At 35.6% G+C, this 576716-nt stretch overlaps 1 protein-coding gene across 7 annotated transcripts; it reads right to left on the reverse strand.

Moving 5' to 3' along the window:
• Nucleotides 1-186082: 186082 nt before the first annotated feature.
• Nucleotides 186083-466854, reverse strand: LOC149535938 (uncharacterized). Of its 7 annotated transcripts, none has more exons than XM_089806829.1 (26): nt 466564-466837; nt 464577-465350; nt 464235-464359; nt 464037-464131; nt 463501-463734; nt 440876-440972; nt 397367-397418; nt 383273-383338; nt 380973-381127; nt 354998-355068; nt 354543-354737; nt 354344-354382; nt 284829-284936; nt 283257-283346; nt 282122-282197; nt 274052-274151; nt 273882-273951; nt 273599-273775; nt 273172-273294; nt 264035-264122; nt 263614-263794; nt 263333-263471; nt 263186-263245; nt 241369-241443; nt 186842-186963; nt 186083-186646 (listed from the first exon to the last, which is right to left on the reverse strand). In XM_089806829.1, exons 2-25 carry the CDS (start codon nt 465269-465271, stop codon nt 186850-186852), a joined length of 3225 nt encoding a protein of 1074 aa, XP_089662955.1. In that variant the 5' UTR covers nt 465272-465350; nt 466564-466837; the 3' UTR covers nt 186083-186646; nt 186842-186849. The 7 variants fall into 7 exon arrangements, 4 of the variants coding, with proteins under 4 accessions (XP_089662955.1, XP_089662954.1, XP_089662957.1 ...); XM_089806828.1 differs by having other exon boundaries at nt 463492-463734; nt 466564-466775; XR_016357871.1 differs by having other exon boundaries at nt 186276-186646; nt 186799-186963; nt 463492-463734; nt 466564-466775.
• Between the last annotated feature and the right edge of the window lie 109862 nt (nt 466855-576716).

Here is a 576716-nt window from a genome sequence, read left to right on the forward strand (position 1 = left end):
GACTCCCTTATAAAGATTAGTGGATTGTTATGCATCCTTGGATAAAATGTTCCTACTCAAACCCTAGAGATTTACCCATTGGCTACATGCTATTCCAATTTTTTAATTGTCTACACGAGGATCACATAGGTAAATGAAAGGATTTGATCTTATCTCCTTATCTTGTCATGAGTCATGCATAACTGTTTTACATCTTGGTTTGTATTGGCACAAACTCTTATGCTAATCCTGCATTGCTCAACACATGAAGTAATACTGATGCTCAGAACCATCTATTTTGGATTGTTCAGCATCCACTGTGTTTTCTGCCAAGAATTGTATGAATACTAGTAAAATTGAAGGTGAAAAGAAAACAAAGGCTGATAGCATTCAAAAGTAGATGAGACAACAATGGATTCTTAATCTACTGAGGATACTGATCTAAGAAATGATGGTCAAGTCACTAAGAATTGGGTGACTCTACCATTTCCAATTAAGTTCTTAAGAAAGAATTAGAACTAGGCTATCAAAGACAACATCCAAAATAGTTCCAATTGAAAGGTAACAAAGATCCAAATAGATATGTAAGATACAAAGGGATCACTAAGAAAGATCTATATCAGTTATCACTGAGTTACCTTCTCTACCGAGTGAGTTTAGGACACATGCTCTATCAAGAAAGGTCGGGAGTAACAAAGGCACTTGTGGTTACCGAGCCATGGAGACTTCACTGAGTGATCAATGAAAAATAGTGGATGACAATCTATCAAGCACAATGTTAACTCATCTACTACCATACCAAGCATTAATGGAATTTTTTTTTTAAAAAGGCATGGTAGAAAATTCATTTTTCACCATGAATTTTTGAAGTGTTATTGTGAAGTACTATTTGCTATGCGATCAAGCAACTTGAGAGAATTTCTCGCAAAAATTTTCAAATTTCTCTCAAGCTACAGAGTGAAAATGACATCCAACAATAGAAAATTCAAGAAAGGTTCTAACATGTTGGTTTGACATGTTCAATGGAAGGAGTCAAATTTTAAGCTTGTGCCCACAGTTGTAGAAATCCTAGACCCCAGTGGAGCTCAATCACAAATCCCTCTGAAGGCAGTTCTTGTTAATGACATTCAAACTCATTTTAAATGTAAATTTCAAAAAATTGGTACTGTTGAGATGGATGATGCCCTAGGTCAGTTATGTGTTGATGGAACCCTAAAACCCGAGCATCAACATTTGGAAGAAAAAGGATTAACTCACATTCCCCATATGCCCCAAAAGTTTCAAATCAAATGGATTAGGTATATCCTTAGCTGAGTGCACAATGGTAAACTATGGTTAGAGTAGCCAATATTGATAACCAAGAAAATGATTCATTGAATCACTGGCCTTCCCATGCTCACCAAAGCCAAAACAACCAAAACCCTAGGTCGAGCAAAGTTGCAAAAGACAACCCTAGCTGACTGGGATGGTAAAGGCATGAAAATAAGTAGTGTTACAGATGCATAGTTGAAATTTGGTATTTATGTTATAGCTCATAAGATATATAGTTCAAGTTGTCTCAACAATGTATCATGTGAAGCTATAGATTTGGCATATAAAGTGGTGAAGAACAATCTATCTTATGACCTTGTCAACCTGTTACTAAAGAAACTCAATAATAACATGTAAAGCATTAGAACTTCCAAGAATAGCCTATTCAAATTTGGTTCTCATTTAACATGTTTATTCTTCTATGTCCAAAAGTTCTTTCCTTCCAAAGGAATTATAGTATGGGGAAAGGATGTGCTAGTACTATACCAAATAAATGAATATATTACAAAAATGGGAGAAAACTATGGTAGCATCGTGGACAACTACTTCAATGTGTTCAAAGATAAAATGAATAATAGGTTCATAATACCTAAGAAGTTAGTTAAGGATTACAAGGATGATGTATGTTTCATGGTTGATTGTGACAAGGTATACATCAAAGCAATGAAGCCTCAAATTGTATGGGTCAAGCCTCTTGTTTATGAAGTAAATATTGATGAGACCAAGGATATCATTGAAGCACTTATCAATGAACCTGTGGATCCCAATGCCCCTTATTTTGGTTCTTATGAAGAGGCAAAGGCAAGAATAGAGCTATAAATAAAGCTCCCTCCGACGGTTAACAAAATGAAGAGGAGGATAGCCAAACTGAAATCTAGTACACCTCTTATGTTAACTGAGGATAAAGATCAAGATGAAGAATAGGTAGATGATGAAGAAGAATTAGGAGAAGAAGAAGAACCTTTGAACAAAAAGGGAAAGGTGATCATCAGCAAGCTTGCAAAATCATCCACTACATTCTTCACAAGGAGATCAAAGAAGAAAGGAAGTGACATTGTTCTCAGTAGACCTCCACCCACCTTGAAAGAAAAGTTTAAGAAAATGGAAGAAGGTTCTAGAATTAAAAAAATCAAATATTTGAAGTATGAGAAAAGGATAGAGGCAAAGAAAAAGCAAGTTGAAGAACTGGTGTTGAAAAAAATGGGTAAATGGAAATACTCACCAGACCAGATTGCTGCTCAGATTTCCAATGAACTATTGGAGAAGTTAAAGCTAAGATGGGATTTTTCCATACAAATAGTAAAATATATTTAAGCACAAACCCTAAGGTAGTTACTACTGAGCATAAAAAATACTGAAGTAAAAGAGTCTTTAAAGAAAAATAAAGATAAAATGACTCTAAGGTTTAATACCTATTTAGTTTTGATTAAAGATATAGAACATGTAGTTAAGAATGCTACAAACACTTGGAAAAATGTTTATCATCTTCATAAAACAAGTGAATATACAATTGAAGTAAAGGATGTTGATGAAGAAGAGGATAAGGAGAAAGATGAGGAATAAAATGTTGAAGTAGTGACTCATTTTGATAATGAAGAAGATGAAGAGGATCAAGATGAAGAAGCTACCAAGGAAAATAAGCAAGATGATGAGGAGACTAACCTAGTCAAGATAGTAGCTACAGTCATTGCCTCACTTCCTCCCCAAGAAAACCTTTGATTACATCAAGTATGGAGACAAATTCAACAAGTTTGGTTGTGACTACTTCAGATACATCAGATGTCCAATCACTCTTTTCCCCAACATACCTCAGCATATCATTGACAAAAGTGACTTCCACTTCATCAACCAAGCTATAGATTCCTTCTTCATCTGCTAAGTTAAGTTCTTCAGTCATCACCTCTCCAATTTTGACTTCTTTAGTTTTTAGTGCATCCATGGTAAGCTCTCCAATTTTTTCTTCTTCAGTTTTGGATTCTACAATTTTGACTTCATCAATTTTGGATTCTCCTTCAGTTAGTGTTATATCAATTTTTACTGCAAGCTCGAGTATGTCTACTATTGTTTCCATTTTGGGTACTAAGGTGATAAGTACAAGGACAATTGAACCTAAGGGTCAACCGAGTAAAAAAATTTTGAAAGGAAAGGAGATAGAAGAAGATATAGATTTAGATGAGGAAATAGAAATTCCCAAATGGGATATCTACAATCTTTCTACAACCAAATGCATATATTTGGTGAACTCCTCTAGAAAAAGGCCAAGCAACAAAGATTGAGAGAGGAAAGGGACAAAGAATATAAAATTATATATGATGCCAAGAACATTTTGACTAAGGCTGTTGGAGTTGAGGTTGATTCTTTTCAACCTATTTTTTTTCAGCTTGGTGAGGCAGTCCAAAAGTTTAATGAGGACACTGAAGGTCAAGAGAAGTTGGTTGAAGAGGCTGACAAATATATTTAATAATAAAGTGCTGGAGCACATTGCTCAGCAAATAGCTATTCATCAAGTTGAGCTTTCAACAATTTTGGTCAATCTTGAGGCATCCTATTCAAATGTGTCATCACTTTTTGCAAAGCTATGTGATGTCATCAAGTATACAAAGGAAGTTAAGGACAAATTGTCCAAATTTGATATTGATCTTAAGGCAAGTGCTTAGCAGCTACAACTTGACCCTAGTTCAAGCTCTGTACATTTTAAGAAGATCATATTTTTGTTAGAATTGTAAGCAAAGTTATTAAGAGAAGAAGCAAGGATCTGCTCAACACTGGTTGATATACAAAATATGATCCTTCCAATCATGGATTCTATGCAAAAACACATTGTGCATTCAAAGACCCTAATCCATGATAATAACTTCTCTGTTGTTGATCACATGATAGAATTATCTATAGAAGTTCAAATTTCCATTCATACATGTAAGGTACTACAAGAAAACTAGGATAAAACATTGGCAATTACCCTCAAGGTACATTCTGAATTCTTATCTCATTTTGGTATCTCTGTGTAAATATGTTGAATAAATCTTTGGTATTACTGTCAAAAAGGGGGAGAGATGAGAAATGGGAGATGAGATATGAGAGATGAGATATGAGAGAAAAGTTACATGTACATAGTAGATCACATTGTATGGGGGAGAAATATGCCTAGATAAAGATAAACTCTATATATACTTACAAAGATCAATTTTGAAAATTCTCAAAAATATAGTTTACTCTAGTGAGCTAGTATCACATGGTAATGAATACAAGGTATTTAGTTTTGGACTAATAAGTGTTTTTATCACTAATGCAAAAGGGGGATATTGTTGACATATCAGTAAATTTTGTTATTAGTGACACACATTTATTTAGATTCTGTACAACTACTAAGCTTAGTTAGCAATTTACAGTGTTTTCCATGCAATTCAATAACCACCTAGCTTCTACAGTTGCTACCAAGTCCTTTGGACTATTTCTAGTGGCTACCGAGAAGATTCAGTTAGTATGAAGTTCAACAGTTCAAATCAAGTAGTTTAGTGTATACCAAGTTTACCAATGGCTACCGAGCATTGCAGTGTCTACCAAGTTTGTAGTTTATGTGATAAGAAGCTAGTGTTAAGAGAGATACTTCATGGTAACCAAGTGATTTAGTGTTTACCAAGTTGCATAGTATCTACCGAGTCACCAGTGTAGACCGAGTTCAAGACTACTTGAAAGTGATTAGTATGGACCAAGGTTTTACATCTACTAAGAGCATGATAATGCTGAGAAGTAATAGTGGATGCCAAGTATCAAAACTTCACCAAGTCAGTCTTTAGAACTCGACTATATTCATGTGGGTCAACTTTGTAATATTTGTGTTAACTTGTTTCATGGCTGACTTTGTAATTTTATAAATTGGAAAGGTATATATATGTGATGTATTGTATCATATCCAATATAGTGTGTGTGGAAGCAAGAATTAGAATGTGAATATGAAAGCATATGTATTATGAATACAACAGATAAATAATTGTAAAGGCCATATCAGTACAAGGAGCAACAGTGAAAAATCTATCACAAAAAGGTGATTAGTACACTAAGGAATCTCAATCAGAAAACTCAGTTACAAATCAGAGATCTACTACTTCATCCTAACCGGTGAACCAGTCAAAATCTTGTAACAAGGTAGACTTAACAGTCTTTTGTAAATATCTTTACCTAGTGCATACTTTATTATGTGTTTGTAAATCCTCTCACAAGGTGGACCTAGCAGTCCTAATTGCTCCTAATAGGGAAGATCATCAGAAGTGATCAATGTAAGCCTTAATAGGCCAACTTTATGTTGTAGTACTAAAGTTTGTGGGTATCATCCCCACCCCAGTTTTACTTTCAATTTGGAAGGTTTTTGGGTCACCAAATCCTTGTGTTCAAGTGTTGTGGATGATTTCATGTTTTCAGTTTCTCATGCATGTAATTAGATCAGATGTAATTAATTAAGTGTTAATTTCATTGGACTAAAGTTAATATTGTTAAAGTTTTAGAAGTTACTGATTCACCCCTCCCCTCTCAGTAACTTAGCATAGTCTTGAATATTTCAAACAGTGAACATCACCCTATTGTATAGTTGTATAGGAATGATATTAACACCACAATTTTAACTACATAATCATCTAATGTAATCTTGTTCACTAGTTTTATTACATTGGGTTGTAGCCCAATGAAAACAATTGATTTTTTTTAATATCTTCTTTATAGAATGATTTTACCTTAGTATTAGTAGGATTTAATGTGTCCTTTTCTTTCCTCTCTTGAGTTTTCTAAGACCTATCCATATTTCAAACATCAAGCTACCATTACAAGTCTGAGTTACAAGGAAAGGCATGCTACCGAGAAAATAATATTCTAGGTGGAAGTGCATATGGAATTTGCACTAGCAATTGTGTTTTCACTCTATAAAATATATAGAAGTAGGAAGAAATGGAAGGATACCTTAAAGAGGTTGAGGAGGTTACGAGTGAGTAGAAACTATTCATGATGGAGCTAGAGGCAAAATGGAGGAGACTAAGCTTAAGAACGCCAAATGAGTGGTGTCAAAATTTAATTCTTTAGTCACCACAAGTATGGAAAGTGGAGTGAGAATGGAGGCAACCAATGAAATAGGTGCAATGAGTGATGTAGAAGCATCTTGGGTTAATGAGAAATATTGCATCAACCAAAAAAAAATTCTTGTTTTCTATACCAATTTGTTGTTCATGAAGTAGTCATTTCTACTTGGAGTTTTCAGTTGTGTGCAGTCAACATCTTGTTGTGAATCTATTTTAGATCCTTACCCTAAGAGGGAAAAATTGGACGAGTCATTTTCTTCAAATTTTGTGCTAATTTCTCTAGTTTACTTCCTGTAGTTTTCATCCAACAAGGAGTCTTAATTCTTTTTGCACAGTTGGGAGATGACTTCTTGATCATGTTTGACTACTTTTAAGTGCACATGACCAATTGATTTCCATTACTTTGGTTATTTATTTCTCCTCCAAGGAAGAACCTATTGTATACATGAAAATCTAATCTATTGGGAGAACACTTTTAAATAAGAAAATATTAGTCGCACATATATCAAGATTCAAATGAAAGATAAGAACTACAATTAACTTTAGTCTTATTAAACTAATTTAACCAAGTGAAAGAATCCCCACTCAAACTTGGAGCATCTCAATAAGGGCACATAAATGAACCATGTTGGTTTGCTCAAGATTGAGGGATGTGGATGTGCTCTCCTCAAACACAACTATTAAGTTCCTGAGTAATTAAATGATATGTAACTAACCTAAATGAGTGAATAAAACCTCAAGAAATGGTTAGGGAAGAAACCATTCTTGAGTGCATTCAAGGATGTTAGATGGAATGCAAGATAACCAAACTAACAATACAATTCTATGATGAAAATTCACTAGAAATCAAAGAAACAATGAAATGACTACCAAAGGGTTATCTCTAAGAATAAAATATCCAAAATCTCTAAAATGAAACTATCATGATAAAAATGTAATGGGAGGAGATGAAAAATTCTTGAGACAAGGGCTCTATTTATAGGCTTGAGGGAGATCTTGAGGAGGTGTCATCTCTATGGCATCCACATAGGTGCCACCAGGGAGACACAGGGGCTAAAGTACAAGCCATGCAAAAGTTAAAATAATCCTTTAAGGTTTGAGTGGATCAAGGTGTTCTCACACATGTGTGATCAACCACTTAGGGGCTAAAAAGGGATTAAATGGTACTTAGATAAAATAAGTGGGATTAACTAGTGGGTACAATTAGAAGGATGTGAATGATGGGTGGTGGAGTAGGTTTTAGGTGGGCTTTAAGATTAAATTCAATTGGATTTAATCTAATGGTGAGTTTAGAGAATTTTAATAGTGAGGGATTTAAATAAAAAAAGGGATTTATGGAGCACTTTGTATTAAATAAATTTAATATGTTAGAGGGATGTATTTGAATTAAATTTGAATACTGTATGGAAATGAACCTATTTAATGAAATAAATTTGATTAAATAGGTAGAAGAATGTAAAAAATATAATTAATTATAGTATTGCAAGAGATATTAAACAAGTTAATATAGTGTTCGAGACAATTTTAAGCATCTATAGTTTTCCCCTATTTAATGCAATGTCGAGACAACATTATATCAAAGAAAAGAAAATAGAGGTTTCCCCAGAGAGGAGAGAAGTCCTAAGAGTCAAGTGTTAATGAAATTCTAGGAGAGTAGGGTGCCATCTCAAGAAAATAGGGAAAAGGACCCATTTTTTACAATTTTCTCAAAAAAATCATGGAGAGGAGGAAAGGGAGAGAAAAACAAGATTGGAACATTTGCATGACTTGTGGGTTGGTTATGAATGAATGGGATATTGATCACTTGTCTTGAAAAATATGCATAATTGAATCTAAATGCATCCCAACTACATGATACCAAGGGATTCGGTTGTGCTCATATAGGTGAACACACCCTAATTTGATTTTGGAAAAGGATTTATGCATTAGGGGCTATAGTAGCATAGATGACAAGGTTCCTTTGCATGGACTAGACTCTCAAGAACAATAGAGACTTTAGGAACACAAATGTATGTTTCATAGCTATGATGGAACAAATGGCACATATGCACTAGAGAGGTCTAGGAACACCTAAATTCTTTTTAGGGTTCTTGGTAGAAAGTGTGCCAACCCATTTCTCTTGGTGAGCAATGCATAATCAATGCTTGTAAACTGACATAGATATATGCTAAATAATTAGGAAAATAAATCATACCACAAATGACGCATGTAGTCAATTTGATCCATTTAGGAGGTACCAAGATATTGAAGATAGAGACAAACCTGGGGAGGTTATCACTTACACACAAAGATGAAATTAACAAGAAGACCTCTTGAACAAGTAATCATGTAATCCATAGTTCTTTCAAACTTTATTCTGATAGTGAAATTTGAAATTTTAACTTAGGAAGGAATCTTCACGGAGGGAAAAGATTGATTGTCTAATTGAGTTTTGTTCAAATATTTATCTCATATATTATCATTCATTAGAAATTATTGTGAAAGGAACAAAGTTCTGAGATCATGTGGTCTTAGTGTGAATTTGTGTAAGTTCTATTTGCAATCACTACTTTGATAGGCTCATTTTGATGGGGCAAAGCTCAAAGTCATGAGATTAGATGATGAATATAAGAATTTAGATAAGATATGATAAGATGGTATATGAAGGAAGAGCTTTATTGGATTGAAATAATGATTTTGATAAGGTTTTATTAGAATAAAAAAAGATTTAGATAGGATGGAAATTGATTTGAGTAGAAGATACACTAATTTGATATGAAAGGATTGGAAGAACATAAATTGATTTAGATTAGAGGATAGATGAATTTATTAAAGGTATTATAGAATAGAACCAATGACAAGGGTGATCCAAGGAATGGTAAATGGTTGGGAATGGCTAGGGGGTTATTTTATGCATGGATGGTAGATAGATGAAATGGAATGTGAAATAATATGGGGGACCAAGGATGTGGTAGAGGAAACTTGGGAGCCAAGGGAAATATTTAAAATGAGTTAAAATTATGTATACCAAGGAAAGGAAAATTGGAAGGAAGGATGATAAAAAAATATGGATGAAAATGGAAAGGTGGTGCAAGTGTTGTATGGAGGATGCAAATGCTTGTGTATTTCCAAAGCTTGTATGGGTATTGTTTTTGTGTGTCTCAAGTTTTGATCACAAGAATATGTATGAAAATTGAAGATGGATTGATAAAGGATATGATATGGGGGAAGTCAATATGATAGTATAATGAAATGAAGGATATGGGTGAAATGTGAAACTTGAAATAGAGGAAATGCATGGGATAATCAAGACTAAGGAAATATGAAAGGATGGTGGACTTATGTAGGATGATGGATTGATAGTGGAGGAAATGAATGTGAAAAGGACTATGGGATGTGAGAAATTGATAGGATCTCAAGATGAAATTTTTGATCTCAAATTGGTTTTGACAAGTGAGTGTCAACACACTTAAGTTATTTACTTAGTTCAAGCTGAAAAAGTAGTAAATGTCGAGCACAACATGTATATATTATAGAGCATGCCAAGTCAATAGTGAGTGGTGAGAAATTCACATGCTGAGCCACTTAAGTGCTGAGTAAATAGTGTATACCAAGTAACAAAAGAGTTGAGCAAATAGTGGATGTTGAGTGATATAGATGCCAAGTCACAGTAAAGAAAATAGTATATGTCGGGCATCAGAGGCTTCAAATGCCGAGTGACATAGTTTTGACATATTTGTTTGTTAAGGTACAAACAACTATGTAAACCATTTTTCAGCTAACTTAAAGATGGATTTCAATATTTTTGGAGATAGGGAAAAATCTAAAGTTGGATTCCCAGTACAATTAAATGCAGCCAATCAGAAAAAGGGAAGGTTTAAGTGGCAAAATGGATGAATCATAGTTGTGGATTCATACCTAACCCTAAATCACCAAAGTCTTTTTATGGAGGACAAAACCCTAAGCTATCTATGATATGAAGAGTACATGCAAGGTGTATGAAGGAGTGAAGAGAGTAGTTTGGATGAGAAAAATAGAGCATTCATGGTGACTAAGGAGTTATGAAGTAAGATTACATTGCAAAATTTGTTAGAGTAGAAAAAAGGAAAGAAAAAGGAGTATCAAAGAGACATTTTATCAAGGAGGGTCAAGAATACATCAGTTTAGAGGTGATCTATCATCAAGCAACCAAGTACTGACCACAAGATCAATGCTAAGACATTCTAATAGGTGATTTCAGTCAAAATCTCTTAACAAAGTTTTCCTAACAAGTTGTATTGAAATCCTTTTATAGGGTGTTTAGTTAATTTTGAGTCAAAGTCCAAGTTAAATAGGCACACTTTTAATAGGGTGTTGAAATCCGCTAATAGGGTAAGACCTAAAAATCTTTGTAATCTTTTAATAGGGTAGACCTTTCATAGGGTAGATCATGTTTCATGGTCTAAATATTGTAACCTTCATTGGATACACTTTATTACTATAGTAGTGAAGATTTGTGGGTGTCATACCCACCCTAGTTTTACCTTCTCATTGGAGGGTTTTTGGGTAATCATATTTGGTGTTAAATGTGTGAATGTTTACTTTATTACATGCCTTAGATATACATGCTCTACATTGTATTTTGGTTTACTTGCTAAATATATGAGATGGATGTGTGGTAAAAATTTTATGGGTCCTAGTGGAAACTACTGATTCATCCCCCCCTTGAAAGTTTACCTTTCCTATTGTAATTCCAACAATTGGTATCAGAGCCTTGTCCTCTAAAAGAGATGCTTTGCATCATTGAGGAAAGATATTTAAATGGAAGTCTACAAGTTGGGAAAGATTATTAAGAATTAGGGAATCGAAATACAATTCATTCTGCATCAATTGGATGAAGGAAGAGAAGAACCAAAGAAATATTTGAAGAGGAGGAAAGAAATTTCTATTGTAGAGAATGCCACACAATACAAAGAGATAGACACTACTAAGCTATTTGCTAATGGAGACTCTAATGAATATGATGCAGCAATTGCAGATCTAATGGAAAAGAATAGAATTCAAGCTGAGGAAATCATAAATCTCAAGTTAGAGCAAGAATCACAAGCCATACTACTATGTGAGGTGATAGAACAAAAGAAGAAAGCTATGGAAGAAAAATCCATGATTGAAGAAGATAAAAGAATTTTGAGCAACAGACTAGGAGAGAAGTCAACAAAGCTAAGCAAGATTTTTGAACATGCAATAGGATACTCTAAGTCAAATGATGAATGCCAACTATGAATTGAATGCCAAGGACATTGAGATAACAACATCGAAATTGCAGACTGAGTAATTATAGAATGATCTAAGAAGGGAAAAAGAATCTACTGAAACTTTCAACAAACCAAATGAAGCCATCAAATAGTTTGAGAAATTATTGAGATCTCCTAGATCTAATAATGATACATCTGGACTGAGATACAAAAATACTAAAGAAGGAGAATCATCCAAAAATGTTGAAGAAAGGAACAAAAAAGCTAAGAACTCTAAACCTACTTGTCATAATTGTGGTAAGAAAGGACATACTACTAATGTGTGTAGGAGCAAGACTGTAAATTAGAATGTCATATATAAGAACATGATTTAGTGCCAAAAGTGCAAAAAATAAGGTCATCAGGCATATGAATGTAGAACTAGGACCATGCAGACACACAAATTTGAATGATATTGCTATAACTATCAGAAATATGGACATAAAGGTTTTTAATGTAGATCTAAACTCATGTGTTCATGAAACATGCAAGCAGAGGTAAGGAACAATGACAACTCTTATAACTGGGATCATAATACAAGGTATAACTATCACTATTTTCAAGAATATGGACATGTTCTTGAGAATTGTATTAGAACACAGTTTAGAGGTGACTAAAAAAGGTGGTTTTAAGTCAAAGCACATGTTTTAGCTGCTTGAAGACTAGTCACATCAATCGATATTGTCCAACAAGGTCAACGGCACCAAGCTGTGAATTTGATAAAGGCAAAGGCAAGGTAGATATTGAACACATCAGAGATGAGATGAACAAGACATGGAAGAAAATAGATGGTTGCAGCACATTAAAAGGAGAAGAGATCACTTCACCCAATGGGTTAAGTGATCACACCTCATCAAACCAAATAATCAAGAGGTATGTGGGATTGATATTTAAAGGTTATATTATACATCAATTCCAAAGGAATTTAGTAGTGAAAAGATCATATAAATATGAACAAAGATGCAAGATGTTCAAAAAAAATTCTTTAAGTTTTTCATGTCTCTGTCAAGTATGAAACACTTCACATGTGTGCCAAGTAAAGTACTAGAAGATGTTGAGCTAATAGATTGGCTAGTTGATGCCTAGCTCATAGTGGTTGCTATTTGATTGAAATGTTAAATGGATGCCGAGTAAGTCTAAAATTAATTGATGTTGAGCTTATAGTCTAAAATTAATTGATGTTGAGCTTATAGTTGTGTAAGAACTCAACATTTATTGTAGGGTTTCAAAGGGTATTTGATCAATTTTTAACTCATTTTTCATCATTTCAAAATCAAGAAAGAGAAAGGAGAGTAGAAGGTGATTTGGAAAACTCATCCAAAGCAATTGAAGAAGATCTAAGCAGTTAATCTACATCACTTTGTCAGATCTTATAAAGGTATTTATCAAGAGCTGAGCTTCGCAATTTATATTTTTGTAAACCCTAGTTTCACAAAATGGCATCTAGTTCAAAGAATGTAGAGGTAAGGAGGTTTTAAATATTCAACTAGTTAGTAATGAAGTTAAGAAATATATTTTCAAGGCTATTCCTAACATCGCTTATAAGAAAGACCCCTCTAGTGTGTTATCCATGATACCACTGAATGTTTTAATGATATAAGATGTTAGAAAATGCTATAACTGCAAAATTGGTAGAATTGGTGATATGAAAATTAGGGAAGCATACAATAGACTCTATGATAATTGTGTTTTAAAAGACTTGAATTCAAAATTGTTGAGAAGAAAGGGTTAACACAAGCAATAGAATTTTCAAATGTGTTCAAAATTAAATGGATTAGGATAGTCCTGAGTAGAATACATGATAGTTCATTATGGCTAGATAATGGACCTATCAAAATAAGCAAGAGGATATAATTCATAGGGTTATTGGTTATCCAATCCTAGATCAAACTAAGACATTGAGAAGTGATTCAAAGGAAGTTATTGAGAAGAATACTGGAGATGTATGGAACAAGATAGACATGACTATTGATACAACTAATGATCCATTGATAGAGTTTGTTGTCAGGCTCATTTTACACAAGTTTTACCAATCTAGTAGATTAAATAGTGTGCCTTTTATAGCAGTAGATGTGGGATATAAAATTGTCAAGAAAGATCATACATATGATCTAGTAGAGCTACAACTACAATAACTAGTTGAGAACCTTGAAGCAATCAAAAAGACAAATAGTGCACAATGTAAATTTGGTTATATATTGATACGCATATTCATTTATGTGCAAAACACTTTTCCTACTTTTGGAATAGTTTCCTAGAAAACAAATAGATCAATGGTAGTAAAAATTGGTGAATACATTGAACAATTAGGAGAGAATTTTGAATTTTTGATGAAAAGTTAGTTTGAGTACTTCAAACAATCAATGAAGAAAAGAATGAAAATACCAATATCTCTAGTAGAAAAACATTATGATGATCTCTATTTTCTAGTAGATGTTGACTATACTTTTGTACAAGTTGCTACACCAAGGGTGAGATGGTTGAGACCCTTAGGATATGAAATTAATGTGGATGAAGCTTCTATAGCTATAAAAACTTTACTAGTAGAAGAGGTTGATAAAAATGAAAAGGAATTTGGAAACTATAAAATGGCAATGTCCAAAATCTCAATGGAACTAAAAATTGCTTCTATAATTAAGAAGAAAGATAAATTGGTGAAGAAATTGAAAGCAAAATTTGGAGAGGGTTCAGAGCATTAAGAAGAAGAAGAGAAAGAGGAAGAGGGAGAAGATTCTCAAACCCAAGCACCACTTGCACTTACACAAGATATGAGAGAAGAGGAGACTAAAGTTACTAAAGGTGCCAAGGAAGAAGAAGCTAAGGAAGCACTTACACCTATTGAACTAAAGAAGAGGAAGGCCAAGGTCCAACCTATGGCAAGGGCTAAGAAAATTTTCAAACCAATCCAAGCCAAGCCTATTGCACCTACAACAAGAGCTACTACATGTGCAACTACACAAAAGGATAAGGAAAAGCCCAACAAGGAGGTCAAGTGCAGAAAAGGCCAAGAAGGAAATATGTGGCACAAGAAGATTCAAATGAGGAGAAAACAAAGTCATATGAAAACAACCAATTCAAAGTGGTGAGTCATAATCCATTATTAGATCTTGAAAACATTAGGATTTTCTCATGTAGATTTTGACAATTTTGGTAAAGTGGAGGAGGCCATATATGCCATGATGGAAAAATTCAAAATTACCCCACTAGAAATTTCTTACTCAATGCCTAAGAGTTTGTATGATAGAGTTGAGAAAAAATGGCACTATTATAGAAAGACTTCTCTTGCACAAGTGATGCCTAAACTAAGTAAGAGTCAAATTGCTATGGCTATGAAGAAATATGTAGTTAGGTTTGTACCTAATATAGAGCATTTTTCATTTTGAAAAATAACATTGAGGATGTAGTTAAGAAGACCACTCAGATGTGGAAACTTACAAATGGGTTAACTATAGTGAAGGAAGGTGAGGAAGAGCCCATAGAGGTAAAGGATGATGATGAAGAAGATGATCATGATGACACTATTGAGGGAGGAACTAAAATGCATATCGATGACAAGACAATAGCTGAGCTAGAGTAACAAGAAGAATAGAGTATGCAAGACACACAATTCTCTAGTGTCAGACCCCAATATGAAACAAATAAGAATACTAAAACAATAATTGTTAAGGATTTTTTTGATGTCACAACTTAGAATTTCAATCCACTTTTAGAAGAAGATCTCAAAAAGATACTAGATCTATCCACACTATAGCCAAAACTATGTGATAATCCTATATTGGTGAGTGTGGAAGAATTACAGAAGAAAGTGACTGATACAAGGGAAAAGGTGAATACACAAGAACCACCTACAATGTCCCCTCAAGTCACTCATGTAAAAACTTTGGAAAAATTACTTGAAGCTACATTAGAGAAGGTTGATACACTTGAAAAAGATATAGTGGAAACACAAGTCATTACTGTAGAACAACAAGGAACAGGTTAGATAGACTTATCTGCACCTACAGCCTGAAGAGAGAAAGCTAACATCTAGAATGAAGGAGCAAGAAGTTATACAAGCCCTGGTAACCTTACAAGCATCTAGTACTCCTTCCACTCAAACTCTTCAAATGTTGAGCACATATGCAATTCCATTGTAGATCTCAGTGCTAAGCCTGAGTAAATCAAAGGAAGAGGAAGTAATCCAATATGGAGATGTGAGCCTTGATGAAGAAATTGTTCTACCAAAGTATGATTATGATACAATGACTATATAAAAAATGGACATAGACCAACAAGCCCTAGCAAGGAAGAAGCATCAAGAAATGCTTAGAAGGGGGCACATGTAGAAGTAGACACTACATGATATTAAAGACATCTCTTTGGATGCATTCAGTTTGTTGACTCCAGATGAGACCAAGCCACTCATTGAACAACTAACAAACGTAGTGGATAAGGTTAGTGATGTTGACCTAGATACAAATGAAAAATTATTAGAATGGTTAGAAAATAAATTTTAGAGCAAAGTGAATGAAAAGATAGCAAGTGATATAACACTAATACAAGTTGCATTGGCAGCTAAGGTTGAGGATGTGAAGAAGTTACTTGAGAACATTTTATCATTGTACACAAAATTGTGCAATCCAATATTCTTCACCCAAGAAACCAAAAGTTACATTTTGAGCTTGGAAAATCAAATAAGTTCATCAGGTGCACAACTGCCAATGACACCAACTCAGAGTGAAAAGCACTTCAGAACATTGCTACAAACCCAAAGTCAATTTGTTGCATTAAAAAAATATGAGGCCAACATAAGGGCCAAATTGATTAGCATTCAGACAACCTTGACCCCCCATATGGAAATTTTTCATAAGGAACTAGGTTATGTTGAAACTGTATTGAAGAAAGACCCCAATCTTTCAACATTAGATGGCCTAGTCCACTTTGCCATTGAGCTTGCTATCCAAATCAAGTCTTTGGATGTCGCATGTGAAAACTAGGATGCAACTCTCAAGATAATCCTAGATGTCCATAAATCTTTTTTGGACAAACAAACTATAAGTGTATAGCACATTGACATAAGTTTCGAAAAAGGGGGAGAGATAGAATAAAGGGGGGAGATAGAAAAAAGGGAGAGATATAAAAAAGGGGGAGAACAAGAAAAAAAGGGGGAAAAAAATCAAGTAAATTTTGGAGGAGATATAAGGAGAATGAGAAATGGGAAAGCAAGCTGGGAGAGTAAGAAAAAGGTACTAGAGAAAAGACAAAATAAGCTAAACAAGCATCACAAGCATCAAAGTATAAGAAGTATCAAATGAAAGAGTATTAGCTAAGACACATTTATTTAGCAAGAGTACAAATTTTGGATATAGAATAGACTTATCAACTCAGGGGGAGTTATTAGAGTTTTGAGGTATCTAAGTTGTTACAAAATTTTGAAATTTTGAAGTTTCATACATAAGCCAAGTTTGAAATATGTTATGCTTGTGAGATTAAGGATATTAATGGAAAGTCAAGTTTTTTTGATACTCATGTCAAAAGGGGAGATTGTTGATCTCAGATTGGTTTTGACAAGTGAGTGTCAATGCACTTAAGTTATTTACTTAGTTCAAACTAAACAAGTAGTACATGTTGAGCACTACATGTATATATTATAGAGCATGCTGAGTCAATAGTGAGTGCCAAGCCACTCAAGTGCCGAGAAAACAATGTATGCAAAGTAACATAGGATTCAAGTAAAAAATGGATGTCAAGTGATACAAATGCTAAGTCACAGCATAGAAAACAATGTATGATGAGCATCAAAGACTTCAAATGCTGAGTGACATAGTTTTGGCATATTTGTTTGTTAAGACACAAAAGACTATGTAAACCATTTTTGAGCTGACTTAAAGATGAATTATGATATTTTTGGAGAGAAGGAAAAATCTTAAGTTGGATTCCCAATACAATTACATGTAGCCAATCAAGAAAAAGGGAAGGTTTAAGAAGGCAAAATGGATGAATCACAGCCATGGATTCATACCTAACCCTATGTCACCAAAGTTCTTTTAAGGAGGACACAACCCTAAACTATCTATGATATGAAGAACATGAGCAAGATAAATGAAGGATCAAAGAGAGTAGTTTGCATGAGAAGAATAGAGCATTCGTGGTGACTAAGGAGTTATGAAGTAAGATTACATTACAAAATTAGTTAGAGAAAAAAAAAAGGAAAGAAAAAGGATACAACAAATAGACATTTGATCAAGGAGCATCAAGAATAAATCAGTTTAGAAGTGATCTATCATCAAGCAACCAAGTGTTGACCATAGGATTAATGCTAAGACATTCTAACAAGTGATTTCAATCAAAATCTCTTAATAGAGTAGACCTAACAAGCTATATTGAAATCCTTTTATAGGATGCTTACTTAATTGTGAGTCAAAGTCCTTTAAACAGGAACACTTTTAACAAGATGTTGAAATCCTTTAATAGGGTAAAACCTAACCATCTTTATAAGTTTTTAATAGGGCAGACCTTTCATAGGGTAGATCATATTTCATGGTCAAAACATTGTAACCTTAATTGGACAAACTTTATTACTACAATAGTGAAGATTTGTGGGTGCCATGCCCACCCAATTTTTACCTTCTCATTGGAGGGTTTCTGGGTAATCATATCTAGTGTTAAATGTGTGAATTTTTACTTGCTTACATGCCTTAGATATACATGCTTTACATGGTATTTCAATTTACTTGCTAAATTTATGAGATGGATGTGTGGTGAAAGTTTTATGGGTCCTAGTGTAAACTATTGATTCACACCCACACCACCCCCCCCCCGCCCAAAAGTTTACCTTTTCTATTGTGATTCCAACAAAAATATATTAAAGGATGATGGGAGTATGTAGGGTAATAGGTGGATAATGAGAAAGGGATATGATATATGAGCATGTGGATAGTGTAAGAGGGTATGGGATATGGAAGATATGTAATAGGATGGATAAAGATTTCTCTCAAGCATAAAATGAAGTGGAAGAGGACAAGTGAATGGATGGATAATTGGACTTGCAAGATGATGGATACATGATAGGGGAATAGAGGGAGGACTAAAGCATCTCATTACATGGATTGTATCCCTTGATTCTTTTTTATTTCAAGGAATTTTTACTATTTTCATAGATGTTGGTAGGGTGGTGTAAAGATAGACAAAATGGATAACAAGTATTTATGAATAAGTTTGGATTAAGGGGGTGGAATGGTTGGGAATGAAACATGGTTAATGGATGCTAGTTTGAAAAAATCATAAATGAGTGGATGGGGGAGGTGGAAAGATAATCATTTCCACACAACTTGAATGGTGTTGGAATTTCAGAGAATATGGAGGAGAAAGTTGAAATTTAGGATATAAAAACCCAAAATGGATGATGGTTCTAGGATTGTGCATTTGGGTACATAAAGACTCAAAATTGAGTTGGAAGATAGAAGCTTGGAGGATTTATGGATGAAAGAATATTTTGGATTAGCAAGATGAGATGCCATTTTTAATTCATTGATATACCCTTTGGAAGTTTTTGGATTAGAAATATTGGAGGCCATATTTATTTCTTTGAGATTCATTGCTTCATTAAGTAGCTTGGAAATCCACATTATTTTTGAATTCTTAATTTTGAGCCTTTGTGGCCTTTTCATTTTTTCTTTCTTTTGGATCAAAATTTTATTATCTTGAACTTGTATTTTAGAGGGGACATGTTGATCCTTATATTTTTGTGCATGTTTGGCTTTATTCACTTTATCATTGGCATGAAATTCGCTTCCATTAGCCATGGTATAGGTGCATGAGGATAAATGGTATAGAGACATGGTGGAGGAAATTATAGAAGGTGAGTATTGGTATGAGTTCAAACATGTGTTCCTTTGTTGATCTTTATTAGGAATGTGAGGGGATAAAGTGGGAATCTTGGATATTGTGGATGGATGTATGCCTAGACCCAAAATGGATGGAAGGGGTGAAGGGTTTGAACTTTGGACATAAGGACCCAAAATGGATGAGGTGATAAATGAATTGGAATAAAAATATAAGGGCCCAAGATGGATTTTGAAAATAGATGATGAGAACATTTAGATTTGGAAGGAGTAATTATTTTATTTGGAAGGGGTGGAAGTTATACCAACATCTTGATATATTTTTTCTTCAATGGGATACTTATTATTTTCAACATAAGATGTGAGCCCGTGTATATGGGGTTCATGAGTGGATTGTATATGTGTGATGGGGTCTTGTAGAGGATTAGGATCATGAGAGATAATAGAATTGTGAGATGGATTGGGATCATGAAATTCAAATGATGGGGTACATTGATCTTGACTTACAAGAGGATTATGTGGTGGAATGGAAGGAATGGTTGGATCATATAATGGAGTAGAGGAAATGGAACCATGAGATAGAGTGATTTTATTTTGACATGGATGAGTGTTGGTAGATGGAGTGGAAGGAACATCTTTATGAAGCGGAGGATAAATGTATGTTAAATCTTGAGATGGAATGGAATCATTACTAGGCATGGTAGAGGGAATGTCTTGATATTAATTAGAAAGGGACTCATGAGATAGATTAAGAGGGACACATGATTCTTGAGAGATAAAAAAATAATTGGATGCATGAATTCTTGGATCTAGAAAAGAAGAGGAATCTATGGTAGCATGCTTTGGAACAAAGTCTTGACATGGCATTGGGTGTATTGCTTTGGGTAATTAGATCACTCTATTTTTAGTTTTGGATTTAGACAACCTATGTACCAATGATTGTGGGATAGAGAGATATTTACTACAAGGTGGGGATGATGTTGATTTTGGAGGATTAGTATAGTCTAACAATTGAGAATAATGTAGGGGATTGGGGTATGGTTTTGGACATTAGGCTTAAAGTATGGGGAGTTTTATGAAGGATTTTGGTTGGATGGGAAATGAGGACTAGTTAGGAAAGTGGGATGATATAGTTTTTGAAAGTTGTATGCTTGGTTTCAAACACCATCGGATAGGCTAAGGATATAATTTTTAACATCCTCAAATTATTGAGAAATGGTGCTCATATTTGAGAAATTATGTAAGTTATAAATGGTATCATATACAGGTGAAGGATGATTGAGGTTGATTTCTCTTATCAAAGGTAGAAGAAGAATATGAAATGTGACCTAGATTAGGATTGGCTATGAAGTTTTGAGTATTAATTTTTTATATGGGTTTAATTGGAGGGATGACTCCATATTTCCTTTGAAGATACTCAACCATTTTCCCAAGAAAATTCTTATGCATGGAGATTAGATGTGGAGTGATGATGGATTGAATATGAACTTAGGACTAGTAGAAAGTTTGGAATGTTTTTGAAAAATTTGGTTGAAGGTTTGAGATAAACTCAATGTAGATAAAGGCATTATAATATTGAAAAAAAGAATTTGATGTTGGATTTAGAAGATGATATCGTATTCCACTTAGAGATGGAAAAATGAGCCCAAGTTGGAATCTAGGATACAAAATAGATGACTCAATACTTGGCAATGGAAAAATGATCCCAAGTGAGAGAGTACAACTATGACAATGTTTGCAAAGGATGAAAGTCTAATATCACACTTTGGAAAGATCTTTCTACCCAAAGACTTGATTGAATCTTTATGGAGGATAATGATGATTGATGAATTTGATTTTTTTTAATCTTGACTATGGTTGGATACAAATCAATCAAGATAATAAAAATTAATGTCCAAGGATTATGATGGTGCTTCTAAGTCCAAAGTATATCTTTTTAATAAAAAAATGAATTCGAATAAGAATTTGAAAGATGGATTTTTGGATGAAAATGTGTATGGATTGAATTAGGAATTGATTAGAAAGAAATGAATTTGATAAGAGGTTGTATTAGAATGATCATGATTTGAAAGATTGGATTTAGGATGAATTATGAGATTAGATGAAGAAATTGGATATTGATGTAGATTATGGAAGATTGATAAGGATTAAGATTAGGACTTAATTGAATGATTAGGAAGATGAAGAAATGATTAGGATGATTTGAGGTGATTGAGAAAAGATATTTATGATGATGATGAAATGGACACACACATGAGTGTGTGTGTTTTCATGCGCGTGCACATACACACACAAATGTTTTCTAATTTTTTTTGAATTTTGAACATTATGATATTTTTGGATTTTTGAAGTTTTATAATTTTTTGTCATTTTTGAGTATGCAATGCAAAGAGAATAAAATACACAAGACAATTTGTTAAGGTTTGATTTGGATGGTGTGTCCCCTTTTGGTTGCAAATGGGGAAATTTTTAACATTAAAGCATGTTAAACACATTGACAATCCTATCAAGCTTCAACTAGGATATAAAAGGTCAACTAGGGGTGTCCTAGATATACACAAGGTACATGAGTCCCAAATCCATAGTTGAATTTAGAGAATAATGCCACACAACTAGGAGGAGATGGTAACCCAAATCTCCACCTTCACTTTCCAAAGGTGTAAATTTATTTGGCACTTAGCCTAGAGTGATAAGATTTTTCTTCCAAGAGAGGTGTCTTTAGGTTCACCTTTTACTATTTATACTCTTCTAGAACACAGGAGTTGAGATTATCCGTTGAGGTGATGAAATCCCTAAGAAGGACTCCTAGAAAAACAAACAAACAAACAAGACCACTTGTTTCTTATGCACTCAAGATAACCCAAAGGCGTGAGAGGAGAGAATATGTAAGTCACGTTGGGGTTTAAAAGATAATTTTTCATTCCAAATTGAAGTTTTAAATTTTTCTATCTAGGCTTGAACAAACTCATGTTTATCATGTAAGGTTATTTCCAACTTGAAAATGTGCACAAGAAGGAATAAGAATATTTTCCTTTGAGTCATTCAAGAATATATTTTTCTATTTTAAGCACCAAGTCCAAATGTTTATTTGCCATGTTCTTTACCCCTTAAGCATTCAATATTGTATGATTTCATTTTGAATCACAAATTAAAATGTGTACCATAGAATTGTTATTTTAACCTTAATGCATTCAATAGTCCATTTGACTTCTAAGAATTCATTCCAAGAAATATTTTTGAATTTATTTAAGGTATTAAAGATTGGATTTGGATTGATCTAATTTCAAGATATTCAAAATTGTATTAGATTTTTCAAATTATTTGCAACATTGATTGGAAGAAAAGTGTTTAAGCATTCAATATCATTCCTAAAAATACTAAAACTTTAAGAAAAACCTACAAGACATATTGTTAGTTGTTTCTAGAATGCTCCAATCTGCAATGAGCCACTATAAAAAAGAAAAAAAAACTTGATTGGAATCACCAAAATCTCTAAAATGAAATTGTCACTATGAGTAAGAGAGCTTATAATCAATAGTCCACTAGAATGATGTTTGACACAATATAAATATTTCTTGAAATTTGACTAAGTCTGAAATTTTCCAAAAACTCTAAAAAACTAGAATCTTTATTTTAACTCCTATGTAGCTGAAACCACTCTCAAACATCCTAGAATGTATATACATAAAATGTAACTTAAAGTATGCCACTTATGTTTAACTATTAAATTTTATGTATAGTATAGATGTTGAAAAATTAGGACCTAAAATGTTACAAGAAAGACCAAAGATCAAGTAATATCTCTAACAAGTCACAAAAATAAAAATACAGAGACACCAAAATGTAGATACAAAAAAATACAAAGAAACCAGAATATGGAGATACCAAAATGTGGAGATGTCAAAATAAAGAGATGAAAAAATACGAAGATGCCAAAACACAAGGATGCCAAAAAGTGGAGATGACATTTTAGAAGCACAAATGACAGTTTAGAACAAGAACACAATTAAGAAGAAATGGTGATTGTTAATATGCATAAATGTTATTTTATAAAGAACATACACCAAAACATGACGATGATAGTTCATTTACATAGATGCCACTATGTGTAAATGCAGATGACAATCTATAAGTTTTTTTCAAGAATGTTGTGAACTTTAACATTTTTAGGTGTGAAAAAGGGATGTGGGTCCCAACGAGCATGCCAAAATGTTTGCGTAATAATCTTATTTTTTGGGAGCACGTGCAAATAAGAAAATTTTAGCACCACATGTATATATCAAGATTCAAATGAAAGTAAAGAACTACTAACTAACTTGTGCTTTACTACACTAATGCAACAAAGGGAAGGAATCCCCACACAACCTTAGAGAAGCTCAAAAAGGGCACTAAAATGTACCTTTTTGGTGTGATTGAGGTTGATAGATGTGTTCTCCTAAAACATAACTATTGAGTTCCCAAGTGATTAAAATGATGTGAAAGGTATCTAAATGAATGAAGAAAACCTCAAGAAATTGTTTTAAAAAAAACCATTATTGAGATCATTCAAGGAAGTAAGATGGAGTGCAAGATAATCAAACTAACAATGTAAATATATGATGAACATGCAAGAGAAATCAATGAAATAATTCAAAAAATACTAAAGGGTTAGCTCTAAGCATGAATTCTCTAAAAGCTCTAAAATAAAACTAGCATGATAACAATACAATGGAAGGAGATGAAAAATGCTTTAGACAAGAGCTCTATTTATAGGCTTGAGGGAGACCTTGATGATGTGGCATCTATGTGGCATCCATATAGGTGCCATAAGGGAGACACATGTTCTAAAGGATAAGCCATGCAAAAGTAAAAATAATCCTTTAAGGTTTGAGTTGCTCAAGGTGTGCTCACACATATGAGAAACCTTGGGGGAAGGAGTGAGGGACAAAGGTGTATGAGTACCTTATGGAGAAGTTAATGAAAGAGGGGTTCCTTGGGATTGATTTTCTCAAACATGTGTGAGAAACTACTTAGAGGATAAAAAGGATTTAAAGGGTTCTTAGGACAAATAAGTGGGATTAACTAGGGGGTATGCTAAGAAGGATGAGAGTCATTGGTGGTTTAAATAAATAAAGTCATGTGGAGGGATTTAAATAAATAGAATTTATTTAAAAGGGTGATTTATGGAGTACTTTGTATTCACTCAATTGAATACATTAGAGGGATGTATTTGAATACTTTAGGAAAGTGAACCTATTTAGTTAAATAAATTGGATTAAATCAGTAGAAGACTGTAATAAATACAATTAATTATGAAATAATTAATTATTTTACTATGAGAGATATTAAACAACTTAGTATAGTGTTTGGAATGATTTTAAGCATCTACACCTATATTATAATTAAATGTCTAAATGGTTGATTTGTGATCTAGCTAGCTATATAAAGACTTAGATTTGTTGTAGGAAAGTTGTCAAGGTTCAAGGACAGGGAGAAGTAGTATGAAGATAGATGGAAGATGAAGAAGGAAAGCTTTGATTTATGTACTTTTAATTCTTTTCATTGGGCACAACTCGGAAGGCCTGACAACCTAGCATATTGGATGTTATAACATATATTTTACCATGCTAGCTATGTCATCAATTAGTAAATCTATGAATTCTATTATCTCTTTTGTTGTAGTTGTCTGTTAACTTCCATTTGTACTTTGGGCAAGCTGTTAGGTATTTGGATATCCCTCCTCTCAACTACTAGCCTTGTGTTAGGTGGTATTAGAGAAAGGTATTTATTTCCTTGTGAATTTTGGGATCGTGGAGAACCTTAATTGGATTAGTTATGGGGTAGTAGATCTAGAATTTGACCTAGAAATTATAGAAGGTTCCAATATTGTAGGAACTATTGTTAAGATGGTTTAAGGTAGAGGAAATGAAAATAATTCTATAGTGGATGTGTTGATGCATATTGCAATGAAACTTAAAATTATTGAGATAGCCTAGAGAATAGGTGTACATCTTGAGGATGTTAGTAAAAATGAAAGAGAATCACCTAATCCTAATCATTAACCTAAGGTAGAAAAGGGTAAGGAAAGACTTTTGATAGTTTTATCTAGGACAAACTTCATACCTATTGTTAAAGTTACCTACTATGATGGAAGACTTGAGACTAATGTAACAATAGATTGGATCTTTGTGATGGATAAATACTTTGAGTATAAGATTGATCCTAATAAAAAGAAGGTTAAGATAGAAGTCACCAAGTTGTATAGTCATACTTCAATTTGGTGAGACCATTTACAAATTGAAAGATAGAAAATAGATAAAGAAAAGATCAAGGCTTGGGATAGGGTAATTGGCAAGATGAAGAAGCTCCTTCATGAAGATTATTGGGTTAATATGTTGAGGAGAGTGCAAAATTTGAGACACGGGGACATTACTGTGAAAGAATTCACTAAGGAATTCTAAAATTATGATATCAGATCTAGACATGTGGATGATGAAGTTGAGAAGGTGGCTAGATACTTGAATGGATCGAGGAAATCAACTCAAGATGAGATTATCTATGTTAAGATGGACACTATGGAAGAATCATATCAGCATGCTTTAAAAACTAAAGAAATATTGGAAATGAAACATGATCAAAGAGAAAGAGGCATAAGTTGTAGATTTCAAGGGAAGAAAAGGCATGACCTATGGAGAAAGTGGTAGATCTAAAAATGCAATGCAAGATAAAGGAAAGATAGAATGAAAAGAAGAACCTATTGGTAAAAGAGATAATTACACTAGAGGTATTTATAGTGGCTAATCAAGGAATAAAAATGTTGGTAAAATGGTAAAAGAGAAGAGAGGTTTTTTTAAGGGCACTTGTTTCAAGTGTGGTGAAGAAGGACATAGAGAATTTGAATGTAGTAATTATGATAAAAGTATTGGAGATAGTATAAGAAATACCTTGGCTTGTGAAGAAGTTGTTGAATCACCTAATGTGCCTAAGCATGGTGAAAACTTGATGTTGAGAAGAATCTTACTAAATGAGGAAACTTATGAAGAACTTATTCTGAGAAGGAGTTTATTAAAGACTAAGGGTAATACTGCTGGAAAATGATGCAAAGTAATCATTAACAATAGGATTTTAGATAATTTGGAATTAAAGAAGTTGGTTAAGAAGTTGAAGTTATAGAGGCTGAGACATTCTAATCCCCATCATATTTCTTGGATCTAGAAAGAGCGCAAGATATTAGGTAGTGAGAAATTCCTTCTAAAATTAAAGATTGGAAATTATTATGATGAAGTCTTGTGTCATATTATTCCTATGGGTTATTGTTATATTATATTGGGTGGACCTTCATAGTTTGATACACAAGCTTTGCATGATGGTAGATTGAATTGGTATACTCTTTGGGTTTATGGGAAGAAACACATTCTGTTGGTTGAAACAAATTAAATTTTTTTTAAATGTAAAGGAGAAAAATGTTTGTTTTTCTTTGAATCCTAGAAAGACTAAGAAACAATATGAACTTGAGCATGATTCTAAGATTGAATCTTTGTTGGCTAAATTTCAAGATATTATTTTTGATAATGTACCGAATGGTTAACCTCATGTAAGAAGTATTAGCCATTTCATGGATTTGATACTTGGAGCTAATTTACCTAATAAAGAAACACATAGGCTGAAACCTATTGAAAATACTGAATTGAATGGACAAGTGAAAGAATTTCTTGAAATAGGTTAGATTAGAGAAAGTTTGATTCCTTTGATTGTACCTACTACATCGACACCTAAGAAGAGTGGAGAATGGAGAATGTGCACTGATTCTACAGCTATAAACAAGATAAGAGTGAAGTATAGATTTCCCTAGCCTAGGATGGATACCATTATTGATCCCTATAGTTTATTTTCTATTAGTATCAAACACCTAGTCATTCCTATAGAAGAGTTGTTCGGTCATTACTACGACCAAGCCATTCTACTAAGGCTAAGCAATAGTTAATGTCAAGAAATTCTATGGTCATCAAGTAATCCTATGTATGTTGAGTAAGGAAGAAGAAATTATGTACCAAGATATCCAAATTCAATTCATGTCAAATCATAGAGTGACTTTTGAGTATATAGAAGCCAACAAATAGCATTATGATGGAGACACGACCCAAAAATAGAATAATACAACCCCAAGAACAGAATGGACACAATAGAAAAGGGGAAATTGTATTAACTGAGAAAATAAGCTAGTACAAATAGTATAGAGAAAATAAACTTCAAGACATGCCCTAAGGGCTTACAATAGCATAAATCTAGAGATAATTTCTCTTTTCAGTACCTCCTCTCAAACTCTACTCCGAACTGCCTTTTATAATGCCAGAAATCTCCTTAAATAGACCCCAAAGGGTTAAGGACTAGGAGTAAAGTCTAGAAAGTGCTAGTAGGCATCCACCAACCAAATAGAAGGTTCTGAAAGCTACGGTAGAAGTTGGCGCAAATCTAGAAGAATCTAGAAACGGTAACCGAACTTTCGAGAGGCATAACTTTTGAACCGTAGCTCTGATTGATGAACCGTTTACATTTTCAAAAAGCTATCGAAGTGCTTTATAGCCCTATGGACCAGCTTTGCTCATCCCCCATTTTTTGGCCCTTTTCAAGGTCATTTAATGCCCCTAACTTGACTTTGAAGCATTCTTAGGAGGTTTCCAAAACTCGAAAAACTGCAATAACTTTCAAACCGTGGGGCCTTTTGACCTGATTCTTTTTTTGCAATGCTCTAAATCACAATTACATTAATCTGGCCAATTCACACCTTCTAGGTCACCAAAATGATGGCCAAATTGCATGCTCCTATTTTTTCAGGATTTTCCAGCACACTGATAGTTGAACTGTGAGAGTTGGAACCTTTATTTGACCCAAATGGGTACCCAAAAATGAAAAGACATGAAACAGAAACTAAGTCTAAGTACATTTTTTTTGGGTGACACAAGATTTCCCTTATACCTCTGGATGCTCCTGCATCAGACACCCAGGGTAGATTGAAAAGTGACCTTGTCACTTTATGAATGGTAGAGGAAATCCCAAATGGGAAACCTTAGCTACTAAAATCCAAGTTGAGTCCTCGATCAGTCGTCCTTTCCATTTCACCAAATACTCTTCATACTGCCTGTTTCTAGTACTCCTACCCACACGATGATCTAGAATGTCTTCTATCTCCTCCTTCTTAGAAGCAAGAATTGGACATGGCTCTAACACTGGCTCATCATCTACACCATCATCATGATACTCTGTTAAATCTGCAATGTTGAAAATGGGAGAAATGTGAATACCATCTGGCAGCTCCACTTCATATGCATTTCCTAAGTCATGTTTCTTTAAAATTTTGCAAGGGCCAAATTTCTTCATTTTCAGCTTGTTGTAAGTACCGGCTAGAAATCTTTCTTTTCGTAAGTGCACCATGACTAGATCCCCTACTTGGAATTCCTTATGTCTTCTCCTTTGATCAGCCCTATATTTATACTCTTGATTCATCTTGGTAATGTGTGCTTGAACCTCCTCATGTAGATGCTTGATATGTTCAGCAAATTCCTCAGCTTCAACACTTGTCCTCTCCCCTTGTTCTATCTTCCTTAGCTCTGGTGCAGTCCTTGGGCTACTCCCATATACAATTTGGAATGGTGATTTTCCAATGCTCCTATTTACAGAGTTATTATAAGCAAACTCTGCCTGTGGTAGAATCAAATCCCATCCCTTGTGCTTATCCCCAACTAAACATCTCAGCAAATTTCCCAGACTTCTGTTTACCACTTTTGTTTGGCCATCAATTTGTGGGTGATGCGTGGAACTGAATTTCAAGTCTGCTCTCAACTTTTTCCATAATGTCCTCCAAAAATACCCCACAAATTTAGTGTCTTTGTCAGAAACTATACTCCTTGGAAGACCATGTAGTCTTACCACCTCTTTGAAAAAAAAGTTTGCAATATGGACAACATCATGAGTTTTGTGGCATGGAATAAAATGTGCCATTTTGGAGAACCTATCAACCACCACAAATACTGAGTCATTACCCCTTTGTGTCCTCAGCAATCCAAGAACAAAATCCATACTTATGTCCTCCCATGGCCTTGATGGAACAGGCAATGGTTGATATAGGTCAGTATTGTGACTAAACCCCTTGGCAACTTGACAAACCTGGCAACTCTGTACAAACTTCTTCACATCCTATGAAATTTGAGGCCAAAAATAATGTTCTCTAAGAATGGAAATGGTCTTATCTCGACCAAAATGTCCTGCCATCCCTCCACTGTGTTTCTCCTTAATCAGATTTTCTCTCATGGAACTTCTTGGAATGCACAATTGACTACCCTTGAACAACATGCCATCCTGAATCAAATAGTCTAACCACTTGGTTCTATCTACAACAACAGGTTCTTTACAAGCTTTCCATGCTTCAGCAAAATCAGGATCGTCGGGGTACAAATTTTTGAGTTCATCAAACCCAACTACTTCAACTTGCATTACTGTAAGCAACAACTGTCTCCTACGTAGTGCATCTGCAACCCTGTTAGATTTTCCACTTCTATGCTTCAACACAAATGTATAACTCTGCAAGAATTCTACCCACTTCATATGCCTCTGATTCAATTTACCTTGGCTATTTAGGTACTGTAATGCCTGATGATCAGTATACAAAACAAATTCCTTTGGCAATAAATAATGCCTCCATTTCTTTAAGGCCTGAACTATTGCATAGAACTCTTGATCATAAACATAATACTTCTTCTTTGCATCATTCAATTTTTCACTAAAATATACAATAGGCTTACCTTCTCAGCTTAATACAGCCCCAATAGTACTGCAACTAGCATCACAATCCACCTGGAACACTTTTCTAAAATCTGGAAGTGCCAACACAGGTTGTTCTGTTACCTTCTTCTTTAGCAATTCAAAACTTCTCATAGCTGTTGCAGTCCATTTGAACTCTTTTCTATCCCCTCTTATTGTATCAGTTAGGGGTGCACATATGCCACTGAAATTCTTAATAAACTTCCTATAAAAACTAACCAGGCCATGAAATGATCTTACCTCAGTAGCAGACCTTGGAGTACGCCATTCCAAGATGGCTTTTACCTTCTCTGGATCCATTTTGAGACCTTCAGGTGATATAACAAACCCCAAATAGACTAACTCCCTTTTTGCAAAGTTACACTTCTTCAGATTAATTAACAGTTTCTCTTTCCTTAGCCTTTCAAGGACACTACGAATATGCAATAAATGTTCTTCCAAAGTCTTGCTGAAAATTAAAATATCATCCAAATAGACAATAACAAATTTTCCCAAGAACTTCTTAAGTACCTCATTCATGAGCCTCATGAAGGTGCTTGGGGCATTCGTCAGTCCAAAGGGCATGACTAACCACTCATAAAGACCCTCCTTGGTCTTGAAGGATTTTTTCCACTCATCTCCTTCTCAAATCCGTATCTGGTGATAACCACTCTTCAGATCTATCTTTGTGAAGTACTGAGCTCCACTCAAGCAGTCCATAATATCATCCATCCTTGGGAAAGGAAATCGGTACTTGATGGTGATCCTATTTATAGCTTGAGAATCTATACACATCCTCCACTCTCCATCCTTCTTTGGTGCAAGTACTATAGGTACTACACATGGACTCAAGCTCTCTCGAATCAAGCCCTTCCTCAACAACTCCTGAACCTATCTATTTAGCTCCTCTGTTTCAGTAGGAGTCATCCTGTAAGTAGCCTTGTTAGGTAAACTAGCTCCTGGAATTAGATCTATCTGATGACTGATTTGCCTTACTGGTGGCAATCCATCTGGAACATTATCAGAGATAATATCTCCAAATTCCCCTAGTAAATCTGAAACTTCAACTGGCATTTCACTACTACCTTCTTTATCTTTCCTAGGAATCAAAGCATAGCACATATGCTGATGTTTCATGCCATCTAAAAACTTCCTTCCATCAACAAGACAAATCCTAGCACTGCTACATACCTTTTCACCTTCCTTTTTCATGGGCTTCAATTTGTGGCGAACTTCATCCTTTTTCAGAGAGTATGTGTTTGCATGTCCATCATGTACTGCATGTCTATCAAACTGCCATGGTCTACCCAACAATAGATGGAAAACATCCATCGAAATAACATCACAGAGAACTTCATCATGGTAAGTCCCAATTTTGAATTTTACTAAACATTTTTCACTTACCAGGACCTTATGATCATCTTTTACCCAAGCAATCCGATAGGGCTGGGGATGTTTCTCCCTCTTGAGCTTCAGCTTAGAGACCATCTCTTCTGATACCAAGTTATCAGTGCTACCACCACCAATGATCATGTTACAACATTTATCCTCACACTTGCATCTGGTATGGAACAAACTCCTCCATTTTCTTGGTTCAATCTCACCACTTAGTAGGACTCTTTCATTTACCAAGGTCTCTCCTCTTTCTGCATCCTCTGAATGTGATGATTGTGCATCCTCATCCACATGAGCAACCCTAGCTTGGCCCCCAACTCTCCTATCTGTCCTTCCTTGTCATTGAGGGCATTCAAAGGCACGATGACCTTCTTCATTGCAATGGAAACAGGTACCACGAAAGCCTCCTCTTCCCTATCCACATCCTCTACCTCTTCCTCTCTGATTTCCAAAGTCTTGATCACGGGAGCGGTTGAAACCCTCATTCCTCTAGTTTCTTCTAGTACCCTCATCTTCATTTTTCTTTTGGGTTTCATTGTGGCCTCCAGATGACCTACCACTTCCCCTTCCTCCTTGACCTCACCCTCTTTGTCTTCCTTCAAACCTTTTATTTAGCTTCTCTTCAACTCATAGGGCAAACTGGTATGCCTCTTCAACGCTGGTCATTCTTGCCAGACTTAATTCCTCCTAGATGCTAGGTCGCAACCCACTGATATAATGAGAAACCTTCTCCTTATTTGCTTCTGCATGCTCCGCTCTAATCAAGAGTCAGTAAAATTCCTCTGTATATTCTTGGACTTATCTTCCTGCTTGCTTTAACCCATGCATCTTCTTAAACAAATCAAGCTCGTAGTCCACAGGAATGAACTGCTTCTTCAATTTGTCCACCATGTGATCCCATCTTGTGATCTTCTCCTTTCCTCTTCTGTTTCTTTCCAATTGGACCTCTTGCCACCAGATTTTGGCATGGCCTTTCAGTTTGGCCTTTGCAAACTTAACCCTATCTAGGTCCTTGATATCCTCATACTCAAAGTATTCTTCCAGTTCATTGATCCAATCGATCAACTCATCTAGTTTCAGATTTCCTAAAAATACACCCACTTCAATTTTTGGTCTTTTCCCAAACTTAGTAATGGCCCTAAAAAGCCTTTCTTCTACATGATTCAGAACTTCCCTATCAAATTCCCCTTCTGGCTCCATTACTTCTTCTTCATTTTCATCCTCACTGTCATCACCTGTGGCAACATTTGCTCCTCTACGGAGCTCCTCTTGCAATGCCTACACCTGCCTTTGGAGGGCTCTAACCTCCTTAGGATTAATAGCTTTGGCCCTTCCACCACGCTCTCTTCATGGAGGCATCTTCTAACTCAATCCCACAACCACACAGTCTTGGTGCAAACTGCCTCACAATCGGCACTCTGTCTACACACTCAGGAAAACCCGCTCTGATACCACTTGATGGGGACAAAACCCAAGAACAGAATAATACAACCCCAAGAATAGAATGGACACAACAGAAAAGGGGAAATTGTATTAACTAAGAAAATAAGCTAGTACAAATAGTACAGAGAAAATAAACTTCAAGACATGCCCTAAGGGCTTACAATAGCATAAATTTAGAGATAATTTCTCCTTTCAGTACCTCCTCTCAAACTCTACTCCGAACTACCTTTTACAATGACAAAAATCTCCTTAAATAGACCCTAGAGGGTTAAGGACTAGGAGTACATTCTAGAAAGTGCTAGTAGGCATCCACCAACCAAATAGAAGGTTCTGAAAGCTACGGTAGAAGTTGGCGCAAATCTAGAAGAATCTAAAAACAGTAACCGAACTTTCAGGAGGCATAACTTTTGAACTGTAGCTCCGATTGACGAACCGTTTAGATTTATGGAAAGATCTCAAAGCGCTCTATAGCCCTATGGACCAGCTCTTCTCATCCCCCATTTTTCAGCCCCTTTTGAGGTCATTTAATTCCCCTAACTTGAATTTGAAGCATTCTTAGGAGGTTTCCAAAACTCGAAAAACTGCAATAACTTTCAAACCATGGGGCCTTTTGACCTAATTCTTTTTTTGGAATGCTCTAAATCACAATTACATTCATCTGGCCAATTTACACCTTCTAGGTCACCAAAATGATGGCCAAATTGCATGCTCCTATTTTTTCGAGATTTTTCAACACACTGATAGTTGAACTGTGAGAGTTGGAACCTTTATTTGACCCAAATGGGTATCTAAAAATGAAAAGACATGAAACAAAAACTAAGTCTAAGTACATTTTTTTTGGGTGACACAAGATTTCCCTTATACCTCTGGATGCTCCTGCATCACATTAGGATTAGTCATGACCAAGCATCAAAGTGTTCATATGCTGAGCAAGCCAGTGTTGACATATTTGTTTGAAAATACAAAAACACTAAGGTAAACCATTTATGTTGACCTAATGCACATTTTAATGATCGAGGAGTAACTTAAGGAGATTATTACAAATTTTGGCATGGATCATTAATCCCTATGCTTTTTGTTTAACTAATTAGAAAAATGGAAGGTTTAACTAGTAAAGAGAGAAATATGGATCCTTGATCTTGTTCTAGCACCTTTTCTAGTTGGTTATAAAAGGAGTATTTAGTATGGTGAGTGTATGCATGAGAAGAGAAGCTTGGATGCTTGAAGTGAAATTCTGAAAGAGAATCAAACAAAGAAATCATGAAAATATGTGAGGTGCAAAGTAGAGTGTTATGAGATTAGAGAGAGGACAAGAGTTTGTAAATATGAGATCTATAATCAAGCATTCAAGTTCTAAATGAAGGATCAGACACTAGTACATTAAATCAAAGTAAATCAAGGTAAATATCTTAAGAGGGAGCTCTTAATAGGCCTATGCCAATCTCTTGATAGAGTACTTACTTTTGTATAAGTCTTAAATAATTTAATGAAGGTAGACTAAATAAGTTTTATAGCTCTTAATAGGGTAGTCTCCTCACATGATAGATCATTAGAAGTGATCAAACTTGTAGCCCTCATAGGAAAACTTTGTTATTGCAATAGTGAAGATTTATGGGTGTCATCCCCACCCCAATTTTACCTTCACCTTCAAGGGTTTCTAGGCTATAAAATATTTTTCTTATGTGTTGATCTTTTACTTTCATGTTTATGGATGTGATTAGCTATTAGATCTTATACATCATTGCAGTATATGTTTATGTCATTCATGCATTTGCTGAGATAAGGGTGAGTGGTGAAAGATATCAATTTGATAAAAAAATTTAAGGTTAAAGTTTTATGGATCCTAATTCACCCCCCACCTCATAGTTTCTTTCACAATAGACCTTGAACAATTGATATAATATATATTTTTTCTCTTATTAGAAGTCTAGCCACTTGAGAGTCAAGATCTTGTAAGTGGAGGCTTATAACTTTGGAAAGATCATTGAAAACTAAAAGCTTGATATACAACTTGCACTATAGGAACTTGAGGCAGTAAGAGAGGAATTGATGAAATCCTTAAATAGAAGGAAGGAGTTGACAATCTAGTAGAATGACACTCAATATCAAGAAGAATACATTAAAAGATTACTTGGTTATGAAAATTCTAGTAAAAGTGATGCAACAATATAATATCTATTGGGAAGTAGCAATACATTGAATGATGAGATAAGAGGACTAAAGAAAGAGTATGAAATCCAATTAGTATAATGAAGTGACTAAATAGAAAAATAAAGTTGAGGAAGACAAGAAAATGGTTAATGAAGACAATGGGAAAATGACCGCAAGACTTGATGAAAGCATATATGATGTGTAAAAGCTCATGCACAAGAAATTTGATATGCTCAATCAATTGCTAAGTGAAATTAAGAATCTAATAGGAAAGATGTGGAGTTTTCAAATCTGAAATATGAGAATGATTTTCTAAGGAATAGGTTGAGATCTGAAAAAGAATTCATTGAAAGGTTGAACAAACCTAAAGAAGTTTTGAGATACTATGAAGAGCTAATGATATCACAAAGAAGACCCCATGATACATATGGACTAGGATATCCTAAGCACTTATCATCTACCGAGGAAGAAGAAGAATCAAAGAGTAGATAATAGAGGAATACAAATCCAAGGAAAAGTAAATCTACATGCTATCATTGTGGGAAACTAGGTCATACATCAAATGTTTGCAGAAGCAAGAGTGGTAAGAAAAAACCTAAGCCCAAATTCAATGTATACTATTTTAATTGTAAGAAGCAATGAAATAAAGCACATGAATGTAGATACAAAGATAAAAATACACCAATTGTACCTAGATTTCAACAATATTGCTACAATTTTCAAATGTATGGACATATAGCTCAAGAATGTAGATCAAAGGAAAAACCTAATTGGACAACCAGGAAGAAAGGAAATACACCCAAGAAAGATAACTCATACAATTGGGATTAAAATACATGGTAAAATTGTCATTTCTATGGTGAATATAGTCATATTTTAGAGGACACATTTTAGAGGCAAATCCAAGAGTTGGATGAATAATAGTATAGTTTTTTATAGTTGTCATAAGATTGGAGATTTGAGAAGATCCTATAGGACCTGAGCACTAGTACCAAGCTAAACAAAAAAAAGGAAAGGGAAAATTTTATGTGGAACATATAAGAAATGAGATCAATTAAACATGGAGGAAGAAGGATGAAGGCAACAATAGCTTGGAACTAGTGAAGTTGGGATCACCCAGTTCAATGGATTAGGTGATCACAATACCTCAAACTAAGAAAAGAAGTTATATGAGGAACTATATTTCAAATGATTTATTATAAATTATTTACTAACATGTGATGTAGTAAAATTCCACATCTACATAGGATGGGATGCTTTAGGATAGTTCTGAAGTGTGAACTAAGAAAAGGCATATATACTAAGTTGGAGCATAGTTGATGCTAAGCACCAATATAGATGTCAATTGTGACTAAGTCATAATTTTGAACGAGATCCTATATTGATTGAGCTGATATAATTGACTGATTTGAGATTGAGAATTGGTATGAAGGTGCAACTAAGGTTGTCTATCGACCAAGCTAGTGAATGGACTATGAACACCGAGCTCTATTATGGAAGCTGAGACAATTGTCATACATTTTGTACTACCCACTATATGTAGAGAAGATTAAATAAAATAGTATTTTGACTATTTGAAGGTATATAGTGAATTTTGAGTTAATTTCCTCATTCACCCAATGATTTGAGAGCTTATAGAGAAATTCAAATGCGATTCCAAAGTGATTTGTGTGAATTGTGAAGGATTGAGTACATACCATTGGCAAAATTGAAGTATGTTTGTGAAGCTTATTTTGAACCAAGTTTGGTTATTTTTTTAAATTATTTGAAGTTTAGAAATCCTAGTTTTCAATGACATCTTTTGTATTTGGAAGTGAAAAGAAGGAGACATTGAAGGATAGTAATGCCCAAATTGTGCAAAATGATGCATTAAACCCACCAAAATTTAAGGCTTATCTTGAGATCACGATGATTGGAGACACATCTAGAGCATTTTCATTTATCCCTCTATGAGTTATTATGGTACACAATTTGTGATCTTGCTACATATATAAAATTGGAGAAATTAGAGGTTTTGAGTTGAGAAATGCATACGACAAGCTATACACAAATGGAGTTTTGAAGGAAGAAAATAGAGTAGTTGTTGAGAAAGGGCTTACCCATGCCCTATCTTTTCTAAATGTTTTCAAGGTCAAGTGGGTCAAAAAAAAATTAGTCAGTTACACAATATGAAATTGTGGCTAGAAAATGGGCTAGTGAATATCACAAAATCAATTATCCATAAAGTCACTAGTTACCCTACCCTTGAATGAGTAAAGACTGTGTGATACCAAGCCAAAAATGTGATTGAAGAACTTACCAAGGAGAAATGTAATGTCGAATTGATTTCAATTCATGAAATTAATGACCCTGTTATCGAGCTTTTAGTTTGAGTGATTGATCATAAATTCTATGAGTTGACTTGACTAAATAATGTGCCTTGCATAGCAATAGACTTGGGTTATAAAATTGTTAAGAAGGATCATAGCTATGACTTGTCCAAGTTTCAATTGATTTAACTAGCTAAGAATTTGGGATCCATAAGAAAATCAAAGAATACTTCATGTAAGTTTGGCTCACTCATATTGTTCATATTACTTTATGTACATAATTCATTTCCTATCATTAGAGAAGTAGTTGTATAGGATAAGACTAGGCTAGTAACTAAGCTAATAAATGGTTCCATTAACAAATTAGGTGAGATTTTTGAAATAATTTTGGATGGTTATTTTGATGATTTTAAAGTGAAAATGAAGAATAGGATGAGAATCTCTAAGTTAGTTGTTGATACATATTATGATCACATATGCTTAATGGTAGACACCAATTAGACATATACCCAAGCTATTAGACCAAGGGTTGTATAGTTGAGGCCAGTGTATTATGAATTTAATATTGATGAAGTGTCTCTAGTAGTTACAACATTATTAGAACATGAGATTGACAAGAATGCAAAGCCCTTTGGCACATATGTAACTGAAAAGATTAAGATGATTCAGAAAAAAAAAAAAAAAAAAGTGCCAAAGATGGATGGGAAAAGAAAGAAAATGATACAAGATTTAGAGGGAAAATTTTGAGAGGCACTCCTACAAAGCATTGAAGGAAAAGGGGAAGATGATGAATCTAAAAGAAACAAGTTAGTGGTTTCCAAGCCTTAGGAACCTAAGGGAAAGAAGATTGTAATTATTGATCCAAAGGTCAAGAAGAGTATAAAGAAATTAAGTGGTTACACCACCTACTTCTTCACCTCAAAGAAGAGTTACTAGACAAGGATCAAAGGTAGCTACCCCTATAGTTTCTAAGCCAAAGAAAGGTACAATGAAGATTACCAAGCCAGCTAAGGGCAAGTCTCCCAAGAAGAGAAAATTAGAGGCTAAGGAAATTGAGAAAGGTCAAAAAAAGAGGTTAAGGAGGAAAATCATTTCCAAACATGATGAAGAGGAGGATGATGAATGAGAGAGGACAAAATTAGACGATATGAGTAGTTTTTAGATAGTGCCAAGGAATTGTCCTTAGGACATAGAAAATGTATGTAAAAATATTAGAAGCTCAACATGGCTTACTAGATTTAAATGTATTAAATATGATTCTTTTTTAAAGGAGATAAAGAAAAGGTTGAACAAGAATTTTTGGTGATGATGGTTAACTTTAAGTATACACCTATAGAACTAGTTAAATAATTACCTGAGGAATTATATAATAAAATGGATCCAAAATGGAAATGGGCATTAACCATAAAGAGGAAAATAAGTGAAACAACTTTATCCCAAATAATGCCAGATTTAGGCAAGACTCATGTGGCTATAGCCATAAGAGATTTTTCAAATAAATTTGTACCAAAAACTAGAGAATACAAAATTTTGAGAAAAATAACCGAGGAAGTAGTACAAGAGGGAAAGTTGGTGTGGAAGAAATCATTTGGATTGATACCACCAATAGTAGAAGAAGAAAAAGAAGATGAACAAACTGAGTTGGATAATATAGAAGATATGTATAATGATGTGGAACAATTGGTAGAGATAGTGGAGAAGATGGCTCAAGACAAGGAAAAATAAACAATGACAATCATCATTGAGGATGAAACCCCTAAAAATAGATTTCCCAATGTGACTCCAATATCAACTAAGCCAAATAGATAGTGTTTGTCAAGTTAGAAAAAGGAGAGCGAGCTCCAAAATCTATTAAAGATACTCTGATTGATACATCCAATCCATTTATTATTTAAATTATGGAATATCCAAAGATTGGAGAGAAAGGAATAGATAAATAGTAATTGTATCAATTACTGAAACACCTATTGATAATGTCAACTTCACTAAAAAATTGTAACAAATGAAATAAAATACATTGGTCATAGATGCGAAGGAAAAGAGTGGATCAAGAGTTTAAGAGAAGAGAGACGAGGAGCCTACTAAGGTAGTTCAGACTACAAATGATTAGATTGATGGGATGAACATGCAAGTAGATGATTCTACTATTGGTGAAATATGAACACTACTCATAGGACCTCTTGCAAAGGGAATTAAGGAGACAAAGATACCAAGTGATGTAGTGATCAAGGAACAAGGCTACCAACAGAAGGAAATTGAGACATGACCGAGTGTAGAACCTTCAATACAATATGAAGGTAAGATAAGTGGTACACCTAAACAAAAGTGGATTTTAACTCAAAAGGAGTTAGTTTTAACAAGTATTGATTCTATTGGAGCACAAGATTCATAGAGATTGATTGTTTATATTTCATCACACTCACTTCAGCTAGTATTTCCATGCAACAACACACCAAAGAAGAAAATGTTGGAGAAGGCAAGGTCACCTAGAAAGCTTGTAACATTGGAAAAAGTTATAGTCCTCCAAAAGTATGACATTGATAACATAACCTATGAGAAATTGCAAATTTTGCAAGATTTATTGGCCAAGAAGACCAAACAAGAAGAATTGAGAAGGGAACATCAACAAAAGAAGGTACTTCAAGAAATAAAGGATATCTTTGTTGAAGCATGTGACATTAAAGATGATGAAAAGAAAGCTACCATTATAGAAAAATTAGTGCATATTATAGGGAAGATCAATAATGATGATATAGATGCAAGTGACAAGTTATTACACTAGTCTGAGAAGAAATTTGAGAAGAAGGTTTTGGAGAAAGTGTTAACAAAAATTACTATAAGGAAAGTTGAACTTTCTAACCTTGTAAATAATATAGGAATGGTGAATAATATTCAAATTTTGTATAAGACATTATGTGATGTACCAAGGTTAACACAAGATATCCAAGATCAGATTGAGAAATTGGAGTTAGATCTGAAGTCTACGAGACATTCTTTGAGCATGGAAGCAAGTTCAAGTTCTATTTATTTAAACAGATTGATTTTTTCTCAAGGGAGATTGGTTAAATTGCAAGCCATGGGTGGAAGAATGAGAGATAAATTGATTTACACTTAGACAATGTTGATACCTCATTTAGAGATGATGTAGAGAGATTTGGCACTTTCAAAAGAGATAGATAAAAGAGATTCACATCTCTCTACTACAATTAGTCTAGTTAACCTAGTTGCTTAGTTAGAGATTAAAATCTCAATTTTGGAATTTGTTTGATCGAGTTGGGGTAATGTTTTAGAAATAGTTTTATAGATTCATAAACCATTTTTGGACAAGTGTGGTTTGACCCCTTCACCCCAGCAACCATAAGTGAAAAAAATAAGGGGGAAATATGTCATAAAGATGGAAACTTAAAAGGGAAATGTATGTAGATTAATATCAAAGGTATGATTCTTCGAAAATTTTGTAATGCATACACATTTTGAAGTTAGGGTATGTATGTCAAAATTCATGTATATAAGTTGTATATAGTGAAATTGTTTTGAAGACCAACTCATAGTCTAAGGGGGAGTACTATTTTTAGTTCTAAATGCAATGTTGAATCATAAAAAAGTGTTTCTTCCACTAATGTCAAAGGGGGGATATCATTGATGCCTAAAGTTTGTTGTCTATTAGTGTCAAACACTTAGTCATTCCTATGGAAGATTTGGTTGATCATCACTATGACTGAGCCATTCTGCTAAGTTTGAGAAATCATTATTATTGAGAAAGTCAATGGTCACCAAATACTACTATGTATGGCGAGTGAAACAAATGATAGTATGCACCAAGATATATAGAGTTAGTTCATAATGATTTATACAGTGAGTGCCAAGAATACAGAATCTAAGGGACAACATGAAGATTAGTCATGACTTAGCATCAAAAGGTTGATGTGTCGAGCAAGCTAGTATTGGTCCATATTTGTTTGAAATTGTACACACACTAAGGTAAGTTTTTTTTGGATCACTTAATGCATGTTTTAATGATCAAGCAATAATTTAAGGAGATGATTACACATTTTGGCATGGAACATTAATCACTATGCAAAGAGTTTAACCAATCAAAAAATGGAAGGTTTAAGTAGTAAAAGGGAGAAATAAGGATCATTGATCTTGATTTAGAACATTCTCCAATTGGTTATAAAAGGAGGATCCAAACTCTATTTTTAGTATGGTAACTATGTATGCACAAGAAGCAAAGTTTGGATTCTTGAAGAAAAATTCTAAGAGAGAATCAAACAACGTGTTTGAGCATAGAAGTGAAGTGCAGAGAAGAGTATTATCAAATTAAAGAGAGGATCATAGTTTAGAAAAAAGAGATCTATAATGAAGCATTAGAGTTCTAACTAAAAGATCACATACAGATACATTCTAAAAAAGTAAATCAGGTTAAATATCTTAATAGAGTGGTCCTAACAGGCATATGTAAATCTCCTAAAAAAGTGTTTACTTTGTTGAAAGTTTTAAATCATTTAATCAACATATATTGGATAAGTTTTATAGGTCTTAATAGGGAAAACCCCTAATAGGATACATAATCAAAAGTGATCAAACTTATATCCCTAACAAGAAAATTTTATTACTATAGTAGTGAATATTTGTGGGTGTCATCCCCACCCCTATTTTTACCTTCACCTTGGAGGGTTTATGGGTTATGAAATCTCTTTTTTTTGTGTTGATATTTTACTTTCATGTTTATGTATGTGGTTAGCTATTAGATCTGATACATCATTGTAGTATATGTCTATGTGATTCATCTATTTCTTGAGAGGAGTGAGTGGTGAAACATATAAGTTTGATAATTATTTTTAAGGTCCAAGTTTTATAGATCTTGATTCACCTCCCACCCACCCTTCTTAGTATTTTTCTTTCTAAGTAGATTTCCAATAGACATAGTGGATTATTTGAGAAAATAGAAGTATTTTAGAAAGATTTATTTGAAAAGTGGGTATCATTATATCTAAAGTAGACAAGGAGATGAATGGAAAACTACTGTTAAGACAAATGGAGGTTTGTATGAGTGGTTATTTATGCCTTTTGGTTTCACTAATGCACATAGTACCTTCATGAGGCTAATGAATGAGGTTTTGAAGAAATCATTGGATAAGTTCGTGATTGTGTATCTTGATGAAATCCTAATATTTAGTGAGACTACAAAAGAATACCTTGAGCATATTAGACAAGTATTGCAAAGATTTAAGGAAGAAAGATACTGATTAATTTTTAAAAAGCCTTGTTTTTTAAAGGAATAAATTATGTACCTTGGTTTTGAGATATCAACCAATGGCTTAAAGATGGATTGTGAAAAAGTGAAAGTTATACTTAATTGGCCTATGCTTGAGAATGATGGAGAAGTTATATCTCATGGATTGACAACTTTTTAAAGGAAGTTTATCAAAATTTTCAATTAAGTATGAAATTTTATTTCATAAACTATGATAGGAGACAAAATGGATTGCAAGTGGACACATGGAGCACATAAGATTTTTCAAACACTAAAACAAAGGGTATCATAATTTCCTACACTTGATTTTCCTAATTTTAGTAAAGTTTTCTAAATTGATTGTGATGCTAGTAGAAGTTTCATTGGAGTTGTTTGGAATCAAGAAGGGAGACCTATATATTTATATAGAAATAAGTTGAATCATTCAAAATGCTATTTTTCAAGCCTTGAAGAAATAGAGACATTATTTGGTGCCTAAAGATTTTTTGTTGTACATTGATCATAAAGATTTGTAGTATTTGGTAAGTTAGAATAAGTTGAATTAGAGACGCATGAAGTAGGTAGAGTATTTGAAAATCTGTTCCTTTGTGTTCAAGAAGAAGAGTGGATAATAAAATAAAGTTGTTGATGCTTTAAGAAGAAGAAGGATTTTGCTAATAGAAATGAGAGTAAAAGTACTTGGATTTAATTTGAAACATTTGTATGAAACCGATCTTGATTTTGAAGAACCTTAGAAATATTGTAAGAATTAAATGATCAATAAGAAATATAAGTGTATTGATTATTTCATTTAGCAAGACATGTTGTTCAGGGGAATATAGTATTGCATACCTAAAGGATCTATGAAGATAACACCATGAAGAAAAAACATAGTGGAGGACTTGTTGGACACTTTGGGATTGAATAAAGAGTAAAAATGATTTTTGATAGGTATTATTGGCCTTAGATTTATAGGGATGTATAGAAGATGGTTAGAAGTTGTATAATTTTTCAAACAACAAAAGGAACTAGTCAAAATTTAGGTTTTATTCACCATTTCCTATACCAAGTATGGACTTTGTTCTTAATTTTCATAGAAATCATAGAGGTAATGATTCTAGGGTAGAAGTAAGGAGTTGGGTCTCAATTCTGCAGAAGTCCATGGATTGAGATTGTACTCCTTTAGAAATGGGTACCCATTTTAGGCTCAGGCACCCAGTCCTAGATTTAAAAAATGGGCACCCATTTTTCTAAAAATCGGGTACCCATTTTTTATTTTCAAAAAATAGGTACCCATTTTTGAAAACATAAAAAAATTGTATTTTTTAGAAACGGGTACCCATTTTTTATTTTTTAAAAATGGGTACCCATTTCTAAAAATTTAAAATTTTGTTTTTTGGGGGGATCTTGTATGTTGATTTGACATTTTCAAAATGGGTACCCATTTTTTGAATTTCAAATAACGGGTACCCATTTCTTACAATATTGGGCAAAAAATGTTTATCCCACCTTGGATTTTGGTTTGGCATAGGCTTGGTGAGACCAAGCCTATGCCTTGACCTCTCAAGATTTGGCTAAGGCATTGAATTGACAAATTCATGCCTTGCCATAATTTTTAAAGGGTCTTCTCGATCAAATTTTTTTATGAAACAAAAACTCATTAGAGCTCTTACTATCTTGATTTCAAAAATATAAATTTTATAGTGCTATGATTTTATTTACTATTTTATAATTATTTTTTAATGAAAGGTGGTACCTAAATGTAAAATAGTGAAGTTCACTACAACTTTAATATTTTTTTTATTTTATAATTTTTCTTAAATTAATTTATATTTCATCAATCTATATACAATTCTTTTGAGGTTTAAAAAAAAAAATTGAAAAAAATAAAATTTTGATCAAATTATGGTGTCCATACATCAGAGGTTTAAAAATTTACCTTTATAGCCAATTAATAATTAATAATAATAAAATTATTCAATAAAAAATTAAGAAAAAATATTGTCATCAATCTTAGGTGTATTAGGTAACTCCCTTTAAAAGGAATTATGAAAATTCATTTATTTGTGTCAAATTATGGTGTCTGTACATGAGTGTGGTATGGTCCTAAAACATGCATTTTGAAAAAGTGGTTTTTAAAGATCTATACCAAAAATAAAATCTATCATATGGGTACACAAATAAATTACATATTCAAAAACTAGATTCCGAACACTAAATTTTTTATTTCTAAAGTTTTTTCATATTCAATCTCTAAATTCCTCAAATTTTGACATCAATTGACAAAAAATTTCAAAAATAAGAAAAACACTTCCACTTTTTGCCCAAAAGTGAGGCCCAACTTCTTACACTTACCCTCTTTTTAGATAGTACTTCATATATTTTCAAAAATGGATAATTTCATACATTATACGAAGACATCTGATGCAGTACATATGACTGAATTATTCTTTAAGGAGATAGTACAATTGCATGGATTGGCTAGAACTATTATTTTAGATAGGGATGCTAAGTTTACAAGTTATTTTTGGAGGAAACTCTAGAAGAAATTAGATACAACACTAAAATTTAATTCTAAATTTCATTCACAAATAGATGGATAGATTGAATTTGTGAATAGGATTTTAGGTAAATAGTTGAGATGTTTTGGTTGGAGATAAGCCTTCTAATTGGGATTTGATTTAAGAAAAAGTGGAGTTCAAATCTAAAAATTATCTAAATAGAAGTAGCAAGAAGACACCTTTTGAGATTGTTAATGGATTGAGTCCTAAAGGAACCACTAAATTAAGATATTTGAATGTGAAGATCAAGGGAAATGTTGAAGCATAGGAATTTTTTGATTTTATGAAGACTTTGCATAAGGAAGTAAAGAAGAATCTTGAGGATAGTAACCTTGAGTATAAATAGAGAGAAGATAAAGGAAGAAGAAATGAATATTTTGAGGTTGAAGATGAAGTGATAATTCATTTAAAATAAATAAATTTCCATTTTGTAACTACAGTATGTTAAAGATGAAAAAGTTTGGTCCTTGTAATATTCTAAGGAAGTTTTACAGTAAAAATGCTTTTGAAGCAAAATCACCCAAATTCATGGATTTTTCACCTATATTCAATTTTACAAATATAATTCAATATTTTGAAGTAGATGAGTAATTAAAAGATAACCTAGATTGTCCCAATAAGAAGAATGATAACATTAAGATGGTATTGGATAGTAAAGTAAGTAAGCTCATACCACTAGAAAAGACTACACATAATACCTTGTTCAATGGAAACATAAACCAGTTAAATATAGTTAATGGATAACACAAGATGAGTTGGATCTTGATGATTCAAGTTAGACCATCATAATTTCCTATTGTGGACATAAATTCTTTATTGACCCAAGGTGTTTGATGCAAGAGCATCTTGCATTAACCATTTTTATTTTTTACTTTTATAATACTAGTCTTCTATTCATGAAGTGGTTGTTGACACTTTAATTTTTTAATTGTGTGAGGTGAACATATTGTTGTGGACCTATTTTAGATCATTAATCTAAGAGCAAAAAATTTGATGGGTCATTTGCTTTGAGTTTTGTGTTGATTTGTCTGGTTGCTATTTCCTTCAGTTTTCATCCAACAAGGCATGTTAACTATTTCTGCATATTTTCCTATGCTAACTTGGCATCTTGTGCAGTTGGGACCTGACTGCTTGACTCTGTTCAGACCTACCTTTAAGTGTGTGCGAATAATTGATGCCCATTACTTGGGTTATTCTTTAATCCTTGAAGGAAAGACCTATATTATAATTAAATCCATGGTTGGTTGACTTATGGTCTAGCTAACTACATAAAGATTTGGATTTGTTGTAGCAAAATAGTGAAGGTAAGAAGATAGGGGGAACTAGCGGGTAAAAGTATAGATCTATGTCACCTTTTAAGATCTCTAAACCTATTTTGTTCACATCTCATTTCTCTATCAAAACTCAACTTTATTCAAAAACTAAAAATACCATTTTATAAATTTTAGTATCAATATCATCATTATATAAATTTCATAGTATTTTGATTAGTTATAATATGTTATAATTTCAAAATATTATATTTTAACATTTGAGAAGATGCTCACTCAAAAAATTGAAAAAAATAGTAGATCATATTTTTTTTTTTATAATTTATATTTATCTCTAGAGGAGAGACTCATCTTCAAGAAAATGTAATTTTTTTTCAAAAATGTATAGATTTGATGGGGAAGTTTTGACAGGAGGTAAAAATTGTTGGTTTCTGACAAGGTCAAGCTTGAGTACTCATAGAAAAGAAAATATACATCAAAAACCAATATTTATATTTGTGTTCCCTAGCTATACATGTCATCTATAACTTATTTTCAAATTAGAGTAAAAAATGATGATTTTCATATACTTGTTTCACAGGAACTACACCCTATTTCTTTCACAATTGAAAAAGAGACTTCAAAATTTAAAAATATCAATAAATTCTTACTCCAATTTTTTTTTTTAAATTATAGACATAGAATTCATCCAATTTCACACATTTCATCATGTTAGATCATCTTCAAATTCTAAGCACAATTACCACTTTTATGTCAATTAAGTTGAACAATTTGCATTTTGGGATCTTTTTTCTTTATAAAAGGTAACACAAATTTATGCTTCTACCCTAGTAGGAAGATAGATGGAAGATGAAGAAGGGAATATTTGAGCTTTTTGCTTATACTTCTTTGTATTATCCACAACCCAGAAAACCTTATAGTCAAGCATATTGGATGTTGTTACATATATTTTATCATACTAGCTATGTGATCAATGAGTAAATCTATGAATTCTATTATCTCCTTTGTTGCAATTCTATGTTTTATTCTGTGTGTACTCTTGGAAAGTTGTTAGGTGCTTGGATATACCTCCTCTTATCTACTATCCTTGCATCAATTAGTGTCATGTTGGATGCAAAAATTGTGACCTTGCTTTCTAGAGTGCTTGTTAAAGTAGTGAAAGGGGCATAGGTGGTGCAGTGGATCAAGATAGAGTGGAAGAAATTTCAACCACATTAAAAGAATTAGAGACTGGTAGATGAGAAGTGAGGAAGAAAATTGTACCTAAATTAAAGTTGTGACTGTTAGAGAAATGGAAGGAAAAATAGTGAGGTGCCTTTGAGTTAATTTGCAATGTTTTTCTCAGTTATTTCAAATAGTAACTGAATCAACCCATCAGAAAACCCACAAACTGCAAAATGCATACATAGGTTTACCTATTTAATCTATGTATACTACCATCAATCTATAGAGAATAAAGAAGAAGGCAACTTAGGACTTGGTATTTCAGTATAAACACCTCAAAACTTATTGCATTTAATCTATCCAAAGCACTATTCTTCGTATAATAATAGACATCGAATGATGAATAGGAAACCCAACCTTTAGATTAAGGAGATTGATCCAATTGGCTGAGGTGTAAAGAAATCCATTTCACCGGCAACGATTATAGTCCATGGGCTTAGTCTATAACAACTTTTCACCAATGCAAATAACACAATGAAATGGCAACCTGGTTCAGAATACATATTATCAACAATTGCCATTGAAGACATTGAAGAAAAAATCTGAAGATCCATCACCAAACAACAGCCATACCAGACACCAACTTATCTTTAAAATATATATGCAAAATATATATATATAAAAAGATTATTCGCAGAATAGACACCTTAAAAATGATAGCTCTCGACATCACATTTTTCAAAGATAGATATACTAGTATATAAATGGAACGCATCAGTCCTCATACAGTTTGAGGACAAACATGCAGCTCGGATATGGGTGTTCTGCATTAATTACAATCCCAAATCAAGTCATACACATTGAGATCTTCTACCAAACTCAGTGATGCTAGTGAATTTCCTATTTATTTCTGGACACTGCAAATTAATGAAACATGTTAAGTGAGTTTCCAAGAACATGGATTACATAAACTCAAAGGAGATTAATAGGGCTATGAATCAATGGAATTCACAAATCGTGGCCCTAAACATGGGTTCATCTTTTGTTTCTACCCAATTTTCCTTAATCTAACAATCTTCTGAAAAGGTGGACATTGAAATAACAGTACAGCAGGCGTCCAAAATACAAATCATCATCTAATCTATATCATTAAGGCTATGAATGAAAATTAAAAGGAAGAAATATAATTACGAGCACGCTAAGGAAAGAAGATCCAAAATTGGAATATAGTTGGAGCATAAGGATGACTTCATGTGTGGAACCAGCAATAAAATAAATAATTCTAAAACACAATATCTTGAGAACTACAATTGGATGAATTTTCTCAAGATCATCATCGATGACACTGATTATTGACCATCATAAAACATTAGATATTAAAGGAAAATTAAGAACAACACCAGAAGGGAGACACCACCATTCATGCAAATTTAATATTTCAAAGCACCTTCTTTAAGCTTTGAATAAAGTAATAACATTTTGAATTCATTTAAACTCACCTTTTGATTAAGGTTTCCCTTGGAAAATCTGCAAGAGCCAAAACCAATATATGACAGATCAATCTAGTGAAGTTTCAAACTATCACAATAAGGCACAAAATCTCCATATATAATTCTCTGCCAATTCATGTGTCTGCCTATGTTCATGGGGGACTGAAAGAATTTGAGAATGAAAATCCAGAAAGACATTATGCTCTAGGTTTTTAAATTGTTTGAATTAATGAAGTCTAAAATATCTAACCTTACTAATCCACGTGGACCCAAATGATCGTGAATGAATTTTGAAATAGATGTATAAATAAATAATAAATGAAGAGGTCCACCCTTTTTACTGGCCAAATTCACATATAACTTAGATATTCATCTCATTATTTCTTCTGCATCAAGATATATAAACCCCACTGTGGCAAATTGGTAATTTACAAATCACCGGTGAATAAGAAAACATAGAAATTACGTATGGGAAGAGTGATGCCACATGGGTAAAGGTGGACTCACATACATGTAAAGACAAAAGTTGATGGATATGACCAATCATTGAATGGGAATTTATGAAGTAAGGCCTCCCCATTAGCAAGACCCCACCATATTATAAGCACCGTGACATAAGTCACTAATTAAGAAGGTCACAATGGCATGAGTTACATACCAGTCACACTACTAAAAGTAGTAACTATACATTGAAGGTATGAAGTAAACCATCTACTTAAAGGGTACTCTATATATTTAATAATTATATTCAATTCATCACTACAATACAATATGGACTTAAAAATATAAATATATATTTTTTGAAATATTATCAATATTCAACAGGACTTCAATAGCTATTGAAAGTACTTCTGAATATCTTTTAGATGAATTGATTTAATTATTCCCATAATTGAAAAGAGACATTATAAGTATTAGAGTTAATCTTCTAACTATAAAAATGTTATTATTTCAACCATGAAAATTTTATAGATTGTATGAAGTACAATACTATAAACTAGGTACCGCTAAGATTTTAAAAGGTATTTGGATAGGGTATGTAGTTGATTTTATTCTAATAACAATAGAAAATGGGAAAAGAGAATAATATCAACAGACTGCTAGAACAGGGAAATCAAATAGGTTTGAGAAACCAAAAAAAAAGTGTGGCATGAGCCATGGCAAATGTTGTCCCACCACTCAAGTGAAGTATTAAACACCATGGAAATATATGAAATGAGGTGCAGTGACCTATCATAGTTTAGTGACTATTGGTTTTACACCTAACATTAAAAAAGAGTAAATACATGCCCATAGAGTAGTATATATTCCAAAAAGAAAGAATTTACCCAATTATGATAAAAGGGAAAGCCATCTGATTAGATAGTACATAGGGGTCTATTTCTTGTCCACATTATGATCTCTTAAGATAGGGAGTTGGTGGAGGGAGAGGCAGAGTAAATTCGGGCACATGACGGATATCCTCCAGGGAATCACTTGTAGCCTGTTTCATGCGCCCTTTGTACCATAAATCTACCATCTCAAGATGATCATAATAAGGAAAGAGAAAGATTCCTATGCCAAATAATTATTTTCATTAGATTAACACTCATTTTCTCATCTACATTATGATCTCTTAAGATAGGGAGTGGGTGGAGGGAGAGACGAAGTAAATTCAAGCACCTGACGGATATCCTCCAAGGAACTGCTTGTAGCTTGTTTCATGTGCCCTCTGCACCATCAATCTACCATCTCAAGATGATCGTATTAAGAGGAGAGAAAGATTCCTATTCATTAGATTAACACTCATTTTCTCGTCCACATTATGATCTCTTAAGATAGGGAGTTGGTGGAGGGAGAGGTGGAGTAAATTTGAGCACCTGATGGATATTCTCTAGGGAACTGCTTGTAGCTTGTTTCACATGCCCTCTGCACTATCAATCTACCATCTCAAGATGATCGTAATAAGGAGAAAGAAAGTTATTTGTGTATTATAAGAAGAAATCTTTCAAATGAACTAAGTAAATTAAATTTAATACTCATCTTCTCATCCACATTATGATATCCTAAGATAGGGAGTTGGTGGAGGGAGAGGCGGAGTAATTTTGAGCACTTGTCGAATACGCTTGGAGCTTGTTTCACGTGCCCTCTACACCGTAAATCTACCATCTTATACTAATCATAATAAGGAGAGAGAGAAAGATTCCTTCCAAAAGATTATGTAAATAAGAAAGGGGAACCCTACCACTTTCCTATGGAGTCTGCAATCAAGAGAGAACACCCTATTGTACTGCTAGTTAAAGGAAAGATAGTAATGGCTCCTTTTCACAAGAACCTTTCTAGCCAAACAAGCAATCCAATAAGTAGATCACCTCATGTAGATGCCTAACACCTACCACCGAGGCCAAGGGGGCCAAAGTTTCGCTCTTGGGCTTAGTATGGAATTGGCTTGGATTAACTTATTATTATTTGAATTTCTTTAAAAGTTTACTTATGCTTATTTTGTGGTTGCAGGGTGCATAAGCCTAATGAAGAAGTATAGTAATTGTGCATTGTTAATTTTAGGATCTAATCAAGGTTATTTATGATGTGTCTACATCGTGTCTACTTCATGTCTTCATACATCAATGTGTATGCCTCGTGTTTTCTTTGTGTCTTCATACATTTATATGTATTCTTTGCATTCACATGCATACTACATGTGTGGCTCTTTTATAGAATAAAGGAAGTAATATTACAAGTAAAAATTTGAATGGATCTAATAGTCAATTTCATTATATAAGGTGAAACAAATATGAAAATGTTTATTGCTTGAGGACAAACAAATTTGAGAGGGATGGACTATCATGACCCCTCCTAAAGAGAATCCTATGATTATTACTAGATAAAATATAATAATAATAACTCTATTATTGATCATTCAAGAAAGAAATAATATTGATAAATACTTAAGATCTATTTATTTTACTTAATCATTTGTATTATTCATAGTAATAATATAAATTATTATTATTCATAATAATAAGATTAAGATATAAGAATAAATAAATGTTACAATTACATTATAAACAATGAAATAATAACCTATCTAGATATTATCACATTTGAATATATATATATATATATATATATATATATATATATATATATATATATATATATAGATTAATAAAATAAATCAATATAATATTAAATAAATTAATGATACAAGAGTTAATATAAATGATAATACAATTAAATATGTTATAATAACATATAATATAACATAAGTAAATATATATGATAACCATCATATTTAAATAAACATATTAATAATAATAACAACATGTGTTATAATGTGTGTGTGTATATATATATATATATATATATATATATATATATATATATATATTAACATAACTAAAATAAATAAATTAGTTAACACATAAGGACGTGGCTATTAGCCAATACCAAGCAACATGTATATAAGCAACAAAGAACAACATAATAAATAACATGGAGAATGCTAAGTCAACAATTGACCAAACCATAAGGAGATGGAACGGCAACACATTAATAGTTGTATAAATATTCAAACCTGACTGTACATCAAAATACACAGATCACCATTGTTGAAGATGTGGAACAAGCTTCGGTGATGATGAAAGAACAATATTGAGGAGACCGTAGAGCATGGATCAGAGAAAAGACATGGAAAAAAGGGATACAAATAAAAGAAAAAGTCACAAACGAATGACCCCTAAAAAGTCATTACAAATGAAAGGATCTGGGAGAAAACATATTTACAGTAAGAAACCCTAATGTTCCAAAAGGGAACATTACACATACACACATCCATGCATATATCCATATAATTAATTAATTTTAATACTAGTATTTTGAATTAATCAAAATTTTCTAACCACAACTATAACTATGTATGTTTGTGTGTGCAAACACACATGTATGTATATGTATATGTATATATAAGCACGCTCATGTGAGTGTGTGGGGGTAGAGATAATCACTTTACAAAATCTATTATAAGCATAAGGAAACTATAGGGAAAACTTATTAATTATACAATGAAAAGAAGATTGTAATTAATAAGTATATCTCTAGTAATATTAACTATATATACACCTATAAAAATTATATTTCTATGTTTTTGTTCTTTATTTTTTATTTTTTATTTTAAAAGATGTTTGATGTTATAGATATTTAGAAAAACTCATTGTTGAACTTGATATCACATATTTTAATTAGAAGTTTATATTAATCAAATTCACTTTCATTATTATAAGGTTTTGAAATATATCTTTAGTATCTTCTCTTAGAAATAGGAAATATTGAGAGGCAGAGTGGGGAGCGAATCAGTATTCCACAAACTTTTTCCCAACTATGAATATCTTTAACAATCTTAAAATATGTATATGTAATTAAATTGAAAAGTAACTATATTACTAACATAATGAAACTCGTAACACCATTACTTGTTAACTAGGGAAACCTTGGCCAAGCCAAAACCCCAGTGGGATGGTACCCACAAAATGATCCACTAATCAAAAGTATCTTGTGAAAGATTTTGACCCTATTGCTCTATCTTAAAATGGATGCACTTTATTTTGAGACCTTTTATACCTCCTTAATGTAGTTTTGGTCTCTTTTTCTCCTCTCTTCTTTCATTCCATTCCTTCTTATCATCTCTTGCTTTCTAACGTGGTATTCTAGGTGTCATTTTGATACCCTTTTGACAACATCTCATGTGCAGTTCACTATCTCTGAGTCTCATTTGCACATCCTCCAGGAACTTTTTGTAGCCTTTATAATTTGTTCACCAAGACTAGGTTGACCTAAGTCAACCTATTCCATGACCAGGTCAACTCAATTCGACCTAGTTCCTAATGATTGTGGGGCTTAGAGCCCAAAAGTTCTTGAGTTTAACAATTAATTTAATTATCTCCCTAGTCGATCTGAGTTGTTTTCCTACCCAAAAACTAGTATAAAAGGAGGCTTGGGGGATTCATTCTCATATCTAATTCTCAATTTAAATCATCTCCACAAGCAATCAATCAAGCATTCTTCAAGCAAGCATCTTCAAGAATTCAAGTCTAAGCATCTCCTTCTTACATCAAGCTTCTTCCTTCAAGGTGGTAGTGGAATTTGGCTCCCAGGATAAGATCCATCATTCCAATCCATTCAAGTTTTTATATTATTCCTCCATTACATGTCAAATACATTCCCATAAATGAGGTTTTGGATTCTTTGATTTTATAATGGTTTCTTTAAGTCAAGGCTATTACACTTACATACTTGATCACATATCAAAGGCAATTACATATTTGAAGGTAACTGTATCTTTCACTTGATATTATTCATATCTACTACACGCAAGAATTTCCTTTATATTTAAATTTATCGATTATGGTTAATTCCTTAATCTAGAGATTGACCAAGGCAAGACCTCATCAAACCCCAACCCCAAAAACTTTCTTTCTTGTATTGATTTGTAGGGTGGGATCAAAGAGGATTACAGATCTAGAACCTAATGTTCACAATATTTTTTGAATCATTAGTTGTAGATCATTGAGCTATGTCAACTTGGTTTTAGCACATCTTCCCAAGTTGACCTAGTCCTTCAATCTTATATTTTAGGGATTTTTTGAGTTTTGTTCCATTTTTCATTTCATTCTGAGATCCATAGATTTCATATTTAGATACCTTTTAGATCTTCTTGTTTTTTAGAAAAAATACATCTTCCTCAACATATTTCAAGATGAGTCATTTATATTTTATTTAATTTTATATCTTTATCCTAGATCTACATCTTAATTGGGCTAATAATGTTTACATAGCATCTATATTTTCATTATTTAAGAAATTAGTTTAATTTTACATTCACATTATCCTATTAAGGGCTAAAGAGAGTACATTTCCTTGTATTGCATTCCTCTTTATAATTTGAATTTAGTATTAGCTCCCTTCTTTCATTGGGTTTTAGCTAATATAATTTGGATCATAAGTGGAATAATACTTGAAAATTCCCCTCTTTCCCTCACACACACATTAGAATGGCTTAGTGACTTGTAACGTAGAAGTCTACATCTTATTAAAGTGCTTCCATTTTACCACTGAACATTTCGGTGAACCTAGCCTTCTAACCCTCTTTCTTAGAGTTAGATCTTTCTTTCTCGATCTCTCTTATCTATCATTAGCTTCACCTAAACATTTTGGTGAACCCAAATTATTTCCCCCATATTATTGATTTTGGAGTTAGATTCCTTCTTTTTGAATCTTGATCTACTTTATATAGTAGTATTTAGATCACCTTTTCCATATATTGCATTTTATATATTTGTATTTTTAAAATACAATAAATAAAAAATTCATATAGTACATTTTTAGATTATATTTCATTTAAATGGGGTTATTATATTTCTTTTCAATTCTCATTCATGATATTCAAGACATTCTATTTTATGCATACAATGATGCTTCAATATGTTCTCTTACTGAGGCTTATCTTCCTTAAAATGATATTCAAATTTTAGTGATTCATGATGATCTTTGTTGATCTCTGATCCATGTTTCCTATTAGTGTTAAATAAAAAGCCATTTCCTAGGCATATATCACTATGATTGAGATTTCCAATAAGGGCAAAGAAATGTATGATAGAATTGTTTATATTCAAGTATAAGCTGAGAAAGTCTTGGGTTGCTGAGCATTCCAATTTAGATTGAGTGATAGTGTATGGTGAGCATGTTAGAAGTCAGTTGACATCAAGTGAAGAAAAGATAGTTTAGTCTGAGTGACATAATATGTGTCAAGCATTCAGATGTTGAGGGATAGCATGGATATTAGTATTAACTGAGTGTTAGGATACTTAAGTGACAAGTAAACTAGTTTTGACATATTTGTTTGTGATGGCACAAACACTTATGTAAACCATTTGAGCTGAATTTTGTACTTAATTTATGAACTATAGAGAAAAATAACAGGATAAATATGTTGTTTTTCAAAGACCATCAATCCCTAGGAAAAAAAAGAAACCAATTAGAAAATTGGAAGGACTAAATAGAAAAAGGAATGAATTTGGATAGTTGATCATGATATAGAAGGTTCATTAGTTCTTTATTTAAAGAGGGACCCAAACCCTAAATCACAAGGATGGATGTAGAGACAAAGTGATAGGGAAGGAAGGCTATGTTTGTATGCTAGAAAAGGAGATACCATACAGTGCAACCTAGTAGTAAAAGAGCATAATAGATAATATCTTATAAGGAGATCAAATTAGAATTGGAAAGAGAAGATCTATCACCTAGCATCATAGTGATAACTGAAGGAAGGTAATGAGACATTCTAACTATTGTATTAGGGTAAATCTCTTAACAAAGTGGTCCTAATAGACCTATTCAAATCTCCTAATAGGATGCTTGCTTAGTTGTAAGTTAAAAATTTTTAATCAAGGTAGACTAAATAAGTCTTATAAGGTCATAACAAGGCAAACCCCTCCCAAGGTAGATCACTAGAAGTGATCAAATATTGTAGCCTAAACATGATCGCTTTGTTATTGTAGTAATGAAGATTTGTGAGTGTCATCCCCACTCTAGTTTTACCTTCACCTTAGAGGTTTTTTGAGTAACCAAATCTCTTGTGTTATGTGTTTACTTTTACTTTCATGTTGATGGGTGAGATGCATAGTTAGATCTATTTTAGCATTATAGTTTATGGTTATATGGTAAATATTTTAGATATGAGATGGGTAAATGGTGAACATGTTTGATTTTCTTCAAGAAGTTAAAAGCTTTATAGATTCTAGTTCAACCCCACCCCACCTTCCTCTTAGTATCTCACTTCCCAATAAGACTTCCAAAAATTGGTACCATAGATTAGTTCTCTTAGAAGAAGTCTAATAGCTTTAGAGTTAAGATCTTGGACATGGAGGTTTATAAGTTGGGAAAGATCATTAAGAATCAGAAACTTGACATCTAGATCATATTGTCATAGCTTGAAGTAGTGAGAGAGGAGTTAAAGAAATCCTTAAAGAAGAGAATGAACTTGGCTATCCTACAAAATGATAATCAATATGAAGAAGGCATTGAAGGACTACTTGAAGATGGAAATTCTAGTGAAAGTGATGCAACAATAGAAGATCTATTGGATAATAACAACATACTGAATGAAGAAGTCAGAGGATTAAAGAGAGAACATGAATTCCAATTAATAAGACAATGTGAAATGACTTAATAGAAGAATAAAGTTGTTGAAAAAAAATCATGGTATAAGAAGACAAGAGACAAATAGCTAATAGATTTTATTAAAGGACATCTGATGTGCAAAAGCTCACAAACAACCAACTAGACATAATGAATCAACTGCTAAGTGCAAACCAAGAATTGAATAGGAAGGACATAGACATTGCAAATTTGAGATCACAGAATGGTCAACTAAGGAATGAGTTAAGATCTGAGAATGAACTCACTGAAAGGATGAAAAAACATAGTGAAGTAATAAGGTACTTTGAAGAACTAATGAGATCACCAAGAACACCTAGTGATACCTTTAGAATAGGATATACAAAGAGCTTTTCATCCACTAATGAAGAAGAATCATCCAAGAGTGGAGAGTGAAGAATTGTTAAGCCAAGGAAAAAATGTACATGTCATCACTATGGGAAATTGGGAAATAAAAAATATATTTGTAGAGGAAATATTGGTAAGAAGAATTGTAAACCCAAATTCAAATGACACTATTTTAACTTCAAGAAACAAGCACATCAAGCACATGAATGCATGCCAAAAGCTATCAATACAAAAATTGCACCTAGATTTGAAGGTCATGGCTACAAGTGTTAGAAATATGGACATAGAGCTCAAGAATTTATATCCAAAGAAAAATATAACTTGACATTCAAGGAGCAAGGACATGCACCTAAACAAGGTAATTCTCATAATTGGGATTACAATGCAAGGTATAATTGTCATTATTATAGTGAATATTGTGACATTGCAAAAAACTACATTAGGACACATTTTAGAGGAAAATATAAGAGTTGGATGAATGGAAGTTTAACATATTGTTCTTTTCTTGAAAATGGTCTTAGCCTCAATTTTTTTCCAAAAACTTAAGAAACAAATTGATACCAACAAATTGGGTCTAGGTAGGTGCTCTATCAAAGACCCTTGAATTTTAAGGGTACAAGTCCCCTCTATAAATATTTGAAGTTAATTAATCCTAAAACTAACTTAAAGGTATACTCTTAACTAGAGAGAAATAGAGGAAGAACCAAGTAGCCCATAGTAACATGATACTTAGGAGGAATCTAGGATTATCTCTAAACTACTATCTACTTCTACATGCATATAAACTAGATAAATGTAGACAAAATGAAAATTGGAATGCTTCCCAACCTAAATGCATCATAGTACATGTGAAAACCACTATTAATGACTTCCTAACTAGTTCACATTCCAATCCTCAAACAAAAATAATAGGCTTGGCTCAGCAGTAAGGTGACAATGAAAGAATTAAAGTGACAATTAGTCATGAGAACTGCTTACCCCAATAATCTATCAAGACTCAAAAAATTCCCAACCCTTTCTACAATTTTGAGTCTCACTCAATAGTCCCAGCTAGTAGGGGAAGATTGCATTGAAATTTTTTGATGTTTATTCATTTCAATGTCGTTACATTTATAGGCCCTTTATTACTTGGCCATTGCAACTTTAATCAATACATTTAGGAGTATATTAGAAAGAATCTATTTGGGGAAAATAAGAATAAGAATAAGAATAGGAAATGGATTGTCAGTTACAACTTCAAAAAAATAAAGAGAAAGTAGAATGGGTAAAATTTATCTATTTTAAGCTCTAGTGACCAACTAAATAGCAAGGTGACACCCTCTCTCTGAATCAAACAGATCATCAATCTAGACATTTCCTTCTAATTTTAGCTTGAATCCTTTTCCATACAAGCGATCCTTCTCCATTTCCTAGTAATGCTTGGCTACATGCTCTTCTTCTTCTTGGACTACTCTAGAATGCTTACGCATGTACAAGTAACACTCCAATATACCTAGCAAAGATGCCTTCAAAAATTTAGTAATACTATTGCATTCTCTACCATGGGAGCACTATATTTTGATATCTCCTAAAATAAATCTTGTTCCTTCTAGAAGCATGCAAAAATGGTGTTCTTTATGCTTTATAATAGTTCTAGAAAACATTTGGCACATTCTCATTGATAAAGAATTTTTTTGAGCATTAAGACTTGAATAGGATGAGAATCCCTCAATTTGTGAGTGAAACAATCATATTTCTACCAATGGAAGTAATCCTACAACTAAAACCATTACATTTGGCCTTTTCCATGATTATGGATTCATCTAAATTATAAATGCCATCTTTCAATCTTAAGTTCATCATTAGATTCATCCTTGTAGTAGTATTTAATGATTATAGTGTCAGCATCATGGAACTCTCCAATCTCTAAGACTTCACAATTCCTTTGTTATTGGAGCATCACACTTTTCATGAAATTATGAAGTTTGAACCTCTTCCCATGGTATCTTCTCACAATGACTTATGTTTCTTAAGTATCTGGGTAGAGCACATTAAATAAGTTTTTGAGATACACTAAGTTATTTATAAATGTTTGCTTTAAGGGGGAAGTGCTTTGGATTTATTTCCACCTCTTTACTTCATGTTGATTTTTGGAGAAGCTACTCAAAGAATTCCTAAAGGAATACTTGCCATAGACTATGCAAATATTGGCTAAGTCCAAGAGGTTAACCTCTGAAGCACTTTAGTTTGGAAACCTATCCATTACACTTGCCTTAGTTAGGGCTCTAAGAAGAATCATTCGCTATTGATTTACCTTCACTAATCCTAATCAATGGTTGAGATTAAAATTTATATTTCATTGAGCAAGCACCCTTTCCCCTTTTATAACTCCAAGATGGATTGCTAAGCATAGATTGATTTTTTATCAATGAACAAGACCATCTGAGGTCATAACTTTGTATTATGAAACCAATGTTCCTCGTTATCCTATTTGAATCTTAAGTGGTGCCCATCTTCAATAGTAGGAGAATGGGAAACATTAGATCTTGATGATCTTTAATTTCCCTCTAAGAGTTTTATGGGGTCATAGGATATGTGGCATCTTCTAAATGGACTTTGATTTAACTAGTACCCTTGATCTACAGATGGATCAACAACTACTTGATCAAAAGCTAACTGGGCTCGTGCATCTCCTAATGAAACAAGATCAATGACCCTCATGTTCACTTGATGATGATTGTAGGTATTGTTGGATCATGTTTGAATTTTAACTCAGAACTCCCTTTTCTTTGGAAAAGAAAATAAAGACTTGCGCTTGTGGGATAAAGGGAACCCGTAGAGTGTACTTTGCAGATCCATAGTTATGCTAAACATTTGATCTATCCATCCCATTTCTTCCACTAAACTTTATTATAATCCATTATTCTTTACTTCTCTAGTTTAGATGGATGAGTTTCTCCACTTAGTTTGCCCAAAATATGGATCTTTCCTTTGCCACAACTTGAGTTCCCAAACTACTTGAAGTAGTTGTAGAATTATTGTTCTAGCCTAAAGTAATCTAAGTGGAGAATTTACTTTAGGAAAACTACATTGTTGTTAATTTCCAACTAAAATATATCCCTATCCTTCAAATAATTTGGAGTTCCTCATACAAGTGCACTTCTAACTTGGTGAAGCTTTGTCTCCTTCAAGATGATATATAAATGATTCTCAAGGCCTTCTTCTCATCAAGGTAGCAACATGACACATCCAACCATTCCTAATATCACCTTTAAAGAATCGATTTCTTTCCTAGTAGGCATAAGCAAGATGAGAAGAAGAGCCAACCTATGGCCACCTAGCTTGGACCTAGAAATACTAACCTTGAATTAACACCCAAACTAGAAGCTTAAAAAGGGAGACCAAAAGGGCACCAACAACTGGCTTTGACTTGGGGACTTAGACATCTGAATACCTAAATAGGAACTTAGACCTCTGCATTTGGCTCAAAATATTGACCAGTAACAAATTGCACAAAGTAAACAACAAAAAGGGAACACGTCAACAATATATTTCCCTCCTCTATATTACAACAAACACACCTTGAATTTTGAAGAGATAAGTGCCTTGTCCATTGGGCTATAGAGTCATGAGCTAGAATAAGGTGCTACAAAGAAATCAGGTAGTGGGGACAAAGGGCAATTGACACAAGGAAAGAAAATGGACAATGAAGGAATGGAAGACACAAAAATAGAAAGAAGGGAGACTAAATTAAGAAAATACAAAGCAACTACACTCTATGACATATTGACTAACTAAGTAGTTTAAAAGTTAGGAAAGCTCCCACCTTGAGAACCAGTAGGGAGAATACTTATGTGAAACCATTGACTGGTTGGGCAAAATAGGAACCTTTTCTTATGAGATGATTGTATCTTCTTAATGTAGCTCCTTTAGACAACATGAATACAATGAATCTAACTAGACCAGAGATAGATAATAAATTTGTAAGTGCCCATTTTGGTCCAAATAGCCATATTTCATCATAGATTACCTCATCTTCCTTAGGATTCTTCATATTTTTTTCTATTGCACCAAAAAGTGGAAGATGCAAATCAACATTGAGACTTTCAGTGTCTTTTCAACATGCTTGGGTTTCATCAACCCAAAAAAGGAAAGACTTCCCTTGATCCTCTAGTGCCTCATGATGGTTGAGATTCAAAACATCCTTAGATATACTAATATTTTGATTCTTTCTATCCTCCTATGCATCATTTTAATTCTCAGAACATAGAGTGACCGGATTAGATAAAAGAGGGGGGAATGAGGACTTACTCATTTACAATCCTTGTTCAGTTTGATTTGAAATAGTACAAGGGCTATTCTTAGAAGACTCATTTTTTCTGAGGAGTGACAAGGATTTGCAAGTGACTTCTTTCTCATTGTACATGAGATCTATATCCATCTTTGATATTGGATCCTTCATAGGTTGATAGTTGATAAAAGGACTTGCCTGCTCATCCAAGACTTGATCATGAGAGAATTTCTCACCAATGTGTGACAGTACCTTTTCCTCTTGAAGTTTTTCTTCAAATTGGCAAGGCTCCCACATGGTTTATCTTCTTTTCTCATTTCCTTGTCTATCATTGAAGTCTCATCTCCCAAATGCTTGCAATGGAATAGATGCTTTAGAACAAGATGATGATTGTACTCCTTTGAATCAAGATTTGCTACATTAGATGAATCTAATGAAGAATTATTTTCTCCTTCTAGAGCATCAGAAATGGTCACCTAATCACCATGCATTGCAAAGATTTGAAAAAAAAAAGTTAGGTAACTTTACTAGGAGCTCTTCATGTCCAACTATCTTTGCTTGCTTTAGAATATTTCCTTCATAATCTTGTAGATCCTTTAGTTTATGAAAGAAGGCACATATATGATTCCAGAACATATTATAAATATGATCATCTTCAATGTTGATATTGATGCAGACTACATAGGAAATATTTTACTTACACTGGTCAAAATTTTGAAAAAGTACCTTTTGATCTGATATGTATAGATCTTTGAGAGTGGGAAGAAGCTTTGGACTTTCTTGCTTCAATTTTGGCTTTTCTCGTTGGGGATCCTTCATATCTAATAACTTATGAAATATCTTACACACGTCTCCACAATAATGCAGAAACATTATCCTCTTTGATGCTAAGATTCATCTAGATGACATGGGAGTTGCTTTCCTTAAAAAGGGATGTAAGCTCCTAAAGAAACATATAGAGACATATTGAGTTCCTAAAAAGTGGGTATGGGTCTTGGCCTCCTCCCAACATTCACCTTTGGCAAACTATTGAGTTATATTGGACCTTCTAGATTAGAAGATAAAGGTCCTTTATACAACATCACCAACCTCCATTCTTGGGGAGGCACCTATAGATTTCTGAGAATGAGAACCCAAACACTTGTCTTCAATTCCATTCCCCAATAAAGTTGCCAAAAACTATTGGATATTAGATTTTTCCTTTCTTGAAAGTGATCTTAGCCTCGACTCTTTGCCAAAAACAAAAGAAACAAAATGATACCAATAGACTTGGTCTAAGTAGGTGTTTTATTAGAGACCCCTAAATTTTAAGGATATAAAATTTCTCCTCTACAAATATTTGCAATGAATTAGTCCTAAAACAAACTTAAAGGTATCCTCTTAACCAAAGAGCAATAGAGGAAGAACCAAGGAGCTTGTAGAAACATGATACTTAGGAAGAATTTGGGGTTATCCCTAAAATATTGTCTACTCCTACATGCATCTAAACTAGCTAAATGTAGACACAATGAGAACTAGAATGCTTTCTGACCTAAATACATCATAGTCCATGTGAAAACCACTATCACTGACTTCCCAACCAGTTCACAATCCTATCCTCAAACAAAACTAACAGGTCTGGCTTGGCAGTAAGGTAAAAATGAAAGAATCAAAGTGACAATAAGTCACAAGAACTGTTTACCCCAATAAGCTATCAATACTTAGACAATTTCCAACCCTCTCATCAATCAACCCTCTCTACAACTTTGAGTCTCACTCATTAGTCCTAGCTACCAAGGGAAGATTGCATAGAAAATTGAAAATGTTTATTCATTTCAATTAGGTTACATTTATAGGCCCTTTGTTACTTGTCCATTACTACTTTAATCAATACATTCTAGAGTAGATTAGAAAGAATCTATCCAAAGAAAAGAAAAAGACTAAGAATACGAAATGGATTGTTAGTTACAACTTCAGTGGAATAGAGATAAAGAAAAATAGATACATTTTTCTATTTTAATATTTGGTGACAAACTAAATATCAAGGTGGCACCCTTTTTCTAAATCAACCAACTCATCAGCCCAAACATTGCCTTCTATTTTATCTTCAATCCTTCTCCACATAGGCAACCCTTCTCCATCTATTGGTAAGGCTAAGCTACATGCTCTTCTTCTTCTAGAACTACTTTGGAATTCTTGAGTAGGCACAAGTAACAATTAATCCAATATATCTAGCAGAGAGACCTTCGAAAATATAGTCAGACTACTCCATTCTCTGCTATGGGAAAACTATATTGAGATATCCCCTAAATTAAAACTTCTTCCTTCTAGAAGTGTGAGGAAATAATGATATTTTTTCTTCATAACACTTCTAGAAAACATTTGGCACATTCTCATTGATAGAGAATTTTATTGAGCATTAAGACCTGAATAGGACATGAATCCCTCAATTTTCTAGTGAAACAATCATATTTTTTCCAATGGAAGAAATCCTCCAACTGAAACCATTACATTTGGGCTTTTGCAATGATTATGAATTCTTCTAACTTAGAAAATCCATTTTCCCATGTTAAGTCCATAATTAGATTCATTCTTATAGTTGTATTTCATGATTATAGTGTCAGTATTGTGAAACTCTCCAATCTTTGAGACTATGCATTTCCTTTATTATTGAAGCGTCTCACTTTTCATTAGATTACAAATTTTGAAATTCTTCTCATATATTCTTGCAATGACTTATGTTTCTTAAGTATTGGAGTAGAGCACTATAAATATGTTTCTAAGATACACCAAGTGCTTTATAAACATTTTCTTTTGGGGGGGAAGTGCTTTGGATTTCTTTCCACTTCTTTTCTTCATGTTGTACTTTAGAGAAGCTGTGAAAATAATTCTTAAATGGATATTTACCATAGGCTATGAAAATTTTGGCTAAGTCCAAGAGGTTAACCTTTGAAACCTTTTAGTTTAGGAATCTAGTCATTGCACTTGCCTTAGTTTGGTCTTTGAAAAGAATCACCCGCTATTGATTTACCTCCACTGCTCCTGATCAACAATTGAGATTCAACTTTAGATTTCATTGAGCAAGCACCCTTTCCCCTTTTCTAACTTTCACTGAGCATAGATTGATTTTTGATCAATGAACATGATCATCTGAGGTCATAACTTTGTATTATGAAATGAATGTTTCTCGTTATCCTACAAACTTTAAATGGTGCTCATCTTCAATAGTGGGAGAGTGAGAACCATTAGATCTTGGTGATCTTTAACTAAGATCTGAGAGTTATGTGGGGTTATAGGATATGTGGCATCTTCTAAATAGAATTTGATTTAACTATTACCCTTGATTTGTAGATGGATCAATGACCAGGATCAAAAATTAACTGAGCTTGTGTATCTGCTTATGAAACAAGATCAACAATTCTCACTTGATGATGATCATGGGTATGTGGGGACCATTGGATCATGTTTGAATTTTAACTTAGAAGTCCCTTTTCTTTGGAAATAAAAATAAAGATTTACACTTGTAAGACAAAGGGAAACCACAAAGTGCACTTTTTGAATCCATAGTTCTGCTAAATATCTGATCTATCCATCCCATTTCTTCCACTAAAATTTCTTGGAATCCATTATGTTTTACTTCTCTAGTTTAGATTTATTAGTTTCATCACTTAGTTCACCCACAATATGGATCTTTCCTTTGCCAGAACTTGAGTTCCCAAACTACTTGAAGTAGTTACAGAGTCATTCTTTTGGCTTAAAAGAAATCTAATTGGAGAATTCACTTTAGGAAAATTGCATTATTCTTAATTGACAACTGAAATATTGTAAGGTCCCTCCTTGCATGTACTTATTAAATATGATTTTTTTTGTTAAATTCTTCGTAGGAGATTAGAATGGATATGAAGTAATGTTATGTTGTGAATGTCCTAATGAAATTGAGAGTAGTTCATACATCCATGTTTTAATACTCAATGATTTGAGAACTACTACATTATCTTGACTATTTAAAAAATAAAATTTCATTAACAATGATACAAGGCATTTTCACTTAATGATTAGAGTGTTGATTTTGGTACCTCAATGATCAGATTATACACATTCAGGCATTTTAGCATCCCTTAATTGGCAATGTTTATGATGTTAGGTATATGCATGCCTAACAATGATTATTTTAGTATTTTAATCTGAATTAGCATATAAGTTATGTTAGATTGATTTTGTAATTTCTAATGATTAAATGCAAGCAGAAATGAACTAAACAGTTAATTATATGAAAGATTCATGTTTTGATTTATGTGACTATCCAAATTTAATTTTTGAAAATATGTATGTGATTTTTCTCAAGCTACTAATGTGTGAAATGAGTGTGCAGGATTTATTAGTCGGAGAATCTAACAAAGAATCAAATTTGAACCCTATGTACCATTTGTGGAAACTAGGGTTGAATCTAATGAAAGATGCAAACCCCATTATTTGTATTTTAATTGTATTATGTTTTGGATGAATGTATCATTTTGTAATCTTTAAGTGTTAATGTGTTCTGATAGTGCTTTTTCAGTGTCGCTTGGCACTCATAAATTGTATATGTATTCTAACATGATAGTTAGGGTTAACTAAGTAACTTAAAGGTCTAAGTTGGATTAGGTTAGTTAAGTTTTTACTATTCCATTTTTAATTGAGATTAATTACCCTAATTAGGATTAGTGAGTAATCTGCATTTTGAAGGTTGTTAGGAAGTCCTAAAATTTCTTAGCTTTTGATAGGTCCCTAATTAATCCTAAAGGTCTAAAATTATGAAATCTAACTACCCAAGAGGTATCGGTATGGGTTGGGGGAATTTTCCACCCCCCCAACCCCTTTTGTTGGCTTTTATGGTCACTCAAAAACCCCATTTTTGATTTATTGCGAAAATTGAATGATTTCATCGTGGGTTGGATAACTTTAACTCCACCTTGAGGTTAGCCTATGTCTAGTTGAGTTAGAAGACTCTAGAACTTGTAGGCAAGTGGGGGAGTTATTGCTTCTAAGAGTGGTTGAGTTAAGGATCTTATTTAGAGGCAATTTTGAGAGGGTTTTGATTGTTCACCCAACCTCTAGTTTTAGAGTGGAATTCGGAATTGAAGAAGGAGAGGAAAGCAAGCTCATCTCAAATTTTTTCATTTTCCATAACCTAAATTTTGAAAGTAGGAATACTTCACCTCATTTTGTTCATGTTGTGCTTCATGTTTTAGTTTTATTACATATGTATGTTCATGTGTGTGTTGAGTATGTTTGGGAGGGACTGAAAACTGGTTTTCTTAAATGTATTTCTTTTTTGTTTTGTTTGAAATTTTGAAGAAATTGTATAGGTTGTATTGGCATTACTCACCCTTAGATAGGGTAGAAGTGGCCATGTACAAGGAAAGGTCTTTAGTTGGACTCCGACAGTGTAGAGCCTCTTCTCAAGAGGAGAAGAGGGAGAGAGGGTAGGGTGTTATGAGCCCCTACTCATCAGCACAAACCACATAAGAGTTTTGGAATGGAAGAATGGAAGTTCTTGAGTTTATAGCCCCGAAAGGGAACCTATTTTAGTGATGTGCCTGACATCTCCTATTGAAAAAATCTACCTTCTCCCTAGTCTAGTTCAATGTCGAACCTATTGTGTAAACCTAGAATGAGAGTGAATGTCTAATTTTGTCTTCATGTTATGATTGGTTGTCTCCCAATCAGTTTCGTTCTCTCCATGATCACCGTGATGTATTGCAAATTTTGTAATGGATCCCTTGTTAAGGGCTAAGGAGGAATTTCAAAATGGTTAATGGATTTCATTTATGTTGGGATATTTCTCCTTGGGATTGGAATCATGTGTAAAAATGTTATTTAAACTTATTATTGAAATGGCAATGATGTCGGGTTTTCTTCCTGGTTCTTTCTCGGCAGAGCCTTTGAATCAGGTGGTCAATAAAAAATGATTGAGTAATATCTTTGCTTATGTTATTTCTAGTTCATTTTAGTTTTTGCATATATACTTATAAATCAGTTGTGATGATATTTATCTTACTTTAGCAATCTTATGTTTTTTCAAAATTTTACTCATTTAATTAAGGTTAAGTAGATAAAAATGATGATATAGAATTTTGCAATTTTAAGTTCAAACTATGTTAAAGAGAATTTGATGATATGATTGGTATTTCACTTCATAAATTTCATGTGCATTAGGAAGCATGATGATCCTTTTCAAATGTTCAAGCATTACAGTTAGCATCTACATTATAAATCAACTTAGAAAAAAAAATATGTTCCCTTGAGGTAAATAGTTCTTTATTTTGTATGGGAACAAAATTAATTGGTTTCCCTACAACAAAGAATCTAAAAGATTCCTAAATATCCTCCCTTTGAACTTATTAAAATATTAAATATATAAATAAAAAGAAAGCAAAAAAATATAATATTATTATATATATATATGGTAAAACAAATATCCTAAAACTCCACCAACTAAACTTTATGCTATAACTACCTTTTCCTCCTAAAAGCCCAACCCACAAATCTTTTTTGTAATAACTACCATGATGATGTGGGCTTAACCAATCACCCTCCTACCTTTGACATGTGTACCCTATCCTCATTTCCTCGGGTATGGATTTGACATGTAAGGCAAGGTATTTATGTTGGCATCATAGTTAAATCTTTTTATAATAACTATGTTGGCATCTACTTTATAAATCAAATTTAAAAAAAATATATCCTATTGACTAATAAATAAATTTGAAATTTCATACTTAGTCAAAAAAATGACCTTTAAAAAAAAGGCGTTCCCTTGAGGTAAATAGTTCTTGATTTTGTATGGGAACAAAATTAATTAGTTTCCCTACAAGAGAGAATCTAAAAGATTCCTAAATATCCTCCCTTTGAACTTATTAAAATATTAAATATATAAATAAAAAGAAAGCAAAAAAATATATTATTATTATTATTATATATGGTAAAACAAATATCTTAAATCTCCACGAAATAAACTTTATGCTATAACTACCTTTTCCTCCTAAAAGCCCCACCCCCAAATCTTTTTTGTAATAACTACCATGATGATGTGGGCTTAACCAATCACCCTCTTACCTTTGACATGTTACCTTATCCTCATTTCCTCAAGTATGGATTTGACATGTAAGGCAAGGTATTTATGTTGGCATCATAGTCAAAAACAATAAAAACAAAACAAAACTATAACAAAGCCACAATTTTTTTTCACCTCTTACCTTTTTGAGCACTCGTTTTAGAGGCTCTTTCACTCACATGGGAGGGGACAAAAACTTACATGATGCAGGGCTTGGTTAGCGCAAGGACCAATGGGAACTGCCATGTGAGCTTAGGTAGAGTGTAGCCTAGGGTGGTATGGGGAGTAGGATCGTTAGTGTGTAGGTTTGTTTTAGATTTCTTTTTAGTTAGTAAATTAGTAATTTATAAAGTGGTGTTAGTATATGTTGATTTTAGAATTTCATTTTTAAAATTGTTAGTTGAATATAGCTAGTTGTTAATATATGTTTTTTTAATATTAGTAAAGTTAGTAGTAGAATTCATTGAAATTCAGTTAGTAAAAGAATTAGTTAGTAGGATAGTTAGAATGTTTAGATGTTAGTTACTTTTCAAAAAAGAGGGGTAAAAATTTATTAAGACAAAAAGGAATACAACAAGGAGAGCTCAACAAGGAGCTTGATCCTAAGCAACAAGATCATCAAATTCTTGCACCATCTCAAAGGACAGTTGCCTCCTATCCCTAATATTCCAACCCGGATCATGACTAGAAGCCCATTTGGCTAAGCAATCAGCAATTCTATTCCATTCACAAGGAATATATGTGAACCTAATGAACTAAAAAGAGGTAGAGAAGAGAATAATCTGCTTAACAATAGTGGCCAGCTGCCAACTAACATCCTCAATCTCCAATGAAGAAATCATGTTCACCACCACCTGGGAATCAGACTCAGATAATCTTACTCCATCCTCACAAGCAACACTATTCCATAGCATATAAAATAGCCTGAGCTTCCATGAGATTGTTAGTATAATCACCCTTATGAACTGAGAAGAAAAATTTAACATCCCCAGAACTACAACAAGCCACTTCGCCAATACCAGCAGGGCCAAGATTCCCACGGGAAGAACCATCAGTGTTAATTTTTAGAACTCCACAGGGAGGAGGAGTCCAATGCCCATCTCGGTTAACCCTACCCTTCCACTGATGGTGAATCTTCCTAGACATAGAAGGAAACCTATGAGCTACAGCCCCATCCTGAATACAGCCCCATCCTGAAGATGAAAATTGAGGCAATTACAGATAGCAAGATCAACCAGATCCATACCCCCATCAAGCTCACACTTCACATGAATAGTTTCTTGAAGAGAATGTGATATTTTCCACCAAAGATGAAAAACACCAAGCTAAACATCTTGGAATATGTGATGATTCCTCTCCAACCAAATATGCCAAAGCATGAAAGATGGGCCAGCAATCCAAGCAGCATGGAGCGAAGAAGATTTAGAGGGAGCACCACCCAAGCAGGCCTAAAACTTAAGCAAAGAGGAAGCATGCCGACAAGAGCAACCCCAAGCGCTCCACCAAAGGTGCCATATCTAAGTAGAATAGGAGAAATGGAAGAACAGATGGGAGACAGACTCCTTTCCATTACCACACAAAACACAATAAGAGGGGCCCTGAAATCCATTTTTACAAAGATTATCCCAGGTAAGACAACGGTTGTGAGCCACTAGCCACATGAAAAAATTGCACTTAGACCAAGAAACTTTATTCCAAACTTGCTTCCACCAAGGGACCTCAGTGTCCCCAAATAATTGTCTAGTTATCTCCTGATACCCAGCAGAGACATGATATTTACCAGACAAGGTACCGCCCCAAGCCAAAACATTTGGACCAAGCAAAGAAGAACACTCTCTAGAGGCCAAAATTTGAGAAAGCTCTTGACGATCCATGTCTGTACCTCCAGGAGGCCAATCAGAAGAATGCTTCCATCTGTAACCAATAATAGGTCTCAATTGATAAGGAGTCTTGTAATGAGCCACTTTATCCCATCCAGCGGCAAGAAAAGAGTCACAAAGAGGCTGAAGATGAGGGTATGTGGATAAAATGGAAGGGAATCCATCCCAAGCATCAGACCAAAACAAAGCCTGAGAACCTCCTTTACATATCCAAAATAGACCCCTCTTCACCAACATCGCACCTATCTTCAAAGTATGCCAAACCATTGAGCCACGACCTTCAAGAGGAAGTGCAGAAATAGAGCAAGGATCAGCACCATGAAAATATTTATGAGTGATAATATGATCCCAAAGTTGATGTTGTCCAAATCACCATCACCAATAAAGTTTAGCAGCCAAAACTTGACTACTCAAGAGAGCAGATCGAAGACCAAGACCACCCTCCTTTTTAGGCCTACAAATAGTTGCCCAATTAACCAAGCTCCATTTAGTACTATGCAAATTACCACTCCAAAGGAATTGTCAGGAAAGAGCATCAAACTCCTTGAGAAAGTAAATAGGTGCAACCTGAACCATGCTTCTATAAGTAGGAAGAGCTTGGATAATAGCTTGAAGAAGAGTAACCCGGGTAGCAGTAGAAAGCCATCTATGAGTCCAATGATTTACCTTATTCTGAAGCTTGGTAATCAAATTTTTCTAGAAGAGACGTGACTACTTAGAAACAGCAATAGGAATGCCAAGATAAGTCAAAGGAAGTGACCCAATCTAAAACCGTAGGATACCAACAATCCTGTGCTGAATAGAATTAGGAGTGTTAAAAAAGTAAATGGAAGATTTGCGCTCATTAACTTTTTGGCCTGAAGCTGCCAAATAAATGTCCAAAGCATGTCAAAAGGCTTCAACTTCCTTGATCCTAGCAAGACCGGCAAGATCAGAATCATCAACAAATTGAAGATGGGAAAGAGAAGGTAAGCCATTACCCCACTGCCAGCCTTGAATAGAATTCTGGGACACCTGATGCTTAATGAATCTTCCCAAGCCTTTAGCCATGATGATGAATAGATATGGGGAGAGAGGGTCACCCTGGCGGAGGCCTCTAGAAGCACCAAATAGTTGAGAAGGTTGACCGTTAATAAGAACAGAAAAAGAGGCAGAAGTAACACAACTCATAGTCCAACTCACCCAGTTAGAGCTAAATCCAAAAGAAAGAAGAATACTCCTTAGGAAGCTCTATTTAACTCTATCGTAGGCCTTAGCCATATCTAGATTAATAAGCATTTCTCTCTCCCTTGAAGTAGCCATAGAGTGAATAGCCTCAATAGCAATAACCACCCCATCCAAAATTTGTCTACCAGCAACAAAACCACCTTGTTCTTCTGAGATAATAATGGGAAGCCACCTTTTCATTCTCTTAGCAATCAACTTAGTAATAACTTTGTAAACCACATTACATAAGGAAATTGGTCTAAAAAACTCCAATTGATTAGCACCCTCTCTCTTAGGAATAAGAGTCAAGAATGTAGAGTTCAAAGCTCGAAGCATCTGCTTGCTAGCATAGGATTCCTTAACCACCTCCAACAAATCATGATTAATGATGTCCCAAAATTCTTGAAAGAATCCAACTAGAAAGCCATTAGGGCTAGGAGCCTTCCCCTTAGGCATGCCAAAGACCACCTCCTCCAGCTCTTCCAAAGAGATTGGACGCATGAGATAGTCATTCATTTCCTAAGTGATAAGGGAAGGAATACAGGACAAAATAATATTTTCTTCATTATCAACAGGACGAGAGGCCTCAGAGAAGAGGGTAGAGAAGTACCAAATAGCCTTCTAGAACAAAGTTGGCAAGGAATTTAGTTGGATACCTTGAGAATTAACCAAAGAAGAGATAGTGCTCTAATTCCAATGAGATTGCATTGTTTTATGGAAAAAGGAAGTGTTTCGATCACCTTCCTGGAGCCAATCAACTCCAGCCTTTTGCTTCCAAAAAATTTCCTCTCGAAGTTCCCATTCTTCTAGAGCTCTAGAAGCAAGGGATTCAGCCTTGCCATGATCCTCTGAGAAACCTCGATCTCTAATCTCCCTTGTGATGACATCAAGATCTTCTTGAGCAAGCCTCTTCATAAAGTGAAGGTTCCCAAAGCATTGCCTATTCCATATCTTGAGCTGCCTTTTAACATATTGAAGCCTTTTAGAATATGAGAACATTGCAGTACCATATGCAAGAGCACCATCTTTCCACCAATAGAAAACAAAATCACGAAGAGAGGAGTCATGGAGCCACATCAACTAGAACTTAAAAGGAGGATGCTTTGGAACACAAGCCCCTATAGCAGAAAATTTGATTGGCCAATGATCTAAACCCCTCCAATCAAGTATTTTTGAAGAGATAGTAAGGGTGCCACTAACCCAGAAGCAAGAAACAAGAAATCTATCCAGACGTTCTGAGATAGCAACAACACCAGTCCTACGATTATTCCAAGTATAGAGACCATAAGAAGGCTTAACATCAGAGATATGCAAAAGAGATATGTGTTGCCAAAGAAGAGCAGAAGAAGGCCCCAATCTAGCCAAACCACCATGTTTCTCCTCCAGACTTAAAACTAAATTGAAGTCCCCTGCTAACACCCAAGGATGATAAGGATGACAATTTCTAGCATATTGAATATGTTCTCAAAGTTCCTCCTTTCCTACAAGATCAACAGGTGCATACACATTAGTAACCATGATTACCTCTCCTGAGTCTAGAGCAAAAGCTACCATAGAGAGAGCTAAGTGAGAAGACATCCAGCCAAGGGGAGAAATTTTTTGAGGATCCCAAAATATAGCTAAACCACTAGCACTGCCTGTTGCCCCAACACACTGGCATTGGCCACGAGACCAAATACTAGAGGCATGTTGGACCATAGACTCCACAGAGAGCTTAGTCTCTTGGATGCAAAAAACATTAGGACTATGATCAATCACCAAGTTATGAATATCCTTTTGGCTAGGGATTCTATTCAACCCCCTTACATTCCATGAGAGAATAATCATCATTGGGTAGAATTGGGAAAATGAGAATCCAAAGGTTTGACTGAACCAGACTCAATCAATATATCTCCTATGAGTTTAATCTTCTCTTGGTCTATTTTGCACCCACTCCTTAGAGGGGGAGTAAAAGAAACCCGCTTAAAGGGTCGAGGCATCAACCCCAAGGGGAGAGGAGATCCCTTGCCCTTACTTGATGGTAGCACATCCTTAACCAAGTCAGCCAAAACAACATCATTATCCTCCAACACTACAGGAGTCACCAGAGCCTCTATCACAGGAGGTATAGGGACCTCATAGTTCTGATATACTACAACTTGGGATGCCCCACAAGCATCATTAGGAATAGATCCCTCATCTGGGCAAACTGGATCAAAAGACATAGGAGGAGGAATACCCTCCTCTAGAACCATACTATCTAGCACCTCAAGGCAGTTAAAACCTGAATCAAATAATCTTTCTTTCAAAGGCCTCTTTTGACCATGTCCCTTAGCTCGAGGTCAAACAGGGGTAAATCCATCCTTATCTTGCATTTGAGCCTTACCCTTACTTATAGCATCTTGTAGATTCATTGCCTTGGTAGTATTAGCCATCTGAGATTGTCCTTTCCCTGTAGTATCTGCCAAACCACTAGCATTGCCAGCTGTAGAACCATCCACTCCTTTGAAACTTGAGTTATGGGGGCACTGACGCTATAAATGACCATACTCATGACAAATCCAGTAGCGGAAAGGGAGGGATACATAATCTAACTGCTGCACCCAAGAAGAATCCCCTAGACAAATTTCCAAAGAATCTGGTAATGAGTTATTCAAATTAATTTCAACACAAATTGTAGCATAAGAAATAACCTTTTTATCAAGGGATTGATGTGCGATCACAGCTGGCTTCCCCAAAAAAGAAGCAATTTTTCAAAGGATGTCTTCACGCCAAAATTCCAAGGGAAGGCGAGGCAAGCGAACCCAAACTGGCACTGTTGAAGGGAGATCCTCAGCAGAATTAAAACCTGAATGCCAGGGTTTGACAAATAACCCCACATGGTTGTAGAAATAAGAGCCTCCTTCAAAAACACGATCACAATCAGACATGCAAGAGAATACAACAAAAAAAAAACTATTCCCTGCCAACATAATCTCCATATCTCCTTCCACCTACCAAGAGCGGCGGATCCATGCCTCAAGAGCGAATAGGGAAATCCGAATTCTAAGAAATTTTCATATCAAAGCATGCTTGGTCCAATAATCAATGTCCTCCATTACAGCCGTTGGAGGAATAACCAGAACAGGGCGATCATGGCTACGCAAAAAATAGCCATTAACTTTTTTCAGCTTGGAGCTCTCCCCTAAATAAAATGATTTAGATCGCATTGCATGCATAGTTGGAGAAGAACCATCTGTGCTCACCAATGCAAAAGAAATCCTAGGCCCTACCATGCAAACAATAAAACCCCAATCCAAAATTGACTGCAGAAGATTTCCAAAACCACCCATGCAAATTATGTCCAGTAGCTAGCAATCCAAATAGAACAGAAAAAATAGTAAAGATCAAGCAACAAGAATAGGCTAGGGGAAGAACCCTAGCCCAGCTGGCAGCCAACAGATGTTAGTTACTTTTATTATTTTTTGTAGTTAGTATTAATTTAAGCTATTAATATTATGTTAGTTTAGGATTTCTTTAGTTAGTTTTTATTTAAATTAGTTTTGAGTAATTTAATTTGTATGTAAATAATATTAGCATAATTTAATATTAGAATTTAATTGTAGTTTTAAAATTATTTAATAATTTTAGTTTTTTTTTAGTATTAAGTAATGTTTTAAAATTAGTTAGTTTTATGTTTAGTAATTTAGTCCATACATTTTAAATATAAATTAATTAGTATATGCTAATGTTAGAATTTATTTCAGAGTTTGCTATTTTGAATTTTGGAATTAGTTAAAGTTAATAGTAGAGATTAATTAATTTGTTTATTTGAATGTTAGTGATCATATTGTCCTAAATTGTAAGTTAGTGTTATCTTATTTTTAAAACATTTGAGTTTAGTAGTGGTTATAAAGTTAAGTTAGAATTACGAGATGTTTTAGTATGTAGGTTTAAGTTATGATTAGTTAATTTATTTAATTTTAAAATAATTAGATTATTAGATTAACTCAGAGTGTCGAATAGACAACTAAACTCAAATTTATATGTAATAATGTAGACAAGGTGTGTGTTAAAATATGATAGACATTAGATGATGTAATTGGTTTAAATAATTGATTGGTATTATGTGTTGGGTCTAGTATACTATTGTCTTGCGAGTGAAAGATTTTAAAGGTTTATAAAAGTAATAATGAGCTAGATCTTTTAATTAATTTAATTTGGATTGTTTAAATTAATTAATTAGTTAAATAATGAAATTTTATATTTAACGATCTATTCCTACACATTGACTTTAAACTTAAATGGAAATGTCAAGACACTGTTAGGGGAACTATGTTGTTGTCTTCCATTGTACCTATGTCTTAACTGAATTAAACTAATCAACTTAGTGAATTTAATTATTATGGCTTTAAAAAAAAAAATTGTGTGCTTTTGCCCTTTTATTTTGGGCATGACATTTTGGTATCAGAGCCTAGTTTCATGATACTTGGGCAATAATGGGTCCATGTTAAGTGTGGACGTTTAAGTATTACCATGTGAAGCGGGGAATTCTCCTTGCATAATTTTATGAAGCTAATGCATTCTTTCTAAACAATGATACTGATGAGTAAACATAAGCAAATCTTGGAGTTAGTATTAACAATTGTAAATGGTCAACCATAAATAGATGACCCTGTCTTAATGATTGAAAACAACTGATTAGATACAAGGATATTATATTTATATTAAAGTATATTATAATCTCATTAAGAATTCAAAATTATATTAAACATGATCACCCTGAAGTAAAACTAAGTTAAGGATCCTAAGACATCTTTTAATGATGTGAGCATAAATGATTAAATAACCTAGAAACCAAAGAGAAAGTGTTTCTCATCATCTTTAGTAGAAGTCAAATTTTGTCTGACCCGATCACTCGTAGAAGAATTGTAGTCTATATCTAGTATGGAGGTGATCAAATCTACTAGTATTGTTTTAGACATTATAAACATAAGTAAAGTAAACCTACAATCTTCATAATTTAATTTTATACCTTCGGGTTGAAATATTAAATAGATAAATGAATGGTAAGTAAAAAGAAAGGTAACACTTGAAAAGTACACCATGTTATCAAGTTATTGGGATACCTCTAACCTACTAAGAATTTAATATATATTGTTCCAAGTAATCCTTGGAAAGTAAACAAGAAATAATTTGGAATCTGCAAATAACATTTGGGAACCTCGAATGATAGGATTACTAATGCGAGAAGCTATTCAACAAGCAAGATAGCTAGGAACACACAAAGAAAGATAGTATCTCATTCTACTATGAGGAATAGAATCCTAATCAAGGAGTAAATCTATCTAAATATATGGTGCTAAGAATGAAATTAAGTGGTGATAAGTATGTAAAATATAGTATTGAATCGGTAAGATGGGAAGATGCAAAGTTCTAAGTTAGGGTTATGTGAGTCTAATTATGTTAGCAGGTTTTTTATATAAGCATGAGTAATACTAAATTTGAATAAATTGTAGACTCTAGTATTGAAATTATTGGATCAATTATAACCCTACAATTCAGAGAAAGTAAAGTCAGGATGAGGTCACCAACCTAATACAAACTAAAGGTTCAGGTATCAGAGTTAAGTAATAAGCAGATTATAAGCCATGAGGCATGTTAAGAACAATGATGATGACCTATATCGATTGTAAGAGTGAATTAGTAAACATTGACATTGGATAAGTAAACATTGATGACATCCTAATAATAGTTTTATACCTAAGTAGTTGCAAACCTACAACCTAAGGATGAATTCATAAGTCACTTCTGACTAGGAAAATGTGAAATATGGAATTATTAATAAGAATAGTAGCATTTAGTGTATTCTTAGATGATAATTAGAACTTTTGTAAACAATGAAATAAATGAAACATTGATATATATGTATATTCATTCAAGATCATACCAATTTGGTGAGATTGGTAACACAACTTCAGCCAGTATATCGTGGTGAATTTGACCTAAGAAAGATTATGGGTATGTGCCCTAATATGTAATTATAGTGAATTGAGGATAAGAGATTTGGTTTTGTATTTTCAACTCAGAGTTTAACTCTACTCTCACTAAGGTCCCCACATGTTAGAGTCTTCGAAAGGAAACCAATATAACAAAAAAAATGATTGATGGAGACTCATTTTAGTATCCTTGCATTTGCAATTTTGAGTGAGTTCAAATTAGGACAAACCCCTTAGTATAGTAAACCCTAATTATAGAGCGATGTTGGTAAAGCAAGCTATGTAGTTAGTAGGTGAGATCAATCAGATTTTAAGCAACATGGTCATTAGACAACCAACTAAAATCAATTCAAGATCCTTGTAGTGTAATTGGAAGACCTAAGGTTTCCTTTTCCTCTAGAAACCTTGGTATGGCCGCATTATGTTAGTAATGTAAATTTTGTAAGTAATTGGATTTATGTACTTATTTTTCTGATTTCCAATTTTGGTACTCTTAATGTTTTTCATTTTTGCCAATAGTGTGATGTGAGGCTGTTTAGCCAACTATATTATTGATGATTCTATTTTGCCTATTGGTTATATCTTTATTTCTTGATTAAAATTTTACTATTGTGGCCACTCTTTATTTTTTGATTTTTGAATTTTGTGTTGGATGTTTCATCCTTGATGTTGAATTTAAATTTTAAGGTACTTTCTTTTGAAATTTTGTTGGAAAAGTGACATATGATGGGCCTACCAAAAGGGATTCCTAACAATCAAGTGGATGTATAACACTAGGGTATGGGGTCATTAGTGAGAGTAGTCATACCCCACCCTCTCCCAAGACTTTGAGATTAGGACCGGTGAATTTGTGTTGACTGTTATGAGTAATAAATTGCACCCCAACATAAATATGGTTAAGGTTATGAGTTAACCAAATGAACTTCTAGATGAAAAGGTGCACATGTAGTGATGGGTTGTTTAGTATCCTATCAAGAAATCAGTAAGCCATGGAAACTCTAAAGTAAAAGTGTTTAACCTTTATAAAGAGCCAAGTTGCTTATTATGACAACCTTGTTTCACGGAGTCTTGTACATCTGTTACCTTGATGAGTGGGTGTGTGCAATATGGGATATCTATGATATTATTATTATTAGAGACCTTATAAGTATTTTATATGAGATTAGAATGTTTTTTTTATGTGACCAATATGTTTTCAGGAGTATTTGACCCTGGAAAATGTAACCATGTCATAGCTATGGATTGAACTTCACTTTTAGTAAGAATAATTAGGTAAATATGCTATCACCCCTAAGTATGTATATGAATTATTGATCATTATTTTTACAAGAGTAAATTTTGGTATAAGTCTAGACAAGGTCTAACATAAGACAAACATTTTAGTTGTGCAACTTCTAGGAGGAAGTTAAGAGCTAGTGGGGGAGGATGTAAGATCCCTCCTTACATGTACTTATTAAATATGAATTTCTTTGTTAAATCTATTATAGGAGATTAGAATGGATATGAAGTAATGTTATGTTGTGAATGTCCTAATGAAATTGAGAGGATACATCCATGTTTTACTACTCAATGATTTGAGAACTACTACATTATCTCGACTATTTAAACAATAAAATTTCACTAACAATGATATGAGGCATTTTCACTTGATAATAATAGTGTTAATTTTGGTACCTCAATGATTAGATTATATGCATTCAGACAATTCAGTATCCCTTAATTGGTGATGTTTATGATGTTAGGTATATGCATGCCTAATGATGATTATTTTAGTATTTTCATCTAAATTAGCATATAAGTTATGTTATATTGATTTTGTAATTTTTGATGATTAAATGCAACCAGAAATGAACTAAATAGTTAATTATATGAAAGATTTGTGTTTTGATTTATGTGACTATCCAAATAAGTTTTGAAAATATGTATGTGATTTTTCTTGAGCTACTAATGTGTGAAATGAGTGTGTAGGATTTATTAGCCAGAGAATCTAATGAAAAATTGTAACTGAACCCTATGTATCATTTGTGGAAACCAAGGTTGAATCTAATGAAAGATGCAAATCCCATTGTTTGTATTTTATTTGTATCATGGTTTGGATGAATGTATGATTTTGTAATCTTTAAGTGTTAATGTGTTGTGATAGTGCTTTTTCAGTGTCTCTTGACACTCATAAATTGTATATGCATTCCAGCATGATAGTTAGGGTTGACCAAGTAACCTAAAGGTCTAAGTTGGATTAAGTTAGTTACCTTTTTGTTAATTAGTTTGTAATCTAGATTAATTACCCTAATTAGGATTAGTGAGTAATCTGCATTTTGAAGGTTGTTAGGAAGTCCTAAAATTTCGTAGCTTTTGATAGGTCCCTAATTAATCCTAAAGGTCTAAAATTATGAAATCTAACTACCCAAGAGGTATCGGTATGGGTTGGGAGCATTTTCCACCCCCCAACCTCTTTTTTTGACTTTTATGGTCACTCAAAAATCTCATTTTTGCTTTATTGCGAAAATTGAATGATTTCATCATGGGTTGGATAACTTTAACTCCACCTTGAGGTTAGCCTATGTCTAGTTGAGTTAGAAGACTCTAGAACTTGTACGGAAGTGGAGGAGTTATTGCTAAAAAGAGTGGTTGAATTTAGGATCTTATTTAGAGGCAATTTTGAGAGGGTTTTGAGTGTTCACCCAACCTCTAGTTTTAGAACGGAATTTAGAATTGAAGGAGAAGGAGAGGAAAGCAAGCTCATCTCAAATTTGTTCATTTTCCATAACCCGATTTTTTAAGGTAGGAATACTTCACCTCATTTTGTTGATGTTGTGTTTTATGTTTCAGTTTTATTGTATATGTATGTTCATGTGTGTGTTGAGTATGTTTGGAGGGACTGAAAATTGGTTTTCTTAAATGTCTTTCCTTTGTATTTTATTTAAAATTTTGAAGGGATTGTATAGGTTGTATTGGCATTACTCACCCTCAGATAGGGCAAAAGTGGTCATGTACGAGGGAGGGTCTTTAGTTTGACTTTGATAGTGTAGAGTCTCTTCTTAGGATGAGAAGAGGGAAAGAGGGTAGGGTATTACAGGCCCCTACTCATTAGCACAAACCACGTATGAGTTTTGGAATGTAAGAATGGAAGTTCTTGAGCTTATAGCCCCAAAAGGGTACCTGTTTTGGTGATGTGCCTGACATCTCCTATTGGAAAAATCCACCTTCTCCCTAGTTTGGTTCAATGTTGAACCTATTGTGTAAACCCAGAATGAGAGTGAATGTCTAATTTTGTCTTCATGTTATGGTTGGTTGTCTCTCGGCTAGTTTCATTCTCTCCATGATCACCGTGATGTATTACAAATTTTGTAATGGATCCCTTATTAAGGGCCAAGGAGGAAATTCAAAATGATTAATGGATTTCATTTATGTTGGGAGATTTCTCCTCGAGATTGGAATCCCGTGTAAAAATGTTATTTAAACTTATTGTTGAAATGGCAATGATGTCGAGTTTTCTTCGTGGTTCTTTCCTAGCGGAGCCTTTGAATCAAGTGGTCAATAAAAAAATGATTGAGTAATATCTTTGCTTATGATATTTCTAGTTCATTTTAGTTTTTGCATGTATACTTATAAATCAATTGTGATGATGTTTATCTTACTTCAACAATCTTATTTTTTTTCAAAATTTTACTCATTTAATTAAGGTTAAGTAGATAAAAATGATGATATAAAATTTTGCAATTTTAAGTTCAAACTATGTTAAAGAGAATTCGGTGATATGATTGGTATTTCACTTTGTAAATTTCATGTGCATTAGGAAGCATAATGCTCCTTTTCAAATGTTCAAGCATTATATCTAGCATCTACGTTATAAATAAACTTAGAAAAAAAAAAATACCCCTTTGAATAACAACTAAATTTGAAATTTCATACTTAGTCAAAAAAATGACCTTTAAAAAAAAAGTGTTCCCTTGAGGTAAATAGTTATGGATTTTGAATCAAAACAAAATTAACTTTTTCCCTACAATAGAGAATCTAAAAGATTCCTAAATATCCTCCCTTTGAACTTATTAAAATATTAAATATATAAATAAAAAGAGAGCAAAAAAATTAAATTATTATATATTTATATATATGGTAAAACAAATATCCTAAATCTCCACCAACTAAACTTTTTGCTATAACTACCTTTTCCTCCTAAAAGCTCCACCCCCAAATCTTTTTTGTAATAACTACCATGATGATGTGGGCTTAATCAATCACCCTCCTACCTTTGACATGTGTACCCTGCCCTCATTTCCTCAAGTACGAATTTGACATGTAAGGCAAGGTATGTATGTTGGCATCATAGTAAAAAACAATAAAAACAAAAAATATCTATAACGAAGCCTCAATTTTTTTTCACCTCTTACCTTTTTGAGCGCTCATTTTGGAGGCTCTTTCACTCACATGGGAGGGGACAAAAACCTACATGATGTAGGGCTTGGTTAGTGCAAGGACCATTGGGAACCGCCATGTGAGCTTAGGTAGAGTGTAGCCTAGGGTGGTAGGGGGAGTATGATAGTTAGTGTGTAGGTTTGTTTTAGATTTTGTTTTAGTTAGTAAATTAGTAATTTATAAAGTGGTGTTAGTATATGTTGATTTTAGAATTTTATTTTTTAAATTATTAGTTGAATATAGTTAGTTGTTAATATATGTTTTTTTAATATTAGTAAAGTTAGTAGTTTAAACTCAGTTAGTAAAAGAATTAGTTAGTAGGATAGTTAGAATGTTTAGATGTTATTTACTTTTATTATTTTGTGTAGTTAGTATTAATTTAAGTTATTAATATTATGTTAGTTTAGGATTTCCTTAGTTTTTATTTAAATTAGTTTTGAGTAATTTAATTTGTATGTAAACAATATTAGCATAATTTAATATTAGAATTTAATTGTAGTTTTAAAATTAAGTGTTGTTAGTATTTAATAATTTTAGTTTTTTTTTAGTATTAAGTAATGTTTTAAATTAGTTAGTTTTATGTTTAGTAATTTAGTCCATACGTTTTAAATATAAATTAATTAGTATATGCTAATGTTAGAATTTATTTTAATGTTTGTTATTTTGAATTTTGGAATTAATTAAAGTTAATAGTAGAGATTAATTAATTTGTTTATTTGAATGTTAGTGATTGTATTGTCCTAAATTGTAAGTTAGTGTTATCTTATTTTTAAAACATTATAGTTTAGTAGTGGTTATGAAATTAAGTTAGAATTACAAAATGTTTTAATATGTAGGATTAAGCTATATTAGTTAATTTATTTAATTTTAAAACAATTAGATTATTAGATTGAACTCAAAGTGTCGAATAAACAACTAAACTCAAATTTATATGTAATAATGTAGACAAGGTGTGTGTTAAAATATGATAGATGTTAGATGATGTAATTGGTTTACATAATTGATTTTTATTATGTGTTGGCTCTAGTATACTATTGTCTTGCGAGTGAAATATTTTAAAGGTTTATAAAAGTAATAATGAGTTTAGCGAATTTGGATCGTTCAAATTAATTAATCAGTTAAAAAATGAAAGTTTATATTTAATGATCTACTCCTAAACATTGACTTTAAACTTAAATGGAAATGTCAGGACACTGTTAGGGGAACCAAGTTGTCATCTTGCATTGTACCTATGTCTTAGCTGAATTAAACTAATCAGCTTAGCGAATTTAATTATTATAGCTTTTAAAAAATAAATAAAAAATTTGTTTGTTTTTGCCCTTGTATTTTAGGCATGACAAATATATCCTTGGCCTTGAAATATTTATTATTTCCTCATATAGGTGCACTTCTGACTTGGTGAAGCTTTGTTTCCTTCAAGATGATATATAAATGATTCTTAAGGCCTTTTTCTCATTAGGGTAGCAACATGCCACATCCCACCTTTCCTGATATCACCTAAAGAATTGATTTATAGCTTGGTAGGCATAAGCAAGATGAGAAGAAGAGTCACCATAGGGCCAGCTAGCTTGGACCTAGAGATACTAAGCTTGAATTAAAACCCAAACTAGAATCTTAAAAAGGAAGACCAAAAATGCACCAACAAGCTATCACAAGATTAGACATGTAACCAAGGACTACATAACCTGGGCAGTAGCACTAAGAAATAAACTTAGCAAAGGAATAGGCAAAGTTGATGTAGGAAAAAAAGGAATGTGATGAACCAAGCTTGGAGAAAGAATGTAGAAGATGGAAGTAGTAGATCAACTGAAGTTGAGGTCACTCAATCAAATGGATCAAGTCATTGTGCCAATTCTAACTAAGAAATGAAGGTATGTAAGGAACTGGACACTTGAATGCTCTATCATACATCAACTTCTAACAAAAGATATGTTAAAGTTCACAACTGCATGAATTAAAATGTATTAAAGTAGATTTGTGGAAATTTTTGAGCAAATAAATCATATGCATGATTGATGTCTAGCATCAAAAATGATGAATTTTGTGATTATGTATCACTTTATGGATCGAGCTCCTTTATGGACCCAGTTGTGATGCAAATCATAGGAATATTAATGGAGATCAAGTGATGGTTATGACCAAGTAATGAAAAGAAGGTATTGAAAAAAAAGATCATGTGTCAATCAAACTAATTGTAATGTACCTACCCATGTACAAATCATTTATTGAAAACCTATTTCAACCTTTTGAGGGTATATATCAATTTTTGAAGTCTATTCTTCTCATCTAGTGATCAAAGAACCTATAGGACATTTAGGGAGTAAACTAGAGAAATTTGTGCAAAAAGTGTGAAGATTTACCTGTGTATTGTCAGCTAATTGAGTGAAGTATCAGAGGTATAGTTGTTGTTGATTTTCTTAGAGTTTTCTTTTAAAACTATAGCAAGAAGTTATAGTAGCAAGAACCTCTGATGAGATGAAGAAGACAAGCAAGGAAATCAAGAATTTTTAATTGGTTAGTAATGAAGCCTATCAACCCTCAAAATTTCAAGCCATACTAGAGATTGCATTAAAAGAATATCCATCAGGTGCCTTATCATTGACACCATCAAAGGTATTTATGATTCATGATGTAAGGTCGTATTTTACATTCAAAATTGGTGAAATCGAAGATTATCAGTAGAGGGAAGCATATAAAAAATTGTGTGAAAATGGAGTATTAAAGGATAAACACAAAATTGTCACTAACAAAGGGTTAGACCGTGCCCTAGATTTTCCTCAAGATTTCAAAATTGAATGGATAAAGATAGTTTTGAGCCAAATTTATGACATGCAATTATCGGTAGAGAATGATCCAATAAAGATCACCAAGGAGATCATCTATCATGTGACAGGGTATCCTATCCCAAATTTGGTAAAGACCATGCATTTCCAAGCAAGAAACCTAATCTAAGAATAGAAAAAAGCAAAGAGGAATGATCAAGGAATGCCAATTGATGAAATTGAAGATCATATTATTGAATTTAAAGTTCGTGTGATAGCTAACAAATTCTACTAGTTAAATTGATTGAATGGTGTTCTTTGCATATTAGTGGACCTAGGTTACAAGACTATGGAGAAAGACCATAGTTACAACCTTGCTGAGTTATAATTGCAACAGTTATCTTGAAATCTTGGAGCAATTTGGAAGGCCAAAAATACTTCATGTAAGTTTGTATCACTTCTTATGTGTGTATTCTTTTATGTGCAAAATACTTTTCCTACTTTTGGAGATGTTGTATAGAGTACACACTAACCTATGATACATTAGATAGGTGATTTTATTCAACAACTAGGAGCAAACTTTGATAGTTTAATGAGTAGTTATTTTGATGAATTTAAGGAAGAGATGAGGAAGATAAGTAGAATTCCCATGTATCTCATTGAGAAATATTATGATGATGTTTATTTTCTTGTTGACACCAATTATACTTATGTGCAAGCTATAATACCAAGGGTAAAATGGTTGAAACCCTTGCCCTGTGAAGTAAACATTGATGAAAAATCTACAGATATCACAACCTTACTAGCAAAAAAGGTAGATGGGAAAGCCAAATATTTTGGTAATTATGAAGAAGCCAAAAAAAAGATTACCATTGGTTTGAAGTCTACAACCCTAGACAGGAAAAAGAAGAAAATGATGAAAAATATTGAGAAGACCTTAGGTCAAGGTGAAGAGAACAATGCACTAGTACACATCACACAAGGTTAAGATGAGGATGAATCTAGTGTAGAGAGAAAAGAATCCAAAGACTATTACTATTGTTGAGCCATTGTTGAGCCATTAGTAAAGGAGAGCTTGAAGAAGCCTACCCCTTCTAGTACAAGACCAAGAACAAGGGCTACAATGATTGTGGCTTTAGCAAAGCCACAAAAGAATAAACAATAGCCAAAAGGGGCTAGCTAAAGAAAAAGAAAGCAATCTCAAACAAAGACTGAGCCAAGTAAACTTGCTAAGAGACCAAAGAGAATATTAGCTTTTAAAAATTAGGAAGAAGATGAAGAAAAGGCTAACTCTAATGATGTCAACCAATTCAAAGTGGTTATACATAGGCATCCAACTAATGTAGATGAAATTTTCCAGAACATTAAAAGTAGTACAGATTTGTTATGGTTCAAATTCATAAAGTATGAGAAACTGACTAGAAGTGATAAAGTATAGAAAGAAGTAGAAATAATAGAAATGATGGGAACTTTCAAGATGATTCCAATAGAAATTAGAAATATCATACCTAAGTTTTTATATAATAAAGTTAATGAATGATTGCAATCTTCTATAACCACTAAAAAGAAAATAAAAGAAGGGACTTTAACCCACATAATGCCACACCAAAGTAGAGGGAACAAATAATTGAACAATATAGAAAAATATTGGTTCCCAAAAAAAGGGAATTCTCTATATTGAAAAATAAAATTGAATAAGTTGTACAACAAAGCACTTTGATTTGGAAAGTGATTTTTAAATTAATGCTAGAAAAATATGCAAACAAGAATGAAGATACATCAGGCTAGATAGAGCTTAGATTGGCTTGAAAGTCTGGAGGATGCAATAACAAAGAAAGTTAAGGAGAGTTAAAAATAGGATGTTGTCACCATTGAGGACATGTCATAAGAAAATCAAAAAAATTTTAATGTTTTGATAGAGGAAGATCTCAAAAGTGAAATAGACACTAAGGTAACCTCTAATTCACCCATTCCATGCACTCGTCATGTACTTATTCAAATTCAAGAATATCTAAAGGAAGAGAATTTTTTAACTATGATTACTATATCAAAAAAATCCACCATGCCTACATTCATAGTTGAGATGAAAGAAAATGAGGGGAACCCAACAATTCCAATTCATAATTCTCTTGTTGAGACTACTACTATCATTGACAAGGAAGAAGAAGTAGAGTAAGATGAAGAAAATACATCTACACATGATGCCTTATGACCTCACATTGAGGGAGATAAGGAGGCCTATAAATAGACTAAAAAATCTTATGAGAAACATGAGGAAATTCAAGCCTTAGTTCAATTACCGAGTGTTCCAATAGTATCCATAGATCCATCAATTGCCACAACCAGTCAAGAACTACAATGACTAAGTATGAAAGAAATACCTTTGCAAATATCATTCTTGAGTGTTAGTACAATGAGGTCAGAGATCCTAGAGGAGGAAAAGTCATTTGAAACTCTAGTGACTTTGGATGAGGTCATTATACTTCCCAAGTATGGCCCAAATACAATCACCTTTGAACAAATTGAAACTTTGCAAGAGTTGCTGAAAAGAAAAACAAAATAAGTGCAATTAAGAAGGGAATACAAGTAGAAATAAGTACTGCATGACATTAAATAAATTTGTATAGCTGCATTTTATATTCATGATGTGAATGATAAAAAATCAATAATAAACCGATTAGTTCATATTATTGAAAAGGTGAATAATGAGGATTTTGAGACTAGTGAAAAATTGTTGAAATAGTTTGAAAAGAGATTTGAGCACAAAGTTTAGAGAAAGTCTCAACTGAGATAGCAATCAAATAGGTTGAACTTTCAAACCTTGTACATATTATAGAAGAATTTTTGGATAACATTTATTCTTTGTGCGCTAAACTTTGTGAGATTGAGTTCTTCATATTGGAGAATCAACAATCTATTGATAAATTTTAAGTAGATTTGAAGTTATTTGGACATTCTTTGAGGCTAAATGGAAGTTATAGGTCCTTTTATTTCAATAGATTAACTTTTTCTCAAGGAAGGTTTTCTGAATTACAAGCTAAGGATTACAATATTAGAGCCACATTATTCTCTATTCAATCCATGTCACTACCTCATTTGGAGGTAATGCAAAAGGTGCTTTTAATTGAAAAGGACTTAGTGAAGAGAGATTTGCATCTCTTTACAATAGAAAGCTTAGTGGATCTTTCTTCTCTACTCAAGATCAATATACAAGTTTTGGAATCTCCTAGATCTAGTTGGGATCATGCATTAGTGATGATTTTACAAATTTATAAACCATTTTTGGACAAGTATAACTTGACCCCTTCACCCCCAAAGCCATGAGTGACAAAAACAAGGGGGGAAATGGTAAAAAAGATAAACAAGCAAGAAATACTATCATGTTATATATTCAAAGGGGAAAATAAAAGAGGAAATATGACTAGATCAAAGGTATGGCAAAGTATTACTCACTCACTTTTGAAGATACAATTTTGAAGTTATGCATATATGATGATGTAAATAGATTGAGTTGCAGTTTAAGGGGGAGTTTTATTTTTCAATTTTGAATGGAATGACAAGTCACAACAAAGTGTTTTTTCCACTAATATAAAAGCGGTAGATGTTGGAAATATTCAAGACTATGCTAGGTTACTGAGAAGGGAGGAGTGAATTAGTAACCTCAAAAACTTTACAAAATTCAAATCTTACTTGCAATAATCCAATAACCTTTTAATTCATTAAATTAGATCTAAATACATACATGAGAAACTAAAAACATAAAACATTCATGGCACTTGAACACAATAATTTGGTGACCCAGAAACCTTCCAAATAGAAATTAAAATTGGGGTCGGGATGATATCCACAAAATTTCAATACTATAGCATTAAGTTGGCCTGTTAAGGCTTACAATGATCACTTTTTATGATCTACCCTATTAGGAGCAATTAGGACTACTAGGACCACCTTGTTAGAGGTTTTAAAAACATACAATGAAGTATGCACTTGGTAAAGAGATTTGACAAAAGATTGTTAAATCTACCTTGTTAGAGGATTTGGATTGGTTCACTTGTTAGAATGAAACAGTAGATCTCTAACTTACAACTTGATTTTTTGATAGATATCTTTGAAGTACTGATCACCTTTATGTGACGGATATGACTCTGCTACTCCTTTGCTGATAGGGCCTTACAATACACTTTTCTGCTGATTCACATTCGTATGCTTCTTACTCTTTCATTATTTCATACTTTCCTTTTTTTTCACATGCACCCACTTCCATATATATGGATATGATATAATACATTACATATATATATATATATATATATATATCAATCCAATTTACAAAATTAAAAAGTCAACCAATATACAAGTTAACACCAGTATTACAAAGTCAGCTCAAGTGAAGACACTCAACTTCTGAAGACTGACTTGGTGAAGTTCTAATACATGGCATTCACTGTCACTACTTAGCATCGTCATGCATTTGGTAGAAGTAGAAGCTTGGTCCATACTAATCATCTCAGAGTAGTCTCAAACTTGGTCTGCACTGGTGACTCTGTAGATACTATGTAACTTGGTAGAAACTAAATTACTCATTTACAATGACTACACTTGGTAAACACTAATTATCACATAGCTCAGTTAACACTAACTTTTCTTCACATGAACTACTAGCTTGGTTGAAACTTCAGAGCTTGGTAACCACTGAACTACTTGAGTTGAACTATTGGACTTTACACTATCTGATTCTACTCGGTTGAACTATTGTACTTCACACTAACTGAATTCACTTGGTAACCACTGGGATGCTCGATAGGAACTGTAAAGCTCAGTGGCTACTAAATTACATGTAAAATATTATAGACCATTCAATAAGCTTAGTCACCATACATAATCTAAATAAGTTTTGTCACTAATAAAAAACTTGATGTAATGTCAACAATCTCCCCATTTGGCATTAGTCACAAAAACACTTATCAGCCAAAACTTATATACATCATAGTGTGATACTAGCTTAGTGTGGTATACCATTTTTGAGATTTTTCAAAATTTGTCTTTGTAAGTATATATAGTATACTATATCTACAAATTCTATACTTTCCTTTCCTTTGCATAATTCTCCCCATACAATATACATACTAACTGTCTCTCCCCATATATGCATACTATCTCTCCCCCTTTTTGACAATAATGCCAAAGATTTTATTCAAAACTTATTTACATAGACACACCAATATAAGAAAGGAAATTAGAATATACCTTAAGTATGAGTGCTAAAGTCTTATCCCAATTTTCTTGCAAAATTTTGCATGTATGTAGAGAAATTTGGACTTTTGCAGAGAGTTCTATAATGTGATCTGCAATGGAGAAGGTGTTGTCATGGATCAATGTTTTTGAGTAAACAATGTGCTTCTGCATTGTATCCATGATGGGAAGGATCATATCCTAAACATCTATCAGTGAAGATTGGATCCTTGCTTCTTCTCTCAACAACTCTACCTGCATATTTGACAAGAATCTAATTTTTATATGATGTGCAAAGCTTGAACTAGGGTCAAGTTGCAACTGTTGTGCACTAGCCTTCAGATCTTCATCAATTTTTGTCAGTTTTCTCTTTATTTCCTTTGTGAACTTGGTAACATTACATAATTTTCCAAAAAGTGATGTTACATTTGTGCAAGAGTTTTCAAGATTGGTCAAAATTGAGGAAAGCTCTACTTGCTGAAATGAAATTCGTTGAGCAATGTGCTCAAGCACTTTGTTATCAAATTTCTTCTCTACTTTCTTAATCAATTTGTCTTTACCACTTGAGTCCTCATTAAACTTATGGACTACCTCTTCTAATTGAAACAGAATGTGTTGAGAAGTATCAACTTCAAAACCTATCACCTCAGTCAAAATAAAATCCCATTTTGGAATCTCAATCTCTTCATCTAGGTCAATATCCTCCTCTATCTCCTTTCCACTCAAAAATCTTGTACTTGGTTGAGCCTTAGGTTAAATTTCCTTTGTACTTAATGCCTTAGAATCCAAAATGGAAACAATAGTAGAGATAGTAGGACTAGCTATGAAAATAGATATAGTACCAACAAATGGAATACTAACTGGTATTCTTATTGAATCCAAAACTAAAGTACTTACAAAAGTATTAAAAGTTGTAGAAGACAAAACTATAGAATCCAAAATTGTTGAACTCGAAATTGCACTTACTACTAAAGAACACAAAATTATAGAACATACTATACTCATTTTTTATGATGTTGACTCAGGAGCTTAAGAAGACAGAGGCTGCAACTTGGTAGATAAAGTGGTAGACACTTTTATTAGTGATGTGTTGAGATGTGAGGGAGTGAAGAGTGATTGGACATTTGATGTATCTGCTATGGTCACAAACTTGCTGAAGCTATCTCCAAACTTGATGTAGCTACTGGCTTTCTTGGAGAGTGAGGAAGTGAGGCAATGACTGTGGCTACTATCTTCATAGGATTAGTCTCCTCATCATCTTCTTTGTCTTCCTCTATAGCTTCTTCCTCTTTATCTTCTTCAATTTCTTCATTGTCAAAATGTATTGGCTTAGAGTATGTTTCTTTTTCCTCATCATCACTGTCATCATCCTTGACTTCTACTTGGAATTCACTTTGTTTATGCAAGTGATAAACATTCTTCTACATACCTATGGAATTCTTGACTACATGCTCTATATCCTTTAACAAAATTAAACAAGTATTAAATCTAAGACTCATCTTGTCTTCATTTTTCTTCATAGACTCTTTTACCTCAGCATTTGTGATGCTCAGTAACAACTGCCTCAGGGTTTTTTCATAGATATCATTTTCTATTTGTGTAGTTGAGTCCCATCTTGGCTTTAATTTTGTTAATAGCTCATTAGAGATTTGGGAGGCTATCTAATCAGGGGAATACTTCCATTTTCCCATCTTGGTTAGCACCAATTCTTCAACCTATTTCTTCTTAGCCTCTATCCTAGTCTCATACTTTAATGATTTGAATTTGGTTATGCCCGCATCTTCTTCTAATTATTTTAGTTTTTCCTAGAAGGTAGGAGGAGGCTTTTTAAACACAACTTCACTGCCTGAACACTATAGTGGATGGCTTGGGTGGCTTGGTGATGATCACCTTGCCTTTCTTCTTCACTAGCTCTTCTTCCTTTTCTAACTCTTCTTCATCCATTGCTTCATCATCATCTTCTCTCTTACCCTCAGTCAACATAAGAGGTGTGCTGATTTTGAGTTTTTCTATTCTCCTCTTGCCTTTGTTAATCACATGTGGAAGCTTGATTTCAAGCTCTATTCTTGCCTTGGCCTCATCATATGTTCCAAAGTGTGGTGCCTTTGGATCAATAGGTTCATTTATCAAGGCTTTAATTATGTCCTTTGCTTCATCAATGTTCACCTCATAGGGAAGAGGTTTTACCCATACAATTATGGGTTTTATTGCCTAAATGTCTTCATTGATGCACATTTTCATCCATGATATGATTATGGAAGATACATTGCAAAATCATGGAGATATCCTATATTCCTAGTTCAATATCTACAATACATTTACATACAAAATCCTTATTAACAAGGGTTTCAAGCAAGGTGAATCCTAACATTTATCTTTTCTTTCAGTCATTTATATTTATATTTCTAAATTATAGTTAATTCCTTAACCTAGGGCTTGACCAAGGTAATCCCTCATCCAACCCAACCAAAGAAACCCTTCTTTTCTATGTTTATTTGTAGGATATTAGTTGGAGCTTATAAATCTGAAACTTAATCCTTGGAAGCTTTCTAGAGAAGTTCATTACAGAGTCATCAAACTATGTCAACCTAGTTGTAGGATGTCCTTCCAAGTTGACCTAGTCTTGTTGGAATTATTTAGAATAAATGAGAGGGGGTGAATTAGTTATCCAAGGTCCATATGTAAAAATAAAACTTTTTAATGCTTAGTAGACCCATATCCATAAAACCTCATATTTCTATATTACAGTTAATTCCTTAACCTAGGGCTTGACCAAGGTGATCCCTCCTCCAACCCAACCAAAAAAACCCTTCTTTTCTATGTTTATTTGTAGGATATTAGTCAGAGCTTATGAATCTAAAACCTAATACTCAAAAAATTTATGGAGAAGTTCATTGCAGATTCATTAGAATATGTCAACCTAGTTGTAGGAGGTCCTTCCAAGTCAACCTAGTTCTGTTGGAATTCTTTAGAATAATTGAGAGGGGGTGAATTAGTTATCAAAGGTCCATATATAAAAATAAAACTTTTCAATTCTTAGTAGACTCATATCCGTAAAACCTCATCATGCATGCATCCATAAGATTATGCAAAACTTAAAATTTGTAGGTTACTATCATAGGTCAAAACAACTTTGTATAAATGTAAACATGAAACAACATAAGAATGTTCACACAATTTTACACAAGGATTTTACATGGAAACCAAATTTGAGAAAATCCACCACTAACATGCTACTAATTCTAACTCTTATAAAGTGGTGCCCTATGAAAGGCTAACCCTATTAAAGGTTACAATACACATTGTTAAATGTGACTCAGTTAAAGGATTTCAATCACCTTATTAGTAGTGATCCTTGTTAGAGGACTTTAGACCATTCCATTAGAATGTCACCTAGTTAAAGGATTTTCAAATCACTATTATGTCAAACTTAATCCAAAGGATTTACCCTAGATTGACACAATTATTATAAAGTAATAGTAAGGCTTGATCTAATAAGAAATTACAACTCACTTGCAGATTATAGATCTCTATTTTAGTTTTATATTCTACTTGGAATTCATACTTTTAAGCCTTCTTTCTTTGCATGCCAATTGCAGTCATCTCTGTTTGGCCACTAAATGAAGCAATACCCTAGGTGCCTTGTCTTTCTTAGGTTCTCACATGTGAAAACCTTTAATTTTGACCAGTTATCTCTATAAATAGAGAATTTAGATATTTTGTCCCTTAAACATAATCATCCATTTTAGGGTTAGGTAGGATTAGGTAGGATATAATGAATCTACCCACTTTTCCATCTAGTTCCTCTAGAAACTTCTTGTATAATATTCCTTGTATTCACCTCAAAGTGGTTCACCTTGAATTTCATGCCACCAACTCATCATAGTTATTTTCCACACGCTTCACACAATTTAAGAAATCAAATTAGTTAGCTCAAATTTGTCAAATCTTCAATTTAACACTATTTCTTGTTACTTGACATCTATACTTTTCTGTCACTCAGCCAACACGAAAGTTTATTGATTCTTGAAATCAACTAAAATTTACTTGGAATATACTAACAATAACTCGGCTTGCACTTTTTTTCATTTTTTCTCAATACCTCTTGATTTTCACTTGGTTTCTACTGATTTCTTCTTGGCTTGTGATAACTTCTTGGAAAGGATTGGTAGACACTTTTCTTACTTGATCTTCATCCAGTCTTGACTTTAGTAATCTTTCATTTCAAACTTGAAGTAGACAAACAATATACTATAGTATCAATGTCTTACTTGGTCTTAGTGCTTCTTTTACATACCAAATAACTTAACCTTTCTTTAGGTGTTATTGTTATCTCCTCATTTCAAATCCTTTTCATCAATCAACTAAATGATATCTTTCAAACCAAAAAGCAATTATCTCACCAACAGGTAGTAGGTTTGACATCATTGACAAAATAATGATTTTTCCATTATAGGTTCTTTAGTTCAAAAAAATCTTATATCAATGATCTACCTCTTTGGCATTGATGAAAAAGCAATACCAACAACAATACCAAAAAGAAAATAAAATCTTTGAAATTTCTCCCTCTATCAGTATACTTCCTTCCTCTGTATAGGGTAATGTGAGCTTTTTCAAGTTCCTTCAATGTATCTTCTCTCTCTGACTTTTTCTTTTTACTTCTCCCTCTTTCTTATATCTCCCTCTTTATAGTATCTCTCCTTCTTTCTAATATACAAGTATCTCTCTCTACTTATCTCTATCAATACTGATATTTCTCCATATCGCTCTCCCTCTTTTTCAACAATGCCAAAGACTTGTCATCTCTATATCCAGATATAATCAACTCAGGTTCTCCCTCTATCACCTTGCATGTGATTGTAAGTCTTTTAATTCAGCTCCTTCATTACTTTAGGTAGCTCCTAAAGTAATATCCACTGCATCAAGTTTTAAGATACAACACTCAACTCAGTTGATGCAGGGCACTACTCATGCTTCTTAAGTAGCTTTAGAGAGGGGTATCACCTCTAGTTTACCTCTTAGATACTCATAAGTATCCTTAGGTAAGGATTTTATGAATATATTATCTATCTATTCTTTTGTAATCACATATTCCATCCTCAATTATTTTTCTTGAACTAACTCTCTCAAGTAATGATACTTGATTAAAATGTGCTTAGTCTTTGTGTGCATCACAAGGTTCTTTGATATGTTTATAATACTTGTATTATCACAATAAAGTACCAGAGGTTCAATGATTTCCTCCTTCATACCTTTGAGTAGTTGTTTGATCCATACCACATTTGTACAATTTACTATAGCAATCGCATATTCATCTTCAACAGTAGATTGAGATATGTAATTTTGTTTCTTACTAGTCTAGGTTACCAATCTTTTTCCTAATAAAAATTTTCCACCACGTGTGCTCTTTCTGTCATCCATGTTTCTAGCCCAATCAACATTTGTATAGGCTCTGAATTCAAATTTTTTATTTTTCTTGTAGTATAGACCATATTCTTTTGTTCCTTTCAGATATCTCATAATTCTCTTAACAACAATCAAATGATTCTCCTTAGGATTTGCAAAAAATCTTGCAACAATCCTAACAATTAATCCAATGCCAGGTCTGCTATGTACCACATATTGTGATTTACCAATCATAGACCTATACAATGTTTGATTCACATTGATAGATTCATCATTCTTTGACACTTTGTGTCCTATCACCATAGGGGTGATAACTGGTTTTGAATCTTCCAATCCAAAAGTTTTTAATATTTCCTTCACATACTTAGATTGAGTGATGTATATACTATATTTCATCTAATGTACTTGCAAACAACCAAAGAACGTTATCTCTCCAATCATAGACATCTCAAATTCTTTCTTTATTTCACTTGTAAATGCCTTACATAATGTGTCTTGACCTCCAAATATGATGACATCAACAAAAATTTCAGCTAGTAAAATACCTTTACCTCCTTATGTCTTCAAGTAGAAATTTTTGTTATCACTAGTCTTCTCAAAACCAATCTTCACAAGATAATTGTGAAGGCTTTCATACCTTGCTCTTGGGGCTTGCTTTAAACTATATAAAGCTTTGTGTAGTCTACATACCATGTTCTTGTTGTTAGCATCAAAAAATCCTTCAGGTTGTTCTATGTAAACCTCTTCTTCTAATATACCATTCATAAATGTTGACTTCACATCCATTTGATAAAGTTTGAAACCCTTGTATGTAGAGTAAGCAAGCAGAGTTCTTACTCCTTCCAATCTTGCAATTGGAGAAAATATTTCTCCATAGTCTATTCCTTCTTTTGCACACCCCTTGCAAACTAATCTTACCTTATTCCTTGTGACTTCACCATTTTCATCTAACTTGTTTTTGTACATCCACTTGGTTCCAATCACATTCTTGTCCTCTGGTTTGAGAATTAGACTCCATGTTTTTTTCTTCTCAATCTGATCAATCTCTTCCTTTTTGGCTCTACTCTAGTCCTCATTCTCTAAGGCATCATTTACTGACTTAGGTTCATTCATTCTCAAAAAACATGTATCAATTCTTAGCCCATTCCTCATCATTGGTCTAGCATCTTTATCTCCAATAATTTGTTCATAAGGGTGATTTCTTTTGACATACTTTAACAATCTTGGTTCTGCTCTTCTTTCTTCAATAGATCTATCAACTTCAAAATCACTATATACTTCTCTATCAGGTAGATTGACATTCCTTTCATCTCAAAATCAAAATGTGTCTCAACTTCTATCTTCAACTCAACTCTTGACTATAACTTGGTTCCTAAATGCAACTCGACATTGATTGTATGTGACTCAACAATCATGAAAACTTGCTGTTGATTTACAACTTGATTTACAACACCTTCATCAATAAGCATACCTTCATAAAATTATACAAATGATTTTTACTCTTTAGGTTCCTTCATAGGTTCATCTTCATGTACCTTTGTATATTCATTAAAATTCACATTTTCACTCTCCACACCTTTGTTAGTGTTAGTATTTAAATACTTATAAGATTTATTTCTTGTGGAATAGCCAAGAAATATACCTTCTTCACTTTTAGCATCTAATTACCATTCCTAAAATCTTTAAGAATGTAGAACTTTCTTCCAAATATGTTAAAATATTTTACATTGGGTGAGTATCCATACCAAAATTAAAAAGGTGTTGAATAAGTACCTTTCTTGACTTGTACATGATTCAAGGTATAGATAGTTGTACTTATAGCTTCTCTCTAGTATTTCAAAGCAACATTCTTCTCCATCGTGAGTGTTCTAGCATAGTCCATTACAAATCTATTCCTCCTTTTAGCAATCCCATTTTGTGGAGGGGTCTTAGGTTCAGAAGTTTGTCTCTTGATTCCTCTATCATTATAGAACATCTCAAACTCATTTAATGTAAATTCTCCACCTCTATCAAATCTCAAACATTTCAAGCTTTTGCCTATCTCCTTTTCAACTCTATCTAAGTGTAAGGAAACACAAAGAATATAATCGTTTCTGCATAACCCATAATAGATCTGAAATAAATATGGAATTAAAAATCCACATGCAAGAGAATAGACAACATACCCACAAAAACTTGTGACACAAGATATACCCTGGGAAACCCTCATTGAAGGAAAAACCCGGCCTCCAAAAGCATCCATCACCATGTATTATTCAACAAAAATACCATTTTAATACAACCATGGAAGCCTTCATGGCCATAGCCACAACTGAGCAAACTATGTGAACAAGCATGAATCCACACATCCCATGCCATGCTTCCAACCTTCACAGATGCTCCCTTGGCTAACCTGTCAAGCCTTGTCCCATTCTGCTCTTGCCTTTCTCACACTCATACTCTACAACAACTACCCTTGTGGCTGCTTATATAGTAGCAAGTCCCACAAAACCACTAAGTGGTATTACATAAACCATGTGCTAAAACCATATGCTACCTAACCCATTGACCCCACATTTAATATTGGGCATTTAATTCTTTTCCCCAATATTAAATAATTACATGAAATATTTTCACAATGTTACAATACAACTCATCAAAAATATTCCATGGGAATCTTTACATGTTGCACGTCCATCTAGATGCAACATTACATAATAAAATAAAATAATAAAATATAAGAATATTATGCAATGTGTGCAACACCCATTATCTCAACAATCTCCCACCTATTGTATACATTGCATAGGGTCAATCTGTAGCCACATAAATGAACAAGGGAAAAATCCCTCCCAGCACATCCACCATCATAGATCAAAATACACCAAGTGCTCCATCCTAGTATCCACAACAAAATCAAAGTATCTAGCATCTCAAACATGAATGATCTCACCTCCTATTATGCCACTACCACTAGAGATACATAGAAGCCATTCAAAGAGAAAGCCACCCAACTTGTCGCATTAGAAGATCATAAAATCCTATACCAACTAAAATTCTAAGCATAAAAAAAACCCGATCCAAAGGTAAGCACATGTATCCGTAGTTGTCAAAATATCTATAGCTAAAATAGCACCCACAGCAAGTGCCAAACCCATCCAACTATCCATACCTCAAAGGTATAACAAGTGAATCTCATATCACTAACATATCCAATCTATAACTTGCAATCACAAGCTTCAAGAGCAATACCTACCACATATATACCAAGAAGCTCCCACTGCAAAAGATAATGTCAAACCTATAACAATCCACTCACAATATCCCAAAGAAGTGAATCCATGTAGTATCAAGGACATCCACAATACACAACCCAATATTCTAAAAGTATCACTCTCATAACAAGTCTCCAATAGTCTCCCAAATTCTCCACAACTAACAGAGGAAAGAGATAAAGGAATAACCATGTCATCTCTCACATGACATACATGAGCACAAACTAGTGATCACAATCTCTAACCAATCTCAAATCTAATGTAAGCAAAATTGAACATCCAAGAAGATAACCAAGACCAGAGCAACCATGCAAATCATAAGTTGTATCATGTCCTTCTACACACACCTCTAGATGTAAACTGTGCAAGTATGATCTCCTCCATTAAATCCCAACAAGAATCCTCAACAACACCCAAACCATACCAAATAACTAATCATGGATGTAAGCCTCTCACAAGAAGATCAAACTCATAAACCATTCCTAAACCAAAGAATAACCATTCCTAATCCAAGGAATATGCCCAATATAAAACCATCTCCTAAACTCAACCAGCATAACAATATATGCACATGGAGATAACCAATGCTAAACCATCTCTCAAATGAACCCTCCAGAACTAAATCATGTACCATAGCACAAGATCTATATCCATGAAAGACAAGCATAAATATAATGCAACTGAGAGAAAAAAAACAATGGGCTATACCTCTCAAGTAGCAAACTGCCAAGTAGACCAAGAGTGGGGAATGAGAATGCTCATCAAGATACCCAAGTCTCCAACCAAGACTCATCTAAGAACAATCTCCTCTCAAGTCCATATCAGGTTACTGCCCCTCGAACTTCCTATCGAAACCATCAACCATCCCAATAAATACTTCTCTAATCCAAGAGAAATCAGCATCATCATCGTCTGTAAGTATCCATAAGCACCTATAACCAATCAATCCATGCCAACTCCAAATGTAACATTGTAATATCATGAAGTATCCAACTTATGATCAATGTACTCAATACCAAGAAACTAAACCAAGATCAATGTCAAAGTCCCAACCATGGCCTCAAGAACATAAACATGACAATATGATCTAAACCATCTCAACCAAAGAGATAACATGCTCCACATGAATATACTATAACATGTCACAATTCTAAATGTTTATCAAGAGTATACCATGACATAATAATGAAACCATCCTCATACTAAGGATAACATGCCAAATAAAAGTATAAACTGTACCTTTACCAAGAACCCCATAAGTCCTCAAGATGCAACCATATCCATACACTGTGAAGAAAACCATCTCCACATACCATAAAGATAACAAGTGCACCATGCAAATGTCAAACATGCTTCTACAGCAATAGGATCTAAGTCAAACCTCCAACATTTGCAAACACTCAATAAATATATCAATGCAAAAAAAAAACTCCCACTCAACCGTGGTACCAAGTCACCTATGGCATCATAAAATCCATCTCCTACATGAAGATCCAAACCAAACTAGGAACTAATCCTGCACTGTCACCCTATCACTGTCACAAGCTCCCACTAAACCATATATCCAAGCTATCCATGAGATAATGATGAAAAAACCAACCTCTAACCATGAGAATCAACCAAAGCATCAAAGCATCAAAGAACTCAAACTGCACATCATGAACTCCTCAAAAGAAACCAAATAACCATGATCTTCAACCAAGAAGATATACCACCATAACCAAATCAGAAAATCCAAGCTAATGAACATAAGGATGTACCTGTATAACCAATCATGTCAGGCCAAAATCCATGGCACCATGATCACATCCATGAATCGAGCATCTGTCTCTCAATATGTCCAACCTATCAGCATAAAATAGTCAACTGCAATCTTCCACCATGACTATACCTAGTAACAACATCTCATCCCTTTTATATGAAGAAAATAATAAATCATTGACTTAGGGCATAGACAACCCAAATCCAAGTCACCAATCTAAATATGCATCAATAATGAAAGATCAATGGGCAAAGACAACCCATAACCAAGCTATTAATGTAACTTGTAAGTATAGACCACTTAGATCACTGCACAACTTGTAGATCCAATAAGTCATCATACATATTCAAGCCAAACACTGATAACCATATCATCATGAGACCAATCTGAAATATGAACTGAGTATACAATGACATCAAATCTTAAATCTCTAACGCCATAAACTCACAATGTTACCATAGTCAAAATATATCTATAAACTATTCAGATCAATATATCACCAAATAAATCATGCCAAACCTGCACCAAATCTAAACCAATATTTAGAGCTCTCCAAGAGCTTTTGGTTGACTACTCGAAGTCCAAAATTTGACTCCACATGCCCAAGTTATCCCCTAATTCATGCTCAAAATAAACAACATCTGACTTTAGGGCTCTTAAAACTTGACAAAATCTCAAAATCATAGAACCAAACCTATACCATGTTGTAGTGCTCTGAATTAGCTTTCCAACACCTATAAGAACTCTTAAATTTGATATTCTAAGAGAAAGTTATGGCCATTTTACTAAGATAGTCTTTTTACCATTTTCACTACGATTTTTCATTTTTATTTTTATTTTTTGTGACAAAAATTCCGACGGGATTAAATTTGACAGCCATCATGGGCTAAAATCAAAAAACTCTTTCATTTCTTCTGAACATGGCCAAACTAGGGCATATTATATATCAAAATTTATGGAAACATTGACCCAGATCTAATGGTGAGGTCTATTTTTATCCAGGATGTCATTTCTGCATGCTACCCCCAAAAAAACCCTCATTTAAATGAAACATCTGAAAAACCCTTTTGTCCAAAAAAAAATTTCACATGCCCAAATCTTTTCACATCCCATCATAACAACAAACTGAAAACTCTCAGATTTGCAATAAATCATTCATATATCTTGCCCTTTTCTTTTATTCTCTCATGCATTCCCATGGATTCAATCTAGGGTTACAAACAATAAAATCATAGCTCTGATACCACTTGTAAGGTAACATAAAGAATATAACCGTTTCCACATAACCCATAATAGATCTAAAATAAATACGAAATTAAAAATCCACATGCAAGAGAATAGACAATATACCCACAAAAACTTGTGACACAAGATATACTCTGGGAAACCCTCATTGAGGGAAAAGTCCAGCCTCCAAAAGCATCAATCACCATGTATTATTCAACAAAAATTCCATTGCAATACAACCATGGAAGCCTTCATGGCCATAGCCACAACCGAGCAAACTATGTGAACAAGCATGAATTCACAAATCCCATGCCATGCTTCCAACCTTCACAAATGCTCCCTTGGCTAACCTATCAAGCCTTGTCCCACTCGACTCTTGCCTTTCTCACACTCATACTCTACAACAACTACCCTTGTGGCTGCTTATATAGTAGCAAGTCCCACAAAACCACTAAGTGGTATTACATAAACCATGTGCTAAAACCATGTGCTACCTAACCCATTGACCCCACATTTAATACTAGGCATTTAATTCTTTTCCCCAATATTAAATAAGTAAATGAAATATTTTCACAATGTTACAATACAACTCATCAAAAATATTCCATGAGAATCTTTACATGTTGCACATCCATCTAGATGCAACATTACATAATAAAATAAAATAATAAAATATAAGAATATTATGCAATGTGTTCAACACCCATTATCTCAACACTAAGTACCATTTAAACATTTAGAAAGCATTAGATTTCTATTTCAAAAACATAACTATCATCATCCTAGAATAATCATCAATAAATAGGATACTGTACTTGTCACATTTGTAGCTTTGCATATCAATTGGTCCACTCAAATTTGTATGAAATCATTCTAGAATTTTTTTAGAGGTGTGAGTCTTACTTTTAAAACTAGATTTTGTCATCTTGCCTAACTGACATTGTTTGCAAATCATATTGTCAAGTTTTTTCAGTTTAGGAAAACATCTGACTCTTTTCATGTTATCAATCCTCACTTAGTTATCAAAGTTAACATGACATAACCTCTTGTGCCACAACCACACATCATCAAATTCTACAAAAAGACAAGTAGCATAATTCATATCAAGATAAAATAGATTACCTCTAGTCTGATCACCTTTCCCAATTAGTTTCTCATCAGTATCATAGATCTTTGATATCTTGTTCTCAAACTCAACTTTGCAACCTAAACTATTTAGTTGTGTCACACTTAACAAGTTATAGTTAAGTCCTTCTACATAATAAGAATTGTCACATGTGCTCTTTTTTATGAGTTTGATTCATCTTTTACCTTTATCAGAGATGGTGCATCATTACCAAACCTTATACTATTTCCATCATAATAATCAAGGGTAATGAACTTACTTTTACCTCCAATCATTTGATGTGGACATCCAATATCAATGATCCATCTATCACTCTTGTTCACATAAGATACTAGTGCAATTTCCTCATCTTCATTAGAATCATCCTTCATTGAAACATACACCACTTCATCATCATGGTCACCAGATCCATCTTTGTTTTCCTCTTCAATAGTGTAGCAAGACTTATTTCCTTTATCTTTATAATCATTGTTTTCCTCATCTATTTTAGTTTTGTATTTGTCTCCACTTCTATTGTTCTTCTTCTTTAACAATATCCCAACCTCATTACTATTAAAACACATGATAGGTAACTTACCTCTAAATTTTTCTTTTCCTCTGTGAAATCTCTTTGCCAACGATGCTTCAAGATGTTCTTCATCCTCCTCATCTATATCACTATCCCTAGAAACATATTTGACCTTTTTCTTCTTCTCTTTAGGTTCTTTTAATGAAAGTTTTGCTTTAAAAGAAGATTCAACATTATCATATTTAAAATTATCAAAATTAGAGAGTTCAAAGATAGTGATTCTACCTATCAATCCTTCAAGGGTCAAATCATTACTAGGTTTGCACCTTAGTTCTTGAATGTCAAAGACTCTAATAGCATAGATAGGCAACAGGGTTCTTAGTAATTTTCCTATCACAATCTCATCTTCAATCTTACCAATTGCTCCTTTAATGGCATTAACTACTTATTTCACCTTTAAGAATTCTAGACTTAGCTCTTGGCACATTTTTGTCTCCTCTATAGATCTTTTCTATAGCATCCCACATCTTCTTAGTAGTATCACATTCCTTGCTGTCATCAAAATTAGTGTAGCTTAGGGAAGATGCAATTTCTAACATAGCTCGATTGTATTCTTTCTTCTTTTTTAGATCCTCATCAATTAGGGCTCCAGCAGGGTCAACATGCTTAGTGATGATGGTAGATTGTGCATGATCTCCAAGTCCACCTAGATGTAGCTTCATTAGAATTTTCCATGTAGGGAAGTTCTCCTTGTTAAGCTTGGGTACCTCTTTTTAGGACATCTTGATCTTTTGATTTAGTACCTTCAAACTAGTCCTCTCAAGCACTATGACTCTAATACTAATTGTTGGAATTCTTTAGAATAACCAAGAGGGGGGTGAATCATTTATCCATGGTCAAAATGTATAGATAAAACTTTTCAATGCCTAGTAGACCCATATCCATAAAACCTTATCATGCATGTATCCATTAGATTATGCAAAACTTAAACTTTGTAGGTTACTATCCTAGTTCAAAACAACTTTGTAGAAATGTAAACATGAAACAACATAAGAACATTCACATAATTTTGTTGGAATTCTTTAGAATAACTGGGGGGGGAATCAGTTATCCAAGGTCTAGATGTACATATAAAACTTTTCTATGGTTAGTAGATCCATATCCATAAAACCTTATTATACATGCATCCATTATATCATACAATACTTAAACTTTATAGGTTACTATCCTAGGTCAAAACAACTTTGCAAAAATGTAAACATAAAACATAATAGATTCAATAACACATTTGACACAAAGATTTTATGTGGAAACCCAATTTGGGAAAAACCAATAGTTTCATGCTACTAATTCTCACTATTCTAAAGTGATGCCCTGTGAAAGGTCAACCCTATACAACTTATTTATAGATTATAGATCTCTATTTTAGTCCTCTGTTACGCTTGGCTTTCACATACTTCAACTTTGATATATTGTTCACCCTTCAAGCATTCATACTCTTAAGCCTTCTTTTTTTGCATGTTGATTGTAGTCTTTGCTATTTGGCCACTGAATGAAGCAATGCCCTAGACTCCTTGTTTTCCTTAGGTTCTTGCACATGAAAAAAATTTCTTTTGACTAGCTCTCTCTATAAATAGAGATTTTAGATCTTTTTCTGCTTAACCACAATTGTTAATTTTATGGTTTGGTAGGATTAGGTAGCATATAATGAATCTATCCACTTTTCCATTACGTTTCTCTAGAAACTTCTTCTTCAATCTTCCTTGAATTCACCACAAAATAATTTACCTTGAATTCTATGCCACCAACTCATTGTAGTTATCTTGTACATGTTTCACACAATTCAAGAAAACAAAATATTTTGCTCAGATTAATCAAATTTATGATTTAACATGAATGCCAGCAATTGACATCAATATAATGTCACTCAAATTCCATACTATTCTTTCACTTGACTTACACTAGTTTACTCAATGAACACTAAAGTTTATTGATGCTCGACATCAACTAAACTTTACTTGGCTTACACTGTGTTCACTTGGCATACACCAAATCTTCACTTTTCTCGACTTCAACTAATTTTTTGGTTAGCTTGCACTAACTTATCTCAATACCTACTGTACACTTGGTCAAGTTTGGCAGACACAATTCTTCTTACTTGTTATTCTAGACTTGATCAATTTATCCAACCTTTGCAGCATTAAGTGCATAAAAAATACACTATATCATCACTATCTTAATTGAACTTTGTACTCATTTTTCATACCATAACTCAACCTTTCCTCTAGGTGATCTTGTTATCTCATCTGATTAAATCCTCTTCATCAATCAAACAAATGCTAATACTTAAATCAACTAAGAAATTGTCTTACCAGCAAGTAGCAAGTTTGGCATTAGTGACAAAACAATGATTGAAACACATCCTCATACTGGTATCAATCTTTTCTCAACAAATTTGACACAAAAATTTTATGTGGAAGCCTAATTTGGGAAAAATCACCAATAACATGCTACTAATTATCATTCTTTTGAGGTGATTCCCTATGAAAGGCCAACCCTATTAAAGGTTACAATAAATAGTATTAAACGTGACTTGGTTAAAGGATTTCAATCACCCTATTAGGAGTGAGCCTTGTTAAAGGACTTTAGACCATTCTATTAGAATATCACTCAGTTAAAGGATTTACAAATGGCTATTAGGTCAACATTAATCCAAAGGATTTACCCTAGGCTAATAGAATGATTAGAAAGTAACAACAACACTTGATCTGATAACAAATTACAACTTAGTTGCAAATTATAGATTTTTTTTAGTCCTCCATTATTCTTGGAATTCATACTCTTTAGCTCTAATAGCTTGTTCACCCTTTAAGAATTCACTTAAGCCTTCTTGCTTTGCATGCCAACTGTTGTCACCTCTATTGGGCCACTGAATGAAACAATACCCTAGACTCCTTGTCTTTCTTAGGTTCTTGCACATGACAACCTTTTCTTCTGACCAACTATCTCTATAAATAAAGAATTCAAATCTCTTGTCACTTAACCATAATTTTCCATTTTAGGGTTAGGTAGGATTAGGTAGGATACAATGAATCTACCAACTTTTCCATTTGGTTCCTTTAGAAACTTCTTCTACAATCTTCCTTGTATTCACCTCAAAATGGTTTACCTTGAATTTTGTGCAACTAAATCATCCTAGCTATATTCCACATGCTTTGCACAATTCAAGAAATCAAATTGGTTAGCTCAGATTCATTAAATCTTTGATTTGACACTATTTTCTATCACTTGACATCTATGTTATTCTGTCACTTAGCCAACACTAGTTCACTAGGAAAAAACTAAAGTTTACTGATGCACGACACCAACTAAACTTTAGTCAACATATACTAACAATCACTTGACTTGCAATGTTTTTCATCTTTTTTTGGCTTGCACTAACTCCTTGGCAAGGCTTGGAAACACTTTTCTTACTTGACCTTCTTTCAGTTTTGACTTGAGTAATCTTTCATTTTAGACTTTAAGTAGATAAACAATATACTATAGTATCAATGTCTGACTTGGTCTTAGTTCTTCTTTTACATACCAAATAAGTCAACCTTTCTCTAGGTGCTATTTTTATCTCCTCATTTCAAATCTACTTCATCAATAAACTAAATGATAGCTTTTAGACCAAAAAGTAATTATCTCACTAGTAGGTAGTAGGTTTGACATCATTCACAAAATAATAATTGTTCTATTACACATTCTTCACTTCAAAACAATCTTATATCAACAAGTCCTTTGGTCCACTTTTCCTTAGATACTTCTTGGTTTTGTTCCTTTTTCCATTTCATTCTGAGATCTACAATCAGATATTCTGAAAATAATTAAGATCTGTGACTTCTAGAGCTAAAATACATCTTCTTCTATACATTTCAAGGAAATCTTTTCATATTTTGTTTCCTAGATCTATATCTTAATTGGGCTAATTGTATACACATTGCATCTAGATTTACATTATTTAAGCAATTGGTTCAATTTCACTTTCACATTATCCTATTAAGGGCCAAAGAGTACATTTTCTTATATTGCATTCCCTTTTGTAATTCAAATTTAGTATTGGAACCCTTCTTCCTTTGAGTTCTAGCTAGTCTAATTTGGATCATAAGTAGAATTATATTTGGAAATTCTCCTCTTTCCCTTCCATACATATTTGAATGGCTTAGTGGCCCAAAAAATGGAAGATCAAAATCCCTATTTTAGTGTCTTTTCTTCCTAAAATTTTTGGTGAACCAATGCATCTCCCCTTCTTTTTGAAGTTAGATCCTCTTTTGACAATCTCTCTTTTGGCCTTGTCTTCACCTAAACATTTTGGTGAACCTGACTTGTGCCCCTTTATTTTTGGAGTTAGATTTATTTTTTTCAGCATTTACCTTCTCTTAGTGAATCCAACAAGTCACCCATTCTTTTTGGTCTTAGATTATGTTAGTTTAGATGTTTGCCTCCTTTTTGGTGAACCCCTTTCTCTTTTTGATCATGGAGTTAGATTTAGCTATCTTGTGTGTGATTAGATCTCTCTTTTATGCTATTTTTTGCATTCATATGATTAGATCTCATTAGATTTTTCATTTGCAATCTCCCATTTTATGAGCTTGATTACACGAAGTCCAATCTATAGCATTCCCATTAGGTGAAACTATAGACTCACAAGCTCCTTTTATCACAATTCATGTTTTCTTCCTAAGACCCATGATGATACTAATATATTTTCTCATGACCTTAATCCTATAATGAATCATAACTCTTCTCACTCATCCCATGATGAAGATGAATCTTTAAGAGTTCCTCCTTTACAACTTGATAAGATCTCTCATGAATTTGATAAATTGAAAACTTGTCTTGTGCAAGAAAATTAGAATCCTAATACTGTTGTTATTATTGAAACTATTAAGAAGCTTGTTAAAAATGATGATAATAACATTTATATCTTTCATGGTATATCTTGCTGGAATTATTTAGAATAACTGAGAGGGGGTGAATTAGTTATCCAAGGTCCAAATGCAAAAATAAAACTTTTCACAACTTAGTGAACCCATATCCATAAAACACATTCATCATGCATGCATCCATTAGATCATACAATCACTTAAACTTGTAGCTTACTATCAAATCAACTTTTTAGAAATGTAAGCATAAAAATATAACAGATTCAATAATAGATTTGACACAATGATTTTACATGGAAACCTAATTTGGGAAAAACCACCAGTAACATGCTACTCATTCTCACTCTTCTAAAGTGATGCCCTATGAAAGGCCAACCATGTGAAAGGTTACAATGCACATTGTTAAATGTAATCTAGTTAGAGGATTTCAATCACCCTAGTAGGAGTGAGCCTTGTTAGAGTACTTTAGACCATTCACTTGGAATGTCACTTGGTTAAAATATTTACAAATGACTGTTAGGTCAACCTTAATCCAGAGGATTTACCCTAGAGTGGTATAATGATTAGAAAGTAACAATAAGGCTTGATCTGATAACAACTTACAACACATTTGTAGATTACAAATCACTACTTCAATCCTCCATTCTTCTTGACTTTCACACACTTCAGCTTTGATAGCTTGTTCACCCTTCAAACATCCATACCCTTAAGCCTTCTTTCTTTGCTTGCCAATAACAATCTCTTTTGTTTGGTCATTGAATGAAGCAATACCCTGGACTCCTTGTCTTCCTTAGATTCTTGCCCATGACAACCTTTTCTTCTGACCAACCATCTCTATAAATAGAAAATTAAGATCTTTTTCCATTCATCCTCTATTATCCATTTTAGGGTTAGGTAGGATTAGGTAGGATTCAATGAATCTACCCATGTTTTCATTTTATTCCCTTCTAGAAACTTCTCCTTCAATCCTCTTTGAATTGACCTCAAAATGGTTGACCATGAATTTTGTGCTACCAGCTCATTAAGTTTATCTTCCACATGCTTCACAAAATTCAAGAAAACAAAATAGTTGACTTAGATTTGTCAAATCCAAAATTTAACACGAATACTAGCACTTGACATCAATATGTTGTCACTTAGCTTCCATACTATTCTTCCACTCATCATCCACTAGATAAGTCAACAAACACTAAAGTTTACTGGTGCTCGACATCAACTAAACTTTACTTGCCTTACATTGTATCACTTGATATACATTGAACTTTGACTTTTCTTAGCTCCAACTAATTTTTTGTTTGGCTTGCACTAACTTTTCTCGGCACCTACTGTCCACTTGGTCAAGCTTGAAAAACTCAATTCTTCTTACTTGTTATTCTAGACTTAATTAATGTATGCATCCTTTGAAACCTTAAGTAGATAGTCAATGCACTATATCATCACTGTCTTAACTGATCCTTCTACTCCTTTTTCATACCATAACTCAACCTTTCCTCTAGGTGTTATTATTATCTCATTTGATCAAAACCTCCTCATTCGTCAAACAAATGATAGTACTCAGATCATCTAAGCAGTTATCTTATCAGCAAGTAGCAAGTTTGACATAAGTGACAAAAAAATGATTGAAACACATTCGCATACTTGTATTAATCTATTTTCAACATATCTCACCTTATTAATACTCATGCTAAGTCTTTGACAAAATGTTCTTGAGGGTTAGGATATCCTCCTCATTATACAACCATTGAACCTTCTATCATGATTTCTACTACTGTTTCTAATGTACCTATATATGCTCTTCCTCTTATGATTAATTCTACAAAAATTTCCACTCCTTTAAGTAATGCTCTTCCTTGGATTTCACTTCCCATGAGTTTTCCTCCTACTTCCATTCTTTCTCCCTTGCCTTCATATAATGTGATTCCTTTTACCTATTCAAACCTTTTACCCATTCCTTCTAATCCCTCACCAATATCCTTATATATTACTTCAATGCCTTATAACTTTTCTAATCCATCTATCATACCTATGCATACTAGCATTTATTTTTATCCTGTTGTTAGTACCTTGGTTCAAATTTTCACTTCTTTATAGCAACAACTCACTCATTTAACTCACTCTAAGTACAATATTCCTACATGTGACATTTCTAATCCTCTTTCTTTAGATATCCTTCATCTTTCTATTCCACAACATGTTGACATACCTAGTCTTGAGACTTATAATGTACGTGGGATCTCTTTATTCATGTTAAAACTCTCCATGCTATATTTAGTGTATTTTATCATGGCTATAGGCTTATTGATAAGTTATTTCCATGTACTTGTAGGGATATAGTATTGTAATGTTATTGATCACTACCTCCTTATTCTTTTGATTTATTTCAAACTCTTGCTAATGCTTTCACTCAACATATCCAAAATAATATTGGTCCACATATTTCTTTAAATGATTTAATGTATCATAAGAAAAATATTAAAGAGAAAGGTACTAATTTTTTTGGTATATTTAAACATTTGTATGCTCAAATTTCTTATCCTTCTCCTGATCATGATATTCAACACATCTTTATCTCTAATTTACAGAAAGAGATTAGAGATAAGATTCTCCTTATTGAGTATACCTCCTTTTCACATCTATGTGCAACACTTCACCATTACTAGTTACACATGAGTCAACTTGAGAGCTCTAATTTGATGGGTCCTATTTCTGGTGATAAGAGTGATGCCAACATAAATTTGAACAAGTTCTCTAAACCAAACAATTTCATCAAAAACAAGTCTACAAATATAGATGCTAATCATTGGATACTACAACTAGAGGTACAACTACATTTTCCTTTGTAAATCATCTCAATTATAAGTACACTCAATTATATGAACCTTTGTCTGAGGTGATGACTAAACTAATTCATGCAAGAATTCTCAACCTTCCTCTTATTTTTCCTATTGATTGTAGTTAATTGTTGCCTAAATCTTTTGATTCAAATGGTTTATGTCAATATTACTGTATCTAGTCATGATACTCAAAGGTTTTATTCTTTTAAGAATTCGATTTAAGACCTTATTGACTCTAAATCTATATATATTAAAGCTCAAGTTACTAATACAAATAAATATGTTGCAACACCTTATCAGAATTTACCATTCTAAATTAATGCTTTACCTTCACACTTAGTAAATGTTAATCACCATATTAATTATGATGACAAGATACAAGAATAAAATAATGTGGTTAATCATGTTGAGTTGGAACATCAACCTCTGATTTCTTCTCCACTTAAACCTTAAAAAATACCTCTTATTAGCTTTAGTCAGTCTGATTCATTTAAGGCAACTAATGGTCCTCTTTACATCATTGCTAGAGTTGCTTATATTCCTTCTTGTGGTATTTTGGTTGATCCTTCCTCTCCTATGAATGTTATCACTGAAGAACACCTTTTGACTAAGAGTATCATGGAGATACTTGTGATACAACTCCTTTTATGGATTCAAACTTGTAATGGTTTTCTTTTTTGTCCTCAAGGTTCTATTACTTTACCTGTTACTATATTGAGGAAAGCTATTTTTACTACATTTTTTGTTATTCCTACTTTCAATCGATTTCAAATTAAGCTTGGTATTCCATGGATTTATTCCATGCAATCTGTAGTTTCTCCTATTCATAAATTCCTTAAATTTCCTTGTGATTGAGTCATTATTACTATTCATCATTCTCTTTATAAACCATCACATCTTAGATATTGTGTTGAGATTGATTTCTATTGACCATATCATCATGAAAAACCACCTACTCATCTCAACCATCTCTATAGAAACTATCAAAGAAATAAAGTAGCCAAGATCATGGAACTTATTTTTCTTAAGGGTTATTCACCCATTCCTATCTTTCCTACTCTATCTACTCCTATTTCTAAACCTATTTTATGTTGTACATCTATCCCCTCAGCTAATATATCTAAATCCATTGATTTTATTTCTTCAGAACCTATGGTAGTTAATCCTAATCAATCCACTATATCATGTAAGACTATTCATAATCAACATACATGTGAGCATCATAGGAACCATCATGATAAAGCTAAGGCTAAAGAATATTATCTTGATTCTGAACCTACATCTTCATCTCAAGCTTTACCTTCCTTTGATCAAACCATGCGTGAGTCTTTTGAGGAAGTCAAACAAGGTAATAGTATGCATATGGTTAAACATGATTGGTGCAACAGAATATTGGGTTATCTTTGTTATCCTTCTCAATGTTGTTGGTCTCTATCTTTTTGTGTGTGTTTAGTTGCTATTCATGCCAAGCTCTAGTATTGATCGAGTTCCTTTTGTATTATTGTCCAAGTTATAGTATTGACCAAGTTTGAGTTTAGTGTTGGTTGAGTTCTAGAGTGTGTTGAGCACTAGTATTTATTGAGTGCTATATTGGTTAAGCCTATTTGATGGTTATTTTCCTGATGGTTGGTCATGTCCTCATCTTTCTTTGGTCAATTTTCTCTATGCATTGATTCTCTTGTGAGATGACTTGATCATTTTTTTAAAGTTGTGAATTTAATGTAAGCACATTACAAAATTTGGGGTCAAATTGTGACAATAATTTATGATAGAAGTGTAATTTGTGGTCATTTTAATGTTTTTTTTGAAATTATCCCCAATACTTGCAATACCGATGTTTGCATCATAATTGTGATACCCTCACAAGCATATAACAAAAAAAGAAATGTGACAATCATTTTCTATTTGTTTTGATTTTGGAAATTTGCATGTGAAAGAGGTGGAGAGCTATGGGTGAAATAGGTGGAGAGCTATGAAATTTTTCATGGCCCTTGTGATTAGTGTACATTTTGTTTTTGTGCCCTCCTGATCTTTGCATTTCATTATTATGTCCTTTCTCTATGATTTCATTGTCATTTCATGCCCTTGCTCTGCAATTTCATTACCATGTTGTGCCCTTGTCATGTTGTGCCCTTGTTTTGTGATTTCATTGCCATGTTGTGCCCTTGTGATCCATGTGCCCTTTCTCTTCAATTTTATTCAAGGGTGAGAAGAGGTATTATGTCAATGTTTTTAATTTTCCTTGTAAACATGTATGTCTTTATATTTCCTTCTAAACATGTATCTTTTTATATATTCAAAGAGATCTTTTTCAAGGTGCTTAATACATATATGATGTAGCTACATACATATTCTAGAATCTAAATAATAAAATAATAAAACTCACTCAACCCATTCTAAGTGACTTACCTCAAGATCCTCCACAAAAATAATGTAGACCACGAAAAATGGGCCAAGTTCGTAAGAAATTTTACAAAAACATATCATAGCAGATATTTTTAGAAAGAAACAAGTAATAACTAGTTAAATGGGTCTAGTTTTTTATTAGTTGGGTTGATATATACATATATTTAACTAGGTTATGGCTTCTGCAAGGGAATGAGTCTCATGATTATGCATATGTGCTTGGTGTATTTTGTTCTTGTATATATCTCTAAATTTTGTTGTTGTGGCCTTGCTCTATGATTTGATTACCACACCCTTTTGATCTTAGTGTTTCAATGCCATGCCCTTGCTTTTTAATTTGGGTGTCATTCCCTTGCTCTATGATTTTGCTGCCATTTCATGCCCTTGCTCTGCAATTTCATTTCTATTTTGTGCCCTTGATCTACAATTTTGTTGCCATGGCCTAGCTCTGTGATTTTCTTCAAGGGAATGTAAATGTTGGTTTCTTTTCCTTCTAAACATGTATCTCTTTATATCTTCTTTTGAACATGTATATTTAGAGATATTTTTTAAGGCTCTTATTACATCTTAGCTACACAATAACAAAATTGATCTAGCTGCATACATATTCTAGAATGCAAATAAAAAATAAAATAAAACTCACTCAACCTGTTCTAAGTGAATCACCTCAAGATCCTACACAAAAATAATGCAAACTAGAAAAAATGGGTAGAGTTTGCAACAAATTTTACTAAAACATATCATAGCAGATATTTTTAGAAAGAAATTGGCCATAACTAATTAAATAGATCTAGTTGTTGATTAGTTGGGTTGATTACAAATTCTTGTAAAATTTTCATTAGATTAGGTACAATAAAATGAACAATCAACTATTCCTAGCTAGCAGGACCAAATCTAGTTTTCCATGGTGATAAAATTGCATATACAAGGAATTGAAAAATAACATCAAAAAAGAGTTGAGTGTAAGGATTTGAAGAAGAAAGTTCTAATTCTATATAAATTCCTTAATCATGAGGCCCATTCCCTTGTAGAAGCCTCTATAATGAGATTACATCTGAACCATGCAAAGGATGTTGAAGTGGTTCCCAACCTTGAAACATTCTTATAAGCATTTGATTCTTCGAATCATTGCAAGGAGACTATGCCAATACTTGAAACATTCTTATAAGGATTTGATATTTGGACTATAAATTCTCAAAGACAATTGTAAGTGATTCCAATTTCATAGTACCTAATGTAACACTTTCTTGGATTCTATCTAGTACCTCCCATAATATCCTCTATGTTGTCTAGTTGTTGTTTTTGCCATGTAATCTCTTTCTAAAGTCACTCCTTCTCATTCTCTTTCTAAAGCCACTCCTCCTTCACTCTTGTGCCTTAAATTTTGATTATCAAAATTCTCAATATCAGCCTCTATCTTATCTAAAATCAACTTCATAGTGTGTTGTAACTTTGGCATAGGTGTTTAATCATCAATAGCTTTCATTTCATCATTCAAATTTTCAAGATTGGTCAAAACACTCACTTGTGGAACTCTCATGTCAAGTACTTCTTGTACTATTTCAATGACACGTTCTTGCTTCAAAGCTAATAGTTCTTCAGATGCATTTTCTTGTAAAGTATAATTTTATTGAACAATTGTAAACTCTTAGAATGTGCATTGTTGCTTTCATCTATGTATGCATATATGTATGTATTTATGTATATATACATAGAGATATTATGGATTATGGATTATAAAAAAGAAAGAAAAGAAAACACAACATTAATCATTCCCCATTTTTTAAATTGATTGTGGAGAGTTGCATGTGAAAGAGGGTGGAAAGCTGTGAACGAGGGTGGAGAGAATTCTGAATGTTGGTGTAGATAAGTGGAGATTTAGGATTTTTTTGTCATTCCCTTGTGATGTTTGTGCCCTTGCTCTATGATTTTCTTCAAGGGGAGAAGAGGTGCCTATGTAAATGTTCTTTTCTTTTCCTTCTAAACATGTATCTCTTGTTCATATATAATAGCTTTGGTAAGATTCAAGGATAACTGATTATGATGATTGTATGCATATGTGCATGTATGCAAGTATATCATTTCTCTATGTGAACTACTTTACATGCATGCATACACACTTGCATAGTACTTGTGCTAAATTAAATTAATCTTTCATGTCTTGAATTCACACAAGAAATTATCCTTGCATTCAATCAAATTTATTCATACCAAACTAAGTATGCAGAAATTTGTACTTATAGATTATATTATCTCTTGGTGGTTGAGTAAAGATCTTGTGCATAATATCATCCAGGTAATGGTCATATGCATTCACAGTAAGTCATAATAGGATTGAGTAGATGATCCATTTATGTTACTTCATACTTGTTTTCTTGAACATTTTGTTTAACATAATCAGTAATTTACTAGAATTATACAACTACAACTAGTACTCTTGTTTATTTTATTTAATCATATATATTTAAGACTCTTATTTTTCTTAAAATTAGACTGTATATTTTTTATCACTAAAAGAAAAAATTAGATCTTTGATAGTTATCTTTTTTAATTTCAAGATCTCCATATTTAATGTGAAGAGTTTCCACTATTGGATAGTGGAATAGCCACAATGTGGAGCCACATAGCTAATAGCTTTTTCCACCAAATTATATTTTTTTCCTTCAAGAAATATTATAGGTGAATGTTCTTTTGATTTTCCATATATTTAATAATTAATTGCTTGTCATTTGAAGTAATTCTCTATGATTAGATATAGACATCTATCATAAGGATGGACATGCCAATTTTGATCATCCCACTTTCAAAGCGGATTCCCTCATCAAATTAATGAAACTACTTGCAACTGACACCCTAATTTTCTACAACTGGCCCGATCAACCATTCACACAAATGAATCATCCCATATCCATAAACAACACCTAATCTTCTATAAGTCTCTCTCCTCTAAAGATCAATACATGGAGCCATTATCATCATGAGTAGACTCACTTTCCTTAGATGAATTCAATTGAAACTATTCATACCAAACTAAGTATTCAAAAATCTGTTCTTACAAATCATATTATCTCTTACTGATTGAGTAAAGATAAAATATAGTTTTCCAAGGTGATAAAATTGCATATGAAGATGTATGTATGTATGTATGTATGTATCTTATTGTTGTGCCTTTGTGATCTATCTATATGTATGTTTGTATGTATGTATATACATATTTATACATATGTATATGTATATATACACATACATATACATAAAGAGAAGCTTCTCTAATCACCTGCTAGGGGAAATATAAAGAGATAAATGTTTAGAAGGAAAAGAAAAGAACATTTACATAGGTACCTCTTCTCCCCTTGAAGAAAACTACAAAGCAAGCACTATTGCATTTGGGCCCAAACACCACAAATTACACCACCATCGCAAATTGTCCTCGTAATTTGACCCCAAATGTTGTAGTGCTACAAAGGGAATAGAGATCACAAGGGCGTAACATAACAATAAAATCATAGAGCAAGTGCATGGAGATCACAAGAGAATGACAATGAAATGCAGAGATCATAAGGGCATGACAACAAAATCCTAGATCCCACTAATCTTCACCAAGAGCACAACAAAGAAATGTACAGATCATAAGGACATGATAATAAAGTGTAGCGATCACAAGGGCATGAAATTGAAATCTCCACCAATGTTCAGAGCTATCCACCCTTGTTTGGAGCTCTTCACCCTCTTTTGTACACAACTCTCTACAATCAACACAAATGGGGAGCGATTTATGTCATTTTTTTTTTGTTTATATCTAAAATAAACTTTACATTGTGTTGTAACTCTACCATAGGTTTTTAATCCTCAATAGCTTTCATTTCAACATTTCAACATTCAAGTTTTTAATTTTACTCCTCATTATATAGTCCTTTCCACCTTAAAAACCACTTTGTTACTTCATTAAAATTAGGACTTTAACAAAGCCAATGATAAAACAAAGCCCATATTCTAGAATCCTAATAATTAAAAAATAAAATGCATTCAACCTATGCTAACTAACTTAGCTCAAGATCCTAAACAAAAATAATGTAGACCAAGAAAAATGAGTAAGAAATTTTAGAAAAATGTATCACAGCATATTTTTTTAGAAAGAAACAAGCCATAACCTAGTTAAATTGGTCTAGTTACTAATTAGTTGGGTTGATTATGAATTCCTATAGAACTATCATTAGATTAGGTACAATAAAATGAACAATTAGCTATTCCTAGCTAGCAAGATCAAATACAGTTTTCCAAGGTGATAAAATTGCATATGCAGTTGTATGTATGTATGTATTTGTATATATGTGTATGTGTGTGTGTGTGTGTGTGTGTGTGTGTGTGTGTGTGTGTGTGTGTGTGTGTGTGTGTGTGTGTGTACACCTTGCAAATTGTAGAGATCGGTGGAGATCTAAGAATTCATTATCATGCTCTTATGATCACTGCATTTCATTATCATGCCCTTGTGATCTCTTCATCTCGTTGTCATGCCCTTGTGATCACTTTATATCTATGTATGTATTTATATACATATATATACATATGTATATGTATATATATGTGTATATGTATGTATGTATGTATGTATGTATATAAATAGAGAGATCTTGGCACAAGAGAAAAATAATGAAACACACTCAATAGGTAGCATGGCCATGAATATTGTCATGAGATTTTAAACATAACTGTATAAGGAGTGAGTTAGGATGTATATAGGTTAACCTTACATTAACTGTAAAATACAAAACAAAGGTTGCACCAGGGTATTACAATATTGTAATGATAGAAAACTCTCTAATTCACCCGAGTGGGTGTATGATGGAAAAGAGTTGTATTAGGTGAGTAAAGCTCACCAATGGTTATAGGAATACAACTACATCAAAACAATTAGAAACCAAAACTACATATTTGTTAGAGTGTGTAGTTCAAGCATCTTGATCTCGTAGACATAGGTATGCAGTCAACCTCGTAGGTGGAGTATGTCTCTAGTGTGTAGACACCTTGGACATAGTTAATAACCTTGGACACAGATAGGTAGCACTTAACCATGTATGTATGTATGTATGTAACTATTATCTACTTAGTAGTGCTATCCAATTTGGGGCTAGTTGAGCTTGCACCTTCTACAATACTTCATTTATACTATATGTGCTCTATGAATCAAAGGTATATAACTTTATCACTTGTAACTATAATTTTCAAATAGTACAAACCACAATAGTTTCTTATAATTCTATGGTTCTCTTTGCAAGTTTATAAAATTGAAGTTTAAAAATTAATTGCATTTATGTATATCTTTTTCAAGTTTGATATTTCTCTTTTTCCTCACTCATAATCTAACAATAATTTTTCAAAACACATACTGACCAGTTGGAGATTGAGCCAAAAAATTGTAAGAACGATTATGCTAAAAGAGCTAAAAAAACATGATTGGTACACAATAATCATCTTTTTATGCTCTTTTTGGCACAATTGTTCTTACATTTTATAATTTTTGGTAAGGACACAATTCCAAACTAATTAGGTAGGTGATCCAAAATTAAATCATAATTGGTTGAGGCATGTTTAAACACCTTATTTCACATGTTATTGAATGTTTGTGTTTATGTGCTACTGTTAATGAAAGTTAAAGGATGAACTAATGTTAGATGTTAGCTTTGGAAATTATAAGATTATTTTATGGATGCTCATAATTTTTTTTTACTTCATGTGATAATGAATGAATTCTATATTTTATTAATGAATGAATGTAAGATCCTATTAGAATTATGATATATTTGTCATTAGTTACAACACTTATTTGATTTTGAATGCTTACCGAACTCATCACTCAATCTACAATTCATACTGAGTGTTTAGTAGTGGTTATCGAGCAAAATAGTTCATACCATGCTTAACAGTGGTCACCAAGCAAATGGAAAGTTCGACAGTGTTTACCAAGTTCTCAGTGTTCATTGAGTCATCAGTTGAAATCAGTGTTTACCGAGTGATCAAGGTAAATGAAGGACTTAGTGTTTACCGAGTGAATAAGGTAAATGAAGGAATCAGTGTTTACCAAGTGAAGAAGGTTATCAATGGATTCAATTTTTACTGAGTGACACAATATTCACCAAGTCACCAATGGTTACCGAGTTCCAAGCTACTTAGAGTGATTAGTATGGACTGTGCCTCTACTCTTACCGAGTTCATGATGATGCAGTGTATTGTAGTGGATGCTAAGTATCAGAAGGTCACCAAGTCAGTTTGAGGAACCCAATTTTTCTACTATCTGGCCGACTCAGTAATGTTTTGTTCACTTGTGTTTGGCTGACCTTGCCAGTGTAAATATTGGACTGGTATATATGTAATGTATTACATCATTTGTAAAAGGAAAAAAGTTGTTGTATATCATTGTATGGTGTTGTATTGCAATATTTTGAGAAGAGTGAAAGCGAATCAGCAGTAGAACAAATGAATACAGCAAGGTCAACATAGATGCAGAAAAGTTATATCTATCACATCAGGTGATTAGTGCATAAAGGATCTTATTAGTAATCAATTGTAACCAAATCCACTACTTCATCCTAATAGGTGAATCAGTTTGTAAATCCTTTAACAAGGTAGACTTAACAGTCTTTTGTAAATCTCCTAACAGAGTGCATACTTCATTGTATGTTTGTAAATCCTCTAACAAGGTGGATCTAGCAATCCTACTTGCTCCTAACAGGGCAGATCACCAGAAGTGATCATTATAAGCCTTAATAGGCCAACTTTATACTGCAGTATTGAAGTTTAATGGGCATCATTCCCACCCCAATTTTATTTTCTAATTGGAAGGTTTCTGGGTCACCAAATCAGTGTGTTCATGTGTTATGAATGTTTATCTTTTCATGCATAAAGTAGATTAGATGAATGAATGGTGAATATGTTATTATGCTGAATTGATTTAAAGTTTTAGAGTTACTAATTCACCCCTCCCCTCTCAGTAACCTTGTTAGTCCTGATTATTTCCAACAGATCCATCTCTTCTTAGGTACTCTTTCTAGGCTATTGTACTAGTTCTTAAGCCCAAAATAGATGAATCATGATTTGAAATGCAAACTTGGGTGCTTAACTTAATGAATGAGCACACCAAGCAAAAGACATTATGTGATGAAGGATTATATGATTTTCTACATATTTCACCACATAAGAGTGCATTATAGGTTCACATACATTCTTAAGTAGAAATTTGTGAGCACTAGGTGTATGAAGGCTCCATTCAAAAACATGTAGAAGCAAAAAAGGTCATGATGAACATTTTCGATGATATGTTTTCCAAGAGAATACACAAGTTCCTCAAGGTGACTTCACATTATTAAATTTTAATCTTTGCCAACACCACTACTCTTCCACCATATCTTACACAAATAAAAAATGTTGCCTCCAACATTTCAACCATATGATAAATGGCAATAGGAAATGTCTGAGCCATTACCTAGTTAAATTGGTCTAGTTGTTGATTAGCTAGATTTATTACAAATTTCTATAAAATTTTCATCAAATTAGGTATAATAAAATGAAAAATCTATTATTCCTAGCTAGCAAGATCAAATACAGTTTACCAAGGTGATAAAATTGCATATGTAGATGCATCACTTGAATGCCAAGCACGAAGCACATTCCCTAATCTATAATGAATGGTTGGATATAAAGGCTCCATATGCTAGCCCAACAATGGAAGCCAAGGATTTAACCATGCATGTATTGGCACACTCTCCCTACGAGGATCCCAAGCATCTACTGCTATTGTTAATTTGGTCTAGTTACTGATTAGCTGGGTTCATTAAAATTCCTATAAATTTGTCATCAAATTAGGTACAATAAAATGAACAATTAGTTCTTCCCAGCTACCACAATCAAATATAATTTTATAAGGTGATAAAATTGCATATGTAGATGCATCACTTGAATGCTAGGCATGAATCACATTCCCCAATTTATAATGAATGGTTGGATATAAAGGATCCATACACTGGCCCAACAATGGAAGCCAAGGTTGTAACCATGCATGTATTGGCACACTCTCCCTATGAGGATCCCAAGTATCTACTGTTGTTATTAATTTGGACATCACTATATGATCTAGAATGTAATGAAATACTAAAGCCAGTAGTAACTTCTCCCATGTCTCCAAAAAATGTAGCATAGGTTCGAGGTCTCTTGGCTTCCAATAATTTGTAGCAGCTATTCTCACTGCTAGAAGAATAACTTCAATTAAGAGTTGAGTGTAAGGAGTTGAAGAAGCAAGTTATGCTTCTACATATGTAAGTGACATAATCATGATCTCATTCCTTTGTAGAAGCTATAAACTAGTTAAATATATGTATATATACAAGCCATAACCCAGTTAAATGGGACTAGTTGTTGATTATCTAGGTTGATTACAAATTCTTGTAGAATTGTCATCAGATTAGGTATAATAAAAGGAACAATCAACATTATTTTTGTGTAGGATCTTGAGCTAAGTCACTTAGCACAGGTTGAGTGAGTTTTATTGTTTAATTATTTGGATTCTGGAATATGTATGCAGTTGAAACAATTTTTCTATTGTGCTAAGATGTAATAAGCACCTTAAATAAGATCTCACTATATACATAAATACATACATACATACATGTATATGTATGCATGTATGTATTTATATGTGTGTATGTATGTATATGTATGTATATATGTAAGTATGTATGTATCTATGTATATATGTATGTATGTATCATGTGGAGATCTATGATTTTGTTGCCATGCCGTTGTGATCACTGCATTTTGTTGGCATGCCCTTGTGCTCTCCACATCTTATTTTTGTGCCCTTCTAATATCTACATCTTGTTCATTTTATTGTACCTAATATGATGATAGTTCTATAGGAATTTGTTTTTGTTCCCTTGTGATCTTTGCATCACAAGTATCTACTGCTGCTATTAATTTGGGCATCACTATATGATCTAGAATGTTATGAAGTATTGAAGTTGATAGTAACTTATCCCATGATTCCAAAAAATGTAGCATAGCTTTAGGGTCCCTTGGCTCCCAGGAATTTGTAGCAACTATTCTCATTGCTGGAAGAATAACTTTAGTGAAGAGTTGAGCGTAAGGAGTTGAAGAAGCAAGTTCTACTTTTGTGTAAATTCCATAATCATGAGGCTCATTCCCTTACAAAAGCCATAACCTAGTTTAATATACATATATATATCAACCCAACTAATTAGCAACTAGACCCATTTAATGGGGTTATAGCTTGTTTCTTTCTAAAAATATCGGCTATGATATGTTTTTATAAAATTTCTTGCAAACTCTGCCCATTTTTCCTAGTTTGCATTATTTTTGTGGAGGATCTTGAGGTAAGTCACTTAGCACCTTAAAAAAAAAATCTCTATATATACATACATGTATGTATGTATGTGCCCTTGTGATCACTGCATTTTATTGTCGTGCCCTTGTGATCTTTGCATCTCGTTGTCACGCCCTTGTGATCTCTATATATGTATGTATGTATGTATGTGTATATGTATATATATACATATATATATATATGTATATTTATATATACATATATATATATATATATGTATATATGTATATATACATATATATATATATGTATATATGTATATATACATATATAATATATGTATATATGTATATATATATATATATGTATATATATGTATATATGTATATATATATACATATATGTATATATGTATATATATACATATATGTATATATATATATATATGTATATATATGTATATATGTATATAAATACATATATGTATATATATGTATATATATACATATATGTATATATATACATATATGTATATATATACATATATGTATATATATGTATATATGTATATGTATATATATGTGTATATGTATGTATGTATGTTTATAAATAGAGAGATTTTGGCACAATAGAAAAACAATAAAACTCACTCAATAGGTAGCATGGCCACAGATGCAATGGCAACACCTATTGGTAAGTAGATTCCTCTTTTTATTTCTCACTTTCATGTGTTTATTTTACTTGAACTATTATTTCTTAGGGGGAATTTTCTAATATTGGATTCATTTTATGTAGGAGGTGATGAGAACATTCTTGGATGTGCTCGTGTGATGAATTTCTTGTGAGAAATGAAGACAGACTTCCCCTAAGAGTAGCAGAAGGTGATGAGTACATTCCATGTACTTTAAATATTGATCCTTTCTTAAATATTTTAGATGCTAATAGGGAATTTAGATGTTGGTTGGGGGGGGGGGGGGGTGAGGGTGGGGGGTGGTGGGGGATGAGCTTCCACCTTCATGTGATTGGCCTTGATTAGTAGATAATTTTAAACTATTCTTGAAACTAAGTGAAGCTCAACAATAACCTATGATTGTATGAAAACTAATTGTGTGAATCTCTTAGATTTAGGCAATGCAAAAGGACACCGTAGTTCAATATGCAATGTCAATTCATATGCATACGACATTAGGCAGAGCTAAATAATGCAACAAGTTTACATTTTTGTTAGAGGTCTTTAAAATTAGGTATTTTAAGTTATAGACCATCATGAACATTATTCATGATGATGGTCTATAATTTAATAAAATTAATAAACCTATTGAATAAATGTAATCGTGTTGTGTTTTATCATCTCCACTTGTTGTCCATGCATTTGAATGCAACTGCATGCACATTCTTGATTCAGAGTGGCATAATCTTATTTTAGATGTAATGGAAAAATGACTTGCACTAGAAGATGGAAAAATGATGTCACTTTTATAGGTCAGGAACCTTTTTTTTAACTTTAAAGATTGATCCTATCTTAAGTATTTTAGATATTAATGGGGAATGTAGTTGGGGGGGTGGATGTGGGAAAAAATGAGCATCCACCTTTAAGTGGTTGGTCCTACTTAGTAGAGAATATTAAACTATTCTAAAAAATAAGTGAAGTTCAACATTAACCTATGATTGAATGAGAACTACCTATGTGAATCTATTGGTTTGAGGCAATACAAAAGGATGCAATAGTTCAATATGCAATCTCAATTCATATGCATACAGCATCAAGTGGAGCTTAAAAGCCTAACAAGTTTGCATTTTTTTTAGAGGTTTGCATAGACCTATTAAATAAATGTAAAAATGTTGGGTTTTTTCAACTCCTTCTATTGTACATGCATATAGAATGCAACGACATGTGCATTCTCAATTTAGAGTGAAAAATCTTATTTTAGATGTGATGGAAAAATGACATGCACCAAAAGATGGGAAAATGATGTCACCTTTCTAGGTCTGGAACCTTTTTTTGTACTTTAAACATTGATCTTTTTTTAAAGATTTTAGACGTTGATGAGGACTCTAAATGTGGGGGGGGCAAATGAGCTTCCACCTTCACTTGGTTGGCCCTGATTAGTACAGAATATTAAAATATTCTTGAAACTAAGTGAAGCTCAATATTAACCTATGATTTCATCATAGCTATTCAACTTTTGTGTGCAATTTTTTTTATTAATACAACATGCTGTCGCAATTGTGATGGCTGGTCATTGATCGTGCAACATTCCTGCCACATGTCTATACCAATTGTAATGGATAGTTCTGACAACTTGCTATGGGGCTCATAGCATTTCTATCACATAGATATCACAATTGTGATCGTGTCATTGATTGATTTCTATCACAATTGTTAAAGTGAAAATGAATGGTTTACTAGAATGGTAATTCAATTTACTACACCTATGGTTGTCAGAGTTGCGGTGATAACCCTTGTCATCACAACTTTTGATAGCAAAAGTCTGATGCCTGTCTAACTGGAGCCAATTCCTATTGATATTAGCTGGACGATGGGTTAATATTGTAATTGCGATAGCCTACCATGACAATTCATGCCCAAATGTAGTAGTGGGATCATGTATTTGGATGTATGTAGAATATTATACTTATGTAATATGAAGATCTAGAATCATTTGTAAGACACTTTGGTAAGTATAAATAAAGGTATCTAGGCTTAGGTTAGGCCATTTTTTTGGATAACATTTAGAAAGGAGTAAGGTATAGAGTCTAAATTGACATCAAGATCATGGATCTCAATTTGTAACTTGTAAATCATTTTTCTAGTTTCAACCTAGAAGGCCTTACATTTAGGCATGTTTGTAGATCATTTGATGAATCAATAAGATATTGTTGTTCCTCCCTTTCCTTGGAATTGTTCTTTGTATTTTAATTCCACTGAGTTTAAATAGAAAGGTGTTTTGATAGATAGGTATACCTCTAGCCCTCATTATCAGTCTTCCGTTGCATCAAGTGATATCATAGCTAGGTCATCCTTGTAGAGCATGGATCATGTAGAATCTAGCAGATCTTGGTTGTAGGGTGGAAGATCTGAACCTAACCTATAATTTACAAATGGTTATAATCTTGTAGAAGCCTATTCAAAATGGTTCAAGATAGAGGATATGTTGATAATTCTATTATGGACATGTTCAAAAAAATTTCAACTAGACTATATGTTGATGAGAAAACCCAGACGAGAGGAGTATGTCTTGATTCAATGTTAGTGATGAAAAAGGAGAACCTGGAGCACAAAACTCTAGTCTTAAACCAGAGGTAGAATTTGATAAGGAAAGGTTATTGCAAGTCTTATCTAGGGAAGATTCAAAGCCTTATGTTGAAGTGATAAGATATGATAGGAGATTGGACACCAATGCTTTATTGGATTGGATCTCTGAGATTGAGAAATTATTTGAATTTGAAGGCACTCCTTATAATAGGAAGGTGAAGGTAACTATTACTAAATTGAAGGGTCATGCCTCACTTCGGTGGGAGCATTTGAAAATTGATAGACAAAGGAAGGAAAAATCAAAGATACGAGACTAGCTAAAGATGGTGAATAAATTGAAGAAGTTCCTCCCTACTGATTATCAAGTGAATTTTTCAAGGAAGATGAAAATTTTGAGACAAAAGGACATGAATATGAAAGAGTACATTGAGGAATTCTATAGGTTTCACATCATATCTAGACATGTTGATAATAAAGTTGAGAAAGTTTTAAGGTATCTAAATGGTTTGAGATCTACTATTCATGACAAGATAAATTATGTAATATCAATATGCATTAAAAGATGAGGAGATCTTGATAAAGAAACATGAATAGAGACAAAGAGGTGGAAGATTCTATGTAGGCAAAGGTAGATCTTATGGAGAAAGTTGTAGATCTAACAATTCTGTACAAGATAAGGGAAAAACAAAGTGGAAAAATGAAGACAAAGGCAAGGACAAGTGGAAGGGTGGTAGTTCTTACCGAGGAGGGGGTAGTTCTTACTGAGGAAGAGGAAATTCTTACTGAGGTAGTTATAGAAGAGGAGGATTTAGTGGTAACTATTTTAAATGTGGTAAAGAAGGACAAAACCTTTAAATGTAAGAATTATAAAAGGAAGAATGAAGGTAATAATGGCTGAAATATTGCGGCTCAAGGAGATCTTGAGGGTCCACCAAGTGGACCTGAGGTTGGAGAAAAATTGATGGTAAGAAGAATTTTGTGCAATGAGAAAAATGATGATGAACCTATCTCGAGGAGAAGTATTTTCAAGACCATATGTAAGATAGTTGGGAAATGTTGAAACATAATCATTGATAGTGGAAGTCCAACAAATTTGGAATTTGAAGAGCTGGTTACCAAGTTGTAGTTGTAGAGGTTGAGAGACCCTAAATCCTACCTATTTCATGGATGAAAGATGAACACAAGTTTCTAGTAAGTGAGTAACGTGTTGTGAAATTCAAGACTGGAAACTACTTGGATTAATTTCTATGTGATATTATGCTCATCAATTGTTGTCATATTATGTTGGGTAGACCTTGGTAGTATGATAGACATGTTGTGAATGATGGTAGGAATCAATATACTCTTTGGGTGAAAGAAAGAAAGAAAGAATTGTTGCCTTTGATTGAGAGTCTTGATGAGGTTTATTCTACTACTATATAGATTTTTATGATTAATAGAAGTCAACTTTAAAAAGACATGAAGAAGAACAAAGTGTTTTTTTTTTTTTTTGATTTCCAAGAAGCCAATTTGTGATAGTAATAACCAAGCAACATAAGAAATTAATGACCAAGTGATAGTAGAAGATGACAATGTAAGCTGAGTGTCAACTAAAATTGAAAAATTTCTTAATGAATACAAGGAGTTTGTTGTAGAAGATATACTTGATGGTTTACTACTAGTAATAAGTATAATCCATTGTGTGGACCTAATTCCTAGAGCTAGTTTTTTGAATAAGCACCATATAGATTGAGACCTGTAGAGAATGAAGAACTTAACAAGCAAGTGTAGGAGTTTTTGTAGAAAGGTTTGATCAGAGAGAATTTGAGCCCATGTGTTGTACCTATTGTATTGGAATCTAAGAAGAATGGATAATGTGTATTAATTCCAGAGCTATTAACAAGATAATAGTGAAATATAGGTTTTTTACATCGAAGAAGGATGACATAACGGATTTTTTGAGTGACACAAAATAATTTACCTAGATTTATGTGAAGAGTGGTTATCATTAGATCAGAATCAGAGAGGTGATGAGTGGAATATACATATTTTTAATAAGAAGGTTTGTATGAATGGTTGGTTATGTCTTTTGGTTTGACTAATGTACCAAGTACTTTCATGAGGTTATAAAGAGATTATTAGGTAACTTTGTTATTGTTTATTTGGATGACATCCTAATATTTAGTAAAACTAAGGCAAAACATCTTGATCATATTAGACAAGTGCTATAGAGATTGAAGGAGGAGAAATTATTGATTAAGTTAAAGAAGTGTTCATCCATGCAAGAGAAGATTGTGTATTTTGGATTTTTAATTTCAGCTAATGGTTTAAAGTGGGTCCTAAGAAAGTTAATGAATATCTTGAATGGCCTACACATGAGAACGTGGGTGAGGTAAGATCATTTCATGGTTTGAAAAGTTTCTACATAAAGTTAATTAGAAATTTCAGTTACATTTGTAATGCTATGACTAATATAATGAGAAGAGATAAAAAGGATTTCAAGTGGACATATGGAGTTGATAAGATTTTTAAGACTTTGAAATAATTTTTTGCTAAATTACCTATATTGGCTTTACTTGATTTCAATAAAGTGTTTCAAGTTGAGCATAATTCTAGTGGTAGTGCAATTGGAGTTGTGTTGAGTCAAGAAGGAAAAAAAAATTATTTCTTTAGTGAGAAGTTGAATGAGGCTAAAAAGAAATATTGTATGTATGATCAGGAATTCTATGTTATTGTTTAAGTCTTGAAGAAATGGAGACATTATTTACTCCCTAAATAATTTATGTTGTCTACTAATCACAAGGCTTTATAGTACTTGGGAAGTCAACATAAATTGAACCATGAATATATGGATTGGGTTGAGTAATTGTAGAGTTTCACATTTGTGATAAAATATTTGAGAATAAGATGTTATTTTTTGACCGAGATGAAGGTTGAAGTTCTTGAGTTTGATGATATGAAGGATTTGTATGATATTGACCCTAATTTTTTGAGGTGTGGAGAGAGTGCAAAGCACTAAATCTATCAAATTAACTAAGTAAGATTGATGAGTATTTTATTCAAGAAGGTATATTGTTCAAAGGGATTCAGTTGTGTACACCAGGAAGTTCTATGAGAGTTAGTTTGATTAATGATAATCATTGTGGTGGATTGAATGGACACTTTGGTATTGATAAAACTTTGAGTCTGTTGAAAGACAAGTATTATTTTCCAAATATGTACAAGGATGTTCATAAGTTTATAAATATTTGTGGAACTCATGAAGTTTCAAAAGGAGTAAGTTAGAACACAAGGTTGTATACACCAGGAGGGTATGATTCCATATTTATTTTTATGGATAGATTTTCTAAGATGGTACATTTCATATCATGTAAGAAGACATTAGATGCAATGCATGTTGATAAGATTTTCTTCAAAGAGGTCGTTAGATTGTGTGGATTTATGAGAAGCATTATCCCTGACCAAGATAGTAAGTTTGTTGATTATTTTTGGAAGACTTTGTAGAAGAAAATGGATACTGAGTTAAAGTTTAGCTCTACGTTCCATCCAAAGATAGATGGGTAGACAGAGGTTGTGAATAGAATCTTGGTTAATTTATTAATATGCTTAGTTAGGGATAAATCGAGTCACTAGGATATGGTATTGGCACAAGTTGAGTTTGCATATAATAATTTTACAAATAGAGGTACTAGAAAAATACTTTTTCATATTGTTACTAGAATGTAGCATAGAGATATATCATATTTGAGGGATATTGTGAAGAGAAGAAAAGTTTTGAAGGAGAAGTGTTTGTTGATGTTACAAAGTCTTTACATGAGGAAGTGAAGTTGAGGTTGGAAAAAAGCAATCTAAAGTATAAGGAGAATGTAGACAAGTCTAGAAGACACCATGTTTTTGAAGTTGGTGATAGTTCATTTGAAAAAGGGAAGATTTCTTGTTGGTACTTATAAGATGTTGAAAATTAAGAAGTTTGGTCCTTGTAAAGTATTGAGGAATTTTGGTACTTATAAGAGATTGAACCTAAATTGGACCATAGGGTTAGCAAGAGTACAAGAGGAAAACATTATTGAGTATTTGGTACAATAGAAGAAAAAACTAGTTGAAGATGCTACATGGATTTTTGAATCTGAGTTGGATTCAATGTGGATTTTGACACCTTCATGATTGAAGATAATAATTTCTTTCAACTCCAATTTTATGATGTAGGACCATCCTATGTTGTCTTTTTTATCTTGTTCAAGGTTTTTAATTTCTATCTTTGTATGTGTGTCAAGTTTCTATTCATGTTGAGCTCCAATAATGGTCGAGTTCTTGTTGTAGTGCTAGTTGAGATCCAATATTGACCTAGTTTGAGTTTATTGTTGGTCGAGTCCTAATGTGTTCTAAGAACCATTATTCACTAAGTTTTGTACTAGCCAAGCCTATTTAGTGGTATTTGCCTCATGCTCAGTCATATCTTCATCTTTCTTTGGCTAAGTTTCTCTATGTGTTGGTTCTTTTGTGAGCTAACTTGTTCATTACATTTAAGTTGTGCATTTAATATATAAGGATAATGCATTGGGATGTGTAGACCATTATGTGATCAACCTTCTCTAATATGAGGATCTAGAATCTATTGTAAGTTATTTTCACAAGTATAAATAAAGAAGTCTAGGCTTAGGTTGGGTAGTGTTTTTGGAAGATGTTTGGAAAGGAATAGGGTATAGAGTCTAAATTGATAGTGAGGTCATGGATCTCAATTTCTAACTTGTAAATCAGTTTGTTGGCCACAACTGGGAAGGCCTTACCACTAGGAATGTTTGGAGATCATTTTATGACTAAATAAGATATCGTTATTCCTCTCTCTCATTGGTTTTGTTCTTTGTGTTTTTCTTCCATTGTATTTAAAAATCAAGGTGGTTTGATAGTTAATTGTGCTTCTCGCCCTCATTATTAGACTTTCATTGAGTCAATGATGATTCATGTGTTCATATTTTAGATTCTATTAATATTGACATGGAAATTATGTTATATGATGAACATGTTAGTAGTGATGAATAATTAATTGATATGGATAATTATTTTCCTAACATGCTTTCTACATAACTTACAATCACTTCTAGTAATGAGCATAGTGATGAGCATAGTGACTCCTAAAGTCCTTTCTTAGAACTTTTTTTGATTCCTATTGTGATTAATGTTGTTCCTTTCATGAGTCACCATCCTTGTCCTAGAATTTTGGATCAAGATGGAGGGGGGAGAAGGGCAGGTAGAATGTTTGATGTGGAGTTCTTTTATCATGGTAGTCTTTGTGTTCTTGTGTTGTGTTTTCTCCCGTGTTGTATTTTTGTTATATGTTTTGATATTATTCCTTTAGATAATCTGTGTTGCTTTGTTGAGTACAAGAGGATAAAGTAATCAACCTATAGTAAGCATTCTTCTATCTATATCTCTTTCTTCTATATGTTATTATATGTTATGTTGTACTTGTTCTATTATTCATACCAGTGATCTTATATAGTCTTCTTGGTTTCTTATGATATTGGTAGCACCAATAATTTTTGGTCTCCATGTTATTGGCCTAGAAAGACTCATATTCATAACTCTTACATGTCTTTTCCTACATTATGCAATAGTTCTAATTCCTTTGGGAAATGATAATATTTTCATACCTAATATAATATTATATATTATCATATGATCTTATTGACCACAAAGTTAGTAGATCCCTTTGTGCTCTCTTGTGTTATGTGCTCATTTCCATTGATATGTTTCTCTTCTTGGGGGCATCTCATAGTGGAAATATTATTTAGTGGATGCTTGTATGCTTCCTTTAAAGCCATTTATCCTATTAAGTTGTTTGAAATATCTTTAATGTGGGGGCATGCACTCCACTCATCTTATTTTTGGACCATGGAATTTAAATATGGATTCTATGTATAGCTTTGAGTACTTCAACCTTTAGTGCTTGGTATTATTTGTAGTCTCTTCCTTCTACTTTCCTATAACTATTGACAATTTATGGGGGCTTGGTATATTCTTGGATTTCTCTCTAAATTATTGATAGTTTGGGAGGCCCAATCCTTGTTTTGGACCCTTCTTTTGACTACTAACACTCTAGGAAGCTCGGTCTTGTTTTGATCCCATAAGAACATATACATCCTTATGCATGGGTCACTTTGGATTCTTATTTTTGGGACATGGAATTCCCTTCAAGTTGAATCCCCCAATGGGTTGACTAGCATGCTAGACACAGTTGCTAGATCATTTAATGCCATCCCCTTTTCTTATGTAGTTTTTAATAAGGCACACAAATCCATTTGGAAAATTAAATATGTACCCTTTTTTAATTCTTATTTCTCTTATTCTGGTTTTGGATGTGACAATGACTCAAGTCTCTATCGTAGGCTTGATGATTTATTTTCCTCCTAGATCATGATAAGGTTAGCTCTTTTTCTCTTGATCTACTTTATCGTGAATTTGAGGAAACTCATACTCCCACAAAAGTGGGGGCTAAATGTACCATCTTAAAATGGATGCACTTGCCTTTTAAGACCTTATAGTACCCTCTCCATAATTCCTTCTTTAGTCCATGGACTAGGTCAACATAGGCTGATCTATTCTAGACTAGGTCAACCTAGGTTGGCTTAGGTTTACTTTTTATGGGCTAGGTTGACCCAGTCCTCAATGATATCGATGCTCAAGGCCCAAAAGGCCTCAAGGGTTTAATTAGTTTTATTTCGCTTTCATGTATGCTTGTATTATTTTCCCACCTAAAAAATCATATATAAGGAGGGTTCATTTTCATATCTCTTTCACATTACACATTCAAATAATCCAATCTCTTTCTCTCAAGTCAATATTTCTTCCTTTTTCATTCAAGTAGTTCAAGTATTCAATAATTTCAAGCATTTAAGCAAGTAGATTTGTATCTAACATTGAAGAATACTTTGTGAGTGTTTCCTTTTAAAGATCTAGATTATTGTTGGCCATCCAGGGAGGAGATCTACATTTAATATTTCATCATCTTCTTCATTGATGCATATTTACATCCATGGCACCATGATGTGATTATATAGATCCATTGCAAAAGTGTGGAGATACCCTACATTCCTAGTTTTCAAGATCTAAAATACAATTACATACAAGTTCCTTATTAACAAGGGTTTAAAGAAAGGTGAATCCTAACAATTATCTTGTCTTTTAGTCATTTACATTTACATTTCTCAATTATGATTTATTCCCTAACCTAGGGCTTGACCAAGGAAAGCCCTCATCCAACCCAACCACAAAAACCTTTCTTTTTTGTGTTTATTTGTAGGATATCCATCAAAGCTTACAATCTGAAACCTACTCCTCAGGAGATTTTTGGAGAAGTTTGTTGCAGAGTTTCTAGAATATGTGAACCTAGATATAGGACGTCCTTCCAAGTTGACTTATTCTTTCAGTCCCCTTTGATCTTGAGATTTTTGGGTTTCATTCCTTAATTTTGTCATTTCATTTCCAGATTCACGATCAAATATTCAAAAAATAGTTTAGATGCACAAAGTTTGGAGCTAAAATATGTCTTCCTCTACATATTTGAAGGTGATTCTTTCATATTTTATTTCCTTTCATATATTTACTCTAGATCTATATCTTAATTGGGATAATTGTATACACATTGCATCTATATTTATATCATTTAAGTAATTGGTTTAATTTCACATTCACATTATCCTATTAAGGGCCAAGAGTAAATTTCCTCATATTGTATTCCACTTTATAATTTTAATTTAGTATTGGCATCCTTCTTCCTTTGGGTTCTAGCTAATCTAATTTGGATCATAAGTGAAATCATATTTATAAATTCCCCTCTTTCCCCTTCATACATATTTGAATGGCTTAATGGCCTAAAAATGGGAGATCTACAACCCTATTAATGTGTCTCCCTTTCCCCCCTAAACACTGTCACCCTATGATTCAATTGAAACCATTTGCATAGTTCCTTATATCTCTTCATTAATTTCCCCCACAATTTTTCTTTCCTATACCTCACTATATGTACAACATTTTTGTGGATTTTTTCCTAAGTAGTTTTAATTTTATTTTCATCTTTTTACAATTCATGTTTCATTGTTTCAACACTTGTTCTCTCTTCCTTCTCTCTTTCTTCCCAATGTTTTTCCTCTACCCCTTGTACCTCTAATTTCTTCTTTAATTTATTGCTAGTAACTTTTTCATTACCATTTTTTGTATTGCTTATGTCCAATGTTTGCTTTAGTTCATTCAGTTTTTCTTCCCTCTAGTCATGCTCTATAATTGCTGATGGAGAGGTTGATTCTTCAATCATCTTTTGTAAGTCATTTCATTTTTATTTTGTTTCTTTCCTTGTTTCTTTTTCACTTTCTAGGCATGCTTTTAACTTTATTTTTGTCTCGAGCCTACATTTTTCTCTCTCCATTTTGAGTATTATTGAGTATAGAATTTGATTGGTCTTTAATGACACATCAATTTATCCACATTATTAATTTTGGAAAAATCTCCTTGAAAGGTGCTAACATGGAACTGAGAGGGATCTATCTTACTCTGAGGTTTATTCTGATTATTATCTAGGGGGAGAACAACCATGTACTCCATCATATCTTTGGTTGGGTCATATATTGGAATAAATTTGTTAGGTGTAGGTTGTGCCTCATTATCCACAATAAATGGTTCCATCTTCATTAATTTCATATTTTCTTTATTTTCTTTTTATTAATTTTCCTAAATTTGTGAACAAAAGCACTTTAATGGGAATTTGGGGTTGTTGATATAATTGATTATTTTTAAGGTGGTCTAGCACTTGCATCAATGTATTCTCCTCCACTTATGTTGGTGGTTGTAACTAATACATTCATAGGATTAGCAAGTGTAGTTTTTGGGCTTTTTGTGGTATTTTTTTGAAGTTGGAATTAATAGATCTTAAGTGGTAATTGATACTTTTGGAGTTGAATATATAGTCTTTACTACTAGTAACCTCTTATGAGAGATTTTTTGTTATTGCACTTGTTCTAGAACACCATGATTACTACCCATTCCCCCACCCCCTATGGAACTAGTACTTGTTTGAACAGTAGTGGGAACAACACCACCAGATTCCCCACTAGTGCCAGTGATGCTTGACTCACCAAAAAAAACTAATTGAAGGTCTAAAAAATGGAGACACGGATCTATGTGTAGTACCTTTCTTTAAGGAATCAAATGATTCACCTCTAATGACTAGTTTTTGATAATATTTTGGTGGCAGTAGTGCATTAATTGGAAAGAAAATACCCTCTCCTTTGGGACCTAGACCACCAATACCTGGAAAATCCATTTTTTTCTATAATTTTAGTCCCTTTGGTATAAGTTTACTTTAGGTCCTTACTCAATTTTTTAGAGAATTTCATAGGTGTGGGATTCTCATCATCATCATCCTCATCCTCATCCCCATCCTCATCACAGTTGCCACCTAAATCTTTAGGATGACCTTTATACCTCCTGCCTGACCTCCTATTTTATTTTTTATCTTGTGTGGCCTTCTTTGTTGTTCCTTGAGGTTGTGAGTGCACTGCAATAATTTGTGATAATAATTTTTCTATTGAAATATTTTGTTGAGAGGCAATTTCCTCCATCACATTTTTCATGACATATTCCTGCTAGTCTCTATTTTTCAACTCTTTTATGAATGGTTTTTCTTCATGCTGACATTTGGATGTGGAATTTCTATTTCCTATAAGTCTTTCTTGAGTGATTTTTAATGGGTCACATTTCCAATAACTGACAAAATCTACATTTAACATTTTCAAATATTTATTTGCCACATTAAATCTCGCTCTTTCAAATGTGAACCCCCCACATAAGAAATGCACTGAAGGAAATATACTCTTATTTTGCTAGCCATAGAAGAGTTCATCTATAATATCCATCTTTTGTACATACTCCAATAGAAGAGTTACTCTTTGTCACATGTGTTGGAAGTTTGTGGGGATTTACATCGAATCCATAAAACCTCAACACAATAAATTCTTCCATGAGAAACCAGTCCACCAACTATATTTAAGATCTGAGTTGAATACAATCTCTATAAGAAATTGGCAATCTAGGTATTGAGTTTCCTATAATTTCATAATACATTGGTGCAGAAAAAAAGACCACAAAATGGTTTGTGTTCCATCTCTTATCATGTATCCTTATCTTAGGTTCCCATTAATATATTGGAGCCACTATTCTATCTATGTCATTATTATACACTTAAAGTTGAAACTTGTTGGTCTCGAATGTCGCTTGATAATATGATAGAAGAAGATAACACAAGTAGGTTGAACTTCACACTAATTGAATCTACTTAATAGCCACTGGAAATAGTCCAAAGGACTTGGTAGCAACTATACAAGCTCGGTGGCTATTGAATTGCATGGCAAAAACTGTAAACTACTAACTAAGCTTGGTAGCTATACAGAATCTGAATAAGTGTGTGTTACTAATAACAAACTTGACTGGTATGTCAATAGTTCACAAACAAGGATTAGAGGATTATCTCCTATTGAAAAATAAAAAGAGAAAGGAGGCTAGATAAAACCACCGTAGAGATACGTAGAGATAGATAGAGTTAAAACAAAAAAAATGACAATCTCACCATGAGAGAGAAATATTTATCTAAAGAAAGGAGATATCTCATGTCATCCATATACAAGGAGTATGTGGATAAGGATGCACTAAAATTGAAGGTTTAGGATGCAACAACAAAGTTGAAAAAAGAGTACTAGGAGAGTCTAGTGAAGCTTTGAAGAAGCTCAGTGCAAAAGAGTCAAACCTACCTTAATTATAAGCTAGTCTCCAAAGAACAACACAACTCCAAATTCAAGTAAATATATTAATGAAGAGAAGCAACATGTCGAAAGGGATATAATGTCATCAAAGATACTCCTCACCCAGGATCAAAGATCAAAGTAGAGTGAGATCCATCTTTAAATTTGCATTCTAAAAAACCTCCTCTCATAATGATCTTTCCACTTCTTATGAGATTGAAATTTGAGAAATGTTAGCCCATAATAAAGCTTCTAATAAAAAAATGGAAGGATGAATGGTGCAATGAAAATATTCACTAAAGTGAGCCAAATAAGTCTTTAAAAAAATAGAACAATTTACAATTTGATGAAATATGTAAAATGGGCAAAAACGGGTCTTAAAAATAAAGACACCAAACCAAATCCACTATTACAAGTAATATAGAGCCTATTGATGAAATCTTGTAATCATAATAGAATTTGAACCAATTTACTATAACTATGTTAAGGATATTTTAGTGTAGAAAAAATCCATGGAAAATTAGAATGCTTCTCTTTTAGAAATGGGTGCATGGGAGTTAGTTGACCCTCCACTTCATTGAACTCATCAGTTGCAAATATATGTTTAGAAACAAATATAAAGAAGATGGTTTAGTTGAAAAACATAAATCTCTACTTGTTCCCAAAGCTTGTCTCAAAAGTAGGGCATAAAATATGATTAAATTTTTACACCTATGGAAAAATAGACTACCATTCATTTTCTATTGGCCTTTACAACCCAAAATGGGGGTAGATTTTATCAAATGGATGTCAAAATGAATTATTAAATGGAGATCTCAAAGAATTAGTATATATGACCCAAATTGAGTTCTATGTAGTAAGTGGTAAAGAACACCAGACATGCAAGCATTTGAAATCATTGTATGGTTTATAACAAGCTCTCCAAACCTAGTTTCAAAATCTTATTGAGAGTCTCTTGATGTTTTATTTCAAGCATTTTGAATTCAACAATGCAATTCTTACTATCAAAAAGCTTAATGGCATTCCTAGCTAGCTTGTTGTTTATGCAGTTTATTTATTTATCACTAGAACTAATAAGGATTTTAATTAGAATGTGGAAAATTGATTGAAGTAGGGTTTCACGTGACTAATTTTGGGTGTCTTCATTACTACTTGAGTGTTGAAATGACTTATAAACCTTATTATATTTTTATCACCTCAAAAAAAATGTCGATGAACTTCTTGGCATGGCTAATTACAAACCACTCATTATGCCTATGGAGCAAATTTTGAATTTCAAATTAGATCTCAATTGCATTCATTTATGCAACTAAATATAGGAAACTTTTCATAATTCTAATTTACTCATCCACATATTTCCTTTTTCTAGTTGGAGTTCTCTCTTGATTCATGAAACAACTAGATAAACTTGTTGATTGGGAGTAGATGATTTCTTAAATATTTATGTAGAAATCAATAGATATGCATATCAAGCTATCTATTTTATTATGAATCTATTATATAGTACAAAAATTAAATAAATATTTTAATAAGAATATATCTTTGAAAATTTTTTCTTTTAGATAAATAAAATTATTCTCATATAAATGTATAGATAATATTACACTTATACACATAATATTACCTATATATTTAATAATTAGATAATAAATATGTGAAGAGTTCCTTTATAGGCTATGCATTATCTATGTATTTGTTTATCTGTTTCTTTATGTTGTTGCATAGACAAAATGTAGATAAGTATGATATATAAAAAGATTTTTATTTAACAAATTAAAATTTCATTTTACAATTTTTTAATTTACTTATAAGATATTTTCTTTCTAGAAGATCATATAAAGAATTGTTTTACTATATATACGCACACATTTATATATATACATACATATATACAGGTACATATACACACATATATACACATTTATATAGACATATATACATACATATAATTTCACGAAATAAAATAATTTTTGATGAAGACTCACAAACAACGCATTAAATACAGAAACATTACACTCATTAAAAAGGAAACACTATTAACCTAAATTCCAACATATAACATCCTTAGACGTCATTGAATGTTTCAAATCTTTAAAAAGGAAAAATCTCCACCGATATGCGCAAAAATGATATGAATCTTCTGATAATACTTTAAGAATAAAGTTATTCTATTTGAAGCAAGTAGTTCATCGGCAAAAATCAATTTGTCAATTGTTTATCATATTCATGTTCTCAAAGACATCGAAATGAAATGTTGCAGAGCTTATTTATATTAACAGTCTAGCGTAACACAAACCTGCCATAATTTGAAGCCGACTTTTTCAAATATTATAAAAATAGAATGGAGGGCTTCTCCTTTTAGTATGGATACATTAAACCTAAGATATCTGACTTCTGGGCAGTTAAACAACAATATCTACTCATAATATTACATTTTTGCTCTGTAATCACCCATGTTTTCAACATTTATACACCCAATCAGCCACAAAACTAAGACATAGGTGGATTCTTCATTGGCTGGTAAGCTGAAAAACTACAACACTCAAATGGTATACTTGTTCATCTAATCAATTTCAAACATGTTTTCCAAATAGCTATTGCAAAATCTTTTGGAATAGGTTATATCAATAATGTCAACCCTGCTGTTGGAAATATCATAGACGTGAATTTTCGCTCATTTTCATTACTATAATTGACCATTCTCTAAGAGAATGAGGTATTTTTTCTTGAAACATGGGACTTGATTGCATGTGCTACGCCAAAGTAGCATCTTATCAATAGATAAATTCTAAATAGCCCTTCTAATCCCTTGTTCGTGATGCTGATAAGGAGTTCATCCATTATTCAAAATTTTAAGAGAAATTTTCGAAAGGTTCATGCTCCCAAAAAGTTCTTGCTCCCAAGGGATAGAATTAAGCTATGATTTTATTGTCGTTCAGGACAATCAAGGGAGCTTTCATATCATATACATTTTTAAGAATAATGCTAGTGAACTAATCAAGGAAATATTTTTTTTTAAATGGTGAGTGAATTATGCATAATTTTGAATGAGCTGCAATATGTGAATAAGTAGAGGATATTATCATTTTTAACAATCAATTTATTTGGCACAAGTTTATTTTAGCAAGAATTTAAAATCTTATTGGATCTTATGCTATTACCATCATATCTAAAGGAATGATTGCTGGTAAGGTTTTAAGTTTATTTTAGCAAGAATTTAAAATCTTATTGGATCTTATGTTATTACCATCATATCTAAAGGAATAATTGCTTGTAAGGTTTTAAGTTTATTTTAGCAAGAATTTAAAATCTTATTGGATCTTATGTTGTTACCATCATATCTAAAGGAATGATCGCTTGTAAGGTTTGAATAAATTGATCGTACAGGAAAAATTGACTCAAACATTATAATGAGATTAATTTAAATTATAATTATCGTATTTCAATAGCCTTAACAACTTGATATAATTCTCATTATTCAAGATCAAGTTTGAAGATCAAAAATCCAATGAGTATCCTCCACTTTCTTTATAAATTCTTTTACCACAAGAAATAAAACCCTCACTTAATGAGGTCTATTTAAAATTAGCAAAAGCAATCATTTTGAGACAGAAGTATGACATTTAACCACTAAATTGCTTTCTTGTCACTTTCCATAAATTCAAATATATAAATATTGCTTGTAGTCTATTTGCCATAGTTATTCCCATTCTCTTGTTGATTTCATTGAATTTAAACAATTTGTTCAAGATTTACATGATAGATCTCTTATCCATATTACAGTTGATCTCATACTTTTTCTAAATCCTAGAGAAGTTCCTTAGCACTCCCTTCATCTATTATGTTTCTTCGCATTATGTAAAATTAGTAGCAGACCTTATTCCAGGAGCTCATTGGCATGCATGGTGGTACAATTTCATTTACAAGCACACTTTGTGATCAACATAATAACATATCTTATCCCTTTCTTCATGATTTTTCTATAATTCCTATGGATCCACTATTCCTTTTCTGAGTTGTATCTTTTGTAACATAATGTCCTTTCTTGTATATAATTGTTTTTTTCTACATAAGTAGTTTGTCCTTTCCAAGTGGTTTTGATACTTGATTACAACATCTTCCTTTCTTGAAAGCATGTGTCTATTATAAATGATCTTTGACTTGTTTCAAGATACATTTTTACAACTATCTCTTCCTTTCCTTAGAGGAGTTGTACTCCAATTGGCTTGGATTTTGTGTACATTGCTTGTTAAATGATATCTCTTAAATTTCAAGTGTTTATCTATATTCTATATTCCTTAAGATGTCACTGTAGTTCTATATTTTTATAATAAGGTGCGGTATACATGCAACATTAATGTGTCTTATATTCTAGGATTTCCTTATGAACAACATGGAGTTTGGGATGTCCCTTATTTAAAAAATATTCAAGATGAGTTGACTAGAATAACACAACTTGTTAGACCATTTGAATATCCTTTTCACTAATTTGAAAAATTTTGCGTAGAAGATATTCTCTTGGTTAGCCTTGGTGCTAATAGTTTAGAATGATTTAAGAAGCATAATACAACTTTTAGACCATTTGAGTCTTCTTATAATTGATTTGCATATTTATTGGTATACAATTATTTTCTTAGTTATCCTTGGCACTAATATTTTTAGGATGGATTCACTATCACAACATAATTTACTAGATGGTTTAATCATTCCTTGGTACAGATTTTTCAAAGTGATCTACTAGCATAACACAACTTTCTTGACTATCCAATTGTCTTTGCACTAAATATTTAGGATGAGTGCACATTTGCATAGCTTTATTAGGGTTTAGGAAAATATGAGATAAATAATATTATGATAAAGTGGAAATAGAGAAAATGTGTGTGTGTGTGTGTGTGTGTGTGTGTGTGTGTGTGTGTGTGTGTGTGTGTGTGTGTGTGTGTGTGTGTGTGTGTGTGTGTGTGTGTGTAATATAATATATAATATATATACATATATAATGTTAATCACCCAATATGGGCTACATTCACCAAAGAAATAACCATCCACTAATATTATTATGCACTAAATAGAAAATTATATTCCTAAAGTTTTCTTATTACGACATATTATTTATAGACCGTTTAGGTGATTTGCTAATTTTAGTTAACCAGTTAACCCTAAAAAAATTCTTAATGAGTTAACCTATGAAAATGATTGATGCGTTAACCAAAAATTCTTAACAAGTTAACCAAAATAATCACAATATAACATGATTAGACACCCCATAAAAATAATATCCCACTTGAATATTGAACCTAGAGCAACATTGTTATGCCTTAAGAAACCACTATACTGACACACCTAGACATGATTATTTCTTAGTTCCATTATGACCATGCTTGAAGAAATGAATAGAAACTAATAAAGATTTTTTTTTTTGTCAAGTTACTATCTTGGTCAACATATATACAAGATTGTTGCTAGTATGTATCTTCTATAGTTTCAATGGTCCATCCTTTAAAAATAAGTGTATGAAATGACAATGGAGATGGATTTATTTGGTCTATGATTGAATGGTTGAGTTCTTTGAAAGTTGAATCATACCCTAAGTATTACCATGCAACTTATTATTCTCTTATGTCTTTTCCAAATCCTCTATAAACCTTTGTAACCAAATCATATCCTTACTAGCCTTTTTACAAGTAACATATTCTTCATTTTTTGTTGAAAGTGTTACAACCTTTTGCAAATAGGAAACCCAGTTGTTTGATTTTCTACCCATGGTAAATACATATCGTGTATTGCTTCTCATGCTAAATTTGAATCAAAATAACATTGTAAAGTGGAATGATAGTCTCCAAATCATAAATACTACATTTTTATACATCTCAAATACTTGAGAATCCACTTTACTACAGTACAATTCTCTTTTCTAGGAGTGCTCATGTGATTTGTCACAAATCTCACTAAATGGGATCTTTCCTTGTACATGCCATAAAATAAATCAAGCTTCCAATTATTGAAGAGTATGGAACCTTAGACATGTACACCATATCCTCTTGTCTCTTGGGCCTCATCTCTTTGGAAAATTTAAATTTTCTAGGAAAATGTGTACTGACTACTTTGGTACCTTGCATTTCAAATGTGTTCAACAACTTTTATATGTAACCACTTTGGGTCAATTTATATATGCAATTTTTCTTATCCTTAGTTATTCTCATGCTAATGATTCATTTTTCTACAAAAAAATCCATCATTGCAAATGATTATGATATTTTCTATTTAAGGTAATTTTTATGTTGTATGTTAGACCTAGCAACAATCATATCATCAACATATATTTATAGGATAATATAACTACTAATAACCTATCTCTTGAAATAAATAAAGATCTTAGAATGACATTTATTATAATCTTGTCAATCCATTAAACTGTAAAATTTCAAATACCATTTTAATTGTTATGGTTTCAGCCCATACAAGATCTTCTTCAACTTGCACCATTAATTTCCCTCACCTTTGACATCATATCCTTGTGGTTGTTCAATATTTAATATCCTCCTCCAGATATCCATGGATAAAAGTTGTCTTGACATCTAATTGTTCCATATGGAAATATTTTCTAATCAAAAGACCTAGAATAGTTTTAATTGAAGTCATTTTAATGACAAGACAAAATGACTCATCAAAATTAATAATTTTCCACATGTCTATCCTGCTAATGTTTCTTACCTCCATGTTCTTCCATTAACCTGTAAACCCATTTATTACGATATTCTCTTTTACCTTCGAAAAAATCAAGTAACTGCCAAGTTTTATCTTTTTATCAAGGAATCCATCTCCTCTTTCATTCCTTTCTCCCACTTTTTCCTAGTTTCAACTTGCATCTCTTTTGCATAACTTTTTGGTTCACCATTATGTCAATCAATAATACATAACATGAGGGGGAATACCACTTCTTAAGTCTACATATCCTAGAAGATCTTCTTACTGGATTTTGATAATAGAAATTGTGGTTATATTTGTTCAAATTTGTATGGCATTATCAAAATTACATTTTCTCAAAATTCATCAAGAACCATGCATTATTTGTGTTCCTTTTCTTTCTTCTTCTCATGCATTTGGTCCTTTTACATGACCTTATTATTCAATATGAAATCTCTACATATATTTATTTTTGGATCCTTCAAATTTTATATATGATAACCAAAATTATCAATACCATACCTAATAAAAGTAAACTTCTTGGATTTTCCTATAACTTTAACCAATTTTTGATATTGAAATATGGAAAGAGCTTCACAACCAATTTCTTTTAGGAATGAGTAGTTTACCTTCTCTCCCATCCATGCCTCCTTTGAATTGTCGTCATCCAAGGAACTTAAAGATGACTAATTATCAAGTAAATAGTAAACTAGATACAACATCTATTCAAAACTACAAAGGAAATCATCCATGCAATCTCATATTTCTTGCAAGTTCCATTATAATTTTTTTCATCCTTTTATCTATCTTATTTTCTTGTGGAATTAGGAACTGCATTTTTCTACAAATCTTATGATATGAACAATAATTATCAAATTTTTTACTTCAATACTTGCCTCTTTTATCTAATTTAAGACACTTCAACTTATTTCTTATCTCATTCTAAACCAAAACTTTATATTTATTAAATACTTCAAAAACATTAAAAAATTACTAGAATGTCATAAAATCCAATTTTGCTAGTTGCATCATCAATAAAATTAAAATACAAATAAGTTCTAGCAAGAGATGATAGCTAATTTTTGGTCCCTATACATCAGAATGTACAAGTTTAACTTTTCACTTTTCGTTTCCTTCCTAACTCTAAGAAATATAGCCCCCTTTTTGTGTTCCATAAACACAATTTTCATATAAATTCAAATAAACTTGTTTCAAGCATGGAAACAAACCATTTAAATAGATAGTGTAAGCTAGGGAATTAGAATAGATATTATTAACAATACATAAACATAATTTACATTTTGCCCTTTTATATTATCAACCATTCTTTAGTAACATTTCATGAATCGTCTATGGATATGACTCTACAATCTTCACTTCATAGTTGTCTGTTTGATTTTAAATTTATTCATTAGAATCATGCCTCACCTATTTTGGAAGCCACCAATATTGTTTTTTAATTCTATTTGTATGTTTCCCTTCCAATAGTCTTTCATGTTCATCATCACATAAATAAACCTATACATAATAGCCTTGGACATAGTCTAGGGAGTATTCTCTATGAGGCATAGCATGAAAATAAGTCCCTAAATATAACAACCAAGAATAAATAATATTATGCAAATAAATACTTGAAGCATCATGTAACATGTCATGTAGTACATTTTATTCCTTATTATTTTCTTGTTGTCCATCTCCTTATTTTTCCTTCAAAGACAAACAATATTTCTTTAGATGTTCTTTATTTATAAATGTACAAATTCTCCTCATTCACCCCATATTTTTACCTATCCTTTCTAAATTCTCCACAATTACATAGGATTTTATTTCTTTCTCTCTCTATAATCCCCTATTTTTAATACTCAAATAATCATTTGATGTCTCACTATTTTTAATACTCAAATAATCATTTGATGTATCGCCAATTCTTTTTGGTCACATTTCTTGACTAAGCATAATACCAAAAATAGCATCAGACTTTAAAGTGTTTGAACCAAAGATTAACATCCATGACTAATTCATTCCACTTTTTAAGAAAAGAGCATAAACTAAAGAGAGCCCTAACCTCATCATCAACTTTTACTTTTATAGAATTTGGTTGACTAGTAAGCATGCTAAACTCATTAAATAATTGATAAAAGACTTGCCTGATAGTATATTCATATTAGATAAATACTTCATCATAAATAATTTGTTTGAGCTTATACATTTCTCATAAAATTATTCTAATTAATTCATTTTTTTAGGAAAAAAATCTATATTTGAATTCCACACATGACACTAGACACAATTATATTTCTCATAGTCTCTTCTTATCAAGAATTTTGCATTCTTCACCTAACATAGTAATAAAATTCATTTATTTTACACCCAATGGAAAGTGAATATCCTTCCAATATCTATAATATATAGCATTTGAATCTTCCTTATTTGATAGTTTTGGTTGTTGAACTTGTCAACCTTAAGTTTACCTTTCACTATCATTTCTCCATTGTAAATCTAAAATTTAAAGCAAAATTAATGAAAATATAGACTACTTTAATACCAATTGTTAGGTTTTAGGTAGATATGATTGAATATAATATTAAGATAACACATATATAGAGAATAAAATAAAATAAAATAACACAAAGATCTAACATTGTTCACCAAATATGACCTATATCCACAATAGAAACATACACCCACTAATTTTATTATCTAATTAAGAGAGAAATTATAGTATGATGATTTCACATCACTCTACCACTTATTTATATGCCCTTTAGTAGATTACTAATTTTAAAAAGTTAACCCTAAAAAAGTTTCACAATTTAACCTAGTAAAATATTTCATGAGTTAACAAAAACACTCAATGACTTAACCAAAAAAATGGGGCATTTCACCAAACTCAATGAGAAATTAAGTGTGTACAATCTAGAACTATCAGTCACTACATACCAAAAAACATTTCTTACTATATTATTTTAAATCTTTTTCCTTTTTTCACATGGAGAAGACAACCTATTATCCCATGTTATATACAACAATACAACTTAATGTCCCATGGAGTCCATGTCTCATTTCCCCCTCCTCCATTATTCTCATAGAATAACACAATCTAATAGTTGGTTGGATCATGGTTCTTATCTTATTCCCTGGGTATACTCTTGCTCTTTCCATGTGACCACTTGTGATCTTGCAATAAAAAAAAAGTATAATAATATTAGAACTTGATACATCTTGATTGTTGATGACTCATCAATTAGTTGACTTGGAGATTTCTTTAGTAATAACCTTTCTTTGAGTAGATTGTTTTCCTTTTTTTGTCCTTTTTCTTGATTTTTTTTGTTTTTTTTTATGTATCCCTACATGTAGTAAATTATAAGTTAAGACCTTAAAAAAATTTGGCCTATTCCCTTGAAATTATTGGTTTCTAACTTCTTTTTAGTATTCCCTCCTACTTTATAGTGAGTATGTTCATGGAATGGTTTAAAACCTCATGTCATATGCACATTAGGTGGCCAAAATGACCACCCTAGATACAAATCACATTTTATATAGAAAAATTTATCTAGTTCTCTGTGTTAGAAGAGTGTGGATAACTTCAGGCCCTCTAATTTTGTGCCAAATTTGAACATGTTGATGTACGGTCATGTCAGCTTTTACTCCCTAATCTTAGTATTTTGATATGAACATTAGAAGTTGGCTTAATTTTCAAAATTACCTTGAGATCCTTATAAAAGAGAAATATTCTATTTGATTTTCATATCATCACATGTCAATCACAATTATCTATTAAGAAATTGAGAAAGGAAAATTTTAACTCCTCTATATTATTTATATGTACACATTGTAGCAAGTTACAACATACTTCATCCAAGAAAGTATTTTCAATTATTTCCCTTTATGTCTTGTCAAGTCATATTAGTGTATCAACACTTTTGATTTCATTCAAAGATAATTTTTTAGAAATGCTTTAGAATAACTAAGGGGGGGGGAGGAGGGATGGGGGGGGGGGGGGGGGGTGAATCAGATATTCAAGGTCCAACATGTCCAATTTAAACTTTTCAACAAGTAAAGTGTGCCCATTTAACTATTCATTGATCTAATCTTAACCTTTCCTATTCAACAAGTTACTGTAAATCAACATGCAAGCATAACACATAAAAAGATCAACACATAACACAGTAATTTACATGGAAACCCAATTTGGGGAAAACCATCAGTAACATGCTACTCCATTCTCGCCCTTCTAAAGTGATGCCATTGCAAAGGCCTACCCTATTAAAGGCTACAACACACTGTTAAATGTGACCTAGTTAAAGGATTTAACCACCCTATTAGAAGTGGGCCTAGTTAGAGGACTTTAGAACATTCACTTGGAATGCCACCCTGTTAAAGGATTTACAAATGGATATTAAACCAACCTAAGTCCATAGGATTTTCCTTTTACCCTAACTGATACAATTGCTAGAGAGTAACAATAAGGGATTTAGACCTGATTATAGAATACAACTCAACTTGTAGATCTCAGATCACTTCTCAACTCATATATTTTCCTGGCTTTCAATCTCTGCAACTCTGACTGCTTATCATCCTTTCAAGCTTAGTCTCATTGAGTCTCCATGCTCACTATACTAGTGCAATCATCTCTTTCTGACCACTTTTCAAAGTAGAGTCTTTGTGCTCTATTCTTCCTTCTCCTAGATGTCTTCTTCTTGATACCCTTCTAACCACTTTGCAATTTAGCACTCCAATAGCTCTTGCTTCTTGGTCTATGAATCCTTAAATAGAAGTCTGGAACTTCCTTTGCTGCTTGATTCTTCCCTTCTTTAATTTCAATTCATATGGATTAGGTAGGATTCATTGAATCTGACCCATATTTTGTTTCTTCTAGAAACATCATGAAGATTCCTCTTGAATTTTCTCAAAAATAGTTTACATAGAATTATGTGCCACTAGCTCATCATCCTTATCCTCCAACTGGTTCACAAAATTCAAGGTAAGAACAACTTTGTCAATTTAGATTTGGAAAATCTTCATCATTTAAAATAATGCAGCAGCTCCGCACTACTGAAATTCTAGTGCTCGGCACATATTGAGTTACTCGACACCAACTACATTTTTATTGATGTTCAGCACCTGAAGTTCACTCAACACATACTAAGATTTGATGATGCTTGGCACTTGTTACTTTTCTTGGCACTTAAACTTCACTCAGCACCTAAAGATCACTTAGCACACAATAGATTTTGCATTTGCTTGGCTCCAAGTGAGAATTTGCTTGGCTTCAACTAGCTTGCTTAGCACCCACTGATGAACTTAGTTTAAGCTTTGTAGTCAACCTTGTTCTAACTTATACTTCTAGTGTTTCTTAGTGTGGCCAACCTCTATATCATCAAGTATGTTACCAATACATCATTGAACCATTGTCTTAGCTGATCCTTACACTTCATTACAATATCATAACTCAACCTTTCTCTTAGGTGCTCTTGTTACATCTTTTTGATCAAATCCTCTTCATCAATCAACTAAGTGATAGTACTTGGATCTTGTAAGCAATTGTCATTCCTACAAATAGCAAGTTTGAAATCAATGGCAAAACAATGATTGAAAAACATTCTTTTAACAACAATCTCCCTCTTTGACAGTAAACCTTCTTCATCAATGATCTTTTCAATCAAATTTCCAACATAATTTTCATCAAAAAGGTATAATATTCAAGTATTTTATTTTTAGTCTAGTCTCTTCTACATTATAACACACTTTCATTTTTATTGATCCCCTAAATTGTGGTTTGCATTGATTATTGAGGGATAGTTCCAAAAAAAAAAGTTGTTGGATAGAGTCTGCCCAATAACACAACCTCAAGGAATTAATGAGTAAATTATTTGCAGTTGGTTTTTGGCTAATGTTGATTTGTGGTGACCAATCAAGCAACTATTGTACACTTTTTATAATGCATGGGGTAATTCATCAAGCATTTTTGAGTTAGCTCATCAATAATTTCCTAAATTTGACTAGTCAAGTACATTTACGGTTTAACTTGTTAAGCTAACATAAGTCATGTAATATTTTCTTAGGAATGAGACTTTCTATGTTGAATATATAGCTTCTTGAAGTGGTATTAAGCTATAAGGAAGATTGGAACTTGTAACAAGTTGAGGTTGATAAATAATAATATTGCATTGTCTAATTTGTAGATGTAGCCCATCATGGGGTGAACCATGTTAAATATTTGTGTCTTATGTTTTATTTATGTATTTTTTATTCATTTATTTTATTGGTTATATTTTCATGTAACTATTACTTTAAGTCTAGGTAATCCTAATGCATATGTAGTGTGGAAAATGTGAATGAAATGATACAAGACCTAAGTTTATCACATAACCACACCTAGATATACATATATGCATATAGAGGGAGGATATTTAAGGAAAAGAGTCCTTTCAATCCATTTTTGGAGAAATAGTGCTAATTGAATAAGTAAGGAGCACTAATACAAACGAGGTCTAGGAAAAATAGGGGAAAGGTATCCAAATCCTTGAAAAACCCTAGATGAATGTAAGAATTCAATGTAAATGTACTAAAAGGAAAAAGAGGGTAAAGAATAAATTTTAAATTATTTTTCAATGCTTGTTGTTCTGATTGGAATGAATAGAAATCATTAGATCTGGGCTTGAAATTGCACAACAAACAAAAACCAAAAACCTTTTAGTGATTTGTTAGGGACAAACAAGATCGTTAAGGGGAAAATGGATCATCAAGGGTGTAGTACAACCTTAATTTATGTTGTTAATTCTAATTTTATAGTTCCAAAGAAAGCCAAAAAGGGTACTCAGATCTACAACCTATTTGTCAATATAATATATATAACCTATAATAATATCTTGGTTAAACCCTAGTTTAGGAATTAACCTTGAATTGAAATAATTGAAATAACATGAATGTAAATTAAATGTAGAAATTCACCTTACAATAACTAGATCTCTTGAATTGAATGCAATGTGCTTACTTCACCAATTGATTTGGATCAAGAAGATGAAGATGAATGAATATAGAATATGTAACAAAGGATCTTGAATGGATTAAGGAATATATTTAAGATAAACTCCTTAAATTAATTGAAATTTTGAACCCTTGATCTTCAATGGAGGAATGCTTGAATGAACTGTTGAAGACTCGAAGGCTTGAAAACTTGAATAATTAAGAGCTTGAAATTGTGGATAATTGAACACTTTAGAATGAGATATCCCAATATGGAAAAAAATGGAAGTGCTTATATAGTTATCACAATTGACTAACTCCCATACCCTTACCTGCATAGGAATTAACACCATGAATGTACTTTGACATGAGACCCAAATAAGAGACCTAAAATAGGTCCAAATTTGGAGCACACTACATCCCTTATTGGTTCATTAGTGATGCATTGCACCCCTGATTAGTTAGTGGTGCACTGCACCCCTAAAAATGAGGTCTTAGAATCTCCATCATCCCTTCAGGATCCCAAAATAAGTCATGGATTTAATCAGATGCAATGAGTAGATTCCAAGTGGATAGATGCATGAAAGGAAGGACCTAGGAGGATAGATCCTACCTTGATCTTAACACTATGAAAATAGGATCTTAATGTGGATCTATTAGGTTTTACCCCAATTATCTCTAGGAGAAAGGATGAGAAAGGGAAGACGAAATGAAAGACACAAGGAGATTGATGATATTGCATTAAATAGGTTTTAAAACTTCATTAAATTGGAGTACATCCAATTTAAGATGATACATTTAGCCCCCACTTTAGCAAGAGTATAGACTTGATCCAAACTCTTGGTAAAGTAGAGAACAAGGCATAAGATACTCTTATTAAAATCAAGGAGATAAATAATTCATCAATTCCCCTAGGGTCTGAGACTATGGTAACTCCCAAATCATAATAAGAGAGAAATTGTAGATTGGAAAGAAGGAAAAGAGGAGTAATTGTATCACCTAGTAGAGTGCTAACCCTACTATGAATCACTTGATAGATTTGTTGCAAAAGATGGTATTGAAATAGTCTAATAGGGTGGTAATATTCTATTTAACCCATCAAAAGGCTCATCCATATATCAATGTTCTTCCTATCACCATGGTAAGGTTTAGTAAGAATGTGTTACCCATGCATGTGGCTTAACAAATTGTTATGAGGTACCCACAGATGAGATTTAACATATGTGCATGTAATGGAAAGAGAGACCTAATGTCAAGGATGCTCACTTCTTGTATTGAATGTGTTCATAGAGAAACCATTCTTTAGGATTGTACATAATCCATAAAGGGATTCATAATATGTGTACATTGACAAAGATGATGAAGTAGTAAAGCATAGATTTGAGAATAAATTAGGAAGCAAAGCAAGAAACCTGGGCTAAACTACCCTAAGTTATACTCAGAATTCATATGTACTAACCTATGACTAGAATGCAAAAATGAGTAGAGCTAATGCCCCAAGATAAAAGTCATTACTAACTATTTAATAGGAGCATTACCTTTAATAGAGTATACATAGAATCATTGAAAGACACTTCCACTATGAGATGTCCCCAAAAGAAGACAAAATAAGGGAAATGAGAAGATAACATGAAGATAACAAAAAGGATTTACTAACTTTGGGGTTAGTATGATCATATGATAACATGTATTTATTATATCAAGTAATAGTATCATCCCCAAAAGGAAGTAGAACTATAACACAATGGAAGAAAGGAACATAAGAGTTATGAAGAAGAGTCTCTTTGGACCACTACCATGGAGACCAAAAAGACTTGGTGATACCATGTCACAAATCAAAGTAGATGACACAAGGGTACAAGTACAAACAATAGCACATGTACAATATAATATAAAAGGACACATAGAAGAGCTAAGATACAAATAGAATAATAGTATGTAATTCATTTATTTCTTGTGCCAACAAAAAAAAAGGAGTTTTATAAATATATCTAAACAAACATTAAGAAAATGATAAGAAAACACACAAAAAGCTACTATGCTAGAGCACTCACTTCAAGAATGTTTCCCTCCTCCCCTATCTTGGATAGTAGTAATAAGAGAAAGTGGATAACTTGCAAAAGGAGCTATATCCAACATAATAGGAGTCATAGATAAATCTAAATAAGGACTCTCGGGAGAATCATTATGCTTAGGAGTAAATGTAAGTGTAATATGTATAGAAAGAATGTTAGGTAAATCAGCATCTAGATCAATAATCTCATGGTCCTCATCATCTAAAGTATCTTCTTCATCTAAATTAATATCAATATAATCCAAAATAGGAATATTCATTTCATGATTTACTTGACAGACATGGGTTGATGAGAAGTATTCATATGAGATTTAGCATGAGTGTGATGATTCTTTTGATGTTCATGAGCATATCAATTACACTTACTTTTATTAGAGATTTTTTAAGAAGATGAAGGTAGATCTATAACCATAGGTTCCTTATATTTTGATGGAATAGTAAGAGGAACAACAAGAGGTTGAGAGGTAGAAGGAGGAACCACACTAGGAGAAGGATCCACACTAGAAGGAGCAGTAGATGAAAGAGGTAGTTGACCATTAGACATAGAAGAATTGGAATAAATAGGTGTATAAGGTGCAGATAATGGACCACAAGAGATATCCCTAGGCATAGTTAAGAAAAAAATCTTCTAACATTTATGGGTTTCATAAGTACAAAAAAAATAATCCAAATGAATATGAGGAGTACTAGGAATAGAAGGCCAAAATAAATCAAGAGTAGCATAATGTCAAGATCTAGAAGGATGATAAAGACTATGATTAATCATCTTAATCTCACCATCATAAGGAAATTTAATTCATTTATGAATAAGGGAAGCTCCAATGGATTGTATAAAAGTCAACCAAGGTAAACCAAGCTTCACTTAGAACTAATTAGAAGTAGGAACAAAAACAAAGTTACTATTCACCACTTTACCATAGAGCTCAATAAGAAAATAAATTGATCCTTTAGGAAGATAAAAGAAATTGTTACAAGTATGAATCCAAGTATTAGTTTAGTCATCAAAATCATGATGTTTTTTCTTAGCATATAAGTGTTCCTCCGTAATAATGTTAACCATAGAAGTAGGATAAACAAGATACCCATAAGAATGATATCTAGAAATCTGAGTAGTAATATAGAGAGGATCATTAAGGCCCTTTAACTTATCATAATTACTGAGTGAGATAGCAAGGGTTCTAGATCACTTTTTAAAAAATTAGGCTTAGGTTAAGCGTTAGACATAGAGGGAATGCCTTCTTTAGGTGGAGATGAAGGTTTAACTATGCGATCCATAACATTAACAGTATTATCATTTTCTTGTTGTAAGGTATCATACACAACATTCATATGAGGAGGAGAAGAAGAAGAACATGTTGGAAGTCTTAATTGGGAAACTAATATACTAAGATGAGGAGGGGGCAGGCGGGGGGGGGGAGTGAATTGGGATCATAACACTTAAACATTTTAAAAATTCTTTCTTGCATTCACCACATGTTCAATGCATGCATAACTTGTAAAATTAAACTGTAATAACATATAGATATAATCTATCAATCACATGCATGAAATGTAAACACACAATACAAATATTTGGTTACTCAAAAACCCTCCAAGGTGAAGGTAAAACTAGCATGGGATGACACCCACAAATATTCATTACTGTAGTGATAAAGTTAACATGTTAGGGTTACAATATTTGACCATATCCAATGATCTAACCTATGAGGGGTCTACCCTATTCAAATTTGTTAAGACTATTAGGTCTTACCCTATTAGAGGATTTTACACTTACAAAAAATTAAGCACTTTTTTAGGAGATTTACAAAGATCTATTAAGACCACTATGTTAAGAGATTATCCCTGACTCAATCTATTAAAATTGATTCAATACCTGATCCTTGGTCTTCTCTGATAAGATGGTTTTGGATCTCCTCTCTTCAATTTGATATGATCTCTAATCTAATATATATTTGCTATCCTTCACTGCTTTGACAAGGTCACTTGCTCTGTTATGCAAATAAAAAAACTTTAACTCTTTTTCCTTATTTGCAATGCTCACATGCACTTTTGTATTTAATCTACTCCATGATTGCATGAATAGTTTGTTTTCTCCTTCTTACCATATAATAAACTAGGTTCAGATCTTCTCTATTTAAAGATTTCATAAAGACTTTTCTATATGCTTCCTCATTTCACCTCTTCATCTCATTGCTTGATCACAACAGATAGAGATCTATGATCCGCATCATAAAATGTGTAATAATCTCTATAAAAACCTCTACAAGTATTAAATAACTTGACAATGTCATCCTGAAATGATTTACCTCAAAGTTTGTATCATTCCTGACTTGAATTTCAATTTTGCATTGCTCGACACTAATTGTCTCTAATACTCAGCATTCACTATACATGCTACTAATTCTTAGTCTCTACTATGCTTGGCACCTTCTATGTAACTTGGCATCAGTATGCTTAAACTACTCGGTAAACATTAGATGAGCATCTTACACTAAAAATACTCAGTGGTCAAAGACTCTCTTTGCTCCTATAGAGCTTGATATTTACATGTGTATTTAAAACTCTACATATAACTTGGCCTATATAGAGTAGCTTGGTCATAGTGATGACCTTCTAACTCTACCTAGCATATGACTAAGTGTTTGACACTAATAGACAACAATAGTATGAGATACCAAAAATCTCCCATTTTGACATTAGTGGCAAAAATACTTTGTCATGATTACATCATTACAATGATAATAAGATTACTCCCCCTAAGCCTATGACTTAGTTCATGTAGAACTACAAAACTTTGACTTATGTTGAATATATATAAATAATGAACAATATATACACATGACCTCTAAGTAGTATGACTATATCAGTGTCATACCCTATTTTCTTTCTCAATTCTAACTCTTCTGATCGAAGGTTCCCTTTTGATCAGCCAAATATGTAAGCATAATTTCATTCCCTTCTTCCTTATTTTATTGCCTCCATTCAAAATATGTAATCATCATTACATTCCCTCTTATTTTTGTCACTTATGTCTTTTTTTGGGGTTGAATGGGTTGGATCAAACCATTTTTTCAATGAATTTGTGAACTTAGTTGATCATAGAAAGTGTATGATCCCAATTGGTTCTTTCTAATTTTAAAATGTGATTCTCCAACTCTGGTCTAGCTACCAAATCAATCAAACTTTCATCAATTGAAAGATTATGATCTTCATGAATAAGATCTTGTGTTGATTTCAACTCTCATTTCATAACCCCCAAATGAGGTATCAACATGGATTGGATAGAGATAAATTTTTGCCTCATGTTGCTATTAGTTGTCTGAAGCTTGGGCAATTTTCCTTGAGCATACAATAACTTATTATAATGTTGAGATTTGGATTTAGCTTCCTATGAAATAATGTTACTTGTTCTTTGCATATCAGCCTGAATCTACTTGATGTTTTCCTTAAGATCACAAGTGAAACTTGGCACATCACACAAAATATTGTACAATTTTTTTACTTTATGTATAAGTTCCTCTGTTTTTGTACACATTCCTATAATTGAACATTCTTCTCAACAATGGTTGTTGAGACTTTATTTTTTTCCTCTACATATTTCTCCTCATTATATGCATCTAGGGGCTTCTATTGTTGGGCAACAAGAGTGTTAAGGGTATCAGCATGAATTGATGAAATGTTGCCTTGTAGACTTAGCAGTCCTGAACTCAAACCATCACTTGGATCATCTTGTATGGTTATTGTCTCAATGTCTTTTTATTGTGTCACTACTTTAGTTATGAGACCAAAAATTCTTTTCCATGGTAACTCATTCTGCTTAACTACACCTTCAATCTTATTTTGTAGAATCATAGAAATTTAGAAATTAGGAACAAATTGGTTCCTATACTTCTCCAATAATGTTTTATTTTTATCCTTTGATAGATCAACATACCCTTGGCTAATGTGGCTTCTCTAATATCTTTCTCTACTAATGATGTTTGTTTCCTATCTATAAATTAATCTATTATACAAATCAATAGGAATCTTCTCTACTTCATTAGGAGTTGAAGTTTATTACTAGACATCATCTCTTTCTACTATTGTCATGGTCCTTAGTTTGGTTGGTGATGGAGGAGAGAGGGTGCTACAACTTTCTTACTTTTAACTTCCTTTCTTCTAGGCTTGATAGAGTTAACCTTTTTAGTGGGTGGTGCAATAACAACTAGGGTTTTATCCTGATCTCCTTCTTCTCCTTCCTCTTCCTCATCATCGCTATCTTTTTCTACATCTTCTCCAAGACCTTGAGTGAGCTGCAAAGATTCCTTGCCTTTTCCTTGAGTTCCTATGTTTTCCTCTAGGTCTTCAATAATTCTCTTTATTTTCTTCTCCTTAGAATCTATTTTGATGTCAACAGTAATCTTTGCCTTAGCTTCTTCATATTTTCCAAAACGTTCAGATTCAGTATCAATTTCTTCTTTCAGAAATGCAATAATGTTTGCACTAACCATATCATTGTTAGTCTCATAATCAAACAATTGTATCCATGCCTTCCTTTGCTTTATTGCATGCACATATCTATTATTTTTTTCCACTAAAAAGAATAAATCACTATAATGTTTCATTACCAACTCTTTTGGTATCCTCATTCTTATCTTCATTCTTTGTTTAAATTCTTCAAAATATGTATCTATGAAATTCTCAACATTCTCTCCTAATTGAGTTATGTATTCACCTATTTGATTTATCACTATTTTTTTTTGTTCCCAAATAATATTGCCAATACTAGGAAACACTTTTGAGCATAAAAGAAAATATACATGACAAGTGATCCAAACTTACATGTAGAATTCTTTGCCTTCCTGATGGATATCAAGTTCTTTGCTAATTAAAGTTTCTGGAGCTTGGCAAGATCATAACAATCTTTCATGCCTAGTCGACTACCATACACAGTACAATATTCGATTTGCTAGATTGATATAATTTGTGATAAATTATTCTCATTGAAAATTAAATCAATGGATTAGAGATATTTGAGATGGACAGCTCTTGCCCATTCCACTCATCTCCTTTGTTAGCTTCAACTTCCTCACGACCCAGACATCGCATAGTCTTCTTATTCTTATCTAGAGTGGGATAACTAGTAACCTTGTGAAAAAAATTCTTGGTTATCTCAATTACCAATCCATTGTGTAGCCAAAATTTCATATCATGGATCCTTCTTAGTACAAACTTGATCCACTCAATCTTAAAATTCCTTGGAAAATCTAGGGCACAAATTATGAGACCAAAAATATTTTTCCATAGTAACTCATTCTGCTTAACTATAGCTTTAATCTTATTTTGTAGAATCATAAAAGAATAGAACATAGGAACAAATCAGTTCCTATACTTCCCCAAAAATGTTTCCTTTTGATCCTTTGATAGATCAGCATACCCTTGGCTAATGTTCCTTCTCTAATATCTTTCTCTACTATTGATGCATGTTCCCATATATTATTTAATCTATTATAAAAATCAATAGGAATCTTCTCTACTTCATTAGGAGCCAATTTATTAATTTCATTATATCTATCATGGCCTCCTCAACTTTTGTTCTATTAACATTATCCAATATGTCATATTTCACAAATCTAAAACTAGATAAGCCTGTAGGGCTTCTTAGGTCGACACATACATTATCAATATTATTTCTCTTCTAGGTACTATGACCAATTCATCTTATTTTGTTCTCTCTACATCATCTTCTACAACTTCTTTGACTTATCACTATTTTTCCTTGTTCCCAAACAATATTGCCAATACTTGGAAAATACTTCTAACATAAAAGAAAATACACATGACAAGTGATCCAAACTTATATGTAGAATTATTTACCTTCCTAATTGATATTAGGTTCTTTGCTAATTGAAGTTTCTACAACTTGGCAAGATCATATTCATCATCTTTCATAGCAATCTTCTACACTTGGTCAACTGCCATACATAGTACATTGTTCAATCTACTAGATTGATATAATTTATGAGAAATTATTCTCATTGTAAATTCAATCAATGGATTGGATTTTTTGAGATGGACAACCCTCATCCATTCCACTTAGCTCTTGTGTTACCTTCAACTTCCTCATGGCTCAAACATCACATAATCTTCTTATCTAGAGTGGGATACCCTGTAACCTTGTGAAAAAATTGCTTGGTTATCTCAACCGGTCCATTGTGTAGCCAACATTTCATACCATGGATCCTTCTCAATACAACCTTGATCCATTCGATCTTAAAATTCTTTGGAAACTCTAGGGCACAAGTTAACCATTTCCTTTTAACAATTTTGGAAAAGTCCTTCAGAACTCCTTTGTCACATAATTTCTCATATGCTTCTTGAATCTCGTAGTCACCAAATTCTCCAATCTTGAACATGTAGTAACTTTATACATTGTGTATCATTATTAATCTAGGTGGTATCAAAGATAAAACACCCACTGAGTCACCTTTCATTGCAATCTTAGGAATAGCATTAAATTTAGGTGGAGGACAAGTCACTACTCACCAATTGAATGTTACTAACCTCTACTCCTTGACTCTTTCCTACAAATGATGAAGATTCCATATCTCTCAATTAGGGTTTGAAACTTCTTCTCTCTGGATAACTCACCACCACTCAAATCTTTACTCAATCAAGCTTATGTCTCAGATTTTCTCTCAATCACCTTAGGATCTCTTTTGTAAATCGCTCAAATCACTCTATGCAGTCATAATCTATATGCAAGGTATGAAATAATGTCTTCAAATCTCGATATATACTTCCTTCTTGATTTAGGTTATCCATTAATTTTGTATACTCAAGTAGGTGGAAGCTAGCTGTCTCAGTTGATATTGTGCTAGGTCTCCACTATACAACTTGGTCTCTTCCATCTAACTCAGCCTATACGCCAATTTAAAGTCTGAAGTACTTGGTCCATATTGCAATGCTTGGTCAATATAGACAATCTTACTAATTTTTGGCACTGTCTGTATAAATGATTCTTTTGTACTTGTCCTTTCATAGATCTGTTCTTAGAGATCTTTACTTATGCAAATATGAGATTTAGCACATTTTATGTTTAGAACTGATGTAAGATATATCTTTGATTTATCAATTCCTTACATACCATTCTTGATTAGTCTGAGATGATATGATCACCTCCTCCATTGGATTGGGTGATCTCAACTCCACTATTTCCATCTCCTACCTTTTTCTTCCATGTTTGTTTGATCATTGTTCAATTTTCCTTTAGCCTTGGTATGATTTTTCTATTGGTACTTAAGTCCTATAGTTTTTGCTCAAACATCCAAACTTGTGACATTTGGAATATACATTAGGTGCATCATTCTATCTTTAGTTAGTCCAATAGGGTTTTGTCTATGATCTAAATTCATGTGCTCTATATCCATACTTTTGGCAATTATAACAATAGCCTGCAAATCTAGGTGTATTAGATGCATTATTTATTCTTGATCTACACTCATGTATTTGATGTCCTTGCTTCTTGTAGTAAAAACAATAACCAGTAAACTTATGTTTAGGGTTTTGCATACCATTTTTTCTTCTATAGATGTTTGCAGTATGACCAATATTTTCACAATGATAACATGTTATTTTGCCTTTAGATTTTTCATTCCTCAGTTCTCCACTCTTAGATGATTCTCCTTTCTTGATAGATGAATTCTTGGTCCAAAAGTACTGTCAAATGACCTCATTAGTTCTTCAAAGTATTTCATTGCATCATTAGGTTTGTTAAATCTTTCCACAAGTTATTTCTTAGTTTTTAGTTCATTCTTCAGTAAGTCCTTCTATGATCTCAGATTTGCTAATTTGACATCCTTTCTATTAAACTCCTGATTTGCAAGCATCAATTGATTCATCATGTCTAGTTGAGTGCTTGTGAGATTTTACACATTAGATGGCCTTTCTTCCAGTTTGATTATCATTATCATTTTGTCTTCTTCAGAGAAAACCTTGTCTTCCTTAGCTTTCTTTGTTTTCTTGGTCACTTCACATAGCCTTACTGACTATGTAATGCCTCGCTTGGAGATCCTTGGAGCAAGGATAAAATACAAGCCAAGATTTTTTTTAAAAAAAATTACAAGTATGAGTGTACACAAAAATGTCATACATGGATCACAAAGATTGCAATAGAAGACTTAACCACCATCCTAGCAACCAAAAAAACTCCAAACACCACTACCTGAACTAACAAGACCAAATGAAGGACAAAAAACCATTACAATAGCAAAAACTAAAATCTTCGAACTGCAAAAGCAAATAAACAATAGAAAACCCAAACAGTACTAGAAACACCAATTTGTGTTTCCAAAAAACTTGAGCAGACACCTCTCTTTTTTTGCGAGAGGACAATAGACTCATAGATTCTTGCATGAGGATGTGCAATAAGCCATGTGAGAAACTGCCCTCCGCATGAGGAAGTGCACCAAACGGTGTGAGGAAGTGCTTGGCCCAGCAAGCAAGGCACCCCAAAACTAGTGTGGGCTTTCACGTGAGAAAGTGCTAAAGGCCACATGAGAAAACCCAGCACACCAACGAGATCTTACATTCTCACATGAGAAAGTACAATTTTGAGCAAGAAACCAAGATAGCATGCCAAAAATATAAAGGGAAAAAGCTAAGTAAATAATATTTCTCCACACCGGGGAGTACCAGATCCATGTATCAAGGAAAGACACTCAATCAAATAACCAAAAGATGAAAATTCAAAAACATGTAAGCATAGTAGTGAAGGGAAATGACTAAAAGAAACATCTTAGTATACAGAAGCAACATTGTAATGAAATGAAACAAAGAACTAAGTGTGTGGTTCCTCCCAATTGTAATAGCATCATGAGACCTTGAAACTCCTAGCCATCTCATGCATGTAACATCCCAAACTGTCAACCAAATTGTCAGAACTATCTTATGAGGACATCACTAATAAAACATACTACAACATGAGAATAAGGAAATCTAACATGCTAAAATGTAAAGCATAAGATAATCCTACAAATCAAACTCATCATCTCACATATGCTAAATATCATAATACAGGAATGTGTCAATTAAACTAACATCATCTAACATGATATCCACATATTCCAATGAAAGCATAAAACACAAGAAAACATACTCTAAAACTTGAAGTACCAAGTGTAACAATAAGCAACGATCATACTAAAATAAAGAATCGTCTCTATACACCAGTCTCTAGTAGTGGTGAAGGTAGCTACACCTCCTAAACATGTGAAACCTATAGGTTTACTCCTGTCGTACTGATGGAGATAATGATCCATCCACAAACACACCAAAGAAAACATCCATGCTATCACTTATGCCAGACAGTAATGATGATTGAAACCAAGACCATGCAATAATGCAAGTACAACACATCCTAGTCAAACACTCTATGTGTAACTATGTAGGGACTCTGATGCAAATTTGGTAACTCATAATCACCCAAATTGTAGCACAAGGACAACCATTCCCTTCAGTACACCCTTGGGAGGCTAACATGCTAAAATAATAACCATTTCCCTTGGCACCACCCTTAGGAGGCTGACCATAATTTCTTATCTTATTTAATTTTCTATCAATTAATTAAGTTATCACTTATTAGAGCTCCTCAATGCCAACCTAGGCTAGGAAACCATGGTTGCATTAGAAGCCCCTCCACCAACCCTACCCTACATACCCATACTCATCACATGATGAGTGGCCATAGGCATGCATATTTCCAACCCAACCTCAAATGAACATAACTCCACCAAAATACAAATAGGAGATCGAGCCTCGCAAGTCACCTGAAAAATGCATGTGCACGTGCTTGCGTGTGACACACCACCATCACAAAGATCAAACACAAGGGTTGCATGAGAACACAAGCAGAAATAACACTCAACTAAAAATAGCTTGGGAGGATGAATGTGACACACATCCCAATGTAACATAAAAAGTGCAGTAATGATTTGACAAACATCCTATGGATGATCCAAGTCCACAATCTAAAACATGCCAAGAAAACTGAAGAAATTTGGGTTGCACACAAACTGGTAAAATCCCCAAAACTTGAAAACATCAAAAATAAAAACCCATTTGGTCTTTGGGCATGAAAGCCACAAAAATCAAATAAAATCTAGGTTAAAAAATTGTATGCAAAAAATAGCAAATATAATGGCTCGAAATCCCAAATCGTCATCCCAAAAATAAGGAAAATGTTCATACTCAACCAACTGGACAGAACCAGCAAACAAAAATGGAGGGGAACACTAGTTCTCATCCTCCAAACCAACAACTATCAAAAAAAGATACAAAATCTAAGCTAAAACAAGAAAATAGGAAGGCCCTACCTAATAGCCAAAAGGGCTAAAATGTAAAATAGCCAAGTAAAATAAATAACTCGCAAATATAGCCGAAAATTATGGCAAAGCAAGGTCTCCCTGAGCTAGATCCAATGAGTTTGTCTCGTAAAGATTCCACACCTGTAGCTCTCACAATGAATAGAAAACCAATCCTACAAAAAAAGATTTCAAAAAAAGTTCTCCAATTTCTAAATTGCAAACGTGAAAAGTGAGAAATTAAATCCCTCTTTCAATACTTATTCACTTTTTGAGTGAATAATCGATTAGGAAAAATAACTAGCCAACCTAGTTACACTCTGAATTAATCCAAATGAAAATAGGTTATTCCTAGAAATAGGAATTCATCTATGGAAAAGCTGCCAAAAATTAAATTCGATAAAATTTAAAGCCCAAAAACCCAAAATCATAGAAATGCCCTTAACAACTTTCACAACAATGGGAACTGCTAAATGTACAAACATGCTCACTAGCCTAGTCACATAATGCAAATGAGTTTGGATTTAATAATCATTGAAAGGTTTATTTAAATAATTAAATAAGGATGCATTGACCATAAAAGGATGACATTGGTAAAACATGAATAGTTGAATCACTAACTCCAAGTGCCACTGCCAAGGATATAAGTCTTGCACACTAAAACACATGATCAAGTGTAGTTGCATATAATATCATAGATGAAGCAATAAATTATGCATTAAATACCTAATTTAACCATTTATTCAATTCAATTGATATAATCCATTTACATCACTCACGTTCACATAAAGCATAATGAAACAAGAATGAAGTAAATCACTATAGCATAAATCCACATATAACCAAAATAACAGATAACTAGATACCATCATAACCCTACTGTCATTTCAAAATGGCATCAACATGCAAATACGATAAACTAAGCAACATAACAATATAGCATCTATGATACTGAAATCAAAGTATAACATCTAACCCTTAGGTCATCTCAAATGAAAAATAACAAGAGTATTAAGTATCTCTCAAATCAAAATATAACAAGGTAAAGACTGCAAACATGAGAGACACTACAAACTGCATCTCTTGTTCCCTTTTTAGTCCTCTAACTTCTTCATTCAAGATTTTGTTCTTTCCTAGTAGATCTGCAACTACTTCATCAAAGTTACTTGAATTTCTAGTTTCAAATAAACTCTGAGTATCAACTTCTTCATAATTCAATTCTTTTATCTGAATAGCCAACTTCTTTCTCCTTTTTAGGGATTTCGTCAGTTCATGTATTGTTGTCTCAAGTTGTAGTATGAGATGGGTGTCAATCACCTGACTATCAATAACCTTTCCCAATTTATAAGCCTCCAGTTCCATGATCTGATCTCCAAGATGTTAAACTTATTGAAGAGAACTTGGGCTCTAATACCAATTGTTTGAAGTCTTAATTGGAAAATTTAGATATTGAGATGGGGGGTGAATTAGGATGTGTAACACTTAAACCTTTTAACAATTATTTCTTACATTCACTACATTTACCATCTCATGTTCAATGCATGTATAAATTGAAAATTAAACTATACTAACATATAGATCTAATCTATCAATCACATGCATGAAATGTAAACACACAACACAAATATTTGGTTACCAAAAAATGCTCCATGGTGAAGGTAAAATTGGGGTGGGGATGATACCCACAAATCTTCACTACTATAGTAATAAAGTTAACCTATTAGGGTTACAATGTTTGACCATATCTAATGATCTACACTATGAGGGGTCTGCTTTGTTAAAATCTGTTAAGACTGTTAGGTCTTACCTTGTTAGAGGATTTTACACTTACAAAATAGTAAGGACTCTATTAGGAGATTTACAAAGATCTGTTAACACCACTCTACTAAGAAATTATCCCTAACTCAATTTGTTAAAAATTATTTAGTACCTAATCCTCAATCTGCTCTGATAAGCTAGTTTTGGATCTCCTCTCTTTAATCTGATCTGATCTTAGATTTGATATAGCTTTACTTTCCTTCACTACTTTGATAAGGTTGCTTGCTTTTTTCTACAAATAATAGAACTTTAACTCTTTTGCACTTAATCTACTCTATGATCACATGAATAACTTGTTTTCTCCTTCTCACCATGCCATAAAATAGGTTTAAATATTCTCTATTTAAAGATTTCATAAAGATTTTTCTAGATGCTTCCTTATTTTTCCTCTTCATCTAAATTACTGATCACAACTAATAGGGATCTATGATCCAAGTCATAAAATGTGTAATAATATCTATAACAACCTCTACAAGTATTAAATACCTTGACAATGTCGGCCTGAAATGGTTTACCTCAAAGCTTTTATAACTCCTTACTTGAATGTCTATTTTGTGTTGCTCAACACTAACTGTCTCTAATACTCGACATTCACTATACATGCTACTAACGCTCACTCTCTACTATGCTCAACACCTTCTATGTAACTTGGCATCAATATGATCAAACTGCTCGATAAACATTACACTTGACTTACATTGAAATACTTGATGACCAAAGACTTGCTTAGCTCCTATAAAGATCTATATATACATTTTTATTTACAATTGTATCTATGACCCAGCCTATATAGAGTAGTTTGGTCACAATGATGACCTTCTAACTCTTCCTAGTATATGACTAAGTGTTTGACACTAATAGACAACAAAAGTTAATGATACCAACAGAATAATGTTGAACAATAGTATTAGTAGTATGTTGAGGTAACAGATTAGTGTAGATTTGAAGATTTTGATTAGGAGATGTCATAGATTCATGTCCATTATCATGACTATCAACATATAATTCATTAGAATCAATCAAATCCTAAATCTTATGTTTCAAAGAATAACAAGCTTCGATATCATGTCCAAGCTAGTGATAAAATTGTCAATAGGATTTAGGACTGAAGTGTGGACTCACTGTAGTAGAACGAATAAGTTTTTTAATAAGAGGAAGCATAATCAACCTACTCATAATTTAATGAAAATATTACAAAGAGGAGAAAACTTATGATTCGTCCAAAAATAGAGGAAGAAGTAGTGTCACCTCAAGATGTAGCAACTACTTGATCATTTACTATATTCATGGCTTTTTTACTCTTGATGTAGATGTTAGATGTCTAAAATTTGTTAGGATCAGGTGTGGCATCACTCTTATCAATAGGTATAGGAGCCATTGGAGTGGTTCTCTAAAATTGACTCACTTGTAATTGATAATGATGAAGTGTTGCACAAACTTGTGAAAAAGTAGCGAACTTAGTAAACATAATCTTATCCCTGATGTATTTTTATAGATTCGCAATAAACATTTGTTGAGTATCAAGATCAAGCACAAAATAAGAGATCTTAGCATGGAAATTCTTAAATCTACCTAAAAAAAGTTAGTCACTTTCTCTATAACACCTTTTTTACAAGAATAGAAGAAGCAATATTATTCTGAAAATTCTATAGAAAAGCCTTAGGAATTTTATGCAAATAATTAATAGAACATGTTGGAAAAGAGAAATACCATTAAAAAGCTTTGTCACAAAAAGTGTGAGATAACAACTTACCTAAAATCCTATGGTCATGAGCATGGTCACTAAATAAAACATGGAAATTGTTAAGATGTGTCACGAGATCACCTTTACCATTATAAGTGTTAAGATGAGGCATATAAACTTGTTGAGGGGAAGTAGTATGGATAAAGTCAAAAGACAATGGACTACCCATATCACATGTAGGAAGATTTAATTTAGTTTCAGAAAAGGAGGAAAGTTGTTATTATGAAGAAGCCATAGTCTAAGAAAGGCTTAGGACAGTAGAGTCATTAGAAGAAATAAGTATCTTGGGAACATTAAAAACACTAGAAAGGGTGTACGAATTATCTAGAATAAAATAAACTATGGGTGGAACACTAGGAACCACAGTAGGAAAAGTGAAAGGAACATCATTATGAAGGTTTTGAAGTTGGTAATGAATATGAGGGACACTCATAGGTAAAGAAGGAAGAGGAAGACTAATAAGAGGAATATATTCTTGAACAAAATTAGTCACAATAGAAGAAAAATAGGTAGAAATGCTAGAAATAGGTACAAAAATAGGCAAAATAAGAACAAGAGTAGAAATTGGAAAAGTCATCCCCGCTTTAGAAGCAATTTTAGTCAAAGGATTAACTGGGTATGAACAAGGTAAGTAAGACAAGACAAAATATTAAGACCAAGTTCATCATTAAGGATCACTTTCTTAAGTGCATCAAAATAAGAAATAGTCTTAGTATTATGACTTTCTTGTAAAAGCCAATCATGCATTTAATCAATCTCATTAGCAAGTTTATCAACTTATTCTTGAGGAACCCTTAAAGCATTATCCTCATCGTGATATGAGTGGAAAGAATCATGCTCCATGGAAGGATTATGATCATGAGAAACTATAGGGTAACTAATGTTTTCAAGTCAAGGAGAAGAGGAGTTGGGATCAAAGAGAGCCATGAGTCTAAGACTTATCCTAATAAGAAGGTTATAAGTAGGACTAAAAGTAGTAAAGATTATACATAAAATTGTATACCAAAATGTTGGCATACTTCTATAAACCCTTGTTCTTGAATACCCATGATGACGAGTACCTCAAGAGGTAGTTTATAGCTTCCTATCTATGATGTGAAAAGGCTATGGGATGATGTCTTTCAATTGAACCTAGCTTATGCAACCCTTGCAAGGTGCACCATAGAATGGAAGATTCAAAGATGGGAGCAAAAATGCTAGCATCCAAGAATCATTATGCAATGCAATGCAAATGCAAGATGAAGTAGAGTGATATGTAATATTTAAACTTAAGATAGAAAGATGAAAGTGTTACAAATCCTACTATTTAGACTAGGTGAGCTATTGTAAGATATAAAGGAAACTAAGCTCAAACATAAAACCATATACCAAAATGTTGGCATACTTCTATCCCATGACCCCGTGCAGAGGCGACATCCTGACCCCATGCAGAGGTGACATCCTGTGCTGTAACCAAACAAGTTCCATCCCATTTGACTATTGATACCCTAAAGTTTGAGGCCCTTGACTATAGATGCCCCACCGTGAAGTTATCCGTGAAGAAATCATCCCCCTGCAGTGAACATGCAAGTAAAGTATGGAGAAGTTGTAATCAGTTCGTACCTACACCACAAGACAGATTATGACCCACAAGACAGTCTGTACATGATTTGTTTGACACAATGTCCAGTACCATTTTTGCTTTGTTTTATTCAAATATGACTTAGTATTGTTTATTCATATAATATCGTTTAGTATTGTTTTGAGTCATGGGCCCCCCACCCAATCCAACAACATTACAGCAGATAGTTGACCGCATGGCATTATTAGAGAAGGATAATGTAGCTCTGAAAGTCACAACTCTTTCTCTCTTGGCAGTTTCCCAAGGTCTCTTAGTGCAGCTCCAGAAGTTTGAATCAGTGAATCAAACTCTCTAGGATACTATTCACTCCCTATCTCAATCATTAAATGACTTAAACCAGCAGGTTGTAGCTAATTCTTCACACATCCAAGACCTTTCTGAAACTTTTACCACACAAACGAAAGGCATTACAAAAGATATCAACTCCATTATTGAAGACTTCGGAGACATTGGAAACCTCAAGGATAAGCAGACCAAGGTTGTTAAAAAACAATCATCTCTTTTGACTGAAACAGAGCAACAAATTAAAACTTTGTCCTCTACTTGCAAAAACTCTAGCACTACGCCTCTACCAGTGGTTGAAAAAATTGTCCAAGAGAAGTTGGCAGAAGACCGAGTTACGAACTTCAGGGAACTCAACCTTCGGGTTAGAGGTCTTCCTTCATCCTCCATTGATCCTCTCCCCACAGGCTACTCATTTCTCAACAAGCAACTGTGTATTTTAGATATTACATTAGACAGAGCATGGTTTGGACATGATGGCACCCTTTTTCTATGGTTTCTCTCACTGGCTGATCGACTACAAGCTCTCCGGGAAAAGAAGAAGCTCTTCCTTCTTCCCACAAAGATATTTCTTGACGAGGACCTCACAAAATCATAGGTAGCTGAACTAAAGCACTCTAGGAGTCTTGTGGTAGAAGCAAGGAGTAACGGGAAATGGGCAGTAATAAGGAATCTAAAGGCAGTTATTCGTGACTCACCTCCCTAGGGTTGGGATGAGAGACATACCCAAGCCAAAATAACACTTTGAGCACCAATAGTTTGGCAAGTCTGAGCCATCCATTGGCTCTTTTCTTGTCAACTGTTGGAATGGCAATGGTTCCATGTGGTCTTTGCCAGGCTTACTTTATGATGCAGTTGGAGATGTTGATTTGTTAGCTATTACCGAGACTCATGAGAGTCCTACTCGGCCCCATCTAGGTTACACAGGGTATTAGTGGCTTTCAATTTGTAGAGAGGAGGTCTGAGCTTCGGGTGGTGTACATGGTTCTGGTGGAGTTGCTTGTTTGATTAGAGATTATCTGTTCAGTACTACCAAATTGGTTCTTTCTGACACTTGTGCCAGATTTATGTGGATCTAAGTTGGAGTTACCAGTCACCGTCAGAAAGATATCTTCATTGATGTTTTTTACTTCCCGTCGACTACCTCACCTTATGCCATTCATAATGTTGAGGATGGGAACCCTTTTTCAAACCTATTTGAGAGCATCTCCAAGTTTAGGGCTATGGGCGACATCATCATCTTAGGAGATTTTAATGCATGGACTAAAGATCTCTAGACCCCCCAATATGTCCAATTTGATTTGTACTACTGAGAGGGATCTTACTAGTATGGGGCTTCAATGTTTATCCGAAGATCACAGTGGAACTCTAACTTGTTATGGTCGCCACCTTCTCTAGCTCTGTGAGTCATCCAACTTGGTGATTCTGAATGGCCTCTCTTGTTTCCCAAATTTTGAGCTTTTTATGTGTTGACCTCATAGTGGGGGTGAGAGCATGTGGATTACGTCCTCGTTGTTTCTTCCTTCCTCCCTGCCATCAAAAATTTTACTATCTCCCATCTTCCCTTGGTTGATCATGCCCTTCTTAGCCTTTCGGTCCATGTTTCTTCCCACCCTTTAGCACCCATCTCTACTCACCCTGCCCGGTTCCACCCCCACACTCGTTTCTCTTTCAAGGATAGTGATCAAGACCTCTTCATTTTCCATCTGAGAAGATTCTCTTCCTAGCTATCTTCATGGATCACAGTCAGGTGTCCACCATGTTTCACTCACTAGCTACCGCAATTTGGGAGTCACCTCTCCTCTCTATCCATCACCACTCCATTTCCAACACTCACAGATCAACTTGACAAAATACTTGTCCCATGAATTAGTGGTTTGATGATGACTGTAAAACTTTCCACCGCTCCTTGTGCTTGGCTTTTGATACTCATTCCCCTTCTTTCACCAATTTACGGCTCTCTTACAAACGCTTTTTTCGCCATAAGAAGTGATCATTTATTGCTTCATAGGGCAGATCCCTCCGAGATACACTTATTCAGTATCCCAACTTGTTTTGGCACATCATATTCCCCAAGCGTAGCCAACCCCAGTCCACCCCTGACCTTCATCTCCTTGCTTCTCATATCTCCACGTTGTATAACATCCCAGGTCAGCTCACCCCCCTTCCCAGCCCACTCCCCCATTGTCACTTATTCTCCACTTCCAACATTTACGACGCCATTAGACTTATGAGATGCAGTAGGGCAGCTGATGAGGAGGGTTTTCAAGCGGAGCTCTTCAAACTCAGTATCACGATTTTGGGCCCATATCTCTTTACGCTCTTTAATAGAGTGGTTTGTTTTGGTTTTCTAGACTCTTGGTCGAGACACATTATTCACCCGATCCATAAGTCTAGGTTGACCTCTCATCTCGAAAACTATAGGACCATCATGATTGGGCATACATTTGCCAAACTTTATGCTACAGCTTTGAATACTATTTTATCTAGTGAGCTTGATAGGAGGAATTGTAGGGCTAAGGGTCAAGCAGGATTCAAGACAGACTACCAGACGATAGATCATATCTTTACACTATGAGCTATTATCGAGGAGGCTCGACATCACTCGAAGAAAGTCTACTGTTGTTTTGTGGATTTCTGTAAGGCTTTTGATTCCATCCCTAGAGCAACCCTTTTTCAAAGACTGAGAGATATTGGTATTTATGAGATCTTATTGACGGCTATTATGAGGTTATATGAGACTGTGATTGGTAGACTCAGGACCACAGAGGGCCTCTCTAATCCTATCCAGAGCACCTTGGGGTGAAGCAGGGCTACCCTCTGTCACCCACCTTGTTCGGGATCTACATTGATGAACTCGAGGCTTTTCTTAGTGACTCCTCACTTCCAGGTGATGGTTGTCATCTACACCAGGTATTGATCTCCATCCTTCTCTTTGCTAATGATGTGGTTCTTCTTGCTTCCTCTCCTAAGGGTATTCAAAGGCTTTTAGATAGACTTTCATCTTTTTGTGATATGAGACAACTGGTTGTGAACCTTGAGAAGACTCGGGTTATGCTCTTTAACGGTCTGAAGACTTCACATCTCCATTCTCACTTCCAGGGTCAGGAAGTTGAGATTACATCATCTTACACATACCTTGGGGTTAAGTTTTCTAGATCTCATTTTAGCTTGAGATTAGCTATTCAGCCTCAGATCAGTAAAGGGTTGGGTTCAATTGCCATGCTCGAGAGACAGTGCTTCAGACACCACTTTCAAGATACATCGTCTAAGCTATCCCTCTTGGATTCCTTAGTAAGACCCATAGTGCTCTATGGTTTGGTGGTTTGGGGTCCTCTTTAAGACTCTGATTGGGTCAAGATTGAGAGTACCCAGATTATGCTCCTCCGTTGGATTATTAGATGTCACAGTTCTACCCCCCACAGTATTATTTTGGCTGAGTTCGATGCTCACCCATTTAGACTTGCATCCATTTTTGACTTGATCTGGTTTCTCCACCATCTTCGTGGCTTTGCTGACTCGGAGGAAGGCCAACACAGATACCCTCATTTAGCCTACTACTCTTCAGTTGCTATTGCTGACTTTGATCCTGCCACTAGAGCCCTCGGTTGATATGCTCAGGCTACTATCCTACCGAGTTCAATGGGGATCGACATCGATCATCTTCCTCCCTACTAGTTCTCACTAGATGCCCCTACTCATCTACTCCCTTCTTGATAGGAGTTGAACGGGCATGTCAGACTTGACATTTATAGGAAGTATATCACACGGACCTGGGTGGATCCTCCAGGGGGACTACGTCCAAGGATGGCTTTCTACGCTGAGCACTTATTAGTTATTCAAGATGGAATTATTGTACACCCTGAGTACTTACATAGATACTGGACTCACGCCTTGCATAACTCCCTTGGCTCCTTTAGGGTGGGCTTGCACAAACTCCGGATTCAGGTCGATCACCATATTGCTAGAGAGGATCGAGTGTGTACACTTTGTACCTTAGCAAAGGCAAACTCTGAGATTCATTTTCTTTTCAAATGCCCCATATACTACAAGATTAGAGGGAGATTTTACTATCTATTTAGAGATTGAAAATCCCTCTCAAATTTTTTCAGGTACACTGATCAGCATTGCATTGCACTCTATCTCCGCAAGTCCTTATAGCTGTGTGACCATACTTTACAGCTTTCATTTCCAAGGAGTCAGATCCAAGCATAGCTTATTATGACCTTCTTCTCGACCTTAACTCCAGCTCGGGGTGTGAAGCGACCGTATAGTTTCCTTAGCACAAGTTGTTCCAGATCGGTGAGACCTCGCAAGGGACCCTTTTGTCAGCAACACTCCTCTTGTAGCACTCATCTTCATCACAGGGCTTCTGGTAGCTACACAGATCAGTCACTGTTGAACTTTTTCCCTGTGAAGATAGATACCTAATCTTTTCCATGATGTTTCCTACTTTCTTCTTTTGTTGTGCTTTTTCTTTTTTGGACACCGTTTGGTGTTGCATTTGTCTTCTTTTTCCTTGTTGTAAGCTTCTAGTCCCATAAACCCACATTGTGGTCTTTTGTTGGACATTAATAAATTTATCTTATCTTATCTCATCTTATCTATAAACCTATATTCTTGAGAATACCCATGATGACGAGTACATCAAGAGGTAGCTTATAGCTTCCTATCTATGATGTGCAAAGAAAATGGACTTATGTCTCTCAAATGAACCTAGCTTATGCAACCCTTGCAAGGTACACCATGGAATGTAAGATTCAAAGATCGAAGAAATAATAATAGCATCCAAGAATCACTATGAAATGCAATGCAAATGCAAGTTAAACTAGAGTATATGTAAGATTCAAACTTAAGCTAGCAAGATTAAATTGTTACAAATCCTCCTATTTAGACTAGTTGATCTATTCTAAGACATTAAGAAAACTAAGGTACATTCAAGTAGTCCATGATGGAAGTATGTGGGATGCAAGTGTATGAATGAAAGTGCAAGAATGCTCCAAGTTCTCCAAAGATCCAAAGTCACCTAGAAATCATGTAACATAATGTTAGTACAAAGAATAAGAGATTGAGAATGAGGAGAGACTCTTCTCTTTTAAAGAAAAATAGATGGTTGAGATTAAGAGACAAGAGAGGTCTAATCAAGGGTGGAGGAAACATCTTGAGTTATCCATGTGCACATGCATCTCACCTAATCAAGATCAACAATGGGCTCTAAGAGGTAAAATATATGTGGAGGAGAATTAAAGTTTGTGTGAAAATAGAATATTCCTCCCACAAAGAAAAGTGTGCATTCATGTGTAGACAAAAATTTATTTTCCTCTTATTTTTGAAATACAAAGCATTCTTTATGTTTTCATACTGAGGTTAAGGGAATTTTGTGGACTTTATTTAATTAAAAAGGGAGCAAGTTCTTCCAATTAAATAAAAGACTTGGGATAAAGTGGTCAAACCATAGGTTATACTCAAATAAATAGATTTTTCAGGATTTGATTAAAAATAAGAAATAGATAAATTATGCAAAATTGCTAGAGAGGGGGCTCCTAGTCTAGGTGACCATTTTGAGGTGATTACATTAGCCCCTATTTGACTAATGTGTGATCGGTCTCAGAACACATTACATCAAAGAATGAAGATAGAAAGAAAGAAATAGATAGATCTACCTTCGAAGAATGAAACATAGAGAGATAGAAAATCTTGAATGCATGGTCAAATAGAAGAAGAATCGAGCATGAGGAAAGAGATATAGACAATACCAATACCCAAGATGAGTGCATGAGTGTTGATATATCAAGAAAAAAAAACCAAATAGATTGAAAGTGAATAGATAGACATAGAAAAAAATTCAATTTATAGAAATGATGGAATATTTCTACACCCTCATGGTCGAAATTGAAATAAGATAGAGGAGATGCAAAAACAAGATAGATTTGATCAAATCAAGAGAAGATATAGGCCATGACTACAAATAAGTGATTGAAACAAACAAGAGACCACCAACAAATAAAGATATGCCCTAGTAAAAATTAGATATAGGAAAGAAGAATGGTGAAATAAAATGAAACAACATGAATAAGAAGAGTTAAAGATAGAAGTAATGATGAAGTGAAGAAATGATGGTTGCCCCAGCAAGATAAAGAGAAGAAACCTAAGATGGTTAGCTAACTACACAAAAGAAGGAAGAAATTTTAAGGAAATTTTGACCATTAGGATTCACTTGGATTTTTATTTCAATCCCAAAAAATGGATTTAGAATGTCAAAATTAGCTAGGGGTGCAGTTTTCATGCAAATTCAAGAAGGTCAAAATCAGATCAAATGGTTTTATATGGGGTCCAAAAGGGTAAATAGATGTGATGATTAGATTAACCCTTTCGATGACAGGAAAACAAAAATGATAAGATGAAGACATGTTCAAGAAGAATTAAGGAGATGAATCCAGTTGACCAATACATCCATAAAAGATAAAGAAGAAATTCTTGACACTCAAATGTAAACTAAGTTAGAATAAACCCTAAAATGCAAGTTAGAATGCAAATGTGCAATTGCAAGGGTCATATAACTAGGTCCTAGTTTTTATCATCAAGCCTTATTAGGGACATCAAAAGATCATACAATCCTCACTAGTATCAACTGTAAGGATATAAATATGATCTATATTAGATAGTTTGGGAACCCAACCTATCCATCAAAGATATATAGGTCAAGATGACAATGTGGTTAGATTTCCTAGGTTTAATGTAACAAGATTATGCTCACATCGAGACACTAATTATTGAGATGGCTATAAGTATGCACTTGCAAAAAATAGACAAGGATGATGTGTTGTAGATCCTAAACATCAAGCAAGACAAGCAAGAAGCTCAAGACACCTAAGATTGACAAGGTACTCCCACAGGAAGAAAGAAAAAGAAAACATGCCCCATGCCCCAGTCCTCTAGTCCATGACATCCTCCCCTAAGACTAAGCCTCCCCTTTAACAACACAAAGCCCTGAGCACATGTGCACAATTGTGCACATGCGCACATCGCAAGGTGCACTATGTGTGAAATTGTGCAGTTTTTCATGTAAAAGGAAAAATTGTGTGCACTAGTGCAGCATGCACACCTATGCATGTGCTCTAGGTGTGCTAGTGTGAACAGTTAACTTTAGAGGGGGAAATTAATAGTTTTATTAGTTCTGATTGCTTTTGGCTCTTTTTTTGTCAGTCTAGGTCCTAGTTGAGTCCTTTTTAGTCTTTTGACATTAGATTTCTAATGTTTCCTCTTTTGTGCATATAAAATGGTATCATCATCCTCCTCCATGGTAGAGAAAATGACACCTAAACCTATAGCATTCAAATACCAAGGAGCTCCCAAAAAGTCTAGATTCCCAAATAGACATGTAGAGATCCAGATACCAAACTTGGCCACATCAACTAGAATGCTTTCTTGACAATCTACAAAAAACCAAAACAGAGGTCAACAATGATATCAGTATTGATCGTGAGTGGGTTGGTGAACATCACGTCACACCCTACATCAATTCAATCGTCAGAACTAATCATGACACTAGTTGTAAACTACGCACCAGAAGAGAAGGTTGTCAAGAGTGTCATAAGAGAGATAGTCCTCAACCTTTGACCAAGAAAGATTGAGAAATTTTTCCTCCATCTGAGGGTAGATCAATACCTCCAAATATCTTATCGAATGGACAAGTGGTATAGGGAAAATTAGAAACAAGCCAAGGAATTGGTACAGTCTACATTCTTGATTGATAGGACACCCTTAAGCCAGAGAGTCAGGAAGGTGGACATGACTTGAGGATACATGGAAGATGGCATCAGGTATTTCATTGTTCTCCTCAGCAGAGCAATGGGTCTCCCTACCATAGATCACCTACAAACATGGATGATTCATTTCATTGAGACCATTAGGACCACAAAAATGCCTATTGATTGGGTTACCATCCTAAGTGACAATTTGGATGAGAAGTTAGTTTTGGTCTAGACAAATCCATGTTTCTATATGACATCGTATATGGTGTGTCTACTAGCAGCCAGAACCACAGACTACCTAGGGTTGTATAGGAAGGGAAGTGTAAGAATTTTCCTTAGGGCAGAATTCACCCAAGATCAAGGAGCTCAAACACAAGCACAACAGTAGACCAAAAAGAGTATGATCAGAATGATGATATATTCATTCAATATTCTAAGTGAAAGTACACTAGGAGTGCCTATATATAGAGGCCTCTGGAAAGTTTCTAGAATGCATAGAAGTTAGCAACATGATAAGTCATACAACCAGGCACATGTCCACCAGATATGAGTTATCCTCCATTAAGCACAAGAATAAGTGTGATGATGCGAGGATAAGCCTATAGTGGTGTAATATGCAAATTTATGTTGTAGACAACATGTGCTGAAATAGGAGTGTGAATAACTATGTTGTCAACATGACAACTCATGAGAGTGCACAAACTCCTAAGTGTCTCACCTAGATAAATAATAAAATAATGCATTAACCTAAGTAAACTTAAGTAAAGTGTAAATAGTAAATACTTATTTACACCAACACCCCCCCTTAAGTGAGACTTAGGGGAATGCACCTAAGCTCACAAGAACTAGGATGAAATGCAATCTCTCATAAAGCAAAGAAAGAGGAAAAACCTCATGGAAAAAACCCTCCCCCAAAAAGAGAGATAAAAAAACTAGATGCATGGATGGATGACCCCCCATTATGACATACATTGAGTATATACAATAGAGAAATGTGAGAAGAACACTATCCAAAAAGAGGAAAAGGTCACCCCCACAAGAGAGAAGATGAAGAGAGACAAGATAGTTTCCCCTCGAAAACGAAGAGTGTTGATCAATGATAGTTGCTCCGATGTAGAAGCTAATCCAAGACTACATAATAGTGTTCCTCCCCTTTGGAAGAAACAATACCCTAGGTACAATTGAGATGCTTCCATTGTGTTTGGAAAGAATCTCGATGATCACTGATGTCTTTAAAACTTGCTCAACTATCCCTGTGAAGGAAGAATGTATAACCTGTCCCAAAGAATGTATTGTCTCCTCAACTGATAAAGAGACCTCCTGGAACTGTTGTACATAAGTATCCACAATCACATCAACCTATGAAGATCGATCACATAGAGAATGGACATGAGGGTCAAAGTGAGCCCTCGCAACAACTGTAGAAGGATCTTTTCTATCAAAGAAAAGATGTATATCATCAATGATGTCCCCCAAATCTACTATGTATGACTCCAAAAAAAAACTTGAAATATCTGCTATGTAGTCATCTTCTGGTGCTGGAGCTGGAAGACTAAGTGTACCCTACTTTGTTGGACCTATCACTATGCCAATATATGCATGTGGAGTGTGCTGATGTCGTGACCTCTTGCTGCAATTTTCCATAGAACCTTACATGTCTGAATTTGTTGAAGCACTATTGCTGGTGTCACTATTAGTTTCCACAATGTATGATGTAGTCTCCTCAACAAAGAGAAGATAGATGTGATCAATGATGTCTCCCACATCTTCAATGTGAGACTCCACGAAAAACACTACAATGGTTGGAAGAAAGTCATCCAATGGAGCTGAAGTAGGAAGACATGTAATTTCCTGCTGCACTGAATCAGAAGCATCTAAGGCTGGAACTAGATCAGAAGTAGCAATAGGAGCATCAAGAGGTGGGATCTCAACTGGAGTTGGAGGTACCATAACAGGAGTGACTGGAGATAAAATGTCCTCAGGAAATGGAGGGACTGTGGGATCTCCATATACTTCCCAAAGAGTCATCCAAACATAATGAGGAAAACTTGCCAGTCTAAGAGGAGCAAAAGACTCCTTACTCATACTACTATATAGAAAGCCAAGAATATTAGAAAGATGTTTGAACGAAGGTGGTATCTTTGAGTATAGAGAAGGAAACACTTCTTTATTTTCTCTTAGATGAGTAATGATTAAGACACTCCATTTCTGATAGTTCCTCGATGTCAACTTCAGTCTTATACTAGACTAACATATGTGACAAGACTCAATGAGATCAATAAATGTATGCACCCCCCCAAATGTAGAAATATTCAACCAACCCCGCCTAATATATGATTTGGCACTTAGTGCAATAGCCACATGCCAATTTAGGGCATATTTCTGAAAGCAATATTTCTATCCACATAACCTATAATCTGATTGCAAATCTAGAAAGTAGACAAAAACATATGCACTTTCAAAAAAAAACTTGATTATGTGTCCAGATGAGCCCGTACTAAGCATTTGAAGTGGCAAAAATTGGGATTTGCGAGGTGCAGAAAAATTCAGGAATAGAGATCTCAAACCACCTACACTCCTGTGTAGAGCACGAAATTCTACCCCAAAACAAATTGCTCACAAAAAGGAGTCTATATGAGAGAGATATTGTTGTTTGAAAATCACCTCTGTTGTTATTTTTCCTGAATTGCTACCGTCACACCTCAAAAAATCAAAAGGATCTAGATTTTGCCTTAGATGTTCGATTATGATGAAACAAAATCTGATTTGGGGATTTTCTAACCTTCTGAATGTGATGTAAATATCTGATTTGTACCAGCAAGCTTCAATCTCCACCTGCAAAAATCTCTCCTACTGGCCTGATGGCCAAAAAATTTCAAAAAATAATGCAGATCCAAAAAAATTGTAGAGATGCAGATGAAAAAAATGCAGATCTGAAAATTAAATGTACAGATCTGAAATTATCATTACCAATTTCGCAAATCGGGCCTTTAGGTTGCTAGTTTGCAAAAAAAATTGCCTCAGATTTGACTATGGCCCAATATAGGAAAATTTATAGTCGGATTTCACCGAATCGACATTCTGAATGCAATGGCGAGGTCCAATTGGGCTCTAAATGCTCCCAATTTTTGCAGATTCTCCGAATTCGGGTCGAGGTGCTGAAGCATGAATGGTCTCAAATGGTTGTGTAAAAAAATTTCTCAAGCTCTAATACCATGTAAGAATTTGTCTTAGGGTAGAATTCACCCAAGATCAAGGAACTCAAACACAAGTACAACAGCAGATCAGAAAGAGTACAATCAAAATGGCGATATATTCATTCAATATTCCATGTGAAAGTACATTAGGAGTGCCTGTATATAAAAGCCTCTGGAAAGCTTCTAGAATGCATAGAAGTTAGCAACATGATAAGTCATAATATCAAACACATGTCCACCAAATATGGGTTATCCTCCATTAAGCACGGGAATAAGTGCAATGATGTGAGGATAAGCCTACAATGGTGTAGCACACAAATTTATGTTGTAGACAACATTTGCTAAAATGGGAGTGCAAATAACTGTATTGTCAACATGACAACTCAGTGAATGATGCAAACTCTAGTGTTGTAGACACCATGTGCTAAATTAGAGTTGTGTACTTCTATGTTGTCAACATGACAACTCATGAGAGTACACAAACTCCTAAGTGTCTCACCTAAATAAATAATAAAATAATGCATTAACCTAAGTAAGCTTAAGTGTAAATAGTAAATACTTATTTACACCAACAGGAAGCATACAAGATGAAAATGTTTGGCCCTATGTGGTTTACCTACAACAAGTAAAGAAGAAGCTCCCACTACAAAGTGTGTAATACAGGGTAGTTAATGATGGATTCATATTCACCATCGTTAGATTCATCAAGGGAGATTATACCAAATGGATGTCAGTAGAGGCAACGATGAGAATAACTGAAGCAGGAGCCTACTACATCCAGTATAAGACAATTACGTATTTCTGAGTAGCTAGTACTATTTTGTGCCCCAAGAAGCTCCTAATGTACGCTTCTGATTGGCTTATACTTTTGGGAATAGCTCGCCAACTCACTTCTGCATATGACAGAGTGGGGAAACAACACAAGAAGAAACGGGTTTGGCCAATCACCATTGGAGTGTTTGAGGTAAAGCAAAAATAGGATATAGCTACCTTCGGCTTAGAGTGGGATCAGTATCCCTTGGAAGACTATCAAGCTCCTTGCCCACATTTTGATAATATTGGGATGGTTCAACATCTAGTGGGGAAGAAGTTTTTGCATGAAGAGGCCCTCAAAGATCATTGGATGAATGAAATAGATGACTATGATGTCCACATTAGAGACTATTGTAGGGTGATTCTACATGTGGAAGAAAATGTGCTAAAAATGAAGATACCCCTAAAAGCCATAGAAAAAGATGTCCTAAAGTAATGGATCCTTTGTATAACAAGGATAAAATCTATGATAGGCCCATTATGAATGCTGAAATAAGGCGCGAGGAGAATGATGACATAGATCATCGCAGTAGACATATAGTAGAACTAACAAGGGAATGGATCCAGGAGCCATTTCGGATAGATCTAGTTCCCTAGGCCATACCTTTACAAATTGTTGCTAGGCCTCAGAAAGGAAAAGGTGCCAAGGTCACCATACCAACATACCCTGCTAAATCACTAGTGAGGCCGGAAATGGTACACCAACATGATCAAGAGGTTGAATATTTTGAAGCTGACAAGGGAAAAGGAAAAAGGAAAAGAGCAACTCCTAGGGAAAGGAAGCAAGTGAATGAGGCCCAAGTAGTAGAAGCCCAACCAGAGCCAAAGCCAACAGAGAAAGGTCAACTTGAGCAACTTCCAGAGAAACTAGAAGAGAAATAACTGAAGCAATATGAAGTGGAAGCACTAGAAGAGCAAGGAGTTCCGCCACCAAGGACCTCAAAGGAAGAAGCCTCCCTATTTCTGTCGAAAAGAGCTAGAACATAAACAATCGTGGTAGGTGTCAAAAGGAGGAGATTGAAGAAAAAGAGTACTCCCTCCACACAGGTTCCAGAAACCATTCCTGAAGTAGAGGATGAGGATGAAGGGAAACAAATCAAATTTGTCCCCCTAAATAAGAGAACTCGCTCAACTAAGGCAACAAAGGAGGAAAGAAGGAGAAGCTCGAGTCAAACACCTATATATGCTCTTAAAGAACCTATCCAAGTGGAAACTTTAGAAGACAAACAACAAAAATGGATAGGGGATTTGACAAGTAGATATTTTGGTACAATGACAACCCTAGCTTGTAATAAGTGGTATCAAAGCTTGGTCACGGGTTTAAATCCTCTCGAGTAACATTGAGGGAGTGATTGTTCGACTAACTACAAGCATCCCCCTTCAAGATTCATAACATGGCTTAACTGCCTTCTATGTTCGATAAGTCTATTTGTTGTATTGGATGTTGATAGGTTGATCTTTTGGTGCAACGACAACCCTAGCTTGTACCAATAACCTAGAATGGGAAAATTACTCACCTACACCATAATGAGGAGATTGAGGGACTACAAGGAAAGTTTCATTTACAGATGCACAATTGTCCAAGCAATACTTTCAACAAATCATGAATAATGCCTGCATAAAGAATCAGAGCTCTAAGCAATCAAGTGATCATCATTTGTTTCCTTCCACCAAGTGGCATCACATTTATGTTGCAGGACAAAACAATCTATGAAGGATAACCAGTAGAGAAGCATTGTAGGCATTGAAAGCGAAGACCCTCATAATCCAATAATTGAGTCTAAGGCCTATTGCCGACCATGAGGACCAAATCATGTGAAAGGCGTGTGGGGAAGACAATGTCTTCCAAAATGTGAGTGAAGGTAGAGAGGCCCATAGTTGTCGTAGCCTCATCTACATTTAAGAAATGGCCAATAGAATTCTTAATCGCTTCAAAACAAGATTTCTCCCAAAAATAAAGGGGAAGATTGGGGCAACAATTACATACTAGATGCATACTAACCGGTTCAATATGAGAGTTAAAGGAGACCATTTAAGTTTGGCCAAGAGAGAATGATTCCCCCAACCCTACAACTTTCTCAATACCAAATCATAGTCATGAAAACAAGTGAAAATAGCAATAATGAAACCTTTGCACAAAGGAAACTCTCAATATTGACAAAGATTGATGATCTTCAAGAATCTGACATCCAAAAATATAGCAACCCCTAAATCACTTGCAGATAGGTGCAAAGCAAACACCAACCCAAGAAAAACTGAGGAGAATGGATCAAGGTGAGGCATCAATAGCCCACAAGAAATGCCAATTTCATTTACAAGTGTAGCATAAGGGAGCACACCCAGACAACTCGTGTTGCACACAAAGGACAGAATAGCCATTCTTGTAGGCACTAAGGCCTTTAACTAAAAAAAATTCAATTTTAGTGAGAATACTCATTGGGACAACAATATAAATGAACACAAATGACATGATTCAATAGGACAAGTTATGTACCATATTGTCAAATCTTGGCATAGTTGATATCATGACACTTATAAGCATGGGTGCACACTTCTATTCTCTTTCATGTAAATCTTGACATAGTAAAAGTTGCCTAGGATATAGAGCCCAAAGATTTTCCCAATTGAAGTCTTGTTATCTAAACATTAAAATAATCTTGATAATTTTATCAAATATTGTCGTGTATTCAATTTTTTCTTTCAACTCTAGCTGGAAGGAGATAATTTTTACCTTGTCCATCCAATGGGATAAAATTAAAATCTAGGAGATATATAATAGAGTGGTCTTCTATTATGCATGCCCATGCTTTGAAAAATAATACCTCTAAATCCTAGAAAGTATATAATAGAGTGGTCTTTCAATGTGCATGTCCATGCTTTGAATAATAATTCATCTAAATCCTTGAATAATAATTCCTCCAAATCCTAGCTTAAGATGATCAAGAAACTTATTTATATCACGAATACAAAATCTCCCAAAAATCCCTAGATTGATAGATAAAATTTTAACGTCCACGAGGCTAAAAATAGCCTATAGGACAGCAAGACAACTCAAGCAGACTTAAGTAACAATGTTTGTTGCTTGTGCAGGATGATGATGAGTCCACCCAATTGCTCAATGTACTCTTCGTTGAATAGGTTATGCCAAGAACTGTCACATATAGTGTCCGCAAATTTATCTCTACTACTCTTGTAAGCTTCATATTCTAAAATAAAGTTCTGTTCAATTTCCACTTTCCCAAAATTGCAGAATCTGCAAATTCTCTCTTCCCAAGCCTCCTTTGGTCTCTTCCAACGTCCGATCTCACAACGAAGTTGGTGAGAGTTGGTTCTCAACTGAGCAATAAGAATTTTAGCCCTCCAAAAAATGTTGGCTCTTATGTATGCTTTTTGGAGTTGATCACAAGCGGGGTTGAATCATTTATATAATATAATTTCTTCTTTCCGATCTCACTTCCCCAATTTCTCTTATAGAATTTCTTCATGACAAAAACCTTTATTTTTTTATTATTTGTGGGGCACATATTGAATTGAATATTCCATTTACTCATCCATTTGATGTTTTGTTGCATCTATGTATCATCAAATTCAAAAAGGGACAATGTTACATTGATAAAAAAAAAAAAAATCCAAAAACTACAACGCTTTCAAATATTCATTTTACTGTTAAACGACGCAATTGATGTAAATCTCGGATGTAGACATTCATTTTGTAGTATCTTAATGAAACTGAAATTAGTGCATCTTTAAGACCAAAACGCATTAAAAAAAATTAATTTATTTGCTTCTTGAAGGTTAAAATACATCAAAATATTATTTGCATTTTCAGGACCAAAATGTGTGAATAATTATCTCCTCCGTGGTGGTAGTCATTATATCTTTGAGAATAGTTTCCATTATTATCTCTCAGATCAATCTGAGTCAATAGAATTTCAATCTTATTTGGATGGCAACTGCTCCAAATTTCTGGTTGACGTGTCACCAAGAGGATTACTCAACTCTTAAGCCATTCAATATCAAAACTCAATTACTTCGCTTTATTTTTCCGAAGATTTCTAATGGCTTGGTTATCTGTAATAAAACATTCAAAATTTACCGTACATTAAAAAAATTGTCTATATGTTCCTCCATCAAACCAACTGATCAAATTGTATTAAAATCATGTATATATATCACCACAAGAATTCCTCATTTTGGAACTTAAAGACGAGGCAAATTTTGACTTCTATGATTAATCTGTTACATCGTTGTTGTTGCTTTGTGATTCCACATCCAACATTTTTTTCACTCTTTCCTCAATCATATCCCATCTCTAGTCAAAACACAATAGAATGTTGAAATATAATTCAAGAATCCTAACAATCTTTGACTTTTATATTGCATTATTATTATACTTTACTTATGTAAGCATCGTACGCAGTTCCAAACAAGGATGTTGTTTTTTCACGAGGGTGATGGACACTAAGGAGCAAAGTGGGCATTTCGTGCTCAAGTGTCAATAGCCTATACCATCGTGTTCAGCATTTTCTTACAAAAATATTGGTTATATTTTGTATTCCATCATTCACTAAAATAAATTAAGAGCCAAGAACTAGAACCGGTATCATAATGAATATCTTTAGCTGAAATGGGGTTTGATATTATCAGTCGGCATTAAAAACAACGATGACGTCAATAAATTGAACACTCACACAGTACATAACCCTGTTAAATTAAAATTGTGTCGCTGCTCTATTTAGTGACATTGGAAAATTATCTTAATCATGCTAAGAAATTTCAATTGCTTGCAGAAGTGTGCCATGACATCTAGAAATTATCTTGATCTTGTGAAAAGTTCCAATTAATCTGCAGATGTGCCGTCACATTTAATAATTATCTTTTTCATCCACTGTTGAAAAAATGTATGAAGAAATAGTTCCTTAGAAAAACTGTCAAATAGTGGCCAACAAGCAGGCATTCAAAGGCTCTGCTCACACTATCAGTGACCAAAGTCAGATATTTATCTTAAGTCCCGTTTAAAGTAGTACTCTTGTGCCACCCAGCTTTTGCAGCTTGGATGGGAAATCTTTATGATACAGCATAAGACTTTTTACTTCATATTTTTTGAGGCAAACCTAAACTCTGTTCATCTGACAATTTTAAAGTTAACACAAATTATTAAATCAAAGCTTTCCTTTCAGTAATAATCCACACGTATCATGTATAAAACATGTGCTCTAAATTATTTCTTATAATAGTCTTTCTCATTCAAATAGTTCGCTGGCCAGGAAAACTGATGACAAAAATGTCCTTTTTGCACTGCCATTGGAACGCATCAGAAAATGAATGCAATTACAATTTGCCTACAGAGATCTGCACCTTAAAACATGCCAACAGACCAATTTAGGTAACAAACCAGTCGCTAACTTAATATACAAAACTCAGATATACTTGCTCACTCAAATCTCATTTCTTACATGAAAGTAAACAAAATTCAGCTGAATGCTGGTTCCTTCTTATGCATGGCAAGTCACTGGCTTGAAATAGCATTTGAAGCTATTTTCAAGCATAAAACCATTCAAGATAAGGATGATCAAATGTAAGTCAGAATCAAGACGATGCACTGAATGACAAACCAGATTCTATTACATAAAATTAAAACTCATTTTCCATTGATTACAACATTACAATGTCATGCACCCACTGTTGAACAAATAGGCTTGCGAAAAATACTGATTTACTTATTTGCATGACCTACCACCATAACCTAATATAGCATATATAATCATGCTCTCCCGAAATGACAATTCTCACAAGGGAATCATACAGGTACTCAAAGGATTAATCAGTTATGAAACAAGTTTCATTGAACTAAACGATTTCACCAAAAATATTGCAATGCTGCGTACACCCAGGCATCAAGTACATAGGCTCTGAATTGACTTTCAAGCTCATCTGATTGAGCCGCCTGTAAATAATATTTACGCCATGCATCCTAGTAAAGCGAAAACAGCCAATTAGTTTTGATCTCACTGGTGACAAATTGCCATACTCAGCTCAAGGAAGACATTAGGTTACATTACAATGCAATTCAAGAATATTATGTCAATAGGTCAATATATCAAAAACAGAACTAGAACTCATCACCTTATAGAAAAAGTTATAGATTCGTAGCCTTTCTGAACTTCACCTTATTGTTTAGTTGACAAAACCAAATGGTGACCGCTTCCTGCTACCTCCTTCACCATATTGTTCATTCCATTTTCTAAGTTCATTCATGCTCACAGCATCATAAGCAACCGATGCACCAACCTGATTACGAAAATGTACATAAAATTAGCACAAAATTTCTTACAAATTTGTACTATAATTGCAGACAGAAAGATTTTCCACTTGTTCAATTCTGCTTTTACAGTTCATATGCAATAATTACAGAAATATGAGCTTTTCTTGTATGTCTTGCACAGTTGATACTTATTAGAATTATTAGCACAAATAATCCGAATTTTTTTTGAAGTAAATATCATCCACAGAGTATAGAGAATGAGACAACAAAAGGAATACTCATTAAGGCCAATAACAACTAGTAAAATAATGGGGAGATATATTTCATAAAATATAGAACAAGAAAAAAACTTCACCAAATAATTTAGACAAGGAATTATCATTTAGTCAACATGCAGGAAATTATCCTGGGATTTTTTTCCTTTCATAACAAACAAATGTTTGGAAGCAAGCAACAAATCATTCAAATAAATCAGAGTACGAAACACCAAAGCAAATGACAGACATCCTTGTATTTTACTCAGACACAATGTCTACATGCTACATGCTCCAGCACATGTTGGCCTATAGCTCACCAAATAAACATGTCAAACGGCAATAAAGACTAAAACCTCTGATGACAATATGACAATCTCCCTCACTTTGCCTTCTCCCTTCAACCTGACTCAACTGCAGCATCAACATAATAACTTAGAATGGATGAGTAACTTCTCAAACACACCTGCTATTGGCAATGAACACATTTCAAGCGATCAAGTTCAGATTTTATTATTCCCAGGTATAGATTTCTTAACCACTACAACTATCTGAAGGGATGCAATTCTGATTAAGTTAAAACTAAGTTTCCAATTTGGATCCTGGTATGGATGCGAGTACAAGAATCAGGTTCGAAATTTGTCCAAAAATATTTTGGGTTGGGTTCGGATTCATTTTGGGTTTGTCCATACAAGGCTTTTTTTTATATATATAATATATCTAAAACTGGTTGGCTAGAGGGTCATCTATTTTCGCCATACCTTCTTTGAATTCCTCATAATGTCCTAGATAGGCATCATAAATTTTTATTTACTAGATTTGCAACATGTTACATTCGAGTGGGAAGACCTCATAATCTCCCATTTGCCAGTGAAATAGCCCATGGAGGGGAGCTGGTTTCATCTTCTGAGCAATTCCCTAATCTTAATATGCCCTCTTCATCAAGATCTACTCCTTCAACTTTGTCTCATTCTTCACCCTCTGCTTTTGAATTCGAGGCCAATTCTTGACTCACTATTTGGTTCTGGAGGACAATTATATATTTCCATCCTTTTGCTTTGATGGAAAGAATATTCTTTTACAAATTATGATTAGCCTTGGTCTTAATGAACCAGCCTCTTCCCAAAAGTGCATCATACCCTTTGTTTTCTAAGGCAATGACTAAGAAGTCCAGGAAAAATTGTTGCATACCAATGAGCACTTTTTGTCCCATCAAAGTTCCAATGGGCTTGATTTTGTGTTAGTCGGCTCCTACCAGCTGAAATGTGAGCAGCCAAAGGGCTCATTTTTCAAAGCATTTCCAAGTTTCTTCAGGAAGGACATTAAGATAAAATCCTCTGTTTGCAATAGTGTTTGCCAGTTTACAATCCATTGTTTCCATTTCTACAATGGCATGTGTCCTCCCTACTATTGTGAACAGAGTATTCATATCTTTTTCTTCCTTCGTTTCCTCCTTTTCTCCTCTCCTGGGTTTCTCCTCCTACTCGCTCCCTCCTTGTGGAATAGTAACCATCAATTGCAGTAGAGTTTCTAACAAATCTACTGCCCTCACCAGTACAGTGGCTTGTAACTTTTGTTGGGTAATATTGGCCTTTGATGCTGGTTTTAGAGGAAGGGGGTTTGTGGTACTAATTTGTTCTCCTTTCATCATGGCCTCCTGGATGTCTCTTCTTCCCTCCTTTAGTATCTCCTTCTCTATACTTACATCTGGGTAAGTGAGTTTTCTGGTTTGTGTCCTTATAATGGCCAGAACTTTACTCTTGGGTTCTGAGATATCAAGCATGTTTACACTTTTTTGACTGGGACAGTCAGCATCTTCATGATTGCCAAATCCACACCATTAGCATAACATCACTCCACTTTAACAGTCACAAGCAAAATGGCTGCATTTGTTATATCTCCTGCATCAGATAAGAGGGTGTCCCCTAGCATCATATTGGATGAAGCTCCGAGGTGTATTAGTGTTGCTATTATTATTACTTCCCAGCTAATTGTTGTGATACCCTACTGCTAATGCCTCCGTGTTTGTATTTCTTGGTGTAGAGGCAAGTGTGGCTTGCTAAACTTGGGTGAAGAATACCTGGATGCTTCTTGCCTTCAAGTTATAAGGGCATTCCTTAATGGAATGTCATAGTACCAACCATATATCACAATATGCCTATTTTGGGCAATTAGCTTTTGTTTGCCGCTCCATCTGGCAGTCCATGCACCAGAGTTCAATTCCTTCTTTTATGCCTTCTTTCCTAGCCACCTTTTCGCTATGCCTATTTTGGGCAATTAGCTTCCGTGTGCCCCTCCATCTAACAATCCATGCGCCTGAGTTCCATTCCTTCTTTTATGCCTTCTTTCCTAGCCACCTTTTCCCTCATCATTTTCCTTGTGTCCCTTCTTAACGCTTGTATTGTCTTGGATTCTTCTCCACTCTCTCCTTTAGTACTGTCATTGTTGCTCCCATGCTTTGTTCCCTTTGAAGTCTTATTTTCACTCGTGATGTCCATGGCATGTGTGCAAGCATTAGTGTAGGAGGATGGTGGTACCACCTTCATCTTCCATTGGGATGGAGTTAGCCCTTCAATAAACCACTATTTTTTCACATTGTCAGCTGGTTTGTTCTCCAATTTGCCTTTTAATTATTTTTATCTCTGATTGTAGGTTCGTATTGATTCATTATTTGCTTGTCTATTGTTGTTATATATTTTTGTGACTATCTCATCATCCTCCCGTAATAGTCTAAATTCTTCTTCAATGGCTTTTCAAAGATCTTTCCATGATGTTTTATTGCTAGCCTCTTACTCCGTATACCAGTTAATGGCAATCCGCCTTAGAGTGGTTGGCAATTGAAAGATCCCTGATGGATCTCTGCTGCAAATCTGCTGTAGATTTATTTTATTTTTTTGTTTTTTCCTGTTTATTAATGTTTTCTTGTAGAACTAGACAGAAATGCAGAAGAGTTTGTTTGTTTTTGTGTTTTTGATGATTATTCCACATAGAAATGAGAGAAATGAGAAGTGGCAAATGGCAAGAAAAGAGTCTGAAAATAAATAACAATATGCAGTAAAGTCAGAGTTGATACAAATCGTACGAGGCAGATCTCTGAATTATAGAGCCAAATAAAAGATCCAGTACATTTCCTCTAACAATGACGCCACAACTGGCTGATGAAAACGGCTGATAAGATGCAAGAATCTGCTGCTGAGTAACTGATTTTTCTATGTATCCAAGTGCTGCAAATGACAGAGTATGGCTGCAAGTACGGCTGCAAGAAATGGCAGTGTATGGCTGCTAGAATTCACCTTCCATACGCCAAAGAACATGCCCAACAAAACAAACTGTAGGCCCAAGCTGAAGTGGCGTCTACCTTCCTCCTGAATACTGTTGAAACTACTGACAAACCAATAACCAATGCTGCTGAGGGTTACGTCCCAGCCAGCAATTACCCTGGGGTTTGCGTCCCAGAATGCAAATCGCTCAAGCAGAGCAAATCTGAAAAGAAGTGTTTGAAAACTATGCATAATGATGAGAAATGGCGCCCATCTCCTTATAACCCCTTGCAAAACAATTCGAACCCTAAAGTGACCCCCAATTGGCGTTGGCTATAAAAATGAATTAAATCTTATTTTAAAGTGACCATGTCACTAGAAAATGACCTTTTCCACCATAGTAATAAATCCGCTCACCGAATTGCCCTGAGACCAAAGAGGAAGATTTAGAGAATTTCAAGACCTTTCCAACGAGCTATCATAACATGGGATACGCATCCAGATGAGGCCAAAATTCCCTTATTACTCCAAAATGGCTATTAACTTAGTCTTATTTAAATATTAAACGCTAACTTAGGAAATATTAAAAATATAACCCAAATAGCCACAAACTGCCCAACTGACATCACAAACCATAAAATCATCCTGTCACCTGTCTGTGACTGAAGTCGGAAATCAAGGATCCACTGGCAGTCTCATCCCTAAAATCTAGGGATGCTCCTAAAATTTAGGAAACAAGCCCTATCCCTCTGAAACTGAACCCAAAGGGTCATCTCATGGAAACCCAGCCCTGGGCATGATCATACCTCCTAAAAAATAGGAATGAACCCCATAAATGTAGGAACTGCCTCCTAAAAACAAGGAACGTCACCCAACTGATCAATACCCACCAGAAAACCAAGTCCCTAACACTGAATAACCAGACTGGGTCTCTATCCAACCCTGTCAGCCTACAAGACCCCATAATAAGCTGACTCACATGTCTCTGTTAGACTGAGCTAGAGTGCGGACATGAGAGCAATGCTTTTAACCACTCATCCTAATCACTCTCTCATGGTTTTAACCACTCTTAATACACGTGTTGCAGTGACATGCTGGATTATCTGACCAATCAACTATAAATCTTGACAGTTTTTGATTCTTTTCTATTCTAGCCATTCTAATCCACTGACTACTTCCTTTTGTGTTAACCACATGCAAGGGTACTTCTCTTGTGCCTCTTCTTCTATGTGATTGGAGCTTTCTTAGTGGCTTGAATGATATTCTCTACGTGATGTTTCCAAGTCTATCCTCTTAGACCTCATTTCTATTTCTTCCATGATCCCCACGTTTGTTATTCCTCTTACAATAGTTTCAATCAAGTTTTCTGCTTCTCCTTAGCTTGGTTCCCTTGATTGACCAGGAAGTCCTTTTAGACGGCAATGCCTTCTCTTGCTCCCTGATACGTAAGCCTTGTTGTAGTGCAGCTTCTCCCTTAGTTTCTTCCTCTGGTAATCAACTCGGGTCTTTATTTGGGATTAGGGGCATTAATTATTCCGTTGGTCAGGCATTCTACACAATGAAGTATCTCTATCATGTAATGTTGGTTCCTCTTAGTATATTGCTAGAGCACTTGTTGCCTCCATTGTTCGTGTTGTACTTCCACCCATTCTTTCCTCCACCAATACTAGGTTCCTTCCCAATAATCGAAGTATCTCTCTCTAGCTTCCTTCCGCATGTACTACTCAACTAAAACTTCCCACATCTCCACCAAATCTTGTGTTACTTCATCCTCCCTTGTTACTTCCTCCTCAACGTCACTATCTATGAATATTACTTGTAGGAATGGGCACCCCATCACTCCATTGCCTTCATTGTCATTTAATTATTTTCAGAAGACCTCCAAGTTCTAAAACCGGCAACAATTCTAAAAATGTAGATGAGTTTTACTAAGGATGTATACTTTAACTATTACCAATACTTTTATTTACCATACCTTTTATACAACATTAACTACAACACATAACACGTATATCACCAAAACTCCATGCAATGCGAAGGAAATGCTTTATTTTATTGATTCCAAAATAGTCCAAAAAAGACTGCATTTACATCACTTCCATTAGTCCTTATTTTAAATATCCCAAACCGGATAGTTACTTGATTTCTTCTCTGAATAGCATTTAGATAGTAAAAACATGAAACCGTATCATAAATAACCAGCAAGATAAACCATAGTAAATAACCCAACTGATAGTTGTCTAATTGTTTCCTCAAAACTGATATTTAGAACTTAAACCAAAGGCATATGAATTACGAACGGCAGTAGAAAACAAGTTGATTCACCAATAAATATAAACTCATTCTTTTCAAATTAATATTCAGGATTTCAAGCATATAGAAATGCAATATAGACCCACAATGATTAAACCAAAAACTTCTCATACAACTTCATAAACACGTTATTGTATTATACAATAGCGATACAATAACTAGTACAAAAACTCAATCTTAAATACAGATTAACAGTCAAATTAAAAACTAGAATAAGAACCTGAAGTGTGAATGAAACACCTGAATTGATGTCTCCTAAACAATGGGTTTGCATCCACTATCTGCTGGCACAAGGAGCTACGTCCTCATACTAGCTGAAAGCTGAAGCTTTTGAATAATTCTCACAAGAGAGAAAATTGAAACTGGATCATAAATCAAGCATACCCAGCAATGAGCCGCTTTCCCCTTTTAATACACAAACTAAGACTCTTTGACTCCCCTCTGGCTTTTGTCCTATTCCTTTGAGACTCTTCAACTTCCCTTTGGCATTTCATCTTATTCCTCCTTGACCTTTTGCCCTCTTTATAATATTAAATTGACCTTTTAGTAATTTGATTCTGCATCTCAAAGTCAATTTTAACATTATATAAAATAAGATAACTAATATTTCACTCTAGCTTGGGAAATATGTTTTAACCATCCCTATCAAAATTGTCGCCAAAAATATATAGAAAACTTTCCCCAAATCACATGCAACTTTCAATTCCACACGTCCAAGACAATATATCATATAATTACGCAGGAACTTGACTCCATAGAAAACAAATATTGAGAAAGTCTTATTTTCAAAATATCAAAACCATTTGAGAAACACTATTTCATTATTTCTGCAAATTTGTTTCTACTCCAGATTCAACTGTACTTATTTCTGAACCTCATAGGCTGGCAGGTTTGATGGTATGCAATTTAAACCTTTGACTAGACCCAACAGGATGGCAAGGTCAAGGCTCTGATACCACTGAAATATCCCTAACTGGATATTTACTTGATTTCTTCTCAGAATAGCATTTAGATAGTAAAAACATGAAACCGTATCATAAATAACCAGCAAGGTAAACCACAGTAAATAACCCAACTGATAGTTGTCTAATTGTTTCCTCAAAACTGATATTTAGAACTTAAACCAAAGGCATATGAATTACGAACAGCGGTAGAAAACAAGTTAATTCACCAATAAATATGATGCAGGAGCATCCTGGGTTGATGTGTTATCCTGCTCATTTGTGTTCATTATACCAGTTGTTGCCAAGTTACAAGCATTGTCGAGTGCTAGTAATTTTGCAGTTTAAGCCGCGTCGAAGTTATCCCACGTCATGTTAACACTAGGGTTAGCGTGTTATCCCATCTCACTTTACAGTGTGTGCTGAGCTATTCTTCATGTGCCGAGTGATCATGTGCCGAGTTTTCCTATTAATGCCGCGTGTCAACATTTTGGACATGTTTTCTACATTTTTGGCATGAAGCCGACTTGCGGGATTTATTTCGATTGCAACGTTTATGATTAGATCTTGTCTTGGCATGTGTGTAGACCATCTTTGGGTCAGCCTTTCTGTCTTGTAAAGTTCTAGAATGTTTTGTAAGCCATTTCGGCTAGTATAAATAGGGGGCCTTGTGGAGTCTTTTAGTCATTCATTTTTGATAGAATGGTATTCCAGCTTGGGAAGGGAATAAGTGTAGATGCGAAGTTTGAAGAGCTAGGGTTGCAACTTAGAAACTAGAGGATTGCGTGGTGAACCTGAGGGTACAAGTGTGGATTCTTCTTGGTGTTCTTATCCAGTTGTGTATCTGGACTAGCTAGGACTGGGTTTGTAAGTTGGATCTCATTGGATCTTGCAGAACTGATTTTGTAATTGTTGTTTGTATTTAGCCCTAACTCGAAAGGCCTTACAACCGGGCATATTGCATGTAATCAGTTATATCTATGAATAAAGAGTTGTGATTTGGTACCAGATCTTGCAGTATTGCTTCTTGTTGTTGTGTTTCCACTGTGTGGTTATTTGTTGGGGGCTAGGACATCTCCATTGGAGATCCTCCTACCTTGCACTGCATCAGATGGTATCAAAACGAAGGTTGTTCCTAAGTGTGTAGATAAATCACCGAAGTTGAGGCAGTTTGTACCTAGATCATGGGTTGGAGAAGGTTGATTTGGTGGAGACGATTGATCTTCTGGATTTCTGGATCTATTGCTTAGGGTTTGTGAAAACCTTGGAAGATGCCTCCAAGAAGATTGGACACTAGGTGATTGATGATCTTAGTGATGCTGTGGAAGAATGGATCTCGGCGAAGGTTAAAACAGATTTCAGATTTCAGATGGAGGAGGTTAAAGCCAGTTTTAGATCTAATATTGCATTAATGAAGAGTGGCATGATTGCTGAAATCGTGAGTGCTTTAGGAGGCGTACCTAGGCATGTGGCTATTGAAGGTAGTTATGAGGAAGTTGTCGAAGACTTTGAAGTTGCTAGATCGAGTGGTGAGGACAGAACTAATTGTGTGGAGAGACCTATTGGAATTAGGACTGGTCAGTTTGCTCAACCTAGATCTCAATTGACGCTGAAGCATAAGATGGAGGTTTTTAATTTTTTACGTATTTTGAATTTTGAAGACCTAATTGATTGGATTGGTGAATTGGAATACTACTTTGAGCTTGAAGATATTGAGGATCCACTCAGAGTGAAGTTGGCACAAACTAAGTTGAAGGGACATGTTGCTCTTTGGTGGAAGGAACTACAAAGAGACAGAGAGGACGAAGGTGAAAAGAAGATGTCTAGATAGAGATTGATGGTGACTAAACTGAAGGCTAAGTTCATTCCTGCGGATTATGAACTTGAGTTGTTTTAGAGGTTGTAGATTCTAAAACAGAAGGATAGAACTGTGAAGGATTATACCGAGGAGTTCTACAAGTTGACTATTCGGTCTGGGCACAAAGAATTGTCAAAGGAAAAGGTAGCTCGGTACATTAATGGTTTAAGATTCAATATTCAGGATGAGATTGGTATGCTGAATATTCCTTCAGTTGAGGATGCTTATCAGTATGCTTTGAGAGCAAAAGAGAAGTTGAAGAGGAAACATCAAGGAAATCCTCGACAAAAGGAGAAGCAGGATAGCTCAACACATGCTAAACCAAGTGCAGAAGGTGACCCAAAACCTATTGATTAGAAAAGGAGGACAGATGGAGGTGTGTTCAAAGGTAATTGTTTCAAATGTGGCAAAGAAGGGCATAGATCTTTTGAATGTCCAATTGGTAGGACAGTTATTGTTGTGAATGAGGTTGAAGTCCAGACAGTCACCCTGAACAAGGAGAGAATTTGTTGGCTCAACAAGTACTGGTGGGTTAGAGAACATTGGATTCTTGTAAGAGGACTAGTTTGTTCAAGACCTATTGTAAGTCTGGTGGCAAAATCTACAAGGCGATTGTAGATGGTGTTAGTACTGATAAACTTGTTGTTTAGGAGATAGTTCAAAAACTTGGTTTGAAGAGAGTGAGACATCCTTATCCTTATTAGATTGGCTGGTTGCAACGTGAGCATGCTTTGGAAGTGAGGGAGCAATGCCTTATTGATTTCCAAATTGGGCAGTATAAGGATCAAGTGTTGTGTGATATTGTGGATATGAATAGTTGTCATGTGTTACTTGGTAGACCTTGGCAGTATGATTGCAGGGTTGTGCATGATAGTGTCAAGAATGTGTTTATTGTTGAGAAAGGTGGCAAGAAGTTTTCCCTAATTCCTTTGTAGAATGAAGAGCTCGGTAGGAGGAACCTGAGCATTGGTAGCCGAGTTGAGTTGGCAAATTTTGAGAAGGTTGGAAATCAGTGTGGAAAGAAGACCTATAGCACACCTAAGATGGATGTGAAGAAGAAGAAAAACAACAGAAAGAGTGCGCAAGTTGAAGACTTGGAGGACATGTATGTGAAGAACCAGTTTGGGATTTATGTGTTGAATCCCAAAAGATGTTCTTCCAGCTTCTAGAACATTTTTTCGAACCTGGGGTGTGTGATGAAAAACAAGGGAAAGAGTGGGCAAGTTGAAGACTTGGAGGACATGTATGTGAAGAATCAGTTTGCGATTTATGTGTTGAATCCCAAAAGATGTTCTTCTAGCTTCTAGAACATCTTTTCAAACCTAGGGTGTCTGATGCAAGAGCATCCTGGGTTGACGTATTATCCTGCTCATTTGTGTTCATTTTGCCAGTTGTTGTCGAGTTACAGTCATTGTCGAGTTGCAACAATTGTTGAGTGCCAGTAATTTTGCAGTTTAAGCCGAGTTGAAGTTATCCCACGTCATGTTACAATCGGGTTAGCATGTTATCCCATCTCACCCTACAGTGTGTGCCGAGCTATTCTTCATGTGTCGAGTTTTCCTGTTAGTGCCGAGTGTCAGCATTTTGGACGTGTTTTTTGCATTTTTGGTGTGAAGCCAACTTGCAGGATTTATTTCGATTGCGATATTTATGATTAGATCTTGTCTTGGGATGTTCGCAGACCATCTTTGGATCGACCTTTATGTTTTGTAATGTTCTAAAATGTCCTATAAGCCGTTTTGGCAAGTATAAATAGGGGGTCTTGTGGAGTCTTTTAGTAATTCATTTTTTATGGAATAATATTCCAACTTGGGAAGGGAATGAAGTCAAGATGCGAAGTTTGAAGAGCTAGGGTTTTGGCTTAGAAACCAGAGGATTGCTTGGTGGACCTAAGAGTACAAGTGTGGATCTTGGTGTTCTTATCCAGTTGTGTATCTGGACTAGCTAGGATTGGGTTTGTAAGTTGGAACTCATTGGATCTTAGAGACCTGATTTTGTAATTGTTGTTTGTATTTGGCCCTAACTCGGAAGGCCTTACAGCCGGGCATGTTGCATGTAATTAGTTATATCTATGAATAAAGAGTTGTGATTTGGTATCAAATCTTGCATTATTGCTTCCTGTTGTTGTGTTTTCGTTGTGTGGTTATTTGCTGGGGGCTAGGACATCTCCTTTTGGGATTCTCCTGCCTTGCACTGCATCAAAATATAAATTCGTTCTTTTCAAAATAATATTCAAAATTTCAAGCACATAGAAATGCATTACAGACCCACAATGATAAAACTAGAAACTTCTCGTACAACTCCGAAAACACGTTATTGTATTATACAACAGCAATACAATAACCAGTACAAAAACCCAATCTTAAATACAAATTAACAATCAAATTGGAAACAAGAATAAGAACCTATAAGCGCGAATGGAACATCTAAATTGATGTCTCTCAAACAATGGGTTTGCGTTCACTGTATGCCTGCACGAGGGGCTATGTCCTCATACTAGCTGAAAGCTGAAGCTTTCTGAATAACTCTCACAAGAGAGAAAACTAAAACTGAATCATAAATCAAGCATGCCCAACAATGAGCCTCTTTCCCCTTTTAATACACAAACTAAGACTATTTGACTCCCCTCTGGCTTTCGTACTATTCCCTTGTGACTCTTCAACTTCCCTCTAGCATTTTGTCTTATTCCTCCTTGACCTTTTGCCCTCTTTATAACATTAAATTGACCTTTTAGGAATTTGATTCTACGTCTCAGAGTCAATTTTAACATTATATAAAATAAGTGGTCGTAATAAATAAATGTTATGTTAGTACTTGTTATTGTTAGTCGAGTTGGGTAGTTAGGTGGTACGGAAATGTGTCGGTTGGTTTCCAACGAACCGACCCTTCTATAAATGTGTGGAACATTGGTAGTATGAATGGTATGTTCTATGTTCCACTTCTATTTATCATTTGGATTATTTTGTATGTCTGTGAGAAAGTGTGATATTCCCATCTACATTTTTGGCATCGTTGCCTAAGTTTGGATCTGGAGGTATTGTGCTGACAGAATGGACCAATGGGAAGACCATTTATACCTTGCATCCAAATTACTAATAGCAACGGAGAGGAGGAAGAAATAACTAGGGAGGATCAGTTGACACGTGACCTGGTGACAGTGTGGGAAGTTGCGGTCGAGCAATACGTGCAAAAGGAAGCCCATGAGAGGACGGTTCCTGAGAGCATGGTACGCGACAAACTCTTTGTGCCACCGCCAATGTACGATCTCCTAGGATAGATTCCTCGGCTTTTGCAAAGGAACCTTGTACATAATGAGGATGAAAGAGCACAAACGGATAGGGAAAGAAGGCGGCAACAAGTTCTTCAATGCTTTACTGAGGAGGCGCAGAATTCCAAAGGATAGGAACCCAATAAGCCAAGATAGGGAGATGGGCACTAAATTACTTCATGCCCCTAGTTCCAAATAAATACCAAAGGACAACACTAGAGCATGAAATTGAGGAGGAAGTCGCCCTAAGAACCTTACGCCTCCAGCAGCAAGAAAAGAGACGTCGTAACTGGAGAACACAAGGGGATTCCCATCAAAGTCAAGAAGGGTGGATTGAACATACTATTGAGGAACTAGCCAACTTGGTTATTTCAAACACACCGGAAAGGCAATTGGGGTGCCATAAACCAGAAACCCCTGAATGGCAAGAGCTCCCTCAAGTGGAGGTAAGGAGTCAGGAATCTAGCCCATCAAGAAGGGGTGTTTCATCCGGAGATAAACTTCCACCAGGAAGTGGTGTTCCATCGGGAGGTAAACTTCCATCAGGAAGTGGTGTTCCATTGGGAGGTAAACTCCCATTAGGAAGTGGAGTTCCATCCAGAGATAAACTTCCACCAAGAAGTGGTGTTCCATCGGGAGGTAAACTTCCATTAGGAAGTGGTGTTCCATCGGGAGGTAAACTTCCATCGGGAAGTGGAGTCCCATTGGGAAGTGGTGTTCCATCTGGAGGAGGTGCCCCAGCAGGAAGTAGGGTTCCATCCAATGGGTGTGTTCCATTAGGAAGTGGTGTCTCATCTGGAATTGGAGTTCTACATGGTGGTGGTGTTCCCTCAAGAGGAGGGGTTCTATTGGGAAAGCAGCAACAACGAAAGAAAATGGCAGTTGATAAACAAAAATTACCTATATTTACAAGGGACAGATCAGAGGACCCTGCTCGCCATTGTAAAACCTGTATAACTATATGTCAAGCCAACGGGGAGAATGACAGTAACGAATGGTTGAAGGCATTTCCTGCCACATTAAGAGGGATTGCCATAGATTGGTATGCAGACTTGGAGTCTGGTAAGAAGAACACGTGGGATAACCTGCATGGAGCATTTGAGGAGGAATTCAAATTGTTAAGAGATGATGATGAAATTGTTACAGAAATCTATAACACCAGGTAAGATAAGAAGGAATCGGTAAAGGCTTATACTAGGCGGCTCAAGGAACTCATCAACGAATTGGACAATAAGCCTACGGACGGGCTAAAGAAAAGATGGTTTATTGAACGACTCACCCCATCCTTAAGGAAAAAAATGAAGATAGTTCCACCATCCACTTTTGGAGATGCTTGTACGCACGCTATGGACATTGAAAGTGAAACTAAAACCTTGAAGAGGAGACAGCATGGAAGCTCTAGTGAGAGTTCTGAGGAGAGTGAGGAAGAGTCGAAAATAATCCAAGCTTTGAGGAAGGACCTCAAACGGCTAATGAAGGAAGTAGCCGGAAATAAGGATGAGCAGAAGGAAGGTAAAGACCTATGGTGTACAGACTGCCAAAAAGAGGGTCATACCAAAGGAGCATGTCCAAGAAAGATGTTTTGTGAGATTTTCCAAATAGGGGGTCATGCTATCAAGGACTACCCTTATAACTTAAAAACAAGGAGTGCCAAGGTATTGTTTGCTGGTGAATAGTCTACACCACCAGCAACTCCCCCAAAGAACAATAATACAGAAGCTTCCCCAGGGGGGTACAGGAATAACTGTAGAGGCAGTGCCAACAATAGCAATAATAATAGCAACACCAACACACCCCGAAGGGCAATCCAATATGATTCTAGAGGACGACCCATGATCCAATGCCAGAGATGCAACGAATGGGGCCATTTTTCCCGAGAATGTCAAAATGGAGGGACACAGAATGGAGGAATGCTCTGCAAATGGTGTAGGTCGGGAAACCATGAGGATACAAATTGCCCAAGGCAAAAAGGTGTGAACATGTTGGATATTGAAGGATCAGAAGAGGAGGTACTTGCAATAACAAGGATGCAAGCCAAGAAAGCCATATACCCAGAGGCCACGGTGAAAAAAGCAAGATTTGAGGAGGCAAAGCAGAACATCCAAAATGAGCGGAGAGGGGAAACAAAAGCTAAGCCAGCCAAGACCCCTAGGGGCAAAGGGGTACCAAACATCATAAGGAAAGTATTAGAAACCACCATTCCAATCTCCACTGGGGAATTACTAGATACACTACCACAGTTACAAGTTGCGTTGACACAAGGAACAAGGCCAACTGAGTAGGAGGATCCTCGAGGGGAAACAAAAATAGTAGAACCAGTGGAACCAGAAGAAGTAAAGGGGGTAGAAAAAGAAGAAACTTCAGTGGAAAAGGAAGAAAACACCTTATTTACAATAGGTTTAGGGAGGACGCCAGCAGTGGTAGAGATGGAAATTATGGGGTACAAACTCTCAAACACGATAATTGATGGAGGATCTGGGGTAAATATTCTACCGGAAGATACTTGGAAGGCGATCGAAAAACCTACTTTGTGGCCGCCCAAATTTCAACTCGTGGGAGCAGATCAGCATGGCATCAAACCGATTGGCGCCTTGATAGGGCAAAAGGTAATAATAGGAACCCAACAATTTATTTTAGATTTTGTGGTTATTACCTTGGTGAAGAAAGGATATGATGCTTTATTAGGGAGGGGATGGCTAGTAGTAGCAAAGGCCAATCACAACTGGAAATGAAACACCCTCTCTATTGAATCGGAGGGTAGGAAGTACACTATAGATCTCAAAAACCAGTTGGTATGTCAGGATGTGGCATCTGACTCTGAAGAAGAGGAATATGAAGAGATGGAACCTGATGCGGAGGGAGTTCTCAGGTTAGGAGAATACTTGGAGGATGACACAAACTCCCTTAAGGGTTTATTTCACTGGCAAATGGGTGATTATGAAGTCTTCCAAGCAGATTGCAACATGCTACAAATAGAAGAATCGGAGGAACGATACTCAGAAGGGTATACAGAGTACAAGGAAGGTGTAACTGTCCTGAACACGAGACTTGCCCACAGTTTTGACCAAAAAGTTGAATACAAGGAGGCTAGTCTCTAGGCCCTAAACTTAGGAGAAGTAAGGCAATGCAAAGAAATCTTTATAGGTGATGATTGGGATCCCGTGTTGAAGGCGGCAGCCCTCAGAATTTTTATGGAATACAGAGACGTTTTTGCATGGACATACAAGGACTTGAAAGGAGTACCTCCCGAGGTGTGTGTCCACCGGATTCCACTCATACTTGGAGCAAGACTAGTGCGGAAATGGCCCTATAGAATGAATAGAAACTATACAGAGCGAGTAGGAGAGGAAATCACAAAGATGTTGGACGCAGGGATAATATTTAAGGTTTGGACAAGCGAATGGGTTTCCCCTATTGTAATATTACTCAAGAAAGATGGTACTCAAATTCAGATATGTGCAGATTTCAGAAGTCTAAATGCGGTGACCATAAAAGACCCATTTCCCATTCCATTTACAGACAGCATTTTGGAAGAAGTAGCTGGCCATGAGATGTATTGTTTCATGGACAAATTTTCCGAGTATAACCAGATTAGTATTGCAGAGGAGGATAAGCTGAAAACTACATTTGTAGTGGAAGGTGGGTATATGCTTCTAATAGGATGCCCTTCGGACTATGCAATGCAGTGGCTACCTTCCAGCGGATTATACTCCACATTTTTCATGGTATGTCAGTAGGAAATTTTAAAGCATTCCTTGATGATTGGTTGGTTTACAGCGGAAAGGAACACCACCATAAAATTATTGGAGAATGCCTCAAGAAGTGTCAGAGAGCGAGACTGGAGCTCAATCCTAAGAAATGTTGGTTCATGGTCCCACACGGCAAACTTATGGGACATATAGTATGTAAAGAAGGCTTAAAGATGGATCCAGATAAAATAAAGGTAATTTTGGGAATGGAGGCTCCCAAGAATGTGACAAGTATCAAATATTTTGTATTGCATGTGGGGTATTATCGGCGATTCATCAAAGGATTCGCGGAAGTATCACTTTCACTTGAAAAGTTAACTAGAAAAGGGGAATGGTTTGAATGGAAGGAGGAACAGGAAGACGCCTCTCAAGAACTTAAAAAAAGGCTTGTCGAAGCACCTATCCTTATCTATCCTGATTGGGACAAGGAATTTCAAGTTCATGTAGATGCATCCAACTATGCTATAGGCGCCACCCTGGCCCCAAACAGGGAAGGAAGGGTTGGATCACCCTGTATATTTTGCCAGCAGGCTTCTGTCAAAGGCGGAGCGAAAATATAGTACCACAGAAAGGGAAGCACTTGGTATGGTCTATGCAGTTCAAAAATTCAGGTACTATCTACTTGCTACACCCTTTACATTTTTTGTCGACCACTAGGTGCTAATGTATTTGGTGAACAAACCGATGATCCAAGGGAGAGTGAGTAGATGGCTAATTCTACTGCAAGAATTTACATTCAAAATTATAGTGAGGCCGGGAAAATCTCATGTGATCGTTGATTAGCTGTCAAGGATTAAGTTAGGAGAAGCCTCCAGGAGTGGAGTATGTGAGGATTTTCCAGATGCACACCTGTTTAAGATTGTAGTCTTACCCCAATGGTATGAAAAAATTGGACACTACCTATGAAAATGGAAATGCCTATAGCCGAAAGAAGGATTCCCTTATTATACGAAATGGGACCAGACGGAATATTGAGGAGATGTGTAATTGACGAAGAAATTCCAAGGGTCCTCAATGAGGCACACGAAGGGTTGGCGGGACGTCATATGGGACCAGATGCTACGGTGACAAAAGTACTTTTGGGAGGACTATGGTGGCCCACATTGTTCACAAATGCCAAGGAATGGGTATTAAGTTGTGACACTTGTCAAAGAGTAGGAAGGCCACTCAAAAGAGACTTCATGTCCTTATTTCCATCAAAACCACAAGAATTATTTGAACGATGGGGACTAGATTTTGTAGGACCCTTAACCATAAGAAAAAGCCATTGATGTAAATACATAGTGGTGGCAACGGAGTACTTAACAAAATGGGAAGAAGTGGGGGCTCTTCTAGACAATACTGCCCTCAACACAGCCAAATTTTTGTACGAGCAAATCGTTAACAGATTTGGGATTCCACTCCAGCTAACTAGTGACCGAGGAGTACATTTCGTCAATCATACATCAGGAGCCTGACAAGTGAGTATAAAATTTTTCATTCTTTTTCCCGTTCTTATTATCCGAGAGCAAATGGCCAAGCAGAGGCCACGAACAAAGTAATAGTAGCTATCCTATATAAAGTTTATGGAGTTGAAGGGCAAGATTGGGAAAAGCAAATCCCAGCAGCAGTCTGGGCATATAGAACTACATATAAAGCTACTACTAGTCATACTCCCTTCTACCTCATGTACGGACAAGAGGCCGTGGTGCCAATGGAACATGTGGTGCCCAACTTACGAGCGGCAGTTGAAAACAAGTTGGGGGATGAAGAGAGCCTCAAAGAGCGATTATGTAATTTACTCAAGTTGGATGAAAGACAGACATTTTCTCAATGGAGTACTGATGTGGCCTAGCAGAGACGAAAGTTTTGGCATGACAAACATCTAAAGAAGATGAATTTTAAGCAAGGACAACTAGTACTAAGATACAATGGAAAAAATGAAATAAAACCAAGAAAGTCTAAAACCTGGTGGCTAGGACCATTTAAAATAACAGAGATAAAAGAAAATGGAGCAATAAAACTATCTACTTTAGATAACACACCTATTAAAGACTTAGTAAATGGGTCTGTTGATTCCCAAAACCGCAGATTGGAAATCCAAGAGCCTGCCACTTCTCTGATAGGATTTCTCAATCAGTTCTGGCCAACGAACGGAAATCGCTTAGATTCCCCTACACTTCGGGCTCTACTACACCCAGGCGGGTTAACCTTCACCTTGAACACTGACTACTCAATTCAAGGGTTTTCTTATAGCGAATTTAAACTTTGCAAATTCCTCGACTGGCAAGGTCCTTGAACTCGATCAGAATGAAACTAAAACTGAATACTAAATACTTGATGATTGAATGTTTTGTATAAATTTTGTAAATAATGAATTTGATGCTTGCAGGAGGAATATAGATTTTCTGACTTCAATAAAAAGACCAGTGCCTTTGCTCATCCGGGGCGATAGAGTCAACTTCGATGAACTTTTACATACAACTTCATAATGTTTAATGCACTTGTACTGCCAATAATTTTGATAATCCAGATGCGACAGACCAATTATAATGCAATCTTTAAATTAGTCCAGATTGAATTTTAACTCCACTGAGACAAACTGGACACAGCTACGGAAACAATTAAATATTTCACAACACCTATGATGATCAAATTTAAAATGCTAACTGATCATGTCCACTTATCTGATAACAAAATCATATACAGAATTTTAAAATATATTTATGAAGGATGATTCACCTGCAGCTTAAATCTCCGCACCATTAAAGGTAAACAAAAGACATTTTTATTTTATTTAAAAAATAAAATAATGGACTTTATTACAGAATCATAATATTGCCCTTATCTCTCCATACAATAAATATAAAATACTTCTCTTCTATTGAATAAAATGTTCGGATGTTACCATGATGTCCCTTTTGCTTGTTTCTATATCTCCTTTATATATCTAAATAATATGAAAGATGTGACTTTTCAAACTAAAAAAATCACATCTGTTCAATAATTCATGCCCCTTTAAAATAAAACAAATGACTCCTGATAACCAATCCTTTTTTTAATATCTTATTATTATAAGCACTTTAATATATCTCTCGAGTCCTTTTAATTATTGATGGTATCATAGTTATAACTTTAGGAAACAGGCGTTGATTTTTGCCATAGACTGAATTGCTTGCCGAAATCAATAATTATTTCTCTTCAAAATCAATAATTATTTCTCTTGCCATGAATGGATGACTTCGATTTGGACCTTCCTTCCTGCTGTTAATCTCCATCACTATTTCCATGATGACAGAGACTTCTTCTGTTCGACTTTCGAATAAACAATTGGAAAACTTTGTTTGCTTGACCCGCATCAGACGTGCTTTTTAATTCCTTTGTTCTTGCGATTCACGTGATCTGTCTGGCAACCTTATCGTAGATGAAGAAATACAAACTGGGTGTTGTAGTATTATTTCTAATGTAAATGTGCATGACTCTATTGGCTGTCTAACGTGGATTATAATTTGTGCATAACATTACTGACTATGCACTTTCATTTTATCAGATCCTGTTGTAATTTTTTGAGTGCAATTTAATATTGCTAATGCCTGTGCGCAGCTTGGAAATACATATGGAGGTCGCAGTTTGACAAGGGCCATTAATTGTCTTATCTCTATTTGTTGCTTCCTGTATCACATTCGGATTGGCTTCTCTAATACTGTTGTACATTACTTTTGTCTATCTCTGCCATAGTCATGACTTTTGCGTCTGCCTGTGTGGTTTAGTTCTGCATAGAATATATAGTTGATATGGTTAGGATATCTATCCATCAATGTGTTGTTCCATACATATGCGTGAGAACAGGATCCCGATGAGATTACTGAGCCAAACGTTCCATTAAACCAGTAAGTCACATCTATAACTTCTTAAGATATTCTGAAGACGCGATTTATTTGCCATAATATCTGTGGATGAATCATGTGTACATCATATTTTCACACACTCATTGACTTGTATTCGCAATTTTCCGAACAATGGTTATTTGCGTTTCGAAAATGGGCTGCACAATATACTGGAATCTTTGTTGATTCAGAAAATACTTTATGATTGTAAAACCAGCTTTCTCAATTCATATTTCCTCAATACTGCAGTAGTTGCAGTTTGCAATGATTTTCAGAGTTGGGGATCTAAGGTTCGATCATTCTATCTTTGATAGGCATATTGTCTAAAACACATTGATCTCTTTTTGAGGAACACATGATGACATTGTCTTTCTCATGGCTTTAAAACCAGTGCTACTCTGGAACGTGTTTGGTTTTTTGGGCATTCCTGCAGCTTGAAAATTTATCCCTTATTCTGGAGTTGCATTTCCTTCAATCTTAAAAGCTTGTCAAAAATTTGTTCCTGTCTAAAGCTTTTTCAGAATCAGAAGTCATGCATGACTTTCTTCAATCTGAAGAGGCCCATCAAAAAATTATGCATAACCAAAATCTCAAAGCATGTAAGTACTTTTGTTTGAAAGCTTCAGCAGACAACTCACTCAACATTTCTCACGCTTTGTCAGCACTCAAGTATTCAACACAAATGATTGGGCCAGTATGGCATACTAGTTCACCAGCATATATTCCATGAAAAACAAATCACAGTCTGATAGTCCAGTCATCAATTTCAATAATTATAATGTCTCCCACCATTCTCATAATAACTTTTATTGGTTTGAAGCATATTCGTAGTGGGTAAGATCTAGAGATTTTCCCTTTGTCATGGTGTTCGGAGCTCTAAAATTTGCCAAAATTTAGAGTCCCATCAGGGTTTAAGCAAAAGGCATATGAAAAATGGTATGAAGTGGTAAGTAGCTATTTTGTAAATATAAAAGGAGAAAGAACCGACGCAAGTCCCTATAAAAGGAGGAAGTCCCAAAACAGTAATAAGTCCTGGAGAAGTAGAGAAGGAAGCAAGAGAGAGGAAATTGACAGAGAAATTAGTGTACGGGCTGATCTAGAGAAGAGATTGGCCGTACGGACAGCAATCGTACGGATAGCACAGGACAAGAACAATTCCATACGGGGGTTACATAGCGTACTAGGTCAAGGGTTACCTAGCGTACGGGGTCAAGACAGCCATTCCGTACAAAGAGAGGAAGTACGGCACCCCCACGCGCATGTACGGCAAGATAAGTTGCAGAATTCCGTACGCAGAAATAAATTACAAGTACATGTACGGCAGGAACTAGAGGAATAGGAAAGAGAAGTGGTATGGCCTGGAAATATTTCCGTACGGCGTCAAAGGGAGAGGAAATATGCCCGTATGGCATCAAAGGCAGAAGTACGGCAGCCTGGAAATATAACCGTACGATGTCAAGGGGAGAGCTTTCCATCCATACGATGGCAACAGAATTCCATACAGCAGACACTAGTATGGCAGCAGATTTTCGTACTAGGAGATTTCGTACGACAGCAACAGGTGGTACGGCCAAATTGCGGCAACCAGTTACATTTCAATTGCTGGCAACCAATTAAAAACATTTGGGCACTAACACGGTAGCATACAGTGGTGAAGCTGAGCATTGGAAACCCGAGCAAGAGAACATAATCGATCCCAAAAAGAGGAAATTGCCGAGGAAGATGACACAGAATAAAGGGAAAGGCGCACAGAAAATCACCATTATGGCTGAAAATATTACATTGGAAAGTGTGCTGGGAGGCGAGTGCAAGACCTAGTGGGAGCAGGCAGCAACCAACCACCCCCTGAGGAAAGCATTATGTACAACTAAGGTAGATAAAATCATTTTCATACCCATTTTTGAATTAAAAGGGTTTGAGTCTGTCCTAAGGAGTTTAATCACAGGATATGAGAAATCAAGCCATAAATCTATAATACAATATTGTTAGCAACAGATGACAATTTCTTATGCAGTGGAAGACAATAGTAGAGTGTTTGGAATTCCTAACAGAGGACAAGAAAGTGGAAAAGATTTCGATGACACTAGAAAACAAGAAGTGGCTGAAATTGATGTGCCAAAAAGACATTACAAGTGTGGAATGGGATGGGATCCTCAAGAACAGTCGAGGCCTGAACAAAATTTTCCTAGCAAATAATGAATAGCATTGCGTGGTAGATTTGGTTAAAAGTAAGCTCACTACAGGCAGCCGCACTTCTGACATTGCAGTATGGATGTTGCCTATAGTGGAAGGATTATACAATGGACAGATATATAACTGGGCTAAATTTCTTTTGATAGGCTTCGAGAATTTATGGAGTTGAAGCATAAGGCATTTTATATGCCTCATCATACAGTGGCCTTGTTCTTAGAGGCAGTACACACACAGGTGGACAGTGAACACCAGGGAACCCTAGTCCCGGCTAGTAGAGTAGAACCATATAAACCAGCTATGAACTACTGGCTCCATCTGGATACTTTGGATGTTGGATCTCATAATGGTAGTGAACCCAAGAAAAGAAACCAAAGCAAATAGTGGTGACTGAAGAAGCCGACGAAGAGGATGAGGATGATGACAGTTCAAAGGAAGAAGGCAGCGATATGGATTCATCCTCTTCTGACTCACATGATGTAGAAATCCGTTTGAGTCATCTCTAGGGAACTCCACAAGCAATGACGTTTTTACCACCGTCGGAGGCAGCACTTCCAATAGGGGTAGCAGAGCCCCCGGAACTCTACCAGAAACTATCTGGTGATCCAAATCAAGTAGGTGTCACCAAAAAAACAAGTGGGGATGGTAGGCAACAAATTCCGACATGGGGGACTTCCCAAGTATCGGTTTCGAAGATGGCGCCACTTATCCTTCAAGAACAATCTTTTGGCACTAAGGTCATAGATTTGAGATGCCAACCCAAGTGGGCTCATAAGGTAAGGGTACAAACACCCCGTGGTCCAGAAGTAGTCCATCCGGTTGCTCTCGTGGTGCAACCAGTAGGAGGCATGCAAACAACTAGGAAAATTCACCCCCAGAATAGCATGACGGCACTAGCTGGTATGGATACTGATAGGGTATTGGAGGCAGCAAAAAAGTTACTTGAGGAGGAAGGCATGGTGTCTTCACCCGTAGCACCAACTGCTGAAGAACATGGTGACATACAAAATGAGCGCGGAGAACCATCAGACACAACATCCTTTACAGCCAAGGCTGAACTATTCCTCATGGAGCTTCACGCCATGGAGTATTCTACTAGGAGGCTCATGCAACAGGCCAGGGCTCAGAATTTGGAGGCCATCGTCGTTACGGCAGAGGCATTGGCTACCTTTATGCACACTGGGTGCCACACAAACTAGAAACTACTTGAACAAGGTGGTTATTCCTATGAGGAAATAGCTACCACATGAACGGCCAGCTCTATCACTTCCAGGGAACAGGAACAATCGCCTTTCCTCGCAGCGCTGACAACAATGGAGGTTGCTTTCCGAGGAACCTTTTTGCAACTACAAAAGGAGAAGAACTAGCTAAGGATTGGGAGCAAGAAAGAATCTTCAGCAGCAGTGGGCAGCGGAGAAAGCTGCTATGCAGGAAGCTTGGAAAAAGGAAAAAACTGAATTGGAGCACACTGTTGTTGTGGCGGAGGCTAAAAAGCTAGATGCACTTCGAGTATTACAGGGCGTGCGGGCAAAGCAAAAGACAGCAGAACGCGACCTACAACGGCTAAGAGGACCTTCGAGCACAGGGATGTCCTTCCATCCTTCTTCTTGAAGTTAATGTTGTTTTTGTTTCATGTTGTAAATTAATCTAGAAGACAACTTCTTTTTTGGGGGGGGATAGATGTAGTCGGAATAAATAAATGTTATGTTAGTACTTGTTATTGTTAGTCGGGTTGGGTAGTTAGGTGGTAAGGAAATGCGTCGGTTCGTTTCCAACTAACCGACCCTTCTATAAATGTGTGGAACATTGGTATTGTACGTGTGTGAATTTCGGTATTAATAAAGAAATCATTTCCTTGCCTACTGGTAGTATGAATGGTATGTTCTATGTTCCACTTCCTATATATCATTTGGATTATTCTGTATCTCTGTGAGAAAGTGTGATATTCCCATTTACAATACTATTTCAATATTTCTAATGTCCCAAAAAGGAGACATTACATTATTTCCTACTCTGATTCATTAAGCAAACCAACAGACATATACCTTCACTACAACTACTCGACTTCCTTACGAACAACTTTTAACAATAGATATACTCATGGTCTATTACCAACCTACACAGTGTAACACTAGCATTGGGAAACACCAAGACAAGTTTCCAAGATAGGAGGACAAAGGGCCCCGATTTCAAGACAGTGAGGGGAGGGTAGTTGGGGAGCAGGGAGGACTGGGGTTTCGTTAAACCATTCATGTACTAAACTCGAAATGCTACTTATGAAATAATATTTCAGAATGACATACCAAATGGATATTCTTGAGCATAGAAAAATTGCAACATGAACCAAAACCATTGAACATTCAACATAGTAACATAATAGATACACAATAGTAAGATTCAAAAATCAAAATTCAAATAGAAATTCAAATTATCAAGATATAAAACATTCTGGTCATCTTCGCATTTTGATTATGCCCCGACACTGCTTGCGTTGTAGAATGGTGGATGTCGGGGTACTTGGGTACCCTAAGCAATTGACCCAAGACATCTTTGCGCCACATGCTTCAAGGTCTTTTTTGGGGGGATGGGAGTACAAGTCTCTGACTTTCACTAATTAACACATATTTAAAGCCAAGATTATTGAGATCCAAGCTTGGTTACAATGTCATGAGACAAAGGCACAACTTGCTAAAAATTTAGGGACCACCCTTTATGTTTTGAAGAAAGTCATCAATAACAGACAATGAAATAATGAACAATCCAAACGGAAAAACAAACAGCCTCTAGAACATCCTTAGCTTTCCTCTTCCTCCTCACCCACAATTTGAAATTCAAAATATCCATACTGATACCAAAAACTTCCCCATGAGGCAATTCAAGCACTAGAAGGCCAAACTATCAATAATTTTATCGAGAATATAAGTACTTCCTCCTGCTGCTAACACTAAGTAACATATGGTGCTCGGAAGAGATAGAGTCACTTAAGCTTGGGGAGACATGGGGCCAACTATAGCAGAAGCCATAAGGATGGGGGGCACTTCCGAATGCTAAGGCACAAAATGTCAGAGTCCAACACACCAAGATTCACCACCACCTAAAGAGAAGGGACCACACCAAGAGCAAGCAGTGGCAGTAAACCCCCATCATAACCTAAACGCACTTCACACAACACATTTTTATTCGCAAGGCAAGGAGAGAGGAAGAAGCCTCTCTTAAGCCATTGACCAGAGTAGGTAAAAGAGTATAGAAACTTGTCCTCTAAAACCCCCAAGAATCAAACATGTACACAATTTTTTTTTTGGAGAAAACCAACAGAGAAAACACACATGCAAGCATTCAACAAGAGGTCTAACAATTTACTGCCCTTCTCAACAGCTGGATGATTTCCCCAGCCATCAATGCCATTAGTATCTTCATCCTCCCCTCCTTTTAAGCACTCCTCACTCTGTTTGACACTCATCCGAATGCATCACTCTTCCAGCTCTTTTGGCTCCTCATTATCCCAGTATTGTGCATTATCAAATACATAAACACAATGTTTTAAGAGGTTTCTTCTTTAAAGATAACCAATGGTATTGCAAATCTACAACCATTCACCACTTTCCACTCAGTTTATCCTTGCTGAAAAAGAGATGCTCTACATTTTAGGGGAAAAATCCATTTCATGCTGTTTCACATCTCTCAAATGTTGCATAGGACTGCCTGCAGCAAAAAGGTCTATGTCGTAGCACACAATTAGACCCCTTGCTAAGGAGTGAGAAAGAACACCTCCTTTTGCAGCCTTGGAGGGAAAAAGTCCAGCACATCAATCAGTTATAAACCTTAAGAGTTTGACACCTCTTTGCTAAAAAGGATAACACTACAACCTTTTCTCTTACTTTGCTGCTAGCTTACTAGCCTCTAAAATGTCCAAGGTGTTGAGCTTAACTGGTTAAATACATTGCGTTCTCACGGTGGAGGGCCAGGTTCAATTCCCCGTAAGGACTTCTAAACTGGAAATCTAAATTGTGACCCTTGGCCATCCATAGTAGGCTTCTACCATAGAGGTGATTTCTAAATTAAGTGGAAATCTAAGTGGTGACTCTTGTCATTCCATAGCTTATTTCTAATGTGTTTGCTCATATGGAGCATGTATTGGTCAAGTGTTTATGCTCATTTGAGCAAGATCACTGTAATTGATATTCAATTTTTTAAAAACCTCTAAAATCAGTAAAATAATATCACCAGTTTGTTGATTCATTATCTACTGGCCATGGACCCCTCTCTCTCTCTCTCTCACACACACACACAAACAACATACAGGTATGCAGACGGTGGTATAAGCTGAAGTCAATTATAAAGGTCAAGGAAAAAAGTTTTCATCATCATGTGTTTAGAGCTATAAAGTTGGTTTCATCAGTTCACTCGCACATATGCTTACTGGTTCACAAACCAAGAATCTGCATATGCCTCTGAAACCAGATGCTGCCTGTGTATGTCTCTGCCTTTGCACTAAGAATTGTCACCAAAGTATCTGCCAATTTTAAAATTGAATGCAAAGTGACCCATACTGGTTCACAAACCCAGTTTGGCCTACATATGATTGAAACAAGATGCTGCCTGTGTATGTCTCTGCCTTTGCACTAAGAATTGCCACCAAAGTATCTGACAATATTAGAATTGAATGCAAAGTGGATTCCATCAACTGAGCTTTGGAAGAATGGAATCCAACTATATGGTTAAATAAATTGGTTCTGCAAACTATCCTAGTTTATATAGCTTATATGGCTTCAGTTGGGCCTGTGCCTCATTAATAGAAGTTTTTTCTCTTCACTAAGTATTGCCAATGAAATGTCTGGCAGAGTCAAAAATTAGAACTGGTAAAAGCCATGCTGCAGGCAAAGTCATTCTCTCAACTAAACTTTTGAAGGACTAATACAGTTAAACACGTTTGTTCTGATAGCTCCTCTATATTGTATAGCTAACAAGCCATTTCCTGCAGCCCCAATAAGGTTGACTCTACACCACATAAACTGTGCCTCAAACTCATCTAAGTACAGATAATCAAGTGTCCTTCCCAGAACCTGTCTTGACATTATCTAGGAACATATAATAAAATAATAATAGAGAGATATTAACATCATACAACCATTAAATTCAAGCAAATTTACAACTTAGAGTGGTCAATATGAAGGCTCAGTATATCATAATCCTTGGTCAAAATGTTACATCCCAATTTTTTTCCTAAGTTTTAAATTGATCATAGCCGTTGGTTTAATGAATTATTTCTTTCCTGATCATGTGAAACAAGTTAGTTAATTATAGACGTTGTATCAATTTATTTCCTTCTTGATTATGTGAAACAAGTTAGTTATTATAGACGTCGTATCAATTTATTCTTTCCTAATCATGTGAAGAGAGTCAGTTAAATATAAACGTTGTACCAACTAATAATGAGTTATTTCATTCATTATCATGTGAAATGAGTTAGTTATTATTGACGTTGATGAAATCTATAACTGTCATTAGTTGATCGACAATTGTTTGATTGGAATTTACGATTAATATATCTTTGAATTGATGTCTTGGCGAGAATGCTTTGTTTGGGTGATTGCAAGAAGAAGACTGGAGAGAGGGGAAGCATTGCTAAACGGGATCATTGGAAGGAGATGGTCAATTAGTCCAGTCATCAGGATCGACAAGTTTGACCTAAGACTACCTTGGAAAGGATACGGAGACTTGACAACATGTTGCATTATGGGACCGCATGAGCTATTAGAAAAACAATATAATAAAACTTAAATAACCTAAATTAAAAATATGAAATTCGTACCTTTGAAGATTTATTATTTAATCATTATTATACACCCTCAAATATGAACACATGTATTTAAAAATGAGGTGACACCAATAAATTATAAGTTTATAATCTAATGATGTCACTTCATCAATACATACACATGAACGTTTATAAGAATGTATAATAATAATAAAATAATTAATTAAAACTCTTCAACTTCTTATTGTTTCCCTCTTGATTTCTTTCTTTTAAAAATTCAATTTGAGAGGCATTCGAATGGCTTTCTTTATAACTAAAGGTAGCCGATGAGCCAAGCAACCCTTTTAATAGTCTCCTTGATCATATTTGATATAACATTCTCCTCTCTGCATTTTTCCGTGACTCTATTTCTCATTTGTTTATACGTTAAGGAAAGAGAAGAGAATCTGAGATTTTTATTGGCCTCAATAACTTGCCCTCCCATTTCCTTTATATTCTCGTCATTACCTATTCTGTGAGGTTAGAGCTAGGGAGTGCAAAGTCCAATTCTTTCAGCCGCGGGAGTAGGAGCAGACTGGTATAAGTCACCCGTGGGAGTTGGAGCAGACTATTATAAGTCACGTAAGATATGCTGTGTTTAATTGAAAACGTCTTGAATCCATTACTTTCTTTAATCTTTATGCCATGCTATGCGGAGTTCTACTATAATACTCTTTCCATGTTTAAGTAAATTCTGATGCCGAATCATATACAATCTGTATGGTGAATGCATATATACATAATCATAGCTTACTAGACGGAATTCATTGGGTCGATATCATGTCAATATGTTGTTCATTTGAGATTGTCTCAGCCATAGATATGGAAGAAAGAAAATTATAATGATAAACATGAACTAATAAACCTATCCGAATTTACTTCTGATCTTTTTATACATCATGCAAATAATATCATTGAGACCAAACACCAAGGAAATCATTGGCAAGGATGCCATTAATGGTGATGAGGTGAAGATAACCTGCAAGAATCGAGATTGGAATCAGTTAACTAGGTAACAAACATATTTAATAGCTCATGCATGTCCTAATGATGAAACTAGTTGTCAAGTCGAGCGGTGGAGATCGAGTTTACAAACCCAACTTTGAAATCCTTGGCCAAGGTAGATAAAGGCAGATGTGCCAAACATGAGATCTTTTTTGTTTGTCCAAATGCTTCAGTTATTCAAGAATAACTGATGGGTCACTCAAACCACCAAATTACTCAGATGGTTGGACCTAAGAACATCTCAAGCCCAATCCTGAGGTAGGGAGGTTCGTTCTATTAAGTTAGAATGTGTGGAGATAAGTGTGGTCCATGGTTGGAAGGTTAAGCCTATGTCAATGCTTCTCCTCTCACCAATGCCAAGGCTTGGTCAACAACAAGACAAAGGGAATTCTCCATCATACCTGTATGTTCTTTTGCACTTAACCATTGGATTCATGGAAGCATAAATAGATAATGTAGAATATATGTGAGAATATATTAGATGTTTAAAATGGTAGTTGTTACTTTATTTTCAGTTGAAAATGTTGGATTGATTTAAATGGTATCTTTTAATCCCTTTGCATTCGTTGAATTTAAAATGAAATTTGATTAGGTAGCAGTTACTTCTTTTTAGTTATAATTAGTTAAGGAAGTCACTATCATATGAAAGGGATTAGTTGTTACTTGAATACTGTTAAAAATTGGTTAGGAAAAATTCGTATGTTACACAAAAAATACTTATTTATACACTTAATGATCTTTGTAAGTGAAACTTCTATTAATACTCTACTATGTGACTTCGTATCCAAGGATATAGACTACTCCCCAATGCTACTCACTTTTGGATTCATCAATGATAGCCCAAATTCATTTCTTTCAATCATCAAACCAACCTTATAGTCCCCTCTCCTTGAATTTTTACATGTGGATTGCATATCAAATATAAGCCATAGCTTGGCAGCTATGGCTGGGTCACCATCCCCATCAATGATATACTGATTCGTCGATGTGTCGTATCATCCATTACACTATCCCATCCTTTTCACAAGGATGGTTGAGCTCCTTCAATCCTACACTATACCATGTAGCGCACCCTTAATATGACTATTTTGTAAATTATATTGATCACCAATTGATATTGTAACTGATTCACTTTGATATAAATCTCCAAATTGTCTATCCACTGCGAAAAAAGATTGCATTTGAATTTTTTACCCAATGTTTCCTCCTCAATTTGTATATCTGATTTTTCTTTTTCATACCCTTCAACAAAAGAAGAATGGATTATTTCATATTCAATCATTTGTCAAAGTCTAAGTTAATGATGCTGATTCTCATGCTGATGCAGGTGCAAGGTGCTGATGAACGGATTCGCGAATTTTTTTTAGGGGGGATTTTGGATGCATTTCGGTGCATCCATAAATATATATATACACACACAAAAATAAACCATTCCATAGCATGATACTTCACCAATGATAGTTCAAATTGAAATAAGAAGAGAGCCCAACTACAAACAAAATGACAAGAATGAGCAATGAATGGTTTCTTTTAAGGTCGTTTTAGGGTTTAGGAGCAAAAATAGAATTAAAAAATATATATTTAACACATGCTTTTTAAAATCACTTAAGTGACTGGGTATTAAAAAAGTCATGGGTGCTCTCCAGATGCACCCGGATATTGTTTGGGTGCTCTTGAAAGCATCCCAAGTGCATCCACAGATGTTGGGCAAGCTACTTGAGAGCACCGGTATAGAATCCAGAAGCATCAGCACATCCTAACGCACCAGCATCAACACCTTGGGTTTTTGGGAGAGAACTGGTATCTTAGGTCATTGTTGCAGCTCCTCACCATGTGACTTCTATTTAATGAACAATCATCTAATTGCATCTCTCCTTGTTGACATATGCTCCAATTCCTTTCCATCTAAGTGCATTTTTCCTTGTCATACTCTTTGTTTTCATATGCTCCGATTCCTTCTTTCCATTTCTGTGCCACTTTTACCTAGCACATTCATTATACAATCCAAGTTGCAAACTTTGATATACAACTCCCAAAATCAATTGTTGTAATAACTCCTATTCATGTTGTATGACCTGGTGTTTTCCCATTATCATACATCATATCATTTGCAAATTTTGTTGTACCTCTTACCCATTCACCACATCTTTTGCTACTTATAACACCTATTTATTGTACAATTGATTCTCAGTTATAGTTCCTTCATAATACAATTGATTAGAAGTTGCAAATCCTTTGCCATCTACTTCATTCTCAAACATAGTTCGCTTTCAACATTGTGCATAGTTTAGCACAAAAGAATCCCCTATTGCAATACTACCTAAGATCCAATGATGAATTGGGTGCAACATTCTCAACTTTCAAGGCACAATCAAATGAGGTATCTTGATCGATACTCTTGTGAAGTTTTCACACCGTCACCCCATTGCAAATGGATTCCCCCTTTCTCCTCCTTCTCTTGCAATAGCAGTTCGAGTTTGTCAAGTCAGGAGTTTTGTGCAAAGGTATTTTGGATGTCATTTTGAAGCATTTTTGTCGCCTCAATCCTGATTAGGGTTCAAAGTTTTAGTCTAAGTGGTAAAGCATTTTATGTCTGAGGCATGCGAAAGGATTTTAAATCCAATCTTGCTAAATACAACCCTTTCTAATGACTGGGAAGGCATTAAAATGATGAAATGAATAAGATTTCTTTTTTTTTCTTGAAAAATGGATGATTGTGTTTGGCTTTGATTGTGTATAAGTTATTAATCAACGTTTCAAAGCACATTGTGATCCATCATTAGGATGTGAAGAGCCAAAAAAACAAAAGCTTACATACAATCAAAACCAGAAACTATTATCTCTATTTGGTGGATTGTGGAAATCTCCTAGCACAAATGGATGGATGCTGCAAATGCAACGAAAATCCTCTAATCGAACGAAATCCTCTCTTCTCAAGATTTCCGCTCCTCCTTGGCAACCCAAAATCGATTCTAAATCGTGATTAGAGGCTGTGAGAGTTGAGACGAGATGAAAGAACTATCAAAGCGGTGCAAGATAACAAGTCTTCGGGGATCTAAGTGACAAAGTAATCTTGGCAAAAATCAACTAATTAGAGGTTACCAACCACATTAATCCTCTCAAGTGCCAATTTCCACCACCATCAAAGCCACCCAGATCGGGTCTCGGGCATGAATCCAACATTTTAGAAGAAAATGGAGAAAGTAACTATCAAATTAATGTAAAAATGCCGTAAGCTTAATGAAGATGTAGAAGAAATCAAGTTGGTTGCGAAATCCTTTGATTAGAGGTTTCCTGCCACCATCTGAAAATCTAGCCTTACCATTCCTCCAATCATAGTGAATTCCACCCAGGAGGATTGACTCCCTTTATGATGGTGATGGCCAGAAAACAAACCATGCTGATGGATGAAGGTAGGTGTTGCATGAACCAAGTTGGAAATTTGAGTCATTGAATCTGGTTGGGATTCCTCTTATTAGCGCAATCCTACCAACCATTATTCCTTTAGCACATAGAATCCTACACACAAGTTTTTCCCTCCAAAAAACATGCATTCCGAAGTAAAAAAATTTGAAATCCAAACCTACGTCAGCCTTCAAAATAGCCACATTTTTTCTTGCCAAGTTGGTTCTACAGCTAGGGGTACTTTAATTTAATAAGTTTAATTAACTATGACCCAAGTCGGTGCTATGATAAATCCATGTTTTTGTAGTTGCATTAAACAAATGAAATGAAAGCTCCTTATATCGATTTACAAAGACGATGTTTCTAAAAGAAACAACTGTGAACTAAAAATGAAAATTGAAACTACTAAATAAACTAAAAATTAAGATGACCATTGAAGAAACATTATAATATTCTAATACCCTACCTTAACAGTGATTGTCTAACTGATGTCTTTTGGTCACAAATTCTTCAGAACATTTTGCTGCTATAGAGACCCTCCCTATATCTCCAAAATGTTAATGACCACAAAGCCAAAATTTGTCGATAAAAGAGCAGAGAAGGGTGTCCCCTTCTTTATAATGTTTTACAACAAGGGACCAAGAGCCTACCACTGGCTCTACCATCGAGATAAGTCTACCACTAACCCTCCCAAAATTAGCAAAACATCTGACTACAAATCATCACAAAATATCCAACCTGATGTTGGATAAGAAAGCTGCTATTCCTTGGAGACAAAGAAAAACACGGAGAACAACTAGCACAATTGTGACAAAAAATCGACAAACCCTCCAAACATAGCAGATGAGTATTATGCCCAAAAAGCCATGATTTTTTAAGCAAAAAACTGATGAAAATCAACACAAATTTTGAGGTGAAATTTTAAGCAAAACCCAACATGATTTTTGAGGTGAGAAAATCAATCAAAACCAAATAGAATCTAAGACATGAATAATAGAATACAAAGCTCAGTTTTAGAGACAAATGGGTAAAGCCCACAGATAATTTTTTAGGGAAAACAATAACACCCACTAGATAAATTTTGAGGAAAAAATTATCAACCCACAAAGGAATCTCGTGCGATGTTGATATATTATGGCTACGGTCATTTAGAAGAATTCTTTGTCTTGAATTCACACAAGAAATTATCAAAACGATTCATATCAAACTAAGTATGCAGACATAGGTAATTCCAAATTATATTTTTCTTCAAGATTCAATAATGATATCTTGCATAGTATCGATTAGGAAATGATTGGATGCATTCCATTAAGACATAATAGAATCAAGCAAGATGATCCATCTATGTCTATACTTATCGGCAATTTGTCTTGATCATTTTTTGGTCAAATAAATTGGTTTGTATCACATTGACTGTTGTTTATACCAACAATCATGTTATTAACTGACATAAGACATGTGCATTCATGACATGACTATTGTCTTTGTGCCTTTTGGAACAATACTTATATCTAACAGATTAAAGCTAGAGAAGTATTGGAATCAATCAATGTCTTCTCTAGAGCAGATTGGGAATTACCAGAAATAAATCTAGAACTGCAAACATTCAGTGTTTCTTAACATAGAAATATGTATTGCAACCACATGGTATCAGAGCAGGCCATGCTAATTATCAGTTTGATATAGTGATCTAGTAATGGAGCATGTTTATTGGTGTGAATGTCAAATGGTGCACTAGATGGAGATCTGGTCTTGTTCAGGTTCTACCACTTATCAGATCAATGTTGGAGATCACTATCGAATAGAGGGGCACTTTCAATATCACAGGATAATGCAATGAATTGGAGGGAGGACATTAGGATGTTAGGATCTTTTCTTCAAATTACTTAGCTTGCATGCTCTATATGTCTATAGTTGTGGATGGATCTCCAATGCCAATCTATGTACTCATCAATTTGCTCCCGTGGTCCGATTAGAGGATCATATCACTATTGTACTAAGTGTTTCCCAAGCCTCTTATGAAGGCTTCAATTACTCTATGGAGGCTATCGATATGCTCTGCATGGACAAAGTGCTATTCGACAATGACTAGTACAGGTAGAGAAAATCATGTCCATTGCATTTATGCTTGATCCGAACCTCAGATTGCGATGACCCATTCATCTCGACTATTGAGTTGAGATTTCTTGAGCAACGCATGTACGATACGGCTAAGCCAAGAATTATGTTGGATCTAACAGAAAGGGATAATTTGGAACCTGAAGAAAGCGGAACCAAGTATCCTCAAGAAAAAATTAACCAAATGTGAGAGGTTCGCTTAGGACGTGACCCGAGAGGCGAAGAGGCCACTATCGTATTGAAGGAGGGGATTGGAATAGTGAAGCACAGAAGGAGAATAGAGGAAATCAAAAAAGGTTTCAAATTAGAATAAAATCAATATCAATGATGGTCAACCTATGAACTATAGGGACCCATCTTCGTAGTTATCACAGGATGAGCCAAAGCATACATTTATGAAGGCAGCGGCAAAAATATGAAAGGAACAATAATGCCACAATTTCCTCCTTTAGGAAGGTATGGGTTATAAGGAAGACCAATCAAACATGCCACAAAGTTCAAATCCTAGCAATAAATAACAAACATTAATGATCTGTACTAGTTATGCATGAAAGGAGAAAAGAATATTTTGCAAAGCAATTACATCGGACTATCACACTACATATATTATGTTACAAATTATGATCGTTATCGTGCAACAGGGAAATCTTAAGGACACCTACAAAGAGATGATGGAAGGGTATCTTGGGTGTAGGGGAATAGTCATAGTCTCAAAGCTATATTGACTAATAATATGAGTTGTGAGCTAACTAAATATTTTGGTAATTTGAATAAATAAACATCAAATTCAATATTCGCTAAGTATCGAATAAGAGATTATTGCATACTTGTATTCCAATGTAGCGACATTTCATGAACCATGTGTTGTGATTTTATCCATGTTTCTTGAGGCTAGTTCTTCATTGTAAAATATGGACTAAGTATTGTTGTCGGGAATAATTGTAACTTTCGGGAATAGTTTGTAAACCTTCAGGAATGGTTATTAGTTAAGTGTGTAAGTTGTCCAATATCGAGGGTAGTTGGAATGCAATGATTGAGTCGCATCCCTTCAGGTACTATATGTACATCGTCTGAGTGACATTAAACAAGAATAAGTACATTAGCTTATATGGTATTGTCGTGAATATTAATAGAATCAGCAATTCAGTTCTATGAAACTAAGTGTTACATTCTTTGCTTTTCTATTATGCTTTAAACCTGTTTGCCCGTTATGGTAAACAAGAGTCATGAAATAAAAATGGGCTTCTTTGAGAGATGATGAAATAAGTATTTCTATCAAACTCTACCATGTAATCTAGAGCTAAGGATTAAAACTATCTTTCAGAATATTGCCTTGGTCTTGGAAAGAGCTTCATAACAGTTATATTTGGATCTTATTGCACTAGTGGCAAAGATGACAAGCACTCTTTGGCTACATATGCATCATTGGAAGCCGAGGAAGAAAAATAACTTAATCATGCTTGGCCTGGGCATGTGAAGATTTGATATTAAACATTGATTAACAGGGGGCCTTGATGAAAGTGTAATTGTTTAAATTAACAGTATGGAAAGCTTGACAAGACTTTTCTTGTAACCCATGGAGAATTTGTAGAGATGGTCAAGAGGGCAAGAGTAATTGAAGCTGAGCAATGTATTTGCTCCTTGGCCATGTTTTGAAGTTCACAAATTGGACCAGTTGTTGCAAAGACCCACGCAAAGTGGAAGAGCTCACTATTTACGTATTGATCTTCACTGGAGCATCTTATATCAGGAAGGATATCAATGAGAATTTACTCCTAAATAATGAGATAAGTATTCTTATCTTTTGAATATTATTTATTTTCTTATTGTAGACTCCTATATGTATTCAAGTATGTACGATTGCCTTGACCATTTCCTTTGCCTCTAGGGATGTTCTTTTAGGAAAAGAAGAATGGTGCATTCGGTATGTTAATGAGGCATTGTAGAGGACTTGTTCTTATGACTCTCGTTCCAAAGTGGTATGTTGATCATACTAAAAGATAGAAGTCTATTAAGGAAAATTATCTTCTATGATTACAATTATGTAAGAAGGATACCTTTCTATGACAAGAGGGAGCAGCTCAACTATTTGATTAAACTGATCTTCACAGATAGATTGATACTTAAATGTCTATAGTAATGGGATGGCCAAAACATTTTCAAAGAGGAAAATAGCATTTAGAGGGGCTCTGATATTACACTTGAAGCAACCTTGGACGAAGAGGTCCTGAGGTTGACGAATGTACTTGGAGCTTTAAAAGGAAGCTAGATTAGCATAAATGCCTAATGTAGCAAAATCTAGAAATATCCATAGTTTATTACATGCACTCATGCTACCATGGAATCAGACAAGTACATTTGTGTATGGAAAATTGCTTTCATGAACAATGTTGTGATTATTAAACTAATAAATCATGTGCATGATGATGAGTCCACTGGAACAAGATATTTTCCATGATTGGAATATAGGAATTGGACATGCCTTCGTGACAAAGGGAGCAGCTCAAGATCTACATCTGTTAGCATCCAATGGTATTGATTCAAAGGGAATAGATCATGTCGAAATGGTTTCTCTAACTTTCAGTTAAGGTACATTACCACTGAAGGATAGAGGCCTAACATTCTCGCTGAGCCTCATGCCAGAGAGAAGTTCTTGTACTTTTGGGACAAGCATGATACATTGGAGAATGAAGCCTTAGCTGACAAGGAACTTCAGCATCAATGATCTATTGTTTGCTTCCTTGCATATTCTTTCCTTTGAGAGAGAAGTTTGAGGTGCAAGTCATTGTTTTTACCTTATGGATTGAGCCGTAGTGCACCCACCCTCTCATATGGTTCATGGTGGATGTCATGTGTGTGACGCCATGACAACACTGTGCGAGAGAATCCATGACGACTCTGTATAAACTCTTTTGTCATGTGTGTGAGTCTATAACCTTATGGGGCCCCAGTGTACGTTACTGAAAGGTGACAATCTTTCTAATAATGTACACTTGTATTCAACATTGTAAGGTGACGACTTTACAATGTTCCCTATCATGATGAATATCACACTAACTTAATATTCATGGAAATGTCCTGATAGTTAATATCTTTTAGACTTATTGATTGATATCATGCTGACTTGACATTGGTTGTGTATCAATATGTTCTTTTTGAGATAATCATGGTGGATATTATGTGATGTAATATCTGTGGACATACCATGATATGTTATGGTAAACATCATGTGAAGTGATGTCAATGCACATACCATAACTAGGATATAAGAATGTATTGTGACTTGATGTTCTTTATACTCCTTGATATCATGAGTTAGGTGATATCTAAATTGATTTATACTTATGTTCTTCCCTAGCTAAGAGAGAGTGTTGATATATTATAGCTATGGTCAGATACAAGAATTCTTTGTCTTGAATTCACATAAGCAATTATCAAAACTATTCATATCAAGCTAAGTATGCAGAACTTTGTACTTCCAGATTAATTTTCTATTGATGATCAAGTAATGATATCTTGCATAATATCGATCAGAAAATGATAGGATGCTTTCCATTAACACATAATAGAATCGAGCAAGATGATCTATCTGTGTCTATATCGATCCGCAATTTGTCTTGATCATTGTTTGGTTAACAAAATTGGTTTGTATTATGTTAACTATTGTTTATACCAAAAGTCATGTTATGAGAAGACATGAGACATGTCCACTCATGACATGACTATTGGCTTTGTGCCTTTCGGAACAGTACTTATATCTAACCGATCAAAGCAAGAGAAGTATTGAAATCAATTAATATCTTCTCGAGAGCAGTTAGGGAATTCACATAAATAAATCTAAACCTGCAAATATTCAGTGTTTGTTAACATAGAAATCTGTATTACATACACACATAACTTTGCGAACTAGAGAATCAGGAATTTTTAAGGGGAAAAATTTAGAAACCCATAAGAATTTTTAAGGGCGGTAAAACAAGAGTCTTCACATGGTAAACCAGCACATGCAAGTACAAGCAACAAACATGAAAGTACAGGCAACAAAAATGCAAGTACATGCAACAAACATGCAAGTACATGCAACCCTAAAAAATCAGAGACTTTTGCAGCAACTAAGAAACCACGGGATCAAAACCCTTAAGCAGGCTTGCGATTTCCAGCAAAAATCCTCAAACACAAACCACAGAAGTTTCATAAAATACATCCAACGATTTCTATTTCTAAAAATTGAAAAGCAATTTTTTTTGGAAAAAAATTTGAGATCAAATGAGGCTCAAATTTTTCATAAACAATCTGCCAAATTTTATGAAATTCTATCAAACTGCTCTGATACCATGTTATGGTAAATCAATGTTGTTGCAGTTGTATTAAACAAAGGATATGAAAGCTCCTAATATAGATTTACAAAGACGATGTTTCTAAAAGAAATAATCATGAACTAAAAATGAAAATAGAAACTACTTAATAAACTAAAGACTAGGATGACCATTAAATAAACATTCGGCCCCTCAAGGAATCAAACCCCTTTTTATGCCCTAGGTTCCCATATAAAGGTTAGGAGAGTGGAGGCATTTCAACATCAAAGAAAACACAAATTTCACTCTGCTCCAAACCAGCAAACTGCAGTCAGATTTGGAAGCGAATTACATAAATGATTTATCTTTAGGTAGCAAATTTTCCACATTTTAGAAGCAAACCATCCCCCTGTTTTGGCAGCGAAATTCTCTTAGAATTAGCATGAATTGTTCCATATAGAAGAAGATCATCAATAGGGAGAGATAAAGATCTTTTGCGAGGTAGTAATTTCTGGTGGCTTTAAGCAGAATGCTCTCAGAATTCTGAGTTTGGAGGTTGGAAGAAAAGATAAATCTGAACACTGCATAATCCAAGAATCATTTCTTTTTAAGATTTTGATATATTCTCATTATTTCGGATTTCCTCAAGTTTGTTATACTAGCTATGAACTACTTTAAATCGAGACTCCCCTTTTTTCTCACGATAAAATGTTCAATATTTTAACAGGCTGAAAAATCAGAACTGCATTAGCTAGACTTCAATTCAGAAGAGCCAATCTAAGTTGAATGAAATAAAATGAAAATCTAATTTGAATCATTATTAAAATCCAATAAATCTAAATCTACTAAAGGAGGTTAATTAATCAATTTGATTGCAAGTCAAGCTATAAGTAAACTTCATTTCAAATTTCAGTTTTCTTTTAGAAATCAGATTATCATAGAAGGTTGAAATGATAAAATTCACATTAACCATTCGAGTCAAACATTTCAAAAGTTTGATAAGACCTTGCTTGCTAATTAGAGTTCAAATCCAAATGCTAGAAACCCTAATCGAAAGTTTAATCCTAAAGACTAATGAAAAATTTTCATGTAGGAGGAAGCATGTTTGGAGCTAAACCAAAGGCCCAAGAGGGTGAGGCAAGTTCAAACAAAAAGAGATACAAAGGAGATGGGGCCAAAATCACTTTTCACTACCAAACATGAGATCGGAGACACAAACTTGGGACCTTTCAATATAGTTCAAGCAAGGAAAGGATGACAAAAGAGACAAATTCAAGGATGTCAAAGATGATAGTAAGGAATGGGATAGTTATTGTAACCGCTTTTCCTCCAACTATGCAATGCTCCGAATTGCTCATCAACTACACAATGAATTACAACACTCAAAGGAAGATAGTGGAATTTGAAGAAGAAGAAAAGCCTATAACCGTCATATCAATAAAGGCTATCAAACTGGCATTCAATATAACATATTATGAGAGCGGTCTGTATCACAAAGTAGGATGCAAATAAGTAGTTAGTGACAAAGTGAATGCATGTGCAAAGAGGGTGAACAAAGAGTAGATAGCCGAGTTATAGAGTCACTACCCCAAGATCCTGCAATTGGTTAAGTTAACCATGTCAAATTTCAAGCAAGAAACTCGCGACCTCATTGCGATTCTAGGGAGGGTGATGGGAGAACCACAAGATGATGTCTTTCAGCCTTGGGTTTCTTACTTCATCGACAAGATCCTATCATGAGAAGTAATGTTTGCATGGGCCAAGATCATCAGCATCAATATTTATCATCATTTAAGGTCATTGATGGCCACCAAGAACCGGAAGGGTGCTAGGAATACAAAGGAACCTGAGGCATTCTACATGACATTGTACTTTGTTTACATGGTTGCTAGAACATATAAATCTCCAAGATTGGAACCTTTGGGAATGTGTGGAATCAAAGATGGAGAGTACCTAGTACATGCATGAAGCCTTTCAGTGGTAGAGAAAATGGAATTATCAGCAAAGAAATCTTGAAAAGCTTCTCATATCTTAGACTCCTTATGACTTTAGTAGCAGACAGTGTAGCTAAGTGGGAGAAGACAATGGCGGCAAAGCTAGAATAGATTAAACAAAGAGAAAGAATTGATGCACACACCTACACCTTGAGTGAATGAAATCACCAACTGGGTGTCCAAGTTCATCGAATTAGCAAAAAAGAAAGACAAATGAAATATCATTTTGGATAGTAATTTAATGTAAGCCTATGTCGTACCTATTTTCTTATTTTTTAGTTGTCGAGGTGTCTAATTCTGGTTTGCCCACATTTCTGGCACCCTTTGATTAATTGCTACTTTTATGTAATCAAACAAGGATGGTATAATTGTTGTGCTCAGCACATATCATTCCAATGATAGGCTCCCTCAAGTTCTTACCCATCTTGGAGACCTCTCATCATTCATGAGTCTAATATACTATGCCTCCCCCTTTACAAACTCCCTGTCCTCTTAATGATAATTAGTGAGTGAACAAGGAATAGACCAAATGCATATTAATATTGATGCAAGAGCATCTTGGGGTAGTTGGCAATCCTTTATGCAGGAGTAGTTTTGATCTTGGAGTTGGAAAACTCAGTTGAAGAAGAGCTAATGGTCGGTCATTACTAGTGTAGTTTTGGGTTATACTTTTGCCCGAGGAGCTTGGTGACTGAAGGAACTCGGTTATGCTTATGGTTCTCAGTGATGCTTGGTTAGAGTTCTGCTCAGTGGAACTTTTTCTCAGTGATCTTTGTGCAGCTCGGTGGATGTTCAGCTCAATTAACATTGTGCTCATTGAATGTTTGAATAGCTCGATGGCTATTTGAGACACTCGGTTGTTGTTGATGTTGCTCAGTGGAGTGCAATCTTGTTGGATTTGGCTGGCTGACCTGTGCATTTCATGTGTGTAATCGTGATGTCAATCAATCGTGGGATGTATAGGAACCTATTTTGGTGTCTTTGTTCTTTCTCCTATGTGCATTTAATTATTGTTGTAAGTCAACAAAGGAACATCATGTTTATTTGGGTTCTAGATGATTCTATTTGTAACAAGTCGACTTGTGACCATGCAAGTATAAAAGGAAGGATTGGGTAGAGTTGTAGGAGGCATTGTGAAGCAAAGATTCAGTTAGGAATCTAGAGTTGGTAATTGTGAGCAGAGCTAGTAGCTAAGTGTGGGCTTAGAATAAGAAGGTTGCTTGGTGGCTTGAGGGAACAAGTTTAGATCTTCATTGGGGTTCCTACCAAATTGTTGTGTTGTTATAGATGTGGGCTAGCTAGAAGTTATTTGGATCTTGCGAGGGCTTGCAGAACTATTACTATAATTGTTTTGTAATTGGTTGTAACCAAGAAAGCCATATAGCCCAACACATTACATGTAATCAGTTGTTTATGCATAAACGGGTGGATTTCCTATCAGATCTTGTGTTGTGAGTTGTTTTTCCACTGTGTGGTTACTTGTTAGTGGCCTAGTCATCTTCTTTGGGGATTTACCTGCCTTACACTGCGTCAAATATCTTATATTATATATATATATAACATAACTGATATATAAATCTGACTTTATTGTTATCAAATATATGTGTGTGTGTGTGTGTGTGTGTGTGTGTGTGTCTCTATGTGTGTATCTTTATCTATATATAACAATAACGGACCATCATCCCAAATGTAATTCAAATATAAAATTTTGTCAATCAATATCCAATTCATAGTCTCTTAACTTGCTAGCCATGTAAAGATTAATTTCTTATCTCTTCCTCGTCAAGAGTAATATATATTATATTATTATATAATCTCTTATCCTTTTATCCCTAATTTTAATTCACCAAATACCAATATATGTGTGTGTGTGTCTATATATATATATAACTATATATATATATATATATATATATATATATATATATATATATATATATATATATATATATATATATATATATATATATATATATATATATATATATATATATATATATATAGTTGTGATCTTTCCATGATCACCCTATTCCATTTGATCAATATCCAACACAGTGTTACAAAACTTGGACTCACCTTAGACTTAAGCAAACCGATTTTATACTTAGCTTGGGACTCAACATCCAAGCTCAACAAAAGCTTCGGAAGAACAAGGCAAATTTCAAAACCCAAGAAATTTCAATGTCCCAAAGGCAATCTTGGCCCGAAGGCAATGACTTCCCAAAGGGGATCTCGACCTAGAGGCAATTGCTCTTATACCACTGTAATGTTCTCAGCGACACCTGAGAGTAAGTATTTGATGGAAACCACTCGATGGAAAAGTGCCCGAGGGAAACCACTTGAGGAAAACCACCCAAGGGAAAGTACCCAAGGGAGACCACCAGATGGAAAGTGTCTAAGGGAAACCACTGTGCTAGAAGTAGTTGAGGTTGTGTTGGAGGGAGCCTAGGCCGCACCGAAGGGAACCTAAGGTCGTGCCAGAGGAATCTGAAGGCTATAGAAAGGGAGGCGAAGGCCATAGGGAAGGAAGATATTAATGTTAGATTCAACTCATAGCTTAGAAAATCTGCAATATATCACTAATATCACGAGATATTGTGAGCAAAACTGCCTACCGATGTAATCACCGATGATATTTTGAAAAAATTGCACCACATTTGGGATGGAAAAATCATGACTTTTATGGTTTTTGGGTCGGAAAACTGCAGACTAAGTCTACTTGAAAAACAATAAAGTATTCTAAAAAACATTTAGAGTTTTTTAATTTTCCCACAGGCTGTGACGGCTAACAAAAGGGTTGCGATGGCTGCTTAGAAAAGGTACGATTACTAAGGACTATTAATGCACACAAGTTCAAACTACTGAGAAAATGTAGAAGCATAGATTCAGACACAAGAACTATTTCAATTTTCGACGATATGCCTCAAAGATGCTTCACATGGAGTGCTAATTGTAAGATACACACATAATGGTTTTTCTCTTCAACAGGTTATAGAAAACATTTTTGGAAATTTAATGTAAATTTCTTTAAGTAATGAATGATTTGGAAAGTCAACGCATATTACTCAAATCTCCTCATATACACATCACTATTATGCTCCTGTCTACACATCAACATCACTATATATATTTTAATAGAGCTATAAGTTGTAAATTTATATAATTATAAGTTATGATTTAATGATCATGAGTTTATAGATAAGTTTATAATATACAAATTTTAATTTATTTGAACTGGTTTTGTAAATTTATAATGCAGATTTATAATACTATATATTAATACTAAAGTAGTATAATATTGCATATTAATAAATTCATTATAGAGAAGTATATTTATTTATAGCCTTCTTAATTATTTATCAATATATTTCTAAAAAATTATATATTTTCAAATGTTCGATAAAAGTGTCGATTTATTGCTATTTTTTTGCATAGATTTTGGTGATTCCGAGTTTTCCAAAAAATTTGAGCTAGCCGAGATATTGTCAAAACCGAGTTTTTCAACTATGATTCAACTAATAGAAGATAGCTATGAATCAATTAATGCTAGATATTCACCAAATACCAAAAGTAAGCCACATACAAAGATGTAGAAATTATAGACGAATCTCACTATTATAATGCAAACAAAGATGGCACTCAAACTCGTCACATCCAAACAAGTAGTATAGAGGATGGAATAGGGTGGAGTTAAATCCCACCAAAATCATACAAACCAAATAGGGAATATCTCTCACCTCCGAAATGGCAAATAACACAAAACTCCAATAGGAATTCACATACAATAAAATAATACAAATCACATGATAACTACTACCTACATGTTGTGCTTAAATACCCTTTGGAGGAACTCCCAATGGTTTACAACAATACGCAACAATAGCACCTATGTTAACAATCAAAATAAAATGGGTCCAAGATCCTAAATCAATTGGCCCATAAACAATGCCTTGATTATTTATTTATTTTATGATGCGAACATTATAGTACTCCTGTCCCAAAATTTGCTTGTCCTAAAGCAAATGCAATGTCGGACATTGAAGAATGTGTTCACCTTCCCAATTCGTGTCATCCAGTGGCAAGAGTTTCTAGTGCACCAAGTATTCCTTCAGGGTTCTGCAGAGTATTCTCCTGTACATCAATGATCTTGGTCGGTTCCAACACAAGCTTCCCTTCTTTATTGAGTGGCAGAAGATCTGTAGTTATTACGATGTTCTATCCCACAACTTTCTTCAGGCAGGAGACGTGAAAGACATTATGGATGTGGCTCCCTTCTGGAAGTTCCAATTCATAGGCAACTTCACTGATGCGACGAGTTACACGATAAGGAACATACAAACGTGGCTTCAAGTTTTCCTTCCTTTTGCCTTCAATGAGGATTGCTTGTATGATTGGAGCCTGAGATAGACCAAGTCTCCCTCTTCAAAACTTCTCTTGATTCGATATCTGTCAGCATAGATCTTTCGTTGATTCTGTGCCCTTTGTAAGTTTTCCTTCAAGAATGTCAGGATGTCTTGCCCTTCCTAAAGCTAGTCTCGAGCCCTACGTGCACGGCTGTCACCCAAGACCATGTCCATAAATGAAAGGGGTTCATACCTGTACAATACTTTGAAGGGTGTCATCCCAATAGACATGTGATAACTTGTAATGTAATAGTATTCCCCCAGATGCATCTATTTCACCCATGCCTGTTGTTGTGCTCAAACGTAGTTCCGGAAGTAGCTTTCCAGCCACTTGTTCACAATCTTTGTCTGTCCGTCTATTTGAAGGGTGGTAGCTAGTTCTTGGCGACAATTTTGTTACTGCAAACCAAAACAATTCTATCCAGAAAACATTGAGAAACCAACCATCCCTGTCACTAATAATGTTTCAGGGTAACACATGTAGACAAAAAATTTCTCTAAAAAATAAGTCAGCTACCTATGCGCCTGGAATTTTGAGGAGATGGCAAAGAAGTGTGCATACTTCGTCAAACTGTCAACCACCACAAAGATACAATCCTTTCCATTTACCTTAGGAAGTCCCATGATGAAGTCTGGAGAGATACTTTCCCAATTTTGTTCTAGTATTGGCAAGGATTGCAATCGCTCGGTAGGTAAAGTGTGTTCCAATTTGTTTTGTTGGCAAACTGCACATTCTCGCATGTATTGCAAAACATCATCTTTAAGTCCCTTTCAAGAGAACCCCTCCTTGAGTTGTCTATAAGTTTTCAGAAACCCTAGGTGCTCGGCCAAGGGTGAGAAATGTATTTCCTTTAGGATTTTCTGCTACAATTAGGATTCAGGCACTAAGTATATCTGATCCTTATAGTAAATGATGCCATCCACCACCTTGTATCGGTCATCCTGAGTGTCATCGTTCATTAGCTCACATGGACGTGTTTTTGGAATATTCCACCAATAAGTGTGCTTTCTAGTCAGCTACAACTACATTGTTCCTTCCCTTCACATATTCAATGTTGTAATCAAAAGCCTAAATCTTACTTACCCATTTTTGTTGCCTCTCGTTCAAATCTCGTTGCTCCTAGAAAATATGTCAAACTATTATGATAAGTACGGACGACAAACTTGGCACCCACCAAATATTGCCAAAAGTTGGTCAAAGCATACACAATGGCCAACATCTCTTTGTCATAAATGGAATATAGGCGCTCAACTTACACACTCCAGAATGAATGGTTGAGTAAAGTCAGGTAAGTCGAGAACTAGGCAAGTGCTCATTGCTTCTTATAACTTATCAAAAGTGTGTTGTGCCTTTTCATTCCACTAGAAGGAGCCTTTCTTAGTTAGATTTGTTAACGATGCACTGAGCTGAGAGAAAACTTTTACAAACCTCTGGTAATAGCTGCATAGCCCAAAGAACCTTCACAACTCAAAGAGAGATTTTGGTGGGGGCCAATCAAGGATAACTTGAATCTTTTCCTTGTGAAGTTGTACTCCATATTTACTGACAACATGCCCTAGATATAGCATTTCTATCATTCTAAATTCACACTTGGATTGCTTAGCTAACAAGGACTGAGCCTCCATGATCTCTAGAACTTCATCGAAATGTCTCAGGTGTTCTTCCCAAGTTTTACTGTATATAAGGATATCATCAAATAATACCAGCAAGTACTTACGCAATTGTTTTTTGAAGATCTAATTCGTGCAAGATTGAAAAGTAGCTGGTGCATTTGTTAATTCGAACGACATGACCAAGAACTCATAATGCCCGTAATAACAATGAAAAGTTGTCTTCTCTACATCTTCCTGCATGTGAGGCTGATGGTATCTAAAACAGAGATCTATTTTAGAAAAATAAACTACACCATGCAATTCATCCAACAATTCATTGATCTTGAGAATAGGATATCTATTTTTTATTGTCTTCTTATTCAACACAAGGTAGTCCACACACATGTGCAACGTCCCATCCTTCTTTGTCAACAATACCACTGAATGATGCAAAAGGGCTATAGCTAGGACAGCTCCATCCCTTCTCGAGCAACTCATGAAACGTTTTCTCAATTTCATCTTTGATTTTTTTTGGATGACTTTATGGCATGGTCATAACTGGTTTGGCATCAGCTTCCAACTCAATGGTATGCTCAAAACCACGATGGGGGGGTATGCTAGGAAGAATGTCTATAAAAACTTTATCATGGGTACTCAAGATAGCTTGTAGATCATCATCTTGGTAGTGTGTTTGTTGTCCTTCTATTGGTTCTGCGGAAATAAGACAATGTGTAGCCCATGCAATGTCATCATGTCAAAAAATGGCCTCCATCCGTTGCGCCAAAACTTCCTTCGGACCCTCATTGACCATCCCACAAAGAACAACCTTCTTCCCATCAACAACAAAAGTGAAGTCAATCCGCTTGAAACTCTGTGTGTATTCATCTAGTGATTCCATCCGTTGTATGCCCAGAATAACCTCCATATCATCCAGTCTACTATAAAGAAATCCTTCGTCACTGTGTCATTATCTATAGTAATACTCAGTTAGGGAACAAGGTGCGTGCAGGGTAAGAGTGTTCCTCCTATGACCTTGAGTTGGAACCCAGCGTGCGTCTCTGTAGGTAGACCTCTTCTTCTCACCAAAGATAGAGTTTATGAAGTTTAGAGTGGCTCCACTATCAAGCATCACAAAGACATGTCCCTTAAGGGTTCCCCATACTCGAAATATCGTACATCTCGAGCTCCTAGCCAGGGCAATCGTTCCTCCACACCGTACCAATACGGCAATCTTCTCCATACGATTCAAATAAACCATTTTGGATTCCTCCTGTGGGCAACCGTCCTCTATGGGTAGATTCTCCTAATCATCATCATTACGGATGACCTCGATGTAGTGTATTTTTCCTTTATCGAGGCATCTGTGCACAGGTTCTCATGTCTCCTTGCAATTGAAACATAATTTCTTCCTTCGAAGCTCCTGTCTAGTAACTTCATCCAACGAAGGCTTCTTCGGCAGTTGTTTTTTTATCTTTGTCCCTTGGAAATACTAGCAGTTTAGAGTGAGAGTAACCTCGAGAGGATGATGTCGTTGATGATGCCATACTTCGCACCTTTTTTATAGCCTTCAAAAGGGTGGCAAGGTTGAAACCTTTTACCCAACCCCTCAATGGTTATGTCAGTCCGTCCATGAAGAGCACTATCCATCTCCTTTTAGAAATGTCCATGACCAAAATAGAGAGTTTCTAAAATTTTGAGATGTACTGGTCGACCAATCCTGTTGGCCTCAATTATACCAAATCTTTAAAATTAAGTTCTGAATCTTTACCATCAAACCAATCTATCAATCTTTCAGTGAATTCTGCATAAGTATTTTCTTGGTCATGCCCTAGCATAATGGTGCCATGATGCCACCATTCATGCGCTACTCCCTCCAAGTCGAGTGCTGCAAATTTAACTACTTCTTCTTTTGGCATTGGATTAAGCCGGAAGTAAGCATCGACCTTCATTACCCATGACTAGGCAAATATGGATCTGTATCGGTCAAATGGTGATAGTTTTACTTTACTCAACTTTCTTCTAAAGGTATCATTAAAATATCCTATGTTTCTGCCTTCGGAATATCGCATTCTCAATTCTGCGTAATCTTTGTAGGCTATATATTATATCCTCTTCCAAGTTTGCATTCTTCTAGTCTTCTTTCAACTGTTCTTGAACTTCTTCAAAGGTTGGTTGCCTTCTTCCGTGTGGTACCTCTGTCCATGAAGGGAGAGTTGGCATGGAAGGTCGAGAGAGTGTTGGATAAGAATTTACCTTTCCGAAGACCGAGTCGGTACTATGACCATTTTGTTCCCCAAATATGTTATTGTCTTACAATTTTCAGAGAGTTTCTTCCATAAATCGTTGAGTGTCATTTATTTGTGCTTGATTTCTCAAAACACCCCTCAATAGTGTCATGACTTCGGCAGGAGTAGGTTCTTGATCTGTCATTCTATCAACTGAGTGGGATCTCCTTTTCCGACTATAAACTTTCACTCACTGTCCACAGGCTATGTAATGTCCCCATCCTTTTTAGCATCTCAGTGGAGTTCTTAGCCTTGACATTCTCCGAAGGCTAGGTGGAGAAATAAAGAGAAATTGATTAAATTAATTTCTTATAAAGTCATTAAATAAATTAAAATTAAAAGGTGACTTTATATTTAATTAATTTAATTAATTGAGAGTGCATTAATTATTGGAAGGGGGAAACTTCTAGTATTAAATATTTTATTAATTATTGTATTGCAAGAGAGAAGCTTCTAGCGATTGCATTAATTATTGGAAGGGGGAACTTCTAGAAATTTAATTTCCTAAAGGCACATTAATTATTGGAAACGGAGAAACTTCTAGAGAATGCAATTATTAAATATTTTATTTCCTTCTAGAAGGGTGAAGGAAAAGTATAAATAGAGGTGAGAACTTCATTGTTTATCATCTGATTATTGTGAATTGCTTTTGATACTAAGTTGGGAGAAGAAACTAAGGTTTCCGATTTCAATCATCAATTGGAGAATGTCAACTCTTCAATGTTGGAACCATTTGAGGTGGTGAAATATCCATTGAATTTGGTATTCCAAAGAGCTTCAATTCAGGAGTTCTATTTGTGCTTAAATTGCAGAATAGATTTTGACTGCCACAGTTCGCATACACGATGTCGTGTTGTAGTATCTATGTTTGATTCATTTCCATTCTTGGGCATCACTATTATTAGGTTCCTCTTGTAACTATTAGTAGTTATCATTGAACTTCATAAGCATATGTTTTTGCTGTGATAATTCAAAATCAGATTTTGGCATTACTATAGTCATTATTGCATGTCAATTGTTTTGCATTTCATATCTCGTTTCCATGTATTTGCATTGAAAATACCAAAAGAATTGCACTTGCATATTAGTTCATTGTAAGAGGATAATACATTGATATCAGAGCTTGCTTGCAAAGTGTTTGGCAAAATGTCAAACAACTGAACTAAAGAAAATTTTGGTGTTTAAAGAAGTTATAACCTGTTGGGGTTATTACAGGCTAGCAAGATCTAAGGCTTTGATACCACTATAATGTCCTAAAGGAAAACTCAGCCTGAAGGCGATCTCGGCCCAAAGCCAATGGCTTCTCGAAGGGGATCTCCATCAAAAGGCAATTGCTTTGATACCATTGTAATGTTCCCAACAACACCTGAGAGTAAGTCCCTAATGGAAACCACCCAAGAGAAAAGTGCCCAGGGGAAACCACATGAGGGAAACCACCCGATGGAAAGTGTCCAAGGGAAACCACCCAATGGAACCCACCTGAGGGAAACCACCGCACTGGAGGTAGCCAAGGCCATACCGGAGGGAGCCTGAGGCCGTGTGGAAGGAAGCCGAGGCCGCACCAAAGGGAGCCTAATGTCTCACCAAAGAGAACCTGAGGTCGTGCGAGAGGAATATGAAGGCTACAGAAAGGGAGGCACAGGCCACGGAGGAGGAAGATATTAATGTCAGATTCAACTAGTTGAAGAGAACTATGAATCACTTAATGATAGATATTCACCAAATACCAAACGTAAGACACATACAGAGATGTAGAAATTGTAGACAAATCTCATTATTATATTGCAGAAAAAGATGGCACTCAGACTTGCCACATTCAATCTAGTATAGAGGGTGGAATAAGGTGGCGTTGAATCCCACCAAAGCCGTAAAAGCCAAATAGGGAAGATCTCTCACCTTCAAAATGGCAAATAACACAGAACTCCAACAAGAATTCGCATACAATAAAATAATCCAAATCACATGACAACTACTACCTACATGTCGTGCTTAAATACCATTCGGAGGAACTCCCAAGGGTTTACAATGATAGCCAACAACAACACCTATGGAAACAATTAAAATAAAAATGGGTCCGAGATATACTAAATCAATCGGCCCAGAAACAAGGCTTTGATTATTTATTTATTTTATAACAGGAACATTACAGAAAATCAAAGATAGAGAAGGATTTAAAGTTTTTTCATACATCATTTAATAAATTAAATTTAAGACACTATAATTGAGATAAATAGAAGCTACTTAGCACACATAAACAAGTTTACAGTGCTCACATAAATATAAATGCAAATTTCAAAATGAAACAAGTTAAACTAAATAACACATTAGAAATATAATTAATGTCTACAATAAGCATGGAATATTAAATCCATCGAACTTCAAAACATATATCAAAATAAAAGCTAGAACCTAGAGGACTAAGGCTTAGAGTAGCCTATATGAGTGACCAGTCGACCCAGGAACCTTCCTACGTGTACACCTAAGATAGGTCTCGAAAGATTCTACAACAATGATCTTTACCTGTGTTTAAGGCTTTGCCTCAATGGCATCCACATCCTCATTCTCGATCTCAACGTCCTTGAATGGGTTTCCTCCCACTCGAGGCTCGTTTGTCGTTGCTACTATTTCTCAATCAATGCAATCAACCGATTACATGTCTTCATCGTTGAAGATAGGGTCATCAACCTCAATGTTCCACTCTGCCTATAAATCAACGTCCTCTAAAATGATAGGAGATGTGTCAGTGCCCAAGATATGTTTATAACGAAGGAAAAGGTTGTAATACACAAGATCATTCAACCTTTTTACTCGCAACTTGCAGCACTTTTTCAAGTGTATATGCTTGAATATGCTCCAATTGCACTTGCATTCTAAAGTGCTACATGCTTAGCTCAAGATACAACCTACAATCAATATCTGAGAGCCAATCAAGTTGCTAGTTTGTTCTCTAAACCCTAATAATTTTCAATAATCCCTTTTATCTCTCTTCCTTGTGTTTGTAAATGAAAGAATAACTATTGAAATTTTACTTTTTCACTTTACAATCTGTCTTCCACAACCAAATCAGAAGCTCAAGACTTGGTAAGTCATCCTAGACTCAGTTTCACTTGGTCGAGTTCGAGTACATAGTCATTTTGACCCATTTTGGTGAATTTGCCTCTAGACTCCTAAAGTCTTGTAACTATGATTCATATAATTTTTTATAATTTATACCTTTCATTCTTCATGAGTCTTACCAAATCCATTCGATTAGTTACCAATGTATATTTTTATAATCTATAATTCCCTTTGACCACCTCCTTTCAATGAATAATATATTTTTCATTCCTTAGCTCCTTTCCCTTGAATGAGTAAATATAAATGTTTTTTATATCATGTTGTCTGACTGAAAGTCACATTAGAAGGACATGCCTTTTCACACGTAGGTCTCTTCATAACAATTATTCACTATGCCTCCTCATTAAACCTTAACTAATTGTTGTTTTGCACACTTGTTCAATATTCTCTGATGTATATTGTTTATCGTGTTGATATCTTAGTAATTGATCTGTCTACCACAAGATAGCTAAAGATTGATAGTTTTCCATTAGCCTTATCACTGCCAATTGGTAATAACTCTTTATTTGATCAATCCATGGAAACTAATATTTATAATGTCTCCTTTCATTGTATATCTTCAGTAGGTCACTATTGAATGAAAGCTATACATTAAAACTCCAATATTGAAGTAGAGACTACCAGTTGGCATCTGCTAATATTGGTTATTTTTATCACACAAGTTGTATTTTGTCTTAGTCAATATCATTCCTTACTTGCTGCTTAGCTATTATATTTGCTGCCATTGAGAATATAGGTTGTTCTTACTAAACGCTTAAAACAGACCACTCCTCAACTGTTGAGCGAACCCCTCATTAGCTCTAGATATATTTCTTTCTATAGAAATCATTCTAGATAGATTGCTTGCCATGGAAATCATATTGTCTTAGTAGATATTATTCCTTACTCGTTATGTATACAATTTACTGTCATCAACAATATTGGTTGCTCTTAGTAATCACTTAAAACATAGCACACATTGGCTCTAGATATATAGCTTGCTATAGAAATCATTCTAGATTTATTGCTTGCCATGGAAATCATTCTCCGTATATCGGGCCTATCTTCTTTTGCCATCTATGTTATTTCTCCTTACATCATATATCTTTACTGCATCACTATTGAATGAAAGCTATACATTAAAATTCCAATATCGAAGTAAAAGACTACCAACTAGCATACACTAATATTGGTTATTCATATCACACCTGTTGAATTTTGTCTTAGCCGGTATTATTTCTTACCCGCTGCTTACATATACAATATACTGCCTTCAACAATATAGGTTGTTCTTTGTAATTAGTTGAAACAGACCACTCCTCGACTACTGAGTCAAACCGGCACTGGCTCTAGACATATTGCCTGCTATACAAATCATTCTAGATATATTGTTTGTCATGGAAATCATTCTCTATATATCAGGCCTATCTTCTTTTGCCATCTATGTTATTTCTTCTTTTATTATGTTTGTTGACTTGGTGGAGATATCCCATTACATTATATTTGACTATCTATTTAGTATTTATTTAGTTTTATATTTTAATTTTATTATTATTATTTATCATTAAAATTTATTGACGAGAGGGAACATCGGTCATTGCTATGAACACTTAATATTCAACTCCATTCACGGGTTTCTTATTCTTTGGCAACTAGACATGTTAGTTGCAGGCTCTATGAAGGCAGAGAACTTCATTATCAAACATAGTGTCATGTGTTTCACTGAAAGAACGCATACAACTATAAGAAGACTTTGGCAGCAATGTGGAAAGAAAGTTCATTGATGGAGTCCCACTTGAGAAGCCAGACAAGTCCCAACATTTTTAGTGTGAGAAGTAATTCATAAAATTTACATCTGATGTTTGATACAATTATTTTTATTATTTTGTGCTGATTAACCCACCAAAGGAATTTCATTTTGACATTTTTTTTACAATTAGTGACTTCATATTATAGATGATAGCAGATCATTCGATTGCAATTGCAAATTCAGCTCTCTCTACTGAACACAAACCATTTGATACATCTGATGTTTGATACAATTGTTTTTATTATTTTGTGTTGATTAACCCACCAAAGGAATTTCATTTTGACATTTTTTTTACAATTAGTGACTTCATATTAAAGACAATAGCAGATCATTCAATTGCAATTGCAAATTCAGCTCTCTCTACTGAACACAAACCATTTGATAAAAATGATTATGTGACAATGTTTTTCAATGTTGTGCCATCGATCACAGATCAATGTTATTTAAATAAAATCTACACCTTAAAGATATTTTTAGTTTGGTTACACTGTTTCCTTTCAACTTTTATAATTTTATTTAACAAGATTGAAGTAATAGTTTTGTCGGTGTATAAAATTTATAGACATTATTCTAAATTCACCTTAACTAGGTAGCTTAAATTACATTATTTGATCATACAAATAATCAACTTGTAATAGTGACACATAATATCAACCTCATGTGGTAGAAATAGAAATTAGTCCTAGTTAGCATCATACTCAGCTCTCTAGTTCATTACCAAGAAGAGATGAATATCTGTGCTGAAATGCTTTATAGAAGTTATTCCAAATTCTTGTGGCATTATTGTAATTTATTGTGGGTGCACCTCTTCAATCTCTGGCGCTCTTTTATAGCAGAACAAAGTTTCAAGTTCTGGATATTCTTCATTTTAAAAAGCATATGACACTCAACTTCAGGGTTTCAGCACAAAATTTGGAAAGCAGGATCATTTTACCTTGCTTTTTGCCTCAATAAAATCATCTAAAGTAAGCATCCGTAGAGAACTTGATGGGTTTGTTTGTCCTCCAGCCTGAAATGAAACAACAATAGGTTACAAATTGCAAATGCGCGATAGAAAAAATTTCACCTGTGCTATTGCTATACATGAACTTAATTTATGATCCAAAGCTGATGTCAAAGTTCTAGATTAAGTTATCTATCAAAATTTACATGGCAATAATCAATGCATCAAGATTAGACACTTCTTTACTCAGCATCCTGTTCAATGCCCAGAGTATTACCATATTGTAAATAAAACATCCTCCTACAAAACTGAAGCATTTGCAAGATCTGTACCATAGTTTGCAGTTTTGTATCTCAAACCATATGCAATACATCTGTGGTATATAATTGTGCATTCAAAATAATGAGTTCAGAATAATCATTGAAAAAAAGGTCAGTTCAAATCTACTGCTACAACAGTGATTTGTTTTTCTAGGTCCAAAATTTTAAAGTGAAATTCACATGGTAGCAGATTCTTGCTACATAAACACCAAAAGCAATGCATGTCGTGCATACAGGCATCTCTTTGTTACTCTTGCCATCATAACAATGTCAACAACAAGCTGGTCAACATAAAAGGTTGCAACCAAGATAAGTTAATGTTTACCTATTCAGCAATTTGAGAAATTTTTAAAAGAGTTATGCAAGAAAAATGAGAAAGAAATGAGGTTGGTTAAGAAAACACAAACTTATACAGAATCAGTATACAACAACTTTCGCTTTTTTCAACTTCAGCAATCACAGAAGAATAATCACAAGTGAGATTTAGCAATGAAGAACACACGAGGCACACACAATTTTACATGGAAATCCTTTTAGGAGAAAACAACCCTTAAGAAACTCTCATCCCCACTTTATAGTTTTAAGGAACCAACCAACTAGAGATACCAACCCCGGCAACTGAGCACTAAATCAGTAAGAAACCTGATCTCCTTGAATGAGATTCACCAATCTCCCAATCTCTTAGAATAGAAGTCCCCAATTTTCAATGCTCAATAATGATTGATGTATACTTCCTCGACAAATTTTCTCCACAAATCTGCTCATTACCCTGTTCAAGTCTTCACAAAGCATGTCTAAGTTCATTCCAATGTCTATTCACAAAATGAGATTAAAAGATCTCATGTATTTGCTCATGTGTTTGATATCTATCTGCTGTAACGTCTTCTTAATCCAGCTCTTCATGCACAACGCAAGGGATTTTGTCCTCAAAGTTTACCAATCACATTAAAGCAACTAGAACTTTCAATATATTCAGTTCATAAATTCTTGTATGCAAATCCCAAGACGGAGTCTCTTATTTATAACCTTGGAGTGAGGGAAAAGTGTTGGGATAAGAGATGTGGGATTAAACTCCAATTTCATCCTGTAGTCACTTAAGTCCCCTTATAAAGTAAATGACTTTTAAAACATAAAATAACTTTATTAAAGCACTTTCAATACATTAAGTGACGACTTAAGATAAATCTCCCTTGTGACTAGCAGGCATCCTGACTGGCGATGTCATTAATCTATCCAGATGTGGAGATAGATTAACCCGGTGCCATAGAACTGTTGCAAGAGAGGGGACACGACAATCCTCCCTTCCCAGCATTGTTTGCCCTCAAGCAATCTCAATGTTGGATGCTGCAAAATAGATTCACCTTTCCAAGTGGTGTCTTCGTACGGCAAATCTTTCCAATGGATTAGATATTATTTGACGAACCTGTTTTGCACCTTCCTTGCCCTGGTCTCAATCACCTACGTTGGCTCCAAAACAAGGCTACCCTCCTCATCAAGTGGAGGCAAACCCTTTGAAGGAACAATCTGCTAACCAATTGCCTTCTTGAGGCATGAGACGTGAAATACGTTGTGGATTCAGCTTTCATCAGGTAAATCCAACTTGTAAGCAACCTCACCAACTCTCCTGGTGATGCAAAAGAGTCTGTAAAATTTGGGCTTATGCTTTTCTAACTCACTTTTCTTCAAGAAGTTCTGACTATATGGTTGTAGACGAAGATAAACCATGTCACCTATCTCGAAGCTCTGCTCTATACGATGTCGATTAGCATATAACTTTTGTTGGTTCTTCGCCTGCTGAATATTATCTCTAAGAGATCTGAGAATATCATATTGATCCTAGACCCAATCTTTGGCTAAGGGAACTCTATTGTCCTGTAAAGCCAAATCAATGAAAGAGAGAGGTTCGTGGCCATAAAGAGTGCAAAAAGGAGTCATCTGAATAGATATATGATATGTGGAGTTATAGCAATACTCTCCCAAATACAACCACTTAACCAAAGTTGTTTTCTGACCTCCAATGTAGTTTCTCAAATACCCTTCCATCAATTTATTCACTAATTCGATTTGACCATCCATCTGTGGGTGATAGCTAGTACTGGGAGTCAACTTTGTACCTGTCAATCTGAAAACATCCTCCCAAAAGGTGATGAGAAACATACTATCCCTATCACTCATAATAGTCCTGGGAAATCCATGAAGATGAAAAACCTCTCGAAAGAACAACTTCACCGCCTAACAGGTTGACTAGTCCGCAGCAATAACAAAGAAGTGCGCGAACTTAGTCAATCTATCTACCACCACAAAAATGCAATCTCTGCCCTGGACCCTTGGCAACCTTGTGATAAAATTCATGGAGATACTCTCCCACCTCTAGGATGGAATAGGGAGAGGTTGAAGTAAACCTGTGGGAAAGGTCTGTTCTTACTTGTTTAGTTGACAAGTCTGGCACTCTCTAACATGTTGCAATACATCGTCCTTTAGCCCCTTTCATGAGAATCTCTCTTTAATCTGCCTGTAAGTTTTGAAAAAACCTAGGTGCCCCGCTGAAGGTGCATCATGTATAGTGTGCATAATATCCCTTTTAAGCTTAGATTCTAGTACTAGGTGGATTCTATTCTTATAATATATAATATCATTCATTACCTTGTACCAATCATCCTGAAGTATACCATCCATAATCTGACATGCGTAAGTATTTTTGGAATACCCCACTAACAGCTGGGATCTCCAATCTGCTGAAATCTCGGAAATGGTACAGCGCTCTATCACTATGGGTCTTCGGGAAAGTGAATCAGCAACTATATTATTTTTCCCTTTGACATATTCAATGTCAAAATCGTCGACTTGGACCTTGCTTACCAATTTCTGCTATCTTTCGTTCAGCTCCTTTTGTTCCAAGATGTAACGTAAACTGTCATGATCAGTCTTCACTGTAAATTTACTTCTCACCAAGTATTGTCTAAACTTGGCTAAGTCATGCATTATGGCCAGCATCTCTTTATCATATGTAGAATATAATAGCTCGCTGCCCCTAAGTTTTCTGCTCTCAAAAGCTATGGGATGATGGTCCTACATCAAAACTGCCCCAATTCCGCTCCCTAAAGCATGACACTCTAAAACAAAGGGTCTAGAAAAATTAGGAAGTGCCAAAACTGGGCACGTGCTCATCACCTGTTTCAATCTATCAAAGACTGCCTCTAAATCCTCTGTCCATCTAAATGCCCCTTTCCATGTCAGATAGGTAAGGGGGCCTGCTACCTGGGAAAAACCTTTGGCAAATCACCTGTAATAAGAACAAAGGCCAAGGAAGCTCTGCAACTTAGATAAATCTCTTGGTGGTGGCCAATCAAGGATTGCCTGAATCTTTTCCTGATGTACCTTAACTCCCTCTGCACCAATCACATGACCCAGATAGAGAATCTCAGTTAATCCAAATTCGCACGTAGACTCCTTTGTGAATAAAGAGTGTTCTTCCATGAGGCTAAGGATCTCATCTAGGTGTTGCAAGTGTTCCTCCCAAGTCCTGCTAAAGATCAATATGTCATCAAAGAAAACCAGCACACTCTTTCGTAGTTGCTTTTAAAGATGGGGTTCATGCATGACTGACAAGAGGTTGGTCTGTTAGTGAGCCCAAATGGCATCAACAAAAACTTATATTGTCCGTAGTGGCATATGAAAGCTGTCTTATGCACATCCTCCTCTCGAACTCATATCTGATGGTATACTGATCGAAGATCTATCTAGGAGAAAGAAACAGCTCCACGAAGCTCGTCCAGTAACTCATCAATGCGGAGAATCGGAAACCTGTTTTCAATGGTTCTCTTATTAAGGGCACGGTAATCAATACACATCCAAAGGGTGCCATCCTTCTTAACCAACACTACTGAAGAGGCAAAAGGGTTGGAACTGAGCCTGATAGGTCCCATATCTAGAAGTTCCTTAATCGTCTTCTCTATTTCTTCCTTGTAATGCTTAGGGTGACGATAAGGACTGGTAATGACAGGTTTAGCGCCCTCCTCTAGCTCAATGATATGCTCAAACCCTTTATCTGGCAGAATACCTGGGGGTAAATCCTCAAATACCCTCCTATGCTTGTCAAAGCACTGTGTGGATGTCACAATGGTACTGCTGTCCTGTATCCTGTGTCTTCTTAGAAGAAATGATACACTATGTCGCCCATTCGATATCATTGTGCCTCAAAATGGCTTCCATCCTGTGAGTTGTTATCAACCTGGGTCCACTATCTAGCATGGATTTTAGGACTATCAACCGATCACCCTGTAAGAATTCCAACTACATTCTCTCGTGATCAAATGTGTACCTGCGGAGAGTCCTTAACCACTGTCTACCTAGAATAGAGTCCAACCCATCTAAATCAATAACATAAAAATCAGTCTCTAAAAGATAATCATCAAACTGTATCTGAAGAATGGATACTTTCTCTGTGCAACTCGAAACTTCCCACCTGCTACCTTCACTTCGAACTCGGGTATGCCGACTATCTGCAATCATCTCTTAGATACCATCCATGTGCTGATGAAATTATGGGATGCTCCTGTATCCAAAAGGCAAATAATGCATTGCCCTCTAACAACACCCTTCACCTTGAAAGTATGACATGCTGGATCACTAGAAAGGGTGGCTATAACAGGAGGTTGTTCGATCGCAGCTTTCTTCTTTTATCTTTAAGGGGGCTGCTCCTCAACCTCTTCCTCCTTACTGTCCTCAACATCACTACCTTCATGCTGCTCTCCTTCATCCTCTGAAAGAATCTCAACATAGTGAATCTTGTCTTTACCAAGGCATCTGTAATCAAGAGTCTAAGGTTCCCTACAAGTGAAGCACAATTTCTTCCTCCTAAGTTCATTACATGTCTCAAAATCCAATCCGAGAGGATTTGGTTTTTGTTGGTTCTTGTTCCCTTGGGATGACGTAGACCCTTTATAGGGTTTCTTCGGGGGTTGCAATGGCGAAGAAGGTGAATCCAAATCATGGGCGATCTTAATCGCATCATCCAAGGTGGCTGGTTTAAGGACCTTAACCAAACCCCTAAATATGTCCTATAACCCTTCTGTGAACATCATCTTACTTTGTTATGTCATATCCAGTACCATCATTGATATCCACTGAAACTCATCAATGAAGTTATCCAAGGACTCACTCTATCGTAACTGAGCCAAATCCCTATAATAAACTTCAATATCATTCCTGTCAAAACGAGCAATCAGCTTGGAGCTGAAAATCTTATATGAATTTAGGAGGCCATGATCCTAGGTGACTAAACCATGATGCTACCAATCATACGTTGCTCCCTCAAGGTCCATCATGGCAAATCTAATGACTTCTGTCTCTGCCATGGGTTTGAGTGTCAAGTAGATATCAAGCTTGTGAATCCAAGCTCTAACGGATGTCTTACTACTGCCATCAAACGTAGGGAGAGTTTTGTCCATAGCATGTTGTAGGTCTCTGTTTGGTGCTCTAGGTCTCCTATCCTACTATTGTCTATCTACCTCCCTTTTTTGATTTAGGTATTGGACAAAGGTCAAATTTTGTTTAATAGGATCGAGAAACAAATCCCATTTATCATACATTACCATAACATTGTCCGGTAGTAAACTTGGTGTTGTTGGTGGTGTTGCCTCTTCTTCTACATTAAACACTGGGATCAAAGGCCTATCAATGTTACATGTGAGAGCTCTAATAGCTTGGGGTGATCCAGTGACACTATGTCCTCTACTGTGATGGCTCGAGGCTCTCCTATTAACAGGAGCTAACAGCTGCATATTAATTGCAAGTTCTTGAAGTGCATCAACTATGTTATTATGCCCATCTCTAATAGCCCGCAATGTTTCTCGTGCTTCCCTATCCTGTTCAATTTCATTATGTGCCATTTGAATGTTGTTTACCTGTTCTACCTGTCCAAAATGATCAACCTGTTTAGTTTGTTCAATTTGTTCACCTATTCCAAATATTAATTCCTCATCCACTGAATAACTATCTTCAATCTCAATATGTTCTGAAGAATCTGCTTGTTCCAACTGCAGAGGACTGAATTTATAATGTCTTTTACTCATTCCCGGCTATTTTTTGGATAAAAATCAGTCAGCAAACATTCTGTTTTTTCCCACAAGATGCCAGCTCTTGTGGCTCTGATACCACTGTAAGAATCTCTGTTGGGTTTATGTTAAAATATTCAACTAAAAAGTTACAAGAATTTCGTCAAACAGTTGTAATACAACCAGCACTAGAGAATCCCATATTACAGTTCCAACTATTTTCTATTCATGGAGTTAAAGTTAAGAACGTGCCAAACAAGATGCCAATACATTCAATCTATTCGGGACTTTGAGGTAGAATATAGGCTCCTCACAATATTGTATTCATACCAACAAATTGAGGTACTTAAACTACAGTTTGAAGATGTAATACATTTATTTACTAGCATCAGATAAACAATGAATATTATAGAATGAGAAGAGAATGAACAAACCCGACTCTGATGGATGTCATTAATATGTCTTGGAACCAGCGTCCACCAATCAATCCAAGATTAACACTAGTACACCACCCGACTGCCAACTACTGCTGAAAACCCGAATATTGAAGAGAACCCGACTCCTACGATGGGTGTGGATTAAGCCGTGAACACTAAAGATAGTCACCTTGTGTGAGTCGACCAGTGAGTTGGTGTAGGGGGGGATGCGACCAAGTCTGTATCCTCGCCGAAAGTCCAACAACCCGTGGCTTTTCCCTTAGTCATGGGATCTAAGAGGACTATGCTATGACCGCCTAGCTTCTACATTTTCTGCTACAACCTACAATCACCGGAATTCCATGGTGATGACAACCCGTAGGGTGACGCCTTCCTTATATACATCCTCCAATAATGAGACGGGAGTTTACCAAATGGTGATGGGCATATATTTTAATAGCACCAACATGTGACAATAATACGATGACCTTACTAGGCTGTAGAGAACATTTCGTCCACTTGGAACATTACCTGCACTTACTTGCAGGCCTTAGTCTGAACATTGTCTTACTTAGCCGGCTAACTGCTACTCACACATATGGTAGGATAAGCAATACATTTATATTTCACTGTAAATTCTAATTGTACTTACTTCTAGTCTGTCCAAACTAGGATCACATTCCTCCTTGTCAATTTTTGCCTGGAATGTGTTTTAACTTCCAACGAGGGAATTGGGGTAACGTCCAACTTCATCCAACAACTCGAGGGATTTCGTCCTCAGAGTTTACCAATCACATTAAAGCAACTAGAACTTTCAATATATTCAGTCCATAAATTCTTGTATGCAAATCCCAAGACGAAGTCTCTTATTTATAACCTCGGAGTGAGGGAAAAGTGTTGGGATAAGAGATGTGGGATTAAACTCTAATTTTGTCCTGTAGTCACTTAAGTCACCTTATAAAGTAAATGACTTTTAAAACATAAAGTAACTTTATTAAAACATTTTCAATACATTAAGTGATGACTTAAGATAAATCTCCCTTGTGACTAGCAGGCATCCTGACTGGCAATGTCGTTAATCTATCCAGATGTGGAGATGCTACAAAAGAGATTCACCTTTCCAAGTGGCATCTTCGTATGGCAAATCTTTCCAGTGGATTAGATATTCTCTGACGAACTTGTTTCGCAACTTCCTTGCCCTAGTCTCAATCACCTCTGTCAGCTCCAAAACAAGCTTACCCTCCTCATCAAGTGGAGGCAAACCCTCTAAATGAACAATATGTTGACCAATTGCCCTCTTGAGGCATGAGACGTAAAATATGTTGTGGATTCGGCTTTCACCAAGTAAATCCAACTCATAAGCAACCTTACCAACACTGTTGGTGATGCAATAGGGTCTATAAAATTTGGGCTTAAGCTTTTCTGACCCACTTTTCTTCAAGGAGCTCCGTCTATATGGCTATAGACGAAAATAAACCATGTCACCTATCTCGAAGTTCCGCTCTATATGATGTCGATCAGCATATAACTTACGTTGGTTCTACGCCTGCTGAATATTATCACTAAGAGATCTGAAAATATCCTATTGATCCTAGACCCAATATTTGGCTAAGAGAGTTGTGCTGTCCTATAAAGCCAAATCAATGAAAGAGAGAGGTTCGTAGCCATAAAGAGTGCGGAAAGGAGTCATCCGAATAGACATATGATATGTGGAGTTATAGCAATACTCTCCCAAATACAACCACTTAACCAAAGCTCTTTGCTGACCTCCAATGTAGTTTCTCAAATACCCTTCCACCCATTTATTCACTAATTCGGTTTGACCATCCATCTGTGGGTGATAGCTAGTACTGGGAGTCAACTCTGTACCTATCAATCTGAAAACATCCTGCCAAAAGGTGATGAGAAACCTATTGTCCCTATCACTCACAATAGTGTTGGGTAATCCATGGAGATGGAAAACCCCTCAAAAGAACAACTCCGCCACCTGAGAGGCTGACTTGTCCACAACAATAGCAAAGAAGTGTGTGAACTTAGTCAATCTATCTACCACCACAAAAATGCAATCTTTTCCCTAGACCCTCGGCAACCCTGTGATAAAATCCATGGAGATACTCTCCCACCTCTGAGATGGAATAGTGAGAGGCTGAAGTAAACCTACGAGAAAGCTCTGTTCTGACTTGTTCTGTTGACAAGTCTGGCACTCTCTAACATGCTGCAATAAATCATCCTTTAGCCCCTTTCATGAGAATCTCTCTTTAATCTGCCTGTAGGTTCTGAAAAAACCTAGGTGCTCCGCTGAAGGTGCATCATATATAGTGTGCATAATATCCCTTTAAAGTTTAAACAATACAGATAATAAGTGTGACTCCTATTTCAGATGACATATTTAAATGATGAGTATTTTGAGAGTTATTATATTTTTAGTGGCCAAATTATTATTAAATCATCAAATGGCTTATTATAAAGTTATAATTTAACTTTATAATTTCATTTAAGTTGAGGGTTAAGTCATCATTGGAAGGGGCCATTTATTATATTCCTAAGTCAAGTATTAAATATCTAAAGTGATGTGTTGGAAAGTTTCAAGAGTTGAGTTTTTTTGGGAAACTTTCCCAATTTATGAAGTTGAGTTCTTTTGGAACTTTTATCTACAAAGCATTATAACTATGAGGTCATTTCATTGGAAAAAGCACAATTGAATATTTATTTCCTTTTGTTGCCTTCGTGGCTCTTTTGAGTTGTTGATTTTGTACCCTTGCTCAAGTATAAGGATTTATAGCTGAGAAATGCATTGTAAATTCACAGCTGAGGTATTGTTAGTTAGTTCTGAAATTGTGAATTTATTCCCACTGCTGAAGTATAGTGGATTGAATCTGAAAATTAGAGCTTCCTCATATTGTGTTCACTGTGGACGAGGAGTATTTTGTTCATTGAAGGATCGAGAGTCTTCTCTTACTATTTTTCTACTGAATCTGAGAAGGGTTTATTGTAAAGGAAATTGGTAATCTAACTCTTGTTTTTCTTCTGCAATTATCTGAGTCTGGGTGTAGTTGGGTTAGGAAATTTGTATTCCTGTTAATTATTGTTCTTGAATTCTGCAATCTACCATATTGGCATTGGAATTATAGCATTGTACCCCCACTTTGTGGTCTGCTGTAGCATGGCCATTTTCCAGCTTTGCTAGCAAATTATCACTAGAGTTTCATACACCAAAAAACTCTGCTCTTAGGTGCAGCAATATCTGGTTGACCTGGGCAATTCTTTATCAGAATTTTGGATGCTTGCGCATGCAAAATAAATATTGCTTGCAGCTCATATATCTGTACTTTGGCAGCAATTAGCAACTGATATTGGTTGCCAATTTCTGGGAGCCGAATGTGGAGTTTTTCGTCCATACTTGGGAGTTACAACATGCTGCTGTTACTGCCATTGTGGCTTCATGCTGTGATTTACAACTAGATTTCAGACATTTACAATTCTGCCTTCAAGTGCATACTTCTGCTGCAAATCGATCAACTGGTCTGAACTTCCAGGTTCTTATACTTGTGATAAATTGATTGCTTGTGCATTCTATATGGTATTCTGAAAAAAGCAATTTATGATAAGGTGAAACTGTTCATTTAATTGTCTATCAACATTGTGATATTAAAATCTGCTGTAGTAATGTATGTAATTGAATAAGTTGGAGACTTGGCATTACAATGAGCACAAGTTTGCCTGCCAGTTTTTTAACAAAATGTCAAACCAATGATTACTAGGTGAAACTGATGTTTACTAAGGATATAACTGGCAAGGTGTTATTACAGTTTTGTCAGGGAGAGGCAGAGTAATTCCTCACAAGGTTGGTGAATCCCATGCTAAGGTAGGGAAGCGTATTTCTAATGCCTTGCGGGAAACGTTCCTAGATGGGAATGAATATGTGTTTCGGGAACCTTGAGGAATCCTACTTGCAGACCGGTTTCAGTGTGTCCAAACGAACAGTAATTTTCCGTCCTCCTTAGGATTGATGTTTAGGAGAGAAGTGCAGAATTGGAGCTTAAAGTATGTCAACTGTCTAATGTATTATGAGTCAATTGTTCCTGCATGGAGATATAGTCAACCATTGCAAAACGGCAGTCTCCTAGTAAGGAACAATACAAAGACAGTTAAATTTCCATTTCCAAGCACAAGCCAAACCTTGGTTGGGAAATTTAAGGTAATTCAAGTAAAGTCCCACTAAGGGATGCTACAAATACACAAGTAACAAGGTTGACAAAAGATGGATCCTATGAAAGTATTTTCAAGATGCTTAGGAAAAAGAAAGCACCAACACAATTATGAGAAGATAAGCTAGGGATCATGATCAATCAAGACTAGGGATCATGATCAAGGCTAGGGATCATGATCATGATCAATCAAGAAATCAAAGCTATCAGATTTCCATAATCCATGTAAATGTTTACATCTTATCCAGATTTGACTGTTTGATAAATATTTAGCATCAACATTTTGGATCACACTACATGATCCATCATCAGGATGCAATGCAAGTTTTTTCCTTTCCATTGTTCTCTTGCATTGCATCCTAATGATGGATCATTTAGTGTGATCCAAAAAGTTGATGCTTAAAAAAAATTCACACAATCGATTCCAGTAAAAAGATAAACAATCAAGGACTTCCACTACCAAAAAATTTAAAACACTAGAATTGAAATACTACAGAAACTAGAAATCAAAATTTTTATGGAGATTGCTAATGCAATGGGTAACGTTCACAATGAAATGCTTGAGAAAATGAAGCTGCTAATCAAAGTAGATCTTCATGAGAAAATTAATTGTGTAAAGCTAGCTAAAACGTGAAGAATAATGTGGTGGACGATTGACAAACAACAACAAATTGTAAGACAAATGGCGAAGGAATCAAATGTAGCAAATAAATTTAAGGGAAGGTTTGTAAGACCTTAGAAATAAGTCAAGCAAAAGAAAAACAATTGGCACAAAGGAGAAAGAGATCGAAGAAGAGTTCAAATAACCAAATAAGAAAGCACAAAAGGTGCACTAACGAAAGTGGAGGAAGTGCAAAGAACTATTGAACAAGTGTAAAAGTATAAGGAAGTGGTACAAAGTTAAATTTTAACCATCAATATATCAGAACTGTAATGTCCCCATTTTCTATGCCTTCCTAACAATTGGTTATTTTCAAAGTTTGGCCTATTATTAGTGTTCCCCATAGGCTAATTGTCGTGATTAGGCAGACCCTTGAGGGTGATCCAAAGATATTCAACTAACTGTTTGGGTGTCTATTTCAGTACTCTACATCTCAATGCATTAGTCCATTTGTGGCTTGCCTTCCAAAGGTCTTTTATGCTCCATTTACACCCATTTAGTAAGTCACTTAGATGTTTGGGTCCATGGTAAGTGATCTGCATGTTCAGAGAACACCACAGTTATATCCAACAAGTTGGCAAGATCAATTGTTGGTTTGATAATTGGCATTTAATAGAGTTTAATTATTTACACTTAAATGAAGTTTAATCTAGCATTTACTTTAATATAATTAATTATATTTAATTATATTTATGATTGAAGGAGATAGAAGGGGTCAAGTGTGCATCTAATATATTAATGTCATAAAATATTAGATATTATGCCAAATGGGGTGCCAATATATGGAGGTAAAGGATATTAAAGTGACTTTGTATTTATGAAAGAAATATGTGAGGGTGTCAATTTATATTCTTTCCCATATGCAAGTTAAATATTAAAACATCAAAAGCGGGAAATTCAAATAAGATTTCTGGAAACTTCATAAGAGGATTACAAAAGAAGATTTGAGGAGGCCAATTGATTTACTTAGTTATGTTTAATCTTTCTCTAAGAACCTTGTAAGCTTTAGCATATTCACTTACAGAAAATCTGAGGACGTAAACCCATGGACTTCCTCAATTGTGTGGACAAAAACCCATTCAGCTTATTAGGTGGATTCATTTTAAAATTGCTATTGAGCTTATTGTAGGTATTTGGCATTAAAGATTTGGAAATATTATTTGTTTGCAGGTCTACAGCAGCTAGGTTTGTTATTGAACAGTTTCAATAACACTATATGTATGCATTATTTCTTTTAATTGGGACATGTTGGTATAGAGTACATTTGTGTACGGTGATCACTTAATGAATATAATATTATTGTTCTCTTTCCATTCTGTGTTAAGTACTTTTCTTTTTGTATGCAAATAGTATTTGTTACCCAAGGGGGTAATCATTTGGCATCGTTGCCATTTTCGAATCTGGTTAAGCAATGCAACCAATGGCATGCCACAAATAGAGTAAATTGGAATACCTCTCGAGAAGAACATGAGAATTAACGAAAAACAGAATATCCAAGCTATTCGAAGGGGAGCACGAACTAACGGGAAACTTGCACATTTTGTTCCACACAAGTATTGAAACCTTCGTACAAAGAAAAGTTGTACCTGAAACGATTTCGGAGGACACTGTTTGGCACTCATTGAATGTGAGCCTCACAGCCAACCGATTGTCGCATCAATTCCCCAAACTGTTTGCACAAGCCTTTATGGTACATAGACGACAATGAAAGGAAATCGAGCGGGAGCAGCAAAGGCAGCAAACCGTTCAAAGCTTCAAGGAACGCAACCGTTGGAAATCGGAAGAGCATGATGAAAACAGCCGAAGGTCCCACCCATGAGCCCTAGGCCATGGGAGTGTGAGTAGACTGTGTATGGAGAAGAGCACTAACCTCTATAACGGTCGCACAGATGACCATAATGATGTATGGAGACTTCACATTAATAAAAGTGTTCTTGCTAATTATGATTTTTTTGAGGATTAATGCCAAATCAATTGAACAAAAATAAAAATAAAAATGAACAAAATAATGATGATTTTCATGCCGCACGAGCGTTGATCCTCGCATGAGTCGAGCAACGGAAAAGGCTCAGGCAACTCGCTAACGAGTACAATAGTGGGCTCACGAAGGGTGACCTCAATACTGAGGGAGGTGCACTAATAGAGAGCAAGGTTTGCCTAACCATCTGCGATCGAGAAGTACCAAGGACATAGTCGAAGAGATGTTGCAAAGGCTGAATTTGGTTGAGGAGACCAAGGAGGAGTTTCTAAACTTGCAGACACCATAGGTGGGAACCCGGACAGAAGCAAAGAGGGAACCAGTGCGGCTCAAGGTGTCGAAAGAGCATGAGCGCACGGTGATTGCTTTGGATCGGATACACCATTCAAGCGTGTACAATTCGATAGTCGACAACACCTCTTCTCATGAGTTATCACACCGCAATACACAAGCACAAATTCATGCCTAGACAAAGACTTTGCACGAGGTGCAACAACAATCGTTATAGACACAGGGACCACCTATAACAACACAGTGTCCACCATTTATGGCGGGGCCGAAATAGAAACTACCCAAGTTTACTGGAGACGGGAAGGAAGATCTGTCAGACATTGTCGTACATGTGAAACTATCTAGGTGGCAAATGGGGTTACTAATAAAGATGAATGGACAAAGCGAAAATAAGTTCATGGGACAATCTCAAGAAAGAGTTCCAAACAGAATTTAAACTGCTTCTGGATGATAATGAGATCATCATAGAGATCTACAATGCTAAGCAAGGAAAGAAGGAAGCTACCTGAGCATACATTAGAAGATAAAAGGAATTGCTCGGGAAGATGGAAACCCAACCGGCAGATGAATTAAAGAAGAGATGGTTCGTCGATGGATTAAACGCATCTCTGAGAAGAAAAATGAGGATTCTACTACCGACATTGTACAATGATGCATATGACAGAGCTATGAATTTGGAAAGCGAAAGTAAAACATTAAAGAAGAAGAAGAAAAGCAAGTCATCATCCAAGAGTGATAAATCTTTCGATGAGGATAGTAGCAATGATGATGAATCTAATAAAAAGGTACAAGCATTACAAAAGGATATAGAACACATCATGCAGGAGTTCAAAGGGATGAAAGGACACAAACGACGAAATGACGAAGGGGAAATGTGGTGCACAAAGTGCAAAGAAAGCGGGCACACAAAAGGAGCATGTCCTAAAAAGGCATAATGTGACCACTGCCAAGTGATGGGCCATTCCACCAAGGACTGCCCATATAACTTAAAGACAAGAGGGCCACAAGTACTTTTCACCCAGGAACCCATCTACCTTCAGGCCAGCCACCGCCAAGCAGCAAACAAAAAATGTGTTATCTGGAAGGTTCTGAAATAACCGATGAGAGGAAGGGGAGGTAATGAGAACAGAAGTCAGATACAATATGATTCGAAGGGTTGAGCGTACAACTAGTGAGGCACTTCGCCCAAGACTCCGAGAAAAAAGACACACTATAGAAGTTGTGTCGATGGTGTGGTCCCGGAGATCATAAAGAAGCCAATTTCTCGAAGCCTCAGGGGAACTTACTCAACATTGAAGAAGGAGCATTGGCAGTCACTTGTGGTCAAGTGAAACAAGTCATGTACCCTGATCCCTATACAGAGAAGCAAAGAGTACAAGAGGCAAAAGAGGAAATAGAGAAGGCAATAAAAGGGAAGAGGATTCACCTGTAGCAACAAGTACCTCTAGACGAACAAAGGCTGAGAATAACATACTAGGGCGCATATTTCAAATGGAGGTTCCAATTAAAATACAAGACCTTCACAACTTACCCCAATTGAAGACGATGCTACCAAACACCTGCACCATACAACCAAGTACCAGCACCACACAATAGCCAACTATTTTGGGAGGATCAGCGGTAGACCTTATGCTACTCACGTTGAATGATGGACGATATCCCACAGTCGTTGAGATGGGTATCCTCGAGACAATTGTCACCAATATCATAGTTGATGGTGGGTCGAGCGTAAATGTTCTTCTAAAGGAGACATGGAAGAAACTTGGGATGCCTACCCTGTGGCCCTCCACCTTCAAATTACTCGGTGCAAATCAGCATGGAATCAACCTCTAGGAACATTGATGGCTCAGGTACTCACCATTGGAACCCAACCATTTGTGCTAGATTTTGTCATGATTCCATTAAAAAAGAAGGGGAATGATGTCATTCTCAGAAGGGGATGGCTAGTAGCGGCAAAGGCAAACCACAATTGGAAGAAAAACACACTTTCATTGGAGAGCAGTGGAAGGAAGTTCATTATCGACCTTCATACACAAATGGCGAGTGAGGAGATGGCTTCAGAATTTGAATCCGATGGAGAGTCTGGTGGAAGGAACAAGAGAAGAGATTGGATTGAGCCTAATGATGAAGGCATGCTAGAACTTGAAAGATGTTTGGAAGATGACTTGGATTCTTTGAACAAACTCTTTCATTGGCAAATGGAAGATTACAAGTTACTTTCGAGTTGCAATATGCTAGGAGTGGAAGGAATGGATCAAAAAGAGGAGGTGTTTCCACCAGAGTTTGGGGAGTACAAAGATGGAGAAGCCCAGGTGAATGAAAGTCTGTTCACAACTTTGACGAAGGGAAACCAATCAAGTACGAAGAGCCATCTGTACGGGTCACGAATCTTTGGGATGAAGAGTCCGCAAAACATACTGGTTGGCGATGATTGGGATTCAGTGTTGAAGGCAGCAACATTCAAAATCTTCATGGAGTACAAAGATGTGTTTTCCTAGAGTTACAAGAACCTAAATGGTGTACCATCAAAGTTGTGCGTACACTATATACCCTAGTGCCTAGCGTTGTACCAGTGCACAAGCGACCGTACAAGGTAGTAAAAGGCACAAGGAGTTACAAGATGAGATGGGAGTTTGTTAGAGAAGGACCTCGGCGTTGTATCCTGGACGTCATGAAAAGTTAGCTAATGGGAGCAAGTGGAGCTTTGAATATTGCTCTACTATAGATTCTTTTTATGAACGAAATCATGAACGGACTGGTGTATGATTGAGCATCCCTCTTGGCAGATCGAATGGAGGAGTTTATGACATTCAAGGACCGCACTTTTTACATGCCTCACCACGCCATCGGATTATTTTTCGAGGCTACACTTCACGAGATTCCTATTGATGTGTTGGAGGTACCACTAAAAGGCAAGTTGGCAATAGGAGAACCACCCATACTTTATTGATGACACTTAGACACAGGTGGCACAATGGCTGGCTAGAAGAGGGTGATGCAGGAGTTGGGTGCCCTTGGTGACACTGATAGCAGTCGAGAGGATACCACGGAGAGTGATGGGACTACTTCCAAAGGAGACAACACTCAAACTAAGGACGAAGAGGATGAGACCAATGCAATGTCCCCACCTAGGTCACTCTTCGGTCCACTTGGTACCCACCACTTCCACTCCTTCTATTCTACCATATGACCAAATGATAGCGCCTATTACTATGACACCACCCTCGGTGATTAATACGACCAAATCAGTGGTGATTAAGCAAGCGACAGAGGAGAGGGAGCTCATCTTCCTAGAGATGATCGGAACAGAGATTGTAGAATTGTCATCCCAGGTAGCCTCCCCTTAGGAGAGTCTAATAGGCGAAGTTGCCCACGATCAGACTAGCCTAGATGTAGTAGTTATAGTTCCAACCAAAGGCACGATGGATATGCACCAGGAGGCAAAGGGAGATGAAAGTAGATCACCGGAGCCTCAGAACAGACTAGAGGTGATTGGCACGGAGGTTGTCGTCACCATTGTTTCCACCATGTTGCCTAAACCAGTGAGCATGGCACAGTTCTGACTCACTCGTGCATACGTCGATCCCTCCATTCAATCCCCAACACAAGAAGAGGTTTTGGCTAGAATAACAACTAGCACAGCACCACAGGAGAGGGATTCCACCATCCGAGGATGCAACAAGAGATGAGAGGATCACACCAGAGGTGGAAGTCATTGCCGCAGGAGGAATGGAGATAGGTACAAACCAACAAGTTGAGCAGGAGGACGAGGAGAGGATACCCTATGGGTCAGACGAGGAGAGATCAATGGTGTACATTAGGTCTCTAGAGGATGTGCTGGAGAAAAGGCAGGTACTTGGACATAATGCCTTGACCAAAACAAAAGAATTGCAGTTGATCTGAGCCTGCATAGGGGGAAGGTGACCCGAACATTTTTACTCTTGCTTTGAGGCAAGAGGGTGGAGAGCAGTGGGGAAGCAAGAGACGATGGCAAACTCTGCTATAGAACCCCAGTTGGGACTAGGCAATAGCACCATGGACAAGCCTACACATGATATAGTAGTGGCATATAAAGACGCCTACTATGCTCAGCAATGTGCAGAGGCCATCAAAGTTGTGGCTAATGAATCCAAAGAAGTGGAGGCGAAGGCTTGGGAGGAGTTAGCCAATATGCAGCAGAGTGAGCAGCGCTCTTGGAGGGCAAGGAAAAGGCTGAAAAGGGGCTAGAGGAGGCTAAAGCAGCCTGTGCATAGAAGGAAGCACAGGAAATGGAGACAGCACTTTTATTGGAGGATGTTGTGGAAGTCAACACTAGGACACAAAAGGATTTGCGCATTCGCATGGATCAGATCTACGAGCTGCATTGATTGCTGGACACTCCAAGGATGCAACCTCCCCCCTAGAATTTGTTTTTTATGTATTTAGCTAGTTGTCTAATATTTTGTCAAGTGTAATTCGTCAAGAGATGACTTTTCTCTTGGGGGGGATGATGTTGTCGGGTTACTGGGTAGTTAGACAGTTGGCACATCCGAGGGAGTTACACAGTCGCGATAGTTCACCTCACAACCCCTCGAACACTATATGAATGCATTATTTCCTTTCATTGGGACATGTTGGTATAGAGTACATTTATGTACGATGATCAATTAATAAATATAATATTACTGTTCCCTCTTTCCGTTATGTATTAGGTACTTCTCCTTCTGTATGCAATTAGTCTCTGTTACCCCATGGGGGTAAACAAGATTTGTAAGCCATTTAGATCAAAATATATTTTATGAGATTTTAACATAAGGATTTTGTATATTTTGTAAAGGTTGATAAAGGTTCAACTAGGGTTTGAAGGACAATGATTTACATCACAACCTCTGAAGACATTTGCTACAATTATCAGCTATTATGGTCATCCTTTGAGGCAACCATACCATCGACAAGTTGTTGGGCCTCCATCATTGCTTCAGGGTATGTGAGGATTCTTTGTGATTTGTAATAAACCTCAAAAGTTATGTAATCAATTCACTGCTGTAAATTTATAAGACATAATCAGACCTGCTTGAAGTTAATAAAGTAGTCTTTTGTTAATAAATTTGTTGTTTATATTTTATGGCATTATGCATACCCTGCTCTTTCATTTTTACATGCTCTCCTGTAATGTCCCTGCTACTACTGTTAGCTTGGACAAGTAGAACCTACAAGAGAAATGTAAGAATTAAATAATAACAAGTCTAACAAAAACATTCTACCCCAATTCTAACCCAACCTTAAGAACATCTCCAAATCTGGTTTTCTAACCCTTCATTATTCCTCCGTCTTCATTGGTGTGCACCCTCTAAGGTTTCTTCCTGTGAGGTACATTCCCTATCCAAGGCCTAATCACATATGCATATGTTGACTCACCAGAATATTGTGGCACAAGGAAGTTAGAAGAGACCAACAAAGAATAGATCAAAAATAGCAAAAATTCAATGTCGAATCTGTTTTAAAAAAAATCCATCTAGAATGTCAAGTGGAGGAAAGCAAGGTCTGTACACCTTGTGGAGGTATGTCGATTGTGTTCCTAGGCAAAAAAGTACAAGTGGAACAGGCCCCATCAAATGTAAAATTTGTCCAATGGAATGGCAAGGAACTTACAAGGGTGTAGGCTCATTTCCTTCAAGTTGTTGATCCCTGAACAAATGAGGTAGAACAACATAAAGTTGCAAGGATTTACAAAATAGTTGTTGCTAAAGTTGCAAATCAAAGCTCTCCAACTTCAACAACTGGGCCAAGTACTGCAACTAAAAGATAAAATAAGAGGACGGAAATGGATGTGTCTACTAGAGATGAAGCAACAGAATATGCTGCCAAGAAACCAAACAATGGCAGGTCAAACCCCATTGCAAGATTTTTTAATGTGCATGGTCAAGAAGCATTTGATGTAGCGATTCAACAATTTCTTTATGCAAATGGAATACCAATTTAATATTGCTTGCTCACCTTTCTACTGGGAGATGGTCCAAACTATCAATAATGAACCAGTGGGGTATAAACCACCTGGGTATAAAAAGCTTCACATTACTCTAATCCATAAAAAAGTTGATTAGAGGAACAAACTGCATCAATGAAAAGAGTATGGGCTACACAAGGATGCAATATATTGATGGATAGGTAGACAGATGCTATATATCACCCACTTGTTGAAATCATGAGAACTAGCAACATATAGTGGTATTTTTTGAATGCAATAGACTACTTAAGGCAAGAAAACAAGGTAGAATATCTTCATGACTAGCCATGTGATGGCATTGAGGAGGTGGGGCATCACATGTAGTCCAAGTTAGCAATGCTGCCCCTGTAAGTAAAGCAGAATGGATGTTGCTATTAAAAACATACAAACATATACTTTTTGGAGACCATGTTTGTGTGCATGCATTGAATAATTTGCAGTCAACAAACATCAATGGATTTCAGATCTCATAAAGAAGGGCAGAAGAATACACATGTTATATAACCTTCACCGCAACAAGCCATTTATTACAAATTTGCCAAGGTAGAAATTCTGAAACCTGCTAATATATGTTTCACTTCTTACTCTATTGTTCTTGACCTTTGTGAAGTCAAAGGACCTTTGTATTCCACAGTTGATTGCATGGGCAGCTTGGAGACAATCTACAATAGAAATTGCAGTTGAGGTGAGAGGTATGGTTTTGGGTGACCATTTTTTAGCTGATGTTAAATGTGTTGCAGAGTTTATAAATCACAAATATGCAGTGATCAGATTTGCAGACTCAAACAAGCCATGTGCAGTAGAAGTTTATGAAGCAATGAATTCCATGCGTTAACAAGTCAAGAAGATAATAGATGCAAAAGTCTCTCTATATCCTTTGTTAGAGAAAAAGTTACATGGAAGATGGAACTAACCTAACACACCTCTTCGTTGTATTGTCTATGCCCTTATTCCTAAATGGCACGATATACAAGTGAGTAATAAGAAGATTCCACATCAAGATAGTGCAGTGATGAAACAATTTTGTCCTACAATAAAAAAAAATTGGGCCAAGGCAAAGGTGCTTAAATTTTTAGAGGAGTCAATGGCATAAGTTTTCACATGGGCAATGTAATTTTTGTTTTATGGAAGCTTTGTAAGGAAAGACCTTTCAGAGTGCTAATGTAACCATGGATATAAAATCTCTGAATTGCAATCAATTGCAATAAGATTCCTCTCACAACTAACATGATCTTCAACTTGTGAGAGAAATCGGAGTGCTTATGGGTTCATTCATTCACTAAAAAGGAGACGAGTAAGGTCAAAGAAAGTACAGAACCTGATGTACATCCGTAGCTCACTTTTTCTTCTCTCGTATAGATCTTGAATGTAATGAGGATCCTTTAGCAGAACGGGATCAAAATTCCCCTGACGGATAAGTTGCATCAATTGGGGACAAAGAGATTGAAGCAGATAGCCTCTTTTTTACCCCCTGCTATTCTACCAACAAATGAACCTGAGTTTGAAAGTGATGACTATTCGGAGAGCATCATAGCTGAAGACCTTTATGGACAATCATGGCATAGAACAGTAGAAAATAGATATAACATTCCTAATTTTTGTTTGTGTATCGGCTTGCTGCTTATATGTAATCAATTTGAAACTTAAACACATTGATTGTATGACATTTGTGTACTTAATCTCCAAAGTTAATGTTTAAGAGTAAAATTTATCACTGTTCTTGTTGTGAAAATCCAACATACTAATATTTTCAGATTTTCTATAAATTATTAAATTGCATTAACAAATGGATGTCTCCAAGTACCATGTTTCCGTGCAAGCTTGGATTTTATAATTCTCAGTCCATCTATAAAAACAAAATTAGCACATAACGTTCACTGCAATAATATTACCTTTTTCTCTTCTTCCAAAAGTTCTTGGATAGGCCTGTATGCTGCTGCTATGCATAGGTTCTACAGTCAAACAATCAAAAATCAGCTCCACAAATTGTATGCTTAAAAGAATGCTAAAACAGAAAAAGGAACAATTTTTTTTTTTACCTTTAAATCACTGCCAGAATAACCTTCTGTTGCATGAGCTAAACCATCATAATCAAAACCACTAGCTAATCTTTCTTGAGCAAGAATTACCCGCAAAATTTTTGCTCGATTCTTGGTATCTGGTAAATCGACATATATTCTAAAGATGAAAAGTGAAATCAGTTATTATGATTACAAACAGAAACTATTTTGGAAATGATATTTACAGAATGGAAGATATCAGAGTACATATTATAATACAACAAAGTTATAGAAGTCATGTTCCAAAAATTCTCTCCAACCTTCTAGGCAACCTACGGATCACTGCATCGTCGAGATCAAATGGTCGATTGGTAGCAGCAAGTATTAGTATTCTTTGATTTTCTTTAGACCGCAGCCCATCCCAAGCTGCCATAAATTCATTACGCATTCTTCTTGTTGCTTCATGTTCAGAAGCACCCCCACGTGCTCCAAGAAGGCTGTCTACCTTGAAAACAAATAAAATGTAAAATGCACAAATCAGTGCTGGATTAAGACAATTATTTTGGGAGCCATAAAGGTGTCCAAGAGATGATGACATCAGCCTACAAAATGTCATCACAACCAGTCATAATTGGGTCAGCTTCAAAGACAGCATTTTAAAACAACTATGTTGAATGAAGAAGAGAAATAATTACACCTTTTAAAACACCTATGATGCATGAAGAAGAGAGATAATTAAACCTACTTCATCAACAAATATGATGACTGGTGCAAGTTTGCTTGCAAATGAGAAAAGGGCCTTTGTCAGTTTTTCCGCATCCCCAAACCACTGCATCAAACAATATAACGTCATTATCTAAGTAATATTATTGCTATAATACTATAAAACTGTAATCAATGATGAAGAGAATTGTATCTTGAACTTGAAAGAAATACTGTGGGAAAATCTATGTTACTGCACAACAATATATTTGTCAATGAGGAGAAGTCTAAAAGCACTATAGTGGCAGTCTCCTCTCGACTAACCAAAATAAGCAAAGTTGATATGGATACAAATACAGATACGGTATTGGGTATGGATACGGCAATTTTTTAAGATCCCCAATATGGATATGGCTGGACACAACATTAATAAATAACATATATACATATATTTAACATAGCTTTCTAAGTTATTGTAGGAGATTTTCAGTACTTCAAAAGTAATATTGACACATAAATGCTACATATATATTTAGAGTTAATTTAACGCTTTACAATATGTAAACATAGTAGAGTTGCATTAGAAGACAACCCAAAAACGGGTTGCTGATATAGAAAAACATTTTATTTGTCTTTCTCATTCGGTGGAGGTTTTGTTTATACTATATTTTTTTTAAATTGCTTTAATATAGTTTTTTTTACATTAAAGGGAAGATCTAAGTCAAATCTTTAAAAAAAAAAAATCCTTTAGTATTTGGTGTCGTTCAAAAATCAAGTTGTTAGGCAAACATGGGTACAACATTCGACGTGTATCCGGGCAGTATTGAATACGTTTCCAAATTGGAAACAAGGATATGCACGCCCAAGGAGGGACAGAGGAGTTTTCGGCAACTCTGAAAATAAGTATATAAAACTAATAACATGAAATAGAGATGCAACCAAAACAAGCAAACACCGAAAATATCAATTTAGGCAAAAGTTTTTGAAATAAAATTATCCTCCCAAACAGGAAATGCAGATCAGCACATGATTTCTCATTTTACACTAGACCAAAAGAAAACCCCGCATCTTCATCTATCACTACAAAAGGTCTTATACAAAATCTGGTAATATCATTATAGGAATAGTAGACTCATAAGGTTAACAAGGCCCATCCTCATGGAAAGCCGCATGCTGCTCAGGATTTTAATTCTGAAGATCTGGAGAGAAAATTAGTAATGGGTATGTTAACCCTATAGTGGAGACTTATGTAACACAGTTCTCCAAATAATCTATCTTCACTCCTATTAGTAGTTAGTAATGGTTTACAATACCACCAATGTCCCTGACAGGTGTCATGAGTGCGACAGAGCAAACTTTCCATAAGCATGGGGGCCAGGTGGAAGCTAACATGGGGACGAAAGGGGAATTATTTTATATTTTAGATGGGAATTATTTTTGCATTTGCAGTGGGTCTTTTGGTCTTCTTTTTAGTAACATTGAACTGTTTAGCTCTATGTATATATGATCCTTTTCCTCGTAATCTTATGTATGTTAAAGTTTCTTCCCACATGAACGAACCTATATGACACCCACATTAATCTATTAGAAGCAAAGACTGGAGTGTGTAGCAAGTGTTAGGACTTAGGAATTAATCTGTACCTAAGAAAATTGCCTCCTTTTGCCACTTGTAGGAATATCCTAAGGAATCCCTACAAGTTGTTTGTCCTTACAAGTTCTCACAAGTCATTTTCTTTATTCCAATTATATTTGGAATATTAGATTTCCTCCTTATGAGGTGACACATTGCAGGCACGTAGGATGCTAGATGGCACGTTTAGAATTGGAAGTTACTTTCTAACATCAATCTCTCACCTCTATATGCTGACGTCTCTCTCTTTTTTAAGTTGTAATAGCATTCTTGCATACTTGTTCTCGCTCTTTCTGTTATTGTAACTTAAGCTTTTTCCATCTGCATAATATAGAGGGGTTTTCTTTGTGTTTTGCCCCCTCACATATCCTATGTCTCCTCCTTGGATCCTAGTATGCATGTTCTTCATTTGGATTTCATTAATGGTAATATTTACTTCCAAACAATAGCTCTTGATTAGTTTGTTTCTGATTTTCCATGTCATTATTCTTTCTATTACAATATAATAATGTTTCTTTAATGGTCATCTTAGTTAATCTTTAGTTTATTTGGTAGCTCCTATTGTCACCTTTACAAACATCGTCTTTACAAATCTATAAAATGAGCGTATATCTCCTCTAATTACTAACATCAACTTACCATTACATTGTATCAAAGCGGATCGATGGAATTTCATAAAATTTGGCAAATTTTTAAGAAAAAATTGAGCCTCTTTTAATCTGGATTTTCTTCCACAAATTTGTTTTTCAATTTTTCGAAATAAAAAATTGCTGGATGTATTTTATAAATTTTTTGTGGTTCAGCTTTGAAGATTTTTGCTGAAAATTCCTGGCTTGTGCAATAGTCTCTGCTTTTCGAGGGTTACATGAACTTGCATGTTGCTTGCATCTGCTTTTCGTCAGTTACATGTTCTTGCATGTGCTGTTTTACCATGCAAACTGTCATGGTATGCCACATGAAGGTTTATTCTATTAAGTTTGTAATTTTTTCCTTCTAAATTTCTGATAGTTTTACATAATTTTTCCCGTTGAAAACATCCTATTGTTTTCATATTTTTACTCTTCAAAAATTATCGTTGGGTTTTTATAATTTTTTGATGGGTTTAAAAGAGATTTTTCTCAAAAAATAATTTGATAGGTTTTCATATTTTTTCCCTTCAAAAATTTCTAATGGGTTTTAATAGTGCATTATCCTCAAAACTATCTATTGGGTTTTACTATTTTCCCTCAATAATAAAGTTTTGTATTTTGTTATCTATGTCTTGAATTTTGTTTGGTTTTTATTGATTTTTCGCCTCAAAAATCATGTTGGATTTTGATCAATTTTTCACCTATAAAACTGTTGCATTTTTGTCGATTTTTTCTCCTCAACAATGATGTTTGTAAACTTCAAATCATACTATCTTGCAGTATGTTTTGAGGCATCTTGCTCATCTGTAAAGTTTGGAGGGTTTGACAACTTTTTCTCAAAATCATGGTAGTTGTTCTCAGTATGTCTCCAGCTACAAAAAAGGGAAGCTTTGTTCTCCAACACCAGGTTGGAATTTTGTGATGATTCCTGGTCAAAAGATTTGTTGATTATATGGGGGTGTTAGTGGCAAACTCATCTCAATAGCAGGCTCTTGTCTCTTTTTGCAAAGCATTCTCAAGAAAAGGGGTACCCTTCTTTATTATGTTCTAGACAAATTTCGCTTCTTGGTCATTAACATTTTGCAAGTCCAGGGAGTGTTGAATAGCATCAAAATGTTTTGAAGAATTAGTGACCAAAAGACAACAGTTAGACAATGACCATTAAGGAAGGGTATTAGAGCATTATATTGTTTCTTTAATGGTCATCTTACTTGGTCTTTAACTTATTAGGTGGTTTTTGTTATTGTCTTTAGTTCAAAATTGCTTCTTTTAGAAACACTGCCTTTGCAAATCTATATAACGAGCTTTCATCTCCTTTGTTTAATAACAACAACATCGATTTACCTTAACACTTCCATGGTATCAAAGTAGGTTGCCACTACTTTTTTGAGCTTATATTGTTGAAAAGTTACATTTTACAAGCACTTACCACTGGAGACACTCTTGAGGAAAGAAGAGGGGAGCCTTTTCCTAGATGTATTTCTTGTCTAGGATTTCTAGTTTTGTTTAAAGATTTATAAAATCTGCACTAAGTTGATTTAAAATAAATAATATTCTAAATTGCTTGACCTCTACAGTGTCAAACACGAGTTTATAGCTTAATTAATATTACCACTTTTCATTTTATATTTTTCGCTCGGATAACCTCTATTGTGTAAATTGGACGGTTATTGTTCACCTAACAGTGTCAAACACAAGTTTATAGATAAATTGATATTATTACTTTTCTTCTTCTTTTTTGGCTTACATAACCTCTATTGTGTAAATTGGTCAATTATTGTTCACCTATAGTAGATTATGTTTATGTAATATCCCCATTTTTGCGAGCATTAAAGTTTGTTGGATTAGTCTATGACTGACCATTGCAGGCTAAGGCAATTAGCTAGAGGGTCCCCTTTTCGTAGACATCAGTATGTATTCTCTGCCAAAGCTCAGTATATGCTTAGGATTGGTCTTTGTTGAGCTCAATTTGGGTCACTTTCGATTTATAAAAAGTGAGTGTTTCAGTGAAGTCGGGTAATTAGTATAACAGGGCACTAAATAGGCTATGATTGCAATGCACAATTGATTTGATTAGATAATGAGGCATTTACTATTTATACTAAGTCGGGTTAATAGAGGGATCCTTAGTACTTTTAGTAAGGTAGTTGGGTGCACAATAGATGCAATGGTTAAGTCCCAAGTTTAGACGAATTTAGAAATAATGATTATTTGTGGAGTTATGTTATTTTTATTATTAATAAAGCAATTAATTTATTTAAATTTATTAATAATATGCAAATATAAAGTTGATAGCATAGTTATGAGACTCTGCGAGTGCGAGCTAGAGTCCACATTTCTAAGGCAAATGGCCTCTGGACTCGGACTCGACAGAGTCAGCATGGACTCGCCGAGTCCAAGGACTCTTCTAACTCGCAGAGTCCCAAGCTCTGGACTCTCTCTAGCAGCGTGACTCATAAAGTGCAAAAAATAATAAAATAATGGGTTAAGTGAATTGTTCTTGCTTTGTATAACATCTATTTTACCTATAAAGGTCATTCCATCCTTTGCTAATGCTTGTGATGGAGAGAAAAGAGTTGGAGAAGAGTATTGGGGTTTTGAGAGAGAAATTATCAAACTGATTGGCTCTCCCATTTCAATTGATGATTGTTTGTGCAACTTTGTAGCTTGCACTTAAGAGGAGCTAAAGGAAGCATTGGAGACTTCTACAAACTTACTTGCATTTCCAATGCTTGTGTAAAAATTGAATAATCTTGTCTTTGTAGTTTGTTTGCTACAACCTTCACCTTCTCCATAGACAGATTTAAGGTACCAATATATCACCGATTGTATTAGAGATTGTTGATTAACATGTAGAGTGAAATAGAAAGATTCTTGACCTATCTTATGTGATGAAGACATGGAGGGTGGGTTGATTAGGTGGATTGGGAGGCAAAGGTAGTAGCGATAGCATTCGAGGAGGCTACAATGCAAGGAGGCCGATTGCAGGACCCTGAGGCTAGGAGTGATGGATATAAGTCTGATGATGAAGATTATGTGGGTATGGATGAGGATGAGAATGCCCCTGAGGTTCAACCTCGAACACAAGGAGAGAGGATGGCTCTAGAAACTTGCATGACTTATCTTAGGCATATTCATAGGAAGGCATAGGCTACTATGAGGCTTAGTCTTCTATACTCTAGCTGATATTTTGATTTATGTTTTGAACTTTTGATTCCATCGATTTTATATATTGTAGACATTTGACAGTGACACTATGTTAAACTTTATATTATGTTATTCAGTTTTTTTTCCTTCAAAAATTCGTTTTTATACTTATGTGATCTATGAAAAAATTGTGTATGAGTGTTAAGTAGCTTCTATTTATCTCAATTATTGTATATTTGATGTTAATTGACTAAACAATGCATGAAAAAATCTTTAAAACCTTACAAATCTTTGAACTAAATGAGTTTTTCAATTTTCCGAGTCCTTGCTGAGTCTTGGCCGAGTCCAGTCCCCGAGTCCGAGTCTGAGCCCAATTTTGACTTTCCGAGTCAAAGACGAGTCCGAGTCCCATAACACTAGTTGAAAGGTCACTTGATATTAAATGGGGTCAAGACCCTCATTTAACTGATCTCTAAAGGGTATTAATTAGTTATAACCTGAACACTAAATATTAAAATATTTTCAATGAAGTCATGGGCACACATTTAATATTATATTTAAAATGATAATAATTGATTAAGAAGCCTCTAGAACGGATTTACCTACTTGGAGAAGCTATAAAAGGGTTCAAAAAAGCAAATAGAATTCATTCTTAAAGACATTTATACTCGTTTCTTTTGGATGTGTGAGCTGTGTGTCATTATCATAGTTCCAAGAATCACGGCGATTCATGCGATTCACGCGATTTGGCGATTCGATTCAAGCCAAACGATTTTTTGTGAATCGGTGAATCGAATCAGCGATAAAGGGTTTATGAAATTAGTTACTCACTAAATTTCAATGGTTTTTTAAATTTTCCGATTCATGGCCGATTCGATTCCGATTCATGGCCGATTCACGATTTGATTCGGCCTTGCCGATTCCGATTCTTGTTACTTTGGTCATTATACACAAGGGTTCAGTCATCTTCTCTTCGATGTTTAAGCAATTCTAAGGTTGTGATATGCCAGCTGATATTATTGTTTGAGAGAGTTTCATTCAGGAGTTCTATTTGGGCAAAAAAGGTGAAAAAATATCAAGGATTTGTGCATAAATTTAAGCAGGCCATACACATTGGAGATACCTAGAGTGTCAAATAAATAAATTAGCAATAGTTAGCATTTGAATAAACTTGCCAAATCAAAATCATTGTCAGCAGCAGTAAGAAGTAAATAAGCGGTTCTTTCAAACTCTCAAAGAGTACATGGTTACTATCATCATTCCAGTGTGGAAAACTCATCAAAATTGGTAACCTTGTCTGCACACCTGGACAAAACCATAGCAAATCTATCTATTTCTTCCACAATAGTTTTTTATGATTATAGGTGATACAAACAAACCTCATTGTGAGTATTGCAACCATTTGAGTACTCCTATGTTGTCATTTTTTGTTAATGTTATAATTCTATTGGATAATTATATTATATATATGAGATATATAATATATGAGAAATATTATATATGGAATAATTAACTTTTATATATATATATATATATATATATATATATATATATATATATATATATATATATATATATATATATATATATATATATATATATATATATATATATATATATATATATATATATATATATATATATATATATATATATATAATCATTATATATTGAGGGTATATTAATTGTGTTATAACTAATGTAAGTTAATATATTAAAGAGACATGTCTCTTCAAGAGGCATGCCTCTTTGTATCATGTATATATTCATTTGAATAGTAACTTGAAAAACACATAAATATCCACAAGTGTTATTACAAGTTACAGATCCTATTTCACTAACAGTTTTACTAGTTCAATCAAATACAAAGCACATTTCCAAGCTAGTACGGGGACTCCTGGTATGTTCTTCACTAATTTGGTTGAAATAAATAATTAGAATTTGATATTAGTGTTTGATGTTATGAAGATCAGAATTCTGAGTTAATTTATCAGTCTATTATTTCAATAGACTTTACATTCAAAATCATTTGTGCATTGGCAAAGAAGTAAGCAAAAGTCCCTAAATACATTCTGAGAATCAAACTCATCAAAAAGTATCAAAAAACACAAATATTTGCTAGTTGTTGAATCGGATAAGCCTTCGAGGTTATTAAAGTTTTAAAAAGGCTTATATTTCTGTATTATTATATTGATTTCAAGTGTTTTTTCTTTTTTTCCATTCAAATTGATTTGTTTGCAGGTTTTAAATAATACTGACCTCTTTCATCCTAATTCAATACATGTATCTCTGGGATCTTCTGTGTTGCAGGTTAATTCATTTCACTTTAGTTACCTATTTTTTTTTTTTTTAAAGTCACAGATTCTTTTTCGGCTTAATATCGCCTCTTCTTAAATCTTGCATTACATAGGATGCTAGATGGTATGTTTAGAAATGGAAGTTACTTTGTAAGTCCTCTCTTTCGCCTCTATAGTTTGAGGTATCTCTCTTTTTCTTCTAAGTTGTAATAGCATTTTTCCATGCTTGTTCTCCCTCTTTCTATTATTCTAATTTCTTTAGACTTTTTCCATCTGCATAATATAGAGGGTTTTTTCTTTGTGTTTTCCCCCTCAAAAGCAATGACTGGAGTGCATAGCAAGTGTTAGGAACTAATCTGTACCTGCACAAATTCCTCATTTTGGCTCTTGTAGGAATATTCTAAGGAATCACTACAAGTTGTTTGTCCTTCTATGATTTCTCACTACTCATTTCCTTTATTCCAATTATATTTGGAATATTAGATTTCCTCCTTATGAGGTGACACATTGCACCAACAAAGGGTGCTAGATGGCATGTTTAGACTTGGGAGTTACTCTGTAACTCCTCTCTCAGCCCTATATATTGAGGTGTCTCTCACCCTTTCTTCTACATCGTAGTAGCATTTTTGCATGCTTGTTCTCACTCTTTTCTCTTTGTAGTTTCTTTAGGCTTTTGCCATCTACATAATATAGGGGTCTTTGTTTTTACTCCCTTACAAATCTTGTGTCTCTTTCTTGGATCTTGGACTTTCTTGCATCTTGGACTGCATCCTCTTCATTTGGGTTTCATTAATACTAACTTTTACTTTCAAACAGTTTATCTGATCCTCCATGTTAATAATTTTTCAGCAAATGTTGTATAGTCAATGAACTAAATGAGTCAATTGTAACATACAGAATCTTTTAGAAATGATGGAGCACAAACTGATCTAATGCTACACATTTCAAACATCTCTCCTAGGATTTATGTCAAATATGTAATGATGGCAATTTTATTGATACATTCCCCATGGATACAACTGCTTAAGAGTGGAGACATATATGAATTTCTCTCAAACAAATATTCTTGTGGTGATGAGATTGAATTGCTCATGCTAGAAGTTCACCATGATTTAGTGTAAAAGTAAAATAGTGGGGAAACCATCCTGAGTGTAAAGAAAATGCATTTATTCATGAGTAACAAAAACCAATATAATAATTCAATTTTTCCTAAAATCAATGATTTCCAACCTTTTTGAAGCCCAAAATTTAAAACATGAAGTATTAAATATGTTATCATGTGGAATAACCAGAAAAATGGGAAGTAAAATTAACATTACCAGCAGTTCCTGAATAAAATATCAACCTATAAAGCATGAATACTACCTGAATTTGTATGAAATCACAGGTATGCTTCACTGTCAAAGTTACCCATACAAGTTTTTCAAAAGAAAAATTGACGTGCTATTAAGTAATATCACTTTCAGCATTTACCTTTGAAGTAAGTGTTGAACCTGTGATACTTATAAAATTTGCACCAGCTTCGGTTGCAAGTGCTTTCGCTAGCAGGGTCTTCCCAGTTCCAGGAGGACCAAACAACAGCACTCCTTTACATGGCTGCAAATAGACACAGATACATCATGTCACCAGCTCTATGCTACAGTAAATATTACTCAAATCATCTTAACAGAAACACTTACCTAAAACATACAAGCAGAAAAAAAAAAGAGTATCAAAAGGGAGAAAAAAAAACTCGACAAAGTAGCATCCAAAAACATGTAAGTTTGTAATATCGTGTTTCAAATGACACATACACCAGTACATGACCATCAATATCATTTTTACCCGCAATGAACACCTAGATAACCATACACATGGTAAATAGTTTATCCCCAAGTGATTTTCAAGGATTGAACCCTACCCTCAAAAGGTTTCCAGCACGGAAAAGCTCTGGCCTGCGCATTGGAAGTGTAACCAGTTCTTGCAATGTATTTTTCACATCTTCAAGTGCCCCGATATCATCAAATTTTACACCAACTTCATTTGGAGGAACAACAGCAGAGAGAAAATTGCTCTCATACTCGTCCCGTGCTAATTTCTGTAAAACTACTACTTAGACAAAGCTTTGAAATGTTTATATGTGAAATTATAGTCTAAAAATATTCCTACTAAAAAAGTGTTCAGATTTACTAACCGCTGCTTACCTTAAGATCTTGAGATGGCTTTTTATTATAACTCTCCTCCTCTTTCAGCCTTGAGAGAGCAATTTCTAGACTGGAAAGACAAACACCATGACAGAAGTTTATTAAAACTACATTATTTCACTAATGAAACCATACTATACACATCAGAGAGCATTACCAATGTAACATACCTCTCCTGAGGAAGACAAAGACGTTCACCACTTACTGCAGGTGCTGTGCTACAGCTGGATAGATAATGATTCCGAGCCCATCCAATCACTTTCTCAGCATCTAGGAGAAACGGGAAGCATAAATGCATTAGCTCCAAGCCTTAAAACTGGTGTAAGAACATACAGGACACTAGATATTATAAGGAGGTAAGGAGGGCGTATTTCATTCAAGAGTGCTTAGGTCAACATTTCATTCAAAGAACCCGTCAATTGATTTTTGTCACAGCTGCTAACTAAAAAGTTATTATAGCTATCAGAACTAAGTATGACCAAACATATATTCAAACAACATCATTTTATGTTCATGTATGAGAGAAAATGAAAGCTTACTTCTAAACTTATAAGATTTATCAGGATCAAAAACTTCCCTCAAGATATAAAGTGTTCCCCCAGTCAATAATATTTTTCATTCTACCTCTAATATGCACCAAGGCATGTGGATTGTGTCAGTAACTTTTTTGTTGTTTTACTTTAAAAACGGTGCAGAAAGAATAAGCAAAACTCTATGATCATCTAAATAAATAAATATGTTTCAACCAACTCAACATAACATATTTCTACTTGCACCTTTCAGCCTATGCATTTTTCGTGTACACTTCATCGTCCAAATTTCCACTAAGCAATGTAGTATTCACATCATAATTGAGTATTCACTTAATGTAATATTCACACTCTTGTTTGCCAAATCCATGCCTATCAACCCCACCTTGTTCTTGACCAAGGATTTCTCAGCCTAGTAGTTCACCTTGTACACATATTTAAACCCAATGGCTTCTTTCATGATGTTATTTCATTAAAAACGAAGGCTTAATTTTCCCTCAAGATTTCACATTTCATGAGTATTGTCTTGTTTAACCAACAGTTGCATAGAAACAAATCAGAGTTACCAGAAACTCCTCTATTCCTCCTTGGGCACGCGTATCCCTGTATCCAATTTGGAAACGTATCCAATACTACCCAGATACACATCGAATATTGTACCCATGTCTGCCTAGAAAAACTTGATTTTCCAACCATACCAAATACTATAAGATTTATTTTTTTTAAGATTTGACATAAATCTTCCCAAGTTTTTTTTTTTTTTTTTTTTTTAATTATTAAAGAATTTTTTTTTAACTAGTATAAACAAAACCTGCCCCAAATGAAAAAGATAAATAAATTGTTTTTCTATTTCAGCAACCCGTTTTTTGGGTTATCTTCAAATGCAACTCTACTATGTTTACATATTGTAAAGTGTTATGTAGCATTTATGTGTCAATAATGTGTTTTGAAGTAATGAAAATCTCTTATAATAACTTAAAAAACTGTGTTGAACATATGAATACATGTTATTTATTAATGTCGTGTCCAGCCGTATCCATATTGGGGTTCTTAAAAAATGGCCGCATCCGTACCCAATACCGTTTCTGTATTTGTATGCATATCTGTATCCATGCAACTTTGAAACAAATATGATACAGTTATATATACTGCAAATCAAGACCTACTAATACAGTCATGAAATCACACACATAAAGACTTGTTAATATGTGGGTGTACATAGATATGTGTCAGTTTGTATACATACATGTAAATAAATATCTATATGTGTGTTATGTAGTATTAAAGTGTGTGTGTGTGAGAGAGAGAGAGAGAGTATGTATGAATACGTATATTTATGTGTTTTTGATTGAGTATATGTATAGTGTGAATCTAAGTCATAGGGTTCACCGACTTTTCAGCTTCAAATTTGAAATTCGGCGAACCTCCAAAAAATGAGAAAAATTGGTTAAATTCGCTACAAAAGTCGTATGGCAATATTTCTCTTGTCATTTTGCATAAGAGTCGAAGCATCTGAGGGTCAAAGTTACTATTCATCTTTGGCAGTTGCTGTTCAACCTAGCCCAGCGGCAACCAATGATGATCTTTGGCATTTGAAACTACCCTTCATCTTTTGCCTCTAAAATTCCGTCTTTGCCCACCAACAACCTTGCCTAGTGATCTCCTACAGTAGCTCCGTAATTTTGAGACTTGCCGAGTCGCCGACGGGATAGTTATAAAGTTTTCATTTTATTTTTTAGGTTTTAAATTTACTAGTTTTTATTAATTCTTATTCTACGTTTCTTATAATATATGTTATTTATATTATTACTTTTATTAAATTTTATGAAAGTAAAACATTTTATATATTGTTTTCAGGAAACCATTTTTATTTTATGTATATTTTATTTATTTTTTATTAGTAATATATTAATGTTTTTAATGTTTATTTACGATTATTAATATTTTTTATTATCTTTATTCTTTACTCTATAATTTTTACAGTTTTATTTTATATAAACAATTAAAAACAAATTATATATAAATTTTATTTTATTTTGAAAATTTTATAAGGCAAATTTAATGTCCAATTTTTTTCAATTTTTTTGTCTTGTCGAATTTTATCCGAATTTCATAGTTTTCGAAATTGAACTCGAACTCGAACCTTGTGACTTAGGTGTGAGTATATACATGAACATATATGTATATACATGTGAATATATATATATATATATATATGTATATATATATATATATGCATAAATACACACACACATGAGTGTAAACATGTATATGCATTTACACATACATACATCCACACACAAACGTATGTGATAAAATTATGTACAAATGTATACCTAAATACCTATGTTCGCCTAAGTTTTTGGGATGGTAACTGTAATGAGCACCCTGGAAATGCCCAAAAACTGAACCAACTGCTGATAGAGATTTTAATGTCTTTGCATAGATTTAAAACCACATAACATGAACACGAAGGAACTTATGCAAACTAAAGATTGAACTACTGTTAAAATAATATTAGTTTTCAAACTAATAAAATCAAATACATAGCAAACTTTTCTACTCATTAATTATTTCAGCATTATAACATGTATATCATCCCTTCACAATGGCATAAGTATCAGACAAGGGAGTGGGAATAATATGAGCAAACATTATAACATGTAAAATCATCCCTACACAATGGCATAAGTATCGGACCTACTATAATGAGCACCCTGGAAATGTCCAAAAATTGTACCAACTACTGATAGAGATTTTAATGTCTTTGCATAGATCTGAAACCACATAACATGAACAAGAAGGAATTTATGCAAATAGAAGATTGAACTACTGTTGAAATAATATTAATTTTCAAACTAATAAAATCAAATACATAGCAAACTTTTCTACTCACTCATTACTCCAACATTATAACATGTAAAATCATCCCTTCACAATGGCATAAGTATCGGACAAGGGAGTGGGAATGATATGACCAAACACCCAATCTGCCTATAGCTGGAAATGCACCCAAGCTGCCAGTTAATGAAGCTGATAGCAATGAATTCCAAAGGCCAAAGCCCAAGGGAATGACATCTAGAATGTCACAAGAGAGGATAGACATCCTCTAATGCCAATAACAGATCCATAACTCTCGCATCCAATTTCTTCTCATATTCAACCTTGCCTTACAATAGCCACAAGCTCTCCTTTTATTCCTACTTCATAGGGTCGACCACTTTTCACAAGCAATGTGGGATAAATAAAATAAAATAAAATAAAATAAAAGGCTAACAGTCACACAACTGGACAACTGCTAAAGTGGGGACATTACAAGAACGGCAGGGGACAGTGGGACAGGTTTCCGAGACGGCAAAAAATTTGGCCAATTTTGGGGATGGGAGAGCAAAGGCAAATGGGAACAACTATATACATATAAGGGAACTTTTAAATATACACTAAACTTGCATATATGTGTGTCATTCATATGAAACTAAGCACAAAGCATGTCATTTAAACATCATAGAACCTTAAAATAAACCATTTGAATGCCATCTACGAAATAATAACCAATTCAGTACTCAATAAGTATTAAAATTACTCTAGTCTATTATACATTCATAAAACAGTTTCAATTGCCAATATGCATATCAATATTTGAACAAAAATATAAGTTTAGCAGCGAACAATATCATAGAAATCTGAAATTTGCCTTACAAACCAATCTGATTCTAAGACTTGTTCCCCATTATCAGGCCTGACAATAAATGTTTGGGGTAGTATTTGGCAAATTGTGCATTGATTTCTAAGTTTTTGACAAGTTGCATGTCTATCCTCAGAAAAATCATATCTGATCTCATTGGGAGAAAAATGCAGGGTTAAAACTATATTAGAGAAAAATGCAGGTTTATGCATTGGTGAGGGGTTCTGATCTCTGCATTTGGGAGTTCACATAAGTCAATTTAATCATGATCTTGATGTCCAAACAGTCTGGTTGCACCTATTTGCAGACCGTCTCTTTTGACATTGGCCTTCAATCCTATGTCCTCAGAAACTTTCTCAGATTTCAGGACTTCAAACTTTTGATATTTTTAAGTAGCGGCAAAGGGACTATTTTATGCTCTAAAATTAGCTTTTGGCATTTTATTTTTCATTTTTTATGTGCTTTAACGTTGGGGATGGCCAGCCGTCTCCAGCATGGTCAAGGGATGTCTGTGACGTCCCCGGCCATACCACGGATGGCCGGCTGTCCCCCATTTTTCCCTGTGACGTCCCCCTGTTTCCTAGACCCTGCATTTTTCTGCCATACCTGTCCCCCTGTCCCAGGGAAATCCCTGTTTCAGAAACTCTAGGATTTTGGGAGGGGACATGTCCCCTAGGTATGTAGATAAATACTTATCCTTGACATTAATACATTTGTGTGTCCATAACATATGCATGCATGTGTGTACATCCATATATATGCATGCATATATGTGCACTACATATCTATGTAGTATGTCTATATAGCTATATGCTGTATGCATGTATGTATGTATATCTGTGTGTATGTGTACATTATACATACACATTTAATGTATATATACACACATATATAGATACATACATACACACACACACACACACACACACACACATATATGCATGCATGTATATCAGTGTATATGTATGCATCTATGTATATGTATGTGTGTATGTCATATGTATGTGTTGTCTGGCTTAATGTAGAGATCGCTCAGGTTATAAAAATTTGAAATTTCAAGGGGATGCTTTTACCACCAAATGGAACTTGAAATCCCTAAATGGCCATGAGACTTGGAAAGTTGTAGTAACAAAAAATATTCAGGAAATTGTCCCTTGAGCTGCGAAACAATAGAAAAATCTTTATCCACATGATATTTTGTTGGAAAGTTTACATTAAGCCTTCAGGATTAGCTGCATTTGCCAGTATCAGAAGGTAGGATAGTCATGCTGAGGGTTGGATTGGATGTGATGCAATTAGCTGTGACAATAATGAGCTTTTTCGTTTCAGGTCTACATTGTAGATTTTACCACACAATAACAAACCCCTTGCCCTGTTACAGAGTTGTTCGCATAAAGAATGGAACAGTAATGGATGATCCATTTTCATGAAATTCTTTCTAATGATAACGTAAAAACTTGGCCGAAGTCAAAAATGGAATTTAATCTTCATGATTCTAGAACGAGATCTCACTCTATTATAAAAGAGCTTTGGGACTGGTTCAATTTCCTATCAAAATCAAATTTAATACTGAATGCTATGACAACTTAAAATACAAAGATGACACCCCCTTCTGCAAATAAAGTCACGTATCCTATATAATTGATGACTAATTCTCATGATTTGCATAGCCATGTCAATCAGGAATGTGATCTTAATATTCATAAAAATGATTAATCTTTCTCCATTAATGCCCACTCCCAAAGACCAGCTTGTTGTGAATATAACATAGATTTCTGGAATTTGATTGTATAACAATTCCTTGCATAAAATTTCTAATAATACTCCATGATCCATCATTAAGGTGACTTAGAGCCAGAGAAGACCAAGTGGATGGATATTAGCAAACTGAGATAGTCAAATAGATGCAAGGAGGGGAAAGAGGAATCCAAAAAGTTAGCAGGGTAAGGAGAGATACCAATTCTAAGATATATATTTTTATGTAATTATGTCCATGGCTCCTTAGTTTCAGCTTGCCAGCAGAGAACGGTTTGTTTGGCATCCCCTATTCCCAATATTTATTTCAAGTCGATTAAGCCTTCTTTGAGTGTTTCCTGTGATCGCTCTAGGAGTATTATTTCATATTGATTATGTCATAGTAAAAGGCATTTATTAGAAAAAACTAGCCTAATAAAACCCTATGAAAGTATCTACATGATATTGACTGGTGAGGTTCATGTGTAGATAACATCTTCCATTTCTCTCATAGATTGGTTTGTTAAGTCCAATGGACGATTGACTCTTGGCAATTACTGGCTCACTGTGATTGATTGATGGTGTTTCTTCCTTTGATGGATGTTTTCAACCTACATAATTAACATATTTGTAATTGGTCCCCTGATGTCTTTCTTCTTTTGATCAAGGATTTCACTTGCGGAATCAGCTGGCCATAGCTGGCCTACTGTGTGCTTTCCCTTATTGATTTTACTTCTTACAGTGTATCTCAAGATTTCATCTATGGTTGTAAATTGCAGTTGACCTTTTATCATATTCAAACCTTTGGCATCCTAGTTTACATTTCCACCAGACAAACTTGTGGAAACAGATACTCTTTCACCACAACTCCTTCCATGTCCTCCACCCGACATTAAATTGCATTGAAACAATTATTACTGTTCATTTTAGTGTTTTAGTTACTTCATGCCATAATGCTCTTTGAATGTTGTCCTACATCAGTCATATTTAAGAGATGGAAAGAACCAATACAAGGTCAAACTGTTGCGTGTAGCATTTATCACTTTTCAGATAGTATCTATCATTTTTCTTTGTTGCTTGAGTTTTTTCATAATTGTCCAGGAAGGTTTGTTCTTGGGGTTCCAACAAGAGGTAAACGCTGTCTAGTTCATAGCATTTCTACCACAATAAGGGTATATTTTCATAGTTTGCTAGCTGCTAGCATTCATTTAAATGAAAAAGTTAATGGAATTGTCTTTCTTTGTTGTATAATATCTGCTCTTAACATTCCCAAATACGGATAATGAAATCCCATACATGTCCAATGAAATGAAAGAATCAAGCCAAAACCAAAAAAATTGTGGAAGTAAGATGAAAGCGCAAATGGACAAAACATGCCCAACTAGATCTCTACTCCGTCCACAAATGCAAACCTGAAGGGAGGCAATTTACTCTTCAACCAAGAATAATAATATGTTATCTAGATCGATATCACAAAACCAGGAAGAGCAGAATTAATTATAACCACTTTATGATGCACTCCACAAGCTACTAATCAATGAATAGATCTCTTAAATCCAGTACCTACTAAGGCAGGCATTTCTATCAGATGTAATGATTTAACTAATTAGTAATTACAAATTAAAATTCTAACCGCAATACAGAAGGAGCTTAAGAAAATTAAGACCTTAGAAACAGTCACAACTTTCATACAAGTACATGTCATGATATAAGTTAGTCCCAGGAAAGTAAATCACAAGATGTCATGATAGACACCTATACCAAACTCGTATCTTATTATTTGAAAAAATAATGTACCACATTTGTACCCATTCCTATTTGGCCATTTTCTAGTAACTATGGAAGCAACTCCAATTAAGTTGGAATATACATTTGGGTCTATCCATTGTTTACCAATGTCCTCAATAAAAATAATTGCTTAGGGATGCTAATGAACAGAAAATTAATTACCTATTCCTCAATTTAAATTACAGAAGCATATCATCGGTCTCCACATCCAAAAGAAACAATGCTATAAGTTTTTCCTAAACTTCCAACCATATTTCCTAAACTTCCATCCATAACATCTCCCAATTGTAGAGAGGACATAAGATGACTTGTTTTCTTGTGATGCTTGACCTAAATGTGTTCTTTCTTTCTAATTTCATTTATAATATATCTTCTACTTGCAATCAAGATCAATATAGCATGCCACAAATCCATTTGACAGTTGATAGAGATAACTAGCAAATTCAATTTCAATTTCTGATAAGCCAAAAGAAGAATGATAAAACCATATGTGAAGAACTTACTTTGACTAGTTAGTATCACACCATCAGTGCGAATACATAATAGATCATGGCAATACAGTTTATGTTCCTCGAGTACCTACAACATCAAATTCCCATGTCAAATCACATAATAAATACATGGGATTTAACAAAATACAACAAAGTTTTAATTAGCAAATCACGTTATTGATTGTTTTTATTTCACTCAGCCAGGAATAATTACTGTAAATGAAGCAAGGAAATGAGTAGTTCCTTAACATGATAGGAAGAAACAAATAAGAACAAAGGCAATTAATGGAAAACATTTGTTTGCAATCCCTTCTCACAGCTAGAAAAAGAATATTTGAAGAACTTAATACATGGTATTGAATAAATCAAGCCACTGTTTATCAACCATGTAATTACAAGTGAGGAAGCAAACTACTTCTAACTCCAAGAAAGATTTCAAGAAACAATAAAATCAACATCTGCCACAATGAAAACAGAATAGCCAGATCTATGGATTCTCAGAAAAGAATTTACAAGGTTTAGAGTGTCATGCTGGTAAATCCTAGAAGAATTAAAGAAATTATTCTAAGGTATCTCCTTACATCCAACACAAAAGAGCTTAAGATGGTTGGTAAACAATGGATAATATGCATCTGTATTTGTTAATCAAGTTGCTAAAAGGATTAAATCCTCTATTTGATTGATTTCCATATGTGATCACTACATAGAACCACTTTTTAATCTCAAGCACTTCCAATTGATATTTGCAGCCAATTATGAGCATATTACTTGTTTATAACAGACAAATAACTTCCTATCTAAGATACAAATAAACAATCAGCATACTATTCATTTCCTTATTGACATTATGGAATAAAGAGTACCATGTTTTCAGTAAAGGGAAGTATGAAATATGATACCCAAAGCATGACACTATCACATAATCAAAATTGATATGATAAATTCTAGAAGCTTCCTTTTGCAACTTTTAATTGCTAAGGGCCATAGAAGTTTATAACATCACATAAGCAAAAGTAAATCCACGTAGGTGAATTGAGCATCAGAATATCTTGGCCAGTAATAGTCCAAATATGAATTTCAGTAAAAGCATAATCTTGTATGTTTTATACATCAAAAGAAAAAATTAAAAGGTTCAAAAATTTCTCACTTTATGGAGCTCACTTAGATTGCTTCGAGAAATTATTATTCTTCTGTCCTCCTCTAGCTGTTTATTGAATGTCTTTAGTATGTCCTCATCCTGTAAGAAAGAATAATCTCTTCTTAGTCATTGCTTATGGTATACACAACATATTAAATGAGCTACAGAAATTAAGATATACAATAAAAATCACTCATAAAAAAGTATCTACAATATATACACACAACATTAAACATCGCAAGAATCAGTGGATAAGCAAGCATATATCAGTAACATTCAATTGGGGCTCTAAGAATACTTTATATAGAACAGCAGCCTTGTTCCACAAGTCTAGAAAACAATAGGCAACACTGATCATCTCTAACGAGAAAATAAAGGGGGAAGGCTACAATTATCAGGCTTTCTTAAATAGGCAAAGTTACTCACCGTAGAAACCCCATATAATAGTGGATTCGACAAATCCGAGGTAGTAAAATTTGTCCAGAAAACAACTATAGGGTCAAATTGTTAGAATTTATAAGAACTGTGAATATCTCTGTTAGCCTCATCTAGGACTTAGTTAAGAATAACATAAAATAAAGACTCCTACTTAAATAGAAATGCAACAAAAAATCAGTGTTCCATGGAGTTTCCTCATGCAACAATGCAGGAATGTGGAGACAGATTTCGGGGACATGGAACCAGTGGCCTAAGTTTGGGGACAATGAGAGAATGGCAGTGGAACAGTTGGTGGGGGATAGGGGGGGTGGAGGGTGCGGGGTGCTGTAATAATAATTGAGGTGAATTGAAATATTCAAGGAAAAGCATGCAATATAACTCCTCTGCAAGTGCTCCGTGGAAGGCAAACTAGTTTTCTGAAGTTAAATGTTGCAATTGGTATGTAATAAGAGGTGTCATATAGCAAGTGACTTTGCCCCATCCTTGGTAGAGGTGGTGTATCTGTGGGGGGAAGTCTGCCCCAAGTCCCCAAGTCTCAGATATGTACCACTACAATAATTTTTGGTCGGGGGGTGAGGGGCGGTGCGATGGGCCATGGGACACTGGAAAAAAAATACATGAAGCTGAAGGTAATAAACAATAATTCATACTAAATATATGTATAAAGTAATAGAAAAAGCCTAAAAATAGAAGAACACAAGCCTTCCAGTGTAAACATGGGACAGATATCAGAATGGGTCTATACACGTCACCTCGAAGGATGCCAAGAAATATTGCATCCTTGTGAATCTAATAGCAACATAACCATAGGCTAGCAAAAAGAAATATAATAAATTATTTTTAAATGTTTCATCAACTGTTCAATAAATCTCAACCATGACAACAATATAAAATAAAGATCTTTATATTTTATAAACATGATTAAAAGATAGGAATAATAAGGTTATCAAGCTAGCATATCAATAACCAGCGCCCATTATTAAATAAAAGAAAACAGAAAACAACTAACTATACTGAGATCTTGTCTCTGCAATAACTATGTAGAATATAAGTCAATTGCTTTCTGTAATTAACAAAAAGTAAATATATGAGTAAGCTAGACAAGTGCAGCGTCAAAAAAATGTATGTCTGTGTCTAGTTTACCTTTGGAGAATGGATGCTAAGAACATTGGCAAAAAGTTTACTCAAGTTATCAATTTTCGATGCTTTTCCAGCTTTCAATCCTTCAGTGAGATGTTTCAGGGGTATTGGCTGCACAAATAAACAGTTAGATATAATAGAATAAAATAATCCAGAGAATATTATCTAATAAGAATGAAAAAACTTCAAGAATGACTACAATCTCCGGAAGGAACTTCATCAAAAACATAAAAACATGCATTCAGCTTGGCAAAACCAGTTATATAAGTGAATTTATCACCACAGAGATGAAAAACTAATATATAGACACAGACCAAAATAAGACATAGAATAACATGACATAATTAATGGCATTATTAGAGCTCAGAATAGCAAGAAGTCCAACAATTGTAGTTTACGCACTGCTTTCTGTACAAATCAACATGTTAATATTAGAGGGAACAAGCTTTAAATGGACCAGAATCTGAAGAATAAATTAATCATGGGTCTCACATATCTCTGAGAGGTTAACCCTATCATTGCATGACCAGTTGTCATCAGCCACACAATAACAAAAAGACTGTAAAAGGAGAATGAATATAAATATTCACTAAAAATAGATATCAAAATCTAATGAAAAAAGAATGATCAACCCTAGGTGAGAAATGACTAACAAAAATTTGATAGGAGTTTCGTTTTTGAACCCTCAACCTTTCTTGTGCACTATCTCAAGCAGTAATGCCTTCGCAATGAAATTAAAAACCTTATAATACATACAAATCCTGTCAAGTTGCTTCCTTCAATGTTGTTAGTATACTTAAGAGTCCGAATGCTGCTTCAAACTGCATGAGAAAAAAAGATGAGATAAATTTATTAATGTCCAATAAAAGACCACAAAGAGGGTCCTAGGGACTGCCAACAAACAACAAAAGACCAACCACCAATGGGAACACCAAACAGTGTCAAGGGAAAGAGAAAAAGAAAACCAAAAACAAGAAGCACAAGCAAACAACAGGATAGCTGTCCCAAGCAAGCGGGAAGATATCCAAAACTAAAGAATACAAGGCCAAAGGAAGCCCTAAGCCATCTCTGGTGACCATTGGTGAGCCATCTCCGATGACAACACGTAATATTTGCGAGGCCTCACAAACCTGATATGTATCGATGGGGGACCAAGCGATTGCTTGGTACCACGAGTAAGGGAGACCAATATGAAGGAGAGGTGATGAGCAAGCCAAGGTGTTGTCTCAAAGGGATCTACGGCTGAAGGGTGTGGTCACGAAGCATCATGGTCTTCTAAAGATAAAGGGCAAGACATCATAGATCAGCGTATCTGAAAAAGGAAGAGAGAAAACGAATCTCCTTAAATAAGTAGTAGAACCTTCCTTGTATCTCATACAAAATGGGGCAACGGAAAACTATGTGTCTCTATCTCATCCTCCCCCATGTCACAGGGCTGATAGATCTAATCCTTCTTGTCGATCTAATGGTCCATATAGATCTGGAGCCAATGCAAGCCCACCTTGGAAGAGCCCAAGGAGATGCGGAGCACATGTGAGCAATGATGAGAAAGGTACAAACAATGCACAACGACCCCATCCTCTATATCAATAAACTCTTGACCATAGAAGGCCATCCTTAGACAAGGACCCCCCAAGGGGTTTTCTAAAGTATTATGTTATTTTGTTTGTAAATGTCCATCCTGACATGAATATTCAACTTCTACTGAGGTAGGAGATGAGCGAGGGCATCCAAATAATTCTTAAAAAGGAGGACAATGGTCAATGTCAATTCCAACCAAACCCAGAACAGAGGAAGCCTGGCCAAACCAGCAATGGGCCTAAAGAGAGGAGTCGGTGCACGCAATCGCCTCCAAGAAGTGGTAGGCCAAATTAGAATATATGTGTTGTCCCTAAGGCGAATCCGTAAAGCAATGAAGACAATGCATAAACCAATCTTGGTCTAAGATTATTCTAAGCCTAAAACGATGGGCCCCAAAATCAACCAGGATAATACTGTAAGTAGACTAATTGCATTTGATTAAGTGCCTAAGAGAAATGGTCTTAACACACTCCACTGAGGCACAGTCTGACTCCAACACAAACAACCCCCAAACCACAAACCCATAAAGCATAGCCTGTCTAATCAAGGTGTACAAAACAGTCATCTTAGACATGGTATCCTAGAACTGATGCCAAAAGCATTGTCTCTCCAAAAGGGCCAAGTAACTATACCCTTTAATAAAGCAGGGCTGCATAGAAAATCTCTATAATGTCCCCTTTTGGGACATTAAGAATTCTAAAATCATATTCATAAAATATTAATTTTGGCTTAAGGTAACTTAATGATAAACTATAAAATGGGTCAAATTAATATTATTAAGTGAGCTAAAGGTGACAGAAAAAGGAAAAGACGAAAGGATATAAAAAGGGAACTGACGGGTCACCGTTTTGAGCATAAAAGAGGAAAGCTTCATTCATTTGAGCATATGCTTGGATTATTGTTTCTTTGGAGAATTTAGGTTTCACTTGGAGAAACATTAGGAGACTGTAATGTCCCCATTTTAGCAGTTGACCAAGTGTGTGCGCGTTAGCCTTGTTCTACATGGTCCCGAGGGCTAACGAAGGGTTTAATGGGATCTTGGAGTGTTTTGGCCTAGTCATTTCCAGTTTGGGCCAAAACGAAGTTGATTTACTTAGTTTCAAGCATACTTACTATTTTTAGTAAGTCGGCAGGACACAATGCAGGTCAATTTTGGTGATTGGACTCGATACTCCTCGGTGAGAGCTTTTCGATGAGCTATCACTCGCATTATTCGGAGTCCGATTGCTAATACATTTTAATGCCTGAAGTTTTATTAAAGTAACGTCTAATTTAATTGTAAAATATTAAAGTGTTACTTTAATATATATTTTATGGTGATGTGTACCCAAGGGAGACATAAGGGGTATTTTAATATATGTTTTATATTACACATCTTTTATCCCACATTGCCCATATGAGTTGAGGGGACCCGTGGGAATAGAATAAAAGGAAGCATTTGTGGCTTCATTAGACAGGTTGAATATGAGAAGAAATTGGTGTGTGAGTTGCAGCTTTGTTTTCGGCATTTGAGGACGTCTATCCTCTCTTGTAACATTCTAGATGTCATTCCCTTGGGGTTTGGCCTTTGGAATTCTTTCTTATTGGCTTCATTATCAAGCAGTTTAGTTGCATTTCCGGCTACAGGCAGATTTGATATTTTGCTCATATCTTCTTCACTACTTGTCCGATGCTTATGCCGCTTGGAGGGAATGGTATTATGAAGGTAGTGGACTGATTGGAGGACAAAGTATTGTAGCAGCAAGTTCGTAAGCATGGGCTGGAGTATTATGACAATATTGCTGAAGTAATTAGTGAGTTGATAAATCTGCTATGTATTTGATTTTATGAATTCTGAAAATAACATTTTATTAGCAGCAGTTCATTTCCACTTTGCATATCATTGTAGTTGCTTTCTTGTTTATGTTGTATGATACCAATTCCATGCACGAAACACAACAAACAATAAATGTTTGATTTCCGGAATTATAAGGGGTTTAAAACATTAAACGGAGAAATAAGAAGTTGAATGCAAACTGTTTGACATAATTCCTTTCAGCAATTTGGTTTAGTTTTTTGGGACATCCAGGGGTGCCCATTACAGTGGTATCAGAGCTATAAGTCCTGCCATCCTGTGGAGGTCTTATAGGGAATTTGGAACAGCCGGATAGAGGGAAAAAGTAAGTAAAAAAAAAACACAGGCTAAGCATTTATGTTTGAGCATGCGACAGGGGTCTTATAATTTCCGCGATACCAGAGCAAGACAAAATAGGATTTCAGACTTGCAAAGCAAACAGTCTAGTACATCCGTGCAGGGGGACATTGAATTCAACCATACAGACACAGAGGAGATATTCTGTGATCAGGACAATAATATGGGTGATCGAGATGACAGGAATACAGGATTAGGCGGAGGCAGAAATGCTGGTCCAGATCAAGGGGAGGTACTGTTCCGACAGTTACTGGATACATTAGAGCAGGGGCAGCGTATGCAGCAGGAGCAGAATAGGCGAATGGACATGATGTTGCAGCTCATGGCTAGACAGATGGGTGTCAATATTAATCCAGGTGATGCCAAGAACAGAAACAATAACAACGAGGGAAACAATAACAACGGGGGAAACAATAACCATGAAGGCCAAGGCAACAACAATGGTCCTGAGAATAACATTAATGGTAATAATGGACACGGCAACAATGGGAATGAGGCTGATAACTTTAGACACGTTGCACGCCCAGCACGGACTGTGAGCTCGAGACCTCTTCTACCCACTTTTCCACCCAGAGATCCGGTTCATCCAGTAAACGAACCGCAGATTACCGAGTTACAGGATCAGTTCAGGAGGGACTGGGAGGCTAGTGGACCAGAGTTTCAGGCGGATATTTCTCTTAGAGATTATATGGACTTGAGGATGAGACACATGCCTAAAGCAGGAGGGAGGAATCAAAACTTTGAGCTGAGGAAGAAAGTTGGAAAACTTTCTTTACCTTATTATGATGCTTCAGGGAAGATGACTGCACGAGCTTGGGTGCAGAAGGTAGATACATACTTGCAGCTTAATCCTATGCCTGAGGAGGAGGCTATCAAGTATGCGGCTATGCACTTGGATGGCGTTGCACATGAATGGTGGCATCATGGCATGGTGACTTTGGGGCATAATCAGATTACATCTTATGAGGAATTCACCGAAACATTGATTGGGAGATTTGACACTAAGGATCCCGAGTTACATTTCAAGGAGCTAGCACAGTTAAAACAGTCAGGTTCTGTGGATGCTTACATTGCCGAGTTTCAACGCTTGTCTGTACTTGTTACTGATATCTCTCCTAGGAGATTGGTGGTGTTATTTTGTGATGGTCTTGTTGATCCATTACGAGGTTGGGTGAAGGGACATGATCCACTCACGTTAGCTGAAGCAACTAAAAAGGCACGAGATTTAGCCCCTTCGGTATATAAAGGAAAAAACCATTCAACAGATTCTTCCTACCGCAAGGACAAAGACAAAAAATCATTTCAGAAAGAGTATAGCAAACCCAAAGAAGGATCAAAAGGACTAGACAATGAAACCTTGAATGAACTTCGAAAGAAGAAGCTGTGCTTCCATTGTAGAGAGCCTTGGGACTTATCTCATAAATGTTCTCTCAAGGCTAAGGCAAATCAAATGGAGTATTTTTCAGCAGAAGAGTCAGAGTCAGAAGGGGAGGATCAGCATTCCGATTCAGATGAGGGTAACACTATAGAGGAGAGCAACATTCCTAAGGATGATAGATCGTTGGCACGCTTGACAGGGGCCCAAAAGGCAATCACATTTAAGGTCAGGGGTACTATCCAGGGGCAGAAAGTGATATCTCTTATTGACACTGGGGCTACACATAACTTCATAGATGCACAGTTGGTAGCCAGGAGAGGGTTACAGACAGAGGAGCATGATGGGTTTAGAGTCATGGTGGCTAACGGTGATAAGTTATTATGCACTCGGAAGATATCTAATCTTCGCATCAGGTTTGGAGATGGCTACGAGTTGGAAGATGAGTTCTATGTTGTGGACATGGGAGATTATGATGTCATCCTCGGCATGACATGGATGGCTTCACTAGTTGAGTTCACACTCAATCTAGCGAAATTGGAGATGAGATTCCAGCATGAGGGGAGAACTGTGGTACTTAGAGGGCTTTCAGATGGAGGTTGCAGAATAGTGTCCTTGAGGAGAATGCAGAGACTTTTTCGTCATGATGACATAGAGTGGGCGGCAGAGTGCCACATTATGCCAACTTCACCAGAGCCACAAGAAAAGAGTCATCCACTAGATGTCCAGAAGATACTTGATAGACACGCTAAAGTATTTAGCGATATTCCTCATGGGGTTCCTCCTGACAGAGGGATGGAACATGTTATTGAGCTCGAGGAGGGAGCCAAACCAGTTATGATTACTCCCTATCGTCATCCTAAGAAACACAAGGATGAGATAGAGAAGGCGATTAAGGATTTGTTGGAGATGGGGCATATCAGGCCCAGTAAGAGCCCTTTTGCTTCAGCAGTAGTATTGGTAAAGAAGAAGGATGGGACAATGCGCATGTGCATCGATTACAGGGCACTGAATAAGAAAACAATTAAAAACAGGTATCCCATTCCTAGGATTGATGAGCTGATTGATGAGTTGCATGGGGCATGCTTCTTCACCAAAATTGATTTGCGATCCGGATACCATCAGATCAGGATGAGAGCAAAGGACATTGAGAAAACAGCCTTCCGATGTCACTATGGCCACTTTGAGTTCATGGTTATGCCATTTGGTCTAACCAATGCACCTGCTACATTTCAAAGTTGTATGAACCAGGTATTCAGGAAGCAGCTGAGGAGATTTGTCTTGATCTTCTTTGATGACATCTTGGTCTTCAGTAAGACCTAGGAGGAGCACTTACATCATCTGGAGGAGGTGTTATCTATTCTGGAGAGAGAGTCATTGTATGCCAAGGAATCTAAATGTGAGTTTGGCATGACTGAGCTCCTTTACCTGGGGCATATCATTAGTGCAGATGGCGTTCGGGTTGATCCCGAAAAGATTAGAGCTATTGTAGAGTGGCCTACTCCCACAAACCTTACACAGCTTAAGGGATTCTTTGGTTTATGTGGTTTTTATAGAAGGTTTGTTAAGGGATTCTCACAGATTGCTACACCCTTGACAGATCTTACCAGGAAAGGAGCCTTCGTGTGGACAGGGGCAGCACAGAGGTGTTTTGAGCATTTCAAGCAGGTAATGTCTTCATGTCCAGTTCTAGCTCTACCGGATTTCACAAAGCCTTTTGAGCTTCATTGTGATGCATCAGGTGATGGGATTGGAGCAATATTGATGCAGGAGAAGCATCCCATTGCATTCGAGAGTAGGAAGCTCCGAGGAGTTGAGAAAAGTTATTCTGTCTATGACCGAGAGATGTTGGCCATAATGCATGCATTGGCCAAATTTCGATCATATTTGGTAGGTGGACGTTTTGTGATCAAGACTGATCACAACAGTATTAAATACTTCATGAGCCAGCGTGATCTTAATGACCGGCAACAAAAATGGGTGACTAAATTGCAAGCTTATGACTTTGACATAGAGTTTGTCAAAGGTAAGAAAATTGTGGTGGCTGATGCCTTATCTCGGAGACCTCACTTATGTGCTCTGGCAGAGATTTCAGGAGATTGGAGAGATCGGATTATAGCAGAGTATGTCGGAGATGCTTGGGCTTCTGGATTGATTTCAGGTACCATACAGGATGATCGCTATGAGGTGATAGATGGATTGATCAGAGTTCAGGACAGGGTTTATTTGATTCCGTCATCACATTTGAGAGAGGCGATATTGAAGGCATTTCATGATGCACCCATAGCAGGACATCCGGGGGTCTTCAAGACCTACAGGCAGATCCGAGAGCGGTTTTCATGGAAAGGGCTCAAGGATGATGTTCAGAGGTATGTCAGGGAGTGTATGGTTTGTCAACAGAATAAGGGAGAACACACATTTCCTGCAGGTTTATTACAGCCCTTGCCCATTCCTGATAGGAAATGGGAAAGTATTTCGATGGACTTCATCACTGGTTTACCACGAGTGCAGGGAAGGGATTGCATCTATGTGGTGGTGGACCGCTTGACGAAGTTTGCTCACTTCTTTGCTATTCCGTCCACTTACACAGCAGCACAGGTGGCAAATCTTTTCTTTAAAGAGATATTCAGGTTACATGGGCTGCCCAGATTCATTGTCAGCGACCGGGATAGTAAGTTTATGAGTGTTTTTTGGCAAGAGTTGTTTAGGTTGTGTGGTACAGATCTTACACCTAGCACTAGTTATCATCCGCAAACAGATGGGCAAACAGAGATTGTGAATAAATGGGCGGAAGGATATTTGAGGAACTATGTAACTACACAACAAAAGGCTTGGATCAGATGGTTGCATATGGGAGAGTATTGTTATAACACCACTTATCATATGTCCATCAAGATGACTCCTTTCATGGCACTCTATGGTTATGAAGCACCTAGCTTCATGGATTTAGTTTTGGGGGACAGTAGAGTGCCCAAAGCCAAAAACTTATTGCAGGATAGTCAGGACATCCTGAAAGTGCTCAAAGAGAATATACAACAGGCCCAGAATCAACAGAAATTGTATGCTGATCAGCACCGAATAGAGCGTAGCTTCGAGGTAGGGGATATGGTTTACTTGAGGCTACAACCATATAGACAATCATCGCTCAAGAAGAGCGGAGCTGAAAAGTTGAAACCTAGATTTTATGGTCCCTACAGGGTGATTCGCAAAGTGGGCAAAGTCGCCTATGAGCTTGAGCTTCCAGAGGGCAATCGAGTGCACAATGTGTTTCATGTGTCTAGGCTTAAGAAAGCCATTGGTCAGAGTGTAGTGCCTTCTGCAGATTTACCCACTTTGGATGAGGAGGGGAAGCTTGTGTTAGTACCTGAGGCTATTGTGGATACCAGAGAGAGGAAGCTTAGAAACAGGATAGTGAAGGAGTATTTGGTCAAATGGAAAGACCTGCCGGAGGAAGATTCTACATGGGAGAGTGAGCAGGTTATTCAGCAGGCTGGACTGAGGTTGCTTGAGGACAAGCAATTTCAAGGGGGGCGGACTGTAATGTCCCCATTTTAGCAGTTGACCAAGTGTGTGCGCGTTAGCCTTGTTCTACATGGTCCCGAGGGCTAACGAAGGGTTTAATGGGATCTTGGAGTGTTTTGGCCTAGTCATTTCCAGTTTGGGCCAAAACGAAGTTGATTTACTTAGTTTCAGGCATACTTACTATTTTTAGTAAGTCGGCAGGACACAGTGCAGGTCAATTTTGGTGATTGGACTCGATACTCCTCGGTGAGAGCTTTTCGATGAGCTATCACTCGCATTATTCGGAGTCCGATTGCTAATACATTTTAATGCCTGAAGTTTTATTAAAGTAACGTCTAATTTAATTGTAAAATATTAAAGTGTTACTTTAATATATATTTTATGGTGATGTGTACCCAAGGGAGACATAAGGGGTATTTTAATATATGTTTTATATTACACATCTTTTATCCCACATTGCCCATATGAGTTGAGGGGACCCGTGGGAATAGAATAAAAGGAAGCATTTGTGGCTTCATTAGACAGGTTGAATATGAGAAGAAATTGGTGTGTGAGTTGCAGCTTTGTTTTCGGCATTTGAGGACGTCTATCCTCTCTTGTAACATTCTAGACGTCATTCCCTTGGGGTTTGGCCTTTGGAATTCTTTCTTATTGGCTTCATTATCAGGCAGTTTAGTTGCATTTCCGGCTACAGGCAGATTTGATATTTTGCTCATATCTTCTTCACTACTTGTCCGACGCTTATGCCGCTTGGAGGGAATGGTATTATGAAGGTAGTGGACTGATTGGAGGACAAAGTATTGTAGCAGCAAGTTCGTAAGCATGGGCTGGAGTATTATGACAATATTGCTGAAGTAATTAGTGAGTTGATAAATCTGCTATGTATTTGATTTTATGAATTCTGAAAATAACATTTTATTAGCAGCAGTTCATTTCCACTTTGCATATCATTGTAGTTGCTTTCTTGTTTATGTTGTATGATACCAATTCCATGCACGAAACACAACAAACAATAAATGTTTGATTTCCGGAATTATAAGGGGTTTAAAACATTAAACGGAGAAATAAGAAGTTGAATGCAAACTGTTTGACATAATTCCTTTCAGCAATTTGGTTTAGTTTTTTGGGACATCCAGGGGTGCCCATTACAGAGACTACACCTTCCATTTCAGACTTGAGGATGCAAACCTTCAAGCCATTGTTGGTGGATTCGACGTAGCCCTGGTTCATCACTACAGTGAATTCAGGACAGAGTTCACGTTGGGTTTACAAGTTCTTTTATATATTTGCAATCTGACTTTTATTGGTGTTTATGAGATTAGACTCTATGCATGTTATTGAATTGCCGATTTACAATACAATGGCAAATCTGATGTGTTGAAACTGAATATTTAAATGAGCGTTATCGGTTCATTTGCTGGTTTATATTGTTCGTTGGGTTTGCAAGAATTATCTATTATATGTTGAAATTTGTTTATGAGAAAAATTACCAGAATATCCATTTGAAATATTATAGTGGTATCAGAGCATCGACTCTGCCGTCTCATTGGCTATGAGATTTTGAGAAAATCCTCAACTATTGCAGAAAAATTCAGAAGGTTTGATAGAAAAATATTTATTATAAAGAGCCATTTAATGGTCCGAAGAAATAAGGATTTGGAATAAATATTCTTGTGAACCTTTTGCCGTCACTACCAAGCTCACAGGTTTGGATTTATTTAATAGCTTAAACTTAATAGTGGTCAAAATATTTTATCAGTATGCCTCATATATGAGCAACACAAATATATTTATTTAAGGTATGTACGCGCTCTACATTGTAGACAAACATTTACTTGAAGGACTAGAAATTATTTGATATGCGGAACCCGACTGTGTTGAAGCTACTTAATAAGAGTTCATGAAATTAATCGTGGTGACCATTTCATAATCTCGGGTTATATTGTAAGCCATCTTTATTTTGGGAGCTCATATCTTATGTTTGGTAATTGAAACGAAAAATGTTTTCCTCAATGAGAATAGTTACGATATTATCGGCGAAAATTGGCTAATATGAAATATTTGTCGGGTAGGAAATATTTCACTTCTGGTGGTGGAAATTGTCTATAGTTGGAGCGTAATATTTAATATTCACAGCTTTCTATTGGACCGCAATCTTGGATAATTGCAAATTCACAGTATATTGTATGCATCACTGGGTTTATAGATACTATGAATCAAGTGTGGAGTGACTGTGAAGGCAGGACTCTACAGATTAAATATTTTTCTGTAACCATAATTTGTAGCACACCTGAAACAGTGTTTCTTATAGTCTAAGTAGTGTATGTTGAGGATTCAGAATGTTTCCATGAATGAAGCTTAAGGAAACATTATATGCATTGGGTAACCGTCTAGATAACCAAGAATCCAAACATTTACCAAACTTCAAATAATTCAGAAGGAAGAATATTATCGTCAGGAATGTGCCACTAATTATCAACGTCAACAATTAGGAAGGAAAATAACATGTGAAGGAATGCAAGCAGACATAATATTTTTGGCGGTTCATGTAATTCTATAACGGCTTGTGTGTCTGATGTGTTGAATGATTAATAAACTGCCAAAGACAGTAGTATCAACAGATACTGATGTTGTTCTACTTGGAGGAATCTAGTGGACACGTCAATTATCAGATTATTCATTTGACGTTACAAATCGTGTTGTGTAATACATTCTGAATCTGCCACTATTGTGAAGCATATGGGATGCTTTCTATATTTCAATTTCTTGAGCGATATTTATCAGAGAACAGATACACAGGAGATTGTCAGAAGGCATACAGTGATTTGCAGATGAATTAGTTGGTGTCAGCAAATTCTTTTGATTCTGAAGATTGTAAAACCATTTGTGTAGAGGAATCATTGAATGAAGAAACGAGAACAAGTTGATGTCGTATGGAGAAGTAAATAGATTTTGCAGAGATCTTGTCACTGAGCATTAACAGCCAGTTAAACAAGAGCATTGAGAACTTGTTTTCTTGCAAAGAGCTAAAGGAGCATCTACAGAGAACTGACGTGGGACCCAGTCACAAATAGCATAGCTTTAACTGGGACAAAAACCATAAGTTTTGTGAATAATAATCTGAAGTGGTCACTCTATTAGAGTCGTTGTATTTGGAAATCCACTCTTCATCTGGAAGAAGCTACAGGAGGCTTAAATCATCCATCTTCAGTCGTTGACCCAGCCTTGTCTCCAAAATTTGGCAACCAACATCTATAGAGTTTGGTGTAATATCTTACTATTAAGAACAGTTCCAGGAAGCATTATGTATATTGCATGTTGCTTGTGAGACACCTGATAATTCACTTGGGAGTGTGAAGGAATACTTGCATTCGTCTGATAGAGCAGGTGATTCACAATTAATTGATTCTGAATGTTACATACATATATTTAATTGTGTTAATTGTGTATCTGTTTGATTTAAATCTGAACTATAAACTGTCTGCAAGCAAAATTTTGAGTAACAGTTCTTCCTAGCAATGCACTATAATCACCCTTTACATTTAACTTCAAAGTATCCCAGAACAAACTTTGGCTAATTCCCCTTTTTCAATAATTGTGAGCATCATATTGGTTTAGGATATCTCAGAGGGCTTCTATCTCTTTGACTAAATCACCTAGCTACTATTGGTAAAAGGAAATTGGTTAAATTTGGGACCGAGACTATTCATTCAGATAATTCCAACAATTTGTGACTGTTCGATATATGCTGGGGCGGAATATTTCCAGTACCAAAACTGTCACCTGGTGTTGTTTTTACAGTGAAGGAGGACTTGTATGACCATTTTTCTATGGTGAGTAGTGATAACAGGATACGAGAACAAACACGCAAATTATTCGACATAATTCCAAAGTATTCGAGTAGAAGGGTAGAGGGTGAAGCTTGCAACAAAAGTCTTATGTCTATCTAAAAGTTGCACTGTGGTGCTGCTCAAGCAATCTGTTGAAGTTGTGCGTCTGCCAACTGTTTGACGGAATTATTTGACCAAATTGGAAAGTTTTGGTTGGAGCCGAGTCCGGAATATTAGTTGGGAAAAATGCCTAATCAGGACAGGGTTACGAAGGACCTTACTCAAATTAAACAACAAGTAGCCCAATATTTATGAAAAATATAACAAATTTCCAGCACAAGTTTAGAGCAATTTACCTTTTTGGATTATATGGACTTTCATCCAAAGCTACAAAACAAGACTGATATGGCAAAGAAGTATTATGAATTGGGAGTTTTCAGCAGTCAAAATCCAGGTTATAGATGGTTTGGAAAAAGAACAACCAACTACCAGCTATTTACAGCCTTCACATGATTATGGGATAGCTGTTAATAGTGGCACACATTTGTTGACAGGCAGTTTGGATGTACCGGGACCTTACAAAACTGCTTGCATTAATGCTCTTGGTAAGCATGTTGATAGCCCTTGTGCGGAAGTTGACCAATCAGCTAATGACGATAACTCCCCATCTTATGTGAGTGTGGATGCTGAATTTGATTTGGACTTAATAGTCTCTACAGATGGTATGATTTCCTTGTGTGATGAGTTTTCTTTTCAACATAATCCTGTCCCTAGTTCCTATAAGCAGCTGGATATGAAGGATGACATTGATGATGCGGATATATATGATGAAACGCTTGCTTCCACCTCATATGCATTTGACTTATCTCATACACCTGTTAGATCATCTTATTTGGTGAGTCAAATAAAAGTGATTGAAAATAAAAATTTTGCAGCCCTACCACATTTTTATAACATACATGAAATGGTTGTATAACATTTTTGGAAGGAACAATTAATGAGAAGACAAAACGGTTTGAAAGAGGAGTTCTCACATTTGCAACTGATTAAAGAAGGGATGAAACAATGAAATCAGATTACCTACACCTTCTTTCATATCATGATCATCTCTTTGACCTTGCACAGATTTACTCAGAACCAGTGAAGAAGGAAGTAGAAGTAGACATGTGCATCTGACCTCATGAATGCCAAGGACACCCATGAGGCTACTTTACTGGCATTTCATGAAGCTGAAAATCAGATTGTTAAGTTAAATCAGAAATTAGATTTGGCAGGTTCTAATTCAATCCAACATTCAAATATGACCATTGAGGAGGTGTTCAGTGATGATAGTGCGAGGGATGAAAAGGTTAAGCTGGATCCATCCACTTCTAGTCGGCAGATTGTACTTTATGATGACCCATTGACGGAGGTTGAGGTTATGCACTGTGACTATATAGTGATGAGTACTCATCACTTTTCGTTTGATCAACATGTGGATGATTTGATGAGCCGTAGGTGTGGGTTGACTCATAGATTGTATCATTCATTGTGGGATGAAGGTTTGCCATCTTTGGAAGATGGTATTAGAGGCTACAAGTATTTGAATCAGGTGGTGATGGGAGATAACTTACGGGAGCACCAGCCTGTTTTTCATTATAGTGATATGTATCCAAGTGGATTGCTTGCTTCTATGTCACAGGGGTGTCATGCGAATACAGTTTTACAGGGTGATTATGGTGTTAGTTGCCTCCCGCTGGATTACTTGCAGAGTCAGCACATCCACATCCATAGGTGTCATACAAAGGTTGGTTGTAGCTATGAGGTTGTTGATTCCTTCAATGGTTTGTATCTCCTTATAGACAATGGATGTGAGAGTTGTTTTCTTTAGAACCCAAGTATTAACAGACTTAGCAGTATAGCTTGGTTGGTTTTCACTAATCGGCTTCACCAATCCTAACATGGTGAAGATGAGGTCAGAGCCGTGCAACAAGAGTCTAATGATCTTCTTGGAAATGTTTTCATTTTGATGAATTCCTCATGTGCAAAATTTGAATAGTTGGTATAATTTATGTCCTTACACCGTTGAGATAGGTGAGATAGGATGGCTTACTGAGTCGCTCTCTTTTGAGTTGTTTACTCATGCGGCACCTACTATTGGGTTACTCCACCATTTTCAGTAGGGTGCTATGGTTTATGAGGTAATTTGGAAAATATTATCCTCATCCACACAAGTATTACAGGAGTTAGTGGGTGATATTAGGGATATCACACAGGTTTTTATTTGGGATCCAAGGATCATAATGGTAGACTAGCTGCATCCTTAATGTTGGTACTGCAGTTTGCCATACCTTGATTATATGGCTACTAGTACGAGCTATGGAGCACCTTGCAGATGGACATGGGATCTTGGTATTGAATTATGGTCATGATTGCTTAAGGACAACATATCTCGAGAAGGGAGGGCTTGTAATGTTCCCTTTTGGGACATTAAGAATTCTAAAGTCAAATTCATAAACTATTAATTTTGGCTTAAGGGAACTTAATGAAAAATTATAAAATGGATCAAATTAATATTATTATGTAAACTAAATGTAAAAACCCTCTCTTAGCTATAACTGGAATTACTCTGAATTCCCTAATTTCTCACACCAATCAGACAGTTAGCTATCTTGGCAAACACTTGACAAGATTCCCAAAATCAAACTAGAGAATGCAAGAGAAGTGCTTACCAACCTTTAGGCCAATTTTGTTTTAATTTTTGCATAAACAAACACCAAATACAATTCTGCACCATGAACTTCCATAAACTCTAATTCATTATGATATAAATTCTGATACAATATCCAATTCTGCAAATATATCATAAACTAAGAATTTCATCATTTTATTCATTAAGAACTTGGTAATATGAATTTTCTTTGACTCACACTTAAATTGCAGCCTTCAGATATTAATCACATCTTCATAACTGAGAAAGAATTCACTATATTTGTATTGGCTGGAAATGACAAACACAACTTTAGAACTGACTGGAGATTCTTCTAACTCAATTTCCAGAACTCCCAAATCGTTTTCAGCTTACAAGAATTAATGCCAACCTCCCGTGAACAGATCGCAGCCCAGAAGTAATACTACTGCCACCTTAACACTTGACGCTGCTCTCCAAATTTAAATGGCAGACCCTATGGATTAATGGCAGACCCACCAGCATAAGTCACGGCTCCAAGACAATTGTGCAGACCCAGCAAATGTGATCACAGGTCTACAGGAGATCAAATGCAGCCTCATCTTCCAATTCGCAGGCCTTAGTAATAGACACCCAAACCCCTAGCCGCAGCCTCCAATTCTGATTGCCAACAATAATAACTGGTAGGGGGCGTACAAGCTCAAAGTGTTACCTCACAATGATTACGACAATCACACAGGCATCCCCAAATAATTTAATGCAAAATCGCAGGTTTGGATAAATAATCACAGAATCAATCTCCTCCAAACTGGTTTGTTCGTCACATACAAACAAACCCTCCAGTAAATCACAGGTGTGCCCAGTGACCACAAATTAAAAAAACACTCCACAGTAGTGCATATCGAACTCTCAGCAGACTTGCATATGGAAATGCAATCAAATTTCCAAACAGGAAGTACCTCCCAGCAACAGTACAGACAGTAGGGAAGATTTAACAAAACCCAAATTGAATCACTGTACCTCAGTAGTGATTCGAATTACCTCTCAACTTCAAACCCTTATACCTCAGCAAGGGTGAATAAAGAATTCAGGAAAGAGCCACAAAGGCAACAAAAGAAAATATATAATCAAGCGTATCTTTCCCAATGAAATGAGCTCTCATTTATAAGCTTTCGTTGGCAAAAGTTTCTATAAAACTCCACAAAAGAACCCAAAATTAGAAACTTTCCAACTTGCTTTTTAGAAATCTCTAAAAGTCAATATTATAATAATATAAACATTATTATAATAATGCAACTCAATGAATAATAAATAAATAAGAGCTCATGCAATTATTAGCCTGATTAACCGCAGGTGACGACCAACTGCCAAGCCACCCACTGCACTGCCAAGAATAGCAACTACTAAAAATAGTAAATCCATAACTAAGACCCCCAAAACGCCCTATTAGCTCAGGAGGGTCACTATGGTGAACTAACTTGGCCAACTGCAAGAACCTGGTAAAAATGGGGATATTACACTAAAAGTGACAAAAAAAGGAAAAGACAAAAGGACAGAAAAAGGGAATTGAACGGTCACCGTTTTGAGAATAAAAGAGGAAAGCTTCATTCATTTGAGCATGCTTGGATATATGCTTGGATTATTGTTTGTTTGGAGAATTTGGGTCTCTCTTGGAAAAACATTCGGAGACTACACCTTCCATTTCAGACCTGAGGTTGCAAACCTTCAAACCATTATTGGTGTATTGGACGTAGCTCCGGCTCATCATTGCAGTGGATTCAAAACAGAGTTCACACTAGGTTTACAGCTTCTTTTATATGTTTCCAATCTGACTGTCGTTGTATATAAGATTGGACTCTATGCATGTTATTTATTGCTGATTTACAATACAATAGCAAACTGATGTGTTAAAACTGAATATTTAAATAACCATCATCAGTTCATTTGCTGGTTTATATTGTTGGTTGGGTTTGCAAGAATTATCTATTATATGTTGAAATCTGTTTTTGAGAAATATTAGTAGAATATCCATTCGGGATATTATAGTCTCAAGCTGAAGCGAGGGCCACAAAACATGACCCCTAGATTTGTGTAAGAAAAAATCTCAACCTCCGTGGCCTAGAAAAAGAAGTGAAGATGAGAGGTTTCCAAGCTATTAAAAACCATCACCCAGGGCTTACCCAAATTAACAACCATCTGTATTGAGTCACAAAAGGAGGTGGTGGTTCTCAAAACCGGAGATTGGAAATCTAAAAGCTTTGCCAATTCTCCAATAGGATTCCTCAATCACATCTAGCCAATGAACAGCAATAGTCCAAATTCCCCTGTAATTTAGGCTTCACTACACCTAGGCGAGCAAACCTTCACCTCAAACCTAACCACCTAGTTCAAAGCTTTTTTATAGCGAATTTAGACTTGGTATTCTTAGGTTGGCAAAATCTCTAAAACTATTAAATAAAGTTATATGAATGCTTTAATATTTATTTGTGAAATCAATGTTATTTGAATGAAAGGAATAGAGTTTATGAATTATGGATGACAGAATATCGAACTCCAAGACTCCAGACGTTAACCCATTTTCTCAACATAAAATGCAGACCAATCCCTTATTGATTGGGCAAATAGAGTCAAACTTCTTCATATCCTTATATACAACCCTGAGATGGCAGTACTTAAACCATCCACTACTTTATAGACTGAAGCTTCAATTAGCAATACAAACCTTAGTCTAGTTGAATTTAATTTCTTTGGGAAAACAAACTAGACAAAACTTACATAGACAACATTTCATATGCAACTTCGGACGATCAAAGACTTGTATTGAAATTAAATTTCCAATTTTAGCAGCAATTAATTTTAAAATTAATAATCACATGTGATAAATTTGAAAGAATATTCTTACTCTATCTAAAAAGACGTCTTTAGCCAAATGACTTTTGTTACAGAAGTTCGCATCTCTTCACATTTAATTAATTTCTCTTAATCGCTCCTTATTGACCTTCATAAATTGTGTTATTTGAACAGTTCATGACTTTGTTTTATTACTGCATCTGAATTAATCTTTCCTCCCTTATTTGATTGGTTCATATTGATACTTTATTATATTAGTGAATGATTAAAACAACATTGTTATTTATGGAGATTATCGGCGGCACATCTTTTATCCATCTCATGACTATGGGTATTGTCTAAGTGCGATGAAATTTGCAATTGTTTAAATTTGTGAAGTATCCGTCTTTCATCGCTAATATATTCCGCTGCCCACACTGTTTCATCGTCATTCATGTTTTTCAGACTTAGATATGTTGTATTCACCGTTGGGATCATGATATTGACTAGCACTTTCAATGAACCTAATTACAAGACACGTTAGTGTTTGAATTCCATTTGTAGAATCCTGTGATTTCCATTACTTTGTTGGATGGCCACATTCTTTTGTGTAAACATTATGTTTATGGCATCCTTGTATGGCAACGTTTCTGTATTCGTTCTCTTTGTATTTTATCACTGCTTTATATTGGTGGTCGCTGCTATTTGAAACAATGATTATGGGACCATTTATCACTAAGGAAGGGCTCGCAATAATGTAAGCTCGTGTTGTTGACAATATAAATCATTGTCAGTCTCTAGATGAATTGGTGGCTCAATAAGCACCATGTCGTTCTTTGTGACACACAATTTCTTCCGACGACATCATCCCCCCCAAAAAGAAAAGTCGCCTCCTGACGACAATAGAACAAAACTCAAACAACAAATACAACAATATTGATTTGCCACATCACTTTCACATTCATCCCGTTGCATCTATAGCCTTTGCTAACACAATACTGACTCCTCAAGCTGACCTTGATAGCCACCTGTGCTGCTTTCTCTGCTTCCAACTCCTCGGTACCCTAAGCCAAGTGTCGTTGCACTGCCTCCAACTGGATGATCAGCTCCTCCCGAGCTCTCTACGCATCCACCAAGACAGCCTCACGGCCAACACCTACTCTCAGTGCCTCTGGTACACAGACACTCCATGCCTGCAGCAGCTCCAAGTCTTCTCAACTGGTTAGACTCCCACGACTGATATCCGCAACGACTAGGGGTCCTGGGGGCAACGCCCCCGGCGGGGTCGAGGGGCAGCGCCCCCACGACCGCCGAGACCAAATTAGCACCCTGAAATTCACATAAAATTGCACGGAACACACCATTTCTATCATTTTTTGCCGATTCTACACTCTTTCTGGCAATCGCCGATGCTTCCCCTTCCCTATGGCATCATCTGATACTCATTCTAAGCATTCTTGATTTGTCGACGTCTTTTTTTTTTTTTTTAGAAAACCTCCTGTCACCCTTCTGTGCTACCAAATAGCAAGTAGAAGCCGTACACCAAAACCCCACTCTTCAAAATCTATAATCTTGCAATCCAAATCTGTACAATCACCTCGCATTCCCAACTGCAATTTTCGTACGCTGCTTTCGTTTAAAAATCCGTACAGAAAAATGGCTCTAAAATCCGTATGCTTAATATATTTGTTTGAAAATCCGTACGAAACACAAGCTTATAACAAGCCGTACAGTATCTTCCTCCAAAAATCCGTACAGCAGCCTCTTGAGAACCCGTACAATTAATTTATCTGGAAAGCCGTACACCATCCTTCAAACATTGAAAACCATACGTTAGTCCTTTTTTTACTGTGAAATCCGTACGGTGTTTGTGTAGACCATACAGTGCCCCTTTACTGTGAAATCCGTACGGTAGCAATGAAATCCGTGCGGTGGCAATGAAATCCGTACTCTGGCAGTGAAATTCGTACGTTAGCAATGAAATCCGTACGGTGGCAATGAAATCTGTACTCCAAACATGAAATCCGTATGTTGGCTTTAAAAACCGTACTGCAAGCATGGAATCCGTACGTTGGCTTTAAAAACCGTACTGCGAACATGAAATCCGTACGTCCTTCAGATATGAAAAACCGTACGTTACTTCCGTTTCCCTTCAGATGAGAACCCGTACGGTGTTGTCCCCTGCAATAATGAAACCGTATGGTACTTTCCAAAAACCGTACAGAACTTTTTTACAATTTTTTTTTTTTTAAATTTTTTTTTTTCTTTCTTTTTTTAAATTTTAAGACAGAATAGCAAAGTCAGTTTACCCTTCGATCATCATCACCGTCGGTCTGCAATGACAAAGGGGTCGCCCGAAGGCCATTCTCTAACGCAGAAGTCTTCCGGCCCTGGTATACCTTCAGCTTCGAGCCATTCACCGCCTGAGGCACTTCCTGTCCATCCGAAGTCCATAATTTTATTGCTCCATTGTCCCCTACTTCCCAAATTTGATACGGCCCAACCCACTTAACTATGAACTTGCCTGGTTTGATCTCATTCCACTGTCCAAGTTGAAACCTGCTACGCCTATTCTGTGTCATCTCCATATCGCCCAGTTTGTTCTCGAAGTTCACTACCATGGACTCCATCAATTGCCCCTTTTGTCCGTCTATAACACATTCACTCTGTACTGCTACAACTTTTATTGAACCCTTCCTCTTTGTTGCCTGTGCAGACCGTATCGTGTGTTTTCCTTGCCGTCGGTACCTTTTTGCTATATCTATGGTTCAACCTAATACTTTCTTCCTGCGCAGTCGTACAGTAGAAACTTTCCTTCTTTTAGTTTCGTACTGTATGTTCTGTCCTTCAGCTTCAGTCATATCCGCGTTTTCTTCTTCGGCTTCTCTGTGTTGCTTCGAACATTCATTTCTTCCTTCGGCTTCTCCGTGTTCTTTCAGACATTCATTTCCTTCTTCTTTCTTACCTTCGTCGATCCTTAGCATATTACAACTTGGAAAGAGCTCGTAATCCTCTATCTGCCAGTGGTAAAGACCATTTACTGAATCTAGATCGTCATCTCCTTCCAATCATAGGACTCCCTCCTGATCGGGTTCCATAATCTACCTCCTCTCATCGCTGCTAGCATCTCGTAAGGATGCATCGTCATCTGAATCGGACGAGCTGTTCTTCTTCTTCTTCTTTGTCTTCTGGTCACTTTCGAGGTTCATTGCCCGATTGTACGCTTCAATGTATGTCGATGGTGGCACGATCTTCATCTTTTTCCGCAGCTTCGGGTGAAGGCCTTCAATGAACCATCTTTTCTAGAGCCCATCTGCCGGCTTATTTTCCATTTTACTGATTAAGTCCTTCAATCTCCTAGCAAAGACCCGTACTGTTTCATTCTTCTTTTGCTTGGTATTGAATATCTCGGCTACAATTTCATTATCATCATGCAAAAGTTGAAATTCTGCGATGAACTCCTTCTTAATGTTATCCCAACTATTTAATTTCTGTGGATCAGCATCAGTAAACCAATCAATCGCAACACCCAGTAGGGTAGCAGGAAATTGTCGGATCCATTCGTTTGTATCTGTTATGTCATTTGCCCTCCAGATCGTTTCACATGTTTTACAATGTTGAATGGGATCAGCTGCTTCATCACCATCAAATTTAGGCAATTTTTCCTTCAAACCTACCATTATCACTGTATGTCGAGGGTTTTGTTGTGTACTTGCGTTGTTTTGCACTCCCGCACTGTTTTGAGCACCCACGCTGTACTGAGCTCCCGCACTGTTTTGAACACCCGCGTTGTTCTGCACACCCGCGCTGTTCTGGACACCCGCACTGTTCTGCAAACCCGCGCTGTTTTCTACACCCGCGTTGTTTTCTGCTTCCGCGCTGTTTGGTGAAGAAGAGGGTTCGTCAACCGAAGCTGTTTGTTCCGGAAGTATATCTCGGACGAAGAGGTCACTCCACGCTCATGCTCCGTCGGCACTCCGAACCGTGCGAGTCGATCTCCTTCCGTCAGGATTCTCTTCCCGTGGCGTATGCAGGTTCAAAAACTCCTCCCTCGCTTCTTCCACCAACTCAAGCCGTTGTCGAGTCTCCTTCAACAATCCTTCCACGCTCTTGTTTCCGTCGGCAATTTTTTGAAATCTCCTTCGACGCTCTGTCTGTTGAGCCAGAATTAAATTTTCCTGTGCAACACGTACGTCATCTTTTTCCTTCAGCTTATTCTTATCTTTGTTCAACTGATTCGGCATTTAATTCATATCCGCCTGCCTGCGTACCAAGTCCATCGGGCAACGGCGCCAAATGTTTACCACATAGGTTAATTAAGAAACGCACACAAACAAAGAATACGAACATGAACAGCAACCAGCAGAACTCTTATTATTATTCGCATATGCCCACAGTACATTATACTCGATGGTATGATATGATCTGATGAATACAATGCTTCCCGAAGGGGTTATAAATAATTTCCGAAGAACCTTCCCGAAGGCATCCGTCAGCTAGATACATTATGTCTGCTACATAACAAAAACCTTTCCGAAGGGACCCGTTGGCCGATACACAATTTCCTTTCCGAAAGGACCCGTCGGCTGATACACAATTTCCTTTCCAAAGGGACCCGTCGGCTGATACACAATTTCCTTTCCAAAGGGACCCGTCGGCTGATACACAATTTCTTCCGACGACAATTTCCCAAACTCAAACTTTCAAAAACCTCTCTCTCTCTCTCTCTCTCTCTCTCTCTCTCTCTCTCTCTCTTTAATCTATCTGCAGCAGAATATATTCACTACAAATATTTAAGTCTTTCCTCTTCATGGGCTGGTGTTACTATTCCATTTCCTTATGCTGTTGTTATTGGTTTTACTTGCTTCTTCTTCTATTCAGTACACAGTTGCCCGTCTATCATTCCTACGCACTCAAACCACAATATTAATTATCAATGCCCAATACTTGGAATACAAAGCAGCAATTATCAATGTTCTGAGAAAGAAAATATGTCTTCTATATTTACTTATGAAAGATTCTGTTAATGCTAGAAGACATTATATAGGCTGCTCACTCATACAAAACTTCTGTCACTTGAATGATCCATCAAGTTTTTAATTCCTGCAGCTTTTAATAGCGTTGAGGATATATGGGATGAAACCATATTAAGTTCACGGGTTACTGATGTTGTGCTATCTCATCTTGACTGCATTAATTGCATCTTTTATCCTATAGAAAGGTTAATCACACAAGCTGTTTAACAATCATATGCAAACTACCAATTCTTTCCTTAAAGCCTCTTTCCTTTTGCATACTTTGGACATTCTTGTTCAAGGTAATGAATATCACCATCTTCTTAATATCAACATATATTTTGACACCAACGATACGATCTGACAGGTGAACTTTGACATGAATGACAATATTTCAACAAATCTCCAACATTATTTCTGAAATGGAGTCCCTAATTTTTGCAAAAATCAGGGCTCCATGAAGAGGCAAGGCAATCAAGAAGTCTCTGCAAGCCCTCCCAAGAGAATGCCTAGAGGACCACGTCTGTTACAAAGAGCAAAAGAGAGATCAAGACCTGGTCCAAAGTACAACCATCCCTCGGGAGGGAATGTTCCTGTTGGAAAGCATCCACTTCGTCAATGTAGAGACCAAACAATGCTCTGGATAAAACATGACACCCCATGGGAGATCCTGATACAGCCCACAACAGTCTGATAAAGTCTCATGAAGGTCGTCAAGAGAATCTCACGAATATAGATGTCGCAAAGTCTTCAGAAAAGAGCCACCCTGGAAAGAGAAAAAGTGATTATCGCCATTGTGAGTAGTAGAGGAGAATTCATTGGGTTCTATAAAGCATAAAAATCGATGGAAGGGAAAGACGATGAGATTTAAGACCCTTAAGGTGTTCGATTAAATAGATGCAGCCACATACAAAGCAGGGCTGAACCATGAAGAAAATATGTCAAAGGGGAAGATGGTAGAAACAAGAAAAAGAGAAGAAAGGATGAGAAAAACATGGATAAAAGGAAGTAATATAGATGTGTTGGCCATATGAGGAAAGAAATGAAAAAGAGAATGAAATAAGGATGTACAAAGAAAATATCCATTTATGAGAGGATCAGGAGATGATAAGAGGGGTGTTGACTAGAATAGAGCAATGGAAGATAAAACGAAGGAAGGGTAACCATTTTCAGTAAAAGAGAAGGGCAAGAAGCTTGGTTAAGAACATAATGTTGATGTTTGTGTTACATCCCAAATTTTGCCCTAATTTTTTTAATTATTTAAACATAATTGTTAACGAATTATTTCTTTTCATGATCATGTGAAGTGAGTTAGTTATTTATATACGTTGTACCAACTATTAACAAATTATTTCTTTTCATGATCATGTGAAGTGAGTGAGTTATTTATATATGTTGTACCGACTGTTTACCAATTATTTCTTTTCAGAGTTGGTTATTTATAGACGTTGATGAAATGACCAGTAATCTATAACTATTATTAGATGATTAGCAGTTGTTTGATTTGAATTAATGATCAATATATTTTGTTGGAATTAATGTTTTGCCGAGAATGTTTCGCTTGGGTGATTGCAAGAGAAGACTGAAGAGAGTGGAAGCATTGCAAAAAGGTATCATCGAAATGGGATGGTCGTTTCATTCAGCCATCAAGATCGGTAGGTGTGAGACCTAAGACTTTCTCGGAAAGGATACGAAGACTTGTCCACAGGTTACATTATGGGACCGCATGAGCTATTAAGGAAACAATATAATAAAAACATTAAATAATCTATATTAAAATATAATACATACCTTTAGAGATTGATTAATAAATTTTCTTATCTTATCATTATAATAAACACTTACATACGAACACATAAATATGAAAATGAAATGGCACCAATAAATTATAATAATATAATCTAATGATGTCACCTCATCAATATACTTATGTGAACCTATATAAGAACATATTATAATAATAAAATAAAGTTTATAACTCTTCAACTTCTTATTTCTTTTCCCTCTTTATTTCTCTTCTTTTCAAGTCGAATTTATGTTTATATTCAAATGGTCATCTTAAAAACTGTTGGAACTCGACAAGTCTTGGCCAACCAATAAACAAGCCATGAATTGACTTAGAGGATCATTCCTCCCTCCATTCTTTCTTTCCTCTCCTTTCTGTCTGCTGCAAATCATCTAGCCCGAGTTTGGACGTTCACAACTGAACACCTTCCATTATTTTCACACCCCCAATTTCCCATCTTTTCCATAGTTCTACCGGAGACAGAAGCTTGAGAATAATTGTCAATTAGCGAGTGAACAGGAGTTTTGGCTGAGGGCAAGAAAAGCCATATTTAATCACAAGTCACAAGCCTTATTTCTACAATTTTTTCTCTACTAAGTAAAAGCCCAGCTATAGTTGGCTACTCTTTTTCAATGTTGAACAAAATACCATAGAATCATTGAATTTCATAGTTTGATTTCCACTAAATATAATGTTTGTTTACAGTCAGTATAAACTGATAGGCTGAGACTAAAACAAACATGTTTTCAAGAGTATAACACCCTTATAATTTGAATTGAGTATCCATCCATACCCGGCTATAACTGAGATAAAATTATGGTACCTTGCTGTTGGTCCTCTACATAACATTGAGACTATTGAGGATCTTTATCGAGTATCCATGTGATTACAACATTTATGAATTCAATGGTAGTTGTGCAGACAACTTGATTAATTATGTGAATCAACGTCAATGCACATGCATTCACAATTTTACGAACAAATTCAGAATACTTGTAACACCAAGGAATTCACCGGCGAGATGCCATAGAATTGGTGAAGAGGTGTAAAATCATGTTAGAAGTTGTAATCTTTCCTTGGTGTGTTTATAAACCAAGGTTAGACCTCTTTTATTCATTATTATAATATATTAGGATATAAGCCAAGGTATCCTAATATATTTCCTTTTTGTCCTTTTTCCACTACATCTTATTTTGTCATCTAGTGGAATATGTGAGGACAAATATATATTGTAATTTCTAATTTTAGATTATTCCTCCTTAAGAGGAATCTCACACTTGGCCTCACACACTTATGAATGGTGGCATTCATAGACATGGGAGTTACATTGCAACTCCTCTCTCTCATCTCTATTTAAGAGATGACCCTCCTCTCTCATTCAACAACAATGAGGTTTCTTCCTCTTCTCAAATATTGTATGAGCCATTGCTCTCTTGCTCTCTCTCTTCCTTCTTAGGCTTTTCATGCCTCATTCATAATGTCACAAGGGGTTTTCTTTGCTTTCCCCTTTCCAAATATCTTGTCTCATGGTGTTGGAGCTTGAAGCTTTCTCTCTCCTATTTTATGGTAATATCTTTTCATGCATTTACTCACTTAGATTCTTTCCTGGTATTGCTTATTTACAGATTTCTTTTTCCATTTCTAACATGGTATCAGAGCAGTTTAATCTTGGTTTTGAGTGTTTGCATGAAGGTACGATTCGAAGGAGACTCTTGAGAGAGATTTCACTAATTTCTTCTTTAATCTTCTTAAGATGGAAGAAATTGAATTTTTTTTGAGTTTGGCTGGTTTACCGCCAAACCCGATTAACTTCTGTTTGCTCTAATTTGTGCAGGTTACTTCTTATTTTATATTAGGTTACTTCTTACTTTTAATTCCTTTTCTTTATAATCTGAACTATAAGCTCCATTCTGTCTGTGGGCAAATTTTGAAGGTTTGCACTTAACTTTTGCTTTTCATCTAAAGTCATAGCACGTTTATGGAGATCTTTGGCCTTGGGTTTTTTGCCGGTTGGAGTTCTGCTTGTTATCGGTCTGATCACCGAAAAGGATGGCCCGTCGGCAGTTTCTAGTTTCCTATATTTCTTTTTTATGTCTGCTAAAGGAAGTTTCTTCTCATTACAACTTGCGCCAGGTGTTTGCATTCTTCCATATCTCGAGTTTATCTTGCTTTCAATGTGCTCTGCGTTAATTCAATTCCATCGCTCCTCGAATAACTGCAGCAACTGCTTAGACTTGCTACATCCTTCCCTGGGCATTTTTTGGTCTTCTGCCTCTATTTTTGGAGGCCTTGGGCGTACTCTTTTTTTCCCATCGGCGCTGGTTTTTTTTGGCCCGATCTGGGCGTTTCTTGCTATCGCCGCCATCGAGCTTAGGCTCGAGCCCTTTCGAGTTTCTTCACTCTCGACCCATGGTGCCTTGTCTGCTGGTCCTTCTAGCCTCCCTGTGCGTCCTCCACTGGCTTCGGCCAGCCTTCGACTCGCCTGGTGTCGTCTCGGCACCCACATGCCCCCGAAGACCTATCGTGCTCTCCTGCCTACGCGTGCTGTGCTTCTGCAGCTGGGCTTCGGCAAACGGGCATTGGCCTCCATTGTTGGTGTAGCTGAAACCCCTACTCTTAATCTTTGAGAGCATCAGTATGGGAAAATTTCAAAGACAACCCTCTTTTTGACATTTCTACCGAGCATCCTGCCACCTATTATGAGGACATGCAGCGAGCTATTTTTTGCCTGTGTCCATTGGGCTGGGCACCTTGGAGTCCAAGACTTGTGGAAGGTGTAATATTTGGTTGTATTCCAATAATCGTAGCTGATGATATCGTGCTACCTTTTGCTGATTAAATTGCAGATTGTCATGGCATCAATTGCCCTTCCATCAAGATCCACTCTCTCCGCCATTCTCCTCTTTTCCTTTCTTCTGCTTCGCTTCACTGCAGCATTCCCAACCCGCAACTTTAAACCCCATTGGTGTTGACAATGATTGGGGGTTGAGTTCGCATGAGCAGAAAGTGGGAGAAATTTTCGGGGATCTGAAAAGGAAATTATGAGGCGCGGAATGTGGTCTGGTGCAGGAATGAATAAATGGCGACGCAGCAAAAGCCATTGCCCGCTATGTGGTGCGAATTGCTGCCAGTGCGGCCAAGCTTAGCTCTTTTTTTACTTGGCCTTATCCCACATTGAATGCATTCAGTTTCTACCCATATATTCCTGATATGCCAGTACAACTCATACTCTATTATGAGTTTGAACCATTTTTTAATTCATTCTCTGCATTCTCTATCAGAGACGTTTTTTAACTTTTTTAGTATACTCTTATCTGCCAGATCTGAACTCTATCATTATTTACTAACCTTTTTTGCAGGGTTAGTTATAACAAATTTTACATGCAGGGAATCATATTCGTTCATAATTTTTTTTAATTTTGGCTTTAATGAAACTTGCAAGCGTCCTTAATAACACAACATACTATCCTCCATTTTAAAACCAGTAATTAAATCTGGCTTTAACACCATGGTCGTGCACAGGTTACGTTTGCAGGAATATGAGTAATCTTAAGAATTTAATGGGGGATGCTAAATTTAGGCAGCCTGTCTTTTCATGCAAGATTCCTTTTTTTTAGCTCTTGACAGAAGTATCATTTACTTTTATTAGTGCCTCTTGTCAACCTATTTTTGGCTTGTAATCATTCATTGTCAGACAAGTGCAATATTTTATTTTTAAATCTCTCTTACTCCTTTACGTGATTTTAAGTAAAAAATGAGAAGTTAAGTTTTTTTTGAAAAGTTTTCTTAGAATTAAAAATTAAAACTAATCAAAGTTTTATTTTTTATTTTTAACATAAAAAGTTAAGTTTTTTTTAAATATCCTCATTTATAATTCCTTTTTGAGGATCCTTGTCTTTGATGGTGGGCCCATCCTTTATACCTTCACAAATGAATTGAGTACTCATGTTTACCCTTAATGGAGTTTTATACCTGATATCTATATTTAGTTGACCTTCTTTAAATATTTACTTAATTGGATTATGAGTAATCTTACACATTTGCCTTCATTTTGATATTTTGATGTGCCCATAGTTGCAATTTTCTGCTTTTATAGCATTGTTCTATGCCCATGTTGGCACTTTATGGTTTTATACCATTGATATACATGATTTATATGATATTTGTTTTGAGTTGCATAGGGAGCCAATTTTTTCAAGGATAACTATGTAGGTCCCCTCAGTATAACTAATACATAGTTTCCTTATCTAGCCCATGGAGTATCCCTCCATCCTATATTGGTATGCACTCATTTTATATGGAGTTTCCCTCCATTTGATCCTATCTGTTCCATTTTGATAGGATAATATTTTTATGGAGTTTCCCTCCATGTTGTTCCATTTTTGTTCCTCAATGCAGAGGATACTATTAATGGAGTTTTCCCTCCAAATTCGGGTGATTTGATCCAATTTGAAGGCAATATGTTGTTAAATCCTCATAATCCATTCGTTTGAGTTTCCTAACAAATCATAATAATTCTAATTTGATCAGCATGTCTCTCCTTTATGTTATTTTCATATATTAATGTGATAATGATCTGCATACTTTATTGCTTAGATCATGAGTCATGCATGTTATGGAGGGACGCCCCCATTACCTTGCAGTGGGATGATTCATTAAGTGGACTGTCTATATCCACGTCATTGATGCAAGATTGATGCAAGTATCATTAGTTGGCCTTGTCTGTGGTCATTTGTGCATTAGTATAATATACTTTTCATGAGAGCATTGATCAAGCTTTTTAGTCAATTTGTCCTTGTTGACAATTTTTTGAGCACATCCTTTATCTTGATGTCAGGTTATCTCCATTGTTTTGTGGTAACATGTTTTACTCATTGTTTCTCTATGAGAATTTTATTATCCTTATTCAAAAGGATTTTAAATTTGCATATATGATGGCATTCTACTTGTGGACATTTGTCTTGTTGTTCTCTTTTTTTTTCAGGTGATCCATCAAGGAACCTTCTCGTTTTTTCACATATGAAGATGTGTCTATGCTTCCACTTGATCACATTCAAAGGACTCATGTACTTCTCTTGGATCTACAAATGTACCATATGGCTTGAAGACAATCAAATTACTTCATATTGAAGATTAAGTTGCAGATTTTTGTAAAAATTATGGGTTTAATACCCTTTGATGTAATTACCCCAAGTAAAGATTAAACGGGGGTGTTAGAAGTTGTAATCTTTCCTTGGTGTGTTTATAAACCAAGGTTAGACCTCTTTTATTCATTATTATAATATATTAGGATATAAGCCAAGGTATCCTAATATATTTCTTTTTTGTCCTTTTTCCACTACATCTTATTTTGTCATCTAGTGGAATATGTGACGACAAATATATATTGTAATTTCTAATTTTAGATTATTCCTCCTTAAGAGGAATCTCACACTTGGCCTCACACACTTATGAATGGTGGCATTCATAGACATGGGAGCTACATTCCAACTCCTCTCTCTCATCTCTATTTAAGAGATGACCCTCCTCTCTCATTCAACAACAATGAGGTTTCTTCCTCTTCTCAAATATTGTATGAGCCATTGCTCTCTTGCTCTCTCTCTTCCTTCTTAGGCTTTTCATGCCTCATTCATAATGTCAAAAGGGGTTTTCTTTGCTTTCCCCTTTCCAAATATCTTGTCTCATGGTGTTGGAGCTTGAAGCTTTCTCTCTCCTATTTTATGGTAATATATTTTCATGCATTTACTCACTTAGATTCTTTCCTGGTATTGCTTATTTACAGATTTCTTTTTCCATTTCTAACAAATCAGAATGCTCATAATCTTATGAACACCGAGGAATTCACTGGCAAAGAAGCCATGGAATTGTGTAGCGGTAGTTTTAGGCATATGTGTCAATCTTAAGATCATTTCTTTGTCTACAAATGTTAGTTATATAGGTATAACTGATTGGGCACTCAAACCACCCGAGGACTAATGAACATCCCAAAGCTCGATCTCGACGTAAGGAGGGTCGTTCTAATAAGTTAAGATAAGCGGGGATAAGTATGGTCCAAGGTGTTAAGTATATAACCTGTTAATCTTCAGGTCTAGAAGTGTAGGTCGCATTTAATCTTCTCACTCTAATTGTCTACGAATGGCTTTATATACACTCCTTGCTTTCCTATTATGAGGCGGCAACTTTCCATATTAACTTGGCATTAACACTAACACAATGTGTTAGTGCTTGATCATAATTAAACTTGAAATCGCTGATTCATGAGAAGGCATAATAAAGTCGACTAAGGAAAGGGACATGCCCTTTGAGGGTGATGTCTTTTGGTCCAGATAATTAGAGGGATGGTGATGCAGTTTTAAAGGACACACAAACACAATTCAGTCTGCTCCTTCAAGCATATATATCCAACAATTTATAAATCAGAGATATTCTCAGTCAATATCATATCAAAGTAGATTATTCCTTCCTAGGTCGGCATTGGAGAAGTACAGAATTTCTGATTATAAATATAGGTGTCAAACTTCCTAAATATTCAGATTATTAGAAAATCATTCTTAGCAATGAAAGAATGAAATAGAAGTTTGATTCAAACGGTACAGAATTTGCAAAATCTTTACATGGTATCAAAGCTCTGGTAGTCGAACCTAGGCTCTGCAAAATTCAATTATCAGACTCCATACATATCTAGCAACTATCTTCTATTTTCAATGGCATACACAGTCAGACCCGAGGACAGGTTTGATGGGAAAGAGCACTTTGATGCCTGGAAATTCAGAATCATGATAATTCCTGAAAAGAACGATGTAAAACAATTTGTTGATGGAGCATCTAAACCTCCAGTTGAACCTCACAAATCTATATGAAGCAAAAGAAATAGAAAAGTTATTCCAATCATCTTAGATGAAGTAAAAAATGATATCGCACCTATGCTTACAAAACATCAAACTGCCTTTGATATGATGAATGTATTACGAAATGCATATGAAGTAAACAATGCAACTAGGGTTCTCGCACTAAAGAGGCAACTGAATCACATTCAGATAAAGAAAGGAGAATCGATAAATTCTTACTTCCTAAGAGTTGTCGGCATTAGAGATGAACTATCAAGCATAGGAACCACCATTAGTGATACAGAATTAATGCTTATGGCTATAGATGGATTGTCAGATTCATGGGAGACATTTGCACAAAGAATAAGTGCCAGAGATAATCTTTCGGACTTTAACAAACTCAAGAACGATTATCTTCAAGAGGAATCCAGAAAACTGTAATAACCCCAATAGGTTATAACTTCTTCAAACACCAAAAATCTTTCTACTTCAGTTGTTTGGCATTTCGTCAAACACTTTGCAAGCAAGCTCTGATACCACTGTAATAACCCTCCGCAAATCTGCTCTCAAAGATGCTGATTGAAGGCTCAAAGAATTTTGTAAAACAATTCACATGCAAGAGACATATGACTGATATAGTATTTCAGCTTGCTTTAAATGAATTTTTTCCAATTTGCATCAATGAGAATCTAGTGATAGAAGATTAAAATGAACTACACAATGACCTAACATGAGTGTGCTCCTAATTTTGACAATATTCAATGCATATATTATGATCTAAGCATGAGAAAAGAACACCTACAGACAACTGGCATTTTTGCAAACAATTGGTATGCAAACTATCTAGCTGATAAATAATGAGATTGACTTGCTTAAATGACACCAGCAGCTATTATCTTTTTGATTGCAATCAAATTTCTAATACAATGCTCATGAAATATGGCCAAGACTTTGGCATTTACATGGATTACCAAAATGACAATGCTGGTATAATGCACACTTACAGCTGAAACTTATAATACCCTAAAAAAAAAATACTAACAAGGCAACCTGGTCGTAGATGGCTGTAATAATTTTCCTTCAATGCTGCCCCTTCTGCTTTACTTTTTCAAACTGCTTTTTCAGCCTGCTTTTTCGGTTCCGCTTTTTCTGCTTGCTTTTTCGATTTTTCTTTTTCCGTCTGCTTTTTCAATTCCGCTTTTTCCGCTTGCTTTTTCAATTCCGCTTTTTCCGCCTGCTTTTTTGGTTCCGCATATTCAGACTGCTTTTTCGTTTCTGCTTTTTCGGATTGCTACCCTGTTAAATCTCAAGACCATATCTTTCAATGGCGTCAAGATTTTCAGCTTGAAGGGATTTCGTCCTTCAAACTATTGAGACATAACCTCTAGAAAATTCTCCAATTTCTTTGATATTTCCAACCATGCTTAAAAGAAGCTCTTCCATTTCTTTTATAGTGTTCTCACAAGAGCTCCATCCTTCGTTTTCTCAATGTGGGATAAAACATAACTCCCTTTATGTAACTTATGTCTCCAATGTGTTATAAAATAAAAGGGACTCTTCTAATTTCAATATTTCCCACAAACTATAGTCTATGTATTAATAAGTTAAATATTTAAATTTAATTTTATAAAATAGCTTTATCAATGATAAACAAGTCTTCTTGCCGATTTTAAACAATTACCATCGACATACCGCTGCCACTTGATGTCCATCCATGCCCAAGATGACTTACTATAAATAGTAAGTATGCCCAAAGTTGCCTCAAAACCCCTCAGAAAGACCTGCAACTGAAACTATCTAGGCCAAATGGCCTCTAAGCCCTTTTGATGTCCTGGTTAGCCTACGGGACTGTGGGGAAATAGGCTAACGACAACATCATGCTATGAATGCTAAAAAGGGGACATTACAGTCCGCCCTTCCCAAAATTGCTTGTCCCCAAGCAATGGTCGAACAACAACCCAATCAATCCACCTGGATCCCAAATGTAGTCATGAACTATAGTGCTGTCAATCAACATAGGCTCCTGCAACAACCTGTGAAAATTAACCAAGAAGAATCCATAAATGAATCGTGAATCACGGTGCAACTGAACTCCAAATCCACTACTGCCACAGTCAGGAACCCATGAGGCACAAACTCTCAAAATATTAGACCCCAAGTAGAGTAGATCACCCAAACTGTCAACATAATAAACACCATCCACACAACCCACCGTGTTATGTGGAATGCACACTCCAACTCTGCTACAATAGTGACCACTCCCACATGAAACTGCACCAAATACAGAGAATCCACACACTGTACATCTGTTGCAGTCAACACAACTCTGCAGATTACCGGCCACTGTCTCATAACCATAACACTCATGCACTGCTGATGGTGAATAGTCATCACACGGTAGATAGCAAAAATGAGAGCCCAGTCCAAACCTGTCTGCCATCAACTCCTCAACACATGGATCAAAAGCAAACCGATGAACATATCCTTTAGTATAATGCCGGTAAAAAGAACCAATCTCAGTCAAAGACTCATCTTGCAGACGTGATATGACCAACTGTGACTGATCATCAGCTAAGTCAAAGGATGATATAGCCAAGAGAGTAGAATCAATAACAACAACCGCTGAAGCATCACTCCCAAACTCCTACTCTAAGTCATGTATTATCAAGCTATCAACCGCAGAACCTATTGCCATGTCATGCCCATCACAACTCTCATCCTGTGGCATCAAACCATCCCATAACTGATGACAAGCACTAGGAATCAAAGTATATCTCCATATCATCATCTCATCAACATGGTCATCAAAGGTAAATTGATGAGCATACCTCACAGTGTAATGCCGATAGAATGCGCCAATCTTAGTCAGTGGCTCAGACTGCAACCTAGATGAAACTAACTGCAATCGATCACTAACCAAGCTGGAACTGACTACTACCTCCGATGACATCGCCAAGGGAGTAGTATCACTAGCAGGAACCATGCCAACTGCCGGCTCACCAACATCACACATGATCTTTGATACAACATCTCTAGTCTCCGAGCCATCATTACTAGAGGCCACCACCATGTCAGGCATACCACAACAATCTGCTATAGCACCCAACTCAATTGAACCTGACTCTAGTAGGAATGGAACCGATATGCCAATGTTAGTATCAAGGGTGGATGCATCCCCATCTCCACTGTCTCTGACAATCTCGACCATGGACATCCTCGAATCACTAGACACCACAACTTGTGACTGTACAAAATCTGGTAAAGACTGCAGTCGCTCTAACTCCATGGTCACCTTAGCCAAATGAAACTGTGACTCCTCGAAAGCCAATTGTGTACTCTCAAGAATCTCAGAAGTCACCTCGAGCTGCTGAGTAAGCTCACTCACCTCATCTTCCTTGGCCAATAATGCATCGTATGCTATACTCCCCCACTCCATAAGATAATCTCTGTCGGCTACCAACTGCATATAATCCTGTCTCAAAATCCGAATAGCCTCCCATAAAGAGTGGATCTCTGTCAAGGAAAGATAATTGCCTCCCTGCTCATCACTAGTAGGAGAACCCCATCCATAAGCTGCTAACAACTGACGAGCAGCATCGAAATGCTCGCAAGCGATAGAAATGTCTCGCTCGCCAACTCTCAACTGACTAGACACATGATTGTGCCGACTAGTCGAACTCCTATACTCTATCCCTGGTACACTATCCAAAGGAGTAACCTCGGAATAGCTATCATCTGTAATACTCAGATCCTGGGACTCTTCTGTAAACTCTGTCATATCTGAGAGATCATCAACCCATTCCAACAAGAATGGTCGACTAGATATATGAACAATGCCCAACACAGGTGTGTAAAAACTAATTCCAGCATCAAACAAGTTGCTGGCATGGATGAGAACTACACCTTGCAAACTACTAATCAAGTCCATGATGATGCAATAGATACTACTACCAAGGAATGATAGATATCTCTGGTCAAAACGATCCCAAGTACTAAGATAAGGATCCCAACATCTAATCCATGAACGGAAACCAGCTGGAAATTCAAGTAAACTTCTCACCTAAGTAATGTGAACAATACCAACTGACTTCACGCACCTGTCTACAATCTTTGAATCTGGAGTGTGAATGCTAGACATACTCATATCATCATCATGTGACCCGACTGTAAAAGAAAACTAAGTCCCTGCTATACGCGCTAACTTCCGAACTGAACTCACCTCAAGACAAAGCTCGTCCACGTGTCTCTAAGAATCCTGGAGAGCCAATCGAGTACACACCAAGGAATTTCGAGTATCCTCCAGCTCATGAAAAAGCTGGTCAACCTCCTTGTCCTCCTTCTTCACTGCATTTTCCTTGATCTGTTGCAAGTCGTCACAAGAAGAACCTGTTGGGACTCCTTTCTGTCTCTCCTGCAGTTGAATCATCCAAATGTGATTCTCAATCAATCCATGTATCCTGTCATGATGAGATAAAGTCGTGACTATATCCTTGTCCCTTGTCTTCAGCTGGCTTGCCAAACCAAGTGAAGAGCTACTAGCCTCTATCTCATGTGAAGAAGCATCCAACTGTGCTTGATACTCATTTTCTACAAAGTCCTGAATGCTCACTTTCTGATCAACTGTACTATCCTCAAACATGACAGTATCCTCAACTGTTGTAACTTCATCCAGCCCAACTGTACTGGAATCACTATCAGTGTCAATCATGCAATCCGGTGTGCCTATGATATCACCTTCTGATGCAACTGACTCAACCTGCACAACATCTGAAACCCCTTCTGCCTGTCAAGATGATGCAGATAAACCATTACCTGAAGATGTGTTAATGTCTCCTTGTATCGAATCAGCATGTCTTTTAAACTCCTCATACAAGTTTCTGCCTGTCATAGGGAAGGTATGATCCTTAGGCCTATCAAAACGTTCAATCAGTCTGTCCTTAAACTCCACATATGAGGTAATGTGTGCATGACCCATAGTGACCATACCATGATGCCACCACTCGTGTGCTAACCCATCCAGGTGAATTGCTGCATACTTAATAGCTTCTTCCTCAAGCATAGGGTTCATTTGAAAGTATGTGTCAAGCCTTTGAACCAAGCTCTTGCTGTAGACTTCCCTGAGCCGTCATAATATGGTAACTGAAGTTTCCCTACTTTCTTCCGTAGCTCATAGCTCTAGTTCCTGTCATGTCCACGTGGCATATGCTTCATCCGCACATCTACATACTCCCTAAAGGTAATTGCAGCAGTAAAATCTGGACCTCCGGCTTCCCAATCTCTCCTCAGCTGGTTCTGTATATCAGTGATCTGGGGCTCTGGTACGGGCTGCTCTAGAGCTCTAGGAGGAAATATGGGAATCATAGGCCGCGAACTCATTGTCCAAGTTTGTTGGGGTGCATGACCGAAATTGTTCCCAACTTGTTCACCTCCATTATGTGTCCCATCCTGATTATTCTCATTCTGATTGTTACCATTCTGATTATTACCATTCTGATTATTTCCTCCACCTATGTTAGCGTTCAACCCCATTTGACGAGCCATCATCTGCATCATAAGCTCCAATCTCTGACTCCGTTCCTGTGCTTTCTGCTCTGCTAATCGCTATCCCTGCGCCAAGGTGTCTAATAACTGTAAGAATCTTTCCTTTCCCTGATCCGAAATGATATACATGTTGTCAAACATTTTTTTCTCTCTATCCGGCTATTCCAAATAAGACCTCCACAGGATGGCAGGACTTATGGCTCTGATACCACTGTAATAACCCCAATAGGTTATAACTTCTTCAAACACCAAAAATCGTTATACTTCAGTTGTTTGGCATTTTGTCAAACACTTTGCAAGCAAGCTCTGATACCACTGTAATAACCCTCCTCAAATCTGCTCTCAAAGATGCTGATTGAAGGCTCAAAGAATTTTGTCAAACAATTCACATGCAAGAGACATATGACTGATATAGTATTTCAGCTTGCTTTAAATGACTTTTTTCCAATTTGCATCAATGAGAATCTAGTGATAGAAGATTACAATGAACTACACAATGACCTAACATGAGTGTGCTCCTAATTTTGACAATATTCAATGCATATATTATGATCTAAGCATGAGAAAAGAACACCTACAGCCAACTGGAATTTTTGCAAACAGTTGGTATGCAAACTATCTAGCTGATAAATAATGAGATTGAATTGCTTAAAAGACACCAGCAACTATTATCTTTTTGATTGCAATCAAATTTCTAATACAATGCTCATGAAATATGGCCAAGACTTTGGCATTTACATAGATTACCAAAATGACAATGCTGGTATAATGCACACTTACAGCTGAAACTTATAATACCCAAAAAAAAACAATACTAACAAGGGAACCTGGTTGTAGATGGCTGTAATAATTTTTCTTCAATGCTGCCCCTTCTACTTCACTTTTTCGAACTGCTTTTTCGGCCTGCTTTTTCGATTCCGCTTTTTCCACTTGCTTTTTCAATTCCGCTTTTTCCGCCTGCTTTTTTAGTTCCGCTTTTCCGCTTGCTTTTTTTATTCCACTTTTTCCGCCTGCTTTTTTGGTTCCGCTTTGTCGGACTTCTTTTTCGTTTTTGTTTTTCGTATTACTACCCTGTTGAATCTCAAGACCATATCTTTCAATGGCGTCAAGATTTTCAGCTTGAAGGGATTTCGTCCTTCAAACTATTGAGACATAACCTCTAGAAAATTCTCCAATTTCTTTGATATTTTCAACCATGCTTAAAAGAAGCTCTTCCATTTCTTTTATAGTGTTCTCACAAGAGCTCCATCCTTCGTTTTCTCAATGTGGGATAAAACATAACTCCCTTTATGTAACTTATGTCTCCAATGTGTTATAAAATAAAAGGGACTCTTTTAATTTAAATATTTCCCACAAACTATAGTCTATGTATTAATAAAGTTAAATATTTAAATTTAACTTTATAAAATAGCTTTATCAATGCAAAACAAATCTTATCAAGGATAAACAAGTCTTCTTGCCGATTTTAAACAATTACCATCGACATACCGCTGCCACTGGATGTCCACCCATGCCCAAGATGACTTACTATAAATAGTAAGTATGCCCAAAGTTGCCTCAAAACCCCTCAGAAAGACCTGCAACTGAAACTATCTAGGCCAAATGGCCTCTAAGCCCTTTTGATGTCCTGGTTAGCCTACGGGACCATGGGGAAATAGGCTAACGACAACATCATGCTATGAATGCTAAAAAGGGGACATTACAAAAACTAAAGAAAGGAGGGAAACTGAAAACAGAAGATGAAGAACTTCATGTTCTTAATATAAACTCCAATAAGGGCAAGAAGAAGCATTTCAAGAAGAAAAAGGGAAATCAAAAGAATGGAAAACCCAAGAAAGATCTATCTAAAATAAAGTGTTTCAAATGTGAAAAATTTGGACACTACAAATCTAATTGTCCTAAAAATTCCAAACAAGAAGAAAACTATACAAATGTTATTAGAGAAGAAGATACTTATGATCTTGAGAATCGTGTTTTGTATTCCTCACTATCAAATGAAATTTCAAATAAAGCATGGGTAATTGACAGTTTATCTTCTAGACATATAACGGGATACAAAGTAACACTAGAGTCATTATCAGAGAAGGTTAACGGTGAAGTTACCATTGGCGATAATTTAGCACACTCCGTTGAAGAAATTAGGAATTGTGCTTTGAAACTAAAATCAGGAAATACTCTTCTTCTTAAAGGTGTACTCTATTTACCAGAAATTAAAAGAAAGCTAATATCAATTTCAGCACTTGAAGATGATGGGCACAATGTTGCATTCGTAATGGCAAAGTATTAACTTGGGCTAAGAACTCCTCCATCAAGAAAGCAAAGTGAATTGGTCAAAGAAAAGGATATTTGTATGAATTGAATACAGAATCTAGTCGATCTATTCAAGTCCTAGTTCATGAAGGGCAGATATAAATGAAATATGGCATAGAACATTAGGGAATCTAAATTTCAAAACTTTATCAACTATGGAGAAGATGGTTACTGGATTACCTAAACTAAATAAAGACCAACCAAGTATATGCAAAGGTGTGCTCTGGGTAAGAACACCAAAAGTCTCTTTCATGATAGTACTAAGAAAACAAATAATGTACTAGAATGAGTTCATTCAGATTTATGTGGACCTATGTTTGCTCCTTCTGTTGGAGGATTCTGGTATTATATCTTGCTCATAGATGACTTATCTAGGAAAACATGGATTTACTTTTTAAAATGCAAAGAATCAAAAGAAATCCTTCAGAGATTTAAAGAATTCAAAACATTAACTGAAAAATTTTCAGGGCATAAAATTAAAACCCTTGGAACTGATAATGGAGAAGAATATACCTCGGACTTGTTTAAAAGGTTTTGTAAAGAATCGGGGATTAAGAGGGAGTACATTGTTCCTTATAATCCAAAACAAAACAGGGTAGTAGAAAGAAAAAATAGGACAATTATAGAAGCAGCTAGAGCTATGATTTTTGATCAAAATCTAGAATATTATCTTTGGGCAGAACCCTCATGTACTGTTATATATATTCAAAACAGAAGCCCTCACTCCTATCTTAAAAATAAAACTCTTGAAGAAGTATTTAATAAAGTAAAACCCAATATAAGTCATCTTAGAAATTTTGGGTGTCCTGTATATATCCATGTTCCAAAAGAAAAGAGAACCAAGTTAGAACCATCTGGGAGGAAAGGTATTTTTGTAGGGTATTGTGAAATATCTAAGGCATGTAGGATTTTCATACCTGGATAGAAATGTATTGAACTTAGTAGGGATGTAATCTTTGAAGAAGATCTTGCATTCAAAAGAGCCATAACTTCTGATGAACCTTCTCCTTTATCTAGCTCTGATAGAAATAGTGAATCCGGGTCCAAGAGGGAAAACTTAGAAGAAATCAAAGATGAAATTCAAAATATGAATCTTGAAGAAAATTCAAAGAAAAGACCACTTTGGGCCATTAAAAAAGTTGAAGCAGCTCAAGACTTTGTTGCACCTTCTTGAACAGTCAGAGAAAGCAACAGGCTTAAAAGATTCTCTAGTTATATAGCAAACATGACTGATTTATCCAAAACAAAACCAACCAATCCTTCTGATGCTATTAAACATACAGCTTGGAAAGAAGCTATGACAGAAGAATACCAATCTATTATGAAAAATGATGTTTGGAAATTGTTCCAAGACCTAAAGAAAAATCTGTTGTTTCTTCCAAGTGGATATTTAAAATAAAACATGCTGATGACGGTAGTATTGAGAACTATAAAGCAGATTTGTAGCCAAAGGATTTTCTCAGAAAGAAGGGATTGAGTATCAAGAAACCTTTGCTCCTATTGCCAGATATACCTCCGTAAGAGCAGTCTTAGCAATTGCCGCATTAAAGGGATGGAAGGTACATCAGATGGATGTAAAAACAGCATTCCTAAATGGAAAGATTTCAGAAGTATATCTGGAGGAACCTAAAGGTTTTGAAACTCATGATCCTAACAATTTTGTTTGCAAGCTCAAGAAAGCTCTCTATGGGCTTAAACAGGCTCCCAAGGCCTGGTATGAAAGAATTGATAAGTATCTCACCGGCTTAGGACTCTCCAAGAATTAAGCCCATCAAAATTTATATTATAAAAGAGATAAAAATGGTATGGTAATTCTAATACTGTATGTTGATGATTTACTAATAACGAGTGATGATCATCTCATAGATCAGTGCAAGAAAGATCTAGCTAGAGAATTTGAGATGAAAGATTTGGGACTCCTTCATTACTTCCTAGGACTGGAAGTACGACAAAATTTTGAGAGTATCATACTTAATCAAGGAAAGTATACATCAGACATTTTAAAGAGATTTGGAATGTGGAATTGCAAACCTATGTCTTCTCCAATGGAGACTAATCTACATAAACTTAAGGAAGCAACAACAAAATCATCTTCAAAGATTCTACTCTTTACAGACAAATGATTGGGTCTCTTATGTACTTAGTAAATACAAGATCGGATATTTGCTATGCAGTTAATGCCTTAAGTCAGTTTATGTGTGAACCAAAAGAGATTCACCTAGTTGCAGTTAAACACATTATGAGATACTTACAAGACACTCTTAATTTTAACTCAAATACAAGAAAGTTGCTTTAGACTTACATGGATTCACTGATTTAGATTAGGGTGGAAGTGTTAAAGACAGGAAAAGTACTTCAGGATGTTGTTTCAATTTAGGATCAGCAATGATATCTTGGATATGCATAAAGCAGTCTTCAGTAGCTCAGAGCTCCACAAAAGCCGAATACATTGTAGCAACGATGGCCTCTCGAGAAGCAGTCTGGTTGAGGAAGATACTTGTGGGATTACTCGGGCAAGCCATGAATCCTACAATTATTCATTTTGATAATCAGAGTTCCATCAAGCTCTCAGTGAATCTAGTTTTCCATGACAGGTCCAAACATATTGAAATTCCTTACCATTATGTAAGAGATATGGTAGACAGGAATTCTGTAAAATTGGAATACATTTGCACTGCAGATCAGACAGCAGACATACTCACCAAACCTCTATCTAGAGTGAAGATAGAACACTTCAGGAGGAGACTTGGTATGGTTGAGTTGTAATCTATTTGTAGTCTTTTGATTATTAATAAAATAATTTTATTTTGTCAGCCTATTGACTGTTATGGGCTCCACCATTTGTATTCATTATTTAAAGAGGTGATGATCTCTGAAATAATGAACACTTGTATAAAGGCATTATGAGAGATGACGATCTCTTAGATAATGTGCTAAAATAGTAGAGTTCCACTGTAAGATCTAGATGAGTTCAAGATCATATTGTGATGTAGACATTGCTATGTCTATGAGTCACAATTTGGATAAAGGAAGAATTTTAGTATTCTTCAAGTTTATCCTATATTCTGATAGATCTTAAACTCAGGATCTCGTTGTGATATAAATACCAATTTCTATGATTCACAACTTGGATAAGTGAACAAATTAAATTACTCTTCAGATTTATCTTGTATCTTATCACTGGTAGCAGTGATTTGTCATATCACAGGTTTAGCAATATGACATTGTATTATGTGTTCTACAATATTACATACTAAGAAGATTCAAACAGATATAGAGAATTAATTCTTGCTTATACATCTGTATTGATGTTGCTAGGTATAATATCTCTCTGTATGATTATCAAGTTAAAAGGGAGTGTTAAGTATATAACCTGATAATCTTCAGGTCTAGAAGTGCAGGTCGCATTTAATCTTCTCAATCTAATTGTCTACGAATGGCTTTATATACACTCCTTGCTTTCTTATTATGAGGTGGCAACTTTCCAAATTAACTTGGTATTAACACTAACCGTACACAATGTGTGTGTTAGTGACTGATCATAATTAAACTTGAAATTGCCGATTCATGAGAAGGCATAACAAAGTCGACTAAGGAAAGGGACATGCCCTTTGAGGGTGACATCTTTTGGTCTAGATATTTAGAGGGATGGTGATGCAGTTTGGAAGGACACACAAACACAATTCAGTCTGCTCCTTCAAGCATCTATATCCAGCAATTTATAAATCAGAGATATTCTCAATCAATATCATATCAAAGTAGATTATTCCTACCTGCATCCGCATTGGAGAAGTATAGAAGTTCTGAATATAAATATAGGTGTCAAACTTCCTCAATATTCAGATTATTAGAAAACCATTCTTAGCAATCAAAGACTGAAATAGAAGTTTGATTCAAAGGGTACAGAATTTGCAGAATCTTTACATGAGGTTGGGCGGTTAAGCCTATGCAATGTTTCTCCTCTCACCAATGCCAAAGCTTGAACAACAGGATAAAGGGATTCTTCCATTATGTTTCTTTTACACTTTTACTTTTAACCTTTAGAAGAATAATTAGACAGTTTAGTTTTCTAAATAGAGTAAGTATTCACATTTACATTGAATAGATATTTCAGTTGATAAAATTCATTTAAGAAAATTAGTCGTCATTTTATTTTCAGCTGAATATGAAATTAGTTAGAAATGGTTAAATTGTTAGAAATATATATAAATTTATTTACTCCTTTTGATCTCGTTACATCAGTTGAACATGAAATACAGCTAGATTAGAAACAATTACTTTTATTATAGTTAGTATAAATCATTGTCATGTGAAATAGAATCAGTTACTTATTAAATCAGATTATTAGGAGTTTTAAATTGGTTATGAAAATTCGTTTGTTACAATTTGGTAGCTTATGTCAGATAAACTGATGAATATATATAATTATATATGAGATATAATTTATATATACGTGTTCATTATAAGTTTATTATTATATGAGTGGAGGCTTTCTTCCACATTTTTTGCCTAGTACCTGCACTCTGAAAGGGCCAAAAACATTTTGTAATTTTACATTCAAATATAATATACAGGGCATGAATGCTTTTACCATGGTTACCTAGAGACCTGTCTCCTCCCTAAAAGACACATGTCGGAGACTTTTTGCGTCTCAAGAGACCTCGAAAAAGGTTGTAGACTTCATGACGAAGTCTCCTACAATCTCCCACTCTCCTAATCCAAAAAGTGAAGTCTCCCCGAAGTTTCCTAATAAAAAATAAATGTAAAATATGATATTAAAAATATTTATGTATTTAGCCCTCATTTTAATGTTTTTTAATGCAAAAATTAAGACCAATGACAACTTAAACGATTTTGAGAGCATAATAGCTGAAGACCTTGAGATGGATGATCACAACCTTGTAAAGTAGATGATAGTACCATCAACATACTAGTACTAGATAGATTTCTGGTTTGTTTACTGTACTAAGTTTGTTCATTTTTATTTGCATATCAGCTAAATAGCATCAAACTATACTTTTTTGAATTTTAAATTTGAATACGTAATGATAATCTCAACAATTATCAATCTGATATGATGATGATCGTATGCAATATTGGAAAACAAGTATCACTATGAGATACAATAATGTGATTATGTGAGTTTTGAAATGTTTGACTCCATATTAATGTGACATTACTATTATTATCTAGTTTAGTATTTAGTATTAGACTCTTTATTACTATTTTGTATTTAGTATTAGACTCTTTAAACTATTAAAAAAATATTTTCTATCTCCAAGTACCCCCGTCTCCTATTTTTGAAAATTTGTCATACCAGTACCAGTACCAGAGACCTCCAAGTCTCCCAGTCTCCCGGTGACCTTGGCTTTTACCAATCAAATAGAAAAAGTTTATTATTATATGAGAGAAATTAATATAACAATGATATATATATATATTGATTGTTGTATTAATTATCTAATTAATGAATAGACATCTCTCATTAAGGGACATGTCTCTTCATAGCTTATGCTCTTCATTTGGAAAACATATCCCTCAAAAGGCAATGCAACTACATTTGCATTGATTCAAAGAAAATTCAACATGGTATCAAATCCAGGCTGCAAATAAAGATGGTAATAAAAGAATTCAATAAAAAATCACATGATATCATAGCAAATCTATAGCAGATTTGGGCACAATTTACTTCTATCGTTTGGATGTTTATAGATGCTTTTGTTGGGCCATCATTCTTGGACTGCGGTTACAATATGGCCTGAATGAAATAGTTATGTTCAAGAACTATGAATTTTATTAAAATACAAATGACAAGGAAAAACAGGCGACTTGTTTGACAGAACTGCCATAGCATATCCAAACAACGTGAAAGATGGTTTAAAAGATCGAGCTCAAACAGCTAAATAAAATGCCTCAAAAAAATAAGAAATGGTTAATAAAGTCAATTGAATCATTTCACTATTGTTAAATCAGTAACTTATAATCTTACTGATCTGTTCTTAAATAACTTAGAGTAATCCAAATGTCTTAACACCATTCTCTTAAAGATATCGGCGTCTTCACTTAGAATGAGTTTGGAGTTAACTAAATTCAGTTTGTGTTAAGTTATTTTAAACTTATTATTTCCTTAGAAAAGTCACCAACTTCTAGATTGGTTAAGGATTGTTTTGGAAGGGACATGTCTCTTGAAAGGACATGTCCCTAGGTCTCTCTACTTATAGTGGGTATTGTTGAAGTCTAAGGACACACAAAACACAAATAGTCTGCTCCTTAGTCAATTCTACCCACCTACGACTTGCAAAAGAAAAAGACAGGATTCTGAATTAGATTTCTAATTCAATTGAAGGCAATAATTTGAAGTTATTCACAGCAAGTCACAAGGAGATAAAGAAGATAGAATCTAGTCTAAATTCAGTCAAAGAATTTGCAGAAACTTTACATGACATCACAGCTACATTGTCGAACCTGGGCCCTGCAAAATCAGTAACCAGACTTTATATATATCTAGCAACTATCTCCTATCTTCAATGGCATACACAATCAAACCCGATGATAGGTTTGATGGGAAAGAACACTTTGATGCCTAGAAATTTAGAATCATGATGATTCTTGAAGAAAATGATGTAAAACAATTTATTGATTCAGCATCCAAACAACCTCCAGGTGAACCTCATAAATCTATTTTGAGTAAAGGAAATAGAAGAGCTATTTAGATCATATTAGATGGAGTAAACAATGATATTGTACCTATGTTAAAAAAACATTGGATAACATTTCAGATGATGAATGCATTACGAAATGCATATGAGATCAACAATGCAACTACAGTTCTCGCACTGAAAAGGCAACTAAATCACATACAAATAATGAAAGGAGAATCAATGAATTGTTATTTCCTAAGGGTTGTCGGCATTAGAGATGAACTATCAAGTATAGGAACCATTATTATTAACACAGAATTAACACTAATGGCTATAGATGGATTAACAGATTCGTGGGAAATTTTTGCACAAGGAATAAGTGCCAGAGATAAACTTCTTGTCTTCAACAGACTTAAGGGGAATTGTCTTCAACAACAATCCAAAAAATTAAAGAAAGGGGGGAAAACTGAAACAGAAAATGAAGAACTTCATGCTCTTAATACAAACTCCTATAAGGGCAAGAAGAAGCATTTCAAGAAGAAAAAAGGAAATCAAAAGAATGGAAAACCCAAGAGAGATCTATCCAAGATAAAATGTTTCAGATGTGAAAAGTTTGGACACTATAGATTTAATTGTCCTGAAAATTCTAAAAAACAAGCAAACTTACAAATGTTATTAAGGAAAAAGATAATTATGATCCTAAGAATCGTGTATTATATTCATCACTATCAAATGAAATCTCAAATAAAGCATGGGTAATTGATAGTGGATCTTCTAGACATATAAAACATATAACAGGATACAAAGAAGCACTAGACTCTATTTCAAAAAAGGTCGATGGCAAAGTTACCATTGGTGATAATTCGGCACATCCCGTCAAAGGAATTGGAAATTGCACCTTGAAACTAAAATCTGGAAATTCTCTTCTTCTCAAAGGTGTACTCTATGTACCAAGAATTAAAAGAAATCTAATCTCAACTACAGCACTTGAAGATGATGGGCATAATTTTGCATTTGTGGACGGCAAAGTAATAACTTGGGCAAAGAACTCCTCAATCAAGAAAGCAAAGTTGAAAGGTCAGAGAAAAGGATATTTGTATGAATTGAATTCAGAATCTAGTCGACCTATTCAAGCCTTAATTCATGAAGCTGAAGACATAAATGAAATTTGGCACAGAAGATTAGGGCATCTAAACTTCAAAACCTTATCACCTATGGAAAAGATGGTTATTGGTTTACCTAAACTCAATAAAGACCACTCAAGCATATGCGAAGGGTGTGCACTAGGTATGAACACCAGAAGTTCATTTCATAATAGCACTAGAAAAAAAAATAATGTTTTAGAATTAATTCATTCATATCTATGTGGACCTATGTTTGTTCCTTCTCTTGGAGGATTCTGGTATTATATTTTGTTCATAGATGACTTCTCTAGGAAAACATGGATTTAATTCTTAAAGTGCAAAGAATCAGAAGAAATCCTAAAGAGATTTAAAGAATTCAAAACATTAACTCTAAACTTATCAAGACATAAAATTAAAACACTTAGAACTGATAATGGAGGGGAATACACCTCAAATTTGTTTAAAACGTTTTGTAAAAAAACAAGAATTAAGAGGGAGTACATCGTTCCTTATAATCCAGAATAAATATGGTAGCAGAAAGAAAGAATATAACAAATATAGAAGCTGCTAGAGCTATGATATTTGATCAAAATCTAGAATATTATCTTTAGGCAGAAGCCTCTTGTACTGCTATTTATATTCAAAACAGATGCCCTCACTCCCACCTTAGAGATAAAACTCCAGAAGAAGTCTTTACTAAAGTTAAACCCAATATAAGTCATCTCAAGATTTTTGGTGCCCCGTATATATCCATATTCCAAAAGAAAAGAGTACCGAGTTAGAACCCTCTGGAAGGAAAGCTATTTTTGTAGAGTATAGTGAAACATCTAAGGCCTATAGGATTTTCATACTTGTACAAAAACCTATTGAACTTAGTAGGGATGTAACTTTTGAAGATCTAGCATTCAAAAGAGTCCTAAGTTCTGAAGAACCTTCTTCTTTACCCAGTTCTGAAAGAAATATTGAGTCTGAGTCTTAGAGCGAGAACTTAGAAGAAATTGAAGACGAAATTCAAAATTCAAAGAAAAGACCACTTTGGGCCATCAGAATAGTAGAGGAAGCACAAGACTTTGCTGCACCTTCTGGAACAATCAGAGAAAGTAAAAGACCTAAAAGATTTTCTAGTTATACAGCAAACATGAATGATTTGTCCAAAACGGAACCAACCAATCTTTCAGATGCTATTAAACATACAACCTAGAATACAGCTATGACAAAACAATACCAATCTATTATGAAGAATGATGTTTGGGAAACTATTCCAAGACCTAAAGGAAAATCTGTTGTTTCTACCAAGTGGATATTTAAAATAAAGCATGTTGCTAACAATAGCATTGAGAAGTATAAAATTAGATTTGTAGCCAGAGGATTTTCTTAGAAAGAAGGGTTTGATTATTAAGAAACTTTTGCTCCTATTGCCAGATATACCTCTATACGAGCAGTTCTAGCAATTACAGCATCAAAGGGATGGAAAGTAAATCAGATGGATGTAAAAACAACATTCCTAAATGGAAAGATTACAGAAGAAGTATATCTGAAACCACCTGGAGGATTTGAAACTCATGATCCTAACATTTTTGTTTGCAAGCTCAAGAAAGCTCTCTATGGGCTTAAACAGGCTCCAAGGGCCTAGTATGAAAGAATTGATAAGTATCTCACCGGCTTAAGATTCTCCAAGAACGAAGCCGATCCAAATCTATATTATAAAAGAGATAAAGATGATATGGTAATTCTGATACTGTATGTTGATTTACTAATAACAAGTGATGATCATCTTATAGATCAATGCAAGAAAGATCTAACTAGAAAATTGGAGATGATAAACTTGGGACTCCTTCATTACTTCCTAGGATTGGAAGTACGGCAGAATTCCAACAGTATCATCCTTAATCAAGGGAAGTATACATCAGACATTTTGAAGAGATTTGGAATGTGGAATTGCAAGTCTATGTCTTCTCCAATGGAGACTAATCTACATAAACTTAAAGAAGCAGCAACAGAATCACCTTCCATAGATTCTACTCTCTACAGACAAATGATTGGGTCCCTTATGTATTTAGTAAATACAAGACCAAATATTTGCTATGTTGTTAATGCCTTAAGCCAATTTATGTGTGAGCCAAAAGAGATTCACCTAGTTGCAGTTAAACACATTATGAGATACTTACAAGGAACTCTTAATTTTGGACTCAAATATGAGAAGGCTGACTTAGATTTACATGGATTCACTAGCTGAGATTGGGGTGGAAGTGTTAAAGACAGGAAAAGTACTTCAAGATGCTGTTTCAGTTTAGGATCAGCAATGTTATCTTGGATATGCAGAAAGCTGTCTTCAGTAGCTCAAAGCTCCACAGAAGCCGAATACATTGCAACAGCAATGGCCTCTCGAAAAGCGGTTTGGCTAAGGAAGTTACTTGTGGGATTATTTGGGCAAGCCATGAATCCTACGATTATTGATTGTGATAATCAGAGTTCCATCAAGCTTTCAGTGAATCCAGTTTTCCATGATAGGTCCAAGCATATTGAAATTCCTTACTATTATATAAGAGATATGGTAGACAGGAATTCTATAAAATTAGAATACATTTGCACTGGAGATTAGACAGCAAACATTCTCACCAAACCTCTATCTAGAGTGAAGATAGACCACTTTAGGAGAAGACTTGGTATGGTTGAATTGTAATCCGTTTGTATTCTTTAAATTATTAATAAAATAATTTTATTTGTCAAGCTATTGACTGTTATGGGCTCTACCATTTGTATTCATTATTTAAGAGGTAACGATCTCTGAGATAATGAACACTTGTATAAAAGACATTATGAGAGATGACGATTTCTTAGATAATGTGCTAAACAGTAGAGTTCTACTATAAGATCTAGATGAGTTCAAGATCATATTGTGATATAGACATTGCTATGTCTATAAGTCACAATTTGGATAAAGGAAGAATTCTATTATTCTTCGAGATTTATCCTGTGTTCTAGTAGATCTTAACTCAGGATCATGTTGTGATATAGGAATACTAGTATCTATGAATCACAACTTGGATAAATGAAGCACTTGATCATTCTTTAGATTTATCCTGTATATTGTATTTTTTGCAATACGGTTATCACTAGTAGCAATGATTTGTCATATCAACAAGTTTAGTAATATGACATTGTATCATGTGTTCGATGGTGCCACATGCTAAGAAGATTTAGATAGATATAGAGTATCAATTCTTGCTTGTTCATCTTTATTGATGTTGCTAGATATGATATCTCTCAGTATGATTATCAACTTACGAGGGAGTGTTAAATCTATAAGTTATAATCTTACTGATGTGATTACAGATTGGTCTGATCTGTTCTTAAATAACTTAGATAAATCCAAATGTCTTAACACTATTATCTTAAAGATATCGGCGTCTTCACTTAAGAGGAGTTTGGAGTTAACTAAATTCAGTTTGTGTTAAGTTATTTTAAACTTATTATTTCCTTAGAAAAGTCACCGACGTCTAGATTGGTTAAAGATTGTTTTGGAAGGGACACATCTCTTGAAAGGACATGTCCCTAGGTCTCTCTACCTATAGTGGGTATTGTTGAAGTTTAAGGACACACAAAATACAAAAAGTCTGCTCCTTGGTCAATTCTGCCCACCTACGATTTGCAGACGAAAAAGACACAATTCTGAATTAGATTTCTAATTCAATTGAAGGCAATAATTTTAAGTTATTCACAGCAAGTCACAAGGAGATAAAGAAGACAGAGTCTAGTCTAAATTCAGTCAAAAAATTTGCAGAAACTTTACAACTATAATCATGAAGAGACGGCATAAATGAATATGGAAATCACATAATTTATAAAAGGTGAATTTTCTATGAACCACATCTGATTACAACTGCAGAGAATTATTGCTTGTTCAATGAGTCAGCGTCCCTAAGCAATCATGTGGCATCCTTGAGTAGTCACAAGTCACAACAACGTTCAATAAGGAGGAAAGCATACAAAAGGAAAGGCGATCCATTATTACCGTGACCCATAAATGTGTAAGGAGGAACGAAATAACTGCATAGCCGTTAATCACTGGTTAAGGAGGATGGACATTTAAGGAAGGAAATCGAAAGCTTACCCATGAAGAGTCTTCCGCTTGGATATGCATTGACCCCTAACAAGGTACGAACCTTGGAATCTGATCCACGTATGATAGTCTATAGACGAGCGTCTTATTACTCAATCGCATAAGGCCCGAAGATAACCCAACGAGAGTAAAAGGTATCGGTTAGATTCCACCCCTCAAACACGACAGTTCAGCAACTACATTTGTTAATGGATTTGTAAAGAGTGATGAAGATACAAAGAAAGCCCGGTTTGTATATTGGTTGATGACAATACCATATAGATTTAATTAATTTCAGTACCAAGATATAATGAAGGTCTATTGGGATTTCGGGTACTGAGACATACCAAAGGAATATTAGGTTTCGAGCAGCGGTCCAACTAAGGTAAGTATGTATATGACTTAATGCTTCTTGTTCATATGATTATGAAATATATTGTTTAAGCTTCATCAATTTAAAATATTAATAGATATAATTTAAAATATTAATAGATATATGGGAACTATTTAATAAATATTATATGAGATATTACAATTGAGAATATATGTGGCAATAATATATATATATATGTATTTATAATTGTATTTGAACTATATACCTTTGTTCAAAATGGCATTCAACAATTTGATATAATTATTGTGAGATTCATTATGGGAGTATGAAGGGTAAAAGATCTTATGTTATACTTCTATTATTGAAAATATAAAATAAATGTTAGGATCATTTATGTTATTGTTAGCAATAGGCATGAGATATATTACTAACTGCCTAATTGACATTCTTATTTGTATTTCATATGTACTATAAAAATTATTTGCCTTGATCTTTTCAAAGAATGTTCTAGTAGAAAAAGAGGGATTCATATCAGATTTAGAGAGAGTCTGGCACTTCTTCAAACGTAAAGGAGCTCAGAAGATTGATGGTCAAAGGGAGTTTGACACATCTGCCTAAAGGAGTGGATAGAGGATATGTTTCTGTTGATCTTTGAAGATCTTCATCATATCAAAATCAAGAGGATTTTTGACTTCATGTAAACTTTTGGTATCATGTGTGTTACTGCATGATTCAATGGGACCAACCCCTATGTAGATCATGAGGAAGTGACAACTTCCAAATGATTATCACTTGTATTTGCAGAAGTTATTGAAAAGTGACAAGCTTACAATGGCTTAATTTTCTATTATGATGGATATCTTACAATGTCTATGCAGATCATGATAGATTATACTTTGCATGGTGGATGTTTATATAGTATGCATTATGAGATTGCATGTGCACATTCCTTATAAACTTTGAGTAATTGGTGAATTTTATATATAGTGGAAGACCAATACTCATGATACCAGATGTGATATCAAATATTTTTGAGTAATTGATGTCTTCTAGAAGACCATACTCATGATATCAGATGTGATATTACACAATTTTGAGCAATTGGTGAATATCATGTATTCTGGGGGACCAATACTCATGATATCAGATGTGATATCAAATATTTTTGAGTAATTGGTGAATATCATGTATTCTGGAAGACCAATACTCATGATATCAAATGTGATATCAAACGTTTTTTCAGTAATTAGTGAATATCATGTATTCTGGGTGACCAATACTCATGATATCAGATGTGACACCAAACCTTTTTTAATACTTGATGTATATCATGCGTCAATATTCTGGAAGACCAAGACTCTTGATATCAAATGTGATATCAAAATGGTACATATCTTATGATCAAAGATATTCTTAAAATATTACCAATGGTGTAATATATGTCTTGTATTTATCCTCCCTAGCTAGGAGGGAGTGTTGATGTTTGGTAGCCTATGTTGGATAAAATGATGAATGTATATAGTTATATATGAGATATAATAAGTGTGTTATTATATAAGAGAAATTAATATAAGAATGATATATATATATATATATATATATATTTATTTATTTATTGGTTATTATATTAATTATCTAACTATTGAATAGACCTGTCTCATGAAGGGACATGTCTCTTCATAGCTTATGCTCTTTATAAATATAAGAAGTCACTGTCATTTTAAAAACATTTACCTCAAAAGGAAATGAAACTACATTTGCAACAATTCTGAGAAAATTCAACACACTATAACCCTACCCAAATAATCTTGGACAAAATAACCTGGCTATAACAACCCAAGGAAAAAATAACCCAAGGTCATTATGACCCAAGCCCAAATAACCCATGGACATAATATCTCGTAAAAATAGAGATAAAGGAAAATAAAATTTATAAAATGCAAGTGTCAAATTATGAGCAATGCCCCTTATATAATCTAAAATGTTATAGTTGTCATAACCATCAACTATCTTTTAGTCTTTCTTTGAGTTCACGATATTTTTCCTACTTGGTTGCCCAGTTTATCTAGCCATATATTTCTCTATTTTATTATATTGGTAACCTTGTTCTCTTTTTAATACTTGATGAATTTCTAAATTGAGCTATGCAATGATTGAAGCAATTCACTAAATCCTCTATGCCAACCCTTAATACTATTATTTGTTTTTGGAAGATCATTTGAATAGCTGAATAGTAATTCCACATTGAGATTGGAAACTTGTGTGATCATCTATTGCCCACTCTGGTAAGTCTGCCAATACATGTATCTTCAAAATAATCAATAAAGGGTTGTAAAGTCTCATGTTCTATATAATAAGGAGATTGTATAAGTGGTTCAAATGCATCAAGTACGTATACGTGAGGCACAAAAGCTAAAGCAACAAGTTTTTTGATCTCAAATGCAAATACTTCATCAACACTACGTCTTTATAGACTTTCGCCTTGAACTTCCCTAAACAAAAAATGAGAGAAATGGAAAAAAAATCCTCAAATACTAACATTTGAAAAAAAATTGGAAATCGCTCCCATGGAACTTGATGCAAAAACAATAAGTTAACTTTTGGGGTTTAGAATAGGTTGAAGTTGTTCCAATCTTGCAAGTACTCGTGTGCAAGTCTTAATGCCTCTTCACATATATTTTATCATAGTAACTCTTAATTAGCTTTTTCGAACAAAATTGCCTTTATTTTTAGGTTTATTTACTATTTTATAGGTCGAAAAATAGCTTCATATGAAATACATTATTACAAGTTAATGCATTCATGTGTGCATATTTCATTTTCTCTTAAAAGGTATTTAATTATAAATATGTGAACTTTACCACTAACATTCTATTGGTGGAGAACTATTGTCTTTAGATCAAATTGTACGCCTACAGGCAAGCACAATGCTCACTATCTAGACGAAATTTTTGGGTTCACACATGGGTTTCATTCTTCATCATGTCTAGTATATTTCAAACAATAATTTATAACTGTCATCAGACGTTTTTTCTACTTTATACAGCCATTCTTATTATTAACGTAAGGGAGAAAAAGATTATCTACATCTTCCATGATGCGTGATGTGGAACACATAAAGCTGATGTGTAACATGGAAACATTTACAGCAATGTTTTCTTGCCAAGAACTGTATCGCATGTAAAATCAGTTGAAAAACCAAAATCCAACCAATTTGTATTATCTTCAATTGAGTCTAGATTGATTGAGGGTGTTGTATCTCATGGGTGTGCAGAAATATGTGATTCAATTAGATATTATTCCTGATCAATACAGATGCGTAGCATATCAATTCGAATTCTCTGCATATGATTAACTATCGAGTGTCCATTTCTTGGTTCTGAAATACCCAAAGAAACTTCTTTAGTTTGGAGTTGTTGTAGGCTCTGATCGATTTCCATTTCTGAGAATTCTTCGCACAGAGTAAACATTTAATATTTGCTTAGTGTGCTTTTCTAGACCATACTCATCTTATTTGAGAGTATTTGTAATATTTTAATGAATCAATTGTATTGAGAAATCAATCAATCTCTCTACATGGAATTCAGAAAGGCCTTAAGTTCAAGCCTGAAGTTCAAGCTCTGTAATTTTGTTTGAAATTAATAAAATCTGTGGATTTTGTGGGGCTAGGTTGTTTCCCTCTTCCAACACGGTTTTTCCCAAGATAATCTTTTGTTTAGTTTTCTTAGTTTGCTATTCCTGGTTCATTCCTAACATGGTATCAGAGCCAAGTTGGTAAATTCAAACTCCAACCAGATCTTTACTACCTGCAGTCGATCAATCTACATCATGGTGCTTGGTCTGAAGGTTGAAGAAAGGTTGGAAGAAGGCTCCAACTTTATATCCTTGAAGTCTAGGATCTTATTGGTTCTTGAGGAAAATGATCTTCTCAGTTACGTGCAATCTAATGTTTCAAAGCCTGTTGACGATGCAGAAAAATCAACTTGGAAGAGGAATAAAATTTTGGCAAAAAGGATCATCATTGATTCCATGAAAGACCATCTAGCTCCTACAATCTCTAAGCTTAAGTCTGCTAAGGAGATGTATGATTATCTTCACAGCATGTATGAAATCAATAACACAAGCAGAACTTTAGCACTTCGTATGCAACTCCTTCATATTAAAATGAGTAAAGATGACTCCATAGTGACATTCTTCTTCAAAATTTCTGAGTTAAATGATCAGTTAAGTGCTATTGGAGAGTCAGTTAATGACAGTGAACTTGTAATGCTTACCATGAATGGTCTCCCACACTCTTGGGAATCATTCATACAAGGCATTACTTGGGAGAAACAAAATACCAAACTTTGATTGATTGAGATCAGATTGCATTCAAGAGGAATGCAGGTTGGAAGCCAGAAAGAAGTTCTTGTAAATCACATTATGTGGAGGACCATGTTCTTGCTACTCACACTTCTAGTAAAGGAGGAAGGAAAAGTAACCTTAATAGATTTGACACTATGAATCCTTCCACTCCACCTTTTGATTTTAAAAGGAAAAGTTTGCTCACTTCCTAGAAGTTGTACAGTGAAGCTTAAACATCATGTGACTGTTTCAGATGTGAAAGTTACTTCTCCTTCCATGGATTCTAATGTTCAATCAGAAGGGTTCCTAATCATTTCAGCACTATCTAGTAATGTTCCACTAGATTGCATAACTTGGTTGATAGATAGTGGTGCTTCTCACCACATTTCAGGATATAAGCAGCACCTCTCAAATCTAGTTAAAAGGGATTCCCACCTCCAAGATATCATTGGTGATGATGCATCTTATTCTGTAAAAGGACCTCGTAACACTTCTTTCAAATTAAACTCTAGTATCCCTCTTCATCTTATTAATGTTTTGCTTGTCCCTGGAATCAAAAGGAATATAATTTCCATTTCAGGCTTAGAAGATAAAGGTTATAATGTTGCTTTCACTAATGGGAAAGTGATTTCTTAGAAGAAAGCTCTGCTGAAGTGATTGGAGTACGACATGAAAGCCTTTATAAGTGGTCAGCAAATCCAATTCAAGTTTTAAATCTTGATGCTTCTGATTATAACCTGTTATGGCATAAAAGGTTTGGTCACCTCAACGTCAAATCTCTCTCTTCTATGGACAAGTTGGTTGTAGGTCTTCCTAAACTCAGTGCTGCTCGTGATGGTATTTGCAAAGGTTGTGCCTTAGGAAAGTTCTCTAAGAGTCCTTTTCATTCCAATGAAAGTAGGACTAAGCATGTGTTACAACTGATTTGTTCTGATTTGTGTGGGCCTATGTCCTCAGCTTCTTTAAGTTGTTTTTGCTATTATGTCATGTTTATTGATGATTTCTCTCGCAAGACATGGATTTACTTTCTTAAATCCAAAGAACCAAATGAAGTTGTAATGAAGTTAAAGGAATTTAAAGCCTTGGCTGAAACCTTTCAGAGAAGAAAATTAAGACTCTTAGATCTGATAATGAAGGTGAGTTCATTTCAAGTCTATTTCAGTCCTTTTGTGTGGAAGCAAGAATTAAGACGGAATTTTACATCCCCTACAATCCTGAGCAAAACAGTGTTGCTGAAAAGAAAAACAGGGGTAAAGTTGAGGCTGAAAAAGCCATGTTACATGATCAAAGTTTGCAGAATTTCTTTTGGACAGAGGCTTGCAGAACAGCAGAGTGTGTTCAAAATAGAAGTCCTTACAAAACTCTAGATAACATGACCCTGGAAGAAGCCTTTTTTGGCTTCCAAACCTGATGTAAGTCATCTTAAAGTCTACATTTCTTCAGTTTATATTCATGTTCCTATAGATAAAAGATCAATATTCGAAACTTCAAGTAAGAAAGGAATTTTCACATCAAACACTTACGCGATTTATATTCTGGGTCGAAAGATGATTGAGCTTAGTAGAGATGTTTCCTTTGAGGATAATATTTTAAGTAGAAGATCTACTGATTCACCTATAGATGTTAACTTGGAAGTTTCAGCAATCTCTTAAGATCTTCCCCTTGCTGCTCCATCCTCTCCTACCTTCTCAAGAGAGATGAATTTTTTCCTCTGTGTCATTCCTCTCCTAAAATCAGGATGATTCAAGTCCAGGTCCAAGTGTTCAAATGTATGTTAAGAAAAGACCATTATGGCAAAAGAACACTATGCAAGATGCTGAAAATTATTCAGCTCCTCAGGGAGCTTTTCGGGAAAGCAAAAGGCCTCAAAGATTTGATAGTTATGTTGCATTGATTGCAATATTATTGACTATGAACCTTCTTGTTTTGAAGCGGCAGTAGAACAATAGGTTTGGAAAGATGCTATGTTGAAGGAATATGAATCGATCATGGAAATGATGTTTGTGAAACATTCCTCGTCCAAAAGGTAAATCAGTCATCTCTTCTAAATAGTTATACAAGATAAAACATGTTGCTAATGGAAGTGTGGAGAAATTCAAAGCCAGGTTTGTGGCAAGAGGATTCAGTCAAAAGGAGGGTACCGATTATGATGAAACTTTCACTCCTGTGGCTAAATGCACTTCTATTAGAACCATCATTACAATGGATGTTATTAAAAGATGGAAGTTATATCAAATGGACATAAAAACAGCCTACCTTAACAGTGTTATTGATGAAGAAAGCAATCAATGGCTATACTTCTTAGTGTGGCCGGAAATGCTTTTAGCCATTCTCTCCATTGGCTTGTCATATGGTTATGCATGTTTTACAATGACATACGGGGTCCTCCAAGCCTTCCCCCATGAATCTAGGGAGTTTTTCTTTGTCTATTGTCATTCTTCCCCTATTTAGTATTTTTCCATCCTGTCGGAACACTCCCTCTTGATGGGACGCCTCCTCTTGTTGGGCTAGAATCCTAAGTGTGCCCAACAATACCTCCTTCTCCTAGGGTGGAGTTTTGTTCCTGTCGATGCTCTCTTCGTGCAGGGTTTTCAAGATTTCTGCACCCTTCCTTCCTTCCTAGTGTCTCAAAGATAACCAAATTGGCTATTCCTTCGATTATGTTTTCAATCAACCCTTCTTCGATTCAAAACTGGTCCACTTGTCCCCTTAGATGATGGTTCCTTTCTTCCTACTACTAGTGGCGTAAAGTCCACAGGACGACTTCCTCTTCAGTTTCTTTCTCTGGCACCCGCCTTCAATATTTATTTGGAAGCAAGAGCATGAGTTGTTTCAACGTCTAGATATCTTTTGTGGATTGTCACGCTCTTCGAGTTCCCATGTACTTCTTTCAATGAATTGTTGGAGTACTTGTTGTCTTCTTTGTTCTCTTCGTTTCTGCTCTTTCTTCCTCCACATGTACCAAGTTTCTTGTCAACAGTCGAGGGATCTGTCCAAGTAGATCATACACTACTGGTGGTATTGAAAGTTTGTCCCATATCGTGTTCTCTGGAATCGCTCTCTCTCAGGCTTCCTTTTGCACGTACTAGTCAACAGAAACTTCCCAGGCAGCCACCAAATCGCGTGTCAACTTATCTTCTCTCGTTCTTTCCTCCTCTTCTCCGTCACTATTTGTTACTTGTATACATGGTAGGAAGGGTCTTCCCATTACTCCATTGTGCCTAGCCAACGACCTCCAAGTTCCAAATCAGGCAACGACACCAAAATGTAGAATGGTTATTATCACACATTACTTAGAGCACTAAAACAGAGATTAATAAATACTAAATAAAACATTCATTACTCATACCAGCATACCAGAATGGCGAGGAAATATAATTACTTTATTCATTACCAAAAACATGAGTACATCATTCATAATTCAAAGTTCTTATATAATGCTCATTTGGTTGGGAAAACCAACGGACGCATCCCCTCGCTTCCTAACTACCCGACACAACAAAATTTAACTAATGCTAAGAGCAACATTAGTGTATTACTTCCTATAGGTCGTAAGTTGAGCAACTGCATTATAGACTTAGGTGCGTCAGACAATAACATGCCCTCATCAGTTGCCCCTAGGTTTAACCCTCTCCAAGACCTTTCGGAGATGTTGCTCTATGGATGGGAAGCAGGTTCCACTAATGGATCAAGTAAAAGATGCTCAAGCAATACTGGCCTCATGTCCGGATAAAAGAGTAAAATTACCCATCCTTGTTGCAGACATCCCAACTAGTTACAACAATAGAACTTTCTGTAAAGATATGTAAAAGGAAATCAAAACAAATTGGTCTAAGGCAATTATACTAGAGGGAAAGAAGAAAGTAAAACTCAAACAAGAACCCACAAACAAATATATTATTTTTCCTTTAGATGATCCTAAGGCCAAAATACTTTATGAGGAATGCTAGTTTGGCAACTATGTTATTCTTCCTGCGAAGAGAGATGAATCTATTGTTCATAGATTCAAAGAAGAAGAAAGGTTGTGGAATATGGAGTTCCATTGAAGTTGCTCGAACTCAAATTCTTATGCCAGAGTGGTACTAATACCTCCAAGAGATGATTGCATACCCTTTTCCTTTAAGTTGGATTTTAAGAATATGAACAATACTATTGAATATGAAGCCTTGTTGCTGGGGTCACAATAAGCAAAACACAAGGGAGTGAAGTTCTTGGTTATGAAAGGTGATGCCAAGCTAATTGTCAAACACGTAAGAGGCTTGTTTGTAGTCAAAATGAAAGGCTCAAGCATTATAGAAACCGAGTCTTGGATGAGATCAAATACTTTGATGCTTTCTCCATTGAATTAATCCCCTGTAGTAAGAATTCTCAAGCTAATTCTCTAGCATTGTTTGCCTCACTTCTCTTGCCACATCTGTATTTCAAGACAAATACTTATAGGGTAAAGATGATTTATAGACCAAGTGTCCCAGATACAGTAGAGTATTAGCAGGTATTTGATGATGATTCTCGGATTAAACAATTCTTGGCCTGTACTCAGGGCTTTTCAACGTATTTTGAAGGATCAGACAATGAATGCAAAGACTTTTGTACGAATTCTGAAGTGTGTGACAACATATTCCAATTGAAAGGGAACAAAATTCCTAAAGGTTTGGTTTCATTAGAACATTTATTCTCTAGAAAAGATGATAGCCTAACCAAGTTGAGAATTTTACATTCAGAAGTTTTGAAGGAGTACGAAAAGATTAATATAGGAAGTGAGGTAGAACCTAAGTGGGTTTCAATTGGTAGATCTTGTTCCCCAAAGGAAAGGGATAAGTTGAAGGAATTGTTGTTGAACTATAAAGATGTGTTTCCTTGAGGGTATGACGACCTTCAAAAGTTAGAAATGGTCAGTTCAGATATCATATCCTTTGAAACCAAGTGCCACACCATTTAGATAGAAGCTCGGGAACTACAAGACCAAAGTATCTGAAGCCATCATTAAGGAGGTTGACAAAATGCTAAAGGAAAGAATCATATATCATGTCCATCGCTCCATGTGGATAACGAATATTGTACCCATAAGGAAAAAGAATGGAGAGATAAGGATCTCTGTTGACTTCAAGAATCTGAATCAAGCCAGTTTGAAGGACAATTATGCTTTGCCTGTGATGGAACATGTACTCCAAACCATGGTTGGGTCTGAGATGATGTCTATGTAAGATAGATTCTCGAGGTACAATCAAATAAGTGTGGCAGAGGAAGACCAACACAAAACAAGTTGTATAACATTATGGGGCACCTCTGCTTATAACAGAATGTAATTTGGGTTATTCAATGCTAAAGCCACTTTTCAAAGGGCTATGAATCCCTCCTTCAGAGATTTAAGGAATAAAATTATTGTGGTTTATTTAGAACGGTTTATTTAGATGACCCAACAATCTTTTTGAAAAGGAGACACCGTCTAGGGTACATGAAGGGAGTACTACAAAGGTGTTGAGAACATGGCATATCATTGAACCCAAAGAAATCAATCTTTTTTATTGAAGGAAAACTCCTAGACCACATAGTCTCAAAGGGAGATATCAGGATTGATCCAGACATAATGAAAGCCATTCAACAACTCATCCTACCCTCTAGTAGGAGTGGAATATTTTTTGGTCAGATCAATTTTCTGAGGGCCTTCATCTCAAAATGCTCGGAAATAACAAGGCACATCATTAACATGATGGGTGAAAAATGACCTTTCAGATGGAATGAAGAAGGACATAAAGCTTTTGAAGATATTAAATCTTCTATAACCCAAGCCCCCCATTGCATTCATGAGCACTCCATTGAGGAAACATTAACTCAAATATTCATCTATGGAAAAACAAACTTTAGTTGTCGCTAAGCCAGTAAAACACTTTAGGTATTACATCCTCCACTCACATTCAATTATATATATACCTGAAACTGCAGTAAAGAGCATCCTAACGTAACAGGAAGTAGGGATTAACAAAAGAGCAGCATGGGTAGCCAAGATTCAATATGATCTAACCATCAAATCAACTAAGTTGGTTTGGGGGTGTGGCATGTGCAAGCTAATAGCAGAAAATGGAGGATCATTAGGAGGAGACACAGAGGAATTGCTTGTGGCTCTATTAGGAATTTTGGTGGATTCCTGGTTCTCGAATGTAGCCTATTATCTTACATATGGAGAGTGTCCAGAACACCTTACACCGCGAGAAAAATGCAACTTGAGACTCAAAGCGGCTTAATATTTAATTGCACAAGGTCTTTTATACAACAGGAGCATTAATGGTACCTTCTTGAGATGTGTGGATGAAAGCAAATAGAAGGAACTTCTAAAGGTATTCCTGGTTCCATGAAGATGTATGCGAAGGGCACTTTTCGTCAACGATTACCACTTTCAAAATCCTCAAAAATTGTTTTTACTGGCCTGGCATGTTCAAGGGTGCCTATTCTTATGTCAAAAACTGCAAAAAGTGTAAACTCTTTGCTAGAAAACCACAACTAAGAGTGCTACTCTTAAAGCCAGTAGTGGTGGATGAACCTTTTAAGCAATGGGGTTTAGATTTTTGAGGTTTTTCGAACCCTCACTCCATGCTAGACACGTGTATATTTTGACCACGACAAATTATTTTATAAAATGGATAGAGGCAATCCCTACCAAGAAAGTCAATTCACAAGTGGTTTGTGATTTTCTAAAGGATTATATACTGGTGCATTTCGATGTACCTCGGAAAAATGTTGCAGACAATGGGACCTAATTTTCATCCGAAGAGTTAACCATGTTTTGTTATGAACATGGCATTTCCATGGCACATTTGTCTAATTATTTTCCGTAGGGAAAGACAGGTGGAGTCAAGTAACAAGAACCTGGTCGCAATAATCAGGAAATTGGTGGATGACAACACTTGTGATTGGCAACAAAAGCTATATGAAGCTCTATGGGCTGATACGATAACTTCTATATGGTGTGAGGTGCACAAGTATATTTGCCTTTAGAATTGTTTGTTGCTAAGCTGCAAACAGTTATAGAGGATGAGTTTTTTCAAAAATTCCTTGCAGAAAAGGGTGATGTACCTAAACAAACTAGGAGAGGAGAGAGATAAATTGGTAGAAGGAATCACAGAGCAACAAATAAAAGTCAAGCAGATATTCGACATGAAATCAAGGCCTCGGAAGTTCCTAGAAGCGGATGAGGTACTGTTATGGGATAAGAGAATAGAACCTAAAGGAGCTCATAAGAAATTCGAGTCTTAGTGGAAAGGACCCTTCAAGATTCAAGAGGTAATTGGATCGAATGCTTTCCACTTGCCATATCCTGATGGAACAATCTTGTCATTCACTTATAACGGACAAGATCTGAAATTATACAAACTCTGATATCTCTCCCAAGTTCTAGTTTGTAGATAGCAATCTTGCAGTTTCTTTGTTTTCTTTGGCTTTGGTGTGTGTTTAGTCCGTCCCCCTTTAGTTCTAGTTTTGCGTAATTCCCTGAAACACAATGCCCAGTTAGAGCCAATGTTAGTGCATTCAAAGGCATCATGTGGGGGGATACAAACTCAGGACTGTACCTCCTTGTGAAGGAACTAGACAGGAATCCTCATTGTAGTTTCTTCATTAAAGAGGAGATTTAACCCAGTTCTTGGAAAGAAACAAGAGACATGATCCCATTCTCTTGGTGGAGTTCACAGGTCTTGGAAGGCAAGCAAGGTCGTTGTGAAAAGGCTATAATCTGAAATGTCTGAGGAGAATACAGTTTATGCTAAAGGAATGACCATAGCTGAGTTGAAAGTTTATAAGGTTAAGAGCAGTAATAAGGGAAAAACCAACAAAATCCTAAGAGGGAAGGAGAAATTAACCAAATTGTAGGCAAGGAAATTCCCTTCCAGACCTTTGGAACAATGTGGCACTCAAATCATCAAATATATTACTCTAAAAGGCATATGTAAAAGCATCTTCTCGTACTATTTTCCCAAATCATTTCAGGCATATGAAAGTAGTGAGACTCTTTTATATATTAATGCCCTTGGAAAGATCTTATGCAGATGTTTCGCTAAACAAGGCAGAAGTACCACTTCACCAAGTAGTGAATATTTGTTGAATCAAGTGACAAAGCCAAAGTTATTTCTACTTCGATGGTGTCTATGGTTGACTAAGAACAGCCTTCTGCCAGCCCATCTGACCCTTCCAAGAAAATAAAGGCCATATTCCTAATTCTATTATCATTGAAATCCGCAGCATTAATTGTGTATCAAGGATTCAAAGGCAAGGTGTACTGAAGGTAAAGACAATGTCATTTTGGATACCAATGTGGGCAAGGAGAGTGTGACTCTGATGGGGCATGATAAAGCCAATCAGGCAGTTTGCTAAGGAATAGGGGCCTAAAATTGATAGCGTGAACAAGTCTCAAAGTCGACAAGACGGTATTCAGATGGGCAAAGAGGTTAGGCAGCAAAAGAAGACCAAAGAGATTAAGGAGATCGACATTCAAAATGATCTAGACACAACAAGGTTTGGATACCAACAAGGACAAGGAAAGTGCAACTCTGATAAGTTATTATAAAGCCAAGCAAACCACTATTAGGCCTAAGGAAAAGGGGAATGAAGTTGATAGCGATAATAAGCTTCAAAGAGGAGAAGAGAGTACTCAGAAGGGAGAAGAGGTTAGGCAGCGAAAGAAGACTAAAAAGATTAAGGAGATTGATTTTCAAAATGATGCAAATAAGAAATCTAAGGAGAAGAAACTGGAAACGTCTGTTACACGGAACTAGAAAGAAGATTAAATTAAGGATTTGTAAACTTGGATTGGTACTCTGATAAAATGTTATTATATCAGATATCCAACAAAGTACATTGAAATGGCTCATGACACTAAATGGCAGAACTAAAATGAGAATTGACCCTTTGCAATAGCAATTCATTGCCAAAGTACTGTCTGTTTAATGAGGACCAATAGAACCTTTCAGGAAATGTATGTGTAAGTCAGCGAGATATTAAATGATTTGAAAAGAAAAATCCTTGAGATGGAACGAAACAAAGAAAACCTAAATAATTTTTTGAAAAAGGTTATCCATCATAGTAGGATCACCATTAAGAACTTTACTGTAAAGATTGCCATGCTCCAAGAAAGTGTGCTGAAAAGGGAAGAGAGAGTCTTCATGAAGCAGGGCCTAGCAGAAGAACTAAATATCAAATGTAAAACAAAGAGAAATGTCAGGAGACATGGACAAACATTTGTTTGATCACCACTTAGAGTTCCTTATAAAAGAGAAGAAAGCTCTTGACACTTTGAGTGATCTCTCTTCATCTCAGCAATGAGCTTCCCACTGATCCACTCACTGTCTGTTTACAATTAGTTTAAAGTCTCACACCTTACTGTTATTTTAGTGTCTCTTACTGTTTGTTGGAAGCCTTGTTTAAGGCCATTTTGTGGGTTCTAAGTTTTCGTTCTTGGTAATTTGGTGAGCCTCATTGTTATGTCTTTAAAAAACGAAAAAAATACTTGTACATGGGTTTAGGCCCTTTCAAAAACCCAGCCTTAACATCTGATAAAAAGAAATATATATTTGCATCAAAACCATAGTAATGAAATTCCTGAATAGAAATGGATTTTCATGAAATATAAACTATTAGTTCTACAAGTGAAACAAAAAGACATAGTACACTCTATCTGAATTTAACTTTCTGACAATTTTATGAAAACTTGATCTAAAATCTCTAAGTTACCATGGTGCGCCCCCCTCCACAACAAGAAAAGTTTGGACCAGTTCGTGGTTCTGGTCCAATTCAGACTTGGTTTAGACAAGGTGTGATTTTTGCCCCTCAGGTTTGATTCAATTTGAACTAGGCTTGAACCCGGGTAAACCAACACCAAAAAGTTCGAACCCACTTCGAACCTACAATGAACTGGGCCCTGTGGACGGCTGCATAGTGTTTTTCTGGGCAACAATGAAATGTTTTTTGGCATCCACAACCCTAAAAGTCGTTATGAATTGCTTTTGGTGGCCTCTTATTGTCATTTGATGATTCCAAACAAGTTATTTTGTCTTCAGGAAGAGCACATAAGTTTTTGAGCAAGCATCTAGTTATGCAAGGAGGAGTTTGAAGATTGATTTGTGGGTGTTCTTCAAGTGTTTGTGCATCATTCATACACATTTGCAAGCTTGCAATGGCTGGAAAAGGTAAGATCTTATTCCATTTGCTATTGTTTTTGTTCCAATTTTTTCATTTTTCCATTTCTCTTTCGATCTACATATGTTCTTTTCCATTTTTTCAGAATTTGTCATTTTCTTGCAAATTATTTATGAACATGTATCTAATTGCTTGCCATGGGGAAAGGAATGGCATCTACCTCTTCATCCGTAGGCAATACCGAACAAAGAATAGAAACCAAATCTGATTCTCCTCTATGAAAGTATGTAGATATTCTAAGACCACTTCTAGGAGGTGGTGCCTTTCGTTGGAGAAGTCGGGGTTGTGGTGTAGAGAGAAATAGTTCTTATTATTGTGTGGTAGGTCATTTGTGTGGATACACTTTGAAAGGAGTCAAGAAATGCCCTGGCAAAAAAGGTGCCCCTATACCAAATGAAACCGTGTTAAAATATATTTAAGAGCATGAGTCAGTATAAGAGAGAGGAGGACATAGGGCAACAAAACTCAATAGCAATAAAAGTAAAAGTAAAAGAGCAAAGGAAATGCAAACCCCCCCCACCCCCCAAGGTTATAGTACAAGACCACCCCTTTTTTAGTACTGCAACGTACACTAAAACTAAATCTATCCCCCTTGCACACAAAAGAAAGGGACCACTAGAAACTGCTTTTCAAAATAAGAGTCGACAAATTGCTGACATTAAGGTGGGAAGATCCCTTTATCCAAATGGGTTGTCCTTTAATGTTGTTCGCTCTCCATTTCAAAAAGACATGTCGAGGGGTGGCAATGAAGCTCCCAGAGGGTATTGTGGCCCCAGGTATGAGAAAGTGTACACCACCTTGTTGGATCAAGAGGTCCAACGGATTGAAGATCAATTGAAGCCCATAAGGGACTCATGGGTGACTATTGTTTCAGATGGGTGGAAGGATTCCAAGAACCGTCCCTTGATCAATGTCCTTGCAGTGTCCCCTAAAGGGGCAATGTTTCTAAAAGCAGTGGATTGTGAAGGCCAAGTAAAAGATGGGCCATTTATTGCTAATATCCTAATTGAGGCCATTGAATAAGTGGGTGCAAGAAATGTTGTCCAAGTCATAACGGACAATGCAAAGAATTGTAGGGCAGTTGTTTTGTTGGTTGAAGCATGATATTGGCATATCTTTTAGACACCTTGTGCGGTCCATTCACTCAATCTTATGCTATAGAAGATTGGGAACCAAATTGAGTGGATAAAAACAGTGTATGAAGAGGTTGTGGACATCCAAATGTTTGTCACAAACCACCACATGACTCAATCTCTTTTTAGAAACCAATCAAAATTGGAGCTATTGAAGGTAAAAGAACTTGAACTCAAGTTAGTAATTTAATTTTTAATATTTGACAATTTATGATTTTTCATATTTTGCTTGTGCAATGTATATGCTTTTCTAAAAATATGTATCTAATAGTAGTTTTTTGCTCTAATTTATGTCACAGGTTGCTAAGACCCGTTTTGCATCACATATAATCGTCTTGAGACGACTTGTGCAAGTGAAAGATGCACTTCAAGGCATGGTAATCAGCCACGATTGGGGTGTATGGAAGTAAAAGAACTCTGATAGGGCAAACAAAATAAAGGATAGGGTATTGGCTGACTCATGGTGGGAATGTGTGGAATATATCCTTAAAATCACCAAGTCTATTATGAGTATGCTTAGGTACACTAACATGAATAGGCCTTGCCTTAGAGAGATCTATGATGGCATAGACTCAATGCTTGAGAAGATCAAGCAAATTATAAATGAGAAAGAGCAAGATCCCCAAGAGACCTTTTTCAAACAAGTGCAAACAATTATTGTTGAAAGATGAAACAAAATGACCACTCCACTACATTTGCTTGCCTATGCCTTGACGCCTAGATACTATAGCTCTCATTATTGTAGTCTACTAGGAAGTTTGCCACCATATAGAGATATGGAAGTGTCTGACGAGTACCAGGCAGCATTTAAAAGACTATTTCTTGATGATGATATAAGAGATATAATCATGGATGAGTTGATAGAGTTTGTGAATGCTAGAGGTCTAAGTTGGTGGTACCTCCATGGCTAAGATTCCAAATGCTGCAGCCCCTTGCAACCAAAATCATATCACAAGTTTTATAATTTATTTTTTTTAAGTAGCTCACTTTATCTTCAAAAGAATCATGACTAAGTGATTTTAATTTTTTTATAAGATTGAATTAATTCTTTTTAAATTGCTTACCTTGTGTCATCTTCATAGGTTGCTAGTTCTTTTGCATCAAAGAGAAATTGGAGCACCTATTATTTCATCCACTTGGCAAAGCGCAATAGGTTGCAATCAAAAAAAGTAGAGAACTTGGTATTTGTGCATACCAACTTGCGCCTTCTTAGGCACAAGAGTAAAGACGACAAAGAAGGGGAGACAAAGAAGTGGGATAGGTTTAGAAATTGCAGACTTGGATGCTTCCACTGCTCGGCTTATAATGGATGATTTTGATGACTTTGATGTCAATATGATTTTGATGACTTTTATGTCAATACCATTGTTGTTTCTACTGCTGATCCCATTGGCCTTAGCTCAAGTAATACCAGAAGAAGATGAAGAAGAAGAAGAAGATGATGATGATGAATATGAAGAATAAGATGGAGATTGAAGAACTTAGAATATTAATAGTTTTTTCCGATTTTCATTCCATTAGTTTATGTTAAAGTTGATTGAACTATATGATGGTATGATCACTACGATTACAAGTTTAACTATTTATGATATTTTTGTTGTTTAAATCATAAATGTGTTTATGCTACTATGCTACTTTCTAATTTTAACTCATGCTTCATAAATATGTATGTATATATGTATATATGTGTGTTAGTGTGTGTGTGTGTGTGTGTATGTGTGTGTGTGTGTGTGTGTGTGTGTGTGTATACATATATATGTATATATGTGTGTTAGTGTGTGTGTGTGTGTGTGTGTGTGTGTATTATGATTTTTCAATGTTTTTGTACTAACAAACCCAAACCCCTTTCCAAAATTTTGACGAACTTGCGAACCGGTTCTCAAACTTTGAACTTGGAACAGAAACCGAACCGGCAACTTAGCAAAATCTTGCACTACCAAGCAATGTCACCTCCCATAACCGCTCTATTAGTTTCTTCATCCCTCAAAGGCTCATTCTCTACCATTTAACACTTGAAAAACCACTGTAATGCATGGTTGAATATAACTTCATAAATTTTGTTAATCATTTTCCATATAACTGAAATCAGAACATCTGGATAGAAACACCAATCTAATAATTGTTATTCATATTAAGATGATCATGTTAAAGTTAAATGTATATGTCAATGGGTACAATACCAGCCGGGTAAGTCGTCCAATATGGGGCAACACCATTGTCTGCCAACAAAACAATAATTATTACTAATCAGAACAAGACAGACAAGCTGTATAAGCCAAGATTTAGGCATGTAGAACTGTCTGAAAGAAATAAATGTAGTTTTCATTACTCCATAGTGCAAATATACATTATGCTTAAAAAGAAAGCAAAAATACTTACAAATTTATCTCTATCTTTTGTCTCTGCTTCTACCTTATTTTGTCCACAGATCATAACCACTGGTCCAGATATTTGATCAAGCATTTCCCCTACCTTTTTCATAAACTCTTTTCGTCTCGACTTTGGAACAGCCCTTGCTAGCCATTGTGAAAAATCAGGAAAATATACAATAACTGGTCCCAATGACATGATTGTCTGCCACATATGTAACTAATGTCAACAGAAAGCCTTCCAAACCATAGGAGATCACAAAGAACAATCAACCATAACTTTTTTACAAAATATGTGATCAGTTGCTTATTTTCTTAGAACTGTAATCACTTTACAAAGAATACAGTGATGAACGTAAAACAAATGATAGTCACAATCACCACAAGAAATCAGCTGCATGAGAGTACTTCATTCCAATAGGAATCATAACTAAAATACATCATATGCACTTATTCAATGTCTACCTCATGAAGGGCTTCCACAGCAATAAAGCACTCTTCTGTCTCTGCATCTGAATCATGCTCAATGTCTTGAACTAACAAATCCAGAAAACAACAATACGTTTCAGTAAACTAATTATATTGTATATTTTTGAAACAACGTAAGAAAGTTGTCCAATGAGATCTTGAACTCAATCAAGCCGTACAGCATCAAATTAATAAAAATTGTACAGCATAGATTGAACAAATAGTCATATTTCATCTCATACATAAAAGATTAAAGAAAAAGAACAGATAGAAGAATAAACTTATGCAGCATATTTCACCTTGGTGGCTTTTTAGTTAGGTAACAAAAGTAAATAAAATGAACAGTACGAAAAAACTGTTGATTTGGAACTTATTAAACACTGGAAAAATATGTTTGTGAATGGTTATATTAAGTTGATTAAAAATAGTCCTCCGAAATATCAGGATGTATATATAGATAAGCATTCCATATACAAGGCATTGACGTGGCATGGCAAGACTTTAAAGAGAGTTCAGTTACTGGGGCTTGACAGCCCAAACTCAGAAAAAGCTCTGGCAATTTACCCTTAAAAAAAAAATTACATTTGTCATAATACAAAAAGAAAAATATTTTGCTATTTCATTTCAAATATAGTGTGCATAGATATTAGAAATAAATATGATACTTTAGAAAGTAACTACTATTGAAAAATAAAGAGAGGAATATTTTAAACTAATTATTTTACATTTACAAAAAAGGGCTTGTGTAAAAAATTCCTAATAATGGAATTATGTATGAGGTTTAATGAACAAATTATGATACCAAGATTTAAAAATATACCTGAAAGGTTTTGTGTAAAAAATTCCTAATGATGAGATTGTGTATGATGTTAATTAATGATCAAGTCATGATAGCATGATTGCACGGTGCAATCAAGAGGACAGGTAAATGATGGGGAGTATTTTCATTCCATTCAATGCCAATATATTTGTTATGTGACCTACAGATTGATGTGATGTTCTCTCATGTGATCATTAGGGAAATGGGTCGGCAAAAGTGTGTGGGATGAATGTGTAAGGGTATAAGTGCAGTTTATGTAGAGCGGGATTCCTATTGTTTACAAAGAGCTAGTCTTCACTTTTAATAGTGACAAGATCCAATGTAGGCAATCGGAAGGAAGGTGGTAAGTACAAAATAAAGTTGAGAAATGAGGTGGAATTTGTTATCAATATAGGAACATTTGGCACAGAGGAGGCTGCAAAATCTTCTGATTATAATTTATGTCAATAAGGTGTTCATGATTCCTTGATTGTAGGTTTGAATACTTAAGTTACGGGAATTAATGAATGAGGTGGGCTAGGCTGATGATGAGGTCATCTACTAGCCATGAGGAAGATACAATGTCTCAATGTGGCACAGTCCATCTCAAGTGATTCCTTGATCTCAACAGCAGCCGGCACGTTTCTGCGTCCTGTGGATGTGGAGAAAATTCAATTTCATGCTAAGAAATAACTGGATTATATAGTAGAGCACCTCCAAACTAGATGCAAGGAAAGCTATACAAACATCTGGAGTTGATGGTTCACATCCTTAACACACAATTCCCTACAGGCATGACACAGAAGATATCAAGCATTGTGATAAGGCTGAACCTGTGATCACCCAAAATGAAACTACGTACTTAAATTTTCATAGAGAAGGTAGAAGTGATGTTTTATCTTTTTTGTGGAGCTCCTAAGGAAATTTTTGCCATGTGCAGATTTTTCTGATTATGCATTAAAAGCAGGCTGTATGGCTAACTATGTTTGAACTTTAGACCATTGAAACTATGTAAGAAAAGAATAGCATGAATATATAGAAGGAACGTTTTATAAGGTTGATGTTTACTTCTAGCTTTTGGGTGATTTTGTTAGGTTAATTTGTCTCTTAAGATTGGACCCAGTGAACTATGTTTTATCATCATCCAAAAGATTTAATGCTCTTTTTTGGTGATTTATAGGTGCCTAGCCTAGGTATTTTAAGCTTAAGAATTTTTTTATTTAATTTTTTAAAAAAAGGGTTTATGTGAACAACACAGTTGGCCCTAAATAGTAGCAAGTGGCATCATCATCGAACAAAGCACACTACTATCAGAGGGACCCAGTGTTTTAGACTAAGCTCTCAAACATTAATCTATTCAATTGTCTTGAAAATTTAGAAATTAGAATGCCCTAGCATAGTCCTAAACTAAAAAGTTCCAATATTTTTGTTCTTTTAATCATCTTCTCCGAAATGTAAAAGTGAACCATAATGCAAAGTTATACATAAAAATAATTTCAGAACCACTTTTTGAAGATGCAAGGACTGTTGCTCACATTACACATATAAACATACCTTACCAAATATTAGCTTAAAGGATAAAGACTGTTTTTCGACTATGAATAATGTTGTTTCTATTTCATCTGTACCAGTTCGTATTATCTGCTTTCTTGACAAAGAGAGATATTTTTCTGTAACACATTGCACTCTCTATCAAGGAAGGTGAAGGGTAAAATATGTAGGGTTCAATAATTAATATTTTTTTCTAATTATATTACATGATACTTTACACATTGCATTTCCATCACATGCAAAACAAATTTGATAGCAGATAAATAAATGAGGCAAAGATGAATCATATTTTATTATTTGGTATCAGTAGCTGCTTCTTCTCACACTTCAAAGATTGACAAAAATATTACAAGATCAACAATTTTTTAAGATAACTTTGTGTAGTCTTCCACAAAGTCTTGAAACCAAAAGGTGGCAATGGGTGGACTATGTTAAAACAATTAATATTAGTAACATTATCATAATATACTAATCTCTGTTATCAGTTTCACACCCTGCACCCGGATTCGGGTCCAAGTTCGTGCAGGCCTGGATTCGCATCTGGATTCATTGTGGGTTCAGGCAGGGTCCGGATTTCAGACCATGGGTCCATCTAGGTCCTTGTTGGCATGAATCCAGGTGAACCCAGGAGGTCCTGCAGCAATAGGGTCCAAAAAATGAAACAAAACAACTTAAAATAATGTTTATTTTAATCTATTTTGTTATGTAACGCTAAAAGGAGCCTAATAAAAAACATTTCACTCATTTACTCTCTCATTTTGGTGTGCGGGTATTTAGTAATGAACAGGTATTTAATGTTTATCTTTGACATTTGGCATTGATCAATGATCAAGCAACATATATCCATACTATGAAATGACTAAGTTTTGCAATTATGCACATCTCTTTTTTTTATGTATATATATAGAGAGAGAGAGAGACACACACACACACGAACCCGCCCACGAACCCAAATGGGAAATTTTATTTGCTCGAACCCAAATCGACAATTTAGATATTAATTATTTAAAATTAATAAAATAAATTTCTCCCAAAAATGGCTAATAGAAGCTTAACTTTGATGGAGCCTTGAGGTATACTCGGCAATTCTCATGGGTGAGATGCATCATAAAGAACAGATTGGGGGTTGTATTGGGCGAGCTATATCAAGCTACCTAAAGGTACCCTAACAAGGCAAAATTTGCTACCCTATTGAAAGATTTGAAAATATATGCAAAAGACAAATATATCCAATTAACAAGAAAGGTGACTAAAAGGTAGTATTTAAAGTCGTGGCCTCTATAAAAACCACTAGTTGGAAACTATCAAAATGGTTAGAACAAATCCAAATTTCTGTTAGATGAGAAGATTCATAATTTTGAATGAGCTGAAGAAATGAAAAAGCTTGGGATTAACTAGCAATCATGACAATGTTTGAAATGGCAATAAGAAAAACCTTGAAAATGCACTTTGAATATGTGCAAGAACTCAATGTGTTGCTTCTTTTACTGAAAGTATAGCTAGAAAGCTCACATACCTTCGCGAGTCTCACACAATGACAAACACTCAATGCACAATAAAAGTATAATACAAATCGCAAGTCATGCGAGTCACTGCTATAATACTCTCTCATTTGTCATCGACCTCATGTTAGAGAATATTGGCAAACTTGTATGGGTGAAATCATGTGTTACCAAGGCCAAAAATCTTTGTAAGTTCATCTACAATCATGCCTTGGTCCTTAGCACTATGAGGCAATACATGAAGGGAAAGGAGTTGGCTCATCCTGGTATCACAAGATTTGCCTCTAATTTTATCACACTAAAATCCTTGCTGAGTTCAAGGTTAGCTTTGAGGTGCATGTTTGTTGGTCCAGAATGGAGTTCCTCCTCCTTTGCCACCAGCCCTACAGGGATAGATGCAACAAAATGCATTTATGATGATGAAGGTTTTTGGGAGCCATGTTCGAAGATTGTGGAGGTAATTTAAATTTTAAAAGCTTAAGTCTTAAAATTTTATAAATTAATTTATCTCATACATATTTTTGTTTTATTTTCATTGTGCAACTTTGCAAAGTTTCATCATTCACTAAATTGTTTTTTTGTTTAATTGTTCTATAGATCACTGAGCCCCTTGTAGCCCTCCTACAAGTTGCTGATGGCGAGAAGCCCTCTATGGGCTACATTTATGAGGGCATGGATAGGGTCAAGGAGGCTATTAAGGCCAAATATGTCGGAGTTGAGGAAAACTATAGCCCTATTTGGGACAGTTGATAGGATATGGCAAAATCAGCTTCATAAGCCCATCCACGCAGCAACCTATTACCTCAATCCAGCATACCATTTTCATGATGATTTCAAGGCAGATGAGGAGGTTCTTAGTGGCCTATACACTGTGATATCGAAGATGGCCACTAATGCCACAAATATATTGCTTGAGATGGATGCCTATAATAATGCATCAGGGCCCATTTTTTCAAGTCGAATTTACAAAGGTCATTCAAAATTGCAGCCAGGTTAAAATTGCAATTTAAGCCTTATACAATCTAGTTTCTAAATTTCTAGTTTTAAACTTTAAGTTTAAACTTTAAACTTCAAATTTTGAAATGAGACTAATATTTTTTTCTTTTCCTTTTTTCAAAATTCAGATAGATGGTGGCAAATGTTTGGGCCTTCAACCAAAAACCTTCAGCAAATCGCCATCCGCATTTTGAGCCAGCCAAGTACCAAGTAGTGCTTCTAAATGTGAGCTCAACTGGAGCATGTTCGAGCACATCCACTCAAAGAGGCGTAACAGGTTGTCTGTGGAGAAAATGAATAGGCTAGTCTTTGTGCATTACAACCTGTGCATTAGGACTAGGGAGATTTTGGATAGTGACACCTCTCTAATTACTCTAGAGGAGGTTGATCCAGAGTCTGAGTGGATTACTGAGGCTACTGATCCTGTCTTTGATGATGAAGACCTACAGTGGATTGACCAGGCAGATAGAGAGGGTCAAGCTGAGGCTGTAGCAATGGCAATAGAGGACCAGAGAGCTCCAGTTGTTCCCAGTGGCACCTCACAGGCATTGGCAGAGCCAGAGACTACAATTGATCCTAGTGGCACCTCACAGGCATTAGCAGAGCCAGAGACTACAGTTGATCCTAGAGGCACCTCACTGGTTGATGCTATGGCTAATCAGTCATCTATGACATACCTTAGATGCCTTACTAAGAGGCATTTTATAGATTATACTGAGCCTAAGGTCGAGGTTGGGGATGAGGATGAGGATGGAAATATTTGATGATGATGATGAGGATGACGATGATGAGGACTCCTGGTCTTGTTTTAACTTTTTTTTTTAACTTGATATATGATCAGAATTTGGAACATTTGATGATGACTATTGATTCATTGGATCTTGATGTGTTGGATTTCATAATACATAATACATATACATTTTGATGGGTTGCATGGATTTATCATTTTATAAATGATTGTATGTACTTTTATAATATTTCCTTCAGCTACTGTTTAAACTTTAATTACTAGTAATATAGTATTTAGCAATTTACCTTTGTAGTATTGTACAGTGTACTTATGTAATCAATGTATGTTTGACTTTTAACTTTAAGTATGTGCATTATGATCAAATTATCTTCTATTTAATGATGTTATTGTGTCTTTAAGCTTTATTCAATAATGGGTGCATGGAATGTTCTTTAAATCCTAAAAAATCTCAAAATTTCGAGGTTTTTTCACTTTGCCAAGTCACCGCCGAGTCATTTCCGAGTCCGAGTCAGGTCACGAGTCAAGTTACCCTTGCCGAGTCCGAGCCGGGTCCGAGTCATGTTACTTTGTGTTAATGTTTTGCTCAGAAACAATGATAAACAACAATAAAGAAGATACAAAAAACAGAAGACATAAACCCTCGGAAAACCCTTCAGCTAGAAGGGAAAACCTAGCCACACTAGAAAAATATCTCTTTCATTGATATACTAAATGTACAAGTACAATGCTTTCTACTTGATCAAATTGTATCTACACACAAAGCAATCTCATGAATATATAGAATTGAGAGACTCTTCATATCCCTACTGAAGGTCCCTTAAATTTCCATAAACAAGTGTCTTCATATTTCCAAACACGTGGTTCTTCACATGACACATGTCGCTTCATATAATATTATGTCAAATATCTTCTCCAGCTGTAAACACAATACATAGGTATTATCTCAATTTCAATATATAGCAAACTCAGAGAAAGATCTATACTACAGCTACAATTTTCAACCAGATGCATCAAGGTGGTGTATAATGAGAAAATTTGTATTGTGTCATAATACAAGTACAATTCAATGACTATACATATTTCTATCCAATATTACTTTTTACAAGACAAGAATGAAGTTCGACTAGATTATGCACCTACAAAGAATAAAATTACAGATATTTTCACCAAACTCACTACGATCTTCCTTTATGGCAAAAATCAGTGTTTAATCAATTAAATCATCACAATCTTCATCTTTAGATGATAGGCCTGTTTTGAATATAAACTCTTCTTAGGATTCTCTGTGGCATCTTCTCTTTTATTTTTTATCATCTCTTCTATATGTATCTCTTATTTTATTATTCCTATCATTTCTCTTACTCCATTATATTGTTGTCTATATTCTTGCCATTCCAAGATCATTACAAGGGAACATATGAACATCCAACCACTTTTTGGACATCCACAAACATCAACTTAACATTAATGACAACAATGAACTCATATTGCCAATGATGTCCATGACATTGATGGCAACACCAAAATCAAACCCATTCAGTGCAAAACAACACAATTATCAAACCTTAAACATTTGATCTAAACTTTTAATCCCTTCTCAATAATATATTTGAACAATTAAATTTTATCCAAGGGGCTTCTAATTTTTCTTTTAAGAAAGTAATCCATGTCATTCTAGGGTAATCATCAATAACTAATATAAAATACCTTTCACTATTTAGTCCTCTTATTCATGTAGGTCCGCATAGCTCAATATGAAACAACACCAAATGTTTTATATTAGAAAACTCCTTGCTATTGAATTTGGTTCTTAACTTCTTCTCCATTAAACATTCCCTTACATGTTGTACTAGTAAGCTTGAGTTCCATCCTTTTGGACCATAACCAAAATTCACTGCTTTGCACCATCAAAATACAATTTCCTCTATTTTCTTTTAAATGATAGGAATTACCATTTGTCCTTAAGCTTTATGCAGCCAGTCTTCTGAAATTTCCTTTTCTAATCTCGCCTTTACAAAAATGTAAGTTGGAAACCTTCACTACACACCTGACTAACACTCAGAAGATTATATCTCAAACCCTCAACATAATAAACATCTTCAGTCTTGTCCTTACCCTCAATGGATACGGTTCCCTTGCCACAGATTTGGCAACCACTTAACCACCAAACTTAATTGATCCACCTTGATACTTTTCAAAGGAAATTTATCCTACCATCAGTCATATCATCTGAGCATTTGCTATCAATTACCCAATTTTCAGTTCTTTTTCTATGTAGATCAGTCCACACAATCATTGATTTTCATTATTTGCTTGCACTTCTCAATACCATCTTCCTTTATGGCTAAAAATGTCTCATCATCACAATCTTCATCTTCAGATGAGTGGGTCTCTTTTGAATAGAAACATTTCTATTTCTTTTGGTCATCTCTTCTATAATTTTCTTTTCTTTTTTTACCATCATCAGTCCTATAGCTATCTTCTTTAAAAATGCATCTAGCAGCATAATGACCGATTCTTCCATGACTGAAGCATTTAAAGAGAAACTTACCTTTGTATTTTCTTGACCCTTTCCTCAGTCTTCTTACAAAATTTGCTTCTGCATTATCTAGATCATTGCTTGTTTCAAATCCATCTTCAATCTTCTTACAGGCTTAATGCGACTTCCTTATTTTGACATTATTAGAATCAAATTCACAAATCTCAAAGGCAGAGATCGCTCCATAAATTTGATCCAAAGTATATGTTCATAGTATGACTTACCTCAATAGCATATATATTATAGCTTAGGCCTATAGTGTCTTGGAAGTGTTCTCATCACTTTTATCACTTCACTTTTCTCCATAGTCCCAGCAATACATCTAAATATATATATATATATATATATATGAGAGCAATAGTCAGATACAGGATATGCGAACGATGCTACAAATTCAACAATGTGTACTGGGTGAATGAGATAGTAAATGCAATTAGATGTATGTATATATATGTATATATGTTGACTGTACAAACTGATTCGATCTGATTCAAATCTCTGTTATAAAGCAGCGAGCATACTGTGAATAGATTCAGTTATTTACTATTATCATGAACTACTTCATTGTGCCATATCACCGACTGAGATCAGGTATTGTGAAATATTATATGCTGATAATGATCGGACACTTTGAAGTACATAACCACCAAATGTGGTTAAGGATAATATCTAATGGTTAAGAGTGGTCTCATGTATGTATGTATATATATATATAGACTGTACAAACTGATTCAAATCTCTATTATAAAGCAGCGATCATACTGTGAATATGATTTGGTTATTTACTGTTATCATGAACTGCTTCATTGTGCCATATCACTGAATGAGATTGGGTATTGTGAAATATCATATAACGATAATGATCGGACTCTTTGAAGTACATAACCACCGAATGTGGTTAAGAATAATATCTAATGGTTAAGAGTAGTCTCATGTAGAGACAAGACCCTACGTGCCCTTGTAGAGTCATGTCTCTACATGAGACAACCATTCAATATTTATATATATTCAGTGATATGATCGTTTGGAAAAACATCATGCTATATGTTACTACCAGCGATCTGCACTTATATATGTCAACTTGCAAATACTAAAGTGGCATCAGTAATATTCGTTGAAAGAGAAAAAGGCAAGTAAGATATCAGGAATTTATACAAAGCATTTAAACTATACCTCTGCTGTGATCGATATCAGAATTAAAGTAATCAGATCTGTCATTTTCTGGCAATTACTTATAAGGTAATCTTCTACCTCTGATCTAACATTCCCTAACATGGTATCAGAGCAAGGTTGGTAGAGCAAGGTTGGTAGAGCAAGGTTGGTAGAGCAAGCATTTAAAAAAAAATGACAGTGATAATTCTCTTAAAGATTGCTAACATCATTTGAACATATCAATCATGGTGAATAATATTAGAGTCGAGGATAGACTGGAATGCGCTTCTAATTTTGTCTGATGGGAAATTTGAATCATAGCAATACTTCAAGAACTTGAATTGGAATCATTTATAGAAGAAAATAATAAAATGCTTATAGATGAAACAGAAAAGACATGATGGAAAAGGCGTAACAATAAAACTAAGATAATCATCATTGATGGAGTTAAAGATCATATTCTTCCATCAATAGGAAAATTCAAAAATTAACTACCGCTTATGAGATGTTCAAAACCATTCAAGATACATTTGAAATAAACAATACCAGCAGATTGCTTACATTAAAACAGCAACTCATCAATATCAAAATGGATAAAGGAGATACAATCTCATCATATTTCTCAAAAATAACTGAGTTAAAGGATCAACTCTCTACCATTGGATGTAATGTAGACGATGTGGAACTATCTCTAATAGTCCTTAGACGACTACCATTATCATGGGAATCTTTTATCCAATGCATCAGTCATCCCTCTATACCCAAATTTGATCAACTAAAACATGATTGCACTCAAGAAGAGTAATGGTTAATCTCTAGAGGTATCATCTCCAATAAGGAGGAAGAGTCTCAAGCATCACATGCAAAATCAAGTAATAAGAAGGGTAAATTCAAAAGGAAGAGAGGAAAGAAATATACAAACTGTAAGAGAAGAGACCTATCCAAAGTTCAGTGTTACAAATGTGACAAATTTGGACATACTCACATGTATTGTCCGGAAAGAAAGAAAAATCCAATCAACATGGTTGAAGTAAAAGAAGGGGAAATCTCATTATTCTTCCTTTCCTTATCAAGTGAGTTGAACACTAATAGAAACACTTGGATTGTGGACAGTGCAGCCTCTAGGCATATCACCGTATTTAGAGATCACTTTGAAACACTCTAAGGACATTCAACCGAAAAAGTAACTATAAGAGACAACTCCACTTATCCTGTGAAAGAAATTGGGACCTACTCAGTACATCTGAGTTCCGGAGTTGACTTGCACTTAATGAAAAGCGCTCAAGTGTACTGAGACGGGGGGGGTGAATCAATATACTAATAATTTTGTCAAATTTTAAATCTTTATCCAAATAATTATTTAGATACTAAAATCAACAATTATGCACTTGAACACAATAACACAATTTTACGTGGAAACCCAATGCGGGAGAAACCCACAAAATGCTTTTATATAACTTTGAATCTTTTTACAATATGTATGTAGGCTATGACCTATAAAAGAGGCTCCACCTCGTTATGTGAGCACCTACCCGCTGGAAGCTACAACTACTACAGTTTGTAGGCTCTGACCCACTAGAAGCAACTACTCCCACTTCTGATGTTAAATCTGAAATTCCACCTTTTATATGGTTGCTTGCTCAAATTGTTGATGGATATAATTTGTTCTTAACTCTGAAAGTATATTTTCCCTTTTTGTCAACCTTCAACTCTGCAATGATAAATATAAAATATCCTAGTATGTCCTCCTTCAACTTATTTCTGATGAATGTATATTTCAGATTTAAAAATCTGAATATATATATATATATATATACTTCCTACTTTTATTTTATTTCATCTGCTGACTTCATATTTTGAATGATATTATCCCCTTATTCATATGCAATCATGTAAGGGGTCGTTACTCTTCAATGTTTAAGAGTCAAGTCCCTTAAAATAAACAATCTTTAAAGATTGTAATTCATCGAAACTAATATTTGTTTCTATAGATATAATTATTCCCATTAGAACTCTAGCTTTGACATATATGAATTTTTAAACCCATGAGTCACATTTCCTCCTCAATTTTCTGAGTCGTATAGGAATAACACTTTATAATCCAAGTTCATATATCTTCGAGAACACTAGAAAAAACATCGCTATTATATTATGCGATTGAATACCAATTATGTCTTCTTTACGAACTTATAGGAAAAGACTCGCATCTTTTATCATTACACAATTGTTGCAGATCTTTTTGTCTTTTGAGTATATAATTTTTGCGTAGGTTATGTCGATGCATGGCTTGATCATCATTTTTAATGCTGCTTTGAATTAATTCGAACTCCACTTTGACTCATTGCTGCCTCAGATGCTTACACGTCCAAACAAATATCACTTTGATGGCACGACATAGTTGACTCACAACGCATAATCACTCCAAGCTCCAAGTCTTTGAACACATAACTTCATTATTTGTGATTGTCATTTCATTCCTCCATCGTGATTTATACCAATCGCAGTGACCATAATTTTGCATGACTCACAAAATGACATCAATCATTGCTTAAGGTATTTGTTGTTTTTATCTTTGTATCCATTATACGTATCCTTCTCACCCGATGGCACATTCACGTGGATGTCTTAAGAGGCTCATCTCTGCTTCATGCTTCCCTAGTGGCTCTCTACGGTTTTCCAGCATTAGGTTATGTCAACGTTCCAGCCCTCATTTAATCACATAACTATTTCACACATTTATATCTATTAGTGTCATTGTGAGACTCTCTTTATAATGTCTATGCTTCATGTCGGGGATGTGTCATTTACAAAATTGTGCAAATTCTTCATACAGCTACATACATTCTTATAAATGGTCATGTTATATCTTTGTGTGTCCATGCTTCATCTCTAGTTATAGACATACATTTATTTTGTCTCCTTTCGATCTATGATTTGTCTTTATAATTTTTCATTATAGCTTTGTACCCAGGCTTCACATCATCATCATAATTGGGCATATCATGTTGTCTCATAGTATTTTGCTTCTTGACATGGGAGACCATCCGATGCACATATTTCTCCACAACCTATGCCTCGTACCTTCTAGAAATTTGTTCATACATTGAAGATTCTTCTGATCATGGATTTGGCTTCTCATGCCTTTAACATCAATGACTATTTCATTCATATTTTTGACATCAATGACAATGTCTCAACACTTAAAAGACATCCTATTTGTTCCTAGAATCAAAAGAAACCTTATCTCTATATCGGAATATCCGGTCTAGCAAATCAAGGATATTGGATTGCTTTTCACAAAAATAAAGTTTTCTGCAAGTCAAAAAACTCAAACATTAAAAATGCTATTTATATTGGAGTTAGAGAAGGGAGCCTATACAAGCTTTGTAATTCCCCAAATCTAGACCTTAACAATGAAATTAGGAACACAAATGAAGTTTAGTATAGAAGACTACGACACTTAAATTCCGATCTTTACCTTCTATAGAGAAAATTGTAAAAGGTTTACCTGACTTTAAACTTGAACATGAAGGAATATGTGAAGAATGTGCACTAGGAAAGAACCCTAAAACTCCTTTTCATCATAGTGAACATAAATCGAAGAGCATTCTTGAACTCATTCATACTGACCTATGTGGACCCATGTCAGTACCTTCATTAGGAGGATACTCTTACTACATCATATTTGTGGATGATTATTCTAGAAAAACCTGGATATATTCCCTTAAACTGAAAGAGTCAAATGAGGTTCTGTCCAAATTCAAAGAATTCAAAGCCTTAGTTGAAAATCATATTGGAAAGAAGATCAAAACTCTAAGGTCCGATAATGGAGGAGAATATATCTCTGAGAATCTTAAAGAATTATGCATAGCTGTTGGGATTAAGTGTTAATGTTGTAGCTTCTGTCAGATTGAATTGATCTAGAGTTAATCTCTAATGGTTATTGGTTAAACAGTACTGCTTTTGATATATATATCATTTACCATAAATTTACCATTACCTATTGATTAACATATAGACATGTCTCTTCTTCTCCTATATATATATGCATTTGGATTTGTACTTGGAACACACAGAAATATAGTAGTCTTATTACATTTGCAGAGATGCTATTTCACAACATGGTATCAGAGCAGGCTGTAAATGTAAGGATTTAAAGTATGATACAAAGTTCAATTAAGAATGAAAACAGCGACAATAATGGTGAAAGACAGCAGCCAACTCATCATGGAGAAAGAGCATCAAGTCAATGATCGTCAAACAAGAATGAATAAGATTGAATGAACATCAAAAAGACAATTATTGGGACTTTCTATTAATACAGGTATCCAAATATCATCAGTTTTAGGAGATGAAAGAGAACAAATAAGGGCAAACCGAACAGAAAAAAAACAAAGAAAGAAATTATTATAAATGGCGTAGGAAGATCATTCATGTTCCACATCACTTTGTACCTTGATGCATAGTCAGCAGGGGAAGGTGCCAACGTTTATTCAGCGAGTTAAGGTACTTGTAGATTAAGATTGGGAGCGATGACAATAACATCTTTTGCAAATTGCTAGGTTGGTGGACATATATATTAGATACAGTTGAACACATCATTCGAAGGAATGGGAAGAGATACTCAATGCAAACCCAAGAAGTTGATGGTATATGTCTTACTGAGATAGAAAGTATAACAGTCAAGATAGCATTCAAGGAACATCGAACATAAACCTTCTAAATTCTTGCGAAAGACAGAAACATTTCTGATTGTCGTGGGTAATAGCAGCATCTGAGGAGAAGTGAGTATTGCTGAGAAGTTTGAAACACATAGTGGTATTTCAATAAGACTATCGGTAATGTTTCAGACTTGATGAGTAAACAATGTATTGCTAAATCTGGTTATTCAATAAAAACAGAAAAGCATTCCAAATTCCTTCCCCAGTTCTGTATAAATACCTCCGCTCTCCTCCATTTTGCGCACATCTTTTCTCTTCACTTTTCATTACATAAAAGAGAAATACGAAACAAGGCATTCGATTGCACTTTCATATTTGTGCAGTTGAATAGTTTTAGTATAGGATGAGAATGGCAGTTCGGTTTGCAGCAATGGCGGCTATGTTGTTAGTTTTGTGTGTCTTCAAATATTCATTCTGCAGAGGGCAACAGAGAATAAAAGGTGGGAGACGAGTGGCAATATAACATGAGCGTAGATTATAATGCCTGGGCTTCCTCCAAAACATTCCAAGTGGGTAACACCTTGGTGTTCTAGTATGGCGATGAATCGCATAACGTTTGGGAGGTTCAAAAGTCTGCTTATGCTTAGTGCAATATTACAAGTAATCCGATGTAGGAGTTTGCAAGGGGAAATGACATGATTACACTCTCCACCGCGAGAATAAGGTATTTCATTTGCAGAGGTTTCGGTCACTGCGATTGTGTATGAAGCTACTTGTCACCCTTTCAGCCGGTAATTTCTTCCACTTCAATGACTCCCACTCCAAGCTCCACCTCATCTCCATGTCTCAAACTTATACCTCCTCTTAATAGAAGCGAGTATTGCTTTGAAGGAATTTTGAAACATCACCGACAGACTAATTGAGCAAGAGGTTATTGAAGCAAATGACTGAAAGTCGTCATACAAATTCTAAGTAGTCAGATTCTGCCTACGAATAGGATGGGATATCAACCAACAGGCTCAAAGGAAACAAAGCTTGATAGCAACCCAGTCTGTAACAATGTAAAGGATTAAATACAACTATACATTATGTGTAAAAACTCTACCCTCCATGAACACGCTGATATAGGGCAATGGGTAAGGTCTGGTACATTCATGGCCTCTCGGAGTAGACTACTTGTCATCTACATCAGAGGATCTGTGATACTTTCAACGCATCTCAACAGCATTTTCTATGTGGCTTAGTCATACAGTTTGAGAGTTGTGTATACATTGTGGAGTGATAATAAAGTTTCCACCTCACATTGTCAATGTCAGGATTTTACCATCTCTGCAAATAACTCATCATTTTTAATTGTACCCATGTGTGGACAATGTCAGTGGTATGGACATAGAATAAATGTCGCCCCTTGTCTACAATAATGATCACAACATCATAAATACAAATCTTGAAGACCCTGAGTGTGAAACTCATATTGTGCTAGTTGTCGTGGTGTCTCCTGAACAATGGCAATAGAAACTGATTGCTTAGAGGGCAGCAAACATATAAAATAGGGCAACCTATTAATCCACAAAATGAACAAGATGTTCATATTATAAAAAGAACTCTCCGGCTAATAGTTTCTCAACATTCATGTTGGAACGGTATTCCCATTGACATTCATGTCTTGACTTCTGTGAATTACTGCTGAGAAGTTTCTTAGAATAAACACCACCAAATATAATGTCCAAAAATTTTGGTATCAAATACACAGAGGAGGCATTAGTTTGTAAGGAAGCTTCTATTAAGTGTAGCGGATGCCACTTTTAATTAAGCCAACAAAATGAAGAAATCATTCTAAATGGAAGAAAAATAATTGAGATTCCAAATAACTCATTGCTATTTGCATATGCTTGTGCGTGGGATGATATAAAAAAATCAATGGTTATAAATCTTTATATTTAATTGGATGCATAATTGAAAATACTTATAGAGATGGTTTTCCATTGAATCATCTTCCCAACTTGAAACTTTTGATGACAACAAAAAAGTTACTTAAGTGTCATTTCATAGCCTAAGAAAAAGTCATGAATGACTTACTGGGCTTGAACATGGTATTCATAATCGAGTGTTACATAGAGACCGGGAAAGACATGAGGTAATATATTCAAACATGTTAAACAACATCACCAATAGAGTTGAATGAGTTGGACAATAAACAATGATGTCAAGTGAAAATAATATCAAATGAATCTACAAGTCCATATGGAATACCATCAAATAGAAGTGAAGGGGAAGATGAGCGAGCGACTGGAATTCTAAACAATGGAATAAGTGGAAATTTACATTGTGGGGGTGAATAATAACAAATGTTTCATTCCCAATTGAACCATCTTAGAAAGGAGATATTCCATTTTCAAATGTCCAAGACCCTCATGTACAGATAAGTATTTATTATTCTTCAATATAAAAATTATCTAATCATTATAGTCTCTCTCATTTGTATTTCTACATGTACAATATGAGCTATTTTTCCTTGATCTTTACCTATGTATCTAAAGATGATCTTGCAGGAAAAGAAGAATGGTACATTAGGCATATTGTGCAAAGTCAATCTTATGACAATATCTCCATAGAAGTTGTGATCTCGAACTCATTAGTTGTCTGATGATCAAGCTCGAAAGAAAGGCAGGAGCTTAGAAGATTGATACTCATGGCGAAATGATTTTGATGGAGTAAGTAACGACTCATCTCCAGAAAGTCAGAAGATCGCTATCAAATTCATAGGGAGTCCAATAGGCATTCTTTGGGCAAAGAGAGTCTATAAGGGAGTAACTATAAGACCTAACTTCCTAGGATCATTGTTTAGAGGGAGAATTTTGAAGTGAAATCCCTTGCGAATGATATCTTCTCTATGAGAGAAAAGTTCTAAGTGAATTTCCTTCTAATGCATTCTTCTTTGTGAGAGAGAAATCGAGGTGAAATCCCTTGTTCCACCCTCTAACTTGGTTCATGGTGGAAACTATTTTTTATATGTGGATTATGTCATGAAAAGTGACAATCTTTCATTGACACATATACATAATCAGAAGGTAGCCATTTTAAGGTGAAGATCTTATAAATGGTAGACCTGTTATCGTGACAAACTTCATCAAGTTGTTGTCTCAGAGTGCCAGAAGTCGTGATAACAAACGTATTATGATCAAACTTCATTAAGTTATTGTCCCGAAGTGCCAAAGATCATAATAATTGCCATGATATTGTTCATGACATTGTGATTTTTGTTAATCTGGTCGACTTAATTGTCCCGAAGTGTTGGAAATCAGATAACTCATATCCTACTAGGATGTAACATATTCTTTTGCTAGGTATCAAGGATTTGATGCCAGTGCACATACCAAAAAGAATATAAGTATGATGAATATCACATGATTGATATTTCCACATGATTGATATTTCTTGTCGAATCATACTTCAGATTAAATTGAAAGATAACATCTAAGTTGATGGATATATGTTGATATTCTTAAATATACCATTCCAGGAATATCATACTCAGATGATATATCTTCATATACTTAACAGTTTAATGTGTTCTATAACAATCCTCCCTAGCTAAGAGGGAGTTATAATGTTGTAGCTTTTGTCGGATTAAATTGATTTAGAGTTAATCTCTAATGGTTATTGGTTAAACATTATTGCTTGTGATTGATCATTAATTTTATATATATATATATATATATATATATATATATATATATATATATATATATATATATATATATATATATATATATATATATATATATATATATATATATATATATATATATTTATTGTTGTTAATATGTCTAATGATTATTAATTTACTATAACCAATATTGATTAACATAGAGACATGTCTCTTCTTCTCCTATATATATGCATTTCGTATTGCAATTGGAACACATAGAAATATAATAGCATTATTACATTTGCTGAGATCCTATTTCACAACATTAAGAGGGAGTATATTGTACCATATAATCCTCAATAGAATGGAGTAGCAGAAAGGAAGAATAGAATTGTTATTGAAGTAGCTAAGGCTATGATGCATGACCAAAATATGCATATAACATTCTGGGCCGAAGCATCCAATACAGCTGATATATTCAAAACAGATACCCTCATGCAACTCTAGAAAACATAACACCTATAGAAGTCTTCTCAGGGAACAAACCTGATCTCAGTCAACTACGAATTTTCTGTTGTCCTTTATATATTCATATTCCTAAGGAGAAAAGAACTAAACTAGAACGCTAAGGAAAGAAAGGCATATTTTTCGATTATGGTGATTCTTCCAAAGCCTACAAACTATACGTGCCAAGGTCAAGGACAATTGAAACCAATAGAGATGTCAAGTTCGACAAAGATATTGCTTTCAAAACTTTTATAAATATAGAAGAATCTAATGATGATCCCAATTCTGAGGATAATGAAAACACTATGATTGAGAGGGAGAATTGTACAGAAGATGATGGACCCACAACACCTAATCCTACAGATAACTCACTCAATAAGAAAAGACCCTTGTGGGCAAGAAGAATGATAGAAGAAAACAATGTGGCCCCCGATAATATCCTTAGAGAAACCAAGAAGACTAGAAATCATTCATGTTATGTTACTCACAAAATGAGTCCTCAAATTATGAACCTTATAATGTTGAAGAAGCCCTAAAATCCCAAGCCTAGAAGGATGCCATGATTGAGGAATATCAATCTATATTAAAAAGTGATGTGTGGGATATTGTACCAAGACCCAAAAATAAATTAGTTGTTTCCTCAAGATGGTTATTCAAAATAACACAGGCACCTGATGACAGCATTGAAAATACAAGGCCAAGTTTGTGGCCAGAGGATTTTCATAGAAGGAAGGAATTGATTATGATGAAACATTTGCTCTTGTTGCTTGTTACACATCTATCAAACCCATAATTGCAATAGCTGCATTGTACATCAAATGGATGTAAAGATAACATTCTTGAACGGAGTCATTTAATGAAGAAGTATACCTGCAACAGGCAGAAGGGTTTGTTATTCTTGACAAGAAGTCACATGTGTGCAAACAGCAGAATGCTCTATATGGTCTTAAGCAAGCCCCTAGGGCATGGTATGAGAGAATAGATAGCTATCTTGTCAAATTAGGGTACTCAAGAAATGAAGCAGATCATAACATATACTTCAAGAAATCAGAGGGAGATATATAACTGGTGAAGATCATCTTATTGTTAAAAGTGTAAGCAAGAACTCATATCTAAATTCGAAATGAAAGATTTAGGTCTTCTACACTACTTCTTGGGATTGTAAGTAAGACAAAAAGAAGAATACATTTTACCTAAACCAAGGGAAGTATACCACTGACATATTGAATAGATTTGGCCATGATGGACTACAAATCATTATCCACACCTATGGAGAAAAATCTTCATAAACTCAAAGTTGAGGAACACGAGGCCACTGATCCTACATATTATAGACAGATAATTGGATTATTATTGTACTTAGTGAATACTCCTCTTGATATTTGTTATGCCACAAATGCACTAAGTCAGTTTATGTGTGAACCTAAGAAGATTCACCTCATGGCAGCAAAGCACTAAGTCAGTTTATGTGTGAACCTAGTTATTGTCCCAGAATGTGTCGGATATCATATAATTGTGTTGATGGGCATTTGATGCAATCTAGATCATCATTTTGTGAGATAGTCATATCCTCCCTCGGTAAGAGGGAGTGTTGAATTTGTAGCATCGTTTGGATGTCCTCTATCTGATTGTTGCTCTCATACATATACATGTATATATATATATACACGCACACATATATGTATCTTAATTGATTGCACAAACTGATTCAATCTGATTCAAAACTCTGCTATGAAGCAGCAATTGTACTGTGAATATGATTCTACTGTTATCATGAACTACTTCATTGTGCCATATCACCGACTAAGATTGGTTATTGTGAAATATCATATGCCAATAATGATCGGACTCTTTGAAGTGCATAACCACCGAATGTCATTAGTAAATACTGGTTAAGAGTAGCCTCATGTAGAGACACAACCATTCATTATTTATATATATTAAGTGATCTGATCATTTGGAAAAACACACAATACATGTTACTACCAGCAATCTGCACTTATATATGTCAACCTACAAATACTAAAGTAGCATCAGTAATATTCATTGAAAGAGCAAAAGACAAGTAAGATATCAGGAATTTATACAAAGCATTTAATCTATACCTCTGCTGTGATCAATATCAGAATTAAAGCAATCAGATCTGTCATTGTCTGGCAATTACTTATAAGGTAATCTTCTACCTCTGATCTAACATTCCTTAACACACATAATTTCCAATGTTCTCAGGCATCCTTAGATCCAAGTTGACATGGTCATACTCAATTCAAGGAATTTGAAATCCATCACACAAAACTTAGGACTTTGTTAAAAAGCAACCATTACTATATGTGATATATATTTATGTTAGCCACCACATATAAAAGAAAGAAATTATCCCTTGGAATATTCAAATGCTGACAAGGCATAAAATCTGACATGGCACACAACAAGCAGCTCAAGCCAATTCTTTGAAACTTAAACCACCTTAATTATCAACCTTTAACATCAATGACAACATACCTAACAGAACACCATTACATTTTCAAAGTTCATCATCAAAACCATCGAAGATAGTCCACTGCCATGCAAGTGGGGAAACAAAGGGCAAGCTCAAATGATTGCTTGCAGTTAATGGCATCCTTTAAAATACATATGCAAGCTTTGCATATGATTGTTTGCTGACATAACCTCCTCCACCTTTGTTTCAAGAGAGCATTTCCTTACAGAAGAGGGGATATTAAAGTCATCTAAAAGATGCTCTAATGTTATAAACTAGAGGCTTGAATTTAACCCTTTCCATAAAGTAGCATGTTTTATAAACTTGCTCCTTTAGCCTTTGAAAAGCCTTTTGATCAATTATTTGCAAATGACCTATCACAAAACCCAATATAGACTGAAAAACAATCCTTCATGGTGTAATTATTGCTTTCATGGTGTAATTATTGCTTCAATTATTGCTTTCATATAGACTGAAAAACAATCCTTCATGGTGTAATTATTGCTTTCATCATTCGGAAGCGGATACATGCAGATTCTGGATGCATCTGGATTCCCTGCGGATGCTGGCTGCAAGCCAGCCACAGGCCTCCGGATGCATCTGGAAGCCTGTGGCTGACTTCCGGCCAGCACGCACAGAGAATCCAGATGCACCCAGAGGAATCCAAACCAATTGAATTGCTTGTGAGTACTCATGGAGGCACAAATCTAGACAGCCTTCGAAAAGATTTCTGAATGGGACCTAATCCTAACACTAATTGGCCCTGCTTCACTTGGCTTTGCTTTGATTTGTGATGGCATCTCACTAGTTAACCAATAATCATCATATCTTGACAAAGATTTGTATGCACCAGAATCAGAAGATCCTTCTGATGCTTGTGCATGGTAATTATGAAAATAAGCTGGTGATAATATGCGTGGGATCACATCCTCTGGGATACAGTATGTCCTGAACCGATGTTGCCATCCTTTCTTATGAACATAACTGAAAAATAAAACTCTGTTCAACTCAATTTTTAAGCATTCAACTACAGAAATTTTATAAGAAAGCAAAATCATAGCACTTAAATACGAAGTAAAAAGGTCGCTAATATCCCCATGTAAATGATACAGTGGTAACCATCAAAGAAGTAGTATATTTTCTTATGCAGGCAAAAATATAAAAATCACAGAGACTGAAGCAAAGGATATTATCCACTTGTCTGACAGTGAATTGAAATACAAAGGCATAAGATGGCTTGGAATCCATGTGCCTTGGAATCCATGTGCAATCTACTACAAGACTCCAACAAGAAAAATATATTAAATACAAGGTTGATGATACAATTTATCAAGATGACATATCATATACTGTGGCAAAAGCATCATGTATTTGAATTGAAGGCCATCTTCTTAAATAGTAGACATGAAGACAAGGATGCTTTATATAGTGTAGTTCATGAGGAAAGGGCAACTAATTCAAGCTAAGAAACATTTTGGCCAATTCAAGTTGTAAACATGATTTTGATATTCAAAAGATTTATTTTTTGTATATTTCTTGCATTTCTTTGCACATGCACACACACACCTCCTTCCACATCTGCATCCGCAAATTTTTTTCCCCGCATCTCATATCCGCTTCCGGAATCCGCTTCCAAATCAATAAATTAGGCTTCCATTAATGATTACCCAGCATGAACCAAATTTCTTCAGGCAGTTTCTTGGAAAGAAATAAATCCACAAGAAGACACGCATGGGGAAAATGGGAACAAGCTAGGCTATACCAAAAACTGCAAGACGATTACCGATTCAATTCCCAACAGAGTAGAGGCTCACCTCAGCCCAAAACAACAGGGTAAAGCAGGAAAACACGCCCACTCCAGAGCAGTTGAGAGAGTTTCGGTAAGAAGACAGGATTCTACATACCATGATAACCTATTGCTCTCTTTATCTTTACCATGGCTGCAGATTCACTTTATTATTTGTTGCAGCTAGACTGCGAGGGCAGATTAGATAAATCTCTTTACATGGGGGAGTCAACTCCTGGATTTGCATTTTTATGATGATTTAAAACCCATCTTTGGAGGGAATTAACTTTTTTCTAGACACTTTTAACAAAGCTGCAGGAAACCAGTGATGATAGAGTAAATGGAATTTCTGTTTTTAAGAAAGGATGAACCAAAATTAAGTTTTCACAGAAAAGAGTATCTCTTTATACTTATACTTACGAGTATTTGGGTATTCCTTTGAGAGTTTTAACTTTGATAGTTGATCACTGGTGATGAATAATGGAAAAGCTGAAAATAGAACCAGTGATTTCGGATTTATTTTGATCTTTTCTTATTAATAAAATTAGAAACATCAAAAGCGATGCTGGTTAAAGGTGCACTTTCTACTCTTCTCATCCCTTTCCTTCCCAACCAATGTGTTATATATTATAAAGAACTCCTGGGAACGATCTGTTTGTGCTCTTTTGGATATAAAGGGGAGTTGGGACACCAGGTATCAGCACACAAGGGATAGCTCTAGCAGGCAGCTGATACTTAAACAGTTCTGATCCTACAGAGCACGCAACACTAGCAGGTAGGATTGATATAAGAGATACTTGAATATATGCTCAGCCATATTATTGGTAGGGTATGTCCCAGGAACGTGTGTCAGTTGAAAAACACCTTGCAACCTCTATTTGTAACAGACACAACTAGAAAATCCAAACATGCAAAAACCAACGATAAGTTAAGAGCCATACATGCTCAGAGTCAAAACACACATATAATAATCATTCTTTATTCCAAATGGCCACCAAACATATGAACTATCAAGTACATAACCTGTACGGCTACACACTATGCAATTTTCCCAAAAGAAACTAGCCTCTGTTCACTCATTTTTGTTGTCACCATCAGAAGCCACTAGGGTATTTGCATAAACCAGAGTCACTTCCTCTGAGAACGCCACATACAGAGATGTTGAGAACAGAAAATACATACTAAAGAGAATGATATGGATTAGATGCCTATTAGAAGTCGTACCCAGAAGATCCTGCAATGGCATGGCTTTAAAAAGACAAAAAACACGTGGTACATGCAAAGCAAAAGACAATGAATAATTTAATAAGTCCTCTGTAGAAATGACAGTGATGTCAACCCTGAGAGTGTTGCAAAAGTAGAGGAAATGAACAGTGTAGACATACAACAAAGATTAGTAACATTGCATTCGAACATCTTTTAGAAGCCAAATCTCTAGCACTACAACAGTCATGATGTACATAGCTATCCTATATATGAAACAGTAAACTCATATCTCAACAAACCAAGGCTGAGGAACCAAGAACTCAAATATCGAACATGCAATTTGAATAGAAGCATTTAGGTTCGGCAACAAAAATCCATGCTGATTGACTAAGGGGCAATATCAAAATGTAATTTTCTTCAGTTAATGATTAACATCCATGATTGAAACACATAAATGAGCGAATTCACAGAAAAATCTATCCCTTTGACCATAGATGAAATACTCGCCGAGTACTAAAAAACTCACAAGTTGTTCAAGCTCACAAGTATTTACGCCATTAACTCGCCACAAAAAATCGCTGGGTTTTCCATAAAAAATCACTGAGCTTTTGCCAAAAACTTGGTAGCAGAAGAATATAATGTCCAGGATGCAAAACAAAAAAACTCATTCTCATTTCAATTTTATGGATATTTTTTGTTCCCTAAATGAAGAAACACACTCTCATGAAGAAACACACTCCCAACCTTCGAAAAGGTTATTTGCAGCAATTTTATGCCAAGACATAAAGATTTGTAGTTCATCCAGGTGTAAGCGAAATCAAAGCTTGTTCCAGACCATCCACCCGAAGAAGACAGATAAGTTCGCTTAGAAATGCCTCAATGACCCTGTCTTTGTGCAATATAATTTCAATGTAACAACAGTACTGGGGTACGTCAAGACAGTGGGATGTCGGGACGAGTTTCCGGTACAGGGGTAAAATGAGCCTCATTTCGAGACAGCGGGGAAACGGCCAGGGGACGGCAGCAAGGGGAGGATGGGCAGGGAGCGATGTTGTATAGTTTACATATAGAACTTGAAGTGCTTGTTATTGAAATGATGTTTCAGCAGAGCATACCAAATTAAGATACTTGAACATAGCAAAATTGCAACATGAACTAGAACCATTGAACATTCAACATAGTAACACACTAAACACCCAATAGTAACATTCAAAAATCAAAATTCAAATAGAAATTGAAGTCCCATTCCAGCAGCAGCATGGTTGCGCAATGGCGGAGATGGGGATACTTGGGTACAAGAGTACCCGGTGCGAGGACGTCTTAGGGACAGGTACTCCGAGGTTTGGAGGGGGGGTGCAAATCCCCGTGTAACATTGTTAATAATTTCCAATTGCGCCCTTGGAAGGTCAAGTTAGCATCAAATGGTCCAACTGATTTGAATGATATAACTCCTTACAGTGATTGGATTACATAGGAGTAGCCTCCACAGTTTGTCGAGGATGACATCTACCATATGGAGAAGCAGGCTATATAGGAGGGGTGGGGGATTTGGATGACATTGAGGAAGATGGGAAGGTTGAGGATGATGAGAAGTCATTGCCAATGCAAGTAACATTTGCATCTAGGATAGATATCGAGCCACAACCTATCATGTCGAGCAAGGCACAGCCATAAGGACTCCTAGGACTAGACCCTCTAGTTCTACCTCTCCACTAGTCCTTACTAGAGATGGAAAGAGGAAGATGTAAAATGTTTTGATGTTGTATTAACAAAAAAAAATTGCTTCAGACTATCAGGCTACCAGCCATTAGCATTCCACATAATGATGTCATTTTGTAACCAATTTACCCGATTTGCATTTAAATCAATTAAATATATCTAGACTAAGCTTGTTTATTTCATGCACTCATTTAATAACTTGTTGGATGCATCTCCTCATTGAATTTTGCAAAAAAACAATGCATTTCTAATCAAATTAATGCAAAAAAATTTAGTTCCTGAGTTTTTTTTCAGCCTTTAAGGGTTTTTGCTTTTGGCAAGTTTTCCAACCATGACTTTGACTACCTAAAGAGAGCACAGAAGAAGAATGTAGTAAACCCACCTGGAAGGCAATTCAAGGAACACCATGTAATCAAATTCAAGATGCCAATAATAAATGTGATTAAAAACTTAGAACGAGTGAATTTAAAGGATAATTGAGATCATGTAATCTTTATTATTCACAAAGAAACATCTAACAATATGAAATAATAAATAACTGAGAAACATAGGAAACAAGAAAATATACAAATCCTGCCCTTCTTAAGCTTAGAAAGAGAAGATTAAACCATCCCAGCCCACAAACCAGAATATTAAGGCTACATGGATATTTCCACAATATTAAATACTTACTGTCAACCAAGTACAAAGAAGGTCTTTCAGCTTGCCCAGAACCCTTCTCTTCCTTTGAAGTATTCCATTTTGGGATTTCATCACTATCAACTATAATGGCAACTTTATTGTCATTTACTTCATAAACCTCTCCACGTTGACCCTTACCCAAAGGCCTGTAATAACAGTACAAAAAAAGTATATAAAGTATTTAAACAACAGAGTACCATTTTCAGTATCATCAAACTATTTAATGATTTTACCATGACAAAGAATATACAGTAGTTGGAACTCTTTCTTATACTTCTCTGGAATTGTCCGACGATCAAAATACTGAATTGGCCTTTAACCTTGACCCATTAGAAGATTATACAAGCAGACCAACCTAAACAATATAAAGGAAAATCTAGGCATCGTATTTAAATCCCACTACCCTCACTCACCAAATGAATTTCTCATGCCATTCAATAAATTTTCCACTCCTGATATTAAATTTAAACTAGCACTAAAAATGTTCAAAGGTATAATAGATGTGTGGAAGTAATATACTGAGCCCATAATATCCTTCCTACAGCTCAGGACAATAAATCACAATACATTAAATGTCTCTCAGGTAAACAGTAAAAATATTCTAAATGATTACAATCTCGGCCTGCACCTAACAGTCTCTTTGTTAGACAGTCTATTAAATAATCATAGAAATATAAGAAAACCAGTCAATTTCTCCAAACACAAATTTTAGACACTGAAGATACAATTAAACTAAATACAGAAACAGATATTATAATGTGAGCTACAATAAGCATTGTTGTCATAAAGTCAAATCAGTGTATGCAGTTTCATACTCATTCTTATGGGCAATGTATATTTACTTGTCAGTGTTATTTACCAATGTATGCTAATACTATCACAGATGACTGATTGGGAAGATGCATTATAATTATTATGCAATGAAGGGAAAGTTCTGTCTTACCTAATACAACCTCTAAATATTACACCGAGCATAGAAAAGGAAATGCTTTACTAGAATTTCTACGAAATCATGGACCTGATTACTTCTGTTTATATCTGTTAAAAAAATCAGTACTACAAATCTTTTATTTCATGTTGCATTTCAATGTTGCTTATTAGGAAGATAAGCGCAGGGTGGATTAATGAAATTTCTTACAATTTCACATTCAAAAACCTTAGTTTTGTAATTTAAAATGAAATTGAATAAGGTGGTCATATCAGAAAGCTAAAAATTGTTAGTTTCTTCCTCATTGAGCATGGAGCATATTGCAGGTCAGTAATGCATATATGCACACATTGCCACTGTATATTTATTTATTTAATTACAAGTTCTATCTCTGGAGCATTCCTGTCTACAAAAGAAGCCATCCCAGCTGGTCGGAATCATGGTGTGAGACATTCCAGCACATTTGACTGAGAAGCTAGAATCAAACTGTACAAGCTATAATCAAATCTGTGGCTTCTATTTTGCCAATTTAAATGACTCGGCACAGATAAGTAGGCAGAAAACCATACTATAAACTTAGGAACTATCATTCAGGGCAATATTAATACAAACATATCATTCAGTGAAATATTTTATTATTAACTTACTAATCAAACTGTACAAGCTATAATCAAATATTTGGCTTCTATTTTGCCAATTTGAATGTCTCCACACATATAAGTAGGCAGAAAACCGTACTGTAAACTTAGGAACTATCATTCAGGGCACAATTAATACAAACATATCATTCAGTGAAATATTTTATTATTAACTTAGTAATACCTTCATCAACTACATACAGAACTTACCAAACAGTCATTTACTACCAAAGCATACATGCTGCACTGTACTCTATTATTTTAGATAAACTCTTCATTTGGACAGCTTGAAATTTATGATTACGACCACACAAATCTGGGTTTGTGTACAAGTATTAGCACACAAATCTGCTGTAAACTGCTTTTCCACACACCAATGCATCCATAAAGAATGCCTAAAAGTTCTTTCATAGAAAAGCATCATGTCTATATCTATTGTTATTCTGAATTTGCATAAGGATTCCTACAGAATATCAAATCTTTCATTAATAAATCCGAACTTTGGCCAGATACAATATTGTTACTTTTAGTATTGGCTCTTTTGTATTTAGGTCTTATAAAAGGTGGTGTATAGCCTCAACGGTCAACCAGACATTTTGAAATGAGAGCAATAAAAAAATAAACACTATCAGATTATGAGTTTAACAATTAGAGATAAAATAGCATATAATATCTCATCCCCAAGACTTGCTCTCCATCCGTATAGGAGAAACTTACCGACCCACCTTCCACTGATGTAAGTGTAAGCATTGATTGGGCCAAGGCGTGTAGGTATCTTCCCCAAAGCAACCCTGCCATGAAAGCAGGATTCTAACGTCAGGTGTATATTCTGAATTATTAATAGTTGATGTTGGGCTTGTCAATCAAATTTGTAATTGATCAACTGGTGATTACAATTGAAATGTTAATTGTCAACATCAACAATAACCTTCCACTTTAAATTTGTTATGTTAGTCACCTTGAAAATTCATTAATCTTAGCTAAAACGTTTCCTGAAGTTAATTAGGAGCAATCTATTGTACACAAACCACAGAGGTTCAGAAACAATCCCTTTTTCTTACCTAAGAAAACATAATGAACCATTTCTCCCCTCTGTACTTTATAAAATAGCAACAAAACCAGTTATTAATTCTATCCAAGGATAGAGAAGTTACAGGACTTAAGGATACATTAAGAAGGAAATAAGATTGAAAGTTGTCTTCATGCCTTCAGAATTTAACGCATTATTTGTTGACATGAAAATCAAAATCCCATTTGAAGAAGGATTGCATGTTCACCAACTTTATTATGTCAACTATAAATGAAAAGATGAAAATATAGTTCGACGTAGTAATCCGATCTCACCAGAAGAACATCATACATAAAGCTGTCAGCAATCTAAATAGTGAACAAAGAGCTACCCACCAATATGCTTTTAAATGTGCAATCAAGTATGGAAATAGAACACATCATCTCATTAAGCGGCTAGAACATCTGAAATTACAGGTCAACATAATAACTGCATGAAGTGATAAAAATTTTGACACAGAAAAAGTTGGATATCTGTAAATATTCTTTTGAAAGCATTGAACAGAAAATTCCACACGCTGCAAAGGAGATCTTAGATTATACTTCCAACCAATACAGATCAATACAATAATTGAATTAAGTGAAATATCTACTAATGTATTGGATCTCACCTGGGAAGAGCAAATATTTTGAAGTCGTTAAAAAAAGGTCTACAGAAATTTGTCAATTCATTTACATGGGTCTTCTGGAATTGCAAGCATAGCTGTCAAGGATGGATCACCTTGGTAACTCTTTTGCTGTATATTAATGGTGTAACTACCACAGAGAATTTAATCGGTATTCAAAAAAAATTGAATAGTGTGGGAATCCAAACTAGGCAAAAGCTAAAACCTTAGTTACCAGATTCATGCCCTAGACGACGGATCCGGATTCGGGTCCGATCTGGATCCAGATTCATGCCTGGATTCATGCAGATCCGGGCAGGATCCTTGTTTTACACAATGGATTTGTCGGGATTCGTGATTCATGGGCCACGAATCCGGACGAATCCACTGTGTAAAACAAGGATCCTGCCCAGATCACGAATCCGAACAAATCCATTGTGTAAAACAAGGATCCTGCCCGGATCTGCACGAATCCTCAAGGACCCAGCACAAATCCTCAAGGATCGACGGGTTTAAGTGAGTCTAAGTTATTTAATATGACTTTTTTAAATATACTTTTTTGCTTTCTAGAGCTAAAATGACCCTTTTATGAATTATATATACTAAAAACTGAGAGAAATATACATGATATACTATATATATATATATATATATATATATATATATATATATATATATATAAACCTCTATTCCTAGTTGGGGCTTGGTCAAGATCAGTAATATATATATATTCACGAATCCTAATTGGGAAAAACAAAAAAATCGCAAATCCACAGATCCGATTCACGTACCCAAATCAGTAACTAAGGCTAAAACAGATCGAAAAAAATCTTATCAGAAAAATATTTATGTAGTATTAGAAAAATTACTAGAAACATACTAACCAGAACTCCAAACCAAAGAGGACAAAGAACTTTCTATAAGGGTCATTCATGTCGTCAATATGACAAGGAGCATCAATGAATGAATAATGAAAATAAATATCCTAAAATGATACAGAGAACAAAAGATTAACAGCAAAACCTATCAAAATCAATTTCTTAAAAAAGGTGATATGGTAGATTACAAAAGTAGAAAATAGTTTTAGGTTGGAATGCACATTCGACTAATGTTGACATTGCCTACTTAGAATGTGAATAAATACTAAACAAAAATATTGAAGAGGATATACTGAAAAGAGAGGATGTGAGGATTCCTAGAAGAGCCTTTGTTATTCTCGGCAAAGCACTTATTGACATATTGGATGTTTTCTCAAAACTTTGGATGAAATCTTTCTATCCATCAATAACAGGGTGCATTATTCCTGTACGCACACAAACCTGTACATACATATCTATGGATATTATATGTAAGCCTCTACGGCAGTGTATCACAATATAGAGGTATTATATGAGTGTTACGTGTTTGCTAACATTTACATTCCAAAACATCAAACGCATATACATTCTGAATTATCACGTGTAGTGAGTATTCCCGCTTGTCATGCGAGTGACTTGGGTTCAATCCTCGGCAACAATGCCAAATGTTTGCCTCGTAGGTACTTAGTTAAAGCATACGAGAATAACTAGTAATGTAACAGAAGAACAAAGAACGCAGTGCTTCAGAGAACTCACAAGCTTCTTTATTGAGTCATCAATGTCTACAACAGCAAATACGACAATGGCAATAACCAGTCCTATATCATATCATATGATGCCCACTTTCAGATGGAAATACCCAACACATAAAAGGGTCGAAGGGTTACAATGCCAAACGTCGCGACCATCCCAACTACAAACCCCTTTCACTAACTAACAAGTAGTAACAATTTGTAATTACCGGACAACAAAACTATTTTATGATGATCATCTAATGCATTATGGAAAAACAATCTTAAAAAGCTAGATAGCACAAAAAATTAGTGCCAAAACAATATTTTCTATCTTAAGTTTAGAAGATTGATTGAATATAATCCTACAAGAAAATCGAAGAGAAAAAACTTTAAAGAAAAGAAAATTAAAGAGAAAAAACTTTAAAAAAGAAAATGAATTAAACATTTTTAAGTGGAAAACAAATTTAACAAAAATATTGGCAATAGCCTAGTCAGAATATAAATTTATACTGAGCAAATATATACATCTGTGCCTAAAAGCAAGTGTGCCCGAGCACATGCATGTATGTACATGACAGGGAGTACATATGTAGCTTGTTAAAACATAAAGCTATTAGAGGCCGTACCCTTATAAAATTTACATTTTGTTCTAACATAAGGTTATAAAACTTTATAAAGCATACATAGACCATTTAATAGTTGATAGACTCTGAATCTTAGATTAGTAATTATGTATGAATGGCTACTTTGAATAGGCATGACCAATACCCCTTAAGGTATTTTGCCACCCTTTAACTTATATTTAAGGCAATCCTCTCTCATCTGAGAAAGAGTAAATTTGGAGATTTATAGTCAATATATCATTATGCACAAAAAGTACTATTGGTAATGTGGAGTTATCTAGAGGGGTATCATCAAATTCAATCTATTTTTAACAAAATGTTATTTGTAAATGATTTAACAAAAATGATGCCTTATGGTAATTCTCACCCGATACAGTTTTTAATATGTATATCTTGAGTAATATGTAAAATGTATGCTTGTTCAATTCTTATTTTATTTATTTATACTTCTTGTATAATAATTACTATCCTGAGATACTAGTTTCTAACATGGTATCAGGGCCAGGCCAAGCCAGCAGCCCCAGGCATCTTATGTTGTTTAAAGGGGTAAAGGGGTGTGTTGGTAGTAAGCCAAACCTGGACCAAAGATGGGCTGGTCATATAGGCCAGTAGCTCACTTGTTAGAGCATTTCAGCAGCAAATCAGAGCTCCATTGTCCAAGTCCTAGCTACTCCATGAAATATTGACATGGTACCAAAGTAAGATGAGGCTGCACTAATCATTTTTACAGGTTATACTAGAAAATATGTAGAGCTTGACGGCATACCATTCAATGTTCAACCAACATGCATGATATCAAAAAGTATTTTCATAATTGCTCAGGAAGTTCCCTCCATTGACTTCTTTCTCTTGTTGAGGGATATTGTTAAAGAGAATCCTTATTAACTATAACACATTCAGGATAGATAAATACATAGATTAAAGGCATTACTAAACATAGAAACTAGGTGGCTTTGTATTGTACTAGGTTGCAATGTAAGGCTTTCATTTATTTGGCCTTTATTTTTCACTAAATTGTGATAATAACTTTTTTACTGAATTTAATTATTTTTATTTATTTTTTATTTGATTCGATAGATAAACTATCTGAACCTTATCTTTTTATGCTAATATTCACTCAAAAGCTAATAATCTTGATATTCAGTTAAGCTTTTGAACTCACATCGAGATGAAACATGACTAGACTCAATTCATTATTAATGACACCATATTTAACTCTCCTTTCCATATGTGGTGAAGGTTGCAACCTCTTCTAAGCACACATCCACAAGACTTCTCTTTATTGCATTACCATTTATAAAGGATGTGCTTAGTTAACTAGGTGCCAAACACCTCATCCTAACTTTGCCAAACATGTTCGACTTAGTTCCTTACATGACAATTTGTAATTTCCCTTTCCGGATATTTTACCCAAAACCCTTATTATTAAGTGCAGATTTTAGAACCGTACAGAAAACCAACACTTCATACCATTTCCAGAACTTTAACAGATTTATAACCAACAGATTTCAATACAAGAAAACTCAGAAAAGTTTGTTTATTTCCTCCAATATTCAGAAATACATATATAAACTAGGAATTACAACAAATAACCACAAATGTGTTGCTGTATTATACAACAGCAATACAATAACATGCAATAATCCAAGTAAACCAATCTTATAAACAGAAATGATAGTCAGATTGGTAATGTAGATGAAACCTGTAAGAAGGCTAGCTTTGCATCCAACCTCCAAAACTTCTTCAAGGGTTTGCGTCCTCAAAGAAATAACCAGCAATTGTTTCCAGCTCCTAGATTAATATATGTTTTCAATATTATAATCTTCCTATCCTCACATGTGAAGCTTGTTCTACCTTTATTACTTTTCCCAATGTGATGCACGCTCATTTAAGCAATGTGGGATAAAGCATCTTTTTTGTCCTTTAGTCACTTAAGTGAACATAGTACTTTAATAGTCACTTAGTCAGTAAACCATATAGTCATTAGGGATTAAAATAACTGACCAAATGAACTCTGATAAACATGTGCAATAGCTCGTTGGAAAGCTCTTGGCGAGATGCTTCCAACTCAACACTGAGGTACCGAAAATACTGAGCTCTGATTACTTACTCAAAATAGTAAGCATCTGGACAACCTGCCAAAACTACTCTGATGGGTCTGGAACTAGAAATGTCTAGGCCAAATCTCGAATTGAACCCCGTAAAGAACCTTTTTGCCCCCAAAAACTAGGCGAAGTGAGCTAACCACACAAAATTATAATGTCACAGAAAAAGGGGACATTACACAATTGACAGGAATAATTGATGTAAAACAACTTTTTTTTCTCATGAAAAGTGAAAATTGATTTCAAAGTAGGTGTTAACAATACTGGGGCAATGTGTGGGTGAATCATGTAAAACGTTTGACCAGACTATTAACAATTATAATTTAAAAACCCTGTGATAATATGCAATTCAATATTTATATATATTATCTGCAATATATATACACACACACACATATTGACTGTATATACTATATATTTATTCTTGTATTTACTTTAGACTATCATCACTGTTCCACTTTAATATTTTATATTCTTCCCACTACCATGTGTGTTCTGCTTTTTTAAATATTTTTTTCCCTGCATATTCATGTCACAAATCCAAGGCAAGTATAACTATTAATAGACACTGAACTAACATGACATTAGGAGTCACATCGGTAGGAGACGATGTGCCATAAAGTAGGTATAACACAATAGGCACATCAGTCTCTGTTTTACCCGACAACAAAAGTCCCTAAGAAGTCGGTCAAGGAGATAACAAGATGTCATGATAGTATGTATAGGTAGTGATAAAATAATAACTATATAATATTAATAATCAATATAATTATTATCATTTGATAGGTAAAATGATTAATAATATCATTTAATCGATATGATAATTTATAACATCAGTTTATTAATATGGTGATTAATAAATAAATAATTTATTATTCAATTATATGAAGAATAGTTTAAATTAAGAGATTAATAATTAAATTTCTAAAATAATACTCTGTATTATTTGAGGCATTGTCGGCCTCCAAACGCTAAATTTCAACACTCCCTTTTTAGCTAGGGAGGCTTTCACATTAGCTGGAGACATGTTTTTAGATATCAACTTATGCAATATCCATCATAGCAGATTAAAAAAAATTACCTTTATGGCATGTCATCAGATATCACCATATGTGCTATCCACCATAAAGGATTTAAGAAACTACCTTCATGGCATGTCATGGGATACCATAGCATGTGTGCCATGAAGGATTTTAAGACATATACCAATATGTCCTTTGACACCATAGTATGTGCTATCCTCCATAATGGATTTACAATATCTACCATTATGGTATATCCTTGAGTAGCACCGTATGTGCTTCCCACCATTATGGATTTATAAACTACCTTCATGGCATATCCTCAAATGCCACCATATGTGTTATTCACCATGAAGGATTTTAAGCCATCTACCATTATGTCATTGGATACCACGGTATGCACTACCCTCCATAATGGCTTTATGATATTTGCCATTAAAGTATATCCTTGGATAGCACCGTATGGATTCTAACCATCACAATGGATTTTAAAAAATTAACCATCATTGTGAGATTGTAACCTCATAATAAAGGTAGCTATGTACAAGTGTCGTATCATAGAGAGATTGTCACCTCACAAAGATATACAATAAGTACAATGATATCAAGATTATAAAAATATTTTTGTATTTATACAAGAACAAGTCATGTTTACATCTTAGTCAGGCCTTCATTCTCTACCATTTCAAGTTAACCTCTAAAGTATTCAAACTTGATTCTTGGGAGAGACTTGGTGATAATGTCGTTTGTTCTTCAATCCTGATGTATTTCAATTTAATGGCATTTCTTTCTACCATGTCTCTTACATAGCGATAATTGATCTCCACATGCTTTGTTCTATCATGAAACATAGCATTAACAGAGAGCTTTGTCAAAATTTGGTTGTCACAGTGAATGATAGTGGGCTTTGAGGATTTTCCAAACAAACCAGTAAGAACCTTTCGTAACCAGACTGCTTCCCGAGCTTCCATGCCTGCTGCTATGTATTTAGCTTCCGTAGAACTTTGTGCATCTGAAGATTGTTTACTGCTGGACTAGGAAATCATAGTTGACTCTAAACTAAAGAAACAACCATAGGTACTTTTTCTATCAGCAACACTGCCAGCCCAGTCGGGATCTGTGTATCCATGCAACTTGAAGTCTGCATTTGCAGAATATTTGAGACCAAATCCAATTGTGCCTTGTGAATATCTTAGGATGTGTTTTGCAGCAACTGTGTGTATTTTCCTTGGTTAACACATAAATTGACTAAGTACAATATTTGCATAACAAATGCCAGGTTGAGTATTTACTAAATACATTAGAGACCCAATTATTTTCCTATAAAGAGCGGAATCTGCAAGTTTTGATTCGACTGCAGCTTCTTTTAATTTGTGTAGATTTGTTTCCATGGGTGTAGACATGAATTTAAAATCCATCATGCCAAATCTCTTTAGGATGTCTATGGTGTATTTCCCCTGATATAGTATAATCTCATCTGGTTTCTGCCATACTTCTGTCCAAGAAAGTGGTGTATAATCCCAGATCTTTCATCTCAAATTCAAAGGCTAGCTCTTGCTTACAATTAACTAAGGTAATCTTCCCCTATGATAAGTAAATCATCAAGGTAAAGTGCTAAGATTAAAATCTCCCCACTGATTACTTTGAAATACACGTTTGAATCTGCATAAATCTTTGAGAAACCCAAGTTCATTAGATAGGAGTCAATCCTTTCGTACCAAGCTCTTGGAGCCTGTTTTAGTCCATACAATACTTTCTTTAACTTACAAACATGAGCTTCCTTGTTAAGCATAATGAATCCTATAGGTTGTTCAAAATATATTGCTTCTTCAATTACATCGTTAAGAAAGGCAGTTTTGACATCCATTTGATGGATCTTCCACATTTTAGATGCAACAATTGCAATAATGGTTGTAAATGAAGTATATCGAGCAATTTCATCATAGTCAATCCTTTCTTTTTGTGAGAATCCTCTGGCTACAAATCTCGCGTTATATTCTTCAGTACTTTTGTTGGCTGCATGTTTAATTTTGAATAGCCATTTACATAAGATAAGATAAGATAATTACTATGTCCCAAACATTGTTCTTTAGCAATAGACTAGTACTCTTCAATCATCGCATCTTTCCAAACTTGCATATTGGTGGCTTCCTCGACACTAATGGGTTCAAAGTAATACTTTCACTCATTAATGCAACATAATGTGAGAACTTGATTTGTCTCTTCCTAATCCTTTAGGTGCTACAAAATTTGCAGTGTCCTGTATTACTTTTCTTGCCCAAAGAGGCCTTTTCTGATTTACTATGTTGTCTTTAGGGTCGTCAGTAGGATATAATGGTTCATCGCCTTCTTTAGATTCATGAACTTCTCTTTGAAAATCTCAAGAGTTTAATCTTCTTCAATATTCTGAGGAGTTTCTTGATATTCTTCTTCAATCTCAGAAGTGTCCTTGCTTTTCTATAAGCAAAAACTTCTTCAAATGTGACATCCCTACTTAGTTCAATAGTTCTTTCTTTTGGTATATATATCCTATAGGTTTTAATGTTTCACTATAGCCTATGAATATTCCTTTCTTACCTGTGGGGTCTAGCTTACTTCTTTCATCTTTGGGCATGTGTATATAAACTAGACAACTAAAGATTCTTAGATGACTTGTATCAGGTTTCTTTCCTATCAAGGCTTCTTCAAGTGCTTTGTTATCCAAAATTCGATGTGGACTAAAATTCCAAATATAGACAGCAGTTCTTGAAGATTCTGCCCAAAATGAAGTTTGCAGATTTTGATCACGGATCATGGCTCTAGTTGCTTCCACAATAGTTCTATTTTTCCTTTCAGCTACTCCATTTTGTTGAGGATTATAAGGGACACAAAACTCCCTCTTAATCTCAGCGTCAATGCAGTAATTTTCAAAGTTCGATGAAGTTCATTCTCCTCCATTATTGGTTCTCAGGATTTTGATTTTCTTTCAGATCGATTTTCCACTAGAGCTTTAAATTCTTTGAGTCTCATAAGAACTTCATCCAACACTTTATTTTTGAGAAAATAGATCCAAGTTTTTCTGAAGTAATCATCAACGTAAATAATGTAATACAAGAGCCCACTGAAAGAAGCAGTAGACATAGGACTGCATAAGTCTGAGTGAATGAGTTCTCAAATGCATTTAGATATGTTTTCACTACTATGAAAAATACCCTTGGTGTTCTTGCCAAAAGAACATCCTTTGCAGGTCCCTTCAAGCGCATGAGAAAGTTTAGGTAAGTCGGTGACCATCTTCTCCATAATAGGCAGTGCACAAAAATGTAGCTGACCCAATCTTCTATGCCAAATTTCACTTAAGTTTGAGGAAATGTGAATAAATACTTAAGTGGGGATGATGCATAGTCTATAGAGATGCCCATGTTGAACTCCAATCACCTTAGTTATTTTGATATTAGAATTCTTTGGCCATATAATCATTTGACCACTTGCAAATGCAATGTGATATCCCTCATCTTCCAATGTTAATACTGAGACAAGATTTCGCTTGATTCCTAGAACAAATAGAACAGTATTTAATTGTAAGGAGATCCCAGAATTTACTTTTATGGAGGTGGTCCAACTCCTTCAACAGAATATTTTGAATCAGCTCCAATGGTCACTTGATCAAATGAATTACTGTGTATATTCTTTTAAATGTCCTCTCAACTTAGTAATGTGTCAAGATGCACCACTGTCAATTATCCATGTGATATTATTAGTAGGTACATGACTTTAAAATGCTGAATAGAATAAGAATCCATCTGAATCCTTTTCTGTAACAGTTTTACCAACTACAGTAAAAAAAGCTTGGGTTGTAGGATTACGTCTACTATGATTTGAATAGTGTCCATATTTATTGCAGGTATAACATTTGACTTTTTTTACGCCCTTTCTTCTTCTGGATGTACGGTTACTGTGAAATTCTTTGGCTTTCTTCCTTTTAAAGTGATTTTCCTTACTGTTCTTCTTTGAGGACTATGAAGTTAGTGCATGAGTTTTTTCATCCGTAGAACCTTTACTGGTCCCTTTTGTAATCAATCTTGATTCTTCTTGTATGCAATCTGCTTGTAATCGATCAAACTTAGGAAATTTAGATCTTGCACTAATTCCTTGGACGAGGGATTCCAATGAGTGAGGAAGTCCCATTAACACCAACATTGACAATTCTTTATTGTTGACAACATGACCAATAGTGGAAAGTTGATCTCTTCGATCTGAAAGTTTCATAAAGTAGGAAGTAACAGATTCTCCTTTAGCCATCTTGATGTGATGTAATTTTTGTTTCAAAGCAAGTGTTCTGCTTGTGTTATTGTGACAATTCTTTATTGTTGACAATATGACCAATAGTGGAAAGTTGATCTCTTAGATCTGAAAGTTTCATAAAGTAGGAAGTAACAGATTCTCCTTTAGCCATCTTGATGTGATGTAATTTTTGTTTCAAAGCAAGTGTTCTGCTTGTGTTGTTGACTTCATATATTCATTCTAAAGTCATAAACATTCCTTCAGCTGTCTCAAGTATAGAGATGATCGGTACAATGTGATCCTTTATGGATTCAACCATCATCCTCAATGCCTTGATATCATTTTATTCCACTGCGCTAACTCATTTTTATCAGTGGGTAAATCATTCTCTTCAAGTACTAACCCAGCCAAGTCCTTTTCGTTCAAGACGAGTTCTATTCTAAATTTTCACGCTGTGAAGTTTGAAGCACCCTCTAGCCTATCCTCAACCTTTAAGCCATTCACCATTTCGACTTTAGAATACATGAAAAAATTGGAGATCAATTATATTAAATTGTTACTGTTAAATATCTGACATAATTCTTTAAACCCACTCTAATACCATATTAAAATTTTGATCAGACTATTAAAAATTGTAGTTTTAAAACCCTGTGATAATATGCAAATCAGTATTTAAATATATTATCAGCAATATATCTATTGACTGTATATATTTATTCTTCTATTTACTTCAGATTATCGTCACTTTTCCACTTTAATATTTTATATTCTTCCCACTGCCATGTATATTCAGCTTTTTATATATATTTTTTCCTTGCATATTCATGTTGCAGATCTAGGGCAAGTATAAGTATTAATAGACATTGAACAGACATGACATTAAGAGACAAGTCGGTAGGAGACGACGTCCCATAAAGTAGGTATAACACAATAGGCACGTCGGTCTCTGTTTTTACCTGACAACAAAACTTTCTAAGAAGCCCGTCAGGGAGATAATAGGATGCCATGATGGGATGTATAGGTAGTGACAAAGAAATTCACTACATGATATTAATTAGTAAGATCAATATCATTTGATAGGTATAATGATTAATAATATCATTTCATTAATATGATGATTTACTACATCATTTGATTAATATGGTGATTAAGAAATAAATAATTTATTATTCAATTATATGAAGAACACTTTAAATTAAGGGATTAATAGTTCAATGTCTCAGAGCCATTATTATAAGTTAGACATGTTGGCCTCTAGAAACTAAATTTTCAACAAATCGTTAAGTCAAAATGTGTACTCTTCCTTTGAAATAATGGCCACTGATGCAAGTGAAATCAACCCATGCTCCATAATTTTCAGACCAAATCAATCTGGCTACACAAGCAAAATAGAAAAGAGAAGCATCCACAGCTTCTTAAACTTGGAACTATTTTTCTTATACCAGAGTGAAGATAATACCTATCACTATCATTGTCTATGCTCACGATAGTATCAGCTGGAGTTGGGGCATCAGTATTCCCTTTGCTCTGATATTTTTTCTGTGGCAATGATCTTCTTGGGATGTATGCCAAAAGTGTATGGATGGAGTTTCATGCCTAGTGTTTGATATTTTGCTACAAGCCAGACCTCCATGATTGTGAGCTATAAATAAACATAAAGTTTGAAAAAGTTAGGGAGAGACTTTGTTTGAGGAATACTGAAATTGGATGTCATGAATACACCCAATTGCAACCCCCGCAAAGAAATCCCCATCGTTCATTGTATCCGTCATAGGGAATGCTCATAGGATAACTTCCCCATTGTGCCAAACATGTGTGCAGTTATTAGGATCCAACTTCGTCATGCTTTAGCCATATGTGAAATATGAACAAATTAATAGTGCAGCACACAAGAGGGATCACCTTATGGTGTAGTGGTAAATTGGTTGTATTGTTGATGATGCAACCAAGGTTAAACCCCCTCTTGGTTCAACACAGGTGTTAATGGTTGGTCAGGCCCACCTTGGTGGATGTGTACGTGGCTGTTATGCGGGGACAAGATTGGGGATCATGCTGACTATTTGGACCAGATTCTCGCTGGGTTTGAGTTCTTGCGGACCTACGCCAAACCCACATATGCTGTGTGTACCTGTCCCATGCCCTACGGGCTTGGGGTCCCTGATGGGCCTTCATACTCATGGGGTTTGGTTCTGATGTCAGCATAGCAAGGCATAAGGATGGCTGGTCTGCACAGAAGTGGAGGGATATGAGGTGTGTGTGTGTAGCACATGGAGAAATAAGGAGAACAGTGGCTGCTGAGACAAATTAGAGAAGTGTTAATGCCGCAGACTTGTGACTATTACTACCAGGATGGGGGGCTCCATTGTGGCTTCACTGGTTCAAACCTCCAGTTAAAAGCAGTTTTGTTCCCAAGAAAAGGGAATAGTGCGGTGGTGCACAAGTATGACTGGAAAGAACAGACAATATCAAAAGATGGTGAGAATGGAATATGGGCAGAAGTGAATAGCCATTTTCCAGTTGACATAGGGACAACAGTTAGGCCATATGAAACCACTGCTCACCATGCACTAATGCTAGAATATTTGTTTTTAGTTTTCTAACTCCACCTACCATCGGTATTTTTCCTGCTTATAGAGCTTTCATCAAGGTTTTCATTCTATTGACCCTATAAAAAGTACATTTACCTCTGAAATGTGGTGTCTATGTATTTATCTGATCACAAGACATTTCAACAGAACTTATAAAGTCAAGAGTTACATTCACAACCAATTGTGTAACCACACTATTACAACATTTCTCACCATTGAATCTCAACTTAGTATATTAGTTGGAGACCATTATTTGTAAAGGTAATTTACTTGGTGGATAAGCCTTTCCCTTTATTATTTTACTATTATAATGTTTGGATATAAGCACCGCAGTTGGACACAAGCATGTTGACATAAGAAAGTCAACATGTTTGTTAGCTACTAGTAACAATACATCTGGGTTATTTAAAATTATGATTCCAACAAGTGTTGAACTAATTGTCATTAAAGACAAAATTAATGTAAAAAATACAAACACTAGTATCAGATTTTAACAAAACGGAAATCCAAAAGGTTGTATCTTATGCAGTGGTTTTGTGCTTATAACTACAGAACAAAACTAATCTCTTTTGGATCAAACACTACACAGGCAATCAATTTATCGGGCTCACTCAGAAACCTTTTTATCAGACAATATATCCATACAAACTTCTCCATGGCAAAAGCATTTATTTTAAAGTATACATTGTTTTTATTCTAAGTTACCAATGTGAAACGAACGCAAAACCATTACTATCCCATGTACAGCAACATTAAAAAAACATCTGGCATCAATCTGCGCTTACATTCAAAATGTCAACCTAGTAACAAGAATTTCAATTGTTTGAAGACTCGAGAAGAATACAAAAATTATTACTGTCCACTGTACTGCTGCATGGTGACAGATTCCAGCATTACAGACAATGCAAAGTTACTAGTTGGTAAAATGAACAATAACATTGATATAATGCAATATACCTGTTTTTTCCTGCACTGCGTTCATGCACTCCAATATATTTTATGCGATCTCCTGCATAAAAAATAAAGTTAAAAACATCCCTCAAAAAAATGTAAATAAAATAACAGGCAGAAACAGTCCTAAATCTAAAGTGTTTTTGCTATCAACTGACACTATCATCTGTTCTCAGTGATAGAAACAACTTTATCCTACAAGGGGCTTTACTACTTTCAGAATTTATAGAGCACCAATATTTGTTTAAAGTGATTTTTTATTGTGGGATGTACCCAACATTTCATATTAAGAGCTTCAATTACAAAGACGATTGTTGCCCACCGCTAGCAGCAGAATGGATTTTGCATCTTTCTATTAAGACATATACAATGACAAAAAGTAACAATTTTTGAAATTTTCATCTTTGGGGATTAAAAAAGATTTTGAAAGTTTCTTAAACTACAATTCAAGACCAAAACATGCATATTGCATTTTAAGTCTAGGCAATACCATCAAGTTCATGCTTATGCCCACAGATAAAAACTGCTCACATGTCACAATTTACAAAGGTGACCTAATAGGGCTTTACAAGCCACCGAAGCATTTCAAAAACACAAGATCACTCTCCCACTGATTACCCTTCACACGTTATCACATCAACAGCGGTACATACTCCACTCACTGCATATATTATGACCACCAAATATGCAAAGATCTGCCTTTGAACCATATGACCCAAGTAAAGGCCAAGATAAGTCTAGCACATACTCTGAAATGCAGTAATCTTTCAATTAAACTGCTGAAAGAGCTTCTTGGAAATAAAATCTTCAATTGAAAAAGTTATATTGTCTATTCTGAAAAGGTTACATCTTAATAAACTTTTAGTAGAAATCCATGTTCAGCCTAATGATTTTAAAACAATGACAGAACAACATTAGAATCAAATCAGGAAATAGATGCGGACCCAGGATCCCAAATCATACACTTGTTTAGATAGTTAACCTGAAACCATAAGGAAAACTTTGAAAGAAAAAATTGATGAAACCACTTAATTGAACGTGGTGCAGGTTTTCCTTGCTTGTGTAAGTGATTCAAACCAAGCTAATAAGTGCTCCACATAACATAGAGTTCTTGCTTCTGATTATATAATGATTTTCCAAATCAAGTTGCCTGACCAATTACAGCATAAAAATTCTCCCCATCAGGATGTGGAAGGTGAAGAGACAAAAGGAGGAAAATTTCACAGTTACCCCATAGATGTTCATATAAAATGCCAATTCCTGTGCACTAGTCTCTAAGATGTGGGTCAATGTTGATGGTTTTTTATGACTGACCGATTCTTCGGTTTCTTGAAGAGTACAGATCTTGCCCATGCTGAGGGAATGGCAATTTTGGGACAAACTCCAGGAATTCTTTTGCCAACCAGGAAATTGTTCAAAAACCTCACACTAGTATTGGTCCAGGATTCAAGGATTTCAATCCACACATGATATATTTGAAGCTGGAGGACAAATGCATGCATAACACACCACACCACACCAAATCTCCGAGCCATGGGTAGCAACAGATGTGAAAATTCGTTTCTAGGACTGATTTTTAAGAAGTCATTTTTTAGGCAATAGCATGGGCTGGCAATATAGGGAAAATTTGAAAACGTAGAAAATTTTGAAAATTATATGATAGCACAGCATATATTATAGAACCTTAATATATAAGGTAAGAGATGAATTGGGATTTCATGAGTTTAAAAATAAAATATAAAAACTTCAAGATTTTCATTATCAACTGGGCATATATTTTAAGTTGTGTATGTGTAAACTATTTCATTATTTAATTTAAAGGTCCTAGACTATATCAAAAGTCGAGGTGATCATCAAAACTGAACCCACCAACAATACTAAAAACAGTAAGTATGCCGACTAACTCTATCAATGTTCATAACAAACTTACCAAAAGTGTCAGAGAATTGACCCAAAAAGGCTCCAAAAAGATTGTTACACTCATCACAACTATCTGAACATGAAACTACTCCTGATATTACCTCCAAGAGTCCCTTGACCCACTCTTTACCCCTTCTCGATGTTGTCGTCGGGCAATCTCAACTCTAGGTGGAGTAGAACCTGCTCATTCTCCCTTGTTGCATATTCCAGCACCAAGTTCCTCCATTTGGCCAAAGCCTCTATGATGTTCTACTTTATAAGAGCTCACACTCTAGTATGCCTCTGGAGTAAAATAACAACTTTCCCTCCTGATCCAATGTCATGTCCCCCACCTTGTACTAATATCCTATTTAATCACTTAGCCTATTTTGACGGTCCCGATAGGCTAAGATGAATTTGCTAGGGACATGGAGCTGGTTAACATGTCACTGCCGCTCATGAGAATCTTTCTTTTTGTGCAAATCCTTGTCAGCTTTCCCTGTCGTCGGTTTGACCATGTCTTCATGGTCTGTCTATTTTGTGAGCAATTACTTTGACTCTTCCTTCTTTCTTTACCCCGCATGCAGCTGGTCCATGTAACGGTTGAGGCACCTACTCGAGCAAGTAACGCTCTTGTTGTGCAGATTGCTAACTTATGGCTGGAACAATGAAGGAGAAGGCATCAAATTCTGAATATTGAATTGGAAAGTAACAAGCTAAAGCTCTGCATTTTGCTTGTTTGAAGGATGTACACCCTTCATTCTCGTGCTCAGATGCAAACCCAACCACGTTGTTTTCCTCATATTTTTGTCGTGAATGCGTGAACTGCAGGTTGGTGTGTGTTTTGGAGATCATATTGCTCGATGTGAGGAAAGGTATAAGTGCAACATAAATGCCAATTCCAAGGAGGTAGTCATCATGTATCCCCATTGAGACCGACGTGTTTGATTATCATTCCCACCAAGTGCAAAGGAAAGCGCGTCTATGTTTGGTGATTGGAGTAAGGATATTATGAGGCCCCCATCATAGTTGAGCATTGATAGTTCTGAACATAGAGAAGCCCATTTCCCAAGCGCATGCTACAGGTGCATGATGTAGGAGAGAACGTACCTGGTTGCAGCTGCATGTATATCATTCCAACTTCCCAGTAGCCATCAGAGTCACTTCACGGGACTGGTAAACTTCACTCACTTCCAATACCAGTCGGACCTTGCAGACCGAGTCCATTCACAAACCCAAGCTCTAGTATTGTTAGATTTGAATGATGGAGGAGGTCCCTACACTGTAAGAGTTTGGATGCTTAATAATTTTTCAGTATCGTCTGTTGGTTATCATTTCAACTACTCTGGCTTTGAAGTTTGAAATCTGATTCTGAATAGTACCAGTATTTCCTAACTTATGCTCTATTGTATTCTTTGGAACTCTGTTTGCTATAAGTGTAACTGCTATTTATTAAGGGACAATCAGAATTATATAGATTTCCAAAAAGTTCATAACAGTGGTATCAGAGCAGCGACCTTGCTGCCTTGGGATTTTCATCTTTGAATGCATCAATACGACAGGGAACCTCGCAAAATCTGGAAACCCCCACAAATTTCGAAAGGTAAATCGGCTTCAGAAGTTAAAGGAGTGCACTTAATGGCTGAAAGGGGGTCGAATACAGCTGAGGAAGCAGACAAGGAGGCCAGAGAAACTTTGAGGGCTCTTAGAGATGGCCAAAATCATGTTGTGAATGTTCTGCAGCAACTTACACAATCCATACAGCAGATGAACACTGAGCCTCAAAGAACACAAAGCCATCACAGTGCAGGTGGTAGTGTAGTCGGATCACCGTGTGCTAGGGGAGCACCTACTTGAAACACGGACAGGCCTACAACAGGATGAAGCTAAGGTTGTTAATGCAGGAGACATCCCATATGATGTCATGACAACATATGTTGAATGGGATTTATTTCCAGAGAATGTTAAGGTAGTCTTAGGCTTTGTTCAATAATGAACCAGCAAAGGGAATTGATGAGAGCTAGGTAGGACAGGAGGCCAACGGCCCCAAACAGGGATCTTAAACACGCCATGAACAAGCTCACCTTGCTCGTTTTTTATGGCAGTGGAAAAACTACAGCACGGGCTTGGATACAAAAGTTGGATACCTTCCTCACACTAAAACCTATGCCAGAAGCAGGATGCAATCAAGTTTGCTACTATGTATTTGGATAGGTCAGCTTACGATTGGTGGCATCATGGGTTAGTGACTCAAGATCGTGGCATGATTAGTTCGTATGAGGAGTTTAGCAGTAAACTCATAAGCAGATTTGACAGCAAGGACATGGAGGTTTACTACCAGGAGTTATCTCAGCTCAGACACAATAGATCTAGATCTTTGGATACTTACATTGATGAGTTTCAGAGGATATATGTCATGGTCTCAGACATTACTGAAACAGGAAGGTAATGTTGTTTGTGGAAGGATTGGATAAGAAGCTCAAGGGGTTTGTCAAACTACTGAAACCAAGTACCTTGCAGGATACAATCAAGATGGCACTTGATTTGGATAGTTCCTCTTCAGCGGTTCAGTCATCCAAAAAGCCCTTCAAAGAATCCATAACCAATCTGAAATCAGCAAATCAGAATAAGGGTTACTCACCCAAAACTGATTTTGACTCGAGAAGCGAGTTAAGAAGAGGGAAGTTATGTTTGACATGCAAGGAAGTTATATTGAAGTGGTTTTGGATGATGAAAATGATGGTAAATAAATTGATGGCAGTAAAGAGGATGGTGCTCATGAGTAGCCCCAATCGCAAAAGAAAGATAAACATGTTCCAGATCAGCTGACTACAGTTGCTACTCTCTCAGGAGTTATGACAAGTAGCTTCATCTGTCTTAAGGGAGTGGTTAAGGGGCAGCAAATGGTGTGCTTGGTGGACACAGGGGCCATAAATAATTTCATCAGTACATCTATAGCAGCTAGAAGGAAGTTGCAGGTAGACCCCGTTCCACACTTCAATGTTAAGGTTGCTGGTGGGATCTTCTTGATTGTTTGGGGACGATTTCTCAACTGGATGTTCAGCTAGGTACTTACACTCTTACAACAGATTTTTATATGGTGGAGCTAGGTGGGATAGATGCCATTTTAGGCTTACACTGGTTCCAGATCCTCGGTAGATATACCATTGACCAAGACCAGAAACAGATTGAGATCCAAAAGGAAGAGCAGACAATCATCCTCAAGGCTATGATTGATAGAGTTCCCGGGATCGTTTCAGCCCATAGGATGAAATCCATCTTGAGACATGAGGATACAAAATGGGCAGTACATTGCTTCATTTCCACTAAGTCTATTTCAAACTTAGGACAGCAGCATTACATTGATGTCCAAACAGTATTAGACAGGCACAAGGTGGTCTTTGGTGACATTCCCCGTGGCATACCCCCTGATCGTGGGTTTGAACATGTGATAGAGTTGGATGAGGGTGCCAAGCTTGCTCGCATGACACCTTATTGTCATCCTAGACACTATAAGGAGGAGATAGAGCGGACCATTCGGGAGTTACATGACATGGGGCATATAAGACTGAGTTCTAGTCCATTTGCTTCATCTATGGTATTGGTCAAGAAGAAGGATGGAACTCTACAGATGTGCATTGATTACAGGGCATTGAACAACCATTAAGAACAGGTAATCTATACCCCATATTGATGAACTCTTGGATAAGCTGAATGGAGCTGTCTACTTCTCAAATATTGACCTCCATTTGAGATAGAATCAGATTAAGGTTCGTGAGGAGGATGTGCATATGACAACTTTCAGATATCACTATGGCCACTACAAGTTTTTGATGATGCCATTTGGGCTCACAAATGCCCTTGCTACATTCCAGTCATGCATGAATCATATATTTAATAGGAAGTTGCGTAAGTTTTTGTTGGCATTCTTCAATGACATTCTGATTTTCAGCAGGACATGGGAGGAGCACTTGCAGCATTTGGATGAGGTTCTGGGGATCGTGGAACAGCACTCTTGGTTTGCTAAGGAATCCAAATGCAAGTTTGGGTTAACAAAGATTTTGTACTTGGGTCATGTGATTGGGGCTAAGGAGGTGAGGTGGAGGCTCACCAAGAGAAGATCCAAGCTATCCTAGATTGGCCCCCTCCCAAGAACGTGTCAGATCTGAGGGGATTTTTGGGTCTATGTTCTTACTACAGGAGGTTCGTGAAGGGTTTCTCACAGATCACAGCACCACTTACTGAGATGACAAAAGAAGAAGCTTTCAGGTGGTCTACAGACTTGGAAGCAATATTTGACAAGATCAAGAGGGTGATGAGTACATGCTCGGTACTAGCACTACCATATTTCACTAGACCTTTCATTGTGGACTGTGACGCTTCTGGTGAAGGAACAGGTGTTGTGCTTGTACAGGAGAAGCACCCTATAGCTTATCAGAGCAAAAAATTGAAGAACAACAAGAAGTTGTATTCCACCTATGATAAGGAGATGCTAGCTATTATGCATGCCCTAGCTAAATTCAGAAAGTACTTAGTAGGCGAACGCTTTGTAGTGAAGACTAACCATAATAGCTTAAGCTTTTTTTTGGCACAAAAAGAACTTAATGAAAGGCAATAGGTGTGGATCAGCAAGATCCAAAATTACAATTTCGACATTGAGTACATCAAGGGGACGAACGACGTGGTCGTGGATGCTCTATGTATAAGACCAACTAGTGCTTCTTGTTGTGCTATGTCAGAGATTTCAATAAATTGGAGATCACATCTATTAGTTGAATTTCCCAAGAACACCTTTGCGTGTAAAGTCATGGATGGATAGATTTAGGATGACAGGTACAGTGTAATAGATGATGTTATTTACTGTAAAAACATGATTTACTTGGTTCCTGAGTCAAAGTTGAAGTAGCAGATTATGCATGCCAATCACAACAGCCCTAAACTGGCTACCTGAGTATTTTAAGACCTACAAACAAATACATGAAAGGTTCACTTGGAACGGTCTCAAGGGCAACGTGGGAATGCTTGACTTGCCAAAGGAACAAATCATGGCAAGTCTTTCCAACTGGTTTCCGACCAGTTCCTAATCATAAATGGGAAAGCATAACCATGGATTTCATCTTTGGGCTACCTAAGGTGCAAGGGAAGGATAGCATATTCATAGGGGTGGATAGGTTGACAAAATATGCCCATTTCTTTGCTATTGCAACAAGTTGGACTGCCTCTCAGGTGGATGCACTACTCTTTTGTGAGATCTTAAGGATGCATGGTCTTCCAAAAACCATAATTAGTGATAGGGACAGTAAGTTTCTTAGCACGTTCTATCAGAAGTTATTTACTTTAGCGGGAACACAACTCTTACCCAGCACTAGTTACCATCATCAAACGGATGAGCAAACAGAGATAGTTAATAAGTGGATTGAGGGGTATCTCCGTGACTATGTTTCAACGCAATAAAGGACTTGGCTCAAATGGCTTCATTTGTGTGAGTATTGTTACAATTCAATGTATCATATGTCAATTGGCATGTCTCCCTTTAAGGCCTTGTACGGCTATGACCAGTTGTCCTTCACAGATTTGGCCTTGGTTGATAGTCAAGCACCCCTGGCTAAGGATTGGTTACAGGAGCAACATGATATTGTCACCGCCCTTAAGGAAAATTTGCAACGAGCACAGAATCAGAAGAAGATTTATGTGGTTCGTCACAGGTCTGAGCGGTCTTTTGAGGTTTGAGACTTCATATTTTTGCGCCTTCAGCCCATCGACAAAGCTCAATCAAGAAAAGTGAACAAAAAAGCTTCAGCCAAGATTTTTTGGACCCTATAAGGTGTTGAGGAAGGTTGGGGAGATAGCCTAGGAGCTAGAATTGCCAAACAACAATAGAATACACAATGTCTTCCATGTCTCTTGCCTCAAGAAGGCCATTCGGCAACATATCATGAGCTCACCATGATTACCCCCACTCAATGAAGAAGGGAAGTTAGAGCTAGTACCTATGGAAATATTGGAGACCCAGGAGAAGCAACTGAGACGCAGAACTATTAAGGAATATATAATCCACTGGAAGGAGCTACCCATTGAAAATACAACCTAGGAAGGGGAGTACATTTTGCAGTATTTGTTTACCGTACTGGGTAAAGAAATCAAAGCATACAGATAATAGAACAGAATAGCAGATAAGAATAGCAGAACTCCTTCGATTATATTCGCATATGCCAAGATATTACATTATGCTTATGATGCTAATGCTTACAATGATCCCGAAGGGAGATATAAATACTACCCGAGGAACCTTCCCGAAGGTATCCGTCGGCCACATACAACATGTCAACTACAATAATAGAACCTTCCGGATACATCCCAATACATGTCGGCCTAATGGCATACATCCCAATACACTAACGGAAACCTCCCAATACCCCGTCAGGAACCTCCTGATGCACCGTCGAGAACCTCCCGATACCCCGTCGAGAACATCCGGATACACTATTTCCTGACAACATCATCCCCCCCAAAAAAGAAAAGTCGTCTCTCGACGACTAGACAACAAAAAACCCACAACTAACCACATTATTCATAAAACAAAAGAACATGGACTGATACATCATGAGCCCGAAGGCTAAGTCTCCGACTGTGAAGACCGGCTGCGGCGAAGCCGATACACCTGATCTGTCCAAACCTGCAAATCAGCTCTAATCTGAGAGTTCTCCTCCACCATTTCCTTCAACATCAATGCAACCTCCTGGCACTCAGCTTCCTTCTGATCATGAGCCTGCTACGCCGAGTCCTTCTCCTGAAGTGTTGCTACCAACCGTTGCTCAACTGCTGCTAGTTGCTGCTCCACCGCGGCTAACTATTGTTCTGCCTGCTACTTCCCTCGAGCATTCTCCTCGAACTGTGCTAACAGGGTTGTCCGCTCTGCTTCCCATGCAAGCTACTGGGTGGTAAGTCAGTCAACCATCTCCTCCCAAGCCTTCTTTGCCGTCTCTCGAGCTTTATGCCCAGCCTCTGCCCTTTTGACGATCTGGATTCAATAAATGGTCTTTACCATTGACAGATAGAAGACTATGAACTGTTTCAGAGCTGCAACGTACTAACAATAGAAGGACACAGTATTGATGAATTTCCAAAGGAATTCACCAGGATGAAGGAAGGAGATGTGCCACTGGATGTGACACCCGCACATAAGTTCACTGAAGGGGAACCCATCAAATATGATGAAGCCACGCTACAAACCATGAATTTAGGAGATGAAACCGAACCACGGAACATACTGGTAGGAGATAACTGGGACCCAGTACTAAAGGTAGCAGCATTCAGGATTTTTTGGAGTACAACGATGTGTTTGCATGGACATACAAGGACCTGAAAGGAGTACCCCTAGAACTGTGTGTGCACCGCATCCCATTGATCGAAGACGCAGTACCTGTACAGAAGCGGCCCTACAAGATGAACAAGAACTATGCGGCACGGGTTACAGAGGAAATCAACTAGATGCTGGAAGCTGGCATTATCTTCAAAGTGCAAACTAGCGAATGGGTGTCGCCGACAGTGATCTCGCTAAAGAAGGATACCACTCAGATCCGGATATGCGTCAATTTCAGATGCCTGAATGCAGTCGCCATCAAGGATCCGTTCCCAATCCCATTCACCGACAACATCCTGGAGGAGGTAGCGGGACATGAGATCTACTCATTTATGGATGGTTTTTCTGAATACAATCAAATTTCAATCGCTAAGGAAGATAAGTTAAAGATGACATTTGTCGTAGAAGAGGGAGTGTACGCCTATAATCAAATGTTGTTCGGTCTGTGCAATGCGCCTGCAACATTCCAGCGGATCATACTGCACATCTTTGATAAGATGTCCGTCGAAAACTTCAAGGCATTTCTGGATGATTGGTCGGTGTTCAGCGCGGAGGATAAACATCTGGCAGCCTTGGGCGAGTGTATGGAGAGATGTCGACACGCACGCCTGGCTCTAAACCCGAAGAAGTGCAGGTTTATGGTTCCCCAGGGAAGGTTGCTCGGACACATAGTTTGTAAGGAGGGGTTGAAGACAGATCCGCATAAGGTGCGAGTGATATTGGAGATGCAGCCATCTACCAATGTAACGGAGGTAAAATCTTTCCTCGGGCACATAGGCTATTACAGACGCTTCATCAAAAATTTTGCCAAGATAGCATATCCGCTGGACAGCTTAACGTGTAAGGGAGAATCATTCTGATGGGAAAAGGCTCAAGATGAAGCATTTGAACGGCTCAAAGTACGGTTGGCTACGGCACCCATCCTGGCGTATCCGGATTGGAGCAAAGAATTCCATGTACATGTCGACGCGTCCAACTATGCAATTGGAGCAACCCTAGCGCAAACAAGTACCCACGAGCTGGATCACTCGATCTACTTTGCCAGTCAACTACTATCAAAAGTCGAACAAAATTACAGTACGACCGAACGGGAGGCTTTGGGGATGGTCTATGCAGTACAAAAATTTCGTCATTACTTGTTGGCGACACCGTTCGTCTTCTATGTCGACCATCAGGCTCTACTGTATATGATCAACAAACCTATCATTCAAGGAAGGATCAGCCACTAGTTACTTCTGTTGCAGGAGTTTACCTTCACGATCATCGTACGGCCAGGGAAAAAACACGTGAGCGCAGATCATCTGTCACGTATCAGAACAGGAGAACCAGCAGACGGGGTGAATGATGACTTCCCTGATGCACAGTTGTTTCACATTGTTGTACTATCGAAGTGGTACACGAGCATCGGCGAATACCTCTTGACGGGACAGATTCCAAATAGCATGCCACCGAATGAAAGATGGAAGTTGGTGATATGGAGCTGAACGTTTCAGCTGATTAATGGGCTATTATATAAAATGGGTCTCGATCAGATCCTAAGGCGATGCGTCCTAGAGGAAGAGATCCCACAGGTATTGAAGGGAGCACATGAAGGACTGGCAGGAGGACACATGGGGCCGGACACAACTGCACGGAAGATACTCCTGGCAAGACTATGGTGGCCGACGGTACACAATGACACCAGGGAATGGGTCGGTTCTTGCAATACATGTCAGCAAGCCGAGAAACCTTTGAAGAGAGACTTCATGCCTCTGAATCCCTCTCATGCTCAAGAATTCTTTGAAAGATGGGGATTGGACTTCATCGGACCTCTAAAGGCGAGCAGGACCAGAAGGTGTCGATACATCGTCGTAGCAACGGAATACTTAACCAAATGGGCGGAGGCACGCGCACTACCAGACAACTCTGCGGTAAGCACAGCCAAGTTTATATATGAGCAAATTATTACTAGGTATGGAATCCCATTGCAACTAACGAGTGATAGGGGAGGACATTTTGTAAACCATGTTATCCGCCTGCTCACCATGGAGTTCAAAATTTATCATTCATTATCAAGCCCATACTACCCAAGAGCAAACGGACAAGCCGAGGCTACCAATAAAGTCCTGGTGTCGATTATATACAAATCTTGCGCGGTCGAAGGCAAGGACTAGGAGGAAAAATTACCCTCCGCCCTTTGGGCTTACCGCAAGGCGTATAAAGTCACAACGGAGCACACACCGTTTCAACTGATGTTCGGACAGGAGGTCGTAGTACCAACGAAATTTATGATTTCGAGCCTACGGATAGCACTAGAAAACAAGTTGGGCGACATGGAAATTTTAAGGGAGCGGCTGTACAAATTAAATAGGCTGGAAGAAAAGCGATTATTGGCACAATGGGCGACTGAGGTAACACAGAACAGGCAGAAGGCATGGCATGATAAGCACTTGAAATTGAACAGGTTTCAACCCGAACAATGGGTGTTGAAGTACGATGGCCGAAATGAGATCAAGCCAAGCAAGTTCAAGGTCAAGTGGGTCGGGCAGTATCAGAGCTGAGAGGTAGGCGACAATGGAGCGATCAAGTTGTGGACGCTCGATGGACAGGAAGTTCCAGACACAGTCAACGGGTGCAACTTAAAAATTTATTGCATGCAGGGTAAGCCTTCGCCATCCAAAACTGTGAACGAGCAATAGTATTATATCTGCTGAAAAAACAAAAACCAAAAAAAAAAAAAGATAAAAAATAAATAAATAAATAAAGATTTTTAAAAAAATATTAAAAAAAAGAAAGGAAAAAAAAAGTGAGAAGCACCATACGGTCTCTTGGCCGTACGGCATATCGAGTCTCTTGTCCGTATGGACTTGGTACCATACGGTGTCTTGTAAAAAGGCATAAGGAACCGTACGGTTGAATTAAAGGGCAATATGAAGCGTATGATTGATAAAATGGCATTTCTTATTGAAGGCAATCGTTAGGTTCCTGGAGGCATATGGAGGCATATGGCTATATCACCGTACGGGAGCTCTTCTGTTACCAAGTGAGTTCTTCGGGTGGAAAAGCTCAGTAGTCAGGATTGTATGCCCTCTCAACTTGCACTCCCATCTTTCGTTGTGGACTGGTTTGATTGTCCAAATCCACATCAGTAGAATTCGAGGGCACATCACCATTAAGCGGTGATTCTTTTTCATGGCGAATTCACACACTTTCTTGCCATTCCTTCAAACACAAGAGGCGCCTATTAAATATTCTTCACGCCAATGAAGGAAATGAAAACACTTCTGCTGAGCAGAAACTAATAATGATGACGAGGAAGATTGGTTGGAAGGATTATTAACGCTGTTCGACCCCAACGAGAAGACTAAGTCTAGAAAAGTTCTTCCCAAAAGCTCTGTAAAAAGTGCGGGAGACGTGGTGAAGAACTGCGAAAATCGCTGAAGGAAGTTTAGAAGAACGGCGAACTTTGCCAAAGAATCGATTGGGGATTTCTTACAAAACTGGACGAAGGGATTTCTTATCTGCTATTCTTGCAAACTTCTACTCTAAGGAAGCGCCAACAGCTGTTATGCCCGAAGGTGTTAAGACAAATGAATTGACAGAGTAGCGTACAATAGCCTACAAGAGAAAATCTTAGCAGTACTAAGCAGCAAGAGAAGTTGTACGGCACAAAAGCAAGGAAGCCGTACCGCTATACGACATACAGTGGGAAAACTAAAGGGTCATCCGTACATACTTCAAGAGGGATTTTTTTCCTGTATGGCCAAATAATTGACCTAACCGCTTTAACCCCAGCAAATTGATATGTAATCAGCCGGTAAGAGGGCTTGGAGGAAGCGACTGGAGCCAGATTCGACCATGAATCAAGATGTGCAGGCAGGACCCTCGCAAGTACGGTCACGGGGAAAGGACAAAGGCAAGCACAAGGCAAAAGTGCAGAATCAGTTGAATGTGTAGACAACGCCACGGACGGTAGTCTTTGAAGGATTGAATGGTTGGGACTGTCGAAAATGGTGGGATGAACATCTGGATACTCACCTTGTTAAGGCAAGCATCAAGAAGGTGCAAGTGGAGTGGGCTATTCGGATGCCACTTTTCTATATTCGAGACTTCGAGGGCGTCTTGCGGCCGATGATTGAGGCTTATGACAAGCATTCTCGAAAATGCTCAATTTCGTATCTAGGGTATGACATCGTGGTATCTTTTCGGCCAGCTGATTTTAGAGAGTATCTGCTATACCAAGAGCAGCGCAAGGTGGAGCCAAGATTGATGGTAAACACAAAAAGATGAGCAAGGAGACGAAGTTGCAGCTGATACAGATGGTGTGTAACGACAACGTACAGCAGCACATCAATACCCAGTCAAGAACATCTCGATACACTGTTTCCTGACAACAGTATCCACCTTTTAGATTGATGGAGAGTCAGCAATCCCAAAGAGAGAGGATTGTCATGTCCCCCACCTCCTACTAATATCTTGTTTAATCACTTAGCCTATTTTGAGGGTCCCAATAGGCTAAGATAAATTTGCTAGGAACATGGAGTTGGTTAACGTGTCACTGCCAGCTCATGGGAATCTTTCTTTTTGTGCAAATCCTTGTCATCTTTCCATGTCGTCTGTTTGGCCATGTTTTCATGGTGTGTCTATTTTGGGTGAGCGGTTACTTTAACTCTTCCTTCTTTACCCCGCACACTGCTGCTCCGTGTAACGGCCCAGGCACCTGCTCGGGCAAGTAACACTCTTGTTGTGGCATGATTTCTACCTTATGGCTGGAGTGATGATGACGAAGGCATCGAATTCTAAATATTTTCTTGTTTGATGGACGTCTACCCTTCATTCTCGTGCTCGGACTCAAACCCGACCATGTTTTCCTAATATGTTTTGGTCATGAATGCGTGAACTGCAAGTTGGTGTGTGTTTTGGAGATCACATCACTCGTCGTGAGGAGAGGTATAACTACAACATACTTGTCGTTTCCAAGGAGGTAGTTATCATGTATAGTCATTTAGATGGACGTGTTTGATTATCATTCCCACAAGTGCAAAGGAAAGTGCGTCTACGTTTGGTGATTGAAGTAAGGATGTTATAAAGCCGCCATCGTAGTTGAGTGTGGATATCTCTGAGCATAGAAGGGTGCATGCTACAGGCACATGCTACAAGAGACAACACATCTAGTTACATCTGCGTGTATATAATTCCAGCTTCCTAGTCACCATCAAAGTCACTTTACGGTACTGGTAAACTTCACTCACTATCAATACTAGTAGAACCTTGCAAAATGAGTCCATTCACAAACCCAAGCTCTAGTATTGTTAGATTCGAATGATGGAGGAGATCTCTATAGTATATACTATAAGAGTTTGGACACTTCGTAAATTTTTCAGTATCCTCTGTTGGTTATCATTTCAACTACTTTGGCTTTGAAGTTTGAAATCTGATTTTGAATAGTACCAACATTTCCCATCTTATGATATGTTGTATTCATAGGAACTCTGTTTGCTATAAGTGTAATTGCTATTTATTAAGGGATTGTCAGAATTATATAGATTTCCAAAAAGTTCATTACATCCAATGGTGGCAATTCAAATGAGAGAATCACATATTATGAACTCTACTGATGTCAAGTAATTAAGCTCAAAGGAAACCTCTCCAACCGTTCAAATAACTTTAAAAGGTCTATAGAATGTGGGCTTGACCTTCTCAGCTTCACTCCTCTTAAGCGAGGATTTTCGTTAATATACCATGTCCCCCCACCTTGAAAGTGCACTCAACTCTATGCTGCTCAGCATACAATTTTTGCTGATTTTGTGTTTGCTGCAAGTTTTCGTTCAAGGATTTCATTATGTATAAGCTCTACTATGGTAATTCCTTTTCCTTAGGTATGCTATTATCTCCCAAAAAAAAATTCATGAAATTAGGAGTCCCGTAGCCATGCAAAGCTATAAATGGTGACATCCTAATGAATATATAATAGGTAGTATTATAGCAATACTCAACAAGGGGCAGACACCTGATCCAAGCTCTCTACTACCCAGAAACATTATTTTTTAGATACAGTTTCACCCAAGTACTCACTATATTTGTCTACCCATCTGTCTGTGGGTGGTAGCTAGAAAGCTCAATCTCACTCAACTTGAAAAACTCTTGCCAAAATATGCTCGAGAACTTGCTATCTCTATCACTATCAATATTCATGGGCAACCCATGTAACCTGAAGATCTTTCTAAAAAGAAAATCTGCTACCTTGTTGTTGTAAAGTGGCTGAAATGGCAAAGAAGTGCAGATTTAGTCAACCTGTCAACTAGCACATAAATGCAATCTTCAGCCTATACCTTAAGTATCCCTATAACAAAGTCCATAGAGATTGATTCCCATTTCTAATTCAGAATGGGTGGGGGCTGAAGTAGACCAGTTGTATAAGTGTGCCCATTCTTTTTCTACTTGGCAACTAGAACACTCTCTAATATACTTAAGGACTTCATTTTTAAATCCTTTCGAAGTGAGCCTCTCCAGGATCTACCTGCATATCTTGAAGAACCTAGGTTGACCAGTCATTCATGCATCATGGAGAGTCCTGAATATCAAATATATTTTATCCTTATATATAATCAAGTCACTAACTAAATTGTACCTGTCATCATGTATTGTACCCTCTATGATTCATGTTTCCTAAGGATCCTTAGCATATTTTGCTTAAATCAGTTCCCTCAAATCAGCAGAAATCTCAACCAAAGAGCACATATATGGCCTCCTAAAAAGTGCATCAACAACTACAATTACATGCTTCTTATCCTTACATACTCAAAGTCAAAATCAAATGCATGTGGCTTAGTAACCCACTTATACTACCTATCAATGAGGCTCTTCTAGTCGTCAAATCTATGCGATGCAGCTGAGTAGCAGATGAGGAGGGTTTTCAGGCTGAGCTCTTAAAGTCAGGCATCTCGGTTTTGGGCTCCTATCTGTCTACGTTAATTCATAGAGTGGTCTATACAAGCTTCCCAAATGCTTGGTCGAGACACATGATGTATCTGATCCACAAGACTGAGTTGACTTCTAACCCCGACAACTACAAGACCATCATGATTGGGCACACCTTTGCCAAACTCTATGCCACAGCATTGAACACTATTCTATCTAGAGAGCTTGACAGGAGAGGTTGCAAGGCTAGGGGCCAGCCAGTTTTCGGGTTGATTATTAGACCATGGACCATATCTAGAAGCTACGGATTATTATTGACGAGACTAGGCACCGCTCGGCAAAAGTTTGTTGTTGCATTGTGGACTTCCGCAAGGCTTTTGATTTTGTTCCTTTGGCGACCCTCTTCCAGAGGCTTAGAGACATTGGGATTTTTTAAATGTTACAAACAGCTATTATGAGACTATATGAGACAATGGTAGGCAGATTCAAGCTCCAGACAGTTTCTCAATTCCTGTTCAGAGCACCACAGGGGTGAAGTTGGGTCGCCTTCTCTTCCCCACCTTTCTTGGTTAGTATATTGATAAGGTTCAAGACTTTCTCAGAGACACCTCACTCCCTGGAAATGGTTGCTACTTGCATTAGGTCTTGATCTCCATTCTCCTATTTGTTGATGGCATGGTCCTTTTGGCCTCCTCCACTGAGGGTCTTGAGAGGCTTCTTGATGGCTTGGCTTTTTTTGCAATCGACAAAAGCTTGTGGTGAATCTAGGTAAGACTCGGGTCATGGTCTTCAACTACCTAAAGGCCTCACATCTTCACTTCCACTTTAAGGGCAAGTAGGTAGAGATCACTTCATCTTACACGTACCTTGGGGTTAATTTCTATGGGCCCTGCTTCAACCTGAGACCTCCCATCTATGCCAAAGTAGGCAAAGGTGGCCTCCCTTGCTATGCTAGAGAGACAGTGTTTCAAACATTATTTTCAAGACACTACGTCTAAGTTGTGCCTCATGGACTCCTTAGTCAGATCGACGGTTCCTTATGGTTCAATGGTTTGGCGACCTTCTCTTCTTGACTCTAATTGGTCTTTGATTGAGCACGTCTAGACTCTACTTCTACGGCATATCATCAAATGCCATCAATTCACCCACCCCGCATAGTATTATTCTAGCAGAGTTCAGTGCTCATCCCTTCAGGCTTGGGGCCATCTTTGATCTGATCAAGTTTCTTCACCACCTTCGTGATTTTACGAAAAAATGACATAGATACTCCTACTTGTCTTATTGCTCTAAAATTGCAATTGCCTCTGTTAACTCCTCTAGGGCCCATTGTTGATACGCTCAAGCCACTTCCCTATTGAGCTTGATCGAGATTGATTTTTATCGCCTTCCTCCTTTCCATTTCTCATGGGATGCTCCTGCTCACCCCCTCCCTCGCAATAGGAGTTGAATAGGCATGTTCGACTTGATATTTACAAACAGTGCATCATCATGTCCTGCACTAACCCTCACATAAAGTTATGTCTAAGGAGACCCTTTTATGATGAGCATTTTCTGGATATTCGAGATGGGATTATTGTGCGCCCAGGCTACTTCGTTTGTCATTGGTGACACACCCTACATATCTCATTGGGGTCCTTCAAAGTTGGCTCCCAATGGCTTCGAATTCAAACCGATCACCACACTGATAAAGAGGACAAGCTCTGTTGGTTGTGCACCCTGGTTAAGGTTGAAATGGACAAGCACTTCATTTTCTATTGCATAATCTATTGTTAGATCAGAGGGAGATTCTATTGTGATTCCCTCTCAGCCTTCTTTGGTTACACAGATCAGTTGTGCCTTGCACTCTACCTCCGAGAGACCATGCAACTCAACAACCACACTCTACAGCTCTTATTCCCCCAGTGCTAGAACTCTAATCAACTCATCACCACCTTTTCTTCGCCATTGTCTCCAGCACAGGGTGTAAAAAGGTCATCTTGTACCACTACCACTAGTCACTCCAAACCTGTGAGACCCCACAGCGGTATTACCCAATAGCGACACTCCTCCAATTGTTCTCAGCGACAATCTGAGGCTCTAGGTCGTCCTAGATTGTACCCTTCAGTGTTGGATTTCTTTCAATCAAGGAAGCTTCCGTAGTCCTTACCATGGTGGTTCTTCTTTTGCTTTGTTGCTTGTTCTTTCACAAACACCGTTTGGCTTTCCTATTGTTGAATGCTTCTTGGTTGTAAGCTCTCAATCCCATAGACCCTTCTGGTGGTCTCTTGTTGGACATTAATAAATTTATCTTATTTGGTTCATTAAACATTTTATAGTGTTATATCCATTTTGATGATAAATATACTCCCCACTAAATATGGTTTGAATTTGGCCAACACATGCATAATGGCCAACAACTCTCTATCATAAGAATAGCTCTTCCTACCCATCTCAATTTCAAACTCTCAAAGGCTACTGGATGTTTCTCCTACATCAACATTGTACCAACTCATGATAGCTCAAACTAGGCAAGAAGATATCACCCACTTAAAGTGTTTAAAAAACCTATTTGCTGCCTCTAACCCATTGAGAAGCTTCTTAAGTTTGTAATTTGGGTTGTTTTGGAAACAGTTTTCCCAAATCCCCAATAAACATAGCCAGAAGAATCCCTTTGAGTGGGTCAAGTTAGAAGTACTAAGTAGCCTTGAACTTTTCTAGATCAACTCTCACTTTGTCTACATTGACTAGCTGACCCACATAGATAAGCTCTATCATCCCAAAGTCACACTTGCATTCCCTTGCACAGAAAAGCTCACTCTCCAATATATTTAAGACCTCCTAAATATATTGCAAATGCTCCTCCGAGTTCTTAAAAATCACGATGCCATCAAAAAAGATCAAGACGAACTTTGTAAACTGCTTCCTAAATACCTAGTTCATACAACTTGGAAAAGTAGCCAAAGCATTCATTAAACTGAAAGACATCACTAAAAATTTAAAAATTTAAAATGCCTAAAATAGTACCTAAAGTTGTCTTCTAAATATCCTCCTACATCCAAAGTTGACAATTACTTGACCTCAATCTATCTTAAAAGAGGAATCAAGACCATGAGACTCATCTATCACCTCATCTATCTAGGGAATCTAATACCTATTCCTAATTATCTTTTTGTTCAATGTTCTCTAAACAATACATATTTGCATAATACAATCCTTTTTCTTTACAAATACAAACAAAAATTCAAATGGACTTTTGTTGTGTCAAACGTGCCCCATCTTTAATAAATTTTTTATTGCCTTCTCTATTTCATCCTTGTGCCTCTTGGGATGTACATGTGGTGGGTTGAATGCTAGTTTGGCACACTCCTCCATCTATATGACATACTGTATACACCTCCCAAGCAGAACTCCATGGTGAATGCTATCGAAAACATTACTATGCTTAGAATGTGATTCTTGGATATCCAAATGATAAGAGTGTTTTATTTATTTGTAAACACTAAATGCATAACAAGTTAACCTCTTGCCCACTCTACCTACTATGCCTAATCAACCTCTCCATCTTTTGAGTGACAGTAACATCAATCCTCCGCCTAACATTCCCTTGAGCGCTATCTCCTTCCCTTAACGTTTTATCTCACATCTATTACAAAGAATCCATCCCTCAGCTTATAGTCACCTAGTGCATGCTAAGATTTATAATCTTGAATGTACAACATACCTTCTAACAACTAGTAACAATCACTCAAAAGCTTGCATGTTCCCCAAGTTGTGATCCCCATTTAGCTAAAAATCTCTCTTCAATGAAATTATGCATCGCCCTGTATCAATCACATCTATCAACATTTGCCTTTGCATTGCACCCCTGACCTTGAATCAGCATTACAAGGTTCGGCGAGTCTTGAGGTGAGGCAACCTTCTAGAGGTTGGTGGGCTCTTGCCTTGAACTCAGACAAATCTTGAGTAAGTTCACATGGACTCACCAGACTCGGCGAATCCCACTGGTCTGACTCTGCCATTAGCCAGCAAAAAAAACATTTTTCCAACTCAAGGGCATGAGGATTTATACAAACATAACATTTAAGTATAAGTTAGATTTGTATAAAAACTATCAAGCTGTTTGAGATAGGTTTCAGCTTCATAGGAGTTAAAATGCAAATTCTAGATTTTGAAGGTTTTTAAGAAATCCCAGTCTTGGCCAAATTTCAGGATTGAACATGCCTTCAACAGCGTTATCTCCCACAACCTGTTCTAGCTATTTGAGGTCAACTTAGAGTTGGAACAAGGATTTTCTCATGATCCTAACTCATTATCTTACAAATCACTTGGTTTCAATTCTATTTTCTTGAGTCCTGACATACTTAGCTAAACTAGTTTCTCACACCTAAGACAAGCACTACTTTCCAATAGGCCAAAATTGCTCAAACTCACTCTCAGACTATTTTTGCTATGATGTATTTACTTCTAGTTTCATAGAAACTATTTACTATGATGTATTTCCTTCTAGTTCTATAGAAACTAACTGCAATGATATATTTACTTCTAGTTTTATAAAACTATTTACAATTTTGCTTCTCATCATAAGCATTCCCCATGAGAATGGGCTTTTGTACCCACTTTGTATTTATATGCATCTTAACTTTGCTTGTTTCTATTATGTTCTCATTAATTAACTCATTGGATGCATCTTCTCATTGAATTTTGCAAAAAAGATGTATTTTTTATTAAATTTATGTTGTTTTTTAGGTTCCCAAGTTTTTACCCAAGTTTTTTTTTTAAATAGCCAAATTTTTCATGATTTTTTCTGGGCTTGGCAAGTTTATGCCTAGTAAGAGTTTTCCATCTATGCTTGCAAACACAAACAACAGAGAAAAAAGGCTTGAGAAGAACGCTGGGGTTTTCAAAGGAAAATTAGCAAATCGATTGGCTCTCATATATTGGTTGTTAATTGTTTGCCCCACTTTGTCCACTACAACCTTTGCCTTTATCACAAACGAATCTTGGGCACCGACACATCACCTATTTTATTAGAGAAGGTTGATCCACAAGCAAGGTGGAACACAGAGATTGATAATGTCTTTACTGATGAAGACTTGGAGTGGGTTGATCAAGCAAATCAAGAGGTAGAGGCAGTAGGGATGGCAGTGGAGGAGACTAGAGCACAAGGAGCCCCAGTGCAAGACCTTGAGGCTGAGAGCAATAGATATGGCCCTGATGATGAGAATTATCACGACGAGTATAACAATGAGGAGGATGAAATGTCACTAATGTTCAGCCTTAGACATAGGAGAGAGGATAGCACTAGAGTCTTCCATGACCTTTCTTAGGCGTACTCATAAGAGCACATAGGCTACTATAAGCCTTTATTTAAATATATATTTAGAATTTTTTATTTCGTGGATTTCATATTCCACGACTATTGTAGACATTTGACAGTGACACTACATCTCTATTATGTTATTTAGTTTAACTAATTTACTTCTAAAACTTAAATTTATACTTACGTGATCTATGCAAAGTTGTGTATGTGTGCAAAGTAACTTCTATTTATCTCAAGTATTGTGTATTTGATGTTAATTGACTAAATGATGCATGAAAAGAACTTTAAATCCTTAAAAATCTTTGAATTTCTTGGGTTTTTTAATTTGTCGGATCTTTGCCAAGTCCTTGTCGAGTCCGGACGTCAATCCAAGTCCGAACCCGATCTCGGCTTGCCGAGTTTGAGGCTTGTAACATTGCCTTGAAAGTAAATGCCTTTTGTGGATAGTGAGATGGGCAACGGTCCCATCTCCCCTTGATTTCCTCCTCCGCAATGTTTTCCTCATGCCCAATATTTGAATCAAACTCTTGTTTTGAAATTTCATATCTAAATTCCTCAGCAAAAAAATACCTATGCTAGCCAAAGTTTCAAGGATGGGTAGACACGGAAACAAGTTTCTAGTACTTTTTTTTGGCTAAAATTGGGTACGTCTAAAATCAAGTTTTCCAAGACATACGAAAAAACAGATCACCAACAATTCCCTCATAAGTGCCCAATAGGAATTGCTTTTCTTTTCTTCATTGAAATGACACCTCAATGCAAGGTTGTGTTGCATACAAAAGACAAAGAGCCTACGACACACACCATCGATGGTTAATGCTGAACCGACCATACAACTTGGTGTGACTACAATAAGGAACAAGCAATAGTGAAACAAGGAGACTACGATGCCATGACATCGTAGATCCAACAATTACAAACTAGACAGTGATGGAACTCTAAATTTTGGCAAAATTCAGAGCCTCTATTTATGATGTTGGAAACTTGACAAAGTATTATCATTGATGTTTAGTAAGAATGTGTGAACAAGAACGTTACTACATTGTTATCAAAACAAAACAAGAGTCGTAAAGAATCTATGAATGGTTTGACCTTATTTAAGATTACCAACAAGCAATAAAATTATGAGTTCTTTAAATTGGCTGGAAAGAAATCATTTGCAGTTTGATATAAAGATAAAATACGCTGTGACAAAAAAATCATATGATGGATAATGAATTGGGCGCGTGTATGCACTTCTGCAATTCGTCATTTGTGTGCTTCTTTATGAACTCCACTCTGCAAAAAGATTAATGAATCTCATTACCTTTACATAAAGGATGGCAAATTGCAGAGGTCAATCAGATGAAGTTTTGAGTAGCAATCTTTATCTCATAAAATTCTACAATGAACATTATGTCTCTTATTATTTGAAAATTCTATTGTTCACGAATAATCTGTCCTTCACTTGGTTGGGACAGTGATTATTGCAGTAGCACACGAGTAATTCATTGTTGTTGCCACACAGGCTTCAGATGTGCAAATTAAGTGCCATTGGTTTTTCAACAATTAATCTGAAGCAGCGTTGAAGACTGCGATAAGTATATGCACGTACAGAAACAAGTATTGATGATTCACAACAAAGGAGTAAGGAATGAAATAAACATCAAGGATATACACATCTCCAGGTGTGATGGTGATATTCAGAAATTTGCAGAAGTCGGGGCAAAAAATTGATTGGAATATACGCTGTTAGATACCTAAAATAATCGAATATTCTGTGTGTATCCAGAGCTACGCATTTCAGATTATGGAAGCATGAATTTGAAGGAAGGGACCGAAGCCACAAGTCATACCTCATGTCAAATAGATCAGGAGAAATGAGTGTATTCAGAGCCAGAAAACTAAATACACCATGGCGGATAGGATGCAAGAATAAGATAGATGATGTTTCGAGAGCCTTCATTTTAATAAAGCAACAATACTATGAAGATATTAAATGTTTCGGAAATACACAATTAACCCATCGGTGATTTAATTATGAAAAGGTGCAATTATGGAATAAAAGGGGGTGCTTTTTTATTTTTAAGAGGATGTAGACCTTTCAAAAAGTCATATCCTTTTAAGTTATAAGATATGAAAAGAGATTCAAAAATAAATAGAACAAGACATATTCGAACAATCATATTCTCAACAAGGAGTATTTTATATTTATTTGTATGGAGGAATAAGCGCTTAAATATGACTTGTAATATAAATTCAATTATTTTATTTCAATGATAAAATAAAGTCTTTTGTTTATTTTTAAATGGCATGGAGATTTAAACTGCAGATGAATCGTCCTTTGTAATTATTTTTTGGAATTCTATATACAATTTAAATGTCCGATAAGAGGACATGGTCATTTAGCATTTTAAATTCGATCATCACAGATATTGTGGAATATCAAATTGCTTTCGTATCCATGTCCAGTTTGTCTCCCTACCAGAGGAGTTAAAATTCAATCTGGAATAATTTAAGATTGCGTAATATCTGGTCTGTCGCATCTTGATTATTTAATTGTTGGCAATATAAGTGCGTAGACCATTATAAAGTTGTACATGAAAATTCACTAAAGTTGACTCTATTGCCCAAATGAGCAGAGGCACTGGTCTTTCTATTATTGAAGTTAGAAAAGCTATAACTTCCTTCCTACGAGTATCAAATCACTTAATTACAAATATTTTACAATCCATTTAATTCAAACACTCAACATCCAGTTTCATTTTAATCGAGTTCGAGGACTTTGTCAGCCGGAGAACTCCAAAAGTTTAAATTCACTATAGCAAAGCCTTCAAACAGCCAGTCAGCGTTTGAGGTGAAGGTTTACCCGCCTGGGTGTAGCAGAGCTTGAAGTGCAGGGGAATCATAAAGTATTCCCGTTCATTGGCCAGAACAGATAGCGAAATCCTATTGGAGAAGTGGCAGGCTCTTGGATTTCTAATCTACGGTTTTGAGAACCCACAGACAATAGGAGAGAATGAATGTGAAAACTATTCCAAGCCAAACGAACTCCCAACAATCATAATCGAAGACATCCCAGGATGCCAATATGGACCATACTTGTTGCCAAGACAACTCACAATAATGATGTGAGTAACAAAAACAACTTGATGCCAATAACATTAGCTACATGATGCCATCAAGTATGCAGCTCACTCACTTGGAATCAGATCACACACAATATACTTTGAAGCAAGCGAACGATCATGATAAGTAAGATCAACATTACAATAAGTTACTGAAAACTTCACAGCAGATCATCACAGGTATAAAGGAGCTCTATCACAACTACCTCATCTTTAACACTCCCTCTTAGCAAGAGAGATATCTTTAATAAATAATAGCATGACGAGCACAAGGAGCTGCAACAAAAAACGTCAATAAAAATCTCATCAAAGATTTACTCAACATAATATTGTCATCTTAGCATAACATTCACCATGGTCACTCCAAAAGGGTGAAAGAACAGAAATCTAAGTCATGGAGTCTCACACATGACTTCAGCCATGGCTAGTCCCAAGGAACAGATCCACCATGGCTACTCCTAGAGGGTGGAACAGGGGCTTTCATGTCAAACTTCTCTCATGGAGAAGAATGTATTAACAAGAGATTGCACCTTGAACTTCTCCCTCACGAAGAACTCATTGGCAAGGGAGTGCACCTCGAACTTGATCCACCATGGCTACTCCTAGAGGGTGGAAGAAGGGCTTTCACATCAAACTGATGAAAAGATTGTCATTGATGTCAAAAAGCTTGAAGAAGTGATCATTAATATCAAAGATCAATATAAAAGAATATATGAACATCATTATATTAGCATAACTCATGGCATGACTTAATCATATTCAAGATAAGACTTTATTATCAACCTAAAAATGACAGCAGTTTGTACAAAGAACTAAGGGCACACATACTCAGACTAGTGTTACACAGTGATCAAGTGTGTCAAAATATTTCACCAACAAATCAGTCTCAACAGCGATATACATCTGCGCTTATTGAAAAAAGGAGAGGTTTGGACTGCAGCGATTGGTAAATAACAGAGACTTCAAGCATGCGATGACTATCTCGGCAATACAAATTGCAGATCAGAACATATCAATGATAAACATCAAACAAGCCATAGAAACTACATTCTAACAGCCACAAGGTGACTGGAGTTTTGAAGACCAACCACGATGACCAAGCAGCCATAAAAGATCAGAATATGTTGTGGTATGAAGGTTTGAACAAAGTCACGGTAATTGCATAGTGTTCAGAGTTTGATCAAATAATAATATGCAGATTGTAAAGATAAGTTTGCAAAGACAAACATTAATAATATGCAGACTGGAGAAAGTTCAATAAGCGTTGATGGCTGTAGGAAAATCATAAGAAACTGTTGGCAGAGCATAAATACGTTGCTGGAGTCAATACACGGGTGGAAGTTTATACATTGGGAGTAATCTGTCACTGAAATCTTACAGTGATATGATCTTCAAAACAAGGCTGTAGAGTCCTGTAACTGACAGCTACGCTTGAGGAAGAATAGAGCCCTAAAGCAGAACAAGAAATCCATCAATGTGGGATGACACAAAAATCAATGAGCACTGCTATCATTGAACAAACAGCGGCAATAAAATTTGATGAGACAAAGACAGCAACTCAGGACCTGATACATGCGATGTTCTACACAAACATATATGTTGACTGAGTATGAAATAATTGGTGAAAAGTGAAAACAAATAGCCTACCAAAGTATGGAACATATCAATACATATGTATTTCCATCAAGGGATCCCAATAAGTGCATCATTTGTGAAGAGACATTTAAAATATAATAAAAAATTAAATTGATATAAATTAAAAGTTCAAATTAAAAGGTGTGATTTAGATAAATGAAAGAGAAACACCCCTTCATATCTAAAAGTCATGTCACTTGATAGTCAACATATAACTATGGAAGAATTATTTCAGATAAAAAACATGTCAGCAGATTGAATACGAATAAGAAGTAAGAGTGTGAAGTAAGAAATATATATTCAGATTTTTTAATCTGATATATACATATATATATATATATATATATATATATATATATATATATATATATATATCAGAACTAAGAGGAAGAGGGATATAAAAGAAAAACATATTGTTGCAAAGTTGAAGGCTGACAAAAGGGGAAAGTATATTTTCAGAGTTAAGAACAAATTATATCCATCACCAGGTTGAGCAAGCAACCATATAAAAGGTGGAATTACAGATTTTTTATCAGTGTGGGAGTAGGTGCTCCTAGTGGGTCGAAGCCTGCAAAAAGTGAGAGTTATAACTTCCAGCAGCTTGGTGCTTGCAAAAATCAAGGTTGGAGCCTCTTGTATGTTGGATCCTCAATTGTAAAAAAGAAATTATAAAAAGTAAAAGAAAATCATTTGCTATAATTCATTATTATTGTGTACATGTGCAAATTGTCTAAATCAAGCATTTGAAGTAATTGAAGTAATAATTCAAAGTTTTTAAATCGGCAAAAGTTTTATTACACTGATTCATCCCCCCTCTCTATATAGTCGTGCACTCTTCACAAACTTCTCTCATGGAGAAGAATACATTAACAAGGGACTGCACCTCGAACTTCTCCCTCACAGAGAACTTGTTAGCAAGGGATTGCACTTCAAACTTTTGCCTCTTAGAGAACTCATTAAAAAGGGATTGCAACTCGAACTTCTCCCTCAAGGAGGAGAACTCATTTACAACATGTATAAGAATCGCTAAAGTTGAGACCTTAGGAAGTGGCTTGGTGAGAATGTTTGTTGTCTGCTCTCTTTTGCAAATGTACTTGAGCTCAATTGCTTTCCTTTGAACCATATCTCTCAAGTAATGATATTTTATTTCCACGTGTTTGTTTCTATCATGGAAAATAGGATTAACTGAAAGCTTCACGCAGTTTGGTTATCAGAAAGAATCATTGTAGGTTCCAAAGTCTACCCAATCAATCCTACAAGCAGCTTGCAAAGCCACAGGGCTTCTCTTGTAGCCATACAAGCTGCAAAATATTTAGCTTGAGTTGTACTCTGAGCACCACCTGATTGTTTCTTGCTACACCAAGAAATCATAGCTGAATCTAGGATGAAACAACATCTTGAAGTACTCTTCTTGTCAAGCACACACCTTGCCCAATTTCTAACTGAGAACCCCTGCAAGTTCGTCTCTTCACAAGAAGAATATTTCTCAATGTGTTTGGCTACAACAAGATGAATCTGTCTTGGTTCACACATGAACTGACTTAGAGAGTTAACAGCATATCATATATCAAGCCTAGTAATAACTAGATACATTAAAGAACCAATTAATTGCTTGTATATAGTAAGATCGATGTAACTTTTTCAAAATTGCCTCCATAGGTGTAGCCATGGACTTGCAATCTAACATGCCAAACCTTTTCCAAATATCGATGGCATATTTCCCTTGACTAAAAATGACCAAGGAAGAGGTACATTATACGAAGATCTGTAATCTCAAATTCAGAAGCTAACTCCTTGCCTTTCATAATGAGATCATCTTCACCAGTTGGAAATAACTTGTCAACATAAAGTACTACGATTCAAGCTTTATCATCAATTACCTTGAAATATAAATTTGGATCAGCATCATTCTTTAGGAAGCCCAAGCTCAATAAATAATGACCAATTCTCTCATATCAAGCACGTGCAGCTTGTTTAATGCCACAAAAGGCCTTTTGTAATCTCGTTCTCATGAATCACAAAACCCTCTAGCTGCTCAATGAAAACTTCTTCAATTACCCCATTCAGGAATGTCACCTTCACATCCATTTGATGAAGTTTCCAACCCTTAACAATTGTGGCAACTATGATAATCCCAATATAAGTGTAACATGCTACAGGGGCAAAAGTCTCTTCATAATCCATACCTTACTTTTGTGAAAACCCCTTGGCTACAAATCTAGCTTTAGATATCTCTACACTCCCATCAACTGCATACTTGATTTTAAATAGCCACATAGAAGAAACAACAGATTTACCTTAGGGTCTAAGAACAATATCCCAAACATCATTCTTTATGATGGATTAATACTCCTCTATCATGGCATCGCTCTATGCATGCTGATTTGAAGCCTCCTCAAAACTTGAATGCTCAGATGCTATAAGGTTACTCATGAAAGCAACATATCCTACAAACTTGTGACGTCTTCTACTTTCCCTGAAAGGGGCACTGCATTTTTCAGCTTCTTGCATAGTATATTTGGCCCACAATGGTCTCTTCTTATCAGCTGAAGCATTACTTGGACCAGCAGAAGTGTCTATAGGATCGACCGGATCAACAGGATCAGAAGAATCTTCTTTGTAGTCTCCCTCTGAATTTCAGAAGCAGAATCCAGAACAACCCTATCCATGTCTTGAAAAGGCTTGAGTTCATCTATTTCAATTTCCATATTAGACTCTTTTGATCTTTTGCAAGCTACATCTTCTTCAAAAGAAACATCTCTGGGGATTTCAATATGCTTTTAAACTGAACTGTAAATCTTGTAAGCTTTTACTGATTCACTATAACCAACCAAACTACCTTTTTTCCTAAAGGTTCTTAGTCCTTTTCTCTTTTGGAACATGAATGTGGATGGGATATCCAAAAATCCTAAGATGACTAATATCTGGTTTAGTACTTGTGAAAGCTTCTTCCACTGTCATAATGTCAAGGATTCTATGTGGACTACGATTCTAAACATGCATTGTTGTCCTGCAGCCTTTTATCCATCAAAATGTTTGAGGACAATGATCACAGATTATGGCCTTTGCTGCCTCAACAATAGGTTTGTTTTTTCTTTCAGCTACACCATTTTGTTAGGAATTATAAGGGACACAAAAATCCATCTTAGTCCCAACGTCAATACAGAAAGTTTGGAATATACCAAAAGTATATTCACCCCCATTATCAGCCCTTAAAAACTTTATCTTCTTATTTGAAAAAATTTCAACAAGAGCTTTAAATTCTTTAAATCTGGACAGAAATTCATCAAACTATTTCAATTTTAGAAAATAAATCCATGACTTACAACAGAAGTCATCAATGAAAGCATCATAATACCAAAACCACTTAATGAAGCAACAAACATAGAATCATGCAAGTCAGAATGAATCAACTCTAGGATATCCATATGAAAAGGACTTTTAAAGTTCTTACCCAAAACACGCCCTTTGCAAAGACACTTATGATCTTGCATCAACTTTGGAAGGCCAACTACCATCTTCTCCATGAATGACAAATCTTTGAAATTTGGTTGCCCTAATCTTTTATGCCACAACTCACTCGAATGTTGTCGGTAAAAACTATATTGTAGCCGATGGGTTGAGTTGGTATCCGCAAGGTCGCGTGATGGTTGAGTCACCCCTTTGAGAAGTATATGTACATCGTCTGAATGGATTTATGGATCATCATTGTAATTGGAATTGCATTTCTGCATATATGAATAAAGTATCTGTTCTGTGTTATATTCTAATCTATTAATGCGATAAGTATACGTTTACCCTGTACAGTAAACATTTGGCGCCGTTGCCAGTTGAACCTGGTACAAAAGAGGTGTTATGAAGATAAATGCCAAATTTTCTCAATAAAGATAGGAATAAAATAAAAGACAAGGATGAGATACGCACAACACAGGAAGCATTAATAGTCACACAACAGGCGGAGCATAGACAAAAGTTTCAGCATCTCACCGACGGGCATCAATGTGGTGAAGGAGCACCGACGGAGTGAGTGCATTCACCTAGCAAACCGAGGAGTGTCGAGGACTTGCTTGAAGAAACACGCCAGAGATTGAATTTGGTAGAAGAGACAAGCAAGGAGTTTCTAAACTTGTATACACCAAGGGTAAAGAATCCAAATGAAAGGGAAGGAACCTGCACAGCTTGAGGTGTCGAAGGAGCACGAGCATGGTGAACTCTTCATTCCCGATACACCTGACGAACGCATACAACTAGAGAATTGAACAACTTTGCTTGAAGATCTCTTTACACCAAATAATGCGGCTGTCCAAAGTAAGGTGGTTATCCGAAGTAGCGCGATTGTGCAGAGCAGTGCTGGTACTCAAAACAACGCAGGTACCAGAGCAACGTGGGTACTAAGAACAATGCGGGTATGCAAAACAGCGCGGGTGTGCAGCAAGTACCACAAATTCAGAAAAAAATTAACAATGGCAGGACTGAAGGAAAAATTGCCGAAATTTAATGGCGATGGGATGGCTGATCCAGTCAGACATTGTAAAACATGTGAAACAATCTGGACTGCAAATGGTGTAACGGATCAAGATGACTACATCTGACAGTTTTCGGCTACTCTACAGGGTGTAGTGATCAATTGATTTTCAAACACCGATCTAAAGAAGTTAACTACATGGCCAGACGTCAAGAAAGAATTCATAGCAGAGTTCTGACTACTTAGAGATGATAACGAGATAGTAGCGGAAATCTACATTACCAAGCAGGACAAGAATGAAATAGTTCACGTGTATGCTACGAGGTTGAAGGAGTTTGTAGGAAAAATGGAAAGCCAACCAGCAGACGGGTTGAAGAAAAGGTGGTTCGTCGAATGGTTACGACCATCACTACGGAAAAAGATGAAAAGTGTACGTCCAGCATCATACATGGATGCATATAACCGCGCGATGGACTTGGAAAGTGAACAGAAAACGGGTAAAAAGAAGAAAAATAGATCATCGGACTTAAAAGATTCATCCTCCAAAATCAGCAGCAACAAGGAGTCAAGTAAAAAAGTTAGGCACTACAGAAGGACATGTTACATATGATGGAGTTCAAAAACATAAAAAAGAATCTTGGCCAAGCGAGAGAAGGGGAACTGTGGTGTACGGAATGTAAGGAGGGCCACACAAAAGGCTCCTGCCCAAAGAACCAATTTTGCGATATATGTCAAATTGTGGGACATTCCACCAAGGAATGCCCGTTCAATATGAAAACGAAGGGACACCAACAGGTACTACTAACGCAAGAAGTATCCACCTCGGGAGCAAGAACGAATACGAACAATGACGCAACCTCAGGAGGGCACCGAAACAACAACCGACGAAGACGGGGTGGCAACAACAACAATAATAACAATAATCAAGGTCGAAGCCTAATACAATACGATCCAAGTGGACGAACAATGATACAATGTTGTATGTGCAACCTCTAGGGCCACTTCGCCAGAGACTGTACCACGAGGGGAACACCGCAGTTGTTGTGCAAACAATGTGGCCCTGGAGACCGTGAGAATTCAAAATGCCCTAAGCCTAGGGTGAACCTGTTAAGTATAGAAACATGTGATGATGAGAAGACATTAGCCATCACTCGCGCACAAGCGAAAACGTATCCAAATCTAGAAGAAGAAAAGAAAGGTTGCAATAAGCACGAGTAGAATTAGAAAAAGGAATGGAGGCTGAAAAATCACAGCCGAAGGACACTGTCAGCATCTCAAGGAGGAACCTGGCAGAACAAAATATCATATAGCAGGTAATGCAAGCCGAGGTTCCCATGAAGCTAAATGACCTTCTTCTTACAATGCCTCTGTTACAGACTACAATCCTGAACATGACACCATCCCCGAAGGCAATGGAGGAGCCAAGAAAAGACACACAAGGTGAAAACGAAACGACGGCAACGGACCAAATGCTACTTGAGCTCACCATATGAAGACACCCTGCAGTGGTGGAGATGGGTATTCTCTGAACAATCCTCACGGACACCATCGTAGATGAAGAGTTAGGAGTGAATGTACTGCCGGAAGAAACATGAAAGAAGTTGGGGTAACCTATGTTATGGCCACCTACATTTCAACTGCTCACTTTTGCTCAACACAGGATCAAACCCCTAGGGACTCTGATGGCACAACTAGTAATGATTGGAACACAACCATTCTTACTGGACTTTGTGGTCATACCGTTGAAAAGAAGAGGGTACGATGCCATCCTCGGATGGGGTTGGTTAGTATAGACGAAAGTAAAACACAACTAGAAAAAGAACACTTTGTCCATGGAAGGAGGAGGTCATAGATTTATAATTGACCTGCATACACAGATGGTAGGAGAAGAAGCAACATCATCAAATTTTGAAGGCAAAGGAGACGAAAAAGTAAAGAAATGGATGAAACCCAATTAAGAAGGAATCCTAAGATTGGCAAGAGGGTCCAACGATGACGACTTGGATTCAATGAATGGCCTACTCCATTGGCAAATGGAAGACTATGAGCTCTTTTCGAGCTGCCACATATTAGGGGTCGAGAATGAAAATAAGGGAAAGGAAAATGAATTCCCAAAGGAATATAGAGAAGTGAAGGAGAGAGAGCCACAAATAGACGAAAAACCGACACATACATTTAGTGAAGATAAGCCTGTTAAATACGAAGAACCCACAGTAAAGACGATGAACTTAAGGGACGAGGCTAACCCGAAAAATATATTTGTGGGAGATGATTGGAATCTAATTCTAAAAGTGATAGTGTTAAATATATTTATGGAATATAAGGATTTTTTGGGTGGATGTATGAGGACCTGAAAATGGTACCATCAGAATTATGCATCCACCACATCCCACTAATAGAAGCAGTACCCGTACAGAAGCGGTCATACTGGATGAACATAAACTATGTCGCACAGGTCACAAATGAGATCAACCGAATGCTTGAAGCAAGCATTATTTTCAAGGTACAGACAAGTGAGTGGGTATCACCGATTGTGATATCTCTGAAGAAAGACACCACTCAAATAAGGATATGTGTGGACTTTCAATGCTTGAATGCAATAACGATTAAGGATCCGTTCTCGATACCTTTTACTGACAGTGTTTTGGAAGAAGTTGCGGAGCATGAAATCTATTCATTCATAGATGGATTTTCTAGGTACAACCAGATATCCATCACAAAAGAAGATAGACTCAAAACAACTTTCATGGTAGAAGATGAGGTATATGCCTATGACAGAATGTCGTTCAATCTATGCAACGCCCCGGCAACATTCCAAAGAATTATCTTGCACATCTTCGACAAGATGTTAGTCGGGAATTTCAAGGCATTTTTGGATGATTGGTCAGTTTCCAATGCGGAGGACAAGCATCTGACCACACTCAAAGAATGCATGGAAAGATGTAGACGAGTAAGACTGGCACTGGGGAAACTATTGGGACACATCATAGCAGGATTAAAGACTGATCCTGACAAAGTCCAAGTAATCTTACAAATGCCACCTTCGACGGATGTGATAGAGGTAAAATCATTCTTGGGATACATAGGATCCTACTGAAGGTTCATTAAGAACTTTGCGAAAATATCTTACCTGCTCGACAAACTAACATGGAAAGGAGAACCCTACAAATGGGAAACTAATCAGAACAAAGCCTTTAAGGGATTGAAAACATGATTAGCCACAGCACCTATCTTGGCTTATCCGAACTGGGACAAGGAGTTCCAGGTACATGTCGACGCATCGAACTACGCAACTAGAGCAACGTTGGCACAAACAAGTGATCATGGATTGGACCAGCCAGTGTACTTTGCAACTAGACTATTGTCTAAAGCAGAGAAGAATTATGGTACAACAGAGCGGAAGGCTCTTGGAATGGTGTATGTCATGCAGAAGGTTAGAAATTATCTACTGGTGACTCCATTCGTATTTTATGTAGATCATCAAGCGCTGTTATATCTCCTGAACAAACCGATCATCCAAGGACAAATAGGCAGATGGCTACTATTGTTGCAGGAGTTTACATTTACATTTAAGCATGAATCATTTATCAAGGATCAAATCGAGAGAACCACTAGAGGGAGTCAACAACGATTTTCCATACGCACAACTATTCTAGATTGTCATACTACCATCCTAGTACACAAGTATCAAGGAATATATTTCAACAGGGCAAATTTCCTAGAGAAATGCCACCAAGTGGAAGGTGGAAACTGGTGCTGAGAAGTAGAACATTCCAATTGATTAATAGATTGCTGTATAAGATGGGACCCAGCCAGATTCTACGACGATGCATTCTAGAGGAAGAAATCTCGAAGGTATTGAAGGAAGCACACAAAGGACCTGTAGGAGGACATATGTGGCTAGATACAACTCCACAGAAAATACTTCTAGTAAGATTATGGTGGCCAACTGTGCATCACAACGCCAGGGAGTGGGTCGTTGCATGCGATACATGTCAAAAGATTGGGAAACCACTGAAGAGGGATTTCATGCCTCTAAACCCTTCACACGCGCAGGAATTATTTGAACATTGGGAGTTGGATTTTGTCGAACCCCTCAAGGTGAGTAAAACATGGAGATGCAAGTACATTGTTGTAGCAATGAAGTACCTTACCAAGTGGGTAGGGCCCTACTAGACAACTCTGTAGTAAGCACGACAAGATTCATCTACGAGCAGATCATCACAAGGTACAGAATTCCACTACAATTGACAAGCGACAGTGGAGTACATTTTGTCAATCACGTCATCCAGCCGTTGACCACAAAATTCAAAATATACCACTCTCTATCCAACGCGTACTATCCTAGAGCAAACGGACAAGCAGAAGCCACAAACAAAATCTTGGTTGTAGTAATCTACAACTCCTGCGCAATTGAAGGTGAGGATTGGGAGGAAAAGTTGTCGTCGGCATTATGGGCATATCACACCTCGTACAAAGTCACCACAGGACACTCCATTCCAACTAATGTATGATCAGGAAGCCGTAGTACCAAGTGATCGAAAACAAGTTGGGAGATATGGAAAGTCTCACGGAAAGATTTCACAACCTGAATAAACTTGACGAATGGCAATTACAAGCACAATGGGCTACCGAAGTTTCATAGTGCAGACGTAAGGTGTGGCACGACAAGCACTTAAAATTGAACTAGTTCCAACCAGGTCAATTAGTATTGAAGTATAACAGGCATAACAAGATCAAACTAGGCAAGTTTAAGGTGAAGTGGGTCGAGCCATATAAAATTCATGAAGTAGGCGATAACGTAGCAATAAAACTTTGAACGCTTGATAGAAGGGAGGTGACAGAATGCAATAAACAGGTCAAAATTAAAAATCTACCACAAAAGGAAAAAGGTTCAAGGAGAAAAGGAGACTTCCCCAAATGAATAACTCAAAGACAGTTATAAAAATTTAAAATTTAAAAATTTAAAAAAAAAAATAGTAGTAAAATATATATATATATGAATAAGAAGTACTAGAGCACACCACTCAATACTAGAGCATAAGGAGAAGCAGGAGAAGATTACCAAAAAGACGTGAAGGACCAACTCACCTATACCATACAACCCCAAGAGGTAACAATATCTATCTACCCGTACGGCTAGTGAAGGAGCAATGAGTAAAGAGCACTTACCGTATCGTACGGCCCAGCAAAGACAAGAAAATAAGAAACTTTAGCTATTAAATATTAGCTATCGTACGGTATGAAAAAATAGATATCAGCTATCGTACAGTATGAAAAAATAGATATCAACTATCGTACGATCACGAGATCGACAAGAAGAAACATATATTGTACGGTAGCACCGTATATCATATAGTCTGAAGGCATAGAGAGTAAGTCACTACACGGCTAAGGTGAAGTACATACCGTATGGTAAGGATAGACATCAATAAGGGTTCCACACTGCACGGCCAAGGTGACCACCAAAACAGCGGAAGAGTATTGTACCGTACAGACATGTAAAGAAGCCTCAAAGTGTTATAAAATACCGTACCGTACGGCAAGCATCAACTGGCTGAAGCAAAGTGCACACCGTATGGATTTGAGGAATAAAGGGACTCCCACACCATACAGGAAAGCAAAGCACAGGCAGGATCAACATACAAATTAAGGAAAGGAGAGTGAGGTTTAACCACACCATACGAAGTAACACCAGGAGTTGGTAGCATCAGGATACAAGATATCCCATGCAATAGCAAGGAAAACGACCTATAGTACATAAAGTCAGCCCACAGAGGTCGTACAACCGTACCTAGCACATCATTGGGCACGTGAGCAATAAACTTCAATGGGGCTATCTCTCAGAAGCCATATGGACGCTGAAGAAGCAGAAGAGCCCCTCAAGATAAGTTGTACAGAGGAGTGTGAGCAATCAACCTAACCATTTTCTATCCTCTTCACACAAAAAGACAAAAGATGTCATAACCCCGTAATGACATATAATTGACGTAAAACTAAACATTATTATAAAAATATGTATTCAATTCATCATTAGCAAATCATTGTGTCTCATTTATAATTATAATAGAAATTATTTACATTAACACGAGAAGATATCATATTGAATTGTTATATTAATAAATGACCATTTTTGATAAATGACTATGACAATCATATTTAATATATTACATTTAAATAATCATACTTATATAATAACAAAAGGCTATAATGATATATATATTCAATAAATGGTATTCTTATAACATTGTTATTATATAGATGATATATTAGTCAGGAGTCACTGGGACACGACCCCCGACCATACAATGAGTATATAAACCAAAGGAGGTAAAAAAATAAAATAAAAGGGGGAATGGAGAATAAAATAATAAGAAAGGGATTAGAAGAGCGAATCATGATTCAAGAGGTCTGACGGCAGCAATTAATTCAGTAATCACGTGGATGGTATCTACGTCAGCACGCCCTACATACTATCGAGGGAATGAAACTTTGACTTGCATAAGGAAGTGACCACCGACCACATGTATCCATGGAGGACAAGAACAAGATTCGAGCAAGGTACCATTTAAGGAGATTACCACGTCAACATAGGGCCTTAATAATATTAAAGGCATTAAAGGAAGGACACCGGAGTACGAAACCTAACCCAAACATCGTTGCCAATTCCCTGACCATCGACGCGACAAGTAGATAGGGGTCTTCAGACTTTGTGGTGAAGGAAGGACCCTAGCAAATATTAAAGCATAGGGTCCCACACACCCAAAGTTGTATGCAAGTGTATTTCAAGTTGTTAATAAAGTAACTAAATATATGTGTATATGTTGGCATAAGAATTATGTAATAAATTTGTATCTTAAGTTTTGTTACTCTAATGGGATAATGAACATAGATATAAGTTATATGTATATATCATTAAAAGTAATGAAAGAAGGAATGAATGATCCAAGTATAAACTTGGTGGAGGACATTCGATATGAATGTCATATTATGATCAAGTGCACTTGGTGGAGGGCATTCATTGCAAATGTCATAAAATGATCCAAATATAACTTGATGGAGAATGATCCAAGTTTTCTTGGTGGAGGGCATTCTAGAGGAATGTCTTACATGATCCGAGTTATTTCGATGGAGAACATTTGTTGCAAATTTATAGTTCTATAGGATATAAGCTATTTAACTAGATTTATTGTGATCATATCAATCTTTTATAGTTTTTACGTATCCCAATCTAACCCTAGTAGTGGGAACATGACGAAAGAGGTGACAGTTATGCATTCAGTCGGGAAGAGAGCACGGAAGAAATTATAAGAAGATTCAGCAAGCAGCACAATGAACGGGAATATACAGGCTTTACCATTGGGAGTGCGTATTGTAGGAAGTACAGGAAAATAGAAGGCAAGGGCACAGCCGGTTGCAACTACGCAACTCAGTTATGCATTCAGCTGGGAAGAAAGCACGGAAGAAGAAATTATAAGAAGATTCAGCAAGCAGCCCAATGAACAAGAACGTATAGGCTTTACCATCGGGAGTGCGTATTGTACGAAGTACAGGGAAAAAGAAGGCAAGTGTATAGTCGGCTGCAACTATACACCTCACAACCCAGAATGTGACGTTCGAGGGTTTGAATGGGTTAGAGTGTAGGAAGTGGTGGCAGAAGACTGCAAATGACCACTTTCCAAAGGAAAGCATACAAAGGGTACAGGTGGTATGGGCATTGCGAATGCTAGTGTTATGCATCCACGACTTCAAGGGTTTTCTCTACACCATGTTAAAAGCCTACAACCGATTTTCGCACATGAGTTCATTTCTGTACCTAGGACAGAATCTCGTGATATCTTTTCGAGCCACAAACTTCACCAAGGTGTTCGGCATACCAAGTCATGCGCAAGGAGGAAGAAAAATCAATAACAAGCCAAAGAAATTGAGTCGAGAAGTCAAGGCGCAACTGGTAGAACTAGTATGTGGGAAATGGCCTCAGGCAAAAAGCGACATCTTAATGGATACTTCGAATGGAAGAGGATTGAAGAAATCCGATGTGCAGGAAGGACACTAGCGTTGTTTGATGAAACTAGTAAAAAGTAGACTCACCGGATCAAGTAGGGCATCGGACATCTCATTTCTACAGGTGACCATGATGAATGACATCATGAATGGAAAAGTATATGACTGGGCACCTTTATTGGGTGAGCGCATGAATGAGTTCATAATATTACAGTACAAAACATTCTATATGCCACACTACGCCATCAGTCTATTTCTCGACGCCACAGCACGAATGATACCTAATGATACACTGGAGATCAAGCCAGGCCCAACAGAACTAGCGGAGCCTCTAATCATGCAATGGAAACACATTGATACTCCAGGAGGGCAGAAGGCCATCAAACAGAAGAGGCTATGAGAGGAGGTAGAGAGTTCAAAGCACAGGAACACTAATAGTGGGAGGTAGGACACATCCTCTAAAGACACTGACAACTCAAAGGAGGAAGTGGAGGACGAGGAGGACGATGAGGACGTTGAGGTTATCACAGCACCACCACTATTATTTCTAAGGTCCCTCACAGCTACATCTCACTCTCACTTAGTCCATGTAGGTGTTCATATTCCTGGATTTGGACAGTTTAGGCAACCTATGGTTATGACTCTGGTCATCGTAGTAGCCAGACCAGCAGCGCGGCCAGCACCTCAGCCATCAATCCGACCAGCATTAGCACCTTTAGGGGTTGTCAAGCCTTGAGTCAACCGAGAGGCTTTGTCAGCTACAACCATAGTTCTACCACAGATAGGGGTTGAGACACATACAGCCACAGTTATACCCGATGATGAGGTAGAGACACAGGAGGGAGTGATGGAAGTACCTACACAGGAAAACCAGGAGGAAGTAATGGAGGTACCTATATAGGCAGAAATAGGTGAGGGTTTGAAGACACCCAATGTTCACTTAGATGTAGTGGACTCAGGCGCAATGGTCACAGTAGATGCAGTGTTGTTAGCAATGCAAGTAGCAGAGGAGCTGAGCAGGGAAAGTAAATCTTAGAAATTGAGCACATACTTGAGTACGAGGTTTAACCACCCACCAGCACCACAGGCGTCAAGCATTCTTTCACCAGCGCGAGAAGTAGCCCCAAAAGGAGACTCTACTAGCACACAGACACAGGTGGAGGAGAGTTGCCCAATGCAGATCGATGAGATACCACACTCCTCGACGTATAGCACTGCGAAGCAAATGATAGAAGCAATGAAGACGGCTATGGGTACACAACACAGTGGGGCCGAAGATATCAATGTGAGAGGATGTTGAAACATTTCAAGCTAACGTGGTGACTCGGGCTTGCCAAGTGGTAATCTCTTCGCAGACACATGCTTTGGATTCAATGGTGTAGGAGCTGGAGCATGTCATATCCTTCATAAGAGTAGGGTGCTCAGCTGCCTTTTCAGTCTGCTTTGAAGAAGGCAGGGGACCTAGAGTAGAGACTTTGGAGATGCGCCAGGATTGGCCGACCACTAGAGAGTCAGTTGTGGAGAGCCGCATAGAGACTCTGACTCGTGAGGTAATCGAGATATATTATGATGCTTATTATGGTCTTCGAAGGAGCCAAGCACACCAGGTAGTGGCATAGAGGGCTCAGGACGAGTCAGCTACCAAGTTAACATTAGTGAAGGCGGACCGAACTGCAGAAAGGGCAGCTCAGGAGTCAAAAAGAGCAGCTTGGGAGTCTGAAAGGATAGCATTTATGGCTCAGCTAGATGAGGCTACACGGGAGAAGAGTCAGCTACAGCAAGAGTCAACTAAAAAGGAGGCAGAGCTTGAGGAGATTGCCAAGATGATGCAAGCAGCCTTGGAGATTTAGATACAAGCCGAGGCGGCTTTGGAGATACAGACCAAGCGAATGCATGAGCTATGAGCACAACTAAACGAGCTTAGAGAACAGGGGACGTCTACCACACCAGGGACACGTCCCTCTTCTTCTTAATTGTTTGAATCTTGATGTAATTAGTGATTGAGTCATATTTTGAGTTTTGATGTACTAAGGCTTGAATAGGACGAGCTGGAAGTCTATATAGGCTTCCATGATGAACATCAATTTCCCAAGCTGACTTAATGTTGGTGTTCTTCTTCCATGCAAGAAAACCACTCACCAGCAATTCCCTCATAAGTTCCCAACAGTAAACGTTTTTCTTTGCTTCATTGAAATCACACCTAATTGCAACCGAAGTGCCGCATGCAGAAGACAAAGAGCCTACCAATACACACCCTCAACAATTAATGTTGAACCAACCATACAGCCTAACATGACCTCCACATTTAGAAACGGGTGATAGTAATACAAGGAGACTACAATGCCATGTCATTGTAGATCCAGCAGTTACAAAATAGAGAGTAGGACAGAATGAATGTGAGAACTGTTGCCAGCCAAACAAACTCCCAACAATTGTAACTGAAGGCATCTCCCAATGCCAACACAGACCATACTCATTGCCCAAACAACTCACGATAATGGAGTAACAGAAACGGCTCAATGCCAAAAACATGAGCCATATCAAGCTCACTAAGAATCAGATCACACACAGAAGACTCTAAAGCAAGTGCCCAATCGTGATATAAGTAAGATCAACATTACAAAGTGTTACTAAGAACATCACAACAGATCATCGCAGGTATGAAGGAGCTCTATCGCAGCTACCTCATCTTCAACAGCCCAATGTAATATCATTTCTTTGAGATTATCTTGTCAAAGTTAAATGCCATCATTGTCTATCAATTTCAATGCATTTTTATGTGATTTGGCAATAGACATAAAGCCCACAACATAAACAATAATCAAATATCAGATAGCGGTGAGTTGTCAAACCAATCAAAAAGCTAAATCTTATGCATGATGCTGAATCTTCGAAAGGTTGCCATCCACATATTATCACAGCCTTACAGTGCTTTTAGTTGTGAGAGCAACTGGAGCATTTCTAAGGCCATTCACACAAAAAAGCACTTGAAAAATCTTGTGTGTGTACGAAACAACCTTCAATTGCATGTAAAGAAGGTGCAAGTGCAGGCTTCACAAGAAGCACTTGACTTGGATTACATTGATCCATATGCAGCAGAATAGATAAGCCCAACAGTATAAGTTATTTAGAGTATGCATGTACCACATATGCATTTGTGCATGCACACATAAATATAACAAGAAGCCAAAAAACTGTAGTTTTTTATTAGTTATTTGGTTTATGTACCACATGCATTTGTGCATGCACACATAAATATAACCAGAAGCCAAAAAACTGTAGTTTTGTCAGCATCAAAACAGAGACTTTTGAAACTACGTGCATTGAAAGAAATTTCACATGACAAAGCTCACATGGAGGAGTCCTCATTTCAAGTAGCTTCCATGAAATATTTATCCTCTCCTCAAAATGTAAACCCAATTAAAATTAGCAGTCTAGCTTTATTAAAAATTGTCCAAGTTTGCTGTGGCTGTTCCATAAAATGCTAAAAGAAAACAACTATGTAACATAAAGAAAACATAATCGAGTGAAAAAAAGAAAAAAGAAAAAGCTCCCATGCTGAAAAAGGGAGGATTTTCTTCTACTGCCATTAACTATGATGGAGGACATTCATTAATAGTATTTCACCCATGGCAAAGCCTTTACAGCAGCAACCAAAATTTCTAATAGTATTTGAAATGAAGCTTCACTACTGCATTGGTATTTCTAGCAGTAACTAATACCATACGCTAAACAAAACCTTTGCCTAGTGCAGTAGATAGTACAAAAATTGCAGAAACATGAAAGTTTCAAATTTCCACAGTTATTTAAAGCATAGTTCAAAATAGCGCCAATAAGTGGCCGATAAATCAACTCCTCGCGAGAAGTTTGGAGTGGCGAGCAAATACAAGTATTTAGCAACAAAATCTCAACCGAGAAGTTTGAAACTTATTGCCAAGAAGTTCGTGATATATCACTGAGAAGTGGCATACTTCTCCCGAGAAGTTAAAAAATCTCACAAGTAGCCCAATGAGATACCATTTAGTGGTCCATTTTAGAATTTGGGGCCTTTGGAGGAGAGGAGAAGGCTTTGGTGGAGAGAAATAGTAATCGGAAGCCTTGTCGATTTATTGCAAGTGGATTTGAAGTGGATTTAAAGAGATTTTTGAAGAAAATACCGATTCAAAAGAGGGTGGTTTTGCAATGAGATTATATGACATTCAAGACGAGGGCAGTGAGAGTGAGGACACTTAGGGCACTGAGAGTGAGGATATAGAAGATAAGGAGTTATTGCTAGCGCCAACACCAGCTACATCTAGGATGGATATTGAGACACAACTACAACCACAGGCATAGTGGGCTGCTAGGGCAAGATCCCTTCCCACTCCCATAGTTTTTACTAGAGCTATTGGGAAGGGGAAGAGGAAGCTATAGACTAATTTTATATTGTACTTGACATTTGTATTTGTTTATCTTTTTACAATGACAATTTGCTATTTTTAATTTGCTTTAGACTTCAGAGTCCTTAACTATGGCTGTTAGCCATCGACATTCCACTAGGATGAGATTTTGTTATGTATTGCATTTATATAATATTTAGATCAGCTTGTTTGGTTTGTTTACTCATTTACTGACTCCTTAGATGCATCTCTTTATTGAATTTTGCAAAAAAATGCATTTTAAATTAAATTTAAGTTGTTTTTTAAATTCCCAATTTTTCCCGAAAAGTTACCAATTTATCTCTGATATTTGACGAGAAAAGTTTTTTTTGCCTCGCCGATAAGTGGCGGAGAACAAGATTTTGAACTATGATTTAAAGTATAATCTGGTAATGAAAATGACAGAGAAAATGTTCACACTGTACCTTTCTTGAAGACATTTTCTGATTTCTGCAATGATTCTGAGTCATCAGATTCTTTTGAAGAATGTTTTGTATCTTCACAATCTTCCCCAGAAACTCTCTGCAACAACACAAAAAAAATCATTACAACTCCATATAACTCCAACATATCCCTGGATTCTCAAAGAAATAGGACAGAGCAAACATAGTCAAAATTTATAGACACAAATGTTACAGAAAATTATAATTTCATACTCTTTATAATTTATAGAAACTTTGACAAATTTGCTACAATGATAATCCAAAATAATAGCATTTCTTGGTGAACAGTTCATCATTGTAGCAAATTAAAAAGAAAAAGAAAAACATCAGACAATATCAGAATGACGGAGAGGCTAGAAAACAAGACATTACAGAATGACAAAAAAATGTACCAAATAATTATTAGTAGTAAAGCTTCCAAGTTTTGCAAATGTGTCACGAACATAAAAATAACAACACGTCCAAACTACTATAGACTTCAAATTTACAATAGAATCTGCATATTAAAGAGCCCAAATCAAAATATTATCAAGCTAGGGAGAAATTTGCACCATACACTAAATTAAAATTTAATTGGGAATAACAATAACAGAGACTACTCTAATTATAAGTGATAGCTGTTGCAGAAGCCTGCTCTGATACTAATGTATGAAAGCATTGCATCTTAAACAATGATTTGCAATTGACTCCTTATAGAAGGCTATTTCTGCCTTGTTTAGATGAATATTCCAAATGGGATCTGATTGATTAATGCTCCAGTAAAGATGACTGCTCAAGTTTGAAGCCTATATGAACTAGGTTTTAGCACTTCCATTATCGCACACACAAATCAAATTGTAAATACAATCACAAAATTAAAAACTAATATTAACTAGGTCAGATAAAAATAAGTATTTATACTATTTACCTCAGAAAACTCTGTGGGGACACAAGTGAATGTATGCTTTGCTCAAGTCCAATATTGCTTCTAATTTTGGAGAAGCCATTTGTTAATTTGAGCATTCACACGCATTTTGTATTTTACTGGCATCTCTACAACACACTTCTTACTTGCATTTCTGTAGATGATGACTTGCTTATTCAGTATGATATGACTTTTATCCTCAGCTATTCTTAGTGATATCATAATTCTAGTTAGATATTGTTGATGATTTGATTTTCACTGGCAGTTACAAATCATTGATTCGGGGAATCAAACAAAATCTTTGTTAGTTTTTTGACAAGACGGACCTTGGACTTCATTACTATGCAAGCCAAGCAATCTAGTTCATAGCCTCAAGTGCATGATACAGAGCACACTGAGCTAGGTGAATCTGTCGTCATGGCTAAAAGATCAGCAAATTATATAAAATCCCATGCCTAATATATTGATTCGAGTGCATCCTGCCACTTCACTCACTGAAAATTGGTTCACAGACTTCCAGCTTTTCTCAGATTCAGTTATCTTTGGAGGAGGAGGAGAATACACCGTTGCTGGAAGAGGCAATTTCCAGATTCAATCCAGGGGAAGGAAACTAATTTTCGTTGATGAATAGTATGTCCCATGCATGGAACTCAATCTTTTCCCCGTCAATCAAATTCTGAGACATTCTCCTCGGCTTGACATGAGCTTCAATTCACATCAATGCAGTACCATCAATCGGGAAACTCTGTCCACAGTTGTCATTGGGGTTGAATATCATGATCTTTTTGGCTTTGGAGATTCTCAGGATCTTGCTATGGCAACCCTTCGCACCTCTATTAGAACACTCTGGCATCAACAGTATGGGCGCTTAAATGTGCACTAGCTTTCTCAACTTGTTCGGGGAGATCTTATCATTGGATTGTCAAAGATTCAGACCTAGAACCTTAGAGTTTGCAGAGCATGTCAGGATGTGAAGCAACATCGCACTCCTTTTTCCGACAGCAACTCCTAGAGAACTTCTAAGGTATTATATTAGTCCATGTTAATGTTTGTGGACCTATGGCTACTCCCTCTATTACTGGGTCCAGATATATTATTATTTTTTGTTGATGATTCCAATTGTAAAATGTGGTTGTATTTCCTTCGTCAAAAATCAGAGATGCTTGTTGTATTTCAAAAGTACTTGGTGAATCATCTTGCAGTCCAGTTTGGGGCATAGTGCTCATCATAGTTGGAATTTTCCCAAAATAACTCACGAAAGTTAAAACTCGGCCCAAGCACAAAAAATCGCTGATTGGTCAGCGAGTAATTGGCAAGTTTTTATTGAAAATTCACGGTGACAATCCCAATCAAGAAACCCGCGCGCTGCGACAGAAATAAAGGGCAAAAAGTTCATTTTTTTGCAACATTTGTTGCATTTGTGCACTCTAGAGGCTTGAGGTGTGAAGAGAAGAAAGTTTGGAGGTATTCTTAGGTGATTGCAAGTGATTCAAGGCAGATTTGAGTGGATTTGTACAGGATTCTAACCAATTTTAGAAGACAAATCTCTTTCTAGGTATGTTCTTTTTATCATAGTTGGAAAACTTTTTATAGTTTTAAAAAATGTTCTATTGTTTTTGTTGTTGTTTGTGAATGAATTCAAATAATTTAAAAGCACTTTAACTCTATGTTTGAATCATTTGAATGTCATTCAGCTCTATGGTTCACAATTTTTTTTGAAAAATATGCAAGATTTCCTAAAAACAAACCCTAGTTGTTCTAACTTTGTTTATTCATTTTTCTATAAATTCATGTGTAGGGCAGTAGTTGAGCATTAAAAAAGCATGACAAATCCGCGGGAAGAGTCCCCACAAGCACCATGCCCATCTAGATATATAGGCACTCGGTCTAGAAATGCAAGAGATAAGGCATGGCGGTATGCCTATGAAGCTCCAAACAATGTTGGGAAGGTTATACGCATTCCATGTGAAAAACTTATTTCTGAAGGCATAAACTGCTTCAAATACCACCTTGCAAGCATAAAGAAACATGATTCAAATCCTTGTCCTCGTCTCAAGGTAACTAAAGAAGAAAAAGGATTCATCAATGCCCTACTTGCAGCTGTTGAAGAAAAAAATTCAATAGGGAGAAAGCGAAATTAGCTATGAGGGCAGCCATAGCTGAATCTCAAGGAGCTCCTTTTGATATGCAAGAAGAAGAAGAAGCACTTGAGAACACACCAGGATCTCTTTGTGGCCCATGGATCCACAAACAAAATGCCTCTTTTGTCGGTTCCACTTCTTCTACATTTCCTAGTTTTTCATCACCATCTGCATCAGGGATAGGGAGTTATTTTGTGCCTAGGAACACAGCTGGATCACAGCCATCACTACAAGGCACTGGATGGTTCAAGGAGGTGCATGAGCAAACCTGATATTGCAGCAACTGATTTTTGGTTTTTCAACTATATCTCAATGTATGTGGCTGATAGTCCCTATTGGTTGATTTTGGTGAATGCATCGAGCAAAGGGTACAAGCCGCGTTCTCGCAAGAATTTGAGTGGAAGGTTAGCATTTTACTATTTAGTAATTGTAAATAATTGTGATTCCCTTCAGTTCATTGTTATATTTTAAATCTTAATTGTTATTTCCTATTTTTTACTAACACTTTATTACACCTAAATTTTGTAGGTTGCTTGACCATGCAGTTGGTAGGGCAAGAGTATATAAGACCAAAACAAAGAGTGGAAGAAATATGGCTGCACCATTTTATCTGATGGGTGGACAGATGGAAGAAGTAGAACCATTATTAATTTCTTGGTTGCTTGCAAAGATGATGTGGCGTTTTGAAAATCTGTTGACGCCTCCAACAAAGTGAAAAATGTAGACACATTGGCTTTAATGTTGGAGAATGTTATCATGGAGGTGGAAGTAGACAATATGGTGCAAATCATCACAAATAATGCAGCAGCATATGTGGTAGCAGGTAAATTTATTTTTTTATGTTCAATATAAATCATGAATGTAATGCTATGGTATTATTCAATTTAGATTTGATGTAAATATGGAAAGTTTGTTACTAATTATTGATTTTTCACTAATCTTTTAGGTAGAATCCTCCAAGAGAGGCATCCCACACTTTTTTGGTCACCTTGTGCAGCACATGTCCTTGACCTTCTTTTGGAGGACATAGGAAAACTTGATTGGTGAGTCCAAATTGTGGAAGATGTTGGGCGAGTCACCAAATATATCTATAATCACCCATGGGTTCTCAGTTTGATGAGAAAGACCACTAAAGGAAAAGATTTGGTGAGATCTGATATGACAAGATTTGCAACAGTGTTTTTGACATCGCAAAGTATTCTTGACCACATATTGGCTCTAAAACAAATGTTTGTGTGTGCTGATTGGGTTGCTTCATCTTACTCAAAGAAGCCTGAAGGAGAGGCTGTGGCATGGACAGTCTTTGATGATAGTTTTTTTGCAAAGGCTAAGGAGATTGTGGAGGTAACTTCAAGAATCAAAACATTATATTTTTAGTTGATTCAAGTTTCATTATTAATTCATAACTTACTATGTTATTAACTAATTTGTATTTTTCAAATTTCAAATGTAGATGTCTATGCCCATGGTTAGACTCTTGCACATATGTGATGGGCAACAATCCCCAATGGGGGGTCTTTATGAGGCCATGGATAAAAGGCCAAAGAGGCTGTTTGAAATTATTATCATGCGGACAGACTCAGATTTGACCCCATTTGGGACATAATTGATAGGAAGTGGAACAATATGCTCCACCAACCAATTCATGCATCAAGCTACTTCCTCAACCCCAAATTCAGGTACTATGATTGTCCTTGAAGTTGAGATTTTACTACGACTTTATTTTACTTTACTTTTTAAGGTTGTATAGTAAGACTTGATATCATTTTCTATTTGTTTTAGGGCTGATGATTCCTACTCGGATCCTAAAGGGGAGGTCATGGAAGGTCTCTCTAAATGCATTGAGAGAATGATATCCAATGAAGCGAAGAGACCTTGTTGTGACCGAACAACAAGTCTATGTGGAATCGAGGGGTAATTTGTTCTCTTCTATGCTAGCAAAGAGAGCAAGATCTACTCAAGCACTACGTAAAGCGTCATACTTTAAAACTTTTGCAAATTGATAAGTTGTGTTTTATGATTATCTTTTTCCATTGCTTTATAACTTTCTATATTTTGTTTTGGAGATGCTTGGTGGGCAAGTTGGGGTGGCAATACCCCCAATTTAAAGAATTTTGCTCTCAGAGTCCTATGCCAACCTTGTAGCGCATCCCATTGTGAGCACAATTGGAGCTTATTTAAGTCCATCCACACAAAGAAAAGAAACAAAACGACTCAAAAATGACTTAATGACCTTGTTTATGTGCACTATAATCTTAAGTTGCGCATAAAAAGGACATAGAGTTCAGCACTACCTAGTCCACTTGATCTGGAAGAGATAGATCCTTATTCTGATTGGACGACGCAGGAGCCAGGTCCATTGTTTTCACCGGATGAGATCGCTGATTTGGAAAGGTAGGCCATGAAGTGGGACGCTAGAACAGATTTTCATTTCACAATGGATGACATTGAGGATGAGGACAATGATGATTCAAGCTTAGAGGACGAGGCATTACCAGTGCCACATATAAGAGGAGATACATCCTCTTCTAGGACGTCGAGCAAGTCAGTAGGGATGTCAAGCGAGGAGGCACAGTCACATAGATCACGCCCTATCCCAATGTGAGGCACTTCTTCGAGGACTAGACCCCCTCGATTTTCTGCTAGTGCAGCTAGAAAGAGGAAGATGTGATTGTATTGATGTATTTAGTATTTACTTCTAGTTTGACAAATTGATACTATTTACTATTGCTTCCCGCAATGAGCATTCTGCATGAGAATGCAATATATATATATATATATATATATATATACATAAACTCTGCTTGTTTCTTTTGTGTTCTTTTTAATTAACTTATTAGATGCATCTTCTTATTAAATTTTGCAAAAAAATTGTATTTTTAATTAAGTTTTAGCCGCTTTTTTAGGTGCCCGAGTTTTCTAGTGTTTTTTTCAAAAATTGCCAAGTTTTTCCCGATTAAACTTTTGGGGGGCTTGGCGAGTTTTCCAACTATGGTGCTCATCTTCAAAAGGGCTTTGGCAATTTTCCTCAAAATATTATTGTTGGTTTCATCTCTCTATCTCTAGCTATAGGGAGTCATACCTTTGTTTCAACATCAAATTGGATGGCTTCTCAGTGATTAACGTTTTACAAATCTGAGGATCTTCGCAACCGTATAATGTTCTGTGAATTTATGACCACAAGAGATGTAATCTTTTGCAAGGTTGTTAGACGGTGACAACTAAGGGAGGGTATTGAGATGACAATTGAGGGAGGATATTAAGATAATAGAATGTTTCTTTAATGATCATCTAGTCATCTTTGGTTTGTTTAAGAAACTTTGTTATTTTGTCTTTTGCCTTTAGTTTGGGTAAAAGCAATCCACCTAATCGCCCCACTGCGGTGATGCGAGTATCGTTGATTATGCTCTCGCTTGTGCCTCTCTTATCCCTTCCATCAACGACTCACTATCTCTCACCTGCCCCTAGCCGACCACACCCTCCTCAACCTTGCCCTTTGGGTCTCTACCCTAACCCCCTCTCCCTCCCCTCAACCCCCCTCCTTGGTCGTCCCCTGCTTCCATCAACCCCTCCACCTTTGCCACCTACACCTCCTTTTGCTCTGCCAAGAATGATTGTGACCTCTTGCTCCACCACCTTAGGCGATTCCTATCCCATGACTCTTTTTGAGTTCAGGGACGTAACCTCCATGCTTAGTTGACTCTCTTCTGAAATTTGGGAGTTTTCCCTTGTCCATCACTTGCCACACCTCCCTCCTTTCCCATAACCCCCAACATAGTAGTACATGTCCCTTGAATCAATGGTTTGATCAAGACTGCAAGACCTTCCACCACTTGGTCCATTTGACCTTCTCCAATTCCCCGCAAGCTCGCTTAGCTAAAGCTCATCTATCATCGTCTTCTTCGCCATAAGAAGCGGAGCTTTAATAACACTATGCAGTGTAGATCTCTTTGTGCCTCTCATCTTCAATCTTCACAACACTTACAAGATCCCCAACCAGCCCCTGCTTCACCTCCCCACCGCCCTCACCCAACCAGTTGCCACCTCTTCACTTTCTCCAACCTCAGTGAGGTCATTAGGTTTTTGAGTAGTAGCAAGTGTGCAGACAAGAAAGGGTTCCAGGCAAAGCTCTGTAAACTTGATTTCACTATTTTGGGCTCCTTTCTTATGATGCTCTTTAACAAGGTTGTTTATATTGGCTTTCCTGACTCTTGGTTGCAGCACATCATCCATCCAATCCATAAGACCAGGTCAGTTTTGGACCCCAACAACTATAGGACTATCATGATTAAACATACATTTCCCAAACTCTATGCTACAATGTTGAATACTATCGTTTCTAGAGAGCATGATCATAAGCACTGTAAGATCAGGGGCAACCTAATTTCTATTTGAATTTCCAGACCACTGACCATATTTTGACTCTGCGGGTTATCATCGAGGAGACTCGACATCGCTCTACAAAGGTATATTATTGTTTTGTGGACTTTTGCAAGCCCTTAAACTTTACTCCTCAGATGGCTCTTTTCTAGAGACTTAGAGATATCGAGCTTTCTGAGACCTTTATGACTACTATCATGAGGTTTCACAAATACATGGTTGACACGTTTAGGACTCAAAAAGGTTTCTCGAATCCTATTTAGAGCACCATCAGGGTGAAGCAGGGTTACCCTCTCTCCCTCACTTTCTTTGGCATTTACATTGATGAGTTGGAATCCTTCCTTCAGTATTGTTTACCTCTTGGGGACAGTTGCTACCTACACTAGTGCCTAATATCCATTCTAGTTTTTGTTGACAAAATGGTTCTTTTGGTTTCCTTCCCTGATGGTTTGGCCTCCTTTTGAGACATGAGACAATTAGTTGTGAACCTGGGCAAGACCTGAGTGATGGTCTTCAACTATTTGAATACCTCTCATGTCCCCTTTTATTTTCAGGGTCAAAAGGTTGAGATCACTTCTTCTTATACTTATTTGGCGGTGAAGTTTTTCAGGCCTTGTTTCCACTTAAGACCTGTCATGCAAACTCAAGTTAACAAAATCCTAGGTTCACTTGTTATACTTGAGAGACAGTGCTTCAAAAACTACGACCAAGATGTCCCTTTTGGACTCCTTGGTTAGACTGGCTGTCCTCTACGGTCCTACTATTTGGGGGTCGTCTCTCCCATAGTCCAATTAAGGTTTGGTTGAGAGAATTCAAACCCTCATGCTTGGGCACTTCCTTAGATGTCATCAATCCACTCCCCACAATATCATTTTGGCAAAGTTCAGTGCTCATCCCTTCACGCTTGGGACCATCTTTGATCTAATCTAGCTTATTCGCCAATTACGAGGCTTCCTTGACTCCTCGGAGGGCCGCAACAAATATTTTGACTTGGCATACTGCTCCTTCATGACAATTGTTTCTAGTTTGCTTAGGCTTCTACTCTTTTTGGTTCAATTAAAATCTCGATTGATCGTCTCCCTCCTTTTTAGTTCTCCCTAGATGCCCCGGTTCACCTCCTTCCTTCCCATCGGTTTCTGAATGGGATTATCAGAGCAAATATCTATAGCCAGTACACCAGCACAACTTGGATTACCCCTATGGGTTATCTCCAGCCGAGGATGGCATCCTACGCTAAGCACTACATGGATATTTAGGACGGGATCGTTGTTCGCCCTTGGTACCTCACTCGCCACTGGACCCATGCCCTTCACATCTCTTTCAGCTCGTTCAAGGTGGGCTTGCATCAACTTCACATTCAGACAGACCATCAAATTGCCAGAGGATAGGATTTGCCGCCTCTAGACTCTTGGGGAGGTGGAGTGTAAGACACATTTTGTCTTTCATTGCCCCATTTATTACAAGATCAGGGGGAGATTTTTTACTACTTGTTCAGAGGGTGTGGGAGCTTATTCTCCTTTTTCAAATACATTGACCAGTGGTGCCTTGCACTTTACCTACAGGAAGCCATGCAGCTCAAGGCCCACATTCTCGAGTCTCAGTGACCTCCGAGACAAGACTCTCACTAGCTCATCACCTCCTTTTTCACTCATGTGCCTCCTGCTCAAGGGACAAAGAGGTTGCTCAATAATCCCTCTGCTTCTAAGAGTCACAGCAGTTCCGTCAGACCTCGCAGTGGTTACACTTGGTAGCTCCACCCTACCTCCGACAGTTCATTGAGGCAGCCTAGGACTTATACTCGCCTGCGCCACAAGCCTTATCCTTCGATTCTTGGTAATTATGCTATTCTTGCCTCTTGTTACGTCTCCTTGATTTTTGCTTTCTTGTTTTGTTCTTTTCACGGACGCTGTTTGATGTTCCCACTGCGAGTTGTGGCTTTGTTCTACTCTTTCCAATCCCTTAGATCCATTTGTGGTCTCCTATTAGACATTAATAAATTTATCTTCTTTTTTGTCTTACCTTTCCTTTAGAAACAACATCTTTGTAAATCTAAGAATTCATTCAATTATTTTACCATTTACCTATATGACAAAAATGATAGACATTTGCCTACAATCCAGTGTTTCTTCTACAGTGTCAGTGTAGGTGGCTATTATGTCATAATTATACTTTGTTAGCTACAAGGTATTAATAAAATAGTTTCCAACCAATGTCAATTACAGTCAGTTGGTGGATTCAGCCAACTATCGGGTCTATTTGTATCCATGATGGAAGAAAGCAAATGATCATTGCGCTTTGGGAAGGAAACGATAATGTTATGAAAAGCCTTGTCATTTGGTCATATCTCCTTGTATGTTGTACTCTTTGGTTAATTCTACGGTTAATATTGTATGTTGAATGGTTATTATTGTATAATTGGCAATACATCTCAAACTACGCATCTAACATTTTGGCATCATTGCAAGAGTCTGAACCTAGAGGTCCAAGGAAGTAAGTGTTAGCATGAATGTTGATGATACTACATTGGGGGAGTATCCTAAGCATTGGAGAGTATTGGCATGTTGCATTCATGACTATGTTTGTCATTGATGTCAACTTAGCTTGGTTTCTGTAAAGATTGGCTGAGTAGCAGACAAATCTTAATGGTACGGACAATCATTTGATTGTCTAGTGATATGCAGTTACAGACATGTTCGGTACAGTGTCTTGATGACATGGTTAAGTGTGCAGAGTCTGAGTCGAAGACGTACGAAAGATGTACCTGATTTACAGAGAGCAATTTAGAGCTAGATTATTGGGAAAGCAATTTCTAATGTTTGTTCACTAGATTATATCTAAGATGTAGTGAGAAGATGCACAATCAGGCAGTGACATGACGTCAGCGAGTGCGCAAGCCCTAGTATCACACGTGTGAAGTTTTGTATAGACTATGAGCCGACAGTACTATTGTAATTGTAATTAACTAATTATCTTATTATAATTAATTGGGAAAGCCTCAAGGCCAACTCAAGGAATTATTATGAAGATATGGTATAAATGAAAAATGTTTTCCTTGTTTGTAAGGGTGTGGAAAATCTATTTGAAGTGCTAAGTGCGAAAAGGAGCAGAGTGCTTACTAAATGCGTGTAAGCGATCCAAGGGATTATTGGACGCGAGATTTGTGATCTGGTTACAAGATCAGGAGGAGCAGAAGTCCACTTGACAAGACAGAGAAAGAGAAAGGAACAATATAGTACAATTCAATTATTCTGAGAAAGGAACAGTACAGTACAATTCTATTATTCTGCAAGGAATAATATAGAGATCATTTGGACAGTGGGTTCATTGGTCTTTCCCTTGAAGTTGTTTGGGCAGTGGGTCCAACTGTCTTCCACAACTCCTAACAAGGTTGGCACAACTCCTAACAAGGTTCGAATCTCCTAACAGGGATTCAAAGTCTCTTAACAAGGACTCATATGTACTGAATGTCTTCATAGACTCTTAACAGAGTCCATCCTCTAACAAGGAACATTTATATTAGTACATCATCTTGTGGGTACCATCCCCACCGAGGTTTTCCCTCTGATCAAGGGTTTCCCTAGTTAACATATTTGGTGTTATTGTGTATGAGTCTCTTGTTGTGGTTTCAATTTATATTACTCATATGGTTAAATTTGTTTAAGGTTGATAATTGTGATAATAGTTGGATAACTGATTTACCACTCCCCCCCCCCCCCCTCGCCTAGTTATATTAGTGGACTATATATTCTAACAGTAAGATAGGTTGGATGGCAGCAATAATAGGTCATTCCTTCGACCAATAAGTCTTGGTAACTAACTCCGTCATCAAGGACAATACAGAAGTGTCCCAAGAAGACCAACTAGCACAAAATTTGGTTTACGTGTGGGATGTGTTGGTTGACAAGTTTATGCAATGGGAAGCTCGAGAGAAAACAGTATCCCTTCACATCGTACGTGTTGAACTCACAGTGAACAGTCCCATGTGCAATCTTCTAGGTAGCCTTCCAAGGTTGTTGGCTCGCCCACTGGTGGAGGTCCAAGGACTACGTAAGGCAAGAGAAAGAGAACCACGCAAGCAACAAATACTCCAATGGTACGAAGAAAGGAACCGAAGGGAGGAAGAAACATGGAATACAAGTAAGCGTCGCACTCCCAACAACTAAAATGAATGCCCCTTTTGCCAAATAAAGACAAAAGGCAAAGGAGAAAAAAAGCACAGTCAAAGGAAGTGGAGATTTTGGATCCAACAGCAAGTCAAGAGACAACAAGTTGTTGCGGGAAGCTCTTTTAGCCTTGCCAACAATAAGAGCACTAATGGTACGCACGCAAATAGGGAGTCTCTACTAGCATTCCCTATGCACGACAATGGTCAAACAAAAACAATTGGGAGAGTAATCTAGTGCAGACAAAGATTGAGCAATCAGAGCACTCTAAGGAAGTCAATAGCAAAGAAAAGGATTTGGAGGGAGATGTAACTAACATATTTGAAAGTATCCTACAGGGCATCAGGAAACTTACCATATCCAAAGAAACAAGGATAGGGAGAGCAGAATTGGGAGGAGGAAGTGTTGAAACCATCAAGGCGGGTACAATAACGGTGAGGGAAGGGAAGATGACTCATGCATACTAAGACGTATAGAGGAAATACAAGGATGCAAAGGACTAACCGACCCACCCAAGTCTAATAACACACAAGGTGCCAACAACAGGAAAAAATAATGAATAACCCAAACAAACCAAAGCTACCCAAATTCAATGGCAATGGATTAGAGGACCTGAATCACCATTGTAAAACGTGTGTGACCATCTAGGAGGTAGGGGACAAGACAATGAGGACTATTGGATGAAAGATTTTCTAGCCAACTTTAGAGGTATAGCAATTGATTGGTACATAGACCTCCCACTTTTGAGAGAACAACTTGGAAGGACCTGAAGCAAGCCTTTGAAACAGAATTCAAGCTGCTTTATGATGACAACAAGGTAGTAGCAAAATTATACAATACCTACCATCATAGGCTATAGGAACTAAATGGTAAATAGTTCTAACCTACCATCATAGGCTAAAGGAACTAATTGGTAAATTGGAAAACCATCCAATCGATAGGCTGAAGAAGAGATGGTTTACAAAAGGACTAACACAATTTGTCCGGAAGAAAATGTAGTACCTCCATCCTCCTACAAGAAGGCGTGCAACCGGGCAATGGACATTGAAAGCAAAAATAAAATATCAATAGAGAAGAAAAGGGTCAGTGATTATAACAGCATTGAAGGTGATAGTGAGGGTGAATTCCGAATGATCTAGGCACACCGTAAAGACGTAATGAGGACAATGAAGGAAATGAGAGAAGAGGAGATAGAGGAAAGTCGGTGTAACGAATGCAAAAATAAGCACACTAGGGCCAATTGTCCCAAGAATTTTTTTGTGACACCTACCAAGTGTTGGGACACTCCATTAAGGAGTGTTTGTACAACCTAAAGGTGAGGAGCACCCAAGTGCTCTTCACACAAGGGGAATAGGCAACCCTACCGACCACAACACCAAGACACCTAAGCTAGGCCTCACTTAGGAGCTACCAGAACAATTGAAGAGCCAACAACAATAACAACAATAGCAACAACCCAAGAAGTTGTTTTTAGTACGATGCGAAGGGAGGAGAGATGATACGTCATAGGTGCAACAATCGGGATCACTTTGCCCGAGATTGCAGAGCAAGCCATGAGTTGGAAGTCTCTTATGCAAAAGGTGTGGTCCTAATAACCACAAAGATGTTGACTGTCCTAAGGGGAACTCCATAAACAAGATAGAAGTAACATGCCTCGAAAGGTAAGTCCTCACAATCACGAGACTGCAAGCTAGGCAAGCCACATACCCTGATCTACATATGGAGAAGGCAAAACTCAAGGAAGCCAGAGTTGACTTGGCAATGGAGGAAGAATGGAGCCAAGGCACTGCTAGTACCCTGGTACTGTCAACACCAAAAACCAACATCATAGAGTAGATGTTAAAAGTAACCATCCCAGGGCGATCATGAGGTTAACGAGGGGATGGAAGAGATAGAAAAAAGACCTAGAAAAGCTACTTCCACAAGTGGCCATGCAAAATTTTGTTGTTGGTAGTAGGTGTGGGACAAACTCCGACAATAGTGGAAACGAAAATTATGGGTTATACCCTCACCAACAACATTGTGGATAAAGGCTCTGGAGTAAATGTGCTTCTAGAGAAGACATGGAAGACACTCAGCAAGTTCATGCTCTGGTTGCCAACCTTCCATTTAGTAGGCGCAGACCAACATGGTATAAAACCAATTGGGACACTCATTTCCCAGAACATTATTATTAGGACCCAACAATTCTTCTGAAACTTTGTGGTCATCTCTCTAAAGAAAAAAGATTAAGATGCCCTCCTCACGAGAGGATGGCTCATCACAACAAAGACAAGCCACAATTAGAAGAACACTCTGTTCATCGAGAGTGAACGGAGGAAATATGTCATCGACCTTCAAACCATTCAGTGAACCAGGAATCAGCATCAGATTCTAAATTTGGCAAAGAGGAGTACACTAAGGAAGGAGGGATGGAACACGATGATGGAGTAATGAGACAAGGAAATATGAACCAATTCCCTCAATGGGTTAATCAACTGGCAAATGGAGGATTAGAAAAGTTTTCAGCCAAACTGTCACATGTTGGAAACCTTGGTAGTCGAAGCGGAAGCAGAGGATACTTACCTACAGGAGTACAACCAATACAAGGAAGGAGTGACAAGGATGGATGACACTCCTACACACTAGTTCAAAAGGGACAAAGAAGTCAAATGCAAAGAATCTAGTATAGAAAAGACATTCAAAGCCAAGAGACTAGAAAAGATGGCAAGTTAAATAAAGAAAGGGCACTTCAAAAAATTTGTAGGGAAATATGCAAAAATTGAACAAGAAAGCCAAGAAGCACAAAATCAAAGGAAACTAAAAGGTATGAGGACTTTGAAATAACTATACTCGAATAAAATTAAACAACTTAAATTTGAGAAGGTTGGAATAAAAGAAAGAGTCAATAAAATAAAGAGGAAAAAGGTTCTAATTGAAAAGCTAATGAAGGCAGGCATAATAAAGGAATTGGGAAAAAGAAAATCAAGAAGTAAAAGGCCCCACAAAGTCTCCTCAATGTTTTTTATTAAAGTTGATGGAAACCTAACCCTAATGAAAGCCTATCAAAGACCCTTGCAGCAAGAAGAGGAATGTAATTATACAAAGCCAAGGCAAAATCTCATAAGGGATTGTAAGGAAAAAAATAGGGGATTGTTGTGCACCTTATACAGGTCGTATATTTCATACTAGTTGAAGATATAGACTATACTAGTGGAACGTACAAACCGTATCAGTGGACCATAGAAGTTGTATTGGTTGAACATACAAACCACAGGGGGGATCATTTGTACGAGTTGACAGTTAATGGCAATCACATAGCAATTCGTGAAGGTTTCGCAAATAGGGTTGCATGCAGAGTGGGTTTAACCATGGAGGAAACTCCATAGTTAAGCGTGCTTGAACTGGAGTAGTACTAGGATGGGTGAGCTCCCAAGAAGTCTCAGTGCTTCACCCTCATGAGCATCACCTAGATCCAATAAGTGCTAAGTGTTCCATTTATTCTCATGAGAGATGGGTTTGTGTGAACCACTACTCATGAAACATGGGTCAATGAGTTGGACTCAAGAACTATACAGTCAAATCCTGACAGCAATTGCCAGTGGCAATGACTTGGCAATTAGTAGTGACAATGACTTGGTAGTTGGCAATCCCATGGCAATGGCTAGTGGGAGTGACTTGCCAGTTGGCAATGCAATGATTGGGCAGTTGATAGTCACATTGCAGTTGCTAGTGGCAGTAGCTTGATAGTTAGCGATCACATGGCAGTTAACAATTACCAGTGACAGTGACTTAGCAATTGATAGTAACATATCAGATATCAGTGGTAATGACTTGGCATTTGGTAGTCATATGGTAGTTGGTTGTGGCTAATCACTTAGCAGTTGATAGTCACATTGTAGTTGGCAGGGGTAGTTGCATGGTAGTCGGCAAGGGTAGTCACATGACACTTGGTAGTGGCATAGTAGTTGGTAGTGACACTCACATGGCAACGGGCAATGAGATGGCAAAGGCAAAGAGATGGAGGTGGCGCCATAGAAGGTTAGCAGTGGAGTTGGCAACAGAGTTGGTCGTAGAGATGGCAATTGAGTTTGCAATGAAGCTGACAATAGAGTTGGCAGTACTCTGGTAGCTAGCAGCACTATGGCAGATGAAAGTACAAGTGGCAGCACCATGATAGTTGGCAGTATCTTCGCAATTGACAACATTATGACAGTTGGCAACACCATAGCACTTGGCGATGCCATGCAGTTTGCTATACAATTGGCAATAGTACGGTAGGAGTTGGCAATTGCTAATGCAGTTGGCACCCAGATGGCAATAGCAATAAGGAGATGGAAGTTGGCAATGGGGAGATGGTAGTTGGCAGTTGGTACCAAGATGGCAAGGATGGCAAGGAATGATCACGAAGGGGGAGATATTGACGTTGAAGTTCACAACATGCTAGGAAAATTCCAGATGGAGGTGTCGGATACAATGCCACCCTCTCTCACCTTGATGATGGGATACCAAGAGGAGGAGGCTATCCAAGCCCCACCAGAGATTATGGAGATTGAGGGTAGGAGTTAGCATATGGGGGAACAATACGAAGTGGGAACCATTGGTGGAGAAAATCCCATCCCTCCATTCAGAGGCTCAGCACAAAGATTCTTGGTAGAATTGGAGGTTATCACAGCTACCACGCAACACATAGTAGATCGAGCAAGGAAGTTGGATATGGGGTCTCTGACTATAGTAGTTGAGGCAGTAGCGACACAATTAAGGTTTATGACAAAAGGGTGTTACATGGAATTCAACAAGTGCCTCATAACATAAGTGGCCAAAGACGAAGATACGGGAGAAGGTGACGGTGTGGAGTATGCTACATATTGTGACAAGGCATAAAGGGTACACAAAGAAGATATGCACCCTTACTACCATGGAAGAGACTTTCAAAGTTATATTTTTTATAATTGCAACAGGTTACATGGATTGCTCAAAAGTTCAAGGAGCATATCCTTGCTATTCAGAATGAGATTGCCCTACAAACAAGAGTGTAGAAGTTAGAGAAGTTAGCACAGATGCAAGAGCTGAAGTTGGGGAAGCTAATAAAGAAAAAGTCGCTCGTTATCACAATGGGTTGAGGCCAAGCATTGAGGAGGAGTTGAGTTTGGTCCGAATGAACAATATTGAAGAGGCATGCCATTTTACGCTAAGAATGGAGGAACAGTTGAATAAAAAGTTTGATAACAAGAATAGTGGAAGAGGTCATGGTGCAAAATCTGGTGGACGGCCTTATGGAGGCTAAAATGATGATCAAAAGAACAAGGATGAGGCTGGCAGTAGCAGTCAGAACTGGGGGGAAACAATTCCAATTGTTTCTATGATCAGAACAATAGAGATAAGAGAGGAAGAGGAAGAGGAGGAACAGGAAAAGGGCAAGGATCTAGAAGAGGAGGTTTTTGTGGAAAATGTGTTCACTACAGAGAAGGGCATAGAGCATTTGAATGTTCCCAACGCCAAGGAAGGATTGAGAGAAGAACTGAAGGCCAGGCCAGAGTTGCACATGTTGATGAAGATGCCAAATCATCCCATTCTGAAGAGGCTGAAAGAGAACTCCTAGTTAATAGAAGAGTCTTGCTATGTAGTGAGAATGAACTTGATCAAGGAGTTTGTTTCACACAAAGTGCGACTGTGAAGATAAGTGTTGTGATGTGATCATTGATGGTGGAAGCACTGACAATCTGGTGTCAGAAAAGATGGTCACAAGGTTAAATCTCAAGAGGCAAAAACACCCGCGCCCATACTATATTGCCTGGGTGCAAGATGACCACAAGGTCATGGTCAATGAACAAACCCTAGTCAAGTTCAAGATTGGAAGCTATCAAGATGAGGTGCTTTGTGATATCATACCTCTGGACATATATGTTATTGGGTAGGACATGGCAGTTTGACAGGCATGTTGTACATGATGGGCAAGCAAATACCTACACTCTAAGAAAGGATGGACTGAAACATAAGTTGAAGCCTTTGAAGGAGAAAGAAGAAAAAATATGTAGTGCTGCTAGAATATGTTTTGTTGATGGAAAAGAATTTCTCCAAGGTATGAAGCATGAGCATATGTGTTTTGTTGCAATCCCAAAAGATGGTAAAGAGGAAGTAGAGGAGGTGCCTACAAAAGTTGCAGATTTGTTGGGAGAGTTTCCTGATATTGTGTCAGATAATGTACCTAATGGGTTGCCCCTAGTGAAGAAGATCAGTCACCAGATGGATTTGATTCCAAGAGCCAGTTTGCCAACCAAGACAACGCATAGAATGACACCAAGAGAAAGTGAAGAGTTGAACAGACAAATTCATGAGTTGTTGCAGAAGGGGTTGATTCGAGAGAGTTTGTGTCCATGTGTTGTACCAGCACTATTAGCACCTAAGAAGAATGGAGAATGGAGGACATGTACAAATTCTCGAGCTATCAACAAGATCACAATCAAGTACAGGTTTCCATTGCCGCAGATGGATGATATTATGGATTGCTTGAGCGGAGCTATATATTTCACAAAGATAGATCTGAAGAGTGGGTACCATCATATTCACATCAGCGAAGGAGATGAGTGGAAGACTGCCTTTAAGACAAGGGAAGGATTGTACCAGCGGTTAGCCATGCCTTTTGGGCTAACCAATGCATCGAGCACTTTCATGAGGCTCATGAATGAGGTACTAAAGGAGTTTTTGGGAAAGTTTGTCATTATTTACCTAGATGATATTTTGGTCTTTAGTAAGACATTGGAGGAGCATTTGGTGCATATTCGCAAGGTGTTTGATAAGTTGAGGAAAGAAAAGTTGCTCATAAAACTAAAGAAGTATAGTTTTGTGGAGGAGTTGGTGTACCTAGCATTTGTGGTTTCAACAGAAGGTCTGAAAATGGAATCTGCGAAGTGAAGGCCATCCTTGAATGGCCTACTCCAAGGAGTGCAACAAAGGTAAGATCTTTTCATGGACTCGCTAGTTTTTACAGAAAGTTTATCAGAGATTTTATCAGTATTTGTGGACCCTTGACTGAAACAATGAGAGGGGATAGGAAAGAATTTAAGTGGACTGTATGAGCATATAAAAGTTTAAATCTATTGAAACAAAAAGTTACAGAGCAGCTTGTTTTAGCACTTCCAGATTTTAACAAGGTGTTTCAAGTAGACTGTGATGCTAGTGGTACTGCTATAGGAGCTATTTTGAACCAAGAAGGTAGACCTGTTGCTTATTTCAATGAGAAGTTGAATGATGCTAGAAGAAAATATTTCGTTTATGATCAGGAAGTTTATGCTACAGTGCAGACATTAAAGAAGTGGAGACAATATCTTCCTCCTAAGGAATTTGTTTTTGTATACTGATCATCAAGCTTTGTAGTATTTGAATAGTCAAGGAAATTTGAACCAAAGGCATTTGAAGTGGGTTGAATTTTTGCAGAGTTATACATTTGTTTGAAACACGAGAGTGGGAAGTCTAATAGAGTTGCAGATGCTCTTAGTAGAAGACAACTTTTGCTGACAAAGATGCAGATTGAGATGGTTGGGTTCAAGGAACTCAAGAATTTGTATCCAGAGGATCCTGATTTTGGCGAAGCTTGGAAGAAGTGGATAGATGACATGTTCAGTTGATCTTTCAAGATTTTGATCATATAAAAATGAGAGGGAATTTTGACTTTAGGTAAACTTCTGGTATCATGTGTGTGACTATATGATTTAATGGTCCTACCCCGAATGTACATCATGAAAGTGACAACTTCCAAATGATCATCACTTGTATTTGCAGAAGATATTGAAAGGTGACCATCTTACAATAACTTAATTTTCTATTATGATGGATATCTTATGATGTCTATGCAGATCATGATAGATTATACTTTGCATGGTGGATGTCTAGGATTTTCATCTTAGACGTTAGCTATTTTGGGTATGGTATTAATCAAATTACAGTAGCGCAAGCTGTGTGTTTGACCAGTACTATATCTGAATCTCTTTATCTTTCTCTACTAAAGTTACCGCTCTGTTTAGCTAACTTTCAATTAACATAACAGCCAAACTTATGATGGATACTCTCCCATACTATTGGCAAATCATACAATAGAAGTAGATAATTATTTGTGTTATGGACCTTCATCCATATTATGCTAAATCTGGATTTTTTTCTTCTTGAAATACTGTCGAATATTTGAAGATGTCATTTATACTGCTGATTTAAAAATTGAATAGTTTCATTCTTATGTGGCTGTCTTGAAGTCTAGACAAGATCTCGCACCAAATAGTTAGGGCATACTTAGTTCACTAACTTGTTAGTAAGTTAACTTCTTCTGTTATCATCATATCATTTTATCATACTAGAAAACAAACACTCTAAGAAACTCATGACAACTTAAAAGGGAAAATCGCTACAAAGAGGTGAGGAAATAAGGCATGTGCACATAGGCAAACTATAAATGTATCCTAGTCTAAACCTTATGACAAGCACTGTTTATAGTAATTAACTTAGGTTTCCGCCTGATTTGTCCAAGTGGGTGTATGATGGCAAAGAACTGTTTGGGAGTGGATAATGCCACAAAAGGCTCTGTTCTCACAATAGGTACATCAAACATAGTAATAGATAGAACAACATATTGATTGTGAGAGCGCTTCAAGGGGCTTAATCCCGCGGATAAGGGTATGTAGGAAGTTTGGAAGGTGAAGGATATCTCAAGTGTGCAGGGGCCTTGGACGTAGTTAGATAAGATTTATTCATACAACACCACATCATAATTTACTAAACTACTCAATAAACGAATGATTCTTGGGAGTACCTATACCCAACCAGATGCCCGAAAGCCGAGAGGGGTTATAGAACTTAGAGATACTCTTGGTGGTCTACACCTGGCTGTGAGCCAGAAATCCAAGGAAGGGTGCAGCTCTTATTTTATAACCTTGCTTAGAACCTTGGCACAGTCTTGGGCAGACTGCGAGAATTCTAGCACGCTACTCTGGACTCGGATGGTCCTGAAGAGTGTACATCTCTAATTCATAGCGTTGAGTATTAGGTATTTCCTATCCTTATGAGAACCCATCCCAGATGGATGGAAAAATGAATTCTAGGTTGCTTACATTATACTCTGGCCAGTACGGATAGAAATTGGGTCTGGATGACCCCTTTATTTGCCCAACACAGAAGATCCCAAATGGCTAAGTGATAATTTTGTCCCAGATGGGCTCTTTTAAAAATATATCTCCTGAGTAATCAATGATTAACTCTGAAAAGTTAACAAAAATCTTTTAGGGCCCGTTTGTTTGCGGCAATAGGAATGGGAAAATTAGAACTGAATCTGTATTCTCTGTTTGCTCTGCCAAATTAGAATAGGGAATAGAGAATTCTATTCCAATTTTATCCCAAAAACAAGGATATGTCCATTCCAAAAAAAAGTTGTTATTGGAATGGCCCATTCCTATTCCACATTATCCTTTTCAAAATTTAACAATTATTTGGAATTTGTTTTCATTTTAGCGCTCGATTCTGTGATTTTCATGTTTTAGCGCTCGATTTCGTCGTTTCCATTTTCATTCTGACCGAGTTTGTGAGCATTTTTGCTATGCTCGCATTGTGGAGGACAATCGACACCATTTTTTCCATAATTCACGCTGGTATGAAGCCAATGCCCCATGTTCGAGCTGGTGATGCATTTGTTCGAGCTAGGGTTTGCTGCATATGCCATTGTTGTGATAACCAACAATGGGATAACTTCTGACCTGCATGAGCTCGTTGTTCTTCAATCTTGTTCCTAATGCCTGCAGCGCGCCTATCTCTATTCTCGCTGCTCTACACTTTCCCCTTCTGTCCTTTGTCGCTTCTTGCATCTCTTCTGCCAAAAACACCATTAATGGTGGTCGGACTTCGTGTCAATCACTCAAAATGCTTCTTTTATTTGGTTTGGGAAGGGCCCATTATGTTGTAATTGAGATAACAATGGTTAATAATACTGGGCGTTCAATGATTTTTTTGGGTTAATGTTATCGGATTTCACCATTAGAGGAATAGTAGGTTTTTGTTTGGTTTAGATTTATTTACCTTCTGATCGAGCCAAGGCTAAAGCTGCAGTTAAGGTCTATATTGTGTATAATATTTTTATGTTTATATCTACTCATTAAAAATGTTGACATAAATTAATTTCAAATAGAATGAAAAAAAAAAATTAGTTTCTTTATAATAAATTGAAATAATTAACTAAATATAATACTATATTAAAATAAATAATATACATTAAAATATAAACTTAACTGTATTCCAATTCTAATTTTGTACAATCAAACAAGGGAGTAATATATTCCAACCAAATACCAGGCGAAACAAATAAGAATGGGAATGCTCTTTTCCATTCCCATTCCACATTCCCATTCCTATTCTAATTTTCTATTCCTATACAGACAAACAAACAGGCCCTTAAATCCTTGCATTCTAAGTTGATATGTTATTGTTGACCTTTGGTAATCTGTTATTTTAATTCTTAGGACAGGTTGGTCCTTCCATGTGGTACCATTAAAGCAATGGTTTTAGTAAATTATACTACACATTATGCATAGTTTATTAGTGTAATACCATGGGTAACAGAACTAATATTTAATATTGAAATGTCTGTGTTGGTAAATTTAACCTTTAACAAGAATGTCTTGTGCAATTAAAGATCACCACGTCCAGAAAAAATGACAGGCTGAGAAGGAAATGTATACCACTCAGAAACATTTAGAGTTACAAAGATTCTTCACATTGATTTTGCGTAGCAACATTTCAACCCTATATCAAACAGATTTATATCCTATTAACAGTAAAGTACCGTCACAGGATAGTCCCAGAATGGTTATTCCTTTTCCAAGGGTCCCATGGAAGCATTAAAACACTTTGTTACACTAAAGTCCTAATAAACTGTTTAATATATGAGGAAAATAGTTTAAGAAAAAAAACCATCAACTGCAATTCAATTTGCAGAAACGCTTAGTATCTTTTAGTTCTAAGAAAGACAGTACATGCAACCAAATTTCATACCGTTATCACCTTTTCTAAGTCCTCAAGGCCATTCGAAAGATTTTTAAGAGTTGTTGCCAAAGCAGATTGGCGCTCCTCTTCATCGCTAGCATCATATTTTCCTTCACTACTTGTCCACTCTTCTTCATGACTTCCATCATTCTCATCATCTACATCTGACCCTGACGAACATTCTTCCCCAGTTTCTCCGTGTTCAGTTTCATCATCAGTATCTGCTTCCGATGCACTTTCTTCACTAAAATCCTGCATATAATAAAAGAAAAAAGAAAATAAAAATTCAGAAGCAATTTCAAATATTTATAAACTTTATAAACAAAAACAGATGCAAGACCCCTTGCTGAACACATTAGAACGCCATTCATCAAAAAATAACACAGAGGAAGTTAAAATTCAGAAAATTGACTATTAGTATCCATATGATATCCGCATTGTTACAAATAACATAAGGGTGTAGAATTCAAATAATAAATATTTTTTTAGCAATTATCTTGATAAAGCAAAGACAATGCACCAGACAAAACATTTATGAGTTGCAACATACATACATGAGGAGCAAGAACACTACTGTCAAGAACTAACAGTGGCACTTGTAAATGACGAGCAAGTGATTTCACTAATCGCTCTCTATATAACTCAGTTCCTGCATGGAAAGGAATTTTCGTTACTTAAAATTTTATGTACCCTACCCATAAATGCCAGAGAAAAACTTATCTGTATCAGTCCAAATTAAAGAAAAAAAAAACCTGGCATGCTCTGTAATAAGATCCTGCAGCATGAGGAACTCAAATTTTTGCCATATATTGATGCAAATTTGTGACATTTCAAGTGAGCAGTTGCACATTCCAACAGAATATCTTTAGTATGTGACCTGAACAATGGGAGAAATTGAAAACCATATTAATATTCAATTTTATTACCATAAAAACCATCTAAAAGTATTAATAGAATCATTAAATACAATGCCTCACATTTCATATGTTTCTCACTAATAACATATAAAACACTACAAACCAGAGAATAATAGCTTGCATCTTGTATCAATTAAGACAAGAATACAAAATCATAAAGTTGAAAGAGAAGATTACTCCACAAAGTATGGAAATGTTTCCCAGGACACACTGATCGCCTCCCAAGGCACCAATCTTCGCATATAATCATATCGAAACTTGGTTTTTGTAGATACTAAAACTGTTTCTATCTTCCTGTTTTCAGATAGTATCCTTTGAAATTCAAGCCACTCCTGCTGTTCTTGGTCACCCAAACGAGCATGAGTATTGGACCCTGAAATTGGAGGCTTGTATTCCTTAATTTCTGGTTTTCCAAGCGATTCGTCAGCAACCTTCTTGGTTTTATCATGATCCCCACCATCCTTTACAGGAATATGTTTCTCCTCACCACCACTTGGTCCATCACCTTTTGAACTAGAATGCCTAACTGAATAACTTGACAAGAAAGGCTTTCCAATCTCTTGGGGTGAAACAAATCTAGTCCTTGATCCACTGGTATGAGCATGACCACTAGAAATCAGAATCCTTCTATAGCTTAAACTTGGAATGCAGAGACATGGAACACTGGATGGGTCACTTCTCTGTAAACCCCTCAAAGGGGCTAAATATTTTAGAGGGAGACCTTTTGGTGCTCCCCACCTATTAGTATGATAATCAAATGAATGGAATTGTCTACATCCGCTTCTATAGAAGACATCCTTACAGAAATTCTGGACTCCATTAAATCTTTGCCATGCATTCTGTCGTTTACATCTCAATCTTCTGGCATACATTGCAGAAGCCCTAGATACTTATATTGGTGTACTAGTATTCAACATCCACTGATTTTTTCCACGGACAAACAGATAATACCTGCAAGTCACCAAAAAATGGTATGTAAATGGAGGTAAATGATTATTTAAGCCTGTATACATTGCATCCACCTGCAAATTCATTAAGTTCAACTTGATTCACATCATTACCAAGCTATATCTTGCACTCTGAAAACTAAAGGAATAAATACAATCAACAATGATATTAGAAAAAAGCAACAAATATTGGTGCGTTCAAAAGAGGGAAAGGCAATGCCATTGATATTCAATGGATTGTACATTGTAATGTAACCATGGACACTCAGTACAGTTTGAATTTACTGTTGTTGAAATCCCAAAATTACAACCTCTAAACCTAATGGACAATTGACTAGATTGCAATGAAATGTTTATGTAGTACATTAGAACGTAGCACAAGTTTAACGTGGCACATGCTAACATGAACACGGCTTAAAGCATAAGAATATAATCCAAGTTTACCCTACGCAAGAAGGCTAAGTTTAGGCAACCTCAAGCTGCCTGAAAAGAAATCTAAATCCTTAAACAAGATTTCCAAAGGAAAAAGTCTGAAAAGAAAATGACAACAGATTCAGCTCTTAATTCGTCACAAACTTGGGCCGCAGTCGACTAATTAGTTACTTAGTCATATACTAATTATGCCTTAATTATAACAATTTCTCAACAAATGCTCCGTTTGCTAAGAAATTCATTCCTTCAGACATAAGCAATTACACACAAAACTAATTAAACGCCATGCAGATTAGGCCGATGCTAATTTGACCCTGTACTAACAATTTCTTTACAAATGTTGTATTCGCTAAGAAATGCATTCCTAAAGTCGTCAGCAACTAATGACAAAAGTCAGGAAGGGGAATGCAGACATAAGCCTATAGAAGTTTAAAAGAAGAGCTATGAAGCCATCTAATACAGTACATTACCCGGGTTTTTGGACTTTTCAAAAAAAAATGCTGGTACTTTTTTCGTTTGCTGGCTAAATTGGGGATTCATAAACCCATATCCGCAGGTAGCAGAACGTCACATACATATCAGGTAAAGGACGTGAAGATTAATCTTATCTAAGAATACCTGCCTGTGAATGTATCCATTTTTTCCTTCTCCAACATGACTGTCAGGGAAGCAGCAATAGAGCTGGCTAATGGTATATATAATAAAACTAAGAAGAAATACCATGACCCCAACAGAACATGCAAAACTGCAACATGAAAACTGGAAGTAAAATGAAAACACGTTACCTTGAATAGATCCGTTTTGTAATAAAATCCTATGTACGCTGGAAAGGACCAGCCAAACCTTCCTGAACCTTTGGCCTCTTGTAAGAATTAAAATTCTGCAAACAGCCAACTCAGTATAGAATAGATTATTCAGATATCTCGGGGAACAAAAATTTGAATGTCAAATTAGTTTTGTTCTCGCAAAATTTATTCCTCGAACCTGTGCAGGGCTTATTGGGCCTTTTGGTTGGTTTTACCCTCGGATTATTCTAGGAGTCCTTGGTTTTTAAGGGCTGGGCCCGATGTTTCGATAGGTTTTCTCTTAGGACGGGCTTAAAACTTTATTCTTATTTTTTTTATGCCAAAGCGTCTAGTTCCTCTGATTTGAATGTTTTTCTTTAATTTTAGTGCCTTTTGTTGTCAATTTTAACGATCATGTAATATTCGACTTATATTAAAATTACAATTTCTTTGCATAGCTCAATTATTAATCTAATATTACAATTTCTTTAAATAATTCAATTATTAATTTAATAGTTAAACTTTTGGTAATAAAACTTTAGATACCACAAATATAATCATTGATTTTAGTAATTGTATTAATTTGGAAAAGTTGAAAACTAAACTTTCACAACTATACAATTACTAAGCAATATATAGTTTCTAATATTTAACAAATTTTGGATTTCTAAGTGAATCAAAAGGTTCCTTATTTCATTTTGGAAGCTTTCTTTTAATTTTACATTTGTTATGTATATCACATATGGCAAGGAATACCTAAAGTAATTGTTTTTTTGAAACATTAACAGAAAACAAAGTCACTGAAACTATGCATACTCAAATAGTATTGCTTAATAATGTTTATCTACCACAAAGTGAAACATATATTGATCTTCCCATTCAAATAATAAGCTTAAAATTGATAGGTGAGTAGTGAGATATAAAATAAGAACCTTGATTTGAAAACATTGATTGCTTTCAATTGAAGTTAATAAATAACTATTTCTACTCGCAAGTATACATATCAATGAAATGAATGAAATCTTGAGGAAAATGTTTGTTTGCCAAAAACAACCATGGGGAGATCATAATAAATGTAGAGTAGTAGAATTAAATATTTCCTTGCAATACCTAAGTTAATTTTAACAACAAAATAAAACCCACATGTTCAAGATAAATGTTGAGTCACAATCATTAGCTATTGAAGAAATGCAACATCATCATGCTCAAGAGGAGACAACTATGAAAGAAGTCAAAAATACCACAGACACTCACAAGCAAACGATATTGGCAAGTATAAAACCAAATTATGCAACTTTGGGGTTTCCTCGTGGCCTAGGATTGGGGAATGGGCATCCATGCATTAATCATTAAAGATTTAGAACACAATAGCTACACTTTAAATATATACAAATGTGGAAGTATAGACAGTGTTAATAAACTATTTGATAGAAAGTTCATCAATAGAAATCATGATTGCAAGCTATGTACAAAATGGTTTTATTAAAGAAACCTTTACACACATGCAATTGGCAGTTGTAAAACTGCAACCTTGCTATGAATCCACTTGTGCAGAATGTGGGCACATGGATAGAACACTGGACTGTTAGATAATGTGATATATACAAAAGTGGTTTTGTTGAAAAGGCATAATAACTTTCAAAAAATTGGCAGGCGTAATGCCAGATTCTCAACCATTGTCAATAGTTTTTTATACATGAAAAGGACTACCAATAGAGGAAGAGGCACCATGCATAGAAGAGTATAGGAAAGGTAACACCACACTGCCAATTAACCAATGCAAACTAATATTTTTCAAGAAGAGTCAAGAACTTAAAAGAAAATAATATTATAAAGAAATTAATGCTAATAATATTATTAAGCACCTACTTCTACACTAGTTTAAATAAAGTTTTATCATAAGGATTAAAACCTCGTATATGAATGACAATGATGTTGCACATTTAACTTGGTAAAGCAATCATATGGTTCATTGTTAATATGTAACTTGTGTATTTGCAAACATTCACTATTACAAAAGCATAGAACAAAAAGTATTTATAAATAGTATGTGGACCAAATTGTGAGGTCAAAGGAGAGTGTGCATAAAATAAGTTGCTACTGGAAAGTTGTGGGATAGATAGATAATTGAAAACAAGAGTATGAGAAGATGTCTAAAATACTTTAATGCTCTAATTCAATTAAGGTCACACACTAAGAACTTTAAATGTTTTTTAGGGTGAGTTATGATATCTTCAGGCTGTAAAGCTAGTGGCATATGGGCTAGGTGAGTTTAAGTAGCTTAATGCTTCAGGTGTACAATGAGTCATAGTATCAATTTCAAATTATCTACATAAACGTTAAAAATATGGTATAAGGCATTCAAAAGTAGAAGGCTTGAACAATTCCAAATTAAAATTATTACTAGAATTTTGAAATGAAGGAAACACTAATCTCTTACCAAGATAGTAGGCAAATGATTAGAAAGAGAATAAAAAATAGAACCTTAAAAGTTGCAAAGACATACTGAAACAAAGAAATATAATCTTTTCAATAAAACCTTGGAAAAATTGAGGTTCTTCTTCTAATAGAATCCTACTATTACTAAAAGAATTTTTTACCTTCAACTTGAAATCAAGAACATAATTATTTAAAATCAATTCAATAGCCTATCACATGCACTTTGATCCTACACTAACAATGTGATTTGGTCTTTTGCTTTACAACTATAACATAATAGACCTACAACATAAGATTTAAAATATTGCAACATGATGTGTGGCTCACTTCCTATTTATTCACATGGCTAATACTCACAGTTTGTTGAATTTGGCAACAAGTTTCAAAATAAGCCAGAAACCAACAAAGCGTAGCATCTATTAATTCATAACCATCGATCACATAAAATTACATATATTAGTCCCATTTCAACAAAAAATAGAAAAACCAATGACAACTGTAATGTATTCTTCTTACTCTACCTTTTGAGTTTTGGCTTTTTACTACCTTGCGTAGAAATTAATTAACCCAATCCATACCTTGTAAGCACAATAGCACTCCCAAAAATGGCAAACATAATAGAAATCATCCAAGACTAAGCCATCCAACAACAAATATGGTGGCTGCCAAGTCCAATAAGGCCCAACGATGGATCTCATGACACTAAAATAGATAGAGAAAATGGAGAAAGAAAAGTGAGGATACTACTTGCCAATGTCAACCTTGTTCTTACCGTCTTGTAGAATGAAGTTGTAGTGTGGTGGAAAATGTAGTGATTCATCATACAATTCATATGGAATAAAGAATATCAAGTACTAAACAAAGATGATGAAAGTTTTTGTAGGAAAATTAACTTATAGAAAAAGTTGAACAAAAATATCGTACTTAGAGATTATATTTACTTAAAGGTGAAGGAGATAACCTGAGAATCTAGACGAACAACGCATGTTCATTACAGAGGTCAACACAACATAGATATATATTTTTTAAATGATAAAAATAAGTAAGATTTCTTAGTCCTTGGTTCAAAATACCTAAAAAATAAGTGACAAAGGGAAAATAATATAGAGAAATCTTCGACATTCATCTTTGGAACTATAAAATAAATCATAAAGAATATATGTCAATACTTAGCAATAATAATGTATGCTTATATATCATTACAATACAAAGAACATACATAATATCTAAAAAGATAGATGAAAGAATTCTCTATTTTAGCAGACATGCATACCAAACAATACAACGATGAAAATAGAGAAAATTACATGTTGACTTATATGCTTACACCAACAATGAGACCAACAAAGAGAAATGAGGAATACTACATTCATCTACTACCATCAAAAAATAAAATGAATGATTGAAAATTATTGATATTCAGGCTTCAAGATGAGCATTTAAGGTTGTTAGTTCTCAGCTTAAAACATTCTCCAAGGTATTAAGTGGAAGAAGACCAAATGCATCTAGTCCTCCTTGTTCCCCAAAATATGTTGTCATCTTACACCACGACAATTCATTTTGTGTATTTGAATCATAAAGAAGGAGATTTTTCTTAGATTTTCTCCACCATCAATGATAGAGCCATTGAAGTTGTAAAGACAAATCAAGTTCATCAAATCCAAAGAGCCCAAGATATCTGCACAGGAGATGGTAATAATTGTTTGGGCATACACTGTTTGAGCATGTTAGCAATTAATATATATCAAATATGAAGTAGTTCCAATTAAGACAGGGGGCTATTGTTCTAAAGACTGAGAGGTTGGACAATTCAACCATAGAGGAAAATTTATTTTCAAACTACTTCAAAGTTTAAAAAAATAAAATTAACACATTAATATTGATGTGCACGAAAAGATGGGATCCCTACTACTCAACATATGAGCCAATTGAAATTTGATAATAAAGCACTTTTAAAAAATAAAAATAAATATGACTAAATTAAGAACATAGAAAAATAGGATGTCAGGGAAAAAATATAACTTTCCTATTGGTCAAAATTAATAGAGAGAAAGCATCAACTTGAATGCTATAGTAACCTGCCATTTAGCAGGAACTAATAATGTGAAATGATTAGATATGTCATATGAGCGATAATAGGAAATTAGTTTGGAAAATTACAAATTGTTGTTTTTGTGAGGAATCGTTATTATTATTATTTATTTTAAATCTAGTTAATGTAGGAGAAAATGTAATATAATTAGATGTATGTTATAATTCTTTTTGAAAGAGTTATGTTAAATACTTTTATGATAGAAAATATTTTTACAATATAGAGAATTGAATTGATATTTTTTTTACATTGGGGAAGGTGTCTTTGTAATGTATGGCATGTCTTCACAATTTGTAGAATAGAAGTAACAAGTTTTGTAAATTGATTTGTTAGAGAGAAAGTTGTTGTAGTTGTGCTTCTTTTTTCCTCATAATTTTATACGGGTTATTTTACATTTTAGAGTATCTCTTGAAAGTGAAGATAGGTTGAATGTGAAGGTTGTTCAATGATTTGAATCTGGATATGCCAATGAATGTCAAGCCTTGCCTCTCTATTTTTCCAATGTCAATTATTATTTTATGTATTGTCGCTCCCTATGATTTGTGTATGATTATAGCCCATGCCATTTGTGAGTAGTATTTGACTTCAACTTCCCAGTGATAAAAGAATTATTAGTATAAGTTTGGGGTCATTTTGGTTCCATGGTGGTCCTTTGTAATTTTCAATCCTCACTATAACATGCATTGGAACATCAGGTGGCCTAGAACCTTGATTGTAAACAATGTCAATCACTTCACCAAGAGCTTCATTTACAAGCCTTGTTTGTGTTCATTGTGAGAATGATGTGTTGTCCTTTGTAAAGCAATACCTTTTTTCAAGTTGTTCATCATCAACTACATTGTCTACTATAATACAAGTTTTGGTTGCAATACTTATCACAATTGGACAGTTTAACAATTTAAGCTCATTCTTTTATTATGTAGCTTCACTAAATTGGTAGAGAATAGGTGCATTGAGTTGTCAAATTCTTCCTTATCATTTTCTTTAACTTGTTTGTCTTTGCAAGGCATCAAAAGTTGCCAATATTCCCTATGTAGCTCTGCATTTCATATATTCTACAATACGTAACATAATTATATTTGTGTTGTATTTTCACTGTGTTGTTGAAATATTGTTTGTAAGGTGATAATTGTTATGAATTGTTCCCACAATTTCTTAGTGCGTGATTGCAATGTGTAGATAGGTTTTTTCCATCATAGGCAAAATTTGTGTGAGGTTACCTACCAAGATTATAGAGACATCATCGAAGCACAAGTGTTGATTTTGCAAAAAAGTCTAACATTGTATACTATATATTTTTAATATCACCTTTGGGTCTATTTTGGTGAAAAATGTTTATGGAGTTCAATGTTAATAACATAAAATATACGAGGTAAATTCATTAACCAAACACTTTTCATGCAATAAACATTAAATATAAGAGAAAGAGGGGCTTCCAAATATAACTCTCAATATAACCCAAGGTAGATCTTAGCAAAATCCAAATAGACGAAGGGACACCAATACTAAACCCTAATTATATCAAGAAAGTATGCAAGCAAGTTCAGTTTCATGCAATGTGAATTGATTCAAGATGTGCAATGAAAATATGAAATTGAAGTAATTGATTTAATGACAAGTGTAAGATAGATCAAGGTGTTAAATATATTCAATCAACCCAATTAAAATATGAAAATAGGTCTATGTTAAAGGATTAAAAAAGGTGATAAAGTACATATCTTGACATGTGTAGGGGAATATGCCTTTTTTTCTCTAAAAATTGTAGATTTAAACTCATGACTAAACTTCTAGCTATGAATTTGCAATCGTAACAGAAAATAATATTAGATCTCAAGAACAAGTCAATTTGGTGGTAAAAGTGTCTAGATACTTTATGAGAAGACAAACATCCTCTTGAGACATTGTAGCAAAGTCAACCCAACTGTTACAAATAGGAAATACTGAGAGGGGCATGAGGTGAATTAGTATTTCACAAACTTTTTCCCAACTATGGATATCTTTAACAATCTTTAAACATGCACATGTAATCAAACTAAAAAGTAAACATAATAGTAACACAATGCAACTCATAACACCATTATTTGTTAACTAGGGAAACCTTGACCAAGGGAAAACCCCAATGGGGATGATACCCACAAAATGATCCACTAATCAAAACTATCTTGTGAAATATATTACCTTTCTTAGGGGTCTATTACATGCATACAATGTCTATGTCCTTATTATAGGACTAGGCTTTGTTAGAGGACTAGGCCTTGTTAGAAGCCTCAACCTTGTTAAAAGTTGGTATTATAATTAGAATAGTAGCAAGATGAGCTCACTTCTCATACATGCATATACAATAATATATTTCTCTACACAAAAGGTATATATACAAAAACCTCTTGACAATGTTGATATCTTCAATGCTTAATTTATCCTTTGTAGCTCTCTTCACAAAACTTCACATATATTGTCCTTCTCTACTCTAGCATAAAGTTTGCATCATATAACAACTGTACATTTCAATGTAAAAAGAAATCACACAACTTTGCATATAGAAATCTTTCCTTTATACCCTTGTGTTTTGTCATGTCGGCCTTCAAGTCTTCATTCATATTTCAAAATACAAAATTGACATTTTCCCACTTAGGTTTAACATCTAGGATGTCCTCCCATAATACTTAAGTAATTATATTGGTGAACCAAAATAATTCTTAACCTAATTTATCATTTCCTTCCCTGTGTTTTGTTCTCCTTGCACATGACTATAATCGGTAAATCTTTGATATCTCTGTCTATACAACTCATTGTGACTTGTGCTCTAAGATATAGAATCCTCATACTATGTGATATCTTCCCTCAAGTGTGCACATGTTGATTCACTCATTATGAACCTCACCAATAAAAAATTTGTCTTTGCTAACAGTTATTCTTTGTAACACTTAGACAATTTTATGAGTTATCTCCTCTAAAACATAAATCTAGAATCTTCTTACTAAATATAGCATATACGTTGCCATAAATAACAACCTCGTAGCATCTCTATACTCTCCTCTTATCCCAATTCCAACAACTCCCCCTTTGGCATTGATGGAAACATATGGGAAAATTGGCTAAGTCCCACAAATTTTAAAATTATAAAATTTGAAGTTCTTCACATGACCATACAAATTTTTTAGAGTATGTATCATTTATACTTATATACCATCTTTAAATTATATATACTCCCCCTTACATTATACCTTATATCCCCTTTTACAATGTATACTACTCCTTACATTATACATTATATGATTCTTCATGATACTAACCCCACTTTAACATCAATGACAAAGGTGAGTGTCAATAAGTATTTATAGATCAAAATTTTGTAATTCTACCTTCTTATCTTCAAGATGGCTAGGTGGATAGGCGTGAGATACAATCAACAAATTTTGTCTTCAAATTTGTGAACTCTTTATCCCATGTGTCTTGAATTGCCTCAGATACACTAATTAAAGCACGCAATCCATAGGATGCTAACTCTACTGCATTCAAATATGAGTTTACAAACTTTTCATATAATGCCTTAGCTTTAAGGCATTTATTCAACTCCTTCTGAATATGACTTATTTTCAGAGTGAGGTGTTCCCTCGATGATGAATATCTCTTTATTGTTCTCTCCCTTCTCAGTTCTATTAGGCTGATATCATTGATCACTTTCCCAATTATGCTCTCTAAATATTCAATCTGCACATTGGGTAGATGGAGCTCATTCACAATGTTTTGCAACTCTTCATGTTTTCCCTTTAGTGTTTCTATGATATCTTTGATGTAGTTGTGTAATAGGGCATGCTATCCATACAAAGTATGTCCCTCTATCAGACATCTTAACTCTTTGATGCAAGAGTCAAGAGTCACTAAGTCTGCTCTAATGTTGTTGCATACTATGTCAAATAGTTGTGCATCATGACTGACTTGAGCTTTTGTAGATGCAACCTCCAAGAGAGTGGTAAATTGATTATCAAATGCATTTATTACCTATTGAGCTGTCTTCTTTGGATCTGCTTCACTTACCTTCACCAGGATGATGTTTTGCAACTTACTAGTCACTTTCTCAAGAATTTCTTGAGTTCTTTTGATGCCTTTAGTTTTCTCAATGATTTTTTTGTGGAAAATGTTGGTATTCGACTAAACATCTCAATCCTTGGATCTCCTGTGGCTATCAAGGGTGTAATTCTCATCATGCTTGCTAAAACTTATTCCAATGGGGACTTGGATGAGCTTGGATTCTCTTTACTTTGCTCCTTGCTAGGTGTGACTAGTTGTGTTTGTAAACTCTAACTATCATCTATGTGTGTGATCTGCACTCTTTCCTCTGTTTATTCCTTCTCTTTCTCTTTCTCTTTTTCTTTTTCTTTTTCTATGTCTGCTTGTGGAGTACCAATTTGTAAGTTGATCTCTAAAATAGGTATGCTCTATTAAGGTTCTACAACCTCTTTAGTTCTTGTAGTTTCCTCTTTTCTATCTTTACTTCTTCTACTTCTCCTTCTTCCATTTCTTTACTTTTATCCTTCTCTTCATCAAAGCTAGGATAATCAACTAGGTTCTCAGTAGCCAGATTGTCAACATTATTGTCTTGATCCTTGAATGAATCCTTTGTCTCATCAATTGTGATATGTATGCTATCAATATTCTCCTTACCATCAGTAATGGCGATATGTGGTGGCTCAATAATTGTCCCTTCAAATTTTTCTTCTACTTCCTTGTTGATTTCTTCTTCACTCATCATAGTGACCTTTTCTATCCTTGCCTCTGAAGTGATAAGAGTTGAAGTCTTTGTTGTTGCTATGGTAGTATCCATTTATGATAGGCTAGATTGTGTTGTTGTAGATGAAGTTGTGATTACTTTAATTCTGACCTTTTCAATGTAGGATTTTCTCACTGGTTCACTCAATACTTGGTTAACAAGATCTTATGTATCATGTGACCTCTTATTTTAGACCTCCCATATGTCTAATAACTCTCATCTTGTCTCAGACAAGTGGGTTAAGTCTATACATGATCTTTTCAATTTGTGCATTGTTCTTTACATCATAACATCTTTTGACAACCACTTCTCTTAAAATTTCTTCTTCTTTCTTTCTCCTCAACCAAACTTCATTCTATCTTTCATATAAATCTTTTGGTAGTTCCTCATGAATCGAAAGTAGGTGTTTCTTGAACTTGGTCATATATTGAATAATAATTTTCTAGATTGAGGAATCAACCTTGAAATTAAGATGTAAATCTTAAAAGGAAGTAAGAATGTAAATATTCACCTTGCTTCAAGAAACCATTGTCAATAATTATTTTCCAATGCTCGTGTGTTGTCCATTTTTGAATTTGCAATTAAGAGTGTAGAGAAATATCCACAAATGGAATGGATTTACAAAAACCACATCATGGAGTCATGGATATAAATGTACATCAATAAATAAGATCATGAATGCTAAGAAATTAAGATCTCCTCCATTGATAACCAATAGAACACTAGATCTTGAAGAGGAAATACTCACAAAGGATCCTTGATTTTATAACATCTTAAATTGGAAGCATCCAAATTTAATGATGGTTTAGCACCCATTTAATGTGATTTTGTTATTCATTTACATTTCTCTCCTTTCGTTCTCATTTCTTCTTATTTCTCCTAGGAAAAATTATGGTGGGACCTAATAGATCCTCCTTAGTCTTCCTATTTCATGGTGTAAAGCTTGAGGAAGGATATAACCATGTGGGTCCTCCCTTGCCTTCATCCAATCACTTGGAATCTATTTTTTGCATCGTAACATACATTTCTCAATATATGCACCTAATTTTAAGATCTGAGACCTATTTAGGGATCATGAGGTAATATCAAGGGTTTTGGGAATTACTTAATCAATCAAGGATGAAGTGCATCCCTTCTTGAGACCCATAAGTGCACTTCTCAGGTCTAGAGCCTAGGATTATTTGAGGTACAAAATTCTAAGCATAGTCAACATGTAGGAGAAAGGTATTCATCCCATTCATTTGCCTTATTTTGCATCCATCGAGCATTCATAATATTACTTCATGCACATTAGCTCTCAAGCACTCGAGCATTCCTCAAGTATTTAAGGAATTCAAGCAAGCTCTCCATTGAAGATAAAGGATTCAAGCAATTGTATGAGTTTATGAAATATCTAACATTTTCAACATTCAATATCCTCCTTCATAGATTCAAGATCATTTGTGACATCTTCTAAATTTGTCCTTCCATTTATTCCTAAGGCAAGTTTCAAGAAAATTCATTTATGAAGATTTTGATTTACTTTGATTTCCTTTCCTACAATCCTTGAAGTTGAGTCAAGGTTATTGCATCTACATACTTGATTAGAATCTTAACTTAAGCATATATTCATAGATTTACATTGTTTCATGTTATATCTACTTCTAGTACTTGATAGCATTCTCTATTTTCTATCTCAATTTAAGGTTAATTCCTAAACAAGGGTTTGACCAAGGCACACCCCCTCCCCCAAAAAACAAAACAAAACCCCTCTATTTTGAAAGTTATAGGTCTGGATACCCTCTTCAGAGATTTGAAATTTGATCGAGGTTGGACAGTGTCGATAAAGGCCATATCTCTTCCCCACTACTTAAAGCCATGCCTTCTATGTAAAGTCGACTTTGTCAACAACCAAACAATTTTTGAGTTTTATAGATCTCGTCATTTTTAGATCAAGTCATCAAGATTCAACACTTTCAAAGGTCATTTTATAACCCATTTTTAGGATTTTATTTTTTGAGGTGAGTTTTCTTCCCTTCCTCATTTTGATAAATGTTTGTCATTTATGTATATTTCAACCTTACCTTACATATATACTTTCCTAAACCCCTCTTAAGGTGAAGACAAGTGGAAAGTAAATCCAAGCAATTTAGTCTTTTACATTAGGTCATGAATTGACACTTCCTTTTATATTAATCAGGCCCACTCTAGGAGGTGAATCTTGGTTTTCCCCCTTCACTAGTTACTAGGGTGGTTGATTTCATTTCCCCCCTACACATCTTTGGCGAGCCCTACTTCTCATACTTCTTTCTTAGAGGTGTATCTAGATGAAAATTTTCATGCTATTGTTTGCATTAGTGGTATGCAAGTCTCCTTTTGCATTTACATTATTTTCATATAGATTGCATTTCATATATTTGCATTTTGAAAATACAAAAAATAATGCATCTAGTTCATTTTTAGATTGCATGGTCATTGCCTTTCATTTAAATGGGATTGTTATCTTTGTTTTCTTGTTTCATTCATGATATTCAAGATGTTCCACTTCATAGATATGATGGGCACTTGGTCTTTCCTTTCATTTATTCTCATCTCCTTCTAAAGGTATTTTTTTCAAACATGATGTTGATCAACCTTTAGTAATTCATGATGTTCCTAACCTTGATAGAGATATTATCTGGGACAAGCCCTTGTATAGAAACATTGATTAATCTCTCCTTCATGAAACTTTTTTGCATGATGATTATCTCTCCTCTAATGTGTGTTTTCTTCCTTATTTGGATTATCTTACTATTTGGGATGAACCCTCAGATAAGAGTATGGATTACTCCCTTCCTTATGAGACAAATTTTACACACTTTAATGATAGTAGTATTACACCTCATGAACAACCACTTTCTAGGTATTTCATTGATATTCCTTCTATAGATGAGGTCTTTATGAGTTTTGTTTTTCCTTCTCCTAAGAGTGCCTTAGTCATATAAGACTACACACTTGATCCTTCTTATTGTTCATTTCAAGGCACATATCAAATTCATTTAGGTCTTCATTATGACCTTATTTTCACCCATTCAATCTTAGATCATAAGGATCCTACTTATATTAACCTTATAAGAGGCTTCTAAACTCTTCAAGATTTAGAAACTTTATTTTCACACCAATATCCTACATTCTTGACTTTGTGAATCATACACCTTTATTTAATGAGTGTATGCATATTGATTGATTATATTTACACTTTCATCTAATTACACCTAAGAGATCTTCTTTTTATACGCTTTTTTCAATTTATTATATATGTTGTGTTTCATATGAATTGCAACAATGAATGGTATCTTTTTCACGATTATTTTACTTGATGTATATATCCCTATTATGTTGCTCCTTGGTTTGTGACATTGTTAATCTATGTTTTGGGGGGTCATTGTCCCACTTTGTGATTAACTTAATAGTAATTTCCATTGTCTCCTCACTTAGTGGGAAATGGACCCCTTTTTTATTTTGATCTATATCATAGGATCTATTATCTCCCTTTGCTAACTTGTTTTCCTTTTACATGATGACATATTTTCTTGCATTCATTTGATTATTTGCAGAGTAATATTCCAAGTGCAATATTAGCCTAAAATTGCATATCTAGTATAAATTGAAACCACTCAAGGTGACATAATGTGTCCTTCTCTTGTTTGATACAACCAATGTCCTTTATAAATTTGCATTATCTTGTAACTTGATGTTCTCTCTTGCATGCATTTTTTGTGTATGTAGGTATTAGCATATTGAGTGAAATCTTATGCTTGTGAGTGCATCTTTATTAGAAGGAATCTATCATTTAGGGCATCTATTGAATTTTATTTCTCTTCTCTCAAGGATATGTTATCCCTTTGTCATTCCTCTCATAACAACTAAGTAGGCATGACATGGAATTCTTTCCTCTTCTCATCTCATTATCTATAGATTTGTATTATTTTATGGTGCATTATGATCTATGGGTATGTATTACTTTATTACAAACAAGATCCTATATCTCTGCCTAGAAAATGTATTTCCATGCCTTAACTTTAATGTTTTTTTATTTAAGAATCATTTATATCTTACTTCATATGTGATATATTTTTTCTAGCATCTCATGTTGTTTGGAGTTGATTGCCCTTTGATGTTTTCTTTCTCTATGGTGTTGCATTATTCTATAATACCTTTTTGCTAGATATGGGGTGTTTGTGTTTCGTGCATGACTATCGATTTTTTCTTATGACTCATCATTATATCTTCAAATATTTTTTTATATAATCCACCACAAACTTCTTATTCTTGTCTCATGTTTGGGAAGCAAGAGGCTTGGTATATTCTTATCTCTCTTTCTAAAGATCTACTTTCCTTAGCCTTAAGCAAAACTTGTTAATGACATAATATCATTCTTTCTTTTTGAAGGATTCTATCTTGACTATGGATTATCTATTTTGCAAGAGGTGTGTGTCATAAATCATCACCTCTTCTTTATCAAGTAATGATATGTCCATTATAAATATTTTCCCTTTCCTTGGGTTAAAGTTTTCATCCTTCGTCCAAGGATGCAAATTCCACCTATACATAGGAGCTTGAATAGGTGCATTCTCGTTCTTCTTCCCCTCTTCTTGGAGATGTTATCTTGATCAATAAATCCCATTAGGTAGATGTCTTGTAATTAATATTTCCCCCTTTTGAGGATCATCTTTCCATAAAGTTCTATATCCTTTTCATGATTGACTAAGTTCTTAGATTGTGAAGGTTAAGGCTCTTTGCTAGTCTACATTATTTCTTTAAGGACATCTCCTTGTTGTGTGAAATAGGTATCCTCTTTATCTTCCTTTTCATGTATATTATATAGAAATGATAAGGAGGGGGCATATATACACCATATAGTATATAGTTTTTATTTGTAATCATGAGGTAGCAAATACAAATTATGAGTATGGCTTAAAGTACTTTTGCCTTGGTGGCTTGGTATGCTTTCAAGTTTATTCTCAAACCTATGCATTATCGCTTCATCTATTTTGTACACACACACATATGCTTAATCCTATACGTGGGTAACACATACAAATTTGCTAAATACCATATATGGGTAACACATCTAGATATATGTTAAATCTCATAAATGGGTAATGTGTACAAACTTTCTAAATCTCATATATAGGTAATGCATTCCAGACACATGTGCTAAATCTCATATATGGATAACACATACAAGTTTTGTAGATCTCATATATAGGTAATGCATCCAAGCACATTATGATAAGTCACATACATGAGTAACATATTTTTATAGGACCATGCCATGACAATACAAAGGATGTTGATCTATGGGTGGAACTTTGATGGTTGGATAACAGGTTACCACCATGTTAGAATAATCAATACCATATTTTACACACATCTCTTCCTATGGTTCACAGTAGGATGACCACCCTACTAGGTGAGGTAATCACTCATCTTTATCTTCTCTCTTTTACTTTCATGCTAGTCAAAATAGATCTTGAAGCTATGATATTAATGATATCACTCTTGTAATTTTTATGTCATCACTTATGCTCTTGTAATAGCCTTCCAAGTATGAAATTAGTGGATGAGACATTTCTTTAGTTGAGGTCTATTTTACTAGTTGATTTGGGTTTGTTTTTGTACTAGCCCCTTGTTGTGTCTTTTCTTTTTGGATTTGTTTCTTTTAGTTTTTCTTTTGCACCCTTATGGATGAATGTGGAATTATAAACTTTTGTCTTGGGAGATCATGGCCCTTTTGACCAAGTGATGCTCAATTTTGCTGTGATTCCCTAGATTCCTCTTCTCTTCTCCCTCTTATCTACTTTACCATGAGTATGGGTTGATCCACACTCTTGCTAAAGTGGAGGCTAAATATATAATCTTAAAAAGGAATCACCCTAATCTAATGATGCCTTAGCACCCATTTAATGTGATTCCATCATTCATTTGCATTTTTCACCTTTTCTTCTCATTTCTTCTTATTTCTCCTAGGTGGAATTGTGGCAGGACCTAATAGATCCTCCTTAGTATCCATATTTCATGGCATAAAGTTCAAGGTAGGATCTAACTACTTGGGTCCTCTCTTGCCTTCGAGATATCACTTGGAATCTATTTTCCACACTGCAACAAACATTTCTCAAAATTTGCACCTAATTTTCAGGATATAGGGTCTATTTCAGGATCATGAGGGAATCCTATAGGTTTTGGGCACTGGTTAGAAGGGATGTAGTGCATCCATGATCAATTAAGGACACAATGCATCCCTACTTGGGACCCATTTTGAGTCCCCTTCTTGGGTCCTAAGTTTGGGATTATCCAAGGTGCAAAATTCTAAGCATTAGTTAGCCTATAGGAGAAATCTATTTCGAGCCCTTTATAAGCCCATAAATTTGCCTCATTTTGTATCTATCATGCATTCAAATGATCACTTCATGAACATTAACTCTCAATCACTCAAGCATTCCTCAAGCATTCAAAGCATTCAATCAACCTCTCTATTTAAGAACAAGGATTCAAATATTCAAGAAATTGAATGAATTTATCCAAGATCTAACATTTTCAACGTTTAAGATCTCCTTCCATACATCAAGATCCTTTATGACATCTTCTACATTCATTCCTAAGGCGAGTTTCAAGCACATTTACTCATGAATTTTTTTATTTACTTTGATTTAATTTCCTAAGGTCCTTGAAGTTGAGACAAGACTATTACATATACATACTTGATTACATTCTAAATTCAAGAGCGTATTCATAGATTGCTTCATGTTGTATCTACTTCTACTACTTGCTAGCATTCTCTATTTTCTATCTCAATTCAAGGTCAATTCTTTACTCTTTATTTTTTTAGTGTAGAGATATGATCTTTATTCATCAAAATGACTACCATAATGATAAAATTGATGAACTTCTCATGAATAATAAATTTTCTTAAAGAGGAATACCAGTGCTCTCTTTTAGGGATTTTCTTTCCTTGTTTTCATATTGTTGATCTATTAATCAAAATTATTGTCACAAAATAATAGCTAGGCATTTTTCATTGTCCAAGAGCACATGAGATCGCAAAAAGTTAGAGCCAATAAAATAAAATAAGAAAATTTTGTGAGGGAACAAGAATCAACTAAAATATATTTCACAAATTTATGCTCAGGTTCAAGCTCAGTAAACTGGTCTTGTATTTCCTACTTCTTTTTTATTCTTCTCCTAAATTAGTTGCATAAGCACTATTGTTGGTGTGTGCATCTTCACCTATATGTCCCCCTACCTTGACTTGATCTACTCCTCTATACATTATTGTATCATATACTTATTAAATCTTATTATGTTAAGTTCCCATATTGAAATTCTACAGTAGGTGCCCATTATATGCTAAACTGAAATATACCCTTTTTTACTATGGTAAAGAGGAATTATCACCATATATAAATAATTATAGTGAAAAATTCAAGAAATATATCTAGTAGTCTAGTAGCCTTGAGTTTATATCTACATATATTGGATTTGATTAACAAATATTATATTTTTTTTATTAATATTGCAACTCCTCTAAGCCAATAGTTTAGAGAATCTATATAATTGACAATAAACTTATAAAAAAAACTCCTTGACTCAAGGCAAGTCTTATATATATTTTTGATTTAATAAATTCAAGTAACACAACTTACTTAAACATATCTTAAATATATTTTTTGTAGACATTAGTGAGTTTATTTATAGAGGAAATCCTTAAAGTAAATGAAAACTGGTTTAGCTACAATCTTTGTAGTATCTTTGAAACTTTTGCTAGAGATGATGAGGGATATTCTTTCTGATACATGTACAACTTAATGTGGTGTTTCGATCCAAAATGATAATTTTTCTTTTTCAAAGCTCAATCTCAAATATTAAGTCCAAGCAGTTGAAGATTTAATTGAGGATTCCCCTTCTTGGCTTCACAGATTAAAGTAGTGATGTTTTTAATCCATATTCAGTAATAAATTTGTTGACCACACACAAGCCAAAATACCAAGCGATTACTAGAGGTCTAAATTTTGCTTATCAAAATATCCAAAGAAGCAATTATTCAAGATCAGAAATTAAGCACTAACATAGTTTTTCTACTTGCCTCGGTATAAACATAGCTCATTAATGATCATCAATGCCCTTTCTAGCATAATCCACATATTAATTTTTGTAGGAAATGTTTGCCTCTGAAGAACTTAGAACCTTGAGGATCAAGAGTCACAACTTCCCGATCTTCATAAAAAATTATCATCAGTACAACCCACATTTTCAAGTTCTTTTTGTGTAAAAGCCACTTAGTTTCCTCAATACACAAACTATTGGTGAGACAACTACATTATTATTATTTTTGTACAGATCAAAATTTTAATATTTTCATTTTATCACATTTAACCTTGAGTTAACTTAGTGACGCAACAAAATGTTGTAGTGTATTAGGATTTACTTTAAATTGCACAATGAGCATTATGTCCCTAAAGGTCTTTAGTATATTTTTCTTAAAACTAGCTTTTTAACATATTCACATCTAGGATTCTTGTAATAAGGTGAACTACTTGAGACATGACTTTAAAACATAGTTTGATTTAGAATTTTTTCCATTGTTACTAACATCACTTATAAGGGTCCAATAGGTGCTATAATCTAGGAAATAACATTTTTTCTGCATATCACTCAAGATTTTAGATGCTTCTTTTGTCTTATGCTCCTTACAATGTCTATCAATCAAAACACTACAAGTAAATTTTCTTGGTGTGAGGTCAGTTTCTGACATTTTATTATAAAGCTCAACTACTTCTACTCTTCTCCCATATTTACAAAGGCGACAAATAAGTGGCTTATAGGAATCAATCCTTGTCTATAGGTTTGTCCAACATTTCTACAAGAAAATCAAGATCTTTATCTAGTGATTTTTCTCCATATTATGCTTATATTACCAAATTATAGATAAAATTAGTAGGTGTACCCCATCTTTAGTAGCAATTGATCATAAGATTTCAAAAGTCAAATAGTTCTTATTGCAACAAGGATAGCCTTCTTAAACATGTCTTCCTTGCAAATAATTTATCGAGGGATTCCTCCATATGACAAAATCATTTCAATAACTCTTTATGTGCAACATTTATTGGTCTCAAGCTGATTACAAGGCCAACAAAAGAAAAAATTCCCATATGTCCCAATCAAATGCCCAAAAACTTCACTTGTTGCAGTATTAATTTTCAAGCATCGAACCATAAATTTTAAGTAACACATTCTTGACTGGGGTAGTAGAAGGATCAATTTTAGTGATATGACTCTAATGTCTGAGGTATATTAAAAAATCTTGCTTAATGTAGGATGTAGATCCAATAAATCCCCCTTTCCTTTTGAAGGGAATTCCAATTCTCTCATTGCTTGTCCCTAAATTTTTATAACCATTTGAAACTGCCTTGTCAAAGTTTTCCATAGATGTAACATTTGAGTTTGTAGCCAATCCATCAAGTTTAGTGTTCATGATTAAGGCATATGCCTTAGGAACATCTTCTTTGGAATTTAGTGGTTTTTTTTTTGTAGTTCTATGATTTACATCAGAATTTTGGCAAATGTTTCCATTTACTACTAACATCCTTCATGTTGAACTTTGACTTTGTTTCAACATCTCATCATGTAGATGTGCATACTAATTGGAAGAATGATAAATTATTTGTACCAAAGGTATTGGATCTAAGGAATATCCTTTTGCATCATTTTAATTAATAAATATACCCTTTCTTCTTTGATGCACTTGAGATTGTGCTACAAGAGTTACTGCTATAGTTGGCATTCTTATTGATCGAAAAGGAGATGATGTAGGTAGAGGTGCAATGCTTACTACAACAGTATTTGTAGAAATTATAACTCGAGCTCCCTCGTGTAGATGAATAAAGTCTCCCTCAATGATAATTAATTTAGGGTGAGAAGCTACAAATTCATCGAGTCATCCATATTTTTTTTCTTATAATCATACCAGTGAAGAGGAGAAATCATTTTCTAAGTATATTTGGTAAAGTTGTGTTGATATTGATATACACATAGACTTATAAATGAATGACACGAAAAAACATCCCAAAAGTGACCTCTCATCTAAAAGAGGTGGATCTAATGCCTTATCATATCCATATAATACTAAAGATTTTTGTGGTGATTGTATAGGAGAAATTTGAATATCACTAGTTTCTTATTGAGGTTTACAATAAGATGCACTCTGATAAAATGACTTAAACCTCCAAATAAAGAACTCAGAGATACTAAAATAAGTTCTTGATTGGGCCTAGTTTCTTTTCATTCAAGGATTTATTGTGTGAATGTATTGTAACATGTTGAGATTCATATTCCATGTCTTGATTTCCCAAATTTACTTTTGGTTTCTTGATCTAACGTTATAAAGATAATGGTAATTATTGTTGTTCCAATCTTCCACTTTACTCCAAATCTTACAAGGATGAACGAATTAATATAGCCTCTGGGTCCTACTAAGAATCTTGATCCAAGTTCTATAGTCCTAAACTTTTATATGGTTGGGGTTGATGTTCATCATATTCCTACTGAGTAATAGAAGATATTTTTTTCTTGATTTTCTTCTTTTGGTTCATCATTTTCCTACTGACCAAAACAAGAGGAGAAGATCCATCTATATTTCCATTTGGCATCACTCGAGCCTTATCTTGGTTATTTAACACCAAAGTGTTAGATAACTAAGGGGGGAGGGGGGGGTGAATCAATTATGTCTAGTTATCATACAGTCCCTTTCAAACATTTTAGTACCAACTAAACATCATAAACGTTAACCTAAATCACTCAATGTAGATATTAATTAACTCTATCAAATAATTTAATCCAAACTTTCAAATCATTGTTCTTTTCATTACTAACTGACAATAAACTTCTAGTTATTACCTACTAATATCTTAGTTATTATTGAGTTGCAATATATTGCAAAAAATATGTAAAACAACTGACAACACTACTAACATTCACAAAATTAACACCATGATTTTAATGTGGAAACCTTGTAAAGGGAAAACCCACTTGAGACCAACAACCCAATTTTTTTTTTTACTCTTCTGAAGTGAGATTTGCTAGGAGCCAACCTTGTTTAAGGTTACATACACATTGTTAATGCAACCTTGTTAGAGGATTTCAACAAAAGATCATCTAGACCTTATCACTCCCTATCCTTGACTAAAAAGAGTGGCCTAATTTAAAGGAATTACAAACACCACTAATTGATGTTACCATGTAGGACTTTACATACTTGTTAGGCCCACTTGGTACTTTTGAGATTTGATGCTACAATGCTTAAATAGTAATGGTACAAAGTGATATGTTAAGAATAACAACTACTTTTTCTTGTTTAGATATTTGTTCTTTCTCTTTCTTTGTTTGATCTCTCTCTTGGATCTTCTTTCACTCTATACTTTGACTTGGTTGATTAACTCCTTCTCTTTCTCCTTCCACTTCACCTAACTCAACACTTCAATTTCACCTTCTTCAATAGTTCATACTCAAGAAAACCTTCAATCAGATCCTTATTAGCATCATCAACTCTTTATCAACAACAACATCAAATTTGAATTAGCAACCTAAAATTATCTTGTTCTCCTTCGTAAATAGTTTTCTCAATACTTCATAATCCTTCCATCTTTTGTCTCTTAATTTGCATCATTGATCTTAGGGTTGTAATAGAATTTTTTCATACAATGAATTTAGACAATTAGAAAATATAACTTGTATAGAACTTTGTGTCCATCCTTATCTTTATTCAATTTCCTTCATTAGATCCTTCTTGAATTTTCTTAGTGATGCAGGAGCATCCTAGGGTTTTTAGTAATCCTGTATGTTGGATGTATTTTGGCTAAGAGTTATGGACTCGGTCACCAAATAGTGGTGCGCGGTTGCTGAAGGGTATAGTTGTGGCTAAGGAGCTTAGTCATTGAAGGGGCTTGATCATTGTTGGAGCTCAACTTCTTTTGTTTCTCGACGCTCTCTATGTGTTCGACATGTGTTGGTTACTCAAAGATGTTCGAGAGTTTGTTAGCACTCCGTAATGTGTTGGTGCCGACTAGAGTTCTTGTAGATTTTCTCAATCTTGTTGAAGCATTTAATGCATGTTGTGTGTGATCATGACATGGATCAATATGGGATTTTGTGTGGACCTATTTGGGTCTTGGTTGTCTCTCCTATGTGCATTTAGTTTGTGTTGTAAGCCTTCTAAGGCATTTTGGTATTTAATATTTGTTGGAGGTTTACTTGTGGCTCAACATATATTTAATGTAAGGTATTTAATTTAATTTGTAATGAACTAGGCTAACTTGTGGCTTAGTTGGGTATAAGTAAAGTGGATTAGAGATATTAATGTCATTCAGCTTGGAGAAGAGGATGAAATGTAGGAGCGATCTTTGAGAAGGGCTAGTAGTCGAGGCTTGGGAAACAAGGAGATTGCTTGGTAGGCTTACGAGCACAAGTTGAGATTTCCTTGGAGGTTTTCCTCTAGAGTGCAAATCTAGACTAGCTAGGATTATGATTGTGAGTTGGATCTTGCAGAACTATTATTGTAATTATTGTTGTATTTGGTTATAACTAAGAAGGCCTTATAGCCTAATACATTGCATGCAATCAATTATTCTATGAATAAAGAATTGTGATTTGGTATCGAATCTTGCTTTGTTGTTGTGTTACTTCTATGTGGTTATTTGTTGGGAGCTTGGACATCTCCTTTGGAAATGCATCATATGATATAAGAGTGAAGGTTTTCTTGAGTGTGTAGGTAGATCGTTGAAGTTGAGGTAGTTTGCAGTAGGAATTGGGTGGAGGCTGGAAGAGAAGGTTGATCTAGTGATTAATCTTCTAGATTTGTAAATTATTGCTTTGAGTTTACAAAAATCTTGGAAGATGCCTCCAAGAAGATTGGACCCTAAGGGAATTGATGATCTTAGTGATGATGTAGAAGAAAGGATCTTAGAGAAGGTTAAAGCATATTTTAGATTTGAAATGGAGGAGGTTAAAGCCAGTTTCAGATCTGAGATGACATTGATGAAGAGTGACATGATTACTGAAATTGTGATTGCTTTAGGTGGTGTTCCTAGGCATGCGGGTACTGATGATGGTTATAAGGAAGTTGCTGAAGACTTTGAAATTGTTGGATTGACTGGTGAGGACATAACTAATCTTGTGGAGAGACCTATTGGAACTAGGGTTGATCTATTTGCTAGACCTGGATCTCAATTGAAGCTAAAGCATAAGATAGAGGTTTCTAATTTCTTAGGTACTTTGACTCCTGAAGACCTAATTGATTGGATTGGTGAATTGGAAAACTACTTTGAGTTAAAAGATATTGGAGATCCACTTAGAGTGAGGTTGGCACAAACTAAGCTAAAGGGAAATGCTACTCTTTGGTGGAAAGAACTATAAAGAGACAAAGAAGAAGAAGGTGAAATGAAGATTACTCGATGGATATTGATGGTAACTAAGTTGAAGGCCAAGTTCATTCCTACTGATTACAAAATTGAGTTGTTTAAAAGGTTGTAGAGTTTGAAACAGAAGGATATGACTATCTTTGATTATATTGAGGAGTTCTACAAGTTGACTATTCAGTCTGGGCATAGAGAATTATCAAAGGAGAAGGTAGCTCGATACATTAATGGTTTGAGATTCGATATTTAGGATGAGGTTGGTATGTTGAATATTTCTTCGATTGAGGATGCTTATCAGTATGCTCTAAAGGTAAAAGATAAGTTGAAGAGGAAAAGTCAAGGTAATTCTAGAGGAAAGGAGTAGGATAGCTAGACAAAGGCTAAAGCAAGTGCAGAAGATGAACCAAAACCTATTGATCAGAAGAGGAGGACAGGTGGAGGTGTGTTTAGAGTTAATTGCTTTAGGTGTGGTGAAGAAGGGCACAAGTCATTTGAATGTCCTCATAGTAGGAGAGCTATTGTTGTGAATGAGGTTGAAGTCCAAGATAGTCAACCTGAGAAAATAGAGAATTTACTAGCTCGATGAGTACTGATTGGTCAGAGGATATTGGAATCTTATCAGAGGAATAATTTATTGAGGACTCATTGTAAGTCTGATGTAAAGTCTACAAGATGATTGTGGATGGTGGTAGTATTGATAACCTTTTTGCTGAGGAGATGGTTCAAAAACTTGGTTTGAAGAGAGTGAGACATCCTTATCCTTATAGGCTTGGCTGGTTGCAAGGTGAGTATGCTTTGGAAGTGAGGGAGTAGTGCCTTGTTGATTTCTAGATTGGGGAGTATAAGGGTCAAATGTTGTGTGATATTGTGGACATGAACCATTTTCATGTGTTGCTTGGTAGACCTCGGCAGTATGATTGTAGAGTTGTTCATGATTATGTCAAGATTGTGTTTACTATTGAGAAAGGTGGTAGGAAGCATTCCCCGATTTCATTGAAGAATGAAGAGCTCGGTAGGAGGAACCTGAGTATTGGCAGGCGAGTTAAGTTGAGGGATTTTGAGGAGGTTGGAGATCAACATGGAAAGCAGACCTGTAGCACATCTAGGATGGATGTGAAGAAGCAGAAGAAGAACAAGGGAAAGAGTGTGCAAGTTGAGGACTTGGAGGCTATGTATGTGAAGAACCAATTTGTGATTTATGTGTTGAATCCCACAACATTTTCTTCTAGCTACTGAGAATATCTTTTTGAACATGGGGTGTCTAATGTAGGAGCATCCTAGGGTTTTTAACAATCTTGCATGTTGGAGGTATTTTGGCTAAGAGTTGTGGACTTGATCACCAAATAGTGGTGTTTAGTTGTTGAAGAGTATAGTTGTGGCCGAGGAGCACAGTCATTGAAGGGATCAATCATTTTTGGAGCTCAACATCTTCTATTGCTTGATGCTCTCTATGTGCTTGACATGTGTTGGTTTCTTGGCGATGCTCAGGAGTTTTCTGACACTCGACAGTGTGTTGGTGTCGACTGGAGTTCTTGTGGATTTTCTCGATTGTGTTAAAGAATTTAATGCATGTTGCATGTGATCATGACATGGACCGATCCGAGAGTTTGTGTGGACCTATTTGGGCCTTGGTTGTCTCTCCTATGTACATTTAGTTTGTGTTGTAATCCTTCTAAGGCATTTTGGTATTTAATATTTGTTAGAGGTCGACTTGTGGCTCAACATATATTTAATATAAGATATTTAATTTAATTTGTAATGAATTGGGCTGACTTGTGGCTTAGTTGGGTATAAGTAAGGGGTCTTGTGGAGTCTTTAGGCATTCATTCATTTAGAGGAGTGGATTAGAGATATTATTGTCATTCAGCTTGGAGAAGAGGATAAAGTATAGGAGCAAAATTTGAGAAGGGCTAGTAGCTGAGGCTTGGGAAACAAGGAGATTGCTTGGTAGGCTTACAAGTGCAAGTTGAGATTTCCTTGGAGTTTTTCCTCTAGAGTGCAGATCTAGACTAGTTGGGATTAGGATTGTGAGTTGGATCTTGTTGGATCTTGCAGAAGTTTATTATAATTGTTGTTGTATTTGGCCGTAACCAAGAATGCCTAATAGCCCAACACAATTCATGTAATTAGTTATTTTATGAATAAAGAATTGTGATTTGGTATCAAATCTTGCTTTTTTGTTGTGTTTTCATTGTGTGGTTATTTGATGGGGGCTTGGACATCTCCTTTGGGGATTCTTCTACCTTGCACTGCATCACTCAACCATAGATCTTGTCTCAAACTTTGACTTGTGCCTTAAACCTTCTCAAACTTTCCAAATTTCCATTAAAAGTTGGCCTTAGATTCCATTTTTCCAAACTTGTTAATCCAGTTGTCACCCAATAAGCATAACATTTACTTAGGCAACATAGTACTTGATTAATATTGACTCACTCAAGCAATATAGTATTTTCCTTCTTCCTTTCCAATCACTCGGGCAACACCATAGTCACTTGGTGAATACAATATCCCTTTATTAACTTTGTTACTCAGTTAACCTTGCGGTCTTCAATATTTACAACAATACATGATTGTAAAATAGTCAAACTAATAATACATTATCATTGTCTAGCTCATTCAAGTGCCCAATGGATACCTTACATATCACTTTTGTCTTCATCATACTTTCTTTAAATCCTTTTCATCAATCAAATCCTCTTCATCAATCTAATGATATGGTACTTTACAGAGTTAGCATAATGTCTAGCCAACTAAGACTTTGACATCAATGACAATATAACAATGGATATGACTATAACATCATCACCTAACAATCTCCCGCTATTAATTACATTATAAACTAGGGCTAACAATCTTCCCCTTTGCAATTCATGTCAACACATAACATAAGATTTTACATTACAAAACATTATATGAAGATAATCACATGTATGCATTGACAACAATACAACTTTGTAGTTAAACTAGTGTGCTAAGAATATGAAGAATAAACTAAGCATTCACAGACTAATACTAAAGAAACAAATAAGATTGACCAGAAAGAAACCCAAACAAAAATGCCAACCAATGAGTTTATGTAACTTTCTTGAATTTTGGGTATGATCGTGATCATAGATGTGTGCTCAAATCTAGTGCTTAAGGTTAAAAAATGGATGGATGGATGGAAATATGAATATCGCCAAATAGAGCTTTTGAAATTAATTAGCTCTCAAAATGGTATAATAATTCTACTGAAAAGGTGGATGATTTGTGAGGAGAAAAGGGTTCAATTTATAGGCAATTGGGTGATGAGAAGATAATAATTTCTGATGGATAGTTAACTGAGTGAGGTGTGAGATAGGTAGAGGAGATGGACTTCTGTGTTTAGAGGTAGATGAGGGAGATGTGGCATGAAAGTAGATTTGGGCTTGAGTCAAGAAGAATAAATCATGCCATAATTTATGCAAGTAATCTGGAAAGGGATTTTAGACATGGAAGAGGAGGTAATGTGATGCAAGAGCATCCTAGGTATAAGAGCAATCTTGCATCACCCACTTATATTTCCTTTTTTATTTCTTGAATAAAAGTTGTCTTAGTGCAAGGTTGTTGTTTCTAGAGGCTTTCTACTTAGTAAGTCAGTCATATGAGCTTAAAAAGTCCTAATTTTAGAGGTGAATGTTCATCTTGGATTAATCAACCTACCAATTGAGGCTCAATGCCATATCATGAGTATTTATGGATTTATTGTGGATTTTTGTGTGTATAATTTTGGTATAAAAACTTCAGGCTCACCGTTGAAGGACTAAACATTCCTAGATGAGGCCTAAAAACTCGATGGATGGGTGCTTGTGTAAATTTGATCTTGTAGATCAAAAGGTGGGGATTTCAAAAAGTGGTTATAATAGCCAATAGGAGTAACAGTTTGAACATTGTGGCTTTCTGAAGTTGGGCCAACCAAAACTTAAATATCAAAAATGTATTTGGCTGACTCTATATGTATTGTTAGGGTCTATCCACCCTAGGTATTAAGTTTGAGTCTCTAGAACCTTCCCGAGTGGCATAAAATTGCCTATTTAAGAAATGCTCATACATTGTATAGGATAGCTCTTGGTCATAGTTCGTAGCTTTGTCTTGTAGATTATTGTAATGAAGGTGCTCATGTGGGTCAACATAGTGTAATTCTGAATTCTGTAATTTTGCATTTGCAACGATAATAAGAAGCCCATATTTTGCTCTTGCAAATTGTTGTTATTTCTTTGTTTTTGTTATGTGTACATGGTATTAAGGGAGCACCCTTCATCATAATGTATTTCAGTTAAGGTGGGTCAGCTGGATCATTTAACTAGAGGATGTGGGAGGTGGATGGATTTATTAGATAAAAAGGTTGGTGGGTGAGCTTAATTAAACAAATGAATTATTTAATTAAAAGGAGAATTATTGGTGCATACAAATTAATTAAATAAATGAATTATTTAATTAAAAGAGAAATATTTGGTGCATGATATTTAATTAAATGAATGAATTATTTAAATAAAAGTGTAACTATTGGTGCACAAGATTTAATTAAATAAATGAATTATTTAATTAAAAGAGGAATTATTGGTGCATGAGTTAAGTTTGGGTAATTGTTGGGTTGAAGGATTAGTTTTTGAGTGGAAGGATTTAATTAATTAAATAGAGAGGGGTTTTGGATATTAAATTAAATGGGTTTTGCATTTATTTAATTAAATAGAGGAAGGGGGATTTTATTGATAAATTAAACTATTGGTTGTCTTTTAAATATTGATTAGGCTATAATTAATTAATTAGGGAATGACACTAAAATAATTAAATATTACATATTTAATTAAAATATGCTTTAGAAAGGCAAGATCCTACAAACACAATGGTAAATTGTGCGCCTTGTGTCAAACAGGTCTTGGGTTCGAATCTACTTGTGATCACACTTAATAAATTATAATAATAATTAATCTTGGCTTCGGCCTCTTATTGATCAAAAAAAAAATGCTTTATAAGATGACTAAATCTTATTACAAATTTATGTGATCAAATTTAAGTGTCTACATTTTGTCCTTCTTTGATATAATGTTGGTACAACACTATTTAGAAGACATTTTAAAATAATAGATGACACAAAGAAGTTTTTAAAGCAACTAGGTTTCCTGAATCTTGATAAAGGATTGTACTATGTGATACCCCCTCGAGAAGTTGGTGGGAAGAGAAAATGAGACCAGATGACATCTCAAAAAGTAAGAAAATTGGGGTGAGATGGAGGATGCACAAAGGATGAAAGAGGTTTAAAAGTGGCTAATACTCTCACTCCAAGAGTACGATACAAGGGGAGATTAGTTGTACAAATTAGACAAATTTGTGAGATAGAATGGAGGACGTGTGGGATGGATGGGGGATTTTTCTTTTTAAATTGAACCCTTAGGATGTGGTGGATAAATGGGTGGGATTTTTGAAACTTTGTAGGTTTTTTCTAGGATTTTTGGATAGGTTTCAAGATAGGATAAGGACGTAGGATACATCGGTAGGACTCAATACTAGCAAACCCAATTTCGATGAGAGCAAAGATCTATCTTGCAAGGACTTATCAATAGCACCTAGTGCTTAGATTCAATAGCAACTAGAAATTCTAAAGACAACACTTTAGTGACACAAGATCTCGCATAAGGACTTTCTATAGTGCGAAGCAATAAGAGCTAGAGGACTCGATCTAATGTGTGATGACATGAGATTGAGCTATGTATAATAGGAACTAACTAATGATGATGACTAAGTGTAGACACCTAAATATGATTACACAAATAGGTAATCTTATTTAGTCATCTCCTAGGGCATTATTGACTAAATATTTATTATTTAATTAATTAATCATCATCCCCAGTTAATTAATTAAATTAATTAACTATAGCCCAATTGATAAAATCAAATGATAACCCAAAATCAATTTATCAATTAAATCCCTATTCCTCTATTAAATTAAATAAAACCTCAATCCTATTTAATGTAATCCCACATCCCCAATTTTTTAAATAAATCATTTAATAAATTATCCAAACCCCTAAAACATCGCTAAACCTTATCCTAACCCCTAATCCAACCCATTCACCCATACTAATCTCACTTAACCACCTAACTAACCCATCCCATCAAAGCTAAGCCAATGGCCCCTTAACCCCCTTTCTAAACTAAATCTAATCCCCCTCCTAAACATGTGCACAACTTTAAGCAAGAGTTAAGACTTGCTAACCCAAGCCAAAGTCAAAAAGTCTCCCTTATCCTCTTCCATCCCTATCCTTAAGCATTTATAGCTCTTACATGCCATTAATTCCTCTTACATCCCTCTTACACATTCATCCTCCCTCATTACTCCCTTTGACCAACGATTATCCCATCCTTTCACAATCATCCTCCTTGTGACAAGTGTCATTCCCCTATTGGCTTTAAACAAGCACAATCCATGTGCTTCCCTTTCAAAGCATCTTAGCCCTCCCTCACCATTCTTCCATCCTTGCATCCTGACCCTCCATTTCACTACCGCTTAGCCTATAAATAAATCCCTTCCCTCTCACAATCAATAGTCCACTTTTATGCAAATTTATAATGCTCCATTGTTGAAACCCTCATCCATATACACACTTGATAGAAACCCCCCACTTATTGAAAGCTTGAGCACAATGTAAGCATACATCCTCATCCATCAAGGACATATCTACATCATCGTAGGTTATACCATAAGGAGCCTATCATTTTTGGTTTGCCTTCCTTCTTGGTGATAACCTTGGTCCTATCATAAGTGTTAGCTTATTTAGTTTTGTGAGTGCCTTTATTAGTTTGTATTCCTTTATTACACTACTAGATTAGGTGATACACTAAGGACTGACAACATATGAGTTGATGACTGGTGACTGATATGGGGGATAGTATGTATAATGAAATTGACTGAGATATTTACAAGGATGACATTGTATAGGGGCTATTTATAGGGGTGAGAGATTTGTATGAGATGCATTTGTATAGTACATATTTTGAAGGTGAAGGATAGTGTGATAGAGAGATATGTTACATTTGGATATATTTATAGTACTTGTGAAGATCTAGGATGATATTGTACATGGTGGAGCTATAATACATATGGATCATGATAGAATACAATATTTTTTGGATTTTCTACAAGTATAATATTTGGTATAATTATTTTGATCATGTGATTTTGGAACACCTTGGGGATATGGGTAAGTGGATGGAGGAATGTTATGGGGATCTGATAGATAATAGAATGGTCCAAGTAAGCATGGTGCATATTGTTAGGTTTTTTATCAAGTAGCCTATCCAAGGCACTTACTCTTAGATGCTAATTTTCTGCTTTTCTCTTTTCTATTGGTATTTTTTTTTTCAGTGCTTTTTATGATGTTTTTGTACTTTTTTCAGGACTACTAGGGTACATTGAGTGGCTCATGCATAAAACTTCTTGAGGTGAATGATAATGGTGGGATTTTACGGGAGCCTTCAAGAGTAGATAATTGATATGCTATTGAGCTAAAAGATGTTGTGACAATATATGGACCTAGCCAAGTAGGCTCAAATTTTCTTTTCTTCTCTTTATCAATTTGGATCTTCATGTTCACTTTTAGGACAACGTCACCCACTTGAAGCTGATGAGGGTGAACCTTTCTATTGAAGTTTCTCTTGAGTTTGTTTTGGTATGCTTCAACTCCATAAACTAGGGAGTATAGGGTTGTGCTAGTGGATGTACGAAATGAGGTGTGGTATGCCCAAAGGGCAGGGTTGATTTGCATATGCCAATCACGAAAGGAATCATTGATAACCTTCTTTAGGATTTTAAGTGGGTTTTACTGGTTGCTTCTGCTTGACCATTTCCTTTGTAGAAAGTATGGGCTAGAAAAATGGTGATGGATGTGTAAATAGGAGCATAATTCCTCCATATTCAAGTTTTCAAAATTGCCCCCGTGGTCTAAAAAGATAGTGGCTGTGATACCAAAGTGGAAAATAATGTGACCTAGAGGATGAATTTAGAAACTTGAACTCTCGTGACATTGATAAGTGAGATTACTTCAACCCACTTGGTGAAATAATAAGTAGTTGTGATGGTCCATTTATGATGTCAGAAGATGGGGATGTGATTACCACAACAAGGTCAAACCCCCAACATGCAAAGGGCCATGGTGGTGTGATGGGTTGTAGATCTTGTGCTAGTGCATGTATCAGATTCGTGTACTACTAACATGATAAACATTTCTTAACAAAATGACAAGCATCATGTTCTAATGTAGGCCAACAATACCCAACCCTTAAGATTTTCTTAGCTAGGACCATTCCACTTGTGTAGGCACCACAAATTCTAGCATGTACTTCCTTTAAAGCCATAGCGGCCTTGTTTGAGTCTAGAAATTAAGAAAGAGTATCACGATAACCTCAGAAATATAAGGTGTTTTCCACAATAGTGTAGTGGGAAGATATGCAAATGAGGTTGAGGCATTGTTGTTTTGTAAGATGGGGGAGATGATACCATCTTGTGAAGAAGTCGAGAGATCTCGTAAACAAGGTGTTACTAATATCCTTTCTTCTTAACTTTCAAGAAAGGATCCACTTAGTCGTAGAACAAATAATGGGCAAGGTAAATCTCTAACTACACTTCTATCAAGAGCTAGAAACAATGATACTGATAAATCTTCACTAACTCAAAGGCTAGCTAAAAATGTACCAGTTTGGCTCTAAGTTCGGTCATACTTCTATATAGAAAAACTTTACAATTAGGGCACAAAGACTCCTAAAAGTAAGAATACTCTAACTGTTTTGCAAATTAAGAAGAAAATATAAGCTACAGACAAAGCTTCTAGCTATACACTTTCACAATTGCTCCTGGTCAAAGCTCTGGTTTCAATTATTTCTTAACTCTTTTCTATTTAATTCACTAGACCAATTACCAATAACATGAGACAATATGAATCAAAGATAACTTGGATGAATTATAGACAAAGCTTACAATTCACACAAATAACAATCTCACTTAATCAAAGTTAAGTCTCAAATGCTCCTTTGTATTCACTTTCTCTCAAAATAGTGCTTACACAAACAAAGTTATGCTAGCACAATTTCTCTAGAGTTTTCTTGCATAAAGATAATGATGATTTTACAATGAGGGGGCATTCCTTTATATAGGCACAGGAGTTGAGAAAAAGGTGGAGGAAAAAGTGGGAGCAACTCAACCAACTTTGACCAAGTCTAACTATAAAAAATAAAGGGTTACATGCAACTGCACATGAAACTTGCATTACATCCTTTACATACACATGTAACTCACATTACATGTAATTACACATCTTCATGCAATGCATCCTCTCCAACTACAAACATGAATGAGAAGAAGACTGAAGAGAAGGAAACAATTTTGAAGGGCCTTGTACTTGATGATGCAATCTCAGATGATCACAGGATCGAAAGTTCCTATACTTTGTACCGTTGCATTCACTTTGATAACCATGGTGTTATGTCTTTTGATAGCTTGATGTGATTAAAATTTTCTCATTGTTGTGAATTCTCCTTTGTAGATCAACACAAATTGGAGTCTTTGACACTTTGAAAACCTTTGACGATGTCCAAATGTAAACTTGGAATAACTTTTCATCAGTATCTTTAACCTTTTATTTTTATTTTTTCTATAAAGTGCTTGACGCATGGGAATGCGTGCAAATGGAGATTGTTGATTTTCAAAAAAAACTATTGGGTGGATATTTTGCAACTGACGATTTTGGGTAAAAATTTAGTCACAAAATAGGATGCCTAGCCACAGCGTGTGAGACAAAGTCTCTCCTACCTTAAAGGGAAGGCTCCCCCTTCTCACCATTCCTTGGATCAACTCAAGGTAAGTAAGAAGTCGAGAGATTTTGTAAAAAGGATGTTACCAATATCCTTTCTTCTTAACTTTCAAGAAAGAATCCACTTACTCGTGGAGCGAGTAATTGGCAGGATGAATCTCTAACTACACTTCTATCAAGAGCTGGAAACAGTGATACTGATAAACCTTCACTAACTCAAAGGCTAGCCGAAAATATACTGGTTTGGCTCTAAGTCCAATTGTACTTCTATATGGAAAAAGCTTTACAATTAGGGCACAAAGACTCTTATAAGTAAGAATACTTAACTATTTTGCGAATTAAAAAAGAAGTATAAGCTACAGGCAAAGCTTCTAGCTATATATTTCTACAACCACTCCCACTCAAAGCTTTAGCTTCGATTGCTTCTTAAATCACTATGCTCTTTTATTGAACACACAAATAATAACATGAATTAAGAAAATAGACATAAATTATAGTCAAAGCTTATAATTTGCTCTATCACAATTGCCTCTAGTCAAAGCTTTGAATCTAATTGCTTCTTTTATTCACTTTTCTCCCAAATTCGTACTACACAATCAAAGTTATGCTTGCACAAATGTCGCAAAACTTTGTTGCATACAACCAAAGATGATTTTTACAATGAGGGGGCACTCCTTTATATAGGAACATGAGTTGAGAAAAAGGTGGAGGAAAAAGTGGGAGCAACTCAACTAACTTTGACCTAGTCTAACTAGAAGAGAAAATATAGGGTTACATGCAACTCATATTACATTTATTACATACACATGTAACTTGCATTGCATGTAATTACATATGTCTGTCGTATTACATTCTCGTCAATTACAAACATGAAAGAAGAAGAAAGAAGATGAAAGAGAGTTGAAACAATTTTGAAGGGCCTTGTACTTGATGATGCAATCCCAGATGATCACAGGATTGGGAGTTCCTATATTTTGTACCACTTCATTCACCTTTATAACCATGGTGTTGCATCTTTCTATAACCTCTGACTTTGATGAATTGTTCGCTATCATTTGAAAACTTGATGTGATCAAACTTTTCTTGTTCAAGTTATCGTGAATTCTCCTTTGTAGATCAACACAAACTGGAGTCTCTGACACTTTGAAAACCTTCTTGACAATGTCTGGATGTACTCTCGGAACAACTTTCGATCAACACCTTTAATTTTTTTTTTGCTATAAAATGCTTAACGCATGGGAATGCATGCAAATAGAGATTGCTGATTTCCAAAATGTGACTTGGGCTTTAAAGATGTCGTTGAACAAAAAATGGATTACATGTAAATGCAACATGTAACAAGGGATAAAGGATGAGATGGAAAGCATGTAAAGATGCAAAAATATGGGAAAGCATGTATTTTCTCATGGAGGCGCAAATGCATATGGAGAGGCAAAAATAAACTTTATAGATGCCTTTGAGGAAAAGTAAGGTCAAATTACATGGGAAAACATGCACATGACATCTTTTTGACTTTTCAAAAAGTGACTTTTAATAAAAATCAGACCTTTTAAATGCAATTACACGTAAGACATTTCATGTAATCGTGTCGTGCAAATGGAAGCGGAAAGTGAGATGGGTGAAAACAAAAGTGAAAAATGGGATTACATGCATATGCGGATGGTGAATGAGCTGAAAAACATGTAATTGCATTTGTTAGATGAGATGTGAAGTGTTGTGACATAGAAAATGGAAGTGGAATGTAATGATGCTTTCACATGAAATTTGACCTTACTTTTCCTCAAAGGTGTCTATAAAGTTCATTTTTGCCTCTCCATATGCATTCACGCGTCCATAAGCAAATACATGTTTTCCCATATTTTTGCATCTTTCCATGCTTTCCATCTCATCCTTCATCCCTTGTTACATGTTGCATTTACATGTAATCCATTTTCTGTGCAATGACATTTTGAAAGCCCAAGTCACATTTTAGAAATTAGCAATCTCCATTTGCACGCATTCCCATGCATTAAGAATTTTATAGCAAAATAATAATAATTAAAGGTGTTGATGGAAAGTTGTTCTAAGTGTACATCCAAACATTGTCAAGAAGGTTTTCAAAGTGTCAGAGACTCTAGTTTGTGTTGATCTACAAAGGGGAATTCACGACAACTTGAACGAGAAAAGTTTGATCACATCAAGTTTTCAAATGACAACAAACAATTCATCAAAGTCAGAGGTTACAGAAAGACTCAACACCATGGTTATAAAGGTGAATGCAGCGATACAAAATATAGGAACTCCCAATCCTATGATCATCTGAAATTGCGTTGGCAAGTACAAGGCCCTTCAAAATTGTTTCAATTCTCTTCCGTCTTCTTTCTTTTTCTTTCATGTTTGTAATTGAAGAGAATGTAATACGACATACATATGTAATTACATGTAATGTGAGTTACATGTGTATGTAATAGATGTAATGTGAGTTGCATGTAACCCTATATTTTCTTTTCTAGTTAGACTAGGTAAAAGTTGGTTGAGTTGCTCCCACTTTTTCCTCCACCTTTTTCTCAACTCCTGTGCCTATATAAAGGAGTGCCCCCTCATTGTAAAAATCATCTTTTGTTGTATGCAAGAAAGCTCTGCGACATTTGTGCAAGCATAACTTTGATTGTGTAGTACGAATTTGGGAGAAAAGTGAATAAAAGAAGCAATTGGATTCGAAGCTTTGACTGGAGGCAATTGTGATAGAGCAAATTAGAAGCTTTGACTATAATTTATGTCTAATTTCTTAATTCATGTTATTATTGTATGTTCAATAAAAGAGCATAGTGATTTAAGAAGCAATCAAAGCCAAAGCTTTGACTGGGAGCGGTTGTGGAAATATATAGCTAGAAGCTTTGCCTGTAGCTTATACTTCTTTTTTAATTTGAAAAATAGTTAAGTATTCTTACTTATAAGAGTCTTTGTGCCCTAATTGTAAATTTTTTTTCATATAGAAGTACGATTGGACTTAGAGCCAAACCGGTATATTTTCAGCTAGCCTTTGAGTTAGTGAAAGTTTATTGGTATTACTGTTTCTAGCTCTTGATAGAAGTGTAGTTAGAGATTCATCTTACCAATTACTCGCTCCATGAGTAAGTGGATTCTTTCTTGAAAGTTAAGAAGAAAGGATATTGGTAACACTATTTTTACAAAGTCTCTTGACTTCTTGCTTACCTTGAGTTGATCCAAGGAACAGTGAGAAGAGGGAGCCTTCCGTTTAAGGTAGGAGAGACTTTGTCTCACACGTTGTGACTGGTCATCCAATTTTGTGACTGAATTTTTATCCAAAACTGTCGGTTGTAAAATATCTACCCAATAGTTTTTTGGCGACTCTAATAGGGATATGACATGCATTTGAGAGCCTCATGCTTTCATTTGAAGAATACTCCTGTCCTTTTTCATTGTAATATTATTCATTGTAATTGTTTCATGCATTTACCAAGGACATGTAAATGACCCAAAGTCCTTGGGGAAATGCTTTTGGACCATTAAATCTAGCTCCACCTCTACATGATCTTCCAGATGGTTCACGAAAGAACTTTTCCAAGTTCTTTGGTGATGATGAACAACATCTTGATGACCATATTGCTACTTTCTACATTGCATGCAAAGTTCATGCTATTGAATACGAGGATGTGTCTATAAGATTATTCATGGAAACTCTACAAGGTGTGGCTGCTAATTGGTTTTACCATTTACCACCACATACCATCACAAACTAGGCTACTCTCATAACCAAGTTTGAGGAAAGGTTCAAACCTCCTAAAGATGCTCATGCATTATTAGCCCAACTTTCTTAGCTGAAGAAGTTATCTCATGTGCCTATGCACGAATTTGTTGATCATTTCAACAAATTGACACGAAGAATTCCAGTTGCTGCTCAACCTACAATTGCCAATTTAAAGTGTTTCTTTGTCAATGCTCAAATTCCTGAAGTCATTATCTTTATGCAAGAAAACTCTGGAGAAATTGTATCAGCATTACTTTGTTTGTGTAAGCACTATTCTATTTTGCAAATTAAGAAGAAAATATAAGTTACAGATAAACCTTCTAGCTATACACTTTCACAATTTCTCTTGGTCAAAGCTTTGGCTTCAATTGTTTCTTAACTCTTTTCTATTTAATTCACTAGACCAATTATCAATAATATGAGACAATATGAATCAAAGATAACTTGGATGAATTATAGACAAATCTTACAATTGACACAAATAACAATCTCACTTAATCAAAGTTAAGTCTCAAATGCTCTTTTGTATTCACCTTCTCTCAAAATAGTGCTTACACAAACAAAGTTATGCTGGCACAATTTCTCTGAAGCTTTCTTGCATAAAGATAATGATTTTTGAATCAACCAAAATTCTAGAAACAATCTCATCCTTCAGAGATTTGGATTTAGTCTTCTTCACAGGAAGATTGTTAGGAGGAGCAACCACCTTCCTTCTCTTCGTTGTTATTCTACTCAACCATGCAGGTAGGCTGAAACTTTAATTTGTAGAAGCAGACACAATGGAGAACATTAGCATTGATCTAGATTGTATATTTGTAGTGACTGAACAAGATTCAGTTTGCACTACTGTAGGCATAGGAACATATTGTGAAGATTCTATCATGATAAGTTCAAATCTTGTCAAAGATGTATCAAGTTGGAAAACTTGACCACTAGTAACTCACATTACATCTTTTACATATACATATAACTCGCATTACATGTAATTACATATGTAAGTCGTATTACACTCTCTTCAATTAAAAATATGAAAGAAGAAGAAAGAAGATGGAAGAGAGTTGAAATAATTCTAAAGGGCCTTGTACTTGATGACACAATCCCAAATGATCACAGGATTGAGAGTTCCTGTATTTTGTACCGTTGCATTCACGTTTATAACCATGGTGTTGCATCTTTCTGTGACCTTTGACTTTGATGAATTGTCCGCTGTCATTTGAAAACTTGATGTAATCAAACTTTTCTCGTTCAAGTTGTCGTGAATTCTCTTTTGTAGATCAACACAAACTGGAGTCTTTAACACTTTGAAAACCTTCTTGACAATGTCGAAATGTACACTCGGAACAACTTTCTATCAACACCTTTAATTTTATTTTTGCTATAAAGTGCTTAACGCATGAGAATGCATGCAAATTGAGATTGTTGATTTCCAAAATGTGACTTGGGCTTTCAAGATGTTATTGCACGGAAAATAGATTACATGTAAATGCAACATGTAACAAGGGATAAAAGATGAGATGGAAAGCATGGAAAGATGAGAAAATATGGGAAAGCATGTATTTGCTCATGGAGGTGCGAATGCATATGAAGAGGTGATAATGAACTTTATAGATGCCTTTGAGGAAAAGTAAGGTCAAATTACATGGGGAAACATGCACATGACATCTTTTTGACTTTTCAAAAAGTGACTTTTAATCAAAATCAGACCTTTTAGATGTAATTACACGTAAGACATTTCGTGTAATCATGTCGTGCGAATGGAAGCAAAAAGTGAGATGGGTGAAAATGAAAGTGAAAAATGGGATTACATGCATATGCGGATGGTGAATGGGATGAAAAATATGTAATCACATGTCATTGAGTGAGAGATGAAGTATTGTGACATGAAAATGGAAAGTGGAGTGAAGTGAAATGTGCTCAAGTTCTTGAGAAATAACTTGCAATTTCTTCCAAATGGAAAAAAAATCGAAATGCAAACAAGCAAAACACAAAAACAAGCACAAAATAAACACATGTCTTTGGCAAAAGACTCAAACATGTCAACAAGGAAACCACGTCAACATGCAAATTCAAATTTAGAGTTTGAAAAAATTTCAAAAGTGTGAAAATGAGAGTTTTCATCCTTTTTAATGGCAAAGTGCACTTTTTATGGCATATATATGGACAAATGGCAATCATCAAGTAATAATATGCATGAAAATAGTAAGATAAGCATGAATTGATGAGCAAGTTAGAAAGATTACACTTACATAAAGATTAAGTGCCAAAAATGAAGGAGAAAGAGCCAAAATAACAAGTTTTATAGACTTAAGACCAATTCTCCCTTAAATCCATATTTTCAAACAACCTTTTGACTTTTTTCGCACTTGCATGTAATGGACATTCAATGGTCGAATTTGAAGAAGGCCAAAAATATGGTCTCTAAAGACAATATCATATATTTAAAACTCAAAAACAATCTCTCTTGATCAAAGGTATGGGCTAGAAATGCATTTTTTTGAATTTTTTGAACAAAAACATGACTTTTTAATGCAAAAATCTGGGCCGTTTTTACAAAAACATGGCCAAAAAATGCATGTTTTTGAGTCATTTTTGACTTGTGAATGCAAAAACGACTTCTCCAAATGCATATACATGGATCAAAATGCAAAAAAGTGGCTTCAAAACACATAAAAGTGGATTTAAATCCCAATTTTCTAGGCATTTTAACTAAAAACGTGATTCATCATGAAAGTTTCAAAAATGTTTTTGAGGCAAATGAATCCATTTTAAAAGTAAAGAAACTCATTGCCATGCAAAAATGTTTCAAATGGAACAAATCTCATGCAAATCCATTGAGTAAAACTCAAGTTATGAGCAAAAATGAAGGAATTTGAATTTTTTTTACAAAAATATGCCCTAGATATGAACTCTCAAAAATGGTTTTCAACACATTAAACTCATTTTTGATGGAAAAAAAATGATCACCAAGCAAAAATGCTTTGAATGCAAAAGATTTCATTCAAATCCATGGAGAAAATCTTGAGTTATGATCAAAATCGAAGGTTTTTGAAGCAAGAACATGTTTTCTTCACAAAATAGAACATTTTTATGTTCATTACATATTCTAAAACATGTTGGAAGGCAAAATCAGACATTTTAGAGTCCATTGCATATTTTAAAATATGTCTTTAGACATAATCTCACCTTTTGAAACTCATTGTATATTTTAAAATGTGTAAGACTCCAAAATCGGACCTTTTGGAGTCACTTACATATTTTACAAACAGGTCTCACCTTTTTGATGCATAAGCACAAAAACTCTACTTTTCATCTCATTACATCAAAAGGGGTCCATTTTTACAAGCTTTTGATGTAATGGCATGAAAAGTATCTTCAAAGTGAGTTTTTATATGCAATAACATGAAAAGTTTTCATTTTTCATAGATTTTTACATGCATTTGCATATAAAAAGTCCACTTTGAGGCTTTTAAGTTATGTATTTCACTTAAATTTATAAAAATGTCATCAATATGAGTCAAAAATAACATTTATGCATCATATTATTCAATATAACACATAAACATTAGTTTAAAGTGACATTTAAATAAGTATTTGATTTTAAAATAAAAAATAAAAAATGTAATTATATAGTTCTATAGTCACTTTAAGTAAAAAATTAAAAAGTAACTCAACTTAAAATTATAACATAAAGTGCACTATAGTCACTTTAAGTTATAATTTAAAAGATAAAGTAACTTTAAAACATAACAAAAAGTGAGTAAAATGTTATATTGTCAAAAAGTGAATGTCAAAATGAAAATATAACATCATATTTTTAATTCGTGTTGTTGCACTTAAAATGTCCACTTTTGAGGCACTAAAATGATCATATATCTTGACTGACAATTCCGATTAACTTCTAGGTTAGACCGAATCGAAGGGAAAAACGAAAGGCATGGCATGAGCAAATCCAAAGGACTAAAAATAAGCAAATACAAATTCAAAAGCAAAGAATGGACTGTGAAGGCTTCAAAAATCAAGCAAAGGCTCGACCTAAATCAAAACGAAAAAGACTTGATGAAGGCCTTCAGTAAAAGGATTCATTATATCAATTGGTACTAATTGTTTGATCAATATTAACAAATTAAATAACGAACTAAACTCAAAGAAATGTGAAACTAGGCTTGAAAAAGTTTCGTACTGTTACTTACATTTGTGGTGACAAAATGCAGGATAAGAAACATAATTTTTATGGTACCAAGGGGATTGGGGACCAATCAGAATGCAAACTATCTTTGATTCATCATTTTCATAAGTGGGATTGTGTAATTGTTCAACTAAGAGAGGGTATTGTGAAGCTTCTTGTGGAATTTCCAAGAGCAAGCCAATAGTAGCCATAGCACCAACAACCTTGTTTTAAAGCCACATAATTTGTGTGAATTGGATCTTGGTAAAGTGTTCTTTATCTTGTCAACCATCCCTTTATAGGGCAACAACTTATCATCTTTTGTCTAATACCCATCCAAGACTTGTTTGATGATGAGTTGGGAATCATCAAATACTTATAATTCTATAATGTTCTATTTAATGGCTAATTTGAGTCTTGCATTGAGAGCCTCATATTTTACTATGTTGTTTGTACATGGAAACCTTAGTTTGAGGGATTTAGGAATGTAATCACCTTAAAGGGTGACCAAAAAAACTCCTACTCATGATCTAGTAGATGTATAAGATCCATGAAAGTGTCCATGGAGGTGGTTCTTCTATCAAATAGAGATATTCATCAAGAATTTCAGTAATCAAAGGATGGTCATCTTCTAGAGGTGCATTTGTCAACTGATCTACAATAACTTGTCATTTTACTGCTATCTAATCTACATACTTGTTAGCTTGCATATCGACCCCAATTTTAAATTTTAAAGTTTGGGTCCCCTCCATGTAAATTGATAACAGAAAAATATTTGATATGTCATGCACATGACTGGAACCTCATTGAACAAAGTTCAGATGACATAAAGTTTCATTGGTTTTAGTTTAGATTCAAGGTTCATCTCCAAAAGTTCAGTTTGGTTCAAGAACAAACCTCGAACCAAACTGAACTAGTTCAAAGTAGTTTGACTAGTACAAACAAGACCATAAGGTTCATTAAGTTAAAATATGGACTAGTTCACTATAGAGGTTCAGTGATTTGAAGATCAAGTTTGAAGGCCAATTTAAGTGGTTTGATCTAGTACAATTGATCCAAGTAGGTTCAACATAGTTTAGTATAGTTTAATGAAGTTCAAAAGGTTCAAAGTTAGAGATACTAAAAAATGTAGACTCATGACACAAATGCTCTTTGGTTTTTCCATTATATGTAATACCAAATTTTGAAAAGAAGCAACTAGGGACATTCTACCTAAAATTGGACATGGTAAGCAACTTCAAAGTGAGACACACATAGAAGTAGGTAATAATAATAGGGTATGTAGTGATAAATCCAAAAACCTAGATGGTGAAATGAGACTTGGGGATCCCTAATCAAATCTATTTGGAGTAAGTCTTAATGATCTAAGTTGTGATAAGAAGTTAAATGATCATATTAAGGATTATAAGAAAACATAGACACTGAACTTCAAAGATCAAAATACATTATCAAACGTCTGTTGTAACATGTATCCATTAGAGGATTTATGAGTCTTTGCTTCATTCTCCTGTGGCCTATGGAAATACATATTGTAAAAAAACTTCTTATCACCACTATCTAAATCGATTATTCATGTACACTTATTTATGATTGAAATGCCCAATTCAATAAAGTTACTAGAAAAATCATGGAGATTGCTAGGTGGATATGTTGATATTGAGATATTTCTTCTAATGGGCCTCTTTATGAATTAATGGTTAGATGATGATGTTATAGCTCTATTTTAAAAATGGGAGATCTTGATTGGCAACCATTGTAACAATGCAAATGAAAAGATTTGAACAAAGTTTCTATGACCACGAATTTGTAAGAAGCAAAAAATTAGTCATGTTGTGGGGGGCATAATTTTCAATCTGATTGTTGGATTGGGTTGAATTTTAGATATGTTTTGCCAAACCTAATTCTCTAAATTATGTCCATAGTGTTCGACAAGATTCAATATGGATCAAAACTTATGGGAATTTGAGTGGAGTACTATCAAAATTGTTTATGATTGTCATGAAATGATGAAAACACCTCATCAACAGAAAATGACACTTGTCCAAGAGTCCATGTGTATATTTGTAAAAGGTTATTTCAAAACTAATTTATATCATATATCAATAGTTTAGAAACCTTTGCAATAGCTGGCGTCCTATTAAAGGCTTTGGGATAACTATGGAGGTTAAGGTCCAGTTGTTAGTATAATTTTTTTGCATAACATTTTCTCATCAGGCAATAATGTTTATGATTTTAATAAAATTATAAATATTATAATGAGATATGCAAGGGAGAAGGACATAAATTCAAGATTCGGCTACTGAAATTGAATAATATTTCCCCATGATTATTTATTGTAAGAAGATGGAGAGAGAATGCGGGTTCCACTTCTTTGCTGGAGTCTTTGTGCTATAGGAGAGAGGGGTTTAGATTTGGCCAAGATAGAATAGCTAGTTATCAAAATTGGTATCTTTTTCTTTTGGTATTGATATTAGAAGGAAAGATTTGGCTATCTGAATGTTTACTGAGACTTTGGGCTCTATCACACACACACACACACACACACACACACACACACATTTATCAATACATGATGTAGTTTAAAACTTTGTGTTTAAAATTTGATATGATGATCACTTTGTGGGTTAGTATATCATTCATTCTATGATATTGCTATTATTTATTCCTGATTGTTAATCTTTTTGACTGAGTTTGGTTATGTCTAAAATTTTGTTTACAAACCTTTGAAAACTTTAGAACTTTTTGTTTCCTAATTTTCTTGGATTCTATTGTAATCTCTGAAAGGATTCCTCCACACCCAAGAGTATGTTGAGAGAACCTTAAGTACTTCATGGTAAAAGTACATATATGTGTATTTTTAAAATTGGAAGGAAAGATTTGATGATTTGAATGTTTGTTGAGACTTTGGGCTCTATCTATCTATCATACAGACATACATACATACACACACACCCACACACACACACACGTGCGCGCGCACGCGCGCACGTGCGTGCACACATAGACAGACATACAGACACACACACACACACACACACACACACACACACACACACACACACACACACACACACACACACACATTTATCAATACATTGTGTAGTTTAAAACTTTGTGTTTAAAATTTGATATGATGATCACTTTGTGGGTTAGTATATCATTCATTCTATGATATTTTTATTATTTATTCCTGATTGTTAATCTTTTTGACTGAGTTTGGTTATGTCTAAAGTTTTGTTTACAAACCTTTGAAAACTTGAGAACTTTTTGTTTCTTAATTTTCTTGGATTCTATTGTAATCTTTGAAAGCATTCCTCCACACCCAAGAGTATGTTGAGAGAACCTTAAGTACTTCATGGTAAAAGTACATATATGTGTATTTTTAATTACAAATTCCTTGAAAATCTAATGAGAGAGAGTCGTACCTCATTAAATTTAGAGGGAAACAATCACCATAGGTTTACCCAACTATTGTGAATCATTTTGGCTTTCAAGCCAAGGGCATAAAGTTAATCATTCTACATTTTAAAATAAGGAAAATTTGTTCACCAACAATATTGGATGTCTGACTCACTAAGAAGCACGACCCACTTTGCGAGACACCCTATGAGAGCTATGCATGAGAGAGTGCACTTTAATGAGTCAAATTTGGAGATGAGCTTTACTTTGTGGATAAACATGCAATATCAAAGTTTTTGAGTGGAAAAGACCATTGCCAAACATGTTTTTTTTGTAGGTGAATAGTTGAGTTCATAGCCAAGAAGAGTACAAACTATGTAGTATATAGCTCTCTCTTTTCCATTAGCATCTAGTTAATCTAAGAGCACCCAAAGGATGTTAATATAGTTGCTATATATAGGATCAATGGTTTGCCTACAATTAGTGGCACTAAGATTGGTGGATTTTCTAGATACTGCTTGAATGTTTCAAAGATATGTTGATAGATTGGATCCCACTTGAAACTTTAATCCTTTTTCAAAAAATGTGTGAATGAATGACACTTATTTACAAGTTGTGAGATGAATATGTGCACCAATTATAACTTTCCTTGTAGGCTTCTGAGTAGCCTAAGTGTCCTAAGAGGAGGTATTTCCATGATAACTTTTAATTTCTCAGGGTCAATCTCTATACCTCTTTATGAAATTATGAATCCTATAAGTTTCTTTGATGTGACACCAAAGACACACTTTTTGGATTCAACATGAGATGGTAATTTTCAAAATGGTTGAAGGCCTCTTCTAAGTGATGCAAATGATCTAAGTTGTCTAGTGATTTGACCAAGATATCGCTTGTATAATCCTCAAGAATTTTGTGGATTAAGTCATGGAAGATAACCATCATGGCTCTTTGATATGTGGCTCTAAAATTCTTTAATTAAAATGGCATAATGTTGTAAAAAAAGATGCCCAAGGGGTTGTGAATGTTGTCTTATGTTGAACTTCTTCTACAATGTGGATCTGGTTATATCCTTAAAAATCCATCCATGAGTGACAACATCTCATGTCCAGATATAAGTTCCACAAGCATGTCTATATTTGTTAAAGGAAAGTCATCTTTAAGACATGTCTTTATGAGATCTCTAAAGTTGGTGTAGATTGTGATGTCACTAGATGATTTTGTAACATGGACCATGTTGGAGATCCATTTTGAATAATCAATAGTTTTGATGACTTTTGTGGTGAGCATTTTCTTTAGTTCTGCTTTTACTAACAAGGCTACCTTAGGGTGCATCTTTCTCAACTTTTACTTGACTTGCTTTGCCTTTAGATCTACAACAAATTAATGTACAACTACTCCAAGATCCAATCTCAACATTTCTTGATAAGACCATGCAAAGTGACTAGTGTTTTCCCTCAGTACTTCAACAAGTTCTTCTTTTTGGGGTACTGGTAATGATGTGGAGATATGAGCAAGCCTTGGGCTCTCTATTGTACTGATGTTGATTGACTTTGTTTCCTTGATGATGATAGATGATACTTATGGTCTATTATCCTATAATGGAAGGATTAAATCTCCATTTTTAGGTGCCTCTGAGAGGTTTTCACTTTTAGATATGTCATTTATTATTATTATTTTTATTGAGTCTAGCAGTGCCCTAAGGGACTTTTTGTTAAGAGACCCTTTGATTTTCTTATTTTTCAAATTTTTGTTCTTTATTTTCACTTTTGTGACTAGAGATTTCCTTCTACCCAAAGTAGCCCTTTGGATCTAGTTTGTAAATATATGTTGCTAACACTTTGACTCTCTGGTGTGATGTTGCAAGTCCCATGAATCTTAGGAGTTTAATCTTTCTTGGAAATTCATCAATAAAGAGTACATTAGGTTGTTTGTAATCAATGAGTTTGGAATCAATAAGTGGGAGATCAATGAGGTAAATGGATAGTTCATAGCTTATAAATTGTCCTAGGTAGATGTTATCAAGGGTACTTCTGTAAGCTCTCTTTTCTAATTCTGGAATGTTTTTGACTTCCACAAGTTCATTTTGGATGTTAAGGAAATTTTGGTTGTTCTTAGTTGTGCCCCCAGTTATGGTTAATCCAAAGCCAAAGCCTTTCTTCTTTGTATTTTTACATGTTTCTATAGGTTCTATGATGTGCATCTCTTTTTGGTCTGGGTCACCTCCTTGATAGTCCCATTGTTCTCTCACAAAATCATGAGAACAAGGATATTTGTCTTTCAAATAGTTAGGAGATATTTTGCCTTAGGAGGTGGTTCCTTCTATAGCCAGGTGCCTATGTCTTGTGCCATTTCTTTCCAATTTAGTATTCCATAGGAGCCAAATGTGCATTTTCCCATATGCTTTAGTTGAGGGGTGGTGTTCTTCATTTTTCCTTGGTGTGATGGGTGCCCTTGTGTATGTGGGTCAAGGGGTGAGGAACCAACTGCAAATGCATCAGTGAGGCTCTATTCACCATATCCCTAGTAGTTGTTCTTAATGGTGGATAAAGTGGAGGCGAGGATAGTGTGCAAATCATGATAAGTATTGGAAGAGCTGGTGATGGTAGTACCAATTTCAATTATGGGACAATGGTTGTTGTAAGATTTTTCTACTGCATTGAAGTAGGTGAAGGGTTCCAAATTAGCATGGATGGTTACCTTAGTACCTTGATGCAGAAATTAGATGCACTAATAATATGTAGATAGAAAAACCTTCATTAGATGAATCTAAGGTTGGTCAAGGAGGATGTTAAATGGTAAGTTTATATCAAACAAGTGGCATATTATTTCCTAAATAACTGGACCAACTTTGATAGGTAATATGATGGTTCCTTATGATGTTCTTTCAAGGTTATCATATGCCTTGATTGTGATTACTTCATCCATGATGTCAACCTCAGTATACCCTACCTATTTAATGAATTTTAGAGTGCATAAGTTGAGGGTTGAACCATTGTCTATCATGACCCTTTTGTCAAAAAATTTGGAGACCATGACGACTATGCAAAGTGGGAGGATATGATTTGGCTCCACTATAAGAATGTCAGATGACTTGAAAGATAGTACAAATGGTGGAGATAGATGTCCTACAATATTTCTAAATTTGGTGGCATTTATGTTTGTGGGGATGCAAGATTCATGAAGGGTGTTATTTAGGATCTCTTGATGAAGTGGGCTTGTGCGAAAAAGATCCAAGATGGAGATTTGGGACAGTGTATTCCCAAGGTTTTCCAAGATGTTGTACTAGGCTCCTAAGGTGGTAGTCATAGATGGACCTTGGGCTATTAAGGTGGCTACCTTATTTGGCCCTACATCAGTCATAGGGCCACACTGAGTTGTGACAACACATTGGTGTTCAACACCTTTGACATGGATGACATTAATTGAAGGTTCTTCTTTGGATAAACAACCAATAAGATTGTCATAATTGATGTAACATGTGGTGTAATCCTTGTTATATTGAAAGTCACCTTGTTTTTTTAAGCCATTGCTGTTGTTGTTATTGGGTTTTTCACTGTTGTTGATAGGTTCGTTTCCTGTGTTATTATTGTAGGGTGGAAAAGAATTTTGGTAGATTTGTAGTTTTGCATATTTAGAGCTTTGTGTGTTTCATCCTACTATGATTTCTTTGCAATCAACAAGGTCTTGTGTTCAAAATATAAGAGGAGTAATTAAGAGGGGTGGGGGTTGGGTGGGTGGGTGGGTGGGGGGGGGGGGGGGGGGGTGTTGAATCAGTTACCACTAAAATAAATCACAGATCCCTTAGATGTCAACAATAAAACTCAAACTAATAAAACTGGTTACAACTGATACGCGGTAAACACACAGAAAATTCTATAACTCGGTAAATGCAAAGTGTGAATTACTTTAGTGAATCTTAAGATGTTATCAGTAATTACTTGTAAGCATGAAAGAAATAACATGAACACATCAGACACTAGGCTATAATGCGGAAACCCAATTTGGGAAAAAGCACCAATGTAACTAGTTACTATTTTTCACTCTTCTGAAGTGATCCCTGTTAGGAGCCAACCCTGTTAAAGGTTACAAAACACACTGTTAGGTGTGACCCTGTTAAAGGATTTAATCACCCTATTAGGAGTGGCCTTGCAAAAGGTCTTGAAACAATTCAAAGGAATTGCCACCTTGTTAGAGGATTTACAGATGGCTATTAAACCAACTCTGTTAAGAGATTTTAGATCATTGCTACAATGGTTAGAGAGTAACAATGAAATGACCTGATTGTGATGCAACTGAATTGCTGATTGCAGATCTCTGCTCTAGTTCATACTTGATCCTCCCTGATCGAATACCAATTTTTTATACTCCACAAGGATACCTACTTATCCTTCAAGTTCACTTCCTCTTCTTGTCTCTTTTCAACTTATTCAACTTGTACACATTACACTCATTGAAATCACAACTTGATCTTTTACTTATACATTTCAGATTGTCAAGCTGGCTTAAATACAAATTAGAATAACCAATATTCATCACCTCAGTCAGCTAGAATCAATAGGTAAAATAATTAAGCTTTATATGCCAAAACTAGAAAAATCCTTTGGTAGCTGACCCAACTCGGTAGAAATTGATTCTAAAGCAATTCCCTGTGTTAACCAATAGAAACTTGGTTAACATTGTGAACTTACAAAATTCCTTTGGTGACTGAGTGAACTCAGTTAACACTAACTCTATTCAACTTTCCCTTTGTTAACTGAGTTAGCTCAGTTAACACTCTTTTCAACTTAACTTCCTTCAACGCTCGAATGAGCTCGGTAGAAATTGCCTTCTGTATAGAGTAAACTCAGGAATGCTCAGTAGACTAGGAAAATTGTCTTCATTGACCAAGTGAGCTCATCATGTATTGACTATCAACTAATATGACATTTGTGTAACATCAAGGACAACACATAATTAATCAATTGTATCCAATATCTTGTACATAGTCTTTGAGGCTCATACACTTGAGGGTGGTATACCCTTTTACTTGATGATAAGTGCAATATTTATTGTCTTTAAACCAAGGTGGCTTAGGGGTGTCATCATCCATTTGTTGTGTACATGAGAAGATCACAAGACTAATCTTTATCATTCTATCAAATATAACATCTAGACACTCACCAAGGGGAGTATAAACTCATTTAAGCTCATTCTAGATGCATGGTCTTTATCTTGGTGTGACATATATGGCATTTATTTGATTCATGTGGGCTTGTTGTTGGTTTGCTTATATTTTTTGTTGGCACTCTTGTTGTTGATATGGTTACTATCGATATAATTGTGGTTGCTAATAGTATTATTGTTGATGGTAAGATCATTGTTGTCAATAGGGGTGTTGTTGTTGAGGTGGTTGTTGTGCTTGATAAGTGGTGTTTTGTTAATTTTGAGCAATGTCTACCACATGAATTTGCTTTGTATTGGTAGCACTATTAGTTACCGTAATTTTTTTTTGTTCCAATATCTAGACTTTCCATTAGTTTAACTATAATCTTGGTTATTTTCCTTGTATACTTTTATGATACCATTGTCGACAAGTGCCTGCTCTAGTTCCATACCCTTTTCTCTAACATCATTTTATGTTTGTAGGCAATTTATGTGCTTGTGGTGTGTACAAGTTTAGGATGTGTATTGCTGATGAATATTTTAACAAATAGTTTTTTAGTTAGGTTGCACACTACTCTAGTAGTGAGGGTTTTCTACATCTATAAAAAGTCAACAAGGCTTTCACCCCCTTTTGTTTGGTATAGACTAGGTCTACCACTCATATCTCCATTTCAACTAGGTGAGCTTACTATGAAACAAATGTTTCAGAAAGTTCAACAAAGGTATTCATAGTCCCATAAAATATATGATTGAACCATTCTAGAGAGGGACTCCCAAGACTTTTTTGTAATAGATGCATGACAAACACACCACTATATGGTACTTCATGACAATGCACGTAGAATTCTTTGACGTGTTACATGATCTCCCTTTCCCCTAAATTTGTGAAACTTGGGTATCTCAAAATGCTTGGGAAATGGTATAGATATGATAGATCTATCAAATGGATATGGGCATATAGTCTCAAATTCAAACATCTTAGGTTCATTTCCTATCTTGAGCTCTTTAAAGTTTTTTCTCATTTCTTCCCACTCTAAGTTTACTAGTAGTATGGGGAGTGCTCCTATTTCAAGTGCCCCTAGTGTATGATATGGATCTAATGGAGTGGGAGAATGTGATGAGATTTGTGGCATGAATTGTGGTAGTTAAGATGAGGATTTTCCTACTTCTTGAAAAATATTTGGTCTTTTCTGAGGATGTGTTGGGACATATTGCTATTGTAGATTCTGTACATATTGTGGTACTAAGAAAGTGGTTGGTTGTTGCATAGATGGATGAGTTTGTGTTGGTGCATATGGCATGTAATATCGTTGTAGGTTTTTTGTGGTGGAGGAATTTGGATACCAATTTGGGTGGCTATAATTTTCCCATTATATGGAGGTAGTATATTTGTATGAGGAGGTACATGGGTAAGGGGTGGTATAACATAGTTGATAGGGGAGTTACCCTTTTCTGCTACTAGAGCAATGGATGAGAGGTGCGACTACTTCCAAGTGGTGGAATCATGACATTGTCAAGGATAGGTTTAATGACACTTGTTGGTGATGGAGTTGGCACAACGTTGGTGAAGGTGGGGATGCTAACAAATTGTATTTGTGTTTGGTTCAAGCTCCATGAGGTGGAAAAAAATGATGTGGAATATGTTGTAGATGGAGTCAAAGTAGTTATAGGGGGTGTCGTGGTTTAAGTATTGGGCCCCATGGATGACATTCCTATAGTGTATCAAGGTGTAGATTGTGATCCTTGTTGGGCCATGTTGCTAGAATTACTAGTGGGTGGAATAACATATACATATGGGGTTTATTGGATGATAGTATTTTGGCCAAGTTTTTGGGAAGTGATAGGCCTTGAAATATTCAAATGCATGGATATGGGTTATGCAATAGCAACAACAATGATGATAATGCTAGTGGATTGGACTAGTAATGTGGTGGTTGATTGTGACATTGTATGAATTTTAGATGGTGTGATGGGCAATGAATTGCTTTGGAGGATGAGAGCATTGATTTGGGTAGATGCGACATAAGGGTCTATTACTAGTTGTTTTAATGGATGACTTTCACTTCTGCGTTGTTCTAGATCTAAGGGTTGATGATTGGGATCCATGATAGTGCTAGATGGTGGAATTCACTCAAAGTCAAAGCTTCCAATGTATTCTCTTTAAAAATTGCCCTTGATGGTATCTTTATTTTTTCAATGATGGTGTTAACCAGTGATGCATTCCCAAGGCAACCCATAAATGCCTCTATGGAAGAATTTTTTTGTTGTGAAGTCATGATGTTTTTAGTGTTGGGTTGTGGATCTTGAGATGTTGTGTCTTGCATGTTTATTATTTTCTTAGGATTAAGATATGCACTAGTTCTTGTACAGAGAGGATATGGAGCAATTTTATTTTCTTCCTTTACTAAGACATGTGGTTGGTGGCATGAAATGATACTATAATCTAGACATGGGGTGCAACAAGACAATATGATAGTGGGTGCAAGATAGGAGACACAGTCTATGATCTTTATGAAATTCATGGATTTTATAAGAGGCAAAAGGTGGTGACCAATGTTGGAAGATAGTCTGATGATGGAGGATTAGCCTATGGACATGAGGCCTATATTAATATGAGGCCTATATGACTATGAGGATTATCTTGGTATCAAAGGTGGATATAATGTGATCTATGTGGGAGCTGTAGGATGATGGTAGATAATCAAGTGCGGAGCCCAACCTTTTGATCAAGGTAATGAGAGACATGAATGATGAGATAAACTACCTTGGACAAGTGTATTAGCAAAGGGATAATTTTAGTGCTATGTGAATGTGAGATATAAGATATGTGGTTGCTAGGATGATGATACTAAAGACATGATGTGATAGAGGATGCAGAACAAGATGTAATTGGGTAAGGAATCTAGATTTACTTCTAAGAGATGATGAAACTAACTATGCTGAAGAGGATAAGCTATATGATGGCTATAAGAAAGGAATTTAGGGTTAAAAAAAGTGCAATTTTTTTGAGGAAGAAATTGGACCTAATCATAATAGTCATAAGTGGTGATCTTGATAATGGCGTAATTGACTCTAGGGTGAGCTCTTAGTCTGTCAATCTTGCAGTCCCACTCTACTTGTAATGCACTTTCAATTCCCTCTCTCTCAATACAATCTAATTTGGAAATTCTTGGATTGGGTGTTGCTTTTTTGTGTTTTAATTTTATTTCCCTGTATACTCGGGATGGCTTTAGATTAACCATTTTTGAACTTGGGTTTGCATCATTTTAACACAAGGACTCAGATGTTTATATTTTCTCAATATAACAAATTTTAGATTTGGTAGTGACTATGGTAAGTATACCTTATCTTTGGTTGAATAACTAATTTCTTTGGAACAAATCCTAGGGTTGTTGCAAATGGACTAGCTAACAACCTTTCAACACTTAATGATAAATATCTCAGTAACAAATTGTAGGATGTGTGATGAGACTAAAAGGAAACATGATGGTTGATGGATGAATGGTGAATAAGCATGTGGTTTACTCATTTCCTAAGGATTAAATTTTTCACTTTCTTATCCCACTCAATTTGTAATGATGTTTTGACTCCTTTCTCAATTTGTAGTTCCTTTGCAAGTCTAGGATTGGAGGGTGCTAGTTTTTGGCATGCTGACTCTCTTTCTCTATATGCTAAGGATAGTTTAAGATTGACCTTTGTAAACTTGTACTTTGGTTGGTTGGACACGAGGACTTGAATTTTCTATGTACATATAAATAATCATAATAATAAATATAACAAGTAACCTTTCAAACAGATAAAATAATGATACAATTTTATAATTTCAGCCAAAAAAATCCTATGGTTGTTGCGAATGAACTTGCTAACAACCTATTGGTACCCAAAGATAGATTTCTTAACAATAAATAAGATATGTGAACAAATACTCTCTCAAAGGACATAACAACTTTGAGAGAGACAAGTATGTAGTCTTTTCTAGAAAAAGGATTTGTGAAAATAGAACTGAGAAGTATGCATGTTTAACAAATGTTTCCATGAGGTCAAAACCTAACACAAGCACTTCAGAAACACATTATCCCTAAGTTCAAGCTGGCTTTTTAGAATATGACTAAAAAGGTAACTACTAAATTCATTTGTAATTAGATTCATGGAGTCCTCCCAAATAGTTGTTATGCACATGACCCACTTAAGAGTCTATTATGACCATGCTAAAACTATAGGAAAGTTTTCCTACCTCAGACTACAATAAAAAAATATATCACCCAAACTTATGTGGATATAAAGCGAGGATTTTTTTTCTAGTGCTTTGTTTCTATACCTGCCAGGGAATTTGTTGGTGTGAGGTTGTTCTCAGATGGTGTGACGCTTCACAATGGACAAGCCTCTCTAGAAGTGCTCCTAGGGTTGTTGTAGATGATATTGTTAACAATCTTTCAGTACACACATTGCTTAAGTAATTGGATTCTAAAATTTAGGAAATCAAATGAGCTCACATAAGTCTTGTAGTAGAAACACAACAAAAAGTTTGTCCTTTTCAAATTGAAGATTTTAAGTTGGCTATGTATGATAGAAGAAAAACATGATTAAGATGCAATATTCATTTTTCCAACTTAAAAATGTACATGGTCAACTTAGTAAATCGATCGTCAGCTTAATAAATCATTTAAAGGGGTCAACTTAATAAATTGAATCATGAAATTTGGAAAGAGAAGAGAATAAGAGCATGTTAACCTTAGTCATTCAATAATTGTGCATTCATTTTAAAGCCCAAATGGAAGTGTGCAATTTGTGATGTTCTTTGAAACTTTATGCATCAAGATTGTTTGACTTCATTTTAGACCCAAATCGAAAAATTTATTGTTTGGTTCATTCTCTTAATCATTCAAATTTGTGTGCATGTGAGAGCATACATTGTTCTTTTTAGTGCCCAAAATGAAACGTGAGTTAAATTTTAAGATTCAAAAATAATTTTTTTCCAAAGCTTTGTTTAAATCTTTTTTTTAAAAAAAATTCAGCCTCGTAATAGCATCACTAATCTGCAAAAAAAAAATCATTAGACAATGCCTTTATCTGCTCCCAAAAGTTATTTTTAATGAAAAGTCATGAAAAAATTATAAATTATGAAATATTGATCCAACAAATCAGAATGATTTATTGTAGGCTTCCAACATCAACATCAACTTGCAAAAACTATTTCATCAACCAATTCATTAATTTTCTCTCTCTTTTTTTTAATGAAAAATCATAATTTATTATTATAAATTGATAGAAATTGGTTTTAGAACTTTGATTTTTTTACTGTAGGCTACCAAAATCACTATCAACCTACAAAAACAATTTCATCATCCAATAATTTTATTTGCTCCCAAATTTTTTAAATATTTTTTATGAAAACTCATGCAAAAAGTATAAAGTATTGCAAATTTATAAAAAAATTCTGAATTTTTTACTATAATCTTTGGACATCAACAACAACCTACAAAAAAAAAAAATCATTATCAAATTCTTTTTTCTCACAAAATAAAATTTTGATGAAAAATCATGAAAAAATAAATTGTAAATTAATCCAAAAAATATGAACATTTTATTGTGGGTCACAGACATCAACAACAACCTACAAAAGAAAATTTATCATCTAATTCTTTTATTTTCTCACAATTTTTTTTTAATGAAAAAATAATAAATTATAAAAAAAATTATCGATAAAAAAAAAATTATAAAAACTTAATCCAAAAATTTTGAATTTTTTTTTACTGTAGGCTGCAAACATCAAGAACAACCTACAAAAAATAATTCATTATCTAATTCTTTTATTTGCATTCAAAATGATTTTTTTAATGAAAAATAATGAAAAAATATAAATTGCTGAAAATTGATCCAAAAACTTTGATTTTTTATTATTGTAGGCTGTTTATATCAACCTTGACTTGTGAAACTCAAGAAACTATACAAGGGAACAACAGGAACACAAAAATGTTAGATAATCCATTAGTCTTTTAACAAAGAAAAATAAAATCTCGGATAACAAAATGACCCAATTGCAGGGTCTCACCAAGTGTGCCAAAATGTATGCAATAGAACTAGTGTACTAAGAATACGAAGAATAAACTAAGCGTTCATAAACTAATACTAAAGCAACAAATAAGATTGACCAGAAAGAAACCCAAATAAAGAATGCAAACCTATGAGTCTTCGTAGCTCCCTTGATGTGTGGACATGGTTGTGATTGTGGATGCATGCTCAAATCCGGTGCTCAAGCTTAAAAAATGGATGGATTTGATAGATTGATGCATGGAAATTTGAATATCACCAAATAACACTTTTGAAATTAATTAGCTCTAAAATTGTATAATTGTTCTACTTAGAAGTTGGATGATTTGTGAGGAGAAAAGGGTTCAATTTATAGGCAATTAGGTGAGGAGGAGATAAGAATTCTTGATGGATAGTTAACTAAGTGAGGTGTGAGATAGGATTGAGTTGATCGAGATAGGTGGAGAAGATGGACTACTGTGTTTAGAGGTGGATGAGGGAGATGTGGCATGAGAGTGGCCTTGGCCTTGAGTTAGGAAGAATAAATCGTGTCTTAATTTATGCAAGTGATTTGGAGAGAGATTTTAGACATGGAAGAGGAGGTGATGTGTTTTAGTTAAGATGGGTGAGGTGGATCAGTTAATTGAAGCATGTGGGAGGTGGATAGATTTGTTAGAGAAAAAGGTTAATGCATGATCTTAAATGATCTTAATTAAAAAAATGAATTATTTAATTAAAATGAGAATTATTGGTGCATGGAATTTAATTAAATAAATGAATTATTTAATTAAAAGATGAATTATTGGTGCATGAGATTTAATTAAATAAATGAATTATTTAATTAAAAGAGGAATTATTGGTGAATGCCTTGAGTTTAGGTAATTGTTGGGTTAAAGGGTTAGTTTGTGGGTGGGCGTATTTAATTAATTAAATTAATTAATTATAGAGGGATTTTGGAGATTAAATCAAATGGGTTTTACATTTATTTAGTTTAATAGAGGAAGGATGATTTTATTAATAAATTAGACTATTGGTTGTCTGTTAATTAATTAATTGGGCTATAATTAATTAATTAAATTAATTAATTAGGGGATGGCACTAAAATAAATAAATATTTAATATTTAATTAAAATATGCTTTAGAAGATGACTAAATTTGATTATGAATTTATGTGATTAGATTTAGGTGTCTACAGGTTGAATTGATAAATGCAATCTCTCAGCTCTACTTGCAAGTTATGGTGGTTGTTCATATGAATAACATCAATCTCCTATAGGCATGTGTATCATTTTAAATTGGACAAACTCCAATTTAATGAAGGTTTAGCACCTATTTAATGTGAGATCATCAATCTCCTTATGTATTTCATTTCTTCTTCCCTTTTATGTCCTTCCTCCTAGGTAGAATTGGGGTTAAACCTAATAGATCCTTTTTAAAGGTCCTATTTTCATGGCATTGAGCTTGAGGTAGGATCTATCCTTCTAGGTCCTCCCTTCTCTTCATATCCACTTGGAATTTACTCCTCACACCATAATGGCTATATCTCAGACTTTGCACCTAATTCTAGAGATTCAAGACCTGTTTTGGGATCACAGAGGTTCTAGGACATGGTTATTAGGGGCACACTTTTCCCCTAACCAATCAGGGGTGCAACACACCCCTAATTGGGACTTATTTTGGTTCTCCTCTTTGGGTCTCATGTTTAGATGTGTTCATGGTGTTAATTCCTATATAGGCTGGCCTATAGGAGTTAGGTAATTCTGAGCTCTATATAAACCCTTCCATTTTCTCCATTTTTGACATCTCATTCTGAAGTGTTCAAGCATCTATAGACTCAAGCTCTCAAGTGTTCTATCATTGAAGCCTTCAAGTCTTTAACCATTCATTCAAGCATTCCTTTATTGAAGATTAATGATTCAAGCATTCGAGATATTGATGGAGTTTATCTTCAAGACCTTCTTCAATCCATTCAAGATACTTTGTATCATCTTCTACATCCAATCATCTTCATCTTCTCGATCCAAGTTAATTGGTCAAGTAAGCACATTGTATTCAATTAAAGAGATCCAACTATTGTAAGGTGAATTCATGCATTACTCTACATTCATGCTATTTTAATTATTTCAATTCAAGGTTAATTACTAAACTAGGGTTTGACTAAAGCAAATCCCCCATCAACAACAAAAATCCTTTATTTTTGCAAGTTGGATATATCAAATGGATAAACAGGTTGTATATTTAAGTACCCTTTTTGGCTTTGTTCAAAACTACAAAATCAGAATCAATATCACACATAGTATATTAGAGGCACACTATACCCCCGATAATCCATTTCACCCCCAAAGATCCATTTCACCTCTAACAAATCACCAAAAGATTTATGGATTTTGTCCACTACACAGTTTCAGGCTTATATTCGATGATTTCCATTCATTTCATTCAGAATAAAAAGCATAAAATAGACTTTTGAGGTGTGTTCTTTACCATATTTATCCTCTTAGCACATTTACTCTAGTTTCTTTCATTCATCTATGATTTTTTGAGGACTTGAATACCTCTCCCCTATTCTTCCTAGACCTAGTTTGCATTGGTGCTCCTTACTTATTTGGTTATCACTAATATCTTTAAACCTAGTTCTCCATAATTGGGATTGAAAGGAATCTTTTCCTTGAATCCCCTCCCTCTATATGCACATGTATGTGTAAGTTATGCAATGAACTTAGTCCTTTATCCTTGACTCACATTTCCAACACTACATTTATTGGTGAACTCGACTTACGAGATTTCCACTTTTGATTCAATGTCAGATTTGTTATTCAAAGTTAGATCTTTGCATTCTCTTGCATTATCTTGTGATATATATTTACATGCTTTATATCTTGTTTTAAATTTTATTAGATTTGCATTCATATCATTTTATGTCTTCTTTCCTTGTTTAGTGTATGAGCTTTACTACTTTTAGTCCTACTTATAGCATTCCTATTGAGAGAAGTCATAGACTCATGGTTCTCTTTGATCTTGATTCCTCGTCTCCTTTCCTTAGAAACCTCAGTGGCCCTATGGTTTCTCATGATCCTAATCCTTCTATGGAGCATGATTTTCCCACTCATCTCATGATGAGGATGAGGCTTTAAGGCTTCCTCTTAAACAAGTTGGCAAACTTGCTACTGAGATTGATAAAATGCATGATTGAATTTTACAAGAAAATCACAATACTGATACTATTGTTGCTTTTGATGCTTGTAAGAAAGTGACCCATAATGATGGACATGGTGTTATCCTTTTGCATGGTCTTATTCACCTTGTCCATACTCATGCTAGGCCTTTGGCTTAAGTTGCTTCTGAAGCGGGGATGGCTCTGCCTATTTCTATTCTTGAGCCTATTTTTCATGTTTCTATACCTATTTGTAGCATTTCTACTTATGTTTCTTATTGTGACTACTTTTGTTCAATCGTCTAATCCTCTTAGTAGTTTTCCTATACTTTCTTTGCTTGTAAGTGTTTTGCTTGTTTCATTGTCAACTTGACGACCTTCATATAGTAGTGTTTCTTTCACTTATCCTATTGTGGTTCCTAGAGTTCCTCCTAGAGTTCCTTTTATTCTAGCTAATTCTTACACCCTTTCTAGTGTGTGGAATATGCATGTGCAACCTATTCCTTCTAATGATTCCACTATTCTAAGTCTTGTTTAGACTATGTCTTCTTTACAACAACAACTTGCTTCTTTCACTCAATCTAAGTTTAATGTTCCTACATGTAATATGGGTAGTCCTTTGTCTTTTAACATTATCTATACCACTACTCTTCAACAAGCTAATATGCCTTGCCTTAACACTTATAATGGTAAATTGTGATCTCATGACACATCTTACAACTTTCTAGGTTTTATGTAGTGATTATGCTCACGACCATAAGATTTTTAGCTTAGTTGTTTTCTCATTCTTTATACGAAAAATATTTTCAATGGTACTACTCTTTTCCACCTTATTATATTGATTCTTTTCATAAACTTTCCAATGCCATTATACAATAGTTTCAAAATAATACAAGTCCTTATATTTGTTTGACTGATTTTATTGATAGATTTAAGCATTTGCATGCTCATATTTCTTATCTTGTGCCTGATCTTGATATTTAACATATGTTTATCATAAATTTACAAAATACATTAGAGATAAGATTATGCTTACTAAGATCAATTCTTTTTCACAACTTTGTGCAATGCTTCATTAATATTAATTACAAGTGAGCCAATTTGAGAGCACCACTCCAATGGCTCCTATACTCATTGATAAGAATGATTTTGCACCTAATCCTAATAAATTTCAGAAACCTAATAACTATGTCAAGATTATAAACTCCATGAATAGAGATAATGATCAATTAGTTGTTGCTGCATCTTGAGGTGCCACTACTTCTTCCTCTATTTTTTGGATGAATCGTAAGTTTACTCCTCTTTTTGAGTGTTTACATTATATTATGAGTAGGTTGGTTAGTGATAATATGATTATAATTCCTCCTATTAAACCACTTCTTCCTCCTAATACATCAAGTTTGGACTTTAATCCTAACTCTTTTTGTCAATTTCATCGTCATCCTAGACATGATACTAAGGCTTATTATTCTTTGAACATAAGATTTAGGATTTGATTGATTTTAATGCATTATTTGTTGACAGTCAAGATAATGATAATAAATCTATGGCACCTCCTAATCAAAATCTTCAAATCTACACTAATCCTTTACCTCAACATACTACTAATACTATTGTTCAACATCCTTCTTCTCCTCCTCCTCCTCCTAAAGTGAATATTATTCATGATACCTTATGATGAGAGAATGATAAAACTATTAATGTTGTATAATATGTAGTTCAACTTCCACCTCCACCTAAGGAAGGCATTCTCTCTATGTCTAATTCTCAACCTAAACCTAAACCTAATCATAAGCATCCTAGAGCCCTTCATATCTCATTCACTAATGTTGATAAGTTCAAGGCTTCAAATGGTCCTCTCTATATTATTACTCAGATTGCTAAATATCCTTCTTATTGGTGCCTTGTTTTTATTAAGTAAAAATAGGTTTTAAAGGACCCATAAACTTTTACAAAGTAACTAACAACAAGAGTAGAGAAGCCTAGAAGAACTGTGCATCAACACCGAAAAATAGAACTAACTAAGACAAGAAGCCTTAATACAAACAATAAGAAAATATACCAAAAAGAAAGCAAAAAGACAACACATGATAGCTATAGGGTCTTCAGTAAATCAACAACTTGATTTGCAAGGATATTCATGTTAACTGTAGAGGCCTTCAGATCATCCATTTCTTTGGCTTCCATGACCTCAGTCTTTTTTGAATTAGCCCTAGTATGTTTGCTGGGGCCATGGTCCTCTTTCATGTCCTTGAAGCCTTGGACTCTCCCCTATTCTACTTTGTTCAGCAGAGTGTTAATTTTATCCGCCATAGTCTTCAATATGGAGCAACTCTAGTCAACAAGTTTCTTAACCACCTTCTTAGTGTTGACCACTCTATTATCCATGCCATCCAAACTTTTATACAAATCCTTAATCTTCTATTCCATAGCTCTATTCTTGACTTCCAAGGGTGGAATTCTCTTCATAAGATTCTTAACATCTTTAGCATTATTGATCACCTAAGAAAGTCTATCAAGATGCTCACCAAGAGTTCTCTCACCTCTGGTAGCCCTGCTTAGCTGATCAAACTCTTTCATTATGTCTTGCATTTGATCCTTCATTCTACTGATATCCTGATTCATTAGACTCAGATTACCAAAGATTCTCTTCAAATACCCTTATTTGTCATAGTACTTGTTATGAACCAAGTAATCCTCATCCCTTTCCATTTTCTCTCTTTCAGTATCTGCCTCCTTAAGACCTTTTTCAACAACTTTCCCTTGAGAAAGCACATTCTTACCTTTCTACTCCATCCGAGCTTAATCAGTGGTTCATCATTAAAGGCTATGTTTAAAATCTTATCAGTTTTCTTCCCCTTGTTTCTTGTAGCAATACCAGAATTGCGTATGGCTTTCTTCCCAAAACCCTCGTTTGGCTCCTCCTTAGACTTCGTGTCCATCTCAAAATCTATCTCCTTAGTCTTTCTTTTCTTCAAAGATGAGCTCCTAGGAGCTAGCTTTTTCCTCTTCTCATCCTTCATCTCATCTTCTTCCTCCTCTGTATCCTCATCATATCCCTCATCCTGTTCACTCCCCTCAAGATCACACTCCAAAGTTTTCGTACTAAAATAGGGTCTGTCCACTTTTTTGTTTTAAGAAGTTTCATAACTAGAACCATCAAGCCCTCATGGCAAGCATGGTTAGCCTCACAATTGTTGTGTATAGCTAAAATGGTGTTACCCAATGACTGCTTGAGGTAGAAGGGGAGATTAAGTCCAACACTATGCCTAAAATGGTTAACCAACATAAAATAGCGCCCAAAAATCTTAGTAAAATGACCATCTAGGGTTAGGTAATCAATCACCACGAACATGAAAAATCTCCAAGGACGAGAAATAGAGCCAAGGCTAAAATAAGAATTGGTAATTTTAACCAACCTATTACGCTCCTTAGTCATCTACACGAACTCCTTATTGGTACCTTGTTGATCCTACTTCTATGGTTAATATTATTATTGAGGAACATTTGTATCCTAAGAAAATACCTTGTGATTCTATGACTCAACTGATACTTGGATTTAGAATTGTAATGGTTTGTTGTATCCTCCTGGGTTCCATTTCTTTTCCTATTGATCTTTTTGGTAAAGTGGCGAATAGTATCTTTGGTGTCATTCCTACTTCTTATCAGTTCCATGTGAAGATTGGTTTACCTTGGTTGACTGCCATGCAAGCCATTGCTTCCCCTATTCATTAATACATCAAATTTCCTTATGATGGTGAGATTAAGATGAACAATCATATTATTTATCATCCTTCTAGACCTTGACATTGTGCTATAGTTGATTTATTTTGGCCTTCTATTCCTACTACTCCTTGTACTTGTCTGAATTATATTTTTTGCACTTATCAAGCTCATAAATATTGAAATATTGCTAAATTAAGTATGCCTAGGGATTTATCTCATGGTCTTTTACCTACACCTTCTACACCTATTTATTTTGCTTCTTTTACTTCTAATGGTCAACCACCTCTTACATCTATTGCTCCTTCTACAATGGTTCCTTCTTCTACTGTAGATCCTTCTATTAGTGCGGTTGCTCCTACTGTGGTTCATCCTTCAACATCTTAGCCTCTTGTTGTTCTTCATTTGTTCCATAAAAGAGTAAGGAACCTATGGTTGTGGATCTACCTTCATTTTCTCAATAATTATCTAATAAAACTAAATATAATTTACATGCTCATGAACATCAAAAGAACTATCAAGCTCATGCTAAAGCTCATATGAATACTTTGCACATCCCATGTCTATCAAGGAAGTTAATCATGAAATGCATATTCCTATTTTGGATTCTATTGATATTAATTTAGACAAATAAGATACTTTAGATGATGGTGAGCATAAGATTATTGATCTTGATGTTGATTTACCTAACATGCTTTTTATGCAGCTTACACTTAACTCTCTAGAGAGTCCTTTGGATTTAGCTATTGTCCCCACTATGTTGGATAAATCTCCTCTTTCAAGTTATCCACCTTATCTTATTACTACTTACCAAGATAGGGGAGGAGGGCAACATATGCTTAAAGTGAGTGCTTTAGCAATATAGTAGATTTTTTTGTGTTTGCTTGTTATTATGTGCTTCCCTTGTATTGTGTTTACTTAATGTTTATTTAGATTTCTTTAAATGGCCCTTGTTATTATGTTGGTAGAAGGTGATAAAGAAATTGAAACCATCATTCTTCTATTTGTATCTTACCTCTTCTATTTGTTGGTATATTTTATGTTGTACATGTGCTATTATTTGTACTTGTATCCTTGTGTTGTTTGTTTGGATTTGTGACATGGTAGAACCAATTTGTTTTGGATTTCATGGTGGTGGTCCAAAATTGTTCTTCTTTGTAACTCTTACTTGTCTTTCTTCCATTGTGTTTTAGTTCTACTTCCTTTCAAGATTGATGATATTTCATACTTGATATAATATTTACATGTTATCATATGATCATACTGAACCCAAAGTTAGTAGATCCTTTTGTGCTCTTGCATGCTATGTTCTCATTTCCCTTGATTTGTCTTCTCCTGGGGGAATCTCATAGTGGAAACATCTTTCAATAATTTTATGTATACTCTATTAAATTCATTTCTTCTATTAAAGTTTTACCTCAATAACTTTAATGTGGGGGCATACACTCTTCTCATTTTTGTATTCCAATAATGGGGTATTGAACATAGACTTTGAGTATAGCTTTGGGTGCTTTAGCCCTAATTCCTTAGTGCACTTCCTAAGTTATTCTCAAATCTATGCATTAATACTTCATCCTCTTTTTCAATGCACACATCTTATGAATCCTTTTATGGATTATGTAAAATCTTAAAGAATAGATTCTCTATGCACACATTCAATATAGGAAGTGAGCATCCTTGACATTGGATCTATCTTTCCTTCACATGCACATATAATAAATTTCATCAATGGGTAAGACATAACAATTTTCTAGGTCAGATACATGGGCAATGTACTCTTACTAGACCTTTCCATGGTGATACAAATAAAATTGATCTATGGGGGGAGCTTCTGATGGGTTGACTAGCGAGTTACCACCTTGTTAGACAATTTCAATGCCATCTTTTGAAGTAGCTCTTTTAGTGATTCATAGTGGGGTGCGCACCCTACTGGGTGAGATAATCACTCCTCTCTTGATGCAAGAGCATCTTGGGTTGCCTTGCTATCATGCTCATCTTTGTGCATTCTATTAGTTATTGTCAATTTGTAATTGTTGTTGAGTTATAGTATTGACTGACTGTAGTGATTGTTGAGTGTAGTATTGACCAAGTTCCTTGTGATGGTTGATTCCCTGCTTTGGCCAAGTTATGTGGTTGCTGAGTTCTTTCAACTGCTGAGTGAGCTCACTGGATTGTTGATGCTCAATTCATTCTTTGGCCGAGTTTATCTATGATTGGTTCCTAGCATGAGCCAATTTTTTAATTTAATTTGAATCATGAATTTAATGTAAGGATTGTGCATTGGGATATGTATAGACCATTTTAAGGTTAACCTTCTCTTATGTTAATATCTAGAATCTTCTGTAAGCTATTTTAGCAAGTATAAATAGAGGTGTGTAGACTTAGGTCAAGTAGTGCTTAGAGAGTCTAGAAGAAACATGAATGATCTTAGAGGAGCAACTTTAGAATCATATTTCACAAAGATCGTGGATCTTAAAATTGTAATTTGTTGATTTTTTGACGAATCAATAGAGATATCACTATTTTTTCTCTCCTTGGTGTTGCTCTCTATTATTTTCTTTCGTTATGTTTAGTATGTAGGGTGTTTGGATTGTTAGGTGTGTCTTTGGCCCTAATTGTTCTAACTTTCCATGCATCAAGTGGTATCAAAGTTTGAGGTTTGTCCTTAAGAAGATTGGATTGTGTAGAACCTTGATTGATTTTTTTGTAGGTTGGCCAATCTGTAGATTTGACCTATAACTTGTAGAGGGCTAGGATATTGTAGGAACTTATTTTTCAAAATGGTTTGAGGTAGATAAAATTTTTATAGACAAATTAAAGCCAGATTAGATGTTGTAGAGACAACCCAGAGGAGAGGAGCCCATCTTGATGATGAAGCAATGGACCCAAACCCTAATCTCGAACTTGAGAAAGATCAAGATGAGGAAAGATATCTAAGACTATTGTCTAGGGCATATTCAAATCCCACTATGGAAGTTGTTCATTATGATGGAAAGTTGGATGCCAATCTGGTGTTGGATTGGATCTCTGATATGGAAAAGTTCTTTGAGTTTGAAAGCACTCCTCCTAATAATAGAAAGGTGAAGATTGTAGTCACTAGGTTGAAAGGCCATGCCTCACTGTGGTAGGAGCATTTGCAAACTAATAGACAGTGAAGAGGAAAAGAAAAGATAAGAACCCGATTGAAAATTGTGAACAAGGTGAAGAAGAAGTTCTTTTCTACGAACTACCAAATTATTTTATTGAGGAAGATGCAAAATCTGAGACAAAAGGACATGATTGTGAAGGAGTACAATGAGAAATTCTATAGATTGGACATCAAATCTGGACATGTGGATGATGAGGTTGATAAAGTTGCTAGATACCTGAATCATTTGAGATCTGGGATATAAGATGAAATAAGTTTTGTGAAATTGGATAATGTGGAAGAAGTATATCAATATACATTAAAAGATGAGGAGATCTAAACAAAGAAGCATGAATGAAGATAGAGAGTGTCATGTCCCCTTTTCAAATAATTAAAAAATAATAATCTTTGCTAAGGCAGGCCAGGCCCAAGAAAGTGAAGTTTCGGAAAAAGGGGGTTAATCTTTGGAAACCGTTGGACTAATAAATGAAAATTATTATTAAAATATGTTTCATTAACCTCTCTTGGACGTGAGTTACATTTATGCCCTCTTTTAAGGGGGTTTGGAGGCATTTTGGGCACATTCCAGAACTTGATTTTTGCTCATTCTTTGTTATTCTTCAGAGGCTGCCAAACCTTTGGAGAAGGAGACCCAAGAACGGGAGTTTGCAGGTTTCCAGGGAGACCCAAGAACGGGAGTTTGCAGGTTTCCAGGGAGACCCAAGAATGGGAGTTTGCAGGTTTCCAGGAAGGCTAAGGATGGGAGTTTGAATCCATTCCATGTGCATGCTCATACAGAGTTTGCCTTTGTGCTGAACAGTGTAGATTTGTGGGTTTTTGGGTGTGGTTTTTTGCATGAGTTTGGTGTTTTCAGTTGAGCATTTCATATCAGTTTTGGTTGCTGCTGTATTTCAGACTTTAAGCTGTTAAACTAGAGCTGAATATATGTATTGGGACGTGATTAAACTTCTGAGATAGTTTATTAGTGTTTTTGTGGTGTTTCCGGGCATTTTTGTGTTAATTTCGGGAGCCCGATGAGCATAGTTTTTGTCCTACATTTGTGAGCTGTTTTGTAAAGGCTATATAGATCTGGAAATGACATTTTATAGGCTGTTATGCTGCTCAAATTTCTGTAAAAATTTCTATTTTCAGATTTATTAATAACAGGTGAAGCTGTGAAGCTTTTTGGCACTATTTTCGACATACCCGATTTGGGGTTTCTTAAGAAATTTGGTGGATCTTTGTGATATCAGTTGTTTGATCTTAAAGATCTGATTAAAGGTTGGAAATATCATACAAAATCAGAAAAGGGACATTTCAGTGGTATCAGAGCCATGATCTTGCCAGCCTGAGGGTTTGTAGAAGTTGCAGGTCAGTTTTGACAACTACCCAGATCTTGCATGTCAGTTTTGACAACTACCCAGATTTTGCATGTCATAATTTATGGTTGCATGTTTCTTCTAATCAGATGCATGTTAAAATTTATGGTTACATTCTACTTCTAATAATTTTCATGTTAGTTCTTGGTGAATTTGGTGGTTGTAGAAGTTTGCATTTCAGTTTTGACAAGTACCCAGATCTTGCATGTCAGTTTTGACAACTACCCAGATCTTGCATGTCATAATTTGGTGGTTGCATGTTGCTTCTAATCAGTTGCATGCCCAAATCTATGGTTTCATGCTACTTCTAATCATTTTCATGTTAGTTCTTGGTGAATTTGGTGGTTGTAGAAGTTTGCATGTCAGTTTTGACAACTACCCAGATCTTGCATGTCAGTTTTGACAACTACCCAGATCTTGCATGTCATAATTTGGTGGTTGCATGTTGCTTCTAATCAGTTGCATGTCCAAATCTATGGTTGCATGCTACTTCTAATCATTTGCATGTTAGTTCTTGGTGCTTGAAGAAGTTATATCCTATTGGGGTTACACTCTACTTTATCCAGAATGGACAGGTATAGTACAGAGTCTCAGAGGGAACGATCTTGGACAATTGATAGCCAGAGTTAAAATAGTAGAAAGGATGGTTATTTAGACATTCAAGATAAACTTATGAAAATAAGCCATGACATGTCTAAACAGTTGGTTGAGCACCACCGTATAAATGACATGTTATCTGACCCAGCTAAGGTGGATAAGTTGACTGGATTTCTATTTGGCAGATTTTCTCACAGGACAGATGACACAATTCCCAAGAACTTGCATGAGGAGTTTGAGAAACTAGCTGATAGCCAGGTAGAGGTCTCAGATTCTACTCTGCCACAGGAGGTGGTGGGAAAGGATATCATACAGATTGATAGTAACAGTCAACTTGATACTCAAATTGAGACAATTGTTTACAGGTCGTCAAAGGGTGATGCCACAGGTATTCAAGATGGTATAGTTACAACAGGCAGTGACTACAGTGTAGTGGGTTCAGATGATGATTATGAGGATGTTGTTGTGCAGGATGGTGAGATACCTGGTAGAGATGAGCAGACATTGAGCATTCATGACTTTGCTGAGAAAGAGTACCAGGCACAGTTAGATGCTTCATCACATGAGGTTGAGGCTGGTAGTACTTCACATGATTTGTCCAGCCAGCTGAAGGTGAACCAAGATAGTATTGTGACTTCATTATCTCATCATGACAGGTATGTGGAGTTAGTTGGTATTGGTCATATTACTTAGGTGAGGAGTTTGCTTGAGTTACCAGTTGATTCTAGTTTACGGATATGGACTCGAGATTGTTATATTGGCATTTGGGATTCAGTTGACTGGAGATCTTTAACACTTTTTGGTAGCAGTGTTTGTTTGGGTGCTATCATGGATTTGATTAGCAAATTACACGGTGTTGTCTTTTCTTGTGCCAGTATCTTGTTTGATGTTGGTATTAGTTTTTATACACCAATGTTGGGCTTTGTTCATATATCCAGTCGACCATACTTGCTGGAATGTGTTGATGATATTTCATGTTTGGCAGTGTGTATAGATGAGTCCCAGGATCATATTGGCATTGATGACATCCAGGAGGATGTAGTGGGCAGTTTTGAAGACTTAGTTTCCTTGGGTACAGAGGAGTTGGGCAGCAATGCTAATGTTTTTGATACTCCGTATGTTGATATGAGCTTTAGATTTGATTCACAGGATATGGATGGTAATACTCTAGAGACTAGTAACTTTGAGGACACTCCTTCAGACAGTGCATCAGAGGAGGTTTGTAGGAGACAGTCAAGCTAGTGCCATCATGTGTCTAATCAGTTGAGAGTTAGTGACCAAGACATTGCTATCACTTGCCAACATTTCGATGCTGCTCGTCAGTTGTTAGCAGTTTATGGATGAGGTTCTCCTACTAGTGATGAGCAGGGAGGAAGTTATCTTTCCTTGATAGAGATCCACTCTTTATGGGAGGCTATTCGGATTTTGAGACAAAATTATATGCAGTTGGTACCCGACAGAGATTATCTTATGGAGTGGGGCAGTACAACATATGATGCATTGTTGGCCAAGGAAGATGAGGTGAGTGAGCTTACTGAGCAGCTTGAGGTGACTTCTGAGATTCTTGAGAGTACACAGTTGGCTCTCAAGGAGTCACAGTTTCATTTGGCTAAGGTGACCATGGAGTTAGAGCGACTACAGTCTTTACCTAATTCTATACAGTCACAAGCTGTGGTGTTTGGTGATCCGAGGATGTCCATGGACGAGATTGTTAGAGACAGTGGAGATGGGGATGCATCCATCCTTGATACTAACATTGGCATATCAGGTTCATTCCCACTAGAGTCAGGTTCAATTGAGTTGGGTGCTGTAGCAGATTTTTGTGGTGTGCCTGACATGGTGGTGACCTCTAGTACTAATGGCACGAAGACTAGAGATGTTGTATCAAAGACCATGTGTGACATTGGTGAGCTAATAGTTGGCATGGTTCCTACTAGTAATACTACTCCCTTCGCAATGTCTTCAGAGGTAGTAGTTAGTTCCAACTTGGTTAATGATCAATTGCAGTTAGTTACATCTGGATTGCAGTCTGAGCCACTGATTGAGATTGGTGCATTCTATCGGCATTACACTGTGAGGTATGCTCATCTATTTACCTTTGATGACCGTGTTGATGAGATAATGATACAGAGATGTACTTTGGTTCCTAGTGCTTATCATCAGTTATGGGACAATTTGATGCCTCAAGATGAGAGTTGTGATGGGCATGACATGACGATAGGTTCTACAGTTGACAGCTTGATAATACATGACTTAGAGCAGGAGTTTCAGAGTGATGCTTTAGTGGGTGTTGTTATTGATTCTACTCCTTTGGCTATGACATCTCCTGACTTAACTGGTGATCAGTCACAGTGGGTTGTATCACTTGTTCATGGTGAGTTGTTGACTAAGGTTGGTTTTTTTTATCAACATTATATTGCAAGGTATGTACATCAGTTAGCATTTGATCCTTGTGTTGAGGAGTTGATGGCAGGAAGATTTGGTTTGGGTTCCAATTCTTGCTATTTATCTTGTGATGGCTTTTCACCATCAGGGGTGCATGGTAGTTATGGTTATGAGATAGTGGCCGGTGATTTGCAAAGTTGTGTTGACTGTAGGATTTGTACAGTGTGTGGATTCTCCATACTTGGTACAGTTTCATTCGAGAGCATTCACCATTGTTGCAGAGTTGGATTGTGCATTCCGTATAGGCCAGTGGGATGTGTTGATGGTATTTACTGTGTTGGTAGTTTGATTTGTCCACTTTGCTTGGGTTCTAATGTTCTAAGAGTTTGTGCCTCATGGGTTTTTGATTGTGGTAGTGGTGATTTCGGAGTTTGGTTGAGCTATAATTGTCAGTTTGATTATGGATTCCTCTTGGTCATATTGCAGAGGATATTGCAGGAGCCTGTGTTAATTGGTAGTAGTATAGTTCATGACTACATTTGGGATCCAGATGGATTGATTGGTTTATTGTTCAACCATTTCTTGAGGACAAGCAATGTTTGGGAGGGGAGGACTTGTCATGTCCCCTTTTCAAATAATTAAAAAATAATAATCTTTGCTAAGGCAGGCCAGGCCCAAGAAAGTGAAGTTTCGGAAAAAGGGGGTTAATCTTTGGAAACCGTTGGACTAATAAATGAAAATTATTATTAAAATATGTTTCATTAACCTCTCTTGGACGTGAGTTACATTTATGCCCTCTTTTAAGGGGGTTTGGAGGCATTTTGGGCACATTCCAGAACTTGATTTTTGCTCATTCTTTGTTATTCTTCAGAGGCTGCCAAACCTGTGGAGAAGGAGACCCAAGAACGGGAGTTTGCAGGTTTCCAGGGAGACCCAAGAATGGGAGTTTGCAGGTTTCCAGGAAGGCTAAGTATGGGAGTTTGAAGCCATTCCATGTGCATGCTCATACAGAGTTTGCCTTTGTGCTGAACAGTGTAGATTTGTGGGTTTTTGGGTGTGGTTTTTTGCATGAGTTTGGTGTTTTCAGTTGAGCATTTCATATCAGTTTTGGTTGCTGCTGTATTTCAGACTTTAAGCTATTAAAATAGAGCTGAATATATGTATTGGGACGTGATTAAACTTCTGAGATAGTTTATTAGTGTTTTTGTGGTGTTTCCGGGCATTTTTGTGTTAATTTCGGGAGCCCGATGAGCATAGTTTTTGTCCTACATTTGTGAGCTATTTTGTAAAGGCTATATAGATCTGAAAATGAAATTTTATAGGCTGTTATGCTGCTCAAATTTCTATAAAAATGTCTACTTTCAGATTTATTAATAACAGGTGAAGCTGTGAAGCTTTTTGACACTATTTTCGACATACCCGATTTGGGGTTTCTTAAGAAATTTGGTGGATCTTTGTGATATCAGTTGTTTGATCTTAAAGATCTGATTAAAGGTTGGAAATATCATACAAAATCAGAAAAGGGACATTTCAGAGAGGTAGATGTTGTAGATTCCAGAGAGGCAAAGGTAGATCTTATAGAGAAAGTGGCAGATCTGGAAATTTTGTGCAAGATAAAGGAAAACATAAATGGAAAAGTGATGAGAAAGGCAAAACCAAGTGTAAAGGTGGTAATTCTTACCAAGGAGGTACTAGTTCTTACCAAGAAAGAGGTAATTCTTAACCTAGAGGTGGTTTTCATGGTAATTGTTTTGGATGTGGTCAAGACAGGCATAAATCCTTTGTTTGTAAATAGTCTAGTGGGAGTGGAAATGGTAATAAGAATGTAATGATTTAAGGAGATCTTGAGGGTTCACTGAGTGGACTTGAGTCTAGAGAAAACTTGATGGTAAGGAGAACTTTATGTAGTGAAAGAGTCAATGAAGAACCCGTCCTAAGAAATCTTTTCAAGACTAGATGTAAGATGGCTAGAAAATGTTGCAAAGTGATTGTTGATAGTGGAAGTTCAACAAACTTGGCATCAGAGGAGTTGGTTACCAAGTTATAGAGGTTAAGGTGCCCAAACCCTATAATTTTTCATGGATCAAGGATGAGCATAAATTATTGGTAAGAGAGAAATGTGTTGTAAAATTTAAGATTGGAAATTACTTTGATGAAGTTCTGTGTGATATAAAGCCTATGGATGTTGTCATATTCTGTTAGGTAGGCCTTGGAAATATGATAGGCATGCTGTGCATGATGGTAAATTGAATCAATATACTCTTTAGGTAAATGGAGTGAAGAAAACATTGTTGCCTTTGATTAAAGTTCTAGATGAGGTAAATTGTACTATTGTTAGAGTTTGTATGGTCAATGGAAAACAATTTGAGAAGGAGATAAGAAGAACCAAGTTTGTTTTGTTGTAGCCCTTAGAGGGCCAAGTTGTAATAGTAAAGGCTGAGTTATAGAAGATAGTAGAAGCTGAGTAACAACAAAAGATGACAATGTTAGTTGAGTGCCAACAAAAATTGGAAACTTGTTGAATGAGTAAAAGGATATTGTGGTAGAAGGTATCCCTGATGGTTTACCACTAGTAAGAAGTATAAATAATTCTATGGATTTGATTCCTAGAGCTAGTTTTTCGAATAAAGCACCATATAGATTGACACCTACTGAGAATGAATAACTTATTAGGCAAGTGTAGGAATTATTGCAGAAAGGTTTGATTAGAGAAAGTTGAGTCCATGTGTCATACCTACTATATTGGCACCTAAGAAGAATGGAGAATGGAGAATGTGTACTAAATCTAGAGTTATTAACAAGATAAAAATAACGTATAGGTTTCCTATGCTGAGGATGGATGACATAATGGATTATTTGAGTGGAGAAAAATACTTTACCAAGATTGATTTTGGAGGGTGGTTATCATTAGATTAAAATAAAAGAAGGTAGTGATTGAAAGGTTGCTTTCAAGAAAAAGGATGGTTTGTAGGAGTGGTTGGTAATGGCTTATGGTTTGACTAATGCACCAAGTACTTTCATGAGGTTGATGAATGAAGTCCTAAAGAGATTCTTAGGTAAGTTTGCGATTTTTTACTTGGATAATATTATGATATTCAGTAATACTAAGGAAGAACATATTGAGCATATTTTGCAAGTCTTATAGAGGCTAAAAGAGGATAATTTGCTGATTAATTCGAAATAGTATTCCTTTATGCAAAAAGTGATTACATATTTGGGATTTGTAATTTTAATTGACGGATTGAGAATGAATCTTGAAAAGATTTAAGCAATTCTACAGTGGCATACAACTGAGAATGTGGGTGAGGTGGGATCATTTCATGGTTTGGATAGTCTCTACAAAAAGTTTATAAGGAATTTAAGTTTAGCTTGTAATGCTATGTCTAAGACCATGAGAGGGGATAAAAAAGATTTCAAGTGGACAAATGGAGTTGATAAGGGTTTTGAGACCTTGAAACAAAAGGTTGTTGAGTTACTTGTATTGGCTTTACTTGATTTCAATAAGGTATTCCAAGTTGAGTGTGATGCAAGTGGTAGTGCAATAAGGGCTATATTGAGTCAAGAAGGTAAACCTTTTTTTTTCATTAGTGAGGAATTGAATGATGTTAAAAATAAGTATTCTATGTATGATCAAGATTTTTATGTTATTGTTCAAGCCTTGAGGAAGTGGAGACATAATTTGATTCCTAAGGAGTTTGTATTGTACACTGATCATAAAGTCTTACAATATTTAGGAAGTGAACATAAGTTGAATTAGAGACATATGAAGTGGGTTGAGTACTTTCAAAGTTTCACATTTGTGATAAAGCATAAAAGTGGAGTCACTAATTGAGTTGCAAATGCATTGAGTAGAAGATGTTCTTTATTGACCATGATTAAGGTTGAAGTTCTTGGCTTTGATGAGATGAAGGAGTTGTCTGACATTGACCCTAACTTCTCTGAGGCATGAAGAGAGTGCAAAACACCAAATATATGATATCAACCAAGTAAGTATGAAGACTATTTTATTCAAGAAGGTATGTTGTTCAAAGGAATTTAGTTGTGTATACCAAGAAGATCTATGAGAGTGAATTTAATTAAGGAAAATCATCCTGGTGGATTATCTAGACACTTTGGTATTGATAAGTGATAAATTTATGAGGATCACTGCAAATGTACTAAGCACTACCATGTATTTGGTATGTACTTTCCAAATGCACCTCTCCTTGTATTAATAACCATAAGTCATGAATAGACATGTCCCTACAAGGGACATTTCTATTTGTTAATTTATATAATTAATATTATAACATATTTATAGTACTATTATTATATAATTATGATAAATAATAATAATAATATATATAACCATAGTTATATATTATTATAATATGAAATTATCTCATATAATAAACACACATATATAAAGGATAATTACATTTGAATTGACTAAAACTTCAACACTCCCTCTTAGTCAAGAAGGATAGATATATTTTGATAATCAAAGGTAAAGGATGATTAGTGTTTTGAATAATCCAAAGATGATCAACAATTGTCATCTAAGCTCTTAATTATTAAAATACATAGTATGTATTTACATAAACAATCAAAAGATAATCAACATGATGACATCTAAGCTCTTAGTTGTTGGACTCACAAAATGCATACTTACCTCATACCCAATATGCACCTATACAGACAACTCAAAGACCATCAATTTAATGACATTTAGGCATTCAGTTGTAAGTCTCACAAGATGCATATTCTCATGATTTTAGTATAACACTTACTCAAAATGAATAACATAGTTATAAATAAGATTATCTCCTTATAATAACTTTCACAAAAATATCACATGAAAGACATTTGTTTCAAAAGATTCAAAAAATCAAAACAATTTTGGATACAAAAAAAATATGTATCTCAATTTATTGATATTTATACTCTAGAAACATTATCATACAAAGATCTTCTTTGAATGTTTCTGTTAGGAACCTGTGTGTTCCTTCTGTTTATTTTGTTAGAGTAGAGTTGTTGGACGCATATGCTTTGTAAGTCGTCCCGTGAGTTTATTTTATTATCCCACATGCATAGGTAGTATTACTTTTCTAGATCGTACCCAGTATATAAGAATAGGTTGAGGCCCTTGATGGGCACAGACGAATTTATTGTATTGAGCTTGCTCAAAGGAGGTTACCCCCTCGAAGTGGCCTGCGATCAGTAGATTTATTCTGAGTTCTGCTATCACTTTGTATTCTGTTATTTCGAGCATTCTCACGATATTGCTATAAGGAGGTTCTTCTCATCTGGTATCAGAGCACTCTCTTGGGCTCGCTGGGTGGAAATTACATCAAATTTTTTTTTTTGTCGTGGCCTTCAGGAGCAAAAATCATGGAAGAGGAAATTGCATCCCTCAAAACCAGACTTCAAGATCTGGATGACAAAATTCTGGGTCTTAACTTTCAGCAGTCAACCATGAGCCGAAACCATTCAGGAGATACTGGGTCCTCTTCTGGCAATTTCCGTGGACCAAAGCTTGATTTTCCACGCTTCGATGGTTCTGATCCGACTGGATGGATCTATAGGGCAGAGCAGTATTTCAGCTTGCATAATACTTTGGATAACCACAAAGTCTCCCTTGCATCTTTTCATTTGGAACATGAAGCTCTTCAATGGTTCCGTTGGTACATCAAGGCTAATGTAGGCCCAACGTGGAGCGAATTGTGCACCCTCATTTTGGAGCGCTTTGGCCCTAGTTCCTTTGATGATTTCACAGGAGCACTCACTAAACTGCGTCAAACAGGCACTGTACGAGAATACCAGACAGAGTTTGAAAAATTAGCTAATCACACAGAGGGCTTGTCTGATGAATTCTTCCGTAGTTGTTTTGTCAGTGGTCTGAAGGATGCACTTCGCTCAGAAGTCAAAATGTTTCGACCTACTACAATGATGGAAGCCCTTGGGTTGGCTAAGTTAGCGGAAGACAAGATTAGTGCTCTACAACGCTCCAGATCTAATTTTGTTCCATTCAGAAATACAGGTTCTCACAACCCTCCAGTCATACCAGCTCCCAGAACTACTCCGATCAAGCACTTGTCTGAAACAGAGATGCGAGTTAGGCGAGACAAAGGGCTTTGTTATAATTGTGATGAGAAATGGTCTCGGGGCCATAGATGTGTTCAGCAAAAGCTCTATCTCTTGGATGTGGATTCTCCACCGGAACTGGAAGAATATGTAGATGCTCAGGAAACAGTGGATGCTGAGGTTGAGCCTCACCAGCCTGAACCTCCTTCCCCAGAAGCTCCACCAGAGATATCTGTCCATGCTTTGGCAGGAGTCACTACTCCACAAACCATGCGGGTCCAGGGTTTCTTCAAGAAGATCCCTCTTACTATACTCATTGATTCTGGTAGCACTCATAACTTCATTGATCCACGAATAGCCAAACAGGCTGATTGCTTTATCCATCCCTGCTCTAGCTTTGAAGTCATGATTGCCAATGGGGGCACTTTACCTTGTAAAGGGAAATGTCGCAATGTGCGTCTCTCTATTGGAGATTATAACATGCGCTCTGACATGTTTGCCTTACCCTTAGGTGGCTGTGATGTGGTTTTGGGTGCCCAATGGTTACGCACTCTTGGTCCCATTCTCTGGGATTTTGCTGAACTTTGGATGCAGTTTTCAGCCGAGGGGCACCAACACACTTTGAAAGGCTTACAACCAGGGTCTCTCAGCATCATCAGTTCACACCGTATGGAAAAACTTCTTAAGAAGAATTCACATGGTGTCATCGCTCAGCTCCATTCCATTCAGATGCAGCCATCAGCAGTCTCTAGCACTCCTGCCGATCTCCAACACATTTTGGACAAGTATTCTGGTATATTTGCTGAACCTGTGGGATTACCTCCTTCTCGTCCAGAGGACCACCGTATTCAGCTCCTTCCTGGCAGTGTTCCGCCCAACATCAGGCCCTACCGCTACCCATTTCATCAGAAGACCGAAATCGAGATACTTGTCCGTGACTTACTGAAGCAAGGTATTATTCGCCCTAGTACCAGTTCCTTTTCTTCTCCAGTTCTGCTTGTTCGCAAAAAAGATGGGTCATGGCGACTCTGCATTGATTTCCGAGCACTTAATCATCTCACTATAAAGGACAAGTTTCCCATTCCAGTTGTTGATGAACTTCTTGATGAACTTCATGGGGCTCATTTTTTCTCCAAGTTAGATCTTCGTTCTGGATATCATCAAATTCGGGTTAATGAGGAGGATATACCTAAAACTGCCTTCCGCACACATGATGGTCACTATGAATTTTTAGTCATGCCCTTTGGCCTCACAAATGCTCCTTCAACATTTCAGGCAGTGATGAATAACATATTTCGACCATACCTTCGGAAATTCATTCTAGTCTTCTTTGATGATATCCTCATATATAGCAAAACTTGGGCTGAGCATCTCCATCATCTGGAGCTTGTCTTGCAACTTCTCTCTGATCATCAACTCTGTGCAAAACTATCTAAATGTGTGTTTGGCCAGGAGGAAGTGGAGTATCTCGGGCATATTGTTGCACACCATGGAGTGTGGGTGGATCCTACAAAAATAGATGCCATGAAAACTTGGCCGCATCCTAAAACTCTCAAGAGCCTTCGGGGTTTTTTGGGGTTGACTGGCTACTACCGCAAGTTTGTCAAAGATTACGGGAAAATTGCAGCACCATTGACAGCTCTGTTAAAAAAGGATGCCTTCTCCTGGACCCCTGTTGCTGAGACTGCATTTGAACAACTGAAACAGGCTATGTGCAGTACACCTGTTCTCGCGATGCCAGATTTTTCCAAACCCTTCACTATTGAGAGTGATGCTTGCGGCAATGGATTGGGTGCTGTTCTCCTGCAAGATGACCATCCTATTGCGTTCACTAGCAAAGCCCTCTCTGGTAAGAATCTAGCCCTCTCTACTTATGAAAAAGAAATGATGGCTATTTTGCATGCTGTACAGAAGTGGCGGCCATACCTCTTAGGGAGTCATTTTTGCATCAGAACCGATCACCAAAGTCTGAAATACTTCCTGGAACAACGGGTATCCTCTCCTACACAACAGAAATGGGTCAGCAAACTCATGGGGTATGATTATGAGATCACCTACAAGAAGGGTAAGGAGAATATTGTGGCAGATGCTCTTTCTCGCACATTTGATAATCAAGCTTCCCTTTCCGCTATTTCTAAGCCCATTCCCAATTGGTTAGCGTCTGTTCAGCAGGGCTATGACAGTGACTCTTCTTTATCTCAAATCATTCACCAGCTAGCCAATAATCCTTCTGCTATACCACATTACTCTTGGAATGGTGCTTCTCTTCGATACAAGGGTCGGCTAGTGCTTCCTCAGAACCCAGCTCTACATCAGGCTATTTTTTATGAACTCCATGCTTCTCCTTCAGCAGGGCACTCAGGCTTCCTCAAAACTTATGAGCGAGCAAGGAGAAACTTCTTTTGGAAAGGAATGAAACAGACGATTCAACAGATGGTGGCTAAATGTGATACTTGCCAACGCCACAAGGGTGAAACGACCCTCCTTCCTGGCTTGCTCGAACCATTGCCCATCCCTACACGGATTTGGACTGATATTTCTATGGATTTCATTGAAGGGCTTCCTAAATCCGGTGGCAAGACAGTGATCTTGGTTGTGGTTGATCGTCTCTCGAAATATAGTCATTTTTGTGCCCTCAGCCACCCCTATACTGCCTCCTCTGTTGCACAAATCTTCATGGACCAGATATTTCGTCTTCATGGACTCCCTTCTTCCATTGTCTCTGATCGTGATGCAACTTTTACCAGTCATTTTTGGACTGCACTGTTTCAGAAAACTGGCACCAAACTGAAGATGAGTTCGGGCTATCACCCACAAACTGATGGTCAAACGGAAATTGTCAATAAATGCTTCAAAACTTATCTTCGTTGCTTCACTTCCGAACAACAACATCAGTGGGCCAAGTGGCTCCCTTTAGCTGAATGGTGGTACAATACCTCTTACCACACTGCCTCTAAAATGACTCCATATGAAGCAGTCTATGGTCAGGCACCTCCAGTGCTCCTTCCCTACACTCCCAACAGCTCACCAGTCCAGGCAGTTGACATAGTTCTCCGCAGCAGGGATCAGATTCTTCGTACCTTACAAGATAATCTTCACATGGCCCGTAATCGGATGAAACAACAAGCAGATCAACACCGTTCTGAGCGCTCATTTCAAGTTGGGGATATGGTTTTTCTTCGTCTACAGCCATACAAACAATCCTCCCTAAAGCTGAAAGGGCGTCATAAGCTGGCCCCAAAATTTTATGGGCCTTATCAGGTTCTGCAGAAGATTGGTTCAGTTGCTTATAAACTGGAACTTCCTCCTTCTTCCCGCATTCATCCAGTCTTTCATGTTTCTTGTCTAAAGAAAGTTCTGGGTACCACTGTCAGAGCACAAACTACTCTCCCTGAAATGGATACGGAAGGATCCATTATCCTGGAGCCGGTGGCAATCATTGACCAGCGCACTCGCCAGCTTCGCTCTCGCTCCATCTCTGAGGTCTTGATTCAGTGGCATGGCATGCAACCAGAGGATGCTACCTGGGAACCCCTTCTTCAGATTCAACAACAATTTCCACACCTTAAGCTTTGAGGACAAAGCTTTTTTCTAAGGGAGAGGGGATGTTAGGAACCTGTGTGTTCCTTCTGTTTATTTTGTTAGAGTAGAGTTGTTGGACGCATATGCTTTGTAAGTCGTCCCGTGAGTTTATTTTATTATCCCACATGCATAGGTAGTATTACTTTTCTAGATCGTACCCAGTATATAAGAATAGGTTGAGGCCCTTGATGGGCACGGACGAATTTATTGTATTGAGCTTGCTCAAAGGAGGTTACCCCCTCGAAGTGGCCTGCGATCAGTAGATTTATTCTGAGTTCTGCTATCACTTTGTATTCTGTTATTTCGAGCATTCTCACGATATTGCTATAAGGAGGTTCTTCTCAGTTTCCACCTTGGTTTTGGCAAGGGACTTGGTAAGGATATCAACAACCTGATACTCTATAGTGATGTAATTTAGCTTAATTACATTTTTCTTAATCATATCTCGTGCATAGTGACATGGTAACTCAATGTGTTTAGACCTATTATGAAGCACTGGATTTAGAGAGAGTTTAATACAACTTTGGTTATCACAATAGATTATAATAGGGTCCAAAGGTTTCTTGAATAGATTAGAGATAAGATTTCTTAACCATAATGCTTCTTTGGTTTACTCATGAATTGACTTAGAGCATTTACTACATACCATATATATTAGGTCTAGTATTTACTAAATAAATTGAATATCCAATAATTTTATGGTAAAGAGTGGGGGAAACATCTTTAGTTTCTTCTTTTAGAAGATTTATTTCCATGGGTGTCTTCATAGATTTACTTTCAATCATTCCAAATCTTCTTAATATATCCAATGTATAACATAGAATTTAGCCAACTAAAGTTGCCACACATCAACACTCCCTCTTAGCTAGGAAGGCTAAACAAAAAACATATATTATGCCATTGGTAATATTAGGAATGACAAGTTTTAAGGATCTGTTTGATAAGAAGATATTCATCATTAAGATATCACATTTGATATCATGAGTATTGGTCTTCTAGAATATCAACATATGGTATTCACCAATTACTCAAATAGGGTTTTGATATCACATCTGATAGATCAAGAGTATTGATCTCCTCGAATATCGACATCTAATATTCACCAAGTACTCAACTAAGGTGTGATATCACATAATACAAGTTATTGTAAGATCATCACCTTACAATAACTTTTTGCAAATGCAAGTGAAATCATTTGGAAGTCATCACTTCCTTATGATGCACACAAGGGGTAGGCCCATTAAATCACATAGACAGAAGTTATATTCATGAATTAAAGTCCTCTTGACTTCTCTAATTTACACAACACTAGAGAAACCATCTCAACATGATTTACTCCCTCCTAATCAATAATATGGAGTTCACTGAAGGTTGACTAAATCATGTCCTTTATCTTGTTCCCTCAAGTGGGTGTGTTAGACTCCCTCTAAATCTCAAACATATCCTCTATTATGTCCCTCTCTTTGTCCAAAGTTTCCTCTAATAAACTATTATGTTCCTTGGTTAAAAAAGTATCCATCTATCTTGCTTTTGATGTTATTTTTAATTTTTTTTATGGTCTAGATATCCTAGGCTCACATGGAACTTCATTCCATTAATCATAGTCCCTTTCATTAAGATAATTTTGTGATAAGTAAAGATACCATCTCAACATAGTCTACTCCTTCTAAATCAATATGACCAAGATCATCGAAGATTGACTTAAACATATTCTCTATCTCCCTCTCTTTTAGGGTTGTCTTGTTGATCTCAGATTGGTTTTGACAAGTGAGTGTTGACACACTTAAGTTATTTACTTAGCTCATTCTAAACAAGTAGTACATGTTGAGAACAACATGTATATATTATAGTGCATGCCAAGACAGTAATGAGTGTCGAGCCATTCATGTGCTGAGCCACTCAAGTGTTGAGCCAACAATGTATGCCAAGTAACACAAGAACCAAATAAATAGTGGATGCCAAGTGATATAGATGCTGAGTCACAACATAGACAATAGTATATGTTGAGCATCAGAGAATTCAAATGTTGAGTGACATAGTTTTGACATATTTGTTAATTAAGGCACAAACAACTATGTAAACTATTTTTGAGCCAACTTAAAGATGAATTACAATATTTTTGGAGATAAGGATGAATCCTAAGTTAGATTCCCAATGCAATTACATGCAGCCAATTAGAAAAAGGGAGGGTTTAAGGGGGAAAATGGATGAATCACAGCCATGGATTCATACCTAACCCTAAGTCACCAAAGTCTTTTTAAGGAGGACAAACCCTAAACTATCTATGCTACGAAGAGAGTAGTTTGCATGCATAAACAAAGAATTCATGGTGGCTAAGGAGTTATGAAGCAAGACTATATTGCAGAATTAGTTAGAGCAGAATAGAGGAAAGGAAAAGGATACAAAAAAGAGACATTTAATCAAGGAGGATCAAGAATACATCAGTTTAGAGGTGATCTTTTATCAAGAAACCAAGTGCTAACCATAGGATCAATGTTGAGACATTCTAACAAGTGATTTTAGTCAAAATCTCTTAATAGAGTAGTCCTAATAGGCTGTATTGAAATCCTTTTACAGGGTGTGTACAGTTTCATAATAGATGAAGATAATCACACCATTGTCTCTCAAGGATACTATATCTATTCTGAAGACTACCTATTCCATTATGAAATACACTTGACTTGTCAACCCAGGGACGTAGGACATGAAATGGGTCAGCACAATATGTGCACTAAGTTCCTTTAAGAGTCTTAACACCTATGCTATAGGAAGGTAAAATGCATGAAAAGAATCTATAGTTCTATTAAAAAATAGTAAACACACTTGGGCTAACAACAGATAACTATAGAAAGCTTTGGAAAATGGATCTAAACTAGTTAACAACTCAAAACATCCACCATGATCATTTTCTACAAATGCTACAGGACTAATATAGTAAATCTATCTTAAAAATAGGAAATTGTAAAGAATGAATCTACTCTAACTAAATCTATTCCACCTCCCAAATGGGCCCCCTTGGTTGGTTTCAAATAACTACGAACACAACAAGTATTCCAAAATCACTCTTTCATTAAAATCCTTATTTGATTACATCAACTAAATAATTCATGAAGAACAGAAAATAGCAACTTTTGAATCTTAAACCAGCATTGTCTATATTTCCCTCCTATTAATAAGATGATCCAAATCCTTTATATATAGGATTAGATACTTATTAAAAACATGACATAAAAGTCTTGAACAAACATCGCCATAAAAGAAGGCGAAAGATCAACCATGACATAGTACATTGATTACTAAGCAACATAATAACAACTTGCAAGAAATATAGCAAGTTGTGTTTCCTAAATTTCCTGGAATAGTAACTCCTTTGCAGGCGTGGCTGATCCATAGCAACTAAATTGTGCTTTCCCTCGCTATGATCGGTCTCCATCATCCTCTTCCTTTAATGCAATAATCACCACCCTTTGCATCATTCTTAACTTTCTTGAAAGTTAGAAACATCCGGAATATATACACAAGATAACATTCCTACTCTTATTCAACTATTAGAACATAGCTTAATATATTTATATGAAATACTGCATTCTATGTATAATATTAAGCAAAGTATGTCATACACAGTACCCATAGGTTTAATAGGTTCTAACTTATTTCTGGCATAAGTTCACAAGATATTTACACAAATGTTTTGGAATTTTTTTTGACAAAGGACAAAGAGTAAGTCCAAACTATAAAAGCTATATCAAAATTAAGACATTAATATGCCTTATCAGGGTACTTACTTAATTGTGAGTTAAATTCCTTTAAACAGACACACTTTTAATAGGGTGTTGAAATCCTCTAATAGGGTAAGACCTGACAGTCTTTGTAAGCCTTTAACAGGGTAGACCTTTCACAAGGTAGATCATGTTTCATGGTCAAAATATTGTAACCTTCATTGGATACACTTTATTACTATAGTAGTGAATATTTGTGGGTGTCATCCCCACCCCAGTTTTATGTTCTCATTGGAGAGTTTTTGGGTAATCATATCTGGTGTTAAATGCGTGAATGATTACATGCTTACATGCTTTAGATATACATGCTTTACATGGTATTTAAATTTACTTGCTAAATGCATAAGATGGATGTGTGGTGAAAGTTTTATGGGTCCTAGTGTAAACTACTGATTCACACCCCCCCTCAGAAGTTTACCTTTTTTATTGTAATTCCAAAAATTGGTATCAGAGCATAGTTCTCTAAAAGAGAAGCTTTTCAACTTTGAGGAAAGCTCTTAAAATGAAAGTCTACAAGTTGGGAAAGATTATTGATAATCAGGGAATTGAAATACAACTCATTCTACATCAACTGGATGAAGCAAGAGAAGAATTAAAGAAATATTTGAAGAGAAGGAATGAAATTTCTATTGCAGAGAATGAAATACAATACAAAGAGATGGACACTACTAAGCTATTGGAAAATGAAGACTCCAATGAATTTGATGCAACAGTTGTAGATTTAATGGAAAAGAACAAAGTCCAAGTTGAGGAAATCATAAATCTCAAGCTAGAGTAAGAATCACGAGCCATACTACTATGTGAGGTTTTTGAATAGAAGAAGAAAGCTATGGAAGACAAGCCATGATTGAAGAAGACAAAAGAATTTTAAGAAACAGACTAGAAGAGAAGTCAACAGAGCTAACCAATATTTAGAACATTAAATTAGACACTCTAAGTCAAATGACAAATGCCAACTATGAATTGAATGCTAAGGACATTGAGATAACAACATTGAAATTGCAAAATGAGCACTTATATAATGATCTAAGAAGGGAAAAAGAATCTGTTGAAATTTTGAACAAACCAAATGAAGCCATCAAATATTTTGAGCAATTATTGAGATCTCCTAGATCCAATAATGATACATCTAGACTGGGATACAAAAGTACTGAAGAAGGTGAGTCATCTAAAAATGTTGAAGAAAGGAACAAAAAAGGTAAGAACTCTAAACCTACTTGTCATAGTTATGGTAAAAAAGGACATACTACTAATTTGTGCAGGAGCTAGACTGAAAATCATAATGTCAAATATAAGAACATGGTTCAATGTCAAAAGTGCAACAAACAAGGTCATAAGTCACATGAATGCAGAACTAGGACCATGCAGACAAATTTTTTTGAAGGATATTGCTATAACTATTAGAAGTATCAACATAGAGCTTTTGAATGCAGATCCAAACTCATGTGGTCATCAAACAGGCAAACAAAGGTAAGAAACAATGGAAAATCTTATAACTGGGATTATAATACAAGATATAATAGTCATTATTGTCAAGAATATGGACATGTTCCTGAGAATTGTATTAGGACACACTTCAAAGGTGACTACAAAAGGTGGTTAAGTCAAACCACATGTTTTAGCTACTTGAAGACTGGTCACATGAGTTGATATTATCCAACAAGGTCAAAGGAACGAAGCTGTGAGTTTGATAAAGGCAAGGGCAAGGCAGATGTTGAACACATCAGAGATGAGATGAACAAGAAATAGAAGAAAAAGGATGGTTTGAATACATCAAAAGGAGAAGAGATCACCCAATAGGTCAAGTGATCACACCTCATCAAACTACGTAATTAAGAGGTATGTGGGACTGATATTTAAAGGTTATATTATACATCAGTTCCAAAGGAATTTAGTACTAAAGAGATCATTTAAACATGAATAGAGATGCAAGATGTTCAAGAAAATTCTTTAACTTTTTCATGTCTCTGTCAAGTATGAAACATTTCCCATGTGTGCCGACTAAAGTACTAGAAGATGCCAAGCTAGTAGACTGGCTAGTTGATGCCGAGCTCATAGCAGTTGCCAATTGATTGAAATGTTAATGGATGCCGAGTAAGCCAAAAATTAATTGATGTCAAGCTTATAGCTATGCAAGAACTTAACATTTATTGCAAGGTTTTCAAAGGGTATTTGATCAATTTTTGACTCATTTTTCATCATTTCAAAATTGAGAAAGAGAAAGGAGAGCAGGAGGTGATAAAAAAACTCATCCAAAGCAATTGCAAAAGATCTAAGTAAGGATTCTACATCACTTCATTAGATCTTTTAAAGGTATTTATCAAGAGTTGAGCTTTGCAGTTTATATTTTTGAAAACCCTAGTTTCATGAAATGGCATCTAGTTCAAAGAATGTAGGGGGTAAGGAGGTTTTAAACATTCAACTAGTTAGTAATGGAGTTAAGAAACCCATTTTCAAGGCTATTCCTAACATCGCTTACAAGCAAGACCCCTCCAGTGCGTTATCTATGGTACCACCAATTATTTTAATGATACAAGATTTTAGAAAATGCTATAACTACAAAATTGGTAGCATTGGTGATATGGAGATTAGGGAAGCATACAATAGACTCTGTGATAATGGTGGTTTGAAAGAAGAATTCAAAATTTTCGAGAAGAAAGGGTTAACATGAGCCTTAGATTTTCTAAATGTATTCAAAACTGAATGGAATAGGATAATCCTGAGTAGAATACATGATAGTTCATTATGGCTAGATAATGAACTTATTAAAATAACTAAGAGGATAATTCATAGGGTTACTAGTTATCCAACCCTAGATTAGCCTAAGACACTGAGGAGTAATTTAAAGGAAGTAATTGAGAAAAACATTAGAGCTATATGGAACAAGAGAGACATGACTATTGATACAATTACTGATCCATTGATAGAATTTGTTGTCAGGGTCATTTCACACAAGTTTTACCAATCTAGTAGATTAAATAGTATGCCCTGTATAGTAGTAGATGTGGGATATAACATTGTCAAGAAATATCTTACGTATGATCTAGCAGAGCTACAACTACAACAACTTCTTGAGAACCTTGGAGCAATTATAAAGACAAAGAGTACACAATGTAAATTTGGCTCTATATTGATATGAATTTTCTTCTATGTGCAAAACACTTTTCATACATTTGGAATAGTTGCATGGAAAACAAATAGATCAATCGCTGTACAGATTGGTGAATAGATTGAGCAATTAGGAGAGAGTTTTGAATCTGTGATGACAAGCTATTTTGAGGACTTCAAACAATCAATGAAGAAGAGAATGAGAATACCAGTATCTCTAGTAGAAAAACATTACGATGATGTCTATTTTCTAGTAGATGCTGACTATACTTTTGTACAAGCTGCTACACCAAGGGTGAGATGGTTGAGACCCTTAGGATATGAAATCAATGTGGATGAAGCTTCTGTAACTATAAAAACTTTACCAGTAGAAGAGGTTGACAAAAATGCAAAGGTATTTGGAAACTATGAGATGTCAAAGTCCAAAATCTCAATGGAACTAAAAACTGCTTCTATAATTAAGAAGAAAGATAAATTGGTGAATAAATTGAAAACAAAATTTGGAGAAGGTTTCAAATAGGAAGAAGAAGAAGAAGAAGATGAAGAGAAAGAAGATTATCAAACCCAAGCACCACTTGCACTTACATAAGGTATAAGAGAAGACCAAGGAGAAGAGGAGACTAAAGTTACTAAAGGTGCCGAGGAAGAAGAATCCAAGGAAGCACCTACACTCACTAAAAAAATGAAGAGGAAGGCCAAGGTACAACCTATGGAAAGGGCTAAGAAAACTATCAAACCAAGCCAAGCCAAGCCTACTACACCTACTATAAGAGCTACTACACATGCAACTACACAAAAGGCTAAGGAAAAGACCAAACTAGTAGAACAAGGAGGTCAAGTACAGAAAAGGCCAAGAAGGAAATATGTGGCATAAGAAGATTTTTATGAAGAGAAAATAGAGTCAGATGGCAACAACCAATTCAAAGTGGTGAATCACAATCCTTTATTAGATCTTGAAAACCTTTGTGAAAATGTTAAGAATAGTGTAGATCTATCAAGATTTTCTCATGTAGATTTTGACAATCTTTGTAAAGTGGAGAAAAATAAAGTGGAGGAGGCTATATATGCCATGATGGAAAAATTCAAGACTACCCCACTTGAGATTTTCAACTCAATTCCTAAGAGTTTGTATGATAGAGTTGAGCAAAAATGTCACTATTATCTGAATTTGGAGAGACAAATTAGAGAGGCATCTCTTGCCCAAGTGATGCCTGAACTAAATATGGGTTGAATTGCTAAGGATATGAAGAAATATGTAGTTAGGTTTGTACCTAAATAGAGAGCCTTTAGCATTTTACAAAATAACATTGAGTATGTAGTTAAGAAGACCACTCAAATTTGGAAGCTTACATATGGGTTAACTACATTGAAGGAAGGTGAGGAAGAGCCCATAGAGGTAAAGGATGATGATGAAGAAGAAGATGATGATGACACTATTGAGGGAGGAACTAAAATGCATATAGATGAAAAGACAACAATTGAGCTAGAGCAATAAGAAGAATAGAGTGTGCAAGACACACAATTGCCTAGTCTCAACCCCCAACATGAAACCAATGAGAATATTGAAACAATAATTGTTAAGGATGTTTTTGATGAAATAGCTCAGAACATCAATCCCCTTTCAAAAGAAGATCTCAAAAAGATACAAGATTGGTCCACACTACAGGCAAAACTATGTGATAATCTTGTATTAGTGAGTGTGGAAGAATTGTAGAAGATAGTGATTGATACAACAAGGGAAATGGTGAATACATAAGAACCACCTAAAATTCCCCCTCAAGTAACTTATGTACAACCTTTGGACAAAGTACCTAAAGCTACATCAAAGAAGGTTGATACACTTGAAAAAGATACAGTGGAAACACAAGTCATTACTAAAGAACAACAAGAGAGTTAGCTAGACTTATCTACACCTACAACACAAGATCAAGGTGTATTCACAAGTCATTATGGAAGTCAAAGGCAATCTTGAAGAGATAGAACTGATACCTAGAATGAAGGAGCAAGCAAGTATAAAATCCTTGGTAACCTTACCAACATCTAACACTTCTTCCACTCAAACTCTTCAAGAGCCAAGCACAGATGCAACTCCATTGCAGATCTCAGTGTCAAGCCTAAGTACATCAAAGGTAGAGGAAGTATTCCACTATGGAGATGTAAGCCTTGATGAAGAAATTGTTCTACCAAAGTATGATTATGATACAATGACTATAGAACAAATGGGAATACTCTAACAAGTCCTATCAAGGAAGAAGCATCAAGAAATACTTAGCAGGGAGCAAAGATAGAAGCAAGCGTTGTAGGATATTAAAGACATCATTTTAGATGCATTTAGTCTACCGAATCTAGATGAGACTAAGCCACTCATTAAACAACTGAAAAACCTAGTGGAAAAGGTTATTAATGCCGATCTAGATGCAAATGCAAAATTATTAGAATGGTCAGAAAAGAAATTTTAGAGCAAAGTAAATGAAAAGATATCAGGTGACATAACACTAACACAAGTTGGATTGGAAACTAAGGTCGAGGATGTGAAGAAGGTACTTGAGAACATTTTCTCACTATACACTAAATTGTGCAATCCAACTCTTCACCTAAGAAACTAGAAGTTACATTTTGAGCTTGGAAAATTAGATAAGTTCATTAGGTACACAACAACCAATGACACCAACTAAGAGTTAAAAGCACTTCAGAACACTGCTACAAACCCAAAGTCAATTAGCTACATTGACAATAGATGAGGCCAACATAAGGGCCAAATTGATTAGCATTTCAACAATCTTGACCCCCCATTTGGAAATTTTGCACAAGGAACTAGGTTATGTTGAAACTCTATTGAAGAAAGACCCAAATCTTTCAACATTAGATGGCCTAGTCCACCTTGCTGCTGTGCTTGCTATCCAAATCAAGTCTTTGGATGTCGCATGTGAAAATTGGGATGTAACTCTCAAGATAATCCTAGATGTCCACAAATCTTTTCTAGACAAACACACTATAAGTGTATAGATCATTGACATAAGTGCCAAAAAAGGGGGAGAGATAGAAAAAAGGGGGAGAGATAAAAAAAGAAAAGAGGACATAAACTAAAGGGAGAGATAGAATAAAGGGGAAGAACAAGCAAAAAGGGGGAGAGAAAATTGAGAAATTTTTGGAGGAGATATAAGGAGAATGAGAAATGGGAAAGTGAAATGGGAGAATAAGAAAAAGAGATAGAGAAAAGATAGAATAAGCTAAGCAAGCATCACAAGCATCAACATACAAGAAGTATCAAATGAAAGAGTATCAATTAAGACACATTTACTTAGTAGGAGTACAAAATTTTGAATACAGAACAAACCTATCAACTCAGGGGGAGTCATCAAATTTTTTAGGTATCCAAGTTGTTACAAAAGTTTGAAATTTTGAAGTTTTGTACATAAGCTGAGTTAGAAATATGCTATTCTCACGAGATTAAGAATATTAATGTAAATTCAAGTGTTTTTGACACTCATGTCAAAGAGGGAGATTGTTGATCTCAGATTGGTTTTGACAAGTGAGTGTCAACAAACTTAAGTTATTTACAAGTAGTACATGCCGAGCACAACATGTATATATTAGAATACATGCCAAGACAATAGTGAGTGCTAAGCCATTCACGTGCCAAGCCACTCAAGTGCCAAGAAAACAATGTATACTGAGTAACACTGGAGTTGAGTAAATAGTGGACATTGAGTGATATAGATGCCAAGTCACAACATAGAAAATAGTATATGCCAAGCATCAGAGACTTCAGATGCTGAGTGATAGAGTTTTGACATTTTTTTTGTTAAGGCACAAACAAGTATGTAAACTATTTTTGAGCTGACTTAAAGATGAATTACGATATTTTTGGAGATAAGGACGAATCTTTAGTTGGATTCCCAATGTAATTACATGCAACCAATTAGAAAAGGGAAGGTTTAAATTGAAAAACAAATGAATCACATCCATGGATTCATACCTAACCCTAGTCACCAAAGTCTTTTTAAGGAAGAAAAACCCTAAACTATCTATGTTGTGAAGAGATTAGTTTGCATGCACAAATAGAGCATTCTGTTAGAAATGCTTTAGAATAACTTGGGGGGGGGGGGGGGGGGGTGGGGTGGTGGGGTGAATCACTTATTCAATGTCCAAATGTCCTGATAAATTTTTTTCATTAAGTATAGTGTGCCCAATTAAACTGTTCATTCATCCAAGCTTAAAACTTTCATACTTAGCAAGTTATTGAAAATCAACAGACATGAAAGATCAACACATAACACAATGATTTACGTGGAAACCCAATTTGGGAAAAATTTTCAATAACATGCTACTTAATTCTCACTCTTTTGAAGTGATACCCTATGAAAGGCCTGCCCTATTAAAGGCTACAACACACTATTAAATGTGACCTAGTTAAAGGATTTAACCACCCTGTTAAAAGTGGGCCTGATTAGAGGACTTTAGAATATTCACTTGGAATGCCACCTTGTTAAAGGATTTACAAATGGCTATTAAACCAACCTAAGTCCATAGGATTTTACCTTAATTGATACAATTGTTAGAGAGTAACAATGAGGGCTTTTTGACCTGATGCAACTTACAACTTAACTTGCAGATTTTAGATCTCAGTTTAGCTCATAACATTGCTTGGCTTTCAGTCTTCACAACTCTAATATCTTGTGCTTGAGCCTTCATGCTCGATGTACCAGTGCAATCTCCTATATGGCCACTTATCAAAGTAGAGTCTTTGTGCTTTGTTCTTCCTTCTCAATACCTTCTCCTTGACATCCTTCAATAATTTCACAACTTGGCACCCCAACTTCTTGGCTTGTGACTCTTTAAATAGAAGTCTAGAATCCTTTTTCCCATTTGAATCTTCCTGCTTTTAATTTTAGATCGAATGGATTAGGTAGGATTCAATGAATCTACCCCATTTCTTATTCCTTCTAGAAACATCATGAGGAATCCTCCTGAATTCATTCAAAAATAGTTTACCTAAAATTTTGTGCCACCAGCTCATCATCCTTATCCTCCATCTGGTTCACAAAATTCAAGGTAACAAACTTGTCAGCTTAGATCTGGTGAATCTTTGACTTTCAAATAATGTAGTAGCTCGACACTATTGGAATTTTGGTGCTCAGTACATACTATGTTACTCAGCAACATCTACGTTTTACTGATGCTTGACACCTATTGTGGATTCACTCAGCATCCACTAAATTTTTTGATGCTTGGCACCTGTTACTTTGCTCGGCACCTAAACTCATTCAGCTCGTACTATTTCACTCGACAAACACTAGATTTTGCATTTGCTTGACACTAACTAAAAATCTACTCGGCATGAACAAGCTTGCTCAACATCCACTAATGAATTTAGTCAAGCTTTGCAGACAACCTTATTACAACTTTTACTTCTAAATTTTCTATGTGTGCCAACTTCTGCATCTTCAAGTGTATTGTCAATACATCATTTTACCAATGTCTTAACTGATCCTTGTACTTCATTACAAAACCATAACTTAACCTTTCCCTTAGGTGCTTTTGTTACATCTTGTTGATTAAATCCTCTTCAGTAATCAACTAAGTGATAGTACTTGGATCTTATAAGAAATTGTCATTCTAGCAAATAGAAGGTTTGACAATAGTGACAAAACAATGATTGAAAACATTCTTTATCAATAATCTCCCTCTTTGCAAACAATCCTCCTTCTTGAACAATGATGTTTTCAATCAAATTTCCAACAATCTCCCTCTTTGGCATTGATGGCAAACCAAACTGATCAACTAAGTTATCAAAATGCTAACTAAGTTAAAATAGTAAATCAAATGCAAAAAAAAAGAAAACTTTATTCAAAACTATTCATTCTATTAGCAACTTTGAATTTCTTATGACTCCCTCTGAATTCTGTAAGTAATTCCCTCTTTTGTTGATAAACTGTCTTCTTTGTTTTGCTATCTCTTTGATTGATTCTTGTTTGCACTATTTTCTCCCTCTGAGCTGCTATTTCCTTTCTCTTTCCTTTTTTCTATTTTTTCTCCCTTTGCATGTCTGATCAGTTCCTATATTACTCCTTCTTTTCTGTAGCTTACCAATTTGATCAATATTGCTCTTCTTAACTACTATTTCTCCCTCTTACATTTTGTGCCATTTCTCCCTCTACACATTATTTCTTCCTTTGTATGCATTGATCAGTTTCTACTATTTCTCCCTTTGTCCATTTGATTTCGTAGATTTGATTAGTTTTTGCTATTTCTCCCTCTTTGACAACAATGCCAAAGACATATTATTTCAACATCTTATCATGTAAGTGTAGAATTTGTAGGAACTCCAATTTCTCCCTCTGTCACCTTGCTTGTGACTTGTTTGGAATTTTAGTACTTTTATTACTTTAGGAAAAATCCTAAAGTAAATACCCTCTTCATCAATTTGTAACATTTCAACAATCAACTCATTTGATGCACGGTTGTCTTGCTATTTCTTAAATAGCCTTGGCTAGGGGTATCACCCCTAACTTACCTCTAAGATACTCAAATGCATCTTTAGGTAGTGCTTTTGTGAAGATGTCAGTAATTTTTTCCTTTGAACTAACATATTCCATCCTCACTTGCTTAGCTTTCACCAATTCTCTTACATAGTGATACTTAATTGCAATATGCTTTGTTTTGGCATGCATCAAAGGATTCTTTGATATGTTGATGGCACTTGTGTTATCACAATAGAGTATCATAGGTTCAGTCATTTCTTTCTTCATACCTTGCAACAAATGTTTGATCCATACAATATTGGTGCAATTGATAGCAACAACAACATACTCAACTTCTGCTGTGGACTGTGAGGTACAACTTTGCTTTTTGCTAGTCCAAGTGACTAACCTTTTACCTAAGAAAAGTGCTCCTCCACTGGTGCTTTTTTTGTCATCTATATTACCTCCCCAATCTACATCAGTGTAGGCTTTCAATTCAAAGTTTTTACTTTTCTTGTAATATAATCCAAAGTCATTTGTTCCTTTTAGGTACCTTAGTATTCTCTTTACTACCATAAGATGATTTTCTCTTGAGTTTGTAGAAAATATAGCCACTATTCCAACAACTAATACAATGTCTGATCTACTATGCACAACATACTGCATCTTTCCAATCATTGATCTATACATTGTTTGATTTACTTCAGTTGACTCATCATTCTTGGATAACTTATGTCCTATTACCATTGGTGTACTAACTGGTTTTGAATCATCTAAGCCAAATGTCTTGAGTATCTCCTTGATGTATTTTGATTGAGTCACAAATGTGCCATGCTTTAGTTAATGAAATTGCAATCCAACAAAGAATTTGATTTCTCCAAACATTGACATCTCAAACTCATGTTTCATCTAATCAAACTTTTTTTTTTGCATAGGCCATCTTTTCCTCCAAATATTATATCATCAACAAAGATTTTAGATATCAAAATGTCTTTACCTTTTTTTTCCTTGATATACAAGTTGCTGTTGTCATCTATTCTCTCAAATCCTATCTTCACAAGATATTTGTGCAGTCTCTCATACCATGCTCTAGGTGCTTACTTCAAACCTTAGTTATGTAGTTTACAGACCATATCCTTGTTGTTGTCATCAACAAATCCTTCTGGTTGTTCTATGTAGACTTCCTCTTCTAGTATATCATTAAAAAAAGTAGACTTTACATACATTTTGGTAGACTTTAAAACCTTTGTAAGCAACATATGCAAGTAGTGTTCTTACTCCTTCCATCCTTGCAATAGGGGCAAATGCTTCCCCATAGTCCAATCCTTCTTCTTTCACATAACCTTTGCAGACTAGTCTAGCTTTATTTCTTGTGATCTCACCATTCTCATCAAGCTTGTTGCTAAACACCCATTTGGTACCAATCATATTTTTATCAGTTGGTCTTGGAACTAAGGTCTAGGTTTTGTTCTTCTCTATCTAATCTATCTCTTCTTCCATAGCTTTATGCCAATTATCATCTTGTAGATCATCTTTCACTATTTTGGGCTCAATCTTGCTCAATAGACATGATTAATTTCTTAGTTTGTTCCTTGTCATTGGTCTAGCTTCCTTGTCTCGAATGATTTGTTCTACAGGGTGATGTCTTCTCACATACTTGGATAGTCTTGGTTTTGCCCTTCTTTCCATATTTGACCCCTCAACTTCAAAGTCACTATGCACATCTCTTTCTGATATTTCATCATCTCTCTCATGTGTACTAATTTTAGAATTAGAATGTGCATTATCTTCATTCTGCAACTCAGCTTCTGAATGCAGCTCGACATTCACTGGCTGTGACTCAGCTGATACTGAAACTTGTTGCTGATTCTCAACTTGATTGGCAACTTCTTCTTCAGTAGGCATTCCTTCATAGAAGTATACAAAGGATTCGTACTATTCTAGTTTCTTGGATTCATCAACTTGGACTTCTGCATGCTCATCAAAATTTACATTTGCACTCTCCACAATCTTGTTAGTGTTAGTATTCAAACAATTATATGCTTTACTTCTAGTGGAGTATCCAAGGAATATGTCTTCATCACTTTTTGAATCAAATTTGCCATTTCTAGAATCTTTAAGAATATAACACTTACAACCAAAAACTTTGAAATGTTTTACATTGGGTGAGTGACCATACCATAATTCAAAAGGTGTTGCATTTGTACCTTTCTTGACTTGAACTCGATTCAGGGTGTAGACAACAATACTTATAGCTTCTCTCCAGTATTTTAGTGCAACATTCTTCTCCATCATTAATGTTTTGGCACAATCTATCACTAATCTATTCCTCCTTTATATAATGCCATTTTGTGGTGGAGTTCTAGGTGCTGATGTTTGTCTCTTGATTCATTTTTCATTGCAATATGTCTCAAACTCTTTTGATGTAAAATCTCCTCCTTTGTCTGATCTTAGGCACTTCAGACTCTTTCCTGTTTCTTTCTCAACCCTGTCCAAATAACACTTAAACATTTGAAATGTATTAGATTTCTATTTTAAGAACATGACAGTGATCATCCTGGAGTAGTCATCCATAAACAACATTATGTATTTATCTCCTTGGTAGCTTTGTAATTCTATTGGGCCACATAAGTCTGTATGGACTAGCTCTAATACTTCTTTGGAAGTGTAGGTTTTGCTTTTGAAACTTGACTTAGTCATCTTTCGTAGCTGACATTGTTTGCACATTGTATTTTTAGGCTTCTTCAGTTTAAGCAAACCTCTAACTTTCTTCTTTTTGCCGATGCTAATCAGATTATCAAAGTTAACATGACATAATGTTTTATGTCATAGCCACACATTATCAAATTTTACAATAAGACAGGTTGCATCTTCCATATCTAGGTAAACATATTACTCCTAGTTTGGTCTCCTTTTCCTATCAGATTTCCATCAGTGTCATAGATTTTGGTAGTTTTGCTTCCAAATTCTACTTTGCAACTTATATTGCCTAATTGTGACACACTCAACAAATTGTAGTTTAAACCTTCAACATAGTATGCATTATCAAATAAAATTTTCTCTATAAGTTTAATAGAACCTTTTCCTTTGATTAGACATGGAGCATCATTTCCAAATCTGACACTATTTCCATCATACTAAGTAAAGGTAACAAACTTACTTCTATCTCCTGTCATGTGATGTGAGCATCCACTATCTATGATCCACCTATAATTTTTGTTCACATAGGTTACTAGTGCTATTGCCTCATCTTCATATGACTCATCCTTCATGGCTACATAGACTACCTCATCATCATTTTCATTAGAATCTTCTTCTTCAACAATGTAGCACTTTTTGCCTTTGTCTTTGTAATCTATGCTATCATCTTCTCTTCTCTTCTTGTTCTTGTTGCCTTCTTTGTAGTTCTTTTGTGTGCATCTTGGAGCAATATGTCCTACTTCATTATAATTAAAACAAATGATAGGAAGCTTACCTTTGAATTTTCCTTTGCCTCTGTGAAATCTTCTAGCCAGTAGTGCTTCCAATTGTTCCACATCTTCTTCATTTGTGCTACTGTCACTCGATGCATAGTTTACCTTTTTCTTCTTCTTCTTTGGTTTCACCTCCTCAGTATCTTTCAATGATATCTTGGCCTTGAAAGCAAATTCAAGATTCTCAGGTCTATAGTTATCAAAGTTGGACAACTCAAATGCAGTGAGTCTTCCCACTATACCTTCAAAAGTTAGTGTGTTTCTTGGTACACATCTTAATTCTTGTATGGCTGAAACTCTAATAGCATAGATGGGGAGCAAGGTTCTTAAGAATTTTCTATTAACAATTTCATCTTCTAAATGACCACCCAAACTTCTTATTGCACTTATTACTTCTTTCATTCTAGAGGCATATTGAGCAACATTCTCACCTTCCTCCATTTTAATGTCATCAAACTTTCCTCTGAGGCTTTCTCTTTTTGCTCTTTGAACATTTTGATCTCCTCCATAAATATCAGTCAAGGCTTTGCACATTTTGAATGCAGAGTCACATCCCTTGATGCCATCAAATTTAGCATATTTGAGGGCAGAGGCAATCTCCAACATTGCTTGATTGTGCTCCTTCTTTTTCTTCATATCTTCTGTAGTGGATATGGCTAGATCAACATGTTCTAATTCAATTGAGGTTTGTGCATGGTCACTTATTGATCCAAGGTGTAGCTTCATCAACTTTTTCCATGCAGTGAAATTATCTCTATTGAGCTTGGGAACTTCTCTCTTGGACATCTTGATCTTCCTGCTTCTAGTACCTTTAAACTAAATTAGCAGATGGCTCTAATACCAATTGTTAGAAATGATTTAGAACAATGGAGAGGGGGGTGAATCAGTTATTCAAGGTCCAAATGTCCTAATAAAACTTTTTCATTAAGTATAGTGTGCCCAATTAAACTGTTCATTCATCCAAGCTTAAAACTTTCATACTTAGCAAGTTAATGAAAATCAACAGACATGAAAGATCAACACATAACATAGTGATTTACGTGGAAACCCAATTTGGGAAAAACCACCAGTAACATGCTACTTAATTCTCACTCTTCTGAAGTCATGCCCCATGAAAGGCCTACCATGTTAAAGGCTACAACACATTGTTAAATGTGACCTGGTTAAAGGATTTAACCACCCTGTTAGAAGTGGGCCTAGTTAGAGGACTTTAGAACATTCACTTGGAATGCCACCTTGTTAAAGGATTTACAAATGGTTTTTAAACCAACTTAAGTCCATAGGATTTTACCCTAACTGATACAATTGTTAGAGAGTAACAATAAGGGCTTTTTGACTTGATGCAACTCACAACTTAACTTGCAGATTTCAGATCTCAGTTCAGCTCATAACATTTCCTGGCTTTCAGTCTCTGTAGCTTTGATAGCTTGTCCTCCTTTCAAGCTTTGTCTCATTGAGTCTTCATGCTCAATGTACCTGTACAATCTCCTATATGGCCAGTTATTGAAGTAGAGTCTTTGTACTCTATTCTTCCTTCTCAATACCTTCTCCTTAACATCCTTCAACAACTTTGCAACTTGGCACACCAACTTCTCTAGCTTCTTGGTCTGTGTCTCCTTAAATAGAAGTTTGGAATCCTTTTTCCTATTCGAATCTTCTCACTTTTAATTTCAAATTGGATGGATTAGGTAGGATTCAATGAATCTACCCCATTTCTTGTTCCTTCTAGAAACATCATGTAGAATCCTCCTGAATTTGTTGAAAAATGGTTTACCTAAAATTTTGTACCACCAGCTCAACATCCTTATCCTCCATCTGGTTCACAAAATTCAAGGTAACAAACTTGTCAGCTTAGATCTGGTGAACCTTTTAATTTTCAAATAATATAGTAGCTCGACACTATTGGAATTCTGGTGCTCGATACATACTATGTTACTTGGCACCATCTACATTTTACTGATGCTCAACACCTGCTATGGATTCAATCAGCATCCACTAAATTTTTTGATGCTCGACACCTATTACTTTGCTTGGCACCTCAACTCACTTGGCTCCTACTATTTCACTTGACATACACTAGATTTTGCATTTGCTCAGCACTAACTGAAAATCTACTCGGCATGAAACTAGCTTGCTCGGCATCCACTAATGAACTTAGTCAAGCTTTGCAGGCAACCTTGTTACTACTTGTACTTCTAAAGTTTCTAAGTGTGGCCAACCTCTGTATCTTCAACTGTATTGTCAATACATCATTTTACCAATGTCCTAACTAACCTTTGTATTTCAATACAAAACCATAACTCAACCTTTCCCTTAGGTTCTTTTGTTACATCTTGTTGATTAAATCCTTTTCATCAATCAACTAAGTGATAATACTTGGATCTTATAAGAAATTGTCATTCCAACAAATACTAGGTTTGACATCAATGACAAAACAATGATTGAAAACATTCTTTATCAATGATCTCCCTCTTTGCAAAAAATCCCCCTTCTTCAACAATGATCTTTTCAATCAGATTTCCAACACATTCATGGTGGCTAAGGAGTTATGAAGTAAGACTACATTGTAGAATTAGTTAGAGCAGAATAGAGGAAAGGAAATGGATACAACAAAGAGACATTTGATCAAGGAGGATCGATAATACATTAGTTTAGAGGTGATCTGTTATCAAGCAACCAAGTACTGACTGCAGGATCAATGCTGAGACATTCTAATAGGTGATTTTAGTCAAAATCTCTTAATAGAGTAGTCTTAATAGGCTGTATTAAAATCCTTTTATAGGGTGCTTACTTAATTGTGAGTTAAAATCCTTTAAACAGGCACACTTTTAACAGGTTGTTAAAATCCTCTAATAGGGTAAGGTCTAAGAGTCTTTGTAAGCCTTTAATAGGGTAGACCTTTCACAAGGTAGATCATGTTTCATGATCAAAACATTGTAACCTTCATTCGATACACTTTATTATTGCAATAGTGAAGATTTGTGGGTGACATCCCTACCCCAGGTTTACCTTCTCATTGGAGGGTTTCTAGGTAATCATATTTGGTGTTAAGTGTGTAAATGATTACTTACTTACATGCTTTACATGGTATTTCAGTTTACTTGCTAAATGCATAAGATGGATGTGTGGTGAAAGTTTTATGGGTCCTAGTGTAAACTACTGATTCACCCCCCCAGAAGTTTACCTTTCCTATTGTAATTCCAACATGTCTATAATGGAATATTAGCCTCTAAATATCATATCAGTCATCACTGTCTTGCAAGAACATACTAGAAGAAAAGATAAAGGCATATATCTTATAGTACATATAGATATACAAATAAGAATGTTAGTAATTTAACTCATGCCCTAAAATAATACTTGGCGAAGTAAGAAATTAGAACCTTTCATATTCTTATGAATCCATTATATTAGACTCTATTGACCTCTTACTCTGGCACTATTGGCCACTTATAAGAGAGTTATTCATCTCTTGCATTGGCACGATAGGTGTATTACTCATATAGTCATTTATACAATGATACTTTCAATCCCTATACTAGTACTCAACCATTTATAAAGAGTTGAGTATCATCCTTATATTGACACTCTAGGAACTCAAGTAAGAAATATATTAATCTCTTTAATATGTATTTCTAAGTACCATTCTTGAATTATTATAAATGTCTACAATTCACCATTTTGAATTATATATATAGACCATATTATAATATAAAAGCTTTACTTTAAAAATGTATTTACCTTAATTTTCCTTTGGGATCACTTCCCAATATACTTAGCACCTTATACTTAACCGAATCGGTTGGTATGATCGAGATCTTCACTTTCATATATTAATTGAAACATATCTTCTATCTATTCCTTCAGATGAATGTGTCAGTCTCCCTTCGAATCCTTCATTTTCTTGCAATAACATTCTCGAAGGAAAAGATCAAGGCACATAACTCTTATAGGATGTAATGAATAAGAAGAGAGAATAATATAGATAAATGTCTAAGCAAAATATATACTTTCAACATACATGCATATATTCTATCCTGTAAGTATATATCTATATTTTAACACATTATTTTCTACATGGCGAACAATTTCTCAATCTATAATCACCTATATTCATAATAAATTGTTTAGAAAATATATTTAATTTATATACATATTTAATTCAACATATATATATATATATATATATATATATATATATATATTCGTATAAAAAGAAATAAATTTATATCCTTCCAAGTGAATTTTATCATAAATTCATAAAAATAAATAAATTGTTAATCTTACCTCTTATATCCTACCATGTGAACTTTACCTCTATTCGTTCAATAGAAGGTCCTCACCTTTGGAATTCTCCAAGATTGATATCTTGAGTTTATCACACTCTTACAAATCTTCAATTTTTTTTTGTCCAATGTATCATTTGATGCATTTACTTGATTCAAGCTCCTTAGTTATTCTCATTTGACCCTGTTGCCCATTACCTTAGGCTTCACCTTTTAAATATGAATTTACCTTTACAAATGGGGCTTGGTTGTTGATGTTTTCTCATGTGTACTATTATTTATAAATTTTCTTCCTTATTGCTTTAAAACTTCATGCCTCTTTTCACATTCCTATTGACAACCACTCTAATTGTCAAATATTGATTTCGAAGCTACACCCACTCTTAAATAATATATTTATAAGATGATATTATAGGTCTCTTACAATAAGAAAATTCAAACTTTTTAATTTCTTCCACAAACATCTTTATTTCATCCCCTATACTCCTTTATACTTTTCCATGACTATGAGGTTTGCTCAAATTTTTTTATCAACTCCCTTTCCATTCCACATAGTATGCATTTCCTATCCCCTCAATATCTATAGAACTCTCCATGGTGGCGCATCCTTTACAGAATATAGAATCTACCCTTTTAATTGGTTCACCGTGACATAAGATTGAGTTTCTTCACCTCTACTAATGTGTGCGTGACACAAACCTTTAATTATTTGCAACCTTGGCGAAATAGATTATGGTTGGTGATGGGGAGTGGGCCTTCAACATAGATGGGTTGGCTGCCACACCATGTGGAATCATCAGCGCACACAAGAAAGTCCCAACCATGGCCATTGTGACTCCATGAAGAAGACAATCTACGGGCCCATCCATACAATGCCTCAACATTATCCATAGATACATAAGAAAATATACTACACACTTTATCTATATATGGACTTCCATAGTGCCTAAGCTCAATCCTTGTGGAGCCTTTTCCACCTGTGCTAAATGTAGTCCTATTCATGCCATTCTCTGAGTTCCATTGTTCTATAGTTACATAGATCACTCTCACTATAGAATCCACATAGTGAGCACGAAACATCTTCATTCACCAATGGCCCATGCCAGCATAGTACAAGGTTAAATGGTGATGGTACAATTCTAGACATAGTACAAGCATATGATAAATGTTGGTTTAAATTTATACTTCTGATGTGACAAACTTGACCACATGGATTAAACTTCTATCAATGATTTTTCTCTTCCCATTGAACCCTTGATAAATTTCATTGAATGACCACCAATTTCATTTAGCTTGTTTCAATGCTCAGTCATTTGTTGCAATTATCTAAAAATTTATCACTAGCTTGTCCATTTCATCACTTTTCATTATTCTCATGTATGCAAAATCTGGAATATGTGCCATGAATTGTAGAGAATGAGCATTAAATTATAGCTTCTATTATGTCAAATCCTGGATCATTTTTGAATATAATAGAAAGGAAATTTGGTTAAATGTTGTATTCAAGATTTTGGTTTTGTTTGAAAAGATGGGGTGTGTACACCATATAATGTATAGAGTTATTCATCATGGTCTTTGAACTAGCATGTATTAAGCGCATCATACACATAACAAAAACTGATTCATTGAAAATCTCTTAACGTTTCAAATTCATCTTTTAATTATCAACCTATGGAATCCCATGACTATTACTCAACAAAACCCATAGGACATAAAAGAACCTACTCTGATACCATGATAAATTTATGAGGATCAGTGCAAATGTACTAAGCATTGCCATGTATTTGATATGTATTTTCCAAATGCACCTCTCCTTGTATTAATAACCATAGGTCATGAATAGACATGTCCTTATAAGGGACATGTCTATTTGTTAATTTATATAGTTAATATTATAATATATTTATAGTACTATTATTTTTTAATTATGATAAATAATAATAATATATAGTTATATATTACTATCATATTAAATTATCTCATATAATAAACACACATATAAAGGATAAATACATCTGAATTGACTAAAACTTTAACAATAAGATATTGAGTTTGCTTAGGGATAAGTATTATTGGCCACATATGTAGAAGGATTTTTAGAAGTTTGTAAGGAGTTATGGAATTTGTCAAGTTGCAAAGGAGTAAGTCAAAATATTGGATTGCATGCACTATTTTTGTTCCTGAGAAACCTTGGAGTGACATCGGTATGCATTTTATTCTTGGATTACCTAAGACAACAAGAGGGTATGATTCCATAATTATTGTTGTGGATAGATTTTATAAAATGACACATTTCATACCATGTAAGAAGACATCTGATGTAGTGCATGTTGTGAATATTTTCTTCAAAGAGGTTGTTCGATTGCATGAATTACCAAGCAGTATTATCTCTGATAGAGATAGCAATTTTATTGGTTATTTCTAGAGGACTTTGTGGAAGAAGGTGGATACTGAGTTGAAGTTTAGTTTTACATTCCATCTATAGACAAATGGATAGACAAAGGTTGTGAATAGAATCTTGGGTAATTTGTTGAGATGTTTAGTTGGAGATAAGATGAGTAATTGGGATATGGTATTGACACAAGCTGAGTAAGCATGTAATAATTCTATGATTAGGACTAATAGGAAAAAACCTTTTTAGATTGTTACTAGATTGTAACCTAGAGATATATTATATTTGAAGGATGTTGTTGGTGAAGAAAAGAGAAGTGTTGAAGGAGAGGTATTTTATTATTTTCTGAAGTCTTTGCATGAAGAAGTGAAGTTAAGGTTGGAACAAAGTAATTAGAAGTATAAGGAGAATGCAGACAAGTCTAGAAGACATATTGTGTTTTAAGTTGGTGATGAGGTGATGGTTCATTTAAAGAAGTGTAGATTTCCTATTGGAACATAGAGTAAGCTGAAAATGAAGAAGTTCGGTCCTTGTAAGATCTTGAGGAAGTTTGACAATAGTAATGCTTATGAAATTGAGCTATCTGATGACATAGATATATCTTTTATATTCAATGTTGCTGATTTTTATAAGTATCACGAGTTAGATGATGAAGTTGGTGTACCAGATAATTATCCTATGAAATAGATTGAAGAGGTTGAACAAGCATTGGATCATAGAGTTGGTAAAAGCATGAGAGGAAAACATTACTATGAATATTTGATGAAGTGGAAGAATAGACCAGTGGAAGATGCTACATGGATTTCTCAATTTGAGTTGGATTCAAATCCAGTTGTGACATCTCAATGATTTAGGAGAATCATTTCTTTCACCCCCAATTGTTTGATATAGGAGCATCTCGGGTTGCCTTGTTATCCTACTCATCTTTGTGTATTCTATTAGTTGTTGTTGAGTTGTAGTTGTTTCCAAGTTCTAGTATTGATTGAGTGCATTGATTTTCAAGTAAAATATTGGCCAAGTTCCCTATGATGATTGAGTCCCTTCTTCAACCAAGTTCTATGGTTGCCAAGTTCCTTCAAGTGCTGAGTGAGCTCACTAGTGTTCTGATTCCCAATTCCTTCTTTGGCCTAGTTTATCTATGATTGGTTCCTAGTATGAGCCAACTTGTTTATTTAATTTGAATCATGAATTTAATGTAAGGGTCATGTATTGGGAGGTGTGCAGACCATTTTAAGGCTAACCTTATCTTATGTAAAGATTTAGAATCTTTTGTAAGCCATTTTGGCAAGTATAAGTAAAGGTGTATAATCTTAGGTCAAGTAGTGCTTAAAGAGTTTGGAAAAAATGCGAATGATCTTAGAGGAGAAACTTTAGAATTAGAATTCCCAGAGATCGTGGATCTTGAACTTACAATTTGTAATCCTTTTGTATTGGCCGTAAATCAAAAGGACTCATAATTGGGCATGTTTGTTTCTATTTGATGAATTAATAGAGATACTACCATCTCTTCTCTCCTTGGTGTTGTTCTTTGTTATCTTCTTTTGTTGTGTTTACTCTATAGGTTGTTTGGATTGTTAGGTATGCCTTTGGCCCTAATTGTTCCAACTTTCCCCATGTCATCTCTTCCTTATTTTCAATTAGCAATTTCTCTATTATTATGATTTGGGAGTTAACAAAGTCTCAATCCCTTGGGGGCTTGATGTATTCTTTGTCTCCTTGATTCTAATGAGAGTATCTTATGCTTTTGTCTCTATTAACCAAGAGTTTGGATAGAGTCCTTACTCCCACTAAAGTGGGGGCTAAATGTACCATCTTAAATTGGATGCACTATAATTCAATGAAGGTTTAACATCTATTTAATGTGAGATCATCAATCTCCTCATGTATTTCATTTCTTCTTCCTTTTTCTATCCTTCCTCCTAGGTGGAATCTAGGTAAAACCTAATATATCTTCTTTAAACCTCCTATTTTCATGGCATTAAGCTTGAGGTGGGATCTATCTTCCTAGGTCCTCCCTTCTCTTCATCTATCCACCTTGAATCTTCTCCTTGCACCATTACAACTATATCTCAAAATTTGTACCTGATTGTTGAGATTTAGACCTATTTTGGGATCCCAAAGGGATTCTTGAGGTTCTAGGACCTAGTTGTTAGGGGTTTATTGCATCCTTGACCATTTAGGGTAACAATGTTTAACTGATTGGTCAATCAAGGGTGTAGTGCACCCCCTAATTGGGACCTATTTTGGGTCTCCTCTTCAAGTTATGTGTCTGGATGTGTTTAGGGTATTAATTCCTATGCAGGTTGGCCTGCGAGAGCTACTTAATTCTAAGCTCTATATGAACCCTTCCATTTGCTCCATTTTTGATGTAGGAGCATCCTGGGTGTAAGAGCAATTTTGCATCACCCAAAAATATTTTCTTTTCAGTCTTTTGTATTTTAATATGGACTAGTAGACAAGGTGATTATTATTTTTGGGAGCTTACTATTTTTAGTAAGTTTGTCATACGAGCTTAGAATTTTCTCATTTTTTACATGAAGGTTCATTTTAGAGTTATAAGCATACCATACAAATTTCATTGCTCCAACTTAAGTATCAGAGAAGTTATTGCAGATTTTTGATGGAAAATTTAGGAGAAAAATCTCTAGGCTTATCGTTGGAGGCCTTAGAGTGCTCGGATGAGGTCCAAAAGCTTGATAGAAAGGGTGCTTGTGCAATTCCAAGCCTGTAGATCAAGAACTAGAATTTTTAAAAAGTGGTTATAATAGCTAATTAGAGCAACGATTTGAGAGTTATGGCCTTCCGAAGTTGGGCTACCAAAAATTTCTAAAATAATTGTCAAAGATGTATTTGGCCGGCTCTATATGTATTTTTAGGGTTTTTTGATCCTAGGTTTTAAGTTTGAATATCCAAAACCTTCCCGAGTGGCATAAAATTTCCTATTTAAGAAAGGCCTGAACATTGTCTAGGACAGCTTTGGGTGGTAGTTCACAGCTTTTCTTGTAGATTACTGTAATGAAGGCACCCATGTGGGTTAGCATATTGTACTTGTGAACTCTATAATTCCGCATTTGTGGTGCAAATAAGAAGTCTATATTTTGTTCTTGCATTTTCTATTGTTTCTTTGTTTCTATTATGGTTTATGGAATTAAGGGGAACACCCTTCATGAAGTGGTATCAGAGCTAGAGTTCTTGAGTGTGTGGATAGATCACTGACTGTGAGGCAGTTTGCACTAGGACCATGGTTTGGGTTGAGCATGTAGATAGATCACTAATTGTGAGGTATTTTGCACTAGGTTTTCAACAAAAGTGTAAAAAATGCCTCTATAAGAGAGCATGGTGAAAGAGCTGTAGATGTTACACCTAAGGGTTTTAGAGCCCTCCAAAGACAATACAATAATTGGAAGAACAAATGCATAGAGGAATAAATCTTCCCATAAGAGATGAAAGTGAGGATGAAGACGAAGTAGAAGAAATCTTGAAGTAGAGATAGTTCTAAACCTAGAGGAAGAGAGGCTTTTTAAGGTCATCTCCAAGATTGGAAAAAGACCTAAGCTCGAAGTTCCAACATTTTCAGGAAATATTTACCCATAGGAGTTGATCAATTAGATCAATGAATTGGAGTACTTTGAGTATGAAAATATTGAGGATCTTGATGGGGTCAAGTTTGCAAAGGAAAAATTGAAGTGACATGCAAAGATCTGGTGGTAGGAGGTTCAGTTGGAGTGAAATAGAAAGGGAAAGGACAAAATCACCAGATGGGATCAAATGATAGCTAAACTAAAGTGACAATTCATTCCTATGGATTATGAGCTTGATCTGTTGAAGAAAATGCAAAGGTTGAAGCAAGCAAGAAAATCTATTCAAGAGTATAACGAAGAGTTCTACTGAGTTCTCATTAGAACCAAACATGAAGAAGCTGATAAGGAGAAAGTGGCCTATTATCTTAATGGGTTAAGGCCAAGTGTTTAGGATGAGCTCAGTCTAGTTTGGATGAATAGTATTGGGGAGGCATACAATTTTTCCCTAAGAATTGAGGAGAAACTGAACAAGAAGTTTGACAACAAGAATAGTGGAAGAGGTCACAAAGGAAGATCTAGCATATGATCTTATGGAGGCCATAATGATGATCAAAAGAACAAGGATGAGGCTGGATATAGTAGTCAGAACTCGAGGGGAAACAATTCTAATCATTTCCATGATTAGAACAATAGAGATTAGAGAGGAAGAGGCAGAGGAAAAGGATATGGAAGAGGAGGCTTCAGTGGGAAATGTTTTCACTATAGAGAAGAATGACATAGAGTGTTGGAATGTCCCCAACACCAAGGAAGGATAGATCAAAGAACAAAAGGCCAGGCTAGAGTTGCACATGTTGATGAAGATGCCAGATCATCACATTCTAAAGATACTAAAAGAGAAGTCCTAGTTAACATAAGAGTCTTGTTGAGTGGTGAGAATGAACCTGATCAAAGAAGGAGCTTGTTTTGCACAAGGTGAAACTGTGAAAATAAATGTTGTGTTCTGATCATTGATGGTGGAGGTACTAATAATCTAGTGTTAGAAATAATGGTCACAAAGTTGAAGCTGAAGAGACAAAAACACCTGCATCCATACTAGGGTGCAAGATGACCACAAGCTCATGGTCAATGAGTAGTGCTCAATAAAGTTCAAGATTGGAAGCTACCAGGATGGGGTATTATGTAATATCATACCTATGGACATATATCCTATGTAGGGATTTTTTTAGTGGCAATTAGTTGCCAATTGGTGAATATGTCTCAATCAAGCTATAGAAATTGGCTAAAAAAAAACACCGTATACTAGTTGACCGGTTCGCCCAAATTTTATAAAATACTCATTTAGTGGTCAGAAAATTCACCACTATTATTACGTAATTTTAGTTTGGTAGTTAGGTTCTTCCCCCATATTTCTCTTTAATGTTTACTCTTATTTGCCACAGAATTAATTGAGTGTCTCTTTCGACTATCATCATTTGCCAAATTCCCATTTTCCTATGTGAAATTTTTATTTGTCCTAGGCCCCAATTCGCTATGCATCACACACAATGGGGTCCCAAATTCTCGCCCTATTTTCCCACTCAATTACTTGAAATTACATGGGATTTGCCAAATATTAGTTCTTATCATATGTAATAGTTGGCCCATTCGCCAAAATGAAAACGGTTTATTTGTAGTTGTCTATTTAAGATATATGAGTTTCATTATTGAAACATGCTGAAAGAAGGAGCCGTCTTCATAGTATTGCAATCAGTAAAGAACCAGAATGACTACGACTATGAGTCCATAGTATTTTATTACAGCCTTAATTTGATGGAGATGTCACAGTCAAATTTAAATAGGAAGAGGAGTAGGACTAATGAAGGTGGAGATGTCCAAGAGAGGCCAACAAAATGCAGAAATATATTTTCATACTTTGGCAGGGGTAGACACAACAATGTTGGTCAAAGTAAGGAAGGTACATCATTAGAGGAGCCTGTACAATCTCAACCTACACAGGAGTCCATTCAACAAATTGGGGAGCCTAATAAATCTGGTGACGAAGTTGCAGAACTTGATATCTCTAATGAAGATGACCTTGAAGAAGAATATCCAGTAAATAACCAGTACCAGGATGAATCAATTGACTTTGGTGATGATGATGGTGCAATTAACAATGACACTAAAGGGAGAGGAAAATTGAAAGAAAAGACTGATCGTCATTGGGAGATGGCCAGGAGATTTAAATTTGATTGGGCAGCAAAGTATCCATTCATTGAGCTGTGGACAATCCAATTGTAGGTGAGCCACCAGTAGAATGCAGATGTGTAATTTTTAGTTGGAAGTATAAAAAGGAAAAGTGGTTGCAGCTTAAACTAGACACCATAGAGAAACATGTTGGTAAGATTTACGAAACCTCAACTGTAGATGGTAAGGAAATAAAAGTGGTAAGATATAAAATAAAGGAGCAATGTCAACATAAAAGGAATGTTGAAGAATATTATATGTTTCAAAAATTTTACACGAAGCTTGGTGAAGTTCAAGGTTCTATTAATGCTATTTTTTCAAAAGCAAATGAAGTAGAAGAACGTGGAAAAGCTGTTCAATTAAGTAATGTTTTCTATATTTTGAGCAAAGGGTGTCCAATGACGGACTACCCAGAAATGAGTGGTTTTTTATGCTTTCTGAAAGTTCCTAACTATCTTGTCAGTCATTGGTCGATAAACAGTGGATGGGAATGGGCAAGTTGTATTGCACGAGTTGAAATAGAGGATGTAAAAAGAAAAATAAAAGAGTCAACCTTTATTGCATTGTCCTTAGATGAAGTTACAACAATAGATAATACGTCGTGGGTATGCATGCATGTGTATACTATTTAGAATAATGTCCACCAACCACATCTGCTATCTGTTGCTAAATTGAGAGACAATGCGACAACATAAACTTTATTTCAGTTAGTAAAGAGCAATTTAATTGAATATGGAGCTATGGATGAATTGACAATAGCGAAGAAGTTGGTCTGTGTTGGAGCAGATGGAGCTTCAGTAATGCAAGGTCAAAGGAATGGTCTTTGCACAAAGATGTAGGCTTCTTGTTCACCATATGTTGTTGCCATTCACTGTATGGCCCATAGGATGAATCTTGATTTTAGAGTTGTGAAGAAGTTTCCTTCAGTAAACAAGGTTGAAGATTTAGTAAGAGAGTTGTATGCATATTTTTGTCGAAGTCCCAAGCGTTTTAGGGAATTTCAACACTTTGCTGATGGAATTACCGATGGAAACAAGCTTCTAAAAGATATTGATACCAGATGGATCTCTTTGGATGGACCAGTGCATCGAGTATTTTCCAAATATCAATCTTTGATTGGACTGATGTACAAAAATTGGGACAATGCAAAAAATTAGAGATGTGGCGACTTGCTTCGGAGGTTAAGCAATATAGAGACACTTTTGACTTTGGCATCTCTTCTTCCCATGCTAGAAGAAATGAGGTTAATTATGAAAAAACCCCAGCAAAGAGCCATGTATATTGTAGAATATGCTCAGTTGCGTAAAATGTCATGCCGAGCCCTCGACAAAATGTCATGCCAAGCCCTCGATAGTCTCTATCATACTAACTTAAATTTATCCGATGATAGATTTAATCACTGGTGGAAACTAACAGATTTGGACAATCTTGATAATTATTTGAAGATAATTGAAAATGGAGATTTATGTGTTTGTGTAAGGGGATTTCAGATACCAATGTACTACAGTGCCCCAAAGAAGTGAGCTACAAGAGTTACAAGGGAAGAGTTTACCAAGATTGTTGAGTCTATAGCATCTACTGCAAGGGACATAGCCTATAGAGTTTCCTCTGAAATAATATCACGATTCCCATACGATCAACTACTTGAGGCCATGGCAATTGTGTTTCCTCAATATTGGTCCTTCAACAATAAGGAAGATTATCATAGAAGGCTGTTGATTTTGATAAAGGAATTTTGCAAATCTATAGAATTCAATGGAGTGACTATCAACAGAATATTAGATGAGGGTCTTCTTAGTCAGCAATTAGGCACCTTTGCAAGGACCATGAAGCATCAATATCAATTAATGCATA

This window comes from Cupressus sempervirens, chromosome 10 (genome assembly GCF_028749045.1).
Source record: "Cupressus sempervirens isolate cs-2001-9-10 chromosome 10, ASM2874904v1, whole genome shotgun sequence".
Classification (NCBI taxonomy): Eukaryota; Viridiplantae; Streptophyta; class Pinopsida; order Cupressales; family Cupressaceae; genus Cupressus; species Cupressus sempervirens.

What these genes read in the sequence shown, in the direction of transcription:
- LOC149535938 (XM_089806828.1), bottom strand. Translation starts at nt 465,271, where the DNA reads ATGTATGCCAGAAGATTGAGATGTAAACGACAGAATGCATGGCAAAGA. An exon ending in TTCTTTGTACTTGGTTGACA is followed by an intron (nt 355,069 to 380,972) that starts GTAAGTATTTAA and finishes TGGATTTGTTAG; the next exon opens with TTCAAGACATTGAGCATGAT. An exon ending in TTATTGAGGCAAAAAGCAAG is followed by an intron (nt 186,964 to 241,368) that starts GTAAAATGATCC and finishes TTTCGTAATCAG; the next exon opens with GTTGGTGCATCGGTTGCTTA.